The sequence below is a fragment of the Bos javanicus genome, chromosome 23 (genome assembly GCF_032452875.1).
Source record: "Bos javanicus breed banteng chromosome 23, ARS-OSU_banteng_1.0, whole genome shotgun sequence".
NCBI lineage: Eukaryota > Metazoa > Chordata > Mammalia > Artiodactyla > Bovidae > Bos > Bos javanicus.
Genome location: NC_083890.1, coordinates 4,703,823 through 5,280,538, shown reverse-complemented (window position 1 = coordinate 5,280,538; position 576,716 = coordinate 4,703,823). Strand labels below are relative to the sequence as shown.

General features: G+C 39.1%; 3 protein-coding genes and 1 long non-coding RNA gene across 6 annotated transcripts; 3 read left to right on the top strand and 1 right to left on the bottom strand.

Moving 5' to 3' along the window:
- Positions 1–43,425: 43,425 nt before the first annotated feature.
- On the top strand, positions 43,426–73,570 carry HCRTR2 (hypocretin receptor 2). The gene is made up of 5 exons (XM_061397813.1): positions 43,426–43,733; positions 57,108–57,223; positions 66,762–66,982; positions 69,671–69,792; positions 73,165–73,570. The coding sequence occupies exons 1-5, from the start codon at positions 43,694–43,696 to the stop codon at positions 73,392–73,394; spliced, it is 729 nt and encodes a 242-aa protein (XP_061253797.1). The 5' UTR covers positions 43,426–43,693; the 3' UTR covers positions 73,395–73,570.
- A 34,023-nt stretch (positions 73,571–107,593) lies between these two features.
- On the top strand, positions 107,594–174,686 carry GFRAL (GDNF family receptor alpha like). The gene is made up of 8 exons (XM_061399380.1): positions 107,594–107,693; positions 108,439–108,570; positions 111,334–111,492; positions 123,917–123,973; positions 124,702–125,032; positions 130,930–131,180; positions 174,351–174,446; positions 174,575–174,686. Exons 1-8 carry the CDS (start codon positions 107,594–107,596, stop codon positions 174,649–174,651), a joined length of 1,203 nt encoding a protein of 400 aa, XP_061255364.1. The 3' UTR covers positions 174,652–174,686.
- A 27,976-nt stretch (positions 174,687–202,662) lies between these two features.
- HMGCLL1 (3-hydroxy-3-methylglutaryl-CoA lyase like 1) lies at positions 202,663–399,842 on the bottom strand. Of its 3 annotated transcripts, XM_061397810.1 has the most exons (9): positions 399,606–399,841; positions 328,672–328,752; positions 328,337–328,444; positions 297,695–297,790; positions 294,910–295,058; positions 273,013–273,076; positions 268,820–269,008; positions 207,404–207,529; positions 202,663–203,007 (listed from the first exon to the last, which is right to left on the bottom strand). In XM_061397810.1, exons 1-9 carry the CDS (start codon positions 399,711–399,713, stop codon positions 202,906–202,908), a joined length of 1,023 nt encoding a protein of 340 aa, XP_061253794.1. In that variant the 5' UTR covers positions 399,714–399,841; the 3' UTR covers positions 202,663–202,905. The 3 variants fall into 3 exon arrangements, with proteins under 3 accessions (XP_061253794.1, XP_061253795.1, XP_061253796.1); XM_061397811.1 differs by lacking the exon at positions 297,695–297,790 and having other exon boundaries at positions 399,606–399,842; XM_061397812.1 differs by lacking the exons at positions 328,672–328,752; positions 399,606–399,841 and adding an exon at positions 315,732–315,978 and having other exon boundaries at positions 328,337–328,417.
- LOC133236050 (uncharacterized) lies at positions 393,639–437,186 on the top strand. Its single transcript, XR_009732714.1, has 3 exons — positions 393,639–394,013; positions 399,237–399,432; positions 436,236–437,186. It is a non-coding gene; the product is annotated as an uncharacterized LOC133236050 (long non-coding RNA).
- Positions 437,187–576,716: the final 139,530 nt, after the last annotated feature.

Below are 576,716 nucleotides of genomic sequence, written 5' to 3'. Positions count from 1 at the left end.
CATGTACTGGAGAAGGAAATGGAAGCCCACTCCAGTGTTCTTGCCTGGAGAATCCCAGGGACGAGGGAGCCTGGTTGGCTGCCGTCTATGGGGTCGCACAAAGTCGGACACGACTGAAGGGACTTAGCAGCAGCAGGATTAGTCCTCTGATAGTAAGGTCGTGAAGTCAGTGCTCCCACTCCAAAGGCTCAGGATTTGATCTCTAGTCAGGAATGAAGATTCCACAAGTGATTTGTTATGGCATTAAGGGAGAGTAAAACAAATATCAAAAAATGAGAAACCAGAGATGAACACCAGACAAATGGCAGTTACAAAATCAGGCAAATAATAATTAAATTAATGGAATATACACATATACATATACACCCATTGAGCAAAGTGAAAACAGTCCAACAAAAAAAGATCCTCATGACCCAGGTAATCATGATGGTGTGATCACTCAACTGGAGCCAGCCATTCTGAAATTTGAAGTCAAGTGGGCCTTAGGAAGCATCATTACAAACAAAGCTAGTGGAGGTAATGGAATTCCAGCTGAGCTATTTCAAATCCTAAAAGATGATGCTGTGAAAGTGCTGCACTCAGTATGCCTCCAAATTTGGAAAACTCAGCAGTGGCCACAGGACTGGAAAAGGTCAGTTTTCATTCCAATCCCAAAGAAAGGCAATGCCAAAGAATGCTCAAACTACCACACAATTGCACTCATCTCACAGAAAGAAATGCTCAAAATTCTCCAAGCTAGGCTTCAACAGTACGTGAACCATGAACTTCCAGATGTTCAAGCTGGACTTAGAAAATGCAGAGGAACCAGAGATCAAATTGCCAACATCTGTTAGATCATCAAAAAAGCAAGAGAGTTCCAGAAAAACATCTATCTGCTTTATTGACTATGCCAAAGCCTTTAACTGTGTGGATCACAATAAATTGTGGAAAATTCTTGAAGAGATGGGAAAGCCGGATCACCTGACCTGCCTCTTGAGAAATTTGTATGCAGGTCAGGAAACAACAGTTAGAACTGGACATAGAACAACAGACTGGTTCCACAAAGGGAAGGAGTACATCAAGGCTGTATATTGTCACCCTGCTTATTTAACTTATATGCAGAATACATCATGAGAAACATTGGGCTGAATGAAGTATAAGCTGGAACTTAGATCGCTGGGAGAGAAAAATATCAATAACCTCAGATATACAGATGACACCACTCTTATGGCAGAAAGTGAAGAACTAAAGAGCTTCTTGATGAAAGTGAAAGAGGAGAGTGAAAAAGTTGGCTTAAAGTTCAACATTCAGAAAACTAAGATCATGGCATCTGGTCCCATCATTTCATGGCAAATAGATGGGGAAACAGTGGAAACAGTGACAGACTTTATTTTGGGGGGCTCCAAAATCACTGCAGATGGTGACTGCAGCCATGAAATTAAAAGACGCTTGCTCCTTGGAAGAAAAGTTATGACCAACCTAGACAGCATATTAAAAAGCAGAGACATTAGTTTGCCAACAAATATCTGTCTAGTCAAGGGTATGGTTTTTCTAGTATTCCCTTAGGGTATGAGAATTGGACTATAAAGAAAGCTGAGTGCCTAAGAATTGATGCTTTAGAGCTGTGGTGTTGGAGAAGACTCTTGAGAGTCCCTTGGACTGCAAGGAGATCCAACCAGTCCATCATAAAGAAGATCAGTCCTGAATATTCTGTGGAAGGACTGATGTTGAAGCTGAAACCCCAATACTTTGGCCAGCTGATATGAAAAACTGACTCATTTGAAAAGACCCCAGTGCTAGGAATGATTGAAGGCAGGAGGAGAAGAGGACAGAGGATGAGATGGTTGGATGGCATCACTGACTCAATGGACCTGAGTTTGAGTAAACTCTGGGAGTTGATGATGAACTGGGTTGGGGGTGGGGTGGGTTGGCGTGCTGCATTCTATGGGGTCACAAAGAGTCGGACACGACTGAGTGACTGAACTGAACTAGTTGGGGTCCTTCTCTGTAGTTCACTGCATCAGGTGTTTGATGGGCCAGCCTGTCTATTTGTTCAGTTGCCCAAGTTGGTGTGTGGAGAGAGACTGTGGTGATGGCTCCACTCCCTATCCCTGACTCAGCAGTATTGCCTTGCTTCCCTGGCTGCCTGGCTTTCTCCTCCACAGGCATTTCCCACCACAATCTCCTCCCTCACATCCCCTTGATCCTTTCTGCAGTTGACAGCAGCCTTTACACTGGGATTGCTCTGCAGTCCCTCAACTTCAGCTCCCAGCCACTGCCCTTTCCAGGAGACCCACGTTTCTGCCTGGCATATGTTAGGCTGAAGCAAGGACTGTCTGATTACATTCCATTTAGGCTGCCATAGATGAGCTATTTTATTCTCACCCTTAAATGTTTCTCCTCTGACTCAGACAACTGCCCCACTGTGGGGATCAGACCCTTGCTTCAGTTTCCCCACCTGCCAAGGGTAGGTCCAGTACTACTAATACTCCTGTTTTTCACCCTAGTTCCTTTGTCCTACTGAGTTTTGCATGATGTGGATCACAATAAACTGTGGAAAATTCTCCAAGAGATGGGAATACCAGACCACCTGACCTGCCTCTTGAGAAATTTGTATGCAGGTCAGGAAGCAACAGTTAGAACTGGACGTGGAACAACAGACTGGTTCCAAATATGAAAAGGAGTACGTCAAGGCTGTATATTGTCACCCTGCTTATTTAACTTATACGCAGAATATATCATGAGAAACGCTGGGCTGGAAGAAGCACAGCTGGAATCAAGATTGCCAGGAGAAATATCAGTAACCTCAGATATGCAGATGACACCACCTTTATGGCAGAAAGTGAAAAGGAACTAAAAAGCCTCTTGATGAAGGTCAAAAAGGAGAATGGAAAAGTTGGCTTAAAACTCAACATTCAGAAAAAGAAGATCATGGCATATGGCCCCATCACTTCATGGGAAATAGATGGGAAAACAGTAGAAACAGTGTCAGACTTTATTTTTTTGGGCTCCAAAATCACTGCAGATGGTGACTGCAGCCATGAAATTAAAAGACGCTTACTCCTTGGAAGAAAAGTTATAACCAACCTAGATAGCATATTCAAAAGCAGAGACATTACTTTGCCAACAAAGGTTCGTCTATTCAAGGCTATGGTTTTTCCAGTGGTCATGTATGGATGTGAGAGTTGAACTGTGAAGAAAGCTGAGCACCAAAGAATTGATGCTTTTGAACTGTGGTGTTGGAGAAGACCCTTGAGAGTCCCTTGGACTGCAAGGAGATCCAACCAGTCCATTCTGAAGGAGATCAGCACTGGGTGTTCTTTGGAAGGAATGATGCCAAAGCTGAAACTCCAGTACTTTGGCCACCTGATGCACAGAGTTGACTCATTGGAAAAGACTCTGATGCTGGGAGGGATTGGGGGCAGGAGGAGAAGGGGACGACAGAGGGTTAGATGGCTGGATGGCATCACCGACTCAATGGACCTGAGTCTGAGTGAACTCTGGGAGTTTGTGGTGGACAGGGAGGCCTGGCGTGCTGCGATTCATGGGGTCACAAAGAGTCGGACACGACTGAGCGACTGAACTGAACTGTTATCTTCTTTTCAGCTGGTCAGGTCCTCCTGTCTGCTCTCAGCTGGTGTTCTGCATGCATTTCTGTGTCTGAAGGTGGATTCCTGATGTACCTGTGAAGAAAGATGTACTCCACATCCACCTACTCCTCCGCCATCTTGTTCTCTTATTTTATTTTTATTATTTGTCCAATGACATCACCAGCTAGCCCAGGAGTGCGGTGAGAATGGAGCTATCTTGTCCTCTATTTAGCACAAAGTCTCTAATTAGATAAGTGCACCACCACTACAGCACCATTGACAGTAATTAATGCACAGACTCCAGTATGCATGGAAAATCACAAGAGCCCAAATAGCCAAAGAAATCTTGAGAAAAAAGAACAAAGCTTCATGCTGTCTAACTTCAGACTATACCAACAGTAGTCAAAACGGTATGGTGCTGTCACAAAACAGATATGTAAATCCTTGTAACAAAATAGAGAACCCAGAAATAAATCCATGCATGTGTGGTCAATTAATCTACAAGAAAGGAAGGAAGCAGGAAAATACAGTAGGGAAAAGAGAGTCTCTTCAATAAGTGGTGTTGGCAAAAATGGATAGATAGCTGCATGAAAAATAATGAAATCAGAACATTTTCTCACACCATACACATTGCTCATACTATACCCTGACGGCTCAGATGGTAAAGAATCTGCCTGCAATGCAGGAGACCCAGGTTTGATCCCTGGGTTGGGAAGATCCCCTGGAGAAGGGAATGGCTTTGTCTGGAGAATTCCATGGACAGAAGAGCCTGGAGGGCTATACAGTCCATGGGGTCACAGATGAGTCAGACACGACTTAGCAACTAACATATACAAAAATAAACTCCAAGTGGATTAAAAACCTAAATATAAGACCCCAAGCCCACAAAAGTTGATAGAAAACATAGGCAGTATACTTTTTCACATCAGCCTCAGCAATATTTTTTGGAAATGTCTCTTCAGGCAAGGAAAACAGGAGTAAAAATAAGCAAAAGTACCAGATCAAACTTTTGCACATCAAAGGAAACTACGAACAAATGGAAAAGGCTACCAATTGAATTTTTAAAAGATCTTTGCAAACTATGTGTCTATAAGAGATTAATATCTCACCATATGATACAGTAGTTGTACACCTTGGTATTTACTCAAATGAACTGAAAACTTATACCCATGTAAATCTTGCACAAATGCTTAAATCAGCTTTATTCACAATTACCAAAATTTGGAAGCAACCAAGATGCCCTTCAGTGGGTGAATGGATAAATAAATTGTGGTACATCCAGACTATGAAATATTAGTCAGCACCAAAAAAAAGGAGCTATCAAGTCATGAAAATAGATAGAAGACTTGAAAATGCATATTTGTAAGAGAAAGAAGTCACAGAAGCTAAATACTTTTTGATTGTGGAAATATTATGATTTCTATATGACATTTCAGAAAAGGTGAAATTTTGATGACAGCAAAACAATAGTAGTTGACAGGAACTTGAAAGGAGAGATGAACAGGTGGAGTACAGAGAATTTTAGAGTGATGAAAATATTCTGTATGACACTAGATACTTTATACACTTGTCAAAGCTGTGGAATGTATAATATCAAGAGTGAGCCCTCAAGTGTACTATGGACTCTGGGTGACTATAATGTGTCAATCCTTGGTAAAATCATACCATTTTGAGAAGTGGGAGAAATTATGCATGAGTAGAGTCAGGGCATATATGGGAAATCTGTGTACCTTTCTCTCACCTTTGTTGTGAACATAAACTCCCCCCCCCAAAAAAAAAATCATCTGAAAAAAAGTGTGTGGGAAGATATTTGCAAACTGTGTATCTGTTAAGTGGGTAATATACAAAATATAGAAGGAACCCTTATGACTCTATAGCAAAAAGCATATATAATTCAATTTGAAAATGGGCAAAGAATCTGAGCAGACATTTTTATAAAGGAGACATATAATTGGCCAACAGGTATAGGAAAAAATTGTCTACATCACTAATCATTAAGGAAATTCAAATCAAAACCACAAGATATAATCTCACACCAGATACAATGGCCATTATTTTTTTAAAAAAAGAAAAAAATACAGGAAGAGTCAGCTAGGTTTTGGATTAATTGGAACCTTTGTGTACTGTTGATATGATTGTAAAATAGTGCAGCTTCTATGGAAAACAGTGTGGAGTTTCCCCGAGTAATTAAAAATAAAACTAACATATAATACAGAAGTCATAATTTTGTGTATTTTTCTGAAAGAATTGAAAACAAAATCTAGAAGAGATATTTTTACTCCCATGTTCATTGCAGTATTATTCAGGAAAACGAAGTGGTAGATTAAAAATGTGGTGTATACACATACTTAGTACTCAGCCTTAGTATGTGCTACAACATGGATGAACTTTGAGACCATTATGTAAAGTAAAATAATTCAGTCATAGAAGGACAAATACTGCATGATTCCACTTATATGATGTCTCTTAAATAAACTCATAAAATCAGAAAATAGAACTGTGATTACCAGGTATGGTAGAAAGGAGAAAATTAGGAGTTGCAGCTCAATGGGTATAGAGTTTCAATCATGCAAAGTGAAAAATTCTAAATATCTGCTGTACAACTATGAGCATAATTTAACAAAACTGTACATTAAAATTTTGTTTGGAGAAGAGGTTTCATGGTTTCATGTGTTTACCACAATATTGGACTTAATATTAAAAAACAATTGCTTGAGAATTTGCCAAATGTAATAACTTGAGTTCATTTAGGATGTTACCGAAAAAAAAAAAAAAAAGAGAGAGAGACAGTAGTCTGTTTAATTTGTCAATATATCTTTTACATTTCAGGGAATTCTACAGAAGCAAAGTATATAAAGTATTTTTTTTTTGTTCTAATGACCCATTTTTTTCTAGTAACTTCCCCTTTTTCTTTGGTAACTGCTAATTTACCTAAATTATTGACACTGTATTTGACATTTTGCTAAATTCTCTCAGCAGCTGGGAACCTTTCAGTTGTATCGATGTGCTGCCAAGCTATTAGCAGACGTGGTCAACCCTGTCACAACAGTCCATCTGTCTACTTTGGTGAAGAGGTCCTTACTCAATTCTCCTTTATGCTTTCTCTGAATTATCATTACCCAGTAAACAAACATGCTGTTCAGAAACAGCATTGTTTTGAACTTCCTTGAAGTAATATTTAACACCATGGAATGGGATATATTTTCTTTGTTTTGTATCCTTGACCCTAATTAACTTCTAGGAAAAAATTATACTTGCAAAGTCATTTTTAATTGATGGAGGTCAGATAGGATCTTTTTTTGACTGTAATTACTTTTGTTACTTACATTTTAATTAATTTCTAAAATTAACTCTGGGTTTGTTACCTGTTAATAGTTTATCATTTGAATACTTTTTATACTATATTTTTTTCAACTTTCTATATGGTGTGTAGCCCTTTCCAATTTAGGATAAACTGTAGGGTTAATTAAAAAGCTGGCTGTCATAGAGAAAGCTAAATAAAAAATCTCCAACAGGTCACCTGGCATAAAATGTAATCACATGTAATTCACATGTATCACATATTCACTGTTATATAACTGATCATTTTAAAATAACTTAATTCATTATGAGTAAAGAGGAAACTACTCATATTAAGCACCATCAATAGAAGCAAACTCTAAACCAAATCTCCACATACTAAGCCATATAATTGAAGAAAATGCATATTATCAAGTAGCTGCATTTTCTGAAACTCACATTTTAGAGACAGTTGGCATTATTTCAAATGTGTGATCTTATCCTCTATTTAGATGATGAGGTATCTTTGCAGATTTAGAGTTATCTTGTGAGTATTCTTTAGTCTTATTAAATTAATGTAAAGTGTTCTACTTTCTTAAGTAAATTTTGATTTCTAGACATTAATTTAGGTAAAAGAAAGGAAATTAGGAATTTAGATGTGGTAATTATAGTGGATACTACTGGTCTGCATTCACATAAGTGTTTCCTTTATTTTACAAATATACAAACAGAAAAGGGCCTTTAAAAATGGTGCATGTGTTCTTTAATCCTCCTCCTTATGTTTTTGACTTCAGTACTTTTTTTCCTTATCAGTAATAACTTTATATTTTTAATTTTTATTGAAGTATAGTTGATTTACAATGTTAGTTTCTTCTGTACAGAAAAGTGAATCAGTTATGCATATACATATATCCACTCTTTTTGGATTATTTTTCCATTATAGGTCATTACAGAGTATTGAGTAGGGTTCCCTGTGCTGCAAGTACATACTTATTAGTTATCTATTTGATGTATAGTGGTGTGTACATATCAATCCCAATCTCCTAGTTTATCCTTCCCCCAATTCTCCCTTGGTTTAAATTTGTTTTCTCTATCTGGGGCTCTATTTCTGTTTTGTAATTAAGTTTATTTGTACCATTTTTTTAGATTCCACATACCACCCTGAAAAGACCTTGTCCAGGACTATTTAAAAAAAAAAAAAAAAGATTTGTTCTTCTCATCTTTGCTCCAGCTTTCTATGAGCTGGATTACTGATACTAATCCAGTGTAGTGGTGTGGTGCTCCAGTCCCAAAGGTTGAGCCTAAGGTATGCGAGTTGTTGTAAGGACGGTCTGTCTAGGCAAAGAAAATAACTCAGGAAATGCTTCTTGAGAAGTTCTAATATGACATATTCCAGAACCTGTGCAAAGCATAGAGAAATAAAAAGGTGAATGTAATTCATTCACTCTCATTCATTCAACAGTGTTCAAGTACCTGATAATGACAATGCCATGTATTAAAATTCCATATGCATATGTTTTCCAGATGTATGAAGAGTGATGTGATTCCTACACTGTAAATGCATTTAAACATTTTACTATAATCCATTAAAATTGTAATTAGTATTTTCTTCATCAACAGATGCTAAAAGTATAATTTCTGTTATACTAAAAGTATAACTTCTAAGTATAACTGCTATTAAATGCCTTTGACATTATTTGCCTCACATATAGGTTTCCCTGTATGGCTGGGGGCTCAGACAGTAAAGAGTCCATCTGCCAATTCATGAGATATGGGTTCAAGACTTGGGTCAGAAAGATCCCCTGGAGAAGAGAATGGCTACCCATTCCAGTATTCTTGACTAGAGAACTCCATGGACAGAGGAGCCTAGCAAGCTACAATCCATGGGGTCCTGAAGAGTTGGACATGACTGAGCAGCTAACAGAGACACACTTACATACATGTATCTGTACAAAAATATTTGCTGCTGCTAAGTCACTTCAGTCATGTCCGACTCTGTGTGACCCCAGAGATGGCAGCCCACCAGGCTTCCCTGTCCCTGGGATTCTCCAAGCAAGAACACTGGAGTGGGTTGCCATTTCCTTCTCCAATGCATGAAAGTGAAAAGTGAAAGTGAAGTCACTCAGTCATGTCCAACCCTCAGCAACCCAGTGGACTGCAGCCTTCCAGGCTCCTCCATCCATGGGATTTTCCAGGCAAGAGTACTGGAGTGGGGCGCCATTACCTTCTCCAGTAAGCACTAATCCATATGCTTATCAGGGAAGAAAAGATTTTTGTTTGGTCCCCAAGAAAACATTTCTCCCCTTCTTGGGTATCAATGTTCAGTGGGATGGCCAACAAGATGGTGTTAAGTTCAGGAGCTTCAGGTCACAGAATCCTTGGGAGGTTTATAAGACCTTCAGTTGCCAAATGTCATCCATGCATATACCTTTAGAGAGTGTGCCGATCCTCACACCTTTCCTCTTGACTATTCCTCTTTTTCCTGCTGTGGTTTAATGGCCTTGGTTGAGCCCCTGTTACAATATATGAATCCAAGTGTTCTAAAGTGCTTTCTATTTGTTTAAATTGGAATCTGAAATAAAACAAGTGATCCTTATGGCATAAGGGAAATTTAAGGTTATATAAATTAACTGTGTGCCTGTTCAGTCTCTTCATTTGTGTCCAACACTTTGCAATTCTATGGACTGTAGCCCACCAGGGTCCTCTGTCCATGGGATTCTCTAGGCAAGAATACTGGAGTGGGTTGCCATGCCCCCCTCCAAAATTAACTGTACTTATGTTCATTCTCTGAGCCATTTGAGCTTATGGCGTGATATCAAATCCTAGAAGATTGTCTGCAATATCAAAAAATTCATGAAAACAAATGTGAAGACTACTGAAGCTTTTTTATTAAAAACTAACTTTTCTTATTTCTAATGTAATATGTGTATTTTATAAAAATTGGTAGAATTATAATTTTGAAGTATTTGAATGAAGTAAAAGAAGGGGAAATAAGCATAATCTAATAATAATCTATGGGGTCACACAGAGTTGGACACAACTGAAGTGACGCAGCAGCAGCAGCAGCAATAATAATTATAATTGATATTTGCTGAGTATTCTGTTAGATACCAAGCATTGGTCTGTTACTTGGATTTTCTCACTTAGCTCTTAGAGTTCTCTATGAAGTCAGTATTATCAATATTTTTATCCCAATTTTACAGTTAGGGCTTCAGAGAGGTTTAAATGACTACACAAGTTATATACTAATAGTAAGTTGTTGACACTCATTCATTGGGCAATAATTATTATTTAGTGGGAATCAGGCATGGAAATATCAACATGTGTATTTCAGTTAATTTTTATAATAATTTCAGGGAGTAGGACTTAGTGTCCTTATTAGCTTTATATCACTCAAATAGGTTAATTCAAGTCACAGAGCTATCACATGTTGGAACCTGAATTAGAATCCAGTTCTATATGACTCCAGTTTCTCTCTCCCACCTTTTGAATGTGTGTATATTTGTGCATATGTGCACAAAACTCATCCCAACTTTCTGTAACATGAGTAAGTTTTTTAGAACTGTGTTTGAATGAGGAATTTCGTACTACATGAAAAGCTATTTTTATACAATTTACTTAGCCAATCACACAGAATTAAATATTTGACTATTGACTTTCCTTTTATGTCCTTGTGTTGTAATCTATTCCCATGGAAACTCTATTATTCTGAGGACAAATACTGCATTGTATGGCTATCTAATTTCCTCATGGTAGACCTTGATTCAAGGTAGGTGTTCTTGGTTATCCTAGGAATGGGAGTTGAAAATGAGAAGCCAGTTATGGAACTAAACAAAATGAAAGTGAGATTTGGGAGTGTATATAAATCCACATCATGAATGTATCAACATTCCAGGACAGAGAATTCAGAGAAGACATATGAAGATGGACATAATAATTTTATTTATCCAGATAAGTAGTCACTTGACATTTGGAAAACAGGACATTATTTGGACACCAGTTAGAGTCTGGAAGATGCTTCAGTGACTTTGTTTGAGCCTAATGTGCTGTGGTGCAAACAAGCAGTGAGGGAGGAGTCAGTTACGATTTCAAAAAATGCAAAAGCCATAGTTGAAGTACAGAGTGATTACCAGGACAGTGACAAATAACAGAATCACAGCAGAAATCCATCCAGACTCAGAGCATAGCATGAAAAGTGATAGGAGTGGGGGAAAATAAGTCAGAGTAGGGGCAGAAAACATGTTTGAAATTTTTATTTAAGAGTTCAAAGAAGAAAGTTAAAGCCTGGAGAACTAATAATTCTCAGTCAAAATTTTAAAGGATATGAGTTTTACAAGCAAAAATTAAAATGTAAAAGTTCACTATGTAGTATTACAGGATTTGGTCACTCGGAGCTTGTGAATTCAGTCTGTGATGCTGTTTCACAGCATATTTAACTCACAATGTAGATGAAAATGTACGGTGTCCTGCACCTTATAGTCCATGACTGCTGAGAATTCAGGGTCTAAATATTTATTATATCTATTCTTTTCCATTGGAACCATAGCGACTTCCTCAGTAAATTGCTAATTATAACTTGATAAACATTATAAATGAACATTATAGGTGTCACTTTTTTGCAATGACAAGTTCCATTGTTTTGCAGCCATCAGACAAATGGCCCTTGAGATCTCATCTACATTTCATTTTTCTGTCGAGATCTAGTTCAACTTGCTGTATGAAGTGGAAACAACTTTCTTAGACAATAAGTTCTTTTGTATTCTTAAACCATTTTGGATTAAACACTTCAATTTCTTTATCTTTTTTTCTAAAATAACTTTCTTTAACAATAAAATAGCCGAACACTTTTCAGGTTTTCTTCATTCGAAGTTCTGTAGTATTTAGATCTAGATGTAAACAAGTACTAAGATTTAACAAACATAAACTTAATAAATGATTTGTTTTTATAGGTGCTTTTGCACTAATATCTCTAATAATACTATTTACAATGAAGTCAACAACAGAAAGGAACTTGAGATCCTTGCAACCTCATTACTATTGGTTTATAGACCGGCAGTAGTAATTACCTAATACAGAAGTGTCAAAATATTTTTCAAAATATATAATATGAATTTAAAAAGAGTTCTTGCATGAATTTAAATGAAATCCCTGTAAATGAATTAAAATGAATTTATAATGTCTAATATAAGTTAACAAAAAAATGAGTTAGGGGAATTGTTTGTCCTGGATTGATCTATTCCAGAACGTGGAGGGGACAGTATTGCAGGAATGACATCAGAACATTTTCCCATCAACTACCATAGTGACTGACATCTATTACTTCTTTGTAAGTCTCTACATAATATGAATGTGTGCAAGATATACGGAAGCAGATGAAAATCTAAACTGCAATACATAGTTTTGTATTTTTTCACAAAATGAACAATTGTATGTTAAAACATGTAACTTATTTTTGTAAACAAAACTTACCTTCAATAAGTATATATTGAAAGAATGAATTAATGAGTACAAATTCAGGCAAAAACTCAAGTGTGGCTCAGTCATCTCAGTGTCACCATCCAAAGAAACATCTCAAAGGATTCCTTTCTAGTTCATGCCTAGCCAGCCAGCCCAAGGTCCATACTACCTAGTAGCCTGTGTACTTGCCCTGCTTCAGAACCAGCTCACTCCTTACCCACCTTCAGAAGGTATGCCTGGAATGACAGGAAATTCACTTCTGCACAGCATCTTTTATTGGGGGTTGAGTCAGTGAGGAAGAATCGGTCCTTTAATATTTTCCAAGATTAACCCAGGTAAATGATATTTCTCATAACTCCCATTTTGCTAGGTTCTTTCCCATACTAGATAAGAGGGTCATTTCCAGGATGTTCTATGTGTAAGCATTGAGAAAAAGACACAGTTTTTCTGAAAAACATGGTCCAATCAAAATAGCCTACTTACACTAGCAATCTACACATACTTCTGTAACTAAGCTAAACGCATGAAATTGAAAAATAGCAGTCTCTTTTGTATAATATGGGATTCCCTGGAGGCTCTCCTGCCTGCAGTGCAGGAGACCTAGGTTTAATCCCTGGATTGGGAAGATCTGGAAAAGAAAATGTCAACCCATGCCAGTATTCTTGCCTGGAGAATCCCATGGATGGAAGAGGCTGGCAGGAGGGTCGCAAAGAGTCAGACATGACTGAGCGACTTCATTTTTACTTTTATGTATAATAGGTATAGTCTTAAGATGTTATGTAAAGGGCACTTTTTAAACTTTGACTAACAAAATTTAAATATAAGTTTTCAGTGTTTTAATTTATGGTAACAAAATTAGACATGTATGGAGAGAGAAATACACTTTAAAAATTTTTTTATTGGAATATAGTTGCTTTACAATGCTATGTTAGTTTCTGCTGTACAATGAACTGAATCATCAATATGTATACATATATCCCCTCTTTTCCAGGTTTCCTTCCCATTTCAGTCACCACAGAGCACTGAGCAGAGTCTCCTGTGCTATGTAGTAGGCTCTCGTTAGTTATCTATTTTATACATAATAGTGTAAGTAAGAAGAAAAGCGAGGAAAAAATATTCATATAAAAGTATACAGTGGACCATCTTCATTTTAATGAGTAACAAAATTAAAATAAACTCCCATTTTCATGACTATACTTGTCAGGGTTGTTGATTTCTAAACAAATGTCTACTTCCTGGCTTTTCAGTTAGACATGCATGACCCTATTACAGCATGTTTTATAAAGTATTGTTTGAACAACAACAATAACATGAATGAAAGGAAAAGAAGAAAAAGTAAAGATCGCAGCCATTACCGGAGATTGCCAAGACTTGCAAAATTGTGAGCTGGTGCATGATAAACCAAAGACAAGCCAACGTGAGCAATTTTGACGAGACTTCCCTTTAGTAAATGCTGCCTCATCTTAGGCAAGTTTGTGCATTTAATCATGCATTCTGTCCTCGTGGCTCTAAATTTAACCACACAGCATATTTCTGATGGATGTTCCTTAAGCACATCACATTTAACCTGTTCCAAATGGAACTCATAATTTCCTCACCTCCACTCTGCTCTTCCTACTGATTAATTTCTCCATCTTTGTTAATTGTCCACCCTCTTCCATAGAACAGATGTGTCCTAACCCATTTTGCATATCAAATTATTTCCTTTTTACTTCAAAGAGCTATTCTGACGGAAACATTTGGCCTCAGCATATAATTAAAAACTTAACAATACTAATAGCTGTTTCAAAGAGCATCTTCTCTTTGTCAGTGTGCAAGTATTTACAATAATTTGCATGTAATTCACTTTCATATCCATTCACCAGGGTATGAATATTACTTAGTCAAATAGGCAATTAATTAATATAATCTTTACATAGTCATGTATTAAAATGCACTACACAACTGCTGTTTACTTGGGACTTCTCACTGGATCCATGGGCATGTGAATATTGAACAACTGCGGCTGTTTATAACATTGGTCTTCTTGTCTAAAGGAGCCAGGTACACATTAAAAAAAAATTTTTTTTTCTCTGAATTGAGAATAAAAGTCTCACATTCTTCAATGTGTTATTTATAAAGATGTCCCCTTACCTTATTCAGTGTGAACCCTAAAACTAGGAAATGTTTATTGATCATTGATTACAGGTTAAGTTTATCTAATGAGTAAAAATCACAATCTCCAGTGAAATTTTTAAAATACCCAGGGCTAGAAGTCTATATTGTTGTAAAACAGAGAAAATTTGTGGCAAATTTTACTGTTTCACTCAGTTGAAAATTTGTAATTTTTGATGAACATCTATTAGGCATTCATGGGATTCCCAGGTGAGGCTAGTGTCAAAGAACCTGAATGCCAACGCAGGAGACAATCCCTGAGTAAGGAAGATCCTCTGGAGAAGGGCATGGCAATCCACTCCAGTATTCTTGCCTGGAGAATCCCGTGGACAGAGGAGCCTGGGAGGCTACAGTCCATAGGGCTGCAAAGAATTGGACATCACTGAAGCAACTTAGCACACACCCACATCATGCATTCATGCTACAATCTCCTTGCTAAATGTTTTTGTGTTCATTAATACAAGCTTATGAGATAAGTACAAGGATTTCAATCTTATAAGCTTCAAAACTGAAGCCCAGAGCTAGTTATTCAGTTGTGTCTGACTTTTTGCAACCCCACGGACCATAGACAACCAGACTTCTCTATCTGTGGAATTCTCCAGGCAAGAATACTGGAGTGGGTAGCCATTCTCTTCTTAAGGGGTTCTTCCCAACCCAGGGATAAAATGCAGGCAGATTCTTTCCTGTTTCAGCCACCATGGAAGATTGAAGCACAGTGAGGTTAAGTAACTTGCCCAAAGTTAAAGGATATTGAAGCTGAAATTTAAATTATGTTTTTTTAACTCCACAGTATATGATCTTTACCTCTATAGAATCTATTTATGTTTGAGAGAATAATTTTAATGCAAATGAACTGATGATTTTAAAACCTAAGCTCTCATTTAAAATTTTTCTTTCAGAAAACAATGCTTTCACACCTCCACATTTTCAGCATTGATTTGGAGAATTGAATGTCTTATGATTCAAGAAAAGTGAGATTCATTTTATAGGGCAAGTGGGAGACAAAGATGCAGTTTTGAAAATTAATTAAGCTATTTTAAAAAACACTTTAGTTACCATACTATCAAACTTAATGGAAATGTCATGATCTTGGATAAGTTTAGATTTAGTAAGATTCAGGGGAAATACAGCCTTTCCTTATACTTGCTCAGTTATGGCAAATATTAATATATTCAGAGATAGGAAAGGAAATATGATTTAACATTATTTAGTAAAGTTAAACATGTAGTAATAAGTAGAAAATCCACTTATGATCATTAAATATAAATTACCATAAAATAGAAATCAACATGGTTTGTAAGAGATTGAACGTTTCGTAATTTTAATACCCATGCCCAAACAGTAAGATTTTCTTTCAGTCTCTAGCTTAGTTATAAACACATTTAATGTGGTCCATCCTATTATCTAAAAGGTCATTCTGATGTTTTCAATCTTCATCTAAGACACTCTAAGACATGATTTCAGCGATTTATGTAAGCAGAAGTGATATAAAGTGCCAAAGGAGAAGTAGGTACTATGATTTACCTATATTGAATTCCTTTTTATTCTCTCAAGAATCCAATAGTCATGGCAAATTCTCTAATGTCAAGAACAAAATGAGTTGTGCAAATTTCATATAATCAGTCACTTAGTAACCATTAATTAGGCATCATTTTATTTAGAAATGAGGTCCTGACTTTAAAAGGATAAATACAGACTCTGTAAAATGACATACAATTTAAGGCCCAAGAGACTATATAAAGTGGTTTAAAGTACAAAGGTTTAGAAGTACTATAGGAAGAGGGGAAATAAATGGCTGGCTTAATTTGAAGAATATCTAGTTTAAAACAAGTCCAGATTAAAACCAGGGAATGATAATGTTAATTTTGAAGGAAATCACATCCTAAAGTAGCCATCAAACTGCCCCATAAAATTTTTAACAAGACTTCCTTAAAATAATGTAAATTCTGGGGAGTAATGTTCTCTTTTGCCTCTAAATATCCAATAAACATATAAAATACACTATTCTTGACTCAATAAAATATCTAACAAAAACAAAAAAACCTGACACTACCAAGTGTTCACAAGTGCATAGAGCAAGTAGGATACTCTCATCTGCTAGCTAGAGCTAGACCTGGTGGTGTAATAGCATTTTAGACAACATTTGGCAATTTTGTAATAGCAGTGGTGATTGCATACCTCAGATAGCAATTCGGCTCAGACAGGTCTATAGGTGTCAAAACCCCATACTCATGTCCACAAAAAGCAAGTGCAAATATGTTTACAAGAGTCTTCAGTTAGAACCAACAAAAAGGTCCATGGATAATACATAAACATTAATCTAATCATGGGTTGGAACACTATACAGCAAGGAAAATTATAAAACTACAGCTACACATACAGCCTGAAAGATCTCATAAATATAATGATAAGAAAAGAACACATGTATACCTGTGGCGGACTCATTTTGATATTTGGCACAACTAATACAATTATATAAAGTTTAAAAATAAAATAAAATTAGAAAAAAAAAAAGAAGTCAGATGCAAAATAAAACATGCATTTTGATTCCATTTAAATTAAGTTAAAGAAAAAAAATAAATTAAGTTAAAGAAGCAAAAATTAGCCTATGGTGTTACAAGTCAGGATACCAGTTTCCTTTGGTTACAGGTTGTGTACATTTTTTTCTGGTGTTATATTTGCATATTTTCTACATGTTTGATACTTCGATAAAAAATAAGTTAAAAGCAGAAAAAACAATAACAGCAAAAGCAAAGCACATTAACTCTAAGAAACAATTATGCAAGCAAAACTAATACAATATTGTAAAGTTTAAAAATAAAATAAAATTTAAAAAAATAAAAAATAAAAATAAATGCACTGCAAATATCTTCTTTCACTCTGTGGCATTATCTTTATACTCTTTTGATGTACTTTAATTTTAGGGTTATTTATCAAATGTTCCTTTATATTTAATATTTTTGAGAAAATTTGCTCAAGAAATGCTTGTCTATCCAAAGGTCATTTGATGGGAGATTTATTTTTCCTCTTCTACATTTATAATTGACCTGGGATTAATATTTGTTTATTGTGTGATATAGAAATAAAATTTCATTTATTTCATGTAGATATCAATTTACTCAAAACCATTTATAGCAAAGAAAGGTGGTGTGCATTTATCATGCAGAAGGGCCCCTTTTCTCAAGGACATCAAGAGTCCGTATAGGTGTAAGTCATTTTCTCAACTTTAAATTTTGGTTTCTTGACCTATTTTTCTTTGTGCCAGTATTGTACTGTTTTGTTTACTTTATAGTAAGATTTGATAGATGGTAAAGTATGATCCTTTAAATTTGTTCTTTTTCAATATCATCTTGCTAGGCTCACTGAATTTTCATACCAATTTTAAAATCAGCTTATTAATCTTTACCCAAAAAAAGCTTAGATTTTGACTAGGGATGCATTGAATTTATACAACAATTTTAGACAAGATTTACATTCTTATAATATTCATTCTTCAATGCCTATGGTTTATGCTTTAATTTATCTATATTATTTTTCAATATTTTCATAATTTATGATCTTTCTATGTAGAAGTTATATGCAACTTTCATTAAATTTTTCCTGCTGCTGCTACTGCTGTTAAGTTGCTTCAGTCATGTCCGATTCTGTGTGACCCCATAGACGGCAGCCCACCAGGCTCCCCCGTCCCTGGGATTCTTCAGGCAAGAACACTGAAGTGGGTTGCCATTTCCTTCTCCAATGCATGAAAGTGAAAAGTGAAAGGGAAGTCGCTCAGTCGTGTTCGACCCTCAGCGAATCCATGGACTAGATGTTGAATATTTTTATTGTACAAGTGGTATCATCTTTGTAATTGTATTTTTCTCTTTATTTATCTTTTTTAATAAAAACAATTGATTTCTATATGCATGTTGGATATTTTGGATATTCATTTTGTGTAGTTTGTATACTGTGTACTGCCAGCAAATGTGATTAATTCATTCAGTAGGATTAGCAGTTTATCTGGAGATTTTTCTATGCTTTTACTTACAGAATTGTGCCCTCTCTGAGTAATAATAGGTTTTATTGCATTCTTTCTAACCTCTATGACTTTGTGCCATCAAGTTGAACAAGTATGCCCTTCTATTTCATCTTTAAGTAATTGTTAAAAGGCTGGATAATGAGATACATGTAATATAATATTAATTGCTAATATTAATCTGGAATGAGGTCTCTAGTGATATATCACAGGACTCTACTTTTGTTTAGTTTTTAAAAATATTGGATAACATCTCTCCCTGGCTAATATGTTTTAAATATTGTTTCTGCCTCATTTTACTTCTCACATATTCAGAATCCAGTTACTTAATACATGTATTTTAGAATTTAAACCATATATTATTCATACTATTGTCTGTATTTCCTATTGTTTTCTCTGTATTGTTTAGTTTGGGTACTTTACTGTTAGTTTGCATGGCTCCATTGGTTAGCTCTATGCATCTAATCATCTACTGAATTCATTGCTGTGTTTCCAGTTAACATATTTTTAAATCTAAAACTCCCTCTTAAATATTTTCTAATTATTCATTCCCTGGAGAAGGAAATGGCAATCCACTCCAGCACTCTTGCCTGGAATATCCCATGGATGGAAGAGCCTGATAGGCTACAGTCCATGGGGTAGCAAAGAGTCAGACACGACTGAGCGACTTCACTTTCACTTTCAATTATTCATTAATTTTTATTGAAGTAGAGTTGCTTTACAGTGTTGTGTTAATTTCTACTGTACAGACAAGTGAATCAGCTACACACACACACACACACACACACACACACATCCCTTCTTTTTTGGATTTTTTTCCCATTTAAGTCACCACACTCAATTATTTATTAATAGTCCACATAATATCACATAATTTATTAAGCTTATTAATCTAATTGTTTTAACATTTCTGAAATATTTATTATTTTCTTTTCCTATAGACTTTGCTCTTATGGTATTGGTTTTGTGTCTGCCTGATGGTTTTTTTATTGAATGAATGACATTTTGTATGAAAACCTGTAGAAATCATTTGATGCTCTGGTTAATGGTATCTTCTTCCACAAAGAGTTTGCGTTTGCTCTGGCAGGCAGTTAGTGTTGATAGAGAAAACCTCTATCCAGTCAGTAAGTGAAGGCATTTGTAGCTGGGCTTCAGGGGAGCTTGTCTCCTTCAGACTCATCTCTACTAGAGTTTGCTCTTTTGGGTTGCCACTGAAAGCCAGGCTTGTTTACCACATTGATGGATCCTGAGCTACAAAGATTGCCCTCTGTTCAATAAGTCTGCTCAAATTCCTGCTCAACTTCTCACGTCATTTGCTGCTACATTTATTTTCAGTCAGCTGATTCTTGCAAACTTCCAAAAGCTTTGCAAAGAAAAGAGATGCTGAACGTCTTCTTTCCTTTTCTCCAGGACATTGTCCCTTTAAGTCCTCACTGCTTGGGAAGCTTTCAATGTTGTAAAGAGATGTGTGACAGTCCTGGCTGTTTCAGATGGGAGGTCTGCTCTGTAACAAGCTTATCTGTCATAACCAGAAATATAAACTATTTCCTTAGAGTAAAACTGATGTACTGCTCAGTACCATAATAGTATTCAAAAAGGAAAAAGGCACCTTTGGCTATTTGCCAATAAAGAGTATCTGGTTGAAATTGCATAATTCTCTGAACATGACAGGTCTTCCCCTTCTTATTCTATTTTTAACCCTGATTAATTTTGTCTGCTCAACTGTCTTTAATCTTTATCACTAATCCAGTGAATTCCAAATATTTACCTGTAACTGAAATTCAGCTTCTGAAATATAGACCCATAAATCCAAATACCAAAATATCCCTTTTGAATATTTGATAGCAAAATAACTCACAAGTGTTTCAAATTCACATAAAGAAAATGGAATTTTTCATCTTCTATCTCTACTTCCAAATGTATCCACTTCATTCTCTTCTGTTTCATAGCCCATTAGCAATAAGGTGAACAATAAGATCTCCCTACCTGCTGAGCAACTTACTGGGTGATCATCCTCAGTTCTTTTCACCTTCTTCATCCTCATATCTAATTCTTCACCATGCTTTTATATTTCAACTTCATTATTATTTCTTGAATTCATTTGTTTTCAGCATTCTTTTGTCCTCATGTATTTCCTTGGAATTCTAAAAAGTCTAAAAATTGGCTCCCTTCCTTCCAGTTTAAAAGCATATATAATTTCCACACTCCCCCACTTTGAAAAAACAGAAACAGAGTCTTGTCACTTTCTTGCTTAAAATCTTTTAGTGACTCTTCCTAATCTTTGGGAAAGTGTCTAAGTGCTTTATGAGTTGAGTGTGAAGTAAATGCAAAATATATAAAAGATGAAAAAATGAAATTTGAAATTATGGTAAGTTCAATGCATGATACTGGTCGCTTGGGGCTGGTGCACTGGGATGACCCAGAGGGATGTACCGGGGAGGGTGGAGGGAGGGGGATTCAGGATGGCAAACACGTGTATACCTGTGGCGATTCATGTTAATGTATGGCAAAACCAATACAATATTGTAAAGAAATTAACCTCCTATTAAAATAAATAAATTTATATTTAAAAAAATAAAAATAAAAATAAATTATGTTATGGAAAGCAAGACTGAGCCAAGAACTGGCATTAAAACTTTGGAAATTAGTCTCCTAGAGATGAAAATTGAAGTTGTGAGTGTAAATAATAACAAAGAAGGAAAGAGCATGGACAAAAAATGCAAGAGGATTAAAGATACCCATGAAATGAATGAGGGAAGCCAAAATTTAAGTTTATGCAGGCAGTAAGACAAATAGAATTCAAGTGTCAGGCAAAGGATAGATTACTTGTGTGTCCTAATTAGCGCAAATGGACCAAAGATGAGGACTGACCGTATGTCTCTGAAGAGCTCTGAGAATGGGGTAGAGATCCAGATGGAATTTTGAAAGGCTGTCCTGGGAACGAACATAGTAATTTATCTGAAATGAGTAAAAAGACACAGATAACCAAGAAGTTGATACCGACTCTCAGACAAATTCCTTTGATGTCTACTAGATGTAGCCGTTAACAGAACTGCGGATGCTGAGACCCTGGAGTCTTCCTCCCCCTTCACCTTCCCTCCAGGCCAGCCTCAAAGGCCTGAGGATACTAATTAACATTAGGATGCTCTGGTCTCTGGCACCTTGAGTAAGAACCTTGTTATCCTCAGTAGTTGAGCCCTCCCCGACCTCTTTCAGACATTGGTAGTCAAGCTGGCTTCCCACTTGCCCCTCTGAAGAATTTCCTTTGGACTTGATTCTTGTGAATTATTATCTGCCTTGCATTTCTGTTGCATAGTCCTTCTTCTGTGTGGTTTCTCCTGGTACATTTGTGCCCATGTGAAGATACGGTCTTTCTAAATCCTTCCCAATGACTTACTAATTGTGGTATCACAATTATTCCCCACACTACCTCACTGGCGTTAACATGAGAATTACTGCCTTTGTTAAAATAATGACCTCATTCATTAGTAGATAAATGCAGATCACAATTACAATGAGGGATCTCCTCACACCGGTCAGATGGCCATCATCAAAAAATGTACAAACAATAAATGCTGAAGAGGATATGGAGAAAAAGGAAAATTTTTGCACTGTTGGTGGGAGTGTACATTGATACAGCCATATAGAGGACAGTATGGAGATTCCTTTAAAAAAAAAAAAAAGGAATAAAACTCCCATGTGATTCAGCAATCCTACAACTAGGCATCTGCTCTAAGAAAACCATAACTGAAAAAGACACCTGTACCCCATTGTTCATCACGACACTATTTGCAATAACACTGTTTACAATACAAATGGAAACAACCTAAGATGCCCATCAAGAGATGAATGGATAAAGAGGTTGTGGTACATATATACAACGGAATATTACTCAGCCATAAAAAGGAACACATTTAAATCAGTTGTGGTGAGGTGGATGGACCTGGAGTCTGTTAAATGAGTGAAACAAGTTAGAAAGAGAAAACTAAATAATGCATATATATGGAATCTAGAAAAATGATACTGATGAGCCCATTTACAGGACAAGAATAGAGATGCAGATATGGAGGGCCATCTTGTGGACACAGTGGGGGCAGGAAAGACTGGGACAACTTGAGAGAGTAGCCCTGAAAATATATATTGTGTGCATGCTAAGTCCCTTCAGTCATGTTTGACTCTTTGCGACCCTATAGACTGTAACCTGCCAGGCTCCTTTATCCATGGGATCCTCCAAGGAAGAATACTGGAGTGGGTTGCTATGCCCTCCTCCAGGGCATCTTCCGAACCCAGGGATAAAACCTGTGTCTCCCATATCTCCTGTATTGGTAGGCAGATTCTTTACCACTAGCACCATCTGAGAAGTCAATATGTTAAATAAATAGCTAATGGAAAGTTGCTATATAACACAGGGTGCTCAACTCTCGGAGTCTGTGACAATCTAGAAGGATGGGGTGGAGTGGGGGTGTGGGGTAAGGTTCAGGTGGGAGGGGACATTCATACTTATGGCTGATTCACACTGTATGGCAGAAGCCAACATAATATTGTAAAGTGAACATCCTCCAATTAAAAATAAATTTAAGAATAAACAGATACATAGGAGTCTAAAGAACAAAGCACCATCAGAGAACAAAAAGGAGATCCCGGAAATTGAAAAAATACAAGGGCAGAAATGAAGAATTCCACAGAAGCATTGGAAAATAAAGTTGAGAAAGTTCTTCTGGAGAATAGAACAAGAGAATAAGAAAGAAAAAATAAGAAAATTAGGGGATCACTAAGGGGGAGAGAGAGCTTAGCAACTTAATAAAATTCTAGACAGCAGAGAAAAAAAAATAAATCTCAACATTCAGAAAACTAAGATCTGGTCCCATCATTTTATGGCAAATGGATGGGGAAACAGTGGAAACAGTGACTGACTTTATCTTTCTGGGCTCCAAAATCACTGCAGATATTGATTACAGCCATGAAATTAAAAGATGCTTACTCGTTGGAAGGAAAGTTTTGACCAACCTAGACAGCATATTCAAAAGCAGAGACATTACTTTGTCAACAAAGGTCTGTCTAGTCAAGGCTATGGTTTTTCCAGTGGTCATGTATGGATGTGAGAGTTGGACTATAAAGAATTGATGCTTTCGAACTGTGGTGTTGGAGAAGACTCTTGAGAGTCCCTTGGACTGCAAGGAGATCCAATCAGTCCATCCTAAAGGAGATCAGTCCTGGGTGTTCATTGGAGGGACTGCTGTTGAAACTGAAACTGCAATACTTTGGCCACCTGATGCGAAGAGCTGACTCATTTGAAGACCCTGATGCTGGGAAAGATTGAAGGCAGGAGGAGAAGGGGGCCACAGAAGATGAGATGGTTTAATGGCATCACCAACTCAATGGACACGGGTTTGGGTGGACTCCGGGAGATGGTGATGGACAGGGAGGCCTGGTGTGCTGTGATTCATGGGGTCACAAAGAGTTGGACATGACTGAGCAACTGAACTGAACTGAACTGAATGAGAAAATATTTGTCAGATTGCAGACTTTTATATTTTCTTGAGGAAACAGAAACTGAAATACAATGCAAACATTGTTGTCTGATTCTATAGTAACTTTTCTGAAGTTTTCTTTACCTTAATGTTAGAGAACCACTGGGGATGCATTTCGTACCACAGGTGCTTCTTGTCAGTGTCCCGTCCGTCAGACTTGCCAGAAAAGAAGTGGTACCTGTGCCTGCTGCTCTTCTGAGCACAGACAGATTCACAGACAGCCATCCCGGACGTGTGGTTGGAGATGGGAGGTTGAGTCAGGAATTTTTGGTGTGTTTGCCCAGGAAGCGAAGGAAGCAAAACCAACAACAGGAAAGAGGGCCAATGCCAGGGGGGTGAGGTGTAATGAATATGAGAAAGAGGAAAGTATCTCGGGGGTTTTACCCTTTGCAGACAACACCAATAGTCTCTCCTATTTCATAAATCTGCCCACAGTAATGATTCTGGATGACTCCTTTCCTGCTTTCAAGATAGATTCCTCATGGGAGTTAAATAGTGCTATCTTCTGTGTGTATTCAATTGCTTTGTTGTTGTTTTTCATTTAGGAAATGTTTTATTTCATCTTGATTCATGCATTTATTTAAGTATTTAATTTAAAAGACGTTAGCCGTGTGTGTGTGTGTGTGTGTGCACGCTCAGTCATGTCCAACTCTTCGAGACCCCGGAGACTGTAGCCCGCTAGGTTCATCTGCCCATGAGATTTTCCTGGCAAGAATACTGTAGTGCTTGCCATTTCCTCTTCCAGGGGATCTTCCCAAGCCAAGGATACAGATCGCACCTCTTGTCTCTCCTGCATTGGCAGGAGGCTTCTTTAAAGCTGGGCGACCTAGGATTCCTGTTAGCCATTTTATTCTTTCTTAAGGATTTCGTCTAGAAAAATCGCACTTGAAACAAGTGTATTTATTTTTATATTATAAAGAATATTACAATGCACATAATGTTTCAAACTCATCTCTTAAGTGACAGGGTGAGCAGTTTCGAAGTCTTTCACTGACACTTTGTGGCTAACGGTGGAACTACAGCATTGCTTAAGTTGTTTTCTGACATGTTTTATATGTGTAATATAACAAATAACAATCCAGAAATTGTCGTGTTACACATCAGTATGCATTCGTATATGCATTAAATAAAGGAAAATCCAGAAATTGCATAGTTATTCATTAAGACACTATCTAAAGCACAATGTCACAACCTACTACAAACAGCACTTTGATTTCACAAAGACATAATTTCAATTATATCTTTAAAAATCATGTGTTGACTATCTTTAGCACTGCTATTAAAAATTGGTACTGATTCATTCTTTTAGCTTTTCACGAATTTTTTAAAAATCATAAAATGCGCAACTAAGATTGTTCCCTAGAATTTTCATTCTGTGCTTAGGATTTTAGAGGAATGTTATTGATGGCTTCCCTGGTGGCTCAGCCGGTAAAGAATCCTCCTGCAATGTGGGAGACCTGGGTTCGAATCCTGACTTGGGAAGATCCCCTGGAGAAGGAAAAGGCTACCCACTCCAGTATTTGTCCTAAAGAATTCCATGAACTATTCCACGGGCTCGCAAACGGTCGGAGATGACTGAGCGACTTTCATTCACTTACTCACATTGTTGCGTCAAAAATTTTGTTTCCCATTTTTTATAACTACTTTTTTTCATGGAAAGTGATTTTTAAAATTGTGATAAAGCATTCGTAATTTAAAATTTACCACTTTAACCATTCTCAAGTGTACAATTCATTGGCAGTAAGTACATTGATACTATCATTCAATCATCATCATTATGTATCTCCAGAACATTTTTCATCTCATAAAACTAAAATTCTTTCTACTTAAACAATTATAACCCACTCTCCCCTCCCCCAAGACCCTGGCAACTAGCATTTTCTTTCTGTCTTAAGGGATTTGACTAAGTACTTCATATAAGTAGAATTATATAATCATTGTCTTTTTGCGTCTGGCTTATTTCAGTTAGCATAACACCTATATATTTTTTTAATGTTGAAAAATTAAATAAATATGAAAATGCTTAAAATAACTTGAAATATTTAGTGCAGATCTTTCAAGATTCACAATAACATCCTAATTATATATCATACAGTCTCCTCTTTATATCATAATCAATTGCAAGTTGACATATATAGTTCAAGACCTACATGTATGTTTAATAAAAGATGCAGTCTCGCCAACAGATTAACAGTGTATCACCGTAGTTGAAATTTGTCCAAGTGCAAGGACTGATTGGAGAGATAAATTAACTTTGTCCATATATAGTCTGATGGTTATTAAAACAAAAGCCAGTTCACCATAAATGTAGATTAAAGTTGCAATGGGCTTTTTGTGTTAATACTTTCTTTTCGTTTGGCCCATCCAATTACAAGCACTGGCTTCTTATAGGCATCTCTATATTACAGCTTAAATCCCCCTCTACATCACTGGCTACAGATGCTCCCATACAGCTGGAGTCATGTTCCATCTGTCAGTACTGCAGAGAAAAGATGCAAGCTATATACCATCGGATTCTTACAGAAGAGATGACAGACCAGATGAGGGGTGAAAGAGAAAGGAATAAATGGACTTTTATCTTTGTGCACCTCTGCATCTCAAAAAATCTATTTCAAAAAAAAAAATCCATGTTAGAGGTATTAATAGATTTTCACTCAGTCTGCACCCCCACCCTCTGTTATCCCCTCTCACCCCATGTGTACAGCCATCCCTCACCTCTTCCTGATTAATGCAGGCCAACTTTTAAGTGCAGACTAATCACAAACTAACTTTAATGTTGGTGGATCATGATCATTCAGAGAACCAGTTTCAAAAACAGTACCAAGTTCATGTCTCAGACCTACCAAGGCTCATCAGAAGGCTGTATATGGGGAATTGAGTGCCAGGAAAATAACTGACAGGCAGCCAAGTTCCCTGCCAGGTGTCAGACTTTACTTAAAAGAAATGAGGAAAATAAATGCTCCATTCAGCCACTGGGTTTTTTCCTCATCTTTTAAAGAACCTCATGATTCTTTATAATGCCAAGGCAGTAACACACTGTAAGTGTATGAACAAAGCAATGTTATGAATATTTAGTTATTGCAAAGAAAGTTCTAGGCAGTGTTTGCATTGGGAGAAAAGCCTTTGAAACCAAGAAGTATAAGAGAAAGAAAAAGCCCAGCTCAAATTGAAAAGGAGTCTTTGTACCAATAAGAAAATAACAACAAAAAATGCAAAACCCAGAATAGTCCATAATAATTTTAGAATATGATTCATGATCAGGAAAGGTACAAGTAATGTTTTTTTTTCTTCTTAATTTAAACTGCTTTTTTCTTTTCAAAAAAATGTATTGTAGTATATTTGATTTACAATACTGTGTTAGCTTCAGGTGTACAACAAAACGAATCAGTTGTATTTATATGTGTGTGTATAGGTTTTTGCACAATGCTGAGTAGACTTCCCTGTGCTATGCTGTAGATTCTTGTTGTTTATCTGTTTTATGTATAGTAGTGAGTATATGTTATCCAAATCTCCTAATTCACCCCTTCATTCCCCAGGTTCCCCTTGGTACCTGTACGTTTGATTTTGAGATCTGTACGTCTGTTTCTGCTTTTTAAAATAAGTTCACTTGTATCATTTTTATTAGATTCCACATAGAAGTGATATCATATGGCATTTGTCTTTCCTTAACTTCACTTAGTATGATAATATGTAGGTCAAAATAATTTATGTTACTGAAAATGGCATTATTTCATTTTTTATGATGTAATATGGTTTCAAAAGAGAAAGAAGACATGTTGAGCTAGACTAAGTAAAAGAAATTTCATGAAACCAACTCTATCATTTGATTCATTGGCTTTTGTTTCTCTTTTTTTTTTTTTTTTTTTTTGAGGGAGTAGTATTTAGCGAAATAGTTGACTCATTGGAAAAGACTCTGATGCTGGGAGGGATTGGGAGCAGGAGGAGAAGGGGAAGACAGAGGATGAGATGGCTCGATGGCATCATTGACTCGATGGACGTGAGTCTGAGTGAACTCCAGGTTGGTGATGGACAGGGAGGCCTGGTGCACTGCAATTCATGGGGTCGCAAAGAGTCGGACACAACTGAGTGACTGAACTGAACTGGACTGAGTATTTAGTTAAGTTTAATATGGTATTGAAATGGAGTGTGGTCACTTCTAAATAGAGGAATGGCATTAGCAAACACTTTGACATGGAACATGCTTGATATAAAGTGAAATATCTAACTAATCATGTAGCTCTGAAGTATGGACAGCATTGCAAGATATAAGGGAAAGTTCAACAAGACCTGGGTGGTAGAATGGCTATCTGAGGATTTTTCACTTAATCCTGAAAGAAAGGAGAGACTCCTGTTGAAACGAAAGAGATAATCTAACTGATGTGAATGGTACCAATGGATAAAGTGGACAGAAGTACAGAGAGCAGGGTGCAGGGAGGTTATTGCAATGCTTTAGCTAATGGCTATTACAATCTAACCAGGTAATTGTAGTGGGAATAGAAAGACAATTTTAGACATAAGAGATATTTGGAGGATTTTAAACATAGGTTGCAGAGGAGAAAAAAGTAGAATTCTATACTTCAGAGAAGTGTAAAGTCCGGGTGTGAGAATATAGGAAAAGACGATGAATTTAACTCCGTATAATTTTGATGTCTTATGAGGAGAAGGCTGTGTTTCCATTGTATCTTTAATATTTTGAATGGGGCAATGAATAAATTAACACAATAATGGATATTTGTTCAACCCAAATTGAGGAGGTGTGCCCCGAAAGATGTGCTCAGTTCTAAGTAGCTAGTTCATTTAAAAAGAATTGCTGGTTATCTTCAGCATTTTCTCAATAAAGAGACTAGGGCCATGAGAGGGATAATCTTGCTATCATGTATGAAGGATCTGGCAATGTTGCATCCAGAGAAATTAAGTTTCAGGAAACAGGCATAGTCATCATCTTTAGTCAAGTTAAATTGGAAGTAGTCAAACAGGAGATGGCAAGAGTGAACATCAACAATTTAGGAATCAGTGAACTAAACTAGACTGGAATGGGTGAATTTAACTCAGATGACCATTATATCTACTACTGCAGGCAAGAATCCCTTAGAAGAAATGGAGTAGCCACCATGGTCAACAAAAGAGTCAGAAATGCAGTACTTGGATGCAGTCTCAAAAAATGACAGAATGTTCTCTTAGTTTCCAAGGCAAACCATTCAATATCACAGTAATCTAAGTCTATGCTCCAACCAGTAACGCTGAAGAGGCTGAAGTTGAATGGTTCTATGAAGACCTACAAGATCTTCTAGAATTAATACCCAAAAAAGATGTCCTGGTCATTATAGGGTCTAGAAGCAAAAGTAGGAAGTCAAGAAGCACCTGGAGTAAAAGGCAAATTTGGCCTTGGAGTACAGAATGAGCAGGGCAAAGGCTAACAGAGTTTTGCCAAGAGAACGCACTGGTCATAGCAAATATCCTCTTCCAACAACACAAGAGAAGACTCTACACATGGACATCACCAGATGGTCAACACCGAAATCAGATTGATTATATTCTTTACAGCCAAAGATGAAGAAGCTCTGTACAGCCAATAAAAACAGGACCAGGAGCTGACTGTGGCTCAGATCATGAACTCCTTATTGCCAAATTCAGACTTAAATTAAAGAAAGTAAGGTAAAACACTAAACCATTCAGGTATGACCTAAATCAAATCCCTTACGACTATACAATGGAAGTGACAAATAGTTTCAAGGGATTAGATCTGATAGACAGAGTGCCTGAAGAGCTATGGAGAGAGGTTCATGACATTATACAGGAGGCAGTGATTAAGACCATCCCCAAGAAAAAGAAATTTAAAAAGGCAAAATGATTGTCTGAGAAGGCCTTACAAGCAGCTATGAAAAGAAGAGAAGCAAAAGGCAAAAGAGAAAAGGAAAGATATACCCATCTGAATGCAGAGTTCCAAAAATAGCAAGAAGAGATAAGAAAGCCTTCCTCAGAGATCAAGGCAAAGATAGAGGAAAACAAGAGAATGAGAGATACTAGAGATCTCATCAAGGAAATTAGAGACACCAAGGGAACATTTCATGCAAAGATGGGCACAGTAAAGGACAGAAATGGTATGGCCATAACAGAAGCAGAGGATATTAAGAAGAGGTGGCAAGAATACACAGAAGAAATGTACAAAAAAGATCTTCATGACCCAGATAGTCACAATGGTGTGATCACTCACCTAGAGCCAGACATCCTGGAATGTGAAGTCAAGTGGGCCTTAGGAAGCATCACTACGAACAAAACTAGTGGAGGTGATGGAATTCCAGTTGAGCTATTTCAAATCCTGAAAGATGATGCTGTGAAAGTGCTGCACTCAATATGCCAGCAAATTTGGAAAGCTCAGCAATGACCACAGGACTGGAAAAGGTCAGTTTTCTTTCCATTCCCAAAGAAGGGCAATTCCAAAGAATGTTCAAACTACCACACAATTGCACTCATCTCCCACGCTAGCAAAGTAATGCTCAAAATCCTCCAAGGCAGGCTTCAACAGTAGGTAAACCATGAACTTCCAGATGTTCAAGCTGGATTTAGAAAAGCAGAGGAACCAGAGATCCAATTGCCAACATCCACTGAATTATCAGAATAGCAAGAGAGTTCCAGAAAAACATCTACTTCTGTTTTATTGACTATACCAAAGCCTCTGGCTATGTGGATCAAAGCAAACTGGAAAACTCTTCAAGAGATGGGAATACCAGACCACCTGACCTTCCTCCTGAGAAATCTGTATGCAGGTCAGGAAGCAACAGTTAGAACTCGACATAGAACAACAGACTGATTCTAAATTGGGAAAGGAGTACGTCAAATCTGTATATTTCAGCTTCTTCAGCATCACTGTTCAGGGCATAGACTTGGATTAGTGTGATATTGAATGGTTTGCCTTGGCAACAAACAAAGATCATTCTGTCTTTTTTTTCAGATTGCATACAATTACTGCATTTCAAACTCTTTTGTTGACCATGATGGCTACTCCATTTTTTCTCTGAGATTCTTGCTCACAGTAGTAGATATAATGGTCATCTGAGTTAAATTCACTCATTCCAGTCTAGTTTAGTTCATTGATTCCTAAAATGTTGATGTTCATTCTTGCCATCTCCTATTTGACCACTTCCAATTTTCCTTGATTCATGGGCCTAACATTCCAGGCTCCTATGCAATATTGCTCTTACAGCATCGGACTTTACTTCCATCACCAGTCACATCCACACCTGGGAAGCTCCCATAAGCCTCTTATCCTTCTCCATCAGAGGGCAGACAGACTGAAAACAATAATCACAGAAAAGTAACCAATCTGATCACATGACCACAACATTGTCTAACTCAATGGGACTATGAGCTATGCCATGTAGGGCCACCCAAGACAGACGGGTCATGGTGGAGAGTTCTGACAAAACGTGGTCCCCTGGAGAAGGGAATGACAAACCACTTCAGTATTCTTACTGGAGTACAGTGAGCCCCCAATCCAATAGGAGAGAGCCATGTGGATACAGAGAGGCAGGAGAAAAGACCATGTGATGATGGAGGAGAAAGAGACTGGATGTACAGAGCTGCACCCAGGGAAGGCCATGTAAACAGCCAACCACCAGAAGCCATGAGAGCAGCAAGGAAGGAATTATCTACAAGTTTCAGAGACAGCATGACCCTCCTGACCTTGATTTTTGATTTCTGACTGCAGAACTCTGTGAAAATATGTTTCTATGGCTTTAAAACACCCAACCTGTGGTACTATAACATAGCTCTGGGAAATTAATACAGATATGATGTAAACAAAGGAGGTAAGTTTATTCCTTGGGTTCCAGAAACGAATAAAGAACCCATGAACAGAATTGAAGGGGAAACAGACATCAACTCAACATGAATAAGAACTTGCTGGTAGGTAAATTCACCACAAAATAGAAGCCAAGGGCTCAAGCAAGTCATAAATTGTCATTGCTTTTGTTATTTAGTCCCTAAGTCATGTCCTACTCTTTTCAAACCCATGGACTGTAAACTGCCAGGCTCCCTTGTCCATGAGATTTCCCAGGCAAGAATACTGGAGTAGGTTTACACTTTCTTCTCCAGGGGCTTTTCCTGACTGAGGGATTGAACTCAGGTCTCCTGCATTGGCAGGATGATTCTTTTACAACTGAGCCACCAGGGCAGCCCTAAGTTGCAAATTCCCCACTATTAAAAATGTGCAAGCAGAAATGAATCAGGAATGCTGCAGAGCTGATTTATGCATCTGATTAAACTGATGATCTCCGACTCTAGAATTCAACGGACATGCATTAGAGTCTTGCCAAAGAGAGTCAGACAGCTGCCTTTTACCTTCTGTTTCACTGATAGGTGCTGATACATAATAGAATGGTATGCACGGTATATAAGATTGAATCTAAAGTCAGCATTTCCTAGCTATTCATCCTTAGGTAGATTCCATAACCTCCCTTGCATCAGTTTTCCACATGTTAAACAAAAATAGTAATCACTTTATAGTGTTATTATGGAGATGAACTAGTTAATAATTTAAATTGTTTATAACAGGACACAGGAAATGTAAGTGTTTATTCGTGACCTACTTACTCTCACATTGCTTAGATGTCACGCATTAACACTGGCCTCCTATCACTGCCATTCCTCACCCTCAAAATATGGAGAATTGGGAGTCAAACTAGAACTGATTGTATTTTTTAAGTCTTATTTTCTTTTCTAGATCCCATTTGGACCATTTATTGACCAAGTATCAGAAGTGTGATTTTTTTTTTCAGTTTTCTTATAACAAGCCATGATAATGTGTTAGTCAACTGATAAGATGGGTTTATGTGTGTGTGCGTGTTTCAAGCATTTCTGAGAAGTAAATGATTCAGCAGCAGCATTTTCAGACAATAAAGACTACAGTTTATCCTAACAAAGCTCTCTTGAGCTTTTGGTACTTATGTGCTGGAGTTGGAGGAAGATGTGAGTTTTCACAATTAAATCCACAGAAATTCAGATATTTCATTAAATGAGCATCTGTTGGTGACTGGAGTGTAATTTCAGCTTCAGGAGCTAGTAAAAGAATTTTTCAACATATGACACTCATAATAACTGGTACATAATTGTCAAAAAGAAATCCTCACTAAATGACTCAAATTTAACAAAATACGCTTTTATTTCTTCACTATGGAAGGTTACTAATCACTGCATCACTTGGGTGCATGGATGACAGCTCTGACAGGTTAACGATGCTCCAGGTAAATTCACACTTACTTAGTTGCATTCCGTGAAGTAAATCCATCAACAGATGTGGGTAGCAATGCTTATACCTATATGATTCTGGGGCCAGTGATTACGTAACCTTTGGATACATCAGAGGGAGGACAGAGAATCAGGGAACTGGATGCTCTTTCCATAAGGAGCAGCTTAGTGACACAGCATGCATTTTAAAGGGGAACACATGTATACCTGTGATGGATTCATTTTGATATTTGGCAAAACTAATACAATTATGTAAAGTTTAAAAATACAATAAAATTAAAAAAATAATTAAAAAGAATAAAGAGGGGGATGCTCTGAGAAAACGAGGGAAGCTTGGCTGTGAGAGTATGTTTTATCTGAGGCAAAGTTTAGAGGCCAACAAGCATAGTAGAAAGGAAAGCGTTTCTAGAACTTAGATGTACTTTTTAAAAATAACTCTTTCATTTTTTAAAATTTTATTTTATTTTTAAACTTTACAATATTGTATTAGTTTTGTCAAATATCGAAATGAATCCGCCAAAGGTATACCTGTGTTCCCCATCCTGAACCCTCCTCCCTCCTCCCTCCCCATACCCTCCCTCTGGGTCGTCCCAGTGCACCAGCCCCAAGCATCCAGTATCGTGCATCGAACCTGGACTGGCGACTTGTTTCATACATGATATTATACATGTTTCAACGCCTTTCATTTTTTTAAATAACTCTTTCATTCACAAAAGAAGGTAACCAATGCGGTGGAACAACCAGCACTTCACTTGGTATATAAGCCCCGTTGTCATGGTGATTCCCTGCTTTATAAGCCATTTGTCCCCAACAAGTTCTACAAAACCCCGGTCTGTCAATGACATTATAATATACAAAACATCAGTAATGATGAACTTCCTTGGGATTGTCATTGAGATTAAATAACTCAAGGGTATGAACTATCCACCTCAATATCTGGCAATAATAGGGACTGAATAATTGTAGACTTTTGTCTTTAAGTGTCTTCATCTCTTATAAGTCCTAAAGGCAGAGTTTGGGAGCAGATATGGGTCAATATGATGGATGAGGCAACACCACAGTTCGCTGAAAAATAGCAGCTCTTTATTCATCTCAATTCAGCAAATATCAATATTTCTTGACTATCTACATGCTGCCCACTGAGGGGATAAAATGATAAATCAAAGATTGTTCTTTAATTTCTGGAAAATGAAATTCAAAATCAAGTAAAATAAACACATCCATATAAGCCATTGAGAAATGCCTTGCAAGGTAAGGGAATTGATTTTAAGCATATATTGAGAATTCACACATATTGACTGATTCAGTGACACAGAGCAGCCTTAAATTATCTCCCTTTGGCAATATTTATTTGTGGAATTGCAGGGGTACTAGTCAGCTTGACAGTATTCCCTCACCAGACCGATTTTCTTTGTTTAGTTCCTGCCTTAGTCTGTTGATCCTGCTGTAACAGAGTACCGTGAACTGAATGGCTTAAAAACAACAGAAGTTAGTGTCTCTGTTCTGGATTCTGATTAGTGCAAGGTCAAGGCTCTGGCAGCTTCAGCGTCTGGGCAGAGTCCACTTCCTGGTTCATTAAGGACAGGCATTTTTTTTGCTGTATCCTCAGGTGGTGGAAGAGGTGAACAATCTCTCTATATAAGGAGAGACACCTTATATTAGCTCCCTTTATAAGGACCTAATGCCCTTCACAAAGCCTCCACCCTCATGACCAGTTCATTTTCCAAAGGCCCATTTCCTAATACCATCACACTGGGGGTCAAGATACTTTTTTTTTTTTTTAATTGAGGTATAGTTGATTTACAATGTTTTGTTAGTTACTGCAGTACAGCAAAGTGATTCAGTTATATTTACACAGACATATACATGTTACTTTCCATTATGGCTTATCAGAGGATATTGATTATAGTCCCCTATGCTATATGGTAGGAGTGGCTTCCCAGGTGCTCAGTGGTTAAAAAATCCACCTGCCAATGCAGGAGACACAGGAAACGTGGATTCGATCCCTCAGTTGGGAAGATCCCCTGGAATAAGAAATGGCAACCCACTCTGGTACTCTTGTCTGGAAAATTCCATGGACAGAGAAACCTGGTGGGCTACCGTCCATGGGGTCGCAAAGAGTTGGACACGCCTGTGCATGCATGCAAACTATACCGTAGGATCTTATTGCTTATCCATTCTACATGTAAAGCTTATATCTGCTAATCCCAACTTCCCAGGCCATCACTCCTTCATCCCCCTTCTCCTCCGCAACCACCAGTCAGTTCTCTATGTCTGTGATCCTGTTCCTTCTTCAAAAACAGATCTATTTGTGTCGTATTTTAGATTTCCACATATAATGGATATTGTATATTATTTGTCTTTATCTGACTTACTTCACTTAATGCAATAATGTCTAGTTCCATCCGTGTTGCTGCAGATGACACGATCTCACTTTTTTTCATGGCTGAGTAATATTCCTTTGTGTATATGTACCCCATATTCTTTTGAGGGGGTAAGATCTTAATATATGAATTTCTGTTTCATTGCACCTTCCACATTGTGGATGTTCAGTCCCTAACAGAGAACATTCTTTTCTCTTTCCAAATCAGTCTGTGTGGCCGTGTGGAAGAACCACCACATGAGGACAGTGACCAATTACTTCATTGTCAACCTTTCTCTGGCTGACGTGCTTGTGACCATCACCTGCCTTCCAGCCACACTAGTTGTGGACATTACTGAGACCTGGTTCTTCGGACAGTCCCTCTGTAAAGTGATTCCTTATTTACAGGTAAATGCTTTGCACACTTTTGGGGGCTTCAAACACAAAAACTATCCCAAAAATGCATAATCATTTTCATTTATAGCCATGGCCCATTAGTAAACACTTAGTGTGTTAAGAGAGAAATTGGCAAACTTAAGGACAGTAATATGAGAAACTTTTTGGGTAAACAAGGTAAGTTCTGGGTAAAAAAAGTGTCAGAATCCTGTGCTGTATAAACCTTTTGCTCCTTTGATCTCTAATTTTCTGATTATAAATTAAAGAACTTGAACAAATCAATGATTGAGGTTATCCCAATTCAAAGAATTGAGTGTTGTTTTGATAAGTGGTCTCATTTACTGCTGAGAAATCAAGAGCTATACTGTCGAAGCAGCGCAGGGAACATGTTTTATTGCAGGTTTGAATTAAACGCCACATTTGGAACCTCTATGCTGCCATTCACTGACTGTATGCCATTGAGCCAAATACACAAGCTCTTTGAGAGTCACTGATTTTAAAAGATTAATAATTTCAATTTTAAATATGTCTCTGTGGTTGCTGTGCTCGTCTACTTAGATAACTATATGAACCATTTGGCACAGATATTAGTCTCTGGAAGACTCTGGCCTTATAAAAACAGTGTGTTCTCAACAAACATCTGTCATCATCATTATCACTGGTGTTCTATTGTTCAGCTCTGAAATCTGCTTTTCTATAACTAGTTGCTCTATTACAAATTAAGAACAAATACTTCCAGAGAATACTTTTCTGACTGATATTCTGATATCTCTGAAATCTTTAAAAATTTTACCAAACTTGTGTTCATAGCCACAGTTCTAAAAGACCTGGATTTCCTTTAGCAATTGGACAGTGAGTGAAATGCTGGCCACTCCCTACTAGTTCCCATGACCACCCTCCACCATCTAGCTCTTATTCCATCTGGCCTCCAAGATGATATCATAATATTTGGAGGAAATGACAATATGCACCCAATGAAGACAAACTGAGGCAAGAAGAATCTAAACACAGACCTTACACTCTTCAGAAAAATTGACCAAAAATGGATCATAGACCCAAATATAAAATGTAAAGCCACAAAACTCTTAGAAGATAACTTAGAAGAAACTCCAAATGGCCTGTGTATTCTGATGACTTTTTAGATGTAACAACAAAGATGTGCTGCTTGAAATAAATCATAAGCTGACTTCATTAACATTAAAATCTTCTGCTCTGCAAAATTCAGTGTAAACAGAATGAGAAGGCAAAGCACAAACTGGGAGAAAATATTTGCCAAAGATATGTATAATAAGTGACTGCAGCCTAAAATAAGGGCTTCCGAGGTGGCTCAGTGGTAAAGAATCTGCTTGCCAAGCAGGAGACATGGCTTTGATCCCTGGGTCAGGAAAAAACGCTGGAGAGAGAAATGATAACCCACTATAGTATTCTTGACTGGGAAATCCCCATGCACAGAGGAGCCTGGTGGGCTACTGTTCATGGGGTTGCAAAAGAAGCAGACATGACTTAGGGACTAAACAACAACAATATCTAAAATATGCAAAGAGTTGTTAAAACTAAGCAATCTGAAAGCAAACAATCCAACTAAAACATAGACCAAAGACATTAACGACACCTTACTAACCAAGATATACAAATGGCAAAGAAACATATGAAGAGATGTCCTTCATCACATCTCATCAGTGAACTGCAAGTTAAAATAATGAAATATCACTACAGACTTATTAGAGCAGTAAAACTATGAAACTCTGACAACAACAAAAGCTGGCAAGGATGAGCAGCAGCAGGAACTCTCATTCATTGCTGGTAAGGATAATGAAAAATGTTATAGCCATTCTGGAAGACTGATTTTTTTTTTACTTTACTTTTTTTTAAAACAAAACAGTCCCAATATATGATCCAGAAAGTGCATTCTGTGATATTTACCTCTCAAAAGTTGAAAATTTACATACACAGGAAAACTCTCATGCAAATGTCTACTGAAGCTTTATCTATGATGATCAAAACTTTGAGGTAACAAATATGTCCTTCAGTAGATGAACAGATAAACTAATTGGAGTACAACCAGATAATAGAATATTATTCATGTTCAGTTCAGTTCAGTTGCTCAGTCATGTCTGACTCTTTGCAACCCCATGGACTGCAGTACTCTAGGCTTCCCTGTCCATCACCAACTCCCGGAGCTTGTTCAAACTCATGTCCATCAAGTCGGTGATGCCATCCAATCATCTCATCCTCTGTCGTCCCCTTCTCTTCCTGCATTCAATCTTTCTCAGCATCAGGGTCTTTTTCAAGGAGTCAGTTCTCATCAGGTGGCCAAAGTATTGGTGTTTTGGCTTCAGCATCAGTCCTTCCTTCCAATGAATATTCAGGACTGATTTCTTTAAGGATAGACTGGTTGGATCTCCTTATAGTCCAAGGGACTCTCAAGAGTCTTCTCCAACACCGTGGTTCAAAAGCATCAATTCCTTGGCACTCAGCTTTCTTTATAGTCCAACTCTGACACCCATACATGACTACTCATAAAACCATAGCTTCGACTAGATGGACCTTTGCCGGCAAAGTAATGTCTCTGCTTTTTAATACGCTGTCTAGGTTGGTCATAGCTTTTTTTCTAAGGAGCAAGTGTCTTTAAATTCCATGGCTGCAGTCACCATCTGCAGTGATTTTGAAGCCCAAGAAAATAAAGTCACTGTTTCCATTGTTTACCCATCTATTTGCCAAGAAGTGATGGGACCAGATGCCATGATCTTAGTTTTCTGAATGTTGAGTTTTAAGCCAACTTTTTCATTCTCCTATTTCGCTTTCATCACGAGGCTCGTTAGTTCCACTTCACTTTCTGCTGTAAGGGTGATATCATCTGCATATCTGAGGTTATTGATATTTCTCCTGGCAATATTGATTCCAGTGTGTGCATCATCCTACAAGCCTTCCCAGGTGGTTTCAGTGGGTAAAGAATCTTCTTGCTAGTGCAGTAGACCCAAGAGATGGGAGTTTAAACCATGGATTGGGAAGATCCCCTGGAATAGGAAATGGCAACCCACTCCAGTATTCTTGCCTGGAAGATTTCAGGGACAGAAGAGCCTGGCTATGGGGTTGCAACAAGTGGGTAGCCTATCCCTCTTCCAGGGGGACTTCCTGGCCCAGGAATTGAACCAGGGTCTCCTTCATTCCAGGCAGATTCTTTACCAGATGAAAAGAATACTACTACCTGAGAATATTACTACCCAGGAAGCCCAATAGGAGCAGTGAACTGCTTTTTCAGAGTGACTTTTTCAATATAACTGAAGAATCTCTGCACAGGAAAAGAACAAAAGTCTTCTGAGATTTGGGTGATGGGTGTTCAGTAGGCGGATGGTCTCCCCTTTTCTCTCAGTCACACTTTCCTACATTCCAGTCTATTAGTGCCTATCATCCAAACTTGCAATTTGGCAGAATTTCCATTTCTCTGGTGCTGTTTGCCACATCTGTATGCTAGCATGAAACTGACTCCTCTACCAAAGAAAACATCCCACATTGGCCTGACCACAGGGTACTCATAGGACAAATGCAAGATAAAGCACCGACAGCAAAAGAAAGTTCACATCATCTCACTTTGCTTTACTCACAGTGTTCACAATTCACACTACATTCATTTCTGAAAGGATTTACTATCAGTTTGGTTTGACCTACTGTCAAAATCTCAATGAAAAGGGAACCCAGAAGTGCACTCCTAGAAGTGAAAAGCAACAACAGAACTCTCATTTATAATCACTTATGATAAGGTGCAATTGTGTATCACCGTTGAGAAAATCATGTAAATTGGATTCTAATTGTAAACTCCAGTATATTATATACCAGCAAATACAGTAGTCAAACAACGACTGTTAAATCACTGATGCCTAAGGGTTCATTCAACGGATTATACTGTCAGATTATCCAAACCAGCATGGTCTCTCATGGGAAGGCACTGTACCCTGGCTCACCATTGGCACTGGACAGCCATCTCTCAAGTGCACTGATTGGAACTGATTATTGCAAGCAGTTGAAAGAACTCCTAGAAATGACTTCAGAATTTGAACCACATTACTTCTATCCCATCCACCCATGTTGATTAGAATGTATGAAAAGCAAGATACTAAGCCTTGTTGAGAACTTTTCATTTCTAATTGCTAGAGAGGATAAATAGAGCCCTGGCTCAGTAGTATGAAAGGTCAACTGTATAGAGCTAGATGACCACTGCTCTATCAATCCCCAGGTTGGCAAGGGTTTGGAAGGGCTCTGGGTTCTTGACACATTCTCAGGGAGGAATGGAGGTTGAGCAAAGAGTGGACACTGGAGAAAGTGTGAATGTCCCCTAAGGCAGTGCCAAGGAATTTCCAGGCGCCATCAACAAGGTGGAATCAAGATTGCCAGGAGAAATATCAACAAACTCAGATATGCAGATGATGCAACTCCAATGGCAGAAAGTGAAGAGGAACTAAAGATCCTCTTGATGAGGGTGAAAGAGGAGAGTGAAAAAGCTGGCTTGAAACTCAACACTAAAAAAAATAAAATAAAATAAAACAAGATAATCACTTCATGGCAACTAGAAGGGGGGAAAGGGTAAGCAGTGGCAAGTTTTCTTTTCTTGGTCTTCAAAAATCACTGCAGACGGTGACTGCAGCCATGAAATTTAGACTCTTGCTCCTTGGAAGGAAAGCTATGACAAACCTAGACAGCATATTAAAAAGCAGAAATGTTACTTTGCCAACAAATGTCTATATGGTCAAAGCTATGGTTTTTTTCCAGTAGTTATGTATGGATGTGAAAGCTGGACAATGCAAAAGGCTGAGCACCAAAATTGATGCCTTCAAACTCTGGTGCTAGAAAAGACTCTCGAAAGTCCCTTGGACTGCAAGGAAATCAAGCTAGTCAATCCTAAAGGAAATCAACCATGAGTATTCATGGAAGGACTGATGTTAAAGCTGAAGCTCCAATATTTTGACCACCTCTGCAAAGAGTTGACTCATTAGAAAAGACCCTGATGCTGGGAGAGATTGAAGGCAGGAGAAAGGGACAACAGGGGACGAGATGGTTGGATGGTATCACCAATTCAATGGACATGAATTTGAGCAAGCTCCAGGAGATGGTGAAGGACAGGGAAGCCCGGCGTTCTGCAGACCATGTTGCAAAGAGCCAGACACGACTGAGCAACTGAACAGCAACAAATCAATCAACATAAACCTACTCTGATAGAGTTCATCCCTTTCAAATGAAAGTTGAAATTAACCCCCAAGAATTTAGAACAGTTTACATCTTTACTTGTAATTTCTATAACTATTCTTCACTGTAAAGCAGTCTGTTCCAATTAAAAGCTAGAACTCTAAGCTCGAGAATAGAAGAAAATACGAATAGTATAATCACCGTCACCACTGCCATCATCATAACAAGGAATAACAAACACTTATCATTTATATACCAGGCCCAGGTTAGGCATTTCACATGTTGACTGACTCTTCTTCTGACAAGTCCACGGTGGCTGATTATCATGCAAGTTTACTGATGAGAAAACTGAGGCATAGCTTAAGTAACTTACCCAAGATCTCACATTTAGCACATGCCATGTGGTGCATCCCAGGAAACATGATAGCAGAATTGATTTCAACCGTATTCTGTCATCTTTTCTAAAGAGAATCAAAAGAATCAGAGTTGGCAAGCATCTTATTGTCAATTTTACTCATTTAATAGGAAAAAAATACACACATTTGCCAAGAATTGTTAAGTAGGTCACCCACATTGTGCAGCTAGCTGGGAGGAGACAAGAACGGCTATGTGGTCCTGATGCTTAGCCCAGAACCTCTCCTCCTCTGCTGGACCAGCATGTACATCCCTCTCACTCATCTGTACCTATAGTCAATGCATCAACAAGCAAGGTCCTGTTGTAAGAAGCAGAGACACCCTCCCATTCACATATTATAAGATCAATACAACTAGGACAGAAAAATAAAGATGACTCTGCCACGGAATAAAGGCATGAAGCACTGTGCCAGGGACTGTTTTGCACAGTCCCTCCTGCCACTGGTCTTTGTTCCACAGAGAAGATAAACAGTACATTAATGAACTAAACATGCTGTAAGTGTTGAGAAGAAAGTGAATAGAAATCTGTAAATATATATATATATATATATATAAAATAGAAAGGAGAATGAGGCTTGTTTTTAAAGAGAGGGTTTTGAGAGAATTGATTTTGTCAACCAACGGTCTGTTCATTCAGTATAGAATGCACTAAATATAATTAAATAAAGAACCCGCCTGTCAATGCAGTAGACTTAACAGACGCAGGTTTGATCCCTGGGTTGGGAAGATCCCCTGGAGGAGGACCTGGCAACCCACTCCAGTATTCTTGCCTGGCTAATCCCATGGACAGAGGAGCCTGGCAGGCTAAAGTCTATAGCATTGCACAGAGTAGGACACGACTGAAGTGAGCCGGCATGGCACAGCAATTACATAAATTGATCATGGGGGATGGGCATACATGACATGCTTCTTTACTATTTTCTTAAAGTTCCAAACTAAATGTGTGTGATGCCATTAATTGTACAGAAATCTGGATTAGGTGAACCTATTCGAATTTTAGAAGTAGGTTGCTTCTTCCAGCAATGAGCAAACTATGGCAAGGAGATCCATATAGAAGATTACCTTTTATCACAACTCATGCATTTGCATGTTGAAAATAAACTGATGTATGAATTATCTTGGTTATTTAAAAATAAGAAATGAGATACAAATAATTCAAAAATGCTAATTAAATGCAATTGCAATCAAATTCTTGTATGTCAATTTAAAAGAAAGACATATCATTGTATTATTGTGTATAAGTAAAAGAAAAATTTCCAGTTCAAACTATGAACATATATGGTCTTACCTTTGAAGATAAGATTTCCCTTATCAATGGAAAAATGCCAAAACAAAATCAGTGTATCTTTATTCAAAGAATGTCATATAAATCAAAACACTTGGCATAAAAAAAGAGGCAGCTTCCCAAGTTGTGCTAGTGGTAAAGAGCCCACCTGCCAATGCCAAAGAAGACTTGAGTTCAAATCCAGGATCCCCTGGAACTATTCTTGCCTGGAGAATTCCATGAACAGAGGAGCCTAGTGGGCTACAGTCCATGGGGTTGCAAAGAGTTGGACTCGAAAAGCAACTTAGCACTCAGTCATAGTACACTTTTTATATTTAATGGGAAATAGGTAATTCTTTTTATTGATACATTTCTAATATTATTTGTAGCCGATTTTTTTTCATTTTTTTAATAGAAAGCACTTGAATGAAATGTCTTTTGACAACTTTGAATCTGGTTATCTGTGTGCCTACCCTTGTGAAACAGTACAAATATTGAGAGACATCCATGTAACAGCTGGTGCTTCCCTGTGCTACCTTCCTTCTTTCTTTAGACCGTGTCGGTGTCTGTCTCTGTCCTCACGCTGAGCTGCATTGCCTTGGACCGGTGGTATGCTATCTGTCACCCTCTGATGTTTAAGAGCACAGCCAAGCGGGCCCGGAACAGCATCGTCATCATCTGGATCGTGTCCTGCGTCATAATGATCCCTCAGGCCATTGTCATGGAGTGCAGCACCATGCTGCCCGGCTTAGCCAATAAAACCGCTCTCTTTACCGTCTGTGATGAGCGCTGGGGAGGCAAGTCCAGTGTGGTCCTTACATTGATATGACAGCTGTGAATTGGGAATCTGATTTGCATAACGCTTGTAAAGCTGGCCTTCTTTATTTTATTGACATTCATTAGTATCATTTTGCAAAAACATGAAAAATCAAGTTGAAATCCAAAACGATTTCACAGAATCCCTCCACCCATTTTGAACCTTTAGATGGCACGACTATCTAGCTGTTGTATTGTTCAGCTGGGGATATGAACTTTTCTTCAGTTTTCTAAAACATTCAAAGGACTCATTTATAATAACCCAAATATGTATTTTGAAATTATTAACATTTTATAACATGGGCAGACCATTATATTTCCACAGGTGTTGGGTTCCCTAATGGGGCTTCAAATGCAACTGAATTTTTCATGTTAAAGTTTTCATGTTAAAGCCTGGAAACATGACTGTCTTTTCTATTGACCTATGTTGATCTTTGAGTCAAACCAGCTAAATATGCTTTCTCTATTCATTACACAGTAAATTGATAAATTTTACCACTGACATAATTATTTTCTGATTTCAGAGTTATACTAATAATGGAATTATGATCTTACTTGGTTTCCCACCTGACATGGTCAGTAGTTAAATTTAAACAATCAGAAGAGGGAGGTGTTATGTTCCTTTGGTTCAGAACGCTCAGCAACAGTCTGAGTTCTGCAACAGTCTGAGTTCTGTAACAGTGGAACCACTTTTATCAGTGCCTGATGACGGCACGAATCCGGACAGAGCAAAGAATGAAAGAAAATAAAATAATGCTGCATCTCCCAGCACTGTTTACAAAATTGTTACATGAAATTTAAAGAAAAGAATCTATTCTCCTCTGGTTAAGTATATTACAATGGTTCATATTTAGACGCTGTAAACATCAGGAAAGCATTTGTCTATTGGAAAGATGTATCAATAGAAGCAGTGTACCCCAAGGATGGCTGGCTCATGGACTTCTGATTTTCAAGTATTTGAATCTCTGAATTCATATTAATTCCTAACTTGGTACTTTATTGGAACCCTGAAAAGAGAAAAATTAGGGACTGAAAAATTAGGCATATATTTTCACTGCAGCAAAATAAAACTCAAAAAATATTACAATTACTCCATATATTATCCAAAGACCTATAATAAGCAAAATTTCAAAATCCGCTTTATCTTTTATTCCAGATATTAAATGCCCCTTTATAAAATTTAGTTTTTCCCTTCATTTCTAACATTGCAATTCTTTTGCTATGTTTCTTTCTGGATCTTCTTTGGTTTTTTATGTGTTTCCTCATTAACAAGGCAGACAAAAACAAAATGAGTGGAAAGTTTCAAAATGATAGAAATATTTCTTAAGTGGTTTTGGTCCCATTTATTTAACGTTCAAACAACATCTTGAGTACTTAGGATATGCCAGAAACTGTGCCAACCTGAAGAGAAATGGACTCTGCCTAAGGGAACACGTTGTATATACTGAGGCTGAAAGGCAAATAAATAAAGTTTTACAGTGTGATTAGTATTTTAACATACTTAGATATAAAATGCTAGGAGCACAAATTAGAGGACAGACTCAGTCCTGGCCATTTGAACAAAGTTTACAAGCAGCTGCTAACACTTCAGCAAAGCATTAAAAATGAACAGGGAGGAAACTCAAGGGGCAATTCATTTACTCAGGGTTTGAGCTCTGCTCACTTAGAATGAACTTGTTTTGCCTCTTGATTTGGCTATGTTTTAATGTTTAAATGGGGCTTCCTTGGTGGTTCAGACAGTAAAGAATCTGCCTGCAATGCGGGACACCCAGATTCGATCCCTAGGTTGGAAAGATCCCCTAGAGAAGGGAATGGCTACCCACTCCAGTCTTGCCCAGAGAATCCCATGAACAAAGGACCCTGGCAAGAGTCAGACGGGGATGAGCGACTAACACTTTCACTTTCTTTATAATGTTTAAATATCTCAATTATTTTTCAGTTTAAGAAAGACTAAAAATGTGGAGATTCACTAGCATGAGTGTGATTCTCTCTCAGTGCACAATTTAATAATTTGGTTGATTAAAAACTTTAAAAACTGAGCAAAGATTTTCCAGACAGGGAAGAGAGGAAAGGGAAAAACTGAGGGTGTCCTAGGAAGTAGAAAACCTACACAATGGGCACCATCCCTTGAAGACAAAAGTAAGAGAGTTCAAACTTATAGTTTCTGGATTGCAGGGGTAGACAGTCTAAAGAATTGTGTTTGGGGAAAGGTGGGCTGGGGACCAACTGTGACCTGTCTCTTAGGTAATTCCTATACAATGAGTTCTATTTGGAAAAGAGTCTAAAGATCTCTTGATTGGAGTAATTTAGTTAATCATGATGAAATTGAACCATAAATTAAATTATTTGTTCAATATTATGAAGCAAACAAGCACATTTAAATCGGAGTGTTGCTGAGCCCAGGTTTGGTTGCTTGCCACACTAAAAGTCAGTAATTGAGAGGAAAGTTTCGGGAGAAAGGAAATGTGATTTAATCAGAAAAGCGGACAATCTGGGGAGAAGGTGGACTTATGTCCCAAGACAAACTAAAGGATCCTCTCAGCCATGACAATCTTTAAACGGAAAGAGGGGAAGGATCTTAGTGAATCATTGAGGCAAGAGGTTGGGTTCTGCGTTTGTCTCCATTGTGTGCAAACTGGCTGACTCTCTTCATATTGTCTAGATGTCTGCCTGCAGGCTTGCTAACGGAACTACTGAGGGGAGATAACTAGTCATTCTTTCACTACTTAGCTCTTCATTCTTACTTCTTTAAATCTAGGAAAAGAACCAGCAGTGTAGGCAAGGCATAGTGCACATTCAGGAGAACGTTAACTCGGGAGCTAGGTTAAATTACCTAGTGATCTCATCCCTATAATTAGATTCTATTAAGGGGTGTGTGTGTGTGTGTGTGTAAGTGTTAGCTGTGTCCGAGTCTTTACGACCCCATGGACTGTAACTCATCAAGTTCCTATACCCATGGGATTTCCCAGACAAGAATACTGGAGTGGGTAGCCATTTCCTTCTCCAGGGGCTCTTCCTGACTCAGGGATCAAACCTGGATCTCCTGCATTGCAGGTGGATTCTTTGCCATCTGAGTCACCAGGGAAATCCACTTTGAGGTTAGAAGGGGACAGAAATGGGCAACAGAGCTGCTTTCAACTCACACATTGATCATCTGTAAGTTCATGGAGACAGCAATTACATTAGGTAATTAGCTTCATTTATAAGTTTGGCAGACCAATTTTATAAACTTGTCCTTTTTTTAGTGTTGCCCCGAATGATTAAGTTGCATTAACCCCAATGAGCAAAAGGATTGTAGAATTAGGGGATCCAGTTAGTCATAATGATTAAGTAAATAGCTGCATCATTTTCCAATTACCTTTAAGCAACAGATATAAATCTCTAAAACTTATCCTAACCTCTCACATTTTATTACCTATAGGTAATATTTATTACCTCCATTTATGGAAGGAGTATTTTCTTTAAAAAATAAGAAATTATTGTCAAAATATCTAAAAACCTAAATTCAGTTTTGAGAAGTCATTTAGAAAACCTATTTGAAAGTGATTTTATATTGGTGTTTAATTATTCTAAATGTTTTTAAAGGCAAAGTAATACTGTATTGAGTTGATCATCCACAAAATCAAGCAATAAAAGATATTATATTAGTTTTTCATACATTAAATGAAATCAATATAACTTTATGTTTTCAAGAAGCGTATGAAAAATGCAAAGTAGGTTCTTATTATTCTGCTCATTAGACATCTAGTTTATTATAATGATTTTTGCATAGCTTAAGTTTTGTTAATATAAGCTATGTATGTCTACATTTCTTTTCTTTTTTAATTAATTAATTTATTTTTGGCTTCACTGGGTCTTTGTTGCCACCAGGGCTTAGTCTAGTTGCTGTGAGCAGGGGCTACCCTCAAATTACAGTGCAAGGACTTCTCACTGCAGTGGCTTCTCTTCTCTTGCAGAGTATGGGCTTCTAGGGTCCATGGACTTCAGAGGATGTGGTTCATGGGCTTTAGATTTAGAGCACAGCTTAGTAGCTGTGGTTCATGGGCTTAGTTGCCATTAGCATGTGGAATCCTCCTGGACCAGATTCGAACTTGTGTCCCCTGCATTGGCAGGCAAACTCTCAAGCATGAGACCACCAAAGAAGTCCCTGTAACTCTATATTTAACTTAAAAATTTTAAGCTTGGACAAAAATGTGTGATAGTCAGAAGCTAAAGTCACCAAAAGGGTTCAAACCTAGGTTCAATCTTTGGGTCAGAAGATCCCCTGGAGAAGGGAAAGGATAACCACTCCAATATTCTTATCTGGGAAATCCCATTGACATAGGAGACTGGTGGGCTACAGCCCATGGGGTCATAAAGCTAAAGGTCAGCTTTCATTCCAGTCCCCAAAAAAGGCAACGCCAAAGAATGTTCAAACTACCATCTAATTGCACTCATTTCACATGCTAGCAAAGTAATGCTCAAAATTCTTCAAGCTAGGCTTAAACAGTATGTGAACTGAGAACTTCCAGATGTTTAAGCTGGATTTAGAAAAAGCAGAGAAACCAGAGATCAAATTGCCAACATCCACTGGATCATAGAAAAGGCAAGAGAGTTTCAGAAAACCATCTACTTCTGCTTCATTGACTGTCCTAGAAGACTTTGATTGTGTGGATCACCACTAACTGTGGAAAATTCTTCAAGAGATGGGAATACCAGACCACCTGACCTGCCTCCTGAGAAACCTATATGCAGGCCAAGAAGCAACAGTTAGAACCAGACATGGAAAAATGAACTGCTTCCAAATTGGGATATCAAGACTGTATATTGTCACCCGGTTTATTCAGCTTACATGCAGAGTACATCATGAGAAGTGCTGGGCTAAATGAAGCACAAGCTGGAATCAAGATTGCCAAGAGAAATATCAATAATCTAGGACTTGCAGATGACACCACCCTATGACAGAAAGTGAGGAGGAACTAAAGCCTATTTATGAAAGTGAAAGAGGAGAGTGAAAAAGCTGGCTTAAAACTCAACATTCAGAAAACTAAGATCATGGCAACTGGTCCCATCACTTCATGGCAAATAGATGGGAAAACAATGGAAACAATGATAGCTCCAAAATCACTGCAGATGGTGACTGAAGCCATGAAATTAAAATATGCTCCTTGGGAGAAAAGTATGACAAACCAAGGCAGCATGTTAAAAAAGTAGAGACATTACTTTGCCAACAAAGGTCCATCTAGTCATAGCTATGGTTTTTCCAGTAGTCATATATGGATGTGAGATTTGGACCATAAAGAAAGTTGAGCACTGAAGAATTGATGCTTTTGAACTGTGGTGGTGGAGAAGACCCTTGAGAGTCCCTTGGACTGCAAGGAGATCAAACCAGTCAATCCTAAAGGGAATCAGTCCTGAATATTCATTGGAAGGACTGATGCTGCAGCTGAAGCTCTGATACTTTGGCCACCTGATGCAAGGAGGTGACTCATTAGAAAAGACCCTGATGCTGGAAAATATTGAAGGCAGGAGGAGAAGGGGATGACAGAGGATAAGATGGTTGGATGGCTTCACCGACTCAATTGTCATGAGCTTGAGCAAGCTTCGGGAGATGGTGAAAGACAGGGAAGCCTGGCATGCTGCAGTCCATGGGGTCGCAAAGAGTTGGACATGACTGAGTGACTGAAAAACAACAAAGTCACTGTAGGACGTTATATTTTACAGGGTTAGCTCTCTAAAGTTCAAACATCTTGAAAGTCCAAATACCATTTAGCCTAATTAAAAAATATTTATTGTGAAGTATCTTTTATTTGTGTTTAACTCATAAACTGTATTCCTTATCTTTCAGTATCAGTTCAGTCTCTCGGTTGTGTCCAACTCTTTGAGAACCCATGGAATATAGCACAGCAGGCTTCCCAATCCATCACTAACTCCTGGAGTTTACTCAAACTCATGTCCGTAGAGTCGGTGATGCCATCCAAACATCTCATCCTCTGTTGTCCCCTTCTCCTCCTAACTTCAATCTTTCCCAGCACCAGGGTCTTTTCCAATGAGTCAGTTCTTCACATCAGGTTACCAAGGTATTGGAGTTTCAGCTTCAGCATCGGTCCTTCCAATGAATATTCAGGACTGATTTTCTTTAGGATGGACTGGTTGGATCTCCTTGCTCTCCAAGGAACTCTCAAGAGTCTTCTCCAACACCACAGTTCAAAAGCATCAATTCATCAATGCTCAGCTTTCTTTATAGTCCAACTCTCACATTTGTACATGACTAATGGAAACACCATAGCTTTGACTAGACAGACCTTTGTTGGCAAAATAATGTCTCTGCTTTTTAAATGCTGTCTAGGTTGGTCATAACTTTTCTATCAAGGAGTAAGTGTCTTTTAATTTCATGACTGCAATCACCATATGCAGTGATTTTGGACCCCCCAAAAACAAAGTCTGTCACTGTTTCCATTGTCTCCCCATCTATTCATCATGAAGTGATGGGACCAAATGCCATGATCTTAGTTTTCTGAATGTTGAGTTTAAGCCAACTTTTCACTCTCCTCTTTCACTTGCATCAAGAAGCTCTTTAGTTCTTCTTCGCTTTCTGCCATAATGGTGGTATGATCTGCATCAATTCAGTTCAGTTGCTCAGTTGTATCTGAGGTGGTATAATCTGCATCTTTGAGGTTATTGATATTTCTCCTGGAAATCTTGATTCCAGTTTGTGCTTCCTCCATCCCAGCATTTCTCACAATGTACTCTGCATATAAATTCAATAAGCAGGGTGACAATATACAGCCCTGATGTACTCTTTTCCCGATTTGGAACCAGTCATTTGTTCCATGTCCAATTCTAACTGTTGCTTCCTGACCTACATGCAGATTTCTCAAGAGGCAGGTCAGCTGGTCTGGTATTCCCATCTCTTGAAGAATTTTCCACCGTTTGTTGTGATCCACACAGTCAAAAGCTTTGGCATAGTTAATAAAGCAAAAATAGATGTTTTTCTAGAACTCTCTTGTTTTTCCGATGATCCAGTGGATGTTGGTAATTTGATCTCTTGTTCCTCTGCATTTTCTAAATACAGCTTGAACATCTAGAAGTTCACAGTTCACATACTGTTGAAGCCTGGCTTGGAGAATTTTGAGCATTACTTTACTAGCATGTGAGATGAGTGCAATTGTTCAGTAGTTTGAACATTCTGTGGCATTGTCCTTCTTTGGAATTGAAAGCAGTCCTGTGGCCACTGCTGAGTTTTCCAAATTTGTTGGCTTATTGAATGCAGCACTTTAACAGCATCATCTTTTAGGATTTAGCTCAACTGGGATTCCATCACCACCACTAGCTTTGTTCATAGTGATGCTTCCAAAGGCCCAGTTGACTTCACATTCCAAGGTGTCTGGCTCTAGGTGATTGATCATACCATCATGATTATCTGGGTTGTGAAGATCTTTTTTATATATTTCTTCTGTGTATTCTTGTCACCTCTTCTTAATATCCTCTTCTTCTGTTAGGTCCATAGCATTCTGTCCTTTACTGTGCCCATCTTTGCATGAAGTGTTCCCTTGGTATCTCTAATTTTCTTGATGAGATCTCGTCTTTCCCATTCTGTTACATTCCTCTATTTCTTCACACTGATCACTGAGAAAAGCTTTCTTTTCTCCTGTTGCTCTTCTTTGGAGCTCTGCATTCAAATGGGTATATCTTTCCTTTTCTCTTTTGCCTTTTGCTTCTCTTCTTTCACAGCTATTTGTAAGGCCTCCTCAGACAGCCATTTTGCTTTTCTTTTTCTTGGGAATGGTCTTGATCCTTGTCTCCTGTACAATGTCACAAACCTGCATCCATAGTTCTTCAGGAACTCTATCAGATCTAATCCCTTGAATCTATTTCTCACTTCTACTGTATAATCGTAAAGGATTTGATTTAGGTCATACCTGAATGGTCTAGTGTTTTTCCTTACTTTCTTCAATTTAAGTCTGAATTTGGCAATAAGGAGTTCATGATCTGAGCTATAGTCAGCTCCCAGACTTGTTTTTGCTGACTGTATAAAGCTTCTCCATCTTTACCTGCAAATAATATAATCAACCTGATTTATGTATTGATCATCTGGTGATGTCCATAATTAGAGTCTTCTTTTATATTGTTAGAAGAGGGTGTTTGCTATGACCAATGTATTCTTTTTGCAAAACCCTGTTAGCCTTAGCCCTGCTTCATTCTGTACTCCAACTCCAAATTTGCCTGTTACTCCAGATGTTTCCAGAGAAGGCAATAGTAACCCACTCCAGTACTCTTGCCTGGAAAAGTCCATGGATGAAAGAGCCTGGTAGGCTGCAGTCCATAGAGTCGCTAAGAGTCAGACACGACCGAACATCTTCACTTTCACTTTTCACTTTCATGCATTGGAGAAGGAAATGGCAACCCACTCCAGTGTTCTTGCCTGGAGAATCCCAGGGATGGGCTAGCCTGGTGGGAATCGGACATGACTGAAGCAACTTAGCAGCAGCAGCAGCCAGATGTTTCTTGACTTCCTACTTCTGCATTCCACTCCCCTATAATGAAAAGGACATCTTTTTGGGGTGTTAGTTCTAGAACATCTTGTTGGTCTTCAAAGAACCGTTCAGCTTCAACTTTTTCAGGATTACCTGTCAGGGCATAGACTTGATATTGAGTGGTTTGCCTTGGAAACGAACAGAGATCATTCTGTCTTTTTTAAGAGTGCATCCAAGTACTGCATTTCAGACTCTTTTGTTGACTATGATGGCTACTCCATTCTTCTAAGGGATTCTTGCCCACAGTAGTAGATATAATGGTGATACGAGTTAAATTCACCCATTCCAGTCCATTTTAGTTCTCTAATTCCTAAAATACCAACGTTCACACTTGCCATCTCCTGTTTGACCACTTCCAATTTGCCTTGATTCATGGACCTAACATTCCAGGTTCCTATCCAATATTGCTCTTCATAGCATCAGACTTTGCTTATATCACCAGTCACATCCACAACTGGGTGTTGTTTTTCCACTGATCTACCATAGCATATTGGACACCTACCGACCAGAGGAGTTCATCTTTCAGTGTCCTATCTTTATGCCTTTTCATGCTGTTCATGGGATTCTCAAGGCAGGAATACTGAAGTGGTTTGCCATTCCCTTCTTTTTTTTTTTGCCATTCCCTTCTTGAGTGGACCACATTTTGTCAGAACTATCCACCATGACCCATCCATCTTGAGTGGAACCTCACAACAGGTCTCATAGTTTCATTGAGTTAGGCTGGGCTGTGGTCCATGTGATTAGATTGGTTAGTTTTCTGTGTGATTGTGGTTTTCATTCTCTCTGCCCTCTGATGGAGAAGGATAAGAGACTTATGGAAATTTCTGATGGGAGAGACTGACAGGGAGAAACTGGGTCTTGTTCTGATGGGTTGGGCCATACTCAGTAAATCTTTAATCCAACTTTCTGTTGATGGGTGGATCTGTGTTCCCTCCCTGTTATTTACCTGTTATTTTCCTTATCTTATCCCAAGTTAAATCAGTGATCTAATTCTAAAAGTATACAGAGATGTCATAATTGTCCTACAACCAATATTACAGTGTAGAAAGAGTGTAAACCATGTAGATTCATATCTACCAAGTCACTTTTGGAAAAGTCTTGCAAATACTGTCTCCCTCATGGTACAAAATGCCTGAGAACTCTGTCTTGCTGAAAATAAGACCACAAATGTGTAATATTTTATGGATATATCATTAATGCAACTCATTATGTTCTTCATTACTTATAGTTTGTTCATAAAAGACCAAAAGCCATTAAGTTGTTGGCACCAAAATAAAATGTGTTAATATTTATTTTAATTATTTTTAAAAGATCTTTGTATATGTTCATTGTTTGCTTCAGTCACATTAATTTATACTTCTGAAATTTTTAAATTATCTAAAAATTGTAACCATACTTTCTTGATTTCTTGGTTTGTAAATACTTCCACAGGATAAATCCTAATGGAATAAAGTAACTTTCTTTCTGCACTCAATCCAAGATATGTTTTTACCAGTCATTAGTCCAACTTTTAATAAACAGTATTTTGGATACTGGGGATTTATAACCTTCCTCCTCTTGGATTGTCCTGTCAAATTATTTTTTGGTGGTTTCAAAAATAATAATAATAATGGATATATTCTTTACATCATGGCATTTGGCCTATTGTCAGATTGGGAAAGTATATAAATATGTGTGTTTATTAATAGGAACATTTATTGAAGACATTTATTAGGGAAAAGATAATAAAATATATGAAAGATTAAGGTGCACTTTAATGGATACATGAACTTTGAAAAGACTGTCCAAATTGAAAATTTGGAAAATTATATTATTTTTTCCATTGAATTCTTGATAGGTATAACATGAAGGAGAAAATGTCATTTTTAGATAATTATATTAACATGTTCACTTAATAATGGACCTCAACTCATTTAAGTTTTGTCTGTCCAATACATTATGTTATTATTTAATCTGATTTTTTAGGTTTATTTTTTAATTGAAGGCTAATGGCTTTACGGAATTTTGTTGTTTTCTGTGAAACATCAACATGAATCAGTCATAGGTGTACATATGTCCCCTCCCTCTTGAACCTCCCTCCCATCTCCCTCCCCATCCCACCCCTCTAGGTTGATACAGACCCTCTGTTTGAGTTCCCTGAGACATACAGCAAATTCCCATTTGATATCTATTTTACATATGGTAATTTAAGTTTCCATGTTTCTCTCTCTATACATCAAAACTAAAGAAAGATCTACATTCGCTCCTTACTTGTTGATTTGGTATATATACAAGAATTTATATGCAGATTATGCCTGTTTATCGGTTGAGTAGAGACAACAATTTTTAATAGCTTTTAATCTTTTTCTAATTTAGGGAATGCTTAAGTGAATACATTTTATGTAGCTCCTTTCTAGACATATTAATGTCTTAAAATATATAAAAGATATTTCTCATCAAGTGCAGAGAAAAATCAAAGATAGTTTTAACATATAATTTAAACTTTCAGTGGTATTTCTGGATTTTCAATTAGCTTAGACTCTGAGGATGAAATGAGGAATTTAAGATGATTATGTTTCACCAATTATCTAAAATAATCTCTTGAGTAAAACAATCTATCCTAGCCTGCAAATATAATTTTTGCTTTATCAACTTTTGTCTGTGTTGGCGTTCATTATCATAATATGCCTTTACCAGTCAATTACATCTTTTTCCAGCTATTTATAAATATCCCACTTGCAGAATGAGCTTTGTTTCCCATCTGTTTAAAACTGCAAACTGTTATCATAGTGTTGATATCCATCTATGCATTTAAAAAACAAATGACCTACGAAATCTACCTGGCTCCACTCACTTAGTTTAGTTTGGGGCAGACATCAGGGATTCATGGGTATGTATGCTTCAAAGGTACATTTTTATGCAGGAAGAGTATGTGACACTTTCTTCAAAACAAATAAAAGTTCAAAGCCGCTCAGGTGCCTGGGAAGTGCCGAGGTAACTCTCCAGTTCCTTTTATTTTTTTTTTTTCTCCAGTTCCTTTTAAAGTGGCTCCCCTATTGCTGCATGGACTGTGGAGCTTCAAAGGAAAAGGATGTCTGTTATTCCTCCCTTCAGGCTGCTCAGATTCTATCACTTTTTATGTAACTGGCCTGTTTTACAGGACAAACTTGAAAGGAAGTTAGAAGCTGATGAGCTCAGCGTGAGCCACCTGGGCCCCCGAGGAAGTAAAAAATGACACCTCAAGTTGATCTCTTAGAGCTCCTGGCGCCACACGCACCTTGCCATCCTCTCTAAAGATAGCAGTGGAGAAAAATATCTGTCTGAGAAAGAAGGCAGTTCACGATACTGGATGCTTGGGGCTAGTGCACTGGGATGACCCAGAGGGAGGGTATGGGGAGGGAGGAGGGAGGAGGGTTCAGGATGGGGAACACATTTATACCTGTGGCGGATTCATTTTGATATTTGGCAGAACTAATACAATTATGTAAAGTTTAAAAATAAAATAAAATTTAAAAAAAAATCCAAAAAAAAAATTAAAAAAAAAAAGAGTAAAAATAAGACTATTAAGTTCTAGAAGACAAGACTATGAAATCAATATTATGGAGGATATTTAACTCATTGATACGTTTAAAATATATTCAGTAAGAAGTCAATGAATTGTCAACCTTTGTTATCAGAGATTATGGTCATCAGCATAATTATTTTTGGCTAAACCTGAGGATAAATTGCTGTTATCACATTTGATCACATAACTGAGTCTTCATGCTTCAAAATACTCTCTGAAGTAATGGAACAAATGTAATCTATAAAAATGATAGCATTGTCCTTCCGTAATAGTATAGAACCAATCCCATTGTCAGTATCAAGCTCAAAATAAGTTATGTAATTTTTAGAATTAAAAAAAATCTATTTTGCTAGCATTTAGTTAGAATTGTATCTAGTTAGTGGCACTTAATATCCATGGTATCCATCTAGTATATATCATTTCTTGTTTTGCATTAAGTAAAAGTAGCTGGATCACTGTGACATATTCAAATACTAGTATAAGAGAAATATCCTTTAAAGTATTTTAAAAGTCAGCCATGGATATATTTTAGAAAAGCTAAAAATTAATATTAAGCCACAGTGCCACTCGATTGGTTCCTTAATAAATGCCTTAATCTGTGATACATATCACCTGTATACATAGAATTAATGATAAATAAGAAACTACTACAATCCTAGATGTGCTTATGCCTTATTGATAAGAAAATACCCATATTGGTTTGAAATCTAACTTTAAAGAATCCTAAAAATTTCATTGTTATTAAAAGTACATGCATTAACACACAAACACGACTTACTTAAATAAGCATTTTGTATATGTTCTAGGAAGTCAACAAAAATAATTGTTATCAAATTTTTGCTGTTTTATTTTTTAAAAAAACATTCCAAATTTGTATTTGCAGATACAACTGGGAATAATTTGCCAATTTTTAAGAAAGAAATTAAGAGGAATCAACTTAATTTACAGTCTCTTGCAATTTTAACAAAAGTTTTAGCAATTAAAATTTGAATAATGTCCCTTCTTGTAAATCCAAATATAGGACAATCCAAATTTTTTTATTAATAGCCCGATGTAATCAAGAGAAAAAAAACAGGTTTTCAATAAATGAACACTTGGCTTTGGATAGACTGTGTAGCACAAATTAAAATAATGTTTAATTGCCTCTTCTCTCTGAGTAGATTAAATGATAGTACGACTTTGCATTTAGTACTTAAATGTAAGTAGCTGTTATTTTAAATCACTTTTCCCTTTGTGTATATATTACAACAGTAAAATCATACAGAAGGTAACATGTATTTTAAAAGCAAAGCATTGACAAATGTACCTTTAAAAAATCTATGTATTATAACATAAGACTGTATTATTTTGACTTTCATTCCAGGTGAAATTTACCCCAAGATGTATCACATCTGTTTCTTCCTGGTGACATACATGGCACCACTGTGTCTTATGGTGTTGGCCTATCTACAAATATTTCGTAAACTCTGGTGCAGACAAGTAAGTAATTTCAAATACTTTTCTTGTGTTTTCTTTACAATGTCCTTGAAAACAAAATTTGAGTGAATTGAACCAATATAATGTGTTTAGCAAAGGATTGTGTGATCTTCTAATAACGTTTTCCACTAAATAATGAAGACCTAGTCATGAAAATGGGCTTGCCTGGTGGCTCAGATAGTAAAGCATCTGTCTGCAATGCAGGAGACCCAGGTTCAATCCCGGGTTGAGAAGATTCCTCTGGAGAAGGTGATGACTACCCATTCAATATTCTTGCCTGGTCTAGGCATTTTTAAGAGTGATATTTAGGAAATGTTATTTTATGAACTGCCTTAATGGCTAAATTTTAAACCTCTGTGATTAGCTGACTTGATTTTTGTCTAGGACTAACATTTTACATTTTACTTTTTATGAGAAATAAATAAAAATTCCTTTAAAATTTCCTGAGACTGAAAGCAAATATTTATATAATGCATTTTTATTATGTGGGTAAATCTCCAACTTCACAGATTTTATTTTGTTTAGAAGAACCAGGCAGAATTGAGAACTTTAGAAAATTTTTATAGTGCTGATTTGAGAGTACTGAAATTTGTTATATAATTTTGCTCTGTATTCATTCATTTGGTTATTCATTCATCGAATGGTTTCATTTCTTTCACTTGCATGTCTGATAAAAGTTCAAGTCTGTGGCACTGATGAATTCATAGTCTAGAAGAAGGAAACAGTCAGTTGCAGGATAAAAATCACCTTAATAAGTATAAGCCACAGAAGATCAGAGGAAAGCTTAGTGGAGGTGGATCTAATTCAGACCAGGTAACATTTAAGCTGAATTTTGATGAGTTGAAAGAAATCAAGGAACATGTAGTGTTTCATAAAGGGACAGGCAAAGGATATAACTCAGCTTCTTATACTTGCAAATTGTTTCTTAAAATGCCACATTTCTCAGAAATGTATCTGTCTCCTTTTCTAAATTTTGAGTTTGTGGAAAGCCATGTTCTTAGTCTGTTTGCTCTGACATATTTTATCCAACTGAAAGAATTTACTGGGCCACTTCCCTCATTAAAAGGATTTCATAAAACCTTATTTGGGGGTGAATATGAGTCTTAATTTGGATCTGCTTCATCCTTTATTATTCAAAGCAATTTTCACGATCATCTTTTATCCTTTCATAGGAGCAACAGCTGCATTTTTCAACCCTGTATGTCTCCGAATGTTTTCTTCTAATTTTTTAAGTCAATTCTTTTATGATCTTATAAATGCATTCTGCTCCCCAATCTTTGCAATTAAAGTAACAAATGTGTATCACTATAAGCCATGAATGGTGATTTTCCAGATCCTAGAGATCGTTTCCTCAACACTCTCCACCTGGCCATGAAGTCAACTGCAAATATTTTAGTATCTTTTCCTTTTGTACCCCACTTTCTGGTAAGTGATTTCAAACTGTTCCATTTTTGCTCAGTTACTCTGCTGTGAAAAAGCCCAAGGTATGTGGTTTGCAATAGCTTATCTCCTTCATGTCCTATATCAGTGGTGAGGATGACTGTGACTGTGCTCCCCTGGTCTTCTCGGTTCAGAACTTCATCCAAAGGAACAGCATTCCCCTGGGTGTGCCATTTTGGGATCCAGCGAAAGGGCAAGAGAGCTGGAGGAAACATGCAAATTCTTTGAAAATGTTTGCTTTGAACTGGCATATGCTAAGTCTCACTTTTCATTGGCTCAGACAAGTCACATGGTTAAGCTTGAACAAATGGAGATCTCCTTACAAGCTGTGCAAGTGAATGACCAGAGCTGATATAATACAGAAATTAAAAATTCAGACTGAAGGTCCAGACTGCATCAGTTTAAATCCTAACCCTTCAGTTTAGCACATGCATGAATTCTGTCAATTACTTAAATTTCTGTGCCAAGCGGGATGCATAGCATCCAGCCCACAGAGTCAATACACTTAGATGGATCAATTCAAGTGCCTCAAGCATGGAAAGTGCTATTAAATAAAATATCTTCATGGTACACGCTGTTTTTTGGCCTTTCAACTCACTCTGCTTATATTTCTAAAATAACAAGCATGTTTTGAATTGATGTTTGTGACTGCTTTCTTAGATAGACCTTTCATAGCACTTTTAAGTAACATGATAATGATTTTTTGTCTGTCTGTTCTAATCTACTAAGACAGAGAGTGCACAGACTAGTCTTCATCTTGTAGCCCTACAACCAGAACCTGCTTAGCACATTCCAGTTGCTCAATAAATACAAGAAAAAAGTTAGTGGAAGAATGAGAGAAAGTGCTGGGAGAGTTTTGATAGATGAGCAAAGAAGGGAATCCATTGTTCAGTCACTGAGAACAAAGTTCACAGAACAATTAGAAAACACATTGGTGAGCATGTAGGCATTAAAATATTGTAGATTTAGGCTGACATTTTAACGAGAAATATTCCCAGTGTTAAGTGCATCCCTACTTTCGTATTTTTACTCGTTAGCATGCATTAAAATATATTTGTTTATTTATTTACAGAATGACACAACTTCCAAATTTCTTGTATGTACATGAATCTGTTTTGCTCATCATCTTCCCAACACTTAACATGTTAGCTTACACAAAAATGTATGCAAAAAGTACTTATTAAATAATTATGTAACTGCCAAATCCCAACCAGTTTACATCTTCATTCTAGTTCTCCATTTCTCAAACTCTAAAGTAAGTTCAAAATTATATTGCAGATTTAGAAAAAGTCCATTTTTTTTTAATGAATTGTCTTGTTTAGTACAAGCCACGTGATCCAGAAGATTTGCAATAAAGTGTTTGGGCTGTGAAACTAAAAACATTTACAAACAGATTGCAGTGGAAAACAACGAGTTCATCTGAGCTCACATTAGCAATGATGATAAAGTAAATTAACCTCAAGTGGTGATTATGTAGAATTCTTCTTGAGCAACTCTCAAATTTCAACTGTGAGTGTCTATAAACAGAATTCCAAGGCATTATGTGTGCCATAGGCTACATCAAATGAGCCATCAAACAGAGGCCCTGTCCTATTTGCTCAAAATTATAGAGATATATGGAATCTGTTACATTCTTTGAAATTTCTAAATGTTAGTTTATTAGGGAACAAAGTGTTTGTCCTTGTCTGACTTTCTCAAGGATTTTAAACCTCATTAAAAGAACTATCCAATGCTTTGCTCTAAACAAGTTTTAAATATTCTTTCTGACAATGTGACTCAGAGAATTCAGTCAGTTTAGAAATTCTACAGACTCTAGAACTCCTCTTTGTAAGACTCACTAAATCTTTACTCTTGTGCATCTGACAACATTTTTTCAGTTCTAGCTCTTATATAATTCAACACTTCAGTCTTATGTGAACTCATGCCAATTCATCCCACACATATTTACTGACAACCTACCATGTATCTGGGACTGCGTGAGCAACTAGGGATGAACTGTCCTAATACTTGAGTCTGGAACTGAATTTCCACGGGCCTTCCCTCATGGCTGAGTGGGTGAAGAATCTGGGAGACACAGTAGATGTGAGTTTGATCTGTGGATTGGGAAAAAGCCCTGGAAAAGGGAATGGCAATCCACTCCAGTATATTTGCCTGGGAAATCCCATGGAGACAGGAACCTGGCTGGCTCCTCCATGGGTTCGGAAACAGTCAGATATGACTAAGCAGCTAGCTCAAGGATTAAATTTTTGAAAGAATTACTCATTCCAATTCTTATCACATTCTCTTCTGCTACCTTTTATTCTTCAACATTCTTCAAAAAGAACTTAAAATAATTAATATTAGATGCTAATCAGTCAGTCTAGTATGAGGAAATAAACAGCAAATGGTAATTACAGAGGCAGAATCAAATGCCAGTAACTTAAGTTCACATAGAGATAAAAATAATTATGTATGTAAATATAGAAGAGAGTATAAATGTATTTTTGTTTGAAATTATTTTCTTCTCCTATTGGGCTTGAGATAACATTGTAAAGCAATAATTATAAAACTGTGAATCTTTAGCTTATCATGTATGAAGATGTAATTCAAATGAAGGAGGGAATGAAGCTATATTGGAACAAAGTTTTTGTATACTATTGAAATTAACTTGACATTAATCCAAACAGATTGTTTAAGTTGTCAATTGTAGTCCTCAGGGCAACCACTAAAAAATAACTCAAAAAGTATACAGTGCAAGAAGCAACAGAATAAAAATTGTACTAGAAAATATCTGTTTAACAGAAGATCAAGAAGTAATAGAGGAATAGAGGAACAAAATAGACACTAATATATATATATATATATATGTATATAATATATATATTTCCATACATGTGTATGGAAAATGGAAACAAAAAGCAAAAGTATAGATTAAATTATACCTTCTCAATAGTTACATTAAATGTAAATGAATGAAGTTGTTTAGAGATTGGCAGAACAGATAAACAAACAAGACGACCCAACTGTATGCTGTCTACAAAAGATGCCAATAGATTAAAAGTAAAATAACGAGTAAAGAGGTACTACACAAACAGTATAGTACCAGGTGGTACTAGTGGTAAAAAACCTGCCTGCCAATGCAGGAGACATGAGGGACGTGGGTTAGATCCCTGGATGGGGAAGATTCCCTGGAGGAGGATGTGGCAACCCATCCCAGTATTCTTGCCTGAAGAATCCCAGCCTGGTGGGCTACAGTCCATGGGGTCACAAGAGTCAGACATAACTGGGGCAATGTAGCATGCATGCAAACAGTAACCAAAGGAAAGCTGAAGTAGCTGCACTAATATTAGACAAAAGAAGCTTAATAAAAAGTGTTACTACAAATAAAGAAGGATATTTCATAATGATAAATCATTCAATTAAGAAATTCTAAACCTATATGCATTTAACAACTGAAGCCCACAGTACATGAAGCAAGAGCTAACAGAATTATGGACATAAATAGACAATTCAATAATAATAAAAGAAAATGTCAACACTCATATTTCAGTCATGGATAGAAAAACTGGGCAGAAAATTAATAATGACATAGAAGACTTGAACAAAACTGTCAGTCAACTAGACCTAATATATCTACAGGATATTCTTCAAAAGTACAGAACACACATTCAAGTGCACACTGAATAGTCTCCAGGCTAGATCATATGATAGGCTATAAAGCAAGCTTCAACATATTTTATGCGATTCAGATAGTAAAAAATACATTATCCTATTTCAGTGAGACAAAGAAAGTGGTTATGATCCTGACCATAAGAACTTAGCATGTGCATTTAAATACTAAAAAAGAAGAGCCAAGGTAAAAAAATAATAAATAAATAAGCTGTCATAAGGGAGTCATAAAGTTAAGATTGCTATTATTTTGAATAGATTTATTGCATTAAATTTATAGATCAACTGGGAGAAATTGACCTATTAACAATATTAAATCTTATGATCTGTAAACATGGTACATCTCTTCATTTATTTAGGTCTTCTTTAATAGCTCTTAGAAATTTTCATAATTTTATCTATACATGTTTTGTCCACATTTTGCTAAATGTACTTCTAGAATACATGTTTTGCTATTGAAATTTGTGTTATTTTTCATTTAAACTTCAAATCATTTATCACTAGTATATAGAAATATAGTGAATTTTGTTTACTGATTTAGGGTCCTGCGTATTGCTAAATTTATGATTTTAGTTCTAGTGGCATTCTTATAAATCCTTTAAGACTTTCTTTGTAAGCAATGATGTGTTCTCAATAGAATCAATTTATATACCTTTTATCTATTTAGATTGCCTTATTCTACTGGCTAGGATCTCCAGTACAATGTTGAGTAGATGTGTGAGAGAAACCTTTGCTGGCTTGTTCCCAGTCTTGGAGGAAAATGTTCATCTTGAGCACTGAGTTGGATGATAGCCCAAAAACCTTTCATAGATGCCCTTTGTCAAGTTGAGAAAGATTTTATTACTAGTTTACATTGAAGTTGTTGAATTTTTCAAATGTTTTTCCTTTCTTTAATGAGATGTTCATTGTTTTTTCTACAAAATATGATAAATTACATTGATTATTTTTTTCATGTTAAACCCATACTGTATTGCCAGAATAAATTTGATTGCTTTATTGAGTCAAATCTATTATATTTTTGTATATTGTTGGATTTGGTTTGACCATATATATTTTGGGGAATTTTTCCTCTCTCTTCATGTGAAATATTTGGTCAGTGGTTTTCCTTTGTTCTCATAGTATTGATTATCAGAGTAACTAGCATCTTTAAGATTCATTAAAATATTATCTTTTCTTTGAATTTCAGAAAGAGTCTAAATAAGATAGAAATTATTCTTTATGCTTTGATTGAATATTACATCAGTGAGGCTATCTGAGCCTGGAGTTTTTGTTTGTTGGTTTGCTTTGTTGTAACAGGGTTTGTAAAAACAAACAGGTGTCAGTTTAATTACCTTTTCTTTCATTGTATTTATTCATTTCATATAAGTTCAGTGTTTGTTCACAATATTCTTTTATGCCCGTTTTCATGTTTGCAGCGTGTTTGCTTCTCCTGGCCACAAACACTTCCTTAGGGCAGGCTTCAAGGGCCATCATGTACGTGATACTTTCATTTCCTAATTGTGTTAATACCTGTTCCGGGATGTATTTTCACATCAAGGGTGATTATAAAGTTTAACTGTAATAGTAGAATAAAAGCAGTGTGCGTGTGGGTTTGGGTGTGTGTGCTCTGTGTGTACTGCGTGTGCATGTGTGTATAACGTTATGCATTGTGTTTGTATAGTATGTGTGTGTGCTTCCCACAGTCAGCAATTGTTTAGCCCTTGCTGAAATGGCAAGGAAAAGACCGTCCCCTGCGGACAAATGGCCTGAGTCTCTCAAAAGCCCTTTTGTATGACTATTATTGCTTTTATGTAACTAAAAATTAAAGTGTGTGTTCAGTCATGTCTGACTCTGCAGCCCCATGGACTGTGGTGCACCAGGCTCCTCTGTCCATGGGTTGGGTTGCCATTTCCTTCTCTAGGGGATCTTCCTGACCCAGGGATCAAATCTCCATCAACTGCATCGGAGGCATATTCTTATACTACTGAGCCACCTGGAAAGCCCCTTTATATAACTAAGCATGTACTTTAAAAATTGTTAACTTTCATATCAGATTGTGTTGAAGTTTGTAGACAGAAATAGTACATCACAATGGGAAAAGATGAACTTTCCAATAAGACACCTCTGTGTGCATATTCTCGCTTGTCACTTATTAAAGATATAGACTGGATATTTTATTTAATCTTTCTCAAAACTGCTTGATAATCTGTAAAATGGGTTTACAATAGCTATTTTTTTTAAAGAAAGCATTAGTAATAACTCAAGATTTTGCATCATTCCTGGTGCTCAGCTAACATCAACAATTTCTATTGATACTGTACTGACTTTCTCTTGACATAGATGAATTATCAGTGGGCACTACTGTATGTCTTCTCACAATGTATGCAGGATTGGCATCTTCTATCTGTATTTAGATTATCATCTAAGAGAGGACATAGTTACCACATTTTATGATTGCAGGAACCATAGTCATGCTCACTGTACCAGTTTCTCTTTATGGCAACTTTTTCTGATGTTTGCAGAAGTCATCAGATGCAAGATATTGATTCTTTTTCCCTCAGGGGAGCACTGAATAATAGATTGCTTCAGTTTAAATGCTCTTATAGATTGTTTAGGAAAGAGTTCAAGACAATTTAGCAGACATTAATAGGGTTACTCATGCTAGAGGTCTTCTGGGAATTTCCAACATCCATTGCAATTTCTCAATTATTTTTTAAAATGACTGCTTAAAAAAGACTCATGGAGGAGGAAGAATGCTCAGCCAATAGATAAGAAGATTGAGTGGGGCCACCTTGATGTGATAGGTCAGCCTACATGGCAGAACATAGAGAATCCAAAGATAAATCATTTGTCAAATGTTTTTCAATTTAAAGGCAGGTTTTCCTTATTTTCATTTGCTCCTTTTTGAGAGGGAATAGTTATGTTCAAAAGAAACATCATATCAATTCATCTCTATGGAAATCAAAGTAAAATTCTGTTCTCAAATTAAAGATTATCTAACAGACCTGGATCTTGTGAGGGATAAAGCAACAGAATCCATCCAACATGCATTGTGAGAGACCATAGGGACACGCCAGTCTGTTCTGGCTTTAGGTGCAGAGAGAAAAGCAACAGCTGAATAATCTTAATAGAACTAGGATGTTCTTATGGTGTGCTTGTTGGCACATTTTCCCCTTAAAAAATTACACATACTGAATTTTATTGTTTTGCTCACTAAACCCTATCAATCTTAATGAGCTTATAATTAAGACAATATTATACTTGGAGGGACTCCCTGCTATTATCAAATAACTTTGAAAAGAAATGGAAAAGTACATGTTGCGTAACTGATGTTACAAATTCCAGCTATTGGAAATGATCATGGAAGGGATTTTCAAGGTTTTATGTGAATTTTAAAGTTGACTTCGAGAAATTTTATAAGAACAAATAATAAGCAACAGAGACTGTTTTGTTTTGTTTTTATTCCTTTTATTTAAAGGTTTACCTTAAACCCGAGAAGCAGAAACCCTAACACAAGTCCCAACTCTCCATCTGCCAGCAGGTGGCAGTGCTGATGCATGGAAAGCCATGCAGGTTACTTTGAAATCACCTTGCTTAGTTAGGGGTTCAGTCTGTTTCAACTCCAGGTATCTGAGCTGAATCAGAATTCCTAATAGGTGCTCTGCTTCCCCAGTTTTCATTTCTCTCTCTTAAATCAAGAATTTTTTCTCAAAGAGTAGTTATAAAGTCACAGAAAAATTGAGTGGAAGTTACAGAGTTTTCCTATCTCTGCCCTCCCTCCATCCCCATTTTCAACATCCTCCAGCAGCGTGGTACATTTGTTAAAACTGATGCACCTGCATTGATCCATCATGGTCACAGTTTACCTTACGATTCACTTTTGAGGTACATTCTATGTGTTTAGATGGTATATTCAGACACAATGTATAATGTGTGAGGAAATGTATCCATCATGCAGAGTATATCCCCTGCCCTGAAATCCTCTGTGCTATGCTAATTCATTCATCTCCCCTTACCCCCGGCAACCACTAATCATTCTACTCTCCGTATGTTCACCTTTTTCAGGATATCATATATTTGGAACCCTACAACAGGTAACCTTCTTAGTGTGATTCCTTTCACTTAGTAGTATGCATCTAAGGTCCCTCTCTATTTTTTTCATGGCTTGATAACTCATTTCTTTTTAGTACTGAAAAATATTCTTTTGTGGGGACAACTTCTCTTTTTATAAAGAGGTATGTTTTCCATTTGCAGCTCTCTTTAGCCCTTGACAAAATTATGATGTTGCAACTGTTTTGTTTCCACCCAGACTCCTGCTTGGCGCTTGACGGTTTTACTCCAGAACACACTCCACTCAGCAAACCTCCCAGGCCACAGGTGTCTGGGATACTCTCCTTACTATGTCTTCCAATTACTTCTCCGAAGTGGAACTTTCCTAAATCAGATAGCAATAAAGGATCTGCACTCCTTTCAGATTCCTGGAACATCTTCGGTCGTCCAGAGAAAATGGAAGGCCCTGCAGCCTCTTTCGCAGCCTCGGGGGCCCGGACAGCAGACCAAATCCAGGATTAGCGCCGTGGCCGCTGAAATAAAGCAGATCCGAGCCAGACGGAAAACAGCCCGGATGTTGATGGTGGTGCTCTTGGTGTTTGCAATTTGCTATCTCCCAATTAGTATCCTCAATGTGCTAAAGAGGTAAAGCTACTTATTATTTGAAAATGAAGAGATCTGCCATTTCTCTTGGTTCTTAATTAAGGACTTTTTTTTTTTTTTTTTTTTTAAACCAGAGAAAAATTCTAAGCTGTCTGCCGAGATAGCTTGTCAGGCCAGATAACTCAAATGTGTTGTTGTTACCAGCAGGTAAGAACACACAGCTTTTTAGAGTGCTGGGACTTTAAATGCTCTTATCCATGCTAATTTTCTATTGAATGACAGACAGAAAACAGATGTTCCCCCTGACCTCTTCAAGTTAATTGCTGAATCTCAGATGCAGAAAAAATTCTGATGCAAAAAACTCATTTACAGCTTGGAGCTTTTTTTTGATCAGAACAAATGGGTTTTCCAACTTTGTTCTCAAAGACATAGGGAATGGTGACAGAATTTTATCTAAAGGACAAAAAGAGATAAGAATTGTGTTAGCGTTCTAATTATACTTAAAAGTGCATTTATGAGCACACACACATATACAAATGGAATCACAGCATGTACTGTGTTTTGAATGCTTAAACAGAAAGAAAGAAAATCCATTTCTCTGAAGTCAGCAAATCAAGTTTAGGGTGAGTAGGTGAATAGTGTTAATAACCAAAATCAACACAAAGCTTTTCAGCGAGAAAAGTTATGTTCCTGTAACCCTGCAGATACGCGTTTAAGTTAAAACAATTGGCCAACGTGATCAGCTGATACGGGGCAGTGGTACCCAGATATCTTCAACCATCTTGATTGGAAATTATCTTAATAGTTGCACAGAGGCTGGTCCCAAACAGACAAATGTATTCTAGTCTGATGCAAAATGATGTTTTTTGTTCCTAAGAACCTATAAACATACTGGATAGATTTTCTCTCTCTCTTTTTTTTTTGGGGGGTACTTTTATTTTAGTCTGTCTAAACTCAGTGAAAATTGGATGTACTGCTCTCTCAAAGACACACTTGGATTTCCTGCATCTCAGCCCTAGTTGAGCGCTGGTTCCAAATACCTACTTGTCCATAATATGTCTATTCTTCTGACTTACAGACCTTCCTTTCTGAGGAAAATAAATGGCTTTCTAAGGAGAAAACCCATGTTAAATTTAAAATAGTTTCCGTTTTTTGAGTCTTCTGGTCTCTGTCACAAAATGAAAACTTCAAAATAACCTCTAAAGTTGTTTTTCTCTTTACCACACACATTTTCTTCCAATACTTGTCTCTGTTTGCCCTTTCATTTTATACTTTTGTTTTCTTTCTCTTACAAATAAAATCCTTAATTCTTTTCTTTAGCAGTCAGTTTATCTGGCTAGTCAAAACCAACATCTTTAAAGCAAGTCTGGTTTGTATATTATTTCAAAGATATATTGTGATAGAGGGTCATAACATTAATTCAATTTACCCACATTGTCTCACTATATATTATATTTTTGTAAGACTAGAGTACTCCATAGAACATCACGTTATTCCGACAATGCGTTTCTATCATCTGCGCAAAATCCACATTCAATGACGAAACCTCTGTCAAGAAATGCGTTATAATCTTCAGCCTACAAATTTATCAAGTAGTTACAAGTTGCCTGCTCTTGTCTAGTGAATAGAATTTGATTGCTGAGATATTTCAAAGTATAGAACAAATATTATTTTGTCAAATGATTAAATTCATTATGTTCTATTATCAGAAAGATTAAGTAAATTTTGAGCTTCTACGGACAGATGTCAAGTCATAAAGTGTAAGCGAGGCTAGACATGAAAGAGATGTGTAAATATGCATTTGTCACCATGTAGGAAGGTTGTATATGTGCGTGAGTATATATAAGTAATTAAAATTTCTATTATTTAAAAAAAAAAGAACACATCTTAAAAATGACCGTTAAGGATATAGTAATAAAATATTTGTCAGAGTTTAAAATAATGAATAAAAACATTAAAACTTAAAAATTTTAAGAAATTATCAGAATTTTGCCAACTGAAAACTAGTTCTCCTCTGCATATTAAAAAAAAAAAAAAAATCCCAGAAGCCCAATTTCAGCAAAGCGTTAAGACTGAAGTTGAAGAAATGTAATACTCTGATCAACGCACAAATGAAAGTAGGGAGTAGTGCATACAGACAGCAATTTAGGAGTGCTGTATACACACATGTCTCTATTGAAAATAGATAACCAACAAGGACGCACTGTATAGCACAGGGAACTCTGCTCAATGTTCTGTAATAACCTAGATGGGAAAGGAACTTCACAAAGAAGAAATGCATGTATATGTGCAAGTGAAGCACTTTGTAGTACTCCTGAAATGAGCACATTGTTAATCTTATACTCTCAATTTAACATAAGGATAAAATGAAATGGAATATTAACAAACACTACTCCACTGTGAACAGAAACAACATGAAAGATGGGAGAGCGATACATAGTCCACCTCCGTATTCTTACTGCACTCATCCTTTATAAGGGAGAAAGCCCCTTCTTCTCTGACCCGAGCTGGCTCTTGATTTATGACAGTACTAACTGTGCCCTGAGGTGCCCTTCAGGGGCTGAAGTTCTTCTGGCCCTGTGGTACCTAAGCCTGTAAGTGGTCCGTCCTGCAGGGCAGCACTGGAGCCAGGTGGCTGCGACCTAGGCCTTTGGTGACCCTTGACTTTGCTTATATAAAGGAACTTTCCAGAACCTCACTGACTTCCTGTTACTGTGTCTTTTCCTGCAGAGTGTTTGGGATGTTTACCCACACGGAAGACAGAGAGACTGTATATGCCTGGTTTACATTTGCACACTGGCTTGTATATGCCAACAGTGCTGCGAACCCAATTATTTATAATTTTCTCAGTGGTGAGTTTTCACCTGTTTCTTCTCTACAAACTACAGCCCAGGGCAAGGGATGGATGACCAGAAGGTGTGAACACTCTTGAACTGCAGGAAGGGCTTAGTTGCAATGTAATGAGGATTTTTTTTTTTGCTGATCTAACTGGTCTTTAGTTTTCCTTCCCTTATGAGAAGGAATACTTGTTACCTAACAAACAGAGAAAATTATCTAAGTAACTTTTTTCCATTAAGTTTAGAAGAAAAGTTGAAATAGCAAATTGTGAGAACTGGATAAGAATCTTGCTTGTCATATAGTAAACTTATGATTTGCCAAGATGTAAAATCATTTTATCTGAAAATAAAACAGCCTTGCTTATATCATTTCCTTTGCCAATATTTATAGCCTAATTGAGATGGAGTTGGAACCTTTGTATTTTTAGGTATTTCTCTGTATTTACATTTCTCTTGTGGGTAATTAATATCTCTTGGGCTTATCTCAAGATTTCTCACTGACCCCAAAAATTATATTCCTCCTAAACAACACTGAATTAAACAGACCACACGCACATAGATTCCACCCATCTCTGTTTATGGAATAAATATAATTATGAAAATCATTTAACTAAATACTTTTTAATGGTATGCTGCTGCTGCTGCTAAGTTGCTTCAGTCGTGTCCGACTCTGTGTGACCCCATAGACGGCAGCCCACCAGGCTCCCCCGTCCCTGGGATTCCTCCAGGCAAGAACACTGGAGTGGGTTGCCATTTCCTTCTCCAATGCATGAAAGTGAAAAGTGAAAGTGAAGTCGCTCAGTCGTGTCCGACTCTTAGCGACCCCATGGACGGCAGCCTACCAGGCTCCTCCGTCCATGGGATTTTCCAGGCAAGAGTACTGGAATGGGGTGCCATTGCCTTCTCCGTTTTAATGGTTTAGCCACTTTTAAAAGTTGTATTTGTTTATTTATTTGGCCTCACCATGTGACATATGGGATCTTAGGGGCCTGACCAGGGATTGGACCCATGCTCCCTGCATTGAGAGCCACCAGCAAAGTCCTCCTCAAAAGACAAATGAACAATCAATTAGGCTTTTTTAAATAACTTTTTTTTTTCAGTCATGGCATGTACCCTCTATATGGCTGTCCAGATGGCACAGTGGTAAAGGATCCGCCTGCCAATGCAGGAGATGTGGGTTTGATCCTTGGGTCAGGGGATCCCCAGGAGAAGGAAACGGCAACCCCACTCCACTATTCTTGTCTGGGAAATTCCATGGACAGAGGGTGCATTGGGTCACAAAGAGTCAGACACCACAGAGCAGCTGAGCACACGTGTACCTTCTGTATCTCTGCTTTATTTCATCTTTCAGCAAATCAGATGGTGTATATGTGAAGGGTGTTTTGCATTCATTTCACCCTTTTCAAGCCTTTGCTCACTCACCTCCAGTCTCCAAAATAAAGACTACATTCAGACTGGGATACCCAGAGCCCACTGCTCACGTGCTGTTTGAAAGGAGGAGGGGCGTGTAGAGCCAGGACTTAAAAAGAATCCCTGGGCTTAGGAGTGCCTAAAGCCCTGAGCTTGCGCTAAGGAGGGGAAATCTATTAGAGCATAAGAGAGAGAAGTGTCTGAAGTAGGAGCCAGTGAACCAGTCAAAGTGCTGTGATGGGGTTAAGAGTGATGCAAGAAGGTCACTGGGCCCTGATTGTAATCACTCAATAACCCAGGTAAGTTAATCGAAGTTCAGAGACAAGAAATGGTGATTTCCAGTGCTGTCATTTACACTTAGAGACTTGAAAGGTCGCTGTTTCATGGTTATCCTTCTTCAGTGTGACATCAATAATTTAAAGATAAGGAAATCTTCTAGGGTTTTTTATTTTTCATTCAGTTTTTTTGTTCTGCCTTTTGCAGATTATAGGACTTCGCTGGTGGCTCAGACGGTAAAGCGTCTGCCTACAAAGTAGGAGACTTGGGTTCAATCCCTGGGTCGGGAAGATCTCCTGGAGAAGGAAATGGCAACCCACTCCAGTGTTCTTGCCTGGGAAATCTCATGGACAGAGGAGCCTGGCAGGCTACAGTCCACAGGGTCTCAAAGAGTAGGACACTACTGAGCCACTTCACTTTCACTTTCTTTCACATAGATTACAAAAAGAAACTTTCTAGTTAGTTTAAGGTACTTCTTTAGATATTTTGCTGAACTGATTGTGTCAGTAGAACAATTTCTTCACAATACAATGCAGGGGTGATTTCTGCAAACCTTTGGCCACGTACAGCATAGGTTTCATCAGTTTTGAAATTATTAAATATCTCTGGGCACCCTTCTGCTGGTGCTCAAGTGTACTATAGTAATCTAGTGAAAAATAACCCACATTCACAAATATATGTAGTTTGCCTGTAAAAACATTAAACAAACTTCAAACATTGAGCATGTAAAACAGTCTCACTATTTTATGGAAATGTTTTATCATTTCAACAATGTACTAAGCATTATTTAATTATTATGACTAATATTCCATTAAATATATGTATATTTGCAGCAACATGAATGGACCTAGAAATTATCATACTGAGATAGAGAAAGACAAATATCACAATGTCAACTACATGTGGAATCTTAAAATATATGTACAAATGAATATATTTACATAACAGTAATAGACCCACAGACATAGAAAACAAAGTTATGGTTATCAAAGGGAAAAGTAAGGGGAAGTGGGAGGGATAAATTAGGAGTTTGGGATTAAAATACACACACTACTATTTATAAATATATATATATATATATGTATGTGTGTGTGTGTGTGTATATATATACATATAAATACAAGGTCTTCCATATATAAATACAAGGTCTTCCCTGTGGCTCAGACAGTAAAGAATCTGCCTACATTGCAGGAGATCCAGTCTCAATCCCTGGATTTGGAAGATCCCCTGGAGAAGGGCAAGGTTACCCACTCCAGTATTCTTGCCTGGAGAACTACATGGACAGAGGAGCCTGGTGTCGCAAGGAGTCAGACATGACTGGGCGACTAACACTTTCACTTTCAAATAGAAAAATATATGAACAACAAGGACCTACTGTATAGCACAGGGAACTATACTCAATTATTTTCTAACAACATAAAAGGGAATCCGAAAAATTATAACTAAATGACTGTGCTGTACACCTAAGACTAACATGATATTGTAAATCAAAGATACTTCAATTTAAAAATAAATGATTTTTTAACAAAGATTGCACAAAGCTTCCGAAAAAGAAATTTCCTTTTTCTATCCTTTTATCAAATGTTTCACCCGCATGTAGATTTCGCTCCAGGAAGTCACTCATTTGTACCCTACTGGAGATTGGTTAAAAGATACTGACTGCAAAATTCTTTTCTCCTTTCATTCTCCCTGGTCATCCAGGAAAGTTTCGAGAGGAATTTAAAGCCGCATTTTCTTGCTGTTGCCTTGGGGTTCATCACCGCCAGGAGGACCGGCTGGCCAGGGGACGGACGAGCACGGAGAGCCGCAAGTCCCTGACCACGCAGATCAGCAACTTTGATAACGTGTCGAAACTGTCTGAGCAGGTGGTTCTCACGAGTATCAGCACCCTCCCAGCGGCCAACGGCGCCGGGCCCCTCCAGAACTGGTAGGAGGCTGACGCCTAGGAGAAGGATGTCTGAGGACCACTCTTCTTTTTTTAAACCTCTGTACACAGAAACTTTGTTATGCTGCTGATCCGAAGCGAGAACTACTGTGTGGACCGCTCCCCCCTTTTCTTTTTTTAAGGGAAAATGATCTCTTGCTCTTTGGAAATAAAGTCGGTTTAAAATCATTTCTCAACTTTTGATTGAAATATGTTAGAAGTTGAAGCTTTCACTGGATTTATTTTCAGGCTGTTTCACTTTTAACTTCACGTACCAGGATTAGTGTCAATTAAAATGTGAAAATTTCCAATGCTAATTGTTATTTGAATCTACCTTCAAATTGGTGGGTAAAAGTTTCCCAAACTTATCTTTTGATTTTCTTTTGGTTGCTAAAAGAAGTAGCAGTTACTAGCTCTGGATTAACAAGAGATATGTTAGTTGACTTTATAGCTTTAAAAAATTACTAAAGAGAAGTGTCATTATGATGTGATATCTGAGAGTATATTTATATACAAAATAGCATATTATATTAGATAACTCAAAATCTATATTTCAAAACTAAATATATAGGCTATTCAACTTTATCTTCCATTAATTGTATAACTCAGTTACACAGTTTTCTTGGGTTTATAATCTTACATGACTAGTACTTCTCATTTTAATGAATAGCCAGGAAGGCTCTGTATACATACATAAATTTTGGAGTACTATAAATTTGCAATTTCCATCTGTAAGGAAAGATTTTAACATTGAAGAATAAGATACAACATAATCACATTCTTCTTACCAGTAAAAATGAGATAATTGGTCTTACTAGGAGAAATTAAGAATGCAATTTACAAAGAAAAGTAGTAGTATAATACCAAATCACTCTGGGTCCCATATTGGACAGGTTAATGTCATGGAGAGTTGATGGTAATTATTTGTATTTATTTACGTTTTATGAACATTTATCAGGTCTTCTCCAGTGGCTCAGCAGTAAAAAAAAAAAAAAAAAAAATCCACCTGAAATGAAGGAGCTGCAGGAGATGTGGGTTTGATCTCTGGTTTGGGCAGATCCCCTAGAGAAGGATTTGGCAACCCACTCCAGTATTCTTGCTGGAGAATTACATGGACAGAGGAGCCTGGTGGGCTACAGTCCATAGGGTCGCAGAGTTGGACACGACTGAAGCAACTTAGCATGCATGCATACAAACATTTACCAAACACCTCCCAGAAGGTACCCCCTGTGTTAGGATGGATGTGAACATGCCTTTGAGAGAGCTCCAGTCCACTGAGGGGAACTTGTTGGTAGAGGATGCAGGGAGATGATTCAGACTCCGAGTAGGAAGTAACCAGTGATGGCAGTCCTTACCCTGACATGGGCAAGAAGGTTGCAATTTTTTATTTGTTTACTTAGAGTGACTCTTGATGTCAGTGAATCCTATCCATACCTGCGACCGAGAGCTAGGTAGCTAGGAGAATGCAGGGTTTTGCTCTTAATTCACACACAAAGGAACGGGAGTGTAGTATATTCTGTGCAAGTGGAAGATCTGGGGTTCAAAGCACTGAATATTTTCAATTTGCTTCTCTGCAAAATTATTCTGATTCAAATAGCCACTTTAAAATTAAATCAAAAGTAAAAGAGATGTTCGTGGATAGTTGCTCTTCTTTTAGTATAGTAGCAGGCATTCTTATTTTATTAAAACAAAAATTAAGGAAAATATTTAATGAAGATTTTCACAGAACATAAAAATTATGTTTTTTTGTTGTTGTTGTTACTTTTTTTCAACTCATCACTTTCAGAGAGAATATAATCAAAGGTTTTCATGTCTTAGAATTGGGATTACTGTGTGCTTTTAACTCTTCAAAGCAAAAACTACCCTTGAACAAAGTTTATTGAAATTATATTGCTAGTTGTCAGGATGATATCAATGAAAGCAAATTTTGTAATTCTCCTTTCTCCTCTTTGTATATCTGAGAACTTTTTTTTTTTTATGCTGTGTGAAAAGAGAATTGTGATTTTTACATTGTGATGGGAACTAGCACTTCAGTTTGCGGATAATGCCAAGTAATATTGATAATACGCCTTAATAGCTAAGTAGTATCGCAGAGTAACAGCTAAATGTTTCAGATCCTAACATATCTAGTTAACCATCATTTAAGAAGAGAGAGGGCAAGAAAGCAAGAGCTAGAGCTGAGGAGACAGACAGGCTCAGAGAGGTGTGTTGTGTGATGGTATGTGGATTCAAAAGTCAGAATTCCTTTGCTCTAAACCAGTGGTTCTGAAAATGTGGTTCCTGAACCATCATTGTCAGCACCACCTGGGAACTCATTAGCTGCGCAAATTTTCACCCTGTCCCAGATCAGAAACTCTGAGGGCGGTACTCAGGAATCTGTGTGCTCACAAGCCCCACAGGTGGTTCCGAAGGGTCTTCACATTTGGACCTCTGCTCCAGACACTAGCATCTAGCATCTGTACACTACCCCATGTGAAATAAAGTATCTTACTCCCCAGGTATCTACAACAGGGATCATCATCATCACTACTGTCAACCTGATTGGAGGTCAGAAAGAAGAGGCGAGTATCAATGTTGAGAACCACTCAGCATCATCTCAGTCAAAGAGAGAATGGGTCATGAAATACTTGCCCCTGTGTTACCAGTGCAGTGTGGAGAGACAGGTTCTAAGGCCCTGTGTGCTTTATGGCTGGCTGGATGATCTGAGTTTCTAATTAAAACTTTCAAATCTCCAGTTTTACTTACCCTTACAAAAGTCTAAATTTTCAAAGAAGGAAAGAACAAATAAACACACACCAGACCTTATAAGAAACTGTGGGAATGGGCTATCAGCCCATGCATTCTTCTGCCAACTAGTTGATGCAGGAATCCTCCTAAGAGGTGTGGATTCAGTCCTGACCTTAATAGGACAAAGGGGAAAGAAACAGGTGTTCCCCAAACCTGCCAATCTTATGGAAAAAGGGTCAACTAATTACCCCATTATGTACTGTTAGTAACACAAATGAGATTTCCTAAAGGAGTATGTTGGAACTATTTGATGCTAACATAGAATATGTATCTCTCTTGCTTTGCTATATTTCAAAGATTGAATTTAAAATGTCATTAGTGTCACTGAAATTTTGTTATCAGTAAGAATAATAATAGTTTTACCTCATATAGGATCCATTTCAACTTTATTATTTCTGAATTTCTACAAATTTATGACAATATTGATATTTGAATTCATTTGTTCTTGGCAAAAAGATGACTCTCAGTTTCTGAAGATGGCTTCTAAATTCTCCAAGGCTGGGAACGTTTCTTGGGTATTAAATAGCTGTTATAAATCATGGATAAATTAATTACAAACGTGTTAGGCACAATAATATTGAACTTCACTCCCAGTGCACGTTGTTTTCATGAAGATAAAGGAAAATATACTTATAAGATGTAATCTGAATGTATATAAACTTGAATGACAACATCAGAATGACAAACTTCAGAGATAACTTTGGACACAAATTGTGAGGACAGCTATTACTATTTTAATACTAGCGCAATAATAGATGTTTTTGCACTTGATATAAATAATAATAATCAATTGTATTTCAAAAAATCTGGGCAGCCATTAACATTTAGAAAGCTTTGCAATTCCAGTTAATTTTACAACAGAAGACTTTTCTACTTCCTACAAGTTACAAGTCAAAAAAGAAAAAAAAAATTCTGCTAGGTTATGTACATTAGCTTTCAAATGGCATGGAGCAAAATTATAGATTTCTTTTCAGAAACAATATATGTAAACACAGAAAATACTGTCAATTTACGTCTACTCTGTTACATTATGTACATAGTAAATGAAGTGAAAAGGCATGAAAAATACTTACCTCCCCAAATTCAAGGGGGTCTCTGTTCTAGAGAACTATTGCAGTTAAAGAGGGAGTGAATTACTCTGTCCACTTTGCCACGTATTTCTATAATCTCAAAATTTCTTTGTAAGTTTTGGAGTTATAATGCTTTTTAAGTTTTTCATGAAATGTATTTCTAGAATTGTTGTATGCCACATGTGTAACATCATGTCACGTGTTTAACAGTTATTTTATACATTTAAAGCGTCTTCATGAAGAAATTTCTTATCCAATCTGACGTGATTGTGTCCCAACTACCATGAATGATGCTGCTTAGGTAGTTTTTAAGTAAAAACCATACTGAGAATTCTATAATCACATTCACACCATCCTCTCCATTGTATGAAAGATATTGTTGTTGTTCATTAGATAAGTTGGATATTCACTCATAACTACTGTCAAATCTCTGCAGTTAAGGATTGAATTAAGCCCTCTGGTGCAGTACTTAATGACCCAAATATGTTTCCCAATAAGTTTATATAATCAGAGATAATCATGATATAAAAGTTTTTTAATGCTGTTTTTAAGAGCAGGTACTATAATAAAGATGGTTAGAATTAAGATAGAAATATTTCATAAAAATTATGTAAAACTGCATATATAGAGTATTAAATTTTGGAGCTTTTATCTGAGTTAAGAGATTAAATCTTCTTTTGACTTAGAGGAAATGATGACCTTGTGATTTTCAATTTGTTCTTAGACTAGTAGTTTGGCATTTACATAAATAAGCAGTGTTTCTCTTGGTCATTGTCTCTAAAACTTTTAAGGCTATTTTAAGTTCACTGATAAATTTTAAAACGTGTATTTCCTGCTTTCCATTCTGATAAATGACAGAATCAACTGTCAAGGATTTTAATTTAAAAATTCATTTTTATTCAGCACTGTTGATTCTAACTTTGATCAAAATGACACCAAAGTACCTGGGGAAGGTCATTGCTTGGCTCCTTCTAGAGAAAGAAGATTTGAAGGTGGGATAGTCTCTAAAAGTACAGTGAAACTCAGGGTGGAATCCCGGGAGAGACCGGCTGTTGCAGCGGTGAGGGTTTCTGCTTTGAGTGATCTATCAGGACAGACTAGAGGCTTGGCCAGACCTCCTCCTGGAACCATGAAGTGAGCTCACCCAGCTTCACTTTTTCACTTTCACTGGGGCCAGTGGCCAGGAATGGAAGTCACAGAGGACAGTTCTCAAAGCATTTCTTGGACCCTGCCCTTCTGACCCGACTGTTTCACTCTCCAGCTGCTCTCCAGCCCCCAGGCCCACCCCCAGCCTAGCAGGGAAGACACCTGCCTCCCACCCAGGCCCCCCGTCCCCACACCCACCGCCTGCCTTGCTCTGCAGAGTTCCTGGCCTCCTCCAGCCCAACCCCAGCCAATAGATAAGTAAGTATGATTCTCTTCTCGGGTTATCGCTTGAGGTGAACCAGGGGTAAGTGACTCATCTGTGAACAAATGAAGCAGAGCTCATGAAAAAAGGGAAAGAAAACTTACATTGCTATATCCAAATATTCACAATTTTAAATTCCCTCAAAACCCCAATTTTGTCTTCAATATCTGCATGTTCCTGTGGTCTTCTGATCTGTGTCTGCTACCTATTAAAGTCCCAGCTAAGCTCACTGCCTCCACTTAGAAAGGACCCCAGTGTTGAGACCCTCAGGCCAAGACAATAGCAGGTCAGAAGGATGTGCACTGGAGCGGGTGCTGCTGGTACCACCTTTGAAAACAAAGCATCTGTTCCATTATTTTTCATCAGTCTGGTCCCTATGCAAGAGCAGAAAAGTAAAATACTAAGCAACAATAACAAAAAACTCAATTTAAAGCAAACAAAAAGCATGGTTGTTTTTAAGTAATCACTGTCTAATTAATTGCACAAGGTTTGAGTTAGTATGTTAAATCTCAAAGGAATAATGGTACAAATAAAATGTTTATGAGGCTAGGAAATTCTTAGCAGACCATGGCAACTCAACACTTAATTTATTGCAGATGTGACAACAAGAGCATCTTCAGAAAGAAGTGTTGCTCCCTCTCAAAGAGGTGCAGATCTGAAAGCTCTCCTTATGCAGTTAAAGTGGACAGACTGCAACTTGTTTACAAAGCTCGGACTCAATCATGTACGATACCCTTCAAGGAATGGGGAAAATGGTCATTTAAGAATATTCTCATTATATACATGCATGCATGAATGAGTATGTATAACTGAGTGACTTAGCAGACATTGTTTTGACTTAGAGGAAATGATGATTTTGTGATTTCAAATATAAAGGGAAGCCCTTTATTATCAGTTCAGTTCAAGTCATTCAGTCGTGTCCGACTCTTTGTGACCCCATGGACTGCAGCACGCCAGGTTTCCCTGTCCATCACCAAATCCCAGAGCTTGCTCAAACTCATGTCCATCGAGTAGGTGATGCCATACAACCATCTCATCCTCTGTCATTCCCTTCCCCTCCTGACTTGAATCTTTCCCAGCGTCAGGGTCTTTTCCAATGAGTCAGTTCTTCCCATCAAGTGGCCAGAGTATTGGAGCTTCAGCATCAGTTCTTCCAATGAATATTCAGGATTGATTTCCTTTAGGATTGCCTGGTTGGATCTCCTTGCAGTCCAAGGGATTCTCAAGAGTCTTCTCCAACACCGCAGTTCACAAGCATCAATTATTTGGCTCAGCTTTCTTCATAGTTCAACTCTCACATCCATACATGACTACTGGAAAAACCATGGCTTTGACTAGATGAACCTTTGTTGGTAAAGTAATGTCTATATTTTTTAATATGCTGTCTAGCTTGGTCATAGCTTTTCTTCCAAGGAGAAAACATGTTTTAATTTCATGGCTGCAGTCACCATCTGCAGTAATCACGGAGCCCATAAAAATAAAGTCTTTCACTGTTTCCATTGTTGCTCCATCTATATGCCATGAAGTGATGGGACCAGATGTGATGATCTTTGTTTTTTGAATGTTGAGTTTTAAGCCAGCTTTTTCACTCTCTCCTTTCACTTTCGTCAACAGGCTCTTTAGTTCCTCTTTGCTTTCTGCCATAAGAGTGGTGTCATTTGCATATCTGAGGTTATTGATATTTCTCCCAGCAATCTTGATTCCAGCTTGTGTTTCACTCAGCCCAGCATTTTGCGTGGTTTAATCTGCATATAAGTTAAATAAGCAGGGTGACAATATACAACCTTGACGTACTTTTTTCCCTATGTGGAGCCAGTCCTTTCTTTCTTGTCCGGGTCTAACTATTGCTTCTTGATCTGCATGCAGATTTCTCAGGAGGCAGGTCAGGTGGTCTGGTATTCCCATCTCTTTAGGAATTGTACACAGTTTCTTGTGATCCACCCAGCCAGAGGCTTTGGCGTAGTCAATAAATCATAAGCAGATGTTTTTCTGGAACTCTCTTGCTTTATTTGTTGTTCCAATGGATGTTGGCAATTTAGTCTTTGATTCCTCTGCCTTTTCTAAATCTAGCTTGAACATCCGGAAGTTTTCAGTTCACATACTGTTGAAGCCTCACTTGGAGATTTTTGGGCATTACATTTCTAGTGTGTGAGATGAGTGCAATTGTGCAGTATTTTGAACATTCTTTGGCATTGCCTTTCTTTGGGATTGGAATTAAAACTGAACTTTTCCAGTCCTGTGGCCACTGCTGAGTTTTCCAAATTCACCGGCATGTTGAGTGCAACACTTGCACAGAATCATCTTTTAGGACTTGAAATAGCTCAGCTGGAATTCCATCACCTCCGCTAGCTTTATTTGTAGTGATGCTTCCTAAGGCCCAGTTGACTTCAGATTCCAGGATTTGGGGCTCTAGGTGAACGATCACACCATTGTGATTATCTGTGTCTTTAAGATCTGTTTTGTATAGTTCTTCTGTGTATTACTCCACTTTTTCTTAATATCTTCTGCTTCTGTTAGGTTTGTACCATTTCTGTCCTTTATTGTGCCCATCTTTGCATGAAATGTTCCTTTGGTATCTCTAATTTCCTTGAAGAGATCTCTAGTCTTTCCCATTCTATTATTTTTATCTATTTCTTTGCATTGATCGCTGAGGAAGGCTTTCTTCTATCTTCTTGCTCCTGTAGTGCAGGTGGTTCTTTACCGTTGAGCTATCAGGGAAACTTAGCCCTTTAAATACACACACATATATATTTCTATATAATATATAATATATATTTATATTTATAGATAATATATAAATTATAATTATATAATATGTATTGTTATATATAAATATACATAAATACTATGTATATATAAATACTAATATGTATATATTATTATATATGTATATATTATATATACATATTAGTATTTATATATACATAGTATTTATGTATATTTATATATAATAATACATATTATATAATTATAATTTATAATATGAATTACATATATTTATACAATATATTATTAATAATATATTAATATTAATGTGTATTTTAATATTATGAGATATTAATATAATAAATAGAATAATATTATATATAATATAATTATATTATTATATAGATATTATATAGTCATAATACATTATAACTATATAATTATACATAATTATATATATTATATATAATTATATAAAGTTATATAATTATACGTTATAATTATATATGTCTGCACACAGACATGCAGATATGTTAATTATATATTATATATAATATAGATTATATTATATTACAATATAGTATATTATAATACAATATAATAGATTATAATTATAATATTTTAATACTAAATAAATATAATGATATGAATGTAATAATATTAATATACAGTAAATCATTATTAATATGTATTTATATACTATAAATCACATATATTTATAATATAATTATACATTATATATAATATATAATTGATATGTATAATTTAAATATATAATATATATATTTATATATACATCATATTTATATATACATATTATGGGGCTTCGTCGGTCACACTAGTTGTAAAGAACCCACCTGCCGAAACAGTAGACACAGAGATGAGTGCTCGGCCCCTCTGCTGTGAGGAGCCCTGGAGCAGGAAATGGCCCCCACGAGTGACTGAGCACACAGACATGCAGATGTATCTTATTTACACACAACTGATCCTTGAATAACACAGATTCAACCTGCACAGGTCTACTTATACTAAGATTTTTTAACCGTAAATTCTTCAGTTGTGGATAAAGATCCATTAGAAAGTTATATGCAGATTTTCTACTATGTGGGGGTGTCCTAACCTCAATATTGTTCAAGGGTCAATTGTAGATAAATAGATGAAGATATAGATGGATAGATAGATGGATAGAGAAATAGATCAATAGATACCTAAGTAAAGAAATAGATAACGAGTTGTCTAGTAGTAGAGTATCTTACAAAGTATAGTAGCTTCGTTTCCCAGCCATTTAGTGTTCACTTTTCAACTAGTTTGGTGATGCTTTAGTCACTAAGTTGTATCCAACTTTAAGACCCCATGGACTGTAGCCTGCCAGGCCCCACTGTCCATGGAATTTCCCAGGCAAGAGTACTGGAGTGGGTTGCCATTTCCATCTCCGGGGGATCTTCCTGACCCAAGGAATCGAACCCACATCTCTTGTGTCTCCTGCTTTGGCAGGTGGATTCTTTTCCACTGAGCTACCTGGGAGCTCCTTCTCATCTCGTTTGCTAACTGCTACTGCTAAGTCACTTCAGTCGTGTCCGACTCTGTGTGACCCCATAGACGACAGCCCACCAGGCTCCCCCGTCCCTGGGATTCTCCAGGCAAGAACACTGGAGCAGGTTGCCATTTCCTTCTCCAATGCATGAAAGTGAAAAGTGAAAGTGAAGTTGCTCAGTCGTGTCCGACCCTCAGCGACCCCATGGACTGCAGCCTACCAGGCTCCTCCATCCATGGGATTTTCCGGGCAGGAGTACTGGAGTGGGGTGCCACTGCCTTCTCCGTCTCATCTAGTTTACTCCCTCTTAAATTATCTTTCAGTTTGGTGGCTAGTTTTCCTCACTCTTACAAATACACAGGTTTTATGGTTTTGCTATTCCAGACAGCCTTTTACCTAAGACCATTATTTTCCCCTTTCTTTTATTTATTATTTATTAGTTTGCTGATATATTTTACTAGCACTCATATTGTTATAATAATTTGAAACAAGTGTAAAGGAGAAGCCTGTAAACTGTCTGTAAATCTCTAAAATAATCAGTAAGAATCTAAAGTCCTTGAGGCCACAGACCTTTTCTGTGTTGTTTAATACTACATTCCTGGTTCTTAGAAGGAATGGAGCCTGTCACAAAGAAGTCACCTGATAAATATCTGTTGAATTAATGAAATAATAATAATTGCACATAAATTACTTCCTCAGATCATTCTTTTATCCCATTTTGTCTCAGTTCTTTCCATGTGCCCTCTGGAACTCCCTTTTCATGGTAAGCAATCAGTGCCTATGTTCTCAGAGTCTACATCACTCATGCATTGTTTTTTATCAAAATTAAACCATATGTGGAGGTTGACAGCATAGATTCCCATTCTCTTTGTACTATCCAAGGGAGAGGTACCACCAAAACTGTCCTTTGCACCAATCCAAGCCCAAATGACTGCTCCTCCATCTGAAAGTGAAACCTGGCCCCATGGAGAGGTTCCCCACTGTGGACCGCCCCCCGTTGCTGACTTGTCTGCCTTCCAGGCTCCCTTCCCTTCACTCACGTGCATCATCACTTGGATCTGTGTGGATGATGCACCCAGGGATTCAGCTTCACGGCTCTTGTTCTCCTTAACGTGAAAGGCTTGATTCCACTGTTCTTGCTCAACAAGCCCACACAGCCCCCCATAGTGCAGATCACAGGCTCCACCTTGTACTTTATCATCTCCTGTGACAAGAGGTATTTGGCAGAAATGCAAGACTCTCATCATATTCTGAGTCAACAGTTGCTTATCTACTCTTTCCTCTCACACTTATGTTCCCATGACAGCTTCCCTCTTCAACCCCAGAGACCATGACTGGATTCTTTACCCTTTTATTTTATTCTAGTTCGTCTGTCCCAAACTGGACTTAACTTCTTCCCCACCCAGAGTAAACCAAGACACCCAAGTGGTACTGTACTCGTGAAATTTTATTTAATATTTTTGTTTGCTAGAAAATCCAAGCTTTTAATGTATTTATTTCTATTGAATATAGCTGATTTATATTGTTGTGTTATTTTCTAGAGTACAGCAAAGTAATTCAATTTTATATATATATATATATATATATATATATATATATACTTTTTCATATGCTTTTCCATTATGGTTTATCCTATGATATTCAATAGAATCCTCTGTGCTATACAGTAGGATCTTGTTGTTTATCTAGCCTATATAATATATATATATAGTTGGCATCTGCTAATCCAAAACTCCCAAGCCGTCCCCTCTCTACCAGTTTGGTAACCAGAAGTCTGTTCTCTATATCTCTGAGTCTGTTCCAAGATGCATTCACTTGTGCCAGAGTTTAGATTCCACATGTAACTGGTATCATACGGCATTTGTCCTTCTCTGTCTGACTGACTGACTTAGTGTGATCATCTCTAGGTCCATCAGTGCTTCTGTAAATGACGTTCCGTTCTTTTTTATGGCTGAGTAAAATTCCATTATGCGTGTGTGTGTGTGTGTGTGTGTGTGTGTGTGTGAGTTCAGTTCAGTCACTCAGTCGTGTCCAACTCTTTGCGACCCTATGGACTGCAGCACGCCAGGCTTCCCTGTCCATCACCAACTCCTGGAGTTTACTCAAACTCATGTCCATAGAGTCCAACCATCTCATCCTCTGTCGTCCCCTTCTCCCCGCCCCCCTCCAACTCCTTCAATCTTTCCCAGCATCAGGGTCTTTCCAAATGAGTCAGTTCTTCACATCAGGTGGCCAACATATTGGAGTTTCAGCTTCAGCATCAGTCCTCCCAATGAATATTCAGGACTGATTTCCTTTAGGATGGACTGGGTGGATCTCCTTGCAGTCCAAGGGACTCTCAAGGGTCTTCTACAACAGCACAGTTTAAAAGCATCAACTCTTTGGTGCTCAGCTTTCTTTATAGTTCAACTCTCACATCCATATATGACTACTGGAAAAACCATAGCTTTGAATAGACGGACCTTTCTCAGCAAAGTAATGTCTCTGCTTTTTAACATGCTGTCTAGGTTGGTCATAGCTTTTCTTCAAAAGAGCAAGTGTCTTTTAATTTCATGGCTGCAGTCACCATCTGCAGTGATTTTGGAGCTCCAAAAAATAAAGTCTCTCACTGTTTCCATTGTTTCCCCATCTATATGCCATGAAGTGATGGGACCAGATACCATGCTCTTGGTTATCTGAATGTTGAGTTTTAAGCCAACTTTTTCACTCTCCTCTTTCACTTTCATCAAGATGCTCTTTAGTTCTTCACTTTCTACCATAATGGTGGTGTCATCTGCATATCTGAGGTTACTGATATTGTGTGTGTGCGTGTGTGTGTGTGTGCTGTTGGAAAGAATCCACCTGCCAGTGCAGGGGTCCAAAAGACAAGGGTTTAATCCCTGGTTTGGGAAGATCCCCTGGAGTAAGAAGTGGTAACCCAACCCAGTATTCGCCTGGACATTCCCATGGACAGAGGAGCCTGGAGGGCTACAGTCCACAGGGTCACAGAGAGTCAGATACAACTGAGTACCCACACACACAAGGCAGATACATACAGGCCACATCTTCCTCATCCATTCATCCATCAATGAATATTAAGGTTGTTGCCATGCCTTGGCTATTGTGGATAATGTTGCTATAAGCATAGGGATGCGTGTATCTTTTCAAGTTATAGTTTTTCTGTATATACGCCCAGGAGTGGGATTGCTGCATCATGTGGCAGTTCTATTTTTGCTTTTTTGAGGAACTTCCATATCATTTCCCATAGTGGCTGCACGAACTTACATTCCCCCGATAATGTAGAAGGGTTCCCTTTTAGAAGACATTATTTACTTAAAAAATGCTTTTTTCCCTGATGAAGTTCATGACCATTTTCATAGCACAGAGAGCCTACTGTCCTATGACTTGAGAATGAATGAATTGGGCAAGGAGTAAAAGTCACTGGGTTTGGTAGCCTGCAGTCACTTCTCTTTGACTCAGAGATGCCCATCTCCAGGTGGAAAGTCAGCCTTGGCATTAGTCACATCACCTTCCTTACCCTGTCTCTGCCATCACAAGCCCTTATGGTTTTTCCTCCTGCGTCAGAAGCTGTTCCAAAGATAACTCAATTATTTAGAAATGCTTATTAAGACCATATAAATTTGCTTAACTTGATCTTGCAAATCCTCTCTAATTCTTCCTTCTCATTGTCCAATCTTTGCTTTTCATTGTGTGTTTGAGGGCAGGAGTGGGTTATCTCATTTTCTCCTAGGCTAGCTATGAGCAATTTCTTTATTCATCTTTTAAAAATAGTAAATAGTAGGCTATCCCTGACAAATGCATCTGGAGCCGGGGCATTTTGCTTTCTAAAGCCTGCACTTCATTCCTTCCACTGCGCTGTCATCATCTCGGAACTTACCTCACCATCTTCCTCATCATGACAAGGCAGCAACAGGCCCTTCATCTAATTGTAAAGCTAATCATGTTGCACTGTTTCCCACTCTAAGGGGAATATTCTCCATGTGCTCTGTCCAATGCTTTACCTTTTAAGAATAGAATGAACTCATTTAAATGCTTTTATTTTAAAAGTGTACCTTTCTCTTTACAAATTATGCATCTTCCTTTGCCTTTGCTAATCCTCAAACCCTACTTTCCTCCTGTGAAAACATTAGGTCTTTAGGATGTATTATTATAAAGAAGCATCTATAGACCTTGCTTTCTTCTGTTCATTTTGCTTTTGTTTTACCAATAGAATCTGAATATTTTGCTTCAGCTATGCCTCCCTGGTTGTTATTCTCCTGTTGTTGAAGGGGTCCATCTCTTCCTTACCTTCTTGCCCCTAAACGGAGCCCTTATGATGACTTATTTTACACATAACTGGACTGAGGAAATCAGAAGACTGAGAAAGACAAAATAGATTCCTGATTCCATTCACACAAATCTGTGGTTCCAAAGTTAACAGCATTCTGGTAGTCTCATGGGAGTTTTGTTCATGCTTATCACTCATTAACGACTTACAGCCAGGTTAAAAGCAGCCATGATTGCAACTTGTTCAGAAACCGAAACCTTCTCCCTACCCCATCAAAGCCCGAGGGTAAGCATGCTGCTAATGCTTAAATAAATATTTTCTCAAGAGTCAAGTTTTGTTAGATGGTCCCCTCGTAAGATTTTCCAATGCAATGGCACAGTAATGAGTTCTGCCCCTTCTTTAAATACTTGAAAAACTTGGTTTAATACAACATCTACATCTACTAGAATCAAGGGTCCCTTTCCCTATTACAGAGCACAGAATAAAAGCCAGTGTTTTACATACATGTGGCAAAATCATGCTGCTACTAGGGGTCTCTGGAATAGATCACTGAAACAGCTTCCAACTACTACCATCTAAAGAGGCTTTAAATACAAAACTTAAAATAAATATCATTTTTTGTATAGTTATGCCTCAACAAGACCACCAACCAAAAGTAGCACAATTCAGTGCTCCTGCCCTAAGATACTGAGAAGGCGATGGCACCCCATTCCAGTACTCTTGCCTGGAAAATCCCATGGATGGTGGAGCCTGGTAGGCTGCAGTCCATGGGGTCGCTGAGGGTCGGACACGACTGAGCAACATCACTTTCACTTTTCACTTTCATGCATTGGAGAAGGAAATGGCGACCCACTCCAGTGTTCTTGCCTGGAGAATCCCAGGGACGGGGGAGCCTGGTGGGCTGCTGTCTATGGGGTCGCACAGAGTCGGACACGACTGAAGCGACTTAGCAGCAGCAGCCCTAAGATATCAGCTAGTAGAAAGCGCTTATCCAAACAGCAAGACGCCTCATCCAGTAGTGTTGGTGTTTATTTTTCAACCAGGTGGTCTTGAAGAGTGTCTCCAGGTAGTGATGTGTAAAGAAGTTTGATGTTCTGTAAACGATGGACTGAGATGTTTTTAAATGGCTACAATATTTGACTATATTTTGTTTCCAAGCTAAAATCAGTGTGGCCAGGCTTTCACATCTGGAACTATCAATCCCTCTGCTTCATCATCCTCTGAGATTCTTGCTAAAAAGACAGCTCCCTGATACCACCCAGATACACTGTTTTAGTCGGGTGAGACTCAGTTATTCTGCTTCAGCTGATCTAGACTGGAATTTGACCACTGAAGTATTACCTGGGGCCCTGGGGGTCAAATGTCTGTTTTAGTCTTGAGTCCACTATGTCTTAAGATTGGTTGTTGTCTGCGGACTTCTCAGCTGGAATGAGCATCATTTCATTCAAGTCATTGCCTTTGTTAGGCTTCTTCTTTGCAGAAATGTCAGCACAATCCCATTTTCATGAGAGGTGAAGTGTATGACTCCGTTAATTTCCAGTTAACATAGCAGCATTCCAGGCTCTGATCAAGATGGCTGAATATTTTCCTAGTTATGAATTTTCAGCCACAATATTGGATCACAAAAAAGTTACAAGCCAAAGCAAAACTCATTCCTCCTGATGATGTTAATTTGGACTTAGGTATAAATATACTTCCAAAAGGCCCTTTAGAAACTGACTGGAGATAATTAGAAGATAATTAGAACTTAGAGAACTCATATATGTCCTTCACATATCAAATCCTATGAAAAGAAACAGTATCTTTAGAGAATTTTCTGTATGTAGGCCTTTTCCCCTCCAGTTAAAATGAAATACATCATTATATTATCCTCAGGTAGAGCTGTATTCTTTTATTCCGTTGTGTGTATGTGCCCGTGGATAGGTAGATAGATAAAACAAATTATAGATTTGGGTCTTTAGTTTAGGGATTTTCTTCCCTGTTAGCACATAAGCTATATGAAGTCAGGAATTGGGTTGTATTCATAAGATTTGTGTGCCAGACACTGGTCTGAGCAGCCACTCACAGGATGCAGGCACTCAGTTAATCTTCATTGAGGGACTTCCTCGGTGGTCCAGTGGTTAAGACCTTGTGCTCCCAATGCAGGGGGCCCAGGTTCATCCCCGGTCAGGAAACTATATCCCACATGCCATAACTAAGAGTTTGCAAACCATGACTAAGACGCAGTGTGGCCAAATAAATTTTAAATATTTTTTAATTAAATAAACCTTCATCTACCAAATCAGTAGATGAAGAACCCCTGCCCAACCTTGTACTTTATCTCTGAAAAATGTTAGCAGCAATATAAGACATTCTTTAGGAAGGAGAAAAATACTGTGCTTATCACTTACCTAAACATTGTTCTGATGTGAAGATCTGACTCTTTGGTAAAGATCCTGATGCTGGGAAAGATTGAGGGCAGGAGGAGAAGAGGGCAACACAGGATGAGATGGTTGGATGGTGTCATTGACTCAATGGACATGAGTTTGGGCAAACCCCAGGAGATAATGAACGACAGGGAAGGCTGGTCTGCTGCAGTCCATGAGGGTTGCAAAGAGTCAGACACCACTGAGTGACTGAACAATTACAACAACAAATGCTATTCCAAGGATATAGAGGTGAAAGGATTCAATCCCTGCCCAAGGAAGCTAAACCTTCTTGGAGAAAGAATATAAATCAAGTTTAAAAATTGCTTTTTGGGTGTTAGATACTAGGAGAAAGCATTGGGTTTCTCCAGGGAAAGGAGGTTTTGGAAGAAAAGTCTCCCCTGTTGTTGGACGGCAGAGCTGAGGAAGGCATTCTGGGCCAAAGGGACAAGTCCACAATGGTGTAGTCATGAAGCAGCATGAATCCTCCAGAGAACTGCATGATTTAAAGGGAAATGGGAGCCCACAGCAGAAAATGGTATTAAATGGCTGGGAAAGTGTGGATAATGAAAGCTTTTAGTAATATTCAAGGAAATTGGAAGCGTGTTATGTAAAGGAGAACAGTTTAGAAATTCTATCCCAAGGTGTGATATGATTAGACATAGGTTCTGCAGGGTATATGAACAGTCTGTAGCTGGAGAATTTGAGAGCTGCACACTGTTAAGTTCAATTCTCAGATAGGTTTTTATGCAACTATTGATCCTGAAGAATAATGATTGAACATAAACCAAAGCGGTGGCAATGGGACCGGAAAATAAACATTAGATTTAATGTCCAGGTGAAGATTTGAAGGGAGAGAAGGTCACGCTCATGTTTATTTCTGTTTATAATGGATCCAAGCCACCGCCCATTTTTACAGAAATGAGGCTGTTCCAGTAGTAGTCATGCTTTAAATGCATTTGTGAAATTGTCCTCCCCTTCTTGTCCCACTTCTTCTAAAATACGGTGATCAAGAAGGCAAAGGTAGGTGGGGTTTCATACTGTGAGCTGTCCTCTGAATCGTTTATGCCCAGCCAATGTCCTCCAGCATAGACTGGCACAGGTTGCATCCTGTATCCAAACACTGCTGCCAGTTTTCTGGTCTGACAGTCAGGACTCTGCCCTCACCAGGACCACAGCCTGCTCTGCCAGGGGCTGGTGGTGGCCTTGCTCTGCAAGGATGATCAGTTAAGACACCAGTGGCTCAATAAATAATTGACTTAGAATGAAGTTAAAACTGAAATGACATTATTCACTCAAAAATATTAAAAAAGAGAACACTTCAAGAACAAGAAATGGAAAATATTTAGTTTGGGCTTCCTGGTGATTCAGATGGTGAAGAAACCGCCTGCCAATTCAGGAGACATAAGAGACATGGGTTCGATCCCTGGGTTGGAAAGATACTCTGGAGAAGGGAATAGCTACCTACTCCAGTATTTTTGCCTACTCCAGTATTTTGGACAGAAGAGCCTGATAGGCTGCAGTCCATGGAGTTGCAAAGAGTTGGACACAACTGGAAGACTAACACACACACATATATGTAAAAGAAAAATTGGGTATTAATATGCTGTTGCTTATAAAACATGATGAAAAGAAACTAACTTTTGAGTTTTAGAAATTTAATGTTGGAAAACTTAAATTAGAAAAAGAGAGAGAGTTGGGATAGAAGCAAACCAAAGTTTCTGCTGATAGGAGAGAGAAGTGAAAAGGTAGAGTTTAGAAAGGTGTTTACTATTTGCAATAGGTGTGTTTGAGAAGCGGGAATTTTTTAAGGAGCACGGAGTGCTTGAAGGCCTGGTGAAAAAGGGTACTATGGACTGAGTTGTGTCCCCCCAGAAAATATATGTCAAAGTCATAACCCCCAGAAGCTCAGAGTGTGACCTTATATGGAGATAGGGTTTTTCCACAACCAATAAAGACACGGATTTTTGCTTGGGTCCCAATCCCTTATGAGTGGCGTCTTTATAAAAAAAGGAGATTTAGGGACAGCACACAAGCACACATAGGGACGATGACATATGTGGGTGAAGGCAGAGACGGAAGTGATGATTCTACAAGCTGAGGATGCCGAGGTTAGCGGATAAGCCATTGGAAGCTGGGAGAGAAATAAGGAAAAGATTCAACTTCACAGCCCTCAAGAGGAACCAACCCCACCCGCACCTTGATTTTGGACTTCTGGAATCCAGAATCGTGAGATAACACCTTTCTGTTGTTCCAAGCCACTCAGCTGGTGGTACTCTGTTACATTAGCCCACTGGATCAACACTCTGTGTTTGAAGGTGTCTATGCCTGCTGGGAGTGCCAAGGAGCTGCTTTGGAAGCACGTTTGAATGTGTCTGAACCAGGTAGCATCTCTCACAGACCCATCCCCCAGCCCAGGGCCTCATCCATCTCCTCTGACCATTGTCTGGGGGACATCTGGCTCACACAGTTCTGCCAACTTTCTACTATAAGTCTTCTGTTCTGCCTCTGGAATTAGGCCTTCACCCTCTCATCAGGAAGCTATGCGTTGAGTCTTCCCGTAATCCTTGATCTGGCTGTTGACTCCAATGACCCTTCACCTGATCCTACCTACACTGACATTCTTTCCCAGTTCCTGAACCCCTAGCAGGAGCTGAGTCCTCATTCCTTCACATACTGGAGGTGGGAAAGCTCATTCCAACCCCAGGGCCTAGGGCTCCACCCCTGGGACCAAATCCACCACATTAGTGCTGCTGCTGTTCCCCTGCTGACAGTCCATTTCAATTTGCCTCATAGATCTGAACACAGAAATATTTTTCCTTATGAAATAAGCATTTCTGCTGACCAGTACTGCAAAGTGAATGCTTTGGATTGCTTATTTCATGTAAATCTCTCTATGAAAGTTCATGAATGACATGTGGGATGAAGCACAGATCATTTCCAATCTGGGCTTACATATTCACACAGCGTGAGTGGTGAATATTTTTAACTAGATGACAAAAAGTACTACTTGGAAGTATCAAAACTTTGGTTGAAAGTAGAAATTATTAATAGCAATGCCAGAAAACATAGTAATGCAGTTGCAGAAGCAAAATCATTTGATTTAGAGGTTAATATGCTTAGTGTATTTTAGGATCACAAGTAGAAAGCATTAAAGGCTATCAAAAAGTGTGAAGAAAAAAAAAGTCCTTAGCGTGAGTTTTGGAATGGGAGGCAAGGATGTGAAGCCAGGAAAAAAATGGGGATAAGAAAATCACAGAGGCCTGAAGGGTATGCTGAAGTATAAGAAGATAATCAGAAGGGGGAACTAGATTTGGAAAGAAAGGAGATTGGTGTGCTTGGGAGATGTGGCTGATTGTAACCTTTCAAAGATGGCTATATCAATATAGTTTCAACCCTACATTCAGTTTTTGCACTGCTGCTGCTGCTGCTGCTGCTGCTAAGTCGCTTCAGTCGTGTCCGACTCTGTGCGACCCCATAGACGGCAGCCTACCAGGCTTCTCCGTCCATGGGATTCTCCAGGCAAGAACACTGGAGTGGGTTGCCATTTCCTTCTCCAATGCATGAAAGTGGAAAGTGAAATTGAAGTCGCTCAGTCGTGTCTGACTCTTAGCGACCCCATGGACTGCAGCCTACCAGGCTCCTCCATCCATGGGATTTTCTGGGCAACAGTACTGGAGTGGGGTGCCATTGCCTTCTCCCTTTGCACGGCTACCTTGGCATTATTCCATCAGGAAGTAGGGGGATGTGTTTCCTTCCCTGGAAAATAAGCAGAACTTTGCAACTTCCTGGGCCAACAGGCTGCAGGAGAAGTGATGCTGCATGATTTCAGAGCCAGACTCATGAAAGGCCATGACAATGTCTGTCTGAATGTCTCAGGACACAGCCTGCAGGAACCCGGGGCTGCACATAAAAAGCCGGGCTGTCCTGAAGTTACTCTCCTCAACCACATAGAAAAACTACGCAGAGATAAAGTCTGTGTTTCAGAAACCCTAGCTGTTCCAGGTCTCCCAGTTCAGGCTCCAGACAAGTGACAGAGAGGTTTTCAAGACCAAGCTTTTAAAAAAACTGTCTGAGTGCAACCTGAAGGCACTCCTGAGCCAGAACCACTCAGCCAAGACATCCCCACTTCCAGATGCACAGAAACAGCAAGGGGCCGTAAATAATTATTGTAGTTTTAAGACACTATGTTTTGGGGTGATTTTTACATACTAATAGAAGAAATAATGAATTGGAAATATAAAGAAAAATGCCAGGTTCAGAAAAATGGGGGATGCAAAGAATTTCTGTTTATTAATTTTATATCCTTCATCTGTACCAAATTCATTGATTAATCCTAGTAATTTTCTGGTGGCAACCAGTTATATTATAGAAGTGACCCAAAAAGTTATTTGATTTTTATTTGCACTCAGGAAAACTGTTTTAGGGTAGAACACAGATAATCCAATACCTCTGATCTCTCTCCCTTGACATCCCATTCTTCTCCAGATACTGTCTGACTTTTCTGCTTCATTTTATAATAAATTTTCTTGAAAAAGGAAATACCCATGACCAAAGATTATTCTGCTTTCATTTTACCTTGAATCCATTTGCCCCCAAAATACTCCTCTTCTTATCACAAATGACCTTTACATGGCTAAGTCAGTACTCTGTCTTCATTTTACTAGAGTTATTGGTAGTTCATTAAATGCATATCTCTGAGATATTTTAGACTGCTGCAGCTAAGCAAATATCACAATAAAGCAACTCATAATTATTTTGGTTGTTGTTTTCCAGTGCATATCAAAGTTATGTGTTTTGTTGTTTGTTGTCTGCTTATTTTTAGCCACGTGGCATGTGAGATCTTACTTCTCTGACCAGGGGTCGGACCCATGTCCCCTTCATGGGAAGCATAGGGTTTTAAACTCTGGATTGCCAGATAAGTCCCAAAAGTTATGTGTATAATATACTGTAGTCTGTTATATGTGCAATACCTTTATATTTAAAAAATGATGTATATACCTTAATTAAAAAATGCTTTATTGCTAAAAAAAAAAAAATGGTGTCCCTGGGAATAGAGAGATTCAGGGAGTGAGATGTTATATAATGTCCATATATAGGTATGTTAAAAAACCTAGGAAATATAACCCAATATTTACATGTGCTACCCATCTGTAATAGGATCACTGTGACTTTTTTCCTTGACATTTACAATCAGGAAAAAAAAAGACAGATACTGTTAATGTTTAAATTATAAAAATGTATACAATGTATAAACGTATACAATGTATAAATGTATACAATGTATAAATGATAAAAATGTAGCAATGAAGTTTTAAAGGTAATAAATAAAGAAAAACTTTTAAAGAAAAGAATAGATAGCTGGTAATAAAATAGTGGCTGTCTCTAGGTGATTTAAACAAAGGTATATTTGTTTGTTGTTTTTCATACGATATGCGTAAGTACCAAATCCTTTAAAATGAAAAGAAATTGTACCTTGTAAAGGAAAAGAAAGTAATTTAAAGTAATTTACTTTATATTTTAAAGTAAAATATAAAAACGTCTCAACTGGTCTCAACAGCATATTAAAATTAATAAGTCCTTGTAGGTTATTGCTTGCCATCTCTTTCTTTTTTACTTTTTTTCTTACAGTATAGTTGCTTTACAATGTTAGTTTCTGCAGTACTGCAAAGTGAACAAACTATATACACACATATACCCCCTCTTTCTTTTGAATTCTCTTCCCGTTTAGGTCATGGCCATCTCTTTCAGGGTGTGTCCAGTGCCTTTCTTCCATACTTCCCCGGGAGACTGACCTTATGAAATCATCCAATATAATTCAGCAAAAAGCTTCTCCTGTCCTCCTTCAGTCATTTGTCTCTCTGGAGGGCAATCTCTGTGCAATAGGTGACCACTTTTCAAAAAATACCACTTCTCAACATAGAGGAAGAAAATATTAAACTTATGCATAAATGTATGTTGAAGTAATTTGGTAGCAAAAGGTCCCTTCTCCATTTAATAATAAATTGCTGAATCAACAGGTATATAACCTATCCCATAATGGTTGGAATGTGCAATAGACTCTGTGATTAACATGAAATGTGAAGCAAAGGACAGATAGCAAGTTAGGAAACAAAAATTTGAAGGGATTAAGGACATTTTTCAATGGTTGGCCTGGATTATAATTTTTTTAATATAAATTTATTTATTTTAATTGGAGGCTAATTACTTTACAATATTGTATTGGTTTTGCTTTTTAGAGCTGTTACAAATTCCTGAAAAATCAGACTCAACTAAGAGAAGTTCCAGAATAATTCAAAAAACAGATTCAGAGCCACTTTTTCATATAGGAATACTAGCTCTTTACAGATAAAATCTTTCATTTTTGTAGAAAAATACATAATTTGGTCCTTATATTAGTTAGATTATAAGTGATGTTCTACTCTAAAAAGCTATAAATTATCTCTGTCAAAAAATATTATTATTACATTAGAGTTACATTATTTCCCAAGAGCTTGGAACAAAGATTCCCTCAAAACTTAAAAAGAGGTCAACAAAATATAGTCACAGAGAGATGTTCAATTTTATTTAGAAGAAGTAGCACTCTAAGACCACTGAGATGCTTATGATTGAGGAGATTAACTTACCCAAAGAAAGCAAGACCACATCATCATGCACAGTGACACATGGGGACTAACCTAACTTAATGTCATTAAATATTAAGGCCATAGAGATTTAATTATAGATCTAATACCATTTAATCAAAATTTCTTGGCTTTTCCCTATTGACATTCTACATGAAAAAAGTACACAGGCCAGCAGTTAGATTTCTTTTTATGAATAAAGACATTGGCAATGTGATTAATATTTGCATTTCTCAGATCCTTTTTATTGTTAGTAAAGTCCTAAAAGATGCATCTAGTCTTGATTCCACTGGATGAAGTGCCAGAACTTGTACCACAATTTCTCCCAAGGTGGTGCTCCTGGTGGAGCTGGTTTGATCTTCACAGGGACAGCCAGTTCGTCTTCACTGGTGACACACAAATACAGCTCATAGGAACTGTTGTTCCATTCTTTTTTTTTAATACTTTTATTTTATATTGAAGTATAGCTGATTTACAATGTGTACAGCAAAGTGATTCCATTATCCATACACGTATATCCACTATTTTTTAGATTCTTTTCCCATATAGGTTAGTACAGAATACTGAGTAGAGATTCCTGTGCCTATACAGTAGGTCCTTGTTGATTATCTATTTTATACATAATAGTGTTGCTTCATTCTAATGTTTAACTTCTTCAGTGGATAGAATTCTATCAATGAACACAATTATATTGTATTTCAAGCAATGACTTGTGAGCCAATTGCCCAAGTGCATGGTACCAACCAACCCAGCCACACAAACCTGAAGTATGGACTCCTCCCCACCTTACCCTCCTCCATTTCTAAAGGCCCCCACATCCTGTATTCCAAATCCTTAACTATTTTGAATCTACCATCTCCTCTCCATTGCCATCACTATTTAGGTCTTAACCACATCTCTCCTAATCTACTGAAACAACCACATAACTGACCATTGCTGTGTTTCCAAACCATCTTCCCTAGCATTGCTGAAGCAGATTTCAAAATACTGACCTAGCTGCTTAAATCTCACCAGCAGCTGTCCTCTTCTCTGTGGATAAAGTCTGGTGTCCATGGCATAAAGGCTGCCTAGCATCTGGTCATTTGTCTATTTTTCCCTGCTCACTATGAATTTCGCTGAAATTAGTTCAGTTGAGTGCCCTCCACGCCCTGGAGCGTTCCTCCCAGGCACGTTTTCAGGCTGTGTCTCAGCTTCTCCCCATCCTGCCCCTACCCTGCCCATGGCCACTTCCTACCAGCTCATTAGTGAGGAGACCAGTTCACAGTGGGTGAGGTGACTAAGTACATCAGCATGTTGACCTATTTTTTTCTTTCCTGCTGAGACTCTCCAGTAAAAGATATTGAAGGTCTCTTATTTTACCATGAATATTGAATGTCCTCATTAATTACTAAGTGTCTTAGAACACTGTTTACAGACCTTGTAGCCAAGGACTACATCACTCTATTTATCTATGTGTGTTACATGTTATATGTTATATATTCTATATTCTGCATATAGCCTCTTCCCAGAGCTCTCAAATTTAAAGTGAAAGAAAGTGAAGTCACTCAGTCATGTCCGACTCTATGACCCCATGGACTGTAGCCTGCCAAACTCCTCCACCCATGGGATTTTCCAGGCAAGAATACTGGAGTGGGTTGCCATTTCCTTCTTCAGGGGATTGTCCTGACCCAGGGATAGAACCCTGGTCTCCTGTACTACAGGCAGACTTTTTATGGTCTGAGCCACCAGGATTAACTCCAAATCTGAAACTGACTAGATTTTTTTTCCTCCAGATAGGGGCATCTAACAAAATTTTAAGTAGACAAATAGAAATATAAGAGCAATGCTGTGGGATTTTTTGGGGGGAGATGGGGTGGTTCAAATGCCATTAAACACAAAGTAGTTGTCTACCCTTACTCCTTGGAAGGAAAGTTATGACCAACCTAGATAGCATATTCAAAAGCAGAGACATTACTTTGCCAACAAAGGTCCATCTAGTCAAGGCTATGGTTTTTCCAGTAGTCATGTATGGATGGTGGCTCAGATGGTAAAGCGTCTGCCTGCAATGCAGGAGACCTGGGATCGATTCCTGGGTCGGGAAGATCCCCTGGAGAAGGAAATGGCAATCCACTCCAGCACTCTTGCCTGGAAAATCCCATGGACAGAGGAGCCTGATAGGCCACAGTCCATGGGGTCGCAAAGAGTCAGACACAACTGAGCGACTTCACTTTCACTTTCGAACTGTGAGGAAAGCTGAGCACCGAAGAACTGATGTTTTTGACCTGTGGTGTTGTGTTAATTTCTTTTTTTAAAAAAAAAAAACTTTACAATATTGTATTGGTTTTGCCATATATCAACATGAATCCGCCACAGTTATACACGTGGTGTTGGAGAAGACTCTTCAGAATCCCTTGGACTGCAAGGAAATCCAACCAGTCCATTCTAAAGGAGATCAATCCTGGGTGTTCTTTGGAAGGACTGATGCTAAAGCTGAAACTCCAATACTTTGGCCACCTCATGCGAAGTGTTGACTCATTGGAAAAGACTCTGATGCTGGGAGGGATTGGGGGCAGGAGGAGAAGGGGACAACAGAGGATGAGATGGCTGGATGGCATCACTGACTCAATGGACGTGAGTCTGACTGAACTCCGGGAGTTGATGATGGACAGGGAGGCCTGGTGTGCTGCGCTTCATGGGGTTGCAAAGAGTCAGACATGACTGAGTGACTGAACTGAACTGAATGCTCCAAAAACAAATGTCTTCCAACATACAGATTTTTTCAACTCATTTACAATATTTTTATTTTTTAACAAATTTTTCTTTCTTTCTTTTTATGGTTTATCTGATCCATGAAACTAGGAACCATGCCTCAGTTTTGTTTTTTTCATAAAGCTCTATGTAGGCTTTAGTAAGTTTTCGTTGGATAGAAATCATAGTTGTTGGTTTTTTTGCCCAGTGATTAGGTTTGAGGTCTAGTGCATTTTATTTAGCAGTTATGAGAATGGATTTTTATGTGACAAAAATTGCAAACAGTTAAATGAGATCAATGATTTTTTAGCAGAATTTAATTTATTTATTATTTTGTTTTTGGCTGTGCGGGGTCTTGCATGGGCTTTTCCCTAGTTTTGGAGAGTGGGGGCTGCCTTCCAGTCACAGGGCTCAGACGTCATTGCAGTGGATTCTCTGTTGCAGAGTGCGGGCTCCAGAGTGCGTGGTTTCCAGCAGCCGTGGCACGTGGGCTCCCAGCTGCAGCTCCCGGCTCTAGGGCACAGGCTCAATGGTTGTGGCGCACGGGCTTAGCTGCGTGTCACGTGGGATCTTCCCAGTTCAGGGATGGAAACCTTCTCCTGCACTGGCAGGCGGATTCTTTCCCACTGAGGCACCAGGAAAGCCCAAGATCAGTGATTTCTGAGCAGGACTTATGAAGTTTTGGGGTGCCTCTCTGGCAGCTGTGGATGGTGATGCCAAGCCCCTGACCAGAGCTTGAGGCTTGCCACACCCCGCCCCCCGCCCTTGACTTCGACCAGAGCAACTCTATTTCCTTCTGATTCATTTATTTATTGACAGCATTTTATTCAAAACAAAATACATGTTAAAATCACACACCCAATATCATTGGAAACTACTGAAGCTCATCTTTTTATCATTTTCTTTCATCTTAAAAATGTTCTGATTCAACTGCCACTTTCCACTTCCATAAATAATTGAGTTGAAGGCACTGTTTATCCATCTTGGGTGTCTATACATTTGGATGGGGGTAAAACTGTTCTATTTTTATTATACTCTAATTTAAAATTCACCACTTCTTGTGCTGTATTGTCACAAAGAAAATTGCAGATATTTTTACACAGTACTGCATTAATGGAAAAATCTCAAATTAGCATCTATGGTCATCACTATATTGAAATTACAGTCTTATTAGACCTGCCTGGATTTTGATATTTGCTCTCCTAATAAAGAAGCATATATATTACTCTGTCATAAATGTGTTTACATTATTTTGACAAATATGTTTCAATATGATTAACTTCCTTTATAATACCTTTTTTCCAGTCTTCATGAATTAAAAAAAAAGTTATATTGGAGTATAGTTGATTTAGAATGTTGTGTTAGTTTCAGGCATACAGCAAAGTGATTCAGTTATACATACACATATATTATCCTTTTTCAGATTCTTTTTCCATATAGGCTATTACAGAGTATTGAGTAGAATTCCATGTGCTACATAGTAAGTTCTCTGTTGAAGTATTACCTTTAAAAAAAAATATATATATATATATATATATATGCCTTTAAAAATACTCCTAGGAGGAGGTGTAGGGAGAAAGGGACTTGATGGCACAATAAAATGCTAAAAAGACCCTGCTTTAGATGGTGACACAGCTGACAATTATTATTTTGAAATAAGCGAGAATATAACCACAGATGCTTTCTCTACCTGTAGGCGATAGCCCTCAGCAGCTGTACCTGTTTGGAAAAGATTAGCACCATTCTCGCAATGCCCTGTATTCAGTTCTGCATATCGCTCCACTCCAGAAAGTCATAACTAACCTTCCTTGAACAGGAAATTGTGTTTTGGTGTTCTTTTCTTTTGTTTCATCAGTTTATTTTTCTTGTTGTAGTCCCACATAAATTTAACATTTATATGTTTTACTGCATGTTTTTCTCCTTCCCAAGACCCCTTCACATGCTGATTCTAACACCATAGCTTCCCCTGGTGATGCCTCCCTGTCCCACCATCAGTTCCTGTGGGGTGAAGAGGGCTGATTCCACTGCCTCTGTGATACTGGGCACCCAGCAGGACCAGTGCCTCTTGGCAGGACTGATGGGTGTGGGCCCCAACTAGAGAAGATGACATTCAACTCAGGAAAAAAAAAAAAAAAACACAGAGATATTACTTAGTCAACAAAGGTCCGTCTAGTCAAAGCTGTGGTTTTTCCACTAGTCATGTATGGATGTGAGAGTTGGACTATAACGAAAGCGGAGTGCCAAAGAATTGGTGCTTTTGAACTGTGGTGTTGGAGAAGACTCTTGAGAGTCCCTTGGACTGCAAGGAGATCCAACCAGTCCATCCTAAAGGAGATCAGTCCCGAATATTCTGTGGAAGGACTGATGCGGAAGCTGAAACTCCAATGCTTTGGCCACCTGATGCGAAGAGCTGACTCTTTGGAAAAGACCCTGATGCTGGGAAAGATTGAAGGCAGGAGGAGAAGGGGACAACAGAGGATGAGATGGTTTCATGGCATCGCTGACTCAGTGACATGAGTTTGAGCGAGCTCCAGGAGTTGGTAAAGGACAAGGAGGCCTGGCGTGCTGCAGTCCATGGGGTCACAAAGAGTCGCACATGGGAAGAGTCCAACAATGGGAAGAGGCCCACTTCCCACTTGGGCTTCTAAGAGAGAAGAATGTGGGCTGAGGGCTTGACAGCCTCTCCCACCGAGAGGAAAGAAGCTGCCTGTGGATGGAGCTGACAGACAGGAGGGCAAAGCCTTCAGACCTTGAAGGTTTAAAACCTACAGGAAGCCAGCTCTGCCCCCTGATTCTCCAACTAGTGAAACCTCTTTAAGGAAGTCATCCAGGGCGTCTGACTGTAGTTTGACCTGTGAGCTGGACCTGGGCAATGGGAAGATCCCCCACCCTCACCCCGAATGTACATTCTGTCCCTGGTCCCCACAGTGGGGCCATTCTGATGGGCGCAGCCTTGAGGGAGCTCTCTGAGGCTGAGACCCTCTGGATGGAGCACGTGAATGAACCCAGTTAAGGCCTATGTATAAACTTGTAAGCTTCTGGCAGGTGAGTGAGGGCATGTAATTGTTTGTCCCACCCAAGACAACTTCCTTGTATGTAAGTTCCTCTCCGTATTAAATCTGACATCCACCAACCTGGAGGTATCTGCCTCTCTCTTCACACTCTTCTTATCTTTTGTGTAAGAGGCCAATTTGCAAACCAACAGTCACTGAATCCCTCTTGAGCTTAAGCCAGTTTTAGTTGGCTTGTATCATAAAGAATGATTATCTTGATAAAATTTGTAATACAAGCTTTGTGGCAGTGCCTTTTAAAAGAAAATGATTGATTTTATGATGCTATAATTACTTGTTAAATAATGTCTTGTGCAATATACCTGGCATTTGTTAATTTTTTGTGATATAAACCCCATATGCTTACTTAATATTTATAGCAACCATGGATACAATCAGCACATTTTACAGAAGAGTACATATAATGACTTCTGATGTAAAGTTATTTACCTACATCTAAGGAGACAACAGTTTTAGTTTGTTGGACTCCAGAGTCTGTATTTTTCCATTAGGCATTCTGAGAACAAAATATGCTATTCCATTGTATGTATATGTATAACTGAGTTACTTTGCTGTAAAGCAGAGATTGGCCCAACACTGTAAATCAAATATACTTCAACTTTAAAATATATTCTATAACATGTCTTATGTGTAAATTAAATGTGAGCACTTGCAACCAACAGCTCTCCCACTGTGCAACTGCAAACACACAAATACTCCTCCCCCATCTCACTATAGTCAGTTATTCACACCCATTTTTTCCTAGTTTCCTGTTTCCAGCATGTTTATTTCTTAAGTGTCCATTACAAAAAGGTCTCAGGCTGTTTTAAAAGTGGAAGCCTCAGGCTGTCCTCAGGTGAACGATTGTGAGGAACAGTGCAATTGAAGTAATGTCAGATCAGTAACAGCTGTCTAGTCCATTCAGGTTGCTAAAACAAAATACTACAGACAGGGAAGCTGATGAACAACAGAAATTTGTTTCTCACAATTCTGGAGGCTGGAAGTCAAAGATCAAGATGCCAACACAGTCATGGTCTCATGAGGATCATCTTCCTAGCCCGTAGCTGGCAACTTGTCACTGTGTCCTCACAAGATGGCAGGAGCAAGGCTCTCTCTCTGGACTTCCCTCTCTAAGACACTAATGTCATTCATGAGAATTGTGTCTCATGATTTATGTAACCTCCAAATGCTGTATCTATTAATACCATCTCCTCTTCAGTTTAAGAGTTCAACCTATGAACTTGGGGGATCACAAATATTCAGACTGTCACATTGCCTCTCATTAAAACTCAGAAAAAAACAGTGTCACGTGGCAAACACAAGTGGAGAATTACCTTTCCAGGGGATGAGAAATGCCTGCATTATGGTGAGGAGTCATTTTGTAAACATTGTTTCACTGGAAGTGTTAGAGGAACTGTAACTGAAGCAACCCAAGCTTTAAGTACACTGGAGTTTGGAGCACCTGTTAAGAAAGATGAGGTACACTGGTTTGATCCTAGTGGGACTCGAATTCCCTGTATGTTTTCATGGGCTTTCTTTATGCCTTTTATCCTTTTCCCTGTCCTCAAAGACATAACGTTGCCTGAATGACACAAATTAATGAAGTAGAAACAGTGTGCTCAAATGTCTAGGAACTCTGGAGTTATAGTTGGGAGGTTTGTATACAACACACTTTAGTATTCTAGTTGAAGGAGAAAATAAAAGCACCTTCTTCCCTGAATGTGCAGAGGATGTATCATTTCTTAGTATTTGGCTCTTGGGCTTTCTTAGAAGCATAATACCCGAGATCAGTACACTCAGAAGAAAATAATTGAATTTGGACCTAATTAGGAAAGTTCACAGCTCAGGAAAGATTGGTGAGGAAGCGGTGACAGGAAGCTGACTAGAATCAGGGATGCTTTCAGAAAGCACGAGTAGAAACCAGAGCTTTATTCTGGACAGTTACTGTTAAGGAGGTTGTTGGAAAAAATACATCTGCTTTTCCTGCAGGTAAACAGCCCCAAGTTGATCACCATGATAGTCTTCGTTTTCTTCGGTAAGTGAATTATTCTTCTGGTTTATCTGAATTCATAACATCAATTCTTTGTGAATCAAATGGTGTCTCCAGTTACTTAAATATCAAGCTAACAAAGGTTTATAATATAAAGTATTAATTACAAATTTGCACTCTAACATAGCTTATTACTTTTACAAAAATGTATGCCTACTTTCACTCATCTATAACTCTATAGAAAATGCACAATGTGAGAACTGCATTTTACCACTCAGATTTTTTCATATATATACACACACACACACACACACACACACACACACACACATACATACTGATTCGGTTAGTTCAGGTAATTGATTAGGGTTTATAAAATTTACATATATATTAGAGCCTTTTAGAAATGAAACTTTCTGGTATTTATTTACAGGTTATAAGATGACAAATTTCATGTTATTATCCATTTTTCTTTTCATTTAAATTGAAACAAGATCCATTCAGTTTCCCTTATTTTAGATGTTAATATTTAATAAATAGGAGACAGACAGTTCATAGAGTAACACAACACAACCTCAAATGCTTCACATTTCAGTTCATTTTCATAACCCAGAGCTAAAGTGTGAGCTTCTCTCTGTAAAAATAATGTATGCTTAAAGTAGAATCTATGTAGAGCTACTTGGTATACATGTGATTGGAGAACCTATTATATATTCCTCAGCATGCAGTAGAATCTACAAACTGAATTCAGAAAAAAGGATAATTATAATTATAGATGAATATTAATACTTCACTAGTTAAAGCAAAGCCAGTACATTTTCTGGTTACTCTCTGCCAACAGGTATTGATGAATAAAGGCATACTTGTGGGAAAGAAAACAAAGAAGATTATTTCAAATTGTGTTGAACATAAAAAAGAGTCTAAATAGATTTAGTCAAAATTAAGGCAAGAACAAAAGGAGTCTTTTATATATTATGTATTTTCAGGCTTGGAGGATTAAATACTAGTTATTCAAAATTTTTCTCCTTGTATTGATTTCCAACGAAGTTTCCTATATCTATTATTTATAATAAGGAAAAATCTAGGAGTCTTTCATTTTTGAAGCTCAGGCAGCAATATAATGAGATACACAAAGTATATTACAGTCTCACTACGGCCCCCATTGAAGCAACAGTGACAGCTTCCTGTTTTCAGCTTTCACTTCTAAATTAACTTGTCAGTAGATTGCAAGAAGGAGGGAAATCTTATCTAACACTGAGGGTCAAAAGTATGCTATTTGATAGGTTTAACCAATATTTCCCATAATGCATTCTTTGAAATATTTATTCAACCCCATTTAAATAAATTTTGTGATGCCAGAAAGTTCTGCAGCCAAAGAAATGTGAGACATAGTGAATTCTTGAAACAAAGCACTAAATATCCTAGTGAGTCTTACACGTTTTTAAGAGGGTGAAAAAAAATGTGCACTATGCTCCATCTATTTATTTTTAAATAGAACCTGTTTTTCACTTGGCATTTCAAGAGGATCCTTGAAAACTCCTGTCTTAAATATATAGCCACAAATCCTAGTCAGGAATGGATAAGATTTTGGAAAGTTATCATTTATTTGATTCTTCTGGGCCAAATCCTTGAAGTGGTTTTCCTACTTGATTCAGTATTTCCTCTGAATGGAAGATGTGAAAAATCATGTAAAACAATCAAATGGTTATTCAACCTAGAATTCTAAATATGAAAGAAAATAAAACACATTTGGGAAAGATAATATGTAGAATTCATTAATGATCATTGCACTGACAAACCAATGAGATTTTGATAATCTACTCAGGAGACCATCACCTGTAAGTTTCTTGAGAGAAGTAGTCCCAAGATATAATGATCAGTGGCAAATAAAGCTGTAGCTTCTTATATATTGAGTTTCTGACATAAAATCCTTACCTCAGTATCTTTGGCAAGCTGGAAAGAAACAAGTAACATTGGCACAGAATGGAAGTGGCTCTTTTTCCCTTTCTTCAGGCTTTCTTTCTTTTTTTTAAGATTTTTTAAACTAATTTATTTTAATTGGAGGCTAATTATTTTACAACATTGTAGTGGTTTTTGCCATACATTGACATGAATCAGCCATGGGTGTACATGTGCTCCCCATCTTCAGGCTTTCTAACCTAGAACAGAAACTTGGCTAGGTGAGGTTATCCATGAACATACAAAAACAGAAAGCTGATATGTCAATTTCCACTCCAGCCCTCAACAAGAAAAATGTGACCAAGCCACACTCATAAGCCTAATCTCCAAACAGAGTGACTCAGTCAGTAGTACATATGATCCAAACAGTTGCCATGGATTCTCCTTAGAAGAGGTTTGGAAAAGGTAAGATTAAAAAAAAAAAAAAAAGATGTTATGGCTTTACTTGAAGCCTATAACTCTATGTTGTGACAGGTCATTCATAATTACCATCATCTTTTTAAAAAATTCAGATAATTTGACTCTGATTAAGACGTAGCTTTTAGGTCTCTTGATTACAGCTAATATACTGTCTTTAAAACTCAATTGTAATTTCCATAGTTTTCTATGGATTGAGTAAGCAAGTGTCAGTTTGTATGCTTGCAGAATCAGTTTGAATAATTGGTACAATACATTAAATTAACATTGCTACTTTCTTGAAACTTTAAAAAACTTGCTGAAACCTTTTCTCTTCTACCCCAAATAATGTGCAAATATCTGGAAGGTGTTATTTTTATTGAATACTATTAGTTATTTATATATAACTCATCCATAAGCAGCTACTTAAGTTGGTTAAATCAGCATGCATTTATTGAATATATGTAATGCATCATTGCACTGATGATGGGCATACCATTGTGAATTATTCAGGATGCCTGCTCAGTAAAATCCCAGAACCCAGCGATAAAGACAAACACATAAATACACACTTTCATTACAGAGCAGTAAATTCCATAATTGGGAAGGTCCCAAGATTGTAGTGAAACAGGCAAGGGATGTTAAATTCAATTTGAATGCAGGAAAGGGGTATTGAATTTAGGAACAGTTTCCATAAAATTAGTAGTTATTGTGTTGAGTCCTAAAGGACCAAAAAGACTTAGTCCAGAATAAAAAGAAAACAGATAGTAGATAAAACAAAAAGTAGATAAAATGATTATGCAGGGGATATTATCCTAATACTATTATGGCAGAACATTAAAAAAAAAACTTTTTTAATATGGCAAGTTTTATCAACTTGTATAATGAGTGTGGTAATACCATTAAAACCCAATAATTTTTTGGCATATTCAGTAAGAGAAATCCAAAGTGAAAAATAAAAACTATATTCTTTCATGGCTGACTTTATTTCTCCAGCCACTCACAGTGTCTGGTAGTGACCACACAGTAAATGCTCAGACATGCACGGCAGCATGGAGCATCTGAGAAGCTATAAATGCTCAAGGACATCCAGATCGCACATGATGAAGAATATGAGAGTCATGCTATGAGGAACCATTCAAAGGATGAGGCAGAGAAATGACCGGACTGGAATGGTGCATAGGCAGAGTAAGGGGTGTAAAGAATTTACCTGAATAAGATGAAGGCAGACTGACTATCTTGGTCAATTCGCAAGATGAGAATCAATGATCTATGCAAGAGTGAATGTGGGAGAGTGAAATTGAGGCTAGAAAAGGAACCTATCGTGAACCCAAGCTTCCTAGTATGGGTGCCATTGCGGACGGTGGAATTGCTGATGAAACAGGTGATCCAACAGATGAGGAGGACAATATTGATGATAATACTACATGGAAGTGTGTCTGGAACATTTAGGTGGAGGAAACAGCCATCTGTAACTAAAATATTGGAAAATAACAAGATTGCATTAGATATCTGAGAATCATCAATCTTGAGATTTTAGTTAAAACCATAAGTACATGGAGTTGTCCACAAAGAGTATGTAAAATGAGAATGAGAAAAGTCTGAGGACAGAACCTAAGCTACAAATACACTTTAACAGAAAAGTAAGAGGATTCTGGGAAGAAAGCCATGAGCAGAAAATATCAAATGAAGAAGTATCAAGAGGATTAGAAGGGAGGGTTGCCAAAAGAAAAACGTTTCAAGAACAAAGTGACACAAAATTCCCAACGATAAAAGCAGGCAAGATGAAGTCTTCAAACTATTAAGTTCACGTTATGGAGATTATTTGGGGGCATTTTTCAGAACAGTTTCAATGGAGCAATAGTCATAACAATAAATTATGAATTGAGAAATAAATAGGCAGAAATAAAAAAAGAGGGCAAATACATATGCTTTGTTTAAGAATCTTATATAAAAGAAACAAATCTATAGCTGGAGGGGAGGTTAAGATTCATTCTCGTTTTTTTAATGACTTAATCACATTTCCATTGTCAGAATTCTGGTCTTGATCATTAATAACTTAGGCCTGAAGTAAATAACTACCATGTTGTCATATTGCTATTTCTGTTGTCCTCTTGTTGTTATTCAAGCTGTGGGTCTATGCTTGAACAAGTCCGCTTCCCAAACCACAGATTGCACATATTTAAGAGAGCTCTGCCTAAGTGATGCCGACGGTTGTAAACATGCCTGGAGAATAATGGAAGATGCCTGCAATGTGTCAGGTAAAACAAGTTGTTTAAAATGCACTCAAATACCTTCTATTTACTGACGTAAAAAATAGGAATTGGTCATTTTTTTGCACTGCCTTAGAAACTAAGTTTTTCTCTAAACATCTTACTTAAACTTGGTATCAAGTGATTCACCTTCACTTACTTATTAGTGAATTTAGATACTTAAGAATATTCTTTTTAAAAATTATCTATTTTTGGCTGTGCTGGGTCTTTATTGCTGCACACAGGTATTTTCTTGTTGTAGAGCATGGGCTCTAGGCAAGTGGGCTTCAGTGATTGTGGTACACAGACTTAGCTGCTCATGGCATGTGGAATCTTCTCAGACCGGGGACCTGTGTCCCCAGCATCGGCAGGCACATTCTTAACCACTGGACCACCATTACTCCAGAACCTTAATGTGCTGACACTGCAGGCAACTTTTTGCAAGGTTTCAGATTATTCTTTTACTTACTTTACAACGTATAATGTTACACATGCCTCTCATAAACATGGCAACATTTTTTCAAATACAATTTTTTGTTTATATGTTACTATGATGTTTGTGAAAATCAAACACATTATTTGCATGTATGTAACCTGAGTTTTGAGCCTGGTGGGCTGCCATCCGTGGGGTCACACAGAGTTGGACACAACTGAAGTGACTTAGCAGCAGCAGCAGCAACATGAGTTTTATATTCTTTCAACATATATACTATCTTCCATTTCAACTGTGTCAAGAGCAAATTAAAATATATTTTTATTTTTAACTTGTCTTACATTCCAAACATGTGAAGGGAGGCCCAAGGGGTTAGAGAATGTGAAGATTAAAAAAATCACTGTCATTTGTTTAAAAGGAAAAAGAATCCTATCTATGTCAAGTAGCTGAATATATGTTGAATGAGAGCATTATTGTAAGACTCCATTCACTAAAGGTAGATAAAGAGATTATGTAGGGGATAATATCCCAATACTATTAGGACAGAACATTTCAAAAAAAGCTTTTTATAACATGACAAGTTTTATCAACTTGTATAATGAGTGTGATAATACCATAAAAACCCAATAAAATTTTGGCATATTCAGTAAGAGAAATCCAAAGTGAAAAATAAAAACTATATTCTTTCATGGCTCACTTTATTTCTCCAGCCACTTCATAGAAGAATAAATTTTGTACTGCTTGGGACCCTTGTCTATCTGCCTGTTCTCCGTCTACTTTCTGAAGATGTAAGGTGAAGTGTGTTGGATTAAGAGGCAACAATCTATAGTTCTGACAATGTAAAAATTTAATTTACAATCTCCACTATCAGAGCTCCTGTCCAGCCACAAGATCTCAAGGAATTACATAGGATATAGATAAGGAGTGAGATTTCTTCTCTTCCATGCGCTTGAACAGGGTGCATGCGATGCTCAAATGCCAGAGAAAGTTATCTATGGCTATTCAACATTCTCATTCAGGCAGTTCAGTTGCTCAGTCGTGTCCGACTCTTTGTGACTCCGTTGACAGCAGCGCACCAGGCTTCGCTGTCCATCGCCAACTCCCAGAGCTTGCTCAAACCCATGTCCATTGAGTCGGTGATGCCATCCAACCATCTCATCCTCTGTCGTCCCCTTCTCCTCCTGTCTTCAATCTTTCCCAGCACCAGGGTCTTTTCAAATGAGTCAACTCTTTGCATCAGGTAGGCAAAGTATTGGAGTTTTAGCTTCAACATCAGTTCTTCCAATGAATATTCAGGACTGATTTCCTTTAGGATTGACTGGTTGGATGTCCTTGCAGTCCAAGGGACTCTCAAGAGTCTTCTCCAACACCACAGTTTAAAAGTAACATTCTCATTACAGTTCAAGAAAAGAATTTCAAAGGCAAATTTTCTCTAATAGCACAATAATTTTAAGATGATAATAAAGGACACTGACAAAAAAGTCTATTATTTGTTTTGATAATGAAGCTCCTTGGTATATTTTATAAGGTAACTTAAACTATTGCATTCATTGTATCATAAATTATAACACATTTATTGAATTTAGTATACAAATAGCAAATTTGTATAAATATACAAATTTATAGTGAATGGTAAGACTTGCATAATTATACCATGCATGAAGCTGAAATAGAAATATTCTCAAATATACAAATCAATGTACTCAAAAAGTTTTATTCAGGAATAATGAATAAAAGAAAATAGGTAGATGAATAAGGCTTTCTATATTAAAGCAGAGTATGAAATGTTGGTAATTACAAAAGATGCAATAATATTTACTGAGTGTTTTCTAAGTGTCAGGACCATGTCTTTTTATATGATAAATTTAAAGCCACTTGGATGTCTCTTACTATAATCTTGGAATGGCATATAAAATAAAATAGCAGATTAAGATCAAATAGCTAATAAAATTGCTAAACAGACAAAATAGCTAAAATTAGAGAGTATTCTGGTTGCCTCATTTTAAAGGCAACCATAGTTATAGCACAAATTGACATTCTATGTGAGGACAAAGTTCTTTTAAAATACAGAAAGTTTTAGCCTATTTTAGAAAGAAAATACTGGGGGTGAAAACAGTAGGAATATTTTTGTTTTGTTTTGTTTTTTGCTTGAAAAGTCAATTACATGAACATGCTGTAAGTAACCCCAGATAATTTCACTCTAATAATGAATTACTAAAATCAAGATATTAAAAGCTTTGGGTAGGAGGTGCTACCCAAAGGTTTAACATAGTTTGGGTAGGAGGACTCAAAACTTTTATTCAGATTAACATCTAGAATGTTATATGTTTGACTGTGAAATCCAGGCAACACCTGCCAGATGAAGAATTCATCCAGCTGTGACCTAAGTATCCAGTCCTTAGTGGAAAGCAACTTACAATTTAAAGATTGTCTCTGCTTTGATGACCTTTACTGCACTTTTAACAAATTGCTTGGGAAAAAATGCATCAACAAATCAGGTAATACATTGTTATATGAAATGCTTACAGTAACGCAAAAGAAAGTACAATGCCAAAAAGAACCACAGCTATGTAGTTTGATGAATTCTTTTGTTTTTAATGTGGTGATTTGATTAGTTCTTCATGTAATTTAAGGTTCTGTCCAGTGTAGGTCTCAGTAAGTATATGACATATTTCTATAATCACTACCCACAATTTCAAGCTTCATTTGATAATAATTTATTAGAATGATAGATTCACTCATTCAGTACCTTTATTTGTGAGGCTCACTATGGCTTTGTACAAGACTTAAATGATAAAAGATAAATAAGGTACCATTTTTCTTGCTAAAGGAAACAAGACCTCTTGAGAAAGATCAAAGTGTAACCACTTACCTAGCATTGTGCTTGCCTTTGTATGCTGCTGCGAAGTCGCTTCAGTCGTGTCCGACTCTGTGCGACCCCACACGGCAGCCCACCAGGCTTCCGCATCCCTGGGATTCTCCAGGCAAGAACACTGGAGTGGGTTGCCACTTCCTTCTCCAATGCATGAAAGTGAAAAGTGAAAGTGAAGTCGCTCAATCGTGTCTGACTCTTTGCGACCCTATGGACTGCAGCCTACCAGGCTCCTCCGTCCATGGGATTTTCCAGGCAAGAGTACTGGAGTGGGGTGCCATCGCCTTCTCCGTGCCGTTGCATAGGCACATTTAATTAGTTAATATGCATTTATTTACTGCATACTCCAGGTGTCGGCCTGATGGTGAAGTAAAGTGAAGTTGCTCAGTCATGTCCAACTCTTTGCCTACCACGCTCCTCTGTCCATGGGATTTTCCAGGCAAGAATACTGGAGTGGGTTGCCACTTCCTTCTGCAGGGAACCTTCCCGACAGAGGGATGGAACCTGGGTCTCCCGCATTGTAGGCAGAGGCTTTACCATGTGAGCCATCAGGGAAGTCCTGGTGTCATGTGGTGAAATATGTCATATGGTGAAGTAGTGGTATTCAAAATAGTCGGCTCATGAATTGAGAGTATGTGCAGATTTTCCAAGGGATGCATGGGATCCAGTAATCCGAAAGTCATCAGCTTCTAGATCCTCAATGTCTCTATGTACACTCCCCCAGAAGTGGTTAGGAATGCACCTGCTATCAGAGAATTCTCACCTTTTCTTTTTCAGAATCACCCTTCCCCCACTTATAAGAGAGAGGTTTATCTCTCATCTGTCTTAAATGGTCACATAGCCCAACCTCTCCAATTTTTCATAGTAAATTTACTAGACAGTTTCCTGTTCCATCATTTTGCCTTTTCCAAAGTTTCATATAAATGAAATTATATAACATGTAGGTGTTTGAGCCAGTTTTCTTTTATTTAGAATTATCCATTTGTGATTCACCAAAAAATTGTCCTCTTTTTTGAGGAGTAGTATCCCATTATATGGTTATTCCTTGAATTGATTATCCATTCACCACTGAAAGTCACTGGCATTGTTTCCAGATTTGTAGAGATTATAAACCTGCTGTAAATATTCACCCACAATATTTGTACAAATATGTTATTTCTCCTCAGTAAAAAATTATTGGGTCATATAATAAAGCGTATGTTTAACTTTATAAGAAACTTTCACACTATATTTCATATTTGAAGTAACCATAAATGTATGAAAGTTCTGGTTGCTCCACATTCAGGCCAGGACTTGATTTCTGTGTTTTGCTTTTTTTTTTTTTTTGACATTTCAAAACATGTTTAATAGTATCACATTGGGATTTTAATTTACACTTAAATAATAATAATGTTGACCATATTTTCATGTGCTTATGTGCCAAAGAAATATATTATGTGGCTTCAAAATTATGTGGCTTAGGTTTTCCATTTTAGGTGTATGATACGTTTTCAGTCAATTTTCATAAGTGATGCAAGTTAACACTCAGATGTGTTCTATTGCCATATGGATATCTAATTGTTCCATCACGTTTGTTGAAGATAGTTTCAGTTTCAGTTTTCTCAAAAGATCACTGGGCTGTATACTAGTGGCTGTCGTCCCAGTTTTTCCAATCTGTCCCAGTGATGTATGTATTTTATACTTTTGCCAATGCTCCACAGTCTAATTTATTGCAGTTTCATGAGATGTCTTGAAAGCAAGTTGTGTAATTCCTATCATTTTTTTTTCTTTTAAATAATTTAATTTGAAAGATATTTGTTGGATTTCTGTTGAGTTTTTATTTTTGTTTGCATTTTACTCTTTATTGTAGTTTCTGTCTCTCTAAGTTGTTCTTAATATTCCCAAATTGTCCTTTAAACATCTAGAAGGAGTTAAGATGATGTCATTTTCTTGTTTGCTGCTGCTGCTAAGTCGCTTCAGTCGTGTCCGACTCCGTGCGACCCCATAGATGGCAGCCCACCAGGCTCCCCCGTCCCTGGGATTCTCCAGGCAAGAACGCTGGAGTGGGTTGCCATTTCCTTCTCCAATGCAGGAAAGTGAAAAGTGAAAGTGAAGTCGCTCAGTCATGTCTGACCCTCAGCAACCCCATAGACTGCAGCCTACCAGGCTCCTCTGTCCATGGGATTTTCCAGGCAAGAGTACTGGAGTGGGGTGCCATTGCCTTCTCCCATTTTCTTGTTTAGGTACCAGAAATTCATGTCCTTTTCTCCCTCTTTTTGTCTCTATCTCTATTTCCCTCTCTCTATTTTTACTCTCAATTTCTCTCTCAGTTTTGTTCTACATTATTTTGTTGTTGTTGCATTTGATGTGACTTGAAATTATTGATTTGACTCATCTCTCTTGGTTTCTTAAGATGAAATCTTATATCACTGATTTGAGATTTCTTTTCCTATTTAAACATCTCATTACATAAATTTCCTTCCAAGTGGTGTTTTAGTTACATCCTCTAATTTTAAATTAAATAAAAATGTGTTTTCATTTTTATTAAGTTCAAAATATTTTCTTATTTTACTGCTGACTTCATTTTTGATTCAAAAGTTATTCATAATACCATTTTTTAGTTTCCAAATATTTGAATATTCCTTAGATATCTTTGTTATTCAACTCTAATTCCAATAGCATTATAAAATATATTTTATATGATGTCAATTCTTAATTAAACTGATAATTGCTAAATATCACCTATACAATGTGATAAACATGAGATGATACTTACTTGAGGTTATAGAGAAGAAATAATGGTTCTCTGGTGGCTCAGACAGTAAAGCGTCTGCCTGCAATGCAGGGGACCTGGGTTCTATCCCTGGGCTGGGAAAATCCCCTGGAAAAGGAAATGGCAATCCACTCCAGTATTTTTGCCTGGAAAATCCCATGGATGGAAGAGCCTGGTAGGCTACAGTCCATCGGGTTGCAAAGAGTCAAACACGACTGAGCAACTTCATCTGAATTTTTTTTTTTTTTTTTGAATGGTGTCTCAGAAGCCTTCAAAGAAGAAATGACAGACTTGGGCCTTTTAGGGTGAATTGGACTTCTTGGGCAGATGAAATAAAATGATATTCCAGATGGAGGAAACAGAATGAAGCAGGAGATATTGAGAAGAAACACATTCCTGATTAGGCTGGATTGTAGAACAGAGGAGTCAGGAGATGATACTGGAAAGAAATCAGACTTTTGAGGAACTACTAATGCATTTTGAACAGAAGAATCTGGAATTCATATTTTTCAGGACTCCACTGGGGGTGGTTTAAAGGATGGAATGGAGGCAGGGTAAGATACAGGCCAAGGATAAGAGCCAACAGAATAATTTGGGAGAGATGTGACGCGTGCCTAAACTTCTGCACTGGTGCTGAGGACTCCATGGAGAAGAGACGCTTAAGAAATGCTTATGACTCATAATCAGTGGGAATTGGCTACCACCAGATATGAGGAGTGGGGAACGTTATTAAATGTGTGATACAAGTTGCTGGCTTGGGACAAGGGTATCACTCTATGTGGAGACAGGACTGAAAGACGACAGTGGTGAATTATATTTGGAGAGTTTCCATGGGGGTGGCACACTTTGGCACATTTGTGTTAGAAATGTCAGCACTTTGCTTTACATTTCACATGATGAATATATAGTTTAGAAAAAGCAATGATAGGGCATTTGGCAGGCATTTGGAAACATGCATCTTGCATTGAGTACAAGCAAGATTTGTGAGTCAGTGGTTTGTAAGAAACAGATACAAGCATGCAGGAGGATAAGACTGGCCAGAAAAAGATGTGAAGTGAGAATATAAGTATTTTTATAATACTTTCATGACCTAGTTGAAGAAATCATAAGGAAGATTTTAAAGACAGAAAAAAAAACCCCACAGGAAGAATTTTCAAGCCAATGACAGAGAAAGACATAGAGAAAATAATCAACAGTAAATGCACAGAAGTAAATAAGATAAAGAATAAAATGACATTAGTTACCTAATGAATAGGCCTTTTCTAGTTTTAGACTGAAGTAGGCTGAAACAAAAGCATATAGAAATATTGAAATTATTTATTGACTTTTGTTTCAAGATGGTAGGACTAGTTCATTTATATCTCAATAACCATTTCTATCAGACCAAGATGCAACAAAATATAGATACCAAAATATAGGTACATACAAATTTAGAGCATTTAAGTTGAAATCAGTCCCCATTTTTGAACCATTTTTTCCACAATAGATACTTAATAAATGCTACCCTGGGGTAATATTGATAAGGCAGGGGTACAGAAACCCTGCACAGAAGACCAGAATGATCTTACAAATGCACTTCATGACAGACCTGCTCTGACTGTGGTCTTTACACAGAGTATTAGCTGCTTGCTTATAATTCAGCTTAGATTGAAAAAGGAAGTGACATTTGAAATCTTGTCATGTCAACTGCAGCATCTTCCACCAACTCTTTCATCATCACTCCATCAGGATATGATCTTTCTCTCTCTCCCCCTCATTTGCATTCCCAAAATATTTCTCAACATATAGCAGACATGTACTTTTCTATTCTTTATTATAGATTATAAGCTTATTGAGCAAATCAGTTTTTATATTTTTTCTTTTTTTTCTTAATATGACAAATATTCAACACAGTGCCTGACATCTAGCAACTGATCAATAAATATATAATTAATTTGTAAACATATTTTGAGCACCTAAATCATGTATTCATTCATAAAATTTACTAATTATTCAGTTAATAGGTGTAGATACTAAGCACTGGAAGAGGGATATAAAGATCAATTAAGAGACTCCCTGCTCTTGGTTACCTTAAAACATAGCAAAGTAAAATTGACATTTAGCCTGATTATTTCATTTAGCCTAGACTAATTATTTCAAAATATATAATTACCAATATAATGGAACAAATTATGTGCAGATGGCATTAATTCATATATATCCCATCCATGCAAGTCTGCATATGCTGTCTAAAAGGGGTAGGAGAGATGGTTTGTGTTCCAGCAGAGAAATCTCACTTAAATAATTACAACAATTCATGTGAGTTGTTATTTGATAAATGTGTAAAACTCTACCGCAGTGTGTGTTTCAAAACACATGCAGTAAAGAGGCTGTACTCTGAACAGTGCTTCTAAGAACGTCCTGGAGGTTTTTAAGTAAACATTTTCATATTATGAAGTTGATTATATTATCTTTAACTTGCATGCATGTGTGCGTGCTAAGTTGCTTCAGTCGTGTCCAACTCGGCGTGACCCTATGTACTGTCGGGGCAAGAAAGTGTTCATTGTGGAGGTCCACATAAGAAGGACCTCAAAGGGAGATGAGACATTTTAGAGATAGATGGTATACTACTGAAACCTTAGGGCAAGTAAGGATTCTTACACTGAGGTGGTTTTTATCTGCTTCCTATAAAGTTTATGTAATTATGGATTTATTGGAATTCTCTAGTAGAACATACATTCTCTATGAGGGATATAACTTCCAGGGGGTGGAAATTGGTTCTTGGGGGTGGGCAGAAAACTTCTTACATGTATAAAGTGCAGATATATATACTGCCCCTGAATAGATACACAATAAATCTGTGGAATTAAAAATTCATGAGTGGGCAAGAGAATTAGGAAAAACACTGTCTAAAAAAAAAAAAAGGCTTCTTAAAGGGGAAATAATGAAAACTGCGGAGAAACACTTCAGTATAGGTATATTTCTAGGAGGAAACAGAAATATACAAAGGTTATACAAAGAGAAATAATGGATGGTAGCTCAGACAGTAAAGAATTTGCCTATAATATGGGAGACCCAGGTTCAATCCCTGGGCTGAGATCTCCTGGAGAAGGAAACTGCAACCCACTCCAGTATTCTTGCTTGGAAAACCCCATGGACAGAGGAGCCTGAAGGGCTACAGTCCATGGGGTCATGTAGAGTCAGACATGACAGAGAGATTAACACTTTAGCTTTTCCTAAGCATTGTAAGTTACAATGATTTCTACCAATCATCATCAAATGTAATGAAAAGACAGAAGGAAATCATGAGGATGAAATAGCAAAAGAAATTGAGCATTACCATTATGCTTTGTTATATAAACTATAAATAAGCAATATTTTTATTTCAATTTTTTAAAAAATAAAAGTCATTTGTAATAGTTTTCTTGAAATAATGTCTTTGGTGGTTTTTGAAAAACAGTCAAATATTTATAAAATATGTTTATGGACTTTTTAGGAAACATTAAGAGGGTTTTAAATGAGCTTATTTAAATTTAAACTAAATGAGCCTTCTTTAATTTTAGTCATTTTTAAAAATAGAGAAGAATCAGCACGGTCCTCAAATTTGGCTTCACACTCAAACATCACAGAGTGGCTCCATGAGAAAGAGACATCATTAACAACAGAAAAAAAGAGAGACTGCATCCTGGCAGCGCGTAACTGCCAGGAATCTGAACATTGTGCTCTTTTGTATAAGAGTTTCAAGAAAACCTGCAGGAGGGAATCAGAACAATGCAAGACCCTTGATGGAAGCTACCTCTGTGCAGTGTTGAGAGAAGGTCTGCAAGAAACAATCTTGTGGAATTGTCAGTGCAGTGACCCTTTGAAAGCAGAGTGCACTGAAATTTGGAAAAGCTTGTCTGAAGACATTTGCATAAAGGATGCTCAAACAAATCCAGTTCCATCCTTCATTGAAGACAATGAAAAGGAACTCAACCTGGGCATTGTTTCAGGTCAGTATGTAAGGGAAGAATTTTAGAATCTTAAATATAATCACAAGTACCAACTGACTACAGAATAATTTCTGTCCCAGCTCTCTCATTTCTGCCTGTGTTTCTCCCAGAAAGTGAACATTTAAAAAATATATATATTACTATGACTATGTCTAAAAGGGATTATGAAGAAAGATGGAAATGCCAAAATGTTTTAAAATAATGTGTTTTATTCATCCATTCATTGAACAAATACTTATAAGACAGTGAAAATGTGCTAAGTCCTAAGTCTGGTTGATTAAAAAAAATGATGCAATAATAATAACACTGCCCTTTATTTTAAAAACTTATTGTTTTTAAGGGATTTAAAAATTAAAGAAATAGATAATATAGTAAGGGATGATTATTTATTTATATAACAGATATTTCTTTGGTGCCTACCATGTCCTTGGCTGTGTTCTAAGACCTGGGGAAAAAGCAGTTAACAAAGCAAACAAAAATCACACACACACAAATCATTGTTCTCTAGGACCTTATATTCTTAACTGAGGAGTGTCTCGGTTAGTTTCTTTGGAAACAGACACTGAGACAGAAGTTTGCATACAAAATAGTACTAGGCTGGGGGCTCAGGAACAAAATCTAGGATGAAGTGGGAAAAGCAGGATTAGGGGGTGGGGCAAATTGAAATGCAAGGCAATGACCACAGCAAGCTGAGTTGACTCCAAAAGAAGTTTAGCCCTGGAATGGCCCTTTAGAGATGCTGCCTCTTTGAGCCCCTCAAATGGACTAGTCCTTACATAGGAGCTGTCCCCTGGAAAAGTCTGTCCCCCTGGGTGTGGCAACTCCCTTTGGATGGGGCACTGCTGGACAAAGACCCGCGGTTGCGGAAGTGAGGACCAAGATCACCAAAGCGGGGATCTTAGTAGCAGGCTGTTCAGTTCAGTTTAGTTCAGTCGCTCAGTCATGTCTGACTCTTTGCAACCCCATGGACTGTAGCACGCCAGGCCTCCCTGTCCATCACCAACTCCCAGAGCCCACCCAAACTCATGTCCATCAAGTCGGTGATGCCATCCAACCATCTCATCCTCTGTCGTCCCCTTCTCCTCCTGCCCTCAATCTTTCCCAGCATCAGGGTCTTTTCAAATGAGTCAGCTCTTCCCATCAGATGGCCACAGTACTGGAGTTTTAGCTTCAACATCAGTCCTTCCAATGAACACCCAGGACTGATCTCCTTTAGGATGGACTGGTTGGATCTCCTTGGGACTCACAAGAGTCTTCTCCAACACCACAGTTCAAAAGCATCAGTAAGAGCCTATTAAGAAGATAAAGATTTGGAGGGTATATTTTAAATGGTATGACAGAATGAGTACTACCAAAGGGGAAATATGGTGGGATGGGGCCATAAATTAGGAGCTTGGGATTAACATAAACACACACTACTATATATAAAATAAGTAACCAACAAGGACCTACTGTGTAGCACAGGAAACTCTACCCCAAATTCTGTAATAATCTATGTGGAAGAAGAACCTGGAAAAGAATGACTATGTGTAAATGTATAACTGAATCACTTTGCTGTACACCTGAAACAAATACAACATTGTAAATTAACTGTACTCCAATAAAATATAAAACATAAATTAAATTAAAAAATAAAAATAAACAGTATGAATGCTAAGGAGGAAAATAATACAGATAGGGGAGAAAGGAAGTCTGAGTGGGTGGTTTGTAATTTTAATACGATGGCCAGGAAGTCGTTCTGAAGAAGTTAATGTTTGAGTAAAGATAGAAAGAGGCAAGGGATGAGTCATGTGGGTATTTGGGGAAAGAGAACTTTGGGAAGCAGAAATAGCTCAAGGTGAGCTGGGAATGGTCTTGACGAAGAGCAAAGATGACACTAGGGGTAGAGATGAGAGAGCAGGGGATGAGATGCAGGAGATGAGACCAGAAATAAAATAGGGCCAGGATGGTGAAGGGCTTTGTAGGTCATTTCAAAATCTTTGGCTCTTACTCTAAGTGATCCAGGAAACCATTGAGGGGTTTGAGCCACAGTAGTGCCGTGGTCTGAGGTATATCTTTAAGAGGAAAACTCTGGATTTTGTGTTGACAATTGACTGAAGAGAAGCAAATGCCCAAGTAGGAAGACTGATTAGGAAGTTTATATAATGATGCAGCAAAAAGATGATGGGTCTTGGAACAGTGTGGACAGCTGTCAGATTCTTAGTATGCTTGATATGAGTGGATCACATGGGGCTGCAACAACAAAAGAGAATCAATATTTATTCCAAGGCTTTTGTCCTGAGTAATTAGAAAGGATGTGGTTGCCATTATTTTCATTGACTAACATGGAACAACTGTAGGAAGAAGAGGTTTTGGGAGTGGGACAGAGGAGAGGTCAGGAGTCAGTCTGGGATGTGGTAAGTATGAAATGTTTATTAGATACCCAAGTGGAGATATCAAATAGACAGTTCTCAGTATGGAACTGTAGCCTAAAATGCTTTGCATGACACATAGAAATGAGATCTGTGCAGCAGGTATAAATCAGGAGGTCATTCACTGGTGGATGGCAAATGGGATCATGGCAGTAGATGAGGTCAACATAGAAATGCATGGTTTCTTGGACTAGAGAAGTAGAAGGGTGAGAAGATAGCAGAGTCTGCATATATTTCAATATTAGTGGATCAAGAAGAGGGAACACTGTGTTTTTAAATTACAGTATAGTTGCTTTACAATGGTGTGTTAGTTTCTGCTGTACAATGAAATCAGTCACATGTGTGGGTGTGTGTGTTTGTGTATCTCCCTTCCCTCTTGGACCTCTCTCGCACCTATCAACCCCATCCCATCCATCTAGGTCACCACAGAACACCAAGCTAAGCTCCCCAAGCTAAGTAGCAGCTTCCCGCCAGCCACCTATTTTACACATGTCAATGCACACACATCAGTCCCAATCTCTCCGTTTATCCCTCTTTGCTCCATGTCCACATAGCTGTTCTCTATGTCTGTGTCTCTATTCCTACCTTGAAAAATGGGTTCATCTGTATCATTTTTCTAGAGTCCACATATATGCGTTAATACACAATATTTCTGTTTCTCTTTCCATCTTACTTCACTCTACATGACAGACTCTAGTCCATCCACATGTCTACAGATGGCCCAATTTTTATCTTGTTTAATGGCTGAGTAATATTCCATTGTATATATGTACAATCACAATGAAGAACAGTATGGAGGCTCCTTAAGAAACTAAAAATAGAGCTACCATATGACAAAAATCCCACTTCTGGGCATATACCCTGAGAAAACCATAGTTCAAAAAGACACATGCACCCCAGTGTTCATTGCAACACCATTTACGATAGCCAGGACATGTAAGAAAGCTAAATGTCCATCAACAGATGAATGGATAAAGATGTGGTATGTATAAACACTGTGCTTTATTTGATATGTATGATCACACAACAGAGATGTAGTTCTGGTGGGCCCATGCTTCTCTGTGTTCCCATGACATACTGCTCTTTAGCTCCTTTTCAGCAATTAAGCTACAGTTTAAAATATTCTCCAGAAAAAAAATGTGAATATACCTATGTGTGCACTATATGAAATTAGAATTTAATGTGCAAACAATTTATTATAGTGCATTACTCGTATTACATAAAATAATATGGATCCAAGATAGAATTTGTTTCCTCATGATAAAATAATTGTTTTTGTAAGAATTGCTAGTATTTTGAGTGGATTAGTCCACTTGGGCTGCCCTAGTAAAATACCAGAGGTTGGATGGCTTGAACAACAGAAATGTATTTCCTCATCATTCTGGAGACTGGAAGTTCCAGATCAAAGTCCAGCAGGGTCAGTTTCTGGTGAGCGCTCTCTTTCTGGCTTGCAAATTTCTTGGTTTCTTGCCAGGTCCTTACAGGACATTCCCATGGGGTATACACGTGGCCAGGGAAGAGTGAGGAAATTTGCTAATGTCTCTTTTTATGAGAACACTAATCCTACCAGATCAGGGCCCTACATTTAGGACATCATTTCATCTTAATTACTTCCCTAGAGACACCATCTCCCAATACAGTTATATCAGGATTTAGGGCTTCAACTTATGAATCTTGGAAGCAAACAAAATTTAGTTCATAACAATAAGTGAATTCAGTGTTTATTTATATTTTAATGATAGTTTCTTGAATATGTTTTAAACAGTGGCACAGTCATACTAAACAGTGCCAAAGCACAGCTATTAACCTATCATAGAAAGTCTAGCTAGCCTAGACTTTTGTATCTGTTAAAAAAGCTATGAGATTCTTAGAAATTTGCTTATTGGGATTTCATTCAATATGGAACAGAAGAAGGAACTTCTCTGAAGCATAGGAAGGTGGGTTCCTGAAGAGACAGTGATTCTTTAGCTGAGACGTAGCCAGTAGAGATATGAAAACCATGTATGATGAGAACAGATGGAACAAGGCAAAGAGTCTGGAAAGTCTGACACCCTTGGGGGTAAAAAGAATTGTTTTATGATTGTACCATCATATATGTGCATAGATGGGCAGGCAGGGAGCTTGGACAGACAACTCAAGTCGGGACAAGTTGAATTAAGAGACACATGCCATAGCAGAAATCAATCTCCTGATCAATAACCTGTAATGGAAGCCAATATCTTAATCAACAGCCAGCAGCAAAAAATGAATTTTCATTTTAAAATAAAAATCTGATCATAGTCTTCCCCTATCACTTTATGCCTATGTCTGTTACTTCTATTTTATTTTGATATCATTTTTATGTCTCCATTTCCTATATAAGTCTTGACAACAGGAACTGAAAATTTGTCTTCAATATGGCACCTGGTACATAGTGGGAATTTGACCAATGCTTCCTGAATGAAAGATTTTTAGAATTAGATGGTCATCAACCTCTCCAATTCTATAATTATAATTCCTAAAAACTCTGGGAAGCTAAGACAGTCAGAGGTGGAAATAGTCTTTAAATTGTCTTTCAATCTAATTAAGACCTTACTGGGGAGAGCTTTTTTGGTTCAGACAATATTTCTTCTGTTCTTTCTCCCCAGACAGACTCTCTGTTTACTTCTCTGCACATGGCCTAGTCATTAGCATTTGTTTAAATTTTCGAGTAACTGAATACTCAGAGCAGAGCTGTTTAACTGACTTGAATGATGTTACAGTGGTTTATTTTTCTTCATATGTACCTCACTAATTCTGTGTACCAAGGTTAAATAAGGGTTACATGAGCTTATATGTATTTTTATCGGAGTACACATTGACAAATGTTGTCTACATTCTCCTATTAAATTTAGAAAATTGTTCACTAATAAAATAGTCTCTTTCTTTTCCTTCTAGATAACATAAAAGAGGATAATAAATACAAGTGGAATCTAACTACTCTTTCCTATCACGGTAATGTTTATAAATAGTCATTTTGATTTGCATTGTGAATACTGGACAATATAACTTAAAATGTAGTTACTAGGCTTCTTCAAGATATGTCATTACAAAAAGAGTCATGTGAACTTTAATTGTTCTAATACTAGAAAATGCAACAAATCATTGCATTTCTTCCACTAATATTTCAAAGCATCTATCTTGCTTATCTATCATTTATTTACAGTTATGGGGAGAAATACTTACAATTAAAAACAAAGACTAGATCCAAAATGTGAACATTTTTACACGTTGGAATAGCTACATGGAAACGTTAGTCACTATTTCTCCTTCAAATAAAAAGTTCAATAGAACAAGGATCATTTTGATTTGAGCCACTGAACACACCATCAGCTAGATTCAAATCCAATTTCTAAAGATGTATTGTTTGCATGTGATAAACTTGGGCTCAAGGATTTTTTCCTGCAGTTCAGTTTTGGTCCTATACACTCCCCACCACTTCTGGATCATAATACATGTCCAGTGTAGATGAAAGATGGTTCAAGTAACCCACTGCTCAGGACCAGTAAGTTTATTCCAACTCTGAAAAAAAAAGTAAACAAAATAAACAGGACTACTTGCCAAAAGCAATGTATGGGCACATTGTTGTATTTTGCTCACGGATTTCTCGTGGTGTTATGCAGATTCTGTATGCACAGCTCTCTGTTTACTTTTCCACAACCTGGACATACCCTTCCTTCTAGGAGGCAGAGGGGTTCAGTCCTGCCTGGAAGTGGCAGAGGTTTGCATTGGGGATGCACTCTGCAATGCCCAGCTGGCCCTTTACCTGAAAGCTTGCTCAGCGGATGGAAAGCTGTGTGATGTGAAACACTGCCAAGCAGCCATCCGCTTCTTCTATCAAAATATGCCGTTTAACATTGCCCAGATGTTGGCTTTCTGTGACTGTGCTCCCGCTGATGAGCCTTGTCAACAGTCCAGAGAAGCACTCCACAGCAGGCCATGTGCAGTGAACAGAGTTCCAACCCCCACCTGCCTCGATGTAATTCACAGCTGCCAAGATGATGAATTATGCAGGTGAGTAAAAACACGTGTACCCTGCTTTCTGATTTGGCACCTTATTTGTTACACTTCAGCCCCAACACTTGATCTCATTCCATTAGCTAGAGTTCCCACCATCATCCAACATGACGTAAACAAAGCCACAGAATTTGTAGTTTTGAATCTCTGGGACATGTGTAGTATTCTTTTGGAGACTCAAATGCATAATATGTTTTGGAAATTGAAAAAAAATCATTATGTCAGGATTGGGTAATCATGAAATAGCATTATTAATAAAATTACAGATTCAAGTGAGACTCATGAATTGCTTAATAGACCTGGTTTATGTGTCAGTTTTATTATTGGCTTTGGGGGTATGATTATATAAGGCTGATAACCTCTCAGGATTCTGATGAGGTGACTCTTCAAACTCCACAATAAATCTTTTGTGTTTTGGGATGGAGTTGAGGGAGGAGCTAAAGTTCGGATTCCCTCGCACACATGTGTCATAAGGTCAGTAATGCACCCCTTCCCCTCTTCCCAACCTCTCACCCTGGATTCTCAGGGCAGTAATGTTAGTCATTTACTTGTTTATTCAAAAAGCAATTACCAGCCATCTAGTACTATTTTACGCATCTGGTTACAAGATACAAAATGCTTGCCCTGTGGAATGTATTCAGTAGGTGTAGATAGAAAATAAATAGGAAAAGTGTGTATTTTTCACGCAGTTGTAAATGGGCTTCCCTGGTGCCTAAGATGGTAAAGAATGTGCCTGCACCGCAGGAGATCTCAGTTCAATCCTTGGGTCAGGGAGCTGCTCTGGAGAAGAGAATGGCTACCCACTCCAGTTTTCTTGCCTGGAGCATTCCATGGACAGAGGAGCCTGGTGGGAAATTAATGGGGTCACAAAGAGTTGGACACAGCTGAGTGACTAACAGTCTTATATTGTATGATGATGAGTACTCTGGAGATTCACAAGCGCACACATATGCATGTATAATAAGGGGAGTGTGAAAGGCAGAAAGAATAAAAGAATTGCAGTGTCAGTGGGATGGCCCCAGGAGAGACATTTTACGGGAGCTGAAGAAGCGAGAAAATGAGCTTCTCTCAGTGAGTTTCAGAAATGAGAGATCCCAGACAAAAGGATGAGCCAGCGCCGGGGAAAAAATGAACGTGGCAGGCTCTCATGCAAGGAGGAGAGCGTGTACAAGGCGGAGAGGAACAGGAGATAGGATTTACTCTGAGAAAGCAGAGCGATGTTGAGGGATTTTGAGCAGAGGTGTGAATGATCTGCCCAACTTATTAAAATTTCCACTCCGGCTGCTAGTGAAAGCTAGACTTTACCTTTGCAGGTAACTCCTCCTGGGAATCATAAATTGAATCCGACACCCTGACTTTCTCTTTTCCTCACTGTGGTCTTCGATAAACACATTTCCTTAAAAATTCAAGGCAAATTGATGTTTGGTGTGGTAAGAAAGCCACAGTGAAGCGGACCTCTTTGGAAATGAGTAAGAAGATGGAGGAAAGAATAAAATCAAAACTATCTGTAACATTGGTGTTACCACGTTAAAGGAGCTTCCTTTAAAAACCATCATTCAGCTGTATAATTATGGGATGAATCTTCTGCTTCCCAGGATAATCATCCCAAGATAATTTATACTCGTTGGCTTGCCCAGTACTTCCTATCAGGGACAGTATTGTTTAATTGTCTTCAAATGAATAAAACTCCATATATAGTGAATTCATTCAAAGATCAAAGTAAACATTTAGTGTGGAGGAGGGGCTCGGTGTGACAGCTCAAGGAGGAATTTGTCACTTTGGTCACCTGCTTGAACCAGTGAAAAACGAGATTTAATGACATCATTTCCTAAAGGGCTGGTTCTTGGTAAAGTGCTTTCCTTCAACTTTAACTCTCCTCACAACTTCACTGTCAGTCATTCCAGCTTGCAAAGTAACTCCAGGTCTTGCAAATATTTGTCAAAAAAGACAACTACTTCCTCATAATGCACATTCTATAAGATAAAGGGTGAAGATCTCAGCAAAATGCTTGTTTTTTTTTTTTCCTTCAACTTACCATAGAGAATGCCAAAATTCTTAAGAAAGTTTTGTTTGAGGATCTTTTCCTATAGATGTTTATCAGTTAAAGTTTACTAATTATTTCTCTTCAGATAATACTAAAATTAATAGCAAAAACTATTTTTATAATGCAGTTTACATTTTTCAAACTAATTTAAAGCTCAAAAATTCTTATTAAGTGAACTATTGTATTTCATTGATTCAAAGATGCAGACTTTTTGCACCTTTTAATTCCCCTAATGTGTTTGGAATTAGTCTTAAGCTCAATGACAAAAAAATAAATAAATAAATAAAATGCATTTAATGAAAACAATAACTTAATTTCCAAAAAGTGATTTTAGGTGTAATAAAATAATGGTATCACATACAATCAAGAAAAATGTTAAAAATGTTTGCTTACACTAATATTCTCATAGAATATTACTATCTATCATACATATATCTACACTAACAGTGAAACCAAATAACATTTTAACCAGCTAGGGAACACTTTTTTTTTTAAGTAATCCATGTAAAAATGCCAGATGTCTCCATGGTGGGTACCCAGCTTTACCTGATTCCAGTGCCAAGGCACTGAATATTCTACCTTATTACCTTGGAGTGATTTGTACTCAATTTTCTAAGCATGACTTAACTGAGCTTCCCTATAAAATAAAATATTTTAATGAGAGTGATGGAGTCTGCTGCTATACACCTTTGAGAAGCTCTGTGATGGATTCTGAAACATACACTCTTGCATGCACCTCACCTTGGCATCAACACTTTCTCAGATTAACTGGTACAGAGTTGATACTTTTCCTCTACAAGGAATCCTGGATTTCATGACCTCTCCAAAGTGCGTAGTGCAGGGTCTAGAACATGATGGACACATGTACACCCCTGGTTGATTCATGTCAATGTATGGCAAAAACCACTACAATATTGTAAAGTAATTAGCTTCCGATTAAAATAAATTAATTTTTAAAATGTCACCTCATTTCCCTCCATTTTAAAGTGTCTTGTATTAATGTGTATAATGCTTTAATATACAGATACATGTCTCTTTTTATGTAATTTCTATCTTTTATACATTAATTCAGGGATTAAGGACTGTGTATCTTCTATTTCTTTTCACCGTGTGCAAATAGTCTCTTAATGAATACTTTATAGAGGAGATGGAAATATTACACAATATTAGTTGTCAAGATGAAAAGACAAATTCTGTCATTTGCTCAAGCAGATTTTGCCTTAGGGAGATTTCCAGTATTTTTATTAAATTATCGTTAATGTAATTCAGATGGAAAAAAAAACTCCCAATGAAAAACAACTTCTTCAGTGAGAGTGTTAAGACTTTATCATATATCTTTCCTGCAAAAGTGCTTATATCTGGGGCAAAGCAGAACGGTTAGGTTTTAAAATACAACTTATGTCCCTGTACAAGAATCCTCAATTTGTGACAGGTCTTAAAACTCCTCTATTTGAAAAGGCCAAAGAAGGTGATATAAATACTATTTTTTTCAATTAATTTTGCTCAATACAGATATATACACTGGAAAGTGAGATTATATTTTGTCAATTATAAGTGTTTAGGGATTTATAGGAAATTATGTTTTTTCATATGCATAAGCTCCAGAAAGTAGTGAAAAAAATGTTTGCTTAGAAGAAATGTTACCTACTTTTTTAGAAACAAAACTTCACCATAAACATGTTTAAGTGCCAGAGAATATTCACAAAGTTAGACTATATATTAGGCCATAAAAGTAAATGTAATACATTCTATATGCAGAAATCACACAGACCACATTCTCTTATGGCTTACGATGTAACGAGAAATTTATAGCAAAACTAAAACAAAATGATCAACGCTATTTTAAAAATTACTCTCTTAGATAGTTAATGTTTCAAATAAAAAACCAGAATAAGAAACTGAAGAATATCTAGAAAATAAGGGTAAAGAAACAGTTACACATCAAAGCATTTAAAACATAAAGCACAATTCCTATAATATAAAAAATTTGTCGTATTTATGAGTAAACCAAAAAGTTTTTATTATATTTTTATTTTTAATTAAATATCCTTCAGTCAGTTTTTCAAATTTTCAAAACATTTTTGAATGAATTAACTTTTATGAAGACATAAATAATGTAACTTAAACTTTATAAAACATACATTTAAGAAAGAATAAATGGCACCTGTCAACCTCATAAATGACAATCAATACTTCCAGTGCTTACATTTAGATGGCATTTTATATACAATTCTTAATTGCATTAAAGGAACATACTTGTTCTTCTGGATTCAGAATTATATGCTCAAATATTTGCAATATTTTCTTAAATATAAATGTAAATATTATTAATTTTACCATTGTATTTAAAAGCTGATTCCTTTAAGATGACTTAAAATACAGGATTATTGAAAATGATGCGATTTATGGATTTAAGCAGAGTAACATCCAGTGGTCATATATGGATGTGAGAGTTGGACTGTGAAGAATGCTGAGCGTGGAAGAATTGATGCTTTTGAACTGTGGTGTTGGAGAAGACTCTTGAGAGTCCCTTGGACTGCAAGGAGATCCAACCAGTCTGGAAGGACTGATGCTAAATCTGAAACTCCAATACTTTGGCCACCTCATGCGAAGAGTTGACTCTTCGGAAAAGACCCTAATGCTGCGAGGGATTGGGGGCAGGAGGAGAAGGGGACGACAGAGGATGAGATGGCTGGATGGCATCACTGACTCAATGGACATGAGTTTGAGTGAACTCTGGGAGATGGTGATGGACAGGGAGGCCTGGCATGCTGCGATTCATGGAGTCGCAAAGAGTCGGACACGACTGAGCAACTGAACTGAACATCATGAAAGCAAGTAAAGTCAGGACAAATGACATATACTCAGAGGCTTTGCATGCATATTTTATAGTGATTTATTCAAGAAAAGGAAAAATAATTATAGGTGATAAATATTAAAGACAAAGATTAATATCTTTGGTTCCACTGAGTAGATATCTTCTTACTGTGAAAGTTCCAAATATGAAATTATTGTACATTATCCAGACTTCTATTCAAGATTAAGACAGCAAGAATGAAATATGTAGTCAGAAAAGTTATGAATGGATGTGGTTCTAGCAGATTATCTCAGCCCATCAAATAAATTCATGTTTTGCTTTAAATTAGCTCATGCTGCCAGAGAACCCCAGAGCATTAATGTTAATTCTAATTAGTCTGCTTAGAAACATTGAGAAAGAGCACAGACCTCCCATCCTATGGGAGAACTCTCATGAAAAGTCAGGAGTCTTTTCTGAGATCACTTGGTGGGAGGTAATGGTCAAATATATCTCAAAACCACATTCTGCTTCAAAAATTATTGCTAATAAATCTCCCAAGTAGTTCGTACTGCAAATCATCACCCACTGAAATAAAATTAGTAAGGAAGGAAGAGTCATCCAGGGAATCCTAAACTTAGCCTCTGTCTTTCATCACGAAAGGAAAATAATTCACAAGATTTTTCTAATTTTTCTTCCACACTCTCTATTAGGATGTTTGAATATACAAACTTAGTTTCCAGCTATGTTTAGAAGCACCCAGAAGGCATTTTGTTTTATGTCAGGTGGCTCAGAGGGTAAAGCATCTGCCTGCAATGCAGGATCCTTGGGTTGGGAAGATCCCCTGGAGAAGATGGCACCCCACTCCAGTACTCTTGCCTGGAAAATCCCATGCATGGAGGAGCCTGGTAGGCTATGGTCCATGGAGTCGCAGAATCGGACGCGGCTGAGTGACTTCACTTTCTTTCTTTCTTTCTTTGTCAGGTGAGATATCACTACATGTTAGTGTGAACTAATGATATGCAGAGACTCATTCCATTTCCTGACTCTTTCCAGGAGGCGCTATAGAATATTCCAGGCCAAGTGCTGGCAGCATGTGATGAGAAAGTGCCATGAGGATGAGACATGCATTGGTACCTTAAGCAAGCAAGACCTCGCTTGCTCTGGAAGTGATGACTGCAAAGCGGCTTACATTGGTACCCTTGGGACCGTCCTTCAAGGGCAGTGCACCTGTAGGACCATTACCCAAAGTGAAGAATCCTTGTGCAAGACTTTCCAGCATATGCTCCACAGAAAATCATGTTTCAGTAAGTTATATATATATGTCACATATGGAGAAGGCAATGTAACATATATTGATTTTCTGTATACACCACGAAGTAGTAATCTAACATGGAAAATTTGTTCACAAAGACAACTCTATGTTTGCTATTCAGTTTTTAAATCTGTTTTCTGATTATGCTATGTGCACACGCTATTTTAACTCATTTATCTGCAAGTGGTGCATGTTTTTAATTTGTAAGATTGTTCACTCCTAGGTATCATTTATTGGTTTCAATAACAACAGCCTAAAACATTTATCCTACCAGATAACTGAAGATATCAGGTATCTATTACAAATAACAAACCAACCCAAAACTTGAAATAATAATTTGATCACAATTCTTCTCATTGGGCTTTACTCACTTAGGTGATTCTTCTGTTGGTATTGCTTGGGTGGTTACAGTCATCTGGTGGTGAGACCAATGCTTATCTGTTCAGGTTGTGGTTAGCAAGCACAGTTGGCTGAGTTCTCCTTCACGTGACCTCTGCAGCAGTAAACCCTGTATCTTTCATGATCATAGCAACATCCCTAGCAGTTATTCCCCAGTAAACAAGAATTTATCAAGTGTCTGCTTCTGCTATATTTTCTAATGCCCCACTGGACAAAGCAAGTCACATGATTGAGTTCACAGTTATTGTGAGAAGGGTGTGTATGAGTATGTTTATATTCAAAGTTGGATTCACCAAGGATAGTTAGCAATCTACTGTATTGGCTGTCCCAATCTAAGTGAAACATATTTATCCTTGGATTTAGTTACCTCCCCTTGGTCTTTAATATGTCTGCTAATCTACCTGTAATGAGGGGATGGGAAACACATTTTCTAAAGTTATTATTTACTCCATTCAGATTTCAGTTCAGTTCAGTTCAGTCGCTCAGTCGTGTCCGACTCTTTGCGACCCCATGCTTCACAGCATGCCAGGCCTCCCTGTCCATCACCAACTCCCGGAGTTCACTCAGTCTCACGTCCATCGAGTCAGTGATGCCATCCAGCCATCTCATCCTCTGTCGTCCCCTTCTCCTCCTGCCCCCACTCCCTCCCAGCATCAGAGTCTTTTTCAATGAGTCAATTCTTCGCATGAGGTGGCCAAAGTACTGGAGTTTCAGCTTCAGCATCATTCCCTCCAAAGAAATCCCAGGACTGATCCATTCAGATTTAGGAATTTCGATAATTTGTCTAGGGTCTCAGAGGGAACAAGTGGTTGAAAGGAATTTGGCTATGAGTCTCCTAGGAAGAAATCTAACAATGTGATCACACGCTAATTCAGGACCTCTACATCATCCACCTTCAGGCTTAACCCATGCAACTATATTCGAATCCCAAAACATTCTCAGCCCCTAGATCACTATTTGTAACCTCCAAACCCACAAGTACCAAAAGTTCAGGAGAGAATAATAGACATTTACCATTGCAAAAAAGACCATATACAATGAAACTATCATGATATTTATGCAAATTTGTATAGATACAGATCTATGCTGTATCTATGATACATATGTCTATGCTGCTGCTAAGTCACATCAGTTGTGTCTGACTCTGTGCGACCTCATAGATGGCAGCCCACCAGGCTCCTCTGTCCCTGGGATTCTCCAGGCAAGAACACTGGAGCGGGTTGCCATTTCCTTCTCCAATGCATGAAAGTGAAAAGTGAAAGTGAAGTCGCTCAGTCGTGTCCGACTCTTCGCTACCCCATGGACTGTAGCCTACCAGGCTCCTCTGTCCATGGGATTTCCCAGGCAAGCGTACTTATCTAACTACAAACAGATACAGATATTTTATTCTTTTCTATCTTTCTTTAAAGATACTACAGAGATACACATTAGCCAATATAATCAAAATGGTGATCTGCTATGCATTAGCTTATAGACATACAACTCAGAGTGTATGGTTTTGATTCCAATAAAGCTCTCTGTGGGATTCCTACAATTTCTATAATTAGCACTATAGATATATTTCAATGGAAATCATGATGCAAAGAGGAAAATTACCCCATGATCTATGTTGAGTCATATTTTCTAAATAATCTTTCTCTGATTAATATTAGGTGGCTAATTCTGTTGGAACTAAAGGTATTTATAATGAATGGCTCCTAATATTACAAAAGGAAATACCAAATAAAATAACCTAAACCAACAGCAACATATACAATTACACTATCATGATTATTTATAAGTGGTTTCTCCATAGTAAATGATACCAGGGGGGAAAAATGTATATCCTACAAGTTAGTGATAAACCAGTTCCTTGGGCATAAATTTCAAATACCAGTTCAAGCAACCTAATTCTGCTTCCAAGCCTGGTTTCCCCATATGTTTTTAATTAGTATTATGTTTTGCTTTCATTGTATTTGGCTACCAATACAAAGCTATATATACATACATTGAACATATTCATGAAAAGACAGTGGAAATGGACACAGAAATCCATAAACGTTGACAAACTCTATAATGTTTTACAAACATGAGAATTCAAAATGATTTCACATTTCTTCACTCACTTCGGAAGACTAAACATGATGAGGTTTTCTCCGCAAGCATTACTTAAAGTCAGAATTTTAAGTGACAGGTTTATAGAAGTAAAGGAACCATGAAGGCCTTCTGGCCATCTGTCATAGTTCTGGGTACTTAAACTATAGAAAAAGTTTCAGACAAAAACACAAATGGAACCCTTGGCCTGGTTAGTCCTAACAAGCCTCCATCCTTTGCCCCATATACCTGGGAAGTGGTAGCACATGGAGATTTTTGAATGAACTCTTTCTAACCACTGCCTCTGAGTTTCTGTATCAGCCCAGCAGGCTCATGCATTACCAAAATACACTTGGGAGTAACACATCATTGTTAATCAACTATGTTCCATTATAAAATTAAAGAAATAAAAAAATAAATATTATATTTATCAATGTCCTGCAGGGAACAGACATTGTATCATTGTACAATTGATACATTGTATCATTGTATCAATCTTTAAAAGAAAAATTGCTCTCATTACAGCTGGTTTCCAAAAACCCTGGGGTTCTGTTTTCTTTATCTGAAAGGGGCAGAATGAATGGAAGAGAGGACAGTCAGGGAAAATTTTCCATTTGTTATATTTGTTTTGCTTCAAGTCTTGTTTCAAATTCACTTGACCTCAGAGCACAGTGAGCAACACATTTTACATTAGATATTTATATGCAGTGTCTTCTGTTTTTTCAAAATTTATTATTCTATTCCATTTTTTTTCAATGCTGATTATCTACTAAATTGACTTCATGACTCACTAATGTGTTGCTCTCAAAAGTTTGAAAAGCATTTGCTTGAAACTAATTAATGCAGAAGTCACCTACATCGATGTATCCAAGTCAGAACCTTATAATGATTACAAATAATGAGACAGTTGCTAGAATCAGTGCTTGTTTGGGGTCACATTTCTCACCTAACTTTAATTATTCCAAGAACTAGACACTATTATTTCTGCAGTTTCACTTGGGAGATGAAGGAAACTGAGGGGTAAGATGGGGGCTGGACTTCCATCACAGGTTGCGGTGGACGTGGGACCCTAATGTTGGCTGGTTGACTCCATCCCATAGTGCTGTCCTGCAGGGAAAACCATGAGGACAATTAGAGCTTGAGCCCATTCAGGCTGCTCCGTAGCCCTCTGAGGCAGAACCTCTACTTTTTGGTCTCAAATCTGAGCTTTGAGAAGTTGCTAAAGAGCACGCCTCAGTGCCTGCCTGCAGGACCACATTTGGGCAATGAGCCTCCTGCTGACACTGGTTACAACTGCCACCAACTTGCACTTATTTGCAAACTTCTGCATCTATAGACTCACTCCCCTCTGGCATCTTGCAACCCAGAACAAACTGTGGCAGTTAGAGCTGAGAGAGGGAAGAGAGAAATGGAAGAAAGAGAAATTGGTAAAAACAGAGAGGACCGCAAAAATGAAGAGAGTTAAGAGATCACTGTTTTCTTCCTGTTACTGGAAAAATAATGTCCACAGCTCAGGTCAGTTCAGTCACTCAGTTGTGTCCGACCATTTGCAACCCCATGGACCATGCATGCCAGGCTTCCCTGTTGTTCCAAAAGTATGTGAAGTAGTGAATGTTAAGTAGTACCAGCCTGATAGGTGAAAGATAGCTTCAGCCTACCACAAGAGCTTATGATCGGTAAAATTTTCTGTATGTGTATTCAGTTCAGTTGCTCCTTCATGTCCAACTCTTTGCAACCCCATGGACTGCAGCAACCAGGTCTCCCTGTCCATCACCAACTTGCAGAGCTTACTCAAACTCATGTCCATTGAGTCAGTGATGCCACCCAACCATCAAACCCTCTGTCATCCCCTTCTACTCCCATCTTCAATCTTTCCCAGCATCAGGGTCTTTTCCAGTGAGTCAGTTCTTCACATCAGGTGGCCAAAGTATTGGAGTTTCAGTTTCACCATCAGTCCTTCCTTTGAATTTTCAGGACTGATTTCCTTTAGGATGGACTGGTTTGTTCTCCTTGCAGGCCAAGGGACTCTCAAGAGTCTTCTCCAATACCACATCTCAGAAGTATCAATTCTTTGGTGCTCAGCTTTCTTTATAGTCCAACTGTCACATCCATATATGACTAATGGAAAAGCCATAGCCTGACTAGACAGACTTTTCTTGGCAAAGTAATGTCTCCCCTTTTTAATATGCTATCTTATTTGGTCATAGCTTTTCTTCCAAGGAGAAAGCATCTTTCAATTTCATGGCTGTAATCACCATCCACAGTGATTTTGAAGCCCAATAAAAGAAAGTCTGTTACTGTTTCCATTGTTTCCCCATCTATTTGCCATGAAGTGATGGGACTGTGTGGATCGCAATAAACTGTGGAAAATTCTGAAAGAGATGGGAATACCAGACCACATGATCTGCCTCTTGAGAAATTTGTATGCAGGTCAGGAAGCAACAGTTAGAACTGGACATGGAACAACAGACTGGTTCCAAATAGGAAAAGGAGTTCGTCAAGGCTGTATATTGTCACCCTGTTTATTTAACTTCCATGCAGAGTACATCATGAGAAATGCTGGACTGGAAGAAACACAAGCTGGAATCAAGATTGCCAGGAGAAATATCAATAACCTCAGATATGCAGATGACACCACCCTTATAGCAGAAAGTGAAGAGGAACTCAAAAGCCTCTTGATGAAAGTGAAAGTGGAGAGTGAAAAAGTTGGCTTAAAGCTCAACATTCAGAAAACGAAGATCATGGCATCTGGTCCTATCACTTCATGGGAAATAGATGGGCAAACAGTCGAAACAGTGTCAGACTTTATTTTTGGGGGCTCCAAAATCACTACAGATGGTGACTGCAGCCATGGAATTAGAAGACGCTTACTCCTTGGAAGGAAAGTTATGACCAACCTAGATAGCATATTCAAAAGCAGAGACATTACTTTGCCAACAAAGGTTCATCTAGTCAAGGCTATGGTTTTTCCTGTGGTCATGTATGGATGTGAGAGTTGGACTGTGAAGAAGGCTGAGCGCTGAAGAGTTGATGCTTTTGAACTGTGGTGTTGGAGAAGACTCTTGAGAGTCCCTTGGACTGCAAGGAGATCCAACTAGTCCATTCTGAAGGAGATCAGCCCTGGGATTTCTTTGGAAGGACTGATGCTAAAGCTGAAACTCCAGTACTTTGGCCACCTCATGTGAAGAGTTGACTCATTGGATAAGACCCTGATGCTGGGAGGGATCGGGGGTAGGATGAGAAGGGGACGGCGGAGGATGAGATGGCTGGATGGCATCACTGACTCGATGGATGTGAGTCTGAGTGAACTCAGGGAGTTGGTGATGGACAGGGAGGCCTGGCGTGCTGCGATTCATGGAGTCGCAAAGAGTCAGACATGACTGAGTGACTGATCTGATCTGATCTGATCTGATGAGACCAGATGCCGTGATCTTCATTTTTTGAATGTTGAGTTTTAAGCCAGCTTTTTCATTGACCTCTTTCACTTTCATCAAGAGGTTCTTTAGTTTCTCTTCACTTTCTGCCATAAGAATGGTGTCATCTGCATATCTGAGGTTATTGATATTTCTCACAGCAATCTTTCTTCCAGCTTGTGCTTCATCTAGCCCGTTTTTCATGATGTACTCTGCATACAAGTTAAATAAACAGGGTGACAATATATAGCCTTGATGTACTCCTTTCCCAATTTGGAACCAGTCCGTTGTCCCATGTCCAGTTCTAACTATTGCTTCTTGATAAGGAAGTTGTGTCCAACTCTTTGTGACACCATGGACTGTAACCTATCAGGCTCCTCCATCCATGGGATTTTCCAGGCAAGAATACTGGAGTGGGTGGCCATTTCCTTTTCCAGGAGATCTTCCCCACCCAGGGATCGAACCCTGGTCTCCCACATTGTAGACAGATGCTTTACTGTCTAAGCCACTAAGCCACCAGATGATATACTCTGCATACAAGTTAAATAAACAGGGTGACAATATACAGCCTTGATGTAGTCCTTTCCCGATTTGGAGCCAGTCCATTGTTCCATGTCCAGCTCTAACTATTGCTTCTTGACCTGCATGCAGATTTCTCAGGAAGCAGGTCAGGTGGTCTGGTATTCCCATCTCTTTAAGAATTTTCCAGAGTTTGTTGTGATCCACACAAAGGCTTTAGTATAGTCAATAAAGCAGAAGTAGATGTTTTTCTGGAACTCTCTTGCTTTTTCAATGATCCAACGGATGTTGCCAATTTGATCTCTGCTTCCTCTGCCTTTTCTAAATCCAGCTTGGACATCTGGAATTCATGGTTCATGTACTATTGAAGCCTGGCTTTGAGAATTCTGAGCATTACTTTGCTAGCATGTGAGTTGAGTGCAATTTTATGGTAGTCTGAACATTCTTTGGCATTGTTTTTCTTTGGGATTGGAATGAAAACTGACCTTTTCCAGTCCTGTGGCCACTGCTTTTTCCAAATTTGCTGGCATATTGAGTGCAGCACTTTTACAGCATCATCTTTTAGTATTTGAAATAGCTCAACTGAAATTCCATCACCTCCACTAACTTTGTTTATAGTGATGCTTCCTAAGCCCACTTGACCTCACATTCCAGGATGTCTGGCTCTAGGCAGGCGATCATACCATCGTGGTTATCTGGGTCATGAAGATCTTTTTTGTATAGTTCTTCTGTGTATTCTTGCCACCTCTTCTTAATATCTTCAGCTTCTGTTAGGTCCATACCATTTCTGTCCTTTATTGAGCCCATCTTTGCATGAAATGTTCCCTTGGTATCACTAATTTCCTTGAAGAGATCTCTAGTCTTTCCCATTCTGTTGTTTTCCTCTATTTCTTTACATTGATCACTGAAGGAGGCTTTCTTATCTCTCCTTGCTATTCTTTGGAACTCTGGATTCAGATGCTTGTATCTTTCCTTTTCTCCTTTACCTTTAGCTTCTCTTCTTTTCTCAGCTATTTGTAAGGCCTCCTCAGACAAGCATTTTGCCTTTTGGCATTTCTTTTTCTTAGGGATGGTCTTGATCACTGTCTCCTGTACAATGTCATGAATCTCCATCCATAGTTCTTCAGGGACTCTATCAGATCTAATCCCTTGAATCTATTTGTCACCTCCACTGTATAATCATAAGGGATTTGATTTAGGTCATACCTGAATAGTCTAGTGGTTTTCCCTACTTTATTCAATTTAAATCTGAACTTGGTAATAAGAAGTTAATGATCTGAGCCACAGTCAGCTTCCAGTCTTGTTTTTGATGACCGTTTATAGCTTCTCCATCTTTGGCTGCAAAGAATATAATCTATCTGATTTTGGTATTGACCATCTGGCCATGTCCATGTGTGGACACATCAGTCCATGCATATGTGTGTATACTGAATGCTGTCAGGAATATTCTCTTATTCCCTGGTGCAAAGTTGTTTCTTATGCCAACTATAGACCACTGTCTAGAAGAGATTTGAAAATAGCCCCATTCTATCCCAGAAAGCTCAGCTTCCTCTTTTAAAGGATTATTTTTTAAAAACCAAATACATAAAGGAGACTACCTATATCTATTGAGTCCTATTAATAGATTTAATAGTTGCTTTCCTTTATAGCTGATTTCCAAAACCCCTCTGGTTCCATTCTCTTTATCTGAAATGGGAAAAATTGAGTAGACCAGAAAAGACAGTTGGGAAAAGCTTCCCATTTGTTATGTTTGTTTGACAAATATCTGAGTAGGGAATGGAAAGCATCATAATTGAGAGGCAAGCTTAACAAAATTTGAAGAATATAGAAATAAAGATAAGCTAAATTCTTCCCCAAATCCCATTCTCTAGAGAGATCCAACGTTTGCAAGTTTGTTGTACATTTTTTCCAGCTTTTTTTTGTTTATAATGTTATCATATGTATGTACATACACACATACTTTGAACCTTTTGTAGACGCTTAAATTGATGCCTCCCTCTCCCTGACATACATACATATATTGTTTTAATGAAATCAAACTCTACATCCTGATCGACAGTTTCCTTTCTAATTTAAAAATATATGATAGACCCATTTGCAAATGTATACACATACAGCAGGAGGAGAAGGGGACGGCAGAGGATGAGATGGCTGGATGGCATCACCGACTTGATGGATATGAGTTTGAGTGAACTCCGGGAGTTGGTGATGGACAGGGAGGCCTGGCGTGCTGCGATTCATGGGGTCACAAAGAGTCAGACACGATTGAGCAACTGAACTGAACTGAGCTGAGCTTTATTCTTCTTTTAACGTCTGTATAGTAGCTTACTTTTAGAGGACCAGCCTCTTCTGAACATGTTTTTCTGTATCAGGATGGACTCCAAAGCCTTCTCCACTCAGCTGGAAGCAGGGTAAGCCAGAAAGCAGAAGCTCACCTCGCTACAGAGGGCACTTTATGGTTTGCTGGTGGAAGCTGTGCGCCTTGCCTCCACCTGAACCCTGTTGACCACGCTTCAGTCACATGGCCACGGCTGTCTCTGAGAGAGGTGGGAAACCCTGGTATAGCTTTGAGTTAGAAGAAAAGGCATCTGTGCCTATTAATTGACAAGTAAGACTCTGTCAACAACTCACCCAATGTCTATTTCACTCTTCTGTCTACACAGAGAACACACTTACCTTTTATCCAAGGGAAATGACCCAGCGTTTCCCAAACATTCATCCAGCCACAGCCAGTCACTCAGAGAGCAGGATCTTGGGTGATGTGCAATCCAGATGTTGTAGAAGCATGGAATCAGAGAATCAGAAAGAGTAGTTACTCACTACCATCCCCCCCAACACAAATCACACACACACACATGCACACACACACACACACACACACACACACACACTATGTATATATAAAAACAGAGACAGCATAACCTCAATAAAAACTCCGAAAGGACCACATTGTGGTTCCCATCTTGCCTCTGGAAGCTTCTTCCTTGTCCACCATCCTCCATGGCAAAATCTGAAGTAGGTTGTGGGGAAGATTGCCTCCTTGGGGAACAGGAGCTCTCCTGGAACATATTCTGGTCACAAGGTTTGAGAGACTGTGAGTTGTTTTAACGTTTAACAGCCACAGATTCTTTGCAAGTGCACTAGTGGCTTCCTTGGCAACATAATCTCTTAAAAATGCATTTGGTTTCTAATCTATTTGCTTTCTGTCAGTTCCATGTGCCAGTATCCACAATAGAAAAGTGTTTTCTTGAATTAGTTCCCATGTCTGTCCATCACCTTGCTTCCTCACTTCCATGCCTCTCTAATGCAGTGATTTAAGCTAATCTAAACAATGGACTTGAGTGAAAATGTAATCCCCTTAATCTGATTTTTGCTGCATAGCTGAGTCAATTTGTTTGACTCAGAAATACTGGGCCTTTTATGACTGGAGAATCTTGTTCAGTCGCATCTCTTCCTCCTTGGGACCTAAGACAGTTAACTTTCATGTTGTAAGGTCCTTATTTTAATCTCTGATCTCTGCTTAAAACCCAGCAAGTTTCTGCCTGTGCGCATATGTTTATTGTAAAACTGCAATGCAGTCAAAAGTAACCAACTCATAAAGTTCCTCCAACTCTTTCAATTTGTCCTGTTCCTTTCTGGTCCTTCCAAGGTGTTTTGAGAAATACATCTCAGTACAGTATGTCCCCTACATACAAACCTTCATGTTGCAAACTTTCGGAGATGGGAACATGTGCTCCAAAGTGCAATCAGGTAAATTAGTTCACACGCCACACACATTGTCACGTGCTTGCACCCTGTATAAGTGGTTGTGTTTTGTGTACTTTACTATCTAGAGTACAGTAGTGCATTATCTTTATTTCAAGCCCAGGATATCTGGAAGCAAGCATAAAAACAGTGATATATAACCAATTGTGGTAGTTGGGTACCTAGGCTAACTTTGTTGGACTTAGCGAAAAATTGGGCTCTCAGAGCCCACTCTCAGAATGGAGCTCATTCATACATAGAGGACTTACTGTGCTGTCTTCACAGCAGAAGAAAATGAAAGATATTTATCCTTTGAATTCTGTCTCCCACTTCTCAGGGGTGGCCCTGTAAATCTTGATTCCCTGGAAATGGTAAACAATGAATTCATAAATGTTAAGCAGACCCCAGTGTCCACCTCATGCCGCAGGGGCAGAAAAGCACTGGGGAAGAAAGGAGATGTACAAGGCCAGGTCCCAGGGGAAGAACTATCAGGTTGCTTCTGCACAAAGACAGACTAGGTATTGGAGGAAATATTTTGATGGTAAGGAGCAAAGGCAAACCCATGCCCAGAGTAGGTAAAAATTCCAGCAGGAATGTATTTCTGCCTCTTACTGGGTGGAGTCATTAACCTGCTACCCACCTGCCAAACTGATCTGTTTTATTGCTGGCATTTTCATATATAGTATTGTCAAAACTTTGATGCACCTGCCTGAGGGAGAGAAAGTCCAATCTGTGGGGTCTGTGCATGGCTGTCATCTCTGCCATCACGTGTTCAGTGCACAGGCATTGGGTGGCTGAAGAGGACATGGCCGGCCTCCTCTGGGCAGGTCACCAGTTGACCTGGTTGCTGATTGTCTACTGCATGGTGGGTACTTTCTTCTAGGCATTAACCTGAACTGGAAAGACCTGGCCACTTTGGTCCTTCCATAAGCCTCTTCCCTCATTTGCTTGTCTACACTTTCCCAAGGATGCTCTTTCTGTGTCTCTGATCAAGCAATCTATCACTGCCCATCAGTCTTAACTTCTATCCACATCTGTCTCTGCAAAGTGGGCAATCAGGAGCATTGCCCATGCTTGGCCGTAGGGAGAACACCCACTCACTGCTGGTCTCTCAGTCACCTCTAGGTGGGTCTGCGGTGTGGCAGCTGTTCATTTAATTAGCAATTATATCCTGAACTCAACCTTTCTGGGAACCAATGACTCAATCTCTTAACACCCAGCAGCATGTTAGGAGCTATATTTCAAATGGCAAATGGGCTCCTCCTGCATATGGCATAGCCTTGCTCCAGAATCTGAGGGGGTCTGTGCTCAACCTCTAGTAGGGTGTGCAAGAGATGCCATATGCACCCAGAGAGCATGAATGGGATTAAGTGTATAAAATGCCTGTTGCACAGGAAATATTCTATACATTTTAATTGCTATGCCTTTGTATATCATTGATTTTGGCACTATATTCAAGACTGGACTTTTGGGTTTCTTTTTGATGTTTTACAAAAACTATATGCTTCCCAGGTGGCACTAGTTGTAAAGAACCCGCCTGCCATGCAGGAGACATAAGAGGTGTGGGTTAGATCCTTGAGTCTGGAAGAGCCCCTGGAGGAGGGCATGACAACCCACTCCAGTGTTCTTGCCTGGAGAATCCCATGGACAGAGGAGCCTGGTGGGCTACAGTCCATAGGGTCCCAAAGAGATGGACATGACTGGAGCGACTTAGCACGCATGCGCGCACACACACACACACACACACACACACATACACACACACACACACACACTCATGTTTAGAAGTTTCTATACTAATGTTTCACTAAAGACAGCCAGTTCCCTAACTCTGTTAGGAATAGTCTTTCCATTATTAATGAAGAACCTGATTATCATGAAGACAGCCCCAAAGTAGTGAAAAGATGGACACAGAATTCTTGGCTTTCAAACCTGTCCCTCCTTCAGAAATATCTAGGGGTTCAATACAAATTTAAGTATTTGGCCCTAACCTCAATTATTCTAATTCAATAGGCCTGAGGTGGAGCTCATACATCTGTATAAAAAAAATCACCCAGGTGGTTCTGATTTTCAACCAAGTTTGGGAACCACTGCTCTAATTCACATGTGGGAAAAACCCCAGTCACTGGCCAGAGATCCCAGAACCTCTTTTAGCTCACACCTCTCAGAGAATGAGAAACTTCTGTGCTCGGAAAGGCACGAGTAATGCCATGCAGCTCTTAAGGTGCCAGCTTCGCCACAGTGCCTGAAAACATGTTTGGTACTCACTGGCTGCTCAATAAAGGGTGAGTGGAAGGATGGCTGGCTGGCTGGCTGGACCAATGTCTGTCTCTATGGTGGCACTGTCTTCTGAATGTCATTGCTTTCCCCCCTTATTAGAACTGCCTTCACAACATAACTTTCCTATTAAGAACTTCACTCATTTGTGTTTCCACTTAAGCTGGAATTTGCAGTTCAAATATTTGAGCAGAAGAATCAGGAAATTCACAAGACTGGGCTGCTACTGCCCACTTTAATAAAAACATTTCAGACTCTTATATTTTCCAGCAGTTTTCCTCTTTACGCTTTTACTTTCAGAAAGTCTGAATAGTAGGAAACCATGTTACAGTTGATCCTTAGGTAGTGTCAATGTTGAAGTAGGCAACTGATGCTAACACATTTTTGCTCTTAAATAGGTGTTATCCCCTTAACAAACTGTTGGATACCGGTAGCCCTGTCTGTTGTAACAAGGATGAAAGATTGTCCCTGATAGATTTACAAAACTACCTGGCTTTTGTGAAATATTAATATAAAAACTCCTATACATATGTATAATCTTTTGAGAAACTAGAAAAAAGAGGCCTTCGGATTGGTAGGTATTTCTATAGCTTAATTTCTCTTTTGTAGCCGCACTTCTCACCCATCAGTCTATTGAAGCTTCATCTTCGATATAAACGTTGCTGGTAAGACTGTCTCATCCATCTTATTTGTTTCTGTTCAGTGGATAGATTATTTACTTGACTGTGTTTCATCTTGTATAACAACATTTCATCTGAAGGTCTCCATCTAAAAATAACATACTATTAATGAGCATTTTTATAGAAAGTCCTTTAAACATATCCATTTAGGTACAGAGGTGCTTAATACATAGTTTTATCTATTTTTTCTAAACTGCAAAACATTTTACATGTATTTTAAGCAAAATAATTTAAAAATTGTGCAAAGTGGATTACTAGAGCCTCAAACTCACTTTTTTAGATTCATGTTTTAATTTTTGTCATCATCTGATCACTGGCTGTCTGAGAAAGTAAGATTATAGACTATAAATAAAACAGTTAGCAAGTGTCTTGTGAAAGACATTTCCATTGAAAAAGTTTCTCTCATTTGTTCATGCATATGCATGCAAACACAGCACACACACACTACCTTCTCTTATGGTCAATTCAAATAGGTTGGTATTCCAGGAGCTTTATGTGAAGTTTGGCTTTAAATAAATCACTTCATCTAGCCAAAACCACTGACTTTTTCTTGGTTCCTACACAAAACTCTAATTCAAGTCCAGTTTCCTTCAAATTCAATCCAGGTGCTGAAAAAAAAATCTCTTGGTTTTCCAAGGAACATTCAACATAATTTTGCTGCTCTGTATTCATATTTATAACACAGTCTGTAAATAGTCTAGTATTCTGTATTTTCTGGATGAAAATGGCTCCATGGTGAATTTGAGGCCCATCCAATTCGTAGACATTCACTTATAAATGTGTAAGTGTATCGCTTATAAATGTATATTTTTCCTCTTAAAAAATTATTCCTATAGTCTTTTTTAAAAATTATTTGCAAATGCTTTAGAAAACAGGTACGTGTGTTAGCAACACAAAGAATAATTAAAACAGATAAACCATTTCTTTAGAATGACTTTAGTTATCACTCATGTGAATTCAGATCCATGGTAAACTCTTAACTTTTAGGCTTTTAAGCTACTTAGAATTCTGGACATTTCTTTGGGCCTCAGGGATAAATCAATGTATTAAAACTTTATTAACTTTCAAATCTAAAATATACACAAGATTCCTTTTATCTCCCCCTTCCTTTGTCTTAACCTTGATGCTTTTGGTTAAAAACCATGATCAGCAACAATGCCTTTAATAATCAGATGCCACGTTTGGAAGTGTTAATAGACCTTATTCTAGAGCCTGGTCTTAGGCAATATAGCACCCACCAGCACGCTACATTTGAATAATTTCTCCATCATTTACAGGATACGAAACTGTGAACAAGTTACTCTCTTTGGCCTCAAGTTCTTGTCAGTGAAATGAAAATCAATGTTAACCTAAAATGTTGGTGCAAAGATTATATCAGTCAATTCATATAAAGAACTATCCAAAATAGTATAATTAAGTAAATATTAACTCTGACTATAGACTTTGAGGAATTTAGAAAATCACAAAAATTGATACATTTTGCATCATCATTATGATGTCACACAGATGGTGTGGGAAACACAAATGTCTGGAAGATCTAAGGTGTCATATTTTCTCAGGACAAGTGACTTCTTAAGTGTTATCTTTGAATGACTATAGGGCAGATGATGAATTTGAACATTTGATTTCAAACTTTAACATGTATAAATGCAGACTCTGATTCAGTAGTTTGGGGTGGAGGCTTGGGATTGGCATTGCTAATAACCTCCCAGGTGGTGCTAATGCTGCTGGTCCATGGACCACACTGTAAGTGGCTTGGACACAATCTCCTATGGACCTTTAAGGGAAAAAGCCCAATTTAATATACATCATATAGCTTATGTATCCTGTAACCTCTTTGCAACTGAGAAATAGACCAACCTAATCAGCCTGTACAAGACCCTGATGCTGGTAAGGATTGAATGCAGGAGGAGAAGTGGGACAACAGAGGATGAGATGGCTGGATGGCATCACCAACTCAAGGACGTGAGTTTGAGTAAACTCTGGAGTTGGTGATGGACAGGGAGGCATGAAGTATTATGGTCCATGGGGTTGCAGAGCCAGACACAGCTGAGTGACTGAACTGAACTGAACTGAATCAGCTTGGTGCTTTGTGTCAATCCAGGAATCAGTAGCATCATTGCATCATGAAAAGTCCAGCCAGATGTCCTTATCATTTTTTAAAATTTTTCTTGAGAAAGTGGTTTAGCACTTTCACTGCAAGAGAATCATTTACCAGACATCTAAACACAAATCACTGGGTCCCCATCCCAGAATTTCTGATTCAGTAGTTCTGAGATGGGATTTAGCTCAGTTCAGTTGCTCAGTTGTCCAACTCTTTGTGACCCATGGGCTGCAGCATGCCAGGCCTCCCTGTCCATCACCAAACCCAGAGTTTATTCAAACACATATCCATTGAGTTGGTGATCATGAAATGGTCCATCCAACCATTTCATCCTCTGTCATCCCCTTCTCCTCCAGCCTTCAATCTTTCCCAACATCAGGGTCTTTTCAAAGGAGTCAGCTCTTCACATCAGGTGGCCAAAGTATTGGAGTTTCAGCTTCAACATCAGTCCTTCCAATGAACACCCAGGACTGATCTCCTTTAGGATGGACTGGTTGGATCTCCTTGCAGTCCAAGGGACTCTCAAGAGTCTTCTCCAACACCACAGTTCAAAAGCATCAAATCTTTGGTGCTCAGTTTTCTTTATAGTCCAACTCTCACATCCATACATGACCACTGGAAAAACCATAGCCTTGACTAGACACACCTTGGTTGGCAAAGTAATGTCTCTGCTTTTTAATATGCTGTCTAAGTTGGTCATAACTTTCCTTCCAAAGAGTAAGCATCTTTTAATTTCATGGCTGCAGTCACCATTTGGAGCCCCCCAAAAGTAGAGTCTGCCACTGTTTCCCCATCTTTTTCCCATGAAGTGATGGGACTAGATGCCATGATCTTAGTTTTCTGAATGTTGAATTTTAAGCCAATTTTTTTCACTCTCCTCTTTCACTTTCATCAAGAGGCTCTTTAGTTTTTCTTCAAGTTCTGCCATAAGGATGGTGTCATCTGCATATCTGAGCTTATTAATATTTTTCTGGGAGATCTTGATTCCAGCTTATGCTTCATCCAGCCCAACGTTTCTCAAGATGTACTCTGCATATAAGTTAAATAAGCAGGGTGACAATATACAGCCTTGACGTACTCCTTTCCCGATTTGGAACCAGTCTGTTGTTCCATGTCCAGTTTTAACTGTTGCTTCCTGACCTGCATATAGATGTCTCAAGAGGCAGGTCAGGTGGCCTGGTATTCCCATCTCTTTCAGAATTTTCCACAGTTTGTTGTGATCCACACAGTCAAAGGCTTTGGCATAGTCAATAAATCAGAAACAGATGTTTTTCTGGAACTCTCTTGCTTTTTCAGTGATCCAGCGGATATTGGCAATTTGATCTCTGGTTCCTCTGCCTTTTCTAAAACCAGCTTGAACATCTGGAACTTCACGGATCATGTATTCCTGAAGCCTGGCTTGGAGAATTTTGAGCATTACTTTACTAGCGTGTGAGATGAGTGCAATTGTGCGGTAGTTTGAGCATTTTTTGGCATTGCCTTTCTTTGGCGTTGGAATGAAAGCTGATCTTTTCCAGTCCTGTGGCCACTGCTGAGTTTTCCAAATTTGTTGACATATTTAGTGCAGCACTTTCACAGCATCATCTTTTAGGATTTGAAATAGCTCAACTGGAATTCCATTACCTCTACCAGCTTTATTCATAGTGATGCTTCCTAAGGACCACTTGACTTCACATTCCAGGATGTTTGGCTCTAGGTGAGTGATCACACAATTGAGATTATCTGGGTCATAAAGATCTTTTTTGTATACTTCTTCTGTGTATTCTTGCCACCTTTTCTTAATACCTTCTGCTTCTGTTAGGACCATACCATCTGTACTTTATTGAGCCCGTATTTGCAAGAAATACTCCCTTGGTATCTCTAATTTTCTTGAAGAGATCTCTAGTCTTTCCCTTTCCATTGTTTTCCTCTATTTCTTTGTACTAATCACTGAGGAAGGCTTTCTTATCCTTCCTTGCTATTCTTTGGAACTCTGCATTCAAATGGGTATATCTTTCCTTTTTTCCTTTGCTTTTCACTTCTCTTCTTTTCACATGGGATTAGAATTAGGATTCAGATGCAATTAGGGCATTAGATTTGCAGACACTGCTTTCTGGGTACCACACATCAAGAATGTCAAGTGACAAATGCTGTAAGACAAAGAATTTACTTGTGATCTTAAGCATTGTCATTTTGGAGCCACTGATTCAAGCAGCAACTCAAATATGCTCCAAGAGAAATAGAAAATGGCTTGGTTCATAAAAGCAACAGACAAAGACACTCCAGAGAAGTACATAGGTTACTTTATGGAACTATAAGTTGATAACATCAGGCATTCAGTCACTTGCCAAGCTAATAGGTTGCTAAATTGTGGTCTCTAGGGAGTGAAGAAGACAGGTTCCTGGTGGTCTCAGGATGACCAGGTCAAAAGTATGTTGCATTCAGGGTTGGACGTGTGTACCTTTCACTTCCTTAGTGACCTTCCATCTCCATTGTAGGTCCCTTTGATGTGTTGTTGTTGTTTTTCAGTTGCTAAGTTGTGTCCAACTCTTTTAGACCCCATGGGCTGCAGCACACCAGGCTTTTCTGTCCTCCACTATTTCATGCAGTTTGACCAAACTCATGTCCATTGAGTCAGTGATGCCATCCAATCATCTCATCCTCTGTCACCCCTTTCTCTTCCTGCCTTCAATCTTTCCCAGATTCAGGGTCTTTTCCAAAGAGTCCGCTCTCCACATCAGGTGGCCAAAGTATGGAAGCTTCAGCATCAGTCCTTCCAATGAATATTCAGGATTGATTTCCTTTAGGATTGAATGGTTTGATCACCTTGCTGTTCAAGGGACTCTCAAGAGTCTTCACCAGCACCACAGTTTAAAAGTATCAGTTCTTCAGTTCTCAGCCTTCTTTATGGGCCAACTCTCACATCTATGCATGTCTAATGGGAAAAAGCCATAGCTTGTACTATACAGAACTTTGTCAGCAAAGTAATATCTCTGCTTTTTAATAAGCTTTCTAGGTTTTTCATAGCTTTTCTTCCAAGGGGCAAGCATTTTTTCATATCATGGCTGAAGTCATTGTTAGCATTGATTTTGGAGCCCCAAAAATAAAGTCTGCCATTGTTTCCCCATCTATTTGCCATAAAGTGTTGGGACCGGATGCCATGATCTTAGTTTTTTGAATATTGAATTTTAAGCCAGTATTTTCATTCTCCTCTTTAACCTTCATCAAGAGTCTCTTTAGTTCCTCTTCACTTTCTGCCATAAGGGTGGTGTCATCTGCATATTGATATTTCCCCCAGAATCTTGATTCCAGCTTGAACTTCATCCAACTCAGCATTTTGCATGATGTTCTCTGCATATAAGTTAAATAAGCAATAAACTCAGATATTTCTTCCACAAAGATGAGTTTATTAGGAATCAGTAGAAAATTGAAGTTTGGGGTCTACAGTGAAGCCAAGTCAGATGCAATTTCCTGCAAGCAAGGGAAGGAGAAGGCTTTCACAGAGAGGGACAAGAAAGTCTCAGGAGGTCTGCAGTGAATCAGGTCCATGGCTTTTTACTGGCTGAGCCTTGTCAGGAAAGAAGAGAAGTCTTCTTGTTGGCTCTGCTATTGTAGTAATGTGTCCTCTACCAATTCTATTTAATTGAGTTTTTTAGTTTTTTTTTAACACTTAAATGCTTTGTAAGTAATTGTAAACATTATGTAAAAAAAAAAAAAAGTTGCCAGTGTGCAGCAAATTCAAGTTTTGCTTTCTGGAACTTTCTGGAATTTCTTTTCCAAATGTTTTCCATCCACAATTTGTTGGATCCTTAGATGTGGGACCCAAGATTCAAGGGTTTAGTCTCTACTGTATTTGGTTTTCAACCTGGATTCTGCTCCTGGCAGAAAGCTCCTAAAACCCTGCGGTAAGAATTATAAGGATGTCTTTTGTTATGTTAATGAGGATACTAGGGAAAGCAGTGGAAGTGCAAGTTGCTCAGTCCTGTCCAACCCTTTGTACAGTCCATGAAATTCTCCAGGCCAGAATACTGGAGTGGGCAGCCTTTCCCTTATCCAGGGGATCTTCCCAGTGCAGGGATTGAACCCAGGTGTCCCACATTGCAGGTGAATTCTCTACCAGCTGAGTCCATTGGGAAAGCCTTGGGTTTCCTAAATAAGCGGCTGGTTCCCTAGAACCAACAGCGGTGTGAGAGGGTTAGAACTTCCAGCACTACCGCTCACAACCTCCAGGGGGTGGTGACGGTTGAAATCACACCCGTGGTCACTGAGTTAACTGGTCATGACTCTGTAATGAAGCCTCGTTGAAAACCCCAAAGAGCAGAGGTTCTAGAGCCTCCAGGTGTGTGAGCACACGGAGGTGATGGGCAGTGATGCTGGAGAGGGCCTGGAAGCACCGAGTCCTTTTCCCAGACCTTGCTCTCTGCCTCTTTTCCCTCTGGCTATTCCTAAATTATATATTTTTGTAATAACTCAGCAATCTAGTAACTATTTCTCTGAGTTCTGCAAGGCACTCTTAGTAAATTAATCAAACTCAAGGAGGAAATCGTAGGAAGCTCAAGTTATGGCTAGTGGGAGAGAAGTACAGGTAATGACATGGACTTGTGACTGGTATCTAAAGTGCATGTGTGAGTGTGTGGCAGGGGAGTATTGTAGGATTTTTTTTTTTGGAATCGGATGCCATCTCTGGGTGGCCAGTGTCAGAACCGAGTTCAACGTTAAGATGCTCAGCTCGTGACCCAAGAGTTGCTTGCAGCTGGGCAGATCACCCGTCCATTGGAATTGGTCTCAGAATACAAAGTAAATAAATAAATAAAAAGGAAGAAAGAAAAATACCATCCCTAGAATCATGGTTCCTAAATGAGTTTCAATTTGCTTACCAAGCCAGTGGAGCAGATCTCATCACCTCCCATTTATCCCCATGCAATAAGATATCCCCAGAGTAAGAGAGACACTGGTTTCGATTAAAGAATGGTGAGGTGATGCCTGTTTCCTATTAAGTATAAATACGTTATTAAGTTATCCCAGATGTATTAGGACCAAGACTGTCATGTTATAAACATGAAAAGTAAACACGGATCCCTGGAAGAGCTCTCATTGGCCCCACAGCTTTGCTGCCCGCCTTGATAACCACTGATGTGATGGATAAAAGGCACAAGTCAGAAAACCTCAGAACAGTGTCATCACTTGAGTTTCTGCAAGCAACATCTGGTATTCAAAAAAGAGTACAGAACTGAGTGAAATTGTGGTTAGAGGTGACGAGCAAGCAAAGGGTGGGGTAAACCAGAAAGATAAGCTTACTTGTTTGCATCTCCGACATGAACCCTGGACCTATTTGAATAAATCATATTTCCCATGCTGATCTCTTCACCTTTCAAAGACACTTAGTCCTGGCATCTGGAATCTGTGTCAGAACTCAACACAGAAGCATCCAAAGTTCATTCCTGAAAATTCAGTCCTTGTCCCCCTGGTGCCGAATGAGAATAACAAGGACCAGGTTTTGTGGATAAAGGAAATAGAAATTAGTCGTTTTGCCAGCAAATGAGGAGGTCAACAGACTAGCATCTTGAAAACTACCTTCCTGCCTTCTTGGGAGAAAGCAGGTGTATTTAAAGGGAAGTCTTGGGTTTCTATGCTGAAGATGAGAGGAACAAGCAGAAACAGCAAGAATGTCCACTCATGTTAACCAGTAAAAAAGAATGAGCAGTAACAAAGACTGTGAACTTTTGTGCCCAGCAATGGAAGGACAGGACAGGAAAAGCAATTTCATTTAGAAACCGTCCATCAGTTTCAGCCCTGTAGGCCTTGTTACAAGTTCACCTTAGATTTGCCCACCCTTCCAAGGAGAGCAGTGAGTAAGTGGAGCTCAGTTTCCAGGTTTGACTAGGTGGGATGCTCAGACCTGTCTGATGGTGTACTGGAGGCTGCCCTGGAAGGCACAGTCTTTGGAATACGGATGTGGAGTCTATAGATGAAGTTTTCCTGGCTCTGCAAGTGGCTCTGCATTTGACATCACTTGTTGCAGAATGCAGTGGATGTCAAGACTGGGTGCTTTCTGGGCACATTATCACCTGCCTCAAAGAAACTGAGGAAAGAATGACTGATGGCCAGAAGCAGAGCCCTACAATGTGGCGTTAACATGAACAGTGCCAGGATCTGGACCAACGCTCGAAAATAATCCTCCCATTTGACAAACTGCAAAGAACATTTTACTGGATCTCCTTGCCAATTCACCTCAATGATGTGAAATAATACCATGGAGGAAACTGAAGTGATACAAAATATAATATCCTTAGTATAACAGTTCAGTAAAGATCTAAAAACACTGCTTGCCAATTTAAATCTGTCCCCTGGCTACAGATACTAGCTTACTTATCTTCGATTTCCTCCAGGCCCCATAAACTAATTGAGGGCTTAGGTATGCCGCACTAATCTATTCATTTGATAGCTTGCTTAATTTGTATAAGCAGTAGGTGAAGCAGATGCTTGCTCTTTCACCAAATAAAAAATTGAAGCACCCAGAAGTTAGTAACTTGTCCAAGGTGCCACAGAAGGCAATAGAGGCAGAATTTAAACAAGGCAGCTTCGGGCACCAGAAACTGTGATTTTAAACGTAATATACTTCTCTCATCTAATTATGTGAAGTTTATAATTGTCATTGATTATACATGCTACATTTCCCAGGGAGCAGTGTATAGGGCAAAAACATCCTGAAAACTGTGTTTGCTGGAAGACAGTATGTGGAAATATAAAATACAAGAGCTTAAGAGACACATTTGAACCCCTAATTACCCCCAAGTGATATGGGGGAAGTCAGTTACACTCACCCTAAACCTCAGGTTTCTTGAAAATTAAATTTTGGTAACAATTTAACAGCTAGAGATGATCTTTATATTTGATGTACCTGGATATTCCTGGAGAAGGTGATCTGATTTTTGAGGCCAGTACATTTTCAGCAAAACTCCTTGCTGCCTGCATATTGGACTACCTCTCGAGAGATTTATTTTTTCTTCAACGACAAAAGGACCAGTAGTCTGCCAAGAACTTTTCCTTCCTATGATTACACTAAAATCTTATGGAAGCCTGTATCCTTTCTTTCTTTGCTCTTGGAAAAATGCTCATTCTTTCAGAGGTCTAAATTGAGATTCGGAGTAAGAGGGTTTTTCTCTAGCGTTGAATCACCTTTCATTGATTTGTTTTCCAAATTCTGAATAGCCTTATAAATAATGTATCCAAGACTCACTAAATAATCATAATATGGCATGTTTCTTTGCTCCTTATGTGCTTAAATCTGTAAAATTGCATATTTTTAATAAGGTACATGGTAGTTTTCATATAAGGCACAGACAAAATAGGAGTGAAATTTTTGCTATATACAAATCCAAAAAATGTAGTCATTATTTGCCACTCTGACCAGGCACATGTGGGTGTGTTTCAGTGATTATGTGTGTTGGCTTTTGTGTTTGGAAGTCTGTGTGTGGAGGGACTCATGAGCTGATTTAATTGGGGTAATTTCATGTCAGTTTACAGAGACACACAGCTTCTCATCTCCCTGAAGATTTCGCTAAGAGAGACATCAGACCTGGTTGTACCTTCCATCTTCATTGGCTAAGGTTCTGATCAGATACTATGTGGAATAATCTGGCAGGTTAGGAGCTCTCTTAGGAGCTTTCAAAATTCAGAACTCCCTTCAGGGCAGAGACATGGAAGGAGGGAGGGGGTACCTAAAGATTAGCCGATTCCAATGGAGATAAAAGCTGGCTTGAGTTTCTCTACTAGCTTTACGTGCATGCAAAAGTTCCCAATAAAATCCAGCTGGTTTAAATTTTGTCTGCAGACCTGAAACCCAGCAAATTTGGCTTGGCTTCTTGTTTTGCAGAAAATGCTTCACACAGAAATACCGAAGTGTCTAAACCCTCCACAGCAAAAGAAGGAGAACAGCTGTCCCCTCCCTTCACTTTTCCCCAGGTCTACCCTTAAAGGCTCAGGTGAGGTGAAGGGAGAGGGAAAAGTCTGCCACCGAGCAGGAAAGATTCTGTGAACCATCCAGGACTGCCTTCGTCCTTTGGGCTAAGCCAAAAAGAAAAGATTAAAGAGTTGCCATTGATGAGTGAGACAACCCGGGTTTTGGCATCACTAGAGAAGGAAGGAGTATTTAAGATCATGGAGGGAAATGAAACAACAAAATGAGACTGTTACAGTTTGAACAATCACAGTCTCCAGTGTGTGAAAGCACAGTGCTATCTTTTCCATTTCCCACACTTGTGCTTTCCTTGGCTCCATACAAGCCCCCTGTTGTCCGTAATTGGGGATGGAGTCAGTGCCAGAGCTAAAGCAAGCAGGCTTTCCTTTTTACTTTCTGCGCATCATCATTGTGTATGTGAGGTAATAAAAATCATTTATTATGAGCATGTGTATTTCTGGCTTAAAGAGCCATGCATTCTTGTGACAACACTATAATAGCATCAGATATATTCCCATAAAACACCATATGTGGGCACTTAATGGTTCCTGGCCTGGCACCTACATGCTGGGATATCATCTTAAAGGAGGACTCCTACACACACACACACACACACACACACAATCCGGTACTTACACAAATAAAATCCCTAACATGAGACAGGTGATAAGGGAGTAGAGAGTAGAGATTTTAAAATCCATTGATAATGACAATTGTTCCTCTTCTGTTAGTGTCAGATTGTCTTAAACCAGCTTCTAGAGTTCTTTTCAGCAAGAAAATCCTTCACAGCATTGCAAACATCAGTAAATATTCTTCCAGTCCCCAAGTTGCAAGAATGTCTTAGCATCACATTGGTATGTGGTGAGCTCTAAAAGCACCACTTAATTTTTATTCTTCTCATCCTTATTCTCTGGAAAGCACTTATTGGGATCTTGTGGTACAAATCACAATTAACAAATAGGTTTTCAAACTAGATAAAAGAATGTGGAATGGATGGAAGCTGCTTTGTCAGGCAATGTGAGTGTTTGGTGATGGTTTTAAAGCATGCGTCTGTGACTGTGAGGGTCCCTTCTGTCTTTTCTTTCTGCTGGCTTCTGGCGTAGGTTGGAACAGCTTCCTTTGGTTGCCACCGAGGTTGAACACTGGACTTTCCCAACTTGCAATATGCTTGGAGTCTGCCAGAACTCTGAGACTCACATTTTACTCTTGTATTAGCACCTGGGTCAGTTGGTCAGACACTGCAGGCATATGGTAGGGGCATTCAAAACAATTCAGATGCAGAAAGAAGATAGAGCCCACCAGTGTCTAATGGTACCTCTACTTCAGTTGGCCTTGGCCAGCAAGGAGATCCAACCAGTCCATCCTAAAGGAGATCAACACTGAATATTCACTGGAAGGAATGATGCTGAAGCTCCAATACTTTGGCCACCTCATGCGAAGAGCCAACTCATTGGAAAAGACCTAAATGCTGGGAAAGATTGAGGGCAGGAGGAGAAGGGGCTGACAGAGGATGAAATGGTTGAATGGCATCACTGACTCAATGGACATGAGTTTGAGAAAACTGCAGGAGATAGTGAAGGACAGGGAAGCCTGGTGTGCTTGGACATGACTGAGAAACTGAGCAATGATTTCAGCTTGGAGTCAGGTAATCTGAAAGGAGGGAGGCCTTATCCATCAGACTGCAGAGCTCTCCACCAGGCTCCTCTGTCCATGGGATTCTCCAGGAATGCTGGAGGGGACTTCCATTTCCATCTCCAGGGGTTCCTCCCAACTCAGGGAATGAATCCAAATCTCCTGTTAGATAGGTAGAATCTTTACCCCTGAGCCACCAGGAAAACCCTCTCTTCAAAGGGCACCTTGTCTCAGGGATATACGGCTGTGTGTCCGTAAGTTCTGTGTGGGAAGACGCTAAGGGTGATGTTTTGAGTTTCTGAACAGCCATCATTTAGTATTTACGTCCCAAGCCTCTCACTCTTCCTAGTGTATCAGACAGCCTATAGTGTACAATGGTAGTTTGTTTAAAGTCCATATGGTAGTTATTACATCGAAAATGTACACTAAGCATATGTCTACAATCCTAATAGCTCTTTCCAACACTTCTACATGGCTGAGTTGACCCAGTTAATATTTCTCACAATTCTTTGGCCCTAACTCCCATTCCAACACCCCTCCTCTACAATGGAAATATTGTTGGTTTTAATTGCTTTTGTTCTTTTAACACTGCTGGGTAGCTGAAAGGTAACTTCAACTACCTTTCACCTGTGTGGTGGCTAGTTCTCTTACTGATCCAAGAAATTTTCCTTCTATTGATAAAACCAGCTTTGCAGTTACTATCCTTAACCTGGTCATGCCCACCCATTACTAATTTTTTTCGAAGACTTTATCTGTCAACCATAACTCCCCAACCTCTTCCTCTTTTTTCCTCGCTAAGAACTCTTAAGGCACTAGCTTACCATAGTATGGTTACAATCTGATCTGTTTCTTCCATCTTCAAAACCGTGTATTTTGGCCTGTCTACCAATGATTCTCCATCCTAACCGTGCTCTGAAAATGTCTGGAGAGCTTTTGAAATGAAGAATGTCTAGCACTTTATCCCTTTTTCTCCCTTGACCTCTAAAACTCATAGTGATAAGGCCAAGGACTCTAATTTTAAATGCTGTAGTTAATGCTGATATCCAACCACAATCAAAACACACTTTTCAATGTGGTAAGAGGCTCCTATGTGGACCCTCTGCACTATGCTTGTCTCATTTAATCCTCACAATAAGTCAGTAAACATTTTCAACAAATAGAATAGGAAACTGGGCACAGAAGCGTGTTTGTTAAGTACCCCTGGTCACATATTTAGCATATTTTACGTTTTTAAAATTTTATTTATGTGTTTTGGCCACCCTGGGTCTTTGATGCTGCATGAGGGCTCTCTCTGGTCGCTGCAAGCAAGGGCTGCCCTCTAGCTGTGGTGAGCGGGCTTCTCATCGCAGCGGCTCCTCCTGTTCTGGAGCACAGGCGCCAGGTACACAGGCTTCAGTGGTTGTGGTGCCGGGGCTTAGTTGCCCCAAGGCATGTGGAATCTTTCCAGACCAGAGATCAGACCCATGTCCCCTGCATTAGCAGGCAAGTTCCTAACCGCTGGAACACCAAGGAAGTCCCTTAACATATTTTAGAGCAAGGATTTGAGTCTGTGGCTTTAAATAAGAGTTGACCTCTCTCCACAATCTATACTGTTCCTCACACTACTCTATTGTCTATACTTACTGTTGAAAGTGAAAGTGAAGCCGCTCAGTCATGTCCGACTCTTTGCGACCTCATAGACTGTAGCCTGCCAGGCTCCTCCATCCATGGGATTCTCTAGGCAAGAATACTGGAGTGGGGCGCCATTTCCTTCTCCAGGGGATCTTCCCAACCCAGGGATCGAACCCAGGTCTCCCGCATTGCAGGCAGACGCTTTAACATCTGAGCCACCAGGGAAGCCTAGCCTCTCTTTATTTCCAATTCTCATTATGACTATATTGGTTTATTTAATGTAAAAAAAAAAAAAAAAACAGCTGGGAAATCTTGTAATGCAAGTCAAAGGAGATTAGGAATAAAAATAATGGGGCCCTATTTGATTGTGGTATAGTTTAATCCCTGTAGAGATAATGATGTTACTTCTCATATTTATTTTTAAGAGTAAGGTGAACTTGACATTGGGCTTCCCTGGTAGCTCAGCAATAAATAATCCACCTGCAAAGCAGGAGGTCAACAGGAGACACAGGTTTGATCCCTGGGTCAGGAAGATCTCCTGAAGGAAGAAATGGCAACCCCCTCCAGTATTCTTCCCTGGAAATCCCATGGATGGAGGAGCCTCCAACATGACTGAGTGATTGAGCTCACACTCACGAACTTGACATTAGCATCGGTGCATGAGAGAGAAGGAGAGACTGCATGACTATCCCATGGGCCAAAAGAGAAAAGCATTCTTATCCCTAAGATGAAGGCCATTCTTCAAAGGTCTCCCCACCTTTGTCCAAGTCAGGTCTCTGTCTTCTCTTTTCTCACCTTTCTTTAAACTTTTTTCACTTTTTATTCTCCCTCTACCTACCATTCAATTGAGAGACATAAGAGAGGAGAGAAGATAAAAAGGTAATATTATTAATAACCTACCTTCTGTTAACAATTTTCATTTGTGCTATATTATTACCCCCGAATGAGTCAGCTTTTGCAGGGGTAGGCAGTTAGGTACACTAACCAAAATTCAGTGACTTATAAACCCAAAGACTGATTTCTAGCTTCTGTCACGTGTAGGCAGCTCTGGACTGTTAGCTGAGGCTCTGCCCCCCATTTCTACACTTAGGCTAAAGGAATGGCCACTCTTTGGAACATGACATTCTCATGGCAGAGACAAAAACCAAGCAATGGACTCACTCAAGCCTCTGCTTGAATATAACATACACATTGTCTCTGCTCATATATTTTACTAATTCAAGTCAAGGTCAAGCCCAATGGCAGTGGGCTAATAAACAGATTCTTCCCAAATAAAGTGGTCCTCTAAGTCACATGGCATGGGTGATGGGCATATAATCCTTTAGAGTGAAAGAGGAGTCAATCTTCCTGCAAAATAATACAATCTAAGGGGAGGGATAGGTTAGGAGTTTGGGATTAACAGATATACACTGCTGCTGCTGCTAAGTCGCTTCAGTCGTGTCCGACTCTGTGCGATCCCATAGACGGAAGCCCACCAGGCTCCCCCATCCCTGGGATTCTCCAGGCAAGAACACTGGAGTGGGTTGCCATTTCCTTCTCCAATACATGAAAGTGAAAAGTGAAAGTGAAGTCGCCCAGTCGTGTCCGACCCTCAGCGACCCATGGACTGCAGCCTTCCAGGCTCCTCCATCCATGGGATTTTCCAGGCAAGAGTACTGGAGTGGGGTGCCATTGCCTTCTCCAAGATATACACTACTGTATATAAAAAAAATAAGAACCTACTGTATAGCATAAGGAGCTATATTCAATATTTAGTGATAAATCATAACAGAAAAGAATCTGAAAAAGTATATATATGCATATCTTAATCACTTGGCTGTACACCTGAAATTAACACACTTTGTGACTCAACTGTACTTCAATTTTAAAATCAAGTAAAATCATACAGTCTATCTCAAATCCCTTTCTACATGTGAGCAGCCTGCAGCTCAGAGATTAAGGTAACTTGTCCAAGGCTGTTGCACCCAGTGGATGACTCAACTAAGACTGTGATGGAGTTCTGGTTCCAAAGCCAAGGTTCTTTACCCTGAGGTTGAAAAGTAGACAGGTAAGCATTACAGTTCTGCCCTCTACAACTCTTTTATCATTCACTTCAAATCTATTCTGGTACATTGCGTCCTCTCAAGAACCTAAAGGTCATTTTTTATTTAACTCTGTACTTTTCATATCAAGTAATACTCTAAATTAGATAATATTTTTAAATGGTGTAATTTATTGAGCACTTATTTTGTACCAAACACAGTTCTGAACTCTCGTTACATACTTTCAATTTTTAATTAAATTTTGTGGTTGGCATTATCCCATTTTCAGGAGAGGAGAGGAGCAGTAAGTTACCCAAAATGACACTGTCGGAGTGAGAAAGACTCCAGATCTGATTCTGATGCTTCTGCTACTCTGCCCTGCATGACTCTGATTTCCAACAGACATCACTTTGTGAAATATGCCCTTACACTGGGTCTCTTCTCTGCTCTAGCTTCTCCCACAGATTTTCAGTTTTCACCTTCTCAAGCCTAGACTGCTACTGTCCCTTCCTCCTTACATCTCTCTACCAAGGATAGACAAATTCTCAAACTCTGTCCTTATTTCTGTGGGCTTCCCATGGCCCTTGCTTTCATTGCTTCCACATCTAAAGGCCTTTATTCAATTTTCAAGGACACCCAGAATGTAAATTAGCCTTATTTCCCACCATTCATCAGAAGTGTCCCTTTCCCCGAGATGTCCCTTGTCAATTCCCACTGCACATGAATCACATTTTCACCTTATCCGAAATTACATCAAGAACAGGGTCATGTATCATCCTACAAATATACACCATGTTAAGTGCCATGGTCCTAGTCTTGAAGTAGGAAATAATTACTCAACTGGGAGATCATTCAGTTCAGTCCAGTTCAGTCGCTCAGTCGTGTCTGACTCTTTGCGACCCCATGAATCACAGCACCCCAGGCTTCCCTGTCCACCACCAACTCCCAGAGTTCACTCAAACTCATGTCCATCGAGTCGGTGATGCCATCCAGCCATCTCATCCTCTCTCATCCCTTTCTCCTCCTGCCCCCAATCCCTCCCAGCATCAGGGTCTTGTCAAATGAGTCAACTCTTCGCATGAGGTGGCCAAAGTATTGAAGCTTCAACTTCAGCATCAGTCCTTCCAGTGAACACCCAGGACTGATCTCCTTTAGGATGGACTGGTTGGATCTCCTCGCAGTCCAAGGGACTCTCAAGAATCTTCTCCAACTTACTTGGGTCCAATATGCTGGTTCTATCCTATGGTCCTGTGGACATTTTTAGGTGACTAGGTATAAATGATCCATAAACTCCTAGTTCTGCTGGAATGGCTCTCTGAAGTAGGCAGCAGATTCTAAATTCTCCACATCCCACGTGGACAAATTTAGGAATTGAAGAATAGCAGATACATTGACAGTAAACCTGGAATTAATGTTGCATCATGCCAACCACTCCAAGAGGCAATGAGAGTAGCATTTGGGCAGTCAGCCTTCTCCCAAACCACAGGCTGAAAATTTTGCTTGACTCCCTGGAGTAGAGAACAAGAGAAATTTTGGTGTCAGGTGCTTGGAAATACGTGCACTTAGTAGAGGAAAGGATTATAAATTAGTACCTAAATTAGTACCTACGTTGATGGACACAGAACACTATCTGTATGGTGTTCTATGAACTTCTGTTGACTAAATACAAATAAGAATCCTTGATAAACATCTTATGCCCACACAAATACATAAATATTTGTCTATAAATAATGTAGGTCTGTGCTTTACAAAAATTTTTAATGGATTCCCAGATATAACCTACAGAGAAAATAAATTTTGGTAAAGTGTGCCCCACTGGTATAGCTAAAAACAAATTTTGAAAATATTTGCATAAAAAAAGCCCATGATTTATTCTGTGTAATCTAGAAATTTCTGAAGTCATTTACTTATGGACTTTTTTATTTTCTAGCACATGAAAGTATTCTTCAGAGCTAGTGTTTCATGGTACAGCTTAGAAAACTTTGCCTCTCCTAACAAACTTTCACTTTACTGTGTCTACCTGGAGTCAGGTTTCTGAAATCGAAAATGATAAGATGTTCTACTTCAGTCAGTTGGCCCCAGGAGATCTTTCCATGGAAAGGAAGCAAGGGAGAAATGAAAGTAAGGGGAAAAAAGAGGAGAAAAGTAACCATCTCGGGACTTCCCTGGTTGGTCTAGTGGCTGCTGCTGCTGCTACTAAGTCGCTTCAGTCGTGTACGACTCTGTGCGACCCCATAGACGGCAGCCCACCAGGCTCCCCGGTCCCTGGGATTCTCCAGGCAAGAACACTGGAGTGGGTTGCCATTTCCTCCTCCAATGCATGAAAGTGAAAAGTGAAAGTGAAGTCGCTCAGTCGTGTCCGACTCTTAGTGACCCCATGGACTGCAGCCCACCAGGTCTAGTGGCTAAGACTCCTTATTTCCAATGCAGGGAGCCCAGATTCAATCCCTGATCAAGGAACTAGATCCCACATGCCGCATGCAACTAAGACCCAGCACAGCCAAATAAATAAATGAAAAAAGAAAAATAACTATCAAAGGAATCCCTTTTCTTATCCTTATTGCCCTTCCCTTCCCACGAGTGTACTTTGTTCTCATAGAAGTCCCCAAGAGCTCTCTTACTTTAATATTAGTTTTCACTATCAAAAAACCTCACAAACATAGATGTTGCTAGTCTCATTTTACAAATAGGAAAAGTGGAACTCAGATAAATTCTCAAAATTCTTGCTGTTAGTTATCTCCTTTACTAATGACCAAGATGTTTAATCTTTGCCCATCAGTGAAGAAACCAGACAAAATTAATCATCAAGTGAAATAGCTTCTTAATAGATTTTTGTTGGCCAAGTACCCATATGCATTGCAGTTGGGACAATGAATTTGCATTTTAAGAAGTGGTGACAATATGTGAAAATATGTGATTAATGTGAAGATCCTAGGCTAACATCAGTTAAAGATGAGAAAGAACTAAATATAATATAATTTTATGGTGTGGTGGTTCGGTCACTAAGTCGTGTCCGACTCTTATGGCCCCTTGAACTGTAGTCCACCAGGGTCCTCTGTCCATGGGATTTCCAGGCAAGAAATCTGAAGTGGGTTGCCACTTCCTTCTCCAGGGGATCTTCCCAACCCAGGGATCGAATCTCTGTCTCCTGTATTGTAGGTGGCCTCCTTTCCTTTTTCACAGGCAGATTCTTTACCACTGAGCTACCATACCATGTATGTCATTAGGCAGTGACAGATGTGCTATTTTAGATGTGAAAGTTGCTAATATACACTTTCTGCCATTAGATAACTGCATGGACATGGCATTGTGACATTCATGTTATATTGTAAACTAGATGGATATGGTGTCTATTCTTAAGAAGGGTGCCGTCTAAGGAAAATTAACAGCATTTATCATACTTTGGTTGTCAACTTCTCCCTGAAGACTTACAAATGTATGTGCAGTGAAGAAATACTGCAATTAAACTTTTTTTTCCATTTTAAAACTCAATAACTTACAAAGCTTTCTGAATCATCTCATCATTCCAAATAACTGTGAAGACTCTCCAAAAATGTATCTCTATCCTTTATTTTATTTCCCTCCCTTTCCCTTGGTGTTTTCCATCAGCTCATGAAAACATTGTGTACCCCAGCCAGGCAAACTCTTATACAGTTCCAAAAGGCTAGATACTAGTGAATCAGTTAATTCCAAATGTGGACATTAGAAAGCTATCTGGACAATTAATGGCATTATCACATATACTTTTTTTTTTCAGTGTAAATTCATGAAGTTTTTTATTTTTATTTTTTTACTTTACAATATTGTATTGGTTTTGCCATACATGAACATGAATCTGGTATACATGTGTTACATATACTTTTTCATTAAAAAATTCTGTACATAAAATCCTCCATATATGAAAACATAAACTTATAAAATTGATAAGGTATAGTGTAAGTTATTTCTATTCTTAGCTTACATTTGTCTTATTACAAGATTTCCTAGTATTTATATAATTCAAGATAAAAGTTACTTGAAAACGTTCAACTTTGGAAACACATTTTATTCTATTAAACTCATGCCAGATATTGACAGATTTAAACCATGGGTTGCTTTATATTTTTTATCTGAGACTCAGTTGTATTGATGTAGATGTATGCTAAAGCAAGCAAAAAAATAGCCAAGTCTGATTTTAAATAGTTACACTGAGCTTTTGTGTATTATTCTTTGTATGCCCTTTGCCTAGTGAATATTCTGGAAAGTTTTACATATGGTCCTAACTCTACATCTGTAAAAACAGAAATATTCTATTGATATCAAAATCTAAGGCAACCACCTTGAAAATTATGGCATTCTTTTTTTTTTTTCCTATTTCTGTTAAATGTCAAAGTTAGAGTGGTGATTTATTTGATGACCTTGAAAATGATGAACATATCTCAAAGGTATGTGCAAGACACTGAAAAATCCTACAGCTACATATGAGACATTTTATTAGATTTTATGTCTTCTATTGTGAATTTTGGCAACAGAAATATATTTACATATACTTTTTTCCATTTTAAGACTCAAACTTACAGATATAACCATAGACATTTGTGATCACATATTACTAAATGTTTCTTACTGTATAGCACTATCAAATTCAACTGGTCTTTATTATTTTTCAAATCTATTTCCTTTTTTTTTAATCTATTTTCTAATCCAGTTGGCCGCTACATTGGAAAAAGCTGAAAATGTTTTACATGTTTTTGTAGTCTCCATAGATTTTTAAAATATATAATTGATAAAAAAATTTTTGCCACAAATCACATTTTCACCATTCATCGACTCTGTGACCTTGGGCAAATATTCTGAGTCTGAGTTCCTTTAAGACAAGCTAATATTTCCTGTGTAGCTAGTCATTCTAAAATTTAAACAGTGTCTGTCAAAGTGCCTTGTAAAGTATTGATATTAAGCCATATACATGGAAGTGAAGCATTTTGTATGTTGCCTTAGTATGTACGTGCACATTCTCTCCCATTCTATGTACAGATATATGAATATATATATATATGTAGATATATATTATATTATATTTGCCAGAAGCAGCAGCAGCAGCACCTGAGAAGTTTTAAGAGATTCAGAATCTCTGCATTATCCCAGATCTACTGAATCCAAACTGGCATTTTAAGATATACAGAGATTCGTATTAATGTTTGAAAAGCATGACTATGTGGCCTGCTTACAGTGTGATTTCTCGCTCCCTCTTTTTCTCCCCACAAACACAGATATGCACGCAGGAGTCAGAAACTAGGCAGCAATGCCAAGGAAGGAAAGTAGATTCCTCACCTTGAGTTGATAAAGGAGCAGTCTGAAAGCTACTTTCCATTCTAATTTGAACTGACCATCAATCGTATTTGGAAGAGTAGAAAGTATTAAATGGCTCATTCCTGAGATGGCGATGACAGTCAAGAATGAGGCAGAATGCATCACTGCAGAAATTTTGACTAAAATAGTCTAAGAAGTCCCACCAAATTTTGTAATTCTGGCCTACATGGAAATCTGTGTATTTACAGATACATTCATGTATGCATGCCACTTCAGTTGTGTCTGACTCTTTGTGACCCTATGGACTGTAGCTCACCAGGCTCCTCTGTCTTTGGATTCTCCAGGAAAGAGTACTGGAGAATGCCCTCCTCCGGGGGATCTTCCTGACCCAGGGCCTGAATCTGAACCTATGTCTCTTATGTCTCCTGCATTGGCAGGCAGGTTCTCTACTACTAGTGCCTCCTGGGAAGCCCCTACAGATAGATTCTGTTCCTATTTTCAATCTCTATCTTTAGAGTCATGTTGTATGAGCGCCATACTGCAGATGACAGACTTCTGTTTTAGTTTCAACTTTTAAAATCATAGCTTTCTAACACGATGTTGATCAAATCTAGTGTCAGTTATCAGAAATAGTATAATTGGCATTCCAAAAGCCATTTCTTGTGACTATTTCATTATTTGCAGAAACTATTAAAGAAATGTGAATATTTGAGATATCTTAGTAATGCAGTTGAAACTCACCCTAATCACAGCAAATCCACTAGATGTGTGAACACTACTGTCATTCAATCATGGATAAAAGAGCAGTTACCAGGCTTGTCAATGTAGTCCTTGTCTCACACTGAACTTCTGGCTCATGACAAGGATCAAGGCAAATGCTCTTGAAGGTATGTGTGCTCAGTCACTCAGTTGTGTGCAACTCTTCGTGACCCCATGGACTGTAGCCTACCAGGCTCCTCTGTCCATGGAATTTTCCAGGCAAGAATACTGGAGTGGGTTGCCATTTCCTATTCCAGCTCTTAAAGATTTATTAATTCATTTATATGTGCCCTGGTTTTGACATACAGAAAGCTATACATGTTTAATACAAACAGTTTGATGAGTTTGAAGATATTGCAGATACTGTAAAACCATCACCATAATCTGTATCACAAGCATATCCATCACCTCTAAGGTGTCCTGCTGTTCTCCATTATTATTATTTGTTTGGCCCAAGCTGCATGGCATAAGGGGTCTTAGTTCCCCCATCAGGAACTGAACCTGCGCCCCCTGCATTGGAAGCATGGAGACTTCACCAGTGGATCATCAGGGAATTCCTTTTATTTTGTGTGATAATGTAAACAAGCAGGACCTTGTGGGCCTTTCCCGGGGCAGACCCCCTTCTTTAGCTTCTAACATCTGATGCATATTTTATGAGTTTTTCAGATGCTAAGAGTAAGAGAGAGTAAAGTCGCTTAGTCATGTCAGACTCTTTGCAACCCCATGGACTATAGCCTATCAGGCTCCTCAGTCCATGGGATTTTCCAAGCAAGAATACTGGAGTGGGTTGCCATTTCCTTCTCCAGATGCTAAAACCACCACCAAATGAAGGAAATTAACTACTTGATGACCATGAGCATGTAGTCTGGACCTTCTGGTGCCTAAGGATTGATGACATTAACTGCCCAGCTAGCTCAGTATCAACCAATCAGAGAACTGTGCACAAGCTGATTGCATACCCTGTGACCCCTCCCTTCACCTGGCCTTTAAAAACACTTCCCTCCAGGGATTGTGGGGTATTTTGAGCGTAAGCCACCTGTTCTCCTTTCTGGGCTCTGCAGCAAAACTTTCTGTGTTCCAAATTCTGATGTTTTGGTTTGTTTGCCATCACTGTGCATCAGGTTCACGAACTTTCCTTTGGCACCATTTTGAACATTAAACCTAAGATGTTGTTGTTGAGTCGCCCAGTTGTGTCGGACTGTTTGTGACCCCATGGACTGCAGTATGCCTGGCCTCCTTGTCCCTCACCATCTTCTGGAGTTTGTCCAAGTTCATGTCCATTCCATCAGAGGCAGTCCAGCCATCTCATCCTCTGATGCCCTCTTCTCCTTCTTTTCCCAGCCTCAGAGAGTTTTCCAGTGAGTTGGCTGTTCGCATCAGATGACCAAAATACTGGAGCTTCAGCATCAGTCCTTCCAGTGAATATTTAGGGTTTATCTCCTTTAAGATGGACTGGTTTGATCTCCCTGCAGTCCAAGGGACTTTGAGTTTTCTCCAGCACCACAGTTCAAAGGCATCAATTCTTTGGCTTTCTACCTTCTTTATGGTCCAGATCTCACAACCATACATGACCACTGGGAAGACCATAGTCTTGACAACGTGGACTTTTGTTGGCAGAGTAATGTCTCTGTTTTTCAACACGCTATCTAGGTTTGTCATTGCTTTCTTGCCAAGAAGCAATCGTCTTCTGATTTCATGGCTGCAGTTACTGTCTGCAGTGATTCTAAAGCTCAAGGAGAGGAAATCTGTCAGTACTTCCAACTTCTCCCTTCTATTTTCCATTCAGTATTGGGGCCAGATGCCATGATCTTGGTTTTTTATAAACCTAGTCTTAAGCTGGCTTTTTCACTCTCCTCCTTCACCCTCATCAAGAAGCTCATTAGTTCCTCTTCACTTTCTGCATTAAAGTGGTATCTGTGGTTGCTGATGTTTCTCCAACCTATCTTGATTTCAAAAGCTCGTAACTCATTCAGCCCAGCGTTTCTCATGATTTGCTCAGCTCAGTGTATTGGTTACACAAACAGGCTGACAGCAGACAGCCCTGTCGTACTTCTTTCTCAATCTTGAACCAATCAGTTGTTCCATACAGGCTTCTAACTGTTGCTTCTTGACCCACATCCAGGTTTCTCAGGAGATGGGTAAGATGGTCTGGTATTCCCATCTAAGAGCTTTCCACAATTTGTCATGATCCACACAGTCAAAGGCTTTAGCGTAGTCTTTGAAACAGATAGATGTTTAACTGAAATTCCCTTGCTTTCTCTATAATCCAGTGAATGTTGGCAATTTGATCTCTAATTTCTCTTTCTTTTCTAAAACCAGCTTGGACATCTGGAAGTTCTTGGTTTGCATAATTCTGAAGCCTCAAATGCAAGATTTTAAGTAAGACCTTACTAGCATGGGAGATGACTGCAATTGTCTGATGGTTAGCACATTCTTTGGTACTACCCTTCTTGGGAAATGGGATGAGGATTGACCTTTTCTGGTCCTGTGGCCACTGCTGGATCTTCCAGATTTACTGACGTAATGAATGTAAAACCTAGATGGCATCGTCCTTCAGGGATTTGAATAGTTCTGCTGGACTTTCATCACATCCCCTAGCCTTATTAACAGCAGTGCTTCCTCAGGCCCATTTGACTTCACCCTCCAGAATGTCTGGCCCTGGATGACTAACCACTCCATCACAGTAATACAGTTCATTGAGATCTTTTTTATACAGTTCTTCCATGTATTCTTTCCATCTGTTCTTGATCTCTTCAGTGTCTACTAGGTCTCCACCATTTTTATCCTTTACTGTACACTTCTTTGGGCAGAATGCTCCCATGATGTTTCTAGTTTTCCTGAAGAGCTCTCTAGTCTTTCCCCTTTTATTGTTTTCTTCTATCATTAAGGATTGTTCATGGAAGAAGGCCTTCTTGTCTCTTCTAGTTATTTTTTGGAACTCTGGGTTTAATTGGATGTAACTTTCTCTCTCTCCCATGCTTTTCACTTATCTTCCTTCTTCCGCTATTTGTAAAGCCGCCTCAGGTAACCACACTGTCTTTGCTTTCCTTTTTCTTTGGGATGGTTTTGTTCACCACCTCCTGTACAGATCTCTGTCCATAGTTCTTCAAGCACACTGTTAACCAGATGTAGTCCCTTGAATCTATTCGTTGCCTCTACTGTGAATTCATACAGGATGCAAGTCTTACCTTGCTGGCCCATTGTATTTCCTGTTTTTCTTTCATTTGAGCCTGAATTTTGCCACGAGAAGCTGATGATCTGAGCTACTGTCACCTCTGGGTCTTGTTTTTGCTGACTGTACAGCTTCTCCATCTTTGCCTACAAAGAATGTGATCAATTTGATTTTGGTATTGACCATCTAGTGATGCCTGTGTATAAAGTCTCTTGTGTTGTTGAAAAAGGGTATTTTCTATGACTAGTGCATTATATTAGCAGATTTCAGTTAACTTTTGCCCTACTTCATTTTGTTCTCCAAGGCCAAACTTGTCTGTTGTTCCAGATATATCTTGACTTCCTACTTTTGCATTCCAATCCCCAATGATGAATAGGACATCTTTCTTTAGGTGTTATTCTAGGAGGTCTTCTAGGTCTTCATAGAACTGATCAACTTCAGTTTCTTTGGTGTCCACGGGAGGGGCATGACTTGGATTTCTGTGATGTTGAATGGCTTGCCTTGGAAACAAACCAAGATCATTCTCTCATTTTTGAGGTTGCACCCAAGTACTGTATTTAGGACTCTTGTTGATTATGGGAGCTACTCAGTTTATTCTGTGGGATTCTTGCCCACAGTAGAAGATATAATGGTCATCTGAATTAAATTCACCCATTCCTGTCCATCTTAGTTCACTGATTCCTAGGATGGCAATGTTTATTCTTACCATCTCCTATTTGACCACATCCAATTTTGCTTGATTCGTGGACCTAATATTTCAGGTTCCTATGTAATACTGTTCTTTGCAGCATTGGATTTTACTTTCCTCACCAGACACGTCCACAACTGAGCGTCATATTCACTTTGAGCCAGCCGCTTCATTCATTCTGGGACTATTGGTAATTCTGCTCCACTCTTCCCCAGTAGCATGCTGGACACCTTCAGACCTGGGGGACTCATCTTTTGGCGTCATATCTTTTTGGTCTTTTATACAGTTCATGAGGTTCTCATGGCAAGTATCCTGGGGTGATTTGTTCCCTCTTCCAGAGGATCACGTTTTGTCAGAACACTCTACTATGACCCATCAGTCTTGGGTGGCCCTGCACAGCATGACTCATAGCTTCATTGAGTTTCGCAAGCCCTTTTGTGATCCAAGAAGGGGACTGATCCGCGACGGGTAACCTAGGATCTACTCTTTCTGGAAAAATGTAAGCATTGTTAACAATAGGCCCTATGGTATACAATAGATTCCTAGACTCATTCATTTTGCATAACTGAAATGTTATACCCATTGACTACATAACCCAAGTTTCTGTGTCACCCCAGCCCCTGGCAACTACCATGAGTTTAGCCACAGTAGGAGAAGATAAACCTAAGACATACTTTTCTTTGAAGTTTGTGAATTAAATAAAATAATATGCCTTGTTGATTCCTGTTATAACTGCTTAAGGGAAGCATATTACTTAGTTGGTTTAGTTTCAAGGCATACATTTTAGTAGCAATGGTATTATATCTATGGTAGGTGTTTAATCTTGATTTATCATATTAATAATGTATAGGCTTTTCAGATTTGTAACTGCTGATATATTTTCCATTCTCCCAGCAACAATGCCCCTTCAATCCACTTTAGAAGGAGGATTTCATACACTGAGGATTCAAAGAGTCCATGATGTATGGAATCTCAATCCTGATCATTGCTGCTGCTGCTGCTGCTCAGTCGCTTCAGTCGTGTCTGACTCTGTGCGACCCCATAGACAGCAGCCCACCAGGCTCCCCCGTCCCTGGGATTCCCCAGGCAAGAACACTGGAGTGGGTTGCCATTTCCTTCTCCATTGCATGAAAGTGAAAAGTGAAAGTGAAGTCATTCAGTCGCAACCGACTTGTAGCGACTCCATGGAATGCAGCCTACCAGGCTCCTCCATCCATGGGATTTTCTAGGCAAGAGTACTGTGGCTTGCCATTGCCTTCTCCGTCTGATCATTAAGTGAAGCAATTAAAAACTCATTTCTAATTTGGGATTTAATATACCTTCAGGTGAGACAGTATTGACCAAATTAGAAATAACACCAGGCCAAGGATACACAAGAGTATCCTTTAATTTTCCTTCTCAATAAGATGTTGTCATGGTATTGGTGCTGTTTATTTAAACTTAGAAAGAAGACAAAAGAATTTTAACTATGCCATGGGATTCATTAATAGGAATGAATCCAGAGTTTGGGGTTAACATGTATACACTACTATATATAAAAGAAATAACTAACAAGGACCTACTGTATAGCATAGGGAACTATATTCAATATCTTGTAATAACCTATAATGGAAAAGAGTCTAAAAATAATGTAGATAGTGCTAAGTCTCCTTTGTCCATGGGATTCTCCAGGCAAGAGTACTGGAGTGGGTTGCCATTTCCTTCTCCAAAAAATAATGTATATATACATATATATGTGTGTGTGTGTGTGTGTGTGTATATATATATATATATATAATTTATTAACTTTTAATTAAGGATAAACACAATACTGTTAGCTTCTGTCATACATCAACATGAAATATATAAATATACATATAAAACTGAATCATGTTGCTGTACACCTGAAACCACCACAACATTGTAAATCAACTGTACTTCTATTAAAGGAAGACAGATACATTAATATATTTTAAAAATTATTCTATGAAAATGTTCCTTCCATCAAATTTTTCTCCCAATCAGAGTCTCCTGGGTTATGCTTTAATTGAAGGTTGACAAATCTGTAGTTTGTACTCAAGTTAATTTGTCTCAAGAACTCTGACATTTATTTTTAAATCATGACTTTGTGTTTGATCCACCACATTTTTTACAATGCATTTACTACTTCATATAAATTATACAAAGTAGAGGTTTGGTCTGCATCAGCTCTCAGCCACTGCTATGTAAGATTTTTGGAAGAAAAAAAAAAGACAGAAATGATCCCATCTCTGTAGCTCATTTGGGGAGAATACTATTTAAATTTGTTCTTACTGTAAGGCTGAAATTAATCTTGATTTCCCGTCAAATGTACAGGGATTTTACAATATAGTTCATAATATAATATAATTCCTCTAGGGGAGGAGTTAAGATAAACAAGTCACAGACAATGTTTATCTATAAATATAGCAGATGGTGTGGGACTGAGGTCGGTTATTAACTCTGCCGACTTTAATTTCATGGTTATAAAACACAGTAAGCCTCACTGTTTATAAAAGGTGGGGGACAATCTCCAATGGGCTTCAGTAGCCAAGAAACCCTCTGTAACATTAATCTCTTCTAACTGATATTTGGTATTCTCCCAGGGTACAATATTTAAGATTGTGGAGTGACTGCTAGTCACATTAAAATTTTCACTGGGATCATTAACTAGCATTTCTGTCATTGATCTATTATAACTTTGTTAATGAGTTCCATGTGAGTGAAATTTAGTGAATGAGACAATTCTTTCTAAGCCTTACTAGGTGAATGTTTAACAATTACCTTAGGCTGTTATATATCTAAAAGATAGCCTGATTAATCAAAATCCTACCTTTTTTCTACTCTAAAGATGAATTGTAATACCTAACTAGGCAAAATGTACTGAGGGGTAGAATTTCATAAAGGAAAGCCATAGCATCATTGGAATAATCAGCCAATGCACATTACATACATTTACATTTAATGAATCACCTGAAATGTCACAAAACACCATAGAATTTAAAAGAGAAGCAAAATAATGTATGCTTAATATTCCAATTTACTTAAATATAAAATTTAATTGTGATCACTTAGTTCACTAAACATCTGTATGTTTAACTTGATTGAAATTAATTCTTCCCCCCAAAACACCACTGTTATTAAAAAAAAATTTGAAATAGCTCAATTTTTCCGTTCTGAGTTTCTAGTGAATAACAGAATTATTTTATAACCACAAAAGTGAAAAAAAATCAAAAGCTATACTTCTATTGCTTTTACATTCAGAAGAGGTTGATTTTTCACTTCCTAAGAAGGTCAGACTTCCATAAATATGTGATAATCTGATAGGTGAGTTGGGGATTAAAACAATCTTGAGCTAAAAATGTCTTAACAGTTAATGTCTGAACTGTGTGCTCATGTCTTAACTCCTTGAGAATTAGTGTTCAGTGACAAAATTCTCAGGTACGTTTATAGCTCTTATATTAGGCTGCTTCTCCTGCACCCACCCTGATCGTTTTATTACTGCTCTCAAACAGTCTGGTTCCTGTGATTTCTACCAAGTATTCAGGGTGGACCTCACGCCTTGGCTCCAAGGAGCTGGCTCCTGACAGCATCAGTTCTGGTCAGAGTGAAGACTAGATGGGACTGTTGGTTAACATGCCTTCTCTCCTCTCCCACTCAGAGCCTGTTGTCATTGGATACAATACCCTGTTTACTTGATATACTCACTTCTGCAAAAAAAATCTATCCACTCAGACTTCTAGGTCTCAAAATGTGTGAAACATCTGTAACAGAAGATAGCAAACTCTCTCTCAAATGGAGGCTCTACCTCCGTTTCTGTTGTTTTCCTTTTCTTTCTTTCTTTTTAAGCCTTAAAATCCACCTGAACCATTATCATTAAAGAAATTAATTATTGGTATGTTTGACATATATGTTTGTGTCAACTTGAATCAAAACTAGGGGTGATTTCACTTCAAAGTTATCAACAAAATCCCCTAAACCAGAGCTCAGTTAAGTCCAAATGTCCAAAGCTTGCACCTTCTTGTCTTATGAGTTGTGAAGTGAGGGTGGAATACATTTAGGACAAAATGGACAAGAAGAAGAGGGCTACGGACGGGTCAAAAGGATCCCTGACTCTTTGTGACCCCATGGACTGTAGTCTGCCAGGTTCCTCTGCATGGGATTCTCCAGGCAAGAACACTGGAGTGGGTTGCTATGCCCTTCTCCAAAGGATCTTCCCAACCCAGGGATCGAACCCAAGTCTCCCACATTGCAGGCAGATTCTTTACCATCTGAGCCACCAGGAAAGCCTTTAAGTAAGGCAAACATATGTAAAGCCAATATAAAATGAAGTGGTTCAAAAAGGGAGACAGAATAGGGGAATGAGCAAAACCAGATATTGAAGTGTCTAGGTAGAGAGTTGAGCAGAGTGACTGGTTCAGGGACTGTCCTGAGGGTACTCTAAAAATTCATAAATACAGTGGGTCTTGGGGAAATGTGCACTCGAACAATCACTCTTGTAATGAAGGAATGTTTTTCAGTATCCCAATGTTCAGCCTTAAATTATTGTATTTTTTCCCTAGTCTATGTATAAGGTAAAATGAATTGTATTATAAAATGTAACCATTATTCTAGTAATATTTTTAAAGCAACTTCAATTATGCAGTTATTTGATTAAAGGTGAAAAAGGCTGTTAAAATTGAATAAAAGTGTTCTCCCTTTTACCCAAATCTATCATACCAATATTATATTAAAATAATGTTATTGAAATAAATTGTTGTCTTATAAAGCAAATTACAACCCACGGGATAAAAATAATGCATGACTTTGATATACTTTCACCTCATTTTCATTGTTTTCTTTCAGATTATCCGACCCTGTCTAAGGTGAAAGGCATTGCATTGCAAAAAGGAAAACATGCAAAGGAGATAACTCTCAGTGGATTTCATCCCTCCTTCAATGGTCAGTTAAAAATCCATCCTCTGGTGCTTGCTTCAGCAGCACATATAATAAAAATCCACCCTCTAAAATATCTTTAGTGTTCGTTCTCTCTAAAAATCCAGTACTTTAAAAACATCTTTTACTTCTAGGCGAAGTCATCTATGGTGTCGTGTGCGTGACGGCCACCTGCGGGATCCTTCTCCTGCTGATGGTCAAACTGAGGTAAGTGGATGCAGCTCAGAGAGGGAGGCTGTAAGGGCACCAACCCTGTGGGGCCACACGTCGGAATGGCAGAGCTCAGCAGGGCCGGGGAGCAGTGCTTCTCCCTTAAGACATGGGAATCCTGGGAGGGGTCAATGAGAACGTTACCCTGTCTGCATATGTAAGGGAAGTGGAATCACACTGACGATTCACGCTGCATTTTATAAACACATATGCATCGTTCTTCCAGTGAAATGGCTCTCAATCTTTTCCCCTGTTTTCCTACAAAATCCAAATTGAACTTTGCTGCATTCCTTACTCAGATCCCTTGCAGGATTAATCTGCTCACATAATGGACCTGTTGCCTATTTCACACACTTTATATTTACCTGAAGATATAGTCTTTAATTTCTTATAAGCTGAGTTTTATTCTTATTTTTGTACACAGTTATTAAGTGAGGTATGAAATGAGGCCTCATCAGGCATCTTTTTAAAAGAACTTATTCCTGTTGCCTGAGTTAATTTACTTTTTCCAAATCTTCTCTTTCTTGGCTGCCTTCACTGTGAATGTGAGACCTTAGGTTAAAGATATATCAATTGTAATGTCTAAATGTCTCTGGTTTAAACATTTTCCACTTATTTAACACTTACAAAGAGATATAAAGTGGTATTCAGTTGCTTATTTTTAATTAAAATAATAATAAAATAATTAATAAGCCATAATAAGTATTTTATATTTAAATATCAATGATGTTCACTTGCTTATTAATGATACCAATGTGTATGAAGTGAAAGTGAAAGTCACTCAGTCGTGTCCAACTCTTTGTGACCCCATGGACTATGCAGTCCATGGAATTCTTCATATATAAAAATATGTATATTTTTGTATAATTTGACTATCATAAATTTTAATGAAAAAATATATATTAAGTGTGTACATATGTATATGATATATACATTATATACATGCACCTAAAATATATTTATCAGTAAAATTAAGCCTGAGGGCAGCAGAGGCAGTAGAGGTTTATCTCGTGATTCTCAGAGAACAAGATTCAGTAAACTTGATGATGCTGGCACACCTATGGCTCCTCAGACTCCAAGGACTCCATGACCAGAGAGACCAAGCGCAAGACGGACTGGGGAGGTGTGTGGTGGTAGCAAGGGGTGGGGCACGTGACCAGTGTGTGCCCTATCTACAGGCACTCAAGCTTACTTATTTTTAAATGTAATCCCAGCTAAACATATTTCCCTATTGGATCCAACTCCTCTAACCATTTCATTTGATGCTGACTGATATCAATCCCAAACTGTTTTTCTTCAAGGCCTTAAAAGTTGTATTTGTATGAAAAGATATTCTTGGAGTTCCAAGATACAGTTTAAAGGCCAAAGTATTAGAGTCAATTTCAAGGGGGGAAATAGCATTTGGAATTTATTAAACTTTCCTTTGTTTGGTTTAGAATATTTGAAAGCATGGTTCAGTTACTGGGCTTGCCTAGATATTCCATCACAGATGACTGATGGAGAGAAGCATAAAAACCTTCCAGCTTAGCAAAATCCTTGTAGGTCCTCAATCTTTACTTTTTAGCCACGCACTTAAAGTATAAAGTTCACATCTGCCACCTGGGCCCAGGGATTTTTACAGATTACTCTTGTGTTTCAGGTAAATAAGGCCCATGACTATTCAAAATTTCCTATATATCAGCTATTGACTTCCCTTTTCTTACCCGCATAGAAAGGCATGTTCCTTCACTGGATGACAATGAGAGTGTTATAGGCAAAAATCTTGAGTTGACTGTAACATGTATTAAAAAACAAATTTCATACTATTATTACTTATATGATTAACAATATAATAATTATACTATATGATTAATATTATTAATAATAGAGCTTATTGTGTATTATATTATAATATTATAACTATGTTATATCATTATTTTATATCATATTTAGTTATAACTTTCTTTCCATGCAATTTAAAATTGATCCTTACATGGATCTGAAAGATCCGGACCCAGTGTTAAAAAAAGAGAAAAGTAAAAGCCATCATGGAAAGAAGGAATAAAATGAAACAGAAGCATCAGTAACCACAGTACCTATGAAACTCACACTGGAGATCAATAATGCTTTCTTCATGAAAGCGGGCTGCTTACCACTTACCTGATGGGCAAATCTAATCCATGTGAGCACTTGTTTGTATTCAGTAAAGATTTAAGGTTTTTGCAATTTGTTTTGTGTTATACAAAATCAAAACAGCTCTAAATCTTCAAAGAATTTTGCAATGAAGCCAATAACTAAAAATTTAAATATGTGAGAAAAAAGACTCTCTTTATTTTGTTTTTGAAAATGATTTCTTGGAGAACATAGTTAAATGCATGACACTTAGACCTTAGAATATTCTATTTTTTTAAAACTTCACTTTCAAAAATTTTATTATCTTCCTTTTCAGAACCAAAAATATAAGCACAGACACATTTGTAAAATCCTTAAAATGGCATATTGTTGACTTTTGTTTTTGTATAGAACCTTCAGAATATTGAATCAAAACAAGAGATCCTTCATGAACCCAAATACCTGGCACACTCATGATTCATTAAGAGTCGCGGATCATTAACAATCACTTTTGTTAAAGCAAGTCAACAGAATATCCTTTCCATCATCAAAGAAATTGTTAGGGTGGATTTAATGATCCTGGATCATCAAATATGTTCATGTAGGTATAATAATTGGTATGATGTTAGATTTATTTTTTCTTAAGAAAATATTCAAGTATAAATTTACAGTCATATCTATTGTGACAGTAGCATAGAATTAAAGAATTATCCTTGAAGCCAACAAAAAATTGTTATTCTAAATTACAGTCTGCATGATTTGTTTAATAGTAAATTTGAGTCCATATAAGAGTAATTGGTTGTGTATCATAATGTAACACTTTATAGTTACAGGTTTTTTTCTGATCAATTTTATAAATGCCTATTAACTTGCCAAAAGGAAAAATGCTAACAAAAAATTCCATATATTTGTTATTTGTATATTCATTTCCAAATCATCAACCAAATCATTAGCATTGACTTTAAGTTTCTAAGTATGCGTGATTGGATGATTTGTTGTAAAAATCAGAAGTTATATTTTTGGATTTTTTAATTTGAATATTTTTGAACTTTTTAACTTGATGTCTTTGTGTCATGTTGAAAAAGATATAAAGCAACCACACTCACTGAAAAAAATCAATGTGCATTTCAATGATATATTTCATTTGTAAATTTAATTTTTTCTATGCTAATTTTTACTGAGCTTCTGCAATATAAAGTAACATGATAATTGTTAATTTCTGTAGTGTTACTATATTGCTATTTTAGGCCTGACTTGACATCTGAATATAATTATGAACAGAAAATTGTGGAAAAGATGTTTGTTAAGTTTTTGATACATATATGCTATTCAACTGTCTACAATCACATTGTTACTCATTGCTAAGAAAAAACATAAGCTTGTTTTATCTGTAGTGACACAGAGGTTCAAATATTCAACAACAGGGACATATATTTAGTGATACATTTACAATTAAAAGTCAAACATTTTCTACCTGCTTGGTAGCATATCTATTGCTGTTCACTATGCTTCAGGTCAAATTGTCTGCTTGCTGCTGCTGCTGCTGCTAAGTCGCTTCAGTCGTGTCCGACTCTGTGCGATCCCATAGACGGAAGCCCACCAGGCTCCCCTGTCCCTGGGATTCTCCAGGCAAGAACTCTGGAGTGGGTTGCCATTTCCTTCTCCAATGCATGAAAGTGAAAAGTGAAAGTGAAGTCGCTCAGTCATGTCCGACTCTGTGTGACCCCAAGGACTGTAGCCTACCAGGCTCCTCTGTCCATGGGATTTTCCAAGCAAGAGTACTGGAGTGGGGTGCCATTGCCTTCTCTGTCAAATTGTCTACATTCAATTAAATCTGAAATTAACATTTGGCTGTGTTTAGCTGGTTTTTAGCTAGAAAAGCCAGCCTTTATCTTTTCAAACAGGGAAGAATAATATTCAGTGAGTCACAAAACTCCTTCAAAGAGCTCTCCATATTCCAGAGGCTGTTCACTCTCTTAGTTACATAAGAGAAGGTAAATAGTACTTTCCATCTCCCAGTCACTGCCATTTAATGCAGGCTTGCTAAAGCCTGAGAAACAGACTGTTCTCTAGAAAACAGAGGGAACAAATCAAGTTGTTTTTAGAAATATGTTTGTGTTGAATAGAGAAGAGTGGGGGATAGAGTGTGAAATAATAACTGAGGGTTAAAAAGATTAAGCAATTTCTTGTAGTCTCACAGTGGTCAACAAAAAAATTAGTAATTGAACACCAATAGAGCAGATTTCAGAATCTTTCATCTTAAATCCTAAGCTCAACTGCCAGGCTCTCATCCCAGCTGCCATTATGCCATTTTTGCACATAAACAACCAGGAAATAGCTGTTTCAAACAATCTTCTCTGAAGTACTGCATTTATCAATTTACATTACTTGTCTAGTAATTAGATGCTTTTACCTGTAATAAATCCCATGGACAGAAGAGCCTGGCAGGCTGTGGTCCATATGGTCACAAAGAGTCTGACATGACTGGAGTGACTCAACACACACAGACACCTGTAATAAAATGCCTTAAGCAAATAGAACATCTCAAGCATCAGTTGATTTCACCATTTAGTGACAACTTCTGGGATTCAAATTTTTCTTTTCCACTATTTTCATAGTCAATGAATGACTGGCACAAATCAAGCTTCATAAGAAGATATGGACATCAGTTCAGTTCAGTCTCTCAGTAGTGTCCGACTCTGCAATCCCATGGACTGCAGCACACCAAGCCTCCCTGTCCATCACCAACTCCCTGAGTTTACTCAAACTCATGTCCATTGAGTCAGTGATGCCATCTAACCATCTTATCCTCTGTCGTCCCCTTCTCCTCCCACCTTCAATCTCTCCCAACATCAGGGTCTTTTCAAATGAGTCACTTCTTCCCATCAGGTGACCAAAGTATTGGAGTTTCAGCTTCAGCATCAGTCATTCCAATGAATATTCAGGATTGATTTCCTTTAGGATTAACTGGTTTGATCTCCTTGCAGTCCAAGGGACTCTCAAGAGTCTTCTCCAACAACACAGTTCAAAAGCATCAGTTCTTTCGTGCTCAACTTTCTTTATAGTCCAACTCTCACATCCATACATGACTAGTGGAAAAAAATCATAGCTTTGACTAAATGGACCTTTGTTGGCAAAGCAATGTCTCTGCTTTTTAATATGCTGTCTGGGTTGGTCATAGCTTTTCTTCCAAGGAGCAAGCATCTTTTAATTTCATAGCTGCAGTCACCATATGCAGTGAATTGGGAGCCAAAAAAAATTAAAATCTTTCAGTGTTTCCATTGTTTCCCCATCTATTTGGCATGTAGTGATAGGACCGGATGCCATGATCTTAGTTTTCTGATGGTTGAGTTTTAAGTCAACCTTTTCACTATCTCCTTTGACTTTCATCACAAGGCTCTTTAGTTCTTCTTTACTTTCTGCCAAGGGTGGTGTCATCTGTATATCTAAAGTTATTGATATTTCTCTCAGCAATCTTGATTCCAGCTTGTGCTTCATCTAGCCTGGTATTTTGCATTGTGTACTCTGCATATAAGTTAAATAAGCAAGGTGACGATACACAGCCTTGTCTTACTCCTTTCCCGATTTGGAACCAGTCTGTTCTTCCATGTCCAGTTGTAACTGTTGCTTCTTGATCTGCATACAGGTTTCTCAGGAGGCAGGTCAGGTATCTGGTATTCCCATCTCTTTAGGAATATTACACAGTTTAGTGTGATCCACACAGCCAAAGGCTTTGGTGTAGTCAATAGAGCAGAAGTAGATGTTTTTCTGGAACTCTCTTGCTTTTTTGATGATCCCATGGATGTTGGCAATTTGATCTCTGGTTCCTCTGCCTTTTCTAAATCCATCTTGAACATCTGGAATTTCACGATTCACATACTGTTGATACCGGGCTTGGAGAATTTTGAGCATTACTTTACTAGTGTGTGAGATAAGTGCTATTGTGTGGTAGTTTGAACATTCTTTGGCACTTACTTTCTTTGGGACTGGAATGAAAACTGACTTTTTCCAGTCCTGTGGCCACTGCTGAGTTTTCCAAATTTGCTGGCATATTGAATGAGGCACTTTCACAGCATCATCTTTTAGGATTTGAAATAGCTCAACTGGAATTCCATCACCTCCACTAGTTTTGTTCCTATGGTGCACTTGAATTCACAGTCTCGGATATCTGACTCTAGGTGAGCTATCATACTATCACGGTTATGTGGTCATGAAGATCTTTTTTGTATAGTTCTGTGTATTCTTGCCACCTCTTCTTAATATCTTCTGCTTCTATTAGATCCATACCATTTCTGCCCTTTATTGTTGCCATCTTTGCATGACATGTTTCCTTGGTATCTCTAATTTTCTTGAAGAGATCTCTATTTTTTCCCTCTATTTCTTTGCGTTGATCACTGGGGAAGGCTTTCTTATATCTCCTTGCTATTCTTTGGAACTCTGTGTTCAAATGGGTATATCTTTCCTTTTAATGTTACCTTTCACTTCTCTTATTTTCATAGTTGTTTGCAAGGCCTTCTCAGACAACCATTTTGCCTTTTTGCATTTCTTTTTCTTGCAGATGGTCTTGATCACTGCTGCTTGTACAATTTCACAAACCTCTGTCCATAGTTCTTTAGGCACTGTTTATCAGATCTAATCCCTTGAATCTATTTGTCACTTCCACTGTATAATTGTAAGAGATTTGATTTAGGTCATATCTGAATGGTGTAGTGGTTTTCCTTTCTTTCTTCAATTTAATTCTGAATTAGGCAAAAAAAGAGTTCATTGTCTGAGCCACAGTCAGCTCCCTGTCTTGTTTCTGCTGACTGTATAGAGCTTCTCCATCTTTGGCTGCAAAGAATGTAATCAATATGATTTTGGTATTGACCATCTGGTGATATCCATGTGTAGAGTCATCTCTTGTGTTGTTGGAAGAGGGTGTTTATTATGACCAGCGTGTTCTCTTGGAAAAACTCTGTTAGTCTTTGACATGCTTCATTTTGTACTCCAAGGCCAAATTTGCCTTTTACTCAAGGTATCTCTTGACTTCCTACTTTTGCATTCCAGTCCCCTATAATGAAAAGGACATCTTTTTTTGGGTGTTAGTTCTAGAAGGTCTTGTAGGTCTTCATAGAACTATTCAACTTTAGCCTCTTCAGCATTACTGGTCGGGGCATAGACTTGGATTACTGTGATATTGAATGGTTTGCCTCGGAAAAAAAACAGAGATCATTTTGTCATTTTTGAGATTGCACCCAAGTACTGCATTTTGGACTCTTTTGTTGACTATGATGGCTACTCCATTTCTTCTAAGGGATTCTTGCCTACAGTAGTAAATATAATGGTCATCTGAGTTAAATTCACCCATTCCAGTCCATTTTAGTTCACTGATTTCTAATATGTTGATGTTCACTCTTGCCATCTCCTGTTTGACCACTTCCAATTTGCCTTGATTCATGGACCTAACATTCCAGGTTCCTATGCAATATTGCTCTTTACAGCATCGGACCTTACTTCCATCACTGGTCACATCCACCACTGGGTGTTGTTTTTCCTTTGGCTCTATCTCTTCATTCTTTCTGGAGTTATTTCTCCACTGATCTCCAGTAGCATATTGGGCACCTACTGACCTGGGGAGTTCATCTTTCATTGTGATATCTTTTTGCCTTCTCACACTGTTCATGGGGTTCTCAAGGCAAGAATACAGAGGTGGTTTGCCATTCCCTTCTCCAGTGGGCCACGTTTTGTCAGAATTCTCCACCATGACCCATCTGTCTTGGGTAGCCCTACTTGTCATGGCTCATAGTTTTATTGAGTTAGACAAGGCTGTGGTCTATGTGATCAGATTCGTTAGTTTTCTGTGATTGTGGTTTTCGTTCTGTCTGCCCACTGATGGATAAGCATAAGAGTCTTATGGAAGCTTCCTGATGGGAGAGACTGATTGAGGGGGAAACTTATATGGACATACAGGAATTTAAATTGCCAGAATTGACTTAGTCTAATAAGAACTGACCCCAAATCATCCGAGGAAAGGATGAATTCCCATGTAAAATCAGAGTTATATTTAGCAAGGATGAAGAGGATAGGAAGCTTGGGTAGGAAGCCAACAGTTTCACTTTTATTTGTTTTTAATTGGAAGATAATTGCTTTGCAATGTTGTGTTGGATCTGCCATATAACAATGGGGATAAGCGACAAGTACACTTATATCCCCTCCCTCGTGAACCTCCAACTACCTTCTTTATAAATAAATGATGCCTGTCAAGAATGGCAATGAAACATGTAAAATATCATGTAGGAAACGAGTTGCCAGTCCAGGTTCGATGCATGATGCTGGATGCTTGGGGCTGGTGCACTGGGACGGCCCAGAGGGATGGTATGGGGAGGGAGGAGGGAGGAGGGTTCGGGATGGGGAACACATGTATACCTGTGGTGGATTCATTTTGATATTTGGCAAAACTAATACAATTATGTAAAGTTTAAAAATAAAATAAAATTGGAAGAAAAAAAATAAAAAAAAAATAAAAGATGGAAAAAAAAAAAAAAGACATCAAAAAAAATAAACCGTATCAGTCTAGGCTTAAATTCTATATTTTATGAGGCTCTTTGGAACTAAAGAGCACAGACTTAAAATAGTGTTTCTCAGTGTGTCGAAGGGTTCAAGTTCTATCAATTCAGAATTTTTTTTCTATTTATTCATGGACACATTTCATATGATAGAAAACGATATTGGTTTTTTCGTGTAGGCAAGAACTTTGCATCTCCAGTAAAACTTTTTCCAGAAATGTAGAGATCATCCATTTACTGGAGAGGAAATTTCTGAAGGCTGTGCTTCTGAAAATGAAGAATCCAGTGAATGATGAGGGAAACATGACCGCCTGTGTTTCTCCTGGGAGGTGCTCATCGGAGGACTCATCTATGTATCAGGAACTTCTGCTTCCACAGCACTAGACTGGTTAAATAAATGTCTCCCAGATACTAATATCATGTTCCCAAATATTAATAAAATAAAATATCAGAGGTCCCTGATGCCAAACACGTGCACCATCGGGACCGAAGGATCATGCTTAAAAGGTAAAGGTGAGATACAACCTATGAAGGAAATGCTGGGAAACAAAATTTCCAGAAAGAGGAAATTCAAAAAGAGTAGATGTCTGTTAGGAACAAGCTTCAGACATACCTATCCTTTTCAGATCATGTCATCAAAATTAGTGTGCAAATAATAAGCATTAGACTAAAAGAATAGAATTTAAAGATATGTAATAGGAAAACAGAATTTGTTAATGCTGTAATATCTCAATAGTAGAGATCTTCCTCTATTTGAAGATCAGTTTTGAGGGATGTGGAAGAGCAAAATGGTTGATGGACACATAAAGGTTTCTTTAGCATTTCCATGTTTGTTCTGAGCATTGATAGAATGTGGAGGGGGTACAGAAGAGGGGAGTGAGAATAAGGAGTGAGCAGAGCTCAGCACTGTAGGCAGAAATATTGAAATGCACGGGATAGTTCATTGTAAGAATTATAAGGTATATTCCACCCATAATGGTAGTTCTTATTTAAAGCAAACAACTAGATAATAAAGACAAGGAAATATCATTTTACACATTCATCTGCTTGTCTTACACATACTGTAAATTTCCTTCATCACAGTTACTAATCCTTGTCCATCTTTTCTTCCTCCTCTCCTGCTGTCCTTTTTTCCCTCTAATTTTTAAAGTCTTATAAAGGCTAGGAACAAGTTTAGGAAGGAGAACTCAGCCGCAGAATACCGTGAAAGGCCTAAGAAATAGGCACTGCCCATAAAAACACTTAGATCCACTCTTTTAGTCATTTATGCACTTCAAATGAAATAACTTACAAAGTAAAATAAATGCATTGCTTATCTCATAAGGTGATATCCCCTCACACCTGTTAGAATGGCCATCATCAAAAAGACAAGAAATTAGTGTTGGGAAGGATATGGAAAAATGGGAATCGTTGTGCACCATTGGTGGGAATACAAATTGAGCCACTATGGAAAACAGTGGTTCCTCAAAAACAACAAAAAAAATAGAACTATCATATGACCCAGGAATTCCATTTCTGAGTGTATACCCAAAGGATATGAAACCAGCATCTTGAAAATATATCTGTACCCCCATGTTGATTACAGCATTACCCACAGTAGCCAAGACATGGAAGCAGGCCTAGTGCCCACCTATGGATGGTGGACAAAGAAGATACGCACACGCAGGAATATTATTAAGCCATAAGAAAAGGAGAATCGTGTCATTTGCAACAACATGGATGGAACTTGAGGTCATTCTGCTAACTGAAACATCAGACAAAGAAAAACTCTGTATGTTCTCACAGTTATGTGGAATCTGAAAAACAGCTGAACTCACTGAAACAGAGAATAGAGTGGTGGTTTCCAGGGGCTAGAATCTGGAGGAAATGAAGAGGTGCTGGTCAAAGGGACACAGTTCTAGTTATGAGATTAATATATTCCAGGCACATAGTTAACAACGTTATATTTTATACTTGGAACTTCATAGGAGAGTAGATGAAAAGAAATGTTAATTATCGGAGGTAACAAAAGTGCTAACTAACCATGCTGTGGCAACCATTTCTCAGTATATAATTGTATCGAATCATAATCATCATCAAACCTCCTAAATTTACCCAATGTTTTATGTCAGTTATACCTCAATAAAGCTAGGGGAAAGTAATTAATCTTGATTTCCAATCATATCCAAACATAGATTCCACAGGTTTGAATCTTTGAATCATTCAGTATGAAAGAAGGGAAAGTAGAGAGAACTCCTGGCAAATAATTTATATTTTTATATAAATATTCAGAAAATTAGTAAGAATATCTGGAAACTGGTTATGGGTCTACCAAATCTATGGACTAAGCATTAAGCCGTGAGAGCATCATTAGTGTGTGTGTCTGATATAATGCATGTAATCCTTGTTTACACAGGCAGCACTTGGAGAAGCTGGCTTTTACCCCTTGCATATCAGCTTATCCACCTTCCTTGAGTGACAGGGAGGCAAATATATACAAAGAATAAAAAAATTTTAAATAATATTTTAGGGGTGGAAGAAAACAAATAGTCCCCTTTATCTGTAAGGATACTGTTGTATAAGAGAACATTTTCATCTTCTGTTGCCCTGAGTATGTTGCTTGGGGATATTCTTTATTATTAAGACTCTAAATTCATGATAGTGGCAGCTCTAATCTTTTAATTGATAACTGACTTCACATAGGAGCATATGAAACAGTTGTAATCTAAACAACTTACAAAACGGTAAAGGATCCAAGCGTTATATTGTTGCCTTACAACATATATGTACACGTATGTAAAGTGAAAGTTGCTCAGTCATGTCCGACTCTTTGCCACCCCTTGGAATTCTCCAGGCCAGAATACTGGAGGGGGTAGCTGTTCCCATCTCCAGAGGAATTTCCTAACCCAGGGATCGAACCCAGGTCTATCCTCATTGCAGGCAGATTCGTTACCAGCTGAGCCACAAGGGAAGCCCAAGAATACTGGAGTGGGGTGAGTAGCCTATCCCTTCTCTGGCAGATCTCCCCAACCCAGGAATAGAACCAGGGTCTCCCGCATTGCAGACAAATTCTTTACCAACTGAGCTATCAGGGAAGCCCTGATACACACTTGATACATACCTGATACATATCAGTGCAGTCGCTTAGTCATGTCCGACTCTTTGCAACTCCATGAACTGCAATACGCCAGGCCTCCCTGTCCATCACCAACTCCTGGATTTTACCCAAACCCATGTCCATTGAGTCAGTGATGCCATCCAACCATCTCATCCTCTGTCATCCCCTTCTCCTCCTGCCCTCAATCTTTCCCAGCATCAGGGTCTTTGCAAATGAGTCAGTTATTCACATCAGGTGGCCAAAGTATTGGAGTTTCAGCTTCAGCATCAGTCCTTCCAATGAACACCCAGAACTGATCTCCTTCAGAATGGACTGGTTGGATCTCCTTGCAGTCCAAGGGACTCTCAAGAGTCTTCTCCAACGTCACAGTTCAAAAGCATCAATTCTTTGGCGCTTGGCTTTCTTTATAGTCCAACTCTCACATCCATACATGACTACTGGAAAAACCATAGCCTTGACTAGATGGACCTTTGTTGACAAAGTAATGTCTCTTCTTTTTAATATGCTGACTAGGTTGGTCATAAGTTTCCTTCCAAGGAGTAAACATCTTTTAATACATATCAGGGCTTCCCTAATATCAGGAAACATGTATGTAAAAGTAATGGATATTTATATTTGTCTGGTCTGCTTTCAGAAGCTTTCAGAAGCTTCTGTTCCCTCCCAGGATGGGAAACATCTTTCCAAGAAAGAAACCAAAATACTTATTCAGATGAACTTGGTCCTCTTGGAAAACAATATTTTAACTTTGAATTCCCAATTGGAGGACATCTCACCTGTCTCTCTCCTCTTCCTTCCCAGGAGGGTAAATTTATGAATGGAGAGCACTCTGAGGCATGTTAAGTGCTGCCTTCTGTGCTTTCTCTGGTCTCCGCTGTGAGGCGCTGTTCTGTCTGGTCTCTGGTACTTTGCGGAGTCTGCAAGGATGATGGGTCCACACTGCTACTTCGGGCACCCTGGTTCCTTGTCAAGGCTTCCAGTTTTAGAGGCTCCCATATATGGTGGTTTTCTTCCTCTAAAGCTGGGCCTCGTCTCGCTCCCTAGAGAGGATCTCCACACCCCAGCCTTCCTCTGGAGAGCCAAAGGGCCAGCCACTCTCTCTGCACACGGCTGTATTATGTGCTATTTTGTTGAAGGGAACATCAAATCCCTCCTTCAGTCATAGCTCCTGTCCCGCGGGAGTTACAGTGCCATAACATTTTGGTAATATGATTAATGCACAGCTTTGTTGACAGGAAAGAAGTGAGGCCTCTTATACTGGGATTTCCCCCAAACTTATATGGGTGTAAGTACTGTTCCTCATTTTTGTCCTGGTCCCAAACCCCCAGGGAAATCCATTATAGATGCTGTGGCGTGGTGACTGAGCGGGGGGAGGGGAGTGGTCAAGAAGCAGACAGGACAAGATGCCAAAACTGAAACTCCTGTCGCTACCTTTTTCTTCCCTCCATCTCTCCAAGGTCACCATCTAAAGTAGACTTTTCTCCCCCCATAGCCTCCATTTCTTTTCCACTATAACTTTTAATGCAGCTTTATGACTCAGATCTGCCAGAATTAGATCATGATAACACAAGGACATTTGTAACATTTAGAAAACACTACTCTCTTCACAAACTCTGGCTTTCAATGTCATTATTCCTTAAAGTGCTTGAAAAGGCTAGACTTTAAGCTCCAGCTGAACAATGACTCCTTTGTTCTAAGGCTCTACCCAGTTTTTTACAGGAGTAATGGATACTTGTTGCTTGGCTTTGGAGCTGTAGAGAACCACGATTCAAGGAAAATAAAAAAAAAGTGATGACTTAAGATATTCCGCTATGTTCCTGTTACAGATATACAATTCAACTAAAACCAGAATTATTAGAGAGGAAACCAGGACAAGGGAAATGGGAGGAAAAGAAATGAGGTGATGAGAAGAAATGAGAAGAGAAAAGAAAAAAAAAAAGCAACAACAAATGCCAGCGGATTTGACAGACTGGCCTTGTTTCCCTCTCATCCCAGTTTTCTGAATTATCTCCCCTTTTGCAGACAGAAGACCAAAGAGTGCATGGTAAGCAGAGAGAACCCTGGATATAAAACTACTCGAGAGACAGTGTTTGCAGACTGATTCAGATTAGGGCTTTGGAGGTTGTAGCTGCTTCACTATAATTTTATAGGTCATTATAGTTATCTTCGTCAGAAGTCCATCAGAGAAGACCCCAGCAGTTTCCCCATACTGGATTTAATTTGTTGATCAAATGTAATCCTTTTTGTTAAAATCCATGAAGCATATTTGAGATTTCTGACTAGAAATGACTAGAAATCAATTGATTCCACTGAGGAACTGATGTATGTTTATATAACGGACACTGAAACCAGTATCTAAATATATTTGTCTTTTTGATACAGCTGCTAGAAAGTCAGAGTTTCCTTTGCACCTAACAATTAGAAAGTTTCCCTCTGTACAGACTCCTATTATATTTTTATTTTCTAGTGTACATTTGAATTTGCCTCGTTATCTATCTTATTTGTAATCCTACTCCATGTAATAAGTGTCACAAACAGGATAGGCTGGGTTATCCTATAGTAACAAGTAATCAGGATATGTCAGTGGATTATAATGACAAAGGTTTATTTCTTGCTCACACTAAAAGCTCATTACTATGAGCTGTCAAGAAGCTCTGAATTTGTTCTGTTGACTTCACAGAGAGATTTAGGCTGACACAGCCACTTTTCTCTGAACTATTACCAGAGGTGAATTAGAGATTATGACAAAGTACATGTTGGATCTTAAACCTCCATCTAGGATGTGCGTGCACGCATGCTCAGTTATGTCCAACTCTCATGCGACCCTTATGGACTGTAGCTGGCCAGGCTCCTCTGTCCATGGGATTCTCCAGGCTAGAGTTCTGGAGTAGGTTGCCATGCCCTCCTCCAGGGGATCTTCCTGACCCAGACATTGAACCTGGGTCTCTTGCATTGCAAGCAGGTTCTTTACCACTGAGCCACAGCCCATAAAAAGCCTGTAAGGAGCTAATTGATCAATATTATCACCCTGCTGTTAAGAAAATCCAATTTAATGGTAACACAGTTTCCTCCAACTTTGGGGAACCAAAAGCGAACTGGTCAAAGTAGTTGCAGATGAGCTAACAGTCTTCTGACATTGGTAGCTAATTAGCCTGCAGCCTGGGAGCAGTTATCAATAGGTGTTCAGAAAACCAATAAAATGAGGGGTCAACTGGGGTAGCTGAAAATGGTCCAACCAGATTCTCAAAATATAAAAATTATGTACCCAAAGATAAGTTATATGTATGAAAACCAAAGGGAGAATCAAGGTGAAACCTGTTCATTATCTTTGTATTTTTTGAGATGTCATCTTTCATATATGGAATAAAACCTAGCACTATGATAATTAGATTAAATCATGGGCCTCCTAATGAACAAAGAACTAACTACTGTGCTTTCACACCTTAAAACCCTTCTTGGTTTGTTGAATGGGTAGCCTTATGGTTTTCTGGAAGCCATTTCTTTTTGCATACAAAATTATTCTTGCTTTCCCATTGTAACTCTCCACTATGATTTCTTCTTTTAAAAAATTTTTATTTTATATTGGAGTACAGCCGATTAACAATGTTGTGATATTTTCAGATAGATAGCAAAGGAACTTGATCATGTATATACATGTAGCCATTCTCCTCCAAACTCCTCTCCCATCCAGGCTTCCACATAACTTTGAGCAGAGTTCCCTGTGCTATAAAGTAAAAAGTGCTAGTTGCTCAGTTATGTCCAACTCTTTGCGACCCCATCGACTGTAGCACACCAGGCGCCTCTCTTCTTGGAGTTCTGCAGGCAAGAATACTGGAATGGGTTGCCATTCCCTTCTCCAGGGGATCTTCCCAACCCAGGGATCAAACCCTGGTCTCCTTCAGTGCAGGCAGCGTCTTTACTGTTGGAGCCACCAGGGAAGCCCATGCTATACAGTAGGAGCTTGTTGATCATCCATCTTAAATACAGCAGTGTGTACATGTCCATCGCAGACTCTAACTATCCCTTGCCCCCTGGTAATAACCATAAATTCATTCGCTTAAGTATGTGATTCTGTTTTGTAAATAAGTTCATTTGTATCCACTGTGATTTCTTATGACCTCTTGAGAGTATATGAAGGCATTATTAATTCAAGAAATATTGAGAGTATTTTACACCAGTTCTTGCAGTGGACTTGGATGTGACAGCCAAGGGCTGAAAGTCAAGTGGGGTGATTTAGACTAAATAATAATGAACATCAGTCACGGCAGCATTAAAACATTTTGGCAGCATATCCCTTTATCTCTCTTCATATAGTATCCTCAATTCAGCAGGAAAACAACATGCAGATGTATTTACTTCAACTTTACTATCAACTGACTGGCTGTATCTCCCCAGGAGGCATATGCTGGAACCCGAACCCCCAGTGTGGTGGTATTTGGGGGAGTGCCTTTGGGAGGTAGTATGGGTCACGAGAGTAGACTCCTTATGTGTGGCTGCTGCTGCTAAGTCGCTTCAGTCGTGTCTGACTCTGTGCGACCCCATAGACGGCAGCCCACCAGGCTCCCCCATCCCTGGGATTCTCCAGGCAAGAACACTGGAGTGGGGTGCCATTTCCTTCTCCAATGCGTGAAAGTGAAAAGTGAAAGTGAAGTCGCTCAGTCATGCCTGACTCTTAGCGACCCCATGGACTGCAGCCCACCAGGGTCCTCCATCCATGGGATTTTCCAGGCAAGAGTACTGGAGTGGGGTGGTATCACCTTCTCCTATGTATGGTTAGTATCCTTATAAAAGAGACCCAAGGGATCCCTAGCTAGGACTTTTGTGTTGGAGAAGACTCTTGAGAGTCCCTTGGACTGCAAGGAGATCAAACCAGTCCATCCTAAAGGATATCAACCATGAATATTCCTTGGAAGGACTGATGCTGAAGCTGAAGTTCCAATACTCTGGCCACCTGATATGAAGAGCTGATTCACTGGAAAAGACTCTGATGCTGGGGAAGATTGAGGGCAAGAGGAGAAGGGGACAGAGGATTATGGTTAGATGACATCACTGACTCAATGGACATGAATTTGAACAGATTCAGGGAGATGGTGAAGGACAGGGAAGCCTGGAGTGATGCAGTTCATGCAGTTCTCAGACAGTCGGACACAACTTGGCAACTGAACAATGGGAGGACAGGCAAGAAGCCTGGGGACTCTCACCAGAATCCAAATGCACCAGCACTCACATCTAACACTTTCAGCCTCCAGACCTGTGAGAAATAAATTTCTGTTCTTTATACAACACTTAGTCTATAGTACTTTGTTATCAGCTTCCCAAACTAAGATCTTTATAATTAAGTCATAGTATATAATAGAATGTAGGCATTTGGAGTCTTGATGATATCTGTTCATGCCCAGGCAATTATATAGGGGGGATTTGGAAATATTTTCTATCAGAATTAAAAACCCATATCTTAAATCTGACTATTTTTGAAGGCTTAAAATATAAACAAATTTCCTCATGAAATTTAAAAAGAATTATATTTAGTACTTAATAGATTACACATCAACATTCAAAAATGACTTCACATGTACTTACAAATAAACATAATGTAGAAAAACATCTTCTGTTAAAATTTCTTCTACTTCTTATGAGAACTAAAATTGTGTTACTAATAGACTTCTTTTAAAGTCTCGGAAAATAAATAGGACTATAAATTTAAGTTTACTATAATAAAAAACCTTACCTTTTCTGGTTTCCAGAATATATGACCATACATTATGTCCATCCTTGAATATCTTGAAGCATACATACTATGAAGCTTAGCATAAAAGGAACAGGCACTCAAACAGGTGGATATCATAATTTTAATTTTCCTAATGTATACCAGAGTCTAAATTGCACCTTGCCTTCATTTGTAACCCAGCCATTCAGTTTATGGTAAACTGACTTGATGGGAAGTTTATCTTAAGACTTATGTAATCTTCGCCCCTTGTGTATCATGATATTTGGGGGAATATATTTTCTGGGAATACCATATGGTGGAACAATCTTTCAGGTTACCTGTTGTGACCCTGACTTTGCCTTATGGAGGAAAAATATGCTTCCAATTAAAATTGTCCTATGGGGATGCTATTCTTTATGAATTCAGAGTGAAGAATAGCTAAGGACTCTGGTCTGTGTCTGACAGCTGGTGCAAAGCACCTTGAATCAATAAAACTCTTATTAATTCCATTCTCAGCACTTGCTATTGGTTCACCTTGACATGATTCTACAAAGGACTGTAGATTTGAAAACCTCTAATACAGCTCATTGTCCAGAATAACACCAGTATCCCTGAAAAAGTCCTACATACTGACAAAAATAACATTATATAAATAAAGAACAATAGCAGTTTATGGACACTCTTTTAGGTGCTTTGAGGGTCACAGAGACATTTAAAGACACATTTCATTTCTACAAATGATGTTTCTAGAAAACAAGGCACAGAACTTTAACTTAAGGCTGTGTAAACCAGGGCTGATAGAAGTTCTTCTCAAATACATAAATTCACTTTGCGTCAGATGATTCAACTGTTCTTAATCTCCTAGGGTGAACCCTGCATAATGCTAAGTCTACTCAACATTCCTCAGAGCCAAGTAAATGCTAAATATAAGATGATCTTTTTCTTGCTGTTCTCCAAGCATAGTCTTTCAGATTCTTCTGCATTTAGTTCATCGTCTAGTGCAAAGCAGGACAACAACAAAGTCATGTTGCATTTTCACCATTTAGCCTTCATGCCGCTGCTGCTGCTGCTAAGTCACTTCAGTCGTGTCCGACTCTTTGTGACCCTAAGGACTAGCCCACCAGGCTGCTCTGTCCATGGGATTCTCCAGGCAGGAACACTGGAGTGGGCAGCCATCCCCTTCTCCGGGGATCTTCCTTACCGAGGGACGGAACCTGCCTCTCACGTCTCCTGCACTGGCAGGCAGGTTCTTTACCACTGGTGCCACTGGGAAGCCCCTCTAGATCGTTACTGTACCCTATTTGTTTCCTGGGACAGATTTCACCATTTTACCCTCTGATTCACAGAGACAGTATCCAGATCCAAAGAGACAACCATGTTTCCTTTGCATTAGGTACTTCATCCCCTCGCTTCCAGGAGAAGATCAAGTGACAGGCAATAATAGGAGAGGAGTTGACCATTCACCTCCTTCTCACATTACAAGAATATCAAGGTAATTAAATTAAAAAAAAATATGATTCTCATTCCAAATATTCCTTAACAGGCAGACAATAGGGAGGAGGAAAGATACCTCCTCTCTTTGTTTTTAATATATATATTTATTTAGACCTAAGGAATTGAGTATTGTTTGAGGAACCTTTATTGGAATAATAACATATTACAAGGTAAAATTAATTCCTATTAAGCAACTTAGTTCTTTATAAATCTCTGCCTTTTTTTTTAAACCAAATAAATATATAGATGCAAAGAGTGACTGCTATGTCTTATTACTGAGCACCTCTGTGTAGAAGAAGTTGGAGGCTCTAAACATAACTCCCAAGTATCTGCCCAACTGGGCTTCCCTGATAGCTCAGTTGGTAAAGAATCCGGCTGCAATGAGCAGACACTGGTTCAGTTTCTGGGTTGGGAAGATCTGCTCGAGAAGGGATAGGCTACCTACCACTCCAGTATTCTTGGGCTTCCTTTGTGGCTCAGCTGGTAAAGAATTCACCTGCAATGCAGGAGACCTAGGTTTGATCCCTGGGTTGGGAAGATCCCCTGGAGAAGGGAATGGTTACCCACTCCAGAATTCTGGCCTGGAGAATCTACAGTCCATGGGGTTGCAGAGAGTTGGACACGACTAAGCAACTTTCACTTTCATCTGCCCAACTGAATTCCTACGTATTATAATTTCACATAGAGGGTCTTTCTGAGAGAATCAAGAAAGATATTCTAGCAGGTTTGAAAATGGCTTGTGGAAGGAAGGGGTGAATGGCCGTGAGCTTTACTGTGCTGGGGAGTAGCGTAATATAAAAACTGAATGTGATTATACGTGAACAAAATTTAGTTCGTTAATATGGAAGAGATTCAATGTTATTCCAGCTTTGAAATTACAATGTCATTGACACCAATGGATGACTTTCCCAAACTACACATTTGGAGGACAACCTTGCCTGCACATAATGTGTAATAATGGTGGACACTTCTACAGAATGCCAGTGGGCCCAGGGAAGAGCCTCCAGTCACCAGAGCAGTATAAGGCCAGGAGGCAGAAGCAGACTGAAAGCCTAGCAGTGTGCCGGACACCGTCCTTCCCGAGAGTGTACAGACCCCTTGCAGAAACACATCCGCCCCCACTCATGCTTCTAACGTGCATCATCACATCATTCTCCCTCCTTTCTCACTGCCCGCAGGTCTAGCCTGCGCCCCACTGCTCCTCCACGTCTGCGAAGGTCTTGAGCTGATAAACTTAAGACACACTGTTTTTTTCAAAGAGAAGTCCATAGATAACAATTTTTTTTCCTTTGTACAAATGTAACAGATATCTAAGTGTACAGGCTGCTGTAAGAAAAATTCAGAGCTGCTGTAAGATCCTCGGCATGTATGCATTTTATAACTGGAAGCTTGACCTCTGACCCACATCTAATGTTTTGCACTATTCTAAGTCTCTGGTAACCACCATTCTATTATGGTGGTTATGGTTAATAATAATGTATTATATGCTTGAATCTTCTAAGACAGTAGATTGGAAATGTTTTCATAACAAAAGGTAATGGCAATTCTGTGACATGATGGAGCTGTTAACTAACACTATGGTGGTAATCATTTTGTACTATATCAGTGCATCAAATTGTCTCATTGTACAATGCACCCTTTACATGGAACAGAATACACTTTGAAGCTGAAAGAAAAGAAAGCAAGCTATGAAAGATATGTGATTTGAAACATAAATGTGCCTGAGACTAAACTTACAAAACCGTGACTAAGGTCATAATCTCATCCACCAATTCCATAAAAAAAGGTTTTAATGAAATGCACTAATATGTGGCTTCCATGCATATGTGTGTGCACATATGTATATAAATCAGTTGTTCTTGAAAGCTTACCCAAAGAAATTGGATTTTTAAATTTTTAGCAAATGAATTTTAAAAAGAAAACTACTGGGGTTCTTGCTGGAAGATTTTTAGACTAAGTAACATGCTGTGTTAGAATGAGAAGACAGGACGTTTATGGGGACATACATTGTTTTTAACAAAAATAAATATAAAATGGAAATATTTCTAAATAAACTATTTTCAAAAATCAAGAGAGAAACAAAGGAAGGAAGGGAAGGAGGAAGAAAGAAAGAAAGTAGGAAGGAAGGAAAGAGGGGATGGAAGGAAGAAAGAAAGAGGGAGAGAAACAAATGATTGAACAGAGAAACAAAGAAAAAAGAAAGAACCAGGCACTTGTATTTGAATTTCATTGCTTCCTCTCTACTTTTGGAATACACACACATTCAGAAGATGAATTTAGTCAGTTGACTCCCAGATGATCCAATTACATCTGGATGAAGTTCCTGGGGGAAAAAGCAAAGCAGCTAATGTTTTTCTTCTTTGTGATGCCTCTGGCTTCTCAGAAAGCTTCCAGAATATCTGTCCAACAATCCAATACATTAGAAATATGAGTAGATAGAGGGGCAACTGTGAAAACTTTTGATTGAGAGAAAGCTCTTCAAAATTCAACAACCCAGGATAATGGTCCAGTTACCCATGGCATGTTGTTCGTCTACTTTACCAATGACCTTAAAGAACTAGCTGTAGAAATTTCAGATGAAGCAGTTACCAGAATTTTTGTGATATTACCACTTAATTCCTAGAAGTGTATAAGCCCTTCCCTAAGCCACATAAGCTTAATACTATGGCTCAGGTCAGAGGATGGATGGCTCTCATGGAATAAAAGAATAGTCTTCTTCAAGAAGCTCATGACTTCATAATGGAAGCATATTCTGTAGAACAAGAAGAATAGAGAAGACTGCCTAATTTGATAACCCACCAAGGAAACACTCCTATGTGGCAGTAGAGAGCAATCCACTCATGCAACCACTCAAAGAATAGGAATAAATGCCTAATATTCACAGAATTTCTGACTTTCGGTGATATAAGATCTGGAGAGTAAGGCTATTATGATGTTCTTTAGACAGGGTTACTCAGTAAAAGTCTCACAGTAAGTTCCTATGGGAATTACAGTCCCAAGAAATATAGAAAAGTCAGCTTAGAAGCGTAGTTCAATGATGCAGTGTAATAAGCCACATATGGGGCTTTGGTGCCAATTTAAGATCACATATTTATGGGGTTTAATGGCGAGTTGTCTCTTTCAGGATCACAACGAGCCCTTTAAGACAATGCATCTTTACATGGAACAGAATACAGGGTGACCTTTTATGAGAGCCTTCCTGGGGGTTGAACCACTCATAAGGGAAAAGGAGTTCCACTCCAGGGCACTGCCATAGAAAGGGGCAATAAAAAAGATGACAGTCAACATTTATTGACCACTTTCTGGCACTTTGCCAAACACTTATAAGCATTATTTCATGAAGCTCTTCCCACAGCTGTCTAAATAAGGACCATTGCCATGCAAGTTTTATACATAAAGGAAGTGAGGTTTGAAGCAAGGTTTAAAGGGATTGGTAAATTCACTGAGGTTTCAAGCTGCCAAGTAATAGATCAGATGATGTCAGGACAACTCACGACAGATGGATGGGCAATAAGTCCAGGATACCCCCTCTCTCCAAGGGCTGAGCATTGGGTCAGGGTCTCCATCCCACAACTGAAGCGTTATTTTAAATCTTTCATTATAGCAGTCCCTAGTACTCAGTTTAATTTGCTCTTATAATAAGTTTGAGGGATATCACATATAGGAAATTGGTGAAATCTGTCTCCAATCCAAGTATCCTGGAGAAATCCTGATGATGAGCCTGTTAACTTGGATCTTGCTGAGAAACAAGAGTCAAGGGAAGGAAGGTGGCAGGAGATGTGATATATGTATTGCGTACTTCCCTTCTTGTTTGAAATTAACTCATCTATTTTCATTTTTGCTCCTAACCAACATGTATTAGATACCTATCACACCAAGCCATAAGAAACTATGAATGTTGAACATGGAAAATCCCCTGCTCTCTTGGAAGATGCATTCTGTTGAGCAAAGAAATAAAATAAATAAGTAAATATTAAATATTGTATAATGAAAAGGAAAATGCAACACGTTGATGTCATAGAGAGTATCTGAGGCCTTACTTTAGTCTGAGTCGTCTGGGGAAACTCACTGAGGAGGTGAAATTTATGCTGCTGGTGCCTGAATGGCCAGAAGTCACAAACAGGGAAAGAGCATGACCCATGACTGGCAGAGAGAATAACCAGGTAAAGGACCTGAAATAGGCCCCAGGCTACCTTGTTTCAGGAGCAGAGAAAAGACAACACTCTAGGACACAACACACAAAGGCAAGTGCTACAAGGTACTCTGGATACATGAAGCTTTTGATGCCCATTAGATGCCCAAGAGGAAGTGCTAAACTGGCAGGTGTTTCTCACATTTTAACAAGCATATGAGTCCTGTAAAGATCTTGCTAAAAATGCAGACAATGGGACTTCCCCAGCACTCCAGTGCTTCTGCTTCAGAGGGTGCATATTTGATCTCTGGTCAGACAACTAAGATCCCACATGCCTCATAACAAAAAAAAGAAAGGAAATTTCTTGAACTGAATAAAAATGAAAATACACATCAATTAAAAAAAAAATTAATGCAGATGGTGATGCAGTTTGTCTGGAGTGGAGCCCCACAGTCTGCATTTCCCCAAAAAACCCAGGCAATGACAACCCTGCTGACCATGGAAGGCATTTGGACAAGGATAGGAGTTGTGAGCAGTTTTGCATTTGTAAGTCTCCAGGTAAACACGATAGAGAGAAGGAACAGACCAAACAATGAAAGATGTGGCAGGACCTGGGATCAAGGATACAGTAGGAGCCAGAGGAGGGCAGGACCACAGAAATTAAGAAGTGCTTCAAAGAGGGGGAAGTGCATGGAACACAGAGCTGTAAAGGCAGAGAACCAAGCCGTACACTTAGGCTTAGCATACAAGTGCCCCTAGAAAACGGTTATAAAGTAAGTTAACTTCTTCGGTTTTAATTGAAGTATAGTTGATTTACAGTATTGAAGTTTCCAGTGTACAGCAAAGTGATGCAGATTTATGTATATATGTATACATCTATATTCTTTTTCAGAGAAGGCAATGGCACCCCATTTCAGTACTCTTGCCTGGAAAATCCCATGGATGGAGGAGCCTGGTAGGCTGCAGTCCATGGGGTTGCTAAGAGTCGGATACAACTGAGCGACTTCACTTTGACTTTTCACTTTCATGCATTGGAGAAGGAAATGGCAATCCACTCCAGTACTCCTTCCTGGAGAATCCCAGGGATGGCAGAGCCTGGTGGGCTGCCGTCTATGGGGTCGCACAGAGTCAGACGTGACTGAACCGACTTAGCAGCAGCAGCAGCAGCAGACACTAAATAGTAACCTATGATGGGAAAGAATGCTGTATAGTTCCCTGGACTATACAGTAAATCATTGTTGTTTAATTTATATATGGTAGTGTACATCTGCTAATCCCAACTTTCAGTTTATCCCCCCCACCCCCACCACCCCAGTTTCCCCTTTGGGAACCATAGCTTTGTTTTCTCTGTCCGTTTCTCATCTGTACCATTTTTTAGAGTATGTGAACCTCTAATACTGCTTTGGGTGGGTTTCACAGATTCCCATTCTTCTCAAGCCTTCCCTCCACCCTCACTTGTAATGCTCACAGACCTCATTTCCTACTTTCCTGAAGAAAAACAAATGTAGAGACCAATTAGCACGATGGACAACTTTCCCCTTAAAACCTACTCCTCTCACATTTGAAGCTTTTTCCATTTCCATCCTTTCCTCTTGTCCCAGAGAACTTGGATATGGCTCCTTCTTCAGAGGTGTTAGGTCTTCTGCCTCCCATTCTCCTACCCTTTCTCACCAGGACACATGCTACTCTGGGGTCATCTTCTGAACCACTGCACAGATCCACTCTAGGTCACCCATGACCTTGGCTGGTCTATCCTCATGGTCTACTCCTCACGTAAGTAAGTAAGGAGCTAAGGGATGGGCACGTGATGATGTTCTGCCCAGTGGAACAGGAGAGAAAGTTTGGGGTGGGATGGGGGAAATGCCCTTCATTGATTAAAAACAGGCATTCCAGACACAAAAGCCCTCAGCAGAGGCTGAGTCCTGTGGGGATGGTGTGACTCAGAAATGCTACAACTACTTTGCAACTCAGAAGAGGAGGAGCCTGAAGGTGTCAACAGGGAAATGGGCAATTGAGTCTGCAAGCTAAATGATGGTAGAAAAAGCAGTAATTCTGAGATATTTGAAACTAAGCCTGTGGAGTACAAGTTTTCTATTGTTGTTCTTGTTTTTCAGTTACTAAGTCATGTCTGACTCTTTGTGACCCAATGGACTACAGCATGCCAGGCTTCCCTGTGCCTCACTATCTCCCAGAGTTTGGTCAAACTCACATCCATTGTGTTGACGTTGCTACCCAACAATCTCATCCTCCATCGGGCCCTTCTCCTGCCCTCAATCTTTCCCATTATCAGGGTCTTTTCCAATGAGTTGGTTTTCTATTGCCTGAAGTTTAAAGCAGCCTCGTGAATATTTCTATCAGAGCAGGAGGCGACTTCCACTGGAGCTGCTCAAAGGCAGGGTGGAAATAGTTTCTCAACCCTCTCGTTCTCTCCCTCCCTCTCTTTTCACCTTCTTCCCTCACTCCATTCTGTACCCCTCCTCTCTCCCTTCCTCCCTAGCTTACCCATTCTTCTCTAGCTCTATACCTCCAAAACTATCCTTTTAACTCAGACCTGCCCCACACAAGCGTAAAACTTCTATCTTCTAGTCCACAAAGCATTTTGCAGATGATTATGAGTATTCACAGCAATGTTCCACATGCCTATTTAATGTAGATTTCTGGAGGGGCCCCAGCTTTATTTTATCTCTCCTTTACTGCTCTGATGTTTTGTATGTTTATGTATTCAATGCTAAGTATCCTGTTACATGTCTAGAATTCATGCATATATATAGAAATGAATAGCCACAGAAGTGCAGCTAAAGGGTTATTTATTAAATGTTATAGTGATCAGAAGAAACAGCATAAAAGGGCATTCTCAATTTTCTAAGCAAGTTTCCTTTTCTTTGCTTTATGAATTTCATGAATCCAGAATTTAGAAAATGTCTACTTTTTACAGTAGTCTTAAAGGGCAGATGTCATAAAAGGTTACTTCTAAACGTACCGCATAATTGCTTTGCCATTCCTAAGCCTTTCCCCAGGGCTAACCCTGGTGTGGGTTTATGTGTGGGCAGGTTGTTTGGGTAGGTCCTACAGTGACTCCAAAGTTTCCTAGTTAGTGGAAATATAGCTTTGGGGGGATTCTGCCTCTGGAATTCAGGCCATTTTATTTGATTATGTGATCCCTACCCCCTTAAAACCAGAAAAGAAACTCTCCTTAAGAGAAGGGTTTAGATGGTTTTGGTGAAGGATAACAAACACCTAAAGCACAGACTTTTCCTGTGGCGTGTGATTAGGAAGCTTTGAGGTGCTCTGGGACATGAATAGGTGGACTGCTGTCTATGCGGTGCACGCATGTGCTAGGCTGCACCCGGGGTTCTGACGGCTCCCTCTGCCTTTTGAAGAGCCCGTGGTGGTTTTCATTTCTAAACAGCGAAGTTTTGCCTTTCACTGTTTCTATAAGCAGTCTGCATAAACTGCTGCTTTTTCCAAATATCATAAAACTAAGAACTCCACAGCTGCATAAGAGAGAGGAAAAGTCAGTCTCCTCAGATGGGAAGGGAGGCGTCCTGCTGTGCACTGGGGGGCAGGTGTCTCCTTCCTGCCCCCACTGCGGCACCACGCTCTTCCTGAAGAGAGCCGATGTAACAGATCCATAAAGAAGCGCAGTACGTTTGCTCTCCGCACTTCCCATGCCCCAGCACTAACCCAAATGCAGAGGGCCACTCAGTTCTGATGACAAGCTCCATCACAACCTGAGCCTTAGCCTCCTCCATGGAAACTTAGTTCCTGTCAATTTCCAATATGTTTCCCTTGTAATCCTTTTATTGTAATTGTATAACCTTAAAGTTAACACAGTAGTAATCAGCAATTCTCTTATTTTCTTGAATTTCTTTTTATTTCCTGCAGTTTTGATGAATATTTAATAGAAAGCCCACAATGCTCACTTTCATATCTCAAGTTCTATTCAAATGTATTCAAAGATAAGATCACCCAGTATCATTGGAAAGTCTACATAAATATTAATAAAAATACTGACAATTTAGATCCACATGGAATAATACTGCCCCCATATGATTTGCATAGGTAATAGAAATATATTTTTCTTAACACAGCCCTCCTGTGCCTCTTCTCAACTTGGACATATATTTGCTATTTCTGGCAATGTTATTACAGAAGATAAAATTTCAGCCACTTCAACATTAAAAATAACCATAAAATGTCAATCCTCCCAAACAGATGTGATTTAATCAAGCTACCTTGAATCAATGGAAAAATTCTGTTTTCATAAATTAATCATTGCATTGATGTTCTGTTTTCATAAATTAATAACTGCATTAATGGACAACATTAATGGACATTCCTTGGACAACTTGGAAGTGAGCTGAAAATGATAAAAGTGTATCATGGTACATATATCTTTCTATTCTCATCACTGCAACTTAGACATTGGGATGAAGTTGGACCTTTTGTTTCTCAATAGCTGAGTAGCAGTCTGCTGGTTTCTACTACAACTGATGAAAGGCAAAGCATGGAAAACTGGATGCATGTGACAAATACAGGAGGTCATATGTTTCCAGGATGTGGCATCTGGCCATTGACCACAGCCTCTTGGAACAAGATAAAGTCACCGAAATAGTTAACAGATGTTAGCATACTTGGAATATAAAAGTTCTATTGCTAAAAATTATGTGGGGTCAGATGGAGATTTGGCGCTCGGTCCATAATTTAACTGACTTGGCAAATGCAAAGTTGAGATCCAGAGGCGTATAATGTATAATACGGAGGCCACACACTTTGCACACCACACAGGGGCTCATAAACTACTGATGAAATGTACGCTGTGCTAAGCCAGCTTGATTAAGTATTAACACAGTATTTGATACTTAGGGAAATCTGAAGTCAATTTTCACGTCGACTAAATTAAAAAGTTATTTCTATAAGAGCAAAAGAGTGGTAGACTTTTCTCCAAGTTCAAAGGACGTCTGCAAATTTTATTATTTAGCCTTGGCTTGCAATTTACCTGATGACTGGTATATCTTCCCGTCCACTTCATAATCCATCCAGTGATACCCTTTTTTCAAAGTATCTCTCTTTCTTTTTCCCAATTTTGTCTATTACTCCACATTTCAGAACAAGTTGACAGTAATGATTTTCAGATGCATATCTGTAGCTGAAATGGAGCTTCTCAAACTTAAGTCACAAAGTCATTCGAGTCAGGCATTGAATGAAGCTTGTGCTACTTTAGAGTTTGTAGTTTTATTTACAGCTTTGCAGATGAAGTCACCAGCTTCCATCACTTTGTAAAGATTCACACCCTGGTGAGACAAAAATGTCGGTGCCAGGTAGGAAGGAGGGGTGGGGAGAAAGAAGACAAAACAGATTTCTTTTAATTATATCAGTAGTTACTTAACCATTTAAAATGATCAAACAAATGTTCGTTATTGATTGGGGGACAACATTTGTCTCCATAAATTATATAGATTGTAGATTTTTCTGCTTTATTAAAACATATCTTGAATCTGACCCTAGGCTAACCACACCTGAATAATCCAGTGTCATTATGCTGGTACCTGAACTCTATGAAGGACAGCAGTAGAATCAGAAAGCATGAACCAATATCAGTGAAGGGCAATTTAAAGGATAATGCTTTGGAGCAGTTTATAGATAAGGACTTGACAGGGGAATCTCATAGAATATTTTAGTATATAAACAAACAAACCTGATAAAGCTGTAAGACACATAGGAATGATGAACGTGTGTATAATTTTTAACCACATCCAGAAACACTATTACTGGCATGAAGTTGAAGGAGGTAGTTTAATAAAATGAAGTAGTATTTAGTCCACATCTGGAACTTGTTTGCCTGAGAGGTTGTACTGACTGGGAGCATAAACAGGATCAACAAAGGCTTTGGTAAATCCATGGATGACAGATCGGCAGTGGGGTTTGAAGGCCAAGTTCAGCGCAGGCTCTCATCTTGGGCTTGGCGGAGCCAAGGATCACCACCGAGTTTCCAACCTGCACGGAGCTGTCACTGGCGGGGACTGTGGGGCACAGGGTAGGCAGGTTCACCAGAGGTTTCCCCCAGGCAGCATTTTGTGAGCTGCTATGTCTTCCCTCAACATGGACTGGAAACAACGCAGACTTAAACCTGAACTGACTCAAGCTCCTTGCTATTAAGGAGTAGCTTTTAAAATTTATGTAAGTCTGATGTTTTCTTAAAATGAACAAGTATAAATACGCACAGGGGCTTTTCATACCAGTGATGATAAAGAGATCATAAGTTTAATATAGCTCGTTACTTCTCTCTAGAAACTTTTAAAGTGCTGCTTTCTTTGCAGTTTACTTCTGCTTAAGAATCACCAAAAGGAATTTGTAAAATGACATGTAAATCATTTTCCTGTTTCTTTTTATTGTGAAGTTGCTTTGGGGGCACTAACGCTTGTTTGGGTTTTGTATTGGTTTTGGGTGGAGTGTCCTTGAGGCATAGTTTGGTTTCACATTCTTAATGCAGTGATATGCAAATTTTGTACAGAATAAGTTACATATGGTCTTTCACTTCTGAATTACATCTAACAAAAGATGATAAGATTTTAGGCATCAAAGTTCTTTGCTTTCCAGTAATTTTCATTTATAGCCGTTATGCAGTGGGATTGGTTGGTATCACAGCAAAGAATTGTGTTTTGGCCTTCTCTAACTTAAAGAACAGATTATTTCTGTTTGTTTGTTCTTAATCACTAAGTTGTGTCCGACTCTTTTGTGGCCCCGTGGGCTGTACTCTGTCAGGCTCCTCTGTCCATGGGATTTCCCAAGCAACAATACTGGAGTGAGCTGCCATTTCCTTCTCTAAGGGATACTCCCAACCCAGGGCTCAAACCTGCTTCTTCTGGATTGGCAAGCAGATTCTTTACCACTAAGCCACCCTGCAAGCCCAATGAAAAGATATCTTTTTGAAATAATGTGGCATTTATACTTAAATCATTTCAGCATTTAAACCAGGAGCTTAAATATGTTAATGTACTGTGATACATTATGAGGTTTCAAGAACTTCACATAGACTATAGTTTCTGTCTTTAGGGTGCCTGTGGTCAAGCAGGATTTGTGGACCCTAAACAGGAAAGCCTGCACTGCAACCAAAGTAACTGAGAGAGAGAGGTCCAGATGACCATGAGGGCAGAGCTGCAGGGTGGTCAACCCACTGAGGAAAAGGAAAGGTGAGCAGGAAAGGAAAAGGAAAGGAAAGGAGAGCAGTGCATCTGGGGAGAGTTCAAGGAAGGGTAAATCCTGACCCGAGGCTTGTACAGAGAGTGTGAGTCCTTGAGAAGAAGGAGGAGGCATGAGGCACCATCAGTATAGACATCTGAAAAATATCATGGGATACGTGGAAAGGAACGGCCAGAAGTGACTGGAAAAGGGAAAAAAAAAGGCCACAGTGTGTGACAGAATACAGGCCTGCTTTTCAGGAAATGGGAACCCACTGATGCATGCCCAAGCAGAAGCAAGGCATATTCATATTTGTATCTTAGATGAAATCTTCCATGGCAGCATGGAGGATGAATTTGAAGGCAGTCTGAAGTATGTGCCAAGTCACTTTAGTCGTGCCTGACTCTTTGTAACCCTATGGACTGTAGCCTGCCAGGCTCCTCTGTCCATGGGCCTCTCTAGGCAAGAATACTGGAGTTGGCTGCTGTGTACTTCTCAAGGGGATCTTCCCTACCCAGGGATCGAACCCTTATCTTTATGTCTCCTGCACTTGCAGGCCGGTTCTTCGCCACTAGCACCACCTGGGAAGTCCCGCAGACCAGGAAAGAGGATGAACATCCACGGAAGATATCAGGACTTGTGCTGATGTAGTTACAGCAAGGGTAGGAAGGAAGGGACAAACAATCAAAACAGTTTAGCAGTCGAATCAGTGGCTCTTGCTAATTGTGTAGGCCTGGGAGCCACAGTGATACAGGTTCCACAGAGAGCCTTGGTTTGTTGGTTGCTACCCAACATAACAACTTAAATTGTGACATTCTTGCAAATGGAAACATGGGTTAGTTGCAGTTGGACCCAGACAGCCTGACTCATGTGAAGCATCAACTGAGTTCATCCAAGTTATATAAATCTTCAAGAAAGGACTTCTATGGCTTAAGAGTTTAGGATTAGGAGATGAAAACTATTATATACAGAATGGATAAACAGGGTCCTACTTGGAACTATATTCAATATCCTGTGATAAACCATACTGGAAAAGAATATGGTAAAGAATGTGTGTATGTGAATATATATATATATATATATATATATGAGTCACTTTGCTGTACAGTGGAAATTAACACAGCATTGTAAGTCAACTATACTTCAATAAAATAAATTGGGAAAAATAGAAAATATTTCTACTTTTTTTCAGGTTCTGTCATGGTCATACCTAATAGAAACCATGGAAATGATCAGACTACTCGGTAGTAGCTATTCCTAAGGGGGGAGGAGGAGAAGGGGACGGCAGAAGATGAGATGGCTGGATGGCATCACCGACTGGATGCACATGAGTTTGGGTGAATTCTGGGAGTTGGTGATGGACAGGCAGGCCTGGCGTGCTGCGATTCATGGGGTCGCAAAGAGTCGGACACCACTGAGCGACTGAACTGAACTGAACCAGAGAAGAGAGGCAACAGCTTCTGGTATTTAATGCCAGGTGATATTAGTCTTTCGATGAACAGGGGGAGCTGAACACAGAAAGACGACGGTACTACAGCCGAGGAAGACACTGAAAGAACCCTGGAACACGGAGGAGAGGAACCCAGCAGTGTGGACCTGGGGAATCATCAGGGAAATACTAGAAGGTGAAACCGAGGATGAGGAGGAAGGCCGTTGCGGGGTCGGGAACGCAGGAGAGAGGCGCGGAGCTGAGAAACAGAAAGCGCAGGGAAGGACGCCGCGGACAGTCAGCTGGGCAGGAGCACCTCTCAGCAGAGTGAAGGAAGAGCAGAGAGGCGAGAGAGGGAAGGACATTCTCTCCATTCTCTAATCCAGGTGGTGATTTGTACATCTCAGAAAACATATGGAATTTCTGATCATCTGTGAACAGTGTTTTTGCCTTTTATACTTTTCCCTAAAAGACTCTAACTTCAAGGTTAGTAGGTCATTTTAACAAGCATGTGGCAAAACAAGGTACTGATTCTGGTGGGTGTTGTTACAGGGCCTGTGCCTTTCTCAGATACCACTTGCAAAGAGACTATTCTTGCCGGCCAGTGTTTCGCATGCTAAGTATTATTAAAGTCTGCTCCTCCACTGGCCATTTTAAAATGGCCCTGGGCTCTCTTCCAGAAGCCCTACTTGTCACCGTGAGAAAACCAAGTTCCCAGTTTTCCTCCTAGGAAAACAAAACAGCAAAAACAACAATCATAAAAGCAAAGGAAGGCTCTAACTCACAAAGTGTGTGACATCAAATGAGATACTAGATAAAAAAGTACTTTGGAAGTCATGAAGCAGTAAAAAAAAAAAAAAAAAGTGAAATGGTAGCATTATCGGTGATTGAACTATAGCAATAAGTTCTTTTATAAAGCCCCCCTCAAGAATTTTTATTGTATTTTCCCACTGTGCATTTTAGGAAAGAGCAAAAGTGTAGTAAAACTTGACCTCGAAGTTGCTTCCCAAATCTGAGACACATTCCAATTTCAATCTGCAAGGAACGTATGAATATTAAAATATGCTACATTAACTTACCGTATTAACCCCCAGGCCATTAAGCATGTAGATCAAATCCTCTGTGGCTACGTTCCCAGAAGCACCTTTTGCATAAGGGCAACCACCTAGTCCGGATACTGCAGAATCCACTACATTAATGCCCATCTGGAAAACAAACCCAAACACCCAAGCTTGTCTCTTTATGGCGTGTAAGTTTAACCTGTTCCAAAGAGTAAATAAGGAAAATCTGAACCATGATCCCACTCTATTCCCTTACCCACCTGCTGCTGGAACAGTCCCCAAGGTGGACTTCTTTTCTGACTAATCTCGTCTTTCAGGCTAACAGAAACTCTTAAAAGATCTCAGGAATGACAATAGTCTTAGATCAAAATTGAAACGGTGTTCTGATTGATAACAGAACACAGGTAGGGGGTGAAGCTTGAAGTAAGATCAATTCATACCTAGGGTGTATTCTCCAGTCTAATTTTGAGCTTTATTCTAACAGCTTTGTATAATCAATATGAAATATTTTCAACAGCCTGACCCAAAAAACCAAGATGCCTTAGAAGACAAATTGGGGATGTCTCTGTGTTTGAAGCTGTGTTTTGTGGGGTCAGTTCATCCACTCAATTCACCCAGTGTTTATTGATCGATTGCTTTGATTAATTTGCACACAAAACCTGGATGTTTTGGGAGAAGTGAAGAGCCATTTAAGAGGTAGACATCCACCATCAACAACTGCACCAGTTCACATTTACTGGGTTCTCACTAAGTGCTAGATATTAACACCATATGATGCTGATTCATAATCCCTACAAAGCCCCATGAGGTGGACACTCTTGGGTCATTCTCGAATCACAGATGAAGAAACTCAAGCACAGAGGGATCACATAATTTGTCCCAGGTCACCTCTGTCTCCAGAGGATTCGCACTCTGCTCTGGTCTATAACCTCTGGAAACATGAAAGTTGGTTCACATTATATCTGGGGAGATCCGAGACGGAGAGTCTCCACGGGCTGGAAAAGCTGTGAAAAACATGAGCACAAATGGGTCTGAAAAGGAACCCCTGAGACAGACTCTAATAAGTCAAGAAGAGAGGTGAGCAGAGACGCCCTCCCTGGAATGTGACAAATGGGTAATCAGGAGCCACCTGAGGTCTAATCTGATTCTTCGCTCCTGGACATTGGAGAAAATGGCCATGGCCTCATCTACAACAAGAAGCACTGGGAAGCAGAGCCCTGATCAACCTTCTGGGTCAGGGGTTCTAAATCGCAGAAGCAGAAACACAAATTTTTGCTACACCTTCAGTTTATGATTCTGGAGGTCTGAGCTGGGCCTTGAAAACCTGAATTTTTAACAAGATTCCAGATGCTGTTCTCACTGATGTTCTGGGGAATTGCGCTTTCTTTCTTTCTTTTTTTTTTGATAACATTTTTGTTTTAGATTTTCAGAAAATTTGGGAAGAAAGTGCAAAGCATTCCCATACATTACATACCATTTCCCCTACTGCTGACATCTTACATCATTAAGGTATACTTGTCACAACTGATGAACACATCTGACATTATTAACCAAAGTCCACACGTGATGCAGATTTCCCTAGTTTGGAAGCCACTGTCTTTTTTCTGTTCCGGGAACTCATCTGGGTACCACATTGCATTTAGTTTTGTCTCAGGATGCTGTGGCTGCGACATCTTCTCGGCTTTCACTGTTCTTTGTCCTCACTGACCTTGACCATTTTGAGTTGTACCTGTCATGTGTACAATCCCTTTCAATGTGGGTTTTGTATTATGTTTTCTCATGGTTAGACTGGAGTCCTAAACTTTTGTGAGGAGGGCAACACAGATGAGATGCCAGTCCAGACATGTCATAGCAAAGGGCCGCTCTACATGGTCATGGTTAATGACTGATGATGTTCACCTTGACCCCAGGCCCCATTTTCCACGTGGTACTTTTTGGGAAAAATAAGGCCCTGTGTGCAGCTCAGATTTAGGAGTGGATAATATCTACCTAAATTATTTATAAGTCAGCCATATGGGAGATTTGTCTATTCTCCCATCATCATTTATTTCTTCAAACATGTATTTATATCAGTAGAGACTTAGAGGTATTTATTTAGGGCTTTGCGTTGTGTTCCAGTATTCCTTTATATGCCTTGTCACTCACGTTGTTTGAGATCTGGCCATTGGGGGCTCTTCCGTTGGTTCCTTTGACATGCTAAAGGGGCTGTGTTTTTTTAATTGAAGTGCAGTTGATTTACAATGTTGTGTTAATTTCTGTACAACAACTGATTCAGATATGTATATATACATATGTGTGTATATATATATATATTCTTTTTTATATTCTTTTCAATTATGGTCTAAAGAGCTGCCCATTTTTAATAAATTTTCTAGATATTCCCTTGTGAGGTCTAGGTTGTTCGCCCATTTTCCCAAGAGCAGAACCACAGTCCAAAAGCCATGGATGTCTCTGTGACTAATGCAAGTTTACAGATATAATTTGTCTGCTTCTGTATGTCTGTCTCACTTGTTATCCTCTACAACATGGGAAGGTCTGTATGGCTCTTCTTCCATTACCACGCCCTCTCGCAAAGTTCAGTTGTGTTCACGTGTTAATAACTGACCAGCTGAAGTACTGGTCCATTTAGGAGAGTCCACATTTGTGGTGAATATAAATAGTAAGTATAAGGCCTTATGCTCTAGGAGTGAAAGTTGTGAAGTTGTTCAGTAGTTGGACAGTACAAAAGTTAGGACAGAGGCTCATCTCTGGGAGTCAACCAGTACATCAAATACACAGAGACATTCTTCACCCACGGGTTAAAATTTATTTATTCCGTTGAAATGAATCTATCACTCAAGGAGACAGAAGTTTCAGTGATTTTCAGTCCCTACCAATTATAACTACCTGGGGCCCTTTTAAAACTAACACACAAGCTTCTTCTCCCCAGGATCTCTGTCTGGAAGTGAGTCAGCTTTGGTATTTCTTTAAAGCTCCCCCCTGGTGATTCTCTTGAGTAATTACGTGTGGGAACTCCTGAGGCAGGGTTCTCATCCATCTCAGCCCTTATCAGCTGTGGGTATGAGTGAGCTTTCATTTTGAAGATGCTCTGTACCCTGAGGCAGCAGAGTTAATCATGATGGATCAACTTTTCAACAAATCAGTTTTTGAAAGAACACTCCCAAAAGTATGTGAAGTAGTGAATGTAAGTAGTACCTGCATGATAGCTGGAAGATAGCTTCAGCCTACTAGGAGAGCTTATGATCTGTAAAATTTTCTGTATGTGTATTCAGTTCAGTGGCTCAGTCATATCCAACTCTCTACAACCCCATGGACTGCAGCACTGCCAGGCCTCCCTGTCCATCACCAACTCCTTGAGTTTACTCAAACTCATGTCCACTGAGTCAGTGATGCCATCCAACCATATCATCTTCTGTCGTCCCCTCAGTCTTTCCCAGCACCAGGGTCTTTTCCAATGAGTCAGTTCTTCACATCAGGTGGCCAAAGTATTGGAGTTTCAGCTTCAGCATCAGTCCTCCCAATGAATATTCAGGACTGATTTCCTTTAGAATGGACTGGTTGGATCTCCTTGCCATCCATGAGACTCACAAGAGTGTTCTCCAACACCACAGTTCAAAAGCATCAATTCTTCAGTGCTCAGCTTTCTTTATAATCCAACTCTCACATCCGTCCATGACTACTGGAAAAACCACAGCTTTGACTAGATGGACCTTTGTTGGCAAAGTAATGTCTCTGCTTTTTAATATGCTGTCTAGGTTGGTCATAGCTTTTCTTCCAAGGAGCAAGTGTATATATATTAGACTTCGATAAATAACAATGACAAAAAGGAAGTGTTGTTGGAACTGAAGGTAAACAGGAAAACTTAGACTGGTAGAAAGATGAATGAGAATTATTTTTCTATTGTGCAATTAATTTATAATTAGTCTTAATTACCAATATCTATCATGCTAGACATTCCTGTCAAAATAGTTCTTTTTTGGAATAGTTCACAAATCCTAAGTAAATAATGAGGCAAAAAATAGAAACAAATAGATGTTATATGGGCTTCCCTGGTGGCTCAGATGGTAAAGAATCTGCCTACAATGTGGGAGCTTTGGGTTCGATCCCTGGATTGGGAAGATACCCTGGTGGAGGGCGTGGCAACCCACTCCAGTATTCTTGCCTGGAGAATCCCATGGACAGAGGAGACTTGGAGGCTACAGAGGAGCCACGGGGTTGCAAAGAGGTGGACATGACTGAATGACTAAGTACAGGGTTAGTGTATATGTCTCAGACATGAAACACATCCCCTTATGCATAGACTCATTACAGTATATTTTATATGAATAAAAATTAGAAAACCATCCAAATGTCTGTAATTGGGGCTAATTTAAATTAATTAAGGTGTAGTATTAAAATGGAATGATAAATACTATGTAAATGCATAGTTAAGGGAAAGAAACAGATTATAAAATATTATAACAGTGTATGCAATCATAATCCCATTTTCTTTAAAAAAAGAGAATTTGGATGATAATATCAAAATGCTAAGAGCAGTGATCAATGAGTTGCATGTAATTTATTTTATTTTAATTCTTTTTATCTTTGTTTTCCAATGACCCCACAATGAATGTAATTATGTATATAATTAGAAAAAGAAAGGCTTCTGCAAACTGTAGCCTGTGACACAATGACAGTAAATAAATCAGAGTGAGAATAAATAAACCTAAGACTGAATTCCTTGATTAACAACATTATTTTGCAACTAATTGGTCTTACTAGGATTTGAGACTGCAGGCAAATGTGTGTGCATAATCTCATGAAAGCAGACATGATCTGGGGGAAAGGTTCTCTGAAAAATGGTCCTTCCTTCTTTCCTGCCATCACATTCGCTCTGGAACAGATGATGTTTCTGTGAGCATTAGTCACAAATTAATTGAATCAATTCTAAAAGCAGTATGTGGATTTCAAGTTTCAATAGCAAATTTAAGGAGTTTATTAAAGTACACCTTACCTATGAAGAAGACTACTAAAATATGTGTTCCTTTTAAAGTCTCTTAAAAAAAAAAAATCACAATCGTTTAAAACTAGAACTTTCAGGACTTCCACGGTGGTGCAGTGGTTAAGCATTAGCCTTCCAATGCAGCAGACAAAGGTCCAGCCCTGGTTGGGAACGTAAGATCTCACATGCCTGCACTCTCCAACTAAGCCCTGACACAGACAATCTTAAAATATAAAAACAAAACTTTCTACCCACCTCTATTAAATGTGTGATTCTTTCCTCCCCCCCAAAAAAGGTCTTCTCAATGGACGGTGTTACCCACACAGTAAGTCAGATGGCTTTATTTATGAATGAGCTACTTTGGAAATTTCTAGTCATTGTCATCTAAGAAAATGTGATTCCACTGTGTATGTTTTCTTTATCTCTGTTTCCGTGCCCTATTAGAAATGGTACACATACAGTGTAAACAAATTCTTAACAGAGCAGGAAGAAAAATACTATTTTGTTCTCCTCATCTGTTATTTATGGTAAATAGAGGAAACATATGGTACTTTACTATTGAAGCCATAGTATAATAGTAAATGCATTACATTTACAACAATATCATGTATTTGTTAGTAGATGTGCCGCATGGCTGGTTTTACCATACAAGAACCTGCATTAAAAGATTATTCTTAGATATTTCTTTACCTGTGTCTCCAAACCTAAAACACTGCTTTCAGATCTTCAGCTTCCCAGTGTGTGTGTGTCTGTGTGGATATAAGCACACAAGCACAGATGATTTTCTGCACCGTACGGTTATGTTGCAAAAACAAAGGACTTGGGTTTTGTTTTTAAAGAAATATTTTTGGATCAACAACCACAAGATGGCGATGTAACACCAAAATCCACCAAGTTAAAGTCAAGCATTGAAATGCCACTGGGTTCCAGCTCAGAAATGGCAAATGTGAAAGTAAACGGCTTTATATTATGCAAATAGATATTTTTCTTACTTTAAAATAAGGAGACTTTTACTAATGGTGTATAACACATCAAATGTGGTTCAGTATAATCAATCTGTTTTTGTATTATTCTTCCTGTGACTTCAACATGTTTATTGAGCACATTCTATGTGCCAGGGACTTGGGATACATACATAGCCCTGAAGCACATGGAGATTAGTGTTAGAAATTAAAATTACTATATATTTGGTCTGTCACTGAGAAGTAGTTCACTATTAGCAAATGAGAAACCGTTCTCTCTAGAACTCAGGAAGTTAATTCTCCCTAAAACGAAATAAACCCAAAACTCAAAGGATGAAGGTGACCGAGGCTCCCACTTGCCTCAGAGTCATGATCAGAGCTGTTCACCCAGTGACACAGATTATCCCAAGCCTTGTGAGTAGAGTTGTGAGCTCCATGTGCTTGAGCCCCCAGATGCGTACTAGGACTGTAGGCTGAGGAAAATGCAAAATACGAGAAGCTACTTCCTCTGGAAACTGGCAGATTATCTGTAGATATAGCATGAGCATTATCACCTGTACTACAATACCATATAAGCTCTGAGGAATGTTACTTTTTTTTAAACTTCGCATAGTGGTTAGATGCCCAGATCACACTGATATGCTAACTGAAAATATCACCTTGACTTTTTCTCAGTGCTGTAAGAACTTACTGTCCAAATAAAACTGAAAAATATGAGAAGGCCAATTAAAGATATCATTTTCCAAAATGTATAATCTTCCATATGTGTCTGATTTTTCAAATATCTCTGATAGGGAAATGATTCATTTGGGGATTTAAGTTATTCATGGGGAAAAAGACAAATATTCATGTAAGAGAAAATATTAACAATATGCCCATCTTCCTAATAGTGTTCCCCTTCACTTGTTCCTCACAGCTAACATTCCTGCCAACAGAGGATCATAGTTATCCACACACGAGTGCGATTTCTCCCCCAGCGGCCAGGCCAGTTTCACTGGTGGGGTCACAGCATTCTTTACAAGGAGCTCAGATCTTGCCCTGAGATGCTTCCCATCCATCACTCTTAAAAGTTACCATATTCAGTTACAGTACCAACTGCTTGCCATTCATGCGCACTGTGAACATACCATGTTTTGAAACCCTCAGACAATAACCGCTGGCATACATGAGTAAAGCCCACTGTTTTCAACCACAGAAATTATACACCAACGTTGGCATGTAAATCATGATGCCTTGCTGTTGGGGTAAGTAAGCTAATATGATGGATCACCAATGCTTTCATAGACCGTATCTCATCTCTGAAAAGGCTTTCCCACACACTTCCTTTGACCCTCCCTCACCACACATAATCAGAGATTATATTCACTCTCATTTAGTATATTGCAAATTGAGACAGAAGGAAGAGTGTATACATAGGAAGGCACAAGAAAATGGAAAAATAGGTAAAGAAATTCTGAATTTCAGTAGATTGAGAAATAATCAATACCATCAGCATGAGCTGTGTGATCTTGAGGGTGTTACTTTATCTTTCTGTTCGCCCAGCTGTAAAATGAATTTAATAGCACTAATGCACAGACTTGCTCAGGATACAATGGGATGTTCCATGGAAAACCCATATCCCATAGCTGAGCACATAACTCTTGAGAAGTCTTGGCTTTCACAGGCATATGACAAGGACATAGAGGCAGACGGAGGATGTGGACGTCTTACATGAAGCAGAGCACTGGGGCCAGAATATAGCAAGGGAGACATGCGAACGGAGACACAGGTGAGCTGGAAGCCATAAAGGGCAGAGCTTATCGAGTGGGAGTGAAGAATGAGGCTGCACTAGATGAGAAATTAACAGAAAGCACACAGTGGACTGCCCTGGCGGTCTAACGCAAGGGGATGTGGCTTTGGTCTCTGGTCAGGGACTAAGATCCCACATACTGTGGGCCAGAATATATGACCTGGCATCAAGTTCTAGTACAGCGACTTGCTGTTGCTTTTGTTTAAGGCAAAAAAGGAAAGAAACAAACACTTAGGGAAGTGGGGATGAGTTTGAGATTAGGGCAGAAACATGGAGCTGAGCCAGGAAATTCACGGAGAAAACTGTGCTGTGAGGTGGGACAGGAGAGGACAGGCCAAGCGACAGAGGCTGGTAAAGGAGCAGTGACCTCAAAGCTTCCAAGGAGAATCAATATTCAGTCTTCTCAGAAACATTGGCTGAGAATCCCAGAAAGAGTTGACCATTGAGTTCCAGTTCCAATGAGCTCTCACAATGCCTCTGTGAGTGCACAAAAGTGATGGATGGAGACCACGGTAACAACACGAAAGGAGGAAGGAAAGGGGATGGATGGATGACTAATACTGTGTAAACAAGGAAGATCTTGTATCTACAAAAGTGGAGCCTCCATGAATTTTTTTCACAACAATCTACAAATCAGATTTTCACAGACAGAATTAATCTCAAAAATATACAAGCAGCTCATGCAGCTCAATTCCAGAAAAATAAATGACCCAATCAAAAAGTGGGCCAAAGAACTAAACAGACATTTCTCCAAAGAAGACATACAGATGGCTAACAAACACATGAAAAGACGCTCAACGTGACTCATTATCAGAGAAATGCAAATCAAAACCACAATGAGGTACCATCTCACGCTGGTCAGAATGGCTGCGATCCAAAAGTCTACAAGCAATAAATGCTGGAGAGGGTGTGGAGAAAAGGGAACCCTCTTACGCTGTTGGTGGGAATGCAAACTAGTACAGCCACTATGGAGAACAGTGTGGAGATTCCTTAAAAAACTGGAAATAGAACTGCCATACGCCCCAGCAATCCCACTGCTGGGCATACACACCGAGAAAACCAAAATTGAAAGAGACACATGTATCCCAATGTTCATTGCAGCACTGTTTATAATAGCCAAGACATGGAAGCAACCTAGATGTCCATCAGCAGACGAATGGATAAGAAAGCTGTGGTACATATACATAATGGAATATTACTCTATTAAAAATAATGTGTTTGAATCAGTTTAATCAGGTGGATGAAACTGGCGTCTAAAAGAAAAACACCAATACAGTATATTAAGACATATATATGGAATTTAGAAAGATGGTAACAATGATCCTATATGCAAGACAGCAAAAGAGACAAAGATGTAAAGAACAGACTTGGCCTCTGTGGGAGAAGGTAAGGGTGGGATGATTTGAGAGAATAGCACTGAAATATGTATATTATCATAAGTGAAATAGATTGCTAGTCCAGGTTCTATGCATGAAACAGGGGACTCAAAGCCGGTGCACTGGGATGACCCTGAGGGATGGGATGGGGAGGGGGCTTCAGGATGGGAAACATATGTACACACATGGCTGATTCATGTCAATGTATGGCAAAAACCAAATATTGTGAAGTAATCACCCTCCAATTAAATAGAACTGCCTTATGATCCAGCAATCCCACGGCTGGACATACACACTGAGGAAACCAGAAGGGAGAGAGTCACGTGTACCCCAATGTTCATCGCAGCACTGTTTATAATAGCCAGGACATGGAAGCAACCTAGATGTCCATCAGCAGATGAATGGATAAGAAAGCAGTGGTACATATACACAATGGAGTATTACTCAGCCATTAAAAAGAATACATTTCAATCAGTTCTAATGAGGTGGATGAAACTGGAGCCTATTATACAGAGTGAAGTAAGCCAGAAAGAAAAACACCAATACAGTATACTAATGCATATATATGGAATTTAGAAAGATGGTAACAATAACCCTGTGTACGAGACAGCAAAAGAGACACTGATGTATAGAACAGTCTTATGGACTCTGTGGGAGAGGGAGAGGGTGGGAAGATTTGGGAGAATGGCATTGAAACATGTATAATATCATGTATGAAACGAATTGCCAGTCCAGGTTCGATGCACGATACTGGATGCTTGGGGCTGGTGCACTGGGATGACCCAGAGGAATGGTATGGGGAGGGAGGAGGGAGGAGGGTTCAGGATGGGGAACACATGTATACCTGTGGCAGATTCATTTTGATATTTGGCAAAACTAATACAATATTGTAAAGTTTAAAAATAAAATTAAATTAAAAAAAATAAAATGTATATAGAAAGATGGGTAGATGACAATAAAGTACTGGGTGATAAGGAAAAAAAAATTAAAAAAAATAAATTAATTAATTTTTTTAAATCCCATATATGCTTGCTTGATTTTGGTTTAAAGGGAAGAAACTAAGCTCCAGAGCTCTTTAGGCGTCCCCAAAAGCCACAGAGGTGGCAGACTTGTGCCTGGAACTCAAGCCTTTGTGCCACTCAGGCCTTCATGCTTCTGAAGTTGCACAGGTAGGAGGTAAGTTATTTCCACTTTCAAAATGGATGTTAGTGGGAGGCCTGCCTAATGTTGTGAAAACATAACTAAATGTTCAAAAGACAAAAATATAACGTTCAGAGAAAAAGAATGGAAAGCACAGTGGTGCTGACAAAGAACTAACTGTGTTATTAATACTTAGAAGCCAGGCAGGGTTGGTGAGTATGGGAAGATTACACTTTTTTTTTTATAAGTCAAAGCAGCAAACAATATATATTAACATAGTGAGGTCAAGAACTTCAAGATACCTCACTCCATAATGCCCTCAGTACATAGCATAATACTGACGACAGAATAAGTTACTGTTCAAATACTTTTCAAAGAATAACCGAACAAATGATGTGCATGGAATAAAAATGTTAGCAGCATCAACCCCCAAGTGCAAATATGTTTGAACTGATCTCGATCCAATCCAACTGGAGATACAGAACAAGATGTCGAGGATAGCAAAATCAATGAGACGTTTCAGCGGACCAGTACGTATTTTGCTTGTTCCCTAAACCTTCTTCTCCTGAAAATGCCTTCTCATAATGACAGGTTTATGGAACCTGCTTATTTGCTCAGTCACTATTAATCTTGGCGCAGCTATTGGAACTGAAATTGAGTCAATCATGGGCTCCTCCCCCAGAATGTGGAGCAGAGACAAAGACAGGCTCTATCTTTCTAAGAGATGAGATGTACAACATATGAGCTATAGACAAGTACTGCAAATGTGGGAGACCTGGGTTTGATCTCTGGGTTGGAAAGATCCCCTGGAAAGGGAATGATCACCCACTCCAGTATTCTGGCCTGGAGAATTCCATGGACAGAGGAACCTGGTGGGCTACAGTCCATGGGGTCGCAAAGAGTCAGACCCAATTGAGTGACTTTCACACACACACACACACACATACATGCACAATGAGAAGCAGAGAAGTGCGGTCTATAATTGGGGGTGGAATGGGATATTTGAATCGGAGAGATGCCACCTGCATTCCGGACAGTTTTTTGGTCCTTCCTGAGCTCCAGCTTCATAATCTCCCCACCTTTGTTTTTGAAATGACATTTAATGAGAGCTGTGCCAAGCAAACAATGCAGTGATGCTAGGAAACAGTCACATTACCACCATCCTCATTCTACACGTGCGGAACTTGAGCCACTGAATGTGTACTACGACACACACAGTGATACATTCTGGGCAAGTGGTGAGAGCTGAGGCTCAGTGCCAGGGTGCTTGCTTCCAAGTCTCAGGTCTCTACATGTCTTGGGCCTTTAAGAGGTTTCCCATTCACACCCTTAATTCCTCACAACACCATCTCTTTTTTTTTTTTCACTTAAGTCAGCTTGAGTTGGCCACTGCTGCTTGAGAACAAAGAACATTAACTGACAACTCCTTCAGCTGATGGCCTGGCAGAGAAGATATTCACAAATACAAAGAACTTGATGCAGAGTGTGGCAGCTATTATGAAAATTACAAATAAAGCTGTTTAGGAACGTCAGAGAGATGGTTTCTGTATGTTGTCAAGAAGCAAGAATCGGTGGGGCTGGGTGAAGTTTGATGACTGGCTTGGTGCTGAATTGGCCCTTGAAGGATGTTGACACATGGCGGGTGGTAAGGAGAAGGGATAGTCCACAGGGAGGGAACAGCTTGAGAAAATACACAGATGATGAATGGGTCAAGGGTCCACCGAAATTCTAAGGAGACTTTTATTGTATGCAGGGAGACTTGGGGTGTGGGTGGAGTGGAGCTCCCAATCATGGGAGGCCCAGCATGCCATTCTACAGGAGCGAAACTTTATTCTCTGGGAAATAAAGACCTACTTAAAGTTCATGAATAATTATGCCATTGTTAGCCTTTTGCTTCAAGCAGGTTTTATTAGCAAGGGAATAATAGCTGAGATGGATACAACGTTGAGAAATATCCAAGTACAAATACCAGTCAGAAACTCAGTAAAATACATCTGGTCAATGGTGGTGAGTATTTTAAATGGAGGAAAAGTGAAAAATATTGTCATAAAGGAAGAAATTTGAGATAAATTTATGAGTTAAAAGAGTGTCTAAATGAATGAAGACTAATGGAAGATAATATTCTAAATGAAGTAAGTCAGAAAAAGACAAATATCATATGATGTCCTTCTATGTGGAGTCTAAAAAAGTAATACACATAAACTTATTTAGAAAACAGAAACAGATTCCCAGGTTTGGAAAACCAACTGTGGTTACCAGAGGGAGAAGAAGAGGATAAATTAGGAGTTTGGGATTAGCAGATACACACTGCTTTATATAAAAGCAATAAACAAGGACCTATTGTACAGCACAGGGAACTCTATCCAATATTTGGTAACAATCTATAAGGGAAAAGAATCTGAAAAAGAATATATATAGGCATACATATATGTGTGTATATATATACATATTAATAGGTGTGTGTGTGTGTGCTAAGTGGCTTCAGTTGTGTCTGTCTCTTTGCGATCCCATGGACTGTAGCCCACCAGGGTCCTCTGCCTGTGGAATTCTCTAAAAAGATTACTGGAGAGGTTGCCATGCCCTCCTCCAGATGATCTTCCTGACCCAGGGATTGAACCCAGGTCTTATGCATTATAGATGGTCTCCTGCATTGGCAGGTAGGTCCTTTGCCACTGGCCCCACGCAGATTCTTTACCGTCCGAGCCACCAGGGAAGCCCATTTATTAATATATCTGAATCATTTTGCTGTAATCTGAAACTAACACAATGTAAGCCAACACATGCAAATCAAATATACTTCAATTTTAAAAAGACTAATGGAAGAAAAAGGTGCCGTTAACAAAAGTTCTGTGATTTCTAGCTTAGCAACTAAACGGAGGCTGATCCGTGGAGCGGAGTGGGACACAGTATTGGCTCCAGTATAAGGCAGACGTTGCTCTCTTGAAAATCATTACAGATATAGAAAATGAGAAATTTAACACCTAATGTTTCTTAACACCTTCCTGATTATTGAAAACTAACTTTAACTCCTTTTTGTAAATCTTTTGTTACATACTGATTTCCACTTTTTCATCTGCATTGAAGCTAATCTAATGGTTTCAGTTCAGTTCAGTCGCTCAGTCGTGTCTGACTCTTTGTGACCCCATGAACTGCAGCATGCCAGGCCTCCCCGTCCATCACCAACTCCCCGAGTTTACCCAAACTCATGTCCATTGAGTCAGTGATGCCATCCAACCATCTCATCCTCTGTCGTCCCCTTCTCCTCCCGCCCTCAATCTTTCCCAGTATCGGGGTCTTCTCAAATGAGTCAGCTCTTTGCATCAGGTGGCCAAAGCATTGGAGTTTCAGCTTCAACATCAGTCCTTCCAATGAACACCAGGACTGATCTCCTTTAGGATGGACTGGTTGGATCTCCTTGCAGTCCAAGGGACTCTCAAGAGTCTTCTCCAACACCACAGTTCAAAAGCATCAATTCTTCTGCGCTCAGCTTTCTTTATAGTCTAACTCTCACATCCATATATGACTTGTGGAAAAACCATAGCTTTGACTAGACGGATCTTTGTCGACAAAGTAATGTCATGGTTTGGCAATACTCAAACTTATGATTCAATATTCTTGTAATTCAAAGTATTGATCTCCATGGGCAGTAAAATAATTTTTAAAAATAATGTTGTGCTTCCTGGGTACCTGAGAAGAGTCAAAGGCTCCTTCTCTCTACCAAGTACCAGGGATGTATTAGTACTCAGTACCAGTTAGGGGTAATAAATGATAGAAATTCCAGATAGATTTAGAGGAGCCCTAGGACAGAGAAGACTGGTTCTGCTTCCAAAGGCATGAGCTGGAGGGAAATGACAAGACTCACAATCTCCCATCCAGCTGTCAGTGCCAGGGCAGCAAAGGCTAGATGAGGTGCCTGGCAAGTGGGGCTCAAGACAGCCAGAAAGAGGATAGGGCACTCACATCTGGCATAGAAAGCATACAATAATTTCTTGTTTCCCTCATAGGATTAGTGGGTAGGAACGAAGTAGGATCATGATCAAAATGATGCAGAGAATAGGCCAACATCCACAGACCGTGGCCAGGGTACCATTACAAGGAAAAAGGATGAACAGGTTGGAGAGCTCCATCTCAGGGCAACAGGGAGGACTAAGATGCCCTCCAACAAGGTGACTCCTGCCCAATGGCAGGGTTATAATTTAGCTCCTGTCCAACTTGGCTCTCCTGTAGAAATAGGAGGAAAAGATGTGCAGTAGAAGCTTAAGCTGATGAACATGAAGCTGATGAATGTATTCAGCCGTTTATTAGGAGATATTTATTGGGGGGCATTTAAATGGAAGGATTCATTAAACTGGACATTGTTATTTATTTACACGGATAATAGAGTTTAAAATAATGTATATTACTCTGTCACGGTATGAGTATTACCACTTATGTCTTTATTGTTCATTTTCAATAGCTCAAATTCAACTTGATTTCTAAATGAGATGCCAAGGACCTTGTTTATGCTAGAGCCACCATGATCAAAATGCCTCACCAGATAGTTATGGTAACAATGGTATTAGTTTTTCTAAGCAGTGAATACAATTTAAAAAAAGAGAAAAAGCTGAGTGCACATGAAATCCAGAATGGTTTTCTCCCCACTTAAAGCAAGTCATTCCAAAAAGGTGGGAAAATAAAAGTAGGTATAATTACAATTATATATGTAGGAGATGAAGGAGGTTTGAAACCAACTAACATATCTGGAAAACATGATATAAGCCATGTATGAGGCATTTGTTGGTATTTATCTTGGGTGAAACTTAGAGGTAGGGGATGGCTGTAGTTACATAGTTCAAGACCATTATGTGGTCAAGAAAATAGACATATTCTGTATAATTTCAGAGGAAAATAGGGGTAGATTTTGGTTGATTATGAGAAATAACTCTCTAGCCATTTAAAGCTCCTCAAACTTAAATGGGTTCACTCTCAAAATAACGATCTCCCTGCCACTGAAAGTATTAAAAGACAATCTAAAAGCTGTAGATTGAATCCTTTATATAGTGACCGAAGCTTATTGACTTTGAGGGTTTCTAGGGTTTTATCCACTCTTAAGGCTTCCTATAAATGCATGTTGAATGTAGCTTGTTCAATACCATCTAATTTAGCCATAAAGCTATGGACCTAGTAAAATGAAGTTAAAAGCAAGGACTTCTGCTATTGTAGTTGAGGCAACAGATCACTGAGGTAGGTCCATTCCTTGGAACATGTGAGAGGAAAATTATAAGCAAGACAGTGACTTTTGGGGAAGGCCACATGCTGTAAGCCTCCAGATGGCATCTAACTGGGATGTCCAATGCCAACAGCCAAGAAAAAGTCATATAAAACACAGTTTTAAAAGAAAAAACATTTGTTGAAGATTCTCCTGAAAGGTGCCAAAGCCACACATACTTGGTATTTGTGGTGAGGCTGCCAAATACCATGGGTTTACAAAAGCTTCCACATGACCTATAACATATTTGAGGATTTTTTTAACTTTAGTACTTCTAACCACCTAAAATTCAATGCCACCCCTCATTAAGTATGAAAGTAGAAAAGCAGATGGAAATCTTCAGATCTGAGTGCAGTTCAGGGGCAATTTTGCTCACAGGTGAGGTACCATTAAGAGACAAAGAATCACTTGGGGGATACGCAGGGAAATATACCAAATATCTATCATGGGGGAAAAAAAAACAGGCCAAATATCCTCTCTGGACAAGAATACAAGTTGGGCTTCTCAGATTTCTCAACAGAACAAGAAAGGTGCCATTCACACTTCTGTTCTTCAGAGGACACAGCCCTGTGAAAGTCAAGTGGGTGGCTCCCAGAGGTCCTGCCTGTCCATTCCTTTTGTGTTTCTTATCACAGGGGACTGGTGGCTGCTTGCTGCATCTTCAAGTTCCCATTAGCCACAGGACCCCTGCTGGGTTCAGCCAACAGAAGGCTCCATGAGACGGAGAAGATGGAATAGCATCCCCTCAGACTGCTTCAGGTGGTACCTCTGTGGCTCCGAAGGCCCTCCTGACCATGGTTCCAACTTCCTCCTGGTGACTGATGGTGAGCCCCACGGACACTTCCCCTCCTTTGTCCATCCAGCCTGGGGGCCTCACGCAGTTCCAGCAGGGGTCCCCTTGCTGTTGCTAATCTCAGGAGCACCTCCTTAGACGTGAGGCACCCAGGGAGCGAGATTTAAGGAAGCCCTTACTCTCAGAGCTGGGCAGAACAACGTCAGCACTTGAACACGAGCGCTTCCTAAATTTTGTACCCTGGGTTCCTGGCTTGCCTGCCCAAGTCCAGGCTCTGCTCAGCTTTGGAGTGCTGTCTGCTGTTCAGTTGTAGAGTTCTCCCATCACCTGCATGACCAATTCTCTCTATCCCATTGTTTACAGATAGCCTGCTTTATGGCTGGACCTTGACAAATTCTAACATTCCTTGCAGGGAATTTAGTTGTGAATTTGCTTCCACTTAGCTTTTGTCAGAGGCAGACTGAGAAAATTAAAAGAAGACACCTTAAGAAATATAATGCCAATTCTCTTCTATGTATTTGAGTTCTATCTTTATATAAAAAGTTTAGTTCACTAGGAAGAAATATACCTGGATCTCATTAGCTCAGACTCCTACAGAGATAGCTTCCCTGAATCCCCTTTTAAGGTTATTCTTTTGTCATTTATTGACAGTAAAGAGAAAAATTAAAAATACATATCTTTCCCCTAATTTATTCTAAAACCATCTGCTGAGGATATTGTCTCTTAATGTTACTATATTGTATCATGTATTAATCAGGGTGATTAAACTGAATTGCTTAAGGGAAGAAATGAGGGAACATTTATGGGTTCACTTAAATGGGAAGAGTTTGGCAGAGCTGACCTTGGGAAAAATTAGACCAAGGACTCCAGCACTTGGTCTCCCCATCTCTCCCCTTGCCTGCCTTCCCTTTCCTTTCTCTTCTTCCTCTCTCCCTCTGTCTGCATCTCTGGTTCTCTCTCCCCTGTCCTCTCACTGTGCCGGCTTTATTCTTTCATGTCTACTACGCCAAAAGTTACAGAGTCTTATCTAAGAAAGTGAACACTTTTCCATGAGCTCCAGCCAGAAATTCTCAGGAGAGGAGTCTTTACTGACTTTCTTTGAGTCACATGTCCATTCCTGGACAGTCACTGAAGCCAGTACACTAGAATCCACCCAGGAGGGGAGAGTGTGGGGATGGGGATGCTGTAGTTCCTTGGTCCTCCCAAGAAACCCCAAGGTTGAGAGATGAGGGAATAGTTTCTTAGAAGAAGGGACATGTGACTGTGAGCAGACCACAAAGTAAATATTCAGAACAGTTGGAAGCCACTCAATACATTCCTTTTAAAGTTCAATACCATAGAAAGATTGGGAGTTAGGCTTTCATGCCTCTCTTTAAGTCCATGTTTTAGGAGATTTAACACGCAATTTAACACTTGGTAGGGAGTAGGCGATGGCACCCCACTCCAGTACTGTTGCCTGGAAAATCCCATGGATGGAGGAGCCTGGTAGGCTGCAGTCCATGGGGTTGCTAAGAGTCAGACACGACTGAGTGCCTTCACTTTCCTTTTCCACTTTCATGCATTGGAGAAGGAAATGGCAACCCACTCCAGTGTTCTTGCCTGGAGAATCCCAGGGATGGAGAAGCCTGGTGGGCTGCAGTCCATGGGGTCTCACAGAGTTGGACACGACTGAAGCGACTTAGCAGCAGCAGCAGCAGCAGCGGTGGCAACTGCTCATTCTGTTAATATCAAGGAACAGATATTTACTGAATTCTTACATTTTTCTGGGTGCCGGATATACAATAATGGAAAACAACACCGATAAAATCTGTGCTCTCATGGAGCCAGCTGTGCAGTAGAGAAGGAAACCAGTTATGATGGTCAAACAAGAAGAATACAGGAAGGCAAGGGCCGGGTTTCGTGTGTAGGTGGTTCTTTCAAGTACACTGGTCTATTAAGAGGAATTTGAGCTGAAACCAGCATTAAGCAGGAAAGTGAACTAAGAATTTATCTAACACAATAGTGTTTAATGCAAAGTGAACAAAGTAAGCACAGATGTCTTGAACAGAGAGGTTGGGGAATATGTTTAGAGAGCGGGGGGGCCATTAGGACTGGAACAGAGGGACCAGGGAGGCAATGTGAAAACATAACAGCAGACACGTGGCAGGGCCAGATTGGGGGACTGATCTTCCATCGGGTTAGTATAATCAGTGTGTCAGTTTGCAGCCCCATCTGCATTTTTTCGATGATAGGTAAAGACTAGAAAATGTCTTTGTTCAATGAACTTTCTCGTTACAGGACACTCTGCTGTTTGACAGGCCACAAAGTGCTGAATTAGTAAAGGACAAACAGAAAAGGAGCGTGTTCTGAACCAAAGCTCATGTGAGGCAATTGACAAATTCATTTGGGATTACGTTAATGCTTTTCTGTTAAACAGATATGTTTACTTGAGCAAAAGTGTCCTGTACTAATCACAGGAGATTTGAGTTTCTTACTGGACTATATGGATTTCATAAATGTCTACAGGTTGAACAAGTTCTAATTTTACATGGAGACCTACTTTTCTGTCAAAATTACTACAAAAGGGTATAGTTCTTAGAAACACATTTAGTTTTATGTAAGTTGAAGAATAAATCAGGCAATCAGCCAATATTGACTAGTTGCTAAGTCGCTTCAGTCGTGTCCGACTCTGTGTGACCCCATAGATGGCAGCCCACCAGGCTTCACTGTCCCTGGGATTCTCCAGGCAAGAACACTGGAGTGGGTTGCCATTTCCTTCTCCGATGCATGAAAGTGAAAAGTGAAAGTGAAGTCGCTCAGTCGTGTCCGACTCTTAGCGACCCCACGGACTGCAGCCTACCAGGCTCCTCTGTCCATGGGCTTTTCCAGGCAAGAGTACTGGAGTGGGGTGCCATTGCCTTCTTACTCACAAAAGGCTTAGAATACTGACATATTTAAGACATAGGCTTAGACTGAGAAAACTTACCATTTAATAGAAAAGCCATGATATGTAGGTGAATACTTACAAAGGAGACTCTGAGAAGTACTGCTGCTACTGCTGCTGCTAAGTCGCTTCAGTCGTGTCCGACTCTGTGCGACCCCATAGATGGCAGCCCACCAGCTCCTCCGTCCTTGGGATTCTCCAGGCAAGAACACTGGAGTGGGTTGCCATTTCCTTCTCCAATGCATGAAAATGAAAAGTCAAAGTGAAGTCGCTCAGTCATGTCCGACTCCTGAGAAGTACTAGTTCTGGTCAATTAGGAAAAAAAGTTGTAAGAGTTCAGAGAGTAGGAAATTATCTCAGGCTGGGTTGTAATCAGAGTAGGTTTCATGGAGGAAATGACATCTAAACTTGGCCTTGAGGAATAGGATGATTCTGCAGAGTGTGGGGCTTGGGGAGCAGTTCTAAAACACAACTAGAAACAATGCCAGTGACTAAACTAGTTAGTAACAGTTTCCTGTTGACTAATGTTGAATGTTAACCCTGACATTATGCTCATCTCCCCCCAGAGGTAGCACAGTCTGGGAGAGACATCCCAAATATTATTCATTCACTGTTTATTAAAACATATTTATTAAGTGATTTCTCTGGACAGCTCATTATGGAGGACAAAAATATAAGTGAGGCGTGATATTATAAATAATTCTAGATGCTTAACAGAATGTATTTCTTAAGATAGCATCAGGGATGTACGTATGCCATATATATATAAGAATGTATATACATATATGTCCGAGAAGGCAATGGCAACCCACTCCAGTACTCATGCCTGACAAATCCCATGGACGGAGGAGCCTGGTAGGCTGCAGTCCATGGGGTCACTACGAGTTGGACACGACGGAGCAACTTCACCTTCACTTTTCACTTTCATGCATTGGAGAAGGAAATGGCAAACCGATCCAGTATTCTTGCCTGGAGAATCCCAGGGACAGGGGAGCCTGGTGGGCTGCCGTCTATGGGGTTGCACAGAGTCGGACACAACTGAAGCAATTTAGCAGTAGCAGCAGCATACATGTATATAGTCTTAAAATTTCAGTCTGAGCATTATTGAATATGTGTAAGATAGCCATACATAAATATATGTAGAGGAAGTTCCCTGGTGATCCACTGGCTAAGACTCTGCACTCAATGCAGGGGTTTGGGTTCCATGTCTAGTCAAGGAAATAGACCCCACATAAATTCAGATGGTAAAGAATCCACCTGCAGTGCAGGGGATCCTGGTTCGACCCCTGGGCTGGTAAGATCGCCTGGAGAAGGGAAGGGCTACCCACCCCAGGATTCTTGCCTGGAGAATCCCGTGGACAGAGGAGCCTGGCAGGCTACAGTCCCTGGGATTGCAAAGAGTCAGACACAACTGAGTGACTAACACTTTCACTTCACTGCAACTAAGAGTTCTCATAACACAACTAAAGCTCACACATGCCGTAACTAAGACCTGGCACAACCAAGCAAATAAATAAAAAGAAGCATTTAAAAATATATGTAGAGGTACACATATGCATACTAGCTATCTGTGTATGTATGTGTTTCAGCTATATCACACGCACAATAGCTGTTTAATTTAGAATTCTCACTTTCAGTATGGCTATTGTGTACAGGACAACTGTAAGAATGACTGCATTTCTTAATAGAAGTGTGTCTGTTCTTACTCAGTGTTTCAGGTCAATACCTAATCTTGTATCAATTATTCAAATCATCTCACATGTCTAGGAGAGATTTATACCAAAGTTTGTGAGTCATCTCACAAATGCACGGGTGTTTCTCTAAGATAGCTGTATTAGAAAGTGAACAGGGAGAAACATTTCCAGGTACCAGGTCTCACTAAGGGTGAGAGATATCCAGAACCTTATGCAAAAAGAGGCACAACATAATATAGTTATCTATGAAAAAACTGTCATTTATTTCAATATATATAAAACCAAAAATACTATTTTCAGGTTGGTTTTAGCTCTAAACTGAATCACTTATGTTTAAAATTATTCATTTCTACTTTACCAGAGATGAATGCCAGACAACTGAAATTCATAGAAAGGGCTCAATTTTCACTTTACCCAAGTTTTTGTCCCTTCCACCAACCACATATTTATAAATATGATACAAAATCAGACAAAGTTTGGCGGAGCTCTATGAAATTGTATAGGGAAGAACAAATCTGATTCCATATTGGATCTGTTCCTTCTACTTTAACCCTTGTGATCTGTTCTTAATCATGCTGGTTCTGCACTTTTTGTGAATGAATGTTGCCAACAGCCTAAATTATATAGGACAATCCATTCTCAGGGCTCTGACCTTGAAGCATCCATTCATATAGAGACGAAAAGCTGCAGAATAGAGAATAATACTTATCTTGTTGGAAGTTTATAGGAATATCGTGACCTGACCTACGTGGACAGCTGCAAGAACAAAGGATTCCTACACCAAGAAGTCTACAACAACCAACCACAGGCCTCCTTCACCTGGCCTTTAAAAGTGCTTTGCTAAAACCCTTCAAGGAATTTAGTTTTTTGTTGTTGTTGTTTGTTTTTAGGCAGGAGTCACCCACCTCCTTGCTTCAGTTCAGTTCAGTTCAGTTGCTCAGTCATATCCGACTGTTTGTGATCCCATGAACCGCAGCACGCCGGACCTCCCTGTCCATCACCAACTCCCAGAGTTTACTCAAACTCATGCCCATTGAGTCGGTGATGCCATCTAACCATCTCATCCTCTGTCATCCCCTTCTCCTCCTGCCTTCAATCTTTCCAAGCATCAGGATCTTTTCCCATGAGTCAGTTCTTCACGTCAGGTGACCAAAGTATTGGAGTTTCAGCTTCAGCATCAGTCCTTCCAATGAATATTCAGGACTGTTTTCCTTTAGGATGGACTGGTTGGATCTCCTTGCGGTCCAAGGGACTCTCAAGAGTCTTCTGCAACACCACAGTTCAAAGGCATCAATTCTTTGGTGCTCACCTTTCTTTATAGTCCAACTCTCACATCCATACATGACTACTGGGAAAACCATACTTTTGACTAGATGGATCTTCGTTGGCAAAGTAATATCTCTGCTTTTTAGGTTTGTCATAGCTTTTATTCCAAGGAGCTAATGTTTTTAAATTTCATGGCTGAAGTCACCATCTGCAGTGATTTTGAAGCCAAAAAAAATAAAGTATGTCACTGTTTCCACTGTTTCCTCATCTATTTGCCATGAAGTGATGGGACCAGGTGCCATGATCTTAGTTTCCTGAATCCCCTTGCTTGTCCCGACAATAAGCCTTTCTCTGCTCCAAACTCTGACATTTGTTTGTCTTCACTGTCCATCTGGCACAGGCACTTGCTTTTGGTAACAAAATTGGCCTTTGACATTGCTTTCACTTCTTCAGTAACTGGATATTTGACTTTAGAAAAGTCACTTTACTTCTTTGGGGCTCATTTTCCACATTTTCAAAGTAAGCTGTTGAAGGAATTCTCTTGAAGATCTTACTTTTAGAGTCTATAAAAATATTCTTAAAAAAACGGAGCTAGAACAGAGTTCAAGGTTACTCTTGTAATTATAAATTAAATGAGAGATGCTTAAAAGCTCCATGTAAAGTTTTAACAAGATGGCATTCAAGGTGCTCATATTTACACCTGCCTAGCATCATATGCATAGTTTTGCACATGGTAGGCAGACAGTCTATAAATGTTTATTGATTAAACGAACATAGAATGCATTCTGCCTCTGGTAGAATATTCTCCTGATAAAATATATGACAGTCAAAAATTCACGTTTAATGTAAAGAGAATAGTGTGCTTATTGTGCTGCTGCTGCTAAGTCACTTCAGTCGTGTCCGACTCTGTGCGACCCATAGACGGCAGCCCACCAGGCTCCCCCATCCCTGGGATTCTCCAGGCAAGAACACTGGAGTGGGTTGCCATTTCCTTCTCCAATGCATGAAAGTGAAAAGTGAAAGTGAAGTCGCTCAGTCGAGTCCGACTCTCAGCGACCCCATGGACTGCAGCCTACCAGGCTCCTCCATCCATGGGATTTTCCAGGCAGGAGTACTGGAGTGGGGTGCCATTGCCTTCTCTGCTTATTGTGCTATAAATCCTCAAAATTCTCAATACAAAGAAAACCCATTTCTAAATCACAGTTCATAAGCCAATGGATTCCTTGAGGAATCAAGACGAAAACACTGTATACTTTTGCTAAAAAAAAAATCACAAAAAAACACATTCAAAATTGTATATATTGATCTCATCCACGGGCAGAACGCTTTTCTAAAGAAATATACTTAATTTACTTCATGATCATGCTTATCCAAAGGAAGAAAAACATTCTATTGTTAACTGTGTACTCTATAGCCCATATCTCTTAACGTTTTTGTGTGAGTTAATCATTTTCAACCCAGCAGTTTCTGAAATTTAGTATGAAGATGAGTTTTAATATCAACATTCCTTATTTAATGTTACAACATAGCAGCATTTAAACATTTAGCTGACCAAGTAAAGTAGGAAATATCTGAAACTTGTAAAACATAAGAAGTAGTAGCTTGTCATGAGAAACAATGTATTTTATTAAGACTTCTGCTCTTATGGTGCTGCTACAAGGTTTGGAACCAAAATCGTTTAACTCTTTGCCCTGAATATGAACAAAAAAAAATGCAACTTAATTTGTAGAACCTATTCTGTGGTGTTTTGTTGGCAAGCAGCGTAAACATCCTAAAGAATGATGACCTACTCCATTTTCTAGTCATCTAGACATTCTTTAAGGCAGTAAGATTTTTTTTTTTTTTTTTTTGAGAGTGAAAGAAGAAACATGTGGGAGCCATCCCCTGGTTTCCAAAATCTAACTGTGAGTGACACACATATAGTATTTTGAAAGATTCAAAAACAAGAAACACAAATCACATTATTTTTTTCCAGATAAATAATACTATGTCTCCCAAATACGACTGCTCTCAAAAAAGATTTAGCTAGTGTTTTGATGCCTAAGAGAAGGCAATGGCACCCCACTCCAGTACTTTTGCCTGGAAAATCCCATGGACGGAGGAGCCTGGTAGGCTGCAGTCCATGAGGTCTTTAGAGTTGGACACAACTGAGTGACTTCACTTTCACTTCTCACTTTCATGCACTGGAGAAGGAAATGGCAACCCACTCCAGTGTTCTTGCCTGAAGAATCCCAGGGACAGGGGCCATCTCTGTGGTCGCACAGAGTCGGACACGACTGAAGCGACTTAGCAGTAGCAGTAATCAGTGCTGCATGCATGCGTGCATGCTAAGTTGCTTCAGTATGGACTGGAGCCCACCAGGCTCCTCTGTCCATGGGATTCTCCAGGCAAGAATACTGGAGTGGTTTGCCATTTCCTCCTCCATGGGATCTCCTGACTGATGGGTCAAAGCCATGTCACTTATGTTTCCTGCATTGGCAGGTGGGTTCTTTACCACTGGCTTCACCTGAGAAACCCTGCAGGGGTGCTCGAATTAAACATGAGAAGATCTATGAATTTTCAAATACAGTAAGGTTGGGTAGAATATTTGGAACATGATAGAATTCCAGTTGAGCTATTCCAAATCCTGAAAGATGATGCTGTGAAAGTGCTGCACTCAATATGCCAGCACATTTGGAAAACTCAGCAGTGGCCACAGGACTGGAAAAGGTCAGTTTTCATTCCAATCCCAAAGAAAGGCAATGCCAAAGAATGCTCAAACTACTGCACAATTGCACTCATCTCACACGCTAGTAAAGTAATGCTCAAAATTCTCCAAGCCAGGCTTCAGCAATACGTGAACCGTGAACTTCCTGATGTTCAAGCTGGTTTTAGAAAAGGCAGAGGAACCAGAGATCAAATTGCCAACATCTGCTAGATCATGGAAAAAGCAAGAGAGTTCCAGAAAAACATCTATTTCTGCTTTATTGACTATGCCAAAGCCTTTGACTGTGTGGATCACAATAAACTGTGGAAAATTCTGAAAGAGATGGGAATACCAGACCACATGATCTGCCTCTTGAGAAATTTGTATGCAGGTCAGGAAGCAACAGTTAGAACTGGACATGGAACAACAGACTGGTTCCAAATAGGAAAAGGAGTACGTCAAGGCTGTAGATTGTCACCCTGTTTATTTAACTTATATGCAGAGTACATCATGAGAAACGCTGGACTGGAAGAAACACAAGCTGGAATCAAGATTGCCGGGAGAAATATCAGTAACCTCAGATATGCAGATGACACAACCCTTATGGCAGAAAGTGAGAAGGAACTCAAAAGCCTCTTGATGAAAGTGAAAGTGGAGAGTGAAAAAGTTGGCTTAAAGCTCAACATTCAGAAAGAGAAGATCATGGCATCCGGTCCCATCACTTCATGGGAAATAGATGGGGAAACAGTGGAAACAGTGTCAGACTTTATTTTTGGGGCTCCAAAATCACTGCAGATGGTGACTGCAGCCATGAAATTAAAAGACACTTACTCCTTGGAAGGAAAGTTATGACCAACTTAGATAGCATGTTCAAAGGCAGAGACATTACTTTGCCAACAAAGGTCCGTCTAGTCAAGGCTATGGTTTTTCCTGTGGTCAGGTATAGATGTGAGAGTTGGACTGTGAAGAAGGCTGAGCACCGAAGAATTGATGCTTTTGAACTGTGGTGTTGGAGAAGACTCTTGAGAGTCCCTTGGACTGCAAGGAGATCCAACTAGTCCATTCTGAAGGAGATCAGCCCTGGGATTTCTTTGGAAGGAATGATGCTAAAGCTGAAACTCCAGTACTTTGGCCACCTCATGCAAAGAGTTGACTCATTGGAAAAGACTCTGATGCTGGGAGGGATTGGGGGCAAGAGGAGAAGGGGACGACAGAGGATGAGATGGCTGGATGGCATCACTGACTCAATGGATGTGAGTCTGAGTGAACTCCGGGAGTTTGTGATGGACAGGGAGGCCTGGCGTGCTGCGATTCATGGGGTCGAAAAGAGTCAGACATGACCGAGTGACTGATCTGATCTGATCTGATCTGAAGCACAAGAATAGAACTATATTTTTCTTTCATGACTACTAAATACATTTACTGAAAACTGACTTACTTTGATATTCTACAAAGTAATAGATTGCATTTTAAATGTACTTGATTGGACTGCTGCTGCTGCTGCTAAGTCCCTTCAGTCATGTCCGACTCTGTGCAACACCATAGACGGCAGCCCACCAGGCTCTCCCGTCCCTGGGATTCTCCAGGCAAGAACACTGGAGTGGGTTGCCATTTCCTTCTCCATTGCATGAAAGTGAAAAATGAAAGTGAAGTGGCTCAGTCGTGTCCGACTCTTAGCAACCCCATGGACTGCAGCCTACCAGGCTCTTCCATCCATGGGATTTTCCAGGCAAAAGTACTGGAGTGGGTTGCCATTGCCTTCTCCGACTTGATTGGACTATATGGCCTTAAATAAACTGAAGTACTCAAAATAGTCAATAGAAAGTTGACCACTCTTGTCCCTCCAAAATTCTTAGCTCTAAAGCACATTAATAATCAATAATATTTCTAACTTTAGAGAGGGAAGTTAAATAGTGGAAAAATTAAATAAGAGTATAATTTGTGGAGAGTTCAGGTTTTCTGAGTATGAGTCGCGCATTTTCCCTTCATGGCCCTGCAATAAACTTTCTCTGTTCATATACACATACAACATGTATGTATATACATGTCCTTCACCTCCAGAGCCATCCTCTCACTTATATGTCCACCTTCAACTCTGTCTGAAGTAACAATTATTATTTTAACTTCTAGAGATTTAAGTTTCAAAATATGATCTATAATGTTGTGACCACAGAATCCTATAAATTCTTTAAATTGATCTAAACTAGAGCATGCAAATGATCAATGAAAATGCTGGCCATCTTTATCTGTGCTTGAAAAAGCTGCCACACAATGGTTGTAGGATTATTTTGACTATCTGAAATGGAGCAGACTGCACACTTGCCCCATGGTGTGCACGCCTGGGATGAGCACAGGCGTAGTTTTCTACATCTCTTATTGCTTAAATAAGTTTCAGTTCATAGGCTTGTCAGGAGGAGTGAAGTACAGAATGTGCAGACATAACAATGACTCCATCACAGTGAAAAACAGTTTATGAACACCATTGTTCATGGAAAATACAGAGGATCTCTTCTCAGCTGGAACAGTATCTGTGCTTAGAATTCACCAGTTATGCCAGGTTTGCAATATTGAGTCCATATAAACTTTGCCTGAGAAGAGAAAGAACTTGTGGGAAAAATGGTCCTTGCCATGTGAAAAACTGTGCAGCTATTTTAAAGCAAATGAAAAAGGGATGCTATGAGTCATAATTTATTTACTCATATGCCTTCTTAGTTTCCTTGCTTTAGAACTCTTTACTAAGGAGAAAATTCCAGAAACATTATGCTATAACATACACACTTTCAACACACTTCTGTAAGACAATAAACCATATTCTGATACAAGTATTTCAAAATATAACAACAGAAGCATAATTTTGGACTGGAACATTTGTGCAACTGCAGACTTGCAGGTATTGAAAACAAAATATTTACTTTCCCCCCCTAAATAGCCCCAGGCACCTCTCCAGAGAATCATCACTGAAAGAAAGTGAGCTTTGTCTTTTGTCCTGTTTCTGACTGAGCTGTTCAATTTTCTACTCCATATAGTCCTGCTTTCCTGGCAGAACACACGGGATATACTTTAGGATAAAGTATTTCTAGGTTCTTTGGAATGGTGAGTATCACCTCCAAGGCAATACTCTATAGGTAGAGAAGCCTTTTTAAAAATGAGAGTGCAAAACAGGTGGGAATCAGGAACTATACACAACAAAGCTTAACGGTAAAATGTATTATTTCATTTTGATCTTTAAAGTATTATTTCATTTAGTAATTTTTAAATATTTTTAAATTGGGGAATAATTGCTGTACAATGTTGTTTTGGTTTCTGCCATACAAAAATGTAAATCAGCCATAAGTATATATATTTATATATATTCCCTCCCTCTTGAGTCTCCCTCCCCCGCCCCATCCCACCCTTACAGGTCATGGCAGAGCACCTGGCTGAGTTCCCTGGGTTACACAGCAAATTCCCACCAGCTAGCTATTTTGCACATGATAACGTATACGGTTCAATGTTACTCTTTCAATTTATCCCACCTTCTCCTTCCCCTGATGTGTCCGCAAGTCCATTCTCGATGCCTGCGTCTCTATTCCTGCCCTGCAAATAGGTTCATCAGGACCATTTTCCAGATTCCATATATATGAATTAACATATGATATTTGTTTTGATTTACTTGTTTATTGCTCACTTTTTATATACTTTAGAATGTAAATATTATCCTGTAATGAGGCTCTTGTACAATCACCTAGAATCAAAATTTTTTTCAAGACACATTTCTATATATAGTAACTGCTAGCAGTATTAACTGGAGAAGGAAATGGCAACCCACTCCAGTGTTCTTGCCTGGAGAATCCCATGGACGGAGAAGCCTGGTAGGCTGCAGTCCATGGGGTCGCACAGACTCGGACACGACTGAAGCGACTTAGCATAACAGTAAATTCCAAGAGAAATCAATTCTCTTAATTTGCTAATATGCAGTATCAACTATAACATAATTAAATTTATCTGTCATTACTGTTTCATGTAGATGATTTATTGGTTACAAAAATCTCACAAGATAATTCGAGAAAAAAATTAGACTCCTAGTTGCAGATAGAATTCAGATAAAAAAGGACAAAGTGAAGGATATAAAAGTTCTATTTGGCGGCTATAATAATGACTAATGCGACTTTTTATGATTCAATAACTTCTCTGAGTTTTTAAGAAAACATTTCAACTCTCAGGCCTGTAGGTATCCACATGGATAACTACCTAAAGGATATTTTCTAATAAATATAATCGAAAACATGTTCTCCAAACAGAAACAAATCACATGACAACAGATGAACTTTAAGTTCAGTTCTGACTGTAATGCAAGTTCATTCAGATTCAGAACCTCAGGATTAGCAACAGAGCTAAATTTCCCTTGTGTGGATCTCCAGGGGTAAAACCGAATTCCTACCACAGTAAGAGTTTTGACACAGAGAGGGTCTTCTATCCCTGCCTTCTTGGTAGTCTTTTAGAATAAAGGTTAGATCAATAAAGTTTAGATACTCAGATCTGCGTATCTGAGGTTATTGATATTATTAAAGCAGCCTCTTGATGAATGTGAAAGAGGAGAGTGAAAAAGTTGGCTTTATCATGTATGAGACGAGTTGCCAGTCCAGGTACGATGCACGATGCTGGATGCTTGGGGCTGGTGCACTGGGACGGCCCAGAGGGAGGGTATGGAGAGGGAGGAGGGAGGAGGGTTCAGGATGGGGAGCACGGGTATACCTGTGGCGGATTCATTTCGATGTTGGGCAAAACTAATACAGTATTGTAAAGTTTAAAAATAAAATAAAATTTAAAAAAAAATTCAACATTCAAAAAACTAAGACCATGGCATCCAGTCCCATCACTTCATAGCAAATAGATGAGAAACCAATGGAAACAGTGACAGACTTTATTTTCTTGGGCTCCAAAATCACTGCAGATGGTGACTGTAGCCATGAAACTCAAAAATGTTTGCTTCTTGGAAGAAAAGCTATGACAAACCTAGCTGCTGCTAAGTCACTTCAGTTGTGTCCAACTCTGTGTGACCCCATAGACAGCAGCCCACCAGGCTCCTCCATCCCTGGGATTCTCCAGGCAAGAACACTAGAGTGGGTTGCTATTTCCTTCTCTAATGCATGCATGCATGCAAAGTTGCTTCAGTCACGTCCAACTCTGTGCAACCCTATGGACAGCAGCCCACCAGACTCCTGTGTCCATGGGATTCTCCCAGCAAGAATACTGGACTGGGTTGCCATTTCCTTCTCCAATGACAAACTTAGACAGCATATTAAAAAGCAGAGACATTACTTTGCCAACAAAGGTCCATCTAGTCAAAGCTATGGTTTTTCCAGTAGTCATGTAGGAATGTGAGAATTGGACTCTAAAGAAAGCTGAGTGCTGAAGAACTGATGCTTTTGAACTGTGATGCTGGAGAAGAATCTTGAGAGTCCGTTGGACTGCAAGAAGATCAAACCAGTCCATCCTAAAGGAGGTCAGTCCTGAATATTCATTGGAAGGACTGAGGTTGAAGCTGAAACTCTAATAATTTGGCCACCTAATGCTAAGAATTGATTCACTGCAAAACACCCTGATGCTTGGAAAGTCTGAAGGCAAGAGGAGAAGGGGACAACAGGGGATGAGATGGTTGGGTGGCATCACTGACTCAATGGACATGAGTTTGAATAAACTATGGGAGCTGGTGATGGACAGGGAGGCCTGGCGTGCTGCAGTCCGTGGGGTTGCAAAGAGTCAGACACAACTGACTTTCTGAACTGATTAGATTATCATCCCAGGCTTTGTGAGCCTGCCTAGGACTCGAGAGAATCTACCCTGTAGACTGTTTTATCATTAGGAAGTCTTTTCTGATAAACCCTTGATTAGGCAGTTTCTTGTACTAAAATATTTGCTTAGTTTTTTTTTTTTTTTTACCTTTTACTCTTTGTTTTCCCCAGATTTTTGACACCTAAGTTACTTGTAACATCATGTAAGTTACATCGTGCGAGAACATTCAAGTATATACAGCATTATTAGCTATAATCACTAGGCTGTTTAATGATTCCCAGAATTTGTTCATCTGGTAGCAGGAAGTTTGCACCCTTTGACCCATTATCTCCTGACTTCCTCTCCCCTGCAACCCCTGATAACCATCAATCTACTGTTTTTCAGATTTTGCCTTTCTTAGACTCCACAATTAACTATCATCCCACAGTATTTGGATTTCTCTAACTCATCTCACTTGGTATACTGCCATCAAGATTCATCCAAATCCTCACAAATGGCATGATTTTCTTTTCTCTCATGGCTAAACACTATTCCATTCACACACACACACATGTGCATACACGTACATATGCACACACATGCCCACGCATACCATCAGCTACTGGTGGAGACTTAGGTGGTTCCATATGTTGGCTGTTGTGACTATTGTTACCACAGGGTAAAGGTATCTCCTGGAGGTAATGATTTCATTTCCTTCAAATATACACCCAGAATTAAGATCACTAGATCATATAGTAGTTCCATTTTTAAGTCTTTGAGAGATCTCCATAGAGCTTTTCCTAGTGGCTGCATAAATTTAGTCCCGTCTTCAGAGCACAAAGGTTCCCTTCCATCTACAACTGCTCCAACGCTTGTCACATCATGCTGTTTTGATGACAGCTATTCTAACAGATGTGGAGTAACATCTCATTATAGTTTTAACTTGCATTTCCTTGATGATTAGTGGAGTACAGCACCTTCCTTCCAATTGAATTTTATTTATTCCCTTGCTTTTTTAAAAATTGAGTCACTTTGTTACTTTTGCTATTGAGTTGGAGAAAGAAGGAGGAGCTTGGAGCTTTCTCCTATCCCATACTGTCTTTTCATTTTGGTATTTCTTTTGCTCTGCAGAAGCTTTTTTGTTTGAAGTAGCCTGGATTACGTATTTTTGCCTTTGTAGCTGCTGCTTTTGGTGTAGTACCTAGGAAATTAACTGCCAAGACCAATGTAGGACCGTTTTACCTCTGTTTTCTTCTAGCAGTTTTATGGTTTCAGGTTATTATGTTAAGAGTTTAATTCATTTCAAGTTAACCTTTGTGAGTGATTTAAATAAGGGTCTAATTTCATTCTTCTGCATGTGGTTATCTAATTTTCCCCACACAATTTATTCAAGACACTGTCCTTCCTTCACTGAGTATTCTTGGCTCCCTTATCAAATGTTGCTGCTGCTGCTGCTAAGTTGCATCAGTCGTGCCTGACTCTCTGTGACCCCATAGACGGCAGCCCAACAGGCTCCTCTGTCCCTGGGATTCTCCAGGCAGGAATACTGGAGTGGGTTGCCATTTCCTTTTCCAATGCATGAAAGTGAAAAGTATAAGTGAAGTCTCTCAGTCATATCCGACTTTTAGCGACCCCATGGACTGTAGCCCACCAGGCTCCTCCATCCATGGGATTCTCCTGGCAAGAGTAGTTGCCTGTATATGTGAGGATGTATTTCTGAACTTTCAGTTTTGTTCCATTGGTCTACATATCTACTTTTATGTCAGCATCCTACTAGTTTGATTACTATTTGATTACAGAATAGTTTGAAATTAGGAAGCATGAAGCCTCTAGCTTTGCTCTTTCTCAGGGTTGTGTTGACTATTGGGGTCTTCTGGCTCCACTGACATTTTAGAATCGTATTTCTGTTTCTGTGAAAAATGCCACTGGAATCTTGACAGAGATTGCATTGAATATATATCCTCCAATGTAGGATCTTGTGAGTAAAGAAGAGCAGGGCTAAAGATGAGGTCAGCCTGGCAGCCAGGACAGCTTGCCCAGGGTTTGCATCTACTTTGATGACTTGTTATTAAGGGTACAGTGGGGTCACAGAAGTCTGAGTAGAATGTGAGTTCTTACGCCTAACAATATACTTCATAAGGGAACGATGGATTCAAGCTTCATGAGTCAGGGATTATTTGAAAATGAATGATCCAATCTCATCTCACAGACACACACACACATACACACACACACACAATCCAACAAAGTAACACAATGGCCAGTCAAATCTAGCCCCGAGCAAAGAATAGTATCCTACAGAAGGCACTCAGTAGACACTGGATAACTTCCTGCAAGGAATACAGCAAAGTTCTTTTATAATGTAATACTGCACACCCACAAAAATACCCTTATAAATTTTAGATTCAGGGTTGAGAGTAGAAGCTAAGCTTCCGCTAGAAAGGTGGAATTCTTGAGTGATGTTCCTGGTTCTGGTATAAAGGTGAGACTGACTATTAGCTGAGGAATGAAGCCAAGAGGAAGGATGAGAAAAGCTCACACTGCTAGTGCCTACAGGGGACCTACATCCATTTAATCCTTGCCATCGCTCACAAGAAAATGCCAAAAATACCCCAGATTTAAAGATTAGGAAACATGGGGCATGGAGAAGTGAAGTAATCTGCCCAAGTCCACAGAGTCAACATTGGAACCAAGAAATTTAGACTCCAGAGGCCCTGCTCACAACCAGGATACGTCACTCTCCCATTCAAGGGCAAAGATAGTATACAGAGAAAGAACCAGAAAAAAGCTATGAATTGGCTTCTTAGAAGCAACAATTGTGTTTATTACTTTAAATTAATTATTCATTTATGTATTTGCATTTTTATTTTGATGAGAGACTGCACAGGATATTTGAAAACAAGTAGAGCAAACCTCTCGACTAGCATCCATTTAGTGGGTGGTAAAGAACCCATCTGCCAATGCAGGAGACAGAAGAGAGGTGGATTCCTGGGTCAGGAAGAGTCCCTGGAGAAGGAAATGGCAAGTCATCCCAGTATTCTTGCCTGAAGAACCCCACAGATGGAGGAGCTTTGTGGGTTACATTCCACGGGGTCACAGAGTCAGACACGACTGAGCGACTACCATTTCTTCTTCTACAGACTTATATGTAGTTCTCCATATTTCCTTTATTTACTAATTCATTTTATTAGTTTCAATCCAGGGCTTTTAAGATATTTTTTATCACCGGAAAAAAAACATATATTAATGTTAGGGCTTCCCTGGTGGTCCAGCGACTAAGACTCTGTGCTCCTGTATCTGGGGACCCGGGTTTGATCCCTGGTCAGAGAACTAGACCCCACATGCCTCAACTAAGCTTGCGTGCCACCACTAAGACCCAGGACAGCCAAATTAACTAACCAACTAATCAATGATGTGTATTAATGCTGAAAAGAGGGATTTATTGAAAGTCAAAAACTGGAGAAACAAAAGATGTTAAAGAAATGAAGACTCCCTCCCACCGCAGTTCACAGTGAGGGAATGTGCTCAGAGGTAACGTGGGGAGCCCGAACCATCGTAGAAGCTGAAGGGAAGAAAAACCAGTCTAAATTATGGCTACAATATGCTGCTGCTCTGCATACTTTGTGGACACAGCTTTCACTGATCTTGCAGCCAGACATTTATGCAGCGACCCTAAAAGTCACTTATTAACAACATAACATGCAAATATATACATATGAGAATACTTATGCTGTTTTATTGCCTTGATTATTTGAAATATGTAATGCAGTGGGAGAGAGGGAGGAAAAGAGGCAGTGCTTGATCAGGGGGGTGAGTGAGTGAGCAGAGGGAAGGGGAGAGAGGCGAGAGGGAGGAAGAGAACAAGAAGAAGAATGACTTGCTACTGTTCACTAATTTTCACCGGCCAAATGGAACACATGTAAAACAGGACAAATGACAAAGCCCAAGGGTAAACACAGAACCCGGCAGGCTCCTTAGGTCATGGGCCCGATGCAGGTGCATATCCATCTCTTGGCTCACGCGGGAAATGAAAATTCTCGTCTTTATTCCAACGCCGTTAAGTACAACTCGATCTGGAGGTTTCAAATTTATCATCATGAAATATCAAGCCAAATGTCCCTTTTTCAGGAGCACCAAAGATTAACAGATTAGAATGATTTCCACATGTCCATTTTTACTGTCAGGAGAATTTTAAAGAAGTTTTTCAGCTTCCACAGCTAAACCAGATGTCAGTGGGTCCCACGGTGAAAAGAAATTGGCAGAGCAGCCTTCTCATGACCCTGGGGTTGTTTTATCAGGGAGCAGTTTAACATCTAAAAGCCATTCTGTGCTGAAGACTGTGAAGTTTCTGAGATCCAATCTGCCACAATTACAGAAATCTGCTGACTTGGTGGAACTGCTAAGACCTAGCAATATTTCTTACAACTTTTCTCACACGGCACTGTAATTCTTGTTTGTGTTGGCGCAAGAAAAGTAGAGGGTCTCATTTCCACTCTACGTTTCCGGTCTCTGGTTTCAGAAACATCAGTGGAGAATATATTACAGCCACATTTTTTGTTGTGTAAATAAGCCCTGGTGATTCACCCTACTGGTCCCTCCACCGTGTTCTCAAATGACCATGAGCTGAAAGATATCAGATGAACACTTTCTAAAATAACTGCAAAATAATGTTGTTGTTTTTTAATTGATAGCTTTGGTTCAGGAACTCATGACCAAAAATCCAAATGTGGCTATGCTGACATATTTCTTTCTTTTACTTTTCATTTCTGTTATTGTTGATATAAAAAGTATATTTAAAGTACACAGTTAAAAAAATAAAAATATAAAACATACTTCTATTACCGCACAGTTTAAGAAATAGAACATCAACAATAACTGTGAGTCTTCCTTAATAGCATGTCCCACTACCCCTGCACAGAAAATAATTTGTTTTTCTTTATAGCATAACACTATGATATTATTGCTAATTTTGTTTTTAAACTGTATCCATCTGGAATATTACTTTATATATTCTTCAATAATCTGCTTTTGTTCATGCATTATTAAGTTTTGTAGATCAATTATGTGATCACCCAGAGCTCTAGATATTCCTTGCTGCTGCTGCTGCTAAGTCGCTTCAGTCGTGTCCAACTCTGTGTGACCCCATAGACGGCAGCCCACCAGGCTCCCCGTCCCTGGGATTCTCCAGGCAAGAACACTGGAGTGGGCTGCCATTTAATATTTCATCGTGTGAATGTGTCAGGCTTTATCTAACTAATATGAGATGAAAATTGGAACTGATTTCTTTTTTATTATTAGGAACAATTTTGCTGCAGATTCTCTTGTGATGCTGCAGACTCTCTTGTGATGCTAGAGACTGCTGCTATGCTTCTATAAGAGATTTTCTAAGTACATAACAAGGAATGAATGGCTGGATCATAGGGTACACACACCCAAAATTACTATGGAGTCAAATATGTTCAAAAGTGGTTGTATCACGATATATTCTTACCAACAGTATGTGAGATTTTCTGTGACTCCATATTATTTGCAACATGTGATATTGTCTGAATTTTAAATTTTTGTCAATATACCACATAAAATAGAATCATGTCATTAATTTGCATTTTTTCTGATTAATAACAAGGTTAAATATATTTTATGCTTGTGTGGCATCTGTGTTCCTTTTTATGTGTCACACTTAAGGGAGTCCTTTGACCATTTTCCTGCTGGTTTATGTTTGTTTGCTTGTTTTTAAAGGATACACTTTAAGTATAACATACATAACAGAGCAGAGCACAAATGAATGATCTCACAAAGTGGAAACACCACCCACATCAGAAAAGAGAATATTTCAAGCACAGGACACCCCTCTCATGCCCCTACTTTATATCATTCTCATCTTAACATCTCTGACTATGGATTGGTCTGCATGTTTTTGAATGTTATATAAATATAATCACTCAATATATACTTTACCAAGTCTGACTTCTCTTGTTCAACTTTTCTTAAAATTTAACAATGCCGCCTATAGCAGTGTTTTGCTATTTTTCATAAATGATAGATGTAGATACCACAATCTCTGCATAAATTCTCTTACTGATGCACATTTGAGTTGCTTCCAATTTGTGGCCATTACAAATAGTGGTATGATGAACATTCCTGATGCTGGAGAAGACTGAAGGCAAAAAGAGAAGGGGATGGCACAGGATAAGATGGTTAGACAGCATAACCAGCTCCATAGACATGAATTTGAGCAAACTCTGAGAGATAGTAGGGGACAGAGGAGAGTGGTGTGCTGCAGTCCGGGGGGTCGCAAAGAGTCAGACACGGCTTAGTGACTGAACAACAACAGCAAAACATTTCTTTTGATGAATATGTGCATGCATTTCTGTTGATGTATATTTAGTTATGGAATTTCTGTGCTCTGAAATGTGCACATGTTCCAAAATGGTGGTACCAATTGAAACTCTCACAGCATCACGTGAGAGTTCCATTCATTTCACTTTCTACCAGTGACTTGGTAATTTCCTGTGGTTATGTAGTGCTATCTTATGTAGTGGTATCTTTAGTTGACATTTTTCTGATGAAGATGAGTATCTTTTCATGGATTAATGGCCATAAAATATAGAAGCATAGCAGCAGTCTCTAGCATCACAAGAGAGTCTGCAGCATCACAATATATTTTTGTGAAAGGTCTCTTCTTTTGTTCACTATTCTTTATTTTTTTCACAGATTAGTATGATTTCTGTATATAGTCAGTATACTATTGCTTTGTCAGATACATGAATGGCCAATATCTTTCCCTCTTTCCCACATTTTAGCTTCTCTTGCATTCTCATAATGAATCTCCTTGTATTAAACTTTTTATTTCAGGGAAGTTTTATATTTGCTAAAAAAAAAATGTGACCATAAAACAGAGAGTTTTCATATCAACCACATCCAGTTACTATATCTAATTTCTCCTATTACCAGCATCTTTCTTTTAGAAAGATGTGTGTCTTTTGACCGAAAATTGTAATCCATTTATGTTTAAAGTAATTATTAATAAATTTGTGTACCATAGCTCAGTTGTGTCTGATTCTTTGCAACCCCATGGACTATAGCCTATCAGGATCCTCTGTCAATGGAATTTTCCAGGAAAGAATGCTAGAACAGGTTGTCATTTCCTGTTCCAGGGGATCTTCCCAATTCAGGGATCAAACACATCTCTTGCATTGGCAGGCAGATTCTTTACCACCACACCACCTGGGAAGACCTTTCTACTACTAGGAAATGCAAAAGAGGAAAACATATGCCAAATGTTTTATGTATGTATCCCATGAATGCAAATAGGCCAGTGAGGTAAATATTAACGGCCCTATTACAAAAAATTTAGGAGAAATGAAGTAACTTACCCAAGATCATATGAATAATACATGGCAGAGATCTGAACCTGTGTCTACCCAATTCTAAGACCACATACCAGAGCTGCCTTAACGATACCAACTCTGCTACTAGAAACAAGACAGCAAAAAGCCTTAAAATAAATCTACCCTTCTCTGGCCATTCTAAACAGCATGGTTCTCAATATCACACGGAGGGAAATGAGGAAACAGATGGACAGGAAGCTCATCTGGGACACTAACACACAAGCTTTCTCTGGTGCTAAAGATCCCTATGTGTTCCCTAATATAACCTAAACAAACTTCTGGATCAATAATAAAAAGCATCTTTAAGGGTAAAGCACAACAGGAAGCAAAAGATAAGTGTGAACTATAAAAACAGAAAAAGATAATGAAAGGAAGAAATCTTGGGTAGAAGATCAATAACTATTGATACTTAAAGTACTACTGATAACCCAGTGTCCTATGATGAATACACATGTGTGCCATAAGATCAATCCTCAAAAACATTAGGCAATTCAGAAATGTAGAAAGGGCCCCATTTTAACAAGTCCAAAGAAATATCAAATTTTATTTTGCTTTAATCAAATCAAATATTTTAAAATGGTCTAGTGCTATGATATGTGGAATATGTTACATACATATATGTGTTTACCTGTCTACATAAAGCAAATGTTCAAGGAAAACTTTCAGTAAACTTTTGCTATTACTGAATCTGTACCTGGAATAAAACGCAGGTACACCTCAGTATTCAACTCCATCTTATATAAACTCAGTAAGCAAACAGACACTGCTAAATTTGTAGGAAACTATAAAACTATATCCATCATTATCTGAACTTGCACTCTTGCTCTCCAAAACTCGGGAATAAAATAGATGTAGAAAACCCTATTCACCATCCAGACTCCTACTATCCAAACTCAGGACATGAATGCAGTAGATTCAGATGGCAAGGTATACCTGTGAATCTTATATATGATTTCGCATGATTTACAAAATCAGTGGTAAAGAATCCACCTTCCAATAAGAGACATGGGTTCGATGTGTGTCTGGAAGATCCCCTGGAGGAAGGCACAGCAATCTCCTCCGGTATTCTTGCCTGAGAATCCCACCGACAGAGGAGACTGGCGGGCTATGGTTTATAGGGTTGCAAAGAGTCGGACACGACTGAAGCAACTTAGCATGCGTGCACCCTATGAAAATCACATAAACACTGGCGGCAAAACAGATCTGAGGCAGCATTTTTTAACACCCTATTTCTTAGCGGTTTGCTCAAACAAGTTATTAAATGCTTGCCCTTAGTTCCAAACCCTAAGTTCTTGCCCCTCAGTTCCAAACTCATATCCCTTCTTCCCAATCTGCCTTAATGATGCAGGCAGCAGGACTCTGCAAACCACAAGTCTGCTTTGCCAGCTGAATTCTTATAAGGTTCTGCAAGGGGAAGCACTAAAGAAGCACTTAATGAAGTTACAGATGGACAAGCCTGTCCATACAAACCCACCCAGCCGCAACGAGAATCTCAGGCTGAGTGGCTTGGCTGAGCCCCCAGCCACTGCGTGCGTCTTCGGCCCCCACGGAATGTCTTGAGCCCGGGGCAGCTCTCAGTGGTGACCATTGATAATTTGCAGTTAATTGTGTCTGCTTGTCTTGTTCCTTTTTTCCTTGCCCCTTTGTCTTTCTTGTATTTTGATGTCTTGTGGTATCAGAATGCTTTAACTTTTTTTATATGTTCTTTTGTATAAGTACAGGTTTTGCCTTGAGGTTATCATGGAGCTTACACAAAAAAGAATAAAACCATAACCCTCTGTTTTAAAGTAACAACATCTTAATCACAATAAAATGTCTAAGTTTTACACTTCTCCCCCTCATATTTTAGGTTAATGTTACAATTTACATTTTTTTTATATTGTGTAACTAATAACAGATTATTGTACTGGTGTTTATTTTTATTATGTTTTAAAGTGGCGTTGTAAGCGAATTAGGTATCCCTATTACCACGTTACAGAATCCAACTCTGATGACATATTTTCCATTACCCGTGATTGATACACTCCTTTCTTATGTTTTCATGATACTAATTAGTATCCTTTTATTTCCACTCAAAGAAATCACTTTACACTTCTTATAAGGCAGGGCTAACAATGATGAATTCCACCAGCTATTGTTCTGAGAAAGTCTTTATCCCTCCATTTCTGAAGGACAGTTTCACTATGGATAGCATTCTTGCTTGACAGCTTCTATTTCTTTAATATTTTGAATGCTTCAGCCCATTGTCTCTCCTGGCCTGAAAAGTTTCTGTTGAGGAATCCACTGATTTCAGCCCTGTGGGAATTCCTTTATCTGTAATGTCTCTCTTTTCTTTTGCTGCTTTTATTTTTTTTAATTTAAATTTATTGATTTTAATTGGAGGCTAATTACTTTACAATATTGTATTGGTTCTTTGGGACTCTGTGGGAGAGGGAGAGGTTGGAATGATTTGGGGGAATGGTATAGAAACATGTATAATATCATATAAGAAACGAAAAGCCAGTCCAGTTTAGATACAGGATCGTTTGCTGCTTTTAAACTTCCTTCTCTTTCTTTAACCTTGACAACTTGATTATAACGTATCAATATCTTGGTGTCGCCCTATTTGGGTCAGTTATTCGAGCTCCTTTGGGCCTCTTGGATCTGGATATTTATTTCTCTCCTAAGGTTTTAGAAGTTTTCAGCCATTGTTTCTTTAAATATATTTTATGTCCTCTTTTTCTTCTCCTTCTGAAATTCCCGTATTGTAAAGATTATTTATTTTCATTGTGGCCCATAATCCCCCAGGCATGCTTCACCTTCTTTTCCATTCTTTTGTCTTCTTGCACTTCTGACTGGATACTTTCACGCATACTGTATTCCAGGTCACTGACTCTTCCGCGTGGTTGAGTATGCAATTCTCTCTGTCGAGGACTTCAGTTCAGTTACTGTATTCTTCAGCTCTCAGATTTCTGTTTGATTCTTTGTTCTGATGCTTTCTATTACTTTGTTGAACTTCTAATTTTCTTCTTTGTTTTTTCTTAATTCTGTGTAGTTGTATGTTCTTCCGTTAACTGAAGTACTTTAAGAGGATTATTCTGAACTTGCCTGACGTTTCATAGATCTCTATTTCTTTAAGGTCAGTTATTGGAGTTTTATTACTTTTCTTTGGTGGTGCCGTACTTTCCTGACTTTTTACAACCCTTGATTCCTTACATTGGTATCTGTGCATTTGACCAGTGTCTCAAGTTCCCTGTCCGAATAAGGCCATTGGCTTTGCTCTGAAGGTGATCAGCCCTGCCTGCCACCTCTCGGCTGGAGGATTGCTGGGTTTCCCAGTTTCCAGGTGGTCTCACCAATCCCTCCTGTCAGGAGCTTGGCCTGGGACCAAGCTCCAGGTAGGAGGGCCACTTCAGACAACTCCCAAATTTTCCCAAATATGCTTTCTGGTGGGTGTGGATGGTCAGGAGCCAAGATCAGTAATGGGTGGGGCTATGATTGAGTACTTCTGCCTAGGTAAGGCAAACCCATCTTCAAGGTTTCAAACTTCATTTGGGGGCATTTGCCCAAGTTAGGCAAATCTGGACTCAAGTTAGTTCTCTCAGCAGACTGTGACACCAACATGGGTCTTGCATTAGAGCAAATAAACGATTTGAGATTGCTATGCAGACTCTGTACGAAAGAACTTGGTCTGTCAAAAACTGACCACTGGTTGTTGAAAGCCTCTCCCTCCTTTGTCACAACAGAATTTCTAGTGTTTGAGCCCTTGGATTCCCTTGTGATCCCTTTGGGGCAAAGTAGGAGCAGGGACTCCCACAATGTTGCAGGGGAGTTTGATGTCCCCTGGGCTCTTTCCCCACTGGAAGTATCATAGGCTCAGAGGAGACCCCTCTGCATGGGGCTGCATGGACCTGGGAGGGGCAATGTGGTGTGCATTTGTTCTTCTAACCCTTCTAATGCAATCTGTCATGGCCTCTGTGATAACGGGGGGTGTGGGGAGCACCCAGGGCTTTAGCTTTACCTCCTGTTCTAGGATTCTCTCAGAGGTGTCTTGCCTATGAGGTTGTTGGCTGTCCTTCCTGTGAGGAAAGCCAGGAATGACTACATGACCATCTTGATGATGTCACCCTCCTAAACTAATTCTGATGTAGGCTATTGTCTCACAGGACTATACTGATTGAAGACAATTTTATCCCACTTAAATCCTTTTAATGGTAAATAGAGAAATTCAACATGTCAAGGGAGAAATCTTCCTCTAATCTCTACCTAAATATACGACTTTGGAAAACCATGAATTTGAAATGCCCTCATGTTTTATCATTTGTCTCCTTTGGTTCCTTATCTTCTATTAATGGATGGAACTATGCATAACTTTACATGCTTTTGACAGTCAGTCAAGGGATTTCAATCCCTAGGTCAGGAAGATCCCCTGGGGCAGGAAATGGTAACCCACTCCAGTGTTCTTGCCTTGGAAATCCCATGGACAGAGGAGCCTGGCAGGTTACATCGCAGAGTCGGACATGACTCAGCAACTAAATAACAAAAACAAGGAATTTCAGAGATCACTCAGCCAATGCTCCCGTCTTAGACCCGAGGACACCAAAGTTGTGGATGTAAAAGCCACCTTCACCTAGCTTGGACTTTATCTATTTATTGACATTGCCTTTATAAACTGACGTTGTCTTAGCAACGTCAAGCCAGTCTTCGCCTGGCTTGGACTTTATATAGGGATCACTTCCTGTACAACAGAAAAGCTCTTTACCAGACTGTCCACATTCTCTATGAGGGCCTTTATTGTCAGTCACTGTACTATCTGCTAAAAAAAATTGGTCAGTCCTGTTGTCCTTAATCACACTTATGAAACGTATAGAATGGCACCGTTTTCTTTACATCATGTTTGTATATTGGTGCTGCAGATACGTTTACATTCTAACATATGTCTGAAAGTATGGGGTGTGGTGTATTTGAAACATGGAGTCCTCATAAAATCTGAGCAGGCTGAATAAATTTCCTGAACAATTTTCATGGAATATGAAATTATAAGTCCCCTACCACTCTCGTCTTAACTTTTTCATTTCTATAACCACAAGTGATCCTCATGTAATCTTATTCTTACTCTCTGTCTTTGATATCAATGCTCTTTTCTTTGCCTTTTGTATTTGCATAGCAGGTCAGTACAATGTAGAAACTCATTTGTAGACATTTAATGATTTTCTTTCTAAACTGAAGAAAAGAAAGCACTGCTTCAGTGCACAGAAAGATAACTGCAAAGATACTTTGTAGATATATTCTACTCCTTATAGAAGGTATCTACTTTGTAGATAGATCTACTCTACTGCTTTTATTTACTTTAACTCAACAGAATTCAACAAAATTCATTTTAATCTCCAATACCTGCTCATTTAATCCAGAATTCCTCTATTTACTAAAGACCACTGTCTCTATTGAGTCCTGAATTAATAAGAAGCCCAAAATTCTCTTTACCAATTTACCATGACCTAATCCCACCACCACTATTTCCTCCCTTAAAAACAGATCCAGTTTCTAAAATGCTTGCAAGGGTGAAATAAGTGAGACACAAGATATAAACGAGATCTAAGACCTCAGAGCATACAGGTCGGTCTGTGTAGGCTGGAGGGACTGGCCCTATTTCTTGGGCTATTTTCAACTTAGTTCCAGCCTATTTTTGTCATGCCAGATTATGAACTCACTTTGATAATCAAGTCGGCACTTTTTGAAAAGCCATAGTGAGGCAGGATTTTTTACAAGAAGGTAATCAATGCTTTTATACCTATTTATCTAACTTTTTGCATCAAGATTGAAGGATAAAAACAACACACACAGTTGCCATGAGAAATTGCCTTACTAACGTCCTCTTCCAATTGTATATTTCAAGCCAAATGGCCAAGAGAGACTTTTCTTCTTCTGCCTCCATTCTATACCACAAAAAATTTCCTTAAGGAAAAAGTGGTTTCATTTTCACTTATAAATTTGGTATGTCTTCCCAGCTAGACCACGCATGGAATCACTCACCTGGAATTTCAGACAGGAACGTATTTCTTGTTCCCTGATTCTATAGTAAGATAGCATGGTTTTTACTAAAGGCGATAACCACATTGCATAACCCAGGAACATTTCTAAATCACAATTTTCTCTAAATTTACATGATTTCAGATACATGGAAGAGTCTTATTAGTCATCAAGGAGCTTAATGTCTATTTTTAAGCGAAAAGGCAATAATACAGTAGGATAAACTTCAGAAAGTTGCCTTTATCTATTTATTGACATTGTCTTAGCAATCAAAAGAATTCCCCCTGTTTTTAATGCTTTTTTAGTAGATTTGTTATGGATAACACTGTTGGTCTTCTTGCAGCTCATGTGGATCCTGATTCTTTTTGCTCTCAGGTCTGTTATCTATAAAGTCTTGTGTAATTTCAAGGGGAAATGTTCCAAAATGTCTACATAGAAAAATAAATAAGATTTTTCTTTCCTTACAGAATAGAAACAGTATTCTTTTAATTTGGGCCTTCAGTGAAAACAGTGGGTTTTGGTTACTGAAGCGAATGTTTCCTTTAAGAATGTTTACTGAACTGCAAATGTTTTACTAAGAAATGTGAGCTTTATTTAGTTATCTGTTGTTATTATGAGATCAAAGTAAAATAATCTAATTCTCAAAGCATCCTATTTAAACCTCAACGTTTTTTTACCTCAGGAAATTGATGTCATAAACATATTTTCCATATCCTGCAAGAAAACTTTTTTCCCAAAGAAATTGCTCAAGGTATTCACATATTTAATATGAATATATTTAAACATTTCAAACACAACTAAATATAAGAATCTACTGTGAAATTTGATGAGGTTTATTTATTAATTAATTAATGAATCTTGGTGAGGTTTATATTAATTTCTGGAAGGCAGTTATACCACTTTAGCTCACCACTATACCATTAATGTGAGAGTGATAATTTCTGAATGAAGGGAGGAAGAGAGATTGATAGAACACAGGAAGAAGCAATTCAAAATCAGGAAGAAAAACAGTAGAGAATATTACAATGATTCTCAACCAAGGAGGAAACCAAAATTCATAGGCCTTCTACATTAAAAAAAAACGAAAAAAAAACGCTAAATTTCATTTTTATACAAACCAAAATATGAACAAAAGGAAAAACTTGCCAATTTCTTGAATGGGGAGATGATATTCTTAAACCAATCCTCTCTAAATTAGTCTAGATATTTAATAAAATAGATATTTGGGGGATGAAATTTGGGCCAAATTCAGTTAAAATTCAATTACATAAAATAAATACATAAAATAATTTAACAGGGTTGATAATAAGACTCAGGGGCTTCCCTGGTGGCTCGGAGGGTAAAGCGTCTGCCTGCAATGCAGGAGACCCAGGTTCGATCCCTGGTTCGGGAAGATCCCCTGGAGAAGGAAATGGCAACCCGCGCCAGTATTCTTGCCTGGAGAGTCCTATGGACAGAGGAGGCTACAGTCCATGGGGTCGAAAAGAGTCAGACACGACAGATCGACTTCACTTTCACTTTCATAATAAGACTCATAAAAGGGTCATGCAATACTATTGATTTGTACATTAGATTTGTACATTTGTACATTCAAATACACTAGATTTGAAATCTAATATAAAGTCATATTAATTAAAAGTATGTTCTGTTCAGTTCAGTCCAGTCCAGTCACTCAGTCGTGTCCGACTCTTCTCGACCCCATGAATCGCAGCACGCCAGGCCTCCCTGTCCATCACCAACTCCTGGAGTTCACTCAGACTCACGTCCATCGAGTCAGTGATGCCATCCAGCCATCTCATCCTCTGTCGTCCCCTTCTCCTCCTGCCCCCAATCCATGGTACTTATACAAAATAAATGATCAAAGAGATAGGAAGAGGTAAAATAAATCGGATTGACTTTTACTACCTTTCAGATAAAGGACTTTGGGCAACTAATCTAGCTTTGGAAAGCCACAGTTCCCTCATGTAAAAAATTATAGGTATAAAAAATTAATTTATAAGATTGTTACAAGGACAAAATAAAATAATGCATGTAAAACATAGTTTAAAAGTTCAAAAAATATCAGCTAGTGTCACAGCATAGAAACTCTAGAGATCCACTCAAGAATATAGCAAGACAGTATGTGTCATAGCTGAATATTTTGTATCTCTGAGGAACTAGTAGGTTATGCAATAAAGGGACAGTAGTGTGTTTATATAAAATATAGATTCTCATCTTGCCCCATGAATGAAAATACAGTACAGTTGGGTGAAAGATTTGATTATAAGAAACGAAGTCAAAGAGAAGACAGTAATCAGGTTGCTGCTGCTGCTGCTAAGTCGCTTCAGTTGTGTCTGACTCTGTGCGACCCCATAGATGGCAGCCCACCAGGCTCTCCCGTCCCTGGGATTCTCCAGGCAAGAACACTGGAGTGGGTTGCCATTTCCTTCTCCAATGCATGAAAGTGAAAAGTGAAAGTGAAGTCGCTCAAGTTGTCTCCAACCCTCAGCGACCCCATGGACTGCAGCCCACCAGGCTCCTCCATCCATGGGATTTTCCAGGCAAGAGTACTGGAGTGGGGTGCTATCGCCTTCCCCAAGTAATCAAGTTATGTAAGTACTAAAGTTTTGAAGAACTCAAGCTCCTTCTCAGCAAAATTCTGCAGCCAGAAGCCATAAAGTGAAGACAGTATTATCACTGTTGGTCTTCATTTTCCTTTACCCAGCGTCTTACACTGAGGGCCACCTCCTTTTTTTGACAGACTTCTTCCTTAGGAGCCTCACACTCAAGACAGTCTTGGTTTCCTCCCATCTCATGAGTCACTATTCTGTCTCCTAAATATCCACTTTTCTCTGTTTCTTAGTCATTAAATATACAGTGCTCTTTCCTTCCTCTCTATCATCTCAAGAATCCCTTGGAATTGAATTCTATATATGGGCTTCCCTCAGCTCAGCCAGTAAAGAATCCACCTGCAATGCAGGAGACCCAGGCTCGATCCCTGTTTCGGGAATATCCCCTGGAGAAGGAAATGCAACCCACTCCAGTACTCTTGCCTGGAGAATCCCATGGACAGAGGAGCCTGGCAGGCTACTGTCCATGGGGTCGCAAGAGTCAGACATGACTTAGAAACTAAACCACCACCAAAATTCTGCTACCTTAGTGACTAAATAACAACAAATACTGCTACTTCTAAATCCCTATCTTTAGCATAGACTTCTCTCCCCAAATCAATTCTTATATATCCAACTGCCTACATGTAAGGCAGGGAGTTATAGGAATCATGAAGTGCAGATTTATGTAGTTCAACATGCTATCAATCATTCTTTCATTTTCTGTATATACATGCACACACGCACGCACACACACATACACGAAAGAGGCAGACCTCAGAGATCCTGCAGGTTCCAGACCACCACAAAAAGTAAACATTGCAATGAAACAAGTCACACAAGTGTTTTGGTTTCCTAATACACATAAAAACAATATTTACACTGTACTGTTGCTATTACAAACGCAATAGCACTATGTCTAAAAAAAGATCATGTATATACCTTCATTAAAATATAAAACTGTTGAAAAAATGGCGCCAATGGACTTGCTCAACAAAGGATTATCACAAACCTTCAATTGAATAAAATAATAATAAATAAATAATAAAGCATACTGCAATAAAATACGATATACATGCATGCATGCTAAGTCGCTTCAGTTGAGTCCAACACTTTGTGGTCCTATGGACCACAGCCCGCCAGGCTCCTCTGTTCATGGGATTCTCTAGGCAAGAATACTGGAGTGGGTTGCCATGCTCTCCTCCAAGGGATCGTCCCAATACAGGGATCAAAATCACATTCCTGCATCTCCTCCATTGGCAGTCAGGTTCTTTGCCACGAGCACCACTTGGGAAGCCCATAAAATACACGTAGACATTATATATATGTACACACACACACACATATATATATATATTCATACATATATAAATGAAAATGACCTATTTTGACAGCTAATACTAATACTCCCTCTGAGGTAGGATTATAAGTAATTCATTTTCCTTTGTACTAATTTATATTTTCCAAATATTTGAAAATCAATACAATTTCCTAAATACTAAAAGCCAATAGGAGTGATGTCATCATAATGATACCATAGGTCATTCCTGACTTTGTCCCCCCTTTCAAAAACAGCTAACAACTATTCATGGACAAGACAGTTATGAGAATTCTAGAACACAAGGAAAAGGCTGAGCACCTTTGCACCACCCACACGAAAAGAGACCTCATCAATAGTAAGAAAAGTGGCTACATACTGACCACCTTGCCTGTCCCCCAGGCTGGAGCAGCATTATGCCAAGAGGTACCCCCTGAGCCTACGACACTTCCAGTGGGAAAGAGAGCCCAGGGAAACATCCAGTCTCCATTCAGTGCTGTGGATCACTTTGTAGGAACCTCTGTTCTGACCTTGCTCCACAGAGATTTCAGGAGAATCTTCAGAGATCCTTCACTGGGAATCTGACCTTGACAGAGAAAAGAGGGTGGGTGATGCTTGCAACAATAGCACTTGGGTCTTGGCAGCTCAAGTTCCTACCTGCAGAATCTAAGTAATAGTACCAGCCATCAATTTTGCTGAATTGTGGAACCAAGTTCCTGTTGCAATCTTACCAGGGAAAAGGACAGATGTAGGTCTTCCTGAGTCAGATCCTCAAGCAAGGAGTTTTGGTGGCTCTAAGGGTTCCAGTAGTCATGTACGGACGTGAGAGTTGGTCCATAAATAAGGCTGAGCACAAAAGAACAGATGCTTTTGAATTGTGCTGGAGAAGAGCCTTGAGAGTTCCTCAGACTGCAAGGAGATCAAACCAGTCAAACCGGTCAATATTCAGGAAATCAACCCTGAATATTCACTGAAAGGACTGATGCTGAAGCTGAAGTTCCAATTCTTTGGCTACCTGATGCAATGAGCCAACTCATTGGAAAAGTCCCAAAGCTGGGAAAGATTGAGGGCGGGAGGACAAGTGGGATGACAGAGGATGAGATGGTTAGATGGCATTATTGATTTAATGGATGAATTTGAGCAAACTTTGGGAGATGGTGGAGGACAGAAAAGCCTGGCATCCTACAGTCCACGGGGTCACAAAGAGTTGGACATGACTTAGTGACGGAACAACAACAACAAAAGGATCTGATTTGCCCATCCCCAGACAAGGTAGCTGAGTTACAGTCCAACAAGCTTCACAGTGTGACCCTAGGGCCCACCTGATGAGAAGGGCTTGTGAGAACACTTAGAAGTTGCTTAGCCTAGCAAGACTGGAGCTGAGAAGCAGGCAGGCAATGCAGATATTCCACAGAGCAGAGCTATTACTGGGTAGGGAGGTTTCCCTTACAATATCCAGGCAGGGAATTAATCCATAGCCTCATCCTTGCCACTTTTATTCAACATAGTACTGGAAGTCCTTGCCAAAGTAATCAGGTAAGGAAAAGAAAAGACATCAGAATTGGAAGGTAAGAAATAAAACCATCTCTATTTGCCAGTGATATGATTTTACATATTGAAAATCCTAAAGACTCCACTAAAAATCTGCTAAATGTAATTGTGTGTGCTCAGTCACTTCAGTCATGTCTGACACTATGCAACCTTATAGACTTTAGCCTGCCAGGCTCCTCTGTCCATGGGATTCTCCAGGCAAGAATACTGGAGTGGTTTGCCATACCCTTCTCCAGGAGATCTTCCCAATCCAGGGATCAAACTCACATCTCTTATGTCTCCTGCATTGGCAGATGTGTTCTCTATCACTAGCACCACGTGGGAAGCCCAGTTAAATGTAATTAATAAATTTATTAAAGTTGAAGGATACAAAATTAATGTGCAGAAAATCAGAAACATTTCTGTACACTAAAAACAAATTATCTGAAAAGTAAATAAAGAACATCATCCATTTTACAATAACATTCACCAAAAAATAATTAGGAATAAACTTAACAAGGAGGTGAAAGATCTTTACTCTGAAAACTACAAGACATTGATTCAAGAAATCTAAAGATTTCTTAGACACATAAATGGAAAGGTTTCCCATGTTCATAGATTGAAGAATTAATATTGTTAAAATAACAATACTACCAAAAGCTATCTATAAATTCAATGCAATTCCTATCAAGTTTCCCATGACATTTTTTATAGAAGTGGAAAAAAGTCCTAAAATTTACAAGGAAACAAAAAAGGAAATGCAATCCTTTGAAAGAAGAACAAAACAGAGGGTATCATATTTCCTGATTTTAAGTTATAGTATGAATGCCTAGTAAACAGTATAGAACTGACAAAAAAAGACTAATAGATCAATGGAACAGAATCAAGATTCAGGAATTTGCCCTGTGGCTCAGGAAACTTAAACAAGGGCTCTGGATCAACCTAGAGGGTTGGGTTAGGGGATGGAGATGGGAAGGAGTTTCAAAAGGGAGGGGATATATGTATACCTATGGCTGATTCATGTTGAGGTTTGACAGAAAACAGCAAAATTCTGTAAAGCATTTATCCTTCAATAAAAAATAAATTAATTTTCAAAAAAGTCCCCAAATAAACCAACTATATAAGTTCAACCAATATTTAACAAACAACCCAAGAAGACTCAGTGGTGAAAGGGCAATCTTTTGAATAAATGGCACTGGGACAATGGATATTCACAGGTAATCGAATTAAAGAAGGTCCCTGTCTTACATCACTCACAAAAACTAACTTGAAATGGATTAAAGATTTAAATATAAGATCTGAAAATATGAAATTTCCAGAAGAAAACATAGGAAAAAATGCTTCTTGACATTGACTTTTTTGAATATGACACCTAAATCCAAATAACAAAATTAAACACACACCCCAGTGTACACAGCAGCAATGCTTACATTAGCTAAGACATGGAAGCCACCCAAGTGTCCATCTACAGAAGCATGGATAAAGAAGATGTGGTACATATATACAATGGAATGTTACTCAGCCATAAAAAGAGTGAAACAATGCCATTTGCAATACCATAGATGTACGTAGAGATTACCATACTAAGTGAAGCAAATCAGAAAGAAAAATATTACATTATAACACTTACATGTGGAATCTAAAAAATGATGCAAATGAACTTATTTACAAAACAGAAACAGACTCATGGACATAGAAAAAACAAAGTAATGGTTACCAAAGGGGAAAGGACAGGGGAGGGATAAATGGGAGTTGGAGATTAGCACATACACATTAGTATACATAAAATAGATAAACAACAAGCACTTACTGTATAGAAAGGAAACTACTTGAAAAAGAATACACACACACACACACACATATATATATACAATATAGGTGTGAATACATATACATATATATGTATAACTGAAAAACTCATCGAACTCAATAGTAAAAATTCCAAATACTCCCATTTTAAAAATGGGCAAAAGATCTGAATAGACATTTATCCAAAGAAGATATGTGAATAGTAAATGGGGACAGTGACTGCAGCCATGAAATTAAAAAGATGCTTCCTCCTTGTAAGAAATATAATGACAAGCCTGCTGCTGCTGCTGAGTCACTTCAGTCGTGTCTGACTCTGTGCAACCCCATAGATGGCAGCCCACCAGGCTCCCCCATCCCTGGGATTCTCCAGGCAAGAACACTAGAGTGGGTTGCCATTTCCTTCTCCAATGCATGAAAGTGAAAAGTGAAAGTGAAGTCACTTAGTCGTGTCCGACTCTTAGCGACCCCATGGACTGCAGCCCACCAGGGTCCTCCGTTAATAGGATTTTCCAGGCAAGAGTACTGGAGTGGGGTGCCATTGCCTTCTCCAATGCATGAAAGTGAAAAGTGAAAGTGAAGTCACTCAGTCGTGTCCGACTCTTAGCGACCCCATGGACTGCAGCCCACCAGGGTCCTCCGTTAATAGGATTTTCCAGGCAAGAGTACTGGAGTGGGGTGCCATTGCCTTCTCCGATGACAAGCCTAGACAGCATATTAAAAAGCAGAGACATTACTTTGTCTACAGAGGTTTGTCTAGTCAAAGCCATGGTTTTTCCAGTAGTCACGTATGGATGTGAGAGTTGGACCATAAAGAAGACTGAGTGCCGAAGAAATGATGCTTTCAAACTGTGGTGTTGGAGAAGACTCTTCAGAGTCCCTTGGACATAAAGGATATCAAACCAATCAATCCTAAAGAAAATCTACCCTGAATATTCATTAGAAGGACTGATGCTGAAGCTGAAACTCCAATACTTTGGCCACCTGATGTGAAGAGCTGACTCACTGAGAAAGATTGAAGGCAGGAGAAGAAGGGGATGACAGAGGATGAGCTGTTTGGATGGTATCACCAACTCAACGGACATGAGTTTGAGCAAGCTCTGGACAGTGGCAAAGGACAGGGCAACCTGCTGCACTGCAGTCCATGAGGTCTAAGAGTCGGACACAAATGAATGACCGAGAAACTAAATGAAAACATGTTCAAAATCAATGGTCATTAGGGAAATAAAAATCACTTTGAGTTATCACCTTAAACATTTTAGAGTGATAATCAGCAAAAAAGAAGAGACAGCAAATGCTGGTGAGGATGTGGAGAAAAAGGAACCCTTGTGCACTACTGGTAGATTTATAAACTGGTACAGATACTACACAAAAAAGTATGGGGAATCCTCAAAAAGTTTAAAATAGGGCTACTGCGTGATCAGGGGGTTCTACATCTGAAAACGTCCAAAAGAAATAAAAATGTAAGTTGAAAAGATATTTGCACCTCCAAGTTCACTGCAGTATTATTATCAATAGTCAAAGCATGGAAACTAAGTGTCCACTGATGGATGAAAAAGTTTAAAAGTTGAGCTATATATATATATATATATAAATATACACAATGAAATATTATATAGTTATATATTTTACATGATACACTTCTGGATTATATACTATGCAATATAGAGATATTATATAATATTCAATATAGAAATACATTTATACTTATATAAATATATTATATATACTACATAATATATAAATATTGGAGCTAGTGGTTAAGAACCTGCCTACTAATTCAGGAGACAAAGAGACATGGGACATGGGTTCAATTCCTGGGTCAGGAAGATCCCCTGGAGGAGTGCATGGCAACCCACTCCAGTATCCTCGCCTGGAGAATTACATAGACAGAGGACACTGGCAGGCTATAGTCCACAAGGCCGCAAAGAGTCAGACAAGACTGAAGCAACTTAGCATGCAATATATAAATATTATATAAATTATATTATATGTATTCAATATATATAACATAGCATATATGCATACTATGCATTTATATATTATTAATATATTATTTGTATATTATATATGTTAAATATACTGGATATAATATATAAAATATAAAAATATAATAAAATTAAGTAAAATATTAAATTAATTAATTTATGAACTATATATAAGAATTATAATTAAGTACATATTCTGTCAGAGAAGGCAATGGCACCCCACTCCAGTACACTTGCCTGGAAAATCCCATGGGGTGGCAAAGAGTCAGACACGACTGAGTGACTTCACTTTCTCCAATATTTATTTAAATAATTTAAAGTATTTATTTATATATAAAATGACCTAATTATTTTATATATTAATATGTGATATAATATAAAATGTACAGTATAGTGTGTGTATATATATAATATACATATAATATTAGATATATTTATATTGGAATAAAAATTCACTCACAAATAAAACTATGAAACCCTGCCATTTGCAAAACATAGGCAGACCTTGATGGCATTACGCCAACTAAAGTGAGTCACATAGAGGCGTGTATGTTCTCACGGTGGAATCTAAAAACCAAAGAAACCAAAACAAACAAAAACCCCACCAAACAGAGAAAAACAGGTCAGAGTCAGTGTGGGGAGAAAAAAACTTGGAGGAAGGTAGTAAAAATGTAGCACCTTCCAGGCGTAAGGTAAATAATTACTAGGGCTGAAATGTAGATATGACTATAGTTACCACTGCTGTACGATATATCTGAAAGGTGCTAGAGTAAATCCTAAAAATTCTCATAACAAGCAATTTTTTTTTCCTTTTTTGCTTTTACTTTTTATATGCGATGATGGATGCTAACCAAGTGCATTGCTATAATCATCTCACAACATATTTAAGTAAAACTGTTATGCCGGATACCTTAAACTTATGCAGCAATGTATGTCAATGATATCTCAATAAAGGTGGAAAAAACAATTACTACAAAAATAGTTTTATTTAATTTGAAGTCTTTCAAAAGAAATATATAATCATATCCTAATTATTACAGTTCTTATAATTCTTGCTGATTTTTAAGTCAGGATAATTTACCAATGTAACCTAGGTGAAAATAGCAAATGTAAATTATGTAACAATAATCTGACTCATTTCCTAAGCAATTTGCCATGGTTCCCACATTTTTTGATATATGAAAAAATAATAAATAGGATGGTATTTTATCCTGCATTTTTATCTCTCATTCCTTTTTTTTTGTTTTGCTTTTCTCATTCCTAATAGCAGACAGACTATCACACAGAAGGTATTTGTAGGGAGAGAGCAAATTGGCCAAGGTGGTGTGTTCAGGCTCTCCTCTCATTTCATAAATAATGACTGTGTAACAGCTGGGATCATTTATAATCTAGCACTGCACATGCACGTCAGGAGGTACTGGCTTGGTCACGGGCTGTGTGCAGCACGCATGCATGTGAGCTCCACCTAGAAAGTGGTGGCGTATTACTGCTGTGTCACGGCTGTGTCCGTGCGGTCAGCCACGCGAGAAGAGAATACAGCACGTCTGCTGCTGGGATTGCTGCGGCAGCCACGAAAGAATATTGCTATGGCTGCTGTGCCGGCCAGCAGAGAGTAAACCTGTCTGCATTCCTATGGCTCCGCTCATCTTCCAGCCTCTGAGCTGGCACCTCGTCTACCCCGCGTTCAACGAACAGTGTGCACAGTGAGATACAGCGAGACAACTGGCGTCACGAACAGGATGATATGATTTATTAACATGATTAATAAGCGTGATTTATTAACAGCAGTTAATATGTTTTTGGTTAAATAAGCATTCTAAAATAATTCATAAAATAATTATAAACGGTCATTTTTGATGACATAATTTCTGTTTTATAGTCTGTTCTACATTGAAGAGATTTATAAATATGTGGGAAAGAAAACAACTTTGTAGCTTCCAGTCTGGGATTCCACATGTTCGACTTGGCCCTCTTCCCCTGTTGTCTTTCGGTCTTCAATCTAACGTTTATAGATACTATTAATGCTAATATTCTAAAATGATTATTTTAAAAATGAACCAGTGTGAGCTAATAGTGTATACCACTCCCAGAACTAGAATGTGTTATTCAAGCTTATAACTAGAATATATGGCAGTATATGAGAAAAATTTTCAAACAATAAAGGTAAAGAATTCTTGAATTTTGGTTATTATATGTATCAGTGGTTCTAATTGTCTGTGTGTGTGTGTGTGTGTATGTGTGTGTGCACACTTGTTTTGTTATTAGTGCTGAGCCTATAACTATTAATTGATTACATTACAATAAACCAAAAGACAGGCATGAGAATAATACTACTTTATGTTCAATACCAAATTGACGAATTTCAAACCAATATTTTTGAGAAAAAAATCGGTGTCAAGTTACATTAATGGGCAAGAGTGTATATACAAGTTTCCTTGTAAGTAGAAATTTTCATGAGAGAAAGATTAAGAAAAAAGAAACATTAAAGATATTTTTTAAAAAGCTTATTGTGTTTTTCTATGAACAACAGAGCAAAACAGCAAGATTTCCAAATTAAAGACAGTTGTTTGAAGAAAGATGTGACAAATACTTGGTTGAAAATAAGATATTAAAAACAAGATTAAAACAACTGGATGAGACATTTACGGAATGAATTAGAGAGATGCTCAAAAAGGTTCTGAAATTTTCATTTCTTACATCACAGCAAGAGTCACACCTGGCCCTAATCTCCACCAACAGTAATAAATTTTTACATTTGCTTACCTGACCAGCTTGGATTAACTGTCTTGGGAGAGACAGAGACTTTTAGGCCATCTACTCTTTCTTGGTGAGTTTCAGGCTTATAATCTAAATGCAACCCACTACATAAAGATTAAATGCGTTCATGTTTAGCATATTAGAACCAAATTCACGCATGCTATTTTTAAATATCGATTACCCGAATTCCAGTTTAAAATGCCTAGCTCAGAAGGAGTTTTTTCTAACTGCCCCCTTCAATATCTGGATATAGAATAGGAATATTATATACATATATATATACACACACACACATAGGTATATTCCATACCATCTCACCTGATGACCTATAGTCAAAATCAGAGAGATATCTATATTAATAAAAAGATGTTGGAGAGAAACAAAACAAAATCATTCATGTTTCCTTATTTTTCATCACTGATTCAAGCAATCCAGCCACTGGCAAAAAAAAAAAAATAATAATAATAGAAAGGAACTTTATTCATCTTTTCTTACTGACGTTATAGCTCAAAGCCCTGATTACACACACTCAAAAGTTGAACTGTACTAAACTTTTGCTGGACTCCTTGTTCTCTTTTATTTGCTTATTTTGTTCTTAAAAGTACTTTTTAATTGAGGTATAGTTGATTTATAAAGTTAGTTGACCGCTTTTATTTCTTTTTTCCACTTCTTTTTATAAAATATTTTTAACTGGATTCTAATTACTTTATTATTTATTCATTTTTTTAAGATAACCTACACCTCATTCCACCTGAAAATATTTTTCAACATAATACTATACTGGAGAAAGACAATTGTGTAGCAAAAAGCAAACAAATAAAAGACAAAAGAAATCCCCCCCCCAAAAAAAAACTATTTCCTACTCAAAATGCTTCTGGAGGTACTGAGTTAAACTAAAACATTTTTCTCCATAGCAGGATGGCTCAGAGATTTTATATCTGAATCGAGTATCTAAAATGGTGTCTAATAAAATGAATATTTGTTGAATAAATTAATGATGTATTTTGTAAAACCTCTGTAGGGGCATCCAGTTTGCAACTTTTTATTTTCTTTCTTGCTCACTGATTTCTACTTAGCTCTTTAATAGATGTTGAATAAATGAACAATACCTAAAGCATGTATTTACAAATGTATACATTTGTAAGGCAGTGCTTTGTTCTCTGGCTCTTTGAGTAATAAAGGTTATTATTATGGTTATTAATTATCGGCAGTAGGAATAGTTTTAATTGCAGTGACTGTAATAATATGAAGTATTCACCACATGCACTGTTATCAAGACCAGTGTTCTAGAAACTCTGCACCTCATCTCAGTTTTGCAAAGTCTGAGGATATATAAATCATTGCACACATTCTATAGGTACAGAACTGAGAAGGGAATTTGGAATCTAAAATATTTTCTTTGAGAACCTCAAGAATCAATTACATGAGGACATATTTGCTGTTTGGTAGCATTTAAATGCAGTTTAGTGAGAGTCAATATGAAGAAAAGAATGCTTTATTGTAAAAATTAGGTAAATGATTTGGTTTTTCTAAAAGAGAATAATCAACATATGGAAAACATCATGAAGAAAGGCACATTAGCTAAATGTATATTAAGTTTAAGAGAAAAAAAGGCAAATTGTATTTCTTTAGGGCAAAGCTAAATATTGCCTGTTCTACTATCTTTGCTACCAATTAATATGGTTCTGTTATTTGTGGTATTAGAACTCATTTGTTTTTACTCTGTTTTACCCAGTTATGAAGACTCAAATCATCTGAGTGGGGAAAAACAGAGACTGTGCAATTGTTTAGTCTTAAGTAGATTAAATAATTTGTTCACTGGTGTTTTACTTAGGTACTTGGGAATATGCAGAAGGGTGAGACTCACTTTTTACAGAAAAGTTAAGACAAGTATATTGGGCTACGTATGTTTCTTCCATTAGTGAAATGCAGTACGTTTTGTCGCCTCATTTTCTTGCTCTTTTGGGTTTGGGTGGTTATAAATATCCCGCACTCAAATCTATAGTCTCAATTATTTCTCTATATTAAAGAATATCTGATAATTATGAATTCTTGACTCCTCTACAAGCATGTACAGTCCTGTAAGTCTGTTTAAATAATAAAAAGTACAATAAAACCTGGGAAGCCAAGAAAGATCCCTCTATTACATGATTAGTATGTGCTTTCCAGGCCAAGGGGGGATGTTCCATTTATAACTCTCATTTGTTTCCGACCATCGTGGCCAAGTTTCCACTCACTGCACGTCTCCATGCCATCATCTTAACTTCCAGTTTGGAGCACTGTAAACTGTTTCTCAACCCTTAAATTAAAGCAAATGATATCCACTCCACATGTACCACCAATTTGACTAGAAGCCACTTCAAAGATTTCCATTTTAAAGAATGAAGTATGGCCAGTGCTTCCTGAAGCCAAAGTTTGCCTGCTTCATAATGAAGTGGAACTTTCTCTGATTTCCCTTCTATTTAAACACTGGCAGCTTTTTCTCCTAAGGCATATTTTTTCTCCTCCACTCAAGGTAACCCTAGTTATGGTTGTTGCTGCTGCTTTTACTGGGGAGGAGACAGGATACAGGAAACGGGGAGGGGTCCAGGCTGACTCTGTCTTACTCAGTGCTGCTGGGGGACCAGGACACGTGGGTTTGCAAAAGACTGTCCATGTCTAGATGAACACAGACCTCCCAAAATACTGACAGTGTCTCAGCTACACGCAGATTCAAAGATAAAGGAGCGTATATAGTTCACGCTGTCACTGGCTTACCAAACTGCATGCCACTGCTGGAAAGTGGACAGCAGCCGAGAGAAACTCTCCAGCTCGAGGGCTGAGCTCCCCCAGCAGGGCTCTGCTTTCTGACCATTTCCTCAAAAGTTCATTTGAACCGGCCACTCGGGCTGCACAGTGCTTCTTACAGAAGCCGCTCTGACCCTCTCCTCTGTCTGCTTACACACTGACTCCATGTCAAGTTCCGGGCTGAGGCCCCCGCCAGGCTCCAAGCGCACTTTCCTCGCCCCTCGCCTCCCACATATACTTGGAGCTTGTGCACACAGTAAGGGGACAAAACACACAATGCCCAGTGCTTGAGGACATGCCCCCTACTAATATGTACAAGAGCAAAGCAGAATATCCACCCTTCCCCTGACACACACACACATATCCATTCACACACAGACACACGCACACACATACACACACAAACACATACATACATAGACACCTACACACACAGACATAGACACACGCATATACACACACAAAGACACACACAGACGTACATACACACAGGTTCCAAACAGTTCAGCTTAAATTTAAGATATGTTCCTTCTGACAAGATTTATATTCTTCCTGACACCTATAGGTATTACTAATCCACAGCCACTCATCTGCTCGGGTCTTTCACATTCTGCAGGCAATGTGAATTTGAATCCTAAATCCACATCAGAGCCAACAAGCTAGGAAGTATAAAGGGAGCTTGTGTATTTCTCCCTTACTCAGAGCCAAGGCCTTGAGAATGACTATGCTTGCCGCCTTCTCCCTCTGTGAGCTGGGAGTTTTGCTGGTTCATCCTTTTTGACTGAGAATGTGGTATTTGGTGGGGGTCAGGTTCTGACCTTTGCTCCCCATATTGCTTGGGCCAAGCGTTCTTTCTACACCCGCACCCCTTATGGCTGTTATAGGATGGATGGGCAAATGCTCCAGAAATGGAGTTCTCATCTCTTTGTAAATGGAGACTTTGCAGCTCAACTAACTCAGCAAATATTATAGAGCTCAGCTTCCCCCTGAATAACATTATTAGAGCTCCTGGGACATCATCTTCCTCTCCAAGGCCTTTTGCCCGAGTGGTGTTTCATCTGCTTGAACATTCTTTCCACACACTGATGCCCCCACCCCCCACACTCCCCTGATTGAGGTTACTTTCTTTTCATTCTTTTTTTTTTTTTCTATTCTGCCAAAACCCCCAGCATGTAAGATCTCAGTTCGCAGACCAGAGATTGAGCCTGTACCCTTTGCAGTGGGACTATGGAGTCTTAGCCAGTGAACCACCAGGTAAGTCCCTCTTCTCATTCTTTGTATCTGATTTTAAACTCCTCAGATAGGCCTTCCTAACTGTCACAGTCACAATCGGCCAACAGCAATAGTTCACACAGGAGCATTTTTCAAGAGGCATAAACTTTAAATATTAGGTGTTTGGGTTTCCAGAATTTTCAATGTAGCCCTGGATTCCCTCAAACTAAGGTATCACTCATTATGCAATAAATATGGTACATGAACAAAATATAACTCAAAAAGGATATATCCATATACAAAATGAGAGAGACACACAGAAAAACATGCACACGCACACACACACATACACAGACCTCTCCAGGAACTTGCTGGTGAGGAACACTTAATAAGTTACAGTTGCAGCTGAACACAGAATCCTGAAGCAGTGCCTAGTTTTCTATTGTTTTAGAAACTGGAAAAGAGAAAGAAAATTGTCAAAATTCCCACGCCCCAAAGTCCATGGGATATCATTTTTTCTTCTAATTCAATACAGTGTTCCTTGCCTGCTTCCAGAGGATAAATAAGGATTTGTGCACATATGTTACAAAGTCCAAATAAGCCCTTGTGGGGCTTGATCTTCACAGGGTTTTTTTAACTTCTGCCAAACAACTGCGCACTGCAGGACAGTGACATTAAGCTTCAGGCATTGATTTCCAGCCTCACCAAAAAGCTTTCAGACACTCTTATCTTTAGTTGTCAAAATCTTAGGTTCAAAGAACGTCCAGTGAATCTATTTTTAGTCAAGTTTAAGAAATAACACTGATTCAATGATAAATATTTTAAAGTGCAATTTATGTGTTCTTTTCAATTAATACATTAAAAAGAACTGAGGTGCGATTAGAATTTAATAAGCAATTCTGGATCCTCCAACTTTCTAAATCTCTTGATTTTGATCAGAATATACTTGATAAAAACCAGGGGTTCTTTCAAAAGGATGCTTGCCAACAACAGGAAAACATCTTAAACGAAATAGTCTATATTTCAGCACCATATTTCCTCACCACAGAGCACCAAATTATCCAAAAGAGCATATGTTACATGATTACAACAGTATGTGCTACTGTCTCTGTGCTTTGAACCCCCCAAAACGCCATCATTTTTCAGGAAGGCCGAGAGCAAGTGAGAGCTGAAAGAAACAGACATAGCCCTGAGAATATTAATGCTTTTTAAAAGAACAAATTCAGGGATCTTACCAAATCAAATGAACTGTAATGAGACACCATTGCCCAAAACAGCATGTGCAAATTGACAAATATTTCCTGAGTGTGTGCTGTGTGTGGACTACTGTTTAAATGTTATATTCTTAGCAATTTATAAATATTATCTCACTAAAGTTCTTAATACATTTGTATGTCAAATAAGTATACACACCTTTACACACACACACAGAATACCTGAAGGGCCGTGAGGATATTTGCTAAGGCTTGTCCGTAGGTGTCATGACAGTGAACAGCAAGAGCCCTGGGTGGAATTTCTTTCATGACACTTTCCAACATCTTCTTCATGCTTCCTGGAGTTCCCACTCCAATTGTATCTCCCAGGGATATCTCGTAACAGCCCATGCCATACAGTCTTTTAGATACCTACCAGGAAAAGCAAGCAAATAAAACAATGGAAATCCATGGACTCAACTCCCATTGTTCCTTAGGAAACATAATCTAGAGATAAACATCACAACTAAGATCACACGCGTATTCATAGAAAACATATATTTTAGTTTTCTAGTCTTTTTCGTTGCTCGTGAATCTCAAACATTAGATAAAACTTTGAATGACATTTCTGTTGTTGCTCAGTCACTAAGTTGTGTCTGACTCTTTGCAACCCCAGGAACTGCACACACCAGGCTTCCTGTCCTTCACTGACTGTCTCCCAGAGTTTGCTCAAACTCATGTCCATTGATACTTGTTTCTAACATTCAAGTTTGCTTTAGAACCATATCTATCTGTGTAACTATGTTCAGTGATAAAATTATAAGTTACAATTTCAATAATGGGAGACTTATTTTCTCAGCCTTTTAATCTAACAAAAGTATCAGAAATTTAACATTCAAGTTTGCCTTAGAACCATATCTATCTGTGTAACTGTAAGTTCAATGATAAAATTATAAGTTACAATTTCAATAATGGGAGACTTATTTTCTCAGCCTTTTAATCTAACAAAAGTATCAGAAATTTACTTTGAAACTATTAATAGTATTCCTCAAGCCATTAAACTAGCAGTCAAGAGATATCAATCAAGTAACTTTGTAATTGATACAGACACTTAATATTTTTGTCTTAAAATTTCTAGCTCATAAACAGATGATATTGAGCCTAGTAAATTTCAAGTTCCCTTCAAGTCAAATAATAATATTACTTTCAAAGAGAAATATGAATTTGCTTTAAGGCAGCATGGTATGCTGACAAAGACACAGCTTGTGCAACCCCACAGGCCTAGATTTAAACCTCATCTATGCTCCTCATATGATGCTGGGCAGCAGATGAAGTTTTTGAAGCCCCAGTCTCTGTTCTGTAAAATATAAACAATAAAACATCTTTATACAGCACATTTTCTAAGCCTTACTACTTAACTTTTTGAAATAATAATAATAAGGTGAAGTTAGTGTTGAAATGTTTGGTTGTAAAAATGAAATGAGAATATATAAAAATCAGTTTGTGCAAAATCAGACACCTGGTCACCCCCAAACTCATGCCTGAGGTTAGTCTTCAGTGCCTGCTTTACTCCAGATGCTGCCCTGCATGGTGGGATACGACAGGGGTGCAGATGTCCAGGCTCATGGTATTATGGAGTCTGGAGCCAAGTGAGGACAGACCCTAATCAATTCCACTCGGGAATGTGTAAACACAGCTAAAATAATAATTTCAGAACAAAGAAACAAGATTCTAAGAGCTTGGAGCAAAGGAAATTGACCTAGATCTGTCAAACAGGAAGGGCCTCAGTGCAGCTTGAGATAAAGTCAGCATCAACTTGTTGGAGAGGTAGCAAAGGAAGGATGTGAGAAGAATATTCAGGTGGAATTTGAGGCAAGTAAAATATCAAATATGAAGGGCATTCCAAGTAGGAAGGAATGTCAAGCGAATTCCCTGTTGGTCCAGTGACTGGGTTCTGGGCTTCCACTGTAGGGGATGTAGGTTAAGTCCTTGGTCAGGGAACCAAGATCCCACATGCCAGGAGGCAAGGCGGGGGGAAAAAAAAGGTCAAATGCAAAGGACAGTTGCAACAAGAAAGTAAAAACTGAGGGGCAACAGGGCTCCATAACGCTGGGGAGGAAGGCCCAGGGCAGAGCATTCAAAGAGCACACAGCCTTGCAAACCAACCGGGTTTAGGATTTGGATTATGATAGGATTCTATCATAAGACCAGTAGAAAACCTTGACTGAATGTGGAGTGGTGGTGATATACTTGGATTGATGTTTCAGAAAGGCAGTGTCAATCAACATCCAAAACAGGCTGAAGGCACTCAGAAGGGCTACCTAGTCCAGGTAGGAGACTATTACTGGATGGAAACTTGGATTAAAAAAACGTAATGCTGATCCTCCTCTTTCTTCTCCTTTATTTAAGTATATCCATCCAACTGTTAAATATCCAGGTCTTTGGAATCATATAGAAAGCATGTAGGTGACTGAATTTTTCTCTTTGATTCCATCGGGATGCTTTTTTGCCTCACCTAGACACAGTCATTAATTATACAAAAAGCCTATTAAATGGTGGAATTTCGTAATGGCCATGTAATGGCCACATAATGGCCACTTTTCAAGTGAAGCTGCCACCCAAGTGATTGAAGGAAAATTCTAAGCATGGAGTCAGGGGAATCCCAGGGTTACAAGAATAGCAGGCAGGAAGGAATGTCAACCAGCCCCAAATTATGCTGAGAAGTCAAGAGAAGGATTGAATAGGATCTCACATTTCTTTAAAAAAAAAAAAAAAATGGAGTACAGTTGCTCTACAATATTGTGTTAGTTTCTGCTGTACAGCAAAATGAATCAGCTCTATTTATACATATATCCCCTCTTTGGGGGATTTCCTTCCGATTTAGTTCACCCCAGAACACTGAGAAGAGTTCCCTGTGCTATATATGTTGAACCAGAAAAATGACACAGATGAACCTATTTGCAAAGCAGAAATACAGACACAGACATAGGGAACAAACCCATGGACACCAAGGGGAATCTCACAGTTCTTGATCCCAGTGCTAAGTCAATGATCGTACAAAGAGGGATTCCAGCAGCATGAAGGGTCTAGACATCACAGGGGACATGATGAAGAGTTGATGCCACACAGATAGGTGGGCACCACTGATGCAGACAGCCCTTTGGAGTGTAGCTGTGGTGGGATGGAGAGGATTGTCAATAACTAGCCAGCCAAGGATGCTGACTAAAGGAAGGAAGTTTTCAGATGGAGTATGCTTGCGCATGCTCAAGTGTCAACAGGAAGGGCTCTGCAGTTGCACATTCAGGGGAGTGAGTGAAGGGGAGGATTCAGCAGAGGGGACACAGTTTGCCAGAGTCATTTTGGACAGTGAGACCAGGAGCTGGCCCCACCCCGGGGTGTCTGGCCATGAATTCCTAACACTTCCGATCTGCCTGTTCCATGATTCTCTCTGGCAGCACCCCAGGCATTGTGGAGCAGGAATGAAGAGCCTGAGGCTGTGGGAGGTCTGTCCAGAGGCGGCAGGAGGCAGAAGGCAGAAGAGCAAGGGGTAGGGATATAGGCAGAGTCGGACTGGGGTTTTGTGGAGTCTGAAGTCATATTATTTTGGAAACGGTTTTTTAAGAAAAGAATATATAACTGTGAATACAAACTAATAACAGACCCTTGGGAGGGTCTGATGCCAGCAAAGGACTGCAAAATTTAAGTTGTATGCAGATGCAAAATATTATATATATATAGGATGAATAAACAACTAGGTCGTACTGTATAGCACAGGGAAGTATATTCAGTATCTTATGATAAACCATAATGGAAAAGACTATGAAAAGGAATATTTATGTATATGTTTAACTGAATAAGTTTGCTGTATAGCAATAATTATCACAACATGGTAAATAAACTGTACATCAATAATTTTTTTTAATTAAGCTTCATTATTTTATAGTATATCTGCCTCTGCCTCTGGAATAATGGCAATTTGAATCTCAGCAGAAAGAGCTATGGGATATAAAAAGAATAAAAGCATGGAAGCAGCGTGGATTCATACACATGTTAAAATAGGCAGGAGACAGCAGAGGGGCGCCTGGACAACCAAGGCAAATTTTAAGGATGTGTGCAAAAACGGCCCTGACATTCCAAAAGAAAGTAGACCGGCCACTCACTGTTCTATTCACATAAAAACAAAACAGATGTTTTTATTCCCTCCATCTTTGAACACCCAAATCATAAGACTCAGATGCTAACTCTGGACAGTGATAGCCACTATCTAGATCTTTAGCATTAAGATACAACTATTAACTCAGTGATCAAATATGCCTCCAGGTCCACAGTTCTCTTTGGCCTTGTGGTGCAGATGTAATAAACAGCAGGAAAAAGAGCCCACTTTTAAAAATAGACATCATTTTACCATGAACCAGAAAAGCAGACATATATCTTACTTCTGTCACTTTCTGAAGTGTGATGTTTCCTTCATATGGACAGCCCAGGGCACAGGATACGTACCTAAGTTTAAAATACAGAGCCATATAAATATGTGTCCGGTGGATAAGCTACTTCCTAATTTCCATTGTATAAAAATGAAAAAAATAGCCAAAGGTTCATCAGAAAAATTTATTTTACTCTCTTCCTTCATTATTATCTTATTCTCAGACCAAACAAAAACAATTGGAAACATTTTCAATTTACTCATATTTTTAATTAAATTTTTTTCTAATTACAATTTGATATATGTTATTTGATGGCAGATGGGAATAAGTATTTATCTATTGGGGTTGCTTACACTATACTAATAATACAAAAGCAGAAAATACCAGAGAGATACATTTTTATTTTTGTTGTTTTTTAAAAAAAATTTTTTGGTTGTTCCATGTGGCATGTGGAATCTTAGTTCACTGACCAGGGATTGAACCTGCGCCCTTTGCAGTGGAAGCATGGAGTCTTAACCACTAGATCACCAAGAGAGTCCTGTGATGTACTGTTTTATTTAAATAAGTACATACACTCAACTGTTAAATATCCAGGTCTTTGGAATCATGTAGGCACCAAGTAGATGACTAACTGAACTTTTCTCTTCATTTCTGTCTGGATGTTTTGACCTCACCAAGATACAGTCATTAATCACCCCACAACTCTTAGACCTGACCACAGACTCACACTTCACCTTGCCTATCTCTCGTGGGTCTACCTAAATCATCCCCAAGACAATCAAAGACTGTCTAATCTGTGTTTAAACGGCTCCAAAAAAGATACTCCATAAGCTTCTTCAACCATTTAATATAAAAAGTGAAGCATTTCCTGCAAGAATGATTCATTTCCATCTGAAAGTATGAAACTTTAGGAAAAGTCTCTTTTTAGCTATTTTCAGCTCAACACCAATCCTGTTTTATTAAAGATTTCTCAGAGACTTTACAACACTATGAATATAATGCATCATATGCCTGGTCATCAGGAATTAAGCAGTTCACACAAGGGAGAGTGGTGGTGGGGAAGACTGGAGACCCAGTTCTTTGGGGCCAAATACGAAAGGCTTTAGATAGCAAGGTCTTGAATGCTTGCCATGGAGTTGAAACTTTAAGATCACTCAAAATTATTTTGAAACACTTATATGACAAGATCCAATTTGTTTTTCAAAATGCAACTCATCATGAACTCTGGAAGTGGGTGCCACAAAAGGGTGGAGGCAAAAACATGACCAAAGATGATCCCACGTCTCCTTGATATGTGTATATATATATATGTGTAACTGGATCACTTTGCTGTACAGCAGAAATTAACACAACATTTTAAGTCAACTATACTTGAAATTTTTTTTAAAAAAGATGTCAATTGGAAGATATGCTATAAACTTCACAACAGGTTTTGTAGTGAAAACATGAAACAGAGATTCAATAATTCAGTATACATCCATTGATCCTAAAGATGCAACTGAATTTCAAAGTATCAATGTGTGAATAAAATTTGGGTTTTTAGAATTAAAATAACTAAGCAGTTCCATAGCCAGGCAATCAATTATGAGGACAGAGGAGGAGAAAAGAGGATACATTTTAGTAAACTTTGGAAGCTCTGCTGGACAGGAAATCCATCTCTCCGATCTTTCAATCACTACAATTTAAACTTAATGCTTGAGTGATTTTTACAAATTTAACGAAGATATGTGGAAAGGACAATGTTCTGATGTGAACACAGCCCTGGAGAAGATGTCAAGGGAGGTAAAAGGACACATATTTTCAATTCATCTACAATGATGATAACATTCAACAAGTGTTGAAAATAGAAGTACATTTATTCTGAACCCAAATTATCTAAATATGATTAAAAATGAAATCCAGACTCTCTAACTACACCCCCGTAAAGGCAGAAACCATCCTTGTTTTGCCATCCTACTAAAGGCGAAAACCAAAGCAAGCAAGAAACAACAAATGTAAGACAATATAAAATACACACACACCTCACCTACCTTCTCAACTCCAGTGGCGAAGCCTGGCCAAGCCCCCCTTTCATGCCAGGCCCCTAACTCTCTCGGGGTACATTTTCACTCACTCAAGCTTCTCCACCAGCCTTGCCCTGGCCTGTGCTTGACCTGGTCCTCACCCTCCATTGCATGTTATCTTCACACATTCTTCTCCACCTTTTTAATAACCTATTCGCACATGGGGCAACGTTCTGCAAAGTGAATGCAATGGCTCTCAACTATGTTCATCAACTGTACTTTAACTCCCTAAAGTAGAAGTTGGCAAGGGAAGGTCCAGAGGCCAAATCTTGCTCATCACTCTCGTGCAAACAAAAATCTTATTGGAACAAAGCTATACCCATCTGCTCACCTACATTCCATGGCTATTTTGCATTATAATAACAGAATAGTAGCTGTATCAATGGCACCCCACTCCAATACTCTTGCCTGGAAAATCCCATGGACAGAGGTGCCTGGTGGGCTGCAGTCCATGGTGTCGCTACAAGTCGGACATGACTGAGCAACTTCACTTCACTTTTCACTTTCATGAATTGGAGGAGGAAATGGCAACCCACTCCAGAGTTCTTGCCTGAAGAATCCCAGGGATGGGGGAGCCTGGTGGGCTGCCGTCTATGGGGTCGCACAGAGTCGGACACGACTGAAGCGACTTAGCAGCAGCAGCAGCTGCATCAAAGATCATCTGACTCACAAAACCTAAAACATTACTGCTGCTGCTACTGCTGCTAAGTCACTTCAGTCATGTCCGACTCTGTGCGACCCCATAGACGGCAACCCACCAGGCTCCCCTGTCCCTGAGACTCTCCAGGCAAGAACATTGGAGTGGGTTGCCATTTCCTTCACCAATGCATGAAAGTAAAAAGTAAAAGTGAAGACGCTCAGTCGTATCCAACTCTTCGGGACCCCGTGGACTGCAGCCCACCAGGCTCCTCTGTCCATGGGATTTTCCAGGCAAGAGTACTGGAGTGGGTTGCCATTACTACCTGGCTCTTAGTAGAATAAGCTTGCCAACCCCTGGTAAAAAGTGAGGCATTTTCATGAATGTGAAGAGGCCTCTGTCATGGAAAGAGGCTGCCATACCTGCTTTGGTGGCAGACGTTAGTTTCTAGACTTCTGCTCTTCCCAGGCAGTCTACTACAGTGCTTCTCAGGCTTGGCTATACAGAATCATCTTAGAGAGCTTAAAAGCAAAAGACACTAATGGGTAGGACAAGCCAAACAACTTAAATCAGAAGCTCAGGGGATAGAATCGAACTATCAATATATTAAAATTAAAAATTACTGCACTGCCAAAATTGAAAACCACTCAAGGAGACCTTCAAGACGGCAGAGGAATAGGATGGGGAGACCACCTTCTCCCTCACAAATGTATCATGAAATCTCCTCAGCATGTGGAACAATTCCTGAAGAACATCTTCTGAATGCTGGCAGAGGACCCCAGACTTCCACAAAGGCAAACCAATCTGCTCAGAAATGAGGTAGAGAAAAAGATAAAGAAGAGAAGGGAGACAGAGGATTAGGGGTTGGGGGCCTGCACCCTTGGGAGGGAGGTATGAAGGAGGAAAAGTTTCTGCATACCAGGAAATCCTCTCACACGCAGGGGCAGTGGGGAGCTTTGGAAACTCAGAGGGGAGCACAGAAAGAAAGGTGCTCCAAAGGCAAAACGGAGAATTCACCACAGAGATTGTACCAAACAGGACTTCTCCGCTGAGAAGCAGCTCACAGGCTCGCATTCACCCACAGCGAGGGGGAGCTGGGGGCAGAGGCTCAGATCTGGAGGGCCAGTCCTCAGGAGAGGACCGGGGTTGACTGTGAAGATACTCTGAGGGGACTAACATGACACCACAGAGGCACATCAGGGAAAATTCTGGAACCTTCAGAGAAGCAAGAGGTCATCTGCATGGGAAGGCTGTGACACCACGTTCTAATGCTGCACTCTCACAGGACAAAGGACCCCACCCTGGTGAATGCCGAAGCAGGGAAAGTGGCTCGAGTCTATAGCCCCAGACGCAGAGAAGATGGCTCGTGAGCCAGAGGCAGAAGGCAGCCGGCTGCTACAGTCTCAACCCCAAAGACCACAAGCTGTGATTGGCTGTGGGCCTCTACCCACGTCTTCCTGGGAGCCTGAGTGGCTCAGCTATGACCAGGTTGTCACAAACCAGGGACCAACTCCCCTGGGGAAGTTCATAACCCGCCTCGGACTGTGGCAACCTCCACTGGCCAACACCACGGAAGTGCTCCCACACACCCCAGCAGCGTTTGTGGTAACCCTTGGTCTTCTCAGCACAACTGAGCCCTAATAGCAGCTCCGTTCACCTCCTTGTATCTGAGTGGAGAACGGACACTGGAGAGAGACTCACAAACAGCATCAAAGTGGAACACCAGGTGCTGCATGAGCAAATCAAAGAAGGGGAAAGCATCCTGGACAGGGCATGTCCAGCAGTTTACACTCCTGCAATTAGTCTGGGTCTGTGCACTTTAGGAGCAACTGTAGAATTTGAGAGCAAGTGCAAGCTGGAACAAGGGAAGATCTGAGTCCAAGGTGACTCTGAACTGCCCCCAACAGGTCTAGAGGCCTTCTTAGATATGCTGGAGGACGTTCTGAGTGGCAGCTCAACTGGAGTAGGTAGAAGGCGGAAACACTTGGACATTCCTCTCGCTTCCACTCTCTGTATATCCCTCACCTCTCTTTTCTCCTTTTATTTTTCTCATATTGTCTTTCTTTTTTTTTTTTTTTTTTACTTTACAATATTGTATTGGTTCTGCCACACAGCAACATGAATCCTCCATGGGCGTACGTGTGTTCCCCATCCTGAACCCCCTCCCACCTCCCTCCCCATACCATCCTTCCAGGTCATCCCAGTGCACCAGCCCTGAGCATCCTGTATCGAACCTGGACTGGCAATTTGTTTCATATATGATATTATACACATTTCAGTGCCATTCCCCCAAATCATCCCACCCTTGCCCTCTCCCACAGAGTCCAAAAGACTGTTCTATACATCTGTGTCTCTTTTACTGTCTCGCATATAGGGTTATCATTACCATCTTTCTAAATTCCATATATATGCGTTAGTATACTGTATTGGTGTTTTTCTTTCTGGCTTACTTCACTCTGTATAATAGGCTCCAGTTCATCTACGTCATTAGAACTGATTCAAATGTATTCTTTTTAATGGCTGAGTAATACTCCATTGTGTATATGTACCATGGCTTTCTTATCCATTCATCTGCTGATGGACATCTAGGTTGCTTCCATGTCCTGGCTATTATAAACAGTGCTGCGATGAACACTGGGGTACACATGTCTCTTTCCATTCTGGTTTCCTTGGTGTGTATGCCCAGCAGTGGGATTGCTGGGGCATATGGCAGTTCTATTTCCAGTTTTTTAAGGAATCTCCACACTGTTCTTCATAGTGACTGTATTAGTTTGCATTCCCACCAACAGTGTAAGAGAGTTCCCTTTTCTCCACATCCTCTCCAGCATTTATTGCTTGTAGACATTTGGATCGCAGCCATTCTGACTGGCATGAAATGGTACCTCATTGTGGTTTTGATTTGCATTTCTCTGATAATGAGTGATGTTGAACATCTTTTCATGTGTTTGTTAGCCATCTGTATGTCTTCTTTGGAGAAATGTCTGTTTAGTTCTTTTGTTTATTTTTCTAGAATTGAGCTGCAGGAGTTGCTTGTATATTTTTGAGATTAGTTGTTTGTCAGTTGCTTCATTTGCTATTATTTTCTCCCATTCTGAAGGCTGCCTTTTCACCTTGCTTATAGTTTCCATTGTTGTGAAGAAGCTTTTAATTTTAATTAGGTCCCATTTGTTTATTTTTCCTTTTATTTCCAATATTCTGGGAGGGGGTCATAGAGGATCCTGCTGTGATTTATGTCGGAGAGTGTTTTGCCTATGTTCTCCTCTAAGAGTTTTATAGTTTCTGGTCTTACGTTTAGATCTTTAATCCATTTTGAGTTTATTTTTGTGTATGGTGTTAGAAAGTGTTCTAGTTTCATTCTTTTACAAGTGGTTGACCAGTTTCCCCAGCACCACTTAATATGGTTCTTTATTACTCCTTTTATATTTTTATAACATACTTTTTCTTTTAAAAAAATTAGTTTTAAATCAATTGCATGCATTTTTATTTTTGTTGTGATGTTTTGATTTTGTATTTTTGAGAGTAATATTTTCCATGTTTTTGATGCTTGATTTTTGATATATTGTTTTTAATTCTGTAGCTTTGAGAGTCTAATATATAGTATCCATTTTCACTTAGGGGTTTACTTATTGGCTTGATTCCTCTCTTCACCTTAGAACCCTCTGTTTATCCTTCTTTCCTCTTTTTCTCCTTACCCCCTCTTCTTTTTCCAATATAAGTATGTGAAACTCTTTGGATGTTTTTGCCTATTAAAAGTTTTTTTGCCATTAATCCAGGGTGCTTGTCTTCTGCGCTGTGTGACCTGTGAAGCCTTGATGTTGCTGTTAGTGGATGGGCCAGAACCCCAGAAGCAGGGGACTTGATTCTAGGACTTTGGACCACCAGAGAACTCCCAACCCCATGGAACAGTAATAGGTGTGAGCCCTCCCAAAGGCTTCCACATCAACACTAAGGCCAAGCCCTATTCAAAAGCCAGTGAGCTCCGGGATGGATGTGCCATGCCAATTCTTCAGCTAAACAGGAGCACAACTCTGCACATTAGCAGACAGGCTGCCCAAAGCCATAGCAAACCCACAGACACTCCCAAACACACTACTGGACACACCACTGCCCTCCAGAGAGACAAGATCCAGCTCCATCCATGGGAACACAAGCACAAATCCCCGCATCCAGAAAACCTTCACAATGCACTGATCCAACCTCACCAGTTGGGGTACAGTCTCCACAATTAAGAGGAGTTATGACCTTCCAGCCTGCAGAAAGGAGACCCCAAACATGGTAAATTAAGAAAAATGAAAAGACAGGGAAATACGCAGCAGATGAAGGAACATAGTAAAAACCCACAAGACCAAACAAATGAAGAGGAAATAGGCAGTCTTCCTGAAAAAGGATCCAGAGTAATAATAGTAAAGATGATCCAAAATCTTGAAAATCAAATGGGGGCACAGATAAAGAGACTAAAGGCACAAATTGAGATGATTCAAGGAAAGTTTAACAAGGACCTGGAAAAATTAAAGAATAAACAATCAACAATGAACAATGCAATAACTGAGACTGAAAATACACTGAAGGGAGCCAACCACAGAGTACCGGAAGCAGAATAACAGATAAGTGAGCTGGAAGATAGAACGCTGGAAATAACTGAAGCAGAACAAAATAAAGAAAAAAATAATAAAAAGTAATGAGGACAGTCTCAGAGACCTCTGGGACAACATTAAGTGCCACAACATTCAAATCATAGGGGTCCCAGAAGAAGAAGATAAAAGGAAAGGGCATGGAAAATATTTGAGGACATTATAGTCGAAAACTTCCCTGACAAGGGAAAGGAAACAGCCACTCAAATCCAAGAAGCTTGGAGAAAACAGAAATCAAAAGAAAATAGGAGTAGCAATACTCATTTCAGATAAAACAGACTTTAAAATAAAGACCATTACAAGAGACAAACAAGGCTGCTATATAATGATCAAGGGATCAAACCAAGAAGAGGTAACAATTATAAATATATATGCACCCAACACAGGGGCACCTGAAAACATAAGGCAAACGCTAAGAGCTATTAAAGGAGAAGTAGACAATAACACAGTAAGAGTGGGGGACTTTAATACCCCATTCATACCAGTGGACAGATCATACAGACAGAAAATTAATAGGGAAACACAAGCTTTAAACATTACATTCGACCTAATTGATATCTACAGGACATTTCATCCAAAAACAATAGATTTCACTTTTTACTCAAGTGTACATGGAACATTCTCCAGAAAAGATCACATCTTGGACTGTGATAAATTTAAGAAAACTGAAATCATTTCAAGCATCTTTTCCGACTGCAACAGTATAATATTAGATATCAACTACAGAAAAAAAAAAAAAACTATAAAAAACACAAACACATGGAAATGCGTTTCTGAATTCACATGTTAAAGAATTATCTTCTGAATAATGAACAGATCATTAAAGAAATCAGAAAGGAAATCAAAATAAACCGAGCATCAAATGACAAACACAACAACTTAAAACCTACAGGATGCAGTAAAAGTCATGCTAAGAGGGAAGTTTATAGCAATACACGTCTACATGAAGAAACAAGAGGCATCAAATAGATAACCTAAACTTACACCTAAAGCAACTAGAGAAAGAAGGACAAAACCCCCTAACGTTAGTGGAAGAAAAGGAATCATAAAGATCTGAGATGAAATCAATGAAAAAGAAATGAGAGACATGAGCAAAGACCAATAAAACTGAAAGTTTGTTCTTTAGGAGATAAACAGAACTGACAAACTTTTAGCCAGAATCATCAAGAGAAAAAAGGAGAAGACTCAAATCAATAAAATCAGAAATGAAAATGGAGAAATTACAACAGAATTCACAGAAATAAAAAGGATCGTAAGAGACTACTATGAGAACTATGTGTGGATAAAATAGATAACCTGGAAGAAATGGACAAATTCTTAGAGAAGTATACCTATCCAATCTAAACCAGGAAGAAAGAGAAACTATGGACAGACCAATCACAAACACTAAAATCAAAACTGTAATAAAAAATCTTCCAAAAAACATAAATTAACAGCCAAATGACTCCACAGACAAATCCACAGATGAATTCTACCAAAAGTTTAGAGAAGAGCTGATGTCTATCCTGATCAAACTCTTCCAGAAAATTGCAGAGGAAGGAAAACACCCAAACTCATTTTATGAGGCCACTATCACCCTGATGCCAAAACCAGACAAAGATGCCACAAAAAAGAACATTATAGGCCAGTACCACTGCTGCTGCTGCTAAGTCGCTTCAGTCGTGGCCGACTCTGTGTGACCCCATGGACTGCAGCCCACCAGGCTCCCCCGTCCCTGGGATTTTCCAGGCAAGAACACTGAAGTGGGTTGCCATTTCCTTCTCCAGTGCATGAAAGTGAAAAGTGAAAGTGAAGTCGCTCAGTCATGTCCGACTCTTAGCGATCCCATGGACTGCAGCCTACCAGGCTCCTCCGTCCACGGGATTCTCCATGCAAGAGTACTGGAGTGGGGTGCCATTGCCTTCTCTGATATCACTGATGAACATACACAAAAATTCACAATAAAATTCTAGGAAACAGAATCTGAAAACACATTAAAAAGACCATATATCATGATCAAGTGAGATTTATTCCTCAGATGCAAGGATTACTCAACATATATGCAAATCAATCAATGTGATACACTGTATTAACAAATTGAAAGATAAAAACCATATGATCATTTCAATAAATTCAGAGAAAGTTTTTGACAAAATTCAATACTGATTCATAATTTTTTTTTTAAAAAAGTCTCCAGAAAGTTGGCATTAAAGGAACATACTGTGCTGTGCTTAAATGCTCAGTTGTGTCCAACTCTCTGTGACCTCATATACAGTAGCCGAACAGACTCTTCTGTCCATAGGGATTCTCCAGGCAAGAACACTGGAGTGGGTTGCCATGCCCTCCTCAGAAGCAACATACTTGAACCTAAAACAGGCCATATACAACAAACCCACAGAAAATATTATTATCAATGGTGAAAAACTGAAAGCATTTCCTCTAAAATCAGGAACAAGACAAGGATGCCTGCTCTCACTACTATTTTTCAACATAATTTGGAAGTTGTAGCCACAGAAATTACAGAAGAAAAAAAAATAAAAGGAATTCAGATTGGAAAAGAAGTAAAGCCCTCACTGTTTGCAGATGGCATGATTCTTTACATAGAAAACCATAAATATGCCAACAGAAAACTATTACCACTAAACAGTGAATAAAATCTCAGGATACAAAATTAGTACACAGAAATTTCTTGCATGCCTGTACAGTAACAATAAAAAATCCAAAAGAAAAATTAAGGAAACAATCCTATTCACTACTGCAACAAAAAGAACAAAATACTTAGGAGAAAATTTACCTAAAGACACAGAAGACCTGTATGCAGAAAATGATAAGATACTGATGAAAGAAATTAAAGACGACACAAATGGAGAGATACACCATGAGCTTGAGTTGGAAGAATGAATATTGTGAAAATGACTATACTATCCAAAGCCATCTACAGATTCAATCGCAATCCCTATCAAATTACCAATGGTATTTTTCTCAGAACTAGAGCAAAAAATTTCACGATTTGTATGGAAACATAAAAGATTCTGAGTATCAGAGCAATCTTGAGAAAGAAGAATGGAGCTTGAGGAATCAACCTTCCTCACTTCAGACTATATACAGTTGTCAAGACAGTATGATACTGACACAAAGACAGAAATATATATCAATGGAAAAAGATACAAAGCCTGGAGATAAGTCCACACACCTGTCTTTGACAAAGGAGGCAAAATATACGATGAAGAAAAAACCATCTCTTCAATAAGTGGTGCTGGGAAAACTAGACAGCTACATGTAAAAGAAAGAATCAGAACACTTTCTAACACCATACACAAAAATAAACTCAAAATGAATTAAAGATCTAAATGTAAAACCAGAATCTATAAAACTCTTAGAGGAAAACTTAGGCAGAACACCCTTTGACATAAATCATAAAAGATCCTTTATGATCCCCCCTCCTAGAGTCATGGAAATAAAAATAAACGAATGAGACCTAGTTAAACTCAAAGGTTTTTGCACAAGGAAGGAAACTATAGCAAGGACAAGAGATAGCCCTCAGAATGGGAGAAAATAATAACAAATGAAACAACTGACAAAGGATTAATCTCCAAAATATACAAGTAGTTCATGCAGCTCAATTCCAGAAAAACAAATAACCCAATCAAAAAGTGAGCAGTATGTAAACAGACATGTCTCCATGGAAGACATACAGATGGTTAGTAAACACATGAAATGATGTTCAACATTGTTCATTGTTAGAAAATGCAAATCAAAACTATAATGAGACATCTCACACTGGTAGGAATGGGCATCATCAAAAAGTCTACAAACAATAAATGCTGGAGAGGATATGGAGAAAAGGGAACCCTTTTGCACTGTTAATGGGAATGCAAAACGATGCAGCCACTATGGAGAACAGTATGGAGATTCCTTAAAATACTAGAAATAAAATTATTATGAAAGTGAAAGTCAGTCAGTCATGTCCAACTTTTTATGACCCCATAGACTATACAGTCCATGGAATTCTCCAGGCCAGAATACTGGAGTGGGTAGCCATTCCCTTCTCCAGGGGATCTTCCCAAATCAGGGACTGAACCTAGGTCTCCCGCATTGCAGGTGGATTCTTTACCAGCTGAGCCACCAGGGAAGCCCATATGACCCAGCAATCCCACTACTAGGCATACACCCTTAAGAAATCATAATTGAAAAAGACACATGTACCCCAGTGTTCACTGAAGCTCTATTTACAATGGCTAGAGAATTTCTTAATGAAAGTGAAAGAGAAGAGTGAAAAAGCTGGCTTAAAACGCAACACTCAAAAAACTAAGATCATGGCATCGGGTCCCATGCTGCTGCTGCTGCTGCTGCTGCTGCTAAGTCGCTCAGTCGTGTCCGACTCTTAGCGACCCCATGGACTGCAGCCCACCAGGCTCCTCCGTCCATGGGGTTTTCCAGGCAAGAGTACTGGAGTGGGGTGCTATTGCCTTCTCCATCTGGTCCTGTAACTTCATGGCAAGTAGATGGGGAAGCAGTGAAAACAGTGAAAGACTTTATTTTCCTGGGCTTCAAAATCACTGCAGATGGTAACTGCAGCCATTAAATTAAAATACTCTTACTCCTTGGAAGAAAAGCTATGACCAACCCAGAAAGCATTAAAAAGCAGAGACATTATGTTGCTGATAAAGGTCCATCTAGTCAAAAGTATGGTTTTCCGATAGTCCTGTATGGATGTGAGAATTGGACCGTAAAGAAATCTGAGCACTGAATAGTTGATGCTTTTGAACTGTGGTGTTTGAGGAGACTCTTGAGGGTCCCTTGGACTGCAAGGGACAAACCAGTCCATCCTAAAGGAAATCAGTCCTGAATATTCATTGGAAGGACTGATGCTGAAGCTGAAACTCCAATACTTTGGACACCTGATGTGAAGAACTGACTCATTGGAAAAGACCCTGATGCTGGGAAAGATTGAAGGCGGGAGGAGAAGGGGATGACAGCGGATGAGATGGTTGAATGGCATCACCGACTCTGTGGACATGAATTTGAGCAAGCTCCAGGAGTTGGTGATGGACAGAAAAGCCTGGCATGCTGCAGTCCATGGAGTCACAAAGAGTCGGATATGACAGAGCAACTGAACTGAACTGAACTGAGGATATGGACGCAACCTAGATGTCCACTGACAGATGAATGGATGAAGAAATATTGGTATATATACACACAATGGAATATTACTCAGTTATAAAAAGGAACACATTTGAGTCAATTCTAGTTAGGTCATGAACCTAGAGCCTATTATACAGTGTGAAGTAAGTCAGAAAGAGAGTGACAAATACTATATATTAACACATATATATGGAATCTAAAAATATGGTACTGATGATCCTACATGCAGGGTAGCAAAGTAGACCCAGACCTAAAGGATAGACTTTTGGTCACAGTGGGGGAGGGAGAAGGTGGCATGCTTTGAGAGAGCAGTACTGGAACATATACATTACCATATATAAAATAGATGGCCACTGGCAATTTATTGTATGATGCAGGGAACCCAGACTCAGTGCTCTGTGACACTCTATTTAAGGTGGAATAGGGAGGGAGGTGGGAGGGAGATTTAACAGGCAGGAGACATGCTTCGTATGTCTGTGGCTAACTCATGTTGATGTACGGCAAAAGCCATCACAATATTTTAAAGTAATTATCCTCCGATTAAAAATAAAATTTAAATTAAACAAAACAAAGAAAACCACTCAACTTCTGGTGATATTTCCTTACCTGGATTGTTTAATTGATGCCTTTATGTAAAAGTGATATAAGTTACACAGACATATACTGTCTAATCTCACTGACAGCATCTATCCCTACAGCATCTATCCCTACAGCATTCCCTACAGCATCTATCTCTGATTAAATCCATGGCACTTATTACATTTATCCACTTTAAATAGCTGGCATAAGTTTTTACAGCCCTATTGCAAATGGTTTCTGCTCTGCCAAAGCCTCAGCCTGCTACCTCTCATTTTCTTTTCTTTTTTTCATTCCTCCCTTCTGACTCAATTTCTTTTTTTTTTTTTTCAGTAAGGGTAGAATTTTTCAGACTGTTGTGTCAACAAATGGTTTTGTTAACTTTTAGTCCAATAGTCTGGTTACGTATGGAATTCTAAGCTGACAGTTTTTGTGGGTTTTTTTTTTTTTTTTTGCCATTTTGAATATACTGTTTCATTATCTCTGACCTCAGTTTTTGCTGATGAGAATATTTCCCTCTAAACATAATTGCTGTATAGTAAATCAGGGCAACCCATTTCAGTATTCTTGCCTTGGAGAATCCCATGGACAGAGGAGCCTGGCAGGCTACGATCCATAGTGTTGCACAGAGCTGCACACGACTGAAGTGACTGGGTGCAATTCTTCTCTACTGCTATAGGGTTATCTGCTGCTAAGTCACTTCAGTCATGCCCGACTCTGTGCGATCTCGTAGACGGCAGCCCACCAGGCTCCCCCGTCCCTGGGATTCTCCAGGCACGAACACTGGAGTAGGTTGCCATTTCCTTTTCCAATGCATGAAAGCGAAAAGTGAAAATGAAGTCGCTCAGTCGTGTCCGACTCTTAGCGACCCCATGGACTGCAGCCTACCAGGCTCCTCCATCCATGGGATTTTCCAGGCAAGAGTACTGGAGTGGGGTGCCATTATCTACTTATAGTTAATATCCTGCATTTGACTATGAGTCCTTCAGGACTTGTTACACTTCTTCATTATTAACATTAATGCTTTTTACTCCTAGAAAATCCTCAAGGTACTGTAATACTTCATCAAACATATCTCTCATATCTAGTTTCCTTGTTTTCTCCTTTTGAGAATTCTATTAGGCATTCTCTCTTCACTTTCAAAACTTCTATTATTTTTCTATTCACTATTGCAATTTCCTCAAATCCTAGTTTTAGGCCACTTCTAGACCATTAACTCCCACTTCAACTATATCTAATCTGCTGTTCTGCAATTACTGTTTTTATTTAACACATGTATTTTTCACTTCCATTTCTTTTCCTCAAATCTTCATTCTTTTTTTTTTTTCATAAAGACTTGTCCTTTTATTATATTCTTCCTTTGCCTCTATAAATATAGTAAAGGTTAATTCACCATCTCAATTCAGGTTATTTATTCTATGTCCTTCTTTTCTGCTAAATTTATCCTTCTTTTTCTTTTTCTTCTGCTTATTTTTCTTAGGGTAATTTGTTCCCTCATGTGGTCTGTAATTTTTACTGGGAATGCCTTTTCATGGTCCTTTAGTTTCTGTGGAAGTTCCATGAAAGTCTTGAGTTATTTAAATGTTCCTATAAAGGAGATCTAATTTCCTTTTTCCCTTGCCTTGCAGACTTTACCAGTTCCCAAGCAAAGGTCTACCTTTATTTCTCAATTTGGGTTTCCACAATACTCCAATGTCATAAATCCACAACCTATAACACTGGCACAGATTTAAGTGACTCTGCATTGGCAAGGAAGTGCTTCCAGAATCCAAAAATACTCAGTTTCCAATCCTAGTCTTAGCAGAACATCTATCTTTCACACATAGACTCTAAAATCCCATTTCTAAGTCACTAGGGCTTGTATCTGGAGTAGACACCCCATGTGCTGGGGCCATCACACTGCATCCTTGCCACACTTTCTCTGATGGAATCTGAGGACTTCCTTTTCTCTTCTGAACTTCACCTTATGCTTTACAAGTTGTTATATTTATGTGTTTGTAAAGGGAACAGAAAAGGGAGTCTCTGTATCAGCTCAGTCCCTCATAATCTCTCTCTTTCTCACTATTACACAAAACACACGTCCAGTCTTCTTATGAACATTATAAATTGACTGCTTGACACAGTCACATGGCACATGAAGCTCAACAGATGCAAAATAATGGTCATTCCTGTTTTCCCCACATTTGTCTTTAAAAAGAAAAAGATCAGTCTTATGGACTCTGTGGGAGAGGGAGAGGGTGGGGAGATTTGGGAGAATGGCATTGAAACATGTATAATATCATGTATGAAACGAGTTGCCAGTCCAGGTTCGATGCACGATTCTGGATGCTTGGGGCTGGTGCACTGGGACGACCCAGAGGGAGGGTATGGGGAGGGAGGAGGGAGGAGGGTTCAGGATGGGGAACACAGGTATACCTGTGGTGGATTCATTTCGATATTTGGCAAAACTAATACAATATTGTAAAGTTTAAAAATAAGATAAAATTAAAAAAAAAAAGATATAGTCATTTTTAGCCACTACATCTCTTGGTCACCTTTAAGAACACGCTCATTAACCAGCGCTGGCTGGTTCTTCTGTAGAGCGTGGGAACTGCCGGCCCAGCTCACGTGGACAGAGCGGTGCCTGCGGGCCCTTTTCGGGATGGCCACAGACATCTCCAAGTGCCCTCTTTGTTTCTGGTCTCATGGCATGCCCTCATTTGTACTCTAGTATCGACTGCTGAAGTGATATTCCTTAAGCATAAATCTGATTGGGTATTTTTCTACTCTGAAAATCTTTAATGGCCTGTTGTTGTCTACCAAATAAACTTGGTATTCAAGCTCAGCAGTATGTGAAACCTCATCTTTCTACCTCTCTTCCATTTCACAGCCTTAAAAGCTCCTACTCCAGGAAATACAAACTTCTCCCTGTTACCAAACATTTCTGGAGGTTTCTCTTCACTGTGCCTTTGCTCTTTGTAAATTTCCTGCTCTCATTGAAAAGGTCACTATTTCTGATGATGTTTCTATATTTTTACTCATTTTTATAACTTCATTTTATTGACACCTCCATGCGAGTTTTACAAATAACTCCTGAGAAATTTAAGACAGTCTTACTTTAAAAATTAATGGGATTTATCTGTATTTCTCCTAAACACTTGGCATTTTTGACCACATAGTCATTATTTCTATACAAATTACTTCCGCAGTCTGCTGGAAACTCCCTAGGCTACTTTTTCATTTTTATATTCCACATGGCATCAGAAGACAAGACATGATATAAAACAATCAATATTTCTTAAATGAATTCATGCAAAATATGTTAGTAAAGATGTCGTTTTAACTTTCAGAATAATTTTCTATACAATTCCTAATCTTTATAATCAACATATAGCCAGATTCTGGTTCTTAACATTTCAAATTCTGTATCCAGAAATGACAGCAAATATTTGAGAGTTTGGACTTGGAATCATGTTTTAAACATTATTTAGGATGACAGAGTAACAAAAAAAATCACCAATGATATTGAAACCCATGGTACTAAAATTACAATAAACCCTGGATAGAAATATGAGTTGTTTTATTTTTATTTGTGCTTACTGAGGCCATTTATCAGTATTGTGCAAAATCATGAAAAACAGCAGCATTCAAGTCTTTACCAACTTTACCCAGAAGAACTGAATCATGAAAAAAATCACCTAGTTAGGCCTTCCCTAGGCCTACTTTCCCATATTTCTCAAATCATCCTGGCAAAAAGAAACCAAAAGAAGCCTTTAATAAATGTCACAAATACTGGAGCATAAAGAATCAACCACTGCTACACTCAGAAGAGAAAAACAATGTCAGTGTCAGGAATGATGAGGTGACATTTGATGTCAACGAAAGGTAATTAAGACATTTAAAAAGAGGAATGAATTTGATGCAGCCATGCAGAATATATCAGCCTAAAAGCAATACAGAACAGCATCCGATTATTAACAAGCCAGTTATGAATAAATTTTGAGAGCCTATCATGCCCTTAGCACTGTGGATGATAGATGATACAGTGATGGTCCCTTAGTCTCGAGAAGCAATTCTGCTAAAATTCTCCTTTAGTTCTAAAAGGTGAATTTCACGAGAAATGACAAAACACATTCTTGCCTTAAAAGAGGCTATTTAGATGCGACTTCACACACACACAACTTACATAGTAACTGCAGCTGAGGGTGTGTTACCTGGCACACAGCAGTGACAGAGCAATATGTAAGGTTAAAAAAAGTAGAACTCAAAACCACCATATGTACTAAAGAATCATTTTAACAGATGTCTCAGTTTTTAAAGTTTTACATGCCATATTTTGGTAGATGATTTGAATTCCTCTTCCAGGCACCAGTGGAAAGTCCTCAGTTTAACAATAGAAATTGGAAAGAAACTTAAACCAATGAGCTTCTGCTTATAGACAATGGTGCCACCTACGCAAGTGAATTTCATTAGGATAAATCAGCTTATGGGAGGCACTGGCATCATCAGCCATGAGAAACACTGTCTGTCACTTACTGTGTATTTAAAACTCGGAGCCCTCAGCAAGGAGGTTCATTATCCTACTCAAAAGGGCTGCTATTTCAGATCAGGGTCTGTAATGACATTTTGCATTAGGCAGGGGAAGGACAGGAGATATAACATGTTCACATGACCTAGATGGTTTGATGAACAAACAAGTAGGTTGCAAGTTCCTGAAGAAACGTGTTATCAGTTCTTTCTCCAAGGGAAGTCCACGGAAAGCTGACCATTTTGAAAGAGAATACTCTGCCCTGACTTCACAGCCCTACGAAACGGTTACCATTTTAAAGGTTAGAAATTATTCAGAGCTAGGCAACCAGTTAAAATTAACTAAGCACAGGAAGAATTTCCAAACATTGAGGGTCTTATCAAAACAATTGGTCGTTCACATAAATGATACAATTTTGTTCAGAAGCATTTAAAAACAGATTGGGTTTTCCTTGGTTTTGATTTAGATAGGGAGTTGGTGATGTGGGTGACAGATGAAGAGGTATGTAAGATATGCACCCTAGACTCATTAGAGTTTTATGAAAAGCCTCATTCCTCATCTCCTCCAAAATATGAATAAATACTAATCACGCCTTATAAAGAATTTAAGATAAAAGCAAAATGTTATTACATCCTAAAACCACCTTTGTTTTTTCATACTTCAAAGTTATCTATGGTTGCCTGTGTGCGAAGTCCCTTCAGTCGTGTCCGACTCTTTGAGGCCCCATTGACTGCAGCCCGCCAGGCTCCTCTGTCCATGGGATTCTCCAGGGAAGAACACTGGAGTGGGTTGCCATGCCCTCCTCCAGGTATCTATGGTTGTCTTTCTTACTTTAATTACTAATTTGCTTTTTATTCATTGTTCTCATTATTTTGTACCTGAGTTTGTTTTTGTTTTTTTTCCTGAGAATTTGAGAATAAACTCAGCAGTGACAGTTCACAATGAAATATTTTTTTGCATTTTGTAAATTTTTTAAACAATGGGTGAATGAATAATTTTGTTTGGCTCCTAGAAAAAAAATGTTAGCAATCTACTTCTTTCAACTTTCAGTAGGCTCAGCCCTTCAGGAAGTCAATCATGTGTCCAATCATTCTAGACCACTTTACAGGAGAAGTCTAAGAGGTAATCATGGTAAAACTCTCTGATATGCCCAACTGCTGACTTTGTGAACTTATAACCTATTTATAAGTATCTTAACAACAAAATGAACAAGTCACCTTAGCGATAGTTTCCTTCTAAAATTAAATTTCCACACGAAAAGCAGCATGTGATTCCTGTGACTCGTGACTTCATTAAAGAGCAGCTGATACTCATTTCAAACAAAAGGGAATAAAACCTGAAAGTCTTATGTGATAGATGAGAAAACTACTTCATATCTCAGGGATTTCATTCTTAAATACACATCAAGAGATAATTCATTCAGTAAATCCACTGATAAAAAAGAGAATGACTAAATTTATAACAGGCTTCTATTTTTCTCTTTTTAACATTTTAAAGATTTAGACAGATAAGAGAAAAGTAACCTAGATGTTTTAAACATATGTGAAATGCACACTAAAAAATGAAGTCCAAAATTTAGACATTTCATTGCTCACTCGCATACAATGGACGAGCAGCAGTAGTTAGCTGACTCTGCATTTTCTGTCGGCAATCTGGCATGGTGTCTTTCCCAATGTATCCCAGATGTTACATAAAGTTCCAAGCATCTATAAAAAGACCTGTACATAGGCATGTGTATGTGTGTGTTTCCAAGAGGGGAGGAAACAAACAATAGACTTCATAACTTTAATAGAAGCTGCTATTTAGACCATATGAAAGGTTACTGTTTTATAGAAGCTTAAATGGCTTTAGTGAGCATTTATAAAATGTGTCCTGCTGTATGGCCTTTAAAGCTGACAGCAGCTGGCACCATACATTTTCTGAATGATGGTCCATATTGATGCAGCTGTTGCCATAGTAACACTGGCTGGAGCATCTACTTCAGGTTTGACTAGCTGAGCATGGCTTTTTCCCTAAAACGAGCACCAATAGCCCATGCTTTTTAATACAGTACCTACCTTCTATTATTGCCAGTGAAAATAAGACCTAATTTAAAGCCTGTAAAAGTTTGGGGGAGAAGAAGATAATTTTCAACTACACAAGTAGTGAACTCACATCCATCTGTCAAATGGCGTTATTTCTAAAAGTGACTACTGTTTCAGAAAATCAAGGACTTGGGCTCCAAAGGAAGAAAATCTACACCGGAAAATATGCATTTGTCTACAGTATAATTACAATGTGCTTCTGCTGGCTTCATTTGGCTGTAGGTTAGTTCTTATTCATCTGTACTTCTGTATCCATCTTATCAAATCCTGAAAAATTTCTTAGGTTGTAGCATGGTTAGAAGTTTCTTTATTGATAGGACAATACTAAATGTTTAGTATTTAGTACTAAACATTTTATTGCATTTTATTTTATTTATTTTATTTTTATATTGAACTTTATAAACATTTTATTAATGCAATCAGTATTAAAGGAGATTTAGGGTTTCTATTAGCCTTATAGGGTTTGCCTATACTATTTTATAAAGTGATAAAATCAGTTGTCATAAAATTTGTGAACATCCATCTTTCCACATTAAAAAAAAAATCTTCCTAATTGAAATATGTACCTTACTTCTTAAGGTTTTGTGTTCTTTCAACTTTTCAATGAGAATTACTTTACTCAATAGCCTATACTCCAAACATAAATATACACTGAAACAGAAGAACAGCTTCTTCATTTTTTCCTTTTTTTTTAAAGGTAAGAAAATAAAACAACTTATGTGTGTTTGAATTTAAAACTTGCAGGACACCTCTCCTTTTTGATGGTGGTTATGTAACTTTTATATTTTTGGTTGTTATGTAACTTTTGCCTTAAAAGCACACATCCTTTACTTTCTATGGAAACAGATTATCTTGGTTTTTCAATTTTCTTGCATGCACTCTGCACGTTATGTATACATGTTAGTTAACAAAATAACTTTATATGTTTAAAAAGTCATGTTGGAAATTTACTAAGGAGAAAGGAAAAGAAGTTTTAAAAAGGCAGTAAACCAAAAAATACCTAACTACAGTGTAATCTAATTCTACTTGCTCTCTAAGTGACCTTGATTGAATTCCAACCCTTTTCTAATCTCCTCACTCCAAATTGGGTCCACTTGTTTTCTCATTGATGATTGATCTTTCTTGCCACTCTGAACATTGCTCACCTCAATCAAGGGAAGGACAACCAGCATGGAAGCCCAGGGACAGCATTCAGCCTTCTCTTACAAACACTATGCATTTTAAATTATGAAGATGATATGGCATCTTTATCATACCTCCATAATTGTAAAAATAGAATAATAGCTAATGTGTTAGAAAAAACTTCTTTCTTAAGTAACAATGAGTTTATTATACATTTCACAGACACGGATCTGGGTGTAGAGCCTGTCTGAGTGAGATGCTTTCCTGCTTCTTGAAAGAAGGCAAAAACAAAAGCAGGTTTCTTTTCTCCTCTCCTTCACCAAATATAGTTGCTTTGGATTCACACAGAGAAGGCCCAGAAGTCAGCCGAATGGGTGGTACGACGAACCTGCACCCCAGTGCGGTTTTACAGTTTACACATGCTATTCAATTTCCATACAATATATTCTTTGAAGAAAAAGCATGGTTCTTAAAAAAGTCAAAAATTTGGAAACCACATTAAATGATTACTTTCCAAATGCTACTATGAGCTTATACCGATCTATCCACTTACAGTATGCTGAGATCCAAACCACACAGCTGCATTCGGGTAATTTGGCATTGATGAAATGAGTAACAGTGTCAGATATGATGCTGGTCCCCATGACCTCAAGGCATCATGCCCCACAGGCTAGATACACCCTTAGGATTCAGATGATATTATCGAGGTAGTTATAGCAATAACTATAAAATGATGGCCCTGATCACATAAGGTGCAAATAAGATACTCTATGTATATTTATTCAGTTCAGTCGCTCAGTCGTGTCCGACTCTTTGCGACCCCATGAATCACAGCACCCCAGGCCTCCCTGTCCATCACAAACTCCCAGAGTTCACTCAGACTCATGTCCATTGAGTTGGTGATGCCATCCAGCCATCTCATCCTCTGTCATCCCCTTCTCCTCCTGCCCCCAATCCCTCCCAGCATCAGAGTCTTTTCCAATTAGTCAACTCTTCGCATGAGGTGGCCAAAGTACTGGAGTTTCAGCTTTAGCATCAGTCCTTCCAATGAACACCCAGGACTGATCTCCTTTAGAATGGACTGCTTGGATCTATATTATTACATGAGGTAAAACAATGTTAAAATAGTTCTTAAAGAGCTTAATTTGTGGGATTTGATAATTACCCTCGTGCTGGAATATTCATGTGTCTTGCAGACTTAACTACCTCCTCAAACTTCTTCATACTTTCTTCAATAGAACAGTTAATGTTCTTCTTGCTAAAGGATTCAGAGGCAGCACCAAAAACAGATACCTCGGTTGCTCCTGCAGCAACCTGAAAAATATAATTTAAAGGCAAAAGCTAATCAGTTTCAAAAACATAAGTGAGAGCAGTAGAAGCAATATTAATTACTCTATAAAGAAACACTTGTATTCTTTAGCATTCTGCTTAGAATTTAAAATTACATTTCTCTCTACTTGCTATATACTCTCTTCTGAAATGTAAAAATATTTTATAACAGGATAATTCCACAAACTACAACACTCATAAATCACATAATATACAATGGTGGTATTCCAATTTAATTTCACCTTTCCTGAAAGTTATCCTCAGAAGTATTTTAACCCAAATTGTGGAAAATACCAGCATCCCAATAAAACCTCTCAACATCTATGGAAAACATTACTTTTAGACCATATATTTTTAAATAGAGGATAGTAAATGCTCTCTGGGTTTCTTCTTTCCTTATAACCCATCAGAAAAACATTTTTCCAAATTATCACCTGGATTTTGCCCCCAATTTTCTCCCTATCTCTCAAGCTCCCTTCCATTGTTTCATACTTTGACTATGACAACTAAACCCTTGTGTGTCTAATTCCTTAACCCTCTTGCCAGTTTTTGTTTGTTTTTGTTTTTTAGTAAATGTAGGTGTCTTTTTTACTTTTTATTCTTATTCATTTATTTATTTTGGCTGTGCTGCATAGCATGAGGGATCCTGGTTTCCCTTCCAGGGATCAAACCCATGGCCCCTGCAATGGAAGCATGGAGTCCTAAGCACTGGATTGCCAAGAAAGTCCCCTCCCCTCTAGCCAATCTTTAAATCCAAAATGTTGACCTAATCAGTTCTCCTTTTTGCCCACTTTTCCATCTTTCTTCCTTCCTCCAGTCTTCCCAGAGACTTGTTGTCAAATGTCAAGCCTCCTACATTTCCAGACGGATTCTTAAGTCTTTCTATCAATATATCTACAGCACCATGCCTAGAGTGCCCTTCCTCACCAATACCCTAACACCTTAAGAAAACAAAAATTCTGTCATCTTTCCTCCAACACTGAAAAAAACATTGGCTTCCACTCCTCCATCCACAAAACATTTTTAACCTTTAAAATAAAAGTCTATGGATTATCAGCGATGTCCTACTCTATAACACAGAGAACTATATTCAATATCCAATGATAAACCATAATAGAAAGGAGTATTTTAAAAGAATGTGTATATATTTATAATGGAATCATTTTTATGTACATCATAAATGAATACATCATAATATTTCAACTATATTTCATTAAAAGTTTTTATATAAATTAAAATAAAATTCTATTTATTGAACACCTACTCTGATCCCATGTTGCTGTTTGTACTTTGCACACCTTATTTCTAATCTACAAACAATCTTCTAAACTAAGCATGTACTATACCAATTTATAGATGCAAAAACTATGGTTCAAAGAGGATAAATCTCTAGTAGGAGATCCCAAGCTCAGTAGAAGTTCTGGGGCCATGTTTTGGACATGAGTTTGCATACCTCCCAGGTCAAGATTGCTTCTATTCCTTTCTAAGCTATCCTGAAGGTGTCCTTTCATATATTTCTCAGGGTAGGTACATTTCCTACTCTGTTAGGACCAGATCACAGAATATTTACAATTTCTTAAAAGATTTCTGTCTTTATTTACAATGTAATCAAAAATTGTATTAATTGTTTAAGAGAAAAGTGGTTTCACAAGATACACTAACAGGTCATACCCCAACTAGGACCCAGAACTTCAACTTCATGCAACACAGTCACAAATACAAAAGTGAAAAATATCCATTAAAATCAGAAATAGCTGCTGCTTAGCTTTTACAATACAGCCATGTAAGCATATCACCTCAAGCCTTTACTTAAAGCTGCACTGATTCTTCTAGTGTGAAAGTGAAAGTTGCTCAGTCATGTCTGACTTTGAGACCCCATGGACTGTCCATGGAATTCTCCAGGCCAGAATACTAGAGTGGGTAGCCTTTCCCTTCTCCAGGGGATCTTCCCAACCAGAACCCAGGTCTCCTGCATTGTAGGCAGATTCTTTACCAACTGAGCCACAAGGGAAGCCCAAGAACACTGGAGTGGGTAGCCTATCTCTTCTCCAGGGGATCTTCCTGACCCAGGAATCGAACCGGGGTCTCCCGCATTGCAGGTGGATATGTATATTCACAAAAGCTTTTTGGCATATCAATTCCCAAGTCACCTTGGATTCAGAGAAACAAGTGAGAAGACAATAAAGAAAGCTGTTAGTTCCAATGACAGTGCTTAGCTTCGTGAAGAGGGTGGGAACAACAGCAAGGCCAAAAGAGGTGACAAATACAATTGTCTGCTGCAGTTACATTAATAAGTACAACACTGTGTTGAGAAATGTTTATTTTGTACTCCTTGTTTAAGAGGGAAGCACAAAATATACTTTCAAAAGAATCTCATTGAAATGGACAATCGTATTTCTGTGTTTTAATTCTTGGATGTTAAAGTGAAAGAGCCATTTGTGTGGAGCATCTGAGTCCCAACAATGCCACAAAGTCACTGATCGCCAAGTACCCACATGAGTATAATAGCAATAGTGTTTATGCAGGATATCAAGGGAGTCATGTATCACACCATTTAACTTTGTAAAAATCTTTACAATAAAAAGCATATCAATTTTAGGGAAAATTAGTAGCACACTTACAGCACGGTGAAAACCCTGAAGATTAGGAGTAAGGACAGGATATCGAATTCCTGGATATTGATGAATGCCCTTCATCACTTCAGTGTGATCTGCCATCTTGAATACATAATAAGTTATATGGAGACATGAGAATTGGAATATTCTATCAAGCATGTTCTTAGTTTTCAGGAAGCTTATAAATATACAGGAAATTATATTCTATCAATTCATGTTTGAAATAGCAAAACCATGTCAATATAGCTAATGATAAGTAGTTCTCAATGTCATAAATATATAATAACTAGATCTGGATTTTATGTATTATATAACAGGATCTGGTTAAGTGACTGATTACTTAGGAATTACTTAACTTGGTTGGTTAACTTAATTACTTAAACATTACTCAGGAATTCTGAACTCTCGTGTTTTCAATGGACTAATCTTTATTCTCTTCCTTTCATTTTATGGCCAAGCCTCCAATACCCCTGAGAGTAGAGAGAGTTTGAATGGCAAAGACTGTGCATTTATCTTCCACATGGAAATTTTATGTCCAGATAATTTTCAACATGTGAAATTTTACAATGTTTAGTAAAGTGTAAATTACACATGTCCAAAGAATTTAACGAGGCTGAGATCCTAGTATACTATTGGTTTTAGCTACTAAAAATCATAATGCTTTACATAGTTCTATCCTTGAGTTACTATTTGTTCTCATAATGTGAACAAATATTAACAAATACAATGGAGCACACAACAGGAAGCTCATCCTATCAAGACTATTTTCTATGAATCTATTTAAGAAAAATCAACTTTGAATTAAAATGTCAAACTTGCCAGTTCATCACAAAGTCTGTAATTTAGCCTCCTAGAGCAATAACTGATGGTCAAACTCCATAATCATCTTATAGAGAAAGTACTGTTGATGTAATCACAAGTTCTGCATATTGAAGAATAACAAATTATGGCATGAACAATAAATAAAAGGAATAATGTATAAACAGCAAAAGTACATGGAATGAGCATGGAGAAAGCTGTAAAAACATGTGCTAAACCAAAAGTTGTATCTTTGCTGTGGTAATGGGTGAGGGAAGACTTGTTTTTTTCTCTATATACCTTGGCGTATTAAAATAAGCATGCACTGTTTTTAATTTAAAAGCAAATAAAACAGAATTAAAGTATAAATGCTTTAATTCACACAACTATACATTTTTAAAAAGGTGTAATTTTACAATAGTGTAAAGGTGTAATTTTACAAGGTGTAAAAGGTGAAATTTTACAATATTTACTCTTATTAGTCCATTGGTCTTACTGACTCTCAGCTAAATGCCAGTAGAATGCAAATACTTTCAATGACTATAATTTGGAATCATTAAATGAAGTTTTAAATATATTCAAAATTTTAAATTCAATATTTAAGATGTAAAAAAGCATTTCCCACTGCCTGCCATCATGCCTAGTTGATATTTAAGCTTTCATTTTCATTCAATCCAAACACATTTAATTCTGTGTAAAATGTGATCCTTGGTCACTTATTTCTTAGAGATCATAGCTACCATTGCCTGCCCCACAGCTTCATATGTTCAAAGACCATCCACCACAGACATTTACAATGTATATTTAACTTATATGCAGAGTACATCATGAGAAACGCTGGGCTGGAAGAAGCACAAGCTGGAATCAAGATTGCCGGGAGAAATATCAATAACCTCGATATGCAGACGACACCACCCTATGGCAGAAAGTGAAGAGGAACTCAAAAGCCTCTTGATGAAAGTGAAAGTGGAGAGTGAAAAAGTTGGCTTAAAGCTCAACATTCAGAAAACGAAGATCATGGCATCTGTCCCATCACTTCATGGGAAATCGATGGGGAAACAGCAGAAACAGCGTCAGACTTTATTTTGGGGGGCTCCAAAATCACTGCAGATGGTGACTGCAGCCATGAAATTAAAAGACGCTTACTCCTTGGAAGGAAAGTTATGACAAACCTAGATAGCATATTCAAAAGCAGAGACATTACTTTGCCAACAAAGGTCTGTCTAGTCAAGGCTATGGTTTTTCCTGTGGTCATGTATGGATGTGAGAGTTGGACTGTGAAGAAGGCTGAGCACCGAAGAATTGATGCTTTTGAACTGTGGTGTTGGAGAAGACTCTTGAGAGTCCCTTGGACTGCAAGGAGATCCAACCAGTCCATTCTGAAGGAGATCAGCCCTGGGATTTCTTTAGAAGGACTGATGCTAAAGCTGAAACTCCAGTACTTTGGTCACCTCATGTGAAGAGTTGACTCATTGGAAAAGACTCTGATGCTGGGAGGAATTGGGGGCAGGAGGAGAAGGGGATGACAGAGGATGAGATGGCTGGATGGCATCACTGACGCGATGGACGTGAGTCTGAGTGAACTCCGGGAGTTGATGATGGACAGGGAGGCCTGGCGTGCTGCGATTCATGAGGTTGCAGAGTCGGACATGACTGAGTGACTGAACTGAAAACCAAGGCTTATTTTATTTTAAGCCTATCTCACTTTAACCCAAAGGTTTACTGAACATCAACTATGTCCAAAGCCCCATGCTAGGTCATGTGGGAAATATACATACAGGAAAGTAAAGTCCTTGCACTGAGTAATTTGCAGTATAGTTGGGGAGATCAAGAAATACACTAGGAAAAGTGCACATTTCAAAGAAATACAGTAAGTCCCCTACATACAAATCTTCAAGTTGAGAACTTACAAAGATGTGAATGTGCATTTGGTTCCAAAGAGAAATCAGAACCCATGACATCAACATCAAGCATGAGTGAAGCTGCAGCTTGCCCCCATCTCCTGTGGCTGACCATCCTCAGCTCTGCCATTCCCCACCTCTCTGAACTTCAGTTGCCCTTGTATGCCAGCTGTTGCACTGTATTACTCTTCTTTTCAAGGTAAGATTAAAAATGCTTTATTTTTTGTGTTTGTTTTTTAGGGTATTATTTATGTGAAAAATATAAACCTATTAAAGTACAATACTATATAGGTGATGGTGTTAGGTGGGCACCTAGGCTAACTTCATTGGACTTATGAACAAACTGGGCTTAAGAACATGCTCTTGGAACATAACTTGTTTGTATGTAGGGGACTCACTGTACACTGGTTGTGAAAAGAGCACAGTTTATAAGAGTTCAGAATGGGGAAAGATTGGTAGGGCCTATAAAAGTCTAAAAGAGTATATGGGACATGAACTGCAGCCCCTGCTATGACATATTATAATTTTTCCTAAATGGCCACAGCAGTATTTCTAAACCCACATGTTCTTCTAGAACCCCACCGATCCCCATCAAGAAATGGATGCTATTACCTTCCACTGGAACCCAGGCAGGCTTGTGATTGCTTCAACCAATAGAACACAGCAGAAACCATGCCATGTGACTTCTGAGGCTAGCTTAGGAACAAGGACACAGCCTCCACAGGGCTTTCTCCTTGGAAAGTCCGCAGATCTGCATGAGAAAAACCAGCTTCTGCAGGGCAGTCACAGGGAGAGGTCACATGAGAGACCCACGTATAGAGGAAGTGAGCCCCTCGCCAACATCAACACTACCCCTAAACCCGAAACTTGTGGTCAAAGGAGCTCCAGATGATTCAGCCCAAGGCCCCAGACATTGTAGACCATAGACAATTTTGTTCCTGTAACCTGTTCAAATTCCAAAGTTAAGATTTGATGAGCATGGCAAATGTTAACTGACACTACTCAATCCACAGATAATTCATGACAAAGCCATAAAGTCAGAAACACTGAGAAATCAATAGGGTGGGAAGAGGGGGAAAGATGGCTGTAGGGTGCAACAGCAGGAATACACTATCTGGCTGGAAAAAATTATCAGTAAACAATCAGAGAATAGGTTATAAATTAAGACAGGGGGCCACGCATGGTGATGTATCTTGAGTTAAGCTCATGTGATTCTGAAACTTCAGGATTTATTGTGAAGACACTAGAAAGCCATGAAGAGTGGGTACTGAATCAGCAGAGAAAGACTGGGAGAGATGCAGCGCTTTAGAAAGATTCTCCTGGAGAGCTGCAAAGGGCAATCGGAAGAAAAGAGAGGCCGTTTCCAAGTGAGGAGAATGCAGCTGTGACAAGCTTCACTACAGAGAAATGGCACTGGGAAGGGGACCCCAGAGAGAAACCAGTAAGCACCCAGAGGCTGGTGGTATAAAGGAGGTGACTTACTTTAAAATGTAATCTTCCCTCTTTTATAGCTTCTTTTTAAAACAGTTAAGATCTGAGCATATTTCAACACACAGTTCTTGACTATATACTCATGAATGTAGCCTTTGTGTCTGGGGCTAGAGTGTGAGCTCTGTGCCTCTCTCCCTGTCTCTGTCTCTCCACGTGTCTCTCTCACACATACATGCAAACATGCACTCACAAATCATCACACAAAGTTCTGAGCACTGATTCCTAATTTCAAGCACAAAGAAAAGTTACTGCTAGTTTTAGGACACCATAGTGAATGCTAATTGATATTATTAATACTTATGTCTAACTCAATGTCATATGTTTTAAACATGTATGACATATTTATATTAATGTGATAACAGGAATCAATAAAAAGTGCTTCTCTAACCAACACAGAGTTAGAGAATAAAGTATGCAACTCATCACAGGATGAAGGGGACAAGACAAATGTTAACCTTCAAGAAATTTAGGTCATATTAACATGTAAGTGATTAATTCACTCTATATGTAATTTAACAAAAATCTTGAATCTTTATGTAGAAAATTATGTAAGAAAACAATGACTTAATAGATATTTCAATTTGTAGAACTGGAAAATAAGCAGAGATGACAGTAACCAAATTCAGAAGGTAAACCAAATTTTAGGTCATGAAAGCTAAACTTTGATAATCATTGAAGATACCTTAATGAAATTATGATAAATTAAAATTTATTAATTAGAGTTTAATTAATTAGAATCCAACAAATCAGAACATTTTCCTTTATAAAAATAGCCACAATATGATGAGGTCATTTAAGACATAATAGTATTCTCTCTAAATTTGGTCAATAAAGACAATTGTGTAAAGAGCTTTAGGAAATTGTGATACGATATAATTTTATTACAATGAATAAAGTAGAGCAGGTTTCAATTAAAGGCAGATAATCCTTGCATTACTTTATTTTTTTACTCTTAGGGAGTTTATGTTATACTTCAGTCTTGATGTTATTTTAATGTCTAAAGTTTAACTGTTATTAAACAATAATAGAACTATATCTTTACAGTACTATTTTGACATTTTAACAAAACCTTTCTACGTCTGGTTTGAATTAGCATATTTTTAAGATTTTGCTGTGACTTTTCATTTACGATCCTCAGAATTCCCATCATTTGGTTAGTAACAGGATTGGCCATTATGTGGCCATTGTGTGGGAATCTCCATATCTCTCTAGCCAACCATACAGGGTATACCATGGTGAATTAATTTCACTGGTATTCAAATTTTGATAAGGATTCAGCCACAATATTTGTGCAACAGTTTGCAAGCATCTTAAAGATATGCAAAGGGTCACATAATTAGAATGCAATAGACATACAGAGATTTTATTTTACTTGCTACTAACTCTGTCATAAGAAGCTGTGGCTGCACGGGCACAGGAAGGCCTAGAGGAGCTATCCCACGTTGAAGGTCAGGAAGGGCGGTGTGAGGAAATACCCGTCGTCCAAGGTAAGAGAAACCCAAGTAAGATGGTAGGTGTTGCAAGAGGGCATCAGAGGGCAGACACACTGAAACCATACTCACAGAAAACTAGTCAATCTAATCACACTAGAACCACAGCCTTGTCTAACTCAATGAAACTAAGCCATGCCCGTGGGGCAACCCAAGACGGGCAGGTCATGGTGGAGAGAACTGACAGAATGTGGTCTACTGGAGAAGGGAATGGCAAACCACTTCAGTATTCTTGCCTTGAGAATCCCATGAAAAGGCAAAATGATAGGATACTGAAAGAGGAACTCCCGACGTCAGTAGGTGCCCAATATGCTACTGGAGATCAGTGGAGAAATAACTCCAGAAAGAATGAAGGGATGGAGCCAAAGCAAAAACAATACCCAACTGTGGATGTGACTGGTAATAGAAGCAAGGTCTGATGCTGTAAAGAGCAATATTGCATAGGAACCTGGAATGTCAGGTCCATGAATCAAGGCAAATTGGAAGTGGTCAAACAAGAGATGGGAAGAGTGAATGTCGACATTCTAGGAATCAGCAAACTGAAATGGACTGGAAAGGGTGAATTTAACTCAGATGACCATTATATCTACTACTGCGGGCAGGAATCCCTCAGAAGAAATGGAGTGGCCATCATGGTCAACAAAAGAGTCTGAAATGCAGTACTTGGATGCAAACTCAAAAATGACAGAATGATCTCTGTTCGTTTCCAAGGCAAGCCATTCAATATCACAGTAATCCAAGCCTATGCCCCAACCAGTAATGTTGAAGAAGCTGAAGTTGAACGGTTCTATGAAGACCTATAAGACCTTTTAGAACTAACACCCAAAAAAGATGTCCTTTTCATTATAGGGGACTGGAATGCAAAAGTAGGAAGTCAAGAAACACCTGGAGTAACAGGCAAATTTGGCCTCTGAATACGGAATGAAGCAGGGAAAGGACTAATAGAGTCTTGCCAAGAAAATGCACTGGTCATAACAAACACCCTCTTCCAACAACACAAGAGAAGACTCTATACATGGACATCACCAGATGGTTAACACTGAAATCAGATTGATTATATTCTTTGCAGCGAAAGATGGAGAAGCTCTATACAGTCAGCAAAAACAAGATCAGGAGCTGACTGTGGCTCAGACCATGAACTCCTTATTGCCAAATTCAGACTTAAATTGAAGAAAGTAGGGAAAACCACTAGACCATTCAGGTATGACCTAAATCAAATCCCTTATGATTGTACAGTGGAAGTGAGAAATAGATTTAAGGGCCTAGATCTGATAGATCTGATAGAGTGCCTGATGAACTATGGACTGAGGTTCGTGACATTGTACAGGAGACAGGGATCAAGACCATTCCCATGGAAAAGAAATGCAAAAAAGCAAAATGGCTGTCTGGGGAGGCCTTACAAATAGCTGTGAAAAGAAGAGAAGCGAAAAGCAAAGGAGAAAAGGAAAGATATAAACATCTGAATGCAGAGTTCCAAAGAATAGCAAGAAGAGATAAGAAAGCCTTCTTCAGCGATCAATGCAAACAAATAGAGGAAAACAACAGAATGAGAAAGACTAGAGATCTCGTCAAGAAAATCAAGATACCAAAGGAACATTTCATGCAAAGATGGGCCCGATAAAGGACAGAAATGGTATGGACCTAACAGAAGCAGAAGATATTAAGAAGAGATGGCAAGAATACACAGAAGAACTGTACAAAAAAGATCTTCATGACCAAGATAATCACGATGGTGTGATCACTGACCTAGAGCCAGACATCCTGGAATGTGAAGTCAAGTGGGCCTTAGAAAGCATCACTACGAACAAAGCTAGTGGAGGTGATGGAATTCCAGTTGAGCTATTCCAAATCCTGAAAGATGATGCTGTGAAAGTGCTGCACTCAATATGCCAGCAAATTTGGAAAACTCAGGAGTGGCCACAAGACTAGAAAAGGTCAGTTTTTATTCCAATCCCAAAGAAAGGCAATGCCAAAGAATGCTCAAACTACTGCACAATTGCACTCATCTCACACACTAGTAAAGTAATGCTCAACATTCTCCAAGCCAGGCTTCAGCAATATGTGAACCGTGAACTTCCTGATGTTCAAGCTGGTTTTAGACAAGGCAGAGGAACCAGAGTGCAAATTGCCAACATCTGCTGGATCATGGCCAAAGCAAGAGAGTTCCAGAAAAGCATCTATTTCTGCTTTATTGACTATGCCAAAGCCTTTGACTGTGTGGATCACAATAAACTGTGGAAAATTCTGAAAGAGATGGGAATACCAGACCACGTGATCTGCCTCTTGAGAAATTTGTATGCAGGTCAGGAAGCAACAGTTAGAACTGGACATGGAACAACAGACTGGTTCCAAATAGGAAAAGAAGTTCGTCAAGGCTGTATATTGTCACCCTGCTTATTTAACTTATATGCAGAGTACATCATGAGATACGCTGGACTGGAAGAAACACAAGCTGGAATCAAGATTGCTGGGAGAAATATCAATAACCTCAGATATGTAGATGACACCACCCTTATGGCAGAAAGTGAAGAGAAACTAAAGAGACTCTTGATGAAAGTGAAAGTGGAGAGTGAAAAAGTTGGCTTAAAGCTCAACATTCAGAAAATGAAGATCATGGCATCCTGTCCCATCACTTCATGGGAAATAGATGGGGAAACAGTAGAAACAGTGTTAGACTTTATTTTCCTTGGCTCACAAATCACTACAGATGGTGACTGCAGCCATGAAATTAAAAGACACTTACTCCTTGGAAGGAAAGTTATGACAAACCTAGATAGCATATTCAAAAGCAGAGACATTATTTTGCCAACAAAGGTCCATCTAGTCAAGGCCATGGTTTTTCCTGCGGTCATGTATGGATGTGAGAGTTGGACTGTGAAGAAGGCTGAGCGCCAAAGAATTGATGCTTTTGAACTGTGGTGTTGGAGAAGACTCTTGAGAGTCCCTTGGACTGCAAGGAGATCCAACCAGGCCATTCGGAAGAAGATCAGCCCTGGGATTTCTTTGGAAGGAAGGATGCTAAAGCTGAAACTCCAATACTTTGGCCACCTCATGCGAAGAGTTGACTCATTGGAAAAGACTCTGATGCTGGGAGGGATTGGGGGCAGGAGGAGAAGGGGACGACAGAGGATGAGATGGCTGGATGGCATCACTGACGCGATGGACGTGAGTCTGAGTGAACTCCAGGAGTTGGTGATGGACAGGGAGGCCTGGCGTGCTGTGATTCATGGGGTCGCAAAGAGTCGGACATGACTGAGTGACTGATCTGATCTGATCTGAACTCTATCATGGGGTGATTATATCTGGACACTCCTTGTGTGCGTGCTCAATCACTCAGTTGTGTCCGACTCTTTACAATTCTTTGGACTGTAGCCATGGGGATGGTCTTGATCCCTGTCTCCTGGACAATGTCACAAAACTCCTTCCATAGTTCATTAGGCACTCTGTCTATCAATCTAGTCCCTTAAATCTATTTCTCACTTCCAGTGTATAATCATAAGGGATTTGATTTATGTCATACCTGAATGGTGTAGTGGTTTTCCCTACTTTCTGCAATTTAAGTCTGAATTTGGCAATACGGAGTTCATGATCTGAGCCACAGTCAGCATCTAGTCTTGTTTTTGCTGACTGCATAGAGCTTTTCCATCTTTGGCTGCAAAGAATATAATCAATCTGATTTCGGTGTTGATCATCTGGTGATGTCCATGTGTAGAGTCTTCTCTTGTGTTGTTGGAAGAGGGTGTCTCCTATGACCAGTGTGTTCTCTATTAGCCTTTGCCCTACTTCATTCCATACTCCAAGGCCAAATTTGTCTGTTATTCCAGGTGTTTCTTGACTTCCTACTTTTGCATTCCAGTCCCCTATAATGAAAAGGACATCTTTTTTTGGTGTTAGTTCTAAAAGGTCTTGTAGGTCTTCACGCTGCTGCTGCTGCTAAGTCGCTTCAGTCGTGTTCGACTCTGTGCGACCCCATAGACAGAAGCCTACCAGGCTCCCCTGTCCCTGGGATTCTCCAGGCAAGAACACTGGAGTGGGTTGCCATTTCCTTCTACAATGCATGAAAGTGAAAAGTGAAAGTGAAGTCGCTGAGTCATGTCTGACTCTTAGCGACCCCATGGACTGCAGCCTACCAGGCTCCTCCGTCCATGGGATTTTCCAGGCAAGAGTACTGGAGTGGGGTGCCATTGCCTTCTCATAGAACCGTTCAACTTCAGCTTCTTCAGCATTACTGGTTGGGGAAAGGCTTGGATCACTGTGATACTGAATGGTTTGCCTTGGAAACAAACAGAGATCATTCTGTTGTTTTTGAGATTGCATCCAAGTACTGCATTCCAGACTCATTTGTTGACCATGATGGCTACTCCATTTCTTCTAAGGGATTCCTGCCCACAGTAGTAGATATAATGGTCATCTGAGTTAAATTCACCCATTCCAGTCCATTTCAGTTATCTGATTCCTAGAATGTCGACGTTCACTCTTGCCATCTCCTGTTTGACCACTTCCAATTTGCCTTGATTCATGGACCTAACATTCCAGGTTCCTATGCAATATTGCTCTTTACAGCAATGATCCTTGCTTCTATCACCAGTCACATCCACAATTGGGTATTGTTTTTGCTTTGACTCCATCCCTTCATTCTTTCTGGAGTTATTTCTCCACTGATCTCCGTAGCATATTGGGGACCTACCGACCTGAGGAGTTCCTCATTTTGCATTTTCATACTGTTCATGGAGTTCTCAAGGCAAGAATACAAAATTGGTTTGCCATTCTCTTCTCCAGTGAACCACATTCTGTCAGAAATGCAAAACAGCAAAATGGCTGTCTGAGGAGGCCTTACAAATAGCTGTGAAAAGAAGAGAAATGAAAAGCAAAGGAGAAAAGGAAAGATATAAGCATCTGAATACAGAGTTCCAAAGAATAGCAAGGAGTGATAAGAAAGACTTCCTCAGAGATCAATGCAATGAAATAGAGGAAAACAACAGAATGGGAAAGACTAGAGATCTCTTCAAGAAAATTAAAGATACCAAGGGAATATTTCATGCAAAGATGGGCTCGATAAAGGACAGAAATGGTATGGACCCAACAGAAGCAGAAAATATTAAGAAGAGGTGGCAAGAATACACAGAAGAACTGTACAAAAAAGATCTTCATGACCAAGATAATCACGATGGTGTGATCACTCACCTAGAACCAGACATCCTGGAATGTGAAGTCAAGTAGGCCTTAGAAAGCATCACTACGAACAAAGCTAGTGGAGGTGATGGAATTCCAGGGGAGCTATTTCAAATCCTGAAAGAGGATGCTGTGAAAGTGCTGCACTCAATATGCCAGCAAATTTGGAAAACTCAGCAGTAGCCACAGGACTGGAAAAGGTCAGTTTTCATTCCAATCCCAAAGAAAGGTCATGCCAAAGAGTGCTCAAACTACTGCACAATTGCACTCACCTCACATGCTAGTAAAGTAATGCTCAAAATTCTCCAAGCCAGGCTTCAGCAATACGTGAACTGTGAACTTCCTGATGTTCAAGCTGGTTTTAGAAAAGGCAGAAGAACCAGAGATCAAATTGCCAACATCTGCTGGATCATCAAAAAAACAAGAGAGTTCCAGAAAAACATCTATTTCTGCCTTATTGACTATGCCAAAGCCTTTGACTGTGTGGATCACAATAAACTGTGGAAAATTCTGAAAGTGATGGGAATACCAGACCACCTGACCTGCCTCTTGAGAAACCTATATGCAGGTCAGGAAGCAACAGTTAGAACTGGACATGGAACAACAGACTGGTTCCAAATAGGAAAAGGAGTACGTCAAGGCTATATATTGTCACCCTGCTTATTGAACTTATATGCAGGGTACATCATGAGAAAGCTGGACTAGAAGAAGCACAAGCTGGAATCAAGATTGCTGGGAGAAAGGTCAATAACCTCAGATATGCAGATGACACCACCCTTATGGCAGAAAGTGAAGAGAAACTAAAGAGACTCTTGATGAAAGTGAAAGTGGAGAGTGAAAAAGTTGGCTTAAAGCTCAACATTCAGAAAATGAAGATCATGGCATCTGGTCCCATCACATCATGGGAAATAGATGGGGAAACAGTGGAAACTGTGTCAGACTTTATTCTGGGGGGGCTCTAAAATCACTGCAGATGGTGACTGTAGCCATGAAATTAAAAGACGCTTACTCCTTGGAGGGAAAATTATGACCGACCTAGATAGCATATTAAAAAGCAGAGACATTACTTTGCCAACAAAGGTCCGTCTAGTCAAGGCTGTGGTTTTTCCAGTGGTCATGTATGGATGTGAGAGTTGGACTGTGAAGAACCCGAGGAATTGATGCTTTTGAACTGTGGTATTGGAGAAAACTCTTGAGAGTCCCTTGGACTGCAAGGACATCCAACCAGTCCATTCTAAAGGAGATCAGTCCTGGGTGTTCATTGCAAGGACTGATGCTAAAGCTGAAACTCCAGTACTTTGGCCACCTCATGCAAAGAGTTGACTCATTGGAAAAGACCCTGATGCTGGGCGGGACTGGGGGCAAGAGAAGGGGACGACAGAGGATGAGATCACCGACTCGATGGACATGAGTTTGAGTAGACTCTGGGAGTTGGTGATGGACAGGGAGGCCTAGCGTGCTGTGATTCTTGGGGTCACAAAGAGGCTGACATGACTGAGCGACTGAACTGAACTGGCCTGTAGCCAACCAGGCTCCTCTGTCTCTTCAACTTTCTAGGCAAGAATTCTAGAGTGGGTTGCCATTTTCTCCTTGAGGGGTCTTCCTAACCCAGGGATCAAGTTGCACCTCCTGTGTCTCCTGCACTGGCAGGCAGAATCTTTACCATTGAGCCACCTCAGAAACCCTTCAGATACTCCACATTACACATTTTTAGACATCTTACTAATATTTTGTTGTTATCTGCATACAATAATCTCTCCTAAATACTTATACCTTGAATGTGTTCTCCAGACAACAGCAACGGTAAAAGTATAGTTTGAGCATTAAGTGCTCGTTCAAATTTCCTGAGAGTATTGGAATTTCAAGATAATGCATATGAGTATACATTTTGCAAATAAACTATAAAATTTGTCATTGGGGAATACAAAATTTAATTTTAAAATATCATGAAATCTTTAAAATGAGCTGTTAAAATGCCTCCCAATTTTTGAATATTAACATTTCAAAAGGTTATACACTTACAATATATTTAATATTATAGCATTAAAAATGAAGGAGATGCAGACCAAACACATCTTACACATCAGCTAGTAGTGGAAGATATGTGTGTGCGTGTGTGTTTATGTGTGTCTGTGTGTGTGTACATATCAAAAATACAAAATAATACAAATACCATGTGATCTGAAGTTGTATGAAACACATAAAGAAATATTTTTCTTTTCAACCTAGAATAATGACCAATATTTAAGCCAACCCTTATCTAGGCGAAGTGTAAATAACTCAGGGGCCTTTTTTTAAAGGAACAAAATATTTTTTTAAAGGAGAAAAGGCCTTTTTTTTAAAGGAGCAAAATATTTTTTTAAAGGAGAAAAGGCCTTTTTTTAAAGGAGCAAAATCTAATCACTGGTGAACTTTTTTATTCTCTTCCTAAAACAAGTACGATTACAAATATATCACACTGTAAAGTTCAATAAGTACCAAAGCAGCATTTACTATAAAATTTTTATGTGATGGTCTCATACAGATTAATGACACATACTTTTACCTTTATTATTTTTAACTCAGTAAGAGGTGAGTCATTAAGGAGACTGCAAACTTCCTGAGTGGAGTTGAGTTGTTTTGCATCTTTAAAATTATTCAGTGCATCAAGGTGGCTCTGGTGAAGATGAGGCAATTGTATTGTGTGATGGAGCTGAATTACTCAGAGTTGAAGTTAGTACTGTTTTTAAATGGCAAATGTGTTTAGAGTAGAATCTAAAATTCATGTAAGAAAAAGGTAAGATACTCCCTCTTTACAGAATTATCTGCAAAATTATATAACTTAGCCATTTTTTGTGCCACTGGATCCTGTAACTGAAATATAAAATTCTGCTTTGTCTCTTCTCCTCTTTGTCCTGGTGGTCTAGGCAATAGGACCAAATCAAGCATCATCAATGGTGAGCTTTAACCACTTTTCCTGCCTTCCCTCCACTCACTTGCTAACGAGCTCAAATTATTTCCCTCCCCTGCCATCAGATGGGGCTTCCTAGGGGGCACTGTGGTGAGTAATCCACCTGCCAGTGCAGGAGACGCAGGAGACGCAGGAGACACGGGTCCAATCCCTGGGTCAGGAAGATCCCCTGGAGAAGGAAATGGCAACCGGCTCCAGTATTCTTGCCTGGAAAATTCCATGGACAGAGAAGCCTGGCAGCCTCCAGTCCATGGGGTCGCAAAGAGTCAGACATGACACTCACGCCATCTAACAAGAGGACTGTACCTGATTCCTTGTCATCATGTATGAAGTAAAAGGAGGAAGGTGAGAAGAGGCAGGAAAAAGAAAATAAGATAACCAGGGAAACCTAAGTAATTTAGAAGGTCATGAAGTTGGAGGGGGAAGAGATAGGTCCAGGAGCTATGTTTTGGTGGTAACATTTCATATTGGAGTACAGTTGATTTACAATGTTTTGTTAGATTTACAGAAAAGTGATTCCATTATATACATATGTACATATATATATACGTATACACATATATATATTTATATTCTCTTCAAAATCCTTCTCCCATTTAGGTTATTACAAAATAATGAGTAGATTTCCCTGTGCTATACAGTAGGTCTTTGTTGATTATTTTATATATAGGAGTGTGTGGATGTTAATCCCAAAATCTTAATTTTACTCATGTGTGAACGAGGTACACTTTGTTACTTGAACAACACTGTGTTCTCCAAGAATACTGGTATAAATACTGTCATATATTTAATATCTATAAAATATATTATATAAAATAAAATAACAACAAATACCCAATAGTTGTCAGTTAGTAACTGGCAACCCACTCCAGTACTCTTGCCTGGGAAATCCCATGGATGGAGGAGCCTGGTGGGCTACAGTCCATGGGGTCGCTAAGAGTCGGATACGACTGAGCAACTTCACTTTCACTTTTCACTTTCATGCATTGGAGAAGGAAATGGCAACCCACTCCAGTGTTCTTGCCTGGAGAATCCCAGGGACAGGGGAGCCTGGTGGGCTGCTGTCTATGGGGTCGCACAGAGTCGGACATGACTGAAGTGACTTAGCAGTAGCAGCAGCAGCAGCTAAGCCATATCCGACTCTTTGTGACCCTGTGGACTACACAGTCCAGGCTCCTCTGTCCTCTACTATCTCCTGGAGTTTGCTCAAGTTCATGTCCATTGAGTTGGTGATGCTATCTAACCATCTCTTCCTCTGCTGCCCCCTTCTCCTTTCGCCTTCAATCTTTCCCAGTATCAGGGTCTTTTCCAATGAGTCAGATTTTTTGCATCAGGTGATCCAAGTATTGGAGTTTCAGCTTTAGCATCAGTCCTTTTAATGAGTATTCAGGGTTGATTTCCTCAAGGATTGACTAGTTTGATCTCCTTGCAGTCCAAAGGACTCTCAAGAGTCTTCTCCAACACCACAATTCAAAAACATCAATTCTTTAGCACTCAGTCTTCATTATGGTCCAACTTTCACATCTGTACATGACCACTGGAAAAACCATAGCTTTGACTAGACAGACCTTTGTTGGTAAAGTGATGTCTCTGCTTTTTAATGTGCTAAGTTTATCATAGCTTTTCTTCTAAGGAGCAAGTGTCTTTTAATTTCATGGCTGCAGTCACCATCTGCAGTGATTTTGGAACCCAAGAAAATAAAATGTGTCATTGCTTCCATTTTTTCCCCCTTCTATTTGCCATGAAGTGATAGGACCAGATGCTATGATCTTAGTTTTTTGAATGTTGAATTTCAAGCCAGCTTTTTCACTCTCCTCTTTGACCCATATCAATAATAAGAAGTCTTGGTCATTGTTGCAAGAGAAAATAACATTCTTTCTTTCTTTCTTTTAATGTGACTGTGACACATCTTAGTTGCAGCACATGGCATCTAGTTCCCTGAACCAGGGGTTGAACCCAGACCCCTTGCATTAGAAGCATGGAATCTTAACCACTGGACCACCAGGGAAGTCCTAAGACAGGCTTTCTTAATGAGATATCATTCTTTTTTTTTTTTTTCATCAGGTCAATATACTTCATCCTCCAATATTCATAATACACAACTCAAAAGCTCTTCTTAGAAGACATTCTCAACAACCAGCTTGATTTCCACATCTGTTTCCCACCATAGTTCTCTCTGTGTATATCTATCTATATTCACTCTTACCAAAGTTTGTATAATTTATACTGATATATGTATTTCTCTCCCTGACTAAATTCTTTCTCTATGAAGACTTCACATAAAAGGGACATTTAATAATTGGTTGTTTAATTGAACTGAAATCTCTTCTCCTTGCCCTTTATTCTAGTTTACATTCAATTTGAGTTCAATCCACTTTGAATCATGACTCTTATTCTCCACCAATTCTAAGATTTTATTGTTAGTCAATAATGTTTTAATGATAAAGGCAAATATTTGCTTTATGCCAGTCTATAGGGCAGGTCTCTATGTGTTAAGATGCATGCATTATCTCTTTAAACACTTTTTAACCATCCAATGAGAGGGACTGTTTCTGTCAAAGAAGAAGTAGACAGAGATGGAAAGGATGAGAAAAATCACCCAGTAAGTGCAGGGGATGGGATGGACCCCAAGCATGCTCTCTAATTCCTCCTGGATAAGTACATCCTCCTCATCCTCTAAATATCTTCTCTCTCCTCCTCTTAGCCATTGCAAAGTTTTTCTGCATCATAATGTCAAGAGAAGAGTTCCTAGAAAGATCTTCCCCTCAGGTTGAATGGTTTTAAGAGTATTTGTTTTCGTCTAATCCAGTGTCTCCTAAACTTGATTTATCATCAAAACTATTTGAGGTTCTTCAAGAAAAAAAAAAAAAAAGATTTATTGGACTCATCTGCACAGAATCTGTTCTGAATCTGTTCAGTGGAGGACCCAGGAATCTGTTCCTAAAAATTCTCAGAAGATGTTAGTCAGTCAGTCAGTTCAGTTGCTCAGTCATGTCCAACTCTTTGCGACCCCATGAATCACAGCATGCCACGCCTCCCTGTCCATCACCATCTCCCAGAGTTCACTCAAACTCACGTCCATCGAGTCGGTGATGCCATCCAGCCATCTCATCTGTTGTCCCCTTCTCCTCCTGCCCGCAATCCCTCCCAGCATCAGAGTCTTTTCCAATGAGTCAATTCTTTGCATGAGGTGGCCAAAGTACTGGAGTTTCAGCTTTAGCATCAGTCCTTCCAAAGAAATCCCAGGGCTGATCTCCTTCACAATGGACTGGTTGGATCTCCTTGCAGTCCAAGGGACTCTCAAGAGTCTTCTCCAACACCACAGTTCAAAAGCATCAATTCTTTGGCGCTCAGCTTTCTTCACAGTCCAACTCTCACATCCATACATGACCACTGGAAAAACCACAGCCTTGACTAGACAGACCTTTGTTGGCAAAGTAATGTCTCTGCTTTTGAATATGCTATCTAGGTCGGTCATAACTTTTCTTCCAAGGAGTAAGCGTCTTTTAATTTCATGGCTACAGTCACCATCTGCAGTGATTTTGGAGCCCCAAAAATAAAGTCTGACACTATTTCCACTGTTTCCCCATCTATTTCTCATGAAGTGATGGGACCAGATGCCATGATCTTCATTTTCTGAATGTTGAGCTTTAAGCCAACATTTTCACTCTCCTCTTTCACTTTCATCAAGAGGCTCTTTACTTCACTTTCTGCCATAAGGGTAGTGTCATCTGCATATCTGAGGTTATCGATATTTCTCCCAGCAATCTTGATTCCAGCTTGTGCTTCTTCCAGCCCAGCATTTCTCATGATATACTCTGCATATAATTTAAATAAGCAGGGAGACAATATACAACCTTGACATACTCCTTTTCCTATTTGGAACCAGTCTGTTGTTCCATGTCCAGTTCTAACTGTTGCTTCCTGACCTGCATATAGGTTTCTCAAGAGGCAGGTCAGAAGATGTCAAGATACCAACAATTCTGGGAATCACAGTGGTTTCATTCTCAAAGACTGCCACTTAGGCTGGTGGGGGAAGAAATCAATGCATCCAAGAGACCCTCACTTCAACACGGGAAGCCTCACTTCATTTTTATTCAGACGTGACTCCAGATTTTGTGGATCCAAAATTATTGCAATTTGGAAGGGAACCTTTTTCAAAAATCTCTAATGTTATTAAATTTTACTAAAACACATGACTAGAAAATCAATCCTAAAAGAAGTCAATCCTGAATACTCACTGCATGGATTAATGCTGAAGCTAAAGCTTCAATACGTTGACCATATGATGCCAAGAGCCATCTCATTGGAAAAGACCCTGATGCTGAGAAAGATTGAAGGCAGGAGGAGAAGGGGACGGCAGAAGATGAGATGGTTGGATGTCATCGCCGACTAGATGGACATGAGTTTGAGCAAGCTCGGGGAGATGGTGAAGGACAGGAAGCCTGGTGTGCTGCAGTCCATGGGGTCATGGAGAGTCAGACATAGCTGGGCAATTGAACAAAACAAGATCATATATGGAGATTCTAAATAAAGTTACATTATGGGTGAAATTAAAACAAATAACATTTTGGAGACTCCCAACACGGATGAAATTGCCTACCCTTGATCTTAGCAACTTATCATCAAGGTAGTTAATCTATCTGAAATAAAGATTTCAGGGATTTCTTTTCCTTAACACTTGAGATCAGTTTGGCATAAACTGATTCTTATTCTTAGTATAACCCAGAATATCTTATTCTTAGAATAACCATCATATTTCTGGGTAAATTTATTTTGTATAAAGTCTCTGCTTAATATACCATTTTAAATTTTGCCAGGAAATATACTTACAGATCTATAAGCTTCAATAATATGTTTTGTGGAACAATTTCTTATAAATACATTTGAAGGATTCCTTTTTACCCCACCATCACCCAGGACAGCATTCAGATCTTCACGGAATGAGCAGGCAGTATCAGAAGGTATTCGCCTACTGTCTCCACTGGCCAGTGAGATATCCCTGACGATAATACTTTTCCTCATACAGCAGGAGGGATGGATACAGGATATACCATTTCTTCAACACATGCCACAGATTACTATACAAATGTAAATAACATGGTTCCAGACCCTATAACTCAAAACTTAATTTGAGCAGTAACTCCTCTTAAAGGTAACACATTCGTAAATTCAGTAATGAGGAAAAAATGGGACTAGAGCCCTTCCTGACAACTGTGGGTGGAAACACTTTACCCAGCCATGAACAGCTTGTAGACTGGGTCCTCTAGCCCTGTCTCATTCACAGACCCTTTCCACAAACCCCATATATCTTAGCCTCAGTAGCACAGAGGAAATCTTGGTCTGCTTGAAGAAGTAAGACAGTTTTAATAAATCACAGTCTTACAATAATAAACACAGGAAATCTCTGGAAAATTGAACATCTAGTTTTATTTTTTTTTCTACCCAATACCCTGTCTTGGCTGCTGCTGCTAAAATGGTCTGACACCATACTCACAAAACTTCTTAAGTCCAGAAGCCTAAAAACTAATTTGGGCTGGTGTATAATTTCCTGTGTTTCCTTATTTAACATCATCTTTGTGTTCTCAGGGCCTCTGTAGCGCCCTCTAAGGAAAGGAATGTACAAGCTTCTCAAGAGTGATCGGAGCAAATAGCATAATGACCCCACACTCTTTTCCTGTGAATGCCTGCAAGCCATTTTCATCATAATCTATTAATGCCTACAAATACTCATTTTTAAATTATAAAATAAATCCAAACCACCCAATGGATTTGTGTGTTATAAACTGAGAGACCAATGCTCCAGACAGAGAAACCAGAATCACCTTATTCATTAACATCCCCCCACCCCCCACCACCCTACCTCCCACCGCCGCTACCATTTCCTAAGGCAAATATAACAAATATGCATTAGTGATTCTTTGTTCAGGTCAATTACTTTGGGGACCACCCTCCTGGTCTTCCCAAGTCAAAACAAGTCTCAAAGTTCTCAGTATAATTTTCTTTTCATTCAACTGTGTTGTCTCTCATATATCATGACTTTGTGTTTGTTAATAACACTGTCAATGGTGTTATTTCTCATGCATGGGTGCAGAAATGCCTTTTAAAATATTGTGTCTAATGGTATTCATTCTGGATGACTATAAATGGAGTTGCTCATCTATACTTAACATTTCCTCCTGGAAGCCCCTCTGCCCACAGTGGAGACCTGTGCTGATGAGAAGAAGGGAAGACTGCGTTGTTTGAGGGACATTATCTTACTGGCAAAAAGAAAGAGTTGTAGCAAAAGGGTTCTTAATACCCTGGCAAGTAATGCCATCAGGACAATAGCCTATAACATCAAACTGCAATGATCTGGCCTCATATGGATCTGAAGATCCAGTAAGCAGAAGAGAAGACAGGCCTTGAAAAGATTGGACAGACAACCTCTTGAACACAAACCGCTTAACATATTCTGATTACTAGGTTCTAGTTTATTATAGTTCACTTACAGATATCCACTTGATTTGAGTGATTTTATTTCCATTACCCTTTTTAACTTTACAATTGGCTTATTATACAGATAATGCTATCAACCACACATTATTTAACGTCTGAGTTCAACAAAGAATTCAATGCAGTGTTTAATAGAGACATAATAAAAAGCAGTGGATGGGTGAATAAATGAATAGAAAGAATCCAAGCCATAAAGAAATGAAAATACTTTGCCAAATTGTATCAGAAACAAGAGTCAGCTCTCAGACATCCTATTGGAAAATATGTATGTTGTTATTTCTAAACAGATACAGTGCTGTCACTGAAAGCTCAAGAAAACCTGAAACCTGGAGGACTTGGGAAGAAGTAATTACTTGGGGATTACTAAGAGATGTGTTTCTTATTATAATCAGTCTTGACTAAGAACAGTGTTACAATTTCTTGATGGTTCCACAGCACAGCAGTACAAGATCTGGAGAAAGTAGTATTAATTTTCTCAAGTTGTTAGCATGGATTTGCTTCAGTATGTTGCTATCTCAAAGAATGGTTCATTTAGTAGTTTGAAAAGCAAACAGGAATGTGAGAGCCTAGAACAATTAAAGCAACATAACTATAGCCTATGACCTGTTGCCATTATAAATTTGAAGCTCTCCAAGATGTTTACAAAACGAACAGCATTCTTCAAAAGAATGCCCTATATATTGACAATGAACAAACAGCCAAAATTCATAGACATTACAAAATATTCTATTATTCTAAAAATATAATTCCAATTAGCCTTCAATATGATAAATGGGATATTCAAGATAAATGAATTTGGATAAAAATTTTAAGCACATAAAAGTAAATGCTTTATATTTACTCTAGACATTTATATATTTACTGCATATATTTACTCTATACATTTATATTCCTTTCACTTTATCAAATGTGGAAGAAGTGAAATGTTAACATATGTATCTCTCATTAATATGTAAAACTTACTTACTGCTTAATATGATTTTTGGAATGTAATGCTACTTTTAGCATTCAGATTTATCTAATTTCCTATGTTCACTACATATTACTCCTGTAGAACTTTCCAGCAATATCACCAGGCAATATTAGATCGGTGTGCATGCTATGTGTGTGTTTGTGCATATCTAAAAATTAGGAAAAAATACTTCATTTTTATTTTTAAAATTTAACTGGAATTATAATTCTTATAAACATATCAACAAAGTATGTCTTTTAAAACCATAATTAATTTAAAAATAATTAGTATATGTTTCATTTTCAGTGTTCAATGTACAAGGATCCTGAATTCTTAAAAACAAGTGCTGCTGCTTGGCAGCCTTAAAACTGATGATCGAAACAGTCCACATTTAATCTTAACACTCTAAACCTGGTTTTCACTAATGGCCGTGACTCATCCCATGAGCGTGGTGACTGTGACACGGGAAGTGCGTAAGTTCCTGGGAGCCTGGTCCACAGGACAGACTGCTCCTCTTCAGGTGGACGAGAGCGGCTTAGGCAGGAGCCATGCCAATGGAGTTGTGTACACTAAAAGAAGACTGACAAACTAATCAGAATAATGAAGAAAATACCATTAAAAAGTTAGAATCCAGTCTTTCTGTGCCAAACTGTATGTCTATTCAGCTTTTATGTAATTTTATTATATGCTAGACCTTTCAAGCTGTCAATGCATACTGATAAGTCTATGAGGCCCAATTTTAATGTAATGTTAATCATATACAAAAATTGAATTTTCATATGATCAAAATGCCTTTGACAGTTTCTTTCTTTCATGGATTAACTTAGAGAAAATTTGAGAGACTCAAATAAATAAAAAGTGAGATAAAGTATTTGAACATTTTAGGTCCTTTTTTATAATCTAAGAGCCAAAAAAAGACAAATTGTTAGTCAAAATGTAATTGATAAGATTAAGTCATTAGAAAAGCAGTGTATGCTGAGCATAGTAACTCTTTGAGCAGAATCATAGCTTTTGTCCTCATGGAGAAAAAGTCAAAAAAATATTGAATTGTAGCTTCAGTGTGAAAAAAATAAAATCTACCTAGTAGAATTGCAACATTATTGCTTTTCATTGTAAGCTTTGCTTTTTGCTTTGCACACACAAGTGGAATTACATCTTAGGTAGAGATAAGTTACTGGCGAATGCCAAGTAATATGTACAAGACTAACAACTCGTTTTCCCCCAATTTTTTTGCAAAGTAAAAATTGAAAGCAAAGTAAAAAAGAAAAAAAATATTAGTGCCCACAATCCTAGTACATTTTGTTCATATTTCTGATTGTTTTCCTGAGAGAGACAAAAGTGTTTAAAAACATCTGTGACTATGCTTTAAGCAATCTGCATACCCTCTGTGATAACAGTGGCAAATGAGGTAACTGTAGGATGAAACTTTAAAATGTTGCATTTCAGGTTAGCCACTCCAATACCAACCTGAATCCCACAGGAGGCAGCACAATTGTCTATTGGGAGTGAGCAGGCCTCAGGTAAGTACTAGCAGCCCTGAGAGTGCTAAAATCTTTTGGAATTTGGGGGTTTCAGAATGCCGAGCCCGCTTTTCTCTCAACTCTGTTCTTTCATTATTCATAAGGAAAAGCACATAAGTAACTAGATTAATTATTAGATCATTTTTAAAGACATAAGTGTCACAGATTAGAAAAGTGCTCCAATGATATCCCCCTACACATGTGTTCCTCTGCAACACCCCACCCCAGTCAAGAGGTGGCATGGATCCCTCCCTTTGAAACTGAATGCCTTTGTAGCTACATCAACTCATACAGTATGGAAAACTGATGCTAGAAAATTTATAAGGCTTGGCTATAAAGGGCATACCATTTGTGCTTGCCTCTTGGAACCTCTGCAACTCTAAATCACCATGTGATCGATGTAAGGCTGCCACGATGGGAGGAAATCCAAACTAGCCTATGTGGGTGAAAGGGCTCCTGTGACCCCGGGAAATGGGAACCGCGGTCTTATAAATTTCATCCTCTCTGGGCCGAAGGCAGAGGTCAGCTCCTCTGGGAAACACGGATGAGACTCAGAAGATGAAATTACCCTGCCAGGACACTGTGCCTTATAAACAGAGGAGTTTGGAAGCTCTCCCCAAAAGCTCTTCACACAAGCCCTGCCACTTCCCCTCTTGCCCTGGATCTCTCTCTCTCTCTCTCTCTCTCTCTCACACACACACACACACACACACACATACAGACACACACAACTTCTAGGCTCAATTACCCGCTTCCCTGCCTCTTCCCCACACAACCATCCCCCTCAGAAAAAAAAAAACAGAGCAAGGAAAAGCAGCCAGGGGGCGCTCAGGAGCAGAAGCAACAACCACCCGCGTCTCATCCAAGTACATCTAAATCTTAAACTTCAACCCAGTAAATGTGTTTTCATTCCTAACAAAGAATTAATTGTCTCACACACTAAAAAGAGGACAGGGAAAAGTTTACACATTCCTTCTTGCTTACACTGTGTTTGGGCCATATTTTTAAGTGTTAGACTGATTTGTAAATAATTGTTACAGCCTTTTATGTGTATTTCTTTCTACTTTTATAGAGAAAAACTATTTCTGCCCTTTACTGACCCACCTATTCCAACAGTTAAAAATTAATTAAACAGGGAACAAATATTTATAACTGAGACTTTGCATGTGACAGATATAAACATACAGTGTCTTGTACCTTTCAGGCATTTTTATTTTTAAACAAATGGTATTCACTCATATGAATGAACATGTTTAAAACCAAATGGCCACATTAAAGATAATGGAAAACTCAAGTTCACTCTCAAAAATTATTGCATTTATAATGATTTAAATAGCTCATTACTGAGAGTTCCATTCCAAAGTTTCAGTAAACCCATAGAGTTTTATAAACACATTTTTTTTTTCCTACTGTTACCGCTGTTCACTCTATTGAAGTCAGGAGCTCATTTCAAATGAGCTATGTGGACTCATTTCAAATGTCCTTAGATTATATGTCACTCTAAGGAAACCCTTTTTCCAGATAAGTTGTAAAGAACATGTATTTTTTAATGACAGGCATTTTATCATCTCTGGCCATTTAGATTATAGGTGTGGGATCCTGTTTTATATGGCAGCCTGCTACCGTGGAACTTTTCTTTCAGCTGCTTTAGTTAGAAAAGCTGCTGCCAAACAAAACAGTAGGAGGGAAGCTGTAAAAATGCTTTAAAATGCTAAAAAAAGAAATAAGTGAGCAAGCAGCAATCTAAACATAAACCAGAGGACTCTTCCCATGACCCACGTTTAAGGGAAAGAAACAGAAGATGCAGAGAACTAACAGTATGCCAATTTCAAGCCACACTCAAGATCTTTAGAAGAATTCGAAATTATTCAGACAATTGCACGTAAGCTGGTACACTAAACTCATCCTGACACAAATCTCAGATGTTTTTTTGAGTTAGACAAGCCTGGTGTCATGATATTTTCTCAAAAAAATGAGAAGTTATAGAATCTGGGAAAATATATACATAGGTAGATGTACAACTGAATCCCTGTGCTATACACCTGAAACCAACCCAACACTGTAAATCAACTGTACGTCGATAAAAATAAGTTGCTTTCAAAAAATGAGAGGTTATAATATAAAACTTCAAATTATCATTATAGGTTATTTAAGGCCTTTTTCATTAACATCAGAACAGTGAAATCTACAGAGTTACATGATGAGATAACCTCCAACAACAATAACGAAATGCCAATGCAGGAGATATAAGAGACATGAGTTCCATCCCTGGGTGGGGAAGATTCCCTGGAGGAGGGCACAGCAACCCACTCCAGTGTTCTTGCCTGAAGAATCCCATGGACAGAGGAGCCTGGCGGGCTAAGGTCCATGGGGTCACAAAGAGTTGGACACGACTGAAGTGACTTAGCGTGCGCGCACACACACACAAACACAACAATAACAACAGAAAAGGCTCCATCACACAAACTTAGTAAAATCTAGAATCCAAACATGACTATGGGAGATCAAATTGCCAAAATGGTATGGTCTCAGTCCTGCCCTTTGAAAAACTCTTGATGTGTAGTAATAAGTAACCAGTATAACTTTGAAAGTTCAATCTGATATTATCTTTGATCCAGGCACACTGTTCTTTTACAGATAGAGCAGTGATTTATTTAATAAAAACACTCCTTTTTTTTTTTTTTTGGTTTGGAATGTATGTAACCAGATGAGTATTAAAAGTGAAATATATAGCATATTCTTTAATATTTGAAGGATGAGTATCTTTACTTTTTCAGACTGGAGTCCAACCCAATATTTAAACTAAACACATTATTTCAATCTTTAAGAAAAAGGCTGTTTATCCCAGAGAAAGCAACTGACTTCAAAGGAGCCGCAGATAAGTCAGTCAATCGTCTGTCAGTTAGACTTGTGCTCAGGTAACACTGGTGAGCGTAGGGGGAGCCAGGTGCCCTGGGCTCTGGCAGCCACAGACAGGGCTTTATGCGTAAACCCACCTGCGCTGAAGGCATCATTGTTGGGACTGCCAGGGTTCAAAGAGGCTCAGTCACTCACTCCAGCTCCGGGCGAGGCACAGAGACACGGTACAGAGGAGCCTCTGCTCCGCACAGCTGTCCTCGCGGGCCGTGTGGGGAACTCAGTCCTTTATCCAGTAATACTCTGAGCCAAATGTTGAGTTCATGACCTATCAACAGGTTAAGTCCTGAATCCACCTCAGAACCAAGCCCAGAATGAATCATATTATTTTACGGTCCTATCACAGGCATCTACTTCCTGTGAGGCCAGAAGGCATTTTCCCATTACTGCTCACAGAGGGATGGCCCTCCCTCTGTTTCGCTCCTTTGCTCTTGTTAGGAGCTGAGTAAGAAGAAGAGCAGCCTCCGTGCAAGGGGCTCTCACCTAGTTCTTCTCAGCGGCCCTGGGTGTGCCCCAGCTTAGGCTCAAGAATAACCCAGCAAGCAATTACCAGTATAGTGGAATGAGATAATTTCCTGAACATCACCATAGTCGAGAGACAGCTTTACAAAACCATTGGGAAATAACAGTCTCTTGAAGAGATACTGATGTAGTTGGAGGTTATCTTATCATGTCGGGCTTCCCTGATTGTTCAGTTGGTAAATAATCCACCTGCAACTCAGGAGACCCCGGTTGAATCCCTGGGTTAGGAAAATCCCCTGGAGAAGGGAAAGGCTACCCACTCTAGTATTCTGACCTGGAGAATTCCATGGACTATACCGTCCATGGAGTTGCAAAGAGTTGGACATGATTGAGCAACTTTCATTTTGACTTATCATGTAATTCTGAAGATTTCATTGTTCTGATGCTAATGAAAAACACAGAATCCAAAACATCATCTTGGTGGGGCATCATTAATGTTACCTGTCCTTCCTAAACCTTACTCTAAAATTATACCAGCCTATCTAGTTTCTCTCCAACAATAATCAAATACATGAAAAGAGCACTAACTAAACAAAATACATAGGCAATGTCATGAAGACTTAAAAGATGATAAAAAGTCTCACATGATAGTAAGTAAAATAATAATAGCTCACAGTTTGCAAAATGACAATGTCAAGGAAATAAGTCTAGTCTCATTAAGCTGTTTGTGTCTTCCTAAGGAAATTATCTGTAGCCTTTGTAACAAAAGATTGAATACACGAACAAAATTTAACAGTCACTTGTCCATATCAAAGGATGGAGTCATGTGTTATTATGATTTCAGGCTAACAGGTCCATTATTCATTTCATAGTATTTATTGAGCACCTACTTACTAGTCATCAAGCAATGGGGGCACAGTGACAGTCAACAGAGACATGGTCAAGATTTCTTTAGCCCTCATAGTCTGGGAAGCAGATCCTGAGACAGCATTTATAAAATATATATATGATTATAAATGGTGGCATTTGGGATGAAGAAAAGTCATCCCTTTATTTTAAGGGATCCCTTTATCCTTAAAATAAAGTTATCCTTCATTTTAAGGATACATAAAGTAACCCTGATATTTGAATATTGAAGCTGTGAAAACTGATGGATTACTATTAATAATATTATTCATCCTTTTGTGGTCTCTGTTGTTTGCAACACCTTAAAAAGTACTTAAAAGCTTTTAATGTTTTAAGACTCTTACACCATCTTGTTATAACTGAAAAGCAAAGCAGAACCTGAGATGTACATAAGAAAGCATAAATGAAGCACAATTAGATACAGAGGCAGGATATGAGCAGGAATAAGAGACAGTTTGGTTTGGTGGAAGCTTCTGCAAAAGGAAGTAGGGCCACGTAGAGAGACCTTGAACCCCAGGCCAGGTTCCCAAACTTTTTAAGCAAGGAGAAGGGAGCTTATAAAGAGCTGAGAATGTGAGTTTGAAGACGCTGGTATTTCTGGGAAGTTTACTTGGAAACAATGGGCAAAATGCAATAAAGGAGAGACAGTGCTTACAAATATCATTTAAGAGAATATGCCAATAATTAATCCATAAGGGTATGGATTACTAACTCATCCATGGAGTTGAAAAATAATAGATAGGTATAGGCTACATAAAAGCAGAGACATTACTTTGCCATTAGTATGTATGTAGTATGTATGTAGGAGAAGGCAATGGCACCCCACTCCAGCACCCTTGCCTGGAGAATCCCATGGATGGAGGAGCCTGGTGGGCCACAGTCCATGGGGTCGCTAAGAGTCGGATACTACTGAGCAACTTCACTTTCACTTTTCACTTTCATGCATTGAAGAAGGAAATGGCAACCCACTCCAGTGTTCTTGCCTAGAGAATCCCAGGGACGGGGAGCCTGGTGGGCTGCCGTCTATGGGGTTGCACAGAGTCGGACACGACTGAAGTGACTTAGTAGCAGTATGTATGTATGTGTAGAGACATTACTACATAAAAGCAGAGACATTGCTTTGCCAACAAAGGTCCGTCTAGTCAAAGCTATGGTTTTTCCAGTAGTCATGTACGGATGTGAGAGTTGGACTATAAAGAAAGCTGAGTACAGACAAATTGATGCTTTTGAACTGTGGTATTGGAGAAGACTGTTGAGAGCCCCTTGGACTGCAAGGAGATCCAACCAGTCCATTCTAAAGGAGATCAGTCCTGAATATTCATTGGAAGGACTGATGCTGAAGTTGAAACTCCAATACTTTGGCCACCTGATGCAAAGAACTGACTCACTGGAATAAACCCTGATGCTGGGAAAGATTGAAGGCGGGAGGAGAAGGGAACAACAGAGGATGAGATGGTTGGATGGCATCACCAAATGGGCATGAGTTTGAGCAAACTCTGGGAGTTGGGATGGATGGGGAGGCCTGGCATGCTGCAATCCATTGAGTCGCAAAGAGTCGGACACGACTGAGCCACTGAACTGAACTGATAGGCTATATTGAGGAGGAAGAATTTTGGGTCAGTAACTGACTAGATATAAAAGACTCTTGAGAATTTAAATCCAAGATTCTGAAAGGAACAATGGGCTATGAGCATAAAGTAGGATCAACAATAAGTATGGTTTTGAACCCACTGAGTTTCAAGTGCTAATAGCATGTCCAGCTGAAGCTCATCAGAAAGGACAGAACTGGAAACACAGACTTGTCATCCTCTCAGAAGTGACTGTTGATATTGGAAGGGTCAGAAAAGAGGAGAGCAGAGGCAGGGGAAATTATTAAAGAATCTCGAGGGAACTTGGTGGTGGGGAAATGTTGTTGGGAAGCCAAAAGGAGCTTTAGGGTGGCAAGTGAAGGAGGACTGAAGAGGAAACCAAGGGAGCAGGATGAAAAAGTAATCAGCGAAGTTAAGTTCTGGGGAGAGACTAGGGGACCCAAGGAATAAGAACAGGGTTCAAGGAATCCGAGGATCCAGGGAATGAGAACTGGACTAGGAAGGGAGAGGGGTTCACTGTTGGCTAATTATTAATCACATTTCAAACATCAGAGCCAAGTCTCAGAAGTGATGGCTGCTTCCATATGCTAGCCAGCTCTGAATAAGACTATATCCTCTTCAAGAGAAGATTCCAGATGACTCCCTTTTGTCTCTGATGAATCTATGTATTTTCATCAATTATATGAATATATATAAACTAGCAAATATAAGCATTAAAAAAGAGTGTATATCTATTATACATTTCTCACTGTTTAAAATGGGATTGTATGGGCAAGATGTCAGGTCACACTTAACATCACTTCCTTCTAACAGACAAAACTGGTAAATCAGCTGGAGATATTCAGATCACTCATAAAGTCAGTAAAATGGTAGGTTCTAGGAGGTTATCTTAGAAGCAATGGGTGAGATGCATAAAGAAGGGAGAGACAGTGCTTACAAACATTATTTAAGAGACTATCCCAATAATTAACTCATAAGGCTGTGGGTTACTAACTCATCCATGGAGTTGAAAAAAAAGAGATAACCATAGGCTACATTGAAGAGGAAGAATTTTGTATCAGTAACTGACTAACTAGATATAAATGACTTTTGAGAATTCAAATCCAAGATTCCCAAGGGAACAGTGGGCTATGAGCACAAAGCAGGATCAACAATGTCTGCTTGTGTAAATGGAAGCAAACGGAAGGCAGGACCCTAAACTGCTATTGAGAGTCTTATCCCCTACTCATTATATTGAACCATACACTCTTGGATGTTTAGGATGAAGTTCCAAACAGCTTTTAAACAACTAAGTCCAAATAACTTTTTAAGACTTAATATGTATATTTAATTAAAGATGTTTTTTACTTAATCATATCTAAGTGTATGGGCTTCCCTAGTAGCTCAGTTGGTAAAGAATCCACCTGCAATGCAGGAGACCCGGGTTTGATCCCTGGATCAGGAAGATCCACTGCAGAAGAAAATGGCAACCCACTCCAGTACTCTTGCCTGGAGAATTCCATGGACGGAGGAGCCTGGTGGGCTGTAGTTAGACTGTGTGACTAACTTTCACTTTCATTTTCAAGTGTATGGACTAATATTTTATAAGAATACAGAAAACTGGTAATTATATCAAGTTAATATCACAATGTATATCTCACTGTTCACTAAATCTTTCACTAAAGTGAAAAGTACTAGTCACTCAGTCGTGTCTGACTCTTTGTGACCCCATAAACTGTAGTCCCCTAGGCTCTTCTGTCCATGGAATTCTCCAGGCAAGAATACTGAAGTGTTTAGCCATTCCCTTCTCCAGAAGATCTTTCTGACTCAGGGATCGAACTCAAGTCTCCTGCATTGCAAGCAGAAACTTTACTGCCTGAGCCATTAGGTGTATGAGCTAAAATTTCATAAGAATATAGCAAGCTGGTAATTATATCAGGTTAATATCACAATACATATCACGCTGGTCACTAAATCTTGGCAGTGTTGGATTAAGAATCCAGTTAAGGAATTATGGACTTACATACCTGTGGTATCCACCTGGAAGACACAAAGCTTGTCACTTCTATTACAGACAAGCCAGTTTGGGAAAGTTGATTGATAAATTCAATTTTTATATCTGTAGGAACTATAACCTAAGAAAACATGAAAAATTACATGTTATTTGCATAGCGTCTAAGACACATAAATAGAAATTAATTCTTAACTGAAAGTAAATACTATTTAAGATGTATAAATTCAAGTAGCAACTGAGAACACACATAATCATCTAATATATGAAATCCACATAAGCCTTTAGACTCTGAGTAAATATTTAGATTTAACATTTTAAGTAAACTGTGTAAAATAAACATCAAACTACCTTTTCATTCTGCAATCCATCCCTAGGTCCAACTTCTACTATTTTAACATATTCAGGGAATCCGGATAGCTGGGCTGATTCCTGAAATGGAAAATACAAGGCAAGAAAAAGAGATAACTGTTATGTCATCAAAGCTGCTTATATGAAAAATCAAACAATTCCACTTTGTTAAGATTAAGTTCTCACCCTGGAAAGTTAAGAAAGGTAAAAAAATCAATGCAATGATATAGTGCAAAATGCAAAGTTTATGCTATTAACAATGTGAAGTCATTTTTTTCTTACAATCCAATAATAGTATAATTGGGCATCCCTGGTGGCTCAGTAATACAGAATTTGCCTGGGACACAGAAGGCAAAGGAGACATGGGTTCAATCCTTAGATCAAGAAGCTCCCCTGGAGAAGCGCATGTCAACCCACTCCAGTATTCTTGCCTGGAGAATCCATGGACAGAGGAGCCTGGAAGGCTACAGTCCATAGGGTTGCAAAGAGTCAGATACAACTGAAGCGACTGAGCATAGCGCAGTAGTCTAATTATGGTTAAAACTCAAAAGATTAACGTCAAAGATAAAACTGTGAAGAAGATGACTTAGGATCTAAAGATCAAATCTGTTGAGTACTTCTGTGTGTGATGATAAACACAGCATCATTTGAGTTCATTAAAAAAACAGATCTTTGTATTGACAGACTTTTGCACTTTCCTTCACTTGCCAAGTGTGAATTCAGATTTCTTGCCTGTGCTGGCGAAGACGTGTTGTTTATTTCCTGTCTGTGTCACACAGCGTGACCAGAACCTAAACACAGCTTCCTGAAGGTCAGACTCCCCCACCCGCACCAGGATGACCCAATCCTGGATATTCCTGTCTGTCCCTAAACTAACGATTATGGACATACTATGTTTAGAAGGACACTAGTTTAAAATAGGAGAAATAGAAACAGACTTTCTCAACTTCATATTGCAGTTAAAATTAGAAATAGGCTACATCTTTCCAGACGGAACAAACATAACCTCCTGATATCTCTAAGCACAGTTAAGGACCGGTAATCAATCATCAGAGTCTTCAGGCTAACAGAATTGAACCAGATCAGCATAACCTGTGCTTCTAAGTTTTCATTTCCTTGCTTTTTTGTTTTGCCTTCCATAAGGGATGATTAATCTGTGCTGACCAATTTGTATTGTCTCCGTCCTGGTAACAATCACAAGCATACATCGATGAAGTGGCTATTTTGGGTGTGGGACTCCGTTTGTTTCCATAACAGGAAAGAACATGCCCTGCCCGCCCTTGGAGGATCCATAGCTGTTGCTTGATGTTATTAGCATTCTGTGCTAACTAAACTCAGCAAAAGAACCCTGATGGTTTCTGTTACAAAGTTTACATACCACCCTCTGCAATGTCCATGAAATCAGGCAGTTCAATAAGCAAAAATTAACCAAAAAGGAAATGAATTCTCATTCCTGCATCTCCTGAGCAGGTTGTGATGCATGCAGTTGGGAGGGTGGAGGCTTGAGTGAGGACTTGTGCAGTTTCTCAGCCTTAGGCTCGGTTTTGGATGGTGATCATGGAGTCATGTCTCATTCACAGGGTGGCCGTCATTTCAACCAAACAGTACAGGAGAAAGGGGCATGGAAAGGCAGAGTAAATAAAGAGTAGCTCACTCCTCTCTCTTATTACATCCTAAAACTACAAAAAAAAAAAAAAATTAGGCAATCTTAAACCATGTTGTCTTATTATTGTTGACTGTTTTCTGAAACTCATTTCCAATAGCAATTAGCTTGGAGCCTACAGGGATGAAGAATATTTCTTTATTAAACAACAACATTTAACAAAGAATATGAACATGGTATTTTTTAAGCTGACAGCAGTATGCTGAGTATAATTAAAGGGACCTTCCCTTGCATCACTGTTGTAAGTGGCAGAGGTAACAATCTTAAGAAATTACAGTACAATTCTCCACCAAATACTGTTATAGGCATGGATCTGTATACCCTCTTCTGAATACCTGAGAAATCAGAAGAAAGTTATAATGCATTCAGTAAGCTCAAAGAACAACATTTCCCTTAACATAGCATGTGTGTGCATGCATACTAAGTCGCTTCAGTCGATTCTGTGCAACCCTATGGACTCTGTTCACTACCATGTCTCTAACCATGTATATCTAATGGGTACCTAATTGGTATATTTATTACTTGTTCTATTTTGGCATACACCCACCATCTAGCACTTAGTTGGGAGAAGGAAATGGCAACCCACTCCAGTGTTCTTGCCTGGAGAATCCCGTGGACAGAGGAGCCTGGTGGGCTGCTGTCCAAGGGGTCACATAGAGTCAGACATGACTTAAGTGACTTAGCATGCATGCATGCATTGGAGAAGGAAATGGCAACCCTCTCCAGTGTTCTTGCCTGGAGACTCCCAGGGACAAAGGAGCCTGGTGGGCTGCCGTCTATGAGGTCACACAGAGTCGGACACGACTGAAGTGACTTAGCAGTAGCATTTAGTCTGTCCTTCCTAAGTGCTTGTTGATTGTATTAGTGAGTCTCTTTTGTCACTGGCTTTATTTAAATTGTCATCCTTTTTCATTCAGTCTATTGCTTCCTAAGTATTCTCCCTAATCTTATTGTCCATAATTAAAATCTTTCTTTCAGAATCTACCAGTCATTTGGAGAGATCTATCAACCTAAGGTAAAAGGATGATGCATGACTAACTCTCACCTTCTACCACAATCTACTTTAAGCATCCTGTGATTTTAGCCATGCTAGAGTCATGTCCTGCTCACTTTCATGACTGTACACATGAAGTTACTTTTCGTTGGAAAGAGCTTCTATTCATAGGGGAAATTTTCCACCAAACCCATGTCTCTTCTTCACGGGCACAGGATTGGACTTCATTTCTCCCCTAAGAGTCACATTTGAACAAGTTCAGCTGACAGAACATGAAGGTGAATGCTATGTACCCCTTTCGCTTGACCCATGAAAATACCCCATGTACACACATCCATGCTCCTTCCCTTCCAGACAGCTTGATGTAGATGAGTATGGCAAACTTGGAATCTGATAAAGACAAAAAAAAGAAAAAAGGAAGGAAGCTACACTTGAATCACTACTTGGAAAAGAATTCTATAAGAAGCAATTGTTTTGTCATAGAAAAATAAACATCAACTGTGTTACAATATTGAGAGGTGTATCTTTTATAGCTACTAATTATGAGAAAAAGATAAAGGGCCTGAAGTTTTACTTTACTTGCAAGCTAACAAGTTGAGCCTGCCATGGATGCTGGTAGAAGACACAAGAACCCTGGGTCAGAGAAGGAAAAAAGGTATGATCACTCCTAACAACCACAGTAGTTAGAGGATCAGGATTTATGTGGTTCTCCAAGCCCAATTTCCAGGAAGAAAAGAGGACCTTGTAATGCTTGCACAGGCAATGGGTTCCATTACAGGAAAGGAACTCCCAAGCACATGGAGCTTGAAACTTTGGTAACAGTCAGTAACTGTATGGCCCCTTAGTGACAGAGGGAGACATGTCTTTATGAGGCTTGGCCATGAGTTCGCCTGCCTTTTGTCCCAGAGAAAGACACTCCCCCTTGGCTCCAGAAGGATATACTAGTTCTATCATTGAAAGCTGCTCTGCATACAAAAATCCTTGGAAAGAGAGTTTGGAACAAGGTATTTGTGCCTCTGCTTGTAAGACAAACAGAAACTCAAGACACCCATGAAGAATTATTTCCCAATAACACCCACTTCATTTTTACACCATCTTGGTTTATGGTTAATTGTCACATTAATAAACCATTCTGTTTAAATGAACAGGAGCTAGAACCAAATCAGTTCAATTTATCTCATGAAAATATTTAATTAAAGCTAATCCAAAAAAAATAAAAAATAAAAATAAAGCTAGTCCAGCAGGTGGCTTCCAGGATGGCACAATGGTAAAGAACCTGCCTGCCAGTACAGGAGACATGAGTTATATCCCTGGGTCAGGAAGATTCCCTGGAGGAGGAAACAGCAACACACTCCAGTATTCCTGCCTGTAAAATCCCATGGACAGAGGAGCCTGAAGAGGTATAGCCCATGAGGTCACAAGAGAGTTGCATACCATTTAGCAACTAAAAACAGCAACTAAAAAACAACAACAGCAACAGTCTCACCAGACCTCCAAGGAACAGGAGAAAACAGCCTACAATACAATACAAAAATAGCCACGCCCACTCCTCCTGAGGGTCCTGTAGCCAACCAGCGGAATGAATCCTATGCAGCATGGTCTCGGCATCAGAAACCTGGAGTTGTTTACTCTGTACCTATGTTATAACGGTGGGTATGTTACTACGTTCAGTGCTATTATATATCCAGCAGCAATGGTGGCAATCCAGGCAATGGAGATTTGATCAGCAGTGTGATTCCAGTGTGCCTCATCAGAGTATGGGCGTCAGATGACCCATCGGCAGCCATAATTTATTGCCATAATTCATAGTGCCTCCCCAAGGTGTCTTTAACATCTAAGTCCGCAGTTTCCCAAATGGCAGACAAATAAGCTAGGCCAATGACCACAACCCACGAGTCAATAAAAACATGGGAAAGGCCTCCAGTTCCACTGGACGAGTAGAGTGATCACAGCCCTTTTCAGTTCTGCATGGCAGCCTGGGAGGTTTCCCAACCACAGGAGCCCAGGGGTCATCATCAGGTTTCAGCTCAGCTGAAACATCATCCAACCACGCTAAGAAAAGCACCGTGAAGAGAAGGGTCCCCACTGAGCTGGTAGCTTTGTTCCAGGCAGTGGAATGGACAACAGAGGGCAATGACTACTTTTCGTGTGTAAAGCTGAGATTGCACTGGGGACAGGCCAACGGCTTTCTCAAATATACCATTTCCATTTGATTAGTGAGGCCTGTTGAAAATGTCTGACCTCGTTAGCCACCACCTCCAAGTTGAATCCCCAGAATGGAAATATGGGCCAGAGAGTCAGAGAAACCTTCCTGAGTCAAGTGTCCAGTTAAGAAAAAGGACTCCATGGCAGGCTGACAACTGATTTTCCAAAGATACCTGGAAGGCTGTGTCATGGCAGTAATGGATACACAGCCCTCCAAAGTGCCAGGAGGAGGAGGCTTCCTGACTCTGCCAGAAGCCTCAATTTGCCAAATCACCAGTCACAGAGCCTTGGAGCTCCAGGAGGTCAGAGATTTGGGGGATCCCCCGAAGGTTGTGTTCTGCTTCACTACCTGTAGCTCTTCCTATTGAAATGGTTCCCTCTGGCATTTATGGGACAGAAAATCACAATCACAATATGCTCCAGTCTTCACTATACATTCAGAAGTGGAAGCAGCAAGGCTGCTTCACTTCCCCTTTGCCACTGGGAATACTGCTCAACCCCATCGATTGAATCAGGACACCCACCACCACGGGACTGATAGGATGGTGACTTGGTAAGAGTCCCCACTCCCCGAACTGGCCCCTAGCATACTCAGAGGCTATTCATGCACCAACAATCAGCTTTTGCCTGAAACAGTTGAAGGAGGAAGGACAACAATGATGAGGGTGTGCAGAAGGAAAGACCAGCATGGCAGCTGTTCACTGGCTCAAAACAATGACCTTGCAATGTCTCAGGTCTACACAAAGCCATATACCAGAGAGCAAAATCATTATTTCTGACGCCATCTCTTTTAACCTTGGTAACTAACCCCTGGACTTAGTATCCATAGCTGTGCTGGTTTCCAACAGAGTCATCAGCTTGTTCCCTCTGCCTGACAAGGGTTAAACTTGTACATGCTTCCACTATTAAGATACCATCTCTTAACTCTTTATCCAGTTACAGTATAAGGCCTAAGAGAGTTTTGCAAGGTGGCAAGGCTGACTTTAAAATTCATCTATAATTCTTTGGGTCCTTTCTCATTTTCCAGTGGGCTGTTTTTCAGCATCTTATACATAATCTGAGGCAGTAGCTGCTGCTGCTGCTGCTAAGTTGCTTCAGTCGTGTCCGACTCTGTGCGACCCCACAGACAGTAGCTCACCAGGCTCCCCCATCCCTGAGATTCTCCAGGCAAGAACACTGGAGTGGGTTGCCACTTCCTTCTCCAATGTATGACAGTGAAAAGTGAAAGTGAAGTCGCTCAGTCACCCCTGTACTATTCAGTGGCTTCCTCTCATAATGTCCAAATTTCTTCTTTCAACACTCCCAGTAACTACTGGTGGACAGAGAGAAGAGACCCTTTAGCCCACCCAGGACTCATCCTAGTCTTAGTTTTTGCAATGGATGGGCTTGAGACTGATCAGTAGATACCTAAGGAAGTTCCCCTTCTCTGGAAAGAGCCAGCACAAGTATTGCATCACTCAATCTTTGAACCTATTAATACTTCCCTGAAACCAGACAGCAACCATCTTCCAAGTTCCTCATCTTTAACAAGCAACAAAGCAGGGGACCATCTGTTGCTCCATCAACTATGAAACATGTCTGTTACCAATTCCTGTGGGTGTGTGTGGGTGTGTGTGTGTGTGTGTGTGCATGCATGCACTCTGTCGTGTCCGACTCTTTGCAACCCCATAGACTGTAGCCTGCCAGGTTCCTCTGTCCTTGGAATTTTCTGGCAAGAATACTGGAATGGATTGCCACTTCCTACTCCAGAGGATCTTTCTGACCCAGGGATTGAAACTCCATCTCCTGGGTCTCCTGAACTAGCAGGTGGATTCTTTACCATTGGCGCCACTTGGGAAACCATGATTTCACTCAAATTCCATTAACCACCTGACTACCCTCATTCTTCCTTTTGCAGAAAGTCATGTCTCTCTCAGCATCCCAGTTAACCCACAAAACTGTCAAAACCCATGAAAGGCGATGGTATTACTGCACATGCTAGCTAATAAGTAGCCCTGTCAGTGTTCTGGATGCTGGCAGAGGCCATGCAACTCTTGAGTCAAAGACAAGACGCTTTACTATTCACCTTAATAGCAGAAGCCACAGCACCAACAGTTTTTTGTACTGGTTCCCTGAGCATTAGTGGAGCCATGCTTGGGGAACCAGATCATTTCAACATATCTGCCCTTTGTTCTGAAAAGACGCACTATGTCAGAGAGTGTTTTGCCTATGTTCTCCTCTAGGAGTTTTATAGTTTCTGGTCTTATGTTTAGATCTTTAATACATTTTGAGTTTATTTTGTGTATGGTGTTAGAAAGTGTTCTAGTTTCATTCTTTTACAAGTGGTTGACCAGTTTTCCCAGCCCCACTTGTTAAAGAGATTGTCTTTTGTCCACTGTATATTCTTGCCTCCTTTGTCAAAGATAAGGTGTCCATAGGTCTGTGGGTTTATCTCTGGGCTTTCAATTTTGTTCCATTGATCTATATTTCTGTCTTTGTGCCAGTACCATACTGTCTTAATGACTGTGGCTTTGTAGTAGAGCCTGAAACCAGGCAGGTTGATTCCTCCAGTTCCATTCTTCTTTCTCAAGATTGCTTTGGCTATTCGAGGTTTTTTGTATTTCCATACAAATTGTGAAATTATTTGTTCTGGCTCTGTGAAAAATATTGTTGGTAGCTTGATAGGGATTGCATTGAATCTATAGATTGCTTTGGGTAGTATACTCATTTTCACTATATTGATTCTTCTGATCCATGAACATGGTATATTTCTCCATCTATTAGAGTCCTCTTTGATTTCTTTCATCAGTGTTTTATAGTTTTCTGTATATAGATCTTTAGTTTCTTTAGGTAGATATATTCCTAAGTATTTTATTCTTTTCGTTGCAATGGTGAATGGAATTGTTTCCTTAATTTCTCTATTTTCTAAAATCCCATGGGCAGAGGAGCCTGGTAGGCTGCAGTCCATGGGGTTGCTAAGAGTCGGACACAACTGAGCAACTGCACTTTCACTTTTCACTTTCATGCATTGGAGAAGGAAATGGCAACCCACTCCAGTGTTCTTGCCTGGAGAATCCCAGGGATGACGGAGCCTGGTGGGCTGCCGTCTATGGGGTCGCACAGAGTTGGACACGACTAAAGTGACTTAGCAGTAGCAGTAGCAGTGTATAGGAATGCAAGGGATTTCTGTGTGTTGACTTTATATCCTGCAACTTTACTATATTCATTGATTAGCTCTAGTAATTTCCTGGTGGGTTTTTAGGGTTTTCTATGCAGAGGATCATGTCATCTGCAAACAGTGAGAGTTTTACTTCTTCTTTTCCAATTTGGATTCCTTTTATTTCTTTTTCTGCTCTGATTGCTGTGGCCAAAACTTCCAAAACTATGTTGAATAGTAGTGGTGAGAGTGGGCACCCTTGTTTTGTTCCTGACTTTAGGGGAAATGCTTTCAATTTTTCACCATTGAGGATAATGTTTGCTGTGGGTTTGTCATATATAAACACTCTCTGACATACATCACAGCAGGATCCTCTATGACCCACCTCCCAGAATCTTGGAAATAAAAGCAAAAATAAACAAATGGGATCTAATTAAAATTAAAAGCTTTTGCACAACAAAAGAAACTATAAGTAAGGTGAAAAGACAGCCTTCAGAATGGGAGAAAATAATAGCAAATGAAGCAACTGACAAACAACTAATCTCAAAAATATACAAGCAACTCCTGCAGCTCAATTCCAGAAAAATAAATGACCCAATCAAAAAATGGGCCAAAGAACTAAAAAGACATTTCTCCAAAGACATACAGATGGCTAACAAACACATGAAAAGATGCTCAACATCACTCATTATCAGAGAAATGCAAATCAAAACCACAGTGAGGTACCATTTCACGCCAGTCAGAATGGCTGTGATCCAAAAGTCTACAAGCAATAAGTGCTGGAGAGGGTGTGGAGAAAAGGGAACGCTCTTACACTGTTGGTGGGAGTGCAAACTAGTACAGCCACTATGGAGAACAGTGTGGAGATTCCTTAAAAAACTGGAAATAGAACTGCCATACGCCCCAGCAATCCCACTGCTGGGCATACACACCGAGGAAACCAGAATTGAAAGAGACACTTGTACCCCAATGTTCATCGCAGCACTGTTTATAATAGCCAGGACATGGAAGCAACCTAGATACCCATCAGCAGATGAATGGATAAGAAAGCTGTGGTACATATACACAATGGAGTATTACTCATCCATTAAAAAGAATACATTTGAATCAGTTCTAATGAGGTGGATGAAACTGGAGCCTATTATACAGAGTGAAGTAAGCCAGAAAGAAAAACACCAATACAGTATACTAACGCATATATATGGATTTTAGAAAGATGGTAATGACAACCCTGTATGCAAGACAGCAAAAGAGACACAGATGTATAGAATAGTCTTTTGGACTCTGTGGGAGAGGAAGGGGGGGATGATTTAGGAGAATGGCATTAAAACATGTATAATATTATATAAGAAATGAATAAAAAAGAAAAAGAAAAGATGCACTATTACCCAAGGCCACTTGCTACACAAACACTTTTCAAAGATATTTTCAGAGGAAGCTAGTAAGACATGTAGAAATGTGAGACACCCATGAAGAATCATTTCTCAATGCTTTGATGACCTCAATTACTGTCTTCAATCAAAACACTTAACTCATTATTCAAGATTTAACTTGTTACCTACTCAGGACTTTTGTGAACTCCATGGAGAATTAAGTACAGTTAACCCTTAAATAATGTGGGAGTTAGAGGGTTTCAGCCCTCCTCTCCATGCATTCAAATGCACACAATTCCTTCCCATCCACAGTTCGTCCTACCTGTGCTTCTGTATCTGTGGATTCAACCCCACTGCACATCCCATCAGGTAGCACTGTAGAATTCACTATTCAAAAATGCCCACATATAAGCGGACCTGCACAGTTCAGACATTTGTTCAAGAGTCAACCGCAATTTCATTTCTACAAACCCATAACACTTTGTAGAGATGTCCTATAAAAGAGATCTGTAATTACTTATTTACCTGCCTGTTGCCCATTTTTTTATTATAATCTTTCAGGATGGACACATACTAGGTGCTTAATTACACTGCTGAATGCATGAATGAGTGAATAAATTCACATCTAAAATTCAGAAAAGCAAAGATGACCTTCCATTTATACAACACTTATTAGCCAGAATTATTAGAGTTATTGGATATATGAAAATGAACCAACTGCACAATAATCTCTGCCCATAACAAGATTACATTTTAATGGAATAGGGTCTGTGTGCTACTCTCTGGGAGAGGGGTGGTGGAAACATGGCACTATTCTTATATACTGAATATATAAGAATTGATGAATGACTTATAAGTTCCAAGGAATTATGCTCTAGTCTACAGAACTGGGCGCCACTGTCCTTAAACAGGTCTATAGTATAAATTTATTTTTATGGAATTAAAAGCCCTGTTACTGAGCTCAATGCATCCTGTTTAATGTGGAGTAGTACATGATACTAGTGAACAACAAAAGATGTATTATCCAGAATAAGGGTTTAAAAATGCCAGGGTTACATGACTGAATGTAACCTTGAATGTATGCCCACATCTGGAATCGGATTTCTAACAGTTCACTTTCATAGGGCAAAAACTGAGGCAATACTATCTTACATTTATGTCCTGCCTTATTATTCCAAAGCACTTTTCTATCTACATTTCATCTGTGGAGCTACTCTGTGGGGAACGCAGACTGAAAGAGAGATTAAATGACTTTCTAAGGTTCTCAACTATGTTTCCTGGCTCCTGTTCTAGTTTTCTTTAGGATGAGATTAAATATATCACCAACTATTGAGCTTTGTTTGAAAAGTAATAACGAACCATTCTTTCATGAAGAACATAAATGGGCTGCTTTAACTCACATTTTTCAATCTTAAATAAAATTAAATAGAAGACATACTTTCATGGGAATTTCTCCAAAATCTTTAGGAAGCTTACATATATAAATATGTTATTATATGTTTTATATATACTATATAACACACATATATTTTAATTCCCAGCAGTCAATATAGGTGGCTTCTATATATACAATCAACCTTCCTGGTGGTGACAGATATGATTTATTATTCACTCCACAAACACTACTTTTTCTTCTCTAGGAAAATGATGCCATCCACAGTAAAAATTTCTAGACATAATTTAAATGTTCTACTCACTTCATTTCTTGAGGAGTAGTTCTACATGCACATAAAGTATTTGTGCATATGGAGATAACCTATTTCATAGTCCATATTCCCCTGGAGAACTGATACAATGGCCAAATCAAATGCTTCCACTACAGAGATAAAAAGTCTGAATCAAGAAATTGCAAGATTTTCTTTTGAAATTAAATTGGGTTTTTTAGAGAGCATCAGATGTCCACTTTCCCAAAAGAATCTCATTTTGCCATCTCATCTGAAACATACAGAGTGTATTTTGCAGCAATATACAAGTCTCCACATTCTGCTGTCTGTTATTTTTTAGATATTAATGTCTCTTTTAACCAAACATAGTTGGAAACACATAAAGCATCATCACTGATTGGGTAGATATTCACAGGAACCTTCATTCTTTGGAACAATCTAAAGCTGGTTCTCTCTCTGGATGCCTTTCTGAAATGAAGGGCTGAATCAACAAAATTGATATCTGAAAACTGTCTTTCAGAATATTTATGTCCCAAGGTCAATTCAAAGGCAATCTCTGACAACTTAAGAAGAATTTATTTATAGTCAAGTGAAAATATGGAAAATTCTTAATGCGATGGGAATACCAGACCACCTGACCTGCCTCCTGAGAAATCTGTATGCACGTCAAGAAGCAACAGCTAGAATTGGACATGGAACAACAGACTGGCTCCAATTTGGGAAAGGAGTACTTCAAGGCTGTATATTGTCACCCTGCTTATTTAAATTATATGCAGAGTACATCATGCTAAATGCCAGGCTGGATGAAGCACAAGCTGGAATCAAGACTGCCAGGAGAAATATCAATAACCTCAGGTATGCAGATGACACCACCTTTATGGCAGAAAGTGAAGAAGAAATTAAAAGGCTCTTGATGAAAGTGGAAGAGGAGCGTGAAAAAGTTGGCTTAAAACTCAACATTCAGAAAACCAAGATCATAGCATCCAGTCCCATCACTTCATGGGAAATAGATGGGGAAACAGTGGAAACAGTGAGAGACTACTTTTTGGGCTCCAAATCACTGCACATGGTGACTGCAGCCGTGAAATTAAAAGATGCTTGCTCCTTGGAAGAAAAGCTATGACCAACCTAAGTAGCATATTAAAAAGCAGAGACATTACTTTGCCAACCAAAGTCTGTCTAGTCAAAGCTATGGTTTTTCCAGTGGTCTTGTATGGATGTGAGAGTTGGACTATAAAGAAAGCTGAGTACCAAAGAATTGATGCTTTTGAACTGTGGTATTGGAAAAGACTATTGAGAGCCCCTTGGCTTGCAAGGAGATCCAACCAGTCAATCCTAAAGGAATCAGTCCTGAATATTCATTGGAAGGACTGATGCTGAAGCTGAAACTCCAATACTCTGGCCACCTGATGCAAAGAATCGACTCATTTGAAAAGACCTGATGCTGGGAAAGATTGAGGGCAGGTAGAGAAGGGGAGGACAAAGGATGAGATGGTTGGATGGCATCACCAACTTAATGGACATGAGTTTGAGTAGGCTCCGGGAGTTGGTGATGGACAGGGAAGCCTGGCATGCTGCAGTCCATGGGGTCACAAAGAGTCGGACACAACTGAGCGACTTAACTGAAGTGAAAATAAATTTGTGATATATGACTAAGCCATCTTAAACTCTATGAACAACACATTTTACTTTACTGACTTGTAAGGTAAAGGAAGGTATCCACCTACCTTATAATTGGACAGGCAGAAGATCGTTGTTTCCAACAGCATTTGGTCAACTTTTCAACAGATATTAAAATCTAGCTCTAAAATGTGAACACTCCTCTGCATGTATGTATACTAATATTTATTCTTGGCACAGAATGGAAAATTAGTATTAGTGTCAGTGTAGATATATAGTATGATTAACTATGAATTCCCTCTGGAAATATGCAAATTTTATGAACACTTAGATAAATCAAGAAAAGTCAATAAAGTCAGTAAAAAACACATAACTGCAATTTAATTAAAATAGTGTATGAGAACTGAAAATAGAGAACCTTTAGATTGTGTAAAGAGTTTATGAAATGTAGATGGTAATAGAATAATAGAAATGAAATAAAAGTAAGGTGAAGCACATGTAAGAAGAAACAAATTCTAAAATAGCTTTTAATGCAAGTATTTAATTAACCATCCAATAGAAGTATTAACATTCACTTAAAAGTTCAAAAGAGAAAAACTTCCATCCATTGATGGCACATGATGAGACCCTGCATACCTAGTTATGCTTCTTTAAATGGTGACTGTTATTAACATTATCTGTTTCAAGAAATATCATTATTTATTCCTGATTTTTAAAAATTTATTTTTTTTATTGAAGGATAATTGCTTTACAGAATTTTGCTGTTTTATGTCAAACCTCAACATGAATCAGCCATAGGTATACATATATCCCCTCCCTTTGAACCTTTCTCCCATCTCCCTCCCCATCTGACCCTTCTAGGTTGATACAGAGCCCGTTTGAGTTTCCTGAGCCATACAGCAAATTCCCATTGGCTACCTATTTTACATATGGTAACACTCAACATCTCTCATTATTAGAGAAATGTGAATCGAAACTACAATGAGATATCATCTCATACCAGTCAAAATGGCCATCATCAAAAAGTCTACAAACAATAAATGCTGGAGAGGGTGTGGAGAAAAGGGAATGCTCTTGCACTGTTGGTGGGAATGTAAATTGACACAGCCACAATGGAAGATGGTATGGAGATTCCTTAAACAACTAGGAATAAAAGCACTATATGACCCAGCAATCCCACCCTAGGCATACACCCTGAGGAAACCAAAATTGAAAGAGACTCATGTATCCCATTGTTCATTGTAGCACTATTTACAATAGCTAGAACATGGAAGCAACCTAGATGTCCATTGACAGATGAATGGATAAAGAAGTTGTGGTGCATATACACAATGAAATATTACTCAGCCATAAAAAGGAATGCATTTGAATCAGTTCTAATGTGGTGGATGAACCTAGAACCTATTATACAGAGTGAAGTGAGTCAGAAAGAGAAAGATAAACACCATATTCTAATGCATATATATGGAATCTAGAAAAATGGTTCTGAAGAATTTACTTACAGGGCAGCAATGAAGAAACAGACATAGAGAATAGACTTATGGACATGGGGAGAGGGAAGGAGAGGGTAAGACATATGGAGATAGTAACATGGAAACTTACATTACCATATTTATTCCTGCTTTTAAGGCAACTTAAGAATCGATAAAACAGGCTTCCGGTTCAAGATGATGGAGTACAGACGCGTTCAATCACCTCCTGCGAGAACACCAAAATCACAACCAGCTACTGAACAACCATCGACAGGAGAATTCTGGAATCCACCGAAAAAGATACCCCATGTCCAAAGACAAAGAGGAAGCCAATGCAAGATGGTAGGAGCAGCACAATCACAATAAACTCAAATCCCATACCCACTGAGTGGGTGACCCACAAACTGGAGAACAATAATATCAAAGAAGTTCTCCCACTGTTGTGTAAAGGTTCAGAACACTGTGTCAAGCTTCCCAGTCTGGGGACCCGACAAAGGGACTGGGAATCCCCAGGGAATCTGACCTTGAAGGCAAGTGGAATTTGATTTCTGCTTCCACAAAACTTTCACAACACTGGGGAAACAGACTCCAGTTTTTGAGGGCACAAACAAAACCTTGCATGCACCAAGACTCAGAGGAAAGGAACAGTGACTCCACAGGAAACTGACCCAAAGCCACCTGCTAGTGTTGGAGGGTCTGCTGTGGAGGTGTGGGTCGACAGGGGCTCAGGGACTAGGAGATGGGCAGCAGTAGTCTTGGAAGGTCACCATTAACCCAACTATAGAGCCCACAGGCCCAAGGGCTGGGTTCTCTTAGGATAAAAAACTACGAGGGAGTGCAACCCCATCCACCAGCAGATTAAAGCTTTACTGCGCATGGCCCTGCCCACCAGAGCAAGACCCAGTTTTTCCCACCACCAGTCCTTCCCATCAGGAAGCTTACACAAGCCTCTTAGCCTCCTCTATCAGAGGGCAGACAGAAGAAGCAAGAAGAACCATAATCCCACAGTGACTAAAACAAAAACCACATTACAGAAATCAGGATGAAAAAGCATAAAGTTATGTCCCAGTTGAAGAGACAAGATAAAACTCCAGTTGTTGTTCATTCGCTCAGGCATGTCCAAATCTTTGCAACCCCATGGACTGCAGCACACCAGGCTTCCCTGTCATTCACCATCTCCCGGAGCTTGATCAAACTCATGTCCATTGAGTCAGTGATGTCATCCAACCATCTCATCCTCTGTCATTCCCTTTCTCCTGCCTTCAGTCTTTCCCAGAATCAGTCTTTTAAAATGAGTCAGTTCTTCACATCAGGTAGCCAAAATATTGGAGTTTCAGCTTCAGCATCAGTCCTTCCAATGAATATTCAGGATTGATTTTCTTTAGGATTGACTTGTTTGATCTCCTTGCAAGCCAAGGGACTCTCAAGAGTCTTCTCCAACACCAGAGTTCAAAAGCATCAATTCTTCAGTGCTCAGCCTCCTTTACGGTCCAACTGTTGCATTCATGCATGACTACTGGAAAAACCATAGCTTTGACTATATGGACCTCTGTTGGCAAAGTAATGTAACATAATATCAGACATGACTGAGTGAAACAACACTCATGGCTATAAGGAGAAGCCCCAAAAAGACAGCAGGAGGGGCACAATCACATTTAAAATAAAATCTCAGACCCACCAGAGATGCCCAGAGGATGCAAACAAAGCCTTGTGTACACCAGGACCCCACAAGAGACAGAGCCAGACTTGCCTATGCATGTCTAGGAGTCTCCAGCAGAGGCATGGGTAGACAGTGGCCTGCTGTGGGGTCAGGGGCTCTGGTTGCAGCAGACCTGGGATCCCTGGCATGCTTGCATAAGTCCTTTTAAAGGAAGTTTCCATTACCACCATTAACCCTACTATAGTTTGGTCTCAGGCCAAACTACAGGGAGGGAACACAGCCCGACCCATCAGCAAAAAATTGTATTAAAGATTTACTGAGCATGGCCTTGCCCATTAGAGCAAGGCTCTGCTTCCCCCACAGCCAGCTCCTCCCATCCTGAAGCTTGCACAAGCCTCTTACCCTCATCCATCAGAAAGCAAACAGAAAGAAAACCATAATCACAGAAAACTAACCAAACTGATCACAAGGATCACAACCTTGTCTAACTCAATGAAACTGTAAGCTGTGCCATTTAGGGCCACCCAAGATGGATGGGTCATGGTGGAGAGTTGTGACAAATGTGGTCCACTGGAGAAGGGAATGGCAAACCACTTCAGCATTTGTGCCTCAAGAACCCCATGAGCAGCATGAAAGGAAATAATAAAAACCAGAAAAACAACTAAATGAACTGGAGACGTGCAACTTTCCAGAAAAACAATTCAGAATAATGATTGTAAAGATGATTCAGGATCTCAGAAAAAGAATGGAGGCAAAGATTGAGAAGATGAAAGAAATGTTGACCAAAAACCTAGAAGAACTAAAGAGCAAACAAACAGAGATAAATAATATGCTTGAAGTAATCCATAGCAGAATAACTGAGGCAGAAGAACGGATAAATAACCTGGAGGGCAGAATGATGGAAGTCACTGCTGCAGAACAGAATATAGAAAAAAGAATGAAAAGAAATGAAAACAGCCTAAAAGACCTCTGGGACAACATTAAACACAAGAACATTTGCATTATAGGGTCCCAGAAGGAGAGAGAGAGAAAGCACTTGAGAAAATATTTCAAGAGATAATAGCTGAAAACTTCCCTAACATGGGAAAGGAAATAATCAACAAAGTTCAGGAAGCACAGAGAGTCCCAGGCAGGATAAACGCAAGAAGGAACACACCAAGACACATAGTAATTAAACTGAAAAAAACTGAAGACAGAGATAAAATATTGAAAGCAACAAGGGAAAAATGACAAGTAACATACAAGGAATTCCCATCAGGCTATTGGCTGATGTCCTAACTGAAACTCTATAAGCCAGAAGGGAAATGACATGATATATTTAAAAAGATGAAAGGGAAGAACCTACAACCAAGGATAGTCTACCCAGCAAGACTCTCCTTCAGATTTGATGGAGAAATCAAAAGCTTTCCAGAATTCAGCACTACCAAACCAGCTTTACAATAAATGCTAAAGGAACTTCTTCAGGCAGGAAACAAGAGAAGGAAAAGACCTACCTAATAACATCAGATATGCAGATGACACCACCCTTATGGCAGAAAGTGAAGAAGAACTCAAAAGCCTCTTGATGAAAGTGAAAGTGGAGAGTGAAAAAGTTGGCTTAAAGCTCAACATTCAGAAAACGAAGATCATGGCATCTGGTCCCATCACTTCATGGCAAATAGATGGGGAAACAGTGGAAACAGTGTCAGACTTTATTTTGGGGGGCTCCAAAATCACTGTAGATGGTGACTGCAGCCATGAAATTAAAAGAGGCTTACTCCTTGGAAGGAAAGTTATGACCAACCTAGAGAGCATATTCAAAAGCAGAGACATTACTTTGCCAACAAAGGTGTGTAGTCAAGGCTATGGTTTTTCCTGTGGTCATGTATGGATGTGAGAGTTGGACTATGAAGAAAGCTGAGCACCGAAGAATTGATGCTTTTGAACTGTGGTGTTGGAGAAGACTCTTGAGAGTCCCTTGGACTGCAAGGAGATCCAACTAGTCCATTCTGAAGGAGATCAGCCCTGGGATTTCCTTGGAGGGAATGATGCTAAAGCTGAAACTCCAGTACTTTGGCCACCTCATGCGAAGAGTTGACTCATTGGAAAAGACTCTGATGCTGGGAGGGATTGGGGGCAGGAGGAGAAGGGGACGACAGAGGATGAAACAGCTGGATGGCATCACTGACTCGATGGACGTGAGTCTAGGTGAACTCTGGGAGTTGCTGATGGACAGGGAGGCCTGGCGTGCTGCGATTCATGGGGTCACAAAGAGTCGGACATGACTGAGCAACTGAACTGAACTGAACTGAACAGAAATTAAACTTAAAACAATTAAGAAAATGGTAATAGAGCTTCCCTCCGAGCTCAGTTGGTAAAGAATCTGCCTGCAAGGCAGGAGACCACGGTTCGATTCCTGGTTTGGGAAGATCTGCTAAAGAAGGGATAGGCTACCCACTGGAGTATCCTTGGGCTTCCCTTGTGGCTCAGCTGGTAAAGAATCTGCCTGCAATGCAGGAGACCTGGGTTTGATCCCTGGGTTGGGAAGATCCCCTGGAGAAAGAAAGAATTAAAAAACAGTAATAGAAACATACATATCACTAGTTACCTTAAAGGTAAACGGGTTAAACGCACCAACCAAAAGACATCTATTGGCTGAACAGATGAAAACATGTGCATGTATGCACTTCCAGTTACCACACCACTCTGTTTGACCCCCCAAATTGTATGTAATTATTTTATATTGTTAGGTTAATCATGTTCCCATTATGGCTTGAAATTGTAATTATCTTTTTTGTCTGACTATTGATTATGAAAATTGATAAACATCTTTTACTATTGTGATTATATAATTATTACTCACTTAATACCATTGTATCATGATTGGTCAACAGAAAAATAATGGAATTCTATATCACCAAAACTACCATTTAATAGAAAAAGCTGTAATCACTCTTTAAAATCCACATGCATATCAGAATTATTTTGGAAGTTTCTGAAAAATACAAATGCCAAGGAATTGCTTTTTCTCCAGAGCTCTAGATATGTTTCTAATGAGCAGTCATGTTTAAAAACAACTGGACTATATGAGGATCTTTTTACTTTTATCTAGTTTGTTTGACTTTTTCTATTTCGTATTCAGTGCTCCCATTTCATTTAGTTGATGTTTTCCAATTTCTCCAACTCTTCTTTTTTGATGTTCTTTCTCAAGCTTTTATCAAGCATAGTAGAAAAGCTTTTGTATACATATATATATATATATATATATATATATATATATATATATATATAAGGGGCTTCCCTAGTGGCTCAGATGGTAAAGCATCTGCCTGCAATGTGGGAGACCCAGGTTCAATTCCTGGGTTGGGAAGATCCCCTGGAGAAGGAAATGGCAACCCACTCCAGTACTCTCACCTGGAAAATTCTATGGACGGAGGAGCCTGTTGGGCTACAGTCCATGGGGTTGCAAAGAGTCAGACATGACTGAGCGACTTCACTTTCATATATAAATAATATGTATATTTCAGAAAACTTATGAATTTTTGCCTAAGAAATTTATATTTTGATTCTACTTATTTGACTTAGTACAAATAGAATGTTAGATTTTTAATTTTAAAAAATAGATATGCAACAAGCAGCAAAGGTTACTGTATAGCAAAGGGAACTACAGTCAATATCTTGTAATAATGTATAATGAAAATAATTTCAAAAATAGTATATGTGTAAATGTATAACTGAATCACACAAAAAATAATTCTGCTTTTTGAAACTGAGTAATGTTTATTTTTTGGCAAGTTTTTCTAAATGTCCCATGGATACCTAATAACAACATATGAGATATAAAATTTTAAATACTTTTGTGTAAGACAAGATTGTGTGCATGCATGTGAAGTCACTTCAGTCATGTCTGACTCTTTGCCACCCTATGGACCATAGCCCTCCAGGCTCCTCTGTCCATGAGATTCTCCAGGCAAGAATACTGGAGTGGGTTCCCATGCCTTCCTCCAGGGGATCTTCCCAACCCAGGGACTGAATTTGCTTCTCTTATGTCTCCTGCATTGGCGGGTGGGTTCTTTACCACTAGCACCACCGGGAAGCTCCAGGATATAAGCTTAATATAAAGCAATTAAATATAAATCTATTATATTTAAATTATTAATGACATCATTCAAGATGCTCTTATTCTTATTTTTTCTGCACTTGATAAAATATTCTCCGAGAAATGTTATTATGTCTCACTGTGATTAATGATTATATATTTTTCTTTTCCCTCATATATCTTCTGATTTTTGTTTTATGTATTTTTGTTTCTTTGCTATTAGGTGTCTAAAATTTTTTTTTATTTAAAATAAATTAATTAATTTTTAAAAGTTCAAGTTAAGTTAAATAACTTACCTAAAAACAATGATTCAGTTCTATAACAAATAAATCATAATCAATGTCCTAGAGTCTCACTCTCTGAGGTTGGTTCTCCCAGAAATAGTCTAGGAAGCATAGGTTTGTATATGCAAGAAGTTTATTGGAGAGTATTTTAGAATCATCACCCCTTGGATGCTGGGAGAAGGGCAGTGAAAAAAGCAGGTAGCAGAGAGAGAAACAAAACAGCCATGCAGATGCCACAAAGGCCTCCGTCCACCTTTAGAACTGTCCTGAACTGAGGCAAGTAGCCTGGGCCTTTGTATTCTGACATCAAAAGTCATTTGTACACGTAGGGCAGCAATGGAAACACAGACACAGTGCAAAGACTTGTGGACACAGTGGGGGAAGGAGAGGGTGTATGAATGGAAAGAGCAGCATGGAAACACATACATTACGTATGTAAAATAAATGGCCAGGGCGACTTCGCTGTATGATGCAGAGAGCTCAGACCCAGAGCACTGTGACGACCTAGAGGGTGGGATGCAGGAGGAGATGAGGGGGTTTCAAGAGGGAGGGGACACATGTATACTATGCCTGGTTCATGCTGATGTGTGGCAGAAATGAGCATAATACTGTAAAGCAATTATCCTCCAACTAAAAATAAATATTTTTTTAAGTTAAAAAAAGAATCAGATGAAATAAAGTATGGAAAATTTGCCAGTATAATCTATAGATTTTTCATCACTATTATCAGTATCACTGAAGTTTAGGATAGTAATAGAAGTGTTCATTAGAAAATTAAAAAAAAAAAAAACTGAATTGAAATACTGTATGAAAAGTTTCCTTTTCCTCAAGGTCTTCACTAATAAAACTTTCATGAAACCAGTAAGATTATTTTGCTTTTTGCAAACACAAAAGTAGTCAAACTGATTGAAAATATATGTATATTTTTAGAAAGTCTGAATCTCAGAGAATAAAATGCAATATGTCATATAACATACCAAGCTTCATCATGGAAATATTTTGAATAAACTTCTGAAAACAGGAGTTTAAAAATGCAACTAACTATATTAAGCTAGTTATACAAGCAGCTTGACCTTATAACCACAAAGTTTATAAAAAACTTTTGGGATATATAATTTTGTCAGAGTTTTAGAGTTTATACTCCCAAGTGGTATAGCAGCACTTCTGCTGGGGAAGCTTAGCTTATTATTTATTTAAGAAGACACAATTCATTGTTCTAAGTAGTTATTTAAATTTGGATTGTTATCACTGACAAAAAGCAATTACATTACTTTATATAACTTCACTTATACTGTGTTGGTTATATAACAACAACAAAGCAGAAATCATATCATGCATAGAGCATGAGTTTTCAGCTTTATAATGCTCTTTGTTAAGTTCAGTAATACTATTCACAGTGCATTAAGCAGAGTTCCCTGTGCTACACAGTATGTTCTCGTCAGTTATCTATTTTAAGGGAGTCAAAAAGGGGAGAGATGTATGTATATGTATGTGTGATTCATGTTGCTGTACAGCAGAAACTAACACAACATTGTGAAGCAACTGGACTCCAATAAAAGTTCATTTTAAAAAATAAAAGTATTACCCATTTTTAAGGTCAAAAAAAAAAAAAATACTGTTCAGCCATCTACAAAATCCATTTAGACTCTGAATAAAGTTTTCAGATCTTAATGAAGCCCCTTCATCAAAACACTCCCCCATGTCATATGCATTTTCTAATTGGGAAAAATCAATCAGAATGCATGAGCATGGGCATGGTTAAATACACTAGCACCAAAACAGACGATCTAATTGGTAAATTGTGGAGTCTCAGACCTCATGATGTATAAACAGTTTCTGACATTTGTTAAACTATCGTATGCTCAAGGTGGCAGAATAAGAAGTGGATGAATCACTACTGTGTGATCGTGAAGTTAGGTAAAGCCTGTGGCTTTGGACATTTTTATTTTTTAGTTATTTTTATTGAAATATAGTTGCTTTATATTTATGTTCTATTAGTTTGTACTGTACAGCAAAGAGAATCAGCTGTACATATACATATACCGCCTTTGTTTTTGCATTTCCTTCCCATTTATGTCACCACAGAGGACTGAGTAGAGTTCCCTGTGCGATACAGTAGGTTCTCCTTATTTATCTATTTTGTGAAATTTTTATTTCTATTATTAATGGATGTTCTGTTGTGCTGTTCAGATACCCTTTTCAGGACTATGACATTCCCACAAGCTAGAGGCTTTGCGACCCTTTGCACTGTAGCCTGCCAGGCTCCTCTGTTCATAGGATTTTTCAGGCAAGAATACTGGAGTGGATTGCTGCTTCCTTCTCTAGGACTTCCCAATGCAGGGATCGAACCTGTGCCTCCTCTGTCCCCTGCACTGCAGGCAGATTCTTTACCTGCTGAGCCACTGGGGAAGCCCAGAGGTCTAGCAGTTGATGACATGTCACTGGGCCCTTTCTCAGGAGCTGCCCTCAACTAAAGAAAGCCACCTTACCCACAAGTGGTGTCCACCCCCCATGACCATCCCCAGAGGGGTCGATGCGGGACATAAAAGACAAGCCCCTTCGTTTTAAGGAGGACAGCTCAGCTTAGCAGATACCTGTGGAATGGAGTCGGGCCTCCCCCTGTTGGTCCTACTTCCCTGGCTTCCCCACAGGTACAGAATCCAGGGCACAACCTCCTGCACACAGATCTTCATCAAGACTTTGTTTCCTGAGAACCAGACCTAAGGAAATTGGTCCCAGAAATGAGGTGAGGAAGCAGTCTCTAAAATGGGATTTGGGAGCTCCTACGCCGGTTATCTGCTGGTTATTTTCAGTTGGTTCTCATCCATGGAGACAGTTGAGACGTGAACCCTCCATGGAAGCCTGCAGCAATGATTAAAGATTATTAAAAGATGCACTGGGTCTCAGTGGGGGTTCTGCCCTGCGGGGGCCATATGGCAATGTCTAGAAATGTGTCCGATTGTCAGAATCACCAGGCACTGCTGGCATCTAGTGAACAGAGATGAGGAATACTGCTGGAGACCTGTTACAAGGCACAATACAGGCCTCCAAAACAGCATTACCACCCAAAACCTCTTCAGGTCCAGGCAGGTTTATCTACACATCTGAAATATACTGAGGGCGTAGTTGACCAGTTAGTTTACATTAGCTGCCTCCATAGAAATCCCTTTGCCTAGTTGCCGTATCTGGGCCAATTTTCATACCAAAAACCAACTGCCTGAAGAAAAATCCAGATTTCCAGATCCTGTACCACTACAGCAACTGATGCTTCCCAAAGGGACCCACAGTCACGTATTTAAGTAAATGTGCACTGCTTCTTCCCTAGTGGCTCAGTTGGTAAAGAATCTGTCTGCAATGCAGGAGACCCAGGTTTGACCCCTGGGTGGGCAAGATCCGCTGGAAAAAGAAATGGCAATCCACTCCTGTATTCTTGCCTAGAAAATCTTATGGACAGAGGAGCCTGGTGGATGAGAGTCCATGGGGTCACAAAAAGTCGAACACAACTTAGTAACCAAACCACCACACTGTGAGAAGGGAAGACCAAACAATTCAGTTTCCTGGAAATAAGATACAAGTTGACACTGATACTTACCCAAAGTGTCATTATGCCCCTTGTTAGAATGTGGAGCAGATAACATAACAAAAGGAGCCCTGGGCCCCTGTGTCCCCATGGTCATTTCCAATCCCTGAACATATAATTAGGACAGATGTATCTGATAGTTGGAACATTCCAAATCATACATTCATTCCTTGTTCTATAGTGTAAAGACCTATGATGGGGTTTGCTTTCATCATATCAAAACGGCAAGTGGAAACCTCTGAAATTATTCATTCCTCCTATTCATCCAAGACAGGATGAAAGGGAGGGAGGAAGGAAGAAGGGAAAGTTAGGGGGAAGGGCAAAATAGAGAAGAAAAGGAAAATGGAAAGGAAAGAAAAGAAAAAAAAAGCATTTTGGGAAAACTGGAGAAATGGCAGAGATTATTGCCATCCTCAAGTACCTAAATAAAAAAGACACAGAAGTGATGATTCCATCACAAACCCACTTATTTTTTCAGCTTTACTGAGGTTTAACTGAACAATATTTTCAGACATTAAAGTTTAAACTGTGATGATTGCTGTACTTACACATTGAGAAAGGATTTCCTCCATCAAGTTAAATAAAACATCCATCATTTCATGTTTGCTCCCTTTTTTGGTAAGAATACTTAAGTTCTACCCTCTGAGCAAATTCCTATTACATAACACAATGTTACCAACTACAGTCACCACATCATACATTAGATCTTCATACCCTATTCATCTTATAACTGAAAGTATGTACTCTTTACCAACATCTTCTTATTTCCCCCACCCTTTAGCCCTTGACAACCACTTTTCTGCTGTCTGATAAACCCTCTTTAATCACTAGTACAGCATCTACTGAAACCAGAAAGATGTTAAGATTTTGAAGGTTGACAGTAGATTACCAAACTCAACCTGAATCATGCCAATAGAGGCATCTTTGCAAAAACAAAAACACTGCCTCAGAAACATGCATGTAGCCATTGATCAGAAGAGTGGATTATTTTCTACACCTGATGGAAAAGGAGAAAATAAATAATTCCCACTTGTTTGGGACAAACAAGATTAGACATTTATAGAATTTTCCCAAGGCTGTAAGAACGCTCCTGCCATCTGGTATAATATATTTCAAAGGATCAGAACTATTTGGACATTCAGAACTATTTGGACATTCTTCAGATCATCACACAGACCCATGGCATCAATGAAGAGTTAATCACAATTCCAACAGTATGAAAGGCTACTCAATTACAAAAGTTATTCAGAAGATTTTGGTGTTCTGGTTTTTTTTTTTTTTTAATGCAGCCATCCAAAAGCAAATAAAACAAAATAAAAATGATTGATGAATTCTCAGTGCAGAACTCAAAGTGTCATATGGTCTGATGAATACCATAGAAAACCCACCTCTGCATGACACTGTATTGGCTTAAAATGATCACTCCTCCATTGCAGAGTCAGGGTGGGAAAGAGTGACCAGACATGGCAGTTTCTCACAATGAGTCTGGCTATGGGCTCCGAGCTTCACAATATAGCAATCTCCTCCAGTGTCTCTGATCCTGGTAAAGACCATCAGTTAGATGCTACTACCCAGGCAGGTATCACAATCCAGCTCCAGGCATTCATTGTTATCAATGACTGAACCCAGCACCCAAGACAAAAATCTATTTGCCATCCCTGGTGCAGTAGAAATGTTCCTCTTACCACTATGTACTCCACTGACTGATCTGTAAAATGGAGAGCATGCTAGCTATACAGAGTCATGGCAGAGTCTTCAAGGGGAGTGCTGTACCTGTAGTAGCCATTAGACTCTTAGAAGGTACAGACAATCTTGTTCATCAATTCATCATTAATTTTGACTGGACACAATATGTGCAATACTAGATGGAACTTGATCAAAGAAAAGAAAGTCCACTTGGAGATGGAAATTAGCTTTAAGAAGTGTTACTCTAGTGATAACTTTCTTAAAATAAAGCCCTAGTTATTCCAGCAGCTTTGTTTCTAACACCACTTCGGAAGCAAATCTTAGAAGTCCCTTGCAAACAAGGTGTAAGAAGCCAGCTGGCATGGTGGCAAAAAATCCTGGAGGCAACCACCTGGATCTACCCGGTGTCTATGCTCAGATCTGAGGACATCATTGAATTACTCCTCTTCATTTTCCTCTGTTTAAAATGGGAAGTCTTCCCTGCACCCAGTGGCATTTGGCCTTTTGTTCTATGAAAATTAAGTGAGGATATGAATATAAAGCATTTCATAGAGTGCTTCGTTAAAGGTTAACACCTGATCCATGTTTATCATTTGCCTTCTTAAGGCTAACTTGACGACATGAAAAGTATCTTTTATTACTAATTTTATTGGAGTATAGTTGCTTTATAATGGTGTGTTCGTTTCTACTGTACAGCAAAGTGAATCAGCTATATATATACAGCTGTATATTATTATATATATATATACATACACACACATATATACATATTTATCCCCTCTTTTTTGGATTGCCTTCTCATTTAGGTGGAAAGTATTTTCTAATACTTTGAAAGACAGGATGGATTAAAATAATTCCATTTATCATTTTGAAATGGTCCTACTTTGCTTGAAATGTGCAATGAAACAACTCATTGTTGATAGCAGAGCAGATTACCTTATACAATCCAAATAATACATGGAAATTATTCAAGGTCTTTTCAGCAAGGAGCTCCAAACACTTTGGAGACATTATCCCTTTCTGGAGCCTGCCAACAATTTCCTCCACCTCCAGGCTGACACCACCAGCTCCACCCATCCTGTTCCACTTGGCAACATCAACTTCAGTTTCAACCTTTAAGAGGCAACAGAGGGGCACTCACTTCATCATGAGGGTAAATAAGAGCTCATGTTCAAAAACCTGGCATCGTGATGCCACAAACGAGCACAACCGTCACAGCTATTTACTTGGAAATATTTTTAAGGGAAAAATATGAACTTAAAAGGCAAATTAAATACATGAATAATTCTGATTATGGCATCACATGCTCAGAGGCAAGAGTACCCAAAAAGCCCTCATCTTCTTCATAAGCTAGATTTTAATTTCTTCTTTCACCCCAGGGAACTTCATTGCAATTCTTTAGAGTGGTTTGGGGTTACAGGAGATCTCCATCTTTTCAATGTAGATCTTTTTGTGGAATCAGAGCCTGCAGATGAATAGTTAGATATTCAAACCTCAGCATAAGGTTCAAGTAGACCCACACCCATGTGCAAAAGAGACTTCACACTGCTTTAAAGTAACTCAATTACGTATTTTGTCATTATTCTTGGAGGATGCTGATTACTCTCAATGCTACTCTAGGTAATGGAATGGAAAAGCCTTGTGACCTCAAAATCTGTCATGATTTTCAGAAACTGCATCATTTGGGACATTCAAAATATAAAGGCAATGAAATAAACTGTGAAAAATGAAAACAATGGAGTGGGGCTCAGACATTTCTGGAGAAGTTATGCCAGTGCAGAGGCCCATGGAGGCATGAAGCCCAAGGCAGGGGCCCCACTTGCTCAAGTCCAAGAATTGTTATGTCTAAACCTAAGACTTAGTTCATTACTGCACCACCTGTTCTCCTGCAAGCTTCCCCATCTCAGTAGATGGTGTATCTTTTCTTTTAAACTGTTGCTATAGTCTAGATGCTTGTATCCCCATGAAAATTGATATGTTGAAACCAAATCACCAATGTGACAGTATGTGGAGTCAATGCCTTGGAGAGGGGATTGGGTCATGAGATTGGAATCCCCACAACTGGAATTAGAGTTCTTAGAGACAAGACCCTGGAGAGCTCCTGCTCCACTTCCACCAAAAGAGGACACATCACAAAGACAACCACCTAGAAAGCAGGACCTCACCACACACCACATCTGCCAGCATCTTGATCTTGGACTTCCAGACTCTAGAACTAAAAGAGACAAATTTCTGTGACTTATAAGCTACCCAGTTGATGGAATTCTCTTATAGCTACCCAAGCAGACTAAGATAATCCCTAAAGCCTACAACTGGACTCATCCCTGATCCCACCTTCTTCTTACACCCTTTATCAGATCAATCAGCAAACCATGCTCCAGCTTCAAAATAATCATGTCTCCCCTGTATCACTGGGAGAGCTTCATAAGTGGTCTGTCGGCCTCCACCCATTTATTTGTTTCTCTATTTATTTATTTTGGTAGCAAATGGACCTGCAGAGATTTAATTGATGTAGAAAACACAGGGTTGTCACAAATTGGTTTTAACACCTGAGCTATTCCCAAAGCACACAGAATGAACTGAATAACTAAATGGACATTCTTCTGCCCGTTTAGGTAGACTGATGCCTAAAAATTGCCTGCATGAGAGGTAGAGGGTGGAAACAACTGGATCTTAGTTTCTTATTCCAGGACAAAGAAAGGAGGGGTGGGATGGTAGGGAATTGGCTTCAATGTCCACCTCTACTCTTGATACCTACTTTCCAAGCCTAGTTCTTTTAAAACAGAAATCCAATCTCATCACTTCCTCTGGTTCAACACCCTCCATGACTCCCCACTGCCCTTAGAGAAAAATCCCATATCTTTACCTTCATGACATTGCACTTAATCTCTTCCCTGAGCTCCTCATTCACCCTTCCTGCATCCTGCCTGCAGCCACACTGAATTCCTTGCACACCTGGGCATTTTACACTACCCCTGATGAACTGCCCTTCCCCTGTACTTCTCTGTGGCTTACTTCCTTCAGGCATCTGCTCTCTGAAAAAAATCTGCATCAGGTGTCCGTCCCTAAGCCCTGGCCACAGACCAGTAGCGGTCTGTGGCCTCTTAGGAACCCAGCCACACAGCAGGATGTGAGCAGAGGGTGAGCCAGTGAAGCTTCATCTGCATTTACAGCCTCACAGATCACTGGCATTACCGCCTGAGCTCCGCCTCCTGTTAGATCAGTGGTGGCATTAGATTCTCATAGGAGCAAGAAACCTACTGTGAACTGCACACACATGAGATCTAGCTTGAGCACTCCTTGTGAGAATCATCCTGAAACCATCACTCCCAGCCATGAAAAAATTGTATTCCACAATACCAGTCCCTGGTGCCAAAATGGTTGGGGGAGGGGACTGCTTCCCTACCAATATAATATGAAAAAAGTTCACAGTGACAGCACCACCACCACTCCATTCCTCTCTCTCATGCTTAATCTCTGTAATGATTCTAGCAATCATCACCACCTAGCATGATATATACGTATTTGTTCACTGGTCTATGTCTATCTTTTCCTATGTGACCAGCAGCCCCTTGAGGACTCACTGCTGTGTCTCAGTCATTAGAACACAACCTGCTGTATAAAGCATGCTCAATAAACACTTGTGGAATAAATGAATGGGTATGACTCATCCTACCAGAGTTCACAGGAGTTATATTATGGCTTTCTGAACCAACAACCATCCACTTTATGTAGCGCTCCCAGAAACTCAAAGGAAACCAATTGGAATCATTATCTGCACTCAAATTGTCCAAAGAAGGCCTTCAAACTGCTCAGAATGCAAACTGAATTGGGTGAGGCAGGTTCGACACAAGGAAAGTGGGCCACACACCTCGACCACTGCTTTTCTAAAGTATAGACTATCCCATGATTTAAAGAAATATCCATGTTTTGTTGTATAGATTCCCTAGGGCAAGATGGGGTACAGTAGAAATTCTCCATTGCCTTACTGGCTCTCTGATATATTAAGGTAATATATCAAGAGTCTTGACCCTGAGAGTCCAAATACCTACCAGTGTGCCAAATCTCCTGGGGGATGGGGAGGAGGTGTTCCCTAAACTGGAAGAGGAAGAGCTGACATCATTTTATCAGTATCAAATTACTGGACTTACTAAGGGCTCCATGGAATTCTGTGACTGTTGATGAGCTGAGCTTTCTTCTGTCCATTCATTTGACAAGCACTAAAATAAAGCATGGAACAACAGACTGGTTCCAAATCAGGAAAAGAGTACATCAAGACTGTATATTGTCACCCTGCTTTAACTTCTATGCAGAGTACATCATGCAAAATGCTGCGCTGGATGAAGCACAAGCTGGAATCAAGACTGCCAGGAGAAATATCAATAACCTCAGATATGCAGATGGCACCACCCTCTGCAGAAAGTGAAGAAGAAATAAAAAGGCTCTTGATGAAAATGTAAGAGAAGAGTGAAAAAGTTGGCTTAAAACTCAACATTTAGAAAACTAATATCATGGCATCCAGTCCCATCACTTCATGGTAAATAGATGGGTAAACAATGGAAACAGTGACAGACTTTATTTTCTTGGGCTCCAAAATCACTGTAGATGGTGACTGCAGCCATGAAATTAAAAGACACTTGCTCCTTTGAAGGAAAGCTATGACCAACTTAGACAGCATATTAAAAAGCAGAGACATTATTTTGTCAACAAAGGTCTGTCTAGTCAAGGCTATGGTTTTTCCAGTGGTCATGTATGGATGTGAGAGTTGTACTATAAAAAAAGCTGAGTGCAGAAGAATTGATGCTTTTGAGCTGTGGTGTTGGAGAAGACTCTTGAGAGTCTCTTGGATTGCAAGGAGATCCAACCAGTTCATCCTAAAGGAAATCAGTCCTGAATATTCATTGGAAGGACTGATGCTGAAGCTGAAACTCCAATACTTTGGCCACCTGATGTGAAGAACTGACTCATTTGAAAAGGCCCTGATGCTGGGAAAGGTTGAGGGCAGGAGGAGAAGGGGATGACAGAGGATGATATGGTTGGATGGCATCACTGACTCAATGGACATGGGTCTGAGTAAGCTCCAGGAGTTGGTGATGGACAGGAAAGCTTGGTGTGCTGCAGTCCATGGGGTTGCAGAGTCAGACACAACTCAGTGACTGAACTGAACTCAAAATATAGCAGTGAACAGAGCAGACAAAAGGCTCTGTCTTCACAGAGCTTACAAATTGTAGCCAAAAATTTTATATACAAATAAAAAAAGAAGTAAAAGGTGGGAGGAGGGATAAATTAGGAATTTGGGATCAACATATACACATTGCTACTGCTAAGTCACTTCAGTTGTGTCCGACTCTGTGCAACCCCATAGATGGCAGCATACCAGGCTCTGCTGTCCCTGGGATTCTCCAGGCAAGAACACTGGAGTGGGTTGCCATTTCCTTCTGCAATGCATGAAAGTGAAAAGTGAAAGTGAAGTCGCTCAGTCTTGTCCGCCTCTTAGCGACCCCACGGACTACAGCCTGCCACGCTCCTCCATCCATGGGATTCTCCAGGCAAGAGTACTGGAGTGGGGTGCCATTGCCTTCTCCAATATACACATTATCTACATGTAAAATAGATAATCAACAAGGACTGACTGTATAGCACCGAGAACTACACTTAATACTATGAAATGACTTATATGGGAAAAGAACCTGTATATGTATGATTGACTAACTCTACACTTGAAACTAACACAACAGTGTAGATCAAACATACCCCAGGATAAAATAAAAATTAAATTAAAACATAAAAATGTAAAATATATAGTGATAAGTATTATAAAGAAATCAAGGTAAAAAAGGAAAAAGAATTTGGGACAGGAGCCATGCTGCAATTTTTCATAAAAACATGTGCTTTGGGAAAAGAACAGAAGGAAGTGGAAGATGGCAGTTGGTACAAAACTCAACAGGCATCCTGGGAAAGAGCCTTCCAATAACCAGTGCAATGTTGTCTGAATTGATTGTGGCAATGCATCCTATGTGTTAACCCTTCTAGGAAGTGCTGGAGGAAGAGTAAGCAAAGAGTGAAATAAAAAGATAATTAATAAGGACCTAGTGTATAGTCCAGGGAACTCTACTCAATACTCTGTAATGACCTACATGGGAAAAGAATCTGAAAAAGAGGGGATATATGTATATGGATAACTGAATCACTTTGCTGTACAGCTGAAACTAACACAGCATTGCAAATCAACTTTACTCCAATAAAAACTAATTTTTAAAAAGATAAAGGGACCAGAAGCACTAAGAAAGCCTAGACAGACTCAGCCACGGGCAGATGAAAAGGGTCTGGAGGTTTCCAGAGCAGAGAGATGATCTAAGACAAGGGTCCCCAACCTATGGGATGTAATGCCTGATGATCTGCGTGGAGCTGATGTAATAATAATAGAAATAAAATGCACAATAAGGTAATGCACTTGAATCATCCCCAAACCGTCATCCCCACCCAGGTTCATGGAAAAATTGTCCTCCATGAAAATGGTTCCAGGTGCCAAAATGGTTGGGGACCACTGCCCTAAAGGACTTTGTACCGGACTTGCTCCAGCTGCCACACTCAGAACAGGCTGAAAAAGGCCAGCGTGGAAACAAGGAGAGAAAAATTAGGAGGTGACAGCAATAATCCAGATGAGAGATGTTGGCAGCCTGGATTAGGATGGTTTGGGTAGAGATGGAAGAGGAGACCCTGGGGTATTGAATTCTTCACCTTGACAAAGTCAGTCTTACTGGGCCAGGCAGGACAGGTGAGAACCTTACACTTGATTCTCCCTGGACATTTGACAATGTAAAATTCAGAAAAATATCAGAATATGTACAAGACAAAAATCCAGAGTCCCAAATATTAAAAAAAGGAAAGGAAATTGTTAAATGTATTCAAAATCTGCTTCTCTGTGAAACTCCTTCCTAACTTTCCCAAATATTTGGTAGAATACTACCAAATATTTTCCTATGAGAAGCTTTCTCACACTTTATAAAGGTAATTCAATCACTCTAATGACACTAGTATTATGTTCTACTTTACTCCCTAGCCCCCAAAACTGAGAGTTCACCTGCATCTACAAATCAATACCAAATAGTCTTACACAAAGATTTATTTTCCATTTACTAAGCTTGAAAGTACTATATGGCTGTATCAAATCCATTTCCCACTTTAGAGGATGCTCTTTGGCTCACCCTGGTAGCTCAGCTGGTAAAGAATTCACCTGCAATGCAGGAGACTCTGGTTTGATTCCTGGGTTGGGAAGATCCACTGAAGAAGGAATAGACTACCTACTCCAGTGTTCTTGGACTTCCCTGATTCTCCAAATCTGCCCTCAATGCAGGAGACCTGGGTTCAATCCCTGGGTTGGGAAGATACCCTGGAGAAGGGAACGGCTACCCACTCCAGTATTCTGGCCTGGAGAATTCCATGGACAGAGGAGTCTGGCAGGGGTCACAAAGAGTTGGACATGACTGAGTGACCTTCACACACACTTTTTTTTTTTTTTTTGGAAGCCAAGTCACACATGCACTTGTCTCATGCTTCCTGTAACAGCTAACCCAGGCTGTCTCACAGCAATCAAGCCACATGCCAAGATGCCCAGGGAACCTCCATCCTTCAGGACAGCACTTGCCATCAGCACCCCCAGCTCTTCCCTGGGTAATTAACCTCTAGGCTTCTCTCCCATCGACTGCTGAAACGCTGCACATCTTAACATAACTGATGCCTACTGGCCATGATTCCAATCAAAAAGTCTACAAACAGCAAATGCTGGAGAGGGTGTGGAGAAAAGGGAACCCTCTGACACTGCTGGTGGGAATGCAAACTGATTCAACCACTACAGAGAACAGTATGAAGGTTCCTTTAAACACTAGGGATGAAACCACCTACCACAGGACCCAGCAATCCCATTACTGGGCATAGACCCTGAGGAACCAGAACTGAAAAAGACACATGTACCCCAGTGTTCACTGCATACTGTTTACAATAGCTAGGACATGGAAAAAAAACCTAGATGTCCATCAGCAGATGAATGGATAAGGAAGTTGTACATAAACACAATGGAATATTACTCAGATCTAAAAAGGAATGCATTTGAGTCAGTGCTAATGAGGTGGATGAACCTAGAGCCTATTATACAGTGAAGTAAGTCAGAAAGAGAAAGACAAATATCATATATTAATGCATATATATAGAATCTAGAAAGATGGTGCTGATGATCCTATGCGCAGGGAAGCAAAGGAGACACATATAAAAAACAGACTTTTGAACTCAATGGGATAAAGAGAAGGTGGGATTGTTTGAGAGAAAATCATTGAAACATACACATTACCATATGTAAAAAAGGTAGTTAGTGGGAGTTTGATGTAAGACACAGGGAACCCAAAGCCGGTGCTGCATGACAACTTGAAGGGATGAGGTAGGGAGGGAAGAGGGGGGTGAGTCCAGGAGGGAGAGGACACATGTATGCCTATGGTCAACTCATGTTGATGTATGGCAAAAACCATCACAATACTGTAAAGTAATTATCTTCCAATTAAAATAAATTAATTTTTAAAGAAAATATATGCTGTGCTTCCTCAGTGCCCTATGCCAGCTAATGAGTTCACAACTGGCTTTAGTATCCATGCTTTTCATTCCAGGTAGCCAATTTCACTTAGAGATGCTCTATCTTGAACCCCAGACTTGTCGCTCAAGATGGGGCTGTGAGCAGGCTGGTGAAGGGTGGTCTGGGGCAGCTGAATTTCCTATCTTCCTAAATCATTTCGTGGGTATGTTTGTTCATTCCCTGTAAGCTGAAACATCATGCTCATGCTTGGTCAATCAGTTGTGTCCAACTCTTTGTGACCCCATGGGTTGTAGCCCACAGGCTCCTCTGTTCATGGGATTCTCCAGGCAAGAATACTGGAGTGGGTCGCCATTTCCTCCTCCAGGGCATCTTCCTGACCTGGGGATCATACCCACATTACTGTGTCTCCTGCATTGGCAGGTAGATTCTTTACCACTGAGCCACATGTGAAGCCAAGCTGAAATCTAGTCCTCCTTAAATGCCCTCCATATACCAGGGGTAGGATTGTTGTTCAGTCACTGAGTCATGTCTGACTCTTTGCAAACCCATGGACTGCAGCATGCCAGGCTTCCCTGTCATTCACCATCTCCCACAGCTTGTTCAAATTCATGTCCATTGAGTCAGTGATGCCATCCAACCTTCTTGTCCTTTGTCATCCCCTTCTTCTCCTGCCTTCAGTCTTTCCCAGCATCAGGGTCTTTCCTAATGAGTTGGCTTTTCGCATCAGGTGGCCAAAGTATTGGAGCCTCAGCTTCAGCATCAGTACTTCCAATGAATATTCAGGACTGATTTCCTTTAGGATGGACTGGTTTGATCTCCTGGCAGTCCAAGGGACTCTCAAGAGTCTTTTCCAACACCACAGTTCAAAAGTATCAATTCTTCACTGTGCAGCCTTCTTTAAGGTCCAGCTCTCACATCCATATACATGATTACTGGAAAAACCATAGCTTTGACTAGGCAGACATTTGTCATAAATGTAATGTCTCTGCTTTTTAATATTCTGTCTAGGTTTGTCATAGCTTTTCTTCTGAGGAGTAAGTGTGTCTTTTAATTCCATGGCTGTAGTCATCATCTGCAGTGATTTTGGAGCCCCCCAAAATAAAGTCTCTCACTGTTTCCATTGTTTCCCTATCTATTTGCCATGAAGTGATGGGACTGGATGCCATGATCTTGGTTTTTTAATGTTAAATTTTAAGCCAGCTTTTTAAATTCTCCTCTCACCTTCATCAAGATGTTCTTTAATTCCTCTTCACTTTCTGCCATAAATGTGGTGTCATCTGCATATCTGAGGTTATTGATATTTCTCTCGGCAATCTTGATTCCAGCTTGTGCTTCATCCAGCCCAGTATTTTGCACGATGTACCCTACATACAAGTTAAATAAGCACGGTGACAACATACAGCCTTGACATACTTCTTTCCCAATTTGGAACCAGTCCATTGTTTCAAGTCAGGTTCTAACTGTTGCTGTTTCTCAGGAAGCAAGTAAGGTAGTCCGATATTCTCATCTCTTGAAGAATTTTTCAATTTGTTGTGATTCACAGAGTCAAAAGCTTTTGTGTCGTCAATGAAGCAGAAAGAAAGAAAAGAAAGTGAAGTCGCTCAGCCATGCCCGACTCTTTGCGACCCCGTGGACTGTAGCCCGCCAGGCTCTATCCGTGGGATTCTCCAGGCAAGAATACTGGAGTGAGTTGCCATTTTCTTCTCCAGGGGATCTTCCCAACCCAGGGATCAAACCCGGGTCTCCTGCATTGCAGGCAGACGCTTTACCCTCTGAGCCACCAGGGAAGCCCCATGAAGCAGAAGTAGATGTTTTTCTGGAATTCTCTTGCTTTCTCAATGATCCACAGATGTTGGCAATTTGATCTCTGGTTCCTCTGCCTTTTCTAAATGCAGCTTGTACATCTGGAAGCACAAATAAAACCTTGTATGCACAGGACCCAGGAGAAAGGAGCAGTGACCCCATAAGAGACCAAGCCAGACTTGCCTGTGAATGTCCAGGAGTCTCTGGCAGAGGTGTGGGTCAAGAGTGGCCTGACTCGGGGTTGGGGGCACTGACTACAACAGTCCTGGGAGCCACTTCGCCCTTTTGAAGGAGGTTGGTATTGCTTCCCTTACCCCTAACTTAGTTTGGCCTCAGGCCGAACTACAGGGAGGGAATACAGCCCCACCCATCTGTAGAAAATTGGATTAAGGATTTACCAAGCATGGTCTTGCCCACCAGAGCAAGACCCAGTTTTACCCACAGCCAGTCCCTCCCAGCAGGAAGCTTCCACAAGTTTCTTATCATTATCCATCAGAGGGCAGATAGAATGAAAACCACAGTTACAGAAAACTAAGCAAACTGATCACATGGACCACAGCCTTGTCTAACTCAATGAAACTATGAGCCAGGCAACATGCTACTGGAGATCAGTGGAGAAATAACTCCAGAAAGAATAAAGTGACAGAGCCAAAGTAGAAACAGTGCCCAGTTGAGGATGTGTCTGGTGGTGAAAGTAAAGTCCGATGTTGTAAAGAACAATATTGCATAGGAACCTGGAATGTTAGGTCCATGAAGCAAGGTAAATTAGAAGTGGTCAAACAGGAGATGGCAAGAGTGAACATCAACATTTAAGGAATCAGTGAACTAAGAGGGACCAGAATGGGAGAATTTAATTCAGATGACCATCACATCTAGTACCGTGGGCAATAATTTCTTAGAAGAAATAAAGTAGCTCTCATAGTCAACAAAAGCATCCAAAATACAGTACTTGGGTGCAATCTCAAAATGACAGAATGGTCTCTGTTCCTTTCCAAGCCAAACCATTCAATATCACAGTAATCCAAGTCTATGCCCCAAGCACTAATGCCAAAGAAGCTGAAGTTGAATGATGCAGTGAAGACTTACAAGACCTTCTAGAACTAACACCCATAAAAAAAATGTCCTTTTCATCATAGGGGAATGGAATGCAAAGTAAAAAGTCAAGAGATACCTGGAGTAACAGGCAAGTTTGACCTTGGAGTACAAAACGAAGCAGAGCAAAGACTAATAGAGTTTTGCCAAGAGAACGCATCTGTCACAGCAAACACACAAGAGACAACTCTACAAATGGACATCACCAGATGGACAATACCAAAATCTGGTTTATTATATTCTTTGCAGCCGAAGATGGAGAAGCTCTATACAGTCAGCAAAAACAAGACTGGGAGCTGACTGTGGTTCAGATCATGAACTCCTTATTGCCAAATTCAGGCTTAAATTGAAGAAAGTAGGGAAAACCACTAAGCCATTCTGGTATGACCAAATCAAATCCCTTACAATTTTACAGTGGAAGTAAAAAATAGATTCAAGGGATTAGATCTGATAGAGTGCCTGAAGAACTATCGATGGAGGTTCATGACACTGTATAGGAGGTGGTGATCAGAGGGGTAGGGTAAACTCAATAAATTATGTTGCCTGAATAGAGCACAGCTGGTCTCCATACTATATTTGACAGAACTTCATATCCTTAAGACTGCTTAATTCATTCCACAACCTTCTATTCTCAAGTTGAGCAAGGGAGGAACAGGATTCTTAGATAAAAGTGTAACCTGTTGGAGTCAGTCTAAAACACCCGTGCCTCACTCAGGATTTGGCTGGCCCCCATATAAAGACACAGGGAACTTAGAAAAGGTCTGTAAAGTGATCTGCAAAGCTTACAGAAAGAGTGAGAGAGGGTTGAAAGCACTGGGAATATTTAGCTTTGAGTTTAGAAACTGATGGGCAATGTTCTAACTTGCTTCTTACTTTGTAGGGTGACCCTACAAAGACTAGTGTCTCTTTTGCTTTTTATTTAACACAGGAATTAACTTGAAACAGTAGGTTGAATATGAAGATGAGATTTTCTGAAAGTGAGAGCTGTGTTTAGATACTGGGACACTGATTGCTACATAAATGCATTAACACTGTCTTAAAAATAAGGTGGCAGTACATCCCTTTTGGTTTGAGGTCGTCCTGATACAGACCTGATATCTGAGGGAAATTAATTTTATCCCCTCTTACTCTAATGTGCCCGGTTTTGACCATACAATGTGATCATTTCACTTCAATTTCCCTGTAAGTTTACCTTGAAGAAATATAGACAGTTATATTCCACATCCCCCCTCGCTCTACAGAGTACACAGCTTTAACAGTGAAGATCAGGGTTCCCGTCTCCCCCTGCATATAATTCTCATGTGACCATGATGACCAAGAACAATCACAAGTAAGTAAAGCCATCCCTCCCAGAACCCCTATATCCCAATGCATGGACCCCACTCCCTGAGACTAAGCCTTTTACAGTCACTGTGTTACTATAGAACATTTCTCTGGAAATGAGAATAAGCTTCAGGCAGTGGGGGGTGGGGGGAGGGGGGAAGAGCCCTGTTCTCAACTTCGCATCCTCAAGATCTGCTCCTTGAATCTTCTTTATTTTATTTTTTCTTTTTTTTTTATTATTTTTTTTAATTTTATTTTTAAACTTTACAATATTGTATTAGTTTTGCCAAATATCGAAATGAATCCGCCACAGGTATACATGTGTTCCCCATCCTGAACCCTCCTCCCTCCTCCCTCCCCATACCATCCCTCTGGGTCATCCCAGTGCACAAGCCCCAAGCATCCAGTATTATGCATCGAACCTGGACTGGCGACTCGTTTCATACATGATATTATACATGTTTCAATGTCATTCTCTCAAATCTTCCCACCCTCTCCCTCTCCCACAGAGTCCATAAGACTGTTCTATACATCAGTGTCTCTTTTGCTGTCTCGTATACAGGGTTATTGTTATCATCTTTCTAAATTCCATATATATGCGTTAGTATACTGTATTGGTGTTTTTCTTTCTGGCTTACTTCACTCTGTATAATAGGCTCCAGTTTCATCCACCTCATTAGAACTGATTCAAATGTATTCTTTTTAATGGCTGCGTAATACTCCATTATGTATATGTACCACTGCTTTCTTTATCCATTCATCTGCTGATGGACATCTAGGTTGCTTCCATGTCCTGGCTATTATAAACAGTGCTATGATGAACATTGGGGTACACGTGTCTCTCTCCCTTCTGGTTTCCTCAGTGTGTATGCCCAGCAGTGGGATTGCTGGATCATAAGGCAGTTCTATTTCCAGTTTTTTAAGGAATCTCCACACTGTTCTCCATAGTGGCTGTACTAGTTTGCATTCCCACCAACAGTGTAAGAGGGCTCCCTTTTCTCCACACCCTCTCCAGCATTTATTGCTTGTAGACTTTTGGATCACAGCCATTCTGACTGGCGTGAAATGATACCTCATAGTGGTTTTGATTTGCATTTCTCTGATAATGAGTGATGTTGAACATCTTTTCAAGTGTTTGTTAGCCATCTGTATGTCTTCTTTGGAGAAATGTCTATTTAGCTCTTGGCCCATTTTTTGATTGGGTCATTTATTTTTCTGGAGTTGAGCTGTAGGAGTTGCTTGTATATTTTTGAGATTAGTTGTTTGTCAGTTGGTTCATTTGCTATTATTTTCTCCCATTCTGAAGGCTGCCTTTCACCTTACTAATAGTTTCCTTTGATGTGCAGAAGCTTTTAAGGTTAATTAGGTCCCATTTGTTTATTTTTGCTTTTATTTCCAATATTCTGGGAGGTGGGTCATAGAGGATCCTGCTGTGATGTATGTTGGAGAGTATTTTGCCTATGTTCTCCTCTAGGAGTTTTATAGTTTCTGGTCTTATGTTTAGATCTTTAATCCATTTTGAGTTTATTTTTGTCTGTGGTGTTAGAAAGTGTTCTAGTTTCATTCCTTTACAAGTGGTTGACCAGATTTCCCAGCACCACTTGTTAAAGAGATTGTCTTTTGTCCACTGTATATTCTTGCCTCCTTTGTCAAAGATAAGGTGTCGATATGTGCGTGGATTTATCTCTGGGCTTTCTATTTTGTTCCATTGATCTATATTTCTGTCTTTGTGCCAGTACCATACTGTCTTGATAACTGTGGCTTTGTAGTAGAGCCTGAAGTCAGGTAGGTTGATTCCTCCAGTTCCATTCTTCTTTCTCAAGACAGCTTTGGCTATTCGAGGTTTTTTGTATTTCCATACACATTGTGAAATTATTTGTTCTAGCTCTGTGAAGAATACTGTTGGTAGTTTGATAGGGATTGCGTTGAATCTATAAATTGCTTTGGGTAGTATACTCATTTTCACTATATTGATTCTTCCAATCCATGAACATGGTATACTTCTCCATCTATTAGTGTCCTCTTTGATTTCTTTCACCAGTGTTTTATAGTTTTCTATATATAGGTCTTTAGTTTCTTTAGGTAGATATATTCCTAAGTATTTTATTCTTTCCGTTGCAATGGTGAATGGAATTGTTTCCTTAATTTCTCTTTCTGTCTTCTCATTATTAGTGTATAGGAATGCAAGGGATTTCTGTGTGTTGATTTTATATCCTGCAACTTTACTATAATCATTCATTAGTTCTAGTAATTTTCTGGTGGAGTCTTTACGGTTTTCTATGTAGATGATCATGTCATCTGCAAACAGTGAGTTTTATTTCTTCTTTTCCAATTGGATTCCTTTTATTTCTTTTTCTGCTCTGATTGCTGTGGCCAAAACTTCCAAAACTATGTTGAATAGTAATGGTGAAAGTGGGCACCCTTGTCTTGTTCCTGACTTTAGAGGAAATGCTTTCAATTTTTCACCATTGAGGATAATGTTTGCTGTGGGTTTGTCATATATAGCTTTTATTATGTTGAGGTATGTTCCTTCTATTCCTGCTTTCTGGAGAGCTCTTATCATAAATGGATGTTTAATTTTGTCAAAGGCTTTCTCTGCATCTATTGAGATAATCACATGGTTTTTATTTTTCAATTTGTTAATGTGGTGTATTACATTGATTGATTTGCAGATATTGAAGAATCCTTGCATCCCTGGGATAAAGCCCACTTGGTCATGGTGTATGATCTTTTTAATGTGTTGTTGGATTCTGACTGCAAGAATTTTGTTAAAGATTTTTGCATCTATGTTCATCAGTGATATTGGCCTGTAGTTTTCTTTTTTTGTGGGATCTTTGTCAGGTTTTGGTATTAGGGTGATGGTGGCCTCATAGAATGAATTTGGAAGTTTACCTTCCTATGCAATTTTCTGGAAGAGTTTGAGTAGGATAGGTGTTAGCTCTTCTCTAAATTTTTGGTAGAATTCAGCTGTGAAGCCGTCTGGACCTGGGCTTTTGTTTGCTGGAAGATTTTTTATTACAGTTTCAATTTCTGTGCTTGTGATGGGTCTGTTAAGATTTTCTATTTCTTCCTGGTCCAGTTTTGGAAAGTTGTACTTTTCTAAGAATTTGTCCATTTCTTCCACATCGTCCATTTTATTAGCATATAATTGTTGATAGTAGTCTCTTATGATCCTTTGTATTTCTGTGTTGTCTGTTGTGATCTCTCCATTTTCATTTCTAATTTTATTGATTTGATTTTTCTCCTTTTGTTTCTTTATGAGTCTGGCTAATGGTTTGTCAATTTTATTTATCCTTTCAAAGAACCAGCTTTTGGCTTTGTTGATTTTTGCTATGGTCTCTTTTGTTTCTTTTGCATTTATTTCTGCTCTAATTTTTAAGATTTCTTTCCTTCTACTAACCTTGGGGTTCTTCATTTCTTCCTTTTCTAGTTGCTTTAGGTGTAGAGTTAGGTGATTTATTTGACTTTTTTCTTGTTTCTTGAGGTATGCCTGTATTGCTATGAATTTCCCCCTTAGGACTGCTTTTACAGTGTCCCACAGGTTTTGGGTTGTTGTGTTTTCATTTTCATTTGTTTCTATGCAAATTTTGATTTCTCTTTTGATTTCTGTGATTTGTTGGTTTTTCAGCAGGGTGTTTTTCAGCCTCCATATGTTGGAATTTTTAATAGTTTTTCTCCTGTAATTGAGATCTAATCTTACTGCATTGTGGTCAGAAAAGATGCTTGGAGTGATTTCTATTGTTTTGAATTTATCTTCTTTAAAAATGTTCTTTCTATCCCTCAGTGGGTCCACTGTCCTCAGAAATATCCAAATGGTGGCTCCTTCTCAAATCTCATGAGAATGTGGCTGACCTGGTCCATAACCTGGCAGGACTATAACCTTGGTTATCTCTCTGTCAGGACTACACTTGCAGGGAAAGCTGAACAATGCTGGGCAGGTGGGCATTCCCATCTCTTTGACCTGCCAGTGGAACCAGCCCCAAGAGACACTCTAGCAATCTGGGGCCTCCTTAGGTTTTGACTTCTCATAACCACTTAATGAAATCATTGTCCTCCGGGAGTGCCAGTCTAAAGACCCAGATGTTCACCAAGATTGGCCAGGAGGAGAAGCCAGAGAAGTATTTAAGTGGAATTTCTATGGGACTTTTTCTTCCAAGTCTTATTGAGAAGCAAATACTATATCTACAATCCTCCATTTCATCTGCCCAGCTAGTTTGTCCTTGAATGTGCCCAATAGATGCACACTGTTTTATCATCCTGAAAAAGATCCTGCCTAGAGCCATGACAGCAATGGTAAACGCCTGGCAGAGCTGGCCTGCACACACCCTGCCAGCCTTACATCCAGGGGGACCATTCGAGTGAACTCCAGACAGTGGGACAAAGTAAAGCGTGTCACTTCACTTCAAAGTGGTAAGAAGTCCCTGGGCCTTTCCTTGGTCTCTCTCCGCCCCCCTCTAAATGGCAAGGACCAGGACTTGCCCAGTGGTCCAGTAGTCAAGAATTGGCCTTGCAATGGAGGGGACGTGGATGAGATTCCTGGTCAGGGAACTAAGATCCACATGCCTAAGAGCAACTAGGCCTACGCACCGCAACTACTGAGCCAGTGAACTCGGGAGCCCGTGCACCACAACTAGAGTCATCTGCCACAATGCAGAGACCCCACATGATGCGACCAAGATCCTGCATGCTGCAATCAATACCCGATACAGCGGTAACAAATAAATAAAATATTAAAAAATAATAATAAATGGCAATGACCTAGAGCAGGGTAAGACCACAGGAAGAAAGACTTTGGGTCACTGAATGGCCAAATTATCCACTCAGGACTTATGATGATTTTGAGGCAGGGAAATGTGGAGTTTTGCATTACAGTGTTTCTGCATCCTGGCTCATGAAACGCAATTCTTGGATTTGAACCTTGAGTAGAGACGGAGCCTTGTGTTTGCCAAGTCTCCATACACCGAGATTAAAGGACTTGAAGTGATTTCTAGGAAGGACGACTGGGTGGGGGTGGGGGTGAAGCCGGGCACTCGTTTCTAAACCCTGCCTTGTCTTTCTAACTTTCCCAGAAACTCGAATATCTAGCATCAAGAAGAAAAACTTGCATTCAGAGGAAACCTGATTTTGTTTTTAAGGATAAACCTGAGTCTCTGGGGGAGACATAAACTAGCTTTCATTCTCTATCATCTATCAGAGAATTTCATGCATTCATTCATTCATCCCTTTATTCCCTAATCCATTCACTCATCCTTTTATCCTCTAATTCATTCACTCTTTCCTTTATTCACTCATTTATTCATCTCTTCATTCACTAACTCATTTATTTGCAGCTAGGAGTAGGGAACTATGAGTAGGCAAGAGGCATGAGCAGGAAGATGTGACTGCATAAAATAATTTAAAGAAATGCTGTATTTACACATTATGAACCAATCAGCATCAAACTGCTCAAGTTAAACCCTTCATTTGATCAAGGCCTTGGATCTCCATTTCCCAAACTCAGAGCTTTCTTAGTTAGGACTTTAAAGCAGGGCCAATATAATCAGAGTAAGACTGAAAAGGTGTAATAGCAGAATGCCTTTCCAACTCTAAGACATGAATTCCAGTGGCTCGAAATAACAAGACATCATCACTGTCCATTACTGTTCCAAAAAAACAAGTGATTATGTGAATCTGTGTTATGTGAATCTCATCTTCTGTATCATGTGATACCTCTAAGCTGTTCTGTCCAAATTCTAATTCCAGCTTTTTCTAAATTCTGCTGTGATCTATAGTTCATTCTATTAAGTCTTTTCCATAATCCCTCTATACCATGTTATACACACACACACCTTCCCTACTCCTTCCCTCCCTCAAATCCAAAACCTTCACTTAATCACCTCTTAATCATTTGCCTGAAAAGTAAGCCCTCCAGCCTCTTATTGTTTCCTTCCAGATGCTGCTGGGGAATGACTCCCCACAGACCTCACCGAACATTCCATCATGGTCAATTGGCTGGGCAGACTGTAAGTCCAGTCCTCCAAAGCTTTTACGCTCTTTCTTTCCAAGAAAACTCAGAGCTAACACCATTGTTTCCTCACAAAAACAGCTAACATCTGCAGACTGGAACATCAAAACAAAGGAAAAAAATTGTGCAGGGTTCTGCTGATGTTGGATGCAAACTTTCTCAGCCATTTTAGGCAATAAATCAATGTTCTTCTTTTCAATTTCTATTGAAAAATAAACCATACTGGCTGATTTTCAGTTTCTCCTCAGAGGAATAGTTAACAAACAGGTTACATGCAATGACTAATTAGTCCTTCTGCCTTCCAGCTAAGCAAACTCAGCTTGTATTTGGAAATGGAATCTCTAACAAAATTCATCACATTGCTCAAAGAATGTTCAATTTTATTCTGCATTTAAATAGTTTGTTTCAGCTTTATTACTTTAATCTATAGATACATTGGTATAGCTCAACAAACTGCTTATTCCAAACTAATAATGTACAATGTTTATTAAAGTTATTAACTCCAGGACTTTCCTGGTGGTCCAGTTGTTAAGACTTAGTCTTCCAATGCATAAGACATGGGTTCAATCCCTGGTTGGGGAGCTAAGATTTCACATGCCTCATCCAAAACACCAAAACACAACAGAAGCAATATTGTAACAAATTCAATTAAGTCTTTAAAAATGGTCCACATCAAAAAAAAAATCTTAAAAAAATAAAATTAAAAAAAAAATCTTAAAAAAGAATTATTAACATCCCAAACTTTGCATTGACAAATTTGAATATAATTACCATATTATCTTATAAAAATCACTTTTAAAACTTTGATCTTAGTTGTTCTACAATCTCGGTTAATGTATGTTCCAGTTTAGAAATAAGAAAATATTGCCCCTCTAGTAAAGATGGAGCCAAATCCCTCTTATTCCAGCTGTTTCCTGTATGGATCATAATGGCGTTTTGTCATTTCTTTATTTTAGACAACTCCTTTAGATCGGTGTTTCTCAGACTTTAATGTGCCTACAAACCCCAGTAGAGCTTGTTAACAGTTTCTCGGGCCCATCTCCAGAGACTATGATTCATTGGGTCAGGTTGGGTCAATGAATTTGCATTTCTAACCAGCTCACAAATGATGGTGATGCTGCTGATCCAAGGACTAAAATTTGAGAACTTCTGCTGTATCTTAAGCTAACTTTTAAAAAACTGTATGAATTAACTGTGAAACTGACAGACTGGAGGAGGGATGGATTGTGAGTTTGGGATTAGCAAATACAAACAATTTATATATAAGATGAATAAACAAGGTCCTACTGCATAGCACAAGGAGCTGTGTTCAATACCCTGTGATAAACCATAATGGAAAAGAATATGAAAAAGAATATATACAACAACAACAATATGATTGAATGCTTTCACTGTATGGCATAAATTAACAAAGAACTGTAAAGTAATTATACTTTGATATAATTTTATATATTATATATATATATATATATATATATATATATATATCCTATTCTTAAGTAACAGCCCATCACCATCGATGATAAAATTGATAAACACGTCTATAAATATATCAAACTGGTAAAAATTAAAATTCCAATCATTATAGTATTAATACCCAATCTAATTCTGTAGCTTGAATAGCACTCTCTAACTCCTTCCTTTCAAATAACACTACTTTCTTTCTAGGTGGAAACGATTTCTCTTTCCTCATGTGGACCATTCCAAGTGGGTCGTCTAGGCATACACTAGAGTCAAAAACAAATGAGATTTTAAACCATAATGACAGATTCTCAAATAATTCTGTATATCTCTTTACAAAGTTCACAAGTCATGCAAACATTCTTTAATTCCTCTTTAAGTAACCAGTGGTATTTCTGAAATACCAATACCAGGAACATCTATGTGTATTAGAGATGCTAAAAGAAACACATATACACAACAGACACTTTTAATGCTAGACAGTTTGGAAAAGGCTCGGAATCTGCTGCCCCTACCAGCAAGGCCCCACATATATACAACAGACACTTTTAATGCTAGACAGTTCGGAGAAGGCTCAGGATCTGCTGCTTCTACCAGCAAGGCCCCTGTCCTCGAGGGGTCTTCTCTCCTTCCTCATGGATGGAAGGCACTAAGACCCCAAACCTTAGGTGAATGCGGCTTAGCAATAGTAAGAGCCCAAAAGTCACATACTAGTCACATTCACAGTCACATACTACGAATCTGATGGCTCAAAATGGTCATCGGAAAACTTGAGATAATATACTAAAACCTCAAGGACTCTCAAGGGTGACAGCAGAAGAGGTTAAGCAATCAATTTCAAGGTAGGCAAGAGGAAAAGAGTACTGTGAACGATTCTATGTACATATTCATAGGGACAGGATTCCCCTGCATCAAGTGAATTTCCACTTCTTTTTCTTAACAAGCTGCACTGACTTAGGACCTAAAGTATATTAATACTATATTTAATATAATATCAAATAGAAGTGGTTACAACAAAGCAGCATTGCTTTGTTTCTGATCTGAAAGAGAATCATTAACATTTTACCTTTAGGTATGATATTTGCTGCAGAATACTGTTTCACAATAGAATGGGAAAGACTAGAGAGCTCTTCACGAAAATTAGAGAAATATCAAGGAAGCATTTGATGCAAAGATAGGCACAATTAAGGACAGAAATGGTACGGGCCTAACAAAACAGAATATATGAAGAAGAGGTGGCAAAAAAAAAAAAAAAGAAGAGGTGGCAAGAATACAAATAACTCTACAAAAAGATCTTAATGGCCCAGAAGTCAAGTGGACATTAGGAAGCATCACTAAGAACAAAGCTAGTGGAGGTGATGGAATTCCAGTTGAGCTATTCCAAATCCTGAAAGATGATGCTGTGAAAGTGCCACATTCAATAAGCTAACAAATTTGGAAAACTCAGCAGTGGCCACAGGACTGGAAAAGCTCCATTTTCGTTTCAATCCCAAAGAAGGGTAATGCCAAAGAATGTTCAGACTACTGTACAACGGCACCCATTTCACATGCCAGTAAGGTCATGCTCAAAATCCTCCAAGCTAGCCTTCAACAGTATATGAGCTGAGAATTTCCAGATGTACAGGCTAGATGTAGAAAAGGCAGAGGAACCAGAGATCAAATTGCCAACATCCACTGGATCATAGAAAAAGCAAAATAATTTCTAAAAAACTTGCTTCATTGAATATGCTAAAGCCATTGACTGTGTGGATCACCACAAACTGTGGAAAATTCTTAAAGAGATGGGAATATCAGATCACCTTTCCTGCCTCCTAAGAAGTCTGTATGCAGTCAAGAAGCAATAGAATTGCACATGGAATAATGGACTGGTTCCAAATCTGGAAAGGAGTACTTCAAGGCTGTATATTGTCACCCTGTTTATTCAACTTCCATGCAGAGTACATCATGTGAAATGCCAGGCAGGATGAAGCACAAGGTGGAATCAAGATTGCTGCGAGAAATATCAATAATCTCAGATATGCAGATGATACCAGCTTTATGGCAGAAAGCAAAGAGAAACTAAAGAACCTCTTGATGAAGGTGAAAGAGGAGGGTAAAAAAGCTGGTTTAAAATTCAACATTCAAAAAAATAAGATCATGGCATCCAGTCCCATCATTTCATGGCAAAAAGATGGGGAAAAATATGGAAACAGTGAGAGACTTTATTTTCTTGAGCTCCAAAATCACTGTGGATGGTGACTGCAGATGTGAAAAAGACACTTGCTCATTGGAAGGAAAGCTGTGACAAACCTAGACAGCGTATTAAAACACAGAGACGTTACTTTGTGGACAAAGGTCCACCTATTCAAAGCTATGGTTTTTCCAGTAGTCATATATGGATGTGAGAGTTGGACCATAAAGAAGGATGAGTACTTTAGAATTGATGCTTTTGAACTGAGCTGTTGGAGAAGACTCTTGTGAGTCCCTTGCACTGCAAGGAGATCCAACCAGTCAATTTCCTTTAGGGAAATCAGTACTGAATATTCATTGGAAGGACTGATGCTGAAGCTCCAATACTTTGGCCACCTGATGGGAAGAGCCTACTCGTTGGAAAAGACCCTGATGCTGGGAAAGATAGAAGGCAGGAGGAGAAGGGGAAGACAGAGGACAAGATGGTTGGGTGGCATCACCAACTCAATGGACATGAATTTAAGCAAGCTCCAGGAGATGGTGAAGGACAGAGAAGCTTGGCGTGCTGCAGTCCATGGGGTCACACAGAGCTGGACATGACTGAGTGACTGAATGACAACTGGTGCTTTACAGTCCTTTCAAAATGTGTGCTCCATTGCTAAGTTGTGTCCAGCTCTTTTTGAGCCCATGGTCTATAGCCTGCCAGGCTCCTTCTGTGCATGGGATTCTCCAGGCAAGAATACTGGGGTGGGTTGCCATTTCCTCCTCCAGGGGATATTCCTGACCCAGGAATCGAACCCGTATCTCCTGTGTCTCCTACATCGTCAAGCGGAATTTTTGCCACTGCATCGCCTGGGAAGCCCTTCATAACGTATGCTGCTAAGCTGCTGCTAAGCTGCTTCAGTCCTGTCCAACTCTGTGCGACCCCATAGAAGGCAGCCCACCAGGCTCCTCCGTCCATGGGATTTTCCAGGCAAGAGTCCTGGAGTGGGGTGCCATTGCCTTCTCCATTCCTAATGTATACATATGTCAAATAATCACACTGTACCCTTTAAATATCTTAACAATTTTACATCAATTATACCTCAATAAAGATAAAAAAAGAAAAAAGGAAGCTGGTGTTAATCCCGTTTTACAAATAGAGGGGGGGGGGAAAGATTCTATCCTAATGAATGTCTTGTCCTACATGCCCACTTTTCAGGGGTCCCTCTCAGCTATTTTCATGTCAATCAATCAATATCATATCAATCTCAGAACAGAGTATCCTCAATTGTCCCAGGTCTGAATATCCCTGAATGCTCTAACTCTAATACTTATGCTTTGATATGTCTCTGTTCACACAACAGTAATAAAAATATACTTACTTATATTCATAGATATAAATCTACCTACTTGAAGATCTACATCCGTCTCCTCTCAAACATGTTTGGATGTGGATGGTGTCTATTTCAATGAGTATCAGTTCAGTTCAGTTCAGTCGCTCAGTCGTGTCCGATTCTCTGTGACCCCATGAATCACAGCACGCCAGGCCTCCCTGTCCATCACCAACTCCCAGAGTTCACTCAGACTCACGTCCATCGAGTCAGTGATGCCATCCAGCCATCTCATCCTCTGTTGTCCCCTTTTCCTCCTGCCCCCAATCCCTCCCAGCATCAGAGTCTTTTCCAATGAGTCAACTCTTCGCATGAGGTGGCCAGAGGACTGGAGTTTCAGCTTTAGCATCATTCCTTCCAAAGAAATCCCAGGGCTGATCTCCTTCACAATGGACTGGTTGGATCTCCTTGCAGTCCAAGGGACTCTCAAGAATCTTCTCCAACACCACAGTTCAAAAGCATCAATTCTTCAGCGCTCAGCCTTCTTCACAGTCCAACTCTCACATCCATATATGACCACTGGAAAAACCATAGCCTTGACTAGACAGACCTTTTTTGGCAAAGTAATGTCTCTGCTTTTGAATATGCTATCTAGGTTGGTCATAGACGAATGCAAATTTGATTAAGTACACATATATTTACAAGAAGTTCATGAGCCATAAATGTTTGGACTCACAAAAACTGGAGCAACTAAAATTTATCAAAATTTGAAAAGTATTCAAATTTTTCACTACTAATAATTAATAAATTATAGTGTTCTAAGAAAGTATTGATAGTTTTTAGCAAGAACTTTTAAGCCAAATGGACAAAATAAAACACACCCTATAAACCAAATATCCTTATGATTGGCCTCGGGAGTAATACAAATAGCAAAACTGTACAAGAATATGTTCCGTTTTTCTGATTTTTCAATTCCTGTGAATTTTATGGTACATGAGATTCATATGTTTTACTAATGGTAGTGGTTTAGTCGCTAAGTTGTGTCCAACTCAAAAGATCCCATGGACCTTTGCCCACCAGGCTCTCTGTCCATGGGATTCTCTAGGCAACAATACTGGAGTGGGTTGCCATTTCCTTCTCTGGTTTTACTAACGATTAGGCCCAAATTCAATTTTCTCACACATTATTCCTTCTGGAAATTAATAAGATACCATTTTATAGCATGCCTCAGTTCACTTCAATCATTTTAAACTTTCTAAATCAGTTCTCAGAACAGACTTGTGGTTGCCAAAGGAGAAGGGGTTAGGGGAAGGATGGAATGGGAGGCTGAGGTTAGCAGATACAAGCTACCTTATATAGGAAGGACAGACAAGACCCTACTATAAAGCACAAGAAACTATATTCAATATCCTGTGATAAACCACAATGGAAAAGAATATAAAGAATGCATTTGAATGTATCTGAATCACTTTGCAGTACAGCAGAAATTAACATAACACTGTAAATTAACTATAATAAAAAAATAAAACAGAGTTCTCAGCTTTCATTTTTTACTGTCTCTACTAGTTAACAGAAAATGCTCCAACAACACTATGAATCTGAAAACAAAAGAAGGTTATTATATGTGGTTTGAGTAGTTTAATCAAGTTTTATACATGGCTTCATTAAAACGAGCTAAATAGTAGTCCACACAAATTGAATGACAAAGATCGTATTTGTCTTCTCCTCCCCAAGTTTGAGAAGGAGTTGCTTGTCATCTTTCATTCTCACTTTTAGGAAAAAGAAAAGTGCAGCATCTATCTGGGGACTCTTGCCATCCACAGAGGTGGATGGTGCAGCCTCAGGGTCTGCAGCCGCTGAGAACCAAGGCAGCCTCATGGAGAGGGTGAGAGACAGTGGGAGCTCCTGGGCCCTTAACCAGTCCACACGCCGGCCCAGGCTTGAGACACGTGGACCAGTAACTCAAGGATGGCAAAACTGCAGGCAAGTGTGGAGTGAGAGTGTAATTTCAGCTCCAGTGTTCAATCCCATCATGGCTCTGGTTCCTGAGCCGTTCAGAGTGAGTTCTCAAATGGAAGATACTGAAATCCTTCTACTTAAGAACACATTCTGGGTATAGAACAACTGCTTTGTCATTATTGTTCTTTTTCATCTGTAGTCTTTTTGTTCTATGATCCATTCTGTACAACTTGTTTCTGTACAACATGATCTTCTGTACAACTTTACTTCTTTACTTCTATGCTTTTGACAGAGAATGATCATTGTCCAGGCTTCAAAACACCCATGAATTATTAATAAAAAATTGTATTAACCTCACAAGAGCACTTCAGCACATTTTAGGTCACTGAGACCTTTTAAAAACTTCATTTATTGTATTGTAGTACAACTTTTTACTACACACTATGGTTTCGGATGGCCACTCAGAAAAAAATGAATAAAGAGCCAATGGTTGCAGTAAAGTAAACAGATTAATGCAGGGTCTTTCAGTATATCTATGAAATCTGCATACACAATATTTGGTATGTATGCAACAATACTTTTTAAAAATATCTGACCTTTTGGATAGGACTGTATGTGTCTATTTGAGCTACTTACTAAAAAACTAAGAAAGGGTGTATGTCTCAGAAATACCCTCTAAAACCATTAACCCAAGCTCATGAGAAAGAGAAGTGTGGCTGATAGGTCAGAATGAAGGAAGGAAATCCTGAAAGGTCACAAAAATCTATGGAATCATCATAAAACATCTGAATAACTTGTCTCTGAAGAAGAGTGATTCATTCAGGTCCATCCACCTCAGGCTTTAAATGAATTCAGGCTCAAAATTAACTATGGTTAAAAACTAAGCTGTATCATCCTAAGCCATTCCCAACCAACTGCAGTAATAGATAAATCTAGAACTTTACAAATGTGTTAAAAGAAAACACGTTGCAAAAAATGAGTACAAAGTAATTTTATAATTGAAGTTCCTAGTGTTCAATCAACTGACATGATATAGTGAAGAAACATAGGCTTTGGAACCTGACAAAGATTCAAACCCAGTGTTTTTACCAGGGATTTGACCTAGAAAAATATTATTTACTTTCTTTCCTCATATAAAAAGTGAAAATAACAGAATTTTCTTTGCAGAACTGTAAGAATTCAGAAATTATGTAAAGCCTTTACCAAACTTTGCTGATAAACAGTGGTTGGTACCTGAAGTCCATCAACAGATCAATGGATAAAGAACATGTGGTACATATATACAATGAAATATTACTCAGCCATAAAAAAAAGTATGAATTAATGCCATCTGTGGAAAAATGGACGGACCTAGAGATTATTATACTAAGTGAAGTCAGACAGACAAATATCATATGATATCACTTATATGTGGAATCTAAACTATGACACAAATACACTTATTTATGAAACAGAAACAGACTCACAAAAACAGAACAGATTTGTGGTTGCCAAGGTGGGTAGTGGAGGGATGGAGTAGGAGTCTGGGGTGAGCAGGCTTAAACTTTTAAATACAGAGTGGACAAACAAGGGCCTGCTATATAGCATGGGGAACTATATTCACTCTCCTGGGACAAACTCTAAAGGAAAAGAATACGAAAAAGAATGTATGAGTGAGTGAAAGTTGCTCAGTCATGTCCAACTCTTTGTGACCCCATGGACGATACAGTCCATGGAATTCTCCAGGCCAGAATACTGGAGAGGGCAGCCTTTCCCTTCTCCAGGGGATCTTCCCAACCCAGGGATCGAACCCAGGTCTACCTCATTGAAGGCAGATTCTTTACCAGCTGAGCCACAAGGGAAGCCCACAAGAATGTATACATATATGTATAACTGAGTCACTTTGCTGTACACAACATTGTAATCACCTATACTCCGATAAAATAAAATTTTTTAAAAAACAGTGGTTGGTAGTATCATCATCATTATCATCATCATATAAATTTCTAAACTCCTGTTAATAATATTCTATTAACAGTTAATATATCTCTGATGTATTCTTAAATTTAAATATATTCTTAAATTTGCCCTATGCAATAAGCTAGTTGCAAATTTAGTACAGGTAAGCTGAAATAATACTCCTGCCCCTAAATAACACTTTAAAAAAAATCAAATGATTGACATTCTATCTAACAAGTTATCATTATGGCATTTCCATCGAGAGGTCTATATGTATACATGCTTTCAAGACCAAATAGATTTAAGAGATCCAGCTCTCCAGAGATGAGTGTTTATGCAAGCTTCTGTTCTATTTCCTTTAACTCAAGTTTTCCTTTCAGTATTTTCTAGAGTATACATTCAGCAGAATTATATTAAATATTAAAATCTTTTCACACGGGAATGGAAACTAAGTGATATCAAACATTCGTGAGTAAACCTCTGAATCACTTCATCTGTTTCTCCATGGGTCCTGCATATGCCTTTTAAAACCAGCCCTAAAACCTGGGCAAAGAGAATTCCAAATTGCCCTCAGCTTTTATCTGTGACTGGGTCCACAGCTCCATGTAGAATCCAAGGCTTGAAATGTGGCATAGCACTTAAAATTCAGAGAAGCCTTAGCCCTTAAATAAAAATTCTCAAAAAGTACAAATTGTGTCTAACTAAAATAAGGTTCATATTTTGACTCCAACATTCAGCTATAATTCATTTCTATTTCACATTGAAACACAGATCAAGGAAAGAATTTAAAAAGTGGATGCCAGACTCTGCACACCCAGTGGGTTACAGATGTACAAACGCAGTGACAGAGAGACCCTCTACTTCCTTCAGGATCCAAAATCACTTGGAAGGAAACCTCAGGAGGAAAGATGTCTGACAGATACATTTCTCTGGGGCTTCCTGCCTCCTTGCTTGCCAAGCTTCCCAGACTCCATCGGTTGTTCATAAAGTTCACTGAAAAGACTTTCTGAAAGGCTGATTTTACAGGGTGAAACGTATTAAAGGTGTTTTTTCTGTAGCTGAAGTTTCCCTTCACGCACACTTCCCTACTTCACAAATCCAAGGAAACATAACTTGGAAAGTAACAAGCATAAGGAGACATTTGATGCTCTATCAGTGGGATACTCAGCACCACCACTGAATCCAAAACCCGGGCCCACAGCTCACACATTGCAACAGAGAAGCTGTTTCACCCTGAGGGTGTCATCATACCCCGCCATGTCTCCATTCCTTCTCTTGTAAAGTGGGATGACAAGGAGATGCGTATCATACACTCTGTGAACTAACCCAGTAAAAACCTAGACACGGAAAGTGAATGAAAAGCTAGATTCTACTCCTTCTGACCTTTATATGATAGCCATGAAAGAAAAAAATATAGATATTCAAACTTCCAAAATGAGTACATGAATCTTAAAACATTCTAGCCCAATATTTAAAAAAAAAAAATGATTGAGAGCTACTTATTCTTGTTTATAAAAATAATATCTTTGATATAATTAAACACGTATCTTTTTTGCCAGTCATAAAGTCAGTGAATGTGGCTAAAACTACCTGAGTTTACACTATGAATGGATTTTTAGCACCTACAAACTATTTTATTCTGTAAATATTTACCAGAATCTAAGTATATAAATCTTCTGGATAATAGAAAAGGTAAATGTAGTTTCACCTTTTAGAAAATCTCAGTCTAGCATTCCAAATATTACAAATTTACTAGAGGGATGTTTCTACTTGACCATCTTTGGTGGGGAACAGAGCTTTGATGCAGAAAACAAACTTGAGTTCAATGAGTGCTACTTAAGAGTTGGGGTTGGCAGGGGTGGAAACGAAGGACACAGAGAAAGACATTTAAGGAAAGTTTCACCACTAGTAGAAGGTGAGTATCTGTCTTCAAATCAAGGGTGAAAAAGATAATAAAGCAGTTTATAAGATTAGGGGCCTTTATTATTTTTTCTCATAAAACAGTAAATAGATATAGGAAAGATGAGCTAATTTTTAAGATTAAAAAAAAGGGAAGATAAACTGGATGTCTGAGGCAGCTAAGGATATGAGGAAGAATGCAAATCCTGTTTAAGACATTCATCTGTTTTTATCTTTTAAGTGTAGTCTTGACAAAATAAAACATTTCCAGAGGTTAATATGGCTCATCTGTGTAGCAGTCAATTTGAATCTTCTACTCAGTCTAACAATCGTGAGACCAGGAAAGCATGCTCATGCATTGATTTTACTGTGGGGTCTTCAAGCAGGCTGGACAATCACTTTCAAATCAGAATTTCTGCTAAAATGATATTCTCTACATATATGAATTTGCTTGGTCTCTTTTAAATACCATCTGCTCCATAAGCATAACACATCAAATTACATGTCTGCACAGTCTAGCCCCTTGGTTGATGAGGGAAAATCAAAAGAAATAAAAATAAAATCTAAGCTTAGAGGAAGAAAATGAGGAAAGGAGAGAGGGTCAGGGAAAGTTGCAGCCCAGAGTGAATAAGCAGAAAGGAAGCCAGAAGACTTGGAGAAGCTCAGAGCTAATGAAAAAAACAAGAACACTGGGTTGGGGGAGGGAAGGATGAGAAAGCCAGCTGGAAGGAGAGAAAGCAAGGAAGAGGGAAGCCAACAGAAATCCAAAGGCAGAAAGTACTGGAGAAGGAAGGGAACAGGAAATTTATTGGAAACCAAGTTGTTTTTCCTTTTGTATCCAATGCAATTCTATTCCAGGCAGAACTCTATTCTCACCCTCAGAGAGGCGAAAAGGGAAGTCAAAACTCATAGGAGTCCACGAGCTGGAGCCAGGAGCTCTCCAAAGACAGACTGGAGGAAACATGAGCCAACAGCAGACCCTCTAAAGCAGAGTCTGGGACAAAGGAGGAGCAGCGTCACCCAGCCCAGCGTTTCTCCAAAGACAGCTGAAGCAAAGAACAGCGATAGCTGCTACTGATCAGAATTCCTAGCACATTTAATAAACGCCTCCGTCGACTCCTCTCACCAGCAAGGTCAGGAAACACTGGTAGATGTGAAAACCAGGGGCTCTGGAACCTTAGCTGCCTGAATTCACCTCTGAGATCATCAACTATTGATCATGAGCAAGTCATTCAACCTGTGTCTCAGTTACTGTGTCTACAAAAAGGATTGTTGTGAGGATTAAGTGAGTTATTGCATGTCACATAGTTAGGCAGTGTCCAGAGCCTATTAAATATGAATCAGGAATGAATCCAAGCAAAGCAAAAGATAAGATTGTAAAGAAGAGGTTAATAAGAAGAAATTACTGCTACCAAATTCACACACATTAAGTGGAAAGATCCAAAATAATCTTACATCAATAGAGACAAAATATAATAAAGGAACTATCCACTTAATCACTCATTTATTTAGTCATTTAACAAATTTTATTGAACTACATCATACATAAAAAGCAGTAAATAATAGTATACTGTTTCTCTAAAGACAGATACTTAAGTTAGGCATAATAATAATTTTCATGTTTAAAAAATATCTTCTGTATCTTTTGCAATTTTTAGAGTGAAAACCAGTGTAAGTCAGTTTCTCTTTAAAATCTTATTTTTTGATGATGCAGACAACTCTTTATTAATTTTCTAAACTTTAAATTGTTTTCCTATACAAACTGTAATCTATAAGATGAATAAGCTCTAGGAACCTAAGGTATAGTCTCATGATAGTTAATAATATTATATTATAGGCTTGCAAGTTGTTAAGAGGGTATATCTTAAACAATCTCACCACAAAAAAGGCAATGGTGATTTCTTTTAATTAATTACATGATGATTAAGTATGGGATATGATGCAGATACTAGGCAAAACTATGGTAATCATTTTGTAATATATGTATATCAAATCTGTATACCTTAAACTTATAATGTTTGATGTCAACTATATCCCATGAACAGTATGAAAAGGCAAAATGATAGGATACTGAAAGAGAAACTCCCCATGTCGGTAGGTGCCCAATATGCTACTGGAGATCAGTGGAGAAATAACTCCAGAAAGAATGAAGGATGGAGCCAAAGCAAAAACAATACCCAGCTGTGGATGTGACTGGTGATAGAAGCAAGGTTCGACGCTGGAAAGAGCAATATTGCATAGGAAACTGGAATGTCAGGTCCATGAATCAAGGCAAATTGGAAGTGGTCAAACAGGAGGTGGCAAGAGTGAACATTGACATTCTAGGAATCAGCGAACTGAAATGGACTGGAATGGGTGAATTTAACTCAGATGACCATTATATCTACTACTGCGGGCAGGAATCCCTCAGAAGAAATGGAGTAACCATCATGGTCAACAAAAGAGTCCGAAATGCAGTACTTGGATGCAATCTCAAAAACAAAAGAATGATCTCTGTTCGTTTGCAAGGCAAACCATTCAATATCACAGTAATCCAAGTCTATGCCCCAACCAGTAATGCTGAAGAAGCTGAAGTTGAATGGTTCTGTGAAGACCTACGAGACCTTTTAGAACCAACCCAAAAAAGATGTCCTTTTAATTATAGGGGACTGGAATGCAAAAGTAGAAAGTCAAGAAACACCTGGAGTAACAGGCAAATTTGGACTTGGAGTACAGAATGAAGCAGGGAAAAGACTAATAGAGCTTTGCCAAGAGAACACATTGGTCATAGCAAACACCCTCTTCCAACAACACAAGAGAAGACTCTATACATGGACATCAACAGATGGTCAACACTGAAATCACATTGATTATATTCTTTGCAGCCAAAGATGGAGAAGCTTTATACAGTCACCAAAAACAAGACCAGGAGTTAACTGTGGCTCAGATCATGAGCTCCTTATTGCCAAATTCAGACTTAAATTGAAGAAAGTAGGGAAAACCACTAGACCATTCAGATCAGATCAGATCAGATCAGTCTCTCAGTGGTGTCTGACTCTCTGCGACCCCATGAATCGCAGCACACCAGGCCTCCCTGTCCATCACCAACTCCCGGAGTTCACTCAGACTCATGTCCATCGAGTCAGTGATGCCATCCACCGATCTCATCCTCTGTCATCCCCTTCTTCTCCTGCCCCCAATCCCTCCCAGCATCAGAGTCTTTTCCAATGAGTCAATTCTTTGCATTAGGTGGCCAAAGTACTGGAGTTTCAGCTTCAGCATCATTCCTTCCAGAGAAATCCCAGGGCTGATCTCCTTCAGAATGGACTGGTTGGATCTCCTTGCAGTCCAAGGGACTCTCAAGAGTCTTCTCCAACACCACAGTTCAAAAGCATCAATTCTTGGGCACTCAGCCTTCTTCACAGTCCAACTCTCACATCCATACATGACCACTGGAAAAACCATAGCCTTGACTAGACAGACCTTTGTTGGCAAAGTAATGTCTCTGCCTTTGAATATGCTATCTAGGTTGGTCATAACTTTTCTTCCAAGGAGTAAGCGTCTTTTAATTTCATGGCTGCAGTCACCATCTGCAGTGATTTTGGAGCCCAGAAAAATAAAGTCTGACACTGTTTCCACGTTTCCCCATCTATTTCCCATGAAGTGGTGGGACTGGATGCCATGATCTTCGTTTTCTGAATGTTGAGCTTTAAGCCAACTTTTTCACTCTCCACTTTCACTTTCATCAAGAGGCTTTTGAGTTCCTCTTCGCTTTCTGCCATAAGGGTGGTGTCATCTGCATATCTGAGGTTACTGAGATTTCTCCCGGCAATCTTAATTCCAACTTGTGTTTCTTCCAGTCCAGTGTTTCTCATGATGTACTCTGCATATAAGTTAAATAAACAGGGTGACAATATACAGCCTTGATGGACTTCTTTTCCTATTTGGAACCAGTCTGTTGTTCCATGTCCAGTTCTAATTGTTGCTTCCTGACCTGCATACAAATTTCTCAAGAGGCAGGTCAGGTGGTCTGGTATTCCCATCTCTTTCAGAATTTTCCACAGTTTATTGTGATCCACACAGTCAAAGGCTTTGGCATAGTCAATAAAGCAGAAATAGATGTTTTTCTGGAACTCTCTTGCTTTTTCTATGATCCAGCGGATGTTGGCAATTTGATCTCTGGTTCCTCAGGTGTGACCTAAATCAAATCACTTATGATTATACAGTGGAAGTGAGAAATAAGATTTAAGGGCCTAGATCTGATAGATAGAGTGCCTGATGAACTATGGACTAAGATTCGTGACATTGTACAGAAGACAGGGATCAAGACCATTCCCATGGAAAAGAAATGCAAAAAAGCAAAATGGCTGTCTGAGGAGGCCTTACAAATAGCTGTGAAAAGAAGAGAAGCAAAAAGCAAAGGAGAAAAGGAAAGATATAAGCATCTGAATGCAAAGTTCCAAAGAATAGCAAGGAGAGATAAGAAAGCCTTCCTCAGCGATCAATGCAAAGAAATAGAGGAAAACAACAGAATGGGAAAGACTAGAGATCTCTTCAAGAAAATTAGAGGTACCAAGGAAACATTTCATGCAAAGATGGGAACAATAAAGGACAGAAATGGTATCGACCTAACAGAAGCAGAAGATATTATTAGAAGAGGTGGCAAGAATACACAGAAGAACTGTACAAAAAAGATCTTCACAACCCAGATAATCACGATGGTATGATCATTCACCTAGAGCCAGACATCCTGGAATGTGAAGTCAAGTGGGCCTTAGGAAGCATCACTACGAACAAAGCTAGTGGAGGTGATGGAATTCCAGTTGAGCTATTTCAAATCCTGAAAGATGATGCTGTGAAAGTGCTGCACTCAACATGCCAGCAAATTTGGAAAACTCAGCAGTGGCCACAGGACTGGAAAAGTTCAGTTTTCATTCCAATCCCAAAGAAAGGCAATGCCAAAGAAGGCTCAAACTACCACACAATTGCACTCATCTCACATGCTAGTAAAGTAATGCTCAAAATTCTCCAAGCCAGGCTTCAGCAATACGTGAACTATGAACTTCCTGATGTTCAAGCTGGTTTTAGAAAAGGCAGAGGAACCAGAGACCAAATTGCCAACATCCGCTGGATCATCAAAAAAGCAAGAGAGTTCCAGAAAAACATCTATTTCTGCTTTATTGACTATGCCAAAGCCTTTGACTGTGTGGATCACAATAAATTGTGGAAAATTCTGAAAGAGATAGGAATACCAGACCACCTGACCTGCCTCTTGAGAATCTGTATGCAGGTCAGGAAGCAACAATTAGAACTGGACATGGAACAACAGACTGGTTCCAAATAGGAAAAGGAGTACGTCAAGGCTGTATATTGTCACCCTGCTTATTTAACTTATATGCAGAGTACATCATGAGAAACGTTGGGCTGGAAGAAGCACAAGCTGGAATCAAGATTGCCGGGAGAAATCTCAGTAACCTCAGATATGCAGATGACACCACCCTTATGGCAGAAAGTGAAGAGGAACTCAAAAGCCTCTTGATGAAAGTGAAAGTGGAGAGTGAAAAAGTTGGCTTAAAGCTCAACATTCAGAAAACGAAGATCATGGCATCCAGTCCCATCACTTCATGGGAAATAGATGGGGAAACAGTGGAAACAGTGCCAGACTTTATTTTTGGGGCTCCAAAATCACTGCAGATGGTGACTTCAGTCATGAAATTAAAAGACGCTTACTCCTTGGAAGGAAAGTTATGACCAACCTAGATAGCATATTAAAAAGCAGAGACATTACTGCCAACCAAGGTCCATCTAGTCAAGGTTATGGTTTTTCCAGTGGCCATGTATGGATGTGAGAGTTGGACTGTGAAGAAAGCTGAGCACCGAAAAATTGATGCTTTTGAACTGTGGTGTTGGAGAAGACTCTTGAGAGTCCCTTGGACTGCAAGGAGATCCAACCAGTCCATTCTGAAGGAGATCAGCCCTGGGATTTCTTTGGAAGAAATGATGCTGAAGCTGAAACTCCAGTACTTTGTCACCTCATGTGAAGTGTTGACTCATTGGAAAAGACTCTGATGCTGGGAGGGATTTGAGGCAGGAGGAAAAGGGGATGACAGAGGATGAGATGGCTGGATGGCATCACCAACTTGATGGACCTGAGTCTGAGTGAACTCCGGGAGATGGTGATGGACAGCGAGGCCTGGAGTGCTGCAATTCATGGGGTCGCAAAGAGTTGGATACGACTGAGTGACTGAACTGAACTGATATCTCAATAAACCTGGGAAAATAAATAATAAATTATTAATGTCAATAGTTTGCATATTATCTGGAATGTAACCAGTTCAAAAGCTTTGTAACATGGTAAATGAATATATTTTTTACAATTCAAATTATATTGCAAAATTAGTGCTTTTTATATTTCCACTCTTATTGTTAATCCTTCAATTAGCTTGTTCAGAACAAACTTGTCACTGAGAACCAGAAAATCTGGTGAGAGTGCGTGCTAAGTCTCTTCAGTTTTGTTCGACTCTTTGCGACCCTATGGACTATAGCCCACCAAGCTCTACTATCCATGGAATTTTCCAGACAAGAATACTGAAGTGGGCTGCCATTCCCTTCTCCAGGGGATCTTCCTGACTCAGGGATTGGACCTGCGTCTCCTGAAGCTCCTGCACTGTAGGTGGATTCTTTCCTGTTGAGCCACCAGAGAAGCCAGAAAATCTCGTAAAAATTAGTGAAAATCTCCTTTTGATAGCCTTAAGGGTTTCTGAGAGTAGGTTTACTTCAGTGGCCAAGATACTATGCAGAAAAAAAACATGAAGTGATTAAGGCTAATTTTCAGCATGACTTTTCCCCTTGGGGCATTCGCCAATTCTAATGTAATTAGGTGAAAAGCTAGGATGAGCATCAGAGCTCCCAGGAGCCTGAGAGGTTGAGGAGGAAATATTTTTGAGTTCAGATCCCAAAAAGGAGAAGACATTCTGGTAAACTCTCTAGGGCTTTAGTCAGAACCCTGAAGGATGACAAGATAAAAATTAGGATGACAAGAAAAGAGAAGCCTTCACAAATGAAGCAGGTCCAGCCTCGAATCAGCTAAATATATGATTGCCTTAAGATAAGCTACCCTTGTGACTGAACAACAACAAAAGCTACCCTTGTACTAATTGCCTGCTAGAAGCAAAAGATAAATCTTCCTGACCTCACACCCATCAGAACTGTTCATGTTCAGTTGCTCAGTCATGTCCAACTCTTTGCGACCCCATGGACTGCAGCATGCCCCATCCTTTAGTATCTCTTGCAGTTTGTTCAAACTCAAATCCATTGGGTCGATGATACCATCCTACCATCTCATCCTCTGTCGCCCCCTTCTCCTCCCGCCTTCAATCTTTCCCAGCATCAGGGTCTTTTCCAATGAGTCACCTTTCACATCAGGTGCTCAACTAAAGCTTCAACTTCAGCATCAGTCCTTCCAATCAATATTCACTGTTGACTTCCTTTAGGATTGACTGGTTTGACCTCCTTGCTGTCCAAGGGACTCTCAAGAGTCTTCTCCAACAGCACAGTTCACAAGCATCAATTCTTCAGTGCTCAGCCTTCTTTATGGTCCAACTCTCACATCTGTACATTACTACTGGAAAAATCATAGCTTTGACTATACAGACTTTTGTCAGCAAACTGATGTCTCTACTTTTTAATATGCTGTCTACATTTGTCATAGCTTTTCTTTCAAGGAGCAAGTGTCTTTTAATTTCATGGCTGCAGCCACCGTCCACAGTGATTTTGGAGCCCAAGAAAATAAAGTCTCTCACTGTTTCCTTTTTTTCCTACATCTATTTGCCATGAAGTGATGGGACCGGATGCCATAATCTTAGTTTTCTGAATGTTGAGTTTTAAGCTAGCTTTTTTACTCTCCCCTTTCACCTTCATCAAGAGGATCTTTAGTTCCTCTTTGCTTTCTGCCAGAAGGGTGGTGTCATCTGCATATCTGAGGTTATTGGTATTTCTCCAGGCACCCATCAGAATGACTATTATCAAAATGACAAGAAATAAGTGTTGGTGTTGTTGGTGAGGATGTGGAGAAGAGGGAAAGCTTGTGCATTGCAGCCACTATAGAAAACATTTCTGAGTATGAAGGTTCCTCAAAAGGTGAGAAATAAAACTATCATATGATTCAACAATTCTACTTCTAAGTGTTTCTCCCAAGGATAGGAAATCACTATCTCAAATAGATATCTTCACTCCCATGATCACCGCAGCATTATTTACAATAGCCAAGAGGTGAAAACAACCCAAGTGTCCACTGATGAATGGATAAAGAAAATGTGCTATATATTTACACAAAGGCACATTATTCAATCATAAAAAGAAGGAAACCATGCCATTTGCTACCAGATGGGGCCTAACGACATCATGTTAAGCAAAACAAGTCAGACAGAGAAAGACAAATACTGTACTATTTCACTTACATGTAGAATCCTAAATAGAGAGAGAGAGAAAACAGGCTTGTGGTTTCCAAAGGCAGTTTGTAGAGTGTGAGCAAAAAGAGGTGGAGGAACAGTTAATCTTTTCTGGAGAAGGACAGTATGACTGAAAGCCTCAAATTTCATCTATAATATTTACATAACAGGTGTCTAACTTAAACTGAAAAGCTAGTAGGCTTTCCAAGAGGGAAGATAAATGAAAGAAACCCCCTGAAGATTTGAATATTGGAATGATCAGAGATGAAACTTAAGATAACTGATAAACATTCAAGAATTCTTGATATGATGGAAAGAGAGCTAAAAATTGGTTTCAGAAACAAGGTAGAAATGTAGTAATTCAAAAATATAACTAAAAATTAAGGATACAAATTAAATTAGCAGCAAATTAGACAAAGCTAAATTGGGAATTAGTGAAATGGAATATACTTGAGAAAAATATTCAGATCGACAACGGTAAGAAAAGATGAAAAATACAAAAGTGAGTATAAGAAACCAATGGGGCACAAGAAAATGTTCTAAGATTCTTCAAACTGTAGGTCTAAGTTGGAGTTGGAGGTAAAAAAGAAATAAGTAATATTTGAAAGCAACTGGTTGAAAATTTCCCCAAACACATAGAAACCAACAAGCATCAAGTCATAGACCCAAGAAGCACTATGAACCACTATCAGATATGAAGAAAACTATCTCTAGACAAATCATAGTCATACTGTTGGAAACCAAAGATAACAAGAAGAGAACTGAAGATAGGTTATCATCAAAGGTCCAAAAATAAAGCCAACAGCTGATTTCTCTCTTATTTGTCCCTGGTTTCCATTTATCTATTGAGAAATCTGCATTTTGTATGGTTGCCATGTCATGTATCCTAACTCTGTATATGGAACATATATTTAAAGTCAATATTCATTATATTTATGCATTTTGTATGCATGTATACATAAATGTAATTTCAAGCAAATAAGAACTAAAAGTATCACCACCAGATTTTTATTAAAGAAAATATTAAAGCAAACACTTTAGGGTGAAGGGGAATAATTCCAGATGAAGGGATGGATCTTTAGAAAGTAACGAAGAGCAAGGAAATGGGAAATACACACATAAATATAAATGTACATTGACTGTATAAGTATATATTACAAATATAGCATGTAGAGGATGAATACATACAATATATGAAGGCACTAACAGGAGTTAATTTTTAATATAGAACTAATTTATATGATATTTTAATAAGTCAAGTTTGCATGTTGACACCATCTAGGTAACAACGAACAGTACTGTAGAAACAGTATGCCATGGGCTATCTTCGTGGAGGTGCCCTGTGGTTTCCTGCTTCAAGGATGCTTGGACTGCACCTGGTGATCCTGCCCGGCCCGCCCCTTGAACCAGCCCTGGCCAACCTCCCTGCCCCTCTGCCCCTCAGGGTCCGCCGCCCCTCCGGGTCCCCCAGCCCCTCCAGCGCGGCTCAGCCCACACGGCCTTTCCCGGCCGCCCAGGGCCGCGCCGCCTCGCAGGTGCGCAGAACGGCCACCAGGACTCCAGACGGCCGTGACCGCCAGAGCGACCTGGAGCGCGAGGCCTCCTACGTCTGCCTGTCCGTGTCTTACTCTGTGGACGGCGGTTATGTGGCTTTGAAAGGCTTTGCCAACTTTCACCAATCTCGTGGGGAGAGGGAACATGCTGAGAAACGGATGAAGCTGCAGAACTAAGGAGGTGGCCGAAGCGTCCTTCGGGATATCAGGAAACCGGACCCTGATGACGGCAAGAATGGGCTGAACGCAATGGAATGTGCGCTACACTACTGATTCCAGTAGTCAATCTGCCACGACTGGAACTGCACACACCGGCCACTGACAAAAAATGACCCCCATTTGTGTGACTTCATTGACACTCACTGCCTGAAAGAGTAGGTGAAATCCATCAAAGAACTGGGTGAGCACGGAACCAACCTGTGCAAGATGGGGGCCCCCAAATCTGGCAGGGCAGAGTACCCCTTGATAAACACACCCAGGGAAACATTGTAAGGATAACGAGAGCGAGAGCTAAGCCTTAGGCTGGCTCCCTGGTCACCAGGACAGTGCACACATGTTTGGATTAGCTCCACCTTTTCTGTAAGTTGTACTAAAACATCTACTTAAGTTATTTTCTTAGTACCATTCCTGCAAATAAACTGGTACCCCCTCCCCCCAAAAAAACCCCAATATATAACCACCAAGCTAATGCAGGGGAAAAATGAATTTTAAAAATTATGTAATTTCAAAGAAGTCATAAAACAAGTAAAAAGGGTGATGTAAAGGGCCAAAGAACACCTGAGTCAAACAGAAAACAAGCAGTGGGATAGGCTGGTAGTTTGTTTTCTTTTTGACAATTCCTCCCCACTGACCCTAAGGTGTTTATTAACAGCTGAGCACTGTTAACCATAAAGTATATAGTCACTTTAATCTTTTCACTAAATTTAAACAAAAATATTATATATTCAGGTTAAACTCAAGAGATCCTCTAACACTAAATACTTTACTTAGAATCTTAATTTTTGCTCACAGCAAATGCAACTTAAAAGGATCAGGATAAAATGTAAAATAACTATAAACTTAATCTCACGTAACCTATAATTGTATCTTTAAAAAACAAAACAAACATATTTAAAATGCTATTTATGATAGAATTTAGACCATTGGAAATTTTATGGCTGTGATAGGGTATTAATATATAAAGAGATTTAGTTATTGCTTAAGTCTCTTTATTAATATAGAAAGAAATTTAGTTACTGAATCAAACAAGGACTATTTTACAAGGACACTTCATTTTAATCAAAACTTGAAACCACCAGTTAAGCCAGCTTCATCATATCCATTTTAACTGAGACAAATAATAAAAAATAAAATAGACCCTAAGCGATAGCTTGAACCACAGAAGGATCAGTTTTGACCTCCTGGAATTCTTCTGAGAAACCCATTAAGGAATTCTTCTGAGAAACCAATGCCATTACCAAAAAAGAGAAACAAAAAGAGAGAGAGAGAGATCTAAAGAATTTTATTATGTTGAGCTGTTGTAGCGTAAGCCTTTAATGCACATTGACTCATTTTATATTTGGTAATAAATTGCTAAGTTCCAAAAAAGTGTATTTGTACTTACACACAAATATAATATTTTATCTTAATAGTTTATTGGTAGCAGAAAAGAGTCTAGGTTTTGAATCTTCTATTGACTAGCACAGATTCTTCCAAAACAGAGCACTCTGTCTGTCCCAGCTGCAACCAAATTATTTCAAAACTTAGGGGCCCTACCCATGATTCCCTCTACCATAGTTAGCAGTGGAGAAATAGTTAAGCTCATTGAACAACCTCCAGAATCAATTTTCAACTCTTTCCCCATGAAAGTAGGACTAAATTTGATCAGATGAAAAGATAATATACAACCTAAATGTCCATCAACATGTGAATGGACCGAGAAGATATGGTATGCATATATTGTTAAGTCACTTCAATCGTGTCCGACTCTGTGCGACCCCATAGATGGCAGCCCACCAGGCTCCCCCATCCCTGGGATTCTCCAGGCAAGAACACTAGAGTGGGTTGTCATTTCCTTCTCCAATGCATGAAAGTGAAAAGTGAAAGTGAAGTCGCTCAGTCGTGTCTGACTCTCAGTGACACCATGGACTGCAGCCTACCAGGTTCCTCCATCCATAGGATTTTCCAGGCAAGAGTACTGGAGTGGGGTGCCATTGCCTTCTCCAGTGGCATGCATATATATACATACGTATGATGGACTATTACTCAGCCAAAAAATGAATGATAATGTCATTTGCAGCAACACAGATGCAACTAGAGAATCATACTAAGTGAAGAATTAATAAGTCAGAGAGACAAATACCATATGATATATCACTTATATGTTGAATTTAAAGAATGATATAAATGAAATTATTTACAAAACAGAAATAGACTCATAGACATAGAAAACAATTTTACAAATACCAAAGGAAAAGGTGGGAGGCATATATTAGGAATTTGGAGTCAATAGATACACACTGCTGCCGCTGCTGCTGCTAAGTCGCTTCAGTCGTGTCCGACTCTGGGCGACCCCATAGACGGCAGCCCACCAGGTTCCCCCATCCCTGGGATTCTCCAGGCAAGAACACTGGAGTGGGTTGCCATTTCCTTCTCCAATGCATGAAAGTTAAAAGTGAAAGAGAAGTCGCTCAGTCGTGTCCAACTCCCAGCGACCCCATGGACTGCAGCCCACCAGGCTCCTCCATCCATGGGAATTTCTACACTACTATATATAAAATAGATAAACAAGGTCCTACTGTATAGCGTAGGAAGCTATAATCAATATCTTGTAGTAATCTATAATGGAAAAGAATACAAAAAAGAATATGTATGTATAACTGAATCACTTTTCTGCACACTTGTAAAACATTATAAATTATAGTTCAATTTTAAAAAGGTAAAACACGAACAGTAATAATATCCACCTATCAGCACTAAGACCAAACTTTACTGACATCTGTCTTAATTGTCATCACGTTGGAATTAACATAAAAAAGATTAGTGTTGTACTACAATGTGCCAGTCATTGTCTTGGACCCTGAAAAGTGCTAAGAAGGAGTTCATGGCCCCCATATACTTCAGATGCTTATGCCTTAGAAGGGTAAACCTCTATTCTTTTGTTCATTCAGGAGAAATTAATTGGCCATCAAAAACTAATTGGACATTTTATTCATTGTTGAGAATTTTGTGGTGGAAATTTTCCTCACTTTTATGATGCTTACAGTCAGGTAGGGAATTAAACATTAAATGGTAACAAAAATAAATATAGTAATTCATTTATATATAGTGAACAGTGCACTGTGAAACGTAAGGTAACAGGAAATGCTTGGCTTGAGAATCTGAGAAAGTAAAATCTGAGTTTAAGATCTCAAGGTTAATTAGTTGAAAAGAATCTTTCTATCAGAAAGGTAAATAGATAAAGGCCCTGTTTCCAGAGGAAAGATGATTGGAAAACTCAAAGAAGGACACAGTGGCAAGCATAAGACATGGCTTAAGACAATGCTGCGCAGATGCAATGAAGATATCATCTGAGCCTTCCAAGAATACATTAAAGGTTTTGCTTGCTATTCACTCTTAAAAGCAATGAGAATTCACAGAAGGTTGTGAAACAGGAGAACAGCATGATATCATTTGAAATAGAGAACATCTCTCAACTAGCTGTCGAAACAGGGGGTTGAAGGATGACAAGACTCCAGTAGGGCACTGGAAAGAAAATGCCACTTTAAAATCCAGCAGTAAGTTGGAAAAGCAGATGGATCTGAGGGAAATTCAAGAGGTAAAACTGCAGGACTTAGTGACACCCTGGATATGACAGAAAGAAGGAAATGGACTCTTGGTTTGCGCTTCCAGGGCAGAATGAATTGTGACAGTATTCCCTGTGTTAGGAACTTGTAGAGAAGGGCTGCAGTTGGAAGAGGAAGAATGTGAGTCTGATTTTGCAAATGTTGAGTCTGAATTGCTTTGGAGATACTCAAGTGATGTCAGCTGAGCAGATGGACATCAGGACTGGAGTTTAAGAGACAGAAGGGACTACAAGTCTGGAAGATACAGATATACTAATAGTGTCAGAAACTGTGAGTGTAGGTTCAAAGTCCTGAGAAATCTACATATTTACCAGACAGACAGAGGCCACTGAGCCAGTCTGATTCCAGCCTGAGGAACCCAGAGCAGTAGGGCTAAAAGCAGTAAGGATGTTAAACAGAGAAGCCAGGGAAGGAGGTAAATTGCAGAGTCAAGTGTCAGGTATCAACAGGACAAGACCTACATTACAATTCCACAACAGTGGAACCACAACAGAATTATGCATAAAGTCCCACTAGAGCACAGAAAAAGGATACTGACCTTAGAAAGAGAAAAGAGTTGATCAAAAGAAGTGATCTTTAAGCTGTGCCTGAGGAATGAATAGGAGTTTCTTAAGCAAATCAGTCCAGGGATAAAAAGGCAATGTTTAGAGAAGGTATAGCAATTTCTCAAAAAGGAAACAAAACATCTTCATTAGGCTGGTGAATATCCCAAAACCCTATTTCCTACATTCCTAGATCAGTCATTCTAGTCATTTTCAATTACCCTGCTTTTACATTCTAACAGGGAAAAGTAGGCACCCTAGCAGTCTAGCCTCTGTCACAGTCCCCAAACCCACAAAATCAGAATATGGGGTGAGAGAAGAGAAAAATAATATTAACATAGCAACAGAAGTCATATACAGTCTCACACTTTTTCACTGAAATGTAAGGATTTCTGATTCTGTAACAGAGTAAATATGAAGGTTTAAAGTTATAATACAAAGATCAAAGGAGAAGACCAAAAAATTGAATAGAAGACATACAAACATATGGGAACATAAAGACTAATTTTCCTTCTCTTGCATTGTCAGTAAAAGTCTTTGAGTTAGACGACCTCCGCCATCTTTCAGGTAATGAGAACAAATCTTTGAAAGAATCCACAATTGCTGAACTCCAATCTGGAGAACTAAGGTTACAATTCACATGGTGATACATTGAAGATACACTGAATGTAAAACAATAGGAAAAACGGAGCCTAATATCAGTATTAGAATAGTTGATTGGCTGATTCATGTCAATGTATGGCAAAAAAACACAATATTTTTTTAAAGAAAAAAAATAAAGAAATAAAGACACAAACTCAAATTATGCTTACCCGCTAAATTGTTACATTTAACACAAGTTTTTATTTTGTACTTAGATGTATAAAGAATAAATATTTTGCATCCAGCAAAATTTGAAAAATTAATAGCTAAATAGTCTCCTTCCTTTTTCCCACATTTTAACTTTCACTTAACAACTACCTATTTCTCTGTGAAACTTCAAATTGTAAGCTCTTTTAAGAGAAAATCAATTTCTTTATATAGATTTTCTCCATTTACTTGCCATTTCCGGTTAAGACTGCATTAAATTGCAGGCCTGTGGCTACTCTTCACCTGCCCTCATAGTTGCCTTCAAATGGGATTTCAGGCATCACATGAGAATACATTTTGCTCTGAAATCCTTCTGCTATTTACCATCTTCCCCCATCTTGTTCAAGGGTGTTGGAGCATAAATACATTACAGATAAGGGATGATTTCACCCCACCCTGTTTTCCTAGCCTTCGGTGTTGGCTTCCTTCCGTTTTTCTGCCTCACATTCCGACAAATTCGTCGCCTTTGTCACACAATAATAAGAAGAGAATTGCAAAGAGAGACGCTGTCCTCAGACAAGTGCTGCATTTCACAGGAAGGATCCTTTCCCAGGGAAACGCAGAGAAGGAACACTTTCCTTCAGACCACCTGCACGTGGCCAAGGTAGGGAATTCAAAGGGCCTCCCCGAGGGGCGGGTCCGCAAATTCACCCGGGAGAGGGTGGGAACCCTTTTCAGGGGAGAGGCCTTCACACCGCAGAACCGCTGCAGGAGGGCCCCGGGCGGGGAGGCGCCGCGGCGGGAGAGGTGGGGACGCCCCGGGCCGCGAGATGGTACCTGCGCGGGCTCGAGCGCCCCTGCCACTGAATCCCCGATCCAGAGATGCTCGCGCAGCAGCTGCTGGTAGCTGAGGCAGTGCTTCACCGCGCAGGGCACGTTCCCCATGGCGGGGCCCGGGCAGCGCGGGGAGAGCGGAGGGAGCAAGCAGGGGGCGAGCGATGGGGCCAACGCCCAGGGATGCTCCGCTTGCGGGCGGCGGAGCGCCTCCCGCCTCCCGCGCGCGCTTTGCGCACTGCGGCGGCGCCGGGCAGGACGCCGACGGGCACCTGCGCACACGCGGTCCACCCCGGGCCGAGCCGGCCAGTCTCAGCCTGGCGCGCTCGTTCCGCACTGTGCGCAGCACTCGGGACTGAGAGTTGGCACACACCTGCACTTACTGGCTTCTCATCTGGTTCAGACCCCACAGATAAAGCAAGGGTTAGGTCTCCACCAAAGTAGAAGCATCTGTGTTTTCCTTTGGGGAGTTGGCTCATGCCCAAGTATGATTTTCCTGGCCTTGAACTCACCTGAGTTTATCTTCATGAAAATAAGCTTGACAGATGTACACTGCTATGTTTAAAACGGATAATCAACAAGGACCTACTGTATAGCCCAGTAAGCTTTGCCCAATATTTTGTAATAACCTAAATGGGAAAAGAACTAGAAAAAAAGAATAGATGCCTGTATGTGCGTAACTTGGCTGTCCATAGGAAACTAACAAAACGTTGTTAATCAACTATATTACTAAAATAAAAATTTTAAAATAAAGATATCAGCCATATTGGATTAAAGCCCAGTCAAATGAGCCTCCCTTTAACTTGATTACCTATATAAAACTATCTCTAGAAATAAGGTCACATTCTGAGATACCAGTTCAGGTCAGTTCAGTCGCTCAGTGGTGTCTGACTCTTTGCAGCCCTGTGGACTGCAGCACACCAGGCTTCCCTGTCCAACACCAACTCCTAGAGCCTGCTCAAACTCATGTCCATCAAGTCAGTGATGCCATTCAACCACATCATCTTCTGTCGTCCCCTTCTCCTCCTGCCCTCAATCTTTCCCAGCATCAGGGTTTTTTCCAGTGAGTCAGTTCTTCGCATCAGGTGGGCAAAGTATTGGAGTTTCACCTTCAGCATCAGTCCTTCCAATGAATATTCAGGACTGATTTCCTTTAGGATGGACTGATTGGGTCTCCTTGCAGCCCAAGGGACTCTCAAGAGTCTTCTCCCACACCACAGTTCAAAAGCATCAATTCTTTGGCGCTCAGCTTTCTGTATAGTCCAACTCCCACATCCATATGCGACTACTGGAAAAACCAAAGCTTTGACTAGACGGACCTTTGTTGGCAAAGTAATGTCTCTGCCTTGTAATATGCTGTCTAGGTTGGTCATAGCTTTTCTTCCAAGGAGCAAGCGTCTTTTAATTTCATGGCTGCAGTCACCATCTGCAGTGATTTTGGAGCCCCAAAAAGTAGTCTCTCACTATTTCCATTGTTTCCCCATCTGTTTGCTATGAAGTGATGAAACCATATGCTATGATCTTAGATTTTTGAATGTTGAGTTTTAAGCTAAATTTTTCACTCTCCTCTTTCACTTTCATCAAGAGGCTCTTCAGTTCTTCGTCACTTTCTGCCATATGGGTGGTGCCATCTGCATATCTGAGGTTATTGATATTTCTCCCAGCAATCTTGATTCCAGCTTGTACTTCATCCAGCCTGGCATTTCACATGATGTACTCTGCATAGAAGTTAAATAAGCATGGTGACAGTATACAGCCTTGGCATACTCCTTTCCCAGTTTGGAGACAGTTTGTTGTTCCATGTCCAGTTCTAACTGTTGCTTCTTGACCTGCATACAGATTTATCAGGAGGCAGGTCAGGTGGTCTGGTATTCCCATCTCTTTCAGAATTTTCCACAGTTTATTGTGATCCACAGTCAAAGACTTTGGCATAGTCAATAAAGCAGAAGTACATGTTTTTCTGGAACTCTCTTGCTTTTTTGATGATCCAACAGATGTTGGCAATTTGATCTCTGGTTCCTCTGCCTTTTCTAAATCCATCTTGAACATCTGGAAGTTCACAGTTCACGTACTTTTGAAGTCTGGCTTGGAGGATTTTGAGCATTACTTTGCTAGCATATGATATGAGTGCAATTGTGAGGTAGTTTGAACATTCTTTGGCATTGCCTTTCTTTGGAACTGGAATGAAAACTGACCTTTTCCAGTCCTGTGGCCACTGCTGAGTTTTCCAAATTTGCTGGCATATTGAGGCAGCACTTTCATAGCATCATCTTTTAGGATTTGAAATAGCTCAACTGGAATTCCATCACCTCCACTAGCTTTGTTCGTAGTGATGCTTCCTAGGCCCACTTGACTTCACATTCCAGGATGTCTGGCTCTAGGTGAGTGATCACACCATTGTGGTTATCTGGGTCATGAAGATCTTTTTTGTGTAGTTCTTCTGAGATACCAGAAGATAGGCTTTCAACATGTGAATTTGGAAAGTGGGAACATCCTGTAACCCATGGATCCTCCACTTTTGTTGTCCTCTCTTCTCTGCCAATTGTCATTAATCTTTTCCTGAACTGTTTGAGAGCAATAATAGATATGACCTCCACCCCTCACGATGCCTTAATTCACCAGTGTGTATTTCCCCCAGACAAAGACAGTCTCTTGCATCACCACTAAACAACCCTCCAGAACAGGAAATCACCCTTGGTACAGCACTACCATCCAATCCACATATCCCATGCAAATTTCACCAACTGTCTCAATGATGTCCCATTTGAAAAAAAAAAAACAACTTGATTTTTAAGTATTATGAGAGGAACTTGGAACTATGCTTAATATTTTTACATGCCCTATAAAAGAAAAGAAACTGGAAAAGTATATGTATGTAAATGTATATAAACATATACATATACATATATATGGGCTTCCCTGGTGGCCCAGAGGGTAAAGAATCTACCTGCAATGCAGGAGAAACAGGTTCCATACTTGGGTCAGGAAGATCCCCTGGAGAAGGGAATGCCTACCCACTCCAATATTCTTGCCTGGAGAATTCCATGGACAGAGGAGCCTAGTGGGCTATAGTCCATGGAGTTGCAGAGTCAAACATGACTGAGAGACTAACACACACACACACACACACACATACATATGCATATATATTTGTATTATAACTCAGCCTATACATATATAATACATATGCCAAGCTTCTGTTTTTTCTTTGCTACTATTCGCTTTGCTTCTAATGTTGTTTTCATATATTGAAAAAAAAAGATGCAGATCCAGAATCTTTACATGGAAGAGTTCTTTATGTCCTTTTTTTATTTCCTTGTAAGGGCACCACCTTAGTTAATTCTGTAATGGTTTCTTTTCATATAGAATTACTATATCAATTATATCAATCTATGGCATATGCTAAAATAAATTTCTTGGAGAGTGGAAAAATATGAATCACTTTGCTATACACCTGAAACTGACACAATGTTGTAAATCAGCTATCCTTCAATTAAAAACTTACAAAATATGAACAGTAAACATTCTAAGGCAATTTGCAAGGTTAGAACCCTTATGTGCAGCAGTGTAATAAAGAAGAAAAGATAGAAGGTAGTCGATTAGGGAAGATGTCACAGATAATTTGGCAAGTCAGTCAGCTGACAGTAAGTGGGTAATACAGGTTAAGCACTGAAATAGAGTTGAATTGCTTAAAGAAATCCAGGGCACACAATTACTGAAGCTATAAAGATTCAAGTCATTCAAATGAAAATTGTAAACACATCCGTGTCCTTAGAATAGGACTAGTCTTGGGTAGTGAAGGGTTGGGGAGATGGTCCTAGAACAGACCACCTCTCTTCCTACCCCTCTTTCACAAGCACAAATACACCGACACACTCTAAAACTCTTCAGCATGAGTTCAGCACCTGCATTTGAATGGACAGCCATCAAGAATAGCCTCGTGTGGCCATGTGGCCTGGCCAGGAGCACCAGTCAGCCCCACTGTCTGCTGCAGCAAGCACTGTTACACATGAAAGGATTCAACGACTACTTTGCACAACATAGTATAAACACACTTAAGGAATTTAACACGCAGAATAAGCAAGTCATCATTCACACTTCTGAGAGTGGTGAGACTTCCACTAGTAACAGAAATAAAGCAGTTAAGGACAGAACAAGGCAAAGAGTGGGAGAGGGAACTTTTGGATCCTTATTGGAACAGGACTGGAAGGGCAAAGAGGATGAAGGGAACTCTTGTCACTTTGATCAAGGTTGATTAACATGAAGAACATGATCAGAACTGCCAAAGTGAGGTCATGCAATTCTTGAAAGCCTCTAAAATTCTCTAAAGCAAAAGATTGAACTCTAATGCAAAAGACTCAAAACAGAACCACCATAAGACCAATAAACCCCACTACTGTGTATATTCCATAATTCAAAAAGGCTCATGTACCCTAATGTTCATACCAGCACTATTAACAATAGCCAGGACATGGAAGCAACCTAAATTTCCATTAACAGGGAAATGGATACAGAAGATGTGGTACATATACACAATGGAATATTGTTGTTTACTTGCTAAGTTATCTTCTACCCTTTTGGGACTCCATGGACTGTAGCCCCCTAGGCTCCTTCTGTTCATGGGATTTCCCAGACAAGAATAGTGGAGTGGGTTTCCATTTCCTTCTCCAGGGGATTTTCCTGACTCGGGGATCAAACCTGCATCTCCTGCATTGGCAGGAATGTTCTTTACCACTTAGCCATGAGGGAAGCCCACAATGGAATATTACTTAGCCATTAAAAGGAATGAAGTTGTATCAATAACCTCAGATATGCAGATAACACCACCCTTATGGCAGAAAGTGAAGAGGAACTCAAAGGCCTCTTGATGAAAGTGAAAGTGGAGAGTGAAAAAGTTGGCTTAAAGCTCAACATTCAGAAAATGAAGATCATGGCATCCTGTCCCACCACTTCATGGGAAATAGATGGGGAAACAGTGTCAGACTTTATTTTTCTGGGCTCCAAAATAACTACAGATGGTGACTGCAGCCATGAAATTAAAAGACGCTTACTCCTTGGAAGGAAGGTTATGACCAACCTAGATAGCATATTCAAAAGCAGAGACATTACTTTGCCAACAAAGGTTCATCTAGTCAAGGCTATGGTTTTTCCTGTGGTCATGTATGGATGTGAGAGTTGGACTGTGAAGAAGGCTGAGCGCCAAAGAATTGATGCTTTTGAACTGTGGTGTTGGGGAAGACTCTTGAGAGTCCCTTGGACTGCAAGGAGATCCAACCAGTCCATTCTGAAGGAGATCAGCCCTGGGATTTCTTTGGAGGGAATGATGCTAAAGCTGAAACTCCAGTACTTTGGCCACCTCATGTGAAGAGTTGACTCATTGGAAAAGACTCTGATGCTGGGAGGGATTGGGGGCAGGAGAAGAAGGGGACGACAGAGGATGAGATAGCTGGATGGCATCACTGACTCGATGGACGTGAGTCTGAGTGAACTCCGGGAGCTGGTGATGGACAGGGAGGCCTGGCGTGCTGTGATTCATGGGGTCGCAAAGAGTCGGACACGACTGAGCGACTGATCTGACCTGATCTGTGTCATTTGTGGAGATGTGGATGGATCTAGAAACTGTCATATATAGTGAAGTGTCAGAAAGAGAAAAACAAATATCATATATTAACATAGATCTGTATAATCTAGAAAAATGGTACAGATGATCTTATTTGCAAGGTGGAGGTGGAGACACATACATAGAGAACAAACGAGGGTGAAGGGGGAGTGGGAGAAATTGGAGACTGAGGTTGACAATGTATACTACTGATACAGCTACTAAGAATAGTAACAATAAATAAAACTCTAATGCACCCCAAATTCCAGTTATTATTTATTTGAATATGCTTATTTTAGAGGTCTATATTCATAGGTCTAAATATCTTTGATAATTTGCTTCAGCTGAGCTTAGCTGTTATTTTTCCAACACAGTTGAAATACAGCTTATAAGTTATATCAATGCCTAACACGTTTTTTCTGTAATTCTATAACAGGAAAAATAGTACTTGAAAGAACTTAAAAGGACCCAATTTGAACAACAGTACTTAGACAAGGTAACTTTTACCATGGAGTCAGTTGTTCAGAATTTGAAAAAGCTTTGACAGTTAATATTGAAATCTAAAGTCTTGGAGTATGACCTCTGAGATAAGTCAAATATTGTATGATCCTCTACTAGTAGGAAAAAGAACATCTAGAAATAAACTTGTAATACTTAATAGTATTCTAAATGGGGAAGGTTTTTAGACAAATTCATATCTCAATTAGTTCACCATAGGAATATAGGGTTTTTTAGACAGGGAAACCATATAAATATGAAAATACTGAATACAGTTTTATTTTTATGTACTTCATGTGGAAAATGCTATAATCACAAAAAAATGAAATTATGATTCCTGTAAATACCCAAACTGTTAGCAATAAGGATGAAATAAAGACCATCATAAGAACGTTTTATCTCACATATAAAAGAGAGTGAAAATACATGCACTTTTGGTGGACAGTAATTTGATGTTAAATGTAATCATGAATGCTTAAAATTTATAAATTTAAAAAGCTTCAACTTATAAATTTAAACAGTTAATATTAGTGTACACATTCCCAGTTTCTATGATTAAAATGAAAATCCTCGATATGTACCACTACTAATGCAAATCTAAGAAGTCCTATGGAAAATAATAACATGTATATATCCATACATATCTTTTCATATTCATTTCCATTATGGTTTATTACAAGATATTGAGCATAGTACCCTGTGCTATACAGTAGGATCTTGTTGTTTGTCTATTTGATGCATAGTAATAAAGAAAGTGAAAGTGAAGTCACTCAGTCATGTCTGACTCTTTGTGACCCCATGGACTATAGTCTACCAGGCTCCTTCGTCCATGGGATTTTCCAGGCAAGAATACTGGAGTGGGTTGCCATTTCCTTCTCCAGGAGATCTTCCCAACCCAGGGATTGAACCCGGGTCTCCCACATTGTCGGCAGACGCTTTACCATCTAAGCCACCAGGGAAGTCCGTGCATAGTAATATGTACCTCTTAATTCCAAACTCCTAATTTATCCCTGCCCCCCTTTCCCCTTTGAACCATAAATTTAATTTCTGTGTCTCTGGGTCTGCTTCTGTTTTGTAAATAAGTTCATTTGTATCATATTTTAGATTCCACATGATAAGTGATATCATATGATATTTGTCTTTCTCCGTCTTACTTCGCTTAGTGTGACCATCTCTAACTCCATCCATGTTGTTGCGAATGGCATGTTCCATGCAAAATCATTTAAGTTTGCCTGCCTCTCCTGAATTACTCTTGACTCTCTTCTCTCCTTAACCTCCTGTCCCAAATTTCATCTGTCAACCAGAGAAGTCAGTTAACATCTTGGACCCACCCATCCATTGTCTCTCTCTGTTCTACTGACTTCCCCCACTCTCTTTCTCTTGGAAAGCATCATCATTGTACAGTGGCAGAGCCTATGTGCTGGTTTTAGATTCCCCGTGATGACAGCCTGGCTCCACCAGATACCAAATGAGTGGCCTTCATGAGTCCTTTAGTCTCTTTTTCTTTATCTGCCAGAGAATGATGATTAAAATTTCCTACCTGACAGTGCTGTTGTAAAGATAAAACCAGCTGCTGCTGCTGCTAAGTCACTTCAGTCATGTCCAACTCTGAGCGACCCCATAGACGGCAGCCCACCAGGCTCCCCCATCCCTGGGATTCTCCAGGCAAGAACACTGGAGTGGGTTGCCATTTCCTTTTCCAATGCATGACAGTGAAAAGTGAAAGTGAAGTCGCTCAGTCGTATCTGGCACTTAGCAACCCCATGGACTGCAGCCTACCAGGCTCCTCTATCCATGGGATTTTCCAGGCAAGAGTACTGGAGTGGGGTGCCATTGCCTTCTCTGTAAAACCAGCTAGAACATATGAAATGCTCAACACAAGGTCTCTGGCACATAATAGGCACCCACTGAATGTTAGCTATTATTACTACTGTAGCTGGTTTTCTGTTTTATTTTACATTCACAATCTACCCTCCACAGCGTAAGAAATTTTTGAAATACATATCTAGTCAGTACTTTTAAGCTTAAAACACTTAGAGATTTCTCATACCTTTTGAAGAGAAGTCGTTTCTTAAAATTATGTACTTACTTGTTCTAGATGAGATTTTTAGGTACCTAACAGTCTTAACAATAGTCTTCACTCCTGCCCATTTTGTAAACTCATTTTTCACTCCAGAAATATCAAATTATGTATAATTCCCCAAGTTTTAAACTCTCCCATGCTCCCTTATTATTCCAATCTCATTATTAAAAATAGACATTTTGGGAAATGCAGAAGACGCATAAAGATAAACCACCCATCATTCTAAAGCCAGAAATATTTTAATAAATTTTCCTTTAGAGAAAAAAATTTATTACTATTTTCTATCTATGCTTTTTATTTTACTCTTTTCATTTAACATTGATTTAAATTCTTTAAAACTAGGGTTCTAATGGTTATACTATATATATGTATATATATATATATAAGTCATATTTTCAATAATCTTCTAGAGTATAGGCTTTTAATTATTTTTTAAAGGGAAGATCAACAGCTATAATGTGATCTTGTTAATGTTTATATAATTAATTGTCTAATTAATCTTCCAAAAATATGACAGTGAAAATCTTCTCCTACAGAAATTGTATTTCTGTTAATTTCATTCATATTTTTAACATAGAATGTGTATCCTTGGTTAGTGGTTTGCTTGGTATAAGCTTATCTTCAGTGAAAGATTTTTGGGTTCTTTGGTTGTTTTTTGCTATATCGGGGTCGGGGAGTTTCTATGGGAATCATCTTTGGATTATGGTAATACCACTAAATGGGAAATAGATGGGGAAACCATGGAAACAGTGGCTGACTTTATTTTTTGGGCTCCAAAATCACTGCAGATGGTGATTACAGCCATGAAATTAAAAGACACTTACTCCTTGGAAGGAAAGTTATGACCAACGTAGATAGCATATTCAAAAGCAGAGACATTACTTTGCCAACAAAGGTCTGTCTAGTCAAGGCTATGGTTTTTCCAGTGGTCATGTATGGATGTGAGAGTTGGACTGTGAAGAAAGCTGAGCACCAAAGAATTGATGTTTTTGAACAACTGTGGTGTTGGAGAAGACTCTTGAGAGTCCCTTGGACTGCAAGGAGGTCCAACCAGTCCATCCTAAAGGAGATCATTCCTGGGTTTTCATTGGAAGGACTGATGCTAAAGCTGAAACTCCAATACTTTGGCTACCTCATGCGAAGAGTTGACTCATTGCAAAAGACCCTGATGCTGGGAAGGATTGGGGGCAGGAGAAGAAGGGGATGACAGAGGATGAGATGGCTGGATGGCATCACCGACTCGATAGACATGAGTTTGAGTGAACTCTGGGAGTTGGTGATGGACAGGGAGGCATGGTGTGCTGCAATTCATGGAGTTGCAAAGAGTCAGACACGACTGAGCAACTGAACTGAACTAAAAAATGGTTTCAAGTTTGCTTAGCCAGAATTTCTAATGAGTTTAGTTTGACAGCTCTAGGATTTATTTGTTTTGCTAACCCCTTAGCTTGGGCTATAACAGAATGAAAGTGTTAATCTCTCGGTCTTGTCTGACTCTTTGCAACCCCATGGACTGTAGCCCGCCAGGCTCCTCTGTCCATGGAATTATCCAGGCAAGAATACTGGAGTGGGTTGCCATTCCCCTCTCCAGGGGAATCTTCCCAACCCAGGGATCGAACCCATGTTGCCTGCATTGGAGGAGGATTCTTTACATCTGCGTTACCAGGGAAGCCCATAATAAATCTAACCTAAAACTATACACAGTATAGCTTCACTTCAGTGTTTTTGCAGGGGTTTACTTTCTCACTCACAGAACTCAGGTGAAGTTTTTCCATCTCCCATACATGGAACAGCCTTGAGAGACCCAGTGGTTTATGATCTTGGCTCAATTAGCTCCCTTTCCTCAGATGCCATTTGGTTTAGGCTTCCCGAGTGGCTCAGATGGTAAAGAATCTTCCTGTAACGCAGGAAATCAAGTGCAGGTTTGATTCCTGGATCAGGAAGATCCCCTGGAGAAGAGAATGGCAACCTACTCCAGTACTCTTGCCTGGAGAATTCCACGGACAGAGGAGCCTGGTGAGCTACAGTCCATGGGGTCACAAAGAGTCGTACATGACTGAGTGACTAACACTTTCACTTTCTCAAGTGATTAAAACCCTAGCCTCTGGCTAAAAGGGCCTGTGTCCTCTTGTGAACCTCTTGGCAATATTAAGTTCCTGGATATGTCCTTGATATCATTGTTGAGAGGAGGGAGAGGCATATCTCACTTCAGTTTAGTCCTGCATATTTATCAGAATTCTAACTTGAAATATTTCTATGATTAGTGTTTGCACATAATTTTCAATACATTCTGGAATTCCTTTACTCTTCAGGAAAGTAAAGATAAGAATCAAGAGATGCTGAACTGAAAGAGCTTATCTCAGAGCCTGAGCATCTTACAATACAGTTCTGACACCTTGACGAATTCACAAGAGAGAAAACTAAACCACTGCTACATTCTCCCGTCTTTTCCCTATCTCTTCTCTACATAAAGTGATAACAGTGAATTACAGAGTTGTGCATTGCTTATCTATATCCTAAGAAAAGGCTTTTAAAAACAGTGGCAAGTCCTTGGGAGAGAAAGGTCCAGTTAGAATGGGCTATTGTGTGAGTCTCTTTGGTACCAAAGACAGCTATTTAAAGGTCTCTAAGAGAACAGGATACATAAAATTAAAATCAAATTTGTAGTAACAATAGATGCAAATCGGCATGTAGCCAAGGTACCTACCAGGCGGGGATCAAAGACACATATGGAGAGTTTCAAGCAATGATGCCATGGAACTTTGGCAAGCATCTTGAGAGTAATATGCTCCAGCCTCAAACAATAAAAAGGAAAGAATGAAAACATCTTGGTTACCGATATTGGATGATACCTAAGGGGAAGCAAAGCTTTCATCATCTCAGTTTTAATGCGAAAAATTTAAATAACTTCTCACATATGTTATGTCTGGCTGATCTAAATTGATGGGAAGGATAACAGAGTGTTTAAAAACATTCTTGGTCACTAAAATCAAAGTTCCATTAACAATAGCATTGTTCTGAAATAGTGCATTCTTTTGAGAATATGTAATGTGATCTATTTTACCAAAATAGCACCCCACCCCAGGTGATGGATACCTAGCATTAGATACAGAAATCAGAACAAAGCTGCAAACCACATTTCTCCTGATGTAGAAGTCTATTTATTCTTTCACTGATTCAAAAGGATCCCAAAGCATTAGCTTTGCCAACTGTATTGGAAAATAAAAGATACAGACATCGACAGCTCATTAACAACTCATAATATGAGTTGGTTAGATGGCCGAAGTGCACACAATTTTTGCCAAAAGATATAAAGTGTCTTCTTATTACACTACCTACAAACTCAGACTCTATTTGAAAAATGTTTATATCAAATCAGTTGATATATTCTGATGGTTATAGTAGATGTGACCCTAATGGGTAGCTTATATTAATTCTTCTCCATGGACAGTATCATCATTGGAATCTGTATCAAGTACTACTGAATTAAAAGCATCATTACCAGTACAAAACAATGGATTAAGGTACAAAGCACTTGGCATTTTGCTTTGCACATAGTATGTGCTCAGTGAATCTTAGCTTTCTTTTCTCTCTTCACAAATCAAATCATTCCACTGTTAAGAATGGATATATGATGAGGAAATCTGTTAAACTCAAATTTAATGACTTCTATAGAGTATTAGTTCAATTCACTAAAGAGGTTTTATTTTTGATATTCAATAACTAATGGGAAAATAAACATGAACAGATATATACCATATGCCTTCTTGACTTTAAAGATCTTGTGTTCTAGTGGCAATGTCTGGGGAAAACTAATTATAAACATTATTAGGTGTAGCAGATGTATCTTCATCAGTGGAATGCAAGAAATTAAATTCCAAAGTTGAAAAATCTGAATAAGAAAACATTATTTATGGCAGAATTTGCATATTTATCAAATGTTTATTGAGTAATTAATTGCATAATAAACATAGGGCATTAAATACTGTGTGGAAAGTAATAATGAACCAGGAAGTTTGCAACACAGAAAATTTCTAATTTAACAGTGAATTGTGATGCCACTCAAATATCTACAATGAGCAATATGTTAGTAAGTGCCCAGTGATAATACTTGGTTTTTCCATAAGATGGTACAGAAACCCGAACAATCTTTTTGGCCAACCCAATTTGAGCTGAGAACCATCGAAGCAAAGGGAATCAACTCCAAGTTCGGTTAGGAAAATAAGCAAAGACATTAGGAAGGAGGCACCTGTGAAGGGGTTGGGCAAGGAGAGCCTATTATGCAGGAAGGAAGCGAGGGAAGGAAGAGATACATTCACATCGGCTGATAATGGGCTAACAGGCTGCCTTACCACCAAGACCTGCTTTACCATCAAAACATGCAAATAACTTTCAAATGAAAATCTTCATTAAAGTACCTGATTTAATAATCTTCTATATATCTGTGATTATTTCACTGGGCTATTGTAAATAAAAGCATCATTTCTAATTTTGTCACAGATGAGCATAAGCACCTAAATCCATCAGAAGTGCTAAAGGGATTAACAAAGTATTCATCTTGCAAGTCAGACTTTGATATACAGCTGTAGATTTTTTACGTGTGTCATCTCTGTTCTCCATGGGCAGGAGAGCAGAGATCATAACTGCAAAATGACTGGAACTTTGAAGCACTTTGCTGGGTATTTTAACTCAGTGCATGAATTATTCCCATTTAACAGGTGAAGAAACTGAGGCTCAGAGACCTTGAACAACTAAGCCAAAGTAGAAGAGTAAGTCTCAGAAATGGACTCAAATTTGTGTCTGTCAAAGCCATTCACACACAATCATGTGTTCCTCAGAACATCTTTTAGACACCAAAACCCACGCTCCAAGAGGATAAATTGTTTCCAAGGGAGGTTTTTTAGAGCAAAAACTTGAACTCAGCCTTCTATCTCTGCATTCCAGAAGAATTCTACAACATAAGGAAGACCCAATCTCTTCTTTGGAACCCACAGACCTTTGCGGGTTTGACATTAAAAATACTGTCCATGGGATTGATACAGGAATAAAGAACTCTCTTAATTTTAGCAGCCATACATGCTCTACCATATTGGAGAGGGTAAGACTCAACTCCAGGTCTTCTAAGAAAATTTGCAGATGGGTAGTTCATCTTCACCCCACTCCAGTACTCTTGCCTGGAAAATCCCATGGACGGGGAGCTGGCAGGCTGCAGTCCATGGGGTCTCTAAGAGTCGGACATGACTGAGCGACTTCATTTTCACTTTTCACTTTCATGCATTGGAGAAGGAAATGGCAACCCACTCCAGTGTTCTTGCCTGGAGAATCCCAGGGACGGGGGAGCCTGGCAGGCTGCCGTCTATGGGGTCGCACAGAGTCAGACACAACTGAAGCGACTTAGCAGCAGCAGCAGCAGTTCAACTTCCTAATCATGCATGGTGGTGGGATTCCTCTTTTTATAGGCCAGTCAAGTTTATCAAAACATATGTGTATATGATGGGAATTTTGATTTTCAAGTTTCTGGTCATGTATTTATTCTTTTCAATTTTTTCCCTCTGTAACCTAGCATACTTATTAGTATATATCCCACATATTATTCTACCACTTAGAGAAGTTTTTCCATCAAGGAAAAAGTAGTTGCTTTGCCAACAGTTTCCCAGAGTTCTCTTGAAAGTCCAAATCTCTGTAGAATTCGCAACTGATTGGATAATGGAGGCCCTTTCTTACTAAAATGCCATCATTCCAACTACATTTTCATTGAAAATGATAAGGGCAGAACATCGTAAGAATGCTTTAATAACTGACATTATTCAATACCTTAAATTTTTCGAGCCTTAAATCTCCATTAAATTCACAAATGCAAATGCATCAATATGAATCATATGAGTTTTCAAGGCAATAATCTATAGTTATTTTGTAATCCAATATTAATTTTACAACATTCAAAAACTCATATGTGGTATTTGTATAACTTTTCACTTGTTCATTTAAAGTTCAAAGTTAACTAAAATGTTATAAACCCGCTCCAGAAACCTTGATGGGTAACAATACAAGAACCCTAAAATCATGTTCCTGGGATTTTCCTCTTCCCAACCAATTTTCTTCCAATGCCTCTCTTTTACCTTCCTACTCTGTGTTGTGGGAACTCATTTGCTACCTTATTTACCCTATTATTTTCTCAGAAACGTTTTCCTACCCTATGATTATATATTCATGGAGATTTCTGATTCTTGGTAATCTGTAGTTTGCATACAGGTGCTTAGAAGATAGAGAGTTAACGTTATGATTAATCGGCATTATTTACAACATTTTGAAAGGTTTGTTGACCTTTAAACTTCACTTTCAGCAATAGAATAACTTAAACTGGTGTTTCTCAACCTCAGCCCTTCTGATATTTGGAGCCTAGAGTCTTGATCGTGGGGGGCTATCCTAGGTCTTGTAGGAATTTTAGAAGAATCCCTGGCTTCTACCGACCAGATGCCAGTAGTCTCCACTAACTCATGACAACCAAAATTACCTCCAGAGACTGCCGTGTGTTCCCTAGGAAGCAAGTCAATACTTGTCGAGAACCACCGGTTGAAATAATGAGAATGATGATAACAAGACCTTATCACATGCCGGGAACTATTTTAAATCCTTTAAGTGCACATTATCTAATTCTCAGAAAGTTTCTGTGGTTCCCAGGTTCAGATGAGGCAGCTTGAGCACAGAGAAGTTACTAAGTCACTTAGCATCACGTGGCTGGTGAGTCAGACAGCTGGGATTCAAGCCATGGGACTTGGCGTCTGTATTTTTAATTGTCAGCCCTACAGCTGTTTTGCTGAAATCACACAAGCAAGAATGAACTCCATCAAAGACATAGATCATTTTGAGTTTAAATTCTTCTCCATGATGGCCAACATTTAAACGCTGGAAAATAGACTTCCTGCAAATTCAAAATCTTTCCAGATAGATAGGTTCCCTTATTCTCTTATTCCACAGAGCTTGTGAAATTCTATCAAAGATAAGATTTTCCAGGCAGAGATTTTCCAGCTCAGGGAAAGCAATGAGATTCCTGGGCTCAAATCCTGACAAAACCATGGTTATGACTATCATAAGGCTGCTTACATGTTTTATTATTTTATAGCATCATTTGCAGAGAAGGCAATGGCACCCCACTCCAGTACTCTTGCCTGGAAAATCCCATGGACGGAGGAGCCTGGAAGGCTGCAGTCCATGGGGTCGCTGAGGGTCAGACACGACTGAGCGACTTCACTTTCACTTTTCACTTTCATGCATTGGAGAAGGAAATGGCAGCCCACTCCAGTTTCTTGCCTGGAGAATCCCAGGGACGGGGGAGCCTGGTGGGCTGCCGTCTATGGGGTCGCACAGAGTCGGACACGACTGAAGTGACTTAGCAGCAGCATCATTTGAGTAGTGAGGGTCCTTTTATGTTTAATTAGTTTAGAAGAAAATTAAATTACCTTATAGCATTTATCCTATGTCCCTTAACATTCAAGTATCATTTTTATCTTACATATAGTATTTGTTCTGTGAATAACAGCCAGCAAAAATTAAATTTCTTTTTCCACCTCTGCATCTGTGTGTGGCAGACATGCTATTTTCTCGCAAAATAAAAACTATCGTACAACATAATTCACAAAGATTTTACCTTTGTAAATATCTTCATAAAATGTACTTTCTCTCTTGCTCTAAAAGCTTCTTTTAATTTGTTCCAGGCTGGCTATAAATTGTCTAAAAGAATGCAGTGTGATAAGCAAAGTTTTACATCTAATTAAGCACAATTAATTCATGTAATATTAAATACATGGAGGGCTTCACTGGTGGTTGAGTGGTAAAGAATCTGCCTGCCAGTGCAGGTGACATGGGTTCTGTCTCTGGGTTGGGAAGATCTCCTGGAGAAGGAAATGGCAACTCACTCCAGTATTCTTACCTGGGAAATTGCATGGACAGAGGAGCCTGGCAGACTACTGCCCAAGGAGTTGCAAAAGAGTAGAACATGACTTAGCGACTAAATAACAAAAACAACAAATACACGTTGTGTATTATGGCCTTTCAAGCCTCTAGAAAAGTTGATTGAAGTAATAATAATAGCCTATACTTATATTTATTGATTATCTGTGTCATGCACTATCTTAGCAGTTCTTCAAAGGCTCATTTCATCCTTATAATAATTCCTTTTAGGGAGGTACATTTAATGTCCCTATTTTGGAATAAAAAATTGAAACCACAAAGAGATTACGGAACGTGGTCAAAATCAAATAGGTAGGAACCATTCAGCTGGTTTATAAACCCAAGTAATTTGGCACCAAAACTGTGCTGGTATCATTTATGTATACTAATCTTCTAAAGAGGGGGAATTATCACCACATATAATATTATTCATCACTGTAGTAGGTAGATAAATGAATTGAATTAGAAAATCTATCTTCCACTGACACACGAGGAAAATATACTTGGTGCCTTAAAACCTGTATCATTTGTGCAATTCTTGGCAGTCTTATGAAGAAATGAATGAATAATTACAAAAATGGCTTTAAATCTGAGGATTCAAAGCTCTTCCATAGGCAGTTCACCTATTTTCCTTTTTCCTTCCTATTAGCTCAAATATCTGAGTCCTCTGTACCTCTAACACCCCATGTGTCAGTGAGACCAACTTTCCCGCTTTGCTTCATTCAGTCCTGGGTTATCTTTGTCCCGGTGTCTTTTACTATTTTGAATTCCTTGAATTTCTCACATTTAACAAAAACCTTTATTTAATAATTGTATTAAAATAAGTCAGTTTGAGTTAAGTCAATCTCCTCCATGTCCTTCCAGCTTCTGCCACAATCTTGTCTTGCTGTGCCGGAGACATTTGTTCTGAGAATGAAGTTCTCACTGTAACGCGTGGTTAAATCTGTAAAATGACTGGCCACAAACCTCTTTATTTGATCTTTTCCAAATGCAACAGATAACGACTATCTCCCTTTCGAAGGAGCATGTGGAATGCCAGCTGATAAAATAAAATGTGCTTTTTGTGAGAAGCAGCTATGGACAGCTGATCCCCTCTGGTCCCGTGTGATGGTGAAAGAAGAAATCTACCATTCTCCCAAATCATCCCACCCTCTCCCTCTCCCACAGAGTCCACAAGACTGTTCTATACATCAGTGTCTCTTGTGCTGTCTCATATACAGGGTTATTGTTACCACCTTTCTAAATTCCATATATATGCGTTAGTATACTGTATTGGTGTTTTTCTTTCTGGCTTACTTCACTCTGTATAATAGGCTCCAGTTTCATCCACCTCATTAGAACCGATTCAAATGTATAGGGATGGTATGGGGAGGGAGGAGGGAGAAGGTTCAGGATGGGGAACACGTGTATATCTGTGGCAGATTCATGTTGATATATGGCAAAACCAATACAATATTGTAAAGTTAAAAAATAAAATAAAATAAAAGAAGATATCTACCCATCTGCGCTTTTTGGTCCCTTGATCTTGGCAGTCAGTTAGTTGTCCCGTGAACCCTTCCTACTTCTGTGAGATGCTTGAAGCTGTCAGGATATCAGTTATATGGGTCAGAGGGAAATCCTGAAAAGTATAGGTTATCCAGGGAATGGAGGCTGGGCAGCCCTCCTTTGGGGTATAAAAAGTAGTGAACAATAGATGCTGTGGGAGTTTTAAAAATGTATTGTACAATGTAAATCTATAGCTGCTTATATGTATAGTTGTTTTATCTAGACTAAGACTTTTCGTCCTGAAATAAAATCTTTAGATAGCAATTGCATAAGAAAATAGAAGCATGCATTTAAAGTAGTGTGCTGAATTTCCATTTCTCACGCAAGTAGTGATGCGCTTGTAATGTGAACACAGTGTGTTTCAGTATTTACCATTTCATGATGAAGACTGTACTGGCCACATGAAAATCAGCAGATATAAATCAACAATCCAAGCACCAACATTTTAAGAAGACAATACCCAAAGACAACATTTAAACACACCTAAGTGTAGAGGTGGAATATGTATCAATCTCTAAAGCATGCTTTTTTTTCATTCAGATAAATTCCTATTTAAGATTAGTCTTGCCTATTTACATTCTGAGACTTTTTTTTGTATTTGTGTGTGTGTGTATTCGCACATGTGGATACTAAAGAGAGGGCTGTTAATATGTTCACCCCGTGGAGAAGAGAACTTGTAAGAGATGCCTTACATTATGACATTGTCTTCAGAGATTTTCAAACAGAAAAACAACTCAGCTATTACAGAAAAAAGTCTGATTTTGATTTTCATCTGATAAAGCTGTATTCTACCAAGACAAAAGATCTGACTTTACTGTGAATGCTGTTGGAATCAAAAGTTCAATGTTGAAGACACAATTTTTTTCTTGCTATGATAATAAAAATAAAAATTTTGGCAGAGCACAACAGTACAGTAAAAGCTAGGTTCTTTCTAAAGAACACATGGAGAAAAAATGTGCTTGGGATTAGCTGTGAAGCACAAACAATTCATGAATGGTCAAACTGGGGAACTATTCTACTAACCGTAACTGAAAATATAGAAGTCAGTTTTACACATAGGAGAAAATATACCAATGGACCATAATTTTCTCAAGGAAGTGATTTAAAACCAAAAAGATACTACAGCTTAATGGTATAACAATTCTTCATTGATTATCTTTGATCTGATTTTAAAAAATTAGAACCTTTGTGAACAACTCTGTAAATCAACATCAATCTCTAGTATATATAGAATGTTTTTGTAAAACATTTCTCTAAATTGTGATAGCATTTTGTTCAAAAAAAAGTTGGAAATCTTTAACACATATGTTCAATTAAAAGACTGCCCAAGACTTCAACTTTTGAAAATTTTAGAAAATTGCAATTATAGAAAAGAAAGCTCACAAAGATAATTCTTTAATATTTATCTTTAAGCTAAATGTGAAAGTTAAATGATATATAAGATTTAAGTCCAAAATTGAGTTTTGTGATAACTTGAATTTGGGGAAGAATCTTGTGATAAAATTCTTATGCTTTCCTGGATAAATTCATATTTTATGTGGGTATTAAATGAAAAGGTTTATACTTTCCCAAAAATTATTCAACAAAATAAATATTGAATATCATGTGGATATTGGTATTGAAAAATAGATAATGAACTTGAACAGAATAACATTCATAAAGAAAACTTGCTTGATGAGTTTTATCTTGCAAATTTTTGTCAGAATAAAAGTATTCTGAATGCAGTTTAAAAGGCATGACTTTAGTAGGTTAAAATATTTTAACATTTGAGTAAGACAAAGGAATTAGGAATACCTTCTATTTGAAAGATCTTTTTCAGTGCTTAACAGGCCAAAACTGTATTAAAAAATATGTTCTCAATTTAAAATATATAATTACTCATTGAGAAGATTCCAGTAAATAGGTAAACTATCTAGTTTATTAAATAAAATATATAACTTTGGAAATAAATGTAGAAATATTTTGGAAGATTTTTGCTATTAAATCCAAATTTTAAAAATATGAAATATATACATTTTGGAAAATATCAGTGACGTGCTATTAAAGAAAGATGTGATTAACAAATTGATTAAGTTCATGATTAAATGTAGTGCTTAGATTTTTTCTCTAAATGGTCAGGAAATTACTACAACAAAATCTGTTTAATACATATGGGTGTATATTTTTATTTTTTAAGAAAATCGAAAATAATTTAAAAGAAGCTATTTTATAGGTGACCAATATGTTGGTCAGACTCCCCAGGTAACACAATGGTAAAGAGTTCATTTGCCAGTTTAGGAGACATAGGAGACTCAAGTTTGATCCCTGGTTTGGGGAGATCCCCTGGGGAAGGAAATGGCAACCCCCTCTAGTATTCTTGCCTGGAGAATCCCATGGATAGAGGAGCCTGGCAGCCTACAGTCCATAAGGTCACAAGAGTCAGACACAACTTAGTGACCAACTGCCACCAGTACATTGAGCAATGATACGTTAGTCACTCAGTTGTGTCTGACTGTGACCCCATGGACTGTAGCCCACCTGGCTCTTCTGTTCATGGGATTCTCCAGGCAAGAATACTGGAGTGGGTAGCCATTTCCTTCTCCGGGGATCTTCCTGACCCAGGAATCGAACCTGGGTCTCCTGCATTACAGGCAGATTTTTTACCAGCTGAGCCAACAGGGAAGCCTATATTGATCAATAAATAAATATAATTTTAATTACTTTTAGTATACATTTCAAAGTCAAGAGGGTCTCAATTTGAACAATAAAATCATATGGTCACTCTAGGGGATTAAAACCACAACACAGGTAGGAACTTGCAATACAATTTTATCAGATTTCTGTCACTGTAACAAATGATCAGAAGCTAAGCATTTATCACTTCACAGCTCTGTGTGTCAGGAGTTTGGACACAGATTGACAAGTTCCTTTTCTTAGGTTCTTACAAGAATGTGATCACAGTAAATGGGCTGTATCCTCAACTGAGGGCTCACCGGGGAAGAACCCACTTTCAAGTTTGAGTTGCTGGTAGAACCCATTTCTCTGTGGCCATATGATTACAAATCCCAACACTTGCTGGCTTGAGGTTGGAGGCTCCTCGTAGGGCCCAGAGACCATCTGCAGTTCCTTGTCCAGTGGGCTTCTTCAACGGGGCCATGGGCTTCACTGAACTCACAGGGGCATCTGCTCCAGGCTGCTGAAAGAGCCCCTCAGACAGTGCAACAGGACTGCAGCAATGCATCACCTTGCTCCATCAGTTAGGAGCCAGACACAGATCCTGCCCACACTTACAGAGAGGGGATTACACAGAGGTGTGACCCCAGGAGATGGGAATCACTGAGTATCATCTTAGGGCTTGTCCGTAACAAAGATGACATCAGATATTTCAAAATTAAAAAATGAATGTGCTGGTATATAATCGCATATTACACATAACATTGCAGTGGTTTTAAAATATATCCGGAAGTTCTTTGATACCCCAATCCTGAGAGCTGGTGTCTCTGAACCCCTCCTGACTCAGGGCCAACCTGTGTTGACTTTTTCTAATTAGAATCCAGTGGAAATTATGTGCTGTGACTTCTGAGACTAAGTCAGGAAAGGCTACCCAGTTTTTGCTTGATTTGCTCCAATCATGCTCTCTTTGGAGGTTACTCCCTTTCAGAATCCAGCCCCCATGCTCTCTGGGGAGTCCCCATCACATGGAGAGGCCATAGGGAGATGTGCCAGTCAACAGATCCAGCCCAGATGCCAGAATATGAGGGAAGAAGCCTTTTGGAAGACTATCTCCCTGCCACAGCTGTTCAAGGCCACAGTCACCCCTAAGTGTTCCCAGCTGAGGCTTGTGGTGTAAAGAACAATTTGTCCTCACTGTGCCCTTTACTAATCCCTCATTCACAGAATCCAAGAGTGCAATAAAGTGGCCGTTGCTTATAGCTTTGGGTTCGAGGTAGTCTGTTGCACAGAAATAGCAACTAGAATATATATTGAGGACTGATATGCAATGTTTGCTTAAACCATGAGATCAGGAAATTCTGATTAAACTCAAAATGTCCAGCAAAGCTATTAATGAAAACATGAAAGTTCTGGAATTTCACAGATGTACATTTTAAAATCCTTTCATTTCCCCATATCTTTAAATGACCTACTTACTTTTTATTTAATTATATTATTTTCATTGTTAATGACATTTATTGTTTTCTTTCTAATTTTGCAAGCAATACATGTTCATTGCAGACAAGTAGAAATACATCAAAGCATAAAGTAAAAAGTCACAATCACCCTAATCCCCAACCCCTAGGGATAATCATGATCAGCATTTTGATGCCTTTCCTCCCAGTGTCTACATATTGTTTCGGAATCGAGGTAAAACTGACCTCCATCACTTTTAGTTCCAGGTATACAACATAGTGATTCAATATTTCTATGCATTACAGAGTGATCACCATGATATGTCTATTATCTTCTGTCACCATACAAAGATATTTCCATATAATTGAGTATATTCCCCATGCGGTACATTTTATCTCAGTGATTCATTTTCTTTTTTCTTTTGTAACTGAAAATTTGTACCTCTTTATCTCCCTCACATTATTTCACTTATCCTCAAACCCACCTCTGGTAACCACCTGTTTGTTCTCTGTATCTACTTATGTACATACTTAATGCATTACATATATATTTAAATTTTTTTTCTTTCAAATCTGTTATCAACAATTAGTTTATGAATCTTACATCACTAGAAGTTCAATGTTGCATTAAACTTTCTGCCAAGTTAATCATCTTACATTTAAAACAGCTGTGATAATTCCATTTAGTACATAGATATTGAAAATCAATGACAAATGCTAAAATACACATAGCCCATAAAGAAAGCCAGTTTTAACTTATCAACATGGAAAGATCTTTAAATTAAACATTACCAACAAAATGAAAAATATATTAAAATAACATGTTATGTATAAAAAGTACAATGTTATGTGTGAAATGCAATGATTCTGGATCATCAACACAATGTGGGTATTTTTTGCTTTTCTGCCTTTCACTTGGATTTTATTTCACGGTCAAGTTGCAATATTTAGATGTTGTGAATTATGTAAGCTATTCCTTGGAACCAAACATAAGGAAGTAAAAATATTGTAATTTGGGGGTTTTATTACAAACACCCTGTCAATAAATTTAATAATAATTTAATTTTAAAATTATGAAAAAAACTTGGAATCAAATGCACTTTTATAAAGCTCAAAATATGATGCCTCTATGAGATGTCCCTTTTCATCACAAGAGTAATAAAGGCATATTAAATACAAAGTTAAATATGATTTATGGCAGCCTTCTATCTGTAAAGACAAAGCTTCTTCCATAACAAAACAGTTCTTTTGTAAGAATTAATCCCAGATTTTCAAAGCTGTATTTGAAAAGGATACAGAAGTTGTTAAGAGGGAATTGAAATACAAGATATATTAAAAAATCATAAAAGGAAGAGGTTGTAAGAGCTCAGGGCTCATAGCCCAGAAAATTACAAGTCTGGATTCTATGGAAATTCAAAAAAACAAATCCCTCCACTTATTCCATTATCTTTGAGGAATGGTGGAAAAGAAGACCAATGACAATGGTAAATGAAGCAATTATCTTCAAAACCAAGAGCTTAAAATATTAATTATAGGTAAGATGCTAACTTAAATTACAAATGGGACAATTTGTAAGTACAGAAAATGGAAATGGGAATCATGCCAGCACAATTGCACAGAAATAAGGCATAAACACATTCTTTCTTTCTTTCTTTTTTCAGATTTACTAGCCCAGTAAGACAAAGAAATGGTGTTGAATATCTGGATATTTCAGCTTAATAAGACAAAGCTCAGGGTGGAAAATGATAACTAAAAGCATATGTTTGGGGAAAATCTATCATAGGAGGATGAGACAGGTTGTGGGTTACTACAAAGATTAGAATTTGGCTCAGTGGGTGAAAATTCAGGTTCAGTGTAATGAAGAGTAGGTTTCCCACAACAGCATGGTCTGCTAACCTGCATGTGCTGAGGACACATAAGACATATAAGCTCTCCTCTCTGGATGTGGTCAAATACAGGTGGGAAAGTGAAAAATTAAAAACAAAACTCACCTTTTGCTGTAGAAGGGCCTATCAGTTATTCATATCATTATGGTTGTCATGTGTCCTGTATTTACAGAACATGTCTTGTACTTAATTACTCTGTTCCGTATCCTGTACTAAATTTGACTGGACACATTACATGTCCTTTATTCAGGTTTCGTCCAAAAATTACAAAAAAAAAAAAAAAAAGAGAGAGAGAGAGATAGTTTTCTGTCACAGTAATTGGCACTTAAATCACTTAAATTGAGAACGTTAGCTGAAAGCCATACATCAAAAATAAAAATCCGGACAATCTCTTTCAGTTTTTTCAGAGTTCTAGGTCATGACAAGTAACTATCACTAAATAAAGATAACTTGGAATCTGTACACAATCTCAGAAACCACCCCTAATCAACCACAGCTTTACTTCTGAAGGGTAGAAAATGAATAAGTGTCCACAACTTTTGAAAGTCGGCCAATCAATGCTGAGTGTAGACAACAACCAATCAGCAAGTGCCTCTCTTCAGTGACTTTAAAAGTCAACCAATCAACAGCAGTCTTACTCCCATGAAAGTTGTTTGAAACCACGCCCACCTCTGAAATCCCACCAATCCCTGAAGACCAGGCTTTCCAAACTTTAGAGTTCGAGTCTGGCTTTGCACCTTATCTTAAATGACAGTTCTCTCTTGCAGATGAACCAAAAGTTAACCATTGCTTGCACTGGATTTCAAAGTCACCTACTGTTAATTGGCAATTCTTTCAATGACTCAACCCCTGATTATGGTTATTGCTATTTGCCAACGTGAAATAATCTGGACACTGTTGTGTCTGTGAGATAATTAAATGGAATCATCAATTCTTGTGGTGATTGCTATTACCTATTTTTATATATGTATACTGTACACTGAAATGCAAAGTTTAAGCTGTTTAAATGCAATGCTTTCTGAACAGCAGACTTTTATTAAGCAAGGAAAAGAAATTCTTGAAACTCCTTGAACAGAATGCATCTGTTAATTCAGTAATGAAAATAATGGAAAATATGATTTTAAAATAAATCAACATAGTCCAGCTAGGATCTTTGACAAGCACCAATGAAAGTGATAAATAACCAACAACTCTATGGATAGAAATTCAGATAGTGTAAACAAATTGTAATGGTCTTCCACACTGAATATTTAGCCAGTCTTTCTGTTCAAATTATGAAACACCATTCAGTGTACTTCTACCAGAAATATGTTCTTATTGCCAAATTGTAGGCAAATTTTCAAGGGTCTGGACAACAATTAGCAGTAATTAAAAATAAAAGTGTACTGACTCCATTTACTATTACAAGGATTATCAAAGATATACATGTCTTACTTTATTACTGCATAGATCATGGATGCAAGTAATCACAACACACAAAAAAGTATCCTTTTGCACATCAAATATTTCTCTTATAATAGAGAAGGAAGAAAAAGTCTTACTTCTAAGGTTTGGGAATCAATAGAAAAATTTACAGAGATGCTCTTACTAAGTTTGCAGTTAATGAGAAAAAGATCAACTCTTTTGGGAGGAAGGGAAAGAAATGTAAATTTGTGAATGTTTGCTTGATGGTATAGACAGTGTTTGTTTGAAGCTGAAGCAAAGCATGACTGATTTTATGGAAAGAGTTGACTGTCTTGTCCCTTCTCTGGTACTGCTCCCCAAGCAGCACTGGGTGTCCTTTTTATTGACATTGAAGTAATTATCAAATTATAAAAGTCATAAAATTATTTGTTCTGTTCAAGCTAAAGGATTAAAGAATTTTTGTGATTATGTTTGCATTCAGCATTTTTTTCTCATAATCAAAACTCTACATGGCTGGTCTCTTTATCACATGCAGTTGAAAGAATCCTCAATTTACACGAAACTCTGCAATATGCTTTAATTTAATTCTGAAGAAAAGGCCCCCCAAATCCTAAATGACATTTTACATAATTCATTAAATGAAGCCTAGAATATCTCTTTAACAGCAGGATTTTGCAAATGGAAAGAAGAACAAACCATGTTATAGGAGTTCTTTTTCACTTCCAGGAATTTGTTCAATATGTTAAAGAAAGAATTAATGGAAAATATATCCTGGTAAGTGTCAAGGCTATTCTCAAGAAAAGCAGTATCACTTAACAGGAAAATGAAATCTGAGTTGAGGGGTATAATTGTCAACAAACTGTCATGATTATTTTTTGAAATGGATTTCACCCTTTAAGGAATTCAATTTTTGTGCAGGATGTTAGTAAATACTCTTTCAGCATAAGAACATGAAATAATCATTATAGTGTTGAAGAAAAATGGAATAAAAATTGATAACAATACTCTTTTGAGTTAATGGGCACATTTTAAAAAGTTGTTGATCAACATATTCAATGTCATCCTGAAGAATGGAAATACAAATTATGTCATTAAAAATAGATTAAGTGCTTCAGGGACTCCAGTTTGAAAATCAAGTACCAGGGTGTTAAATTTATACAGCAAGTATTCAGTATATTAACCCATGATGCTAATGTTGATTGTGTCTTCTCATTAATGAATGCTCAATGGCCCAAAGAACAAAATTTAGGTATGACAGTTATAGAAGCTGTGCGTCAATGGAAATCAAACACAGACTGAAACTGCAAGGCATTTGATAAACCAGTTACGCAAACAAGGAACTGTTCCAGAGAGCCAAACCATCAGGGAAACATAATTAAAGAAAGAAGCATAGGACTCCCCTGGTGGTCCAGTGGTTAAGACCCCACACTTCCAATGCAGGGAACACAGGTTTGATCCCTAGTCAGGGAACTAACATTCCATGTGGTACTGCCAAAAAAGAAAAGAAAGGAGTGTATAATTTAGATACTCCCAATTTTTGAAGGTAAATCAATATAGATTTATCTATTAGTATAGATATGTCCATGTGAATTTTATCTCAATGTAATACACAGAGCAAGTAACAAATAATTAACTGGACGTCTAGCATCTTTACTAGCTGAATCTGGCAACCCGAATGGACACAAATATCCCAAACCTCAACCCCATACACTTGAGAGTGTGAATTATGCTGTGAATTGCGTGTCTGCAGGTCAGCTGGATGACTCTGCTGAGCTGGACCAAGCTTGGCTAATTCTAGGTGGGCTTTCTCCGGCATCTCAATGCACTTAATGGGAAGGTTAAGAGCTGGCTGTTTGGGGATGGTTTCACTGTTTGTCTGACTGTTGGCTGACTGTTGACTGGGGCTGTTGGGGCGGCTAGGGCACAAGAGTCTTCTCATTCTGTAGGATAGCCTTAGCTTGTTCTCATAGCAGTTGGGAAAATTTCAAAGACAAACAATGGATACATACAAAGTCTCTTAACTGGTACACTATGAATCCCACTCCATTCTATTGGTCAAAATAAGTCCCAAGTTTAATCCAAACTCAGAGGGCAAGAATATGGACATTACCAGTTGAAGCTATTGATTCACACTGAGAAGCCATGAATATAGGAATTAATGGAGAATTGTGACAATTTTTGCAATATTTACCATTCAGTGATTCAAGTAGTTTGGTTCTAAAAACTATTTTTTTCTCTTGGTAGGTCAGCACACTTTCTAATTATAAAATGTTCTTGATTGAAAGGTGAATTGGATGTAAATTAATGCTTAAGAAGACTAACTTGGCTATTAATCACTGACTTTGACCAAATTTCATGAGTATGTTTTATAATGTTAATTTATCACATTAAATAAAGGCTATGCAATATAAATACTTAAACCATGAGTAATATCATTTGGGGGCTTCCCTGGTAGTTCGGTGGTAAAGAATCCTCCTGCCAATGCAAGATTAGGTTCAATCCCTTGGTTGGGAAGGTCCCCTGGCAAGGAAATGGCAACTCATTCCATATTCTTGCCTCGGAAATCCCATGGAGAGAAGGAGCCTGGCGGGCTATAGTCCATGTGGTGATAAAGGGGTGAGACACAACTTCTCAACTAAACAGTAACAGTAATATTATTTGAGTTTTATAATATAAATATTTATGCCATAAGTAATATGATTTAAACTTAGTATGTTTTCCTATTAGCAATTATCTTCTTTTTGTTGTTGTTCATTTGATAATTCATGTCCAGCTCTGTGCAACCCCATGGACTGTAGCACACCAGGTTCCTCCATCCTTTACTATCTCAAGGTGAAATTCATGTCCACTGAGTCAGTACTAACACCTAACCTCTGCTGCCCGATTCTCCTTTTCGCCTTTAATCTTTTCCAATTAGTCAGTTCTTCACATCAGGTGGCCAGGGTATTGGAGCTTGAGCTTTAGCATCAGTCCTTCCAATGAAATTCAGGGTTGATTTCCTTTAGGATGGATAGGTTTGATCTCCTTGCTGTCCAAGGGACTCTCAAGAGTCTTCTCCAGCAACACATCAAAAGCATCAATTCTTCAGTGCTCAGCCTTCTTTATGGACTAACTCTCACAGCCAAACATGACTACTGGAAAAACCATAGCTTTGACTATACAGCTTTTTGTTGGCAAAGTGCTTTTTAATGTGCTGCCTAGGTTTGTCATACCTTTCCTTCTAAGGAGCAAGTGTCTTTTAATTTCATGACTGCAGTCACCATCCACAGTGATTTTGTAGCCCACGAAAATAAAATCTGCCACTGTTTCCACTTTTTCCTCTTCTGTTTGCCATGAAATGATGGGACCAGATGCCACAATCTTATTTTTTTGACTGCTGAGTTTCAAGCCAGCTTTTTCACTCTTTTCTTTCACCCTCATTATGAGGCTCTTTAGTTCCTCTTCATTTTCTGTCATTAGAATGGTATCATTGCATATCTGAGGTTGTTGATATTTCTCCTGGCAATCTTGATTCCAACTTTTGATATACAGTCTTTTTCAGTGTAGTCAAATGAAATCTATTCATTCCTACTGTTTTCCCCTTATAGGCCTTTCTTTGAAACTTCTACAAAACCTTATCCATTTTAAAATAGGATCAATATCTGAAATAATATATCATTAATAAAATAGTCATTTCTTTAATTTTTCATTTGGTTCTAGATCTCTTAGCTTGCTAAATAAATTATATGATGATTACAATTTTAAAAATCCCTAATCAAATAAAGTCAGCAAAAAATAAGCATGTAAAGCTTGTCGTAGTGTAGAACTGCATTTTGTACTTGATTCTTTGGAATGAGAGAATTAATTCTTACGTAAGTTGATAAGGAGTCTGGGGCCCTAAAGGAGGAGAAAGGGACACATGATTTTCTTCTGCATTGCTTTGTCTTAGTCACAGAAGACTTCTTTTTTTTCCCTAAACTCTGAGTTGTTATGACAACAATCTTCAAGGCTAACTTTCTTTAAGTCCAGAGCTGATGATTGTGCAACAAAACAACTCATCTTGCTCAAGGGTATGTTTTTCCTTAAGCTCTGTACTAATGATTATATAACAACAATGTATCTTGCTTGAGGACCTGTTTCTCACTTTCTGACTAATCCTGTTATCTTAGAGGTCTGCTGTGGGAGTGAGTCTGGAAAGGCCTTTATGTTGTTAGTAACCACTTGAAACATACATCAGGCCTTGGTAAGACCAGCCAGTGGGGCACTCTCTGCCCCCTTTTAATGTGTATGTCAGAAGCGTTCTCTGTCCCTTTTTCACAGAAAACTTTTGCAACACAAAGCTGAGTGACTGAATCCAAGTCTCTGGTCCCAAAGCAAAATTCTCTCCTTTAGAGATCACGAATTCGACACCGTTCTCTATAAGCTAACAGGTACCAAAAGGAATTTATGATCTTTTAGTTTGAGAACAATTGACTGAATATTGTTTACATGCACACACAAAAATTAGTAACTAAAGCTGCAAGAGAGAATATTCTTTTTCTACATTTGTTTTAGGAATGCTTCCATTCTCAGCCAACAAATGTTATGTAATTACATTTTCTATTAAATCACAATCTTTGATGATACATTTCCAACAATTCATGCATTTCCTCGTCGTTTTGTATTTCCTTCCACAATTAAACAGAATCAATAAGATTAAGTCCATAATCATCCAAGTGGAACTAAAAATCCATAATTTCTTATGCACCAAATAATTTCAGGTGAATGTTTCATTCAAATAAAATTTATAAGGTTTCTGTTTCAATCATCAGTCTAAATAACATTAGTCCTTTGGTATTTTTTCATTCATTCCAAAAGAAAAAAAGTAATAAAATAATCATATTCAACAATTGAACAAGCAAATATTTACATATAGTTTAACAAAAGACCTTAAGGATGAATGAACTGTTGGTATCACCATACAGGGAAATCAATTGGTAATGAGTCTGCTAATGTCTATAGTACATTTTATGTAAAGTTCAAGCATATGAAAAGTGAGATACCTATATAATTTAATATAATGATATGACTTTTATAAAGAAATTTTTCCCTAAAAAAAAAAAAAAAATGGTTTTCAATCTTTAGCTTGCATCAGAATCACGTGAAGGGCATGATTTCAGAGGGACTTGAAGTAACAGAATAAAAATTTTATCACTCATCATTCTTGAGTCTCCAGTCTACCACTTCTTTTGATAAATTGCTCTATTTTCAAGGCACCTTAACAGGTTATCTCTCTGTGCTAACCTGAAAGCAGATGCTACAATCAAGGATGATATAACCAAGAAAAGTTTAAAAATTTTCCCATCTAGAACATTGGTAGCATGTCCCTAACTCATTCCTAGTTGATAATTTCAAGTATTTTGTGCTGTGCCTTTATTTCAAATTTATCTATGTTATCATTTTTATGTTATAACTTATTTTAGGTATAATTCTCTCGTTAAACTCCATCTTAAAGTATAAGATAGAGCTAGATTCCTAAGTGAGCAATCCTGCTACCTGAGCTCATCTATTCAGATCTGGGGTTCTCACTGCTCAACATGGAAGAAGTTACAGTTGTCACTTTAGTTAATAAGACCTCCTGGGTTCATTCAACATAAGAACGTAGAGCCTGGCCTTAGTATTTGCTTCATTCACTTCATGATCTGGGGGCAGAAATGTCCATGCTACCAGCTTACTCAATTTTGTGTCTTCTTTCATAAAAATTGGTGATTTCTTTTCTGTTGCTCATCTTTAACTTTAGTGTTTTATTACATCTCAGCAGTCTGAATGTTATTATGTTGTCTGTTTAACTTGAAAAACCCCAAAGTTATATAGCATGTTTATGTTTCTCTTAGTCTTAAAAATCAGTCATTTCTCTTGTATTTTATCATTTCTTCAACAAGAGTGTTCTATTTTTTCTTGGTAGGGGCAAACAAAAGAGTAGTAGCACAAGAAGCATTCAATAAAAAAAAATTTTTTTAACTTGACTTTATTCCATAACTACACACAAAAGGTATATTTATTCAATATCTATTTCCATAGAAAAGTCATTTGTAGGGTTGACTAGAGTGGTGGGGAGAACGGTCATTCATAAAATTTTCACCTCCAAAATTTTTCTGCACCTTTTTCCTTTTAAAATAGAATAAAAGTCGGAGAAGGAAATGGCAGCCCACTCCAATATTCTTGCCTGGAAAAGTCCATGGACAGAGGAGCCAGGCAGGCTGCAGTCCATGGGGTTACCTGACTGAGCATGCGTTCATGAGGGTGGAGGGAGATGGGTTGGTAGCAATAAACTGGTAGAACTAAAATAAAATAAAATAAAATAAAATAGGAAAAAAAGTCATGTGCGGCAGAGAGCTGGCCCTGTAGCTACTGGCTCCACCACCAGAGAATGTTTTATCTGCAGAGGTCTTTGCCAAGTTTCCTACTGAAATATGAACCTTCAAGTCAATTCCTCAGAAAACAAATATTACATACAAATTAGTTGAGGAAAAGAAAATCACACACATTCTTTAACTTCCATAGTTATTTTGAAACAAAACAAACTCCTTCTACCTCTGCCAAACTAGGTAGCAAACACATAATTAACTACATTTAAAGCCTTAAGACTGAATTTGTATTTCTAGATTAGTTTCAGTTAACTTTTGTGTTGTTCAAGTTATCTACGTGTATATGTTATAACTTTTAAATTACATTCTCAAAGATTATACATTTAGTAAGCTTTTGATTAAGACAAAAGACATTTTTAAATATTAATATAGTGATACTTATACAAGGGGGACATCTTATAAACATAGTGGAAAATCAATGGGAATTTCAAGGGCTACTGGCTTATATAGCTTGCAGTTTTAAGGTTGTTTTTTTTTTTCTGGTTTTTAAGTTAATAATAAATGAAATGCTGCTTTCCTTGAAAACATTCTAATTGGCAGATAACCTAAGTGTACAGAACAATTATTAGGATGATACAAGCTATAAAGATTTCACCCTCTCTGGATACAAGGACTTATATTACTGTTTTTAAATCACCATTTTCATACAGTGGACATGACGTTACAGGGAGTAGTCAAAGTATACTTACATGTATTAATTTTCAATAACCCTGGGTAGAAATAAGCATTAAAAAAATGAGGAAAGTAAAGCCCATGGTCAATTAGTCATAGATCATATACTGTTGTTTACAATATTTAATTTGTTGGTATTTAAAACCACCATGTGCTGTGTATGTGATGCACAAAGCGATCTACTATCCAGATTTTTTCCAATGGAGAGTTTGTAGCCCCAGCTGCTGGAAATGCTGTTGGCAGAAAGACTTCAGTTGGCAGAGCTTGCGAAGATTATCTCAGCCGGAGGGATCTGCATGCTCCCCAGGGGCAGCCTCTGTCCAGTGATTGATGGAGCGAAGGCAAAAGACTTGGCCCTTTTGTCAAAGATGGGCCAACTCTGACTAGTCCTATTAGCTCCGGAGGCTACAGTCAGCCATGCGCTTCAGCCTGACTCTTCACTCAGGGCTGCTCCTCTTCCTCTCTTCCGCAGACATTGACTCCAAGAACACTCCTGATAAATATCTCAGTGCTATACTCCATCTCCCAATCTGCTTCTCAAGAACCTAACCTGGAGAATTACATCTGAGTGATAATGAAACAGATTTGTCTATGACGCACATTTCCAGTTACTCTTTGTAGTTTTCAGTAAACCTTCTTATAGATATATGTGTAGGTATTGGTCGAACTTCATACTGAACTGGATATGATTTTTTTTATTTGATGCCTAATTTTGCTTCAGTTTGGTATTCCATTGTTATTGTTTAGTTGCAAAGTCGTCCCTGACTCTTGCGACCTCATGGACTGTAGCCCTCTGTCCATGGGAACTCCCAGGCAAGAATACTGGAGTGGGTTGTCATTTCCTTCTCTAAGGGATCTTCTTGCCCCAGAGACTGAACCTGAGTCTCCTGCACTGCAGGTATGTTCTTCACCACTGAGCCACAGGGCCCACACTTAGTATTCCATAGTCTATCCTAAAGACTTATTATCATATTCTTATTTGCAAGTCACATAATTTCTTTTTTTTAATATAAACTTATTTATTTTAATTGGAGGCTAATTACTTTACAATATTGTATTGGTTTTGCCATACATCAACATGAATGCACCACGGGTATACACGTGTTCCCCATCCTGAACCCCCTCCCACCTTCCTCCCCATCCCATCCCTCTGGGTCATCCCAGTGCACTGGCCCCAAGCACCCTGTATCATGCATCAAACCTGGACTGGCGATTCATTTCAAGTATGATATTATACATGGTTCAATGCCATTCTCCCAAATCATCCCACTCTCACCCTCTCCCACAGAGTCCAAAAGACTGTTCTGTACATCTGTATCTCTTTTGCTGCCTTGCATACAGGGTTATCATTACCATCTTTCTAAATTCCACATATATGCATTAGTATACTGTATTGGTGTTTTTCTTTCTGGCTTACTTCACTCTGTATAACAGGCTCCAGTTTCATCCACCTCATTAGAACTGATTCAAATGTATTCTTTTTAATGACTGAGTAATACTCCATTGTGTATATGTACCACAGCTTTCTTATCCATTCATCTGCTGATGGACATCTAGGTTGCTTCCATGTCCTGGCTATTATAACAGTGCTGCAATGAACACTGGGGTACATGTGTCTCTTTCAATTCTGGTTTCCTTGGTGTGTATGCCCAGCAGTGGGATTGCTGAGCCTTATGGCAGTTCTATTTCCAGTTTTTTAAGGAATCTCCACACTGTTTTCCATAGTGGCTGAAAAAATTTAAATTGAAGTATGGTAATTTACAATATCATGTTATTTTCAGGTGCACAGTTCAGCAATTCAGATAGAGAACATATAATGTATTTTATATATATATATATATAAAATCTATAAGGGAAAAGAATCTGAAAATAATTTGCACAATGGTATCCCACTCCAGTACTTTTGCCTGGAAAATCCCATGGACAGAGGAGCCTGGTGGGCTGCAGTTTATGGGGTCGCTAGAGTCGGACACGACTGAGCGACTACACTTACACTTTTCACTTTCATGCATTGGAAGGAAATGGCAACCCACTCCAGTGTTCTTTGCCCGGAGAATCCCAGGGACGGGGAAGCCTGGTGGACTGCCATCTCTGGGGTCGCACAGAGTCGGACATGACTGAAGCAACTTAGCAGCAGCAGCAGCAGCATAACATTTTCAGAGTCTTTTCCTTTATAGATTATTGTTATAAAATATTAAGTATGACTTAATTATTAAGTATGGCTCACTGTGCTATACATTAAGTCTTTGTTGGTTATCTGTTTTATATACAGTGATGTGTATCTGTTAATCCCAACTTAACTCAATAGTTTTCTAATTGTAAATCTCCCCACAAGCCCAAACAGTAAGTCTTTTAAAACTATTGATCTCCTTATCTATTCTCTAGGTGCCATTTTCTACAGTAATGAGTGATCCACATCCCCACGGCAGCAATTCTCACAATCCCCTCTCCAAGCACCTGCCTCAGAAATCCATTTCAAACGTTGTACTACTATTTTTTTCATAAATCATTCCTAAATATTATATAAATAGGTTTTCATTTAGGATTAGGTTTTCATCAATATTGTAGGTGCTTTGCAATTTTACTCCAGCAAAATAACATGGCAGTACAACTTATAATTACTTTCTTGAAATAGACCAACTAGTAGCAGCTCATTATAATTTTCCTATTGCACATGTGTGACGTAGCTTCAGTGTCCAACTCTTTGCAACCCCATGGACTGTAGCCCGCCAGTCTTCTCTGTCCATGGGATTCTCCAGGCAAGAACACTGGAGTGGGTTGCCATTTCCTTCTTCAGGGGATCTTCCCAGCCCAGGGAAAGAACCCATGTTTCTTATGTCTCCTGCACTGCTGGGTGTGTTCTTTACCACTAGCGCCACCAGGGAAGCCCAATGGTCTTATTAGATGGATTGAAAACACACAGGTTATTGGAAGGCTAGTCATCCAATATGAAGAGCATCCTTCTCCATACTTCTGTTGCTGTCTTTTGAGTACTTCATTGCTCTGTAAGGCCTCTACTTCCTGGTAAGCCAAGAGTCTTAAGGGAAACAGGAAGGGAGAATTTAAGCTGCTGAGCGAAGTTCATTCCTCTAATCAAAGCTTTGGTTGAAGGATATTACAATTTGAAAAAACATGAAATTTGAGACATCCAGTGATTTTTAAATGCACATATGTCCATAATTAGGAAAAATAACCCATTACAATTTTGTAGGAAAAGATCTTGTTATACTTTATGCCTCTAATGAACCACCTTACATTTAGAAAGAGAAATGAAGAACTGTGTGTTTTCACAATCAGTTCGTGGCAGAGGCAAGATTCAAACGCAAATATCTCAATTCCTAGTCCAAAGTTCTTTCATTAGTCAATCAGCATTTCATGGACTACCTAATCACAGTTCCTCATTTAATCTTTGGCACAGTATAAACTAAGAATTAAGCAAGTTTTTCTAAGGAATTTTTGGCAGGTATCCTCCAAAAAGGCTGATCTATATTTCTACATCAAAGGATGAGTATAATGACCTGGCACCTTGCCAACTGGAGACAAAGCCAAGACCACCAGCACCAGAGCTCCTTGGGGTCAGCTGTAATTGTCACGAGACCTGGTTTTCCTCTCTACTTAGTCTTGTTTTTATCTCCTTCCTTTTCCACGTGTTAATCCCAAGAGCACTCTTAAGAAATATCTTTCAGCTAAACTACATCTCTAAACTCTGCTCCTGGAACTTTCTTGGTGTTCCAGTGGTTAAGAAACCACCTTCCAGTGTAGGAGCTGCTGGTTCAGTTTTTGGTCAGGGCAATAAGATCCCATCTGTGTGCATGCTCAGTCATGCCCAGCTTTTTGCCACCCCTTGGACTATAGCCCACGAGGATCCTCTGTCCATGGAATTCTCCAAGCCAAAATAGTGCTGTGGGTCACCATATCCTACTCCAGGGAATCTTCCTGACCCAGGGATTGAACCCATGTCTCCTGCATCCCCTGCATTGGCAGGCGGACTCTTTACCACTTTGCCAGCTGAGTAGCCCCCAAGATCCCATATGCTATGGGGCAGCTAAGCTATAACTACTGAGGGGTTCCTGTAACTACTTAGTAGGCAGCTCTAACTACTAAGCCATAACTACTGAGACCCAGGTTCTGGAGCCCATGCTGCACAAAAAGAGATGCCTGCTTGGTGAACTAGAGAAAGCCCAGGAAACCCTTGCGCTGCAGCTAAGGGCCTGCGCAGCTAAACTAAAACAAGACAAACAAAACAAAAAACAAAGAAAATCCCCAAACAAAAAACAAAGCAGAAAGCAAACAACTCCCCCCCAAAACACACAATAAAACAAACCAAAAAAATCTGCTTCTTTCATTATCCAACCTGCAAGACAGAAGTATCTTTGAAATTCTCTATCAAAAATGTTTGTGAGTTGAAGGAAAGTAAGCCTTCCTGCTCCCCAATTTGGATTTCTGCCTTCATAAGAAAAATAATATTTTTATTTTTTTTTATTTTTTATTTTTTTTTTCTTTGCAGGCGGAAGAAGCCCTGTGAGCGTGCCCAGCACTCCTCCTGCCGCTCCCGCCGCCGCCGCCCCGAGACTCCAAGAAAAATAATATTTTTAAATGTTTTTTTTTTTTTTCAAGGAAGCTAACTTTAATCTTTCTTCCTCCTGGGCCATCATCTTCCTATCTTCTTGTACACATTAATTTACTTCTTACTTTAGTAAACATTGAGGATATAAATCTCGGCAGCCTCCTCAGTTTCGCCAATTATTATAAAGAGTTGGTCCTGTTCTAAACCATTTCCTTGGTCAACTAGAATCTATTGCCAGCACTTAACTTCTGACCTTCCTTCAAAAGTCTTAGAGTGTTTTTTAATATCTCCTTCATGGATCCCATTAATACAGAGTTACATATATTATCATTATCAACAGTCAGCACCCTGCACTTGTCTCTGTCAGAGATAAATTCTAAGTTTACTGGTGACTAAGTCCGTGAGTTTGGAAAGTTTGCAGATGTTTAGGTTCCCCCTTGCTTACCTCCAAACTGAAAGGAAATCCGGCTCTGTATTTCTGCTAGAGAATCAGATCGTTTAGTCAAAGGTGTTGAGAATGGAAAAGAAGTTAGAAGAACACCAAGTTAACTCTGATCCAAAGTTGAGCTTAGGGCAGCCAAGACCATTCAGAAAAAGTGCATCAAAAGAAAGAGGAGGGAAAAAAAGTATCTGGTAAGATACTGTCTCTTTCCCTATTTTTTTTTTAATCCAATGAATGTCTGAAAATTAAAGAAAAATAATTGTCTTCTTTCCAGTCTCACCTAAAATGATTTCTAAAACTCACACTGTGGAAATACTAGAGTATTGTAAGTTTGCTTGAACAATGTTGCATATAGGTATATTGAAAGCACTAATATTTCTGTTTTACTGTACAAATGATGTTATTTATGTTCTGAAAAATAATCAGGATGATTAAATACTAACATGACATGCTTATCTATTTTATATATAGTAGTGTATATGTTTTAATTTCAAAATTTGAATTTGTCCCTCTCCTTTGGTAACTGTAAGTTTATTTTCTATGTCATTTTTGAACGTGGAACTTCCTACTAGCCATATAGGAGCTAATTTCTAATTAGGAATAAAAGTCAAGGATAGTCTTAACTCACAAATGAAAGAAGCACTTAATAAGAAAACTGAGATTAAAACATTTTAAAATTTTTTCAGGAGGAAAACACAAAACCAATAAAGAAAACATAAAAAAATACCATGAAAATTTATTTAATATCCTTGGAGAGATAAGAAACAATATTTCACTATGTAACAAGAAGATATAGTTATAGAAACAAAGTCTTTAACAACAAAAATGTGCTACTGCAAATTTAAAATAAAATAACAGACATGAAATCTTGAATTAGAAACATTGGAAGATACAACTGAGAAAATCCTCCAGAATACAAAACGACAAGACAGACAGAAAAACAACAGAAAAGGATAACAAAATTTGAGGATCAGTTTAAGAATCTGATTATAAGTAATAAACATATAAGAAAGAGAGGCAGGAAAACATAAAGATGGAATTTTCAAATTGTTCAAGAATTATTTTAGAAGTTAAGAACATCAATATTTCAGGTTACTGAAATATTGGATTAAAATATTGGCTTAAAATATTACTTAAAATATTGGCTTAAAATATACACAATGGCTTAAAAAAGACTGACATAAATTATATGATTTTGAAACCTTAAAACTCTAGCAACAAAGATCCTACAAATTTACAGAGAAGGGAGCAAAGGGGGAGAAATTCATAAGCAAAGTATTTGGAGTGAGAATGTTACAGGATTTTTAAGCAAATAACTTTTTTTTAAGCAACAAAAGTAACTTTTTAGTTACCTTTTTAGTAACAAAGGTAACTTTTTAGTGTACTGGAGATTAAAAAGCCTAAAACCATTGAAAGTTTAAAAGAACTGAAAACTAACCAGATTGAAAAATGCCAAGGAGAAATATTCAATCAGAATCATTCAACCAGAATGATACAGCCAGTGAACCTGTATCCAATATGAGAAGGAGATAATGACATTCTCAGGTGTACATGGTTTTGAAGTTCTGACTTCTCACTCAACTTTTCTCAGGAAGTTACTGGAAGAGGTGCTTCCTCCAAAAAGAAGATAAAACCAGAAAAAGGAAAAACATGGATTTCAGAAACGATGACTTGACTACAGGATGGGCAGGCCTCCAGAGCAGGCTAGCAGCGCTGAGATGGGAGGTGAAAGGACTCTAAGACGGAAGGCACAGAGAAGATGAAATGGATAGGATGCTAGATGCATTTGGAAACATGGATGGGGAGGAGGGGGCTTTCATGCCTGGTTCTGTGCATGCATGGGTTTTAGACTGAGTATGTGTAGTACTCGTAATGAAAACTGCTTCGATCTAAAAGAATTGTGCATAAATGCATCAATGCATACTTCCTATAAAATAGCATTTCTAAGAAATGTAATTTTGCTTGTAATATAAACTGAAATTTATATTTTTGCCTAGTTAATGAGGCAACTGATTCTAATGCCTTTTCACAGATTTTAGATTCAAACCAAAAGAGTGAAAATTTTGGTAGACCACCTAGATTTAAATTTGATCAATGACGTGCACTTGATTCCTCCACAATTAAACCATGGAATTAATGAGTACTTTGCAATGAACTGTTCACACCACTATAACTAACAACAATTTCCCCAGGAAGGAAATAATACTGTAAAGACAATAAGATCACGATTGTCTGTCCAAAGCCAAGAGGCCAGGCAGAATCTAAGCGGTGCTGTCCCATGGGGAGCTCACACCTGGTCTTTGCACCCGGGGTCCCTGCCACACAGGGCACCTGCCATGAAGTCCCCTGATTCTAAATGAAAACTAATGGTGATTTGGTTACAGCAATCATCTTTTCCATTTAAAAATGTAAACTGAAAATAAAATAATTCATATGAAAACTAGTAACGATTTATTTCCTTTGTAGTATTACTGGGAATCACCTCCATGATTCACTCTGGCATTCATTTATGTGTTTTGAGTCCAAGGTGATAAGTAAAATAACGTATTTTAAATACGCACATTGTTTGGTATAATCGCGTTTCTATGCCCTGTCCTCGTGTGAGGTCCGATGCTGACAGGGTAGATTAGAAATCCCAAAGAATAGCAAAGCAGAGGGCAGAACAGTTCTCGGATGTGGATTCTATTTGTCTTGTTTGCATTCTCACACTTCTGCATTGAGAATACTCTCTATGAATACCTGTGTTTCCCAAGCACTGAAGTTTTTGTTTATTTTTAAAAATTTTAACTGATGTTACGACTGAAATAAATCAATACCTCAAGGAGACCTCCATATACAGAAGCAGTGAATATGTAACAACACTTGAGCCAAGAGGAAGGTTAGTGCATGATGCACTTAAACAAACAAAAAGGCTTGAGGGCCATTTTACTTTCCTCACATTTCACCTTAGTAAAGATATACCATATGGTAGCAATATAGAGAAGAGTAATAAAGTCCTAATCCATCATATCTAAGAAATTTGATACTGAGAGATAGTGGAGAGTAAGGTAGCAAGTCATAATAAGCTAAAGAATCAGGTTGTGACCACTGTATCTTTATTAATTGAGTGAACATATTTTACTATGTCTATACTATATATGTAGTTTTACTAATTAATAAGCATTATCAGTATTTAATTTTATTTTTTTTGTTGTTGCTCTTGTTTTTTTTTTTCTCTTGTTTTTTTTTTTTATTCAATTTTAATTTAAAAAAAATTATACATGTGTTCCCCATCCTGAACCCTCCTCCCTCCTCCCTCCCCATACCATCCCTCTGGGTCGTCCCAGTGCACCAGCCCCAGGCATCCAGCATCGTGCATTGAACCTGGACTGGCATCTCGTTTCATACATGACATTTCACATGTTTCAATGCCATTCTCCCAAATCTTCCCACCCTCTCCCTCTCCCACAGAGTCCATAAGACTGTTCTATACATCAGTGTCTCTTTTGCTGTCTCATATACAGGGTTATTGTTACCATCTTTCTAAATTCCATATATATGCGTTAGTATACTGTATTGGTGTTTGTCCTTCTGGCTTACTTCACTCTGTATAATAGGCTCCAGTTTCATCCACCTCATTAGAACTGATTCAAAAGTATTCTTTTTAATGGCTGAGTAATACTCCATTGTGTATATGTACCACTGCTTTCTTATCCATTCATCTGCTGATGGACATCTAGGTTGCTTCCATGTCCTGGCTATTATAAACAGTGCTGTGATGAACATTGGGGTGCACGTGTCTCTTTCAATTCTGGTGTCCTCAGTGTGTATGCCCAGCAGTGGGATTGCTGGGTCATAAGGCAGTTCTATTTCCAGTTTTTTAAGGAATCTCCACACTGTTCTCCATAGTGGCTGTACTAGTTTGCATTCCCACCAACAGTGTAAGAGGGTTCCCTTTTCTCCACACCCTCTCCAGCATTTATTATTTGTAGACTTTTGGATCGCAGCCGTTCTGACTGGTGTGAAATGGTATCTCATAGTGGTTTTGATTTGCATTTCTCTGATAATGAGTGATGTTGAGCATCTTTTCATGTGTTTGTTAGCCATCTGTATGTCTTCTTTGGAGAAACGTCTATTTAGATCTTTGGCCCATTTTTTGATTGGGTCATTTATTTTTCTAGAGTTGAGCTGTAGGAGTTGCTTGTATATTTTTGAGATTAGTTGTTTGTCAGTTGCTTCATTTGCTATTATTTTCTCCCATTCTGAAGGCTGTCTTTTCACCTTGCTAATAGTTTCCTTTGATGTACAGAAGCTTTTAAGTTTAATTAGGTCCCATTTGTTTATTTTTGCTTTTATTTCCAATATTCTGGGAGGTGGGTCAAGTATTTAATTTTAAATAAAGCTCTCTATAATATATATGGGCTTCCCTGGTAGCTCAGTGGTAAAGAATCTACTCTAATAAGTGGTAAGAATCTGCTAATGCAGGAGACATAGGTTCGATTCCTGGTTTGGGAAGTTCCTCTGGAGAAGGAAATGGCAACCTACTCCCATATTCTTGCCTGGGAAACTCCATGGACAGAAGAAGTTTAGCGGGCTACAGTCCATGGGGTCATGAAAGAGTCAGACACAACTTAGCAGCTAAAGAAAACAATATTTACATATGTATATGCATATATACATATATATAAATTATATATAGTTGATTAATTGAAAATTTATTTTTGTGTAAAAGATCAAAAAAGAAACACCGACACTTTGAATAAAACTAGCAGAATAGATTTCTTGCTCTATTTTAGTTTTTTATAGTAAAATTCATGTCAATTGACATTTTCTGGAAGTACTAACCTTTCTTGTGAAGGGATGTAGTCATCACACCAGTTGAGAGACGTGAATTTTGTGTGTCTTTATATTATACCATGTATCATATCAAAGTGGAAGCTGCAGTCCTGAGGATGAATAGAGTACAGTAACAGGTACCATGCCAGGTGGATAATCAATACATTTTGCTTCTGTAAAGGTATTATGGTATTCTTCCTTGGACTCTTCTAGAGATTTCTGGAGTAGAGAATTTCAGTGCAGAGTTCATTTCCCCAGGAATTCTATTGACTGGCTAGGAGACCACATACTCTACTTGAAGGAACAAAGAAGCCACATAAAGCACATGGGCTCTTAACATCTCTGGGAGAATCATCTAGAGTCCTAGCTGAATCTCCATATTTGCAAACATTTTCATTTGGGAGAGTATTGCATTTTATTACTTTACAAAGGACTGTAGTGTAAATATAAAGCAAAGGACGAAGGTATCAGCCAATTTGCTGACTAGTGAGTGACTCATTAGCCCACACCAGCTTCCAGCCTGGGTGATTCAGAGGTCTGCCCCACCAAATTGCATGGACTTGTGTGATCTCACAGATGTCAAAATCACCAATGTAAATATGAGAATGTCTACGGTCTAATATATGGTCAAGTGTGCCCTTGAGTTACAGGAATCAAAACAATGGTTAGGCCAAAATGAGCTTGCCTAGTCATTAATTGTTCATGGAGGACATATATGTAGTCTCAGAAGAAGGGCGTGTTTGAATTAGCAAAGAGAGAATTCCAAGTACATAAATCAGCACGATTTAGGAATAAAGATCAAAATGAGAATGATGACCATGAAACAATGAAGAAATAAATTTAATGCAAGTAGGATGCAATGATGGAAAGTAGGGTCGGGAAGCTCTCAAGGAGTGATATTATGCAAAAAGAAGTCATTAAAGTTAGTCTAAGAAGTTCATCCTTGATACACCAGGCATTAAGCAACAATTTGGTTTTTTTGGCAAGATACAATGATGTGAAAAATAAACATAAGAAAATAAAATGATCCAAGAACATGTTTTAGAAAAAGTAAGTCAATGTAGGTGAACAGAACAGACCCAAGAGATTACAACTTTATGGCAAGAATAACCACTTGAAAAGCTCTGAAATGACTCATTAAATTACGGGCAATGAGAAGTGAGGAGAAATATGCAAATTTAAAAGACATTAAAATTATATTATGGTCAAATCATGCTGACTGGATTTGGGGAAGGGGAGATAAAAGTGCCAAAAATCTCATTTTACTTTTAAGTCAGTTTCCTTGGATGCTGGGAATATTTTCTGACTAAATTTACAATTAACAGTACATCTAATTTGGACAATTGCTTCAGCCAGTCTTCTGGCAAATATTCCACTCAAATCAATGATGTATTCTCATATATTAATTACTGTCAACTCTTTCACACCCAGAAAAGGATTATATTTTTAATTTTTTCTATAGTGTTGCTATCGCTTCATTTTAGCTGGAAGAAGGTGAGGGTTTTGCTGAGCACAGCGTTGAAGCCCCTTTGTCAAAGGCAGAAAGCAATGCTGATGTGTGATGAGTGGGTCTCAGAGCAGGGCCTCCTAGATTCAGTGCCAATCTGTGTTTTAAAAGAGACAATATATAAAGATGGTACAGACAACTTATTTGCAAAGGAATCATCAGTCCAGGTTCAATGCAGGATACAGGATGCTTGCGGCTGGTGCACTGGGATGACCCAGAGGGATGGTATGGGGAGGGAGGTGGGAGTGGGGTTCAGGATTGGGAACATGTGTACACCTGTGGAGGATTCATGTTGATGTATGGCAAAACCAGTACAATTTTGTAAAGTAATTAGCCTCCAATTAAAATAAATAAATTATAAAAAAAATAGATACAGAGACATAGAGAACACATGTATGAATACAAAGAGAGGAAGAGGGAGTGGAATGGATTGGGAGATTAGGATTGGCATATACACACTGTTGCTACGATGTGTAGAACAGATGACCAGTAAGAACCTCCTGTACAGCACAGGGAGCTCTACTCCGTGCTCTGTGGGGACTTAGGGAGGAAATCCAAGGGATAGGGGATAGAAGGGTATATTTGGTTGATTAGCTTTGCTGTGCAGCAGAAACTAATACAACATTATAAAGCAACTATATGCCACTAAATAAAGGAAAAACAAAAGAGGGAGGCCATTAGCCAGATGCCGGATGTTAATGACATGAAGGAAAGGGCTCAGTCGTGTCCTACTCTTTGGTGACGCTATGGAATTCTTCAGGCCAGAACACTGGAGTAGGCAGCCTTTTCCTTCTCTGGGGAGCTTCCTAACCCAGGATAGAACCAGGTCTCCCACATTGCAGGCTGATTCTTCATCAGCTGAGCCACCAGGGAGGCCCAATTAATGACAGGGATAGATCTAAATTTTACTGCAACGTGTGTGTGCGAGCATGCAATGTTTGCTGAAATGTCTGTTCGGCTACAACATCCAGCAAGAGTAAAAGAAATGGGAAGGAAGGGGAGATAAAACAGAAACTTCATGTCTGAAACTTCAGAATTCCTGTGCATGCTTTTGCTTGACTTTAGTACTCTTTCTTTAAGATTACTACTGTGAACTCAGCAGGAATTTAAGACAAAAAGAGGAACTGGAGAAATGACTTGGAACATCTTAATCCATGTAACTGGAAGTGATCAATGACATTTCTCAAATGACTAAAATGCTTCTCCCCAACGTTTTTGCAGCCGAATGTCTGTGGTAATGAAGGGAAACACATCATACCTCCTTCCCAGTTAGATCACTGTGTTGAGGTCTCTCCCAAATTCCAAAATCTCACTTGGTTAAAGCGGTAGTAACCCCTGAGGCACTCTGGATAAAACACACATCCATTTGTGGCTCATGGTTTCTGTCTCAGAAAAGGAAGATTCCTTGGGAGATCATTTTAATCCCTAGAATATGTTTTAATTTCCTTGCTCACCACCTAAGGGGGCTTTTGGTGAATATAATCAAACACTACTTAATGAGAGGGTGGAAAACTGCATCCTATGAAGGTGAATTGGAGATGAGAATTTTTACACATTCTAAAAATAACTGAGTTTATTATCTGTAAAGGAACACATATCCTGAGTTTCCAAGTAAACAGACCTCTGCATAAAATAACTTAATTTTCCCTAAGGGATGTTGGATGTTCCTATAAACTGGAATTAAACTGACCTAGACAAAACATTTAAACTGTATCATCTGGATAGACAAAGTGATCTGATTCTAATACATGTGTTTTCACATCATTCTGGAGGATCTGTAATTTACAGGTGGGGAAAAAATGTATGCCCTGAGAACAAAAATAGAAAAATTGAAGAATATATGGAACTTTTTTCTATGTAAATTTTATCTCTCCATTCATGTGCAATAGAAAGCTAAACAGACAACTGAGACCTAGCTGTAAATTTATGTAACTATAGAGTAAAGGGAAACACTGACTAGGTGAAGGAAACCTGAAACAGTCCAAAACATCAGATACAGGAAAACGAGAGGAGTTCTCGGAAGTTATATATGATGAAGAGCGGGTGTTACAAGCCCAGCCAAAGGTCCTCTGTGAGAAACACTCCTCTCGTTTTAGTGGAATATACCAGCTGAAAACAAGACACTGAAGTGCATATATTTTAAAATTATTTTTCTGTAGTTGATTTGATGATGATATCAAGTTACTAAGACTATGTACCTTCTTCTCAAAAATCCATGGCGGTGGTTGTTTAGTCTCTGAGTCGTGTCCGACTCTTGCAACCCTGTGGACTGTAGCCCACCAGGCTCCTCTGTCCATGGGATTCTCCAGGCAAGAATACTGGAGTGGGTATTAATTGTCAATTACCTGCCATTTTTTCAGAGGGTCAGTTTTCACTTTTGCTTACATTTTTGGAAAAGGGCCATCATTTTGCATTCTCTGCAAGGCATTTCTGGCAAGATTTCTTTTTTATTCCATCCCTGGGGAAGGTGGCAGGGGCAGAATAAAGGGGCGCAAGTGCTAGGGTGAAAACTCTGAATGAAGGATTCTTTGTCCTAGGCTTTTTGACCCTGAATACAGAGAGATGGTGATGTGTCATAAGCAGTGAGACCACAGTAGCAGGGTTAAACTTTTGGGGAAATGTTGTGACCAAGAGAACAGAGCACAGAAGCTACTCTGAGAATGTAGCTTGTCTGCTTGCACCTCCTGCCCTCGGACCCAGACGGTTGTCTACTGGAGACACCCAGAAGTCCCATCACAGGACACAGACTCCTGGATAGGGCCAGATCCCACTCTGAAACCCTGAAACTGTGAGTCTCATCATCACTGGTACCCTTGACTTTGGAGATGTGTGTTTCATCCTCACAACCCATCAGTAGTATGACTCAGGATATATCACAGAAACTACAATAAAACTGAGACCGTCTTCAAGAGGAAGGTCAAAAACATTGGGAATTAGAAACAGACATTTTGAGCATTTTAAAAAGTTTGATGTGTCAGTGTGAATGGATGTGAGAGTTGGACTACAAAGAAAGCTGAGCGCAGAAGAATTGATGCTTTTGAACTGTGGTGTTGGAGAAGCCTCTTGAGAGTCCCTTGGACTGCAAGGAAATCCAATCAGTCCATCCTAAAGGAAATCAGTCCTGGGTGTTCATTGGAAGGACTGATGTTGAAGCTGAAACTTCAATACTTTGGCCACCTGATGCGAAGAGCTGACTCATTGGAAAAGACCCTGATGTTGGGAAAGATTGAAGGCGGGAGAAGGCGATGACAGAGGATGAGATGGTTGGATGGCATCACCGACTCGATGGACATGAGTTTGGGTAAATTCCAGGAGTTGGTGATCAACAGGGAGGCCTGGCGTGCTGCGGTTCATGGGGTTGCAAAGAGTTGGACACGACTGAGCGACTGAACTGAACTGAACTGGAAAGTTTGATGTGTCAGAGTGAAAGTGAAAGTGTTGTCACTCAGCCGTGTCCAGTTCTTTGCAACCCCATGGACTCTAGCCAACCAGGCTCCTCTGTCAATGGAATTCTCCAGGCAAGAATACTAGAGTAGGTAGCCATGCCCTTCTCCAGGGGATCTTCTAGACCAGATTTCAAACCCAGTCTCCTGCATCTCCTGCATTGCAGGCAGATTCTTTCCTGTCTGAGTCAGTCAGCAATATTATATAAATATCAGGCTCAGTGGACACATCAATCTTCAGATATAGATCTTGATAGAATTCAGTAGAGACAGCAACAGGGCTTTGAAGGCTGACATGAAGAATGAGTTCAGTGCACAGCAACACGTTCTCACTGACCACGGGCAGTCAATATTTTCTGGCCTTGCCTTTACTAGCTCCCTCGAATGTCCTTCTTACTATACATGGTTTGTTTCCAGTGTTACAGCTGGACTCACAACCTAAATCTTTTCAATTCAATGGCTGGTAAGCTAAATAGATTATGGTTTAGTGTATGGGATTCATATTTCTTAAGTTCAAGCAATGAGTTGTTGCCTATGGGGATGTGTTAAACTAACATGTGAATAATACGCCTCCGGGGACTTCAAACCAAGAGGTGCCTTGTACTCACACCAGGTTTCCCAGCTATTTTTCTCATAATAATTACAGACCAAATAGTATTACTTCAAAATCTAAGCAACAGTAAAGAAAGAAAGTTGAGCAACCAGGGTGATGAACTGTTTAACAAATGTATTAAAAGGAAACAAGTGCTGTAAAAGAAAGTGACTGGAAGAGGGTTCCTGGCATCATTACTCACGTCTGACAGATTCCCTGGGGTGAGGGATGCTGTGAGCAGTTTCCTGCAGCAATATAAGCTTTTAAGACTCTGACTCAGTTGTCTGGAAAAGTTGAAGAAGTGTGATAATAAAATTACTTCTTCCACAAAAGCACATTTGAAAAGTGACTTTAAAAAGTCAGTTGAAAAACAAAAACAAAGAGATCATTCTGCTTGAAATATGCATGTTAAACATATCTCTTCTCAGAACATCCCTGTTGTTCATTGTTCAGTTGCTAAGATGTATCCCACTCTTTGTAATACCAGGGACCCCCTGCAGCATGCCAGGTTCCCTGTCCTTTACTATCACATGGAGTTTGCTCAAATTCATGTCCTTTGAGTCTGTGATTCCACCCAATCATCCCATCCTCTGTCACCCCCTTCTCCTTCTCCCTTCAATCTTTCCCAGCATCAGGGTCTTTTCCACTGAGTCAGCTCTTCGAATCAGGTGGCCAAAGTATTGGAGCTTCAGCTTCAGCATTAGTCCTTCCATTTAAATGTTTCAGTCAGAAAACTAGCTAACCATTCTCTAAGTTGAGACCATATTTGATCATCAACTCTCCTGTATTTCTCCCGGGATAAAGAAGCAAAGGATAAATATTAAAATGACACGTATGTTCCTGTGGGGAAATAGCAAATTAGCCAAGATGGCCTGTTCAGGCTCTCTTGCCCCAAATTTGTAAATAATGACTGTGCAACAGCTGAGATGTATAGATAGCGCTGCGCATGCACACCACCAGGCACTTGCTTAATCCTGGGTTGCTCTGTGCAGTAGGGATCCATGCTGCTGCTGCTGCTGCTGCTGCGTCACTTCAGTCGTGTCCGACTCTGTGCAACCCCATAGACGGCAGCCCACCAGGCTCCCCCATCCCTGGGATTCTCCAGGCAAGAACACTGGAGTGGGTTGCCATTTCCTCCTTCAATGCATGAAAGTGAAAAGTGAAAGTGAAGTTGCTCAGTCCTGACCCCTGGACTGCTGCCTACCAGGCTCCTCCATCCATGGGATTTTCCAGGCAGGAGTACTGGAGTGGGGTGCCATTGCCTTTTCCAAGGGATCCATGAGCTCCACTTAAAGAAGCGGCGGCATTTACTGCTGTATCACTGGTATGTCCATTGGGTCAGCCACAAGAGGAGAGGATATAGCCTGCCTGCTGCTTCTCCAGCTGCTGCTTCAGCCAGGAGAGAACACGGTTATGGCTGCTGCACCAGCCAAAAGAGAGGTTGTGTTGTGTTAGGTTATGCTAAGGCTGTTGCTACGGCTGCTGTGCCATTCAGGAGAGATGAAGATGCCTGCAGTTCCTACGGCCCCTTGCCTACCCGGCTTCAGCGAACAGCGAGATACAGCAAGACAATTGGTGTCACGAACAGGACGATCAGCAATACAATTGGCGTAGTCGGCAGGATACCCAGCAAGTAGAGAAGCCTGAGGCTCCCTGGATGGAGGAAGCCAGTGGCCACCATGTGGTTCCATGTGGCTGTGATCATCTGGGCCTGGGCTGTGGCGGATGGTTCACTGGATAGCACTGAAAAGGTGTTGCAGGTGGTGAGTTCCCGTTTGCTGAACAAGGTGGCAGGGGACTGTCGCTGGCACCGTGGGTAGATTTTCCTGACCGCCCTAAGGGCAAATATGGATTGTACTCTCTGTGGTGCTGTGCCCGTGTGCAATGTGCAGAGATGCTTGAAAGAACTAGAACAACACATATTGGCATTAGAGCAAGAACCCCATGGCCCTGAAGAACCCAGCATCTCTGACAGCGAAGCGGTAAGTGACTGATGATGAACGTTATGAGACTGTGGGTCCCCACTCAACAATGAGGCCCGTTGTGCAGCAGAAAGTGAAGCGTGAGCAGCCTAAGGCCAAGGGGGGTCATCCTCAAGGGGTCCCCAGTATGACTGATTCACAACGTATGGGCCACAAACTCAGGCGGAGTTGTTGACTGGGTAAGCAGTTTCAGCAAAAAAAAGCAAGAGGAACCCTTGGCAGCATGACTTTCGTGACTCTGGGACACAGGGGTGGGTCCGGCGCCAGTGAAGGTTTTCTTAAACATTATTCTTGGGCTTCCCTGGTGGCTCAGCTGATAAAGAGTCCGCCTGCAACATGAGAGACCTCGGTTTGATCCCTGGGTCAGGAAGATTCCCTGGAAAAGGGAACAGCTACCCACTCCAGTATTCTGGCCTGGAGAATTCCATGGACTGTATAGTCCATGGGGTCACAGAATCGGACACAATGGAGTGACTTTCACTTCACTTCACTGAGAGAAGTAGAGGGCTGGCACATGAGACCCCACTTTGAAAGTGTGAAGACCCAAAAGCAGGCCATACAGGTTATGTGGAGGCAGCTGTGGGTGGATTTGTGTGAAGGTACACTGTAAAGGACTGGAAAAGGTCAGTTTTCATTCCAATCCCAAAGAAAGGCAATGCCAAAGAATGCTCAAACTACCGCACAATTGCACTCATCTCACACACTAGTAAGGTAATGCTCAAAATTCTCCAAGCCAGGCTTCAGCAATACATGAACCGTGAACTTTCAGATGTTCAAGCTGGTAGTAGAAAAGGCAGAGGAACCAGAGATCAGATTGCCAACATCCACTGGATCATCGAAAAAGCAAGAGAGTTCCAGAAAAACATCTATTTCTGCTTTATTGACTGTGCCAAAGCCTTTAACTGTGTAGATCACAATAAACTGTGGAAAATTCTGAAAGAGATAGGAATACCAGACCACCTGACCTGCCTCTTGAGAAACCTATATGCAGGTCAGGAAGCAACAGTTAGAACTGGACATGGAACAACAGACTGGTTCCAAATAGGAAAAGGAGTACGTCAAGGCTGTATATTATCACCCTGCTTATTTAACTTATATGCAGAGTACATCATGAGAAACGCTGGACTGGAAGAAGCACAAGCTGGAATCAAGATTGCTGGGAGAAATATCAATAACCTCAGATATGCAGATGACACCACCCTTATGGCAGAAAGTGAGGAGGAACTCAAAAGCCTCTTGATGAAAGTGAAAGTGGAGAGTGAAAAAGTTGGCTTAAAGCTCAACATTCAGAAAACAAAGATCATGGCACCTGGTCCCATCACTTCATGGCAAATAGATGGGGAAACAGTGGAAACAGTGTCAGACTTTATTTTTTGGGGCTCCAAAATCAGTGCAGATGGTGACTGGAGCCATGAAGTTAAAAGACGCTTACTCCTTGGAAGAAAAGTTATGACCAACCTAGATAGCGTATTGAAAAGCAGAGACATTACTTTGCCAACAAAGGTCCGTCTAGTCAAGGCTATGGTTTTTCCAGTGGTCATGTATGGATGTGAGAGTTGGACTGTGAAGAAAGCTGAGCACCAAAGAATTGATGCTTTTGAACTGTGGTGTTGGGGAAGACTCTTGAGAGTCCCTTGGACTGCAAGGAGATCCAAACAGTCCATTCTAAAGGAGATCAGCCCTAGGTGTTCTTTGGAAGGAATGATACTAAAGCAGAAACTCCAGTCTTTGGCCACCTCATGCAAAGAGTTGACTCATTGGAAAAGACTCTGATGCTGGGAGGGACTGGGGGCAGGAGGAGAAGGGGACGACAGAGGATGAGATGGCTGGATGGCATCACTGACTCGATGAACATGAGTTTGAGTGAACTCCGGGAGTTGGTGATGGACAGGGAGGCCTGGCGTGCTGCGATTCACGGGGTCACAAAGAGTCGGACACGACTGAGTGACTGAACTGAAATGAACACTGTAAAGGCTGTATCCTATGATGGGTGGTGTAGATTTAGGCTGTATCCTATCATGTATAAAGACTATGTCCTTGAACACTAACCTCTGATTCTCTAGTCGATTTAGAAAAGTGTAATCAGTGGGTGGTCTGTGAAGGCTATACAGATCCCTTCCTTGAAGGAGTGAGCCCAGTGCCTGTGGGAGGTTTTGTGGGTCCTTAATAAAATTCCACAGGAGTGGAATTGCCCCTATGGAGGCTTTCCTACAATCTCACAAGGACAGATAGTGGACTGGGCTTGGCCATGAAAGATAAAGGCACTCCAAATATGGTGGGTGTTTCTTCTAGCACCATGAGGGCAAGGACTGCAACAGGAGTCCCGAGTGATACCTGGTGTTGGGTTTTGCTATGTGTTGGGGTTGTAACTGTTTGTTGTTGTGGCTACCACTGTGGCAAGATGCAAATCCAAGGGTCAGCGATACTCGCCAAGGGAATATCGCAGACGGACGGTGCATAGAATGTGAGCAAGAGACCCTAAAGGGATGGAGTGCGGGGAGAGAGCAAATTAGCTAAAACGGCGTGTGCAGGCTCTCTCCTCCCATGTTCTGTAAATAATGACTACTTAACAGCTGAGATCAAATATAGCACTGCCCCTGTGCCTCCCGAGGAGCTGGCTTCATCTCAGGTTACCATACGTGTATGGTGCATAGGTGAGCTTCACCTAAATAAGCGGCATTGTTATTGCTGCATCACAGCTGTGTCAGTTGGGTCAGCCACTAGAGGACAGCCTATAGCGTGTCTTCTGCCACGGCTGCTGCGTCAGGCAGGAGAGGGAATAAATGTGTCTGCAGTTCCTACGGCTCATCAAGTCTTCTAGCCTCTCAGCTCGCATCTTGCCTTCCCTGGGTTCATGGAACAGTGTGCACAGTGAGAGAGAGCAAGACCATTGGTGTCATGAGCAGGATGAAGCGCGATGCAGTTCCCCTGGTCTCTTTCTTACAATTTGATATGCACACATAATACGTGTACAGTGTAGTTGACAGAATTGCCCAGGAGGGAATTGGGAGTAAATCATTTGTCATGACAGTGGGTTTTGAGTTCAAGGCAAAGAGCAGCGTGGAGGCCTTAAGGGAAGAGTGTCCCGTGGCCACCCAAACCATGACTTATTTTACCCCTACCACTGCCAAACAGTGGAGCTACAAAGCTCATCTTCCCATGTTGCACATAACTCTGCCCTTGGAGTTCAGTGTCTAAAACTGATTCCAGAGGAGGCAATGGCACCCCACTCCAGTACTCTTGCCTGGAAAATCCCATGGACGGAGGAGCCTGGAAGGCTGCAGTCCATGGGGTCGCTGAGGGTCGGACAGGACTGAGCGACTTCACTTTCATTTTTCACTTTCATGCATTGGAGAAGGAAATGGCAACCCACTCCAGTGTTCTTGCCTGGAGAATCCCAGGGACGGGAGAGCCTGGTGGGCTGCCCTCTATGGGGTCGCACAGAGTCGGACACGACTGAAGTGACTTAGCATAGCATAGCATAGCAAAACTGATTCGGTTATGTCAGTTTGCAGTCTGGATCATGGTACCACATTTTTGGTCGCAGTACAGAGGAGGACAAGGTGATACTAGACTTTGGAAATAAAAAGTCTTTTAGAAATAGAAACTTTATCCCACTGAGAAATGTATCAATAGTTGCCTTCACAAACTAACTTAAATAACAAATGGAAGTTCAATACCATAAAAATAAACCTAAAAACAAAACAAAGCAGTAAATTAAAAAAAAAAAAAGAAGAAGAAAAAAGAAAAGTTCACTGAATCCAGTTGTGAATTTTTCATTTTCAGCTGTTACTATCATACAAAAGTCACATGAACTTCTTGAAAACTAAATTTCTTCATTTGTAAAATGTAGTTAGTAAGCCTACCTAATCCATGGGTATTTGCACAAATGACAAGAAATAGGACAAGGGGAAATTTTATTTTGATCTATTCCTGACTTTTTTTTTTTTTTTTTTGAAGGTAACTTGGTAACTTTCAAAAGTATATACAGTAAGACAGACTAATTAAAGTTTTTAGAAAATTAACACAAGCAAAAAATAGAAACAGGGAAATAAAGCCAGGTGTATGATAAGCACTAAATTTATACCATACAGTCTGAAATTTTGTTAAAGATGAGCTGTATTTCTCAATCTGTGTTTCCTAGCAGCCCAAGCAAACTCTGAAATGATGTTTACCAGTATCTGAAGGATTAAGACTATTTTTTTTTTAGTTCATGTGTAATTACTCTGTAAATTCTAAGTGTAATTAGTGATAATTATTTATGCTTTCTTTACTCAGTTTTCTTATTCATGAAATGATAATTATACCTACTGAATGAGATAAGTATACTTTTTGAAATTAAATAATTGGATTAAATAATTCATACTCCTGACATGTAGTGCAATTTCACTAAATACTAGGCATTATTAGGACAAAGAAAAACATTGCAATCAGTGACACCAGCATGTCTGTCCCTACTTTCACTGATAACATTTTACTACCACTAATGCTTCGATTACTAGCAGGACAATATTTAGCAGCAAACAATTTATCTACTAATTTATCTATTAGAAATTTCTGAGCAGAGAAATGGAAATAAAAACAAAAATAAACAAATGGGACCTAGTTACAATTAAAAGCTTCCGTACAACAGAGGAAACTATAAGTAAGGTGAAAAGACAGCCTTCAGAATGGGAGAAAATAATGGCAAGTGAAGCAACTGACAAAGAATTAATCTCAAAAATATACAAGCAACTCCTGCAGCTCAACTCCAGAAAAATAAACGACCCAATCAAGAAGTGGGCCAAAGAACTAAACAGACAGCTCTCCAAAGAAGACATACAGATGGCTAACAAACACACGAAAAGATGCTCAACATCACTCATTATCAGAGAAATGCAAATCAAAACCACAATGAGGTACCATTTCACTCCAGTCAGAATGGCTGCTATCCAAAAGTCTACAAGCAATAAATGCTGAAGAGGGTGTGGAGAAAAGGGAACTCTCTTACACTGTTGGTGGAAATGCAAACTAGTACAGCCACTATGGAGAACAGTGTGGAGACTCCTTAAAAAACTGGAAATAGAACTGCCTTATGACCCAGCAATCCCACTGCTGGGCATACACACCAAGGACACCAGAATTGAAAGAGACACATGTACCCCAATGTTCATTGCAGCACTGTTTATAATAGCCAGGTCATGGAAGCAACCTAGATGTCCATCAGCAGACAAATGGATAAGAAAGCAGTGGTACATATACACAATGGAGTATTACTCAGCCATTAAAAAGAATACATTTGAATCAGTTCTAATGAGGTGGATGAAACTGGAGCCTATTATACAGAGTGAAGTAAGCCAGAAAGAAAACCACAAATACAGTATACTAATGCATATATATGGAATTTAGAAAGATGGTAACGATAACCCTGTATGTGAGGCAGCAAAAGAGACACAGATGTATAGAATAGACTTTTGGACTCTGTGGGAGAGGGCGAGGGCAGGATGATATGGGAGAATGGCATTGAAACCCATAAATTATCATATGTGAAACGAATCGCCAGTCCAGGTTCAATGCATGAGACAGGGTGCTCTGGGCTGGTGCACTGGGATGACCCAGAGGGATGGTATGGGGAGGGAGGTGGGAGGGGGGTTCAGGATGGGGAACACATGTACACCCATGGTGGATTCATGTCAATGTATGGCAAAAACCACTACAATATTGTAAGGTAAAATAAATAAATAAAACTAAAAAAAAAAAAAAAAACTTTACCAAATTTGCTTCTTAGTTTTAACAGTTGTGTGTGTGTGTGTGTCTGGAGTCTTCAAGATTTTCTGTATATAATATGCATCTGCAAGCAGAGACAATTTTATCTCTTCTTTTCTAATTTGAATGCTTTCTTTATTCCTTGTCTAATTGCTCTGGCTAGGACTTTCACTACTATTTTGAATAGAAGTCGTGAGGGTGGGCATCCCTGACTTGTTCCTGACTTTAAAGGAAAAGCTTTTAGAATTTTCCTGTTGAGTGACTTAGGAATAAGTTCAACCAAGGAGGTGAAAGATCCATTCACTGAAAACTGTAAGACACTGATGAAAAAATTTTAAGAAAATACGAATACGTGGAAAATACCCCATGTGTATGGACTGGAATAATCTAAATATGTTCATGATATCTCTAAGTCATCTACAGATTCAATAAAATTCCTATCAAAATTCCATTGCCATTTTGAACAGAAAAAGAAAAAAAAAATCCTAAAATTCATATGGAACCACAAAAGACCCCAAATAGCAAAAATTACTTTGAGCAAGAAGAACAAAGCTGGAGGCACCACACTTTCTGATTTTAAAAGAAATCTGTAACAAGAATGTCAAGAAGATGCAACAGAAAAATGACTATTTAAAAAATAGTGTTGGGAAAAGTGAATATCCATATGCAGAACAATGAAATGAGGTCCTTATCTCACACCATTTATAAAAATCAAAGCAAAATAGATTAAAGACATAAGTATAAGACCTGAAACCATGAAACTATTTTTACCTATGAATCTTGACACTGGTCTGAGCAATGTTTTTTGACTATAACCCCCAAAGCACAGGCAACAACAAAAAAAAGTAGACAAGTGGGATTGCATCAAACTAAAAGCTTTCTGAAGAGCTAAGGAAATAATCAAGTTAGGAGCCAACCATGTAATGAAAGAAATTTTTGTAAACCTTACATCTGATAGGAAGTCAATATCCAAATAAACAAGGAAGTTAACTCAATAGCCTATGTGTGTGTGTGTGTGTGTGTGTGTGTGTGTGTGTATAACTCAATTAAAAAGTGGGAAAATAACTTGTTTGGATGTTTTTCAAAAAACACTTACAAATGGTGAATAGGCATTTAAAAAAAATGTTTCATATCACTAATGATCACAGAAATGCAAATCAAAACTATGGTAAGATATCACCTCATGCCTGTTAGAAGGACTATTCCCTGGTGGCTCAGATGATAAAGAATCTAAGAACAACACAGCACACACATGTATAGTATATGTGTGTGCATACACACACACATACATTTTCTTTATCTCAGTTCAGTTCATTTACTCAGTCGTGTCCGACTCTTTGTGACCCTATGGACCGCAGCACGCCAGGCCTCCCTGTCCATCACCAACTCCGGGAGTTTACTCAAACTCACATCCATTGAGTTGGGATGCCATCCAAACATCTCGTCCTCTGTCGTCCCCTTCTCCTCCTGCCCTCAATCATCCCCAGCACCAGAGTCTTTTCCAATGAGTCAGCTCTTCGCATGAGGTGGCCAAAGTATTGGAGTTTCAGCTTCAACATCAATCCCTCCAATGAACACCCAGGACTGATCTCCTTTCGGATGGACTGGTTGGATCTCCTTGCAGTCCAAGGGACTCTCAAGAGGCTTCTCTAATACCACAGTTCAAAAGCATCAATTCTTCTGCGCTCAGCTTTCTTTATAGTCCAGCTCTCACATCCATACACGACTACTGGAAAAAACCATAGCTGAGACCAGAAGGACTTTTGTTGGTAAGGTAATGTCTCTGTTTGTTAATATGCTGTCTAGGTGCATCATAGCTTTTCTCCCCATGGCTGCAGTCACCATCTGCAGTGATTTTGGAGCCCCCAAAAATAAAGTCTGTCACTGTTTCTATTGTTTCCCATCAGTTTGCCATGAAGTGATGGGACTGGATGCCATGATCTTTGTTTTCTGAATGTTGAGCTTTAAGCCAACTTTTTCACTCTCCTCTCTCACTTTCATCAAGAAGCTCTTTAGTTCTTCTTTGCTTTCTGCCATAAGGGTGGTGTCATCTGCATATCTGAGGTCATTGACATTTATCCCAGAAATTTTGATTCCAGTTTGTGCTTCATTCAGCCCAGTGTTTCTCATGATGTACTCTGCATATAAGTTGAATAAGCAAGGTGACAATATACAGCCTTGACATCCTTTCCCTATTTGGAACCGGTCTGTTGTTCCATGTCCAGTTCTAACTGTTGCTTCCTGACCTGCACACAGATTTCTCAAGAGGCAGGTCAGGTGGTCTGGTATTCCTATCTCTTTCAGAATTTTCCACAGTTTGCTGTGATCCACACAGAAAGGCTTTTGGTATAGTCAATAAAGCAGAAATAGATGTTTTTCTGGAACTCTTTTGCTTTTTCAATGATCCAGTGGATGTTTTCAATTTGATCTCTGGTTCCTCTGCCTTTTCTTAATCCAGCTTGAACATCTGGAAGTTCATGTTTCACATACTGTTGAAAAATTGGCTTGAAAACTTGGAGCCTGGCTTGGAGAATTTTGAGCATTACTTTCTAGTGTGTGAGATAAGTGCAGTTGTGCAGTAGTTTGAGCATTCGTTGGCATTGTTTCTTTGGGATTGGAATGAAAACTGAACTTTTCCAATCCTGTGGCCACTGCTGAGTTTTCCAAATTTGCTGGCATATTAAGTACAGCACTTTCACAGCATCATCTTTTAGGATTTGAAATAGCTCAACTGAAAGTCCATCACCTCCACTAGCTTTGTTTGTAGTGATGCTTCCTAAGGCCCACTTGACTTCACATTCCAGGATGTCTGGCTCTAGGTGAGTGATCACACCATCTTGGTTATCTGGGTCATGATCTTTTTTGTACAGTTCTGTGTATTCCTGCCACCTCTTCTTAATATCTTTTGCTTCTGTTAGGTCCATACCATTTCTGTCCTTTAGTGTACCCATCTTTGCATGAAATGTTCCCTTGTTATCTCTAATTTTCTCAAAGATATCTCTAGTCTTTCCCATTGTTTTCTTCTGATCATTTCTTTGCACTGATCACTGAGGAAGGCTTTCTTATCTCTCCTTGCTATTCTTTGGAACTCTACATTCAAATGGTTATGTCTTTCCTTTTCTCCTTTTCCTTTCACTTCTCCTTAGCCTCTGCTGTTTGTAAGGCCTCCTCAGACAACCATTTTGCCTTTTTGCATTTCTTTTTCTTGAGGATGGTCTTGATCCCTGCCTCCTGTACAATGTTCTTTATCTATTCATCCATTAATGGACACTGAGTCTGTTTCCATATCTTGGCTCTTGTGAATAATTCAGCAATGAATATCTCTTCAAAGTTTTCATTTCCTTTGTGTATATACCAAGAAGTAGGATTGCTTGATTATGTGGTGGTTCTATTTTTAATATTTTGAGGAAAACCTATACATATTTTGATAATGTCTGCACCAATTTACATTCCCCTCAATAGTGCACAAGGATACGCTTTACTCCACATCTTTCTCAGCATTGTTGTCTTCTGTCTTTGAGTTTATGCTGTGCTTAGTAGCTCAGTCGTGTCCAACTCTTTGCGACCTTATGGACTGTAGCCCGCAAGGCTCCTGTGTCCATGGGGATTCTCCAGGCAAGAATACTGGAGTGGACTGCCATGCCTTTCTTCAGGGGATCTTGCCAACCCAGAGATTGAACCCAGGTCTCCCACATTGCAGGTGGAGTCTTTACTGACTGAGTTACCACACACACACACACACACACACACACATACTATTAATGTGTGTGTGCAAAAAGTGAAAGTGTTAATTGCTCAGTCGTGCCCAACTCTTTGAGATCTCAAGGACTGTAGCCCATCAGGCTCCTCTCTCCATGGAATTCTCCAGAAATTAAATGTATATGAGCTTCCCTTGTGGCTCAAATGGTAAAGAGTCTGCCTGTCATGCAGGAGAGCCAGGTGGGATTTCCTGGGTAGGGAAGATCCCCTGGAGAAGGGAATGGCAACCCACTCCAGTATTCTTGCCTAGAGAGTTCCACAGGCAGAGGAGTCTGATGGGCTAGAGTCCATGGTGTCTCAAAGAATTGGACACGAATGAGCAACTTTCACTCACTAGCTCATAATGTAAATACAACTATATATATATATACATATACATATAGTAATTGACTCTGATTGATCTTGGGAAGCAAAATGAAGTGGAGAGATCAAAGGACATTTGGGAGAAGCAATTTGTCACACATTGATGGATGTACGTGCTTAGAGTGTGTCATGTTAAGGTCATGCCAATGTTTCTGGCATATGTAATTTAGTGTATGAAGATATCATTCCTTGAAAAAGAGGATACAGAAAAAAATAGAAAGTGGGAGCAGGGAGGGGCAAATGGTTATTTATTAAATGAATAATGAATTAGAAGTATATGATACACCTAACTGAAATAGTTTATGACTTCATTAGATATTATCTAAAAGACTCTCAGGAATGAAAACCTGATGGTCTATTTCCTCTCTGTATCTGTCTCTCTGTCTGTCTGTCTCTCTTTCTTTCTCTCTGAGGGGGCAATCCAGTCTATAGAGATAGAATCAGAAACATATGTCTTAGACGTCAAAGTGAAAGCTAAAGAAAATAACTGGTGTAATTGCTTAATTGGTGGTTGTCAAGTAAGTGAGGAGGGAAGGAAATGTAATTAGAGTTTGGTAATTTTCCATACTTTCAGATATCTATCATATTCTTTCTTCCTCTGTCCAAGAGTTGTACAAGAAGTATAATTTTCATTGACTGATGTACTGATATATTTATATGTATTTCATTTTTCTGACATGTTGATTTTCTTGTATACTAGTGACTTATCCTGAAGTTCCACAGACATGCATCTTCAGTTTATGCTGTGTAGGTACCAGATAATTCCTTCCTGAGAGAGTAAATGACCCCACAATAACCTCCAAGCATTAAGTTACCAAAGCATTTCTCAGAGATATGGCAATTTATAATGTAGCTCTAAGATCAAATAGCTACTAAAGTCTCTTTACATTTTGGAAATATCATTCTCTGACCACATAACAGAGAGATACAGAATTCACAATTTGTTTAATTCACTACATTCACAGGGTATTATGGTACCAGTATCATGGGAGCACAACGTTACTTCAAAAGTAAATTCAAAGCCCTGATCCTTTAATAAATTAAACTTAGCATTTTCATACTATTCCTTACACCACTTCAGTTCAGTTCAGTCAGTCAGTTCTGTCCAAATCTTTGTGACCCTATGGACTGCAGCACACCAGGCTCCTGGAATTTACTCAAACTCATATCCAGCGTGTTGGTGATGCCATCCAACCATCTCATTCTCTCTCATCCCCTTCTTCTCCCCTCATCAATCTTTCCCAGAAACAGGGTCTTTTCTAATGAGTTGGTTCCTCGCATAAGGTAGCCAAATATTGGAGTTTCAGTTTCAGCTTCCAATGAAGCAACTGACAAACAACTAATCTCAAAAATATACAAGCAACTCCTACAGCTCAACTCCAGAAAAATAAACGACCCAATCAAAAAATGGGCCAAAGACCTAAATAGACATTTCTCCAAAGAAGACATACAGATGGCTAACAAACACATGAAAAGATGCTCAACATCACTCATTATCAGAGAAATGCAAATCAAAACCACTATGAGGTACCATTTCACACCAGTCAGAACGGCTGCGATCCAAAAGGCTACAAATAATAAATGCTGGAGAGGGTGTGGAGAAAAGGGAACCCTCTTACACTGTTGGTGGGAATGCAAACTAGTACAGCCACTATGGAGAACAGTGTGGAGATTCCTTAAAAAACTGGAAATAGAACTGCCTTATGATCCAGCAATCCCACTGCTGGGCATATACACTGAGGAAACCGGAAGGGAAAGAGACACGTGTACCCCAATGTTCATCGCAGCACTGTTTATAATAGCCAGGACATGGAAGCAACCTAGATATCCATCAGCAGATGAATGGATAAAGAAAGCTGTGGTACATATACACAATGGAGTATTACTCAGCCATTAAAAAGAATACTTTTGAATCAGTTCTAATGAGGTGGATGAAACTGGAGCCTATTATACAGAGTGAAGTAAGCCAGAAGGAAAAACATAAATACAGTGTACTAACGCATATATATGGAATTTAGAAAGATGGTAACAATAACCCAGTGTACGAGACAGCAAAAGAGACACTGATGTATAGAACAGTCTTATGGACTCAGTGGGAGAGGGAGACGGTGGGAAGATTTGGGAGAATGACATTGAAACATGTAAAATATCATGTAAGAAACGAGTTGCCAGTCCAGGTTCGATGCACGATATTGGATGCTTGGGGCTAGTGCACTGGGACGACCCAGAGGGATGGTATGGGGAGGGAGGAGGGAGGAGGGTTCAGGATGGGGAACACATGTATACCTGTGGCGGATTCATTTTTATATTTGGCAAAACTAATACAATTATGTAAAGTTTAAAAATAAAATAAAATTTAAAAAAGGAAAAAAAAAAAAAAGACTGATTTCCTTTAGGATGGACTGGTTGGATCTCCTTGCAGTCCAAGGGACTCTCAAGAATCTTCTCCAACACCACAGTTCAAAAGCATCAATTCTTCGATGCTCAGCTTTCTTTATAGTCCAACTCTCACATCCATACATGACCACTGGAAAAACCATAGCTTTGACTAGTCGGACCTTTGTTGGTAAAGTAATGTCTCTGCTTTTTAATATACTGCCTAGGTTTGACACAGCTTTTCTTCCAAGGAGCAAGCGTCTTTTAATTTCATGGCTGTAGTCACCATCTGCCAGAGAAGGCAATGGCACCCCACTCCAGTACTCTTGCCTGGAAAATCCCATGGATGGAGGAGCCTGGCAGGCTGCAGTCCATGGGGTCGCTAAGAGTCAGGCATGACTGAGCCACTTCACTTTCACTTTTCACTTTCATGCATTGGAGAAGGAAATGGCAACCCAGTCCAGTATTCTTGCCTGGAGAATCACAGGGACAGGGGAGCCTGGTGGGCTGCTGTCTATGGGGGTTGCACAGAGTCAGACACAACTGAAGCGACTTAGCAGCAGCAGCAGTCACCATCTGCAGTGATTTTGGAGCCCAAGAAAATAAAGTCAGCCACTGTTTCCACTGTTTCTCCATCTATTTGCCATGAAGTGATGGGTCCAGACGCCATGATCTTAATTTTCTGAATGTTGAGTTTTAAGCCAACTTTTTCACTCCCCTCTCTCACTTTCATCAAGAGGCTCTTCAGTTCTTCGCTTTCTGCCATAAGGGTGGTGTCATCTGTGTATCTGAGTTTATTGAAATTTCTCCTTGCAATCTTGATTCCAGCTTGTGATTCATCTAGCCCAGCATTTTTCATGATGTACTCTGCATATAAATTAAATAAGCAGGGCGACAATATACAGCCTTGATGTACTCCTTTTCCTATTTGGAACCAGTCTGTTGTTCCATGTCCAGTTCTCACTGCTGCTTCTTGACCTGCATACAGATTTCTCAGGAGGCCAGTCAGTTGGTCTGGTATTCCCATCTCTTTCAGAATTTTCCATAGTTTGTTGTGATCCACAGAGTGAAATCCTTTAAAATTTTCATTCGGCCTAGATTTTCCCTATTTCAGAAAGGAGACAATTGAATGAACAACTGGTTAGCGAACTGAATTCTCAGTAATGCCCCTGACATATGTGAATGACTAACAAATATTTAGTAAGTATTTAGTTAGTAGTTATATAAGTTTAGTTATGTAATTAATGTGTAGTTCGGAATTTTTTCTACACTTTCCTGTGACAAAACCAGTGTACTTAATGCCTCTCAGTTTGCTTTTTCTTTTTAATTTTTTTTTTTTTAATGTTTGCCCAGGTCTCTTCAGATATCTTCTTTTTTCCTTTTGCTGAACAGTTTTGTCTTCCTTTTATTGTGGCTTCTTCAAAATGAAGTGCTAACTACAACACTTTCCTAAAATCTTCACTATCCCCCTGCACATTGATATGGTCAAAGGAAAGCAGCCAGGCCTGGATCATATGTAGATCCCTGCAACTGAGACTTTGTAGGTAGCCTTCAAAACACACAAAAGTGATCTAAGCACAGATGAACTCCCATTAACCATGTTTTCATGCCTGATTCAGTTATCTCAATATTCCATGTCCTTATGCCCACAATAGTAAAACAGATGAAAAATGAGGGCAAATGTTTTGAACATAAAAGACTGATGTTCTTATATATAAAATGCTTCTATAAACCACAAAGAAATGTAAGTTAGTGATCAGATTTTAACAAAGGGGCAAAGAATATGAATATGCAGTCCATAGGAAAGGAAATGAAGGGTTTTTAAATATCTTAGGAAATGTCCAGCCACACTTTCAATTAAGATTAGATCATAAGAACTTATTTATCTAGACTTTGAGACTGGCAAAGGTAAAAATTGGAGAACCATGTTAATACAATTGTGGGGAATTGTCTTACACTGTCAGTGGGGGTGTAAATTGGAACAAAGTTTACATAGAAAACTGGGCAACATCTATCTAAACTAAATTTTTTTTTTAAATTTTGGACAAAGCAGTTTTATTTCTAAAAAGTTTTCCTATAGGAATAAATACAAGATGTTCATTTTGGTATTTTTGTGACAGCAAAATACTATAAATCAAAATGTTCATTGGTTTAGAATTTGATGGATAAATTATGGCATGTGGACGTTAAAAAAATAAGGCAATTTATAACTGGATTCAAAAATATGTCAGTAAGCTAGAAAGCAACATGTATAATCATTATGTGGATGGCTCTTGTATATCTTTAAAAGATGTATAATCATAACTACTTGTATGTATGGGGGATATTCAGATGGATACATGAAATAGTAACAGTGGTTACATCTTGGAAAGAGCACTGGAGAATGAAGAGCACAGAATGAGAGAGAAACTTGCATTCCAGATATCTACAGAGATGAATTACATATGTGCAGATATGCATTAGTGAATATACTATTAAAACTATGTCTATAAGGAATGATGCTGAAGCTGAAACTCTAGTACTTTGGCCACCTCATGCGAAGAGTTGACTCATTGGAAAAGACTCTGATGCTGGGAGGGATTGGGGGCAGGAGGAGAAGGGGATGACAGAGGATGAGATGGCGGGATGGCATCACTGACTCGATGGACGTGAGTCTGAGTGAACTCCGGGAGTTGGTGATGGACAGGGAGGCCTGGCGTGCTGCAATTCATGGGGTCACAAAGAATCGGACACGACTGAGCGACTGAACTGAACTGAACTGAACTGATGAAGTAAAACATTACATTTTTAGACAATCAACTTAAGTGTTTTGATTTTTTAGCTATCTATCTGCTGAAGCTGAAGCTCCAACACTTTGGCCATCTGATGTGAAGAACTGGCTCACTGGAAAAGACCCTGATGCTGGGGAAGATTGAAGGCAGGAGGAGAAGGGGACGACAGAGGATGAGGTGGTTGGACGGCATCACCGACTCTATGACAATGAGTTTGAGCAAACTCTGGGAGTTGGTGATGGACAAGGAGGCCTGGCATGCTGCTGTCCATGGGGTCACAAAGAGTCGGACACAATTGAGCGACTGAACTAAACTGAACTGAACTGAGCTATCTATTATGGTCTGTAACAAATATCCCCAATTATTGTTCTTGGAGCCTTAGAACAATAAACATGTATGTACCAATTTCTCCGGATTTAGTACCTGGGATGAGACTTAGCCGGAACGTATCTCAGTTAAGGTCTCTCAAGATATTGTATAGATTAATAGCCAGGCTGCAGTCATCTCAAAACTTCATTAGCTTAAGGATCCACTTTCAAGCTCACTTACATAGTCGCTGGCAGCCCTTAGTCCTTTCCTACATTGGTCTGTCCACACTCATAGCAACCCCTCAGCCACATGGCCATTGGCTTCTCCCAGAGGGAGAATAAGAATGAGTGAGCAAGACAAAGCCCTGAGGCTTTAATAAGCAAAGCTTATAAGTGTCATCCTATTCCTTCCACCACATACAGTCATTTAGAAGTGAGTGAATAGGTTTAGCCCATACTCAAGCAGAAGGGGTTACACAAGGGCATGAATACAAGGGGCCATTTAGAAGCTGCCTAACGCATGGTTTTACGTCTGGATGTTAAGGGAATAGATGTTTATCGAAATCAGGCAAGAGAATTTTAGTTTTGGCTTCATGGGCTATCTTTTTGATGATTTTGGTTTGATTTTTGGAGGCAAACAGTTATCTCCTTAAATTGAAACTGAAAAATTTGGTGAATAGTGTTAGGTGATGGAGAAGGCAATGGCAACCCACTCCAGTGCTCTTGCCTGGAGGGTCCCATGGATGGAGGAGCCTGGTGGGCTGCAGTCCCTGGGGTAGAGAAGAGTTGGACACGACTGAGCAACTTCACTTTCACTTTTCACTTTCATGCATTGGAGAAGGAAATGGCAACCCACTCTAGTGTTCTTGCCTGGAGAATCCCAGGGACGGGGGAGCCTGGGGGGCTTCTGTCTATGGGGTCGCACAGAGTCGGACACGACTGAAGCGACTTAGCCGCAGCAGCAGCAGTGTTAGGTGATGTAATTTACTCCAAATAGGGTTTTGACTGTAAAGTAAGAATATACTCCTTGGCTGAGTCATTGGTGTTTTCATTCATCACAGCAGCTACAAGGTGATTTTCAAGTGCACACATTTCCTTTATGTTGTAGACAGGGAAAATGGCAGTCAGATTATGGTTGACTGGGGAATAAGATTTAGGGGGAGACTCAAGGCAGAAACAAGGGGTGCCCTTCTCTTACTAATGTCCCTGGCACGTGAGCTGTCTGCTTCCCCCCATGTGACAGTTTTGCAGCTGGGGAAGTTGCTTCCTCATCCAAGGCCAGCTCCAAACCCTTCCTTTTGTTCTTGCTGGGAAATCCTCTTGAGCTTTTAACTGGAATTAAAACATTACTGAAAAGTCATCTGTCTCAAATCTCAGCCATGGTGCAAAAGATTGTCCTGTGAACTGATCTAGTTACAGAAGGAAGTTTTTAAAATTATTGTTAAAAATAATTCTTTAAGATGTAGCTTATTCTAAAATTTCTCAAAGTAAATTGGTGGAAAGTATCATTGCGATGTTTATCTTTGGCGTACTGCAATACATGGGGTTGCAAAGAATCAACCACCACTTAGTGACTGAACAACAAGTATATAGCACAGGGAACTATAACTATAATCAACATTTTGTAATAATCTATAAAGGAAAATAATCTGAAAAATAGACATGTATGTATAGTTGAATCACAGTACTACAAACCTGAAACTACCACATTATAGCTGAATTATTTTTCAACAAAATGTATATGTATTTAATTCTAAAGACAAAACAATGCAATATAGCCACTATGAAGTTGGAAAAGTTGGTAAACTATTAAATAACTGAAACCTACAGGAAGGACCGAATGGCCCCATAATATCCACACAAGGAACTACTGCTCCCTCGACAAGAATATAAGCTTCTGAGAATGACGGGACATAGAGAAGCAGAGGAAAGGAAGCCCTGCGCTCATAAATTCTCAGCTCCCAAGCTTTCCCTCCACAGGAACGCATTTTTATAAACCCTATTCTTTGGTTCTGAATCGTGTAGAGACTCTGCAGGCCCAGCTGTATGCTAAAATGTAATGGGGCCAACCTGACCCAGCCATGCAAATAATTTTTACAAAGAGGGCCTAAAACCAGCATTAACTAAACTGTGCAATATGCCAGAAATAGGCTCCCATTTCAAGAATTAACCCACAGGGTCCTCAGTAATAAGTTAACCCTCTTCATGGAAAAACACATTTTTATCCACTCAAAGTATCAAAAGTCAGTGATCTTTGTGAGTGCCTGAGTTAGTCAGGGGAGGTATTTTCTAAGACCTTAAGCAAAAGCGGTTACATTCTCTTTTTTTCACTTGTTCCCATGTGAAAGGGGGGGAAAAAAAACTTACATGTTATTACATCTAATGTTACATGTTAAAGTCTTGTAAAGATTAGAGTTTTTGTTTTTTATTTTTTTTATTATGGGAGATCGGTCCACATGTTATCCCAGATTCATAGCAGGACTCATACACTTTGTTAATATTTTCTGACTAACAGAGCATGAAGGACTCACACAGATACTTTCCAAAGCAATAAAACTCCAATTATTTTCTCTGAGCTATCATCTTAAACGTTTGATTTATACCAAAAGGAAACAAATCCTACTGCATGGGTAGCAGCCAGTTCAGAAAGCTGCACCAGTTAAACATTTCATAATTTTGGAAGCATCATCTGCCAAAGCAGCATGAAACACCCTTAAACAGACAGAGGGGAAGGACCAAAAGATATTGCAGTTGAATCTCTCTTATCATAACATGAGACACAGAAGCCAAGAAACATTCACAATTTTTTTTTTCAAAAGTTTGGACTTCAGTGTTGAGGCAGTCCAAGCACGGGTTGGAAAAGAATTTCCAGACATAGAGCATTTCAGAAAGTAATGAGTTTATTCAGAACAAAGGACAGAGATAGTGTGGACACTGAGAGTACAGCAGGCCAAGCTCCTGACAGGCCAGGGAGAGTCGACGTGTTTCACAGGTTAGGAGCCGCCGGTGACCTCAGGAAGATTCCTGCTGGAAGGCTGGCATTAGGCGATTGATTAGGTTGCTATACGGTGACTACCAGGGTGGGCATTTTTGCCTAATTTGGGGTCTGGAAGCCTTCTGGTGATGATCGGGGGGCTTTTGGCAACAGTTGCAAAGGGGCTCGGTCAGCTTTGGAGCTGACTTTGATTCTGGGCTCCACTTCTGTGGCTTTGGTACAAAGTCTTGCACCTGTGACCTTGGGGCAAGACTCAACATTCTGCACATCATGGGCTTATACAGCCTAGGTTATCCATTGATCTTTGCCCTGGCTCCTTAACTTTGAGCAGTCCTGTGGCGTGTGTTTGAAGATAAACATAAGCAGGTTTCCAGGAGAGAGAATCCATATTTTAGCTACTTGCTAAGACCACCACATACAAGAAGGTGAACCTGTTGAACATTTAGAATGCTTTCAATTTATTTCTAATCATTTTTCAAGAGTGCACAGTGAATCAGGATATATCCACTGGTTGCAGCAGATGGTTTCATTTTACTCAACATGAAAGATATTTTTCAGTATCTTAGAAGGTAAAATGAATACATTTTATTATCATATAAAAGAAAAAAGGCACCCAAAACATTAAGCATACCTAACATTTGGAGAAGGCAATGGCAACCCACTCCAGTACTCTTGCCTGGAAAATCCCATGGATAGAGGAGCCTGGTAGGCTGCAGTCCATGGGGTCGCTAGGAGTCAGACACAACTGAGAGACTTCACTTTCACTTTTCCCTTTCATGCATTGGAGAAGGAAATGGCAACCCACTCCAGTGTTCTTGCCTGGAGAATCCCAGGGACGGGGCAGCCTGGTGGGCTGCTATCTATGGGGTTGCACAGAGTCGGACATGACTGAAGCGATTTAGCAGCAGCAGCAGCAGCAGCAGCAACATTTACTGAACATTTTCTATGTAGCGGCTTTACCTTTATCTCCATTCATCCCCTCAGTAATTCTACAAGCTTGAAACTGGTATTATCAGCCTCATTTTATAGAAGCTAAGCATGGATGTCAAGATGTTGACTAACTTGCTCAAGATTATTCAGCTATCAAGTAGCAGGTAAGGATACAAGGCCTGAGAAGGCAATGGCACCCCACTGCAGTACTCTTGCTTGGAAAATCCCATGGATGGAGGAGCCTGGTAGCTTCAGTCCATGGGGTCGCTAAGAGTCGGGCATGACTGAGCCACTTCACTTTCACTTTTCACTTTCATGCATTGGAGAAGGAAATGGCAACCCACTCCAGTGTTCTTGCCTGGAGAATCCCGGGGACTGGGGAGCCTGGTGGGCTTCCGTCTATGGGGTCGCACAGAGTCGGACATGACTGAAGTGACTTAGCAGGTAGCAAGGATACAAGGCAGCCTTTTTTTTTTTTTTACTTCAGAATCTGATGTGAAAATTCTTAAAGAGACGGGAATACCAGACCACCTAACCTGCCTCCTGAAAAATCTATATGCAGGTCAGGAAGCAATAGTTAGAACTGGACATGGAACAGACTAGTTCCAAATAGGGAAAGGAGTATGTCAAGGCTATATATTTTCACCCTGCTTATTTAACTTATATGCAGAGTACATCATGAGAAATGCTGGGCTGGATGAAGCACAAGCTGGAATCAAGATTTCCGGGAGAAATTTCAATAACCTCAGATACACAGAGGACACCAATATTATGGCAAAAAGCGAAGAACTGAAAATTGAAAGATGCTTGCTCCTTGGAAGGAAAGTTATGACCAACATAAACAGCATATTAAAAAGCAGAGACATTACTTTACCAACAAAGGTCCATCTAGCCAAAGCTGTGGTTTTTCCATTAGTCTTGTATGCATGGGAGAGTTGGACTATAAGGAAAGCTGAGCACCGAAGAATTGATGCTTTTGAACTGTGGTGTTGGAGAAGACTCTTGAGTCCCTTGGACTACAAGGAGATCGAACCAGTCCATCCTAAAGGAAATCAGTCCTGGATATTCATTGGAAGGACTGATGCTGAAGTGGAAACTCCAATACTTTGGCCACCTGATGTGAAGAACTAACTCATTTGAAAAGACCCTGATGCTGGGAAAGAGTGAAGGTGGCAGGAGAAGGGGATGACCAAGGACAAGATTGTTGGATGCCATCACCAACACAGTGGACATGGATTTGAGTAAACTCCAGGAGCTGGCAATGGACAGGGAGGCCTGGAGTGCTGCCGTCCATGGGATCGCCAAGAGATGGCCATGACTGAGCGACTGAACTGAACTGAACTGACCTGATGTGAAGAGCTGACTCATTGGAAAAGACCTTGAAGCTGGGGAAGATTGAAGGCGGGAGGAGAAGTGGACACAGAGGATGAGATGGTTGGATGGCATCAATGACTTAACGGACATGAGTTTGAGCAAGCTCTGGGAGGCGGTGAAGGATACGGAAGCCTGGCGTGCCCCAGTCCACAGGGTCACAAAGAGTTGGGTATGACTGAGTGACTGAACAATAACAAATATGTGAAGACATAAACACTTCAGAAGGCAAGAATCCAGTGTGTGTTTGTTGTTTGTTTCTAGCACAGCCCTATAATAAAAATTTGGCATAATGAATTCTTAAGCAAAATAATACAAAAATCTATTATATTTTTCACGTCTACCTATGTTCAATGTCACAAGAAAAGCATTTAAAAATATCAGGTGATTTCATTAAACATTCTAGGTATATAAAGCACTTTAGCGTCAATAGTTTTAACTACAAAATTGATCACACATTGTTATTAAATAGGCAGGATCAAAGTTTCTTTTGTTTTATACAATATACTCAAAGTGCAGTAGATACTTGTCACATATCCTGGTTGCCCAGCATATTTTGAACACCCTGGGTGTGCTAGGGGAATTTCCCTTCATAGGGCAGGACCCTAGAACTCACTTCCACATCCTGGGATTTCAATGTTAGAAATAACAAGTGTGTGACTTGATTTGCACATAGAGGCATGTGTTATAATTCTCACAGATTAGATTCATCTATGAGAGCATGGATTTAGAAGTGAGTGGCTTGAGCAAGAACGCATTGCAGACAAAGATGAACATTGGTTTGGGTTCTGGATTTGGAGACTGACTTCCTATGGACAGCAGCAGCCACTGTGGAATATGAGTTTCTGTTCCCAGAGCAGGAGGATTCCATCATGGGATTAAGAGCTTCATCCCTGGAGCATGGCATCTAGCCTGATGCTTCTAAGAACCCTGAGTTGGGGTTCAAGTTCTGGATACCAGGGGAGTGAAAATATGGCACCCTACCTTCCTCCATGAGAACAACTACAAAGAATGCACAGGTTTAATGTGTCACCCTTAGAGGACTCTGAAAAGTGCATATACCAGGTGGGGAGAAGAAATGACACAAAATTCAAAGTATCGCCAAATGTATGATGACTGGAGCATTTCTTCCCTTCTCTTTGGAACTGAGATGAGCCCTCCTGGACTTGTTGCTTCCTAGATGAGTCCTCCTAGGACTCCAGGTCATAAATGGAAGTGGATTGCAGCCACTAAGTTTGTGTAAGTTGTTATGAGCAATAGAAAAGGAAACACATAAGGAAAGAACTTTGACATAAAGCGAAAACTGATGGAACTGGAATTATAGATGCTAGTCTCTAGTTGAAGACTTCAACACTCCTTTCTCAGTAATAGATAGAACTAGTATATACAAAACAAGTAAAAATATGTAAGAACTTAATCATGAGATTTGTCATTTATTTACATTTAAATGATGAAGGCTTTCAACTCTCCTTGGAAGAAGGAATAGATGGAGCTTGATACCCAGATGAAACTTCTGTTATATAAGCAACTAAGACTTGGGGATGTTTGTTATTCTCAATACAATAATATCTAGCATTTCTTGGTCAATGCAGTCCATCAAAGGGGTACTATTTAAATAAGGACAAAGCAGTCACATAATAACATTCCATATGAACATGAGATAATGAGACAGGTCTCATACTGATGTGGACTGATCTTGAAGATACATTGCTAGTTGAAAATGATATGGTGCAAAAGAAAGTGAACATCAGCTAGCAGGATGTATGTCTGTGCTGTGAGGACAGATGCTCATGATTAGCCTGGGAAGCAAGTGAATCAACACTTTGGGGGACATACCAGGGAATGAAGTTAAGAGGGAGATTTTCAGTGCACACCCTGTCTGTGCTTTCTGAATTTTAAACCTTGAGAGATATTACCTTTTCCAATATCAATACCTAATTTTATTTTTAAAAAAATCAGTGTTATCCTGACCATGTTTAAAATTACATTTATAGAAAAGAGAGGAAAGAGAAATAAACTACTGTGCTTTTAACATTTTCTGACTCCTTAATATTTAGTCCACATACTTTTCCATGTCTTCCATGTAGTCTAGAATAAACTTTAAAAATAAATTTATGAATTTAAGTTTTATAAAATAAAGTATATTTATTATACTCAAATTCTTTGCTTAAAGAGTACACTTTAATTCCTTCTTTAGCAGTCCAGATTTTGGATCATTTATACCTAATCTATCTTCCTAACTGACCTAATAAGCCTCCTATTATAATCAAATGGAAAAACTTTCTCTTTCCTGGAATACATCTTGTATATTCTTGCCAAAGAGCTCAGGCATACTAATTCTCAAAAAAAAAAAAAAAAATCACACACACACACACACAAAAACTTGTTTCTTTCAGAGATTAAGGCATATAATAATGAAAAAGAAAAGAACAGACCAAGTTGGGATGTAGACACTTTGCAACTGACACTCACCAATGTGTCTTGTTATCAAACATCATGTTTAAACGTAAGGAGAACTATTTAAGCATGCATATACCTCACTGAAATTATTATTATGTAGTTATATACTATTTCATAATTATATAAAATCTTTACAGATTTTACTGTTTATAGGAACCTATATCTTATTTGAATTTTCCAATTTGTATTATTAAAAATTAGTACTCATGCAGGCTAAATGTAAAATGATTGATTTTTCCATAGAAACTATTTGATTATAAGTGCATATTAGTCATTAGCAAGGAAACTTTTAGGAACACGGATGTTGAAATTATTTTCCAAGTTTTGCCAGACTAAAATTTCAATTTTCTCAACCAATAGTCATCATTGATAACTCAGTTTAGCCCCTGGATGACCCTAACTCTTCCTATGCTATGCTAAGTCACTTCAGTCGTGTCCGACTCTGTGTGACCCCATAGACGGCAGCCCACCAGGCTCCCCGTCCCTGGGATTCTCCAGGCAAGAACACTGGAGTGGGTTGCCATTTCCTTCTCCAACTCATGAAAGTGAAAAGTGAAAGTGAAGTCGCTCAGTCATGTCTGACTCTTAGCGACCCCATGGACTGCAGCCTACCAGGCTCCTCCATCCATGGGATTTTCCAGGCAAGAGTAAAAAAGGCTGCTTAGCAGAAAAAGGGAATTATTTTTACACTGTTGGTGGAAATGTAAATTGATAAAACCACTGTGGAGAATGGTATGGAAATTCCTTAAAAAACTAGGAATAAAATGGCCATATGACCCATAAGTGGGCATATACCCTGAAAAAACTGTAATTCAAAAATACACATGTACCACTGTGTTCACTGCAGCATTATTTACAATAGCCAGGACCTGGGAGAAACCTAGATGGTCATTGACAGATGAATGGATAAAGAAGTTGTGGTACATATATACAATGGAATATTACTCAGCCATAAGAAGGAACAGATTTGAATTAGTTGAAATGAGATAGATTAACCTAGAACCTGTTAAACAGAGCGAAGTAAGTCAGAAAGAGAGAAACAAATATCATATATTAATGCATACATGTGGAATCTAGAAGAATGTTACTGATGAACTGCTTTATAGGGCAGGAATAGAGATGCAGATGTAGACAATGGTCTTGTGGGGACACAATGCTGGAAGGAGAGGGTGGCAGGAATGGAAAGAGAAGCTCTGACATATATACACCATCATGTGTAAAACAGAAAGCTGGTAGGGAGCTACTATATAAGACAGGAAGCCCAGCCCAGCAGTCTGGTGATGTAAAAGGGTGGGATGGAGTAGGGGATGGGAGGGAAGACCAAGAGGGAGGAGATATATGTATACTTATGACTGATTCACACTGTTGTATGGGAGAAACCAACACAACGTTCTAAAGCAATTATCCTCCAATTCAAAAAAAAAAAAGTAGTTTAGCAAAGTGGACTCCAAGGCCACATTGATATAAATACTAATATACAAACTTCCCAGGAAGTCATTGTCCAAATAGAAATAGAAAATGTTTCTCATGCTAACAGGATTTTAGAGTCAATTTGAAAGTCCAGAGTTTTCCAACTCTGTTAAAGGAGGCTCTGCCTCCTCGTAGTCCTGTGTAAATGTCAGAGAGAGGAAATTGGGTCTCCTTATTTGTGGGAAATCAGCTGTTCTCAGTGTTTTTTACACGGTGATTGTCCTCTTCCTGTGTTATACAATTATCAAACTTAAAGAAAAAAACATTACCCACATAAAGATAAATGATGCAGTGCAAAAAAAAAAAGAAAAGAAAAAATATATATATAACCAAGTTAGGAATAACAGTTTAAACTGTACTAGGGCAAATAGCTTGTGAGAAGATAGTAAAGAACCTTCAACAGAATGAAACAAGCAAATAAACAAAACACCAAATAAAATAGCAATGAAAATGTAGGATTAGAAAGCAACCACGTTAAAATATTTGTAAAGTCACTAATACACAACAGCTTTGGCTTGAGTAATGTGTAACAGAGCACTCTATGTTAATGATGATGTCACTTGGGGGATAATGATAGTAATAAAAATAATAGAATTGCAGGGCTTGTGATAATATGTATTGCATGCTCATTGTGTCAGGTATCTTCCAAGTTTTTCAAATTTAATTTAATTCTAGCAGCCACGCTGTGATATTGTGGTCAGCTTTGGTTTTGCCATTTTACAGGTGAAGTGCATGCTTAGTTGTTCAGTCCTGTCTAACCCTTTTCTACCCTTTGAACTATAGCCCACCAAGCTCCTCTGTCCATGGGATTTTTCAGGCAAGAATACTGGACTAGGTTGTCATTTTCTTCCTCCAGGGGATCTTTCTGATCCAGGGATCAAACCTGTGTTTCTTGCACTGCACACAATTCTTTATCCAAAGTTTAAAAATACTCAGAACATCCATGTGTATAAGAGAGACAGTAAACGTCAAAGGTAAAACTCAAAACCCACATTATTAACTACTATACATGTACATATTATAGTATACATACTGCTAGCATCTATGAATACAAATAGAATAAAAATAGATTCATATGTTTGAGAGTGATGAGGGAAGAAAGCGATTACTTCAAAAGTTACTAGTATTTCACGTTTGTATATGAAAATGATGTAGCTATATTATCACCATTTTCAAATTATTCTCACAATGTCGTCATTTTTATAGATCCTAACTCCAGCAAGGACTTTACTAAGTCAATCAGATACCTTTTCAGGAAAAGTGAGGTGCCCTATGACCCATTCTGGCTTCTATTTATAAATTAAATACCTAACCTAAAATGGACGGAGAAGGCAATGGCACCCCACTCCAGTACTCTTGCCTGGAAAATCCCATGGACGGAGGAATCTGGAAGGCTGCAGTCCATGGGGTCCCTGAGGGTCAGACACGACTGAGCGACTTCACTTTCACTTTTCACTTTCATGCATTGGAGAAGGAAATGGCAACCCACTCCAGTGTTCTTGCTTGGAGAATCCCAGGGACGGGGGCGCCTGGTGGGCTGCTGTCTATGTGGTCGCACAGAGTCGGACACAACTGAAGTAACTTAGCAGTAGCAGCAACCTAAAATGGAATGGATAATTTGAAAAAAAAAAAAAATTTGATCTAAGTCACAAGAATACCTCACTGAAATGAAATGAAATACAAAATCATGAAAAGCAATGAAAGGATAACATGGAATCTAAATGTACAATTCATATATATATATGTATATAGATACATTTCTATTTATTTCTACTTGGCTGTGCTGGGCCTTCACTGCTGCATGGGCCTGTTCTCCAGTTGCAGCAAGCAAGGGCTATTCTCTAGTTGCAGAGCATGAGCTTCTCATTGCAGTGGTTTTTCTTGTTACGGAGCACTGGCTCCAAGCTGTGGGCTTCCGTAGTTGAAGCACGTGGCCTTTAACTTCAGCAGTTGTGGCTTCCAGGATCTAGAGCACAGGCTTAACAGTTGTGGCACATGGACTTGGTTGTTCTGCTGCATGTGAGATCTTCCCGGGTCAGGGATTGAACCCTTGTCTCCTGCATTGGCAGGCATATGCTTTAGCACTGAGCCACCAGGGAAGCCCTCTCTATAGTCTTATCAAACTTGAAGTATTATGCAAATGAGCTAGGCAACCATTCAGTTCAGTTCAGCCGTTCAGTTGTGTCCAACTCTTTGCGACCCCATAAACCGCAGCACGCCAGGCCTCCCTGTCCATCATCAACTCCCGGAGTTTACCCAAGCCCATGTCCATCAAGTCAGTGATGCCATCCAACCATCTCATCCATCCTCTGTCGTCCCCTTCTCCTCCTTCCCTCAATCTTTCACAGCATCACGGTCTTTTCAAATGAGTCAGCTCTTTGCATCAGGTGGCCAAAGTATTGGAGTTTCAGCTTCAACATCAGTCCTTCCAATGAACACCCAAGACTGATCTCCTTTAGGATGGACTGGTTGGGTCTCCTTGCAGTCTCAAGAGTCTTCTCCAACACCACAGTTCAAAAGCATCAATTCTTTGGTGCTCAGCTTTCTTTATAGTCCAACTCTCACATCCATACATGACCACTGGAAAAACCATAACCTTGACTAGACGGACCTTTGTTGGTAAAGTAATGTCTCTGCTTTTTAATATGCTGTCTGAAAGTGAAAGTGAAGTCGCTCAGTGGTGTCTGACTCTTTGCGGCCCCATGGACTGTAACCTACCAGGTTCCACCATCCATGGGATTTTCCAGGCAATAATACTGTGGGTTGCCATTTCCTTCTCTAGGAGATCTTCCTGACCCAGGGATTGAACCCGGGTCTCCCACATGGTAGGGATTGTAGGCAGATGCTTTACTGTCTGAGCCACCAGGGAAGATCCTAGATATGCTGTCTAGGCTGGTCATAACTTTCCTTCCAAGGAATAAGCGTCTTTTAATTTCATGGCTGCAATCACCATCTGCAGCAATCTTAGAGCCCAGAAAAATAAAGTCAGCCACTGTTTCCACTGTTTCCCATCTATTTGCCATGAAGTGATGGGACCGGAAGCCATGATCTTAGTACCTTTGTGATAAACATGGTCTCTGTGAGGCAACTTTTCCCAATTTTGGGCTCTGCACGTATTAGACCATGGCAGTGTGACTCTAAGATTGCATCCAACAGTTTTAGAAAGAATAATATGACCTATGAGAAAAATTAGGGCTTGGAGTTCTCAAATGAGCTGAAAAAGAGAAAGTTAAGAGGGGAATTATTATTATTAGACGGTAATATCCAACAGCTGTTCTCTTTTTCCAGTGAACCAAGAGGAAGAGGAGACAGGCTTCAATTGTGGCAAGAGAAATTTAGATTTGACATCTGCTGAGTTGACATAAAGACTCCATATTTTTGGAAGTAAAAAGAAAAAAATCTATGAGTTAATGTTTTAAAATATTTGTAAAGAATTTCATAAAAAACAAAACCCCACTCTCTCCAATGCATTTTCCAGGAAGGAAACAAAAACATTTACTTGTGCCTAAGTAGTATTTTTTGTTACATCATCTGATAATATGCTAAAGGAATACTTTGATTAAAGTACTTAAATGAAAAGTTCCATGTAAATATAGCCATAAAGTAGAACATAGAATTAATAGAGACTTAGCATAGAATGTACTAAAAACTATTTACAGGGAGTTTCAAGAATAAATTTTTTATTTTCACAAAAGTGAAAGAAAAAATGGAAACATTTTTCTCTGGTCTATTCTTATTCTTTCAGATTACACTGATATTAACACTGCTTGTAACAATAAAAAGTTTTTCATTCTTGGAATAAATTATGAACCTTCTCAGGTGTCAGGGGCTATGTTCTAGCTGACTAATGTATGCTGGATTTTTTTTTAATGCTGTGGTGACTAGCTATCTTATTGTGATTCTTCAAAACCTAAATTCCTAAGCTATTTGAAAGATCAACAATATGAAATAATAAGTAGCAAATGAATTTAGGCGAGAGATATACATACCGAGGGTCACTGGCTTTGTTTCCATCTTGCATCAACCTTTCTGAAATCAAGACTCCTTTAATAGATCTGACCTAGTTATGGCATTCTTTGGGTGTGTGCATGTGCTCGTTTTTATTATATCTACATATAAAATAAAATAGGAATGTTTTTATTTATTGCTCATTTGAGAATTGTTAGTTATGCAATTATTCCCATTTACATATCAAAGTCTCCAGCTCCTGAACCATAGTCCCTGGAGTTGAGAACCGAACGCTTATACCACCTCCAGCTAACTTTGCCTGAAGGTTGCTCTTATGTGTTTAATTACTTCTACATATTTAAGGCATATGCTTTCTGAGAAGGCACACTACATATTTTCAGAATTTCATCACTCAAGGCCACAGCTGGTTAATACCAAACACCACTCATTTCCCAAGTTTTAATGACTATCAGCGTGCAATTCTGCATGTCAGAGAAACAATATTCTTAGGCCCATTTAGGGTCCAACATAAAAACAGGCAAAAATAAACAAAAAACAAGGTGCTACCTTGCAACTACTGTAAAGTACTGACAATCCAGAGATGTAGCAAATGTTCCTTCAATTCTTTTTTTTATGAGAAAAGCAAAATAGCGTTAATATTCAAACAGATGCCTTCCAAAATTTTGACACTTATTAAAAATCTGTGAAGGCTAAGTTCATTAAATAACCTTGCACTGAGGAAGTGCTGATGGCAGCAGCCTCCATGTCTGGCTTTTCCTCACCCCTTCTGCATGGCCCATGTCCAAACATTCCCCTCACTCACTGCACACATTTGCCCAAACTTAATAACGTCAGCGCAGGGACAGCCTGGGTCTGACTGTGGAGCCTAATCTTTACAGCACCTGAAATATTCAAAGTCATAATAATCCTCATACACTTTCAAAAAGTGCCTGAGACAAACACCACGGACCAAAACTCTCCAGTTTGCAAAATATTTAAGTTGTCCACTGTGTTTATACAAGGGCCAAAAGGGAAAGCTTGTTTTCAAGAATATAAAGAGTTTCTTAACAAAGGAAATAGAGAAACAATTCAAACTGCCTATCTTGATTGAAATTAAATTCATAAGAGATGGTTCCCATATGCAAGGAAAAGTGCTTTGTCTACTTTTGTATCCGCGTGGCACTTGGGGCCTATTTATGACTTCATATACTTGAACACAATGGCAGTTAGCACCTAGTTACAATGGTAGGGAGGGGTAGTATTGTGGTAGGTATAATCTGAGTGTTAGCAAATGTCATCTAATTGCTATTTCCTAGGCTTCATCAAACCCAGAGAATAGAAAAATTAAATGATATGACTTTACAAAATATGTTCCACATAATTCTTTTATAGCCTGAGATATACTATGAGGAGAAACTTACCACATCCAAACCCACACATCTAAATCCAAGACTGTTTTTCTTATAATACTAAAAACTACTGATACCTAAGGGCTGCTATTTTATTTTTAATATTTATTTTACTTTATTTATTATCATTTTCTAATTTATTTGGCTGCTCCATATCTTACTTGTGAGTTGCCGGATCTTCAGTCTTTGTTGCAGCACGTAGAATATTTATTTGCAGGGTGCAGACTCTTAGTTGTGGCCTGTGGGATCTAGTTCCATGACCACGGATTGAACCTGGATCCTCTGCATTGACAGCATAGAATCTTAGCCACTGGACCACCAGGGAAGTCCCTGGGCTGCTATTTCAGAGTCAAAAGAATCTTTGAGGTGTCTCTGATTGGGAATTCTGTTACAGTCATTCTTCAATTAAAATATGACATGCTTTAATATGCCACAAAATGCTCTCATCCTACTTTAGACTATCCCTGCTCTCAAATGATTGCATAGAGAGGAATTTATTTTGCCAAAGAACCTAATCACATCTATTTACAGCCCGATCTTTAGTAACTGAGAGTAAGTGGTGAGACTTGACAAGAGCAGAGGTGTGGGTGGGCATGGAGTACGTCTCTCTCCTCAGATGCATCAGGAAAACACCTTCAGACACAGAAGATCTTGAAGAATAAAAGCTGAGCGCATGTAGGAGTACCTGACCACTGGAGAAGAACACAGACCTACACAAAACTCAGGAGGATGAAGGAAGAAGGGAGAAAAAGAAGAGAGCGAGCAGGCCTGGACTTGTTCCTAGGGGGTGGGGGACCTGAAGCAGGGGTCAGATCCCTACATCAGGGCAACTGTTTGGGGCAGAGGGGAAGCATTTGAGGCTTTTTGAGAGTGTAGGAGATGATTTGTGACAGTCTGAATGGAATGAGAATCACACGGACAATCCTTTCCCCAGCCCTATATACCCCAGACAGGGACACAAGTCCCCTAGAAAGCACAGTGGCTGGGAGCTGGAGTGTAGGGATTGGAGGGCAATCGCAGGGTGAGGGCTGCTGCTAACTGTGGGGGGCCAGCCCTCGGGGACCTGAGGGAGGGGATCGTGGTGGGAAATCCCTGTGGAGGAGAACCAGGCACCTGTGGAGGCAAGGGGATCCTGCTGAGTCACGTGCAGGGGGTGGAGCCATCACTGTAGACCCCAAAGAATGTGGCTCTTTGAGTGCCTAATGTGTTGAGCAACAGAGAAGGACCCCAGCCAGTGGGGGCCCTTTAAGTACCTGAATGGGCCAAGCAACAGAGAAGGGCTAGCCAAATAGGCCCTCTGACCACCGGCTGCCAGAGGCTAGAAAAAGACTCTACTAGGGCCATAGCTCCTGTGGCTGAGGCAGTCGGTGTCCCTGAACTCTTGATGCAATGAGGGTACCCTCAGTCCAAGCAGAGCCATGCCACCTCCACGCTTGATCCTCACTGGGGCAGAAATGTTAGAGGCTAGGAAAAGCCGTAATAGCACCATATCTCCTGGGACAATAGCCACCGGTACTCTTGCGGATCCAAGCAACCGTGCCACCTCCACACTCGATCCCCACTGAGGCAGAGCCCACAGAGCCTAGGAAAAAACCCTAAGAGCACCTTATTTCCTGCTGTCCTAGCCACTGGCTCCCCTGAACACCTGGTGCTGCCAGAACTCGTGTGGTCCATGCAGCTGCGCCCCCTCCTCACCCAGTTCCCACTGGGGCAGACCCAAGTCCTTCAGGTCAACTTCAGGAGCAAACCTCTGTGGACCACTCACTTGCAGAGGTGGAGAAAAAACCAGAATTGAAACCCAGTGGCAGTATGGCTGAGGACGAGGACCCAAAGTTTCCCCACCAGCTGAAAAGCTGCAGAGTAAACCCACACAATCAACTAGGCAGACTCTATGCCTATGGAACATATAAAAAGACAGTAAGAGCTCGCACAAAAGAAAACGCACTTGATCTGGCAGCTGTGGACCTTGGAGGCAGGAACACACAGGAGGAGGACCAGATTCGAGTCTGAGCTGCCCACATAGCAGGTCCAGAGACAAGCCCAGTCCTGGAGGGCATCTGAGGGAGGCAAGGTGGAAGGACACTGACGGTTGAGAATCAAGAAAAACATTTTGCATTATTCTTATGTTTTGACTTGTTCTATAGTTGCATCTGGGTTTTTTTTTCTTCTTTTTTCCTCTGTTGCCACAGTTGTTGATTTTATTAGTACTAATAAATCTATTTTAAGCTTTTGAGAATTTTTTTCGATAATCACACTTTGTATTTCCTTGATATACTTCTGCCTCTACATTGGCCTTTTGCAGTTCTGTGGGTTTGTTTCTTTTCTCTTTATTTTTAATTTAATTTTTAAAATTTGGCACCCCACTCTAGTACACTTGCCTGGAAAATCCCATGGATGGAGGAGCCTGGTGGGCTGCAGTCCATGGGGTCGCTAGGAGTCAGACACGACTGAGCAACTTCACTGTCTCTTTTCACTTTCATGCATTGGAGAAGTAAATGGCAACCCACTCCAGTGTTCTTGCCTGGAGAATCCCAGGGGCGGGGGAGTCTGGTGTGCTGCCGTCTATGGGGTCGCACAGGGTCGGACACGACTGAAGTGACTTAGCATAGCATCTTTATATTTATTCTTTTGTTTGCCTTTCTTACTCTTTCCCTGTCATAGTTATTCTTTAATGTATATAAATCATTTTTATCTGTTTGACTTGCTTTTCTAGTCTTTCTTTTCTTCCTTTTCTTTCTTTTTCTCACCATGTTAGGTTGTTTTGTTTTTTTTGCTTTATTTCCCAGTTAGCACCTTGCTTGGTTTTGTTTTCCAATTTGTTCCTTAGTCAGTTTTGTTTTTAACTGGTTGATATCATTTTTGGTTTCCTTTTCTCACTGGGTCAATCTGCTTTCTTTTTTTGGACTGTTTTGATTTTGTTTATTTTTGCGTGTGTGTGTGTGTGTGTGTATGTGTATTCCATTGTTTTTGTTAGCATTTGCCTGATTTTGTATTTACCATTTGTCTGGGGCTCTTGTTTCTTGCTTTTGTGTGTTTGTTTTAATCCCCTTTGATGTCATAACAAACCACTTGTGGAATCTCAGTTCCTCAGCCAGAGATTGGTCCTTGAGCCTTTGGAATGGAAGCACAAGACCCTAGACTGTCAGAGAACTCCTAGCCCCAGGGGTTATTAATTAGAACTCCCACAAAGGCCTCCACCTGCATACAAGACCTGGCATTACCCACGGGCCAGCAGCACCCAGTGCAGGATGCCTCGCACAAACAGCAAATGAGACAAACACAGAATCCAATCATCAGTAACAGGATTACCACTTCACATGGCCCTGCCCATCACTGAGGGCAGAAACCAAAAGGAAGGAGGAATGTGACACTGAAGTTTAGGAAAAGAAGACCTCAAACACATTAAGTTAGGAAAAAAAGAAAAGAAAAGGCAGCGAAACATTGCCCAAATGAGGGAACAAGCTAGAAACTCACTTAAAACTCACATAAAGATAAACAAACTACCTGAAAAAGAATTCAGAGTGAAGATAATAAAAATGATCCAAAACTTCAAAAATGGAATGGAGAAAATGCAAAAATGAATTAACACATTTAATAAGGACCTAGAAGAAACTAAGAATAAGCAAACAGAGATAAACAACACAATTACTGAAATTAAAAATACTCTAGAAGGAATCAATAGCAGAATAACTGAGGCAAAAGATTGGATAAGTGAGCTGGAAGATAGAATGTTGGAAATATTGGCTGAATAAAGGAAAAAGAATGAAAAGAACTAAGGATCGTCTCAGAGACCCCTGGGGTATATTAAACACACCAAAATTCAATTATGCAGATCCTAGAAGAAGAGAAAAAGAAAGTATCTGAGAAAATTTTTAAAGAGATTATAGTCAAAAATTTCCCCAACATGGAAAAGGAAATAGTCAAATCCAAGAGGCGAAGAGTGTAAGCATGAAGCAACCTTCAAACGATCATATCACAGGGGTGATGCTCTCTTTCTGAAGGCCATCGATATGAATCTTGTCTCATCTTCACACTTATCCCATAAGGTAATGATAGAAGGCATATGTTTTAGGCATCTTGGCTAACTCACTGCTTCCACCTGTCATGTGTAAGGACTTAATAATATTACAACTTAATATTAGGACTTAATAATAATAATAAAGACAATCCTTATTAAAATTGTAAGGATCAATATCTGATCATGATGGCATTATTGATGACAATGATGACTTATCTGCAGGCATTCAGTGAGACTGTGTTTTTATACCACAGATACAGAGGCACAACCCAGCCTCCAGACACTTCCCACAGTGTCAAGCTGAAAATACCTACATGGTATGTTATCAGCCAGAAAGCTACTGTATATGAAGAATTATTAATGGCTCCAGATCAGGACATCACCACATGCATGACTGGTATTTTGAGAGTCAAGAGCTACCACTGAGATAATGTTTCTGAACACAAGTTCATGTGCCTGATGCATAGTCAGGCCAAACAAACTAAAACACTGGAGTTTGGAATAGAGCAAGTTTTATTACAGGGCTATGCAAGGAGACAGGTGACTCATTCTCAAAAAACCCAAACTCCCTGAAGGGTTTTAGCAAAGCCTTTTTAAAGGCAAAGTGAGGGAGGGGTGTGATAAGTTGTTGCAAAATTCTTGGTGTCAAAATGCTTTGTTCTTGCAGCTGTCCATTTAGGTCAGGTCATGATGTTCAGGTGAACTGTCAACAAAACAAATGTTATTCTCAGCTCTACAGCTTTTTATCTCAATATGAATGGAATCTTAAAGGTCAGAGCCCTGAGAATGGGCTATCCTGTATATTTCAGGCTATAGGCAGCATTCCTTTACAAAAGATGCAAAGCTAGCATGCCCAAGCACAGGCAGCAAAGCACAAGTGTTAAAATAAAAGGAACAGACCTAATACGGAGCCAGATTTGTTCTTCCCTGTTACAATAATACTAATAAGTAGGGATTTAAATATTTGGCATGATCCGATATATTTGCTCTGGAAAGGTCATTCCTAATTTATCCTTGCTTTTCTTTTCTAAATCCTTTATCATTATTCCTCACCTAGATTAAAAATGGAGATATACCTGTGAAGACTGTCAAATTTACCAGGAACGGGAAAAGACCAATGGCACAAACTTTGGAGCCTCAAGGCAGTTTATTAGATGCATGAGAAAACCAGCATGTGGACTAAAAGGAAACACAGGGGATAAATAAAAAATAAAGAAGAATTCCTAACAAATAAAATAAAAAGTAAATTCCTAGAAAGCTGATTTATGGTCCTGAGGGCACCAACCTATGCACAAGGACTGAAAGTAAGGTGATAATGAAATGAACTTGTGTTGTCAGGATTAGAGCCTGTTACAGCCGACCTGCCTAGTGATACTGAGCAAAAAGGAAAGGAAGCCACAAACAGAAGGTAGCTGTTCTGACGGAATGCAATCTCATTCCCTGTCATTTAGCTTCAAAACAGTTTTCTATCACTTAGAAAAACAACCATCTCATTGACTTTTCAGTTTTTCCCTGTCCATGGAAGGTACAAGTTTGAAAAAAGACACAAACCTTCCCCAGAATTCTCTGTATTAACTAGTTAGAAAACAGATGAGCGGGCTGGGGGAAAGGAGAAAGGACATGAATGGACAATCCCCAGCACATAAGTATTATTAAACGTTTCTTAGTGTTTTCCATGAAAAGTCGAGTGTAGTTTCTCCTATGAATAGCTACTGCCAGGGCACACCGTGCCTCTCACTTCCTGGACTCAGGTGCCCGCATGTTCTGTACGACACTGCTTTGAGGCTAATGGGCACAGGATCATGTGAGCTTTGTGGGTAAGGTTCAGGCTCTGATTTAGGAGGCCCGGGTTGCCAGGAGATGCCAGGGTTACTGGTCCAGAGATGACATTGTGGGTAGTGCTACTTCACAATTCACATTAGCTTAAAACTGAAGGTTTTAATAGCACCTGCCTACAAGCGACACAACAGATTGCAAGAAAGGGGTTGAGTATTTTCCCTAAACTTCAAATGAGGACTTTCAGCCTCAAAGACTAAGATCACACTCTACGTAGATAATAGTATCAAAGTGACTCATTCCAGATGCACTGTAATAAGCAGCAACCCTGCAATATCTTCAAGACAGATAGTAAGCAGGTAGTTTCACAATGGAATCTTTCAATAAAAGTGATGAAGTTATGAAACTGAAGGCTGTCTGCTTACACACTAGAGGGCTATAGAATTATGAATTTTTTTCAAATGAGTTTTAGCAGTGGTTGTCTTGATTTTCAGGTGAAACCCCTTATCCCTATCTGTAGTTAACATCCAAATGTATGAAACAGATCCATAGGAGAGAAAGTAACTTTTTTTCAGACAGTGTCCTTGTGCAATGATGCTAGGAGGATTATAAAGACCTCTGGGAAAGCCCTCTGGTGTGAAAACAACTTTTCCAGGAAAAATGCCCTGTTACATTAGACCAAGCCTGAAACTAGAGTTTCACACATAAAACAAACCACAAATGAGTCTTTGCTCCTCAATATTGGTTTTCAACTCAATTAACTCTGCCCTTCCAATCCATTGACCACACTGCCAACAGTAATTTTGCTTAAAGATCACATTTCTGACATTGCTGTCCTGCCCAATAAAGCCTTCAGTGCTTTCCACTGTTTTAGAAAAATAGAACATTTTTATTAATACAGTATTTAAGATTTGGAATTAAGCATTTCCTGGAATTCTAGCATATCCTGTGACAGAAATCTCTTGACTACTCTGTTTTAGGTTCTTGAACTCCAAAATAAAGACATGCAATTCAGTCGAAAATAATGTAGAAGAAACTATTAAAGTTTTTGTCAAAATAATTATTTGGTAAGAAGTGAATCGAGTCACTTTTTTCCTCACAAACCACTTAACTTTGAAGTATCACTGAGAAGTTTTATAATCTCTTCTGACCTTTTGTTCAGAAGTTTTGTTGGTTTTGAAGGATTGTATATTTTTTTGATTTTTAAATTTCATTTTTATTCAAATAGTATTGTTTTTTCCTATTTGTATTAGTCATACTAAGTTAGTTTATAAATCAATATGTGTGTATACGCAAGAGTAATAAAATGTGAGCTCAGTAGAAATACAATAAAATAAAAATGCATATCTTAAAAATATTAACTCATATTAATATTATTAGAATAGTTTCAATAAATTGAAAAATAGGAAAAAGAAAGAAGGAGCTAGATAAGATAATCCTTCTAAATAATAGATCTTTGCTTTAATTTCTTTGCTGATTCCATTAAATTATTGTTGTTATTGTTGTCCAGATGACTTAAATATAAAGTAAAATATCATGATTCTATTATAAGGAAATTGCCAGATACAAGAAGAATATTAAAAAGTTATAAAGCTGTTCAATGCCAACCCTAATCTATGCCTACTTTTATATACTTCCAAATACATTTCTATTCACCTAAACATGAATTTATAAAGTGGAGGATGGCTTTGGTGAACCGTGCTAGCTATCTTACGTATGTAACCTCATAGAATCCTCACAACAACGTCAAGGGTGGGCATTATCCCCATTTGTCAGACGAAACAACTGAGGTTTAAAGACATTGCAAATTATCCCAGTATGTTGTTAGGCTGTAATTTATTTAGGTAATTCTTTGTTTTTGGAAATGTCACAGTGACAATTTTACTTCTTCCCTTCCAATCTAAATGTCTTTTCTTTTTCTTGTCTGATTGCTGTGGCTAGAGCTTCTAATATTATGCTAAATAGAAGTGGTGAGAGTGGGCATCTTTGTCTTTGTTTCAATTTTTTAGAGGAAAAGCTATTAGCAATTGACTATAAAGATTATAGCCATTGTCTATAAAAGCTATTAGCCAATGGCTATAAAGCCATTGACTATGATGTTAGCTTTGATGACAATTTTTGTCATGAATAGATGTTGAAATATGTCAAATGATTTTTCTGCATTTACTGAATGACCATGCGGTTTTTAATCTTTCCTTTCATTAATGTGGTTCTAGCACATTGAGGATATTGAATGATCTCCCTGGAATAAATCCCACTTAATCATGTTGTATACTACTTTTTATATATTGTTGAATTCAATTTGCTAATATTTTTAAAATAATTCTTAATTAGAATAAGTGTACAATTCATAGAAAAAATAAATTTGACTATTAAATTATCATAGTATCCTATGGAATAAACATAAGCAATAACATAACATTTCCAATTATATTAAAATTTTTAAAATTACCTCACTACTGGTAAAGTTCAAATGAATTATCTTTAGGAAAAATGGCAGTGATTATGTTGAAAACAATACTATAAATGTATTTGAAGTATTAGACTTATTACTCCTCTTTTCTATGAGAGCGCTGAACAACAAACAACAACAATGCTTGTTTAGGTCACAGGTGACATTATTTAAAAGCCAGGTCCAATCAGGTTTAAATGTTGCTTGGAAATGCTGTCTTCTATGAATTCTCAATCCATGATAAGTGGTTTGTACATGAAACTTATTGACATGTTAGAGAACCTCAGAATAGTAAAAGTGTTCCCTCATGAATTGCTTATTTTTAAAAATGTTGATTCAATTTAGGTAATTGTTCCTTAAACCAAGAAAGATATATGCAAAATGCTTTAGGTCTTTTTTTATGAATCAGACATATTTTATTTCAACCTATAAGTATAGGATTAAATATAATTTTCCATTTTAATATGAAGCCTTAATTATTTAACAAAAACTACAAAGATGCATCCCATAAATATTGTCTGACATTACCCTCTGACATTAGTGCTTGGGATGAGCCATTGTTTCGATTTCTCATGGGCAATGCACCAAATCTACCTGTATACACTCCTGATAGTTATGCCACTCTTCAGAAAATTTAAAAATCACTCTTTGGCAAGTTCCTTCGATGACAGCTTCCTCTTTCTCTTCGTGTTCTCAATATATTCCACACTGCTGTGCTATGAATCATCTTCTCAACAGTCTTGCCGCCTGCTGTAGATATTGTATCTCCTCTCTGAAACCTGAAATGCCTTAGGTTTATAGATGAATCCGATCACCACCTTTGCCATCTGATTTTAGCACACTCAAGTGACTTACTCTACTGGCCTTTATATAATTTATATAACATATTAATTATATAAAGGAACAAAATCAAAGCATTTCATGGATATTAATATTGTGAAGATTTGTATTTTTTATCTAACTTACACCATTTGTAGAATAAAATGAGGAGCATTACCTCCATGAAACATGAGAGGACAAATGATCTGTTCATGATTTTAGGGAAGAAGACATTTATTTGTTCCTAAACCAGCCTGTAGAAAAATATTTCCTTTTATTTTATGTAGCCTCGATGAAGTAAAAACATCATATTCCAAGCAAAGAAATCGTGGCAGGGGCCCTCATTCTTGAGAACTGATGTTAATACAGAAGAGAGGCTCCCTGGCTGGAAGGCAGCCATGATGCTAACCAGGCCAGGGGGCTGGGAGGTGGTGAGAGGGGTCCTGCAGGGAGCAGGCCACAGGAACGCAAACCTCCCGAGCAGCCAGGAGTGGGGCCAGCAGGTGGCCTTGCCGGAGCATCCTATGCCCACCCACTTCTGGGCTCCAGCTCCGGAACACCTGGAAGGCCTCTGGTGCTTCTCACTAAGGAGAATGCAGGCGACACACTGTTCCTTCCTATGAGAAAATCACCATCAAAATAGGTGTCTTCTGTACGCCTCATGATGCAAAGAAATAGGGCATTTACTTTTGATTGATTAAAACTTCCCTGGTGGCTCAGATGGTTAAGCGTCTGTCTACAATGTGGGAGACCTGGGTTCTATCCCTGGGTCGGAAAGATCCCGGAGAAGGAAATGGCAATCCACTCCCGTACTATTGCCTGGAAAATCCCATGGATAGAGGAGCCTGGTATGCTACAGTGCATGGGGTCGCAGAGTCGGAGTCGACTGAGAGACTTCACTTCACTTCACCTTAGATTGCGTGCTAGTTTTACTCTCTTGTAGTGTCCATATATTATTTCAGCATTCTACAAAATGCATTTTTTTTTTTTTTTTGGTATTTTCATGACTGACCAACACATTCATAAGGGAAGAAACGTGTTCTTCCAGTTCTTTTATGATTAATATTTTGTACTTTTGAGATATTTCTGTGTGAAGAAATTGTGGAATAACCATAATACACCTTTTCAAAATAAAGTTATAGAAAATAAACCTACAACAGGAGAAAGTGTCAGAGTTTGGAATTATTTTCTGAGGCCTGAATCTAAAGCCTAAACTATTTGTAACTGTAATTCTACCTGGAAGTGTACACACCCAGATACATACATACTGCATATATCAAGTTATGTAGAATAAGGCACTATCAAAACCACTTCAATCATCACTCTTTAAGAGACAACTAAGAGTGAAATTTCTTAAAGATGTTCATTCTGTTTTGTAAATATTTAAATTACAAAGGCCAGCAGGGTGGTAAGGGTTTCAAAGTTTCATTTAGAATTTCATTGCAATGATCTTATGACTTAGTAAGTGTTTTCTTCCTTAAAATATCTGTTAAAGGCAGAATTTTGCTTCAGAAGTAAAAATGTTCAAAGTTTTAGGGGGAAAATATGGGGTTTTGTTGGAAATAGATTAAGCTTCCATATACAATTCGTCGACATAAGTTCTAACTTGCAAACCAATGGTTCAATCTTTATGAAAAGTCTAGTAAAGTATTAACAGAACTGTACTAAGAACTTCTTGAACTCAAGGATTATTTATTTTACATCTGCATACATACCTCTGTGTCTAACATATAAGAAGTGCTCAAAATGTGTTTATTAAATGAAGGACAGAAGGAAGGAGTGTGGGGGAAATTCTGATAAAATGAGTAGCAATATAAATACAAAAAATGGCATAAGCAGGTATAATAAAATATATACAATACGTGGAAGATGATGCAATTTCCTTCATTCAGACTCCAAACTTTGAACATGTTCAACATTCTTCAAAATCCAGGTCTATCTCAGTTTTGGCTAAAGTCCCATGATTCTTTCTTTATAATTCCCCCTCTATCCCCACGTTTCTCACCTTCTCATCAGACACACCTGTAGAACTCTTGCATGTCCAGGGATCAAACTCCTGTCCCCTGCAATGGGAGTATGGAGCCCTAAATACCAGACCACCAGGGGATGCCCCTTCCCCTTCTGTGTCTAATCAATGCTTACAGACTCCTGTTTCATATCCCTCCCTCTCACACTTAAGTCATGGGAAAAAATGAATTGCTCACTGCCCTCTCCTAAATCACTTCATCTGTTGTTCATGAGGTTGGATTATTCTAGAACAATTTGCAGCACATGAAATTTGGTTTCAAGCCCTCAATTGCCAGCGGGTCCCCATATGAGCCATGCCCAGAGAATTGCTGAGATTATAAGGGATTATAAGGGATTTAAGCTGGGCAGACAAGGGTCATCTTCACTTCACTGAGAAAGCCCAGGACTACTCATTCTCCTTCCACACTAAGAAGATGTTTTGAGCTCTGGGACCACAGCCAAGTGTACAGCCTCCCCACACACTGCACACAGCTATCCCCGCCATGGTCCTGAGAAGCAGAAGCTCACATCCTTCCCTGCCGGGTCAAATACCTTTCACTTAATCTGTTCCTGAAATGAGTTTCTCAGTGAGCTTCAACCAGCAAGATACAATCTGTGTAGGGATTTTCATCAAGAAGTTTTGACAAACACAAAGGAATTTTTGCTTCCCATTCCACTAAAAACAAAAAACACCACCCAGGATTCAGAAACAAGTATATATAGACATGTTTGGACTCTTTCAAGAAGGCAAAAGTATCTGGCATATTTTTCTGTCCCTGTGGTAACAAAAATAAGCCACAAAACAACCTTTCAGTATATTATCCTTCCACACAATTTTTTACCAGCTGCATAGACAGATACCTGTTTTTCTCTAAAGTGTCAATGATCTTATTATGAAATTTATAACTGATCCACTCAAAAATAGGTTTTAAACAACTACTCTGAATGCGCTAATGACGTTCACAAAATGTACACTGTGTAATGTACACTGTGCTCAGTGTTGGTGACAAGAGAGAGAAAAGAAGTATAGACCCCCAGCACCATGACGCATACAATCTGCTAGAACGTTCATGCAAGGAATGAGCCATCCTTAGTGTCGGACCAAGAGTACAGGAGGCTGGGGCAAGAGCATCTCACCCAGATTTCCAGTTTTAGAGGCCAGCACCCTGGAAAATCCATGGACAAAGGAGCCTGGAAGGCTGCAGTCTGTGGGGTTGCTAAGAGTCGGACACGACTGAGCGCCTTCACTTTCACTTTTCACTTTCATGCATTGGAGAAGGAAATGGCAACCCACTCCAGTGTTCTTGCCTGGAGAATTCCAGGGATGGGGGAGCCTGGTGGGCTGCTATCTATGGGGTCACACAGAGTTGGACACAACTGAAGCAACTTAGCAGCAGCAGCAGAAGCAGCCTACAGGTAAATGGTGCTCAAGAAATGTTCATTTTACGAACTTAATCATTTTTCAAAGCTTAAGTAAAATTTTACATGATACATGTCTATCATAACTTGTTCCTCAAGATGGATGAACTCGTGTCGTGTGAGAGACATTTTAAAGGATGAAACAGTTGGAGAGATAATTTCTTTATTCATTGTAGAATTAAACTCTGCTGCCTTGAGAATTAATACTTATATTTAGGAGAGGGGGATATGTTCTTTTGCATGTTAATAAATATTCTTTATTTTAAATTTCACACATTTCATTTAACATTCAGTTCAGTTCAGTTCAGTCGCTCAGTCGTGTCCGACTCTTTGCAACCCCATGAACTGCAGCACGCCAGGCCTCCCTGTCCATCACCAACTCCCAGAGTTCACCCAAACCCATGTCTATTGAGTTGGTGATGCCATCCAGCCATCTCATCCTCTGTCGTCCCCTTCTCCTCCTGCCCCCAATCCCTCCCAGCATCAGAGTCTTTTCCAATGAGTCAACTCTTCGCATGAGGTGGCCAAATTATTGGAGTTTCAGCTTTAGCATCAGTCCTTCCAATAAACACCCAGGACTGATCTCCTTCAGAATGGACTGGTTGGATCTCCTTGTTGTCCAGGGGACTCTCAAGAGTCTTCTCCAGCACCACAGTTCAAGAGCATCAGTTCTTCATCACTCAGCCTTCTTTATGGTCCTTTGCACATAATCCAGTCAGTTATGAACCAAGACTAAGTTCTAGATTTGGATCGCCTGAATTTAGGCTCCTCAACCCATCAGCACAGTGACCTTGGGAAATTACTGAGGTCATCTGTGCCTCAGTTTACTCATCTGTATAGTGATGCTAAAAGTTTCAAATGGCTGTTGTAGAATGAGATGAGATAACGAAGGTGAAGTACTTCAAGTGCCTGGTGTTCAAGAGATGAAGTCATAAGAACACTTGATTATATTCATAGTAATCAGAACAATTCTGCCTTGATCACAGGTTTATTCTCTGGTTTAGCACTAGGTCTGGCACATAATAGGCATTAAATATATCTTTAAAAGAAGGGATGAGCGATTACTGTTTTCATGTTTTATGTCAGTTCCACAAACACGCTTTCTGTCACCTCTGGACCTTGCACACTCTGTGGTGTGGCCCTCCCTACCTGGGACATTCTCCATCATCAAATACCCCACAACCTTCCTCTGCCTCTGACCCCTGGCCCATCTAACTGGCTAATGCTTGCTGGAGTTCCACGTTTCAAATTAAGGATCACATCTTCTAGGAAGACCTCCTCGAGAGCTACCCCCACCCAGACTGTCAAGGTCATATGCACCCCTCTTCCACCCCAGCAGCATATACCGCATCTATGGACTGAATGTTTGCTTCCCCACCCCAAAAATTCATCATATGAAACCTAATCCCCAATATCATGGCATCCGGAGGTGGGATCTTTGAGAGGTAACTAGGCCCTGATAGTGGACGCTCATGAATGGAAGTAGCACTCTTACAAGGAGAGACACAACAGAACTCACTTCTCCTTGGCTCTCTGCCATGTGAGGACACAAGATGAGCATTTGCAAACCAGGAAGTGAGTCTTATCAGACACTGGGTCGGCCAGCACCTTGATCTTAGACTTTCAAACCTCCAGCACTATAAGAAAGTAACATTGTTTAAGGCAATCAATCTAAGATATATTTCTTCAGTTCAGTTCACTTCAGTCACTCAGTCGTGTCCGACTGTTTGCAACCCCATGAATCATAGCATGCCAGGCCTCCCTGTCCATCACCAACTCCTGGAGTTTACCCAAACTCATGTCCATTGAGTCAGTGATACCATCCAGCCATCTCATCCTCTGTTGTCCCCTTCTCCTCCTGCCCTCAATCCCTCCCAGTGTCAGGGTCTTTTCCAATGAGTCAACTCTTCGCATGAGGTGGCCAAAGTATTGGAGTTTCAGCTTCAACATCAGTCCTTCCAATGAACACCCAGGACTAATCTCCTTTATAATGGACTGGTTGGATCTCCTTGCAGTCCAAGGGACTCTCAAGAGTCTTCTCCAACACCACAGTTCAAAAGCATCAATTCTTTGGCACTCAGCCTTCTTCACAGTCCAACTCTCACATCCATACATGACCACAGGAAAAACCATAGCCTTGACTAGATGGACCTTTGTTGGCAAAGTAATGTCTCTGCTTTTGAATATGCTATCTAGGTTGGTCATAATTTTCCTTTCAAGGAGTAAGCATCTTTTAATTTCATGGCTGCAGTCACCATCTTCAGTGATTTTGGAGCCCAGAAAAATAAAGTCTGACACTATTTCCACTGTTTCCCCATCTATTTCCCATGAAGTTATGGGACCAGATGTCATGATCTTGGTTTTCTGAATGTTGAGCTTTAAGCCAACGTTTTCACTCTCCTCTTTAACTTTCATCAAGAGGCTTTTTAGTTCTTCTTTGCTTTCTGCCATAAGGGTGGTGTCATCTGCATATCTGAGGTTATTGATATTTCTCCCAGCAATCTTGATTCCAGCTTGTGCTTCTTCCAGCCCAGCATTTTTCATGATGTACTCTGCATATAAGTTAAATAAGCAGGGTGACAATATACAGTCTTGACGTACCCCTTTTCCTATTTGGAACTAGTCTGTTGTTCCATGTCCAGTTCTAACTGTTGCTTCCTGACCTGCACATTTCACAAGTGGATATCTACTATGCAAAACCATATATTCAACTCATCATTTCTGTACAGAAGTGTAAGTACAACATTACTTTTTGCCACTAAGTTGCTTTTTAGTAAGTCTCACAGGAAGAGAAACATTTAGTAAAAAAAAAAAAAAAAAGATTGCTTAGATCATACAGCAGGCCTGTGCAGCCATACAACAAAAGACATAGACTGAAGAAAGAACAAAGTAATGAGGTTACCTCCATTGTCTCCCAAAGCATGAGAGAATCACATTGATTTAAGCTCAAATTTCACCATTTATTTTCTAGACTTCATGGAGACTTAACAATACCAGTGGAGAGATGTCACTGGTATCACAAGCACAGCCAGGTACCTTAGTCCCCAGGATCGAGCCTGGCATGCCCACCACCATTCAGGCCTAAGTAGGTTTTATGACCAATCACGCAGAGCTTTGGAATCATTATTCTCTAGGTTGGTTTTGGTTTTGTGATGGGAATGTGATGAGTCTTCAAGCAAATCAACCTGCAGATAGAAGATGAGGCATCCTAAAAGGCCTGCATGATAGAGGTTAGAAGACAACCCACAGCAGGTGGGGATGAGTGGGGGATGTCATTTGGCAGTGGAGAAAACTGACTTCAAAAAATGGGTTCTCCCAAAAGTAAACTAATTGGTATATGGGGAAAATGAGATTAAAAAAATAAACTTAAATTCCCCTATGTTTTATTCTCCCGTGCTTTGATTCCCTATAAATACCACTAAATTTGGAGAAAATCTGATGAAGTCGTAGGAGTTGTGATGTGAAGAAATGAAGAAGGAAGCAATTTGAAGGCACTACACACCACAACAGATTCTCTGCTGGTTCTTCTGGTGAAGAGCAGTGTGTGTGTAGGGACCTGGGTCTGAAAGCCCCAGCCAGTGACCAGTCATAAAGTAAAAAGTTTTCCATGATGCACCTAACCGCAGAGTAGGTGGACTGGCGAGACTAGGAGTGGCTTCACACCACACACTAAGGAGGAACGAGAGAGCCCCTCCCACCCACCCTCAATACACCCTGAGGAAAGGAGGGAGAGGTGGATGACTACTTATTCTAATTTACTGTGAGCAAAATTCACTTTTCTGTCTCTCTGCCTCCTACTTACTATTATAAACGACCCTACCTGACTCCTACACTAGCTGTATTGGTAGGTCATATGTACTTCTGAAAGAGGATATTCACTTGGGGTATTAAAGAATATGTATAACAGATTCTGCTCTGTGTAAGTGTGGCAATAAATAGCCTCGAATTTACTGTTATAGAAATAAAGTTGCTACTTCAGAATACATATTTCTTCTGAAATATTTTTAGTTAATTAAAGAGCTGGTGGAATTACTTTACTTCCATTCACTGAAAGTTGGCACCTACATCATTGTATTTACCAGTTCATATTAATATTATTCAGACAGAATAAGAAAGTTGGCACTCAACTACGTCTTTAACTAGAAATTCATTTTGTGTGTTGAAAATTTATTATACTAATCAAAAGTGCTAACAAAAAATGTCTACACCAAGCTAAGTAGAAGAGAATAGAGAAAATTGGACTCAAGGTTTTTTTTGAAAAAGCAGGATACCGTCTTCTGTTTGACATATTTTTTAACCAGAAACTCAGACTCCAAAGGGTGGGGGGAGGCTATCTTTGAAATACTCTCCCATCCTTGGCTTGTCTCCAGTATTTCGTCTGAATCTATAAAAGGACTGAGGGGCTTGAGTAATCTCAGTATGATAGAGAAGCAACCCCTGTGACCATTTAGTACGTTCTGAATGTGTTCTGGATTCTCTGCAGATTCACAAGTCTGATCTTGTCCCTGGACAGTGATTACTTAGATACAATTGCACTGCAGTATCCAGAGGGAACTGTTTCTGGAACTAAGTAATGCTTAAGGGAGAGGAACTGGGATGAAGTGACCAAATACAATACTGTCCCTTCATAGAAACAAGGACAGGTCATCCATAGGAACAGAGGTTTGGCTGCATGCTCTGTGTGATCGTTGGGGAACATGGATTCTTTGCTGATGACTTCTATTTCCTTAAGTTCAGTTCAGTTCAGTCACTCAGTCATGTCCAACTCTTTGCGACCCCATGGACTGCAGCAAGCCAGGTTTCTCTGTCCATCACCAACTCCTGGAGCTTGCTCAAACTCATGGCCATCAAATCAGTGAGGCCACCCAACCATTTCATCCTCTGTCGTCCCCTTCTCCTCCTGCCTTCTATCTTTCCCAGCATCAGGGTCTTTTCAGATGAGTCAGTTCTTTGCATCAGGTGGCCAAAGTTTTGGAGCTTCAGCTTCAGCATCAGTCCTTCTAATGAATATTCAGGACTGATCTCCTTTAGGATGGACTGGTTGTATCTCCTTGCTGTCCAAGGGATTCTTAAGAGTCTTCTCCAACACCGCAGTTCAAAAGCATCAGTTCTTCAGTTCTCAGCTTTTTTATGGTCCAAATCTTACATCCATACATGACTACTGGCAAAACCATAGCATTGACTAGACAGATCTTTGTCAGTAAAGTAATGTCTCTGCTTTTTATTATGCTGTCTAGGTTGGTCATAGCTTTCTTCCAAGGATAAAGTGTCTTTTAATTTCAGGACTGTGGTCACCATTTGCAGTGGCATTTAACAAGACGGTGGAGTAAAAGGATGTGAGTTCATCTTCTCCTGATAGAATTCCAAAATTTCAACTCACTGCTGAACAACCATTAGTTGTTCATCAACAGGAGAATGTTGGATCCCACCAAAAAAGATATCCCATGTCTAAGGGCAAAAGAGAAGCCCCAATAAGATGGTAGGAGTGGCAAAATCATGTTTAGAATCAAGCCCCCTACCCACCAGAGATGCTTGGAAGGCTCAAACAAAGCCTTGCATGCACCAGAACCCAGAGAAGACACATAGACTGAGCCAGACCTGCCTTTGAGTGTTTGAATGTCTTCAGTGGAGGCATGGGTCAGCAGTGGCCTGCCCTGGGGAAAGGAGCTCTGACTACAGCAGACTTGGGTCATGCAGTGTGTGGCATAAGACCTCTTGGAGGAGGTTGCCATTTGCCCCACCATAGAGCCACTGAGCAGACAACCCACAAGCTGCAGAACAATTATATCAAAGAAATTGTTGCACTGTTAAGAAAGTTCTAGGACCCACAACAGATTTCCCATCCTGGGGATCCGGCAAAGAGACTGAGAACCCCTGGGGAATTTCACTTTGGAGGTCAGTGAGATTTGATTACAAGACTTCCACAGGATTGGGGAAACAGACTCTTGGAGGGCACAAACAAAACCTTGTGTGCAACTGGAGCCGGAAGAAAGGAGAAATGTCCTCACAAGAGACTAAGCCAGACTTTCCTGTGAGTGTCCAGGAGTCTCTGGTGCAGTGTGGGTGGACAGTGGCCTGCTGTGGGGTCAGGGGCACTGAATACAACAGTGCGAGTTCACGTCTTTTTGAAGGAGGTGTCATTACCCCTACCACAGCTTGACCTCAGGCCAAACAGGGCAAGATCATAGTTCAGCCCATTAACAGAAAATTGGATTAAAGATCTACTGAGAATGGCCCCACCCATCAGAAGAAGACCCAGTTTCCCCACAGTCAGTTTCTCCCATCAGGAAGCTTCCATAAGCCTCTTATGCTTATCCTTCAGAGGGCAGACAGAATGAAAACCACAATCACACAAAACTAACCAAACTGATTACATGGAACACAGCCTTGTCTAACTCAATGAAACTATGAGCCATACCATGTAGGGCTACTCAAGGCAGACTGGTCATGGTGGAGAGTTCTGACAAAACGTGGTCCGTTGGAGAAGGGAATGGCAAACCACTTCAGTATTCCTGCCTTGAGAACCCCATGAACAATATGAAAAAGCAAAAAGATATGACACTGAAAGATGAACTCCCCAGGTCGGTAGGTGCCCAATATGCTACTGGAGAAGAGTGGAGAAATAACTCCAGAAAGAATGAAGGGATGAAGCTAAAAAGAAAACAATGCCCAGCTGTGGATTTGACTGGTGATGGAAGTAAAATTCGATGCTGTAAAGAACAATATTGCATAGGAACCTGGAAGGTTAGGTCCATGAATCAAGGTAAACTGGAAGTGCAGATGGCAAGAGCTGAACATCAACATTTTAGGAATCAGTGAACTAAAAAGGGATGGGCTAATTTAAATCAGATGACCATTATATCTACTACTTTGGGCAAGAATCCCTTAGGAGAAATGGAGTGGCAACAAAAGAGTCAACAAAAGAGTCTGAAATGCAGTACTGGGTGCAATCTCAAAAATGACAAAATGATCTATTTGTTTCCAAGGCAAACCATACAAATTCACAGTAATCCAAGTCTATGCCCCAACCACTAATGCCAAAGAAGTTGATGTTGAACAGTTCTATGATGACCTACAAGACCCTCTAGAATTAACACCCCAAAAAGATGTCCTTTTCATTATAGGGAACTGGAATGCAAAAGTAGGAAGTTGAGATATACCTGGAGTAACAGGCAAATTTGGCCTTGGAGTACAAAATGAATCAGGGCAAAGGCTAACAGAGTTTTGCAAAGAGAACACCTTGGTCATATTAAACACCTTCTTTCAACAACATAAGAGATTACTCTACACATGGATATCACCAGATGGTCGATGCTGAAATCAGATCGATTATATTCCTTGCAAGTAAAGATGGAGAAGCTCTATACAGTCACAAAAAAAAAAGTCTGGGAGATCACTGTGGCTCGGATCATGAACTACTTATTGCAAAATTCAGACTTAAATTGAAAAAGTAGGGAAAACTACTAGGCCATTTAGGTATGACCCAAATAAAATGCCTTATGATTATACAGTGGAAGTGACAAATAGATGCAAGGGATTAGGTCTGATAAACAGAGTGCCTGAAGAACTATGGACAGAGGTTCATGACATTGCACATGAGGCAGTGATCAAGACCATCCCCAAGAAAAAGAAATGCAAAAAGGCAAGATGGTTGTCTGAGCAGGATTTACAAATAGCTGAAAAAAGGAGAGAAGTGAAAGGCAAAGGAGAAAAGGAAAGATAAACCCATCTGAATCCAGAGTTCCAAAGAATAGCAAGGAGAGATAAGAAAGCCTTCCTCAGTGATCAATGCAAAGAAATAGAGGAAAACAATAGAATGGGAAAGAGTAAAGATCTCTTCAAGAAAATTAGAGATACCAAGGGAACATTTCATGCAAAGATGGGCAGAATAAAGGACAGAAATGGTATGGATCTAACAGAAGCTGAAGATATTAAGAAGAGGTGGCAAGAATACACAGAACTTTATGAAAAAGACCTTAATGACCCAGATAACCATGATCATGTGATCACTTATCTAGTGCCAGACATACTGGAATGCAAAGTCAAGTGGGCCTTAGGAAACATCACAATGAACAAAGCTAGTGGAGGTGATGGAATTCCAGTTGAGCTATTTTAAAATCCTAAAAGACAATGCTGTGAAAGTGTTGCACTCAATATGCCAGCAAATTTGGAAAACTCAGCTGTGGACACAGGACAGGAAAAGGTCAGTTTTCATTCCAATCTCAAAGAAAGGCAGTGCCAAAGAATGTTCAAAATACCACACAATTGCAGTTGTTTGACACACTAGCAAATAATGCTGAAAATTCTCCAAGTGAGGCTTCAACAGTATCTGAATTGAGAATTTCCAGATGTTCAAGCTGGATTTAGAAAAGGCAGAGGAACCAGAGATCAAATTGCCAACATCCATTAGATCCTCAAAAGGAAGAAAGTTCCAGAAAAATACCTACTTCTACTTTATTGACTATGCCAAAGCCTTTGACTGTGTGGACCACAATAAACTGTAGAAAATTCTTAAAGAAATAGGAATACCAGACCACCTGATCTGCCTCCTGAGAAACCTGTATGCAGGTCAGGAAGCAACAGTTAGAACTGGACATAGAACAACAGACTGGGTCCAAATAGGAAAAGGAGTATGTCAAGGCTGTATATTGTCACCCTGCTTATTTAACTTTTATGCAGAATACATCATGAGAAATGCTGGGCTGGATGAAGCACAAGGTGGAATCAAGATTGCTGGGAGAAATATCAATAACCTCAGATATGTATTTCTTTGAGCCCCTTTTTTGGAGGGGGAGGCAAGATTACTGGACTGGGTTGCCACACCATAGATGTCATGCGAGTGTATGTTCCTCGGTTTTTGTCTCGTCACAACAAAGATTTGGAACGATGGACATTAAAGCCTCCTTGGCGTGTCACAGCTCTTGGGTCTTGGATAGACCGTGGTATAGCTCTCAGGTCTCGAAAGGACCGTGTTATAGCTCTTAGACAAATCAGTGTTACAGCTCAGTGTTACAGCTCTATTTTATTTAGAAGATAGCAGGAAAATCCATCTTCGAGCCGTGAGGGCACATTGATCCAAAGATGCGAAGAGAAGACCTCCCAGCACGTGGGGGAGAGAGAGAGAGCTAGCTTTGGCTCCTCTTTTTACGTTTTTTTTTTTTCTCCCTGTGCCTGTCCTATGTAAACTGGGCCAGCCAGAAGTGTTGTTTGTTTTACCTGAGGTCCTCACTCCAGTCCTCGGACCTTTCTTTGTTCTATTTTCGCTGGCTTTTCCCTTCCTTGTCTTTTAGCCACTGCCATTTTGGACTCCTTTTCCCTATTCTACACGACTGAAGTGACTTAGCAGCAGCAGCAGCAGCAGCAGATATGTAGATGGCACCACCCTTATGGCAGAAAGTGAAAAAGAACTATAGAGCCTCTTGATGAAAGTGAAAGAGGAGAGTGAAAAACCTGACTTAAAACTTAACATTAAAAAAAATGAAGATTATGGCATCTGGTCCCATCACTTCATGGCAAATAGATGGGGAAATAATGGAAACAATGACAGACTCTATTTTTTTAGTGTAATAGGAACAAAAGTTATAAGCTGGTAGTTGGAGGGAAGAAGGGTATTAACAATTTTTTGTTGTAGTTTTGTCACTAAATCTTTTCCCACTCTTTTGTGACCCCATGGACTGTAGCCTGCCTCGCTCCTCTGTTCATGTGATTTCCCAGGCAAGAATACTGGAGTGGGTTGCCATTTCATTCTCCAGGGCATCTTCTCAACCTTGGGACTGAACCCACCTCTCTTGCGTTGGCAGGCAGAGGCTTTACCACTGAGTCCCCTTGGAACTATTATATGACTGCAGCAAGGAGGCCCTGTTGAGGTTAGCGGTCATTGATTTATTGGGAAACCAGTCAACACCACAGTATTTTTCTCCCATCACACTGAGTCTTGCTGCCAACAGTCTAGAATTGAATCCAATCAAGAGGTTTTTGTATAGAACAAATAAAATAAGAGGGTTAGGGGAGTTTAGGAGGTATTCTGGGAGGTTATCATCTTGATGGTCTTTTTGCTGGATAAGGAGGGAAATTTGGGCTTGAAGGAGAGTGAAAAGTAAAGGGATTGATAGAGAGAAAGTCCTGTAGGGAAGAGGATATGAGTTGGAAAGTTGAAAAGGGACATATGTTTGAAATTAGATCTAGGTATGTACTGCAGTTATAATAATGTCTAAATACAACAACGGGTATTGGTAACTGTGGAAAATGGAGAGGAAAGAAGTGATAATTTGACTATGAATCTGAAGTTATTTGTATCAAAACCACAAAATTACAATACAAAACACTTTAAAGTGTTTGCAGCATATATGATAAACGGCTAGTAAATTTATTAAATAAATGCATGTTTTAAATCAATAAAGAAAAGAAAAATATTTCAATAAAAGTTGGCAAACACAGACTTAGGCAATTCTCAACATTTAACATGAAAATTAATAATAAACACATGAAGAATTATTTAAGCAAATTAAGGTATCTGTCAAGTTGGCAAACATATTTGTAAGTTATAACTCCCAATGTTGGCAGATTTCTAGTAATAAAATCATTCTCATATAATGCTGATGAAAGGTTAAATCAGAAAAACTTCTTCGACTTTGGGAATCATGTTTACGAACCTCAAATATGTACATATCCATTGACCCATGAATTCTGTGTCTAGAAATTTGTTCTTGGACACAATGAAAAATTTGTTTCAGATTTTCTGAAGTATAATTAACACCTAACATTATTTTTAGTTTTGGGTGTATAACATCACGATTTGATATTTGTATACACTGTGACGTAATTATCATAAAAAGTCTAGTTAACATCCAACACCATACAGAGTAACAGAACTTATCTTTTTTTGTGTGCCTATGATAAAGACTTCTAAGATCAACTCTTTTAGTGACTTTTTAATATGCAATGCAGTATTGTTAATTATAGTCTCCAGGCTGTTCATTACATCATCATGACATTTATTTTACAGCTGGAAATGTTTATCTGATTGCTTTTATTTTGTGTTTTAATGATGAAGCATTGAAGTCATCTTAAATGTTGACAGCACCTTGCAGGACACGGTTACATAAAGATAAGATAGAATGAATCAGGAGGCCGTCTTTGAGCATCAACTTTAAATAAAGTTTAATAGTAATAACTTTGATTTAAAAGGTACTAAGTAATAAAAGCAAGCTACAAAACTGTAAATAGTTTGGTCCCCAAATGATTATTTACGCTTGTATGTGTGTTTGGGGCATTATGTATGCAAAAAATTATATACATGAATCCTGGAAGGGAAGACTTAGTAGTGCATATCTTTGGATGCTGGATGACTTAAAAATACTTTTTCAACAGTATTTATGCTCCACCCCACACAGGAACATTCATCTATAATTTATGAGAAGCAAGGATGACAAAGTTAGAACAAGGGTGTGTTGACATCATTTGGGTTTCTGGATCCAGCTGCATAAATTCAGCTCCCCATTTTCCTTCCCTGCAATTTTATTAAATATACAAATATGTCACTTATACTTTGTTTTTGTTTATTTCATTTGCTTTTGTTTTTTTCTATGTAGATTTAGTGGGTAATTTTTTAATCATTTGAATCAAATTGGTATAAAGAGATTAATATAATGGCTATTATGGATTACATAGCTATGAATTCACTCCAGTGTTCTTGCAGGAGAATCCCAGGGACGGGGGAGCCTGGTGGGCTGCCATCTATGGGGTCGCACAGAGTCGGACACGACTGAAGCGACTTAGCAGCAGCAGAGCAGCTATGAATTCTCAGTGCATAAACCTTTGTCCTAATTTCTTCCTATTTCCTTATTATAGATTCCTAGAGGGAACTGAATATATCAAAATCTTACTGGCTATTGCTGCAGTTAAAAGAACCATGACATCGTTATCCTGGAGACCAGCCAGCCATAAAGGCAGGCTTCGAAACAGTGACCATATGTGGGTGTGTTTCACCATTTCAATATTCAGGTCCTCAGTTTCAAAAGTCAAGAAATTGAATTTTTATTAGTGAATACAAGGTTCAGAGAGAATGATACCAGCCTCAAGTAGAAATGCCAGTTGATGGAATCAGGACTATTACCTTCATGTCAAATGAAATATTCAAGGCATTTGATGAGTGCAGCTCTCTACAGAGGAGTTCTTTTACCTTCCTGGGCCATTACCTAAGCCTGAAGACATTTTAATTCTCACAACAGAGGGCTACTACTGACATCTAGTAAGGCGAGACCAGGAATGCAGCTAAGCATCCTACATTGCATAAGATGTACCCCCACATTCCTGCCTATGATAAACAATGATTCAGCCCAAAAATCCAAGGAGCCAAGATTTTAAAACTCTGCAATAGAGGCACACATTAGTCCACTGATGCAAGCAATTCATCCCAACCGACCCTCTGTCTTCTTTCACGGGAAGTACTGGAGGTACATTAATACTTTTTTTTTTTTTTTCCTTTATGTTCCGCATTTCTATCCTCCATGCTGATCATTTATCAACCCTTCATTCAGAAGCCTCCAACCAGGCTACAAACATAGCTCATTAGATTTTACCTTTCTGGTCCCAAATATAGTCCATTCCTGTATCCCTAAGATTGTAATCAAGTCAACTTAGCTGGAGTTTTAAGATGTGGTCACTGTGCTTTACTAATGTAGAAAAGCTGGATCATATGATATATATATATATATTTCAGCTTTTGTAGAAACTGTCAAATTGTCAAATTGTATTAGTTACTTTCTTTCTGACAGAGTTTTCTTCCTTAACCAAACCAATATTTGGCATTTCCAGACTTTAAATGTGTGTCAATCTGCATATAAAATACTACTGCATTACCATTTAATGAACATTTTCCTGAATTCTAGGGCAATTGAGAATTTTGTCAATAGTTTATTAACCATTCTGGCTATAATATTCTTCACTCACTTCTCTATTAGCTTTTTCTTTTTTTTTTTTTGCTGTTTCTTATTGAGGTACAGAAATTTTCATATTTCCTGGAATCTAATTCTTTTTTCTGTTTTATATATTGTAATACCATTCAATAACACTTCTTTATGAGAGCAGAGCTCATGATTGAAAAAACATTTCAGACCATTTTTAGTCTAAGAAAATGTACCTGAGTGTGATCTGCAAAAAAGTGCTACTTCCTAATAGTTTGGTTCGGGCTTCCCTAGTGACTCAGTGGTGAAGAATCTGCCTACCAACACGAGAGGCATGGATTTGATCCCTGGGTTAGGAAGAACCCTGGAGAAAGAAATGGGAACACACTCCAGTATGCTTGCCTGGGAAATGCTATGGACAAAGGAGCCTAGCAGGCTATAGTCCAAGGAGTCACAAAAGAATTGGACAAAGCATAGTGACTAAACAACAACAACAGTTTAGTTTATTAATTTCATAAAAGCAAAGATAATCATCAAAGGTCTTCTGTTTCAATATCTTTTCACTTTGGATAAATATTTTCAAAAAGTACCATTTTCTAGTTTCATATAGGGTTATGTCAAGGTGCCTTTATCTTTTCTTTATTCTACATTTAAATTTACTTCAAAACACAGGTCTTCTGTAATAATTTCATCAATTATTACTTATATTTATTGCCATTTAGGATAGTCATGCATGTTTCACCTAATGACTTGGGAGTAGACAGTGATGTTATTTGCTGGTGTTTATCTTTGCTATGGGAAAACTACAACAGAGATTTGTTTTATTTTATACAGAGGTGAATAGCATGTCTCTCACTTACTTTTTCAGCAAATATTTATTGCATTCCCATTGGTGATGAGTGGTGTTCTTAAGTACAGGGTATACACTAGGACACAAAACACATTTAATTCCTGCCCTTCTGGAGCTGACTTGGTGGAGAGAGAAGCAAACAATAAGGATGATAAATATGTAAAATGTTGGCTAGTGCCTAGGACAAAAGTTGAAGTCCAAAAGTGAATGTCAGTGTGGGAGGCGACAGAGGAGAGTATGATTTGCTATAGTATCACCCAAAAAGCCTCATTGAAATGATATTCATGGAAAGACTGAAGGTTGTGGATATTTAGAAGAGCATCTCTATCAAAGAAAAAACAGAATGAGAAAAAGGGGCTGAAGTCTGATGGGTAGGCAGGACACCTGGATGGCTGGAAGGGAGGGGACCAGGGAGAGGGGGAGGGGATGAGCCAGGGGAGATGCCTTCCTTGTTCTCCATAAAACAGGGGAGTCTGTAGTAGAGAGTGACCACATCTGACTTCCATTTTAAAAGGGGAACTCCAGCTCCTGTCTCAAGAAATTTGGCCACGAGACAATGGAGTAGATAAGAGAAACAGTTAAGGATGGAAGTGTCTACACTTGCCTCCCCCTTCAGTTTTTTCAAACCACTCTAAAAAAATATTTGCCCTAATCCTTTGTTCATTAGGCTTCCCTGATAGCTCAGTTGGTAAAGAATCTGCATGTAATGCAGGAGGCCCCAGTTCAATTCCTGGGTCAGACAAATCCACTGAAGAAGGGATAGGCTACCTACTCCAGTATTCTTGGGCTTCCCTTGTGGCTCAGCTGGTAAAGAATCCACCTGCAATGTGGGAGAGCTTGATTCCTGGGTTGGGAAGATCTACTGGAGAAGGGAAAGGCTACCTACTCCAAGTATTCTGACCTGAAGAATTCCATGGACTCAATAGTCTGTGAGGTCGCAAAGAGTCAGACATGACTGAGCGACTTTCACTTTCTTTTGTCCATTAAGGGTAGCCAAAACTTCCACACCTCATCTTAATTGACTTCTCAGGACCTTAAATACCAAGCAGAATCCTGTGGGGCTCCTGTTCACAAAAGTCTTCCTGTGTCCACTACTTCTTGATTACAGAAAATAAGCTTCATTCAGCCTCCTTGACCTTCCTTGAGTTCCAACAAGCAAGTTCAAGCAGCTGTAACCAGGAAAGAGAAGGGATGCTAAAACAAGGAAGGAGTAGGCAAGAAACAGTAGTACAGCCTTGGGGCAGGGTCCTGATTCCCCCTCAAAGGATACACACAACAATATCTTTAAGCTGGTCTGCAGATGCTGAAACCCTCACCACGTGGGAAAAGTTAACTGTATGCTGTCCACAAGCACTTAGACTCCATACTGGTTGGAACCAGGTTGATGATCAGATCAGATCAGATCAGTTGCTCAGTCGTGTCCGACTCTTTGCGACCCCATGAATCGCAGCACTCCAGGCCTCCCTGTCCATCACCAACTCCCTCACCATCAACCAATCAGAAAAGCGTTCATGAGCTGGTCATGCCCTCTTTGAATTCTTACTATACATCTTCTCACTATCTACTCCAGGGTGGGACACACAGGTTTGAGGGCATTAGCCTGCTGTGGTCTGCTGTGCTTGGCAAACCAATAAAGTTTATTTTATTTTTTTTTAAATTCACCCACAACACTGTCTCTAAGATTTAACTCAGTGCCAGGGTACAGAAACCAGATTCAGCTTCAACTCTTTAACCTCATTAATGCACTTTTTCACTTGTCTTCCAGGATGTCACAATTTCTTCATTTACCTCCTGATTCACCTACTTACTCTTCCTTTCCAGCTCCATTCATTTTTTCTGCCCTCGTCCCCAGACACTGCATGTGCAAAATGACAGGGCTCATTTTTCATCTTCTCTTCTTCATCTGCACTGACTCCCTGGATGATCTCAGCCAGTCTCCTGGCTATAAATACCAGGTCCCAATGGTACCTTGTATTTAAATGCTGACAGGTCCTATTTTTACTGAGAATGTTAATGAATTTAAACCTTAATACACCTAATGATCTATGATGTTCATCCTCAGACAAGCCCACTCTTCCTGTTGTTTAGGTTAAAAACCTTCAAATCTGAAATTGGGGCCAGAAAGCCAAGCTACAGATATAATGCGATGGTTATCACAAATAATTTTCAATTATTTTCCCTAAAAATTATGTCTTAATTTGTGTTTAAAGTCATGCAAAGAGTTCCTTCTGTTTGTAAATAGCACCCTTCAGGACAAATGTAATTCTTACCTCCATCGTAAATACAACCTTTTCTACCTGAGTATTTGTTACTGAGTCTGTCCACATGGATAGTCAAATTATTAGCTTAATTAAGTTTAAAATAAATCGATTTAGAAAATAAACTTTTCTATGGGCACTGAGATTCAGTTGCACAGAAATGACAATAATTTTACCAAAGTAAATTTTCCAGAAGATTTCCTTTCCCACCCACATAAATATATAAAGAGGAAGCTTCTGGGCCAGTTCTTCCTACTGCAAAGTAGAAAGATGGCAGGTCTCCAATGTGTGTGAATAGGGTAAGTGGTAAGCCTGAATGATGTAGGGACAAAATCAACTCTTGAAGTCATCATATTTTTCATGGCCTACACATCTTTCTGGCATCCACACATCTTGATTTCATTTTAACCATTTTTTAAAGCCATCTACAAAATAAAATTGAGAAAAATAAATCCAGATATAAACAGTACGTCTGTAGGATTGTTATAGAGGCTCTAATTATAATGAAGGCAATGTTTTAAGCTTTCTTGCATTATGAGCATAATGCTCCCAGTATTTCAGAAGCCAGGGGTATATTTATAATGGTCTTGGCCTCACTATGTCAAATGCTTAACATGTAAACTGAAGCCAGAAAATCGAGGATCCAAATGACACCAAGTAGAATGCCAACACAAGTTTCTTTTCCATTCCATAAAATGTAAGAAGACTAAGAATTTAGGGAGGTGAGTCCAGCTAAAAATACGCTTACCTTTCAATCTTCAAATGTGTGAAATAAAAAACAAGCATTTGGTCTCTATTTCTTGATTTAAATCTGCATTAAAAAAGCACAGTTGAACTTCTTTGAAAATGATTATATGGCAAAGAGGAAGCATTACAAGAAGAAATTAAGCCAAAAGAAGACTTCACCTCTTTCTTGCAAGATACGATAGAGGAACCTTCCTGGTTTCAGAAAAAGAAAAGAAACTGCAATTATATTAAAAGGTGTAAAGATAAAAGTGCCAGAGCACAAAATGCTGCAATTATACCTGCTATCTGTAAATCTCAAGTGGTGAAGGGGTGAAATGCATGGATGATTGACAGTAAACACTGAGAAACTGTGGTCTGTTACTGAGTAAAATTAGCTTACTGAGAACCTTTCTTTCCACATAAATTGTAATGAGAGTATTTGTTTTCATACCTACGTGGTATTAGGCCATTTCACAAGCTCAAACACCCAAACTCTGGACCTTGAGCTATTTTTTCTTTTGTTTTCCATTTCAACTGTTGATTTAGTACCAAACCCCCACTGCTGTCTGTTTATTATTACCCAGGTGAAAAGCTATGAAGCTCTGAGTATTTCCTTTATAAATATCTCTCTTCCTAATAATACTAAAAGTTTCCTTAGCCTGGATAGTTCCAAAGTATCTTCTAATCCCAAAATGTATTCTATTCTTTAATTTTGTGTCTACTGAAATTAATAAATTTTCACCTGATGTGAAGGAGAAGGCAATGGCACCCCACTCCAGTACTCTTGCCTGGAAAATCCCATGGATGGAGGAGCCTGGTGCGCTGTAGTCCATGGGGTCACAAAGAGTCAGACACGCCTGAGCGACTTCACTTTCACGCACTGGAGAAGGAAATGGCAACCCACTCCAGTGTTCTTGCCTGGAGAATCCTAGGCACGGGGGAGCCTGGTGGGCTGCCGTCTCTGGGGTCGCACAGAGTCGGACATGACTGAAGCAACTTAGCAGCAGCAGCAGCAGCAGCAGCATCTTTTAGGATTTGAAAGAGCTCAGCTGGAATTACATAACCTTCACTAGCTTTGTTTGTATTAATGCTTCCTAAGGCCCACTTGACTTCACATTCCAGGATGTCTCTAGGTGAGTGATCACACCATCATGGTTATCTGGGTCATTAAGACATTTTTGGGTACAGTTATTCTGTGTATTCTTGCCACCTTTCCTTAGTATCTTCTGCTTCTGTTAGGACCATATCATTTCTGTCCTTTATTGTGCCCACCTTTGCATGAAATGTTCCCTTGGTATCTCTGATTTTCTTGAAGAGACCTCTCGTCTTTCCCATTCTATTGTTTTCCTCTGTTTCTTAGCATTGGTCACGTAAGAAGGCTTTCTTATCTCTCCGTGTTATTCTCTGGAACTCTGCATTTATTTGGGTATATCCGTCCCTGTCTCCTTTGCCTTTCACATCTCTTCTTTTCTCAGCTATTTGTTAGGCCTCCTCAGACAACTACTTGGCCATCTCACATTTCTTCTGCTTAGGGATGATTTTGGTCACCACCTGATATACAATGTTACAAACCTCAGTCCATAGTTCTTCAGGCACTCTGTCTACCAGATCTAATCTCTTGAATCTAGTCAATCTATGGCTATTTCTGCCCTTGTGTAATGATTTCAAATCAGTCTTTCCTCTAGCTCAGTGAAAGGAATTTGATTTAAAGATAACTAGGATCAATTATTAAACCCAGAAAGATTCACATGACATGGAAATGCTGCTTTTTGCTGGATCGTATTCATTCCTTATGGAAACCCCTTTTTCCTAAAGCGAGAACATTTCAATTCTTTCCTTCTTTCGTTTGGCTGTTATCTACTTCCCTTGCCCTTGATAGAGGCCTTTCTCTACAGTTCCCTCCTGATATTAATACTTAGCCCAAATTCTACTTTTTAAAGTTATTTTTGTAGTTTCACAAATCTAACAGACCTTGTGAAAATATATTAGAAGGCAATATGAACCCTCATTCATAAAATGAGAAACACAGATTACTTATTTTAGAAGCAACCATAAACAGTCAACAGTCTCATCTTGTTACAACACTTGACTTGGCTTATCCTAAGAAAATTCAGAATCCTCTTTCATGTGACCTAGTATTTTCTCTTCCCTTCAGTTGTATTACTCCTGATTACTAGGGGTTAGATCCATTAAATAATGTGTTTGTCTTCCCTATTGGCTCAGTTGGTAAAGAATTTGCCTGCAATGCAGGAAACCACCTGCAAGGCATGTGACCTGGGTTCAATCCCTGGGTCAGACAGATTCCCTGGAGAAGGAAATGGTAATTTCCTAATTAAGGAATACTTAATTCCTCCAGTATTTTTGTTGGGGAAATTCCATGACAGAGGCATTATTTTAAAACTTAACATTCTTTATGTTTTTTTTTTTACTATAAAAAAAACTTTCCATGTAACTCCTTTCCATGTAAATAAATAAAATCCAACATTGTGTTTTTTTTTCTTAATTTGAAATATTCTCAATTTGTTTAAGAACAGGAACTCAGATTAGATTTCTTAAATGAAGAGAAGGTAAAAAAAAAGAAAAGAAGAGCTAGTATTATACTCTAAAAACTTTGAAATGATTATCTGAGCAAGATGGTAGTAAAAAACTCACAGAACAAGTGACAGATTTTTTTCTTGTTGTAAAAGTAGGAAGTCAAGAAACAACTGGAGTAACATGCAAATTTGGCCTTGGAGTACAGAATGAAGCAGGGCAAACGCTAATAGAGTTCTGCCAAGAGAACGCACTGGTCATAGCAAACATCTTCTTCCAACAACACAAGAGAAGACTCTACACATGGACATCACCAGATGGTCAACACCAAAATCAGATTGATTATATTCTTTGCAGCCAAAGATGGAGAAGCTCTATACAGTCACAAAAACAAGACCAGGAGCTGACTGTGGCTCTGATCATGAACTCGTTATTGCCAAATTCAGACTTAAATTGAAGAAAGTGGGGAAAACCACTAGACCATTCACATATGACCTAAATCAAATCCTTTATGACTATACAGTGTAAGTGAGAAATAATTTAAGACACTATATCTGATAGACAGAGTGCCAGATGAACTATGGATGGAAGTTCATAACATTGTAGAGGAGACAGGAATCAAGACCATCTCCAAGAAAAAGAAATGCAAAAAAGCAAAACGGCTGTCTAGGGAGTCCTTATAAATAGCTGTGAAAAGAAGGAAGGCAAAAAGCAAAGAAGAAAAGGAAAGATATACCCATTTGAAAGCAGAGTTCCAAAGAATAGCAAGAAGAGATAAGAAAGCCTTCTTCAGCGATCAATGCAAAGAAATAGAGGAAAACAGATGAATGGGAAAGACTAGGGATCTCTTCAGGAAAATTAGAGATACCAAGGGAGCATTTCATGCAAAGATGGGCTCGATAAAGGACAGAAATGGTATGGACCTAACAGGAGCAGAAGATATTAAGAAAAGGTGGCAAGAATATACAGAATAACTGTACTAAAAAGATCTTCACAACGTAGGTAATCACGATGGTGTGATCACTCACCTAGAGCCAGACATCCTGGAATGTGAAGTCAAGTGGGCCTTAGAAAGCATCACTATGAACAAAGCTAGTGGAGGTGATGGAATTCCAGTTGAGCTATTTCAAATCCTGAAAGATGATGCTGTGAAAGTGCTGCACTCAACATGCCAGCAAATTTGGAAAACTCAGCAGTGGCCACAGGACTGGAAAAGGTCAGTTTTCATTCCAATGCCAAAGAAAGGCAATGCCAAAGAATGCTCAAACTACCACAGAATTGCACTCATCTCACACGCTAGCAAAGTAGCTCAAAATTCTCCAAGCCAGGCTTCAGCAATATGTGAACTGTGAACTTCCAGATATTCAAGCTGGTTTTAGAAAAGGCAGAGGAACCAGAGATCAAATTGCCAACATCCGCTGGATCATTGAAAAAGCAACAGAGTTCCAGAAAAACATCTATTTCTGCTTTACTGACTATACCAAAGCCTTTGACTGTGTGAATCACAATAAACTGTGGAAAACTCTGAAAGAGATGGGAATACCAGACCACCTGACCTGCCTCTTGAGAAATCGCTATGCAGGTCAGGAAACACCAGTTAGAACTGGACATGGAACAACAGACTGGTTCTAAATAGGAAAAGGAGTACATCAAGGCTGTATATTGTCACCCTGCTTATTAAACTTACATGCTGAGTACATCATGAGAAACCCAGGACTGGAAGAAGCACAAGCTGGAATCAAGATTGCCAGGAGAAATATCAACAACTTCAGATATGCAGATGACACCACTCTTATGGGAGAAAATGAAGAAGAACTAAAGAGCCTCTTGATGAAAGTGAAAAAGGAGAGTGAAAAAGTTGGCTTAAAGCTAAACATTCAGAAAACTAAGATCATGGCATCTGGTCCCATCACTTTATGGCAAACAGATGAGGAAACAGTGGAAACAGTGGCTGACTTTATTTTGGGGGGCTCCAAAATCACTGCAGATTGTGATTGCAGCCATGAAATTAAAAGATGCTTACTCCTTGGAAGGAAGGTTATGACAAACCTAGACAGCATATTAAAAAGCAGAGACATTACTTTGTCATCAAAGGTCTGTCTAGTCAAAGTTAGGGTTTTTCCAGTAGTCATGTATGGAAGTGAGAGTTGGACTATGAAGAAAGCTGAGTGCCTAAGAATTGATGGTTTTAAACTGTGGTGTTGGAGAAGACTCTTGAGAGTCCCTTGGACTGCAAGGAGATCCAACCAGTCCATCCTAAAGGAGATCAGTCCGGGATGTTCATTGGAGGGACTGATGTTGAAGCTGAAACTCTAATATTTTGGCCACCTGATGGGAAGAGCTGACTCATTTGAAAGACCCTGATGCTGGGAAAGACTGAGGGCAGGAGGAGAAGGGGATGACAGAGGATGAGATGGTTGGATGGTATCACCGACTCAATGGACATGGGTTTGGGTGAACTCCGGGACTTTGTGATGGACAGGGAGGTCCATCGTGCTGCGGTTCATGGGGTCGCAAAGAGTCGGACATGACTGAGCAACTGAACTGAACTGAAAAGCAATAATAGAAAAGAACTTTCTCCACATTTTTTTTTCAGTTTTAAATAATGTATTAAAAATAATAATAAATGATGTATTTACATATATTATGTAGAATTTATGAAGTTCTATCCTAGAAAAGCCACTGACTACCACATTCAAAGGAGTTGAAACCTTATCATGTGGATAACCCATCTTCTTTTAGCAAGAAGAAACTTAAAAAAAAAAGAGAGAGGAAAACTAAGTTTTTCCTTTTGAAAAGTGCCACCAAGGGCTCTTGGGAAATTTACATATAAGGCCACATTCATAAGCCCTTCCATGGCCCTTTCCAAATGTCCACAGTGTTGCCTTAATGTCGAACCTCATAGAGTACCATTCTATTCAACAGCAGTGATGGATCAAATTAATGCTCTTTATTTTGAAAATTCTCTATTTTTAAACAATTTGATCCATGCCTTCTACCCATGAAGTGAGTGAGGAGAAGTATTTTCTTGAGGCTAGTAAAAAAATGTTGTAGAGGCAAGCAAGACAGACAGTCAGATGAGGCAGTGGGTAGGTCATAGAAGATATGAGGCAAATAGGAGAAAAGAGAGAGGAAGTGCTCCCTGGCACCACACCCACTTCAGCCTTGAGTGATAGAGGTGTGTACCTCACTAGCATCCTTGGAGCTGAAACAGGAAGGCAAAGAGGCATCAGGATGGATTGGGCATGCATGCGTTTTGTTTCCTAGACTCCTGTAGGTAGTTGTCAAGATTACTTCACAATTTCACACACACACACACACACACACAGTGATTAAAAGATTGTGAATTGGCACACATGCTGTTTTCTTAAGGATGATTTTAATCTTATGATTAAATGATTTTGAAATTACCTTTGAAATGAATGCTGAGTTATGTAACTTTTCTCATGGCTCAACTTTTCTCGTGGCCCTTCTCTAAAAAGCGTTCAACTTAAACTCATGAGTGCACATAAGCCCCAGGGTATTTTTTAGTAGGTGGACTGGTTTGTAACTAGATCCCTTTTTTTCTATTAAAAACAGGATAGTATCTTTCAAATTTCCTGATACTTAATTAGGGAACTATGAACTGAACTGAACTGATGCTTATTTTTTCAGAAATGTAGGTAAATATTGGTCAGGAGGAGGTCTGAATAAGCTTCATAGAATGAACTTTGGGGATAATAGTGGACTATACATCTGAAAAGTACTTAACAAACTTCTAGAAGGAAATGCTGACAATTATTTGAAAATGTTCTTTAAATTTGCCAGGAACCATTGCCAATATAGGCCTGATGACTTTTGGATCTGGAAACCTGTGATATTAAAAACCTTTGAAAACAATAAGGTCCTACTGTGTAGCACAGGGAACTATACCAATATCCTGTGATAAATCATAATGGAAAAGAATATTAAAGAGTGTGTGCTGCTGCTGCTGCTAAGTCGCTTCAGTTGTGTCCGACTCTGTGCGACCCCAGAGATGGCAGCCCATCAGGCTCCCCCGTCCCTGGGATTCTCCAGGCAAGAACACTGGAGTGGGTTGCCATTTCCTTCTCCAATGCAGGAAAGTGAAAAGTGAAAGTGAAGTCGCTCAGGCGTGTCTGATTTTAGCGACCCCATGGACTGCAGCCTACCAGGCTCCTCCGTCCATGGGATTTTCCAGGCAAGAGTACTGGAGTGGGGTGCCATCGCCTTCTCTGAAAAAGTATGTATATGCATATGTATATATGGCATCATTGACTCAGTGGACATGAGTTTGAGCAAACTCCATGAAAAGTGAAGGACAGGGAAGTCTGGTATGCTGCAGTCCACAGGGTTACAAAGAATCGGACAGGACTGACACACATACATATATATAAACAAATATAAATATGAACTGAGTCACTTTACTGTACAGCAAAAATTTAACATACTGTAAATCAACAATATTTCAATTTTTTAAAATTTAATGAAAATGCAAAATTCACCCCTGAAAAGTTTTAAAGAAAATAAAGTTTTGATTTTATCTACCTTTGGACCATATATGTAATTTAGCCATTTAAATTGTGAAAATGTTGAGTAAACTTTTTGTCTAGTGTCTGAGGACTCACTTGATTTTCATGAATTTTTTCTTTGTCTTGTTTGTTTGGCATGATTTCCTCCGCTTTGGAGGGATGCAGTATATAGGAAATTTGGACATTAATAGAGCTAAGTAAAGAAAGAAAGGCTGGATCAAGATTAAATGTAACAATGTATAGAATATACAAAATGTCTCGCAGAGTTTCCTGCATATCCTAGGCTCTCAATAAATGATAACAGTTTAAAACCTTTAGTTGCTATCATGTTCCCATCTACATTTTTACTAGTATAATCCTCATACTATGATGTACATGGGGAGATTGTTATCCCCTTTATACAGACAGGAAGCTAAAGTACAGGGAAGTTAGGCAACTTGCCCACAGAGAGGCAGCTGGTAGATGGCAGAGGGGGCTTGGATCCAGCCGTCTGCTGAATGGATAAATACTGTGCACTCAAAGGGCAGGTCTGCCAACTGCAGAAACTGACCAGACTGTGGTGCCAGAAGGACTGCAGAGGCAGGAAGGGAGCGATCACAGGGAAGTGTCAGCTGTCTGAAGGCGTTTTCTCTTAAAGACACTGGGGGCATCCCTGAAAGATTTTGAATTAAGAAAGTACTTGATCAAACATGCCAGGTTATTACTTGACTGCGGTGTGGAAAAGCAGTAAGGGGCAAACTGGATCTCAAGCAACTGGTGAGGAGGCTCATATCGTTTAGCAGAAGAGATGTTTTCCAGGTCCAGGAAGCTGGTGTGGAGATAAAGAGGTGCTCTGGGGAAGCATTTCATATACTAAAAACATTCATCCTCCTCTAACTAAAATTTCCGTTCAAGAAAGTTCCACTACCTGCTGAGGTCACTCAAAGGAACTGAACAAAGGAATATGTACTTAATCAGGTTCAAAATCCAGCGTAAATGCATCATCCTTCAATGATGGCCCTGAATTAAGATGCCCCTGTTAAATGCTCGGATCATTATCTCTCACAGCATTTTTAAATAGTGTCTTTATGGAATAGTCTTTTACTAGCCAGTCTCCCCTTTGGAGCCATGAGCTCTTTAAAAGCCACATGTAGTTTGTTCTGGGGCCCCCTGGTTTGGCACAATGCCCCCCAGTCAGTAATTAATGAATGCTTTATGGCTTTTGAATGGAAAAGGAGAATATAGCTCCTCCTCCCAAGAGTGGTTAATCAGCTCAAACAAATTTGTCCCTGGGAAAATCTGTGGTGTATATGTCTTTGGGTAAGGAGCTTCTTGGACTCTGTGTGTGTGTGTGTGTGTGTGTGTGTGTGCGCGTGCGTGCGCATGCATGCATGTGGCAGGAGGAGGTGAGATGAGCTGTCTGTATTGCTGATCCTGTTCACAGCACCAATTGCCTTGCTGTTTTCTCACTATACTCACTGTTCGCTGAACCCATGGTAGGCAAGGAGCAAGCTAAGAGGCTGGAAGAAAATGCGAGGAGCCATAGGAACTGCAGATGCGTTCATTCTCTTCTGGCTGGCACAGCAGCCGTAGCACCAGACATAACATAACACAACATAACCACACAACCCTGCAGGGCTTTTCCAGGTGAAGCTTACAAACGCCTACAGAACAAAAGTAGCCCGTGGCCAAGCGAGTACCTCGTGATGTGCATGCACAGAGCTATAAGTGATCTCAGCTGTTACATAACCATGCAAAGTCATTGTTTACAGAACATGAGATGAGAGGGCATGGGAGCGTGGGGTGAGAGAGCCTGACTGGTGCGTCTTGTTAATTTCCCCACATTCCATCCCTTCAGGGTCTCTTGTCCCACAGATTATGCAGGTTCTAACCTCTGCGGCATCCTCCTAGTACACAGTGCCGCCGCTTGAACCCACACCCCACAACAACAGTAGCTACAACAACAAACAGTTATATCCCCAATACACAGCAAAACCTAATGCCAGGTATCACCTGGAACTCCTGTTGCAGTCCCTGCCCTTATGGGACTAGAAGAATCACCCACCACATGGAGAGAGCCTTTATCTTTCAGGGCCAAGTCCAATCCACTGTCTGTCCTTGTGAAACTGCAGGAAAGCCTCTACAGGGGCAGTCCCACCCCTGTGGAGTTTTATTAAGGACCCACAAAACCCCCCACAGGCACTGGGCCCATCCCTTCAAAGATGGGATTTTGTGTGTGTGTGTGGCATTTACAGCTCCGCCCCCCCACCACATAATTCCAAATGCTTTCCTATTGTTCTAAATTTGCAAGAAAATCAGAGGACACAGTCTTTACTGTACACTCTTCTGCTAAATCTGCATCACAGGACACAGCCTAAATCTTAATCATTTGGCTGCCATAGCCATCAATGTATGCACTAAGGCCAGGAAACTGCTCGGACTTGCCATAAAGAAGGCTGCATTCAGCACCACTGTCAACCCAGGCCATTACTCTCTGTCCGTTAGCTGGTGACCAGTGAATTGCAAGTTCTACAGGGGGGCCTCCAGTCCCTGCTTGGGCTCTTCAGGAAGACACCTTGGTCCGAGCCCTCTTCAAAGCAGAAAAGGGCATCCTCTAAAGTAACATCCTTGCGTGTCATGCAATCTTTTAACTGAACCGCCCGTATCTCTTGCTGTGGATGCTTCCCAAGCTTGGTAAACTTGCTCTGCTCTCAGTTGCCTCCATAGCTCCAGGCCCAGAGCCCTGGGTGTCTGACAGGTGTTTATTTCTGTCAACTCCAAAGGCCAGAAAATCAGCCCACATTTGCATTCTCATCGCTTGATTGGAGGCTTTACCATCTCAGGCCCCCTTCAGGGTCTTCACGCTTACAAGACCTTTTGCCTGCGGCTGTCCCCCTCTGTCTGTCGAGCTAGCCCCCACAGAGGTCCCCACCTAGATGGGGCACCGCACACGGGGTGCAAGCACAGCAGCCAGGAATCGAGGCAGATGTGGCAGCGGTCAAGAGGGCATCCTCAACGCCGCCGGCAGAAGCGCTCGTCATCTGGGCCCTGAGCGTTTGGGTTAAATACTGACTGCTTCATGCCCAGTTCTCTCACCACTTGGGTCAGTTTGGCATGGGTAGGCTGTTGACTCACAGTATCTGGAGCTCTCCCATGTTTGACCACACCATGTGGACGGCAGCGTTAATCCATTCCATAAGTGTGCACATTTGGTTAGGTGCCCCTTGAGTCAGTCACCTAGTGTTTGGCAACCTTTGTCTCAACAAGTGGTGAGTGGCTGTGGATGCCAACCGTTCTAGTTCATCCCCAACATATATGCTACTGTGTGTCCCAAAGTCACAAGAGCCATGCTGCCAAAGGTTCCTCTTGCTTTTGCCAAAATTGCGTACCCAAGTCAACCAACTCTGCCTGAGTATATGGTTGATATATCATGAACTCACACTGGGGTCCCTTGATGATGCCCCCCCCATCTTTGGCCTTAGGCTGCTCATGCTTCACTTTCTGTTGCACAGCGGGCCTCGCTGCCAAGTGGGGACCCACGGGCTCATAACGTTCATCATCACCGTCACTTACCACCTCACTGTCAGAGATGCTGAGTTCTTCAAGGCCACAGGGTTCTTGCTCTAACACCAATATATGCTGCTCCAGATCTTACAAGTGTCTCTGCACATTGTGCACTGCACTGCATTGCATAGGGCAGGATCTATATTCACTGTCGGAGCACTCAGGAAAATCCACCCACAGTGCCAGCTGCAGTCCATACCACCTTATTCAGCAAACAGGAACTCAAGGCCTGCAATGCTTTTTCAATGCTATCTGCTGAACTGTCCATCACCTCCCAGTCTTCCACTGGAGCTCATGCTGAGAGGATCGCGGCCACACTGTACCACATGCTATATGGTGCTCACTGGTTTCCTCCATCCAGTGGAGCCTCACATTCCCCTACCTGCTGGGTATCCTGCCGACTATGCCAATTATATTGCGATCCTGCTCACAGCACCAGTTGTCTCACTGTTATCTCACGTACACACTGTTCCCTGGACCTATGGTAGAAAGAAGGAGCTAAGCAGCTGGAAGAAAATGCGAGGAGCCATAGGAACTGCAGATGCATTTATTCTCTCCTGGATGGCACGGCAGCCATAGTAGCAGACATAACATAACACAATACAACCACACAAATTCTCAGGGTTTTCCAGGTAAAGCTTATTTATATTTACAGAACAGAAGTAGCCCGTGGCCAAGTAAGTACCTCATGACGTGCATGTGCAGTGTTATAAGTTATCTCAGCTGCTACATAACCATGCAAAGTCATTTTTTACACAATATGGGGCAAGAGTGCATGAGAGCTGGGGTGAGAGCCTGACGGGCACTATCTTGTTAATTTCCCTACACTGTCCTTATTTCTTTAGGAAGTCATCTCTTACTATTTAACAAGTTGTTAGACAAGACAATGAATTCCATAATAAACATTGATTTTTTCCCTTCCTCATCTCTACCTAAACCCAAGGTCCCCTGTAAAGAAAGCTGAGCGCAAAATAATTGATGCTTTTGAACTGTGGTGTTGGAGAAGACTCTTGAGAGTCCCTTGGACTGCAAGAAAATCCAACCAGTCCATCCTAAAGGAGATCAGCCCTGGGTGTTCATTTTGGAAGAACTGATTTTGAAGCTGAAATTCCAATATTTTGGCCACCAGATGCAAAGAGCTGACTCATTGGAAAAGACCCTGATGCTGAGAAAGATTGAGGGCAGGAGGAGAAGGGGACAACAGAGGTTGAGATGGTTGGATGGCATCACCGACTCAATGGACATGGGTTTGGGTGGACTCCGGGAGTTGGTGATGGACAGGGAGGCCGGTGTGCTGTGGTTCATGGGGTCGCAAAGAGTCAGACGCAACTGAACTGAACTGAACTGAACTGAATGCAAAACTTTTTCTCAAGCTGTATACTTATACCCTTTTTCAAAAGATTCCGTATGTCACTGGACTTAATAAAATCAAAGACATCCTCATGGAGAAAAGTCCTTGGAAGAGTGATATAAATTTGTGAATAACAGAATGAACAGTAGAATCTTGTGCCCATATATATTCATTTTCTGTCAACAATTACAAAAAATTTGTGGAAAAAATTCAAATGGTTTTCTAATTGCCTTGACCTCTTTCTCAAGTCAACCTGAATTGATATTTGCGTATAAATTTGTGAAAAAATTCAACATTTGTTGAATTTATTGAGTGCTTGTTGTATGCAATTTCTATAAGGGCTACACAAGTAAAAATTTTATTAAAATGAAAGACTATCACTCCCAAGAAGATGAAATTCATGTGGAAGCTTATATAAATAAACTTTATATTCTAATGACTGGAGGAAAAATGTCTAGCCACCCATGGAATTTTTATCCTTCATGGAATGCTCATAATCATAAAATGTAATTGTATCAAAACAAAGAAAATGCTAAATAGCTGAATAGCAGACTAGATTTTCTAATTCCATGTAACTGTAGAAGTTGGCATTGAAATCATCATTTTGACTTTGCCAGAGACCATATTGTATCAGATTTATTTTGAATCAGAGCAGATACAGGTTCTAATCCTGTTCTTATCATTTGGAGTAGGGTCTCAATTCATTTATCTGTACATAAGGATAATGCCCACTTTCACTTGCAGGTACTGAAGGGCATAATGATATTAAATGTCTAGCACTGTGTTTATCACACAATAGCAATTAAACATAATCAATTCCAAACTATATCTGTACATGAGACTTCAGCTACGGATCCTTCAGAGTTCATTTACTGTGCCAACTCTTGGCAATCCTATGGACTGCAGCACACCAGGCTTCCCTATCCTTCAATATCTCCCAGAGTTTGCACAAACTCATGTCCATTGAGTCAATGATGCCATCCAACCATCTCATCCTCTGTCGTCCCTTTCACCTCCTGCCTTCAATCTTTCTCAGCATCAAGGTCTTTTCCAAGGAGTCAGCTCTTGCATCAGGGGGCCAAAGTATTGGCTTCAGCTTCAGCATCAGTCTATCCAATGAATATTCAATGTTGATTTCGTTTAGGATTGATGTGTTTGATCTCCTTGCTGTCCAAGGGACTCACAAGACTCTTCTCTAGCACCACAGTTTCAAAAAAACCAGTTCTTCAGCATTCAGGCTTCTTTTTGGTCCAACTCTCACATGTACACGACTACCAGAAAAACCAGAGCTCTGACTATACGGACGTTTGTTGGCTTTAAAAAGCAGGCAAAACCCATACAATACTGAAAAGTAATTAGCCTCCAATTAAAATAAATAAATTTATATTAAAAAAAGCAGATGTCTCTGCTTTTTAATACACTGTCTAGGTTAGTCATAGCTTCTCTTCCAAGGAACAAGCGTCTTTTAATTTCATGGCTGCAGTCACCGTCTGCAGTGATTTTGGAGCCCAAGAAAAGAAAATATGCCACTGTTTCCACTTTTTCACCATTATTTGCCAAGAAGTGATTGGACCAGATGCCACGATCTTAGTTTTTTGAATGCTGAGTGTTAGGTCAGCTTTTTCACTCTCCTCTTTCACTCTCATCAGGAATCTCTTTAGTTCCTCTTCACTTTCTGCCATTAGTGTGGTATTATTTGCATATCTGAGGTTGTTGACGTTTCTCCCGGCAATCTTGATTCCAGCTTGTGATTCATCCAGCCCAGCATTTTTCATGATGTACTCTGCATATAAGTTAAATAAGAGTCTAGCAATATACAGCCTTGACGTACTCATTTCCCAATTTTGAACCAGTTCATTGTTCCATGTCCAGTTCTGACTGTTGCTTCTTGACCTGCATACAGCTTTCTCAGGAGGCAGGTAAGGTGGTCTAGTATATCCATCTCTTTACCAATTTTCAACAGTTTGTTGTGATCCACACAATAAAAAGTTTTAGCATAGTCAATGAAGCAGAAGTAGATGTTTTTCTGGAATTCTTTTACTTTTTCTATGATCCAGCAGACGCTGGCAATTTGATTTCTGGTTCCTCTGCCTTTTCTAAATCCAGTTTGTACCTCTAGAAGTTCTCAGTTCATGTACTGTTGAAGCTTGGCTTGAAGATTTTGAGTATTACCTTGCTGGCATGTGAACTGAGCACAAGTGTATGGTCGTCTGAACATTCTTTGGCATGGCCCTTCCCTAGGATTGGAATGAAAACTGATCTTTTCCAGTCCTGTGACCACTGCTGAGTTTTACAGATTTGCTGGCATACTGAGCACAGCTCTTTAACTGCATCATCTTTTAGGATTTGAAATAGCTCAGCTAGAATTCCATCACCTCCACTAGCTTTGTTTGTAGTGATGCTTCCTAAGGCCCACTTGACTTCACATTCCAGGATGTCTAGCTCTAGGTGAGTGATCACACCATCATGGTTATCCAGGTCATCAAGGCCTCTTTTGTATAGTTTTATATATTCTTGCCACCTCTTCTTTATATCTTCTGCTTCTTTTAGGTCTTTGCTGTTTCTGTCCTTTATTGTGCCCATCTTTGCATGAAATAGTCCCTTGGTATCTCTAATTTTCTTGAAGAGATCTCTCATCTTTCCCATTTTATTGTTTTCCTCTGTTTCTTAGCATTGTTCACTTAAGAAAGCTTTTTATACCTCCTTGATATTCTTTGGAACTCTGCGTTCAGTTTGGTATATCTTTCCATTTCTCCTTTGCCTTTTGCTTCTCTTCTTCTCTCTGTTATTTATAAGGCCTCCTCAGACAACCATTTTGCCTTCTTGCATTTCTTTATCTTTGGGATAGTTTTGATCACTGCCTCCTGTGTAATGTTACGAACTTCATCCCATAATTCTTTGGGCACTCTGTTTCTCAGATATAATTCCTTGAACCTGTTTGTCACTTTCACTGAATAATCTTAAGGGATTTGATTTAGGTCATACCTGAATGGCATGATAGTTTTACCTTTCTTCAATTCATATAAATCCTACTCATCAAATTTTACATCACTGATTGTAACTTTAGGATCTTCAATAACTTTACTGCCAATGAGCAAAATGAGAAAGAGATCATGAGACCATGCCAAACTTTCACAGCAATTGAAAGTCCATAATGTTAAGAAGTGTTTAAATGATTTTCAACATCCTCTGCATAAAAGAAAGGAAGGCAGGAAATAAAGAAAGAAAATTCAAAGAAAAACAATAAGAAATATATCTAAATGCCAGCAACTCTTGAAAAATTAAAAAAAAATGTTCACTTGGCTGGTATCATTTTGCCAAAAAAAAAAAAAAAATGTAGCTAGAAATCATTGTAGCTCTCTAAACCCGAGCCTTTCTTAGAGCAAATGTTATTGCTGAAATGGTGAACTCGGAGAATTAGGTGCTGTTTCATTGATAAGTGACTTTTTAGTTTAAAGCATAAAGCTACCAAACGGACAAAATACTAATAGAGAAGAGAGGGCTTTATATTTTTTTGGTAACTTTAATAGCATCAAGTAGGTGACGGTTCTAGCCAGCTACAGTGCTGAAAATACCCACTGTACAGGTTGTTATCCTGGATGTTTTATGAACATCAAGAAGTGTTAAGTCTGGGGCTGCTTTATTTCAAAGAGATAGAGCTTTAAAGAGAACTAAATGCTATTGGTATCATTTCTGGGACAGTTAAATATAGAGTATATCCTTAATATATTTACTACTGTGTGACAGATATTTGTAAATAAGACTCCATGAAACTATGGGGTAAATAAATCATCTGTTTCTTCAAGGATGACTAATCAAAATATTAATGCATTAAGGCAATGTAGCAAAATAAAAACATCCCTAGTAAGTATGGTATGTGCCCAAATCAGTATGCTCTTTTCAATGTGTATATAGTCTCTAACGTTCCTACTAAAGAGGAACTTGCTAAGCACCTGAAACTAACATAATGTTGTAAATCAATAAAGTTAAAATTTCAAAAACAGAGGAGTTTGCTGTATACATAGAATGTATACACTCTTATAATTTTAATGTTTATTCTTAACCATACTTGATTTTCTCTTATGTATAACATATGATAAGATTAAAATAATTTTTAAAGATATATGTATATCTTGAAAATACGCATGACATAGTATATGTATGTTTATAAATGTGGCCCCAAAAGAGCAGGTCCTTGATCAAAATTTTATGATTTCTTATGGAAACATCCCCTGCAGAATGGTCTGGCTCAATATCAGAGAACAATGAAAATATAGACCACATCATACTGCAAACTGACGGGAAGAAATAATGCTCTGCTTGATGTAAAAATAATACTGAACACTTACATTTTAAGGATTTCTTAGGAATTTATCAGGATGATTAGACTGTTCTCACCTGTGCAAGTCATTGAAAGTAAGAGCTTTTGATGTAAAATGATCTTAATGAGGAGAAGGTCAAAAAAAGTTTTGAATAGGAGCAAGGATTCAGAGCGTTACATATTTTCTTTTAAAAGTGGGATGCAATTGCTGTAAGTTTTTCTAACATTTGGGGTCAGGATGCGAGGCCAGGCAAAAGGGCAAAGATGATTCAAGACCAGTAGATTCATTTACTTTGAGCCAATTATACTGAATATCACATCAAGGCTGTTTACATTTCTGCTGTCATCCATATGCATTAGCGCCAGGTTAAGTGCAAGCCGTGAGCCCCACCATAGCTTCATAAATCTCCACTGTCGTTAGATAGCAAAGTCCAACGCCCTAGCCTTACTTCCTGGGAATAACCTTTGATCTTCAGATCAACAGTAAAAATAATTACTGGCAGTGGCCAGAGCAGGATTAGTCATTTTGGTTCTGAGGAGCCGCACAGCTGGAGACAGATGTGTGGGTCTCCTGCTGGGATCCTGAAGCATCTTCCCCAAGCGTTTATATCATGCTCGTCATTCGTTTATCAGAGGCCAAATGTTTCTCTTTTGTAAACGTGTGTAAAACATTCTCAGAATTTCAAACAATAACAAATCGGGGTTGAACGTGGCCAAAATGCAAAAAGGAAATCTCCCATCTGTACAAATCAAACTGTTGTAGAAGATAAAAACTAAAACAATACACACATACTATTTTGATATAGATTTCAATAACTTTTTTTAATAAAAATTAATATTCAGAGAAAATGCCAAAAGTTTAAATAAGAAGAACATTATTTAAGATGTGGTAACCTATGAAATTAATTTTTATAGTTAAATTGACTTTTCTTCTTTTCCTTGTTTTGTCATGTCATTATCAATATCGCTTTTAGGAAAAATAATCTACATGAATAAAATATCCCATACAAAATTTTATATTTATTGTCAATAGCCTTATGTGTCATTTATTCAGAGATTATTCTTTTATTCAAGAAATATTTTTTAGAGTCTCTTTCATGCTGGGCACAGTTCTAGACATTGGTGATACAAGTGTGAACAGGACAGAAGGTAACTCAATGGGCTCAGAGGGTAACTCTACTTAATGAGAAGCTGCTGCTGCTGCTAAGTTGCTTCAGTCCTGTCCGACTCTGTGCAACCCCATAGATGGCAGCCCACCAGGCCCCGCAGTCCCTGGGATTCTCCAGGCAAGAACACTGGAGTGGGTTGCCATTTCCTCCTCCAATGCATGAAAGTGAAAAGTGAAAGTGAGTCGCTCAGTCGTGTCCGACTCTTAGCGACCCCATGGACTGCAGCCTACCAGGCTCCTCTGTCCATGGGATTTTCCAGGCAAGAGTACTGGAGTGGGGTGCCATTGCCTTAAGAGTCAGGCAGTAAATGAAGAAATGAGCAAGCAACAGAACTGAGAAACAGTGGGGAGATCGGGGTGGGTGAGCAGCCTGCTGTACTGGTCAAGGTAGACCTTCCTGAAATTGGCGTATCCTGGTGTAAGACTCAGTGACGAAAAACAGTCAGTCATGAGAGAACTGGAGTTAAAAGTTGTCATAATCTGCATAATGAATGACAAGTGCAAAAGTCCTGTGGGGAATGGGTGTGATGTGTCTCAGGAACAGACAAAAATCCAGCATAACCTGAGCTTAGAGAACTTACAGGCAGTAGTTTTCACTGTGCCTTAGAGACTATGGTAAGGAGATCTGACTCTATTCTACACGTTCTGTGGGTTTTCCGAAGCATATTTTGAACCTTTTCTCCCAATGGATCATGAATAGCATGAAAAGGCTAGAGCCTTCTCTTTATAAATTAATGAATAAGAGAGAAAAATAGGTATAGTGAGGCCTATTCTAGCATTTAAAAAACCACTTAACAGACTCTTCTTGTTCTGAAAAAGAAATACATTATCCAGCCACACTTTTTTCTATCTCCTTAGGTTATAGTCAAACACAAGGCGATAAAGGAAATTTCAGGTTAGATTTCACAACTGTCAAAAACCTCTTGGGGCTGATTTTTATATTTTATTGAATTTGGCTCCTGGACAGTCTGATTTGCCAGGACTGCCTTTACTCTGGGTGTCACACAGACACAGACTAAATACATTTGCAGCACTGCAGAAGCTCCATTGTTTTGATTCTGATTGTTCACTAGGGCTTATCCCCACTACTTCCTCACTTGAGAAATGACCATCCAGAGGTCACACCTTACTTGAAACGAGCTCAAAATTGCCAAACATTTAACCTAAGCAAATGTTCCCAAAGAAATGAATAGCATTTTACTAAAGAATTCATTAAATTAATATATTTTCATTTAGCTTCTCAAAGCTAATGACTGTATGTTGATTAAAATCCAAGACATGGCCTGTAAAAACAATTAGAAAAGTACAAAGAAAGTCTCATATGTAATTCCATGACCCGGAGATGACCACAGTTAATATTTTGATGACCACAGTTGATCTTTTGGTTTCTACTTCCCTGACGTTAAGACTTTTTAATTCTACCTACTTTTTTTTTTATTAACTGTTTGCTTTGTTTGTTTTAAATTTAATTTACAGGGTTTCATATTCTTCTAAGATACAGAATTATTGATGATAATTGATGCAGAGAACAGATTGGTGGACAAAATAGGTGAAGAGAGTCAAAAGGTAGAAATTACCAATTGTAAAATACCTAAGTCCTTGAATGTTATACACAACAGGGTGACCATAGTTAATATTGCGCTGCATATTTGCAAGTTCTGAGACAGTAAATCTTAAAAGTTCTCATAATGAATAAAATAATGTATGTAACTATGTGTGGTGGTCATTTTGCAATATATAAAAATATTGAATCATTATGTTTTACACCTAAAACTAAATACAGTGTTATATGCCAATTTTTTCTCAATTAAAAATAAAAAAGGATTGACCACCCCAAAACATTAATAGTACGAAGGTTGAGAAATCCTGGCTTAGGATGAGAAATGAATAATCTTTGGGATTAATGCGATGTGTATTCTTTGTGGACTTGAGAACAGAGGTAGTTGGTCTATAGAGCAAGAGAGGAAAGGTCTCCTCAAGGGACATACACACAGGAAAGGTTATGGCTTCCTAGTCTTTGGTTTCCATAACTTGATGCAATGGCTCCATGAGGTGTGGAAACATTACATAGTATCCTTATATTAATTCCCATTAAACTAATCACCATCACAATCTGTTACTTGGTCTTTCTTTGAACTTTGCCTAAAGAAGTAGTTTCAAGAAAATGTGCCTTTAGTGCAGAATTTAGGTGGAGGATTACTGATGAATACAGAAGCAAAAAAAAAAAGGAATGAAGGAAAAAAAATCATCCTGAGAACAAAATAATCCTACATTGGGAAGTGGGAAAAGCAATTAAATTAAATAATTAATGAATATACTAAATGTGAAAAATATATATTTATAATAGGCTTAAACTTGTAAAGAGAGCAATAGAAATAAATTAAAATAAGGATATGGGGTAAAGTATGTTCCCCTTTATTTTAGGCTATCCTGAGTCCAATTTCCTCATATGCAAAATGAGGGTAATAAAAATGATATAAGCTAGACGCTTTCACATGAGATCAAGGAAAACCAACTGTTTTATGAGCAATTTGTGGCACAGTCTTGAATCAGGAGAGCCCCTAAATCTTAAATATACCTAAAACCTGTCACTTGTTTGTTACCAGAACTTTATCTTCTTCCCATCTGTTTTCAAACCTCTCCCTCATTCATTTTTTAATAGCAGTTTTCTTGGGATGTAATTTGTATAGCATAAAATTCACCCTTTTAGAGTGTACAGTGCATGAGATTATGCAAGTTTCCCCACCATCTAATTGCAGAATATTTTCATTATCCCAAAACAAACCCCATATTTATTAGCAGTGGCTCCCCATTCTCCCTCCCTGCAGCCCTAGTCACCCAATAATCCACGTTTGGTCCCTATGGATTTGCCTATTCTGGACATTTCATATCGATGGGATCATGTAACATGTGGCTTTTTGCATCTGGCTTCTTTCAAGGAGCCTAATGTTTTCAAGGTTCATCCATGTTGTAGCATGCATCACAACTTCATTTCTTTTATCTTTATTGCTTCATTGCTTCATTTTTTTGATTCTCTCTGGATACCAAAGGCCTCAGCTGCACTGGTACACATGGCTGCCAACAGGTCTGGAGCTTAAATTCTTACAGATTCACACTCTGAAGAGAGAATGGCCCCACTCTCTGGGACCCAGAGGCAGAGAGAAGAGCCCTGACTGGTTAAACTTTGGCAAAGCTTATCTATAGATCAATCAACAGGCTAATGTGTGAGGAGCTTACCTTGGGTCCCTCCTTGGTTCTAATCAACTGTAGTCAAGGAAACAGCACCAGGTTATGAAAATGTCTTATTTGAGAAAGCCATGTGGAACAAAGATGGAATCATAAATGCGAGTTACATTTCCCAGAGTATTTGGGGAGAAATAAGTGAGGAGATGAAATTCAGTATAATTCATATGTCTAACGAGCAAATAGGAAAATAGATACAAAAATTTTAAGTATATGCAGTATAAACGTTGTTGATTGATTTATCCAAGAAAAGCTTAGGCATTCTAGAGGAACTGTGAAAGAATTGTGGGGGAAAAAAAACACAAAACTAGTTGCCAGGATTTTGATTAATAGAGACCAACGAGGAATGAACATTGGTAACAACTCTTTGCTGATTTTTTTTCTAGAAAAGAATAGAAATGGTTTCATGGGCTGCAGAAAAATGAAGGCAAGGTAAACAGATTAATGAAATGAACAAATAAGACATGGTATATTTATGCTATGGAACATTGAAGAGCAGTGAAAATCGATTACAACATGCAGCAATAGATTAGAATCTAAAAAGCATATTGTTTCATGAAAGAAGTCACAAATAAAATATATAGTATGATTCTATTTATATAAGTGTCAAAAACAGGGGAAACAAGACAATTTATCAAGATTTTATATGTATATATAAATGCTGTGAGAAAAGCAAGTGGATCCAGTATGATGGCTGCTAACTAGTGGGGGTAATAAATGACTTTGAAAGAGAGCTAATAAAGTGAGTGATTAACTTCTAGAAATAAGGTTCTTTTCTATTCTTTCACTTTGACAGTGGCTATATGGATATATATACTTTTATTATTATTAAATTATATGTGTGCATTTTATTTACTTTGGCATATATGATATATTTCATAATTAAATATATATATATATCCCTCCAAGCAATAAGGAGGGAGGAGAGAGAGAAAAAAAAAGTATGAGAATGAATTACAGTTTTGTTTTTGTTTTTTTACAAAAAGACATGTGTTCTCAGTTTGCTGACCTTTTCTGTAATGATAACTTGATAATACATGTTGTTTAAGGTATATGTGGAGTGAGTGGTGTGGATCATGTTTCATGTGATCTTCAAAAAAAAGATAATGTTTTTAAAAAGAACGAGAGAATTTTGAAAATTCATTGTAGAAAATGTTTTTACCATTCTAAGAGTTTTATAATTAAAAATAATTTGTGCTATCTATAAAGTCATATACATATATATTTTTAAAAAGATCAATATAGTGAAAATGAGTATACTACCCAAAGCAATTTATAGATTCAATGCAATCCCTATCAAGCTACCAACAGTATTCTTCACAGAGCTAGAACAAATAATTTCACAATTTGTATGGAAATACAAAAAACCTCGAATAGCCAAAGCGATCTTGAGAAAGAAAAATGGAACTGGAGGAATCAACCTACCTGACTTCAGGCTCTACTACAAAGCCACAGTTATCAAGACAGTATGGTACTGGCACAAAGATAGAAATATAGATCAATGGAACAAAATAGAAAGCCCAGAGATAAATCCACGCACATATGGACACCTTATCTTTGACAAAGGAGGCAAGAATATACAATGGATTAAAGACAATCTAACAAGTGGTGCTGGGAAATCTGGTCAACCACTTGTAAAAGAATGAAACTAGACCACTTTCTAACACCATATACAAAAATAAACTCAAAATGGATTAAAGATCTCAACGTAAGACCAGAAACTATAAAACTCCTAGAGGAGAACATAGGCAAAACACTCTCTGACATACATCACAGCAGGATCCTCTATGACCCACCTCCCAGAATATTGGAAATAAAAGCAAAAATAAACAAATGGGACCTAATTAAACTTAAAAGCTTCTGCACATCAAAGGAAACTATTAGCAAGGTGAAAAGACAGCCTTCAGAATGGGAGAAAATAATAGCAAATGAAGCAACCGACAAACAACTAATCTCAAAAATATACAAGCAACTCCTACAGCTCAACTCCAGAAAAATAAATGACCCAATCAAAAAATGGGCCAAAGATCTAAATAGACATTTCTCCAAAGAAGACATACAGATGGCTAACAAACACATGAAAAGATGCTCAACATCACTCATTATCAGAGAAATGCAAATCAAAACCACTATGAGCTCCCATTTCACACCAGTCAGAATGGCTGCGATCCAAGTCTACAAATAATAAATGCTGGAGAGGGTGTGGAGAAAAGGGAACCTTCTTACACTGTTGGTGGGAATGCAAACTAGTACAGCCACTATGGAGAACAGTGTGGAGATTCCTTAAAAAACTGGAAATAGAACTGCCTTATGATCCAGCAATCCCACTGCTGGGCATACACACTGAGGAAACCAGAAGGGAAAGAGACACGTGTACCCCAATGTTCATCGCAGCACTGTTTATAATAGCCAGGACATGGAAGCAACCTAGATGTCCATCAGCAGATGAATGGATAAGAAAGCAGTGGTACATATACACAATGGAGTATTACTCAGCCATTCAAAAGAATACATTTGAATCAGTTCTAATGAAGTGGATGAAACTGGAGCCTATTATACAGAGTGAAGTAAGCCAGAAGGAAAAACACCAATACAGTATACTAACGCATATATATGGAATTTAGAAAGATGGTAATGATAACCCTGTATACGAGACAGCAAAAGAGACACTGATGTATAGAACAGGCTTATGGACTCTGTGGGAGAGGGAGAGGGTGGGAAGATTTGGGAGAATGGCATTGAAACATGTGAAATGTCATGTATGAAACGAGATGCCAGTCCAGGTTCAATGCACGATGCTGGATGCTTGGGACTGGTGCACTGGGACGACCCAGAGGGATGGTATGGGGAGGGAGGAGGGAGGAGGGTTCAGGATGGATTTTCTTTTAAAAATTTAAAATAAATAAAAAATAAAAATGAAACCAGCTTGAGGAAAAAAAAAAAAAAAAAGACCAGATCTTCCTTGACTAATGATAAGGTTACATCTGATAAACCCATCATACATGAACATATCATAAGTTGAAAAAAAAAATAAATAAATAAATAAAAAACGTTTACTGATTTATAATGTTGTAGTTTCAGATGCACAACAAAATGAATCAGTTATGTAGATACATATAGCCTCTCCTTTTAATGTTCTTTTCCCACATAGGCCAATACAGAGTAGAGTTCCCTGTGCTGTACAGCAGGTCCTTATTATCTATTTTATATGTAATGTGTACATGTCAATCCTGATTTCCCAATTTATCCCATTTCCTTTTTCCCCTCCAGTAACCATAAGTTTGTTTTCTGCATCTGTGACTCTATTTCATAAGTAAGTTCATTTGTATCATTTTTTTTTTATTCCACAGATAAGCAATATCTTATGATGTTTGTTTCTCTTTCTGACTTATTTCATTTAGTATGATAATCTCTAGGTCCATCCCATACATATTTTAAAAAGTTGTGAAAAAAGGTATTTATTAAGTACTCTTAAAACATTTCACATGACGATTTTCAGTGAGAACTTAACCAGTTTGTTATAATCGCTAAATATACAGATACAACTTCAAAATAGTAATGATAATAAGAAAACTGTTTGACATCTAAGAAGATGGAAATTTAATAACCCTATTACCATAAAAAAGTTTAGATCTATAGATCATTTTGAATTATCTTTTGTAGCTGACAGCTTCAAAACCAAGCTTGAAAAGAGCAAACTTGAAATCAGTATGAACATTCTATTGTTGTCCCACATTATTAAACAGAGTGTAAAAGTAATAAAATTAATTCAGTTACATTACACTCACTGCAGTATTAGTATTGATAAATTGGTTTTACCATTAACAGATAAAGTAAATTACAACTTTATTAAAATATTTAATTCAAATATATACTTTTTTCCAAATCTATTCATTAATTTATATATCTGTTAACTTTTAAATTATCACTTTATCTCCTTTTAAATGTGTATTTTGTGTACTGCATAATGTTTATTGTCTGCTATTCTAGTGGTTTATGTATATCATTTATATATGAATAAATATACAATTTAATTTTTAAATATAGAGATCTCTTCAGGAAAATTGGAAATATCAAGGGAAAATTTTGTCCAAAGGCGGACACAATAAAGGACAGAAGGGAGAGAGACCTAGTAGAAGGTGAAGAGATCAAGAAGAGATGGAAAGAATACACGGAAGAATTGTAAAAACAAAGATCTTAATGAACCAGACTACTATGGCGGTGTGGCCAGTCACCCAGAGTCAGACATTCTGGAGAGTGAAGTCAAGTGGGCCTTAGAAAGCACTGCTGTTAACGAAGCTAGTGGAAGCAAAAGGATTCCAGTAGAGCTATGCAGACCCTGAAGGATGATGCTATCAAGGTGTTGCATTCAATATGTTAGCAAATTTGGAAGACCCAGCAGCGGCCACAGGACTGGAAATATCAATCCTCAACCCAGTTCCCAAAAAGAGTAGTACTAATGAGTGTGCTGAACACCAGACAATTGCATTCATCTTCCATGCTAAGGTCACGCTTAAAATCTTGGATGCTAGGCTTCAGCATTTATGTGAACCAAGAACTCCCAGATGTCCAAGCTGGATTTAGAAGAGGAAGAGGAACCAGAAATCAAGTTGCCAACATTCACTGGCTCATAGAGAAAACAAAGGAATTTCAGAAAAACATCTACTTCTGTTTCATCGACTATGCTAAAGCCTTGACTGTGTGGATCATAACAAACTGTGGAAAGCTCTTAAAGTGATGATAACACCAGACCATCTTACCCATCTCCTGAGAAACCTGGATGCGGGTCAAGAAGCAACAGTTAGAACCCTGTATGGAACAACTGATTGGTTCAAGGTTGAGAAAGGAGTACTACAGGGCTGCCTTCTGTCATCCCATTTGTTTATCCAATACCCTGGGCATATCATGAGAAATGCTAGATTGGATGACTTACAAGCTAGAATCAAGGTGGGTGGCAGAAACATCAACAACCTCAGTTACATAGATGACACCACTCTAGTGGCAGAAAGTGAAGAGGAACTAAGATCCTTTTAATGAGGGTGAAGGAGCAGAGTGAAAAACCTGGCTTCAAAGTAAGTATTAACAAAACTAAGATCATGGCATCTGACCCCATTGCTATGCATGCATACTAAGTCGCTTCAGTCGTGTCCGACTCTGTGCGACCCCATAGACAGCAGCCCACCAGGCTCCCCCATCCCTGGGATTCTCCAGGCAAGAGCATTGGAGTGGGCTGCCGTTGCCTTCTCCAATGCATGGAAGTGAAAAGGGAAACTGAAGTCGACTTCATGGCAAATAGAAGGGGAAAAGGTAGAACTAGTGGCAGATTTCCTCTTCTTGGGCTCTAAAATCACTGCAGATGGTGGCTGCAGCTATGAAATCAGAGGACAATTACTTCTTGTAAGGAAAGCTAAGACAAACCTAAATAGCATGTTGAAAAGCAGAGACATTACTTTGCTGACAAAGGTCCGTATACTCGAGTGGTCATGTATGGTTGTGAGAGCTGGACTACACAGAAGACAGAGCACCAACAATTGATGCTTCCAAACTGTGGTGCTGGAGAAGACTCCTGAAAGTCCCCTGGACAGCAAAGATGTCAAACCAGTCAATCTTAAGGGAAATCAACCCTGATTACTTGTTGGAAGGATTGCTGCTGAAGATGAAGCTTCAGTATTATGGTCACCTGATGCAAAAAGTTGACTCATTGGGAAAGTCCCTGCAGCTAGGAAATTTTGAAGGCAGAAGAAGAGGGCATCAGAGGATGGCATCACCAATGCAATGGACATGAACATGGGCAAACTTAGGGAGATAGTAAAGGATAGGGAGGCCTCGGTGCTGCCATCCATGGGGTTGCAAAGAGTCAGATATGACTGGGCAACTAAACGACAGCAACAAAAATATACAATATATTATAATCATGCTACAAAACTTGAATGACTGTACGATTTTTATAAGTTTGGAGACCAATGTTCTAAAAATCTTCCTACCATCACATAAAATATTAAATTTGGGTATTTTGTCCTTACCCATGTAGTGAGAAATATCAATATCAGTTACCAGGTCATAGCAAACACCCTCTTTCAACAACACAAGCAATGATCTTACACATGGACTTCACCAGATGGCTAATACTGAAATCAGATTGATTATATTCTTTGTAGGCAAAGATGGAGAAGCTCTATACAGTCAGCAAAAACAAGGCTGGAACAAAGTTCAGATCATGAACTCCTTATTACAAAATTCAGACTTAAATTGAAAAAGTAGGGAAAACCACTAGAATATTCATGTATGACATAAATAAAATCTCTTATGATTACACAGTACAAGTGAGAAATAGATTCAAGGGATAAGATTTGATAGGCAGAGTGCCAAAGAAATGTGGACAGAGGTTTGTAATCTTGTACATGAGGTGGTGATCAAGACCATCCCCAAGAAAAGGAAACACAAAAAGGCAAAATGGTTGTCTGAGAATATCTTACAAATAGCTGAGAAAAAAAGAGAAGCTAAAAGCAAAGGAGAAAAGGAAAGATATATCCATCTGAATCCAGAGTTCCAAAGAATAGCAAGGAGAGATAAGAAAGCATTCCTCAGTGATCAGTGCAAAGAAATAGAGGAGAAAAAAGAATGGGAAAGACTAGAGATCTCTTCAAGAAAATTAGAGACACCAAGATAACATTTCATGCAAAGATGGGCTCAAGAAAGGACAGAAATAGTATGGACCTAACAGAAGCAGAAGATATTAAGAAGAGGTGGCAAGAATACACAGAAGAACTATACCAAAAAGATCTTAATGACTCTGAAAATCACAATGGTGTGACCACTCACCTAGAGCCAGACATGCTGGAATGCAAAGTCAAGTGGGCCTTAGAAAGCATCACTATGAACAAAACTAGTGGAGGTGATGGAATTTCAGTTGATCTATTTCAAATCCTAGAAGATGATGCAGTTAAAGTGTTGTGCTCAATATGCCAGCAAATTTGGAAAACTCAACAGTGGACACAGGACTGGAAAAGGTCAGTTTTCACTCCAATCCTAAAGAAAAACAATGCCAAAAAATGTTCAAACTACCACACAATTGCACTCATCTCAGACACTATCAGAATAATGATCAAAATTCTCAAAGTGAGACATCAACAGTATGTGAACTATGAATTTCCAGACGTTCAAGCTGGATTTAGAAAAGGCAGAAGAAGCAGAGATCAAATTGCCAAAATCTGTTGGATCATCGAAAAACCAAGAGAGTTCCAGTAAAACATCTACTTCTGCTTTATTGACTGCGCCAAAGCCTTTGATTGTGTGGATCACAACAAACTGGAAAACTCTGAAAGAGATGGGAATACCACCTGACTTGCCTCCTGAGAAATCTGTATGCAGGTCAAGAAGCAAGTTAGAAATGGACATGGAACAACAGACTGGTTCCAAATAAGGAAAGGAGTATGTCAAGACTGTATATTGTCACCCTGCTTATTTAACATATATGCAGAGTACATCATGAGAAAAGCTGGGCTGGATGAAGCACAAGCTGAATTCAAGATTGCTGGGAGAAATATCAATAACCTCAGATATGCAGATGACACCACCCTTATGGTAGAAAGTGAAGAAGAACTAAAGCACCTCTTAATGAAAGTGAAAGAAGAGAGTGAAAAAGTTGGCTTAAAGCTCAACATTCAGAAAACGAAGATCATGGCATCTCGTCTCATCTCTTCATGGAAAATAGATGGAGAAACAGTAGAAATAGTGACAGACTTTATTTTTGGGGGCTCCAAAATCACTGCAGATGGTGACTGCAGCTATGAAATTAAAAGACTTGCTCCTCAAGAAAAGCTAAGAGAAACCTAGACAGCATATTAAAAAGCAGAGACATTACCTTGCCAACAAAGGTCCTTCTAGTTTTAGCTGTGGTTTTTCCAGTAGTCACGTATGGGTGTGAGATTTGGACTATAAAGAAAATTGAGCGCTGAAGAACTGATGCTTTTGAACTGTGGTGTTAGGGATGACTCTTGAGAGTCCCTTGGACTGCAAGGAGATCCAATCAGTCCACCCTAAAAGAAATCAGTCCTGAATATTCATTGGAAGGACTGATGCTGAAGCTGAAGCTCCAATACTTTGGCCACCTGATGCGAAGAGCTGACTCATTTGAAAAGACTCTGATGCTGGGAAAAGTTGAAGGCAGGAGGAGAAGGAGACAACAGAAAATGAGATGGTCGGATGGCATCACCGACTCAATGGACATGAGTTTGAGCAAGCTCTGGGTGTTGGTGATGGACAGAGAAGCCTCACACGCTGCAGTCCATGACGTCGCAAAGAGTCGCACACGACTGAGCAACTGAACTGAATTGAAGTTATACAATTGTTAGAGTTCTATGTCCTTTGTCACACAGATTTGTATTTTTACACCATCTTTATGAGGTAGCTGTTTTGCATGTTCATATAGTTTGGTTCTTTCTTTAAGCTGAGTTTTTATCACTTGCTTTAAGCTTACAAACATTTTCTGTTTTTTCTGTCTTAGAAATACTTGCTATAAAGCAGTATGTTATATAGATTATATGAGTAACTAAATTTCCAAGCAGAAAGGCAATGAATTTAGAAGGATGAATGCTTCCTGTTTTTCTTTTGAATTCTATTGAAGTATTTTTGATTTCCAACATTGTGTTAACTTCTGCTGTACAGCAAAGTGATTCAGTTATACATATACCTATTCTTTTTCATGCTTTTTTCCATTATGGTTTGTCGCAGGATATTGAATAGAATTCCCTGTGCTCTACAGTAGGACCTCATTGTTTATCCATCCTATATGTAATAGTTCACATCTGTTAATCCCAAACTCCCAAACCTAGAAGGATCAGTACTTTATAATATTGTATGCATCTATTGTGGTAGGTCCTCTGTAGTTCTGAACCTTGCAAAATATTTTATATTTGCCTACATGAAACATGTACTTTTTTTTTTCCTGGCAAACGGTTTGAGAGTCAGCCAACATATCAACTATCATATGAAATTCCCTTTGTCTGCCTCAACCAGACTCAGCCCATCTTTCTTTTGTTCTCTCCTTTTGTGTAAGTTTCACTAGATTTCAAAATATTATTATTTTTATTGCAATGATTCTTTTAAGAGTTTATGCGTTGATCTCAATCAGTGAACTCTAAATTCTTGAGGACAGAGACTATGTCTTATCACCTAAACTTGTAAGAGATGTTACAATATTTATTCTTAAATAAATAAATTAGTCATATGTTCTTTATTCCTTACATCAGTGTTTCACAAAAAGGGTTCAAAAGAATAGTATTAATACTACCTTTGAAAGTGCCTATTGTAAAAGAATTTTATTGCCAAATATTTTTTGTGGTATGTATTTTCTTACTAGGAGTTCAAAATGTGCATTAGTCTATTAAAAAGAATAGAGAATTCCTACAATAAATAAACCTATTTAAATGTCTTTAACTCAATATTTCCCAAATATAAATGTAAATATCTCCCTTTTTTCCTAGAACACATATTAATGTCCTGTGGATGTGGGTTTCTATGCCCTAATACTCTAAGAAATGCTATGTTGCAACATTTCTGTTGTTAAATGTGCACGCAGAGAAAGCAATTAAGGGGATGAACTATAATTATATGTATGTAATTTGGTAGGCTATTTGCAGCTAAAGCAAAGGAAATGAATTCTAAATAGTTAAATTATTTACCCATGTAGAAAAATGCCATTTGTTTGTATTAAAAACACAGGTTCTAGATTAAGAGGTAAACTCAATTCTTTGTAAGTTTTCACAGGGAGAAGGTATTGCAGTTTGACTTGTCTGAAAATGATTATAATAACTAAATTTAAAAGTCAGTTTAAGATAATCAAATCAATATAACTCATAAATTTAGCACAATTGTCTGCTGCCCTCTGTAGTGTCTCCGTATTTAATTCCAGGGTGTTAAATATCTCCAGGGATAGATCATCAATCACATAATAAAATCAGTTGTCTTTTAAATTTTGACCTCATGTAGGATTGTAAATTTGACCATGAACTTTATGCTTCAAATTTGGATTATAATTCTATTTTTTTAAAAGAAAATCTGTTCTTAAAGGGTGTAATTTTTTTTTTAATTTTAATTAATTTTATTTTATTTTCAAACTCCACATAATTGTATTAGCTTTGCCAAACATCAAAATGAATCCACCACAGGTATACATGTGTTCCCCATCCTGAACCCTCCTCCCTCCTCCCTCCCCATACCATCCCTCTGGGTCGTCCCAGTGCACTAGCCCCAAGCATCCAGTATCGTGCATTGAACCTGGACTGGCATCTCATTTCATACATGATATTTTACATGTTTCAATGCCATTCTCCCAATTCTTCCCACCCTCTCCCTCTCCCACAAAGTCCATAAGACTGTTTTATACGTCAGTGTCTCTTTTGCTGTCTCGTATACAGGGTTATCATTACCATCTTTCTAAATTCCATATATATGCGTTAGTATACTGTATTGGTGTTTTTCCTTCTGGCTTACTTCACTCTGTATAATAGGCTCCAGTTTCATCCACCTCATTAGAACTGATTCAAATGTATTCTTTTTAATGGCTGAGTAATACTCCATTGTGTATATGTACCACTGCTTTCTTATCCATTCATCTGCTGATGGACATCTAGGTTGCTTCCATGTCCTGGCTATTATAAACAGTGCTGCGATGAACATTGGGGTACACGTGTCTCTTTCCCTTCTGGTTTCCTCAGTGTGTATGCCCAGCAGTGGGATTGCTGGATCATAAGGCAGTTCTATTTCCAGTTTTTTAAGGAATCTCCACACTGTTCTCCATAGTGGCTGTACTAGTTTGCATTCCCACCAACAGTGTAAGAGGGTTCCCTTTTCTCCACACCCTCTCCAGCATTTATTATTTGTAGACTTTTGGATTGCAGCCATTCTGACTGGTGTGAAATGGGAGCTCATAGTGGTTTTGATTTGCATTTCTCTGATAATGAGTGATGTTGAGCATCTTTTCATGTGTTTGTTAGCCATCTGTATGTCTTCTTTGGAGAAATGTCTATTTAGATCTTTGGCCCATTTTTTGATTGGGTCATTTATTTTTTTGGAGTTGAGCTGTAGGAGTTGCTTGTATATTTTTGGGTGTAATTTTTTAAACTGCTGAAGTTACTAAAAAGCACTTATTGGATAAATGAAAAATTTTAGTTGATAAAATTTGTCCTGAAATAAAACTTGACATTTAAAAGTCAGTCTCATTCATAATTTACAATGGAAAAGAATCTGAGAAAGAACATGTATAACACAACATTGCAAGTTAACTATATTCCAATTTTTTAAAATACTTTAAGAAATCCACTTTGGACATCTAACCTCCAAATTATAAAATAACAAATTTGTATTGGATTATATCACTAAGTTTATTATAGAAATAACAGGAAACAAATATAGCTAAAACAAATGATGTTAAATATTTTTTCATATGTTTATTCACCTTTACATCTTTGATGAGAGATCTGTTCAGATCAATTGACTACGTATTAAATTAGGCTGTTTATCTTATTGTTGAATTTTAGGAGTTTCTGTATTTTTTGATATGGGTCTTTATCAAATGCTTTTTTTTTTTCCTGCAAATATTTCCCTCAGTCTGAGTCTTGTATATTCATTCCACAAATACCTTTGTAGGACAATTTTAATTTTAATGAAGTCTAACTTTTTCTTTCATGAAAAGAATCAGTCTATATAGTTGCCATGGTAGGGATGAGTCAGTATGAATTTAGCAATGAATATACTAATTATCTTTGATATTACTAAGATCACATATTTCATTAACTCAAAGAGATTACTTAAAGAAAATATCTTTTAGGTGAATAAAACACTGAAATAAATTTCAAATAATAAGCTATCTTTATTTATTCCTTCAAAAGATATCAGTTCAGTTCACTCAGTAGTGTCCGACTCCTTGCGACCCCATGAATCGCAGCACGCCAGGTCTCCCTGTCCATCACCAACTCTCAGAGTTCACTCAGACTCATGTCCATCGAGTCAGTGATGCCATCCAGCCATCTCATCCTCTGTCACCCCCTTCTCGTCCTGCCCCCAATCCCTCCCAGCATCTGAATCTTTTCCAATGAGTCAACTCTTCGCATGAGGTGGCCAAAGTACTGGAGTTTCAGCTTTAGCATCATTCCTTCCAAAGAAATCCCAGGGCTGATCTCCTTCAGAATGGACTGGTTGGATCTCCTTGCACTCCAAGGGACTCTCAGGAGTCTTCTCCAACATCACACTTCAAAAGCATCAATTCTTCGGCACTCAGCCTTCTTCAAAGCCCAACTCCCACATCCATGCATGACCACTGGAAAAACCATAGCCTTGACTAGACGGACCTTTGTTGGCAAAGTAATGTCTCTGCTTTTGAAGATGCTATCTAGGTTGGTCACAACTTTCCTTCCAAGGAGTAATCGTCTTTTAGTTTCATGACTGCAATCATCATCTGCAGTGATTTTGGAGCCCAAAAAAATAAAGTCTGACACTGTTTCCATGTTTCCCCATCTATTTCCCATGAAGTGATGGGACCAGATGCCATGATCTTCGTTTTCTGAATGTTGAGCTTTAAGCCAACTTTTTCACTCTCCTCTTTCGCTTTCATCAAGAAGCTTTTTAGTTCCTCTTCACTTTCTGCCATAAGGGTGGTGTCCTCTGCGTATCTGAGGTTATTGATATTTCTCCTGGCAATCCTGATTCCAGCCCGTGCTTCTTCCAGACCAGCGTTTCTCATGATGTACTCTGCATAGAAGTTAAATAAGCAGGGTGACAATATACAGCCTTGACGTACTCCTTTTCCTATTTGGAACCAATCTGTTGTTCCATGTCCAGTTCTAACTGTTGCTTCCTGACCTGCATATAGGTTTCTCAAGAGGCTAATTATATAAGAAAGCAGAATGAATACCAGTGAATGATTAATTCTTAGAGTATATGTATGGATAGCAAACCAGCTTAGTTTGATTTTGTGTGTGTGTGTTTGTGCCAGGAAATATTATTTGATGGGTGTTTTTTAACATGTTTTTTAAACATGTTTTTAACATGTTTAAATAACTCATTTAAAAAATAAGTTATTTTATGCAACCATGTCATTTATAGGGGGTTGGGGGGTAGAAATAAACACAGAAACATAATTCACTACAGAATGCTTAGGAATTCTTTCTCTCTGTCTGTCTGTCTCCCAGCCCCTCCCCCCTCTTTTTTTGGCTGCACACTTGGATCTTAGTTCCCAGAACAGGTATGGAACCTGCACCCCCTGCAGTGGATGCAAATAGTTCTAATCACCATAGAATTCTCAACTTTGAAATTCTTTATGCTGCTGATTCAGTCCCAGTCCAAATGCATTAAAATAGATTCTTTAAACTCTTAACTCTTTACCCCCATAGAAACCATCAATACTACAAAGAAAAGAATCAATTTTCAATTTTCTATGTATCTTATTTTGTTCCTTGGGAGAAGAGGTCGAAAGAAAATGAACTTCCATTCAAAGAAGGATCAAACCAAGAACATCTCTAATAATGAGAAAGTGAAAGTGAAGTCGCTCAGTCTTGTCCGACTCTCTGCGACCTCATGGACCGCCGTAGTGTACCAGGCTTCTCCGTCCATGGATTTTCCAGGCAAGAACAGTGGAGTGGGTTGCCATTTCCTTCTCCAGGAGATCTTCCCAACCAATGGATTGAACCTGGGTCTCCCGCATTGCAGGTAGATGCTTTATTGTCTGAGCCACCAGGGAAGTAGTAGGAATAATGAGAAAAGCCCTACACTTTTCTTCCCTTCTGCTGCTGCTGCTAAGTCGCTTCAGTCGTGTCCGACTCTGTGTGACCCCATAGACAGCAGCCCACCAGGCTCCCCCTTCCCTGGGATTCTCCAGGCAAGAACACTGGAGTGGGTTGCCATTTCTTTCTCCAATGCATGAAAGTGAAAAGTGAAAGTGAAGTCGCCCAGTTGTGTCTGACTCCTAGCGACCCCATGGACTGCAGCCCACCAGGCCCCTCAGTCCATGGGATTTTCCAGGCAAGAGTACTGGAGTGGGATGCCATTGCCTTCTCCTCTTCCCTTCTGAATGATTAAATTACCTGAAATCAGTACAGGTATAACATGAATGACTATGAAATCACCAAGAGTTAGGAGGAAGTATTAGGCACTCTTAATTTCAAACTATCTGTAAGAAACTCTCTGTAACAGATAAAGGAAAAGAGATGGGACAAGAAAGAAAAATATCTAGCTTTGTACAGACTTGTGAACCACATACTTTTGCTTTTTGAAAACTGCTTTCCACAGAGCTTTTTCCTGTGCAAATATTATTAATCATAATTATATGATTAATATAAATATAGACTGGGACTAGAGTTGGATATTTAACAAATGAAGTTTATGGGTGAAGAAAAAAGAGATAAGTTTATCTCTAAACACTAGGAGATGCAATGCTTTTTTTCAAAAATGGTGCTTCCCACCAAGGTATTTTAGTACTTTGTTAGCATTTTTAAATGATTTATTAGTAGCATTTACTCTAGATATAGTCAAATCCACAGATACTTCTTATGTCTATATACACAGCATTATCACTGTGAACATTTCAATAATTTACAGATTTTGACTTAAATTAGTTTCCCATTTTTTTAATTTAGAAGATCAGTGACTTGAAATCACACTATATTCATTTCTGCACATTTATATACACACAGTACAAAATGTACTAAATGTAGTACAAAAATACAGACTTGACTATAAATCATGCAAAAGTAGAATGCCCTTCACTGCAATGTCTGTAATCTATATAGATGTGACCTTGTGTTTTAAAATGGCTGTTTCACAAAGGGAAACATAATCTGTGTGTGTGTGTGTGTGTGTGTGTGTGCTAAGTCACCTCAGCCATGCCCAACTCTTTGCAATCCCATAGGATTCTCCAGGGAAGAATACTGGAGTGGGTTGCCATGCCCTCCTCCAGGGGATCTTCTCAATCCAGTGGCAGGTGGGTTCTTTACCACTAGCACCACCTGGAAAGCCCCGATCTGTGTGAGAAATAGTCAGTTCACTCTATAATCTAACAGAGAAGTAAGGGTTGTGAGTGATCACCTAATGTTGTCTCAAGTGGGCCTAAAGGAACTTGTTAGGGGGACCTATAGAAAGTCTGGCATGGAAAGGACTGTCAGTTGGACGATCTCATTTGACATTTTCCTTTCAGATGTACCTCTGTTTATTTTTCCCCAACAAACTAAACTGTAAAAATTTGAGTTAAAGATACTATCTTTTCTAGTCTTTGTCCATTGAAAAGAAAATAAAATGAAATATCAGAAGCACTGGATTTTAGTTTTAGTGTTTGTGTTTATTTTCTGTTGCTGCCATAAAAATCGCCACAAATTTAGCTTCAGTTCAGTCGCTCAGTCATGTCCAACTCTTTGTGATCCCATGAATCACAGCACACCAGGCCTCCCTGTCCATCACCAACTCCCAGAGTTTACCCAAACTTATGTCTGTTGAATCAGTGATACCATCCAACAATCTCATCCTCTGTGTCCCCTTCTCCTTCTGCCCTCAATCTTTCCCAGCATCACAGTCTTTTCAAATGAGTCAGCTCTTCTCATCAGGTGGCCAAAGTGTTGGAGTTTCAGCTTCAACATCAGTCCTTCCAATGAACACCCAGGGCTGATCTCCTTTAGGAAGGACTGGTTGCATCTCCCTGCAGTCCAAGGGATTCTCAAGAGTCTTCTCCAACACCACAGTTCAAAACCATCAATTCTTCTGCACTCAGCTTTCTTTATAGTCCAACTCTCACATCCATACATGACCACTGGAAAAACCATAACCTTGATGAGACAGACCTTTGTTGACAATGTAATGTCTCTGTTTTTTAATATGCTGTCCTGGTTGGTCATAACTTTCTTTCCAAGAGCAAGTGCCTTTTAATTTCATGGCTTCAGTCATCATCTGCAGTGATTTTGGAGCCCAGAAAAATTAAGTTTCTCACTGTTTCCGCATCTATTTGCCACGAAGAGATGGGATTGGATGCCATGATCTTCGTTTTCTAAATGTTGAGCTTTAAGCCAACTTTTTCACTCTCCTCTTTCACTTTCATCATGAGGCTCTTTAGTTCTTCATTTTCTGCCATAAGGGTGGTGTCATCTGCATATCTGAGGTTACTGATATTTCTCCCAACAATCTTGATTCCAGCTTGTGCATCTTCCAGCCCAGAGTTTTTCATGGTGTACTCTGCATAGAAGTTAAATAAGCAGGGTGACAGTATACAGCCTTGACGTACTCTTTCCTATTTGGAACCAGTCTGTTGTTCCATGTCCAGTTCTAACCGTTGCTTCTTGTGCTGCATACATGTTTCTCAAGAGGCAGATCAGGTGGTCTGGTATTCCCCTCTCTTTCAGAATTTTCCACATTTTATTGTGATCCACACGGTCAAAGGCTTTGGCATAGTCAATAAAGCAGAAATAGATGTTTTTCTGGAACTCTCTTGCTTTTTCCATGATCCAGTGGATGTTGGCAATTTGATCTCTGGTTCCTCTGCCTTTTCTAAAATCAGCTTGAACATCTGGAAAATAAAGTGATTCCGTGAATAAAGTATTCACGGTTCATATATTGCTGAAGCCTGGCTTGGAGAAATTTTGAGCATTACTTTACTAGTGTGTGAGATGAGTGTAATTGTGTGTGGTAGTTTGAACATTCTTTGGCATTGCCTTTCTTTGGGATTGGAATGAAAACTGACCTTTTCCAGTCCTGTGGCCACTACTGAGTTTTCCAAATTTGCTGGCATATTGAGTGCAGCACTTTCACAGCATCATCTTTTAGGATTTGAAATAGCTCAACTGGAATTCCATCACCTCCACTAGCTTTGTTCGTAGTGATGCTTTCTAAGGCCCACTTGACTTCACATTCCAGGTTGTCTGGCTCTAGGTGAGTGATCACACCATTGTGATTATCTGGGTCATGAAGATCTTTTTTGTACAGTTTCTATGTATTCTTCTTAATATCTTCTGCTTCTGTCAGGTCATACCGTTTCTGTCCTTTCTTGAGCCCATCTTTGCATGAAAAGTTCCCTTGGTATTTCTAATTTTCTTGAAGAGCTCTCTAGTAATTTAGCTTAAACCAATAGAAATTTATTAGCTCTGAATTTTGTAACTCAGGAGTCTCAACTGCTTTCTTTTCACGGGCTGTAATCAAAGTGTCAGCAGAATAGGCTCTTACTAGGATGCTTAGAGTCTAAGAAAGGATCTGCATCCCGGGTGACACAGATTGTTCCCTGTAGGTGTAGGACTGAGGTTCCCATCTTCTTGCCGTTCATCCGTTGTGATCATTTGCAGCTTCTAAAGGCTGTCCATATTCTCCAGCTCATGCCCTCCTTCCTCATCTTCCAAGCCAGTAAAGCTGGTCAAGGGCTTCTCTTCATTTACCTTCCTCCTCCCACCACCCCTGTCCATCTTCCTCTTGGCTGCATTTCTCTGGGTGCCTCTTCTGTCTCCATCTTCTAAGAGTTCGTGTGAATACCCTGGATACACCTGATAGTCCAAGCTAATCTCCCCATTTTAAAGTCACCTGTCTAGCAACCTTAATTTCGTATGCAAAGCCTCTTAACAGTAGTGCCTAAATTCATTTATGATTAAACAAACCAAGCAAGGAAAGCTTGGGAGGAAAACACAACTTTGGAATTCTGCCTATAATAATTTTACTAGGAAAAACTTGTGTGATACTGGGCAAAGAAGGAGCCTTCCCTTAGACTCAGTTTCCTATTGCAAAATTAAGAAATTAGACCAAATATGTGTTAACTTTCTTTCCAGTTCTGTGTCTTTACCTAAAATCTCCTGACTTTTGCACAGGACGAACGTTCAGTTAGTATCCAATAAATATTTGTTGTTTGAGATGAAATATGTGGCCATGATTGGCAAATACTACCCTTATATCTTTTTTAGTTGTCTTTTATAAAACTACTATAATATAAAAAAAGTATATTAATATTGGTTTATATTATGTATATATGATATAATATATACATATGTATGTATATATGTATACAATATATATGTATGTATATATTATATAATATATAATATGTACATATTTATAATATGTATATATTAAATACATATTCCATTATGTATTTAAATAAAAATTCCTATAACACTGTAAATGAGTAATACTGGCAACATTAAAAAAAAAAGACAACACTCCATCACCCCATTTCCTACCCCTTGGTGCTTCCCCAGAACTGGCAAATTCTCCAGTTTACATCGTCCCAATGTTATAGTTATGACTCCAAATAATATATTTTTCTGTTTTGATGCAGAATGTACTTATTGCTTGTGCCATTGTAAAGAAGGAGGAATTCACCAAAACTGCACTCCATTGCCTCCTTTCACTCACATCCCAAGTGACTGTGGCAAGTTTTGTTTTCCAAGATAAGATCTTTCACCCCTTATCTGACAGTGTGATGCTGACTCCCCTTCCTTCCACTGAGGTGTGGGATGTTCATTCCCTTCCCTTGAATCTCACACGCTTGTGAAAACAGCAGAAGTAATGTAGCATGACCTTCAAGGGTAGCTCATAAAAGACAACACAGTTTTCTCACGGTTCTCTTGGGATATTCATTCTTGGAACCCACCCACCAGACTCCGAAGAAACCCTGATGACAAAGAGGGGCCATGTGTAGGGGTTCCAGCCAGCAGACCCAGCTGAGGTCCTCGATGACAGCCAGGATAAAACTCCAGACACGTGAGGAAGCCTTGGAGATTTTGCAAAGTCCAGTCACCATGTGACAGTCATCACTGAGAAATCCAGAGTAGCTGAGTCAAGTCAATACCCAAACCATGAGAGATAATAATAACGTGCTTGTTGTTTTGGGACAATTGTATCTATATTTTATATTAAGTGCTATTGTCTCAGGATTCTGGTCAGAAATTCCATCATAGTTTTGTTGGATTTGATGAATATTTTTTTCTGGTTTTATTTTTTATACAACTTTTAAAGATTATATTCCATTTATGGTTATTACAAAATACTGGCTCTATCCCCTGTGCTGTACAATGTACTCTTGACTCTATCTCACAGCTGGTTTGTACCTCCCCCTCCCCACCCCTATGTTGCCCTTCCTATGTCCACTGGTAACCAACCATTAGTTTCTTCTCTATATTTGAAGTCTGCTTCTTCTTTTTTTTGTTATATTCACTAGTTTATTGTATTTTAAATTCCAAGTATAAGTGATTTAATAAATTTGTTATCCTGTCTGACTTATTTATTTCACTTAGAACAATGCCCATTGTTATGTCCATCCATATTCTGCAAATGGCAAAACTTCATTCTATTTATGGCTAACATTCCACTGTATGCTCAGTTCAGTTCAATTTAGTTGCTCTGTTGTGTCCAACTCTTTGCAACCCCACGAATCGCAGCACGCTAGGTCTCCCTGTCCATCACCAACTCCCAGAGTTCACTCAAACTCATGTCCATTGAGTCAGTGATGCCATCCAGCCATTTCATCCTCTGTCATCCCCTTCTCCTCCTGCCCCCAATCCCTCCCAGCATCAGAGTCTTTTCCAATGAGTCAACTCTTCGCATGAGGTGGCCAAAGTATTGGAGTTTCAGCTTCAGCATCAGTCCTTCTAATGAACACACAGGACTGATCTCCTTCAGAATGGACTGGTTGGATCTCCTTGCACTCCAAGGGACTCTCAAGAGTCTTCTCCAACACCACAGTTCAAAAGCATCAAGTCTTCCACACTCAGCTTTCTGCACAGTCCAACTCTCACATCCATACATGACTACTGGAAAAACCATAGCCTTGACTAGATGGACCTTTGTTGGCAAAGTAATGTCTCTGCTTTTGAATATGCTATCTAGGTTGGTCATAACTTTCCTTCCAAGGAGTAAGCGTCTTTTAAGCGTCCACTGTATGTAGATGTATATATATATTTATGTGAAAGTGAAAGTCGCTCAGTCGTGTCCAACTCTGTCCGACCCCATGGACTATATATATATATATACACACTTCACCCATTCATCTGTTGATAAACACTTGGGTTGTTTCCATATCATGGCTATTGTAAATAATGCTACTATGAACATATGAACATTGGGATGCTGCATCTTTTTTCATTAGTGTTTTTGTTTTTGGATATATACCCAGGATTGGGATTTCTGGGTCATATGATAAGGATGCCCATACTCACGACTTTGTATCCAACATAGTTTTGGAAACCCTAGCCACAGCAATCAGAGAAGAAAAAGAAATAAAAGGAATCCAAATTGGAAAAGAAGAAGTAAAACTGTCACTGTTCTACAGATGGTATGATACTGACCATTTTCATATATAAAGAATAAAAATAAAATTTAGCATATTAGAATTATATAAATATATCATTGCAGAGGATGACAGAGGTTGAGATGGTTGGATGGCATCACTGACTCAGTGGACATGAGTCTGCACAAATTCCAGGAGTTGATGATGGACAGGGAGGCCAGGCGTGCTGCAGTCCATGGGGTTGCAGAGAGTCGGACATGACTGAGCAACTGAACTGAACTGAACTGAACCTTAATGCAAAATTAAGAAATGGACTGAAATGCTTAGAGAAGAAAGTGCATTCCTATGTCACTAAGTCCCTGAAACCCACAGGGGAATGTGCCAAACACCAAAGTCCAACATACTCTTTACTAGGCTTTTCAGCTTCCTCTGGTTTTGATAGTCATCATCCGCTGTCACTCTTATCTGAAGGCATCCTCTTCTTATTGTGCTCTCAAATTTACTTGAGAAATTATATCTTTCTTAGGGACACATGAGCAGAAAATATTCTTAGTTTTAAGTGCGTTTATATTGTCCTCCTACTTTCTTGATAACATGGTTTGGTATAGAATTCTAAGTTGAAAATATTGTTTAAAAGAAATTGAAATCATTGCTCTATTGTATCCTACTGCCTGATGTTATCTTTGGTCCATTGGTTGATCCATTGATTGATCTTATCTGTGTGTAATCAATTTCTTGTGTTTAATCAATTTACTGGCAAGATTTTGGAATGTTTTTCTTCATTGGGATTGAAACTATACATGTGTAGACCCTTTTTCATTCACTCCTTTGCGCAATTTTGGGTCCTTTGAATTTGAAGAACCATGTCTTGCCATAGCTTGGGGACATTTTCTTTTATTGTCTATTTGATTGACTTATTCCATCTTCTTGTCTCTTTCACTCTGCTTCTGAACATGTTTTATTTAATAAATTCCTCCATTTTCAATCTTCTCTCAGATTCCTCTCATGTCATTTTTGAATTTTTCTTTAGCTCTGCATTATATGGAAGTTCCATACTTTTAGATAGATCACTCATTTGGTTTTTTAACCTGAACCATTTTATTCTTTAGCTGGTTCACTTAATGTGTTACAGTTTTGGGGAAAAAGGTATTCATTGTTTAAAATTTCTGTCTTGATTTCTAACTTGTTCATTCTTCAGTAGCAATCAATTCTTAATTTATTTGTATATACTCTTTCAACTTTCTATGAATCCTCCCAGTGTTGCACATGAATCAGCCTCCCAGGGGAAGTTTGACAACATTTGCTCATCACAGATGAGATTTACTAACTGATATCTAGTGGGCATAGGTCAGAGGTGTTGCTAAATATCCTACAATTTATAGGAACACCCACTAGAAGAAGTATCTGGCCCGAAATGTCCATAGTACCAAAGTTGAGAAACACGGGAATGTACCTGTTAGAAACTGAAAGTTACCTTTGTTCCATATACCACTTTGAATTCCTTTGGAATTAGTTGTTATGCTTTCTTCCATCTATTTCTGATTTGTGTGTGTATCTGTGTGTGTGTTTTCCAAATATGCGTTGATCTTCGTTCCTAGTTCACAGTTATTTCATGGATTTTCTCTTGGGTCGTGTTGTCTATCATCCCAGGAGCTTAACTGAGAGACCTAATTAGTTAGAGAGTAGGCTCATATCAACAGGTCAATATACTGTAGAGTGCTTGATTATAGAGCACGCAAACTAATTATTATCAATTTAAAGAGAGTTTTCTCTGGGGATAAAGTAATTTACTGTATTTCATACCAGACTGAGCTTTTTTGTCTCTCTCTCACTCTCTCTTTTTTGGTGTTTTCTCAGTGTCTGATGTAAAGGTCTGGAGTCATTTCAAAACCATCTCTACTTCTCTCACGGGCCCAAATTCATTCTAGAATACCTCCCTAGACAGGTATTAGGTTCTATCCTGGAGGCAAATACTGCTGCTGTCAGTCACTGTATCTGCAGATATGGCAAAGGAGAAGGGAGAGGGAATACGTTTCTTCAGGCCCTGATGTTTCGAAAGCAGTTATTTAATTAATTAATTTCCCCAATGATTCCCAGGACCCTCTCCTCATCTTTGCATTGTCTCTGATCTTAGAATTTCTCATGGGCTCCATTAGGATTGATTGCTTTCACTTCTGGAATCTTGGCTTCGATTCTTCTGCTCTGTTTTCCCCATTAATTCCATCCCACCTGTTTTTTTTAGCTTCTAGGGTTTGTTTAAACTTTCTGGTCCACTGGTAGCTCTATTTCCTGTTTTCCAACATGATTGTGTTTGGGTGCTTTAATTTAAAATGTTGATTCCAATCATTTTCATGAAACTGTGGGTAGGAAGGGAAGTATTTATGTATACCGGAAGCTTTCCTGAATAAATTACAGACCTTGGCTTTAATAGATATTCATCATTTTTTATTTCCAATTGCCCTGTATTTAGTCATGTTCCCCCAAAACATATCCTTAGACAATGATTCCTATGTAAATGATTTATTGAGGAAACGCTGCTCAGGTGGGAGGGAGCTTGTATGAGAGTTGGGGGCAGGGGACGGTCAAGGACGAAGGACGGCAAACGTGATAAGCAAATAATACCCCTTTCCCTCAAAAATGTCGCATTCCATCTCTGGAGCTTAGGAGTATGGTTATATCACATGGCAGGAGGAACTTCACAGCAGTGATTAAATTAGGGATCTTGAGACAGAGAGATTACCTGGATTATCCAAGTGAGCCAAATGCCATCACAAGGGCCTTTGCAAGTGAAAGAGGGAGACAGCAGTCGGAGACTGAAAGGGAGCTGACAATGCTGGGAGATGGCCTTGGAGACGAAGATGGAGGGAGGGCTCAGAAGCGGAGAAGCAGGACGGGACCTCCTGGCAGATGGCAGCACTGTTAACAGTCTATTAGCCCGGAGTGTTGAGCCCATCATGTGTAGCTTGTGTAGCTTTAAGCCTCTGAGTCTGTGGTCATCCGTGAAGGGTAATGAGAAACTCATTCATCAGCACGGGGAAAGCGCAGGGAAGCCCATCAGAGACCATCTCTGGCCTGGCCCCACAGGTGTCCCTGCAGTGCTGGAACTGCCTCACACGACAGGGCCTGCAGCTTGGAGATGTTTGCCTGCCCTTGCTGTTTCTTAGTTCATACATGAATCCCCAGGTACTTCTGGCTTTCTGCCTGATGTGAGGAAAACAGAACTGTAGAAAGGGTTCTCGGATAAGCACTGACAAAATTTACTATACTCCTCTTCACTTCATCATCCTTTTAGACACTCTGCCATTGTGTTTTCAGGACTTCAGAGCAGTAACACCTCTCTAAACATCCATTTTCCAAGTCTCACTCTTCAGCAATCCATTGATTTTCTATGATGGTAATTGTTAGTTTTCAATCTTGAACAGCCTTTTTTTTCCCCCTAAAATGTCAGTTTCTATTTTTTTTGCAACATGAGATTTGCACAACACGGCTGGGAAAAAACCTACAGAAAATGTAAGAAATTTTGTATTGGGCATATGACTGAAATAGGGTAGAAGGCAGCAACAGTCTCATTAATATTTCAAGGTTGGAATGAAACAAATCTCAACGTGAACTGATTACATCTGATTAAATGTGTTATCTAGGGACATCAGTTATCAAGCATCCTATGGAGGCAAAGATCTGGGGTATACTTAGGTGGGTACCAGGGAACAGTATAAATGGTGTAGAGAAATTAAAGACTAAAACGAGTAATACATTTGGATTTGGAAATTTTATAGAGAAAAAACCCCATGAATCTAAAGACTAAATTATAAGCTTAAAGAATAATTCCAGCAACACATATTCTTACACTGCTCTTTACCTAAAAAGTGAAAAAACCTAAATGAGATAGATGATTCCATTCATTCTTTCTTTCATCAATTCATTGACATCTGAGTGTTGTCTATGATATCTTGTCACCTGGGTAGTTGCTAGAAATAACAGGGATACTTCAACACACACACACACACAAACAGTCTTTGCCTTCTGGAAGCTTACAGTCCCATACTGTAGGACAGACATAGAATCCTAAATATAAGATACACACATATATATATACATATATATATATATACTTATATGATATTTAATACATTCAGTTCAGTCACTCAGTCATATCCGACTCTTTGCGACCCCATGAATTGCAGCACGCCAGGCCTCCCTGTCCATCACCAACTCCCAGAGTTCACTCAAACTCACATGCATCAAGTCAATGATCCCATCCAGCCATCTCATCCTCTGTCGTCCCCTTCTCCTCCTGCCCTCAATCCCTCCCAGCATCAGAGTCTTTTCTAATGAGTTAACTCTTTGCATAAGATGGCCAAAGTACTGGAGTTTCAGCTTTAGCATCATTTCTTCCAAAGAACACCCAGGACTGATCTCTTTAGAATGGACTGGTTGGATCTCCTTGCACTCCAAGGGACTCTCAAGAGTCTTCTCCAACACCACAGTTCAAAAGCATCAAGTCTTTGGCCCTCAGCTTTCTTCACAGTCCAACTCTCACATCCATACATGATTACTGGAAAAACCATAGCCTTGACTAGATGGACCTTTGTTGGCAAAGTAATGTCTCTGCTTTTGAATACGCTATCTAGGTTGGTCATAACTTTCCTTCCAAGGAGTAAGCATCTTTTAATTTCATGGCTGCAAGCACCATCTGCAGTGATTTTGGAGCCCAAAAAAATAAAGTCTGACACTGTTTCCACTGTTTCCCCATCTATTTCCCATGAAGTGATGGGACCAGATGTGATGATCTTCATTTTCTGAATGTTGAGCTTTAAGCTAACTTTTTCACTCTCCTCTTTCACTTTCAAAAAAAGGCTTTTTAATTTCTCTTCACTTTCTGCCATAAGGGTGATGTAATCTGCATATATGAGGTAGTGATGTTTCTCCTGGCAATCTTGATTCCAGCTTGTGCTTCTTCCAGCCCAGCGTTTCTCATGATGTACTCTGCATAGAAGTTAAATAAGCAGGGTGACAATATACAGCCTTGATGTACTCCTTTTCCTATTTGGAACCAGTCTGTTGTTCCATGTCCAGTTCTAACCATTGCTTCCTGACCTGCATATAGGTTTCTCAAGAGGCAGGTCAGGTGGTCTGGTATTTCCATCTCTTCAAGAATTTTCCACAGTTTATTGTGATCGACACAGTCAAAGGCTTTGGCATAGTCAATAAAGCAGAAATAGATGTTTTTCTGGAACTCTCTTGCTTTTTCCATGATCCAGCAGATGTTGGCAATTTGGTCTCTGGTTCCTCTGCCTTTTCTAAAACCAGCTTGAACATCTGGAAGTTCACGGTTCACATATTGCTAAAGCCCAGCTTGGAGAATTTTGAGCATTACTTTACTAGCATGTGAGATGAGTGCAATTGTGCGGTAGTTTGAGCATTCTTTGGCATTGCCTTTCTTTGGCATTGGAATTAAAACTGACCTTTTCCAGTTCTGTGGCCACTGCTGAGTTTTTCAAATTTGCTGGCATATTGAGTGCAGCACTTTCACAGCATCATCTTTCAGGATTTGAAATAGCTCAACTGGAATTCCATCACCTCCACTAGCTTTGTTCGTAGTGATGCTTTCTAAGGCCCACATGACTTCACATTCCAGGATGTCTGGCTCTAGGTGAGTGGTCACACCATCCTGATTATCTGGGTTGTGAAGCTCTTTTTTGTACAGTTCTTCTGTGTATTCTTACCATCTCTTCTTAATATCTTCTGCTTCTGTTAGGTCCATAGCATTTCTGTCCTTTATTGAGCCCATCTTTGCATGAAATGTTCCCTTGGTATCTGTAATTTTCTTGAGTAGATCTCTAGTCTTTCCCATTCTGTTGTTTTCCTCTATTTCTTTGCATTGATCACTGAGGAAGGCTTTCTTATCTCTTCTTGCTGTTCTTTGGAACTCTGCATTCAGATTCTTATATCTTTCCTTTTCTCCTTTGCTTTTCACTTCTCTTCTTTTCACAGCTATTTGTAAGGCCTCCCCAGACAGCCATTTTGCTTTTTTGCATTTCTTTTCCATGGGGATGGTCTTGATCCTTGTCTTCTATACAATGTCACGAACCTCTGTCCATAGTTCATCAGGCACTCTATCTATCAGATCTAGTCCCTTAAATCTATTTCTCACTTCCACTGTATAATCATAAGGGATTTGATTCAGGCCCTACCTGAATGGTCTAGTGGTTTTCCCTACTTTCTTCAATTTAAGTCTGAATTTGGCAATAAGGAGTTCATGATCTGAGGCACAGTCAGCTCCTGGTCTTGTTTTTGCTGCATTACATATATCAATTAAATTCTCATAGGCTACCATTGATAAAAATATAATTCCAGCAGTTTGATCATTAATGATAAATTGGCTCAAGAAATACTATTTTTGGTTCAAGAATTACCTCAGAACAATGGGGCAATCAAAATTTCCAATTTAGGTTCAAATTCCTTTCCACCAACACACTGTTTCTGATTCCACAAAATATATCTAACCAGCTTTTATAGAAAAGCATATTATATATCATTTTCACCAGGTGAAAAAGTAATTGCCTATTTCATTAGATCAATGTGGAGCTAAAACATGTAAAGATTTAACCAGCTGCTCATTGTTTCACTCATACTCCATTTCCTTTCTTTTCAGTTACTATGGAACTTGGGTAATTGCATAATGGGAATTAAAAACTCGCATTGGTTTTGGAGATGAGGTTTGAAATTAATTTTTCATATTAGCACTTCATATGATCTTAGATTTTAAGTTGTCAATTCTAAAATAAGAATCCCGTTTTCAAAATAAAATTATTGTCCTATCCTATAAACTATACCCATTTATATTCCAACTAAAAAACAATCTCAAATTGTATCTATTTAGTGTGGTTGACTAAATAGAAACTACATTTCGTTGGTTATTAGGATTTTCCTTAAAGATATTCAAGGTTAAATTTTAAATCTAAAGCACTTAATTTTCATGGAGTTTAAATTGTATCTGACAATTTTACGGTAAAACTGAAGTTTTTGTGTCCTAACAAAATGTTTATAAATCAGCTCTAGAGCTCTGGTTTGTCAGTTCTGTTACATATGCTGAAATCCAGATGCAAGAAATTGTGATTAATTTCATTGATTCTCTGTGAGTGAGAAATTCTGGTCAAAAATTTTAAATTTTAATACATTATTTGTAAAAGACTCTCATGTCAATTAAACTGACTGAGATGCTTGGTAAAGTAGATACATAGGTCAGTTATCGATATCGTCTTTCTTTTCTTGTATTGCGTCTAACACCCTTCTTTTTAGCATGTAATAATATATAAAAACTGTTAAGGGCACTTATTTTTATTGAACTCCCTTTTTCCTGGTTTCATATGGCATACAGAGTTTTTAACTAAGTCTCAATAGTTGAGAATTGCTGCTGCTCTTTTGGAGGTTATTTATTGTTACTGTTGCTGTCAATATTGTTTTTATCCTAGAAAACATCATACACAATGTCATTTTTTTGAACTGGAAGACATTATAGCCAGTGGCTCGAGGCCAATGTTTCAGAGCATAAGTCTCTGAGAGTTGAGCCCTGGACAAGGAAAGTACAGTAAGGCTGCATATGACCCACCTATACAAAAATATCTTCCTCTCTGAGTAGTTTCTGTAATTCTTATTATCACACCACTTCCTTTCATATTGTAACTACAGCTTGTATCTACCAGTGAAATCTTGAGTCTGTGGAAACTGAAATATATTGCTTGAGCTAGGACGAGACATTAAACCGATGACAGCACCCTCATGAATTCCCAGACATAAACACAAGAAGAGCAGGACCAAACAAAAATGGTAACCTCTAGTATATGGTATGCGGTTGCTTCAGCAGAACAAGAAAGAGACAAAAGAGGTTTCTGGTATCAGGGACCTACGCAGGCATGTCTAAACCTATGCAGGCATGTCATGAACTCTTGAGGGGTGTGGGTGTACATATACCTGGGACAGAAGTAACCAGAGCTGAACCAGAACTGGTACGATAGTCTAAGAAGAAGATATTGAGGACGAGTAATGGGTACAGGTGAAGGGCAAGGTAGTCCTAGTTTATCATATTTCTCAGGGTCGACCAACTCAACACAGCAACTACTTTTCTCATGTATGTTATTCATCACAGTATGTTCCTTTGGAACATTTTCTGTTATAAGCATTTCTAAAATGAAATGTTTTTCATATGTATCCTATCAGGGGATAAATAACCATTTTTGTCAAAATATAACCTTATTTTCACTAAAACATATAAGGAACAATAGCTATACAGATGTTCATAAAACAAAATGCAGCAGCTGATAGGAGGCAATATATAAGTATCAGAATTCTTCTACTAGTTGTAATTAAACTACAAACTACCCCCGTTTTTCCAATAGAATTTTAATTTAAAAAAAAAGGTATTTAAAAATTGTGATTAAGTTATTACTCTCCTGATGGACAGAGATGCCTGACGTGCTGCAGTCCATGGGGTCACAAAAAGCCGGACACAACTGAGTGACTGAACGGAACTGACACTGAAAATAATTTCAACAGCAAGTAAATGGTGTTTGTTTAAAGAATATAATAATATTTACCTTTGTGATTTAATAGTCTTATTGAAAATTATCTGACATGTATAGCAAAAATCAGCTTTGGTTTCTTTCTCTTTTATCACAATGTAACATGAGATGTGATTCTAAGAGTAAATCTTGAGTTTAATTCCCTTCAAAAAAATAATAAACATATGAGACATATTGGACATTGACATACATTTTAGAAAGGGCAATACAAAACAGATCTCTGGGACTTCCCTGCTGGTCCAGGGGCTAAGACTTTGCCTTTCAAAGCAGAGGATGGAGGTTCTATCCCTAGTCTGGGAGCTAAGCTCCTACATGCCTTGCAGCCAAAAAAAATAAATAAAAACCAAAAAAAAAACAAAACAAAACATAAAGAAACAGAAGCAATATTGTAGCAAATTCAATGAAGACTTTAAAAATGACCCACATCAAAATGAAAAAAAAAAAATTCTTTAAAAAAACAAAGAAATAAATAAAAACCAAAACAGATACCTGCACTTGCCCAGAACTAACATTTTTGGGAAACCAGAGCATAGTGATACTCACACTAGGTCTAATCAACAAAATGTGGTTTCTTCAGTGAAGAGAGAGAGATCTCGGAACAAAACTCCAAATGTTTATAGCTCTGTATCAGTGAGCTAAATTCTAAATAATGCTGTCTAAAATTCACCCACAAACATCTCAACAGCAAACAGGAATAAGCATTTATTGACTCACACTTCTGCAGTTCACTTGTAGGTTCAGTTCAGTTCAATTCAGTCACTCAGTCGTGTCCAACTCTTTGCAACCCCATGAACTGCAGCATGCCAGGCCTCCCTGTCCATCACCAACCCCCAAAGTCCACCCAAACCCATGTCCATTGAGTCGGTGATGCCATTCAGACATCTCATCCTCTGTCGTCCCCTTCTCCTTCTGCCCCCAATCCCTCCCAGCATCAGGGTCTTTTCAAATGAGTCAGCTCTTTGTATCAGGTGGCCAAAGTATTGGAGTTTCAGCTTCAACATCAGTCCTTCCAATGAACACCCAGGACTGATCTCCTTTAGGATGGACTGGCTGGATCTCTTTGCAGTCCAAGGGACTCTCAAGAGTCTCCTCCAACTTGTAGGTTAATTGATCTAAACTGGGAAACACTAGCAGCTCTTTTGGTATTGACTGGGCTCTTTCATGTTTCCATGGTTTCCTAGCTCTCAGTTTCTTATCCTTCTCCTGGTCTTCCTTCGTGGCTCAGTGGTAAATAATCTGTCTGCAATGCAGGAGATGCATGAGATACTGGTTTGATCCCTGGAGAGATAGATACAGGGAAGATCCCCTGGAGGAGGGCATAGCAACCCACTCCAGTATTCTTGCCTGGAGAATCCCATGGACAGAGAAGCCTGGCGGCTACAGTCCATACGGCTGCAAAGAGTGGGATACAACTGAAGTGACTGAGCACGCACCCTTCTCCTGGAAGAGGGAGCTAGCCTAAACACATCCTTAGGGAATTGGCAGGGGGGGCAATAGAGAAAACCCAATCATTCAAGTAGATTCCAATGACTTTTTTTCATATCACATCCACCAATCATCCATTAGACAATGTAAGTTATAGGTTCAAGTTCAAAGGCACCGATTGTAGAAACACACCTCACCTTTTAGTGAGAGGAACCTCACAGTTTGATGACACAAGATGTGGATTCTGGGGTGGTGGTGGTGGTAAGTGGATCTGTTAACATCATCTGCCATAACCCCTGCTGTAACACACAGAAATCTGCTCCAGCTTCTCCTCTGGCTTCCTTCCTCTTCTCTGACTCCGCAGGCCTGAGGGCTTTCACATTTGTTACTGCTGGTTTTCATTTGCTTTTAGACATATCATGCATCGCTCAAGCCATTCACAATTAACTTAAATAGGACCAAACCCTTCTTGATCCATAAAGACACCACTGAGCAAACACTTCTTGCAAAAAGCTTATTTGGGGAAGTGGTGAAGGAAACGTGGTATCTGAGGTTATACACATGATCTCTTAGGAATTCTGTGCCTATCAGCATGAAAACAAGCCTGTGTGAGCCTGCTAGAGACATAGGCCTGCCCACCATATTACTCTTAGCTGACTGCTGGCACTGACCAAAGGAGCTGGCACCGACTAAGGAGCTTGCATCAACTACCAGACACAAATGAGGCTGTCACAGAACATTCAACCCCGGCAGATTCATAGGCTGACTATAACTGAGGAGTGAGTTCAGGCATGATCAGTAGAACAATCACAGCTGAGTCTATTTGAATGGACTGATCCACAAAACTGTGAGTTAATAAATCATTGTTGTGTCCCACTAAGATGCAAAGGTGTTCTTTTACATAGCAAAAGCTAACTGAAACACAAAGTACGTATACATTTTTTAATATTAATGAACTCAGCCATAAATGTGCATGCTTGCATGCTAAGTCGCTTCAGTTGTGTCCAACTCTGTGTGACGCTATGGACTGTAGCCCGGCATTCTCCTCTGTCCATGGGATTCTCCAGGAAAGAATACTAGAGCGGGTTGCCATGCCCTCCTCCAGGGGATTTTCCCTACCCAAGGATCGAACCCATGTCTCTTATAGCTTGCATTGGCAGGTGGGTTCTTTATCACTAACACCACCTGGGAAGCCCTCAATCATGTATTCATACCAAAAAGTAACATTACAGATGGCTCTATTTCAATTAAAACTACTTTCCCATCCCTTTGGGATAATTATTTTCTTGAATTTTGAATTTTTGTTTTACTATTTTCTTGCTATTTAACGTACATGCACATATATACACCTACAAATATTCCATTCAGAATTTTTTATTTTGAGATTTATAAAATTTACGTCAAACCAGAGTGTTTTACAATGTACTTTGTTTTTTCAACATTATGTTGATGAGATTTATCTATAAAGTTACCACTTATTCATTTTCCCTGCAGTACAATACGATTTATCTGTCCATTTTCTGTAGATAAACATCTCTGTGTCCAGGTTTTTAGCTGTAACATACAGGCATTTGTTTGGTTATTTATTACTGTTTGCTAAAGTAAATAGTTTTGTCACAAAGTCTTCTGGTGTAGTTTCCCTTCTCGTGGTTCAATGGTAAAGAATCTGCCTGCAACGCAGGAGATGCAAGCTCAAGTCCTGGGTCAGGAAGATCTCCTGGAGAAAGGAAATGACAACCCACTCCAATATTCTTGCTGGAAAATCTGAAGGACAGAGAAACTTGGCGGGCTATAGTCCATGGGGTCACAAAACAGTCGGAAATGACTTAGCAGCTAAACAACAGATAGTTTCCTAGCTCACATCTCCAAAATTGTTTCCATGATGAATGTTTAGAAAAGGAATCACTGGGTGGTAAAATATGTGAATATTCTTTATGCAATTCAGCTAGATTGTTTTCAAAAATATTTTTAACAATTTATACTACCTGTAGCAGCGTATTGATCCATATTTTTTCCAACAGTCAATGTTAAAAGATTTCTTGATAAAATTATTTGGCAATCTGGTGTGAAATGTTATTTCATAGTGGTCTTTATTTATCTTTTGGTAAATAGTGTGAAGCTGAACGTTGTTTCACATATTACTTTGCCATAACTCTTTCCTTTTGGGGGAATTGCCTGTTCAAACTTTTACTCATTTTTCTGCTAGATGTTTCTATACCTTTTCTCAACTATTATTCTCATTTCATTTTCTTTTTTTCTGCAGAGAAATCCCCAATATTGTATTTTTTTTAATTTTTATTTTTTTAAGTTATAAAAGTATGTTGTTGTTCAATCTCTCAGTTTTGTCCAACTTTTTGTGACCCCATCGACTGCAACACACCAGATTTCCCTGTCCTTCACTGTATCCTGGACTTTGCTCAACTCATGTCCATTGAATCAGTAATGCCTTCCAACCATCTCATCCTTTGTCATCCCCTTCTCCTCCTGCCTTCAATCTTTCCCAGTCTTTCCAATGAGTTGGTTTTTTGCATCAGGTGGCCAAAGTAATGGAACTTCAGCTTCAGCATCAGTCCTTCCAATGAATATTAAGGACTGATTACCTTTAGGATTGACTGGTTTGATCTCTTTGCAGTCCAAGGGACTCTCAAGAGTCTTCTCTAGTACCACAATTTGAAAACATCGATTCTTCTGCACTCAACCTTCTATATGGTCCAACTCTCACATACATACATGACTCCTGAAAAACCATAGCTTTTACTATATGAAACTTTGTCCACAAAATGATGTCTCTGCTTTTTAGTATGCTGTCTAGGTTTGTCATAGCTTTTCTTCCAAGGAGCAAGTGGCTACAGTCACCCTCTGCAGTGATTTTGGAATCCAAGAAAATGAAGTCTGTTACTGGTCCATTGTTTCCCCGTCTATTTGCCATGAAGTGATGGGACCAGATGCCAGGATCTTTACTTTTTGAATGTTGAGTTTTTAAACCAGTTTTTTCATTCTCCTCTTTCACCTTCATCAAGAACCTCTTTAGTTCTTCTTCACTTTCTGCCATAAGAGTGGTGTCATCTGCATATCTGAGGTTACTGATATTTCTCCCAGCAATCTTGAGTCCAGCTTGAGCTTCTTCTAGCCCAGGGTTTCGCATGATGTATTCTGCACATAAGTTAAATAAGCAGGGTGACAACATACACATTTACGTACTCCTTTCCCAATTAGGAGCCAGTCTGTTCCATGTCCGGTTCTAACTGTTGCTTCTTGTCCTGTATACAGGTTTCTCAGGAGGCAGGTAAGATGGTCTGATATTCCCATTCTTTAAGAATTTTCCACAGTTTGTTGTGATCCACACAGCCAAAGGCTTTAGTGTATTCAATGAAGTAGAAGTAGATGGTTTTATGGAATTCTCTTACTGTTTCTGTGATCCAATGAATGTTGCCAGTTTGATTTCTGACTCCTCTGCCTTTATTAAATCCAGCTTGTACATTTGGAAGTTCCCAGTTCAAATACTATTGAAGCCTAGCTTGAAGAATTCTGAGCATTACCTTGCTAGCATATAAATAGAATATAATTGTGCAGTAGTTTGAACATTCTTTGACCTTGCCCTTCTTTGGGTTTGGAATGAAAATTGACATTTTCCAGTCCTGTGGCCACTGCTGAGTTTTCCAAATTTGCTGGCATATTGAGTGCAGCTCTTTAAGAGCATCATCTTTCAGGATTTGAAATAGCTCAACTGGAATTCCATTACCTTCACTAGCTTTGTTCATAGTAATGCTTCCTAAGGCCCACTTAACTGCACACTCCAAGATGTCTGGCTCTAGGTGAGTAATTATACCATTATGGTTATCCAGTTCATTAAGACCTTTTCTGTATAGTTCTGTGTATTCTTGTCACCTCTTCTTAATATCTTCTGGTTCTGTTAGGTCCATACTGTTTCTGTCCTTTATATTGCCCATTTTTGCATGAAATGTTCCCTTGGTATCTCTAATTTTCTCTAAGAGATTTCTAGTTTTTCCCACTCTATTATTTTCCTGTATTTCTTTGCACTATTTACTTAGGAAGGCTTTCTTATCTCTCTTTGCTATTCTTTGGAACTCTAGATTCAGGGTATATCTTTCCTTTTCCCCTTTGCCTTTCACTTCTCTTCTTTTCTCAGCTATTTTTCTGGCCTTCTCAGACAACCATTTTGCCTTTTTGCATTTCTGTTTCTTGGGGATAGTTTTGATCACTGCCTCCTGTATAATGTTATGAATACTCTATCCATAGTTCTTCAGGCACTCTGTCAATCAGATCTAATTCCTTGAATCTATTTCTCACTTCCACTGTATAATCATGAGGGATTTGATTTAGGTCATACTTGAATGGCCTGGTGATTTTCCCTACTTTCTTCAATTTAAGTCTGAACTTTGCAAAAGGGTTCATGATTTGAGCCACAGTCAGCTCCAAGTCTTGTTTTTCCTGATTGTATAGAGCTTCTCCATCTTTGGCTGCAAAAAATGTAATCAATTTGATTTTAATACTGAATAATGACCATCTGGTGACGTCCATGTGTAGACTCATTTCTTATGTCTTTGGAAGAGGGTGTTTGCTATGAAGGTATGACGACACATTTATGGGAGACTTGGAAAATACAGAACAAAGTTACACATAGTTCCACTAGGTATTATTTTTAAATAGATAAATTAAGATTTTTAGTTGGAGTTTCAATATCAAACTCTCAAAAATTAACAGACTGAATATACAGGAAAGTAGGAGGACACTCATTTCATTTCTATTATCTTTAGAGTGTGTCTCATGTAAGTTTCATAACTTAAAATCTTCCACAAGAAAAGCTTTTCCTAGACCATCAAGAATGACATATGGTAGCAACCTAAATGTCTATCAGTAGATGGATGGATAAAGAAATTATGGTATATGGAATGGAATATTACTCACCTATAAAAAGGAACACATTTGTGTCAGTTCTAATAAAGTGGATGAACCTATTATATACAGCCTATTATACAGAGTGATGGAGAAGGCAATGGCAACCCACTCCAGTACTCTTGCCTGGAAAATCCCATGGATGGAGGGGCCTAGTGGGTTGCAGTCCATGGGGTCGCTAGGAGTCGGATACGACTGAGCGACTTCACTTTATTTTTCACTTTCATGCATTGGAGAAGGAAATGGCAACCCACTCCAGTGTTCTTGCCTGGAGAATCCCAGGGACAGGGGAGCCTGGTGGGCTGCCATCTATGGGGTCGCACAGAGTTGGACACGACTGAAGAGACTTAGCATACAGAGTGAAGTAAGTCAGAGGAAAACAAATATGGTATATTAATGCATATATATGGAATCTAGAAAGATGGTATTGATGATCCTATTTGCAGGGCAGCAATAGAGATGCAGACATAAAGAACAGACTTGTGGGCACAGTGGGGGAAAGAGAGAGTGAGATGAATTGAGAGAGTAGCATTGAAAAATATACATTACCATATATAAAATAGCCAGTGGGAGCTTCTGTGTGATGCAGGGAGATCAAATCTGATGCTCTGTGACAAACTAGAGGGGCGGGAGGAAGGTTCAGGAGGGAGGGAGCATGTGTACACCTATGGCTGATTCATGTTGATGTATAGTATAAACCAACGCAATACTGTAATCACCCTCCAATTAAAAATAAATAAAAGTTTTAAAAAATACCTAAATAAAAAAGGATGACACATGTCAATTTACACAGCCTTTCAGCATGAGCATTTTTCTAATTTTATTTTTATTTTTCACAGATAAAACCTGGGCTTGTGGCACTTATTTCCAAACAGTTAAAGCATTTGATGGTTTGGTCCTTTCCACATCTTCGTGAGGAGAGGTTTAAAAGGTAAAGAGAGAAAACAGACTTCTTCAGAATGTTCATTCTAGTTAAACATTTAACACACTCAGCTAAACTTTTCTAAATCAACTCCCACGATATCACGTAGGATAAAGTACTTCCTAAGAGAGTTGTTAGCAACATAGAATAATAAAACAAATAAAATACAGAATATATTTTAAAGACTTCTCCAGGCTCTGGATACAAAAGCTGAAGCATTGCTATCTAAAGCTAGTAAAACTGAAATAAAAGCTACCAGCACATATTCAAGAAAGGTATCAGAAAAAAAATCCTTATATTCTATTTTTATAATTAGTATTAACACATGATATGTGATTATATCTAGTGGTAAATAACGCACCTTAACCCAACAATAATAGTGTTCACTTACAGAATAGTTGCATTAATGCTACAACAGCTAGAAAAAACGGACTGATATTCACATTATTTCCTTATAATACAAATTCTTTGGCATTAGTATATTCAGTTTTATAAAAAACAAGGTTTCTTACTAAGTAGGTCTTAATGCAGAAAAAGTTTCAGTTTTACAAGAAGCAAACAGCTATAAATTTAGTTCTAAATAAAAGTGGGTAAATAAAAGAAATTTTAATAATATACAAAGAAATTTACAGCAAAAAGGCAGAATTGTACTTTGTAAAAGTTGAGAGATAGGGATGATGAAATTCAACAGCACTTCTATAGTCTTTCAAAGTATTTTCTTGGAGAACCTTTTCAGTGTTCAGTAGAATTGTAAATGCCTCCTTATATCTCTCCTAAACCTTTAATGCTATCACTAAAGCTCTTTCCCCTTGTTATTACATATATAGAACTGATAGAAAATGAATTCCTTAAAAACATTTTTAATTGACATATAGTTGATTTACAATGTTGTGGTAATTTTGCTGTATATCAAAGTAACTAAGCTTGTGTGTGTGTGTTTCTTTTCCATATTCTTTTCCGTTATGGTTTGTGCCAGGAGACTGGATATAGTTCCCTGTGCTACACTGTAGAACACAGTTGTTTATCCATTCTAAATGCGATAGCTTGCACCCACTAACCACAAACTCCCAGCCTATCCCTCTCCCTCTCCACTTCTCTCTTGACAACCACAAATCTCTTCTCTATATCTGTGAATATGTTTCTGTTTTGTAGATAGGTTCATTAATGCCAAGATGCATTACTTTTTAATGTGTCCTTTATTAAGAACTCATATGCATATAGCATTTATATCAATGACATTTTATACCAATGTTCCAGGATACTGTGCTTTGTCTCACTGCCATGTTCGTGATCCCAAAGCTCCTTGGACTCTTAAATGCACAGCAAACATTATCACAAAATTATTTGAATATGTTTAGTAAATTAATACCTACATTCTATTTTCTGCATAGATTTCAGGGAGTTCCAATTGACTGCAAACAGAGATAATGTGATTCAGAAAGCCCCCTGGAAGCCAGAAGCAGAACAGTGATTGCCTTCGTGTCAATACAGTAAGTCCTCTATATATGACTGAGTTCCATTCTGAGAGTATGTTTCTAAGTCCAACAAAATTAGCCTAGGTACCCAGCTAACACAATGGCTGTACACCCTTGCTTTTACGCTTGCTTCAGGACATTCAGGGCTTGAAATAAAGAAACTCCAGTACTTTGGCCACCTCATGCAAAGAGCTGACTCATTGGAAAAGACTCTGATGCTGGGAGGGATTGGGTGCAGGAGGAGAAGGGGACGACAGAGGATGAGATGGCCGGATGGCATCACTGACTCGATGGACGTGAGTCTGGGTGAACTCCGGGAGTTGATGATGGACATGGAGGCCTGGTGTGCTGCAATTCATGGGGTCGCAAAGAGTCGGACACGACTGAGTGACTGAACTGAACTGAACTGAACTGAACTCTATATAATGCTGTGCTGTGTTTAATCACTTGGTTGTGTCAGACTCTTTGTGACCTCATGGACTGTAACCCACCAGGCTCCTCTGTCCATGGGGGTTCTCCAGGCAAGAAGATGGAGTGGGTTGCCAAGCCCTCCTCCAGGGGATCTTCCCAGCCCAGGGATCGAACCCAGGTCTCTTGCATTGCAGGTGGATTCTTTACTGTCTTAGCCACCAGAGAAGCCCAAGAAAACTGGAGTGGGTAGCCTATCCCTTCTCCAGTGGATCTTCCCAACCCAGGAAATGAACCGGGGTCTCCTGCATTGCAGGTGGCTTCTTTACCAGCTGAGCCACCAGGGAAGCCCTGTATAGTACGGTACACAAAAGCACAACCAGTTGTGGAGGTTGGATGCACGTGACAAAGTACACCAGACACGTGAACTTACATAACTGGACACAGAAACACATATTCACATCTTTGAAAGGTCACAACTTGAAGATTCATATAAAGGGAACTTCTTGTACCTGATTCCCACAGGTAGACCTTGGGTATGAATGAGCTGTGGGTAAGAAGTTGGGGAAGGGTCTCATTCACAGCAGTGTCTCTACCTGCAGTGGTGACTCTCTGATCACATGGTTTTATTTTCTATTTTTATTTTTTTTAAATTTTATTTTATTTTTAAACTTTACATAATTGTATTAGTTTTGCCAAATATCAAAATGATATGTTGATGACCTATGGATTTATGTCTGGTCAGCCCTGTCTAGTAATCTCAGGTCTCCTGTTTTTAACTACTTTTCTGGATATTTCACTCAGAAATTAACATGCCCCAAATCACACACTCAAGAACTTGGTGCAATCCATCCTCTGCTGAAGCTCGGGAAATTCTCCCTACCTCCTTTCCCCTTGCCCAGGCTGTGTTCATGGGAGAAAGAATCTGGAGTTCTCTTCCCACGGACTACAGAATTCACTCCTCCTGTCTGTGTTCTCTCTGCTTCTCCTCTGTAGGAACCAGCCAGCTCTTCCTACCTTTACGGAGGTCTTTCTCTGCTCCTACAGTTAAGAACTAATCATCCTGTGGGCTCCTTGTGCTCTTTGTTTTACCAGAGTAGAATTACAGGTTCTGGTTCAAGACAGGTGAGATTCTGAATTTACCTCCTCCTAGGGTGCACTGACGGAGAAGGCAATGGCACCCCACTCCAGTACTCTTGCCTGGAAAATCCCATGGATGGAAGAGCATGATGGGCTGCAGTCCATGGGGTCGCTACGAGTCGGACACGACTAAGCAACTTCACTTTCACTTTTTACTTTCATGCATTGGAGAAGGAAATGGCAACCCACTCCAGTGTTCTTGCCTGGAGAATCCCAGGGATGGGGGAGCCTGGTGGGCTGCCGTCTATGGGGTTGCACAGAGTCAGACACGACTGAAGCGACTTAGCAGCAGCAGCAGCAGCAGCAGCAGGGTGCACTCAATCCACAGCTATGTGGGAACAATGTTCACTGAAAAAGACCTAAAAACTGGTAGAGTAGCCCCTACACATGGGGCAAAAGAGAGGGAAATCTCTCCCAAGTGGGTATAAGTGGTTGAGGCGGTCTCTCCCTGACCTCCCTAGGTGCAGGGCCCGCAGTTGGCAGGGAGCTCACACCATGGCTTCCCCAGGAGCAAAGCATCCTCCGCTACACCCAGTACCCAAGATAGGAGCCCATAGAATGCAGGGTTTTAAGATTAAGTGGCTCTTGCACAGAAACCCATGGCCTGTGGTGTGCTAGGACACCTCTTCCAAGCTGCCAAAGACTCGGCCCAGGCAGAGGCAGCCCAAGAAAACCACTCAGATTTGATCCAAGAGATCCAAGTGTTTGCTCATTCTGAAGCAATGGTTTGAGGCAGGGTCCTGCTGAGACTCTCCACAGTGGAGGCACAGGCACGTCTGCTGCTCCTGGGCCACCCCGCAGGGACCATCTCTCTCTGTTTTCTTTCTCCTTTTTATTTTCCGAATGATTTTCCTCTTTTTTCCCCCTCTATTTTCCTTATTCTTCAATTTTTTTCTTTCCTTTTCTTCTTCTTTTTTAACTCTTTTCCCCTTTTTTCATTGAGGGCCATCTTAGCACTGCCCCTCTATTTCCCTCTAGCCAATGGGCACCATCTCCACACCATCCAGAGCTCCGATATCTCCAATGTCTGGTGTCCCAGTTTTTACATCTGGTGACCAGGTATCTTGTGGCTGCCCCCCGGGGGATGCCCTTTCATCACCTGGCTCTGGAGGCCTGAGTGGGGGTGGTGGTTTGGGGCTTGAGTTCCTGGGTCTCAGGGGACTGTGACAGTCTGAAAGGTAGTTCTTGGCCAGCTGCAAACCCAGGGCTGCACAGGCAGAGATATACAGCAGCCTTTCTGAGAAAGAAGCCTCTTTTCCATCCAACAGCATTGGCCTGGGGGGATAGGCTCCTGGTTTGGAGCTCTTCTGAGGAGTCTCTTCTGGAGGTCCCATGAGCTGCTCCTGACCTGGGATGTCATCTCTGTTCTCTGCAGAAGGGAGTTCATCTGATGCTCTGATTGCTGTGGGGGCTTCCAGGGCTCACCTCTGCATTTCTGTTCTGGGTGGCCAGCAGGCTTAGGCTTGAGAGGGGTCCCAGGACTGTAAGCTACCTAGAAGGAGGTATCAAAAATCTAGCACCCCCAGGGTTCAGCAAGAGGCCACAGACGCAGAAGCTGTCTTTAAGTGAATGAAACCTGTTATCCCATTGCTATAGTTGCAGCCTGTGTGGCATTGAGAGGGTAATGGGCAGGAAGGCTAGGGTTCTCCAAACTGAGAAAACGGGCTGCAAGTGTCAGACATTTTTTCTCTCTCTCTTAAGTGGCAGGAGGAAACAAACTACAAGTGTTAGATATTTTTCCCCCTTCTCTATACAAAGGCAAAAGGAGGTTTCTTTTAAAATTCTCTGTTGTCATGAGGACACCTGGTTCCACCTGAACTTGACTTTTCTCAAACCTTGAGCTAACCAATGCGTTTTCCTTATGAAAGTGTTTTCCTTAAACTATGTTAATAAACTATGTATTTACCCTAGACTCTGTCTTTCTTCAAGTCGGTTCCACCTAAGACTCAGAACCGATAATAACTCAGCAAACCAGTGTGTTTTACTCATGCAATTGTTCTCCTAATCTGTTACTGAAACTATATATTTGCTTGGAAACCTGCCTTTCTTCAAGACTCATGTCGATCATTTCATGGCCCAGGGTGATTCACCTTGTGCCAATGTTATCTCAAAATGCATGTTGCGGGTGAGGGATCTGGTGCCACTCTCTGAGTTTTGAGACATTTCCTTGCTGTAATTAGCAGCCTGCTGGTAGGTATATAACATACTGCTAAAGACTATCAAGGGGGCACTCTTTCTGCCCCCTTCTGATGTCTATGTCAGAAGCTTTGTCTATCCCTTTTATACTTTAATAAAACTTTATCACACGAAAACTGTGAGCGATCAAGCCTCATCACTGGCCCCGGATTGAATTGCTCTCCTCCGGAGACCAAGAATCCCAGCATCTTTCATGGCTCAACAACAGCCTTTCATTAGGCTCCTAATGAAGCACACATCCGAGGGCTGACAGTAAGCCTTCCCCGAAAACTCAGAAGGTGGATACCAATTTCACATCAGCTCCTCTGTCTCAGAACACAACATCTCTTGAACAGGAGCTCATATATGTCTGGTGCCCTGAGTTTTGCAGCCGCTGCAGGGGATGCATCTACATCGTCTGACTCTGGTGCCCAGGGGGCCTTGTGTTCCCTGGGCTGCATGGGGCTGAAACAGTCAGAGAGTTCTTGACTGGCTTCCACCCCAGGCCAGTGCACAGAGAGCAGCCAGAACACACACCTTCCTTTCTACCTGCTGGTACTGGCTTAACCTGAGGGGCAGGCTTCAGAGTCAACAGACATCTAGAGGCTACAAGAGTGCCCTCACAGAACATGGGCTGGGGGATGCCAGCTTCACACTCTCCCTCTGCCTCAATGCAGCTCACTCCCAGAAAGAAGCTTACACATTCCTATGGAGCCCAAATTTTTGCAGCTGTTGCCAAGGAATAGCTCCAGATCTCCTGACCCTAGTGGTCAGCAGGGCTTATGCTTCTGGTCCCACAGGACAGTGTATAGTTGCATCCCTTAAGAGCTGCTCCCTGAGTGTCAAGCTGCCAATCTGTCTGAATCTAGGTATTGACTGAGATCTTCCCCTTTGGGACACTGACTATCTTGGCTCACCTTCAACTACTGGGAGCAATTAAAGTAAAATATGTTGCTTGGGCAATTACAGAAATTTGAGAAATGGCCAAGAGCCAGGGCAGGGCTGAATAACAACTTTCATCTTCTATCCAGCACCAACTCTACAAGACTGGAAGAAGGCGGCTGTTTCATGTAATTCATAGAAACCAACACAGACAGTCAAGCAAAATGAAGAAACAGAAGAATATGTTCCAAGCAAAAGAACAAGATAAAAACTCAGACAAAACCTTGACAAAATGGAGGTTCAAATGCCCTAAAAGTGAAAGATACTTTAGGGACTGCTGCTGCTGCTGCTAAGTCGCTTCCGTCGTGTCCGACTCTGTGCGACCCCATAGATGGCAGCCCACCAGGCTCCTCCATCCCTGGGATCCTTCAGGCAAGAACACTGGAGTGGGTTGCCATTTCCTTCTCCAATGCATGAAAGTGAAAAGTGAATAAAATAAGAACTCTTGTACCTTTACCATCTTGTACCTTTACACCAATGTTGACAGTAGTGTCTTTATGTTTGCTGTTTATTTCCCAATAAAGTAGTACATTAAGCTATGCTTTTCCAAGTCATTTGTAGAACATCAACTCCAAGAATATCTTTATGATAATTTTTAAGGAATTAATAAATTCCTTAAAATGGATATGGTAAATTTCTTCCTCTTACAATTTAGGAGTATAAGGTTTTCCCAAGTAATTATAGTAACTGGCACAATGAGAGGCATGTCTCAGAAGCAAGAGGGCTGCAGTGGCTTATTAACCAGATCAAACACGTGTGGTTTGGTGTATTTGGTCTTTTTGAAGAAATGGCAAATGAGAAGAGCCCTCAGGAATTGGTAGAATGTCAGTGAGCAGAATTTAGGGAAGATATTTCCCAGGAATGGAAAATTGTTATCAAGGTCCAGAATCTATTTATGTATTGGGAATACAAAAGTACTTTATTTTGACTAAATAATAACCCTAGGAGTTTAGTATGAGATGAGATTCATTGGATCCATTGTAGTCCATAGCCAAGACTGTTCAAATATTCTTATTTTTTATCATAGCATCTTTGATTAATTGCTTGTTCATTTCCTAATGCTTTATTTCATGTTCTAAGTACGATAACTTAGAAAGACTTACTAACATCAGCAGGTATTGAAATTCAATTAATAATATTGAATATTATAGACAAGTAGTTTTCAAATGACGTCTTAATAGCCTTAAGACTATGATACTATATGCCAAACTAAAATCATTTTTCTTTACCCGTTTTAAACTGGCAATTTTAAAAGGCATTCTAGAGACCATTTTATGAGAAAGAAAGTGAAGTCTCTCAGTTGTGTCTGACTCTTTATGACCCCATGGACTGTAGCCCACCAGGCTCCTCTGTCCATGGGATTTTCCAGTTAAGAATATTGGAGTGGGTTGCCATTTTGTTCTCTAATTTCCTTCTCTCATTTTACAAGAAGTTATGTCAAAAGTTGAATAGGCAAAAATGCTTTTATATTTTGCATTTTAGTTATCATTTTATTTCTTTTTACCTCATTTCCTAAAATAATGTTATAACTAAACTTTTGTAGATACTTCTAAATTTAAAAAAAGATGTAGTAATACATCATGATTTTGAAGAATGGAGGAAGCACAAAGTATAATAATGTGTTTCCCATCCTCGGATGGTAAAGGATCTGCCTGCAGTGTGGGAAGCCTGGGTTTGATCCCTGGGTCGGGAAGATCTCCTGGAGAAGGAAATGGCAACCCATTCCAGTATTCCTGCCTGGAGAATCCCATGGACAGAAGAGCCTGGTGGGCTAAAATCCATAGGGTTACAAAGAGTTGGAAACGACTGAGCGACTACTAACATCCTTCTGAAGGAATTTAGTGTGTGTGGGGGGGAGACAGAAAAACAATTATTAGTCTAACAATATGTCCTTATATTTAAAAGAAAAGGAGGCAATCTATCCCCACAGCTGCAATCTTTCTAAGGACATAGTCTCTTCTTTATTTACTTGCACATCTCAAAGAAGAAAGACAAGGAAGAGAGAAATTCTTCCAATATTATTGTCACCAAAGTGATTTGACTTAGGAACCTTATTTTTTAGAGTTGCTTGAAATGATCAATTTTCAAAGATTTTCCATATTTTCTGGAAAATCATGTATACTTTTTAATGTTCTGTACATGTTCATTAGTTAATGTTTGTTAATTGGGCATATCTGCTCTAGCTTCACTGATTATCTTTCCTCAGTATGTCAATTAATCAGAGAGATTTGTTAAAATTTCTCACTAAAAAGGTGAAGTTTTAATTTCTTTTCATAATTCTGTCAATTTTTGATTTATGTGGTTCTAAAACATAGAATTCTCTTACTTATTAAGCTGAGAAATGACAATAGTGATTAAAATCTTACTGACATGCTTTGCTTCTCATTTCCCTGAAGGCTTGGTATGCTTATCCAGTTTTGCTCTGATGGGTATTACCTGATACATATTTACTTTCATTTTGCTTTCAACCTTCCTGTGTTATTAAGTTTTAAGTGTGCCTCCTTTGAACAGACTGTAGCTGGTTGTTGACATTATTATTTTATATCCAACCTGCCAATAGTGATCTTTTTAGGCCATTTACATTTAATATTATACAATTATGTTGGATTTAATTCTATCATATTATTATTATTATGCAGTACTTCCTTTTGGTTGTTTCTTTTTATCCCTTTCTCTCTTTTTTCTCATCTTGTTGAACTGATTTCATTTTACCACATTGCAATTATTCCCTCTACTGGATTAGAATAGAGGTCAGCAAACAATAGCCAATGAGCCATATCCCACTCACAACTTGTTTTTGTAAATAAAGTTTTATTGGAAGAGATCCATACGTACTAGTGTACATATGGACAATGGCTACTTTCACACTGCAGTAGCAGAGGTGAGTGGTTGCAAACACAAAGCATTAAAATTTATTACCACATTTTTACAGAAAGAGTTTACCCAACCCTGGTTCAAAATATACATTGTTTATGAGTCTAATTTAATCATCATCATTGAGCAAAACTCAAAAGCTATATTTTCAAACATCTACCTTCCAATACATTCTATAGTTGTACAATATTTCGCTATAGCTGCTGCTGCTGCTGCTAAGTCACTTCAGTCGTGTCCAACTCTGTGCGACCCCGCAGACGGCAGCCCACCAGGCTCCCCGTCCCTGGGATTCTCCAGGCAAGAACACTGGAGTGGGTTGCCATTTCCTTCTCCAATGCATGAAAGCGAAAATATAAAGTGAAATCGCTCAGTCGTGTCCGACTCCTAGCGACCCCATGGACTGCAGCCCACCAGGCCCTTCCGTCCATGGGATTTTCCAGGCTAGCCCTACTTAATTTAACTCTCTTGCTGTTTTAAACCACAATTGCTAGACATTTTTATTCTAATCTACTCCATGTTAATTATTTTCTTGTTCATTATATTTGTATACATTACCATTGGGGGTTAATTTTGGTTCTTCCTGAGGTAAAACCTTTAGCAGTGGCTTTACCATTGATGGTAAATTCTAATTTTTATTTGCCTAAGAATGTTTGTCTTTTGCCCTAATGTTTTGTTGGATACAGATAGAGTTGCTGGATACAGAATTCCAAATGACAGCTATTTATCCTGAGCAATTTGAAGATAGTGACTATCTGTTCACTGCCTTCCAAGTTGAGAAGCCAGCTTTGATTCATAGGTCTGCTGTTTGCCCCTAAAGCGTCCCCAGTTCACTGTGATATTGATTAAATGGATATTACAACTTTGATAACTTTAAATTCTTTTTGACTTTCCATCACTTTATCTGTTTCAATGTTGTCTTCTGGATAATTCTTTCTTATCTGTCTTTCCACCCACTGTGTTTCCCATAACATATCCTATAAAGTTTAAATTCAGTATTATATTTTTCCTTCATAGAAGTTCTGTTCTTCATTTAAAACATTTTGCTTTAAAAAAATTTTTTTTTGGCCACACCATCAGCATATGGAATCTTTGTTCCCTGACCAGGGATGGAACGTGTGCCCCCTTCATTGGAAGTGCAGAGTGTTAAACACTGGACTGTCAGGCGAGTTCCTAAAACATTTTGCATTCATGTTTTTGTGGGCTTCCCAAGCGAGCCAGCAGTAAAGAATCTGTCTGCCAATGCAGGAAATGCCGGAGACATGGATTGGATCCCCTGGAGTAGGAAATGGCAACTCGCTCCAGTATTCTTGCCTAGAAAACTCCATGGACAGAAGAACCTGGCAGGCTACAGTTCATGGGGTCACAAAAGAGCTGGGCACAACTGAGCATGTGTACTCACACTCATGTTCTTATTCTCTCTTCTTTAAAACAATATGTCTTTATAAATATGTGAGTGTGTGCATTTTGTTTAAATAAATACACTTATTTATAAGTGATTGTGTAATAAGTACGTTTTAATGGAGAAAGAGTAAAGATAATCAGAGACATCTTATTGGCCTGTGGCTCAAGGCAGAAAATTATTTTCCTAGTTTGGGCTTTTCCTATAGGTATTGACAGGAAAATAACCAGTCTAGTTCTTTTTTTTTTTTTTAGGTTGGTTCTATTGTATTTCATCATGTCATCAGAGCCACAATGAACTGGGAAGAAAACACCAACCACACCCCACTGAACCATCAGCTTTGGTCTTGTTTCCAGATGCTTAGTCTGGAAGCTGTTTTTGCAGTGCTTCGTCTCATCCTCCTGTACTCAAGCCGCTGGATTTGAGGCTGAATTGCTTCTCCCCATCCTCTACCCACCGATTGGAGGCTAGCTGCCTCTGTAAAGTTGAAACTAAGATGCAAAGGTTAAAGTGTATGTTTTTCAAAGTCTGAAGTTTCTTTGTACTTTTAACGGCTGGTATGATCCTGGTTCTCCTGTCTTTGAAATCCCCATCTTTCAAACAACCTTTAACAAGTATGACAACAGACTTGGAAGTAATCTTGCAAAACTTGGCTCTTTTTTTTTAATTGTTAACTTGAATAGAGTGTCACCTTTTTGCCTACATAAGAGTAAATACTGTCAATGTTACTTTTCCTACTTTTTCCTTTGGTTAAAAAGAAAGCAAACGATAAAATACAGATGTATAGATAAATACGTAGTGATATATATGCTTTATCAACAAAGGCATCTTCACTTGTAACTTTGAAAAGCACCAGGCCCCTCCCCCAAAAATGCAAAAGAAAGAACACAGAAAAGAGCCAGATTGCATGATCGACCGCACAACTGACTGAATTGTTATGAGACAGTGACTTGTGTTTGGGAATGAGGATTTCTTCTGCCTTGAGTGAAGTTACACTATAAGCTACCTATTTATTGTAAATGTCTTGAGAGATGACATTTGCAGGCTATATAGTTGCCCTTAGATGCTGGTTTAGATTCAACACTGGTGATACAGGAATTATTAAATGACAGTTCTTTACTTGAGAAAAAAAATTTTTTTGCATTTTCTTCTCTGTGTGTGTTTTGTTCTTCAATACAGACAAACTTATTTTTGCCTTAGTTTTAAAAAACAATGAGTATTTGTCATTTTTGCCCTTCTAGTATCAAAAATGATTAGGACCACTTTACAAAGCAGAAAAATTAGAAACATACCAACAGAAAAGTCAATGCATAA

Coding starts and splice junctions, on each gene's coding strand:
- HCRTR2 (XM_061397813.1), top strand. CDS start 43,694: ATGACAGCTGTGAATTGGGAATCTGATTTGCATAACGCTT. Junction 66,983..69,670: donor ATCCTCAATGTGCTAAAGAG/GTAAAGCTACTT, acceptor CTTTTCCTGCAG/AGTGTTTGGGATGTTTACCC. Junction 69,793..73,164: donor TATTTATAATTTTCTCAGTG/GTGAGTTTTCAC, acceptor CTGGTCATCCAG/GAAAGTTTCGAGAGGAATTT.
- GFRAL (XM_061399380.1), top strand. CDS start 107,594: ATGTGGGAGAGTGAAATTGAGGCTAGAAAAGGAACCTATCGTGAACCC. Junction 123,974..124,701: donor AACTACTCTTTCCTATCACG/GTAATGTTTATA, acceptor CCTTCCTTCTAG/GAGGCAGAGGGGTTCAGTCC. Junction 131,181..174,350: donor CCACAGAAAATCATGTTTCA/GTAAGTTATATA, acceptor GTTTTCTTTCAG/ATTATCCGACCCTGTCTAAG.
- HMGCLL1 (XM_061397810.1), bottom strand. CDS start 399,713: ATGGGGAACGTGCCCTGCGCGGTGAAGCACTGCCTCAGCTACCAGCAG. Junction 328,445..328,671: donor ATGGATTGCAGAATGAAAAG/GTAGTTTGATGT, acceptor ATGTTTTCTTAG/GTTATAGTTCCTACAGATAT. Junction 269,009..273,012: donor CACTTCAGAAAGTGACAGAA/GTAAGATATATG, acceptor TTTTCCTGGTAG/GTATCTAAAAGACTGTATGG.